The sequence below is a fragment of the Tiliqua scincoides genome, chromosome 5 (genome assembly GCF_035046505.1).
Source record: "Tiliqua scincoides isolate rTilSci1 chromosome 5, rTilSci1.hap2, whole genome shotgun sequence".
In the NCBI taxonomy this organism is placed as follows: domain Eukaryota; kingdom Metazoa; phylum Chordata; class Lepidosauria; order Squamata; family Scincidae; genus Tiliqua; species Tiliqua scincoides.
Genome location: NC_089825.1, coordinates 60,252,005 through 60,800,732, shown reverse-complemented (window position 1 = coordinate 60,800,732; position 548,728 = coordinate 60,252,005). Strand labels below are relative to the sequence as shown.

The 548,728-nt window shown below is 42.5% G+C and overlaps 1 protein-coding gene and 5 pseudogenes across 1 annotated transcript; 2 read left to right on the top strand and 4 right to left on the bottom strand.

Annotated features, from left to right (window-relative positions):
* Nucleotides 1–100,754: 100,754 nt before the first annotated feature.
* On the top strand, nucleotides 100,755–100,877 carry LOC136655097 (5S ribosomal RNA; annotated as a pseudogene).
* Nucleotides 100,878–115,180: 14,303 nt separating this feature from the next.
* LOC136655105 (5S ribosomal RNA) lies at nucleotides 115,181–115,297 on the bottom strand (annotated as a pseudogene).
* Nucleotides 115,298–276,160: 160,863 nt separating this feature from the next.
* Nucleotides 276,161–276,277, bottom strand: LOC136655149 (5S ribosomal RNA; annotated as a pseudogene).
* Nucleotides 276,278–281,165: 4,888 nt separating this feature from the next.
* Nucleotides 281,166–536,555, top strand: GLI3 (GLI family zinc finger 3). Its single transcript, XM_066627311.1, has 14 exons — nucleotides 281,166–281,289; nucleotides 344,460–344,702; nucleotides 410,336–410,441; nucleotides 446,011–446,216; nucleotides 453,329–453,469; nucleotides 464,831–465,032; nucleotides 485,341–485,557; nucleotides 487,684–487,797; nucleotides 489,347–489,487; nucleotides 521,756–521,905; nucleotides 523,118–523,282; nucleotides 526,622–526,912; nucleotides 531,843–532,170; nucleotides 534,283–536,555. Exons 1-14 carry the CDS (start codon nucleotides 281,166–281,168, stop codon nucleotides 536,553–536,555), a joined length of 4,701 nt encoding a protein of 1,566 aa, XP_066483408.1.
* Nucleotides 442,422–442,540, bottom strand: LOC136655020 (5S ribosomal RNA; annotated as a pseudogene).
* On the bottom strand, nucleotides 508,522–508,638 carry LOC136654518 (5S ribosomal RNA; annotated as a pseudogene).
* Nucleotides 536,556–548,728: the final 12,173 nt, after the last annotated feature.

Here is a 548,728-nt window from a genome sequence, read left to right as displayed (position 1 = left end):
GCTATTCACAAGTTTCAAGAGCTATGATGCAAATGTTCCCTTGTATTCCATCCAGACATCAAAATGAGCTTATTCAGCACATTAACTAGGACGATGACTACTATGGGTTAAAAAAACAAACTTTCAGGAAAGAAACAACAAATTCTGCATTCAGAATGTAAGAATAAATATAGTATTTATAAAACACTGTTTTCTTCTTGGTATCAGGGTTAGGCACTGGCAGGATGTCTACCTGGCTAGTTCAACCCCTGCATTCTCCATAGCAACAGTGGTAAAGCCCAGTGCTTCTTTAGGAGGTTGGTGAGGGCCCACTGCAAGCCTTTCTATATGTTGGGAAGGCCCACTTTATTGGACCCAGTTTGTAGATGAGGGCCAGGGTGCTGTGACACACTGGCTTATTCAAAATGACCAGCAAGTTCATGCCTGAAACACAATTTGATTCGGGCCTTTGATTCACACTCTTAACCACATCATGGGAGGTTTAAGTTATGGAAAATTTTGCCTAATTGATTAAAGTACAATTTGAAGGCTTTTTTAGCAGATGGAGTTGAGAATAAATAGGTAGAAGAATATGGAGATGAAAGCAATGAGCCGAAGTACAGAAAATCGTGTTGTGTGCTAGCGTATCAGAGAACTATGTAACACCTGCTACTTGCAAGTTCTGCCCAGTGACAAGAAACTTCTGTATATGCAGCCTCCATGTTGGCAAACTATTTTGAGAACCCATGAGGGCTAGAAACTTGGTGGAGTTTATGACAGATTCTTTGTGTTAAACACACTGGAGTGTGTCTAAACACAGATACCAAACGGATTCAGTTCATGCTCTACTACAAGAACTGTTCATTTGTGTGCAAATTCTGTAATTTGGATATATTATAGTAGCCATAGCAATATTCAGTTTTCACAAATGGGAGGATGTGGAGGACATCAAAAGGTGCATGCCAAAGTGACCTCAGTGGAATTTTAAGTGGCCTGTGTGGGATTGTAGCTCATCTTAATACTGAGTTTAGAATCTGAGTGAAAATCCCAACCTGCCTGAGAGACTTTAGAGGTACTAACATTTGACTAGATATGATCTAATTCCCTCTTCTGCTCAGTCTGTAGAATCCAACATATTCCAAGCACTCTCCCAAACACAAAGAAAATGCAAATGTTCCCTTCAGAACTGGATTGTTCGTTTTTTTGTGAGGCCAGCCTCCACTCAAGTCAAGGGCTCTTTAACCAAACCACTCCATGTTTCTTGTGTAGAAACTTGACTTCCTATTCACTTTGAAGCACTCTTTCTGCTCTTTCATTGCACAATCTAAAGTGGCATGTTCATAAAGGGGTGAGGGCCTGATACCTCTTTGTTCAATGCTTGGTCTGCTGCCTGTGCTTCAGTGTAGAATGAGGGCATGATGAACACATCTTGCTCACAGACTTCCCGCAAAGTGTTACAGGGATCAGTGGAAGGAAATTTGGATTTGAAGGCAGTGATTATTTTTTTTTGGCGGGGGGGGGGGGGGTCGTCATTTCATACCTTGGTTTAGTTAGGCAAAACAACTATATCTTTCTCATGTCTTGCAGTATTTTGTGCTTTCAGCTAGCATCTTTTGCAGCCAGAGTTAACAAAGGCATGGATTTTGTTTGTGCAAAACGTAGACTTTCCCCCCAGTATTTTGCATAAAATGGAGAATTTGCAGCAGGGAGGTTTGGGCTGTTTGGAAGAGGGCTCTTTAAGAAGGCTCAGAACTACAACAGTCCCACAGGTGTGGCTTTTCCCCTCCTAATATTGGGGGGGGGGCAGGTCTGTGAGACTTCACTTGTGGAAAAATGACTCTGCCTCAGAGTTCTTAGGGGAAGAAATATCCTATTTTGGAATGAATGGGAAAGCCCTGGCTAACCCTGAGAGTACCAGTGCAATTGTAAGTGGGGCAGGAGGTCTGGTCTAGAGGGTAGAGCCTCCATTTGCCTGAAGATAACATCCACAAGGTCGCCAGTTCGAGGCCACCGGCACCGTGCGACCTTGAAGCAGCTGACAAGCTGAAGCCGAGCTATTCCATCTGCTCTGAGTGTGGGAGGATGGAGGCCAGGATGGAGGCCAGATCAGAACGAAACATCTGAATTGTTGTGGCTCTTGAAAGATAGAGCCTTCTTTCAATTGTAAAAATCCCTATGGGGATTTAAATAAGCCTGCCTATGTAAACCGCCTTGAATAAAGTCTTGAATAAAGACCAAGAAAGGCAGTATATAAATACCTGTATTATTATTATTATTATTATTATTATTATTATTAAGTGTAGTGCAGTGTTCAAATCATGTCTATAGTTTGCCTTTCCATGATAAAAGGATGCGCAAGAGAGAGTGACAAATATGAACGGCTACCAAATATGACTTGGTCTCCTCTGGCACCCCTATAAACCAAGCACTTATGGGGGAAGGGGAGACAGACTCCTCTGAAAGTGGATGGGTTGTATGAGTACTATGGGTGGGACAAAGTAAACAAAGTTCCTGCAAATAACAGGTCTGTGAATGGTCATGATGTTTATAGTGTACATGTTTATATATGAACTACTCATTCTGTAAGTGTATAGCACTGTTTTGGACTTCTGTAGGAAGCGCCCCTCCACCACCTCTGCTCCTGAAGAGGCAACTGAACTCCCACTGCTTGACATTCTGTACCCCACACAGGTTGGTTTGCTCTGTGTTGGAATATTGGGCTCTGTTGTGAGGTAAAATTCATGTCCCAGGTTTTGTCTGTCAGGTGTAAAAATGGCCCATTTTCAGATTTTTCTAGTAAACTCAATGTTGTGTATCAAACTTCAGCTTTCTGGGCAGCCTAGAATTACCCTATTTTGGTTGTTAGTTTTCTAAAGGAGAGTACATTTTTAATATAAGTGGTTGGTTTTCATATTTTCATGGGAATCTGTGTGCCAAATTTCAGGGGAATGCTTTATCAGGAAGCACACTGATAACTTTGATATCCCCATCAGCGAATTGATGAGTACCTCAGTGAGATGCAAAATTACATCGCTTCACACAATCACCTTAAGCCTGCAATCTGAAACATAATGCCACTTTATTCCAACTACAAATGTTTAAAATATATTCTAAGGGGTATGGGAAGGAGGAGGAGGAGGAATGGACTGGCAACAATCACAAAGCAAACTACCAAAGTTGTTAATGCCATTTTTTCCACATAAGTTTTCTAAAGCAGGGGGCATCATTCTTGTTTACAGTATAGCAAGCCCATCATTCACAATACAGGAGCGTGATGGGGGAGAAGTGGGGTGTGTGCGTGTTAACATAGTATAACTGCCAAAAGCCAACTGTGCATTGTCTGGTATGCTGGAGTTTAAGAAACGACTCAGTTAAATGAAATGTAAAACCCCAGCAGTGGATTTTGGTTTCACTGAAGCCCAACCAAGTAGCTCAAATGCTTACTAGCTTTTAAACTACAAAACATTCTGCTATTCCCATTTACTGAATGGCTTCTTCATTCGAGCAAAAGTCATCAGGAAGACATCGATGCAAGGTCTCTTTTTCCCAAATTCATTTACTTGTTATTCTAAAGACAAAAACATGAGGCAATGTTAGATAAAAGTGAATTCACCATGACAGTGGAAATGACATTTTACATAAATGCCAAATTCAGTTGATTTGGCAAATCCAAAATTTTGTTCAGTGCTATTATTTTTAACATTTTTGTACTGGTTCCTCTGCTCCTTTTGTCCTCACAACAGCCCTGTGAGGCAGGTGAGGTTAACAGATAGTGACTGGCCAAAGGTCACCCAGGAAGCTTCATGGCTGGGCAGGGATTGAACCCAAGTCCAATGCCCAAACCACTGCACCATCTTGGTTTCCCAGAAACATTCATTTAGAATGTTTAAGCAATTAAGCAATTCTAAAATTGTCATAGACATCTTCATGATCATTAAGGACTCAAAATATTGTACATGTAATTCATGAGGAAACATTTGGAGTTAGGAGCAGATTGATTTGGTATTTCAGTCAGAATGGATGTTTTCATTTGTGCTTTTACTACCATATTGTAGGGTACTGTATACTATATATCGGGGGGTGTCCAAATTTTTTGGCAGGAGGGCCACATCATCTCTCTGATATTGTGTTGGGGCTGGGGAAAAATAATTAATTTACATTTTAAATTTGAATAAATTTACATAAATGAATATATTAGAGATGGAATTTGTATGTATGAATGAAGGTCTTGCAATAGCTCAAGGCCTATAAAAGGCCTTGCACAAAGCAAGGCCAGCTTTTCCTTTGCTGTCACTGCTGCATCACAGATGTGAAATAGCAAACAGTGGAGGGAGCCTTCATCCCACAGCCCACGCGAGAGGTTGATCAGTTGGCCGTCACGCTGAGAGCAGTTGCATCAGGCTAGCACGGGCTCCAGCAATCTCTGGAGGGCCAGAGGCTCATTGGAGACTGGGGGCCCGATTGGGAGTCCTAGAAGGCCGCAACTGGCCCCAGGGCCAAGGTTTGGGCACCCCTGCTATATATCATAGTTATGGGACCATGAAATTTCAGTGTTCTTCATTGCTAGCTTCTCTGAAGTGTTCTAGTGTATTAAAAAGGCTCTATTTACTCAAAAGCATTGCTAACTTTTTTGTTGCAGATATCCTGTATCTTAAACAGCTGCAAGATAAGCAGAAGGTCCAAAGTCAGCAAGCTTTCCCAGTCATGTAGACATAATACAGGAAAAGCTTCACCTGCTGATTTTCTGTGTTATCTTCCCATTGTAAAAGCACCTGCATCGGAGTGGTGCTGGGATTTAAGGCTTCTATCACCAGAGCAAAGTTGGCAGTCCTATTACCCAAGTATAAATAAAGTTTCCAGAAATATATTTTAAAAGAAAAGAATGTGGTTACTATGTAGAAAATTTTGTTTCTAGTTCTAGTTGATCATAAAGGAAGAACACTATGATACAGTAGAGTTCTTGATGATATAAGCTTATACAGGTGTCTATATATGTGAATGACAGAGCATGCATTCATTTAAAAAGTCAACTCTGGAATAGGACCTCTTAAATGTAGAGTGCAATTGCATATACTGATATACACACATTGAATAACTGTACGTACATCCAGATGAATTCCCATATATGTGATAGACTTGCTGGTATGCATGTTGAATGTAAATGTGGGATTAGTAGGTAGTCAGAGATTTGCTGTTGATGTTCTAATCTAGAGAGAAGCATTGGATTTTTAATATATACCTGTTTTCTCCTTGAATATAAAAAGGATGGTGATCTTATGGCTGTTTCCCCTCTACATGAGCAGAGAGATTAGTTGTCATGGTGGAGCTTAGTTTCTTTTATCACCAACCTCTTTGAAGGTGCTGTTTGTTTAACAAAAGACAGTCTTAACTCTTCCTGCTCATTCCTTCCCTGAACCCTTCATTTGCTTCCCTCCACCCCCACTGTGAAGAACAGCAGGTGAAGGAAGGGGCAGGTGACAACCTGGTTGGGAATGAGTAGAGAAGCTGTGGCTACCTTTTATTTTCTATTAAAGTATTCTGGGCCAATCTCCTGGTCATGTGGGAGAACTATATTTGGATCACTGAACATTTATGTGTTTAATTTAAGCTACTGTCATATTTTAGTATGAAAACATCAACTTGCCTAGCTGAGACACTGCTGATGAAAGTCTTTGCAGTGTGCCCAGAGGAATTAGAGGACTGGAAGGCTTCATTAAATGTTTTGTACACTACTAGGTTTCTGTTGAATACAGCCTTGGCAACTGTAGAACAAGTACTCTGTATTTTCTGTATCAGCCAATGGTTGGTCACATCTGTTGACATACACAGGATTCAACTCATGACATGCCACTCATAAGCAAAATGTAACAGCCAAATTTCACACATGTATACAGTGTGCTGACAGTCGCAGTTGCCAACTTGCCATGGGTTGATGACTCTGATAATCAGCATGAGTAGAGTTTTCTTGTGCAGTATAGAGGAACGCTGAGCCAGTCTGATTTTTTGATTAATGTTTTAAAAAGAAATCATTCTGCCTTTCTTAACTTGATGGGAAAGCTCACCATTATCTTTATGAAACCCTAAGACCCCTGCAACAAACCTCCCAAAGTGACTGTATTAACTAGTAAATTCAAAACAGGAACAATTAAAACCAGAGAGGGCTTCATGTCAGCTATATAACTGGGAAGAGCTTGCTATATTAGAAAATAACTTTAACAAGTCATATCTGATAACTTGAAAAAGAACCACCCTCCCCAACACTGTGAACAGGCAAAAGGCTCGGATGATGTGCTCCGTGTTGTGAAGAATGTTCTGTCTAGCTATCAGAAGTACATAAGAGCTGGCCTACATGTTACATTTGCCACAATGAGTTGCATTTCTGTGGTGAGTTTCTCACTCTCAATTAGAATATCTTGACAAGTGAGGGCCCAATCCTATCCAACTTTCTAGCGCCAATGCAGCTCTGAGATATGGGAACAAATGTTCCTTTACCTTGATGGCCTCCATGACTACCCCCCAACCTCAGGATGCAGCACACACTCCATTGGCATGGCTACATCAATGCTGGAAAGTTGGGTAGAATTGGACCCCGAGTCAGGAACATTGCATAGTGAATTTCTCTCCTCTGCTAGTGAATGCCATTAGCATGTATTGTGGATGGAGACAGTGTCTCTATTATGGCTGCACCTCATAGGGTGAGTTATGCTAAAAAAAAGATGCACCTGGGGTTGGGAAACTCCTAGGAGGATGCTAGCCCCCATACAAAGTGTAATGTCTAAACCAGCTCTAAGGAGAGTTGTTAATACAAATGGAGGGTTAAAGTAGAATTAACTTACTAGATGTTTCTATCTGTTCATTACTTGGCCAGGGTTGGTTCTGTGCTTGTCTCTTTGGTTACATCTTCACTTGGCAATACACTTGTAAAGTCTGCTGGTTCTAGGCTGACTTCAGTGCTGGATTCCCCAGATGGCTCTATACTTGGTTCCACAGTTGGTTCTCCTCCACTCATTTCCTCAATAGGCTCTTCACTTGGCAGAACAGTTGGTTCCTCACTTTGCTCTGTACTTGGTTCAATTTTTGGTTCTTCTTCAATGAATTCTCCATTTAGCTCTTCTAATAGGTGTACACTGGACTCCTTACTGGGTTCTGCACTTGGCTCTAAGCTTGGTTCAACATTTGGTTGTTCTCCACTTTCTTCTGAACTTGGTTCTTTGCTTGGCTCGACACTTGGCACATCACTTGATTCTGTGCTTGGTTCCTGGGTCACTGGAGCAACAGCTGCTTCTGGGAAATTAATGATAATAAACATTAAGTAGGTTTGATGCTGACTGTTACTGAATATTAAGCATCTGAAGCACATATTAGGCTGTGTTTAATTACCCAAAGTATGCAGTCTTGCTTAAGAACACAAGCACTTGTACTTCACAGGATCAGATCAGGGTCCACCAAATTCAGCATGTTTTTGCAATAATCCAACTAACCATGCTATGCAGTCTACTTAAAATTAGTCAGTACTGGATTATGGTCTGTCTTAAGAGTATCACTTTTATGCAATGAAACTTGTGTATTCAATACAAGTCCTGAGCAATGCGAGGCTGCTCAAAGAAGAAAATCTCAAGAAATATACGCATCATGCATAGGACAGCATGATTTGATTGCAGTCAATTGATTTTAGGTATGTTTTGCTCATTTATAATTAGCAAAGCTTAATTAAACCCCAAATGATAAGAACATTAATATTAAACTGTGTTTTTTCTCATTCATTTTTCTTACCTTGTATAAACAGAACAAGAGCTAAAGCTGAGAAGGCTGAGGTCTTCATCAGCATTTTTGACTTGCTGTCCCTTGTAAAGTATGAGAGAAGAAATTTCCTATCTTTAGTGGAAAGGGAGCTTTGGCTGTATTTATTGAAGAAAAAACTTGGCATCCACCTATGCCAAATCTATCTCCACCCTCAAAAGAAGTTGCAAAATAAAATCCTCCATCCCTTGTGTTAAAAGCTCCGAATGGGATTTTGGATCAGCATTCCCATTGGTAAAATTCCATTTCATTAACTCAGAGTAAGATAACCTTTTTGCACTGAGCCTGAAGGAAAATTGCAGATGCTGTGTGTGGTTCACACACTTTCATGGAAAAGACTTTATGACTTTATGAGCAAGACCAATAACAATTTGCTTCTGGCAGTGATAGTTTCACAAGGTGACTTATCCTGATTCTCTGTAGGTTGCATTCGATACTGCTGATGTGATAGTTGACCAACCAAAAGTGCCTCCAGGCAGTTGACAACAAATGAAAGGTTAGTGAGGTTGCTGTATGTTTTTGTCACGTTCTCAGAAGAGGCTGACTACAGAGTTGGAAATGTAACACTGCAGACAAGGCTAGGATGGGCACTCAATACTAAGTGAAATACAAGCAACACTTTCACGTACATTTTTCATGCTGGCTTTGAGGCCCAAAGAAAATTTGACATAGATAGGGATGCACGGAATAGTTTCTACTTCTGAATTTCCGATCAAAAGTAGCTATCTTAGTTTGGTGAAAACTTGCCTCTCCAAATACTATGCAAATATTCACAAATTTTGATGCTGCTCAATGACGTTTCACCAGCTCCATTTCCTCCTTTGGCTGCTGCAGCTTTCTTTTTTTGTAGATTAATCACATGTATCTATCCAATCAGGGATCACTTTGTGACTGGGATGAAGTGTCAATTCTATCTCTCCACAGGTTTGGCTGCACTGTAACATAACTGAGAGAAACAGAGTGTGAGTGCAATTTTTTTAAATGTATATTTTTACAAATATTATAATACAATAACTGACTAGGTTTAATTTAACAGATGTGACTTTTTGTTTATGATGTAGTGTTTGGATAATAATGCCTTAGTAAATTTTGTTAATACATTTTTCAAAACAGTTTTCAGTATTAAACTGCCTAATGTCCTGAATGAAATAATGGAATTTGAAAGTATTGAAATATATTAATAGTCTCTTCCCTGCATTGCTTTGCTCACTGATTTGTTAGGTTATTGATTATATTCTGGAGAGTCTATGGCAGGGCTTTTCAAATTGGGGCGTCGCGACGCCCCAGCCTGTGGGCCCTGGCCTCTGCCCCCTTAAGGGGTGAGGACAGCCTGGAGGCAGGGAGGAGGCAGGGCTCCCCGCAGCAGTGAAAGTGAAAGTGGAGTGATCATGCTCCGCTTTAGCGGAGGCGGGGCACGATTGCTCCGCTTTTACATTCACTGCTGTGGGGAGCCCTGCCAAAAGTTTGCACCGGGCTCCCCGCACCCTGGGGAGGCTGCAGGAGGCTTGGGTAAGTGCACCCAAGCCCCTGCAGCCCCCTGAGTGGCGAGATCCTGGGGATTGTGCCACTGCCTTCCACCCGCCCCTGCTGCCTCCCTCCCGCTCCCGCAAGCACTTACAGTGGCTCAAACCCTCCAGGAGAGTTTGAAAACCACTGGTCTATGGCATTCACATATATAGAAGTGTCCAACCAAATTATTGACATTAAATTTCTGAAAAAGTAAAGTCAGTGAAGAAATTCCCAAAGACTTCCCATGTCCCATGTCTTCAGCAATGACTTTCGCAATTAACTTTTATCAAGCTGTAAGCTGAATTTTCTTATCGTACCATAAACACAGTTTTAATTGTGGTCTTAATTCACCTTAATTCACCTTGTTCTGCAGTAAACCAAGGGATTTTTTATCCATAAAACAAGAAACTTGCAATCAGTTGTGAATGCCAGGTAGGATAGAAGAATAATAGGTTCCTTTATTCTGAAAAAGTGAGTAATTTAACACTGTTGCAGAGTGCTAAAAATTGTCCGGATAAAAATGTTTGAAAAAAAAGCAGTGAGTATTCCAACTTTGTTCTAGTTTCAGAGAATCCTAACATATAACAGAGGACTAACTCTATGAACACTATTTTTATCACCTTGCTGAACTGACGAACTGGTTCTGAAAAATCTGTTTTCTATAGAGCCATTGGGTTGTATCATAAGTTTAATTTGTCATGAGTAAGGAGGTAAGCCTTGGCCTAGTGCTGCAATAGTTTCTGGGAGTCAGACCCATTGAGCACAGTGGGAATTACTTCTAAGTAGAGATGCATAGGTTTGTGCTGTAAATTGCATCTAAAGCAATTGAACATAGAGTGCAATCCTATGCATATGTACTCAGATTTAAGTCCTATAGTGTTCTGTAGGCCTTACTTTTAGGAAAGTTCATATAGGATTGCATTCTCAGTAATGACTAACAGCCCAATCCTGAGCTGTCCGGAGCACCCAGCCTCGGCGGCACCAAAAAGGGCTGCCACTGAATCCTCTGCCTCCTGCGCTACCATGGGAGGCTCCTGGGGAGAAGGGGATGTTTGTCCCCTTCTCCTGAGTAAGGTAAGCAGCCCCACAATAGGGCTACTTACTTTACCGGCGACCTTTTGCTGGTAAAGGAAAAGGCGCTCGTGTAGGGCACGCAGCCCTCCATGAGTGCCCTGGATCCTGCGGAACTCAGCTCTGTGGATCCTTCTGCGGATCCTCCTCCTGCCTGCCCCCCGGCACGTCTACTCCCTGCTCCTGCCAGCTTCCCCCCTCCCCGAAACACCTCCTCCATGCCCCCATCCACGCCCCCAGCTCCTGTTCTGCTGCTCTGCGGTCCAGAAGACCGCAGAGCCATGGAACCTGGGCAATCGCCCCAGGCTAGCCCAGCACCGGCTGGCGCTGTGCTAGCACTGGCGGGAGCCTGGCAGGAGCCCAGAGCTTATAGCACATTTGTGACTGTGGTCAGCGGCACAGAGCCGTGCAGCCGACCACAGGATTGGACTCTTAGGATGTTACCCCTGTCTAAGTAAATTTAGGATACAACCAATTGACTCATATATAAGTAAGCTTGTCATAATCCCTGGAAGAAAATTTTTTTGTTTATCCAGTCTGTATAAAATGCATATATTTTAACTCACATGCTTGCAAATTTAATTGAAATTTTAATTCTTCAGCATAAGCTGTCCTGTCAGGAATCTACCTCATCTAGAAATGTTACAGAAAAAGAGAGAAATAACCCTAAAACTAGTCTAAAAGTCAAGAAAAAGATGATTAACAGTGAAGAACAAATACTACTGTTGTTTTTGTTTAATCTATTTAACTTGCATCAAAAGCTTACATCAGAAGTTCTCCAGCCCTAGGCTGCAACCTTGAGCCTTCTTACTCATGCATGCGTTAACTCCAGGCAAGTGACTGAAACTTATCTTTGCTTTACTGAGAGGATTTATCTGCAGTGATTGCACCTATGTGGACTCATATTATTGCATAACAGGTGTTTGGAAATGTGATTCCATCAAGCCAAACCACAGCAATATCAAAAGTACTGTTGAATGTCCATCACCCTTAATGAGTCTAGCACCAGGTTGTATTGTCTATGGTACCCCGTGGCTGTAGGAGGAAGTCTTATGTTACCTCCTGGTATATTTATTTGTCCAGAAACACCCCATATTTGATTTTCAAAGCAGTTCAAGAAAACTGAACAGAAAAATATGATTGATCAGCTGTTAGTTATAGTCACTACTTACTACTTTCCCACTCCGCCCCCCCCCACACTTCCTGTAGTTCCCTTCTCTTGCTCAAAGTGAATACATAGCTTAATTGGTGTATCAGGACTGTGAAAGACTTAGAAAAGGCATCCTTATTTCTTTTTTCCCCCAAGATGAAGTCCTAGAATTAAATCAATGGAATAAGGATAAGGTGTCCCTGAGCGAGTGAGATTTTCCCTGAGCAGGTCCCAGAGCAATTACTTTACTACCACATAGTTCCTGAATCCCCGCTTCAGGAATTAAAGAGAAAGCCTTCCATACAGTGTGGTGTTGGTTCTAAACAGAGCACTAACTTGATGGCATCTAGTAAGGTGGTCAGTGGCATGCCATGTAGTGAGGTCATTTTGTCCTCATTTTTGCTGTTTTTATTGTCCTTGTGTGGCACTGCTTCACCACATATGTTAGTAAAAAATGTTAGTTTGCAGAAGCAGTTCACATCACTGCAATCCTAAACACACAATGATCTAACCATGGTTATTCAGAACTGTTGAGTTGAATGGTATTTACTCGCCTATGTTTAGGATTCCACTGGGGGCTATGTTTCCCCTGGGGGCTGGGGATAAGAATAGGCCCTCAGTTTGGCTGTATTTGTCATAAGAAGCGACTAAACAGCCACCGGGTGGATGGGACTTGGCCACTCCTTTTCCATTGTGATTATTTTAGCCTTTCCCCTGGGGGCTGGGGATAAGAATAGGCCCTCAGTTTGACTGTACTTGTCATAAGAGGCGACTAAGTCCCGGGTAGATGGGACTGGTCAGCCTGGGAAGGCAGCTCATTTGAGAGAAGGAAAACTGCGATCCCAAACCTCCACTGCCTTGTGGCTACATCCTGTTATGGAAAAGGCTTCAGGAGTCAACCTCGAGGCAAAATCCGGAGTCAGAGTCCCTGAGGCAATTCATGGCTGAACACAGTCACGTTCTGGCAACTCCTGCGACGCTGTTGGAACCAACTGTATTGGCTTCTGCCTTTCCATTGGACCATTTCAGCAACATGGAGAGGGAGGATTTGCTGCATGGGTAACAGTCTGTCCTCCATATCCACTTTACCCAGCCTTCGCGCACTGGAGAGGACACTCTGTTCCAGAACACTATTCAGAGCACGATACCATAGTCTTCTGAGAATGAAGGATACCAACATGTTTAGGATTACAGTCTTATCTTGAATCAATGGAATAAATTCCATTTGAACTAATCTGTTGTTGGCAACCTTCAGTCTCGAAAGACTATGGTATTGCGCTCTGAATGATGGTTCTGGAACAGCGTCTAGTGTGGCTGAAAAGGCCAATTCCGGAGTGACAATCCCTTCCACACTGGGAGCAAGTGCAGTCTGTCCCTGGTCTCTCTCCCTGGCTATGGGCCTTCCTTCTTTGTCTCTTTGCCTCAGACTGTTGGCCAAGTGTCTCTTCAAACTGGGAAAGGCCATGCTGCACAGCCTGCCTCCAAGTGGGCCGCTCAGAGGCCAGGGTTTCCCACTTTTTGAGGTCCACTCCTAAGGCCTTCAGATCCCTCTTGCAGATGTCCTTGTATCGCAGCTGAGGTCTACCTGTAGGGCGCTTTCCTTGCACGAGTTCTCCATAGAGGAGATCCTTTGGGATCCGGCCATCATCCATTCTCACAACATGACCGAGCCAACGCAGGCGTCTCTGTTTCAGCAGTGCATACATGCTAGGAATACCGGCACGTTTCAGGACTGTGTTGTTTGGAACTTTGTTCTGCCAGGTGATGCCGAGAATGTGTCGGAGGCAGCGCACGTGGAAAGCGTTCCGTTTTCTCTCCTGTTGTGAGTGAAGAGTCCATGATTCGCTGCAGTACGGAAGTGTACTCAGGACGCAGGCTCTGTAGACCTGGATCTTGGTATGTTTCGTCAGCTTCTTGTTGGACCAGACTCTCTTTGTGAGTCTGGAAAACATGGTAGCTGCTTTACCAATGCATTTGTTTAGCTCGGTATCAAGAGAAAGAGTGTCGGAGATCGTTGAGCCAAGGTACACAAAGTCATGGACAACCTCCAGTTCATGCACAGAGATTGTAATGCAGGGAGGTGAGTCCACATCCTGAACCATGACCTGTGTTTTCTTAAGGCTGATCGTCAGATTAAGATTAAGATTAAGATCGTCAGATTAAGGTTAAGATTTTGGACTGACGATCCGCCTTAAGAAAACACAGGTCATGGTTCAGGATGAACTAATCTAAAAGAAATATATTTAGCATCAAGGCATTTGGGTAACATAGCAGTCTATGCTTTTTGTTCACAATATGAGAGTAGAGAATACTACCTATAAGGATATAAGGATATAATTTGAAAAAGAACTGGTACCAAGGGCTGTTCCTCACCTGGACAAACAGCAGCTGTAGGGTTCCTAATCTAGATCAGGACTACAGTGGAGGGAAAGAGTTAGAACCTTCACCATGGTCCCAGTCCTGATTGCCCTCCCCACTCACAGCTTCTGTTTAAAAAAATAAAAGAAAAAGCACAAGGCTAAATAAGATTATTAACATTATATCCAGTGACCTTTAGTTGTAATGATCCATTGACTGAAATTAGATAAAACTAAGTAACAAGAAAGAGTTTACTATATTTGTTCTCTAAAATGGAGAGCAGATCACCCATTTAAAAACCCACATGAGTCAGTTCCTATTTCCAGTTCCAAGAGATCAGAGAGAATGCTTCATTTGATATGTATGCTCCTTTTGATTGCACAACAAAGACATTAAGAAGTGGTGGGTGGAGGTCTTTAAAATTCTCAGCAGTACTGACCAGCTTTTCTGGAAAGGTGAGAGAGGTGTTGACAGCAACTCATTCCTTACTTATCAGATGAGGATAGCTGTCTGTCCAAAACATCTCCTGCCGGAGGGCCAGAAGGAAGTGGATTACCCTCCTCAAATGGGTTATAATCTAGCTTCAGATTTCAGATGGTTCACTTTTTTAAATAAAGGTTAACTATGATAAAATCCACATTCTGCAAATGGATTATTCCACTGAAGTATTCTCTTCTATAGTAAAGCTTCATGGGATCAATACAAAGCATGTTTGTTTGTTTGAATCTTATGCCTGGGTAGTACATTTTCATGAAAGTTTGTAACAGCAGGAAAATTTGATTTACTGAAAAGTTAATTAAAATTCTGTTTCCAAGGAATAGCCTCTGTTTTCTAGGTTTCATGTTATATACTGACAAATGATACACATAGTCATTGGAAATTGCTATCTATTTCTGGTCCTTCATTCTTTTAGTTTGTTGTATCTTTTGTATTTAGGGTTGTGGTAAATGTTTGCCTAGTGCTTTCTGGGGTAGGCTGCAGAATGTTAAAAACTCTCTAATTGTAATAAAAAAAAAATCAGTGCTGCCAAAAGTGTTCAACAAGTTTTTGTCAGTATATGGCTTGTCTTTAGGGGAATTTTTTGCCTTCTCAAATAACAAAGACTTTTAAATATGTTTCCTTCAAAAAAGACTCTAAAAGCTTTTTGAGGGCAAATGTGTTTTTGTTATTCAGAAGACAAGATAGCAATAAACTATCTACCAAATTGTATCCAGAAGATTCTTTTACATACTGGTTATTTGAGATATGTATCTTATTAACTATACTGCTAGTAATCTCTTCTGCATCATCCTTATATGCATATCCAAATGAACCTTGAGGATTCTGAAGTCAATGTTTTTGCCTATGGGCTTGAATAAAATGGATTATAAATGCAAATATGAAGCTACGAATATAAAATTGTTATCTATTTTAACCTCTCCCATCATCGGTATGGATGCCTACACTCCAGTACCTATAGCAGATTTCATAAGGGTTAACACCATTGCTGGAATTGGCAAGATGACTCCTATGCCCAGATGTCTTTCCCCTACTTATCAGAGCCTTCTACTGAAAGCATACAAAAGAGAGTTCAAAGACGTTGACCCATCACCTTTTTAATCTTTTCTTGCACTTTTCTCCCAGTGCCTCTGGCGCGACTGAGTTTCTGTAGATTTCTACATTCTTGGAATGAAGTTCACATGCAAATTCACTTAAGGAATAGTTCACATGAAACCACAGGATAACCATCTATCTGTACTTGCACAATGATGGGGACATTAGTCTGTGGTAAATTGATGAGGGTGCTTACTTATCTTTGCAATCAGGAGTTGCATCAGGAGTCAGCCAGGTTGGGCACTGCTGAGGGCCTACACTGACACAGGCCAACTTATGAATCCTCAGTACCAGCAGCAGTGGCAGTGTCCAATACATCATCAAGGGGGAGGGAAAGTGCTGTGTGGGGCGGTAGAGAGCTTTGTCCCAGGGCACTAAACAAACTTAGTGCCAGTACTCAGTGGTGTTGCAGCTAGTATGTGGGTCTCATCAGGCATGCGGGTGGTGGTGGTGGTGGTGGTGGTGGTGACACCACTACTAGTCCACATTTAAAAATTTTGGTATTTTTGAATAATACCATCATGTTATAGATCGTTCGATGTGTAATTTCATGAGAAATGCAATCAAGCAAACTGTGTTGAAATACCTCTATTCTTTCAAAAGTTATGGCCACAAAACCAGCAGGGCAGGGCAATAGTGCATCACCGTACCCACCGCCTGGGCGTTGCCCCATCCACTGAATAGGAGGAGGTTCAATAGGGGGGTGATGTGCTTGCCTCCCGCACTGAGTGATGCAAATCCTAGTGATGCCATTGTCAGTACTTTTTTTGAATATGTGCTTATCATGGATGAAGAGGAATTTCTTGTCTAAGTTAGACAATGTAGCATCGTGATTATGATTAATGTGTCAGACTATGACTATGGAGACTCAGGCTGAAATCCCAACTCAGCCACAAAGCTCATTGAGTGTCCTTGGGCCAGTCACTATCTGTCAGCTTAATCTGCCTTACAAGGTTGTTACCCAAGGATAAAATTGGGTGCAGGAGAAAACCATGTACAGCTCCCAGAGTGTATTGGAGGAAATTGGGGAGAACAACGTAAGAAATAAACTAGTGTGTAAATAGCATTTCAGTATTTCAGCCATATTAAGTGCATGATCTTCTGCATGGGGCATCAAAGACTTTGAAGACAGAGTGTCACAATTTTTTGCAACTTTCATATAAGGCAAGAGGGGCTAATGTCTCTACCATACAAATTGTGTACTATGGCTGAAATCCTAAAGTGGTTGCTTAGAGGTAAAGATTATTGGAAAGAATAGGATTTGCTTAGGATCAAAACGAGTGTCTTGTGAATGATTCAGAAATAAAGTGCTTAAACGGTGCACGATTTTGATTAATGATCACTCTGATAATGACCTCAAGAGCCCTTAAATCTGTTGACTACAGACATTGTAGAGGAGCAGGAGAAATTACCAGATTTCAGAACTAGTTGCATAAATGTTCCAAATGAGGAGTCTGAATAAACCCACCAACTCCCACGGTGTTTTTTTTTCTCTTGGAAATATGTTGGCTGATCTCATTTTTGCATCGTTGTTGGCATCCTTCAGTCTCGGAAGAATATGGTATCGCGCTCTGAATGGTGGTTCTGCAACAGAGTTCTCCTGTGTCCTCTCCAGTGTGTGAAGCCTGGGTAAAGTAGATATGGAGGATAGACTGTTTCCCATGCAGCAAATCCCCCCCTCTCCGTGTCGCTGAAATGGTCCAATGGAAAGGCAGAAGCCAACATTAAGATAACTAAAGCAGTGTCTTTTAAAGAGAATTTATATAAAATGTTTTATAGATGGTATTTAATGCCAGAGAAATTAGCAAAAATGTACTGTGGGTTATCAAATAAATGTTGGAAATGTAATGAGGTTGAAGGAACCTTTTATCATATGTGGTGGACATGTGAAAAAGCAAAGAAATACTGGAAAATGATACATAAACTGTTGCAAGAGATATTGCATTGTGTATTCAAACCAGAAATATTCCTCCTAAATGTGACATCAGAAATTAAAGATCAATGTAAGAAACACCTTATTGTACATATTGTTACAGCGGCAAGAATATTGTTTGCGCAAAAATGGAAATCTACAGATGTGCCAACCAGAGAAAATTTAATAGATAAAATTTATGAAATAGCAGAAATGGAAGTTTTAACAGAAAGAATGAAAGAGAAAGATTTAGATAGAGTAAGAAATTATTGGAAGTTTTTTTTATGCTTGGTTAGATAATTTTAGTTAAACAATATTGAGTGTTTTGCTAAAGTTAATTTTTTAAATTGATAAATATGATAGCTTTTGTACTGACGATTATGTTGTTTTTTTGTTAACTGAATGATGCATGTTGGAATCTAGGGCCAATACCCTCATGTATAACCTGTGTTGTACCTGACCTAAGTATAACCCATTTCCTTTCCTGTCTCTGTAATAAATAAATAAATAAATACAGGGAAGGCAGAAGCCAATATGGTTGGTTCCAGCAGCGTTGCAGGAGTTGCCAGAACGTGTTTTTTTGCATCAATTTTGCAATTGCAAAATTGCAATCAAAAAAATTGTAATCAATTGGCAGAATTTTTGCATCACAATGAGTAAAAAAGACAAATGAAAAATTTTTGAATTTTATAATTATTTATGAGGTATAAACTGAGAGTCCCCTGGATTAAAACGCAAGTTTAATGTTCATGGTGAGTAAATAATATTTTGAATGCTTCTTAAATGTTGCGGCTCTCAAACATTTCTCTTGCACTCTCAAACATCTGAAATTTATTGTATGTGGTTCTTATGTTAAGCAAGTTTGGCCACCCAGTGCTATATACACTTACCTGGGAGTAAACCCTAATGAACATAGTGGGACTTATTTGTGAGTAAACAGGTTCAGCAGTAGTTTTCAAACTTTTTGCACCAGGACCCAATTTTTTAGAATGAGAATCTGTCAGGGCCCACTGGAAGTGACATCATCAAGTAGGAAAATTAACAAACCTAAACTGCAATCCTACCCACACTTAGTCAGGAGTAAGTCCCATTTACTATCATTTTTTTAAGCATGTACATAGTAGCCTGTTAAAAGTGCAGATTTGTAACATTTCCCCAAATGCAGTCGCATCAAGTCTAATACATTAAAAATAAAATATTTAATAAATATTGACCCACAGTTTGAGAATCAGTGATGTACAGGATTGCCCTGTAAGTCTTATAAGCAGTGATTACTACTTCAGTATCAGACTCTTAAAAAATCTCTCCTGTTTGCTCTGCTGAGAATAAGCAGTTAATTATTTTTCGCCATACCTAAAATGTTTCATAAGAAAACAGCAAATTCTACTTGTAAATCTGGTTCCTGCAGCATTTAATAGCTGTTCAATCATTGTTAGGCAATTTCCTGTTTCAAGATACCCTCAGGCCCAGGCAGATGGAATATAGGCATGCCTGTGTCTCTTACCCTGGAGCTTCTGATTCCCTTTCAGATTTGTTCATCCTTTAAAGATGGGGGGGGGGGAATGACCAGCCCAGGAGGGGGTGGGACCACAAAGGATCCTATTCTCTGTATTGGGCTGCAGAACCTGACACGTAGCTGCTGAAGTCTGCTCCGGCAAAATAGCTGGAGCAGACATGAGAAGCCCATTGCGGGGCTTGAGGCTTTCCTCGGTGACAGGGGACAAAAGCTATTTTGGCACCGCTGTTCCTCTGGGTACTGAGAAGCATAGGATTGGGCCATAAACACCCAGCATTTAAACAGGATACATTTTAAAATGTAAGTGGATTTGGTTGTGTGTGACCTCTCCCTTGCAAATTGCAGTCACAAATACAACACCCAAAAGGTACATGGCTGACTATGTGAGTGTGTGCAGTGGTGCTTGCACAGCAGTGGTACAAAAGCATCATGGTCAGGAAGGATAGAGCATTTTTTCCCCCCTAACAACCAAGTATAGTGCAATCCTTGTGCATGTCCACTCAGAAGTAAATCCTATTTAGTGTGTAAGTACTCGAAGATAACGTGTATAGGATTGCAGGCTCAGAATGGGTTTGCACATTATCTTGGCAAATAAATGTTATCACACTTGTGTGGCCAAGATAATGGTGACTCTTGCAAGGGAAAACTGGTAGGAGAGAGAGTGCTTTATCCTTCCCATGCCTGCTGTTTTCCCCCTGCTGGGCTTCTGCTTTCGGTACTCAGCTGTGGAAAAATATTTGGTGGGAGGATAAGCAGGGGCGAATTCTTGAGTGGGAGAAGAGTAAGCACTCCAGCATTTGTCTTACCTGGGAAAAACAGGATTTGGGAATCCAGTGTTACTCTTTTGATATTATAAATGACATGTACACGTACTGAGCCACTTCACACGGAACTATCCTGTGTTGCTACTGTATGTGTGTGCATACCTCTGCATCAATGGAGGCACAATCAATTACATGGGTTGTGTTTGCACCCAATATGTGGGACTACAGGTGTGCGCCTCTTTGCAACATAGTGGCTTACACTGGGATCGCATATTTGATGACCATGTGTGGATGTGTGAGCGCTTGGATATGTGCTGCCTCTGGGAGGCTCAGATGACTTTCCGGAAGGGAGGGGAGCAGAGCGGAGCATCACTGCAGAAGGTCTGCATTGAGTCAAGCACTGCTTGACAATGGGGATCGCTGTCCCAGTCCCCGTCGTTAAGTGGTGCACGATTGTATATCATTTCCTTCAGCTCCCAGAGACTACATTGTGGTATAAAAAAGATGATTCTGAATCGGTAGAATGTCAATGTGTTCACTGCCACTTTGTCTTTAGAAGGGATTTGCTCTTATGAGTAAAATGGTAGCTTCTGTTCATGATGCATAATCCAAGTGTCATCTTGTAATGATATCCTATAACAGGGGTCTCCAAACCCCGGCCCAGGGGCCAGATGCAGCCCACAGCAAGCCTCTTTCCGGCCCACGGCCAACTTCTTGTCCCCAGAAAGCCTCTGGCCCACTCAACTGAACATGACCAGAACTGCACTCTGATTGTGTCTGGAGGGTCTTCTGAGGGCCAGAGAGGTTGAATAAATGAGCCCATTCATTCATTTATTCACTCATCTAAGTTCCATCTCTAATTTATTTATTTAAATTTTATATTTAAATTTTTTTTCCAGCCCTCCACATCATGCCAGATATTTGATGTGGCCCTCTGGCCAAAATGTTTGGAGACGCCTGCCCTATAGTGTTGAGCAGGGAGCAACTGCAACGAACAGCAATGACTGAAAACTTTGACTAGTTGTGATGTAGAGGTTACCCAGTACTTTATATTCTTATGATTGTCAGTATGGCAACTATATGTTACACAGATTTCCAAAGGTTTACACTGCATGTTACAAGTATTTCAAATGGACACTGACCTGTGTTATAATCTAAACATAATCAGATAAGCAAGATAAACTTTAAGATGGAATTTTATTAATCTTTTCCAAAGCTAGAAGGTCAACTTTTCTGTATGAAATGTTTCCCAGATGTTGTTTCATCACCCCTATTTGCTCATCAACAGTGGCAAAGCTAGAGAGGGAGGGGGGATGGACCATACCAGGTGATACCCTTGGGGGGGGGTGTGACACCAGTAGTGGCCAAAATTATGGAAACATTGGTACTTATGAATAATACCATCATGTTATATAAAATTCGATAGGTAATTTAATGCAGAATGTAATGAAAATTGTTGTATAAAAAGTTATAGCCAAATAACACAACTGCCTTATGTAACAAAAAGATTTCATTAACAGAAAACTGACCAATGAGACTGATTGTTCTGAGAGTCAATGAAGTGTTGCCTGGAACCAATAAGGTGTTAGTATGCGTCAGCTCATATTTTCATGTATAGGAGCAAATAACTCCCATTCAAAGCATTGTCTTACCACGAGCTTGGCAACCTCCAGGTTCTACTATTATTATACATGGTTGATATGGTCCTACTTGCGTGCTCTCTGATGGGCCTTCTGAGACTGCATGACAAAACGCCGACTAACAAGCTGGAGATCAATTGTGCAAAATCTAAAATCATGCTTTTTGCCAATAGGTGGAAAGTTTATACATGGACCTATAAGGGTAATAGAATTGAGCAGGTCTGGTAGTTCAGATATTTAGGTATCACCTTTCATTACAGACATTCTTGGGCCCCCCATCACCGCTCAGTAATCAGTACAGTTAAACCCACCTCCTCACCAATTACAAAATTTTATTTCACCTAGGGTGGCAGCTATGTTCCAGCTGCTCTTAGGGCATTTGAGGCGAAAGTCATCTCTCACGCCCTCTATGGCATTCCACTATGGTTTAAGGTGCTGGTCCTTTCCACAGAGCACATACAATCTGTTTTCCTACGGAAAATTCTAGGAATACCTTGCTGTGTCCCTTACTCTGTTTTGTGCCTGGAGACTGGTCTTGTATGCCTAAATATGCAGGCTCGGTTAAGATCTGCCAGATTTTGAATGGGCATCTTCTTTAGTGCAGAGAAGGATGGCCTTTTAATTCAACTTCTATCAGACCGGGTTCTACCCTGCAAGGCTGTAGAGTTCTATGCCAAGATAAAATTGTTGGGTTTAGATATTGCAGGGCTAGGCATGCGGGGGTATGCTGCAGCACTTAGAGTTATTAGAGAAAGATCTTTAGATATTGAACACCAGGATTTGCTTAGCAGAGCAATTACTATTTGCTCTCTGCTGTTCTTTCATTTGTCTATCAGTTCTCCAGCGAAAGCATCTTTTTTATACCACTTATATAAACCACAGGCAAGGAGGGCCTTTATGCTAGCAAGATGTAATGTCCTCTCTTCAGCCCTGCTGACAGTCAGTATAATGGTATACCTAAACCTGAGAGACTGCCCCTGTGGAATGAAGTGTGTAGAAACACTGGAGCATGTGTTTTTTTCTTGCTGTTTACATCAAACCCCACACTGGAAGATTCTTGCTTCTAAGCTTGTGAACTTCATGGTTGGGCTGATGTGGGTGTGGCTTCTTATCACTAGAGGAGGGGGAGCAACTTGAAAATGTAGCCTCTTTTTTTCTGAATTCTGAAGAGTTGTTAATTCCAGAGAGGTGGGTTTCAATTATAACCATGCTGATTGCATTGTAGTTGAATAGTCTGGGATTGTTTATATGTTTGATCTAATTACTTAATACTATACAATTGCTAAAGTGTATGTATTTTTCTTGGGATGTTGTTTTTAATGCCAATAAAGGTTTCATATGTACTTTGAAGTTTGACCTTACTTTACTAAGTGTAGCAATTCTTTCAGCAAATGAAATGAAACAAAAATCCAGAAGAGGGAGTCCTCTATCAAAATAAGATAGCAGACTTGTCTGAAATTCTCTATTTTCTTCATTCCAGCATTTATTTAGAAGCACTTGAGCTTATAACTTGAAAGGTCATGACTTGAATTTTTCTGCTTGATCTTTGAAGGCCACTATAGTAAAATTTGAATTATCCAGACATATCAGAATTATCCAGACATATCAGAGACATGCCACAGACTGTAATTTAAGCATATGTAGATTGTAATGTAGGGGTATAGAGATATTCCTGTTACTATCTGATTAGAATAATTTTAATTTGGTTTATTTTAATACCTGTGGAAAGAAGATATTAGGGAGGAAAATGATATTTTTTGATCGATATAAATTCCTTTTCCATTTATTCTCCTGAGTGAAAATTCACTATTTCAATGGAACAAGAGATGGTCAGTATCAGGTTGTGCAGACCTTGGCCTGGGACAGGCTGCAGAACTAGACTCTCTCATACTCCTTGAAACCTCCTTGACATCCTCCCTTCCTTGACATCCCCCCAGGGCCGATGGTTGTGGGTGGGTAAATTGTACTTGGGGCCCAGAGTCAAAAAGGAGTCCTAGAAACCAAAGGAGGCCTATTAATTTTCCGGGATCTTACATTTTCCAGTTTCACCCAGAATTGCCACTCACATGAGATCCCTGTGGCCCTCGCTGTGCAGCCACAGAGTCAGCTCTGATCTGGCCTCCTGCAAAGCATACTAGGGGTGGGGTACTGCAGCAACTGCTGCCCCAAGCCATATGCGTCAGGCTGAGAAATGTATACATGACAATATGGCAGTCCTTAACCCACTGTTGTGAGAGGAAGTGTAGGGACCTAGAAAGTTGAGGATTCTGCCTGGTGTGCAGAAAGAAATAAAAATACCAGTGCTGGGTTTTCAAAATCTTATACTGCAATACAAGGACGCAAGTCGGTGGGTGCCTAAGAAGCTAGCGTGCCAACCATCTCTTTCAACAACTTTTTATACATTCAAAATGTCCATGCAGTACATTCTTAACGTGTTGTTTGTACATAGTTGCTTATTACTAGTAAATATATCATTAACTATTTTATTTCTTTCCAGGAGGAGGGATTATAGGATATCGCTTGTCTTTTCCTTGGTAGACTGATAATATCTCCATATCTCTGTTACCTGAGGTCCTTCTGAGATCTTCCAGGAACTCTCCAATTGGAGATCTTCCAATTTACTCTCACTTCACCTGTGAGGAAACTGGTGTGCTACAGTAGCTCTTTGGTTTGTGGATCCACTTACCATAAAGGAGTGTATAGGAGGAGCTCAGGGACACAGCTGTGGGATTTCAGTTGCTGCAGAAGTAAGTTTCAATACCTGGAAATTTCCTGGGATCTCAGTTGGCCTTGTGGAAAGCGAAAGATGGAGGTCGGGCCTACTGGTAGGCCTGGTCTACTAGGGCAGGTCTACTAGGGCAGTAGACCTACACTCCAGAGACTTTTCCAGCTGTTGCCACTCTTTTCACCCTGCCCTCTCTTTGCCCTGTTTCACCCCCTCCACTCCTCCCAATAGGGACCCAAACTTTTGGTCCCCTGTTAAAATTCTTTTTAGAGGCCCTGCAGCCCTCTAGAAAAGGAAATGGACTTCTCTTGCTGGTTATTTTATCCAAGATAACTCCAGTGCCAAACTACATACATTTCATATACACTTCATAAAACAATTCCCATCCACAAAAATGCACTCTTGTGCATAGGGTGCTGTCCCTCTTTCTTTACCTACTGACTTCTGCAGCTGCAAACTGACTCAGTTCAGTGGCATCGTTTTTCTTTGGGAATAAGATTCCACTTCGGAAGCATCAGTCTGGCAGGGAGCATGTGCTGAATAACTTGTCCTTACTGAAATGATGACTTAAAATGGGAGCTTTGAAACCTCATAACTTTAGGAATACACAGTGGATTTCTCCCTAAACTACCGAAAGGCAAACACCTGCAGTGGCCTTGAATGTTTTATATTTAGCCAATAAAAAAAGAATTTGGGGGGGGGGGAACATGCAAATATTTGGGCTCCTGTAGTGCAAACTTTTAAAATTTCTATAATTCTACCATTTTAATCGGATTTTATTTTCATCCCCATGAAGCAGGTCTCAGCTGTTCTTTCTGTGTGTAGGAGCTGTTGGGTTAATACAAATAACTGCCCAGGAGTAGCATTTCTATTCATAGAAGGTGTGGAATTAGAAGTTCCTGCCACCTCCCTGCAGTTGCATCCAGAGGTCTTCTTTTTGACAAAGGGTTACAAATATCTGAATGAGAGGTCTAGCATCTTCTAATCTGGTTTTAAAATGTGTTAGGACTTAGCTTAGTTTGTAAGTGAGCATTGCATGAATATTCATTAAGAAGAACCTACTGGTTTATGATTGTGCTCTGTGCACAAATTATAGGAGGTAACTTTCCTTCACATAGTATTGTGTATATTATTGTATACTGAAAAAAATGAACAGCAAGTTTTTGTTTAACAAGGCAATGAGAAATTAAATATTCAAAATATGTAATCTCCTTTAGTATATACAGTATGCATTTTGGAGTAAATTGGGCATTTTGAATTCTCAGCATTCCACCCTTCTGTACTAGGCACTTGTTCCTGCACCACATGTCAGTACTATAAGTCACTAGAAGATAAGTTTGTAGATGTATCTAATGTTTAGCAGGTGATGATCCTACTACAGTTTTCTATACATTGGTTCCTACTAGAGGTTTAATGGTGCTGCTGATCAGATAAAATAAGAAACTACACTCAGAGAGCGAGAGCGGTTTGCTGCAAAAGGGAAGGGCTCCTTTGGGATTTGTTATTATTTCACTTGTACCTTTGCCAAATTGTGAGATTTGGCAGCCAAATTGCTTGTTGCTTGGAGCCTAGTATTGAAAGGTGAGATAAGATTGGTAAATTAGCCTCCTGCTGGATGGACAGAGAGGGCTAAGGAAGCCAGCTAGTTAGAAGGACAGCTTGAATGGAAGTTTGGAACATGATAATAATGCATCAGGCAGTCCCTCAAGAACAGAACCTGATGGTTCATGGCAGGGCCTCCGAGAGGAATTTTATCAGGGGGCACAAAATTTCGTTTGGGCCCCTTTGCAAAGGGGGTGTGTGTGAAACAGAGCAGGGGAAGGTGGTAATGGGTGAGCAGAATAGGGGCAGGGAGGGGTGAAGCAGGGTGAGGAGAGGGTAGAGACAGCTGGAAAAGTCTTTGGAGCCCAGGTCTACCTACCCATGTGGCATCAGTAGTGTCCCCAGCACCCCCAGTCATGGTAATGTCCCCAGCATCCCGTATAGGTAACAAGTCTGAGTAGATAGGAAAATGTCAGATCCCAGGAAATTTCTGGGCCCCCTCCTTTGGTTCCTGGGCCCGAATACAAGTTACCCCCCTTATCCCCCTCTCCTAGGCCCTGGTTCATGGAGAATGCTTTCAATTCTGTGTTGGAAAAGTGTTTAAAAACAAGTGCATCTATACTGATATTTAACATTTCTGCCCAGCCCCACACGTGTACACATTTGATCCCTGTTGCATGTATACAATGCTGGGCAGAAATGACTTTAAAAAATGTAGCTTGCATTTTGAAAAACAGTCTAAATAAAATCAGTGCCATGTTTCAGCTCTAACAGAGCTCATGAGCCCTTATAAACTTAGCTATCTTTGAAAAAGCCTTCTTCTGCCCAAAGACAACTGGTTAACTACCTAATATAAAATTTGTTGGTCTTTTATGAGGCTACAGAATGGCTTCAAACAAATGAAAACCAAATACTATTTTAAAAAATGTCTTTGCTATATATACATATATATTTGTGCGTGTTTTTGAAAAAAAACGTTTCCTACCACAACAGATCAAGCCTTACAGTAGCAAATGCTAAGACAGACACCAATCTTTACTCCCAAAGCCTGTTTGGCTTTTTCAAGAGTGAATACATGCCTCATCTTTTGAGAAGAGCTGTGCGTCATTTGACTAGATACAGAATCTATACAGTAACTGTGCTGGAGAGATTAAGAAAGCTGCTTGTATGGAACTATTCACAACAAAGAATCCCTAGGTATGGAAGCATTATGCATCTTAAATTACTGTGTGTTGTGTTCCTTGGCTTAAAATAGTTTCCATTGTCAAAATGGCCTCTTTAATATTGACTTGCAAAAGCATTCACAATGGACTAAACTCAGTGTCGTACATCCTAGTCCTCTATAGGCCAGGGGCCCCAAAGAGCTGCAATATAAATAGGAACTCCTCTGGCATGCATCAATAGTAGTCTGGTCCAATTACATTGAAGGCGGGTTTTGATTTATAATCAGCAAACTATTCTAGTAGCATGCAAATGTCATTTGCAGAATTTTTTTTTCTTTTTAGTATATATACTATCACAAAACCAACCCTCAGAGATTTGTAGAGTGATTTGTATTCTGTGAATGTCTGCCTGCCTCATGTAACTCAATGGAGATTGCATCCCAGTTGATGATGTATATCTCTCCTATGCTTTCAAGACAGGGCTACCTGCTACACTTCCCACTGGGATTCGCTTTATCAGTCCCATTCTCCCTCTTTAAAGAATTTACAGCTGTTCTTACATTGCAGTTGCCATTAGGGTGAGTGTATAGTTTGAAAAAGTACATCTGTGAATTTGAGAGTGGCCAGAGTAAAGCATCCAAAGGCGGTATGACTGATTGGGAGAGTAAGGTTTTGCATAGTTCAGTGAGAAAAGCTGGGATGGTGCAAGCAGTTTTAAGACTTCTGAAGAAACCTTAGTTAAAGGTCACTGAGTTAAATAAATACTGGCTAGTTATTATTCCAATTTGGGGGGCAATTGTTAGGAGTGTGTGGTGACATCACAGCTCTTGGGATTCTTGAATGATAGTGATAGTTTCTAGTTTGGTTTAAGAACTAAGGTGGGCTTAAGTTGACTGGAAAGTAAATAGGGGAAGTACATCCTTGAATCTTTTGGTGGATCCTTCAGGAAAGTATCGATCTTTAAGACACTGATATATGATTATTACAGAAGTTCTCAGATATCTTGGGAGTGAATCTCCTGAGATAAGTCTTTGCAGGGGAGGGGGTGAAAGCAGTGACATAGTCCTGGGAATTGTGTCACTAAAGGGGGGGCGAAGGGTTTTTACTCACAGGGGGTTGCTGTATGGTCCAGAAGCTGCAGGAAGCCCCCCACAGCCCTCTGCAGGGCTCCTTGAGTGTTAGAATACTGAAAAAAGCGATCGGAAACCACTTTTGGTTTCGCATTCACAAACCGCAAGTAGTTTATGATCTTTTTTCAGTATTCTAACACTCGGGAAGCCATGTGAAGGGCTGCATGACACTCCCCCACAACTCCTGGGTGGTGCAGCAGTCCTCTGTGAGTTAAAACAGCCCCCTTCTCTCCCCTTTAGCAGCGTGATCCTGGGGATTGCATCGCTGCCTTCCTCTGCTCCTTAAGGGGCCAGTGGCAGAGGTTCTCAGGCAGAGGTGTTGCAATGTCCTGGTTTGAGAACCTCAGGATTATGCTAATCATTCCTGAAGCATAGTTTCATAAGGTAATGCTGGGGAACAACTACCCATAGGGGGTGGGGTCTACAGGTATGCAAATGCACCCCATGCAATTTGCTATCTATATTAGACTGCTGGTACACAGCTGGGGATTTAGGGTGTGGTTTCATTAATATTCCAGTAATACCTAACTTGATCTCTGCTTTCATTTGGCATCCAGAGAGGCTGTGCGTGTCTTGAACTGACCAGTGAGGCTCTGAATGTAGGCTAACAAACTGAAACTTGAGCAAAACAATATGGAATTCCTGTTGGTTGGAGGAATGGCCAATTCTGGAGTATTCTGCCTGCTCTGAATGGGGTTGCATTCCATTTAAGCAGTAGTTCCCAAACTCTCTGGTAGTCTGGGAACTGATGTAAGTTGTTGTGGGGGAGGGGCAAAGGCAGAACCATTTTTGCACCGCTGCAAGGGATAAAAGTGTTTTTTAAAACTTACTGTCATCAGTGTTGGCCTTCCCACACCCCCTGGAAAGCCAGTGCTGATAATACTAAGTTGTTTTTTTTTTTAAAAAAAACCCTTTTATCCCGTGCAGCATTGTGATCATGGCGATCACATTGCTGCCTTTCTCAAGGCCCCACCCCTTAAGGGGGCAGAGACAGGGCTTGATCATGATGCCCCAGTTTGGGAATCTCTGCCTTTAAGGTATGTAGTTGCAGAGTTCTCCTGAGGTCCTGGATAATCAGGTGAGGGTTATGGTGATGAATACTTTTGTCCGTTTGTGAAAGTTGTGCCCTTTCCTAGAGAAGGCAGATTTTGTCATGATTACATATGCCTTTGTTATATCCAGATTAATTACTTTAATGCCTTTTATATAGGATGCAAAATACAGCAGCTGGCAGGAGAATGCTAGCAGGTACAATGCTGGCAGGAGACTGTTTATTAGGACATATAACATATTTTGTATCAGTTTCATTGGCCCCTAATTTGTTTCCAGGTCCAGTTCAAAGTGGCTGGTTTTAACCATTTAAGTTCTAAAATAGTTTGGAAGCAGGATGTCTAAAGGACTACCTGCTCCGTGTGAACCTGTCCACATGCATTGATCATCAGGGAGGCCTTGTTCCATATCCCATGATCCCTACACATGAGAGAGTTCTTTTTCAATGGTGGTGCTTGGCCATTGGTCATAGTGCATGGGAGATTTGGCAAATCTCCTCTATGCATTTTGGTGATAAATTAAGACAGTCAGATGGGCATTTGGTTGGCACACTCTCTAAAGCAAGTTTGAAATTTTGTTTCATTTATTTTTTGACTGATGTAATAGCACCGACCCCTGGGGGCTGGGGGATAAGAATAGGCCCTCTGTTTGGCTGTACTTGTCAAAAGAGGCGACTAAACAGCCACCAGATGGATGGGACTCGTTAGCCTGGGAAGGCAGCTCATCTGAGAGAAGGAAAACTCTGATCCCAAACCTCCACTGCCTTGTGGCTACATCCAGTTATGGAAAAGGCTTCAGGAGTCAACCTCGAGGCAAAATCCAGAGCTGGAGTCCCTGAGGCTGAACACAGTCACATTCTGGCAACTCCTGCAATGCCGCTGGAACCAACTGTATTGGCTTCTGCCTTTCCATTGGACCGTTTCAGCGATGTGGAGAGGGGGGATTTGCTGCATGGGTAACAGTCTGTCCTTCATATCTACCCAGGCTTCACGCACTGGAGAGGACACTCTTTTCCAGAGCCACCATTCAGAGCGCGATAACATAGTCTTCCGAGACTGGAGGATGCCAACAAGGTAATAGCACTGATGTTTAACTGCAAATTTTCATTGGATTCATTTTATATTATTTTGTTAGTAGCAATTACTCTAATGCTTCCATATTATACTATGAAACCTATCAATTTTGTTTCAAAACTGGAGTGAAGGCAATGCGGAATTAAAAGTGTATTTCATTGGTTCTAAAACTTTTTAGAGTCCCTAGAGACTACTGCCTGATTTATGAATGCCAAGGGGTGTAGCTATAACGCTGACTGGGAAGCAGTGTTCCCCCATACCCTAATCTGCCATGTCAGTTTCTCAAACCACCAAAAATTGTGTCATGACCCACTGGTGGGTCTTAGACCCACAGTTTGAGAACTGCTGGCGTATTTCATGGGAGGCTGACTTTTTGCAACACACCGTTTTTGAATCAGTCCTAAGATTGGATTTTATTTTAGATATATAGAATGACCATCTACAGGAAAACTGCAGAATAGATTAGCCACAGAACAAGCACTAGCTAAATGTATGCTATGGATTTGCTTGATAACCCTAAGATTTGATGGGCTATTCACAGGAACTATGTATTACCAACAAGGAGAGGAAATATACCCATTTTAAGATTTTTAAGCTGTTCAAATGGGTCTTTTTCTTAACAAGTCTGAAGTTAGTACATAAGATTCTGTAGATATGAGCTGCCAATCTACAAATGAATTCCTTTGGAGCAGAAATTCCTTTTGGACTTGTTATTTAGGGATGTTGACTTTAACTTCATTTCAAATTTTTTATGCAGCATTTAGCTACAGGAGTATGATGTACGTGTCTTGCAAGGGATGATAGTGATCGAACAGTTTTAAATTCAATCCTGAGTTCTTTATCTACAGCGGTGTGCTACTGAGATGATAAAGTATGTTAAAGCTCTAGAATCACCTCTGCTTAGAGAGGGAGATGAAGACATGATCAGATTGTGATAACATCAGGATACAGGATAAGTGAAATGGCTTTGAAAGTTGATCATAAGCATATGATGACGAGTTGAAAGTGTATGGCTTGGCATGCTTAATATGTCCTGCCTTTCTCTTCTACCAAGTGGGACCTCCAAAGCAGCTCCCTAAAATCTCTCCTGGAACACAGAAAACTAGCATATCAGAAAGAAGGCTTTCAGAACAAGAAACATTTTTGTTCTTCCTTCTCACTTTCATCATGTCCTTTAAGCTATGTCTCATATTTAAGTGGAACATCCAAAATGAAGTATCTTTAGTCAATGAAACGTGGAGACAATTCTTATTGATTTTTTTCTAGGCATTCTTCCTTATCACCGTGTGTTATAGATTAACAACCTAATCCTAACCTGTGCTGGAACAGGCAGGCCAGCTAGCCTGCGTTGTATCCTGCACAGGATTGGAGGTGGTGTATGTGCAACTTGGAGCAAAGGGATATTTATCCCTTTACCCCAAGTAATGTTCCGGCCACCTCCATGGGGCTACTTGGAACTGCACCAGGTCAATTGGTGATGCAGATTCAAGCAGATTGGTGTAATGCCGGACTGCTGGGGGGGGGGGGGGTTTAGGATCCAGCAGAAAGTGGTGCTATGTGTTTTTATTTCACTGTCACTGATTTCTCCCAGCTCTAGTAAATTAGCCCTTGGGGTGATAAGACATAGGAATGACTTACTGGAGTACTTGTGACTTTATTTTAACATGGAGTAATGGGCTAGGGAAAATGGACACATTAACAAGACATTCTGAAAACTGAATTTGTAAAACATTAAGCTTTACAACAATAAATTTAGGGATGCAGGACTGTCTTAAAGCTGTATTTTGGAAAGCAGACCTTGGAACTTTTAAAATAAAATACCATATAGTATATGCACTCAGGAAAAGTTGTATTTATAGATATGAACCTGTGTGTGTGTGTGTGTGTGTGTGTGTGTGTGTGTTGTGAGTCCATGTTGCTGCTTGCTTTGTTTCCTTCCGAACTTCTCATAACTTAAATTCTAAACTGAATATATTTGCAAAAATACATTGATAGAACCTGTTTCCCTTACAAAAAATATTCTCTCATTTTTGTAAGAAATGATAAAGTTATCAGATCTATCACAATGGTTTTCCTTTTTTCACAGTTATCAGAAAACTGAACTCTTGCTACCCCAGAAATTTAAACCTAGGGAGTTCAGTGTGCAGTGCATGACTACTCTAGGGGAACAAAAGATACCTTTCCAATTAAAGTTAATAGAAGGATAACTTCAGACATACAAAGAGAAAAAAAGACACTTATAAGTCATGGTGAGTTCAAAAGGAAAGAATTAAGCTAGACACACAAAGCATCATGGGAAGTGCTATTCAAGCTACCATGTCAAAAAGGCTGATTAAGAGCAGTTCCAAGTCTTCCTGATCACCAGGGAGTCTCACTGATAAAATTATTTCCTTCTCTAGAGAGAATCTTCCTGAACTGAACAAATGTTTCACTTTTGAATAAGGATTCATGAAAAGGAAGGGTGTTGGGAGAAGAAGGAGAAGAAAGGTCCATATTCTCTGAAAGATCTGATATTTTATAACTTTTATCAGCTTTCAGATTCTGAATGAAATTACAAGACTGATGGCAGGTGACTAGACTCAGACCATTAGATTTTGTATTCCTAAACATCTGTTTTCAGGAGCACATTTTTGCAGGAGCTATGATTTTTTTGGAGAAGGAGCTGCTAAATCATTAAAATCTAATCACAATTTCACTTGATTACCAAAGGTTCCAGACTGGACAAACAGAGGTAGACATTGGCCCTATATGTATTTGATAAATACTGTATGTAGAAAACACATGGTACGATGCCAGACTGGAACATGGACAGATATGGACTACTGATGTACAAAATTTAATTTAATAGGTTCCATATCATTTAAATAAATGTAAGTTGTGTTTGTGCTTTTGTTAGTCAGATGTAGTTGCAACAGTGCTCAGTTGACCTATCTGTAATCTAAGAAAATATTACAGTGTTATGTTATCTTTGACACAAGGACAGTTAGTGCAGGCTTCTTCTATACCAGAGGTCTCCAAAACCTGGTCCGGGGGCCAGATGTGGCCCGCGGAGAGCCTCTATCCAGCCCACAGCCAGCCTTTGATCCTTTGAGAGCCTCTGACCCAGTTGACCAAACACAACCAGAGTTGTGCTTGTGGGGTGGGGGAATGGGGGTCCATTTAAGTGTATGCTTTATTTCTTGGGCTGTGTTGGTGCTTGGAGAAATCCTGGACATTTGAGCCCATTCATTCAAGTTCCATCTCTAATGTATTTATTGTTCATAATATAATTCCTTCCCCCACTTCCTGGAACAGTGAGAGTAAACATGAGCCTATGAAAGACTTTTCAAAACCACAAGTCCATTTATTTTTTCCAGTATCACATGAATCAAGTTCTTTCTCACTACCATAATTTTCAGAAAGTCAGCATTCAGTATATATGGTCAGTGGTGACATTAGGGTTTGCATTACCTAGCATGGGAGGCCAGTGCGCCACCTGCATGATAGACCTCCTCCCATGCAGGGGGGGCAGCAACCCAGGTGGTGGGCGTGGTGATGTACCATTGCCCTGCCCATGCTGGTTTTTGGGTTATACATTTTTACAGAACACAGATATTTCTACGTGGTTTGTTTCATTGCATTCTGCATGAAATTACATATCGATTTATATATAACCTGATGCTTTATATTATTCCCACAAACTGTGATTTTGGTCACTAGTGGTGTCACGCTCCCGAGGGTGTCACCTTACTAACACCTTACTGGTTCTATGCCATTTCATAATAGCATCTCATTGGCTCTTTGAACAATCGGTCTCATTGTTCCATTTTGAATTAAGGAAATATACTTTTTTGTTACATAAGACAGTTGCATTTTTGTTTTCTGGTCTTTTGGCCATAACTTTTGATAGAATGGAGATATTTCACTCCTGTTTTTTTCATTGCACTCTGCTGTACATTACAATTGAATGGTATATAACATGATAGTATTGTTCCTACAAACCGTGATTTTAGCAGTTTTGGTCATTAGTGGTGTCACCCCCCCTTTGCACGTCACCCAGTGCAGCTCAACCCCACTGCACCTCCCTAGTGATGCCACTGTGTATAGGTGGGGATCTGTAAGAAATTACAGTCAGTTGATTGGGTCTTTGCTAGGCAGATCAGGTCATTACTCAGGTCCTCAATTTTCTTTTCGTCCTTCCACCACCACTTCATTAGTTCTAGTAGTACTTACATTATTGGTCTGTCTTGAGGTGCTTTGGAAGGGATGGCACAGGGGCAAAGTACTCGTAGAACAGCCAACTGGATTTTCTGGGCCAATGCAAATGTTTTATTTAGAGCTCTAAATAAATTCAACCTACAGGCCTGATTCTATGTATACCACTGTGTGACCTGGGAAGAAGAAAAGAAACTTGCCATCCAGAAAGCTAAGTGGGTGGAAGACAAAATGAAACAGTGTATCTCTGTGCCCACTCGTATGTACAATCAGTAACTCTTGACAGGTTCCAAGCCCCCAGCCCATTCCTGTCTCCAGTGATGCTGATGTACTATCACAGCCACTCCTAAGTTTATAGTTTAGATTTTAGAAGTTCATATACAAAACATTTGTGTAAAACGTTCTTTTCAAAAGCATCACCTGTACTCCCAGTGTTGGCATCAGAGTTTGTTCCACAAAACAAAAACCAGGAAAGGCTTCTTCCAAACCAATCAGCTCTAGTGGGTGGGGGGAGGGGGGAGCGATGAATGAAATGAACCAAAATGTGACCTTCCTTGAGGTTTGTGAGACTGGAACCTTTTACCATCAGTCCATTTCCAAAGAATGCAGTACTGGCTTGGGTCATGTTTTCCTAGCAGTCACATGGCACCATGTACACATGTAGCCAAATATGAACCCGATTCAGACCCATGCACGCTGGCTCACCGCCAGCACACATTGTTGCAAACATCTGTAAAGCACGTATGCAAACCCTCAGTGCCAGCCTAGTGCCGGAGCTAGCCCAATGCCAGCCAGTGCTGGGCTTACACTGGTGGAAAGCTGGTGCTCCACCTCTCGGTGAAGAGGTAGATGGAGGTGTGGGGGGAGGTGGGGAGGAGGTGTTCTGGGTGGGGGAGGTGGAAGAGGGCAGGAAGGAGGTGTGCTGGGGAAGAAGTGGGCGGGAGGAAAGTGGAATCGGTAGAGCTCACTGAATCCTGAGCTCCATGTTAGGCCCCATGGCTTGACATGGAGCTCTCCAATTCTGTGGTAGCTCCAGAACTGCCATAGAATTAAATAACTCCATTGCAGGGCTACTTCCTTTACTTGGGGGAAGGGAATGAAAGTCCCCTTCTCCCAAGGAAGTGGCGGCAGTTGCCCAGGGTGCACCGCCTGCCGCAGATGCCATTTTTACCGCTGCAGCAGCTCCGTGCAGCTCGGAATTGGGCTGCCCATCAGCACAAGTGTGTCAACATCCAGCACCATGTACACATATGGAACAAAATGTATCCAAGAGCAAAGTTGTTCCAAACATCAGTGCAAATGGACCTCTGGTAAGCACACAACTCATTTTTAGACTCAGCAAAACCATACAGAATTGCCAAGGCAGAATTCAAGAGGCAAGAAATCATATGGCTCTTGGCATGGCTACCCCCCCTGCCCCCAACATGGGCCCTAGATTCCTCTGTGATGTGGTGCAAGGTTCTGGAAAACACTCTCAGCTCATGCAGTGGGTTGCCCTCACCCTGCTTCTACTCCATAAAAAAAAAAAAATCTTGATCCTGCCCAGGTGTTTACACAAAATTGTCTGACAGTTTATAGAGCCCTGCAAGACTTACTGCCATTCTGAAACCTCAAGACAGCTAAGCATCAGAGAGGCAGTGTCATCAACATAATAATTTTAAAAGTGTTTCTTAGATACCAGACACCTTCCACTCTCTGCTCTTTGATCTCAAAATGCAAACTGAGAATAAACAGTGAAAACTTCTTCCGAGTTAATGTTCAACAGAAGTTGATGAATGTCTGGAAAACCAGCATAATAGGCATGCCATTTTCATTTGTTAAAATTGTTTGACAAGGGCCTATTTTCATTTTAAGAGGTTCCCTATTCTGTTCTTCAGAAAATATGAGCAACTATACCAGGCACTTCTTAGTTCAGCTTCCAGACCAATCAAAAGAGAAAAAAACCCCATCCTGTCATGTTCTCTGCTTTATATTTTTAAAGGACAAGTGTATAGACATTATAGGCTTGCATTTGTGATTTTTGGCACTGTTGTAGTTTTCATTAAAAGCCTCAATTTCCATTTACCGTGCCAAAGAAAGTTCTTTCTGGCATCATAGATATTATACAGTATGCAGTACATTTTAGGGATTTAAGCACTGATTTGGAAAACATAAGCACCACTATAAATTTTGGGTTCTATCTAGAACAAAATTTGCCCTGGTTCTGAAACGTCTGGCTAATATTTTTTCATTGCTTTTTTTTCACTTATAGTATTTTTTTGAAATGTTTTAATTGCATTTGGACTCAGGATGTAAACTGATGACCAGTAGAGAAGGCTTGTTTTGTAGTAATCCAGGTCCAGTCAGAAGGAGGAGGTATAAATAAATCATTTCCCAAAATACAGTTTTGCAGGACTATATATGGGGGTTCCTTTTTACAAATTGGGGTTAAGGACTGGAAAGCTTCGACTTACTGTTTAATAAAAGGGAATTTTTCTCCATCAGAAGTAATGTTAACATGGTTAATGGGGATCATATGTACAGGTAAACCCCTTATCTGTGGATCCAGTATCCACAGATTCAATTATTTGTGGACTGCCCCCCACATGCCCCCCTGTGCCCATTAGCATTGTTTAAAAGTTTACCAGCAAAGTGTTTCTTGCTTTAACAGGTTGCTATAAGCATCCAAGCTTATAGCACGATGTGAACAGGCTGCTGGCAACCTGAATGCTTGAAAAAACTAGATCAACACTAACAGAAGTGAGATTGGTGTTCCTCTGGAATGTGCAGCCATGGGTGTGTTCTAGGGTGCACTCTCAACTAATACGAAAAAATTGTGAGGCCCAAAGTCCTGTGGCTTGGACCCTAGGACATTTCCCATAATCGTCAAAAAGGTGCATGGATTTCATGGCAGATATGCAAAGGATCTTTGATGGACCAATTGATGTGAAAAGAGCTCCTTGAAGTTAGAATATTTTAAAAATCTCTGGTGTATAGAAAGCAAAAAGGAAGGAACCTATTTCTGATAGACTACAGTTTGGCTGTGGCTGTAGAAAATGACTTTTTCTAGCCATTTATGGATATGCAACTTAAGTGAAATACTTTAGAAAAACACTTACCAGTTGGGCCCTGGTAGTTTTGTAGAGTTGGTTTCAAGTTGAGGAGTGCAAAATTCATAACCCTTGTGCTTTGCTGATTGGACACTATTTATATATTTGCAATTTGGCTTTGGTTTTATTCATATTCACTATTTTAAAATCAAGATTCTGCCAAAACATAAGCTTTCACTTTATTTAAATGTGCAAGCAAGCTGTTTAATACTGGAGAACTGGCGCCTGTTTTCACTGGAAACCTGGTCTCATATTTTTTGTGTGAACAATTGGCACACATTTCCCCCTTTTTTCCATGAGTGTAAACCTATTAAGTATAAAGTGAAATCACTCACTCTCTAAATAGATGCAGCTTTGGCTTGGTTTCTGGTTTGCTTTTTTAAAAATGTGGTTCAACTCCAGTTGTGGATTTGATAGAACTTTATCAATCAGTGCCACTCCTTTTCCATTGTGATTATTTTAGCCTTTCCCCTGGGGGCTGGGGATAAGAATAGGCCCTCAGTTTGACTGTACTTGTCATAAGAGGCGACTAAGTCCCGGGTAGATGGGACACGTCAGCCTGGGAAGGCAGCTCATCTGAGAGAAGGAAAACTCTGATCCCAAACCTCCACTGCCTTGTGGCTACATCCAGTTATGGAAAAGGCTTCAGGAGTCAACCCTGAGGCAAAATCCGGAGCTGGAGTCCCTGAGGCAGTTCATGGCTGAACACAGTCACGTTCTGGCAACTCCTGCGATGCCACTGGAACCAACTGTATTGGCCTCTGCCTTTCCATTGGACCATTTCAGTGACGTGGAGAGGGGGATTTGCTGCATGGATAACAGTCTATCCTTCATATCTACTTTGCCCAGGCTTCGCGCACTGGAGAGGACACTCTGTTCCAGAACCACTATTCAGAGCGCGATACCATAGTCTTCTGAGACTGAAGGATGCCAACACACATTTCGGCCTTCTGTAGGGACTATATTCAACTGTTTCAATTTCCTATATGATTAAAATACCAAAACTCATCAGCAGAAACACATGCTAATAACACAATTTCTTCTTGAGATTTGTCCTTACACTCTTTCTTTTATTCATCTTTTTAAATCTTAGAGAAATTATGCACAATGTGATATACTTTCTCTCTTTTACAAAATAACTGGTTGAAAGTTTTCAAAAAATCACTTTAAGTGATAACTTGCCAGAGCAAGTAAATGAGCTAAAATCCTGCCATATTAAAGCCAAAGGACAAACTATCAAAAAGTCAATTTCACTTCAAAGATTTATCCCATGGCTTCCTTCCAAAAGGAAATGGTTTATGGATTCTTTAACTTTTGGCAATGTAGCTAACTCCCTTATGAAACCAGCTTTTGGTCACGTAGAAATGAAATGGATACTGGGCTTTTCTGTATTGTAGTCTGAACTTGGATGTTGCTGGTTCACAGTGTCCTGTGCAACCTCTTGAGTGTCAACCCCACCCCCCAGAAGCGTGCAAGATTAGTGGGAGCTGATCCTATTATTATAAATGGGAATTTCATGGAAGAATCTTCTAGTGGGTTGCAACCTAACTGTATCTATATACTTTTTTAAACTGCTGGTAGTAAGATGAAAGATTTTTTCCTTGCCTTTATTTTCAGTTGGTTGTTGCTGATTTTTATTGTGATATGTTTCCATGTAGTAGATTGAGGATGGCCAGCTGGCAGCCCCCAAGCTGGATCTTGATCCTGAAGCAATTTTATCAAGCCCTGGGAGCGCTACTAAATTTAAATCAAGGTGTGGTATAAAGTTGTGCATTTTTCTAAGAAAATGAGAAAAAATTGTTTCAGACTGTGTGTGAGAGAGAGCTGTTTCACACACCTGTTTATTACCTCCCTTCTTTGGATTTTATATGTAATGTCCTGAGTTGTGCTGGACCATAAATGTGAAGCCACTGCTGACACATGAAGTCAACTTTACATTACACAGTTTGATCATCCATTAGGGTAGTGGTTTTCAAACTCTCTAGGAGAGTTTGCACCTCTTTAAGTCTTTGCGGGGGTGGGGGGGGGAGGCAGCAGGGGCGGGGGGGAGGCAGCGACATGATACCCAGGATTGTGCAGCTCAAGAGTGCTGCAGAGACTGGGATGTACTCACCAGTCTCTGCAGCAGCCTGTCGGGGGTGTAGGGAGCCTTGCGCGAGCATCTGCAGGGCTCCCCAGCTAGTTAGAAGTGAAAGTGGAGCAATCGCACTCCACTTCCGGTTTTGCAGAAGTGGAGCACGATCGCTCCACTTTCACTTCTGATGACCTGGGGAGCCCTGCAAACGCTCGTGCAAGGTTCCCCACACCCCCGACAGGCTGCTGCAGGGACTGGTGAGTGCATCCTGGGGATCGCGTCCCTGCCTCCCCCCTGCCCCTTAAGGGGAAAGCGGCCAGGGTCCTCAGGCTGGGGTGACCCCCCAGTCTGAAAACCACTGCATTAGGGGGTTAAGTTGTATGACTAAATACATTGGAAAATGTTCTGTGAGTCTTGTTAGTGTAATTTTTTTTCTTTCCTATTTCCAGAAGCTATGCTTTTTGGTCACTCTCATAAATTGTGCTTTAGGATGGCCAGTTTTCATATTCTTGTGAAACTTTATTTTTTACATTCAAATACCACTTTTACTTCAAGGACCTCAGAGCTTCCCTCTTCCCATCATTTTACCCTTACAACAACCCTGTAAATTAAGTTAGGTTGATAGCTACTGATTGGCCCAGGTTCACTCAGAAAATGGCTTCAAGGCTGAGAAGTAATTTGAACCCAGGTCTTCCTCAGCAAAGCAAAAATTCTAATCACTGCACCTCATAGCTACAGGTGTTTGTTCCAGTGAGTAAGCTAGGATTACAACCTAAGGGCACAATCCTAACCAATTTTTCCAGCACTAACTTAAGAACAATAAAACTCTGAGGTAAGGGAATGAACATTGCCCTATCTTGAGGAGGCCTCCATGACTGCACTCCCCCAACTGCAGGATGTAGCACATGCCCCACATGTCATGCCAGTGCTGGAAAGTTGGTTAGGATTGCACCCAAAGTCTTATTGGACACAGTGGGTTTACATATGAGTAAATAGCAAGCCAGAAGCTGGAAATATATGTCACGCTACAGCCTGGCCCCTTTATAATAGGGTTGGTGTGGCCAGCCTTTGAAAAGGAAGTGCCTCCTAGGAGTAAAGACTTCATAGCTATGGGACTCACGCGCCCATGATGGCCAGAGTTGTTGGCAACCTTCAAGTCTGTTGTTGACAACCTTCAGTCTCGAAAGACTATGGTATCGCACTCTGAAAGGTGGTTCTGGAACAGTGTCTAGTGTGGCTGAAAAGGCCAATTCGGGAGTGACATTCCCTTCCACACTGGGAGCAAGTGCAGTCTGTCCCTAGTCTGTCTCCCTGGCTATGGGCCTTCCTTCTTTGCCTCTTTGCCTCAGACTGTTGGCCAAGTATCTCTTCAAACTGGGAAAGGCCATGCTGCACAGCCTGCCTCCAAGCGGGCCGCTCAGAGGCCAGGGTTTCCCACTTGTTGAGGTCCACTCCTAAGGCCTTCAGATCCCTCTTGCAGATGTCCTTGTATCGCAGCTGAGGTCTACCTGTAGGGCGCTTTCCTTGCACGAGTTCTCCATAGAGGAGATCCTTTGGGATCCGGCCATCATCCATTCTCACGACATGACCGAGCCAACGCAGGCGTCTCTGTTTCAGCAGTGCATACATGCTAGGGATTCCAGCACGTTCCAGGACTATGGCCAGAGTATTACATACAAAATCCACAGAGAAAAAGCATTAACTCCCTTCAAAGCATGTACAATGAACGCATAGGGAAGGGGGCTTTTACAGGGTTCCTGGCTGTGCATATAAGCATACCTGTGTACAGCTTGTTGCTTGTAGGCACTGTGGAGAAATCTAGTGAATGAATACAGGTTGGGATCAGGGCCTGCTGTCATTTTCTTGCTCCTCCTTCACTGTATGCTCTTTGAATAGCTGGTTCTGAAGAAAGCTTTGAAGTGTCTACTATTGTCCTCGAGGTCCCCACTGAAAAAGGCAAAAGGTATACAGTAATTTGAGGCTCTTCAACAGTACCATGCTACACAGCTCCAAACCTGAGAACTACCCCTTGCAACTTCATTTGAGGAGTGGGACAAGTGGTAGTCACCAGGCTTGGAGAAAGAAGCTCAGCTGAGCTTTGAATTCACTGGCTGAGCTCCAGCTGTCACTAGAAGCTTTTCCAGGCCTTTCCACACCTATATCAGATCACTTGCCTGTAACTGACTCTGAACTGGACTCTCCCAGTGCCAGCTTTCAGTAGCGCCACTTCTGCCCATACATCACTTCGCAGCTCAGCAGATGAGAGCAGCTGATGGGAGAACCCAATTATCATGGGGGCTAGATAAAGGGATTCTGCTGGTCACATTCAGCCCACAAGTCTTACGGTTGATACCCTTGGTGTAGTCCATTTGCCAGCATGGCTTTTGATAAAAGCCACCCCCACCCCTAGATTCAAGCAGCCAAACATTCGGCTCTATCTCTCCCTCTTTTATTTCGCATACTTGAATATGACTCCTACTAATTTCAGAATTTAGGGGCTAAGAAATATATTCATCTAAAACTGAATCACATTTTCATCACTTTGCCTTGTATCCATTGAATGTCATCATAGCCCTCCAGATTTCACTGAAGTTCAGAAATATGTTTCTCTGTCCATAAACTAGTCCTGTTTTATACTGGTTCTATAGGAGTTATGTTCATATTTAGTAATGACTAAATATGAATTATTTCATATTTAGTTGAAATATGAAATAATTATACTTGAATTATAAGGGTTGATTTGCATTTGCAAATTAGGGCCAAGTCATGTGGTACTATTAATCTATAAGATACCCATTTATTTTTTTAAATAGCAGGCCAGGATAGGGGATTGCAGAGAACCATTGGAACGGGGGTGGTAGGCTGGGAAGTTAGGACTTTATGTCTGCTGTGGTTTTGCTCTTGATTGCACCCCTGAATACTATTTTATAGAGAGAAAAATTTCTATTAGCTTTCAGAAGTTTTTTTCTTTCTTTAAAAACTTTCAGATTTGGCAGTAAAGACACAGAAGTACTATGCTTCTGTAAAAATATATCATTGGATGTTGACTCCAACATCTTCAAGTCTGGAAGTTCAGCACTTCTGCCTTTGACATCTGGCCACAGCTGTGATATGAAGAATATCTTATGGGGGGAAACTCTTTGACAGTTCTATGAAATTTAAATGAATACAGGTTAAAACCTGTAAAACAATTAATGTTGGTGAAAGTTTCCTTAATTTTGGAGAACTGTCCATTGTCTTTCAGAAAGATACAATTGAATGTTTCTTAGTCACCATCATGAACTTCAGACTTTTCAAAATTATGCTCTTTCACTGAAGTTACTAGGAAAGAGATGCTTTAAGTCATGTTTTATTGCCCTTTAGAATTTTTAATTGTGGGCAGAGATTTTCCCAGCCAAAGGCAGTAGGAATTCTCAAAGTATATTCATTGTGTTGTTCCAGCATAGGGGTCACAACAGCACTATCTGTCAGAATTACAATGAGATCTGCTCTGTCAAAGTGTCACAGTTAGCTTGAGCATAACTTACAGTGTCAGGAAGAGAGCAAGGGAAAGGTGCAAGGTATTCTAATAAAAGAAGCAGAACAGGGAAGATTCATTTCTCAAGAAATTCTCTTTTCTTCCTGCCTGTATTGTCATTGATTCCCTACCTGCTGTGTCTTGTCTCTCTCTTACTTTCAATATTCATTGCATCTTCTCTCTCTTCTTTTGTTCACTTTAGCAGGTTCCTTCTTTCAAGAAGATGGAACAGGCACTTTCCAGTGGCTTAAATATCAGATACTCTGACACATTGTGAATAGTGAGGGAGGCACTCAAAATCTCCTAAATTCCAAATTCTTTCTCTTTTTCCCCCTAGATCTTTCTTGGAGATACAGATGGTAGTCCTCATTTATTTTTTTTCTCCCTCTAGTTTGTTACTTGACAAATACTCAGTAAAAGTAGCTATTAGAATTCTTCATGAATTCTTCTATCTTTGGGATGTCCTGGAATTAAACTAATTATTCTTGCCCCATGTCCACTATTAGATTACTATCCAGAAAGCTTCAGTATGGAGTGGTATAGAAATTTAATAAATAAAATACTCCATCATTCATTTATTCAGAAGTATTTCTTTTAATTTCTGGCACTTTGTTGCCTTTTTATTATATAGTGCCAACAATTGGCATGACACCTGACAGAGGAAAAGATAGTTCTTTGCCCTGAGGAGTCTGCAAACTAAATTTTGATGGAAAGGGCAGTGGCGTCACTAGGGTTTGGGTCACCTGGTGTGGGAGGCCGGCATGGTTGGCAACCTTCAGTCTCGAAAGACTATGGTATAAGCCTACAGCACCCGGTATTCCCAAGAGGTCTCCCATCCAAGTACTAACCAGGCCTGACCCTGCTTAGCTTCCGAGATAAGACGAGATTGGGCATGAGGCCGGCATGTCACCCCATGATGGGTGTCTTCCCACGCAGTGGGCAGGGCAACGCCCCAGTGAGTGTGGTGATCCTTCCAGGATATGTCTCCACTCTCAACTGTGTTTGCTAACCATCCCTTCCTTTAGTAACAGCGAAGAGCTAGGAATGTCTGCTCACTTTCAGGGAATACCAGAACTCCAACGATTGCTACTGCTGACAAAACACTCATCAAACTTTTTGTTTTTCAGAACAGAACCATTGCCACGGGGGGGGGGGGGGGGTTGAACAGTGTCATCTGCAAAGTTCTTCTTCAGCCCCCTCCACCAGAAGAAGGAAACGTTATGGTCCAAGCCACCATGGTCTTGCTCTCTAAAGGGCACCATTGCATGTTCATTCTGGTGGCACCACTGACCCTCACAAACATTGAGTATGCATCTCCATGATTCTCAACAGTGTCACCAACCTGCCTGTCCCTGTGGCATTGCAGACTCCATGGCAAATAGTGAACCAAAGGGTGCAGCCAGACCTTGCAACCTAGGTCAACCTCTCCGAGCAGTGGCTGGGCTCACACTGATCACGGCAGGCAGGCAGGCAGGCAGGCAGCAGGCGTGCAGGCTGTAGGTGTCCCTTGGGTCTGTATAATGTCCTCACCTGACAGACAGCCACCTGTGAGGAGCAAGGAGAAATACCAGAGAGAATACAGAGAGAATACCAAGGGCCTCAGTCACGCCTATTCCCTGGCTTGGGATGTGTGCTTAGTGTTTGTGAAGAAGAGTGGTAGTGCTACTGGTGAGATCATGCAGCAGGGCTCTTTGGGGGATTGGGGCATGCTGACTTAAGGCCAAATCCCATCCAACTTTCAAGTCCTAATGTAGCCATGCCAATGGTGTGTGTGCTGCATCCTGTGGTGGAAGGGTAGTTATAGAGCCCTCCACAAGGTAAAGGAACATTTGTTCCCTTGCCTAGGGGCTGCACTGCTGTTGTACCGGTGCTGGAAAGTTGGATAGGATTGGGCCCTCAAAATGTTACCTTTCCCTCTCCTGTGGGAGGTTTGCAGTTGCCCTTTGAGAAGGATCACTGTTCAGCTCTCAGTGGCAAAGTTGCAGGCAGGAAAACAAGATGGGTTCAGGTGCCCTGGGGTGCTGCGGTGCACAGTTTGGGAGCCACTGCCCTATGGTGTTACTCCTACCTAAATGCCAACTGTTATTGGCATTGTATTTTTCTAGCATAGGGAATGTGTCTACTGGGGGTTAGGATATGGTGTACATCAAGTACTCCTTGTCTCACTCACATCTCTCATATGCCCCAGTGTCCTCCCTCTTTTGGCATCTCCTCTGGTGAAGTTGCACTGGCATCCAGGTGACAGCCAAGCTATGTCAGCATGGCATTTTTTTTTGTATTGCACCAGTGTCTGTGCATATCCATTAGCAGTTGGGCATCTATATTGACAGGTCTGTCATTGCACTAGCCTATATGGAGATTCACTGGCATATCCTGAGGATAGAATTGGGCTATTTGACAGTAAATAACTGTTTTATTAACATTAGCTGTTTCATTAAGCTTAAATTTAGAGCCAGTGTGGTCTAATGAATAGAATGTAGGACTTGGAGCAGAAGTTCTGAGTTCAAATTCTCTCAACCATAAAGCTTGCTATAAGTTTCTCATGTACCCTGCAGGGTTGTTCTGAAGTTAAAATAGGAAGACTCCAGGTATGCTGCCCTGAGCTCCTTGGGAAAAGGGCAGGATACAAGTACAATAAATAAATCCCTGTTAATATCCACGTTGTTGCTTTACACCTTGACTCTGCAAGCCACAAGGAAACTAATTCAATTTTAAAACCAGATGCTATCTTCAGTTTGAAGCTGGCTGCATGAGAACCCCAGGGGCACTAATTAACTATAATGGAAGGCGCAACCTCTAAACAAATTTTGAGGATTTGACAGGGCACTTTTGTAGTCTAGCCACATACATCATGCATTTAAGAGTCTGTTTTATTTCATGCCACTTTTAAACTAGTGTAAATGTATTGATTTTAGTGAAGTTGTTCCCAATTTCCTCTAGTGTGTCTGAAAGATTGAACAAGACCCATATGGAGGCAGTTTCACAAACTTGCTTTGGTAACCAGGTTATTCTGGTCATAAACCAGGCCATGGACTGGCTAAATAGGCATACTTGGTCTGTTTCTGGTTTGCATCTACTAGTCACCTAATATGTAGTGTCTGTAACTGAATGTGCTGGAAATCAATCCTCATGCAAGGCAGAGTCTGTGCTTGGGTACAGACGAGAAACGGTCCTTAACGTTGTGTGTTATGAGTGCTACTTGGCCAGTACTGGCCTTTGACCACTCAAGGCAGCTGTCAGCATATGGAAGGAATGTTCCATTATCAACACTGCTATGGTGTATTTGCTTCTCCTGTTCAGGATCAGCAGGGAGCAAAGGAAGGACAGATGCCATAAGGAAGCACGGTCAGGCTACAGAAAGAGGCAGATGAAAAGATTCTAGTTGGCTTTATGACTGATGCAGAGAAGAGTTCAGTGACCAGCAGCCTACTGGCACCCTGGGCTCAGTTGAAGGGATATGGGTGGGGCATGCAACAGGAGTCAACTTCGGCAGGGTCTGCTGTGTCTGAAAGAAAGGGGAGAGTTAAAGAGGTCATGTCAAGTAGTAAGAAAAGTAGCTACCAGAACCAGAAAGGAAGTTCCAAGTCAGAGATACTAATATGTGTCTGAACTGACAACAAAAGTGGAGCAAAGATAAACAATCAAAATTAATATTATCATGATGCTGTAGTAATAATAATAACTAAGTATGCACCATCTTATATCTAAAAGAGACAATGTTCTACTTGCATCTAAAATTGTTCAATGCACATATATTGGCAACCTTCAGTCTCAAAAGACTATGGTATCGCGCTCTGAAAGGTGGTTCTGGCACAGCGTCTAGTGTGGCTGAAAAGGCCGGCCACATATCAAGTCAATGCACATATGACTGTCCAAAGAGGAAAATGCATCAAAACCAGAGATGACCCAAGAAATGTTGGTACCTGACACAGAAAATCCAAATAGATTAAATCCCTCGGTTTTAAAAATACGGTATTCTATCTGCCAGTGAAGGAAGTTGGCCCTAACCTGCCTAACTGTCCTATGCTTGGCTACTCAGAAGTAACTCTCATTGAATTCAATGGTACTCACTCCCAGGAAACTGTGTATAGTAGCAGTCTCCAAACAACTGTGAGTGGTTCACTGGGATTAGCATTCCAAATGCAGTGCAGCTATGATGAGGCCTTATCATAAGTTCCACACTGCAGCCACCTTTTGCCTTGCCCAAACATTGCGGAGCCTTGCATCCGGGAGCTGTTATCTGCTGCATGTTGGCCCAGAAAGCTCGGCACCCCAATTTCCTGGGGGAAGCAACTTCCCAGAGTGAGACTCTGTAATGATCAGGCATGATGAACAATGTCAGCAGGGCAGAATGGTAAGGCCTCACCACCACCATGCCATGCCTGGAACTATAATCCCGGCATGCTGGATCCAGGGTTTGGAAGTCCATGGTGTATGACAGTGATTCCCAAACTTTTTGACTGGAGGCTCCCTTGACCCACTGAGCCATTGGCTGTGGCTCCCCATTAGGGTTACAATCCTATACATTATGTAGGGTGGTGGGTATTTAACGAGGATTCCATGGCTCCCCTGGCTGGTTTCTGAGGCTCCTTGGGGAGCCACAACTCTCAGTTTGGGAACCGCTGGTGTACAGGATTGCAGCCTGAATCTCTTTTGTACCCGAGGGTATTCATTATTTGAAATAGCCCTCTTAACATGAAACTTCTTATAAAGATGAGAGGCCAATCCATTACGGGGTAGAAGTCATGATGTATATGTGCAACCTCCTGATTTTAGAAATGGGTTATGTCAGAATGCCAGATGCAAGGGAGGGCACCAGGATGCAGGTCTCTTGTTATCTGGTGTGCTCCCTGGGGCATTTGGTGGGCCGCTGTGAGATACAGGAAGCTGGACTAGATGGGCCTATGGCCTGATCCAGTGGGGCTGTTTTTATGTTCTTAACTACAATTCCCAGAAAGCCTTGCAGGTCTCTTGTTATCTGGTGTGCTCCCTGGGGCATTTGGTGGGCCGCTGTGAGATACAGGAAGCTGGACTAGATGGGCCTATGGCCTGATCCAGTGGGGCTGTTCTTATGTTCTTAATTCTATCTAACTGGCCAGTGCTGAATTGCAGTGCAGCCCCAAGTTAAGTTCTCTTACTTTGAGGAGGCTTTCACGACTGCCCCGCACCACCACAGGATGCAGTGCATGCACTGTTGGCATGGTTGCATCAGTACTGGGAAGTTGGATAGAATTGGGCCCTGAGCAGTATTCATTTGCTATATTTAGAAAAATGAAAAGTTTAGCCAAGTTGACTACTGTAACAGGAGCCAGAAGGGCTCTGAGGAGAAAGCTGTTGTGGAACAAGTACCACTGTTTTGTTATATCTCTATGCTCTGCAAAACAGGAAATCCTTATGAGGATGATAACAGTACTAAGGAGTTGGATATCCACACTACAGAAGAGTGGAATTGCTGAAAATATTTTTAGAGAGGTATGAATGTTGCTGGAAAACCTGAACTATTCAAGAAAGGGACACTTAATTACAGAGGTGTATCTGAGGGGGAATAGAACTCTGAGATTTCTCCTACAGCAGGAGTGCTCAGATGTGACCTTTGAAACTTTTTCAAAGGAGTTTAGATATTTAGAAGAAACTTTGCAGTTCAGCAGAAAGCAAACTGAGAAATTTACCTAGGGGTATATATTAATGTCTAGGGCAGTGCTTCCCAATCTTTTTAGTACTGGTACCCACTTTTAAAAATGACAATCTATTGTGAACCACTGGGCAAAAAAAAAAAAAGAAATACAGAAAGAAATATATTTATGTATTAATAATAATTAATAAATTATTAATAATAATTGGGGCTCTGTGTGCCCAAAGAGGCTACACACTTACATATAGTATGTGCAAGTAGATCAGTGATTTTCAACCTTTTTCATCTCAGGGCACACTGACAAGACGCTAAAATTGTTAAGGCACACCATCAGCTTTTTGATAATTGATGAGACACACCATGCTGCTGGTGAGGGACTCACATCCAATGGTCCTAATAATAAATCACCCTCCCCCAGATTCCCACGGCACATCTGCAGATCATTCACGGCACACTGGTTGAAAATGGCTGATGCAGACATTTGTTAGACTCTCCCTAGAAATGGAATTCAAGGACTATTTCTTAGACTCTCCCTAGAAATGGAATTCAAGAACTATTTCCTTCAAACTTTTACAGTCATTCCACAGTATCCAGAAGGCTGAACTGGAGAGCAAGATGTGCAGTCAGGAACTTCCAGGACAGACAAAAGGCTCAAACTGGGTTCACACATGATCTACGGCACACCAATTGCTAGAGAAAATGGAAAAATGTGACATTTTAATTTGGGGAGATGAAGATTGCCTCATACTAACCTGTGGTTTAGCATTCCAGCTAACTATTTTCTTCTGCAAACCAGGCGAGGATGCTTGTGAAGTTGTCTTTTTAAAAATGTTGCAAAAACTTTTTGCAACCCATCAGATATCAGCTTGTGACCCACTGTACTTTAAATCTCTTTCAATAGGTTTCAAAGCAGAAATAGGTGACAGTAGAAGAACATTTTCTGATGAAGAAATTTAAAATTGATTTTTTTTTTTTTTTGGTATCATTGAAATGGGCTATGCCTCCTGAGGTAGAGGTATGGGGACATCATGATGATCACCTGCACTTTAAAAGTTAACATTACACTACTGTTACAACTAACAGGTTGTTCTGACTAAGGTTGCTTCAGGATCGGCTTGGAGATTCCAAAAATCAGCATCTATTTCCAGGTGCCTATTGACAACAATCCGGGAGATTTTAACAGGATCTCTTTGATTTAGGGCACAATCCTAACCCCTTATGTCAGTGCTTTCCAGCACTGGCATAGCTATGCCAATAGGACATGTGCTGCATCCTACAGTTGGGTGTCACTCACAGAGGCCTCCTCAAAGTAAGGGAATGTTTGTTCCCTTACCTCAGAGCTGCATTGCCCTTATGTCAGTGCTGGAAATCACTGATATAAGGGGTTAGGATTGTGCCCTTGATGACATTATATCAGGTTGGGGGAAAAAGTCTCCAGGAATTACTTCAGTCAGAGTTGTTGCCCTAGTTGTGGCCCAGTTTTAATTGAGTGCACTGTGTGGGCAGCAATTGCTTGGTGGAGAGAAGGGAAGTAAAAGATATTAAGAAGGGGCATAAAAGGCACTTTTGAGCCTATATCAAGGATGGGCAGGCTGTTGTGGTGGGGTTATACACCCTAGGGCTGGGTTTATGGGGGAACAGAACAAGGCAGTTGCATTGAGGGCAATAAAGTAAAAGCACACCCCAGCCCCTCCATGCCATCAGACTGATACCACATTGTGTGTTTTTTATATTAATCCAGTCTTTTTCAACCACTGTGCCATGGCACATTGGTGTGCTGCGAGTGCTCCACAGGTGTGCTATAGGAATTTGGGGGAAGGTCATTTATTAGTAGAGCCAATGGGGAATGTGAGCTTCCCACTGGCAGCAGATGTGCCTTGTCAATTGTCAAAAACTTGATGTGCCTTGAGAATTTTAGTGCCTTATCAGTGTGCCGTGAGATGGAAAAGATTGAAAATTAATCATTAATCAAACATTAATGAGGCGGTGGTGACAATAAGACGTGGCTCTGCTTTTTATTGACAGCAGTTCCACCATCTAGTTTTGCTCTCAGTGCATAGTATGGGGTCATTCTGGGATGACATTGCAGACCATTAATCTTTCTGGGTAGACAAAACAGAATTAATTACTATGTGCTGGTCTTTTTAACAATATAAAGCCAGAATGGATATTTACAGAGGTACTTGATAACTCAACAGAGACATGGTGGACACACTGCAACTCCTATAAGCAGCTGTTAAGGATGTAAAAGGAACAATCTAGAGAATTCTTATAAAGCTTAGAAGCCCACAGCTTCTAAATTGCCTGGAGGCACTTTCCCATGTAGAAAAGTATTGCCTGTGGCACTAGAAGTAACAGATGGAAATTTCCATCTTCAGTTAAATCTCACTCCTACAAACAAAACAAAAAAAGAGGCAGCAAAATAGGGAGTACAACCATCTGTGGCCTAGAATGAAAGGAAGAAACAGTTACTCACACTTGGTGGCACAATAGACCTGTAGGGCCTGATAGGAATTCCATTTTTTTTAAAGGGTCAAGGGTTCAAGGGTCAAGTAGTCCAAAGTGTCAGGACAGAGGTTCACACAAAACCTGTGGACATTGTCACCTATGAGGCATGAAGTGGCAATGCCTTTGATGGAACTTCTAATTTAATGAAAACTCTGCATTAGCCAGAATGATCATTTGTATCACAAAGAAAGGTAGGGGAGCTCCCCCAGGCTTGATTCAGATTGGAACTGGTCATTAGAACAAAAATGGAGAACTCTTGGAGTTCCTCCCTCCAGTTCTATATTTGCTTGTAATTGCCAAGCCTCCCCCATAAACCCACAAGCTCTTTTACCTACTGTAAGGCACTGGTTGCTTCTGTTCCAGTGTTGGTGAAGGAAGAGTGTGCCCTTTGTTCTTCCCAATCTTATAAGAGCTCCTCTACAGCTGCTCTGCATCCTGTTCCCCATGTGTGGGGGTGGACAAGATTTCAGCCAATAGTAAGTTGCAAATAGGAACCAATTAAATATTTTTTAAAAGGATAAAAAAAGACTATCAACAAAATGCAAAAAGAAATATTTGCATTTCTTGCAAAATGCAACACAGGAGGACCACTATTTCCACAGATCCCACATCCATGGATTCAGGTATCCATGAATTGGGTCCGCGGGACCCTGTCATCTGAGGTGATGCAAGGCACTGGGAGGAAGCCGGTGCAGAGGCTTCCATCAGCTTCTGCAGGCCGGCACTTCTGGGAGCGCTGGCCTGGCTTCCTCCCAAGAAGGTGCAAATGTGCCTTACGGGACTTGGACTGGCCTAACACCCTGTTAGGATTGCACCCTAAATCTCTGATTCACTTGATATACTGAACTACGAGGTTCTGTGGAAACACATATTCTTTTCTGTACAGACTATAGATATAACAGAACATTTTAAAGTTTTTCATGCAAGAAATTTCCTTTATATTGGCATTTCGGTGAAATTCTAGTTTGTTCTTTTTTTTACCTAGCATAAACCAGTTGCAGCAAACCTGGCCCATGTTAAAGCCAGGCAATGTATATATGTATTGGTTATTCTACTATTACTGATATTGTACTGGTTATTATTAGTACTTATATATAAATCAGTAGATAGAAAGAACTGTAGCAGGTGAGTTAGAAAAGGGATTGCAAAGGCAGGCAGCCCTCACAAAGTGATGCAGCAGTGCCAGTGTACCTTCTGTTATATCCCGCAGAGGATTTTTGGCTAGTGGAGGCCTCATCAGGGTAAGGAAACATTTATTTCCTTTCCCTGCCTGGCATAAGCCCCAGCAGCAGCCATGAGTCAACTTGGACCTGCACCAGCTCAATCACTGGCGCAAGTCCAAGCTGATGTGTGAAGACAGATCAGGTCCAGGAAGGTCAGAATTTGGCATGTGCTGCCCTATCCAGGGCTTGATCTGCCCTTTCCCCATCCCATCACAATCCCATTCTGCCCACCCCCACGCTATTCAAACTGCTCCTCACCTCCCTCCAACCCTCCAAGCTGGCTTACCTGCACCAGCAGTTGTCCAGTGTCTGGCTTCAAGTAGCTCTGGCCAAGTTGCAGCTTGTGGCAGTGGCCAGGCCCCAGACACTGGGCTAGTTGTGTCTGCTGTGGCTATAAAGCAGTTTATGCTGGTGGAACATGACTTATAGTAGATGTACCATAAGTAGATGCTTTTGACCTCAGATACTGAGAGTAGGATAGCATTCAGAAGATGGGGCAATGTGGGGGAATTAAAGTGGGGCACCACTTAGCAAAAGAAATTTCAGCCATTTCTAAATGGAAGCTTAAAACATTACTCATGGAGTGTAATGAGGGGGAAAAGTGAATTTCACTTCTTCCACCGTCTCTCATTCCCTGCTGTATGAAACAAGTCTTAACAATTACCATTTTTGGAAACCAACCATTCCATAGAAGTCACAAGAAACTCCAGGTGCAGCTAATGTGCCTGCAGTCATATATCGCAAATAAAAACAACATATGGGTAAAATTTCACACCCTCAATCATAGCAACACACCAAAACAGTTCTGTAGTGGTTAACAATATGGAAACATAGAACAGGTATTTTGTTGAAGTGCTATTTCAGCCACACTTTGTCATAGCCTGTTCATTAATACAGGGGCACAAAAACAAATTAGATCATCACAAAATCATGCTGACTGTATCCTCACTTACATTCAATGTGTAACATTTGCCAGGCACCTTCAGGGTATTACCTTGCCAGTAAAACTCTTGTGCAAAAGCTGAGCAAAACAACACAGCAGCCAATGTTAAAAAGAGAGTGAATGTTCACTAACCTTACTTGGGGATCTGTTTCATGACATGCAATGAGCTTATAAAATTCATAGAACAATCAGGTTTGAAACAGACTGGTTAAATCTACCTCCATTCATGCTCTGTGACTTTCCATAGGGGCTTTTTGTTTTTTTATAAATTGTGTGTGTGTTGGGGGGAGGGAGACAGGGTGCAATTGCAATAGTTACATGTTACATGTAGGAGGTATTTACTAAAGCCTCCTACGCGGCCACAGTTTGGGGCAATTTCAACTCCCCACAATATTTGAGAGAGAGAGAGAGAGAGAGAGAGCACAAAACGCATGCATTTATCAGCATGTGTACTTGAACCCTTAGATTCCTGTTAGTGTAATCCTATACATATAGACTGAGAAGTAATTCCCCCTGTGCTCAAGGGGGTTTAACCTCAGGTCAGTAAATACAGACTTGCTGCCTAAATATGCACACTTATCTGGGAGTTAGTCTCATTAAGCCTAAGGAACTTACTTCTCAGCAGACATGCATAAGATTGTACTGAAAGCCTCCAACGTTTCCAACAAAAAATACGATACTTACTCTCATCCATATTCTCACATCAAAGATCACTACTTAAACCACCTTCCCCATTACGTTTTTCTAAAGATTATTCTTCCATCTTTTCAGATGAACAGTGTTTTCATTTATTGATTGCAATAGCCTGCCATGCACTGTCTCCTGGAACAGGGTGTGTTACTAAACTGCCTGTAACTTTCCAAAGAGAAAACGTGTTCCCACAACAAATCTGGAAGCACTTTATAGGATAGCTACAATTCCAAAACTTTCAACAACTTTATTCTCTAGGTAAGAGATTATAGTGGGATGTAAGGAAAACAGTGTGTGCACATTTTGTATCCATGTAAGTGCATTTACATGCATGTGCACTAGAGCTGAGATGCATCTGTCCCCAACTTGAATATTTAACTTATAGGTACCCAAGGAGGAAATATGAAATTTGATGCACTCTAATACGTATGCATGTACACTAACACATTTTTAAAAGCTTCCCCCACATCTCTCCAAAAGGTGCACTCTAATACGTATGCATGTACACTAACACATTTTTAAAAGCTTCCCCCACATCTCTCCAAAAGGTAAATAGGGACAGATCCAAGGCAATAGGGACTGGTCTTGGTAGAGACAGCCGAAACAAATGAAATTCTCTTTATAATCCTCACAAGAGATCTATAAGGTAGAAAATATAGGTGACGCCTCGGTATTTGCAGGGGATCCTTTCTCAGTCCCCCATGGGTGCCGAATTTTGTGGATAAACAAATCTGCGATCAGCCCCTTTAAGCCCTCCAGAGGCTTCCCCCAGCCTCAGAATGCCATTTTTGGCCAAAAATGTCATTTCTGGTTTCCTGAGAGAAACCGGAAGTTGTGTTTTTCAGCCAGAAACTGCCATTCTGAAGCGCACAGAGACAACGGGTGGATGCTTCAAAAAGTTCTCTGGAGGCATCAGGTGGAGCCAAGTCTGGCTCCATGCAGGTCTGGGGGACTTGCATTGAGCCAGATCTGCAGATGCAGAATCTGTATTTATTTTAGACAATTTTTATCCTGCCTTTTCCAGTCTATGTTCCAGCTCAAGGCAGCTTACACAAAAGAATAAAAAGCAGCAAGCAGAAATTTGGAGCCCAATCTTATGCATGTCTACTCAAAAGTAAGTTCAATTATAGTCAATGGGGCTTACTCCCAGGTGGATAGGATTGAGAGCTTAAGTAACTGTCTTTATTTTATTTTGATGTAAACACAGCAAAAAAAATTAGAAATAACAAATGAAAAAGTCAGTAAAAAGTCCAGAAATTCAAGTCAACTAACGAAATACTTGGTGAAACAAACAGGTTTTTCTTTAACCAAAGATGCCAAGGGATAGAGAGAATAGGAAAGACATTTTTACCCCCAAGTTGTAGCTGGGGAAGCTGAACCTGAGAGAGAACTACCTAAGGCCATCTACTTTAAGGAGGCAAGATTTGAACCAGGAACTTTGTGACATACTTGCATGTGAGATTCATGGAACACAGTGCACAAAAGTGACTTACAGGTTTAAAATAGCAACTTTCTAACTATCTTCATCTGTTTTTATTCAGTCTAGGCAAAATCGTTTCAATGTGCAACTAAAGTACATATGCTAATGAAATTGGCAAAAAAGCTACACCATCTTGGTATAGTTGCTACTGCTACCAACTTTTTATTTCAGGGGTGGTATGTTGCAAAATCCCACATTTCAAGAGCTTTCCCAGCATTAAACACTCAAATTCAGTAGCTCCTTTCTTCTTTCTTTAGTTCTTTTTAGTTGTACCAAGGAAAATACGAACTTTCTCACCTTTCTATATTCTTGCCTTTCTTTCTGCCGAGTATTGTATTGCCTTTTTTTACAGAATTACCTCCTTTTCTTTAGACCTTAAAAGTTTGATTATAGCAGATCAATGAGGTTTCTAAGCCAATGAACCAGGGGCAAGAGACCCAAGTGCCCTCTGGATTTCAGAAGTCTCAATTTCCTCACTATTCAAAACTGCTTTCAACTTTTTCTTTTAAAACTAAGTCTGTAAAAGTAAGCTTTAGAAATTCCTCCTCCTTGTAGCTCCTCTGCTAAACGTTCTTTGGGTCGCCTACATAGCTGTAAGTTTTTCCATTTCCAGAAGCTGTAGGATATTTGTGTTTTAGCTTAATCTATCATCATCATCATCAGTGATGATTATTTTAATGCCATATTGCTTACTGGTTCTTTTTTTTGTCCATACCTCTATTCCAAATTATATATTTTTTAAATAGATAATAAAAATTTTATTCACTTCAAAGTATTACAGTACTGAACAATTATACTCCCAAAATGTGCTTTCTTGAAGAGTTCTACTGCCCAATAAAAATATTAAACACATTCTGTATAGAATTCATCAGGAGACCTTCAAAATGTATATAGGACTATGTACTGTGGTCTAGTACCTGTGGAATGTCCCTGTTCTGGACAGGGCCCAAAATACCTGAAAGTCTAGGGGCCTGGCCATGGGTCCTGCATATGTAGCAGGATAAGTACATAATGGGTCTCAACTGTATGCGGTAACTATAGTAGCACTGGTTTGCCTGCTGTCATATGAATGTTAGAACAAACATGACCTCCTTTCCCCAGTTCAGAGAAGAACAAGTTTTGAAAATATGCTTGATTAACCCTGTCAGTATTTTCTTCCTCTGCTCCAGAGGCAGAACCCTCAGCCAGCCCTGAGTGGGTTACCATTCATAACTAGTAGGCTGCATTTGACTCAGTAGGTCTCACGGTATTTCAGCTAAGTATATGTGGTCCTTGCCATAGCCTTGTAAGCCTAGGCCACTGCTGTATTATACAGATATGATAGGCAGATATTATATAGGCCATCCAGTTAGTTCATGGCTAAACTGAGATTTGAACAGAGGACTCCTCAGACCATAACTCATGATGCTCTCACCAATATGAGGTACTAGTTCACACTTTAAAAGCAGACTAGTAAATAGTTATATGTATGCTTGCCTGCGTGACCAGGAAGGGAATATTTTGTAAATTGGAAGGATTAGTAGTACCGCCCTCCCAATCTGTTGACATGACAAAAATGACTTATAGAGATGTGTGTGGACAAGCAGACCATGAACTAATGTTGGGTTAGAAACTTTGATGAACTTACCGTACTTGCAGGATTCTTTTAAAATCTAGTTGGCCCAATAAATGTTATACTCCTTGTTCTACATTTCATGTTTTCAAAGAATTATTTGAAAAAAGTTATTTTCACAATCAATAGATTTATCTGAAATAGTACTTCCAATATAAAATTAGTTATATTGTGCCTCTAGAAATGGCCCAGGTATACGGCACAAAAGATTAAGGCTTGTGGGACAGATTTGCTCATTGAAAGTTATTATTTTTTACTTATTGCATTCAGATTGCTTTCCTGGCACTTGATGCTTAGCAGTACCAGAATGAAGAGCTAGTGTGATTCAAATCTTGGCACCATCCTAGCATTCCAATTCTTAAGCCATTCTTCAGCTGAATTTTTATCAATGGCTGCATTCATTCGTGCTGCTTAACTATAAAAGCATGAAAAAAGGAGAAGGGAAAAGCTGTTTGTGACTTAAAGGCTTGAGGGTGGAGTTCATTCAGAAATAAATCAAGTTTAGAAATTACAACATGGGCAGAAGAATCTAGATTGTACAGCAGCATATTTAAACTTGATATAAAGTGAGGAGCATATACCGGTGCATGCTGCTGAACTTCTGGTCTGTTTCTGGGATACTTTAATCTCAGTGATAAGGACCAGATCACACATGCATGTTCATAACTTGATTACTCAACAACAGGAATGTGACTGAGGAAGAGCAGAGCTCTGGGACTTCTCTTAAATCGGTGAAATCATCTGGAGCAGTGTTCAGGTGCTGCTTTTGAAACTTTTTCAAAAGATCTTTGCTGAGACGAGGCATTAGGGTCAGCAGGAAGCAAACTGAGAAATTTTTCTAGGGGCATATGTCAATGGCTAGACTCTAGGCCAGGGGTGTCAGACATAAGACCTGCAGGCCAAATGCAGCTCCCAGAAGCAATTTATCTGGCCCCCATTATAATTGGGCTCTGTCAGATTGATACTTGGGCTCTTCTGTGTCTTGAAAAGATATGAGACAAGAATAAAATAGATTTGCATGTTTTCTTGTCTATAGTCTGCAGCTAATGAGTTTCTGTGTGAGAACAAAGTGCTGATATCTGGCCATCCTCTGCTTAATGATATCACTTTTTGCTTAATGATGTCTCTTCCGGCCATCAGCAGGCACCATGAATGCTAGCTTTAGCCCACTGTATGAAACGAGTTTGACATCCCTGCTCTAGGTCATCATCTTTCCAAAGGACTGCCTGTGATACAGTACAGTATGTCTCTCGTACTTTATCATTCTTTACATTCTCATACTTTACATTAAAGTAGGGGTGTCCAAACTTTTCAACACAAAGACCGCATTGCGTATGACACAGTGTCGAGGGCTGGAAAACAAATAATAAATGCATGGAGGACGGATATGCTAAGAGTTTGATTGAATACAATAAGTGGGTGGGGGTGGAAGGAGGAGGGCAGCAGAAAGGCTGCCGCCGGATCCTGCATGCCCTGGGCTACTGCGGGAGGCACTTTAGGAGAAGGGAACTTTCGTCCCCTTCCCCGAGTAAGGTAAGCATGCGCCACAATGGGGCTACTCACTTTACCGCCAACCAAAAGGTTGAGCCCTCCACAAGCACCTTGGATCCTGCAGAGCGGAGCTCTGCGGACGCGCCTCCCTCCCTCCCCTCGGCACGCCTCCAGCCCGCTCCCCTCCCTGTGTCATGCCTCCACATCATGCCTCCCCCGCTCTATCTCTGCCCCCCGCCGGCTTCCCCCTCTCTGGAACGCCTCCTCCCCGCCCCGATCCCGCCCCTGCTCACCGTGCTTCGGCTCAACAGTCTGGGAGACCGTTGAGCCGCGGAGGCTGGGTGACCGCCCCGCACTAGCCCAGCACTGGCCAGCACTGGGCTAGCACAGGCGGGAGCCCGGAAGAGAGGCTTGCAAATGTGCCTTATGGCACATTTGTGACAGTCTGCCGTGGCATGGAGCTGCGGCACAGAGCTCAGGATTGGGCTCTAAATTTTGTTTGCAGTTCCATTTTATCAAAATTAGCCCGAGTGTTTGATAGAGCTACAATGATGAGCTGTAAATATTTACACATGTGCTCAATGAAATTTGGGTGCCTTGCTAACTTTATGAAATTGGTCTAGCAATGTCCAGAGGCGAAGCATGAAAATGAATTCAAACTCTTCCATGTTTTGCAGATTTTCAGCCTGTCACCTATTATCTCCTTTTTCAGTTTCATCACAGTAAATATGACTGAGGAATTCAGCAATGCTAGCATAACTTTTACTGCCTCTCTCCAAGTGTCAGATCCTCAGTACAAATGCGTTGGCCATGGCCTTCGGGCAACTCTTTTGGGCTTTCCTAGGCATCTGGCAGCCCACTCTTGGACTAGATCAGGGGTGCTCAAACATTTTGGCAAGAGGGCCACATCATCCTTCTGACACTGTGTCGGGGGCCGGGGAAAATTTGCATTTGAAATTTGAATAAATTTACATAAATGATGTAGGGTTCCACCCCTGGAGGGGCCTTTGGCAGGCTTGTTCCAGCCCCAGGGAGGCCTTAGATTGGCTTGAGGGGGAGGGGGTTCCAGCACCCTTGTCCTCCTCCCTAGCAGAGCTGCCAAACCTGGCCTAGGGGCTGTTTACCTCACAGCTCCCTGCTTCACACTGACTGCCTCTCATCCCTGGCTTTCCTGTTTTATGGAGCAAGCCCACCCCTTTGGCCCCTTCCCCTTCCCCCATGTGGGGCAGAAAAGGCTTTTCCTGTTCGTGGCTTGTTTCCTTCAGTGTTACCTGTTTGCCTTGCCAGCCTCCCCTGCCTGGTTGGGGTGAGCCAACCTTCTTTGATCACCTCAAGGGCAGGGAAGCCTCCCCACCTTGGGCATGGGGTCCCTGCTACAGGGTAAGTCAGGGGTCAGGGCATCTGGGGGGCCCCCCGACAAATGAATATCTTGGAGACGGACCTTATATGAGTGAATGAATTTTGCTGGGCTTATTAATAATAACCATGAGAACTAGAATACCAGCATGCAAAGAAAACACATGAGAACTAGGAACTATTAATGTGAGTGGTTGGAGCTGTTGTCTTGAACCACCAACACATCAATAAAGTCCAGGAAGGGGAGGGAAAAAATCTCAGAGCCATTTCTCTCTCAGCAAACCCCCCACACTAGTAAACTTGAGCAGCACATGGAAACAAACCTATTTCTCCATTTCTCAGCGCCCCCCCCGCCACCCCCATGACTCCTAATTTGGCACACATTCCTTCCCATTTAAAAGCCCCGCATCTTCTCCCCTCACTCCAGCATCCTTGCACTTCTGCAGACCCTTCTCATTCAAAAGCCCCTCGCCCCCTGCTTTCTCCAGCATCAACCATGCAACCCAGCAAGATCTTGCCATTCAAAAGCCCCACACCCACCCCTCTTTCTCCAGCATCAGCCATGCAACCCAGTAAGACCTTGCCATTCAAAAGTCCTGTACCTTCTCCCACCCAGCACCCGCCAAACCCCAACACAAAGCACACTCACTGCAGCAACATTCAGTCCCGTGCCTTCTCACCCCCATCTGATGCCTGGCCTCAGCTGGGGCCTCCCCAACTCCTCCTACTTGGATGGGTGGGGCGTCTGTAGAACTCTCGCAAGAGCAGGAAAGCTCTGCAGAGTCTGCCTTGCCCTTGTTGCTGCCGCTGCAAAGAGTAGTTGTGTTGGGCCGGCGAGGGCTCCGGCAGGTCTCCTGCAGGCCAAGTGCCCATTGGAGATGGGGGGGGGCCTCCCTGGACTGGGGATCCCCACGGGCCGCAAATATCCCATGGGCCGGGTTTTGAGCGGCCCTGGACTAGATGAACCTTGGGCTGATTCACACTACTGGACTGGATCATTTGTGACCTGCTCAGGTCGTTAAAAATACTGAACAATGGGTGTACATTTTCAAGAATGAGCAATTATTGAGAGCTAGAGGAAAACAAAGTTGGTATTGACAGGAAACTAATTTCTCCTTCTTCTGTCCCACTACTGCCAATTAAGCCACTCATGGTTCCTGAGGAAAATCCAATGAAATTCAAGCACACGATTCTTGACTAGTCCTCCATCTCCTTTTTGACTTCTGTCTTCCATTCGATCCCACAATTTATCTTCTTGAAGCTGAAGTCCAGATACAAGAGAGTCTGGGGAAGAAAAGGGTACAGAGATGAAGTATCACGCCACTGTGATGAGAACATATGCTGTACAGCAGTGGTTCTCAAACCCTCACAGCAGGTTTTCTCTCTTCATGAGAGTTTGAGAACCATTAGATCTGGTCTGTCATATCTTCGCAGGAACTGGGGAAGGAGGCAGCTGCACAAATCTCAGGATTGCGCTGCTACCAGGGACTGAGGGCCTTGTTTTTCAACCTACCCCCCTTGCACCAGCCTCCTGGGGGTGTGGGGAGCCCCACAGAGCCTTCTGTAGGGCTCCCTGCATCTCGGAACGTTCAAAAAAATTTGATTGCAACCGACTTCTGGATTGCAATGGCAAAACCAGAAGTGGGTCGAGATTGCAGTTTTTGAACATTCTGAGAAGCGGGGAGTCCTGTAGAGGGCTCTGTGGGATTTCCTGCAACCCCAGGAGGCCCCCCAACATATGAGGGGTGAATTGAAAAACAAGCCCCCTGCCCCACCCCTTAACGGGAAAGGGGCAATGGTTCTTGGGCTGGTGGGTTGTGACAAGGAAAAAAAATCAGTTGATAACTTGGTAGCATCTAATTTTTCTTAATTCAAACATGTATTACATATTGGTTTTATATTAATTGTAAACTGCCATCAGCTATTGTTGGCATCCTTCAGTCTCGGAAGACTATGGTGTCACGCTCTGAATGGTGGTTCTGGAACAGAGTGTCCTCTCCAGTGCGCGAAGCCTGGGTAAAGTAGGTATGGAGGATAGGCTGTTACCCATGCAGCAAATCCCCCCTCTCCACATCGCTGAAATGGTCCAATGGAAAGGCAGAGGCCAATACAATTGGTTCCAGCAGCGTTGCAGGAGTTGCCAGAACATGACTGTGTTCAGCCATGAACTGCCTCAGGGACTCCGGCTCCGGATTTGCCTCGAGGTTGACTCCTGAAGCCTTTTCCATAGCTGGATGTAGCCACAAGGCAGTGGAGGTTTGGGATCAGAGTTTTCCTTCTCTCAGATGAGCTGCCTTCCCAGGCTGACGAGTCCCATCTACCCGGTGGCTGTTTAGTCGCCTCTTACAACAAGTACAGCCAAACTGAGGGCCTATTCTTATCCCCAGCCCCCAGGGGAATAAGGGGAATAAGGGGAATAAGCCATCAGCACTGTCTTTAAAACAGAAAGACATGGTAGAAGTTTAGTACATAAGCAAGCAAATATCAGAAGTGGGAAACTGAGAGCCCAATCCTATCCCAGGCCAGCACCCCTGTGGGCCAGGGAGGCAGCCAGAGGTCTCCTCGGGGTAAGGAAACATTGGTTCCCTTAACTGGGGAGACCACTAGCAGCCCATTCCAGACCCAGTTCAACCACCCCCACCGCTGCCCTCCCCTCACCCCATTTTGACTTGTATCAGAGAAAGAAACTTTGAAAGAAACTTTGTACTCCCTGATAAAATTCCTGGCCCTGGACCAGTGTTATCCAAACCCTGCTTATCCAAACACTGCTTCTGGAGCACCAACACACACACAATCTGGTTCAGGGCACCCAGTCTTTATGCAGTGATTTTCCTCAATAGCTTTTTCCAGATCTCCTGAAAAGGGGCTGGAGCCAAGGCGAGGGTCGCTTCAGTCTCCTTCCCCACCGAAGTCCCACCCCCCCTGACCTGAGCAGAAATGTCCCCAAATACACAGTGGGGAATGTGGAGTGCCCACCTTGGACATTTGGGCAGACTCCTCCATGGAAAACACATTGTGCTTTAGAAGATCACTCAGGTCTTTGGTGACCTGGACCGTATTGGCCAGCTACCAGTTGGGCCTCAGTTTCTCTGCCTGAAATCTCTTCCTACACTGGGGACAGGCGGCCTCTGCAGTTGATTCCTCCCAGCTCTTAATGATGCAGGCATGGCAGAAATTGTGCCCACAGTCTACAATGACTGGATCTGTGAAATACTCCAGGCATATGGAGTAAGTCCCTTCTTCTTGCAGTCTCCTCCTGAAGCTCTTTGCAGCCATGGCTGTGACTCCACCATGCAGTGGGGTCAGTTTCGTTTTCTCCTCTTTCCCCACCCACCCAGCAGTTCTTGGTGGGTTGCTCAAACTGGGCAAGTCACTTTTCCAAAGTGCTGGAAAGTATCTGGTTGCAGGGCTAGAGTGCCTGCCTGGTCCAGGAACAGAGAGCTACTCCTGAATTTTCTTAAAGAATGTATTTTCTTAAAGCAGCACTTGATGCTGCAGTCATTCATGTTGAAAAAGTTCATAGATGAATGTGTTTGGAGTCCTGGGTTTTGGGAACCTTGTGAAACGTGGCAGGTCAGATGCATCATTCTCAGAATCAGCAGCATTTTTTCTCCCTGAATCCTTAGTTCAGAACCTAGGTAAAACAGCCAGGCTCTTAATTAGGTCTGAAAAGGGCTGAATGGCTCAAGTTTCCTTGAGGCCTCTAGGTTCTTTTTCCTGCCTAACAATATTATTTGACACTCAAATGGGCCTGAAGGCTTCGTAAACTCACCTAACCTACATGGAATGACCTAGCATGGACTTGATTTAGCAAGGAGGACACTGGGTGCAGGGAAACCTCTGTCTTCTGAATACCCAACAATGTTGTCAGGTGTGCAAAGGGATCTAGCCAATTTGTAATTGATTCAGGGAACTGGATTAATTTTTGGACACTCAAATGGGCTTGAAGGCTTCGTAAACTCACCTAACCTACATGGAATGACCTAGCATGGACTTGATTTAGCAAGGAGGACACTGGGTGCAGGGAAACCTCTGTCTTCTGAATACCCAACAATGTTGTCAGGTGTGCAAAGGGATCTAGCCAATTTGTAATTGATTCAGGGAACTGGATTAATTTTTGGACATCTTGTTAATTCATCTGTTTCTTCCTATTAACAGCAAATCGGGTTAGGAGAGGGAGCCCATATACCACAAGTGGGTAAGCATCACTAGCCAAATCTTCCTTTACTTTTAATTAACCTATCGTTAAAGCTTACCAGTCAGCACGCAATGCCAGGCCATCAGTATATAGTAAGTTGTATAGAGTGTTATACAAAACATATAGAAAGGCAGATTCACAGTAGATCACTTCATCTCTACTGCGTTGCTGTAACATAGTCCAATGGTTGAGGTATGAGAATGAACAACAAATACAATTTGGCCAATATATGAGCCAGTGGGAGGACAACCGTTAAGGTTAATCAGTCATACAAGTGGCATGATTATTGCTTGCCTGTTTGCATCCTGTGCCACTCAAGTAACAGGACTGTGTGACTGCTACCCAGACTGGTGTGTGATAGAGGCAGGCAGTGCCCTCACTATTTGCTTATGCCATGTGATTCTGTTCTTCAGATATTTTTGAATGGTGATATGGGATCCAGCCACAGGGAAGCAGCAACACACACCTATCATTAGGTCCGAAGTGACACATGCCCCAGACGCAAGCCTCTAGGACCCCTTAGAAGCATCTCTGAGGCTCCCGACAGGGTTGGAAAGTAAGGCTTCCGTTTTCTGGAAGAGGCTTCCCCGATGTGGGCTCAGGTTGCGCCAGACTCTGTGAGCCTCAGTGAGTAGGGGGGTGGATTTTTGTGGGGAGCAGGGCGGCCACAGGTCCGCAGGGGTGCACCATCGCAGACCTTTGCCGCGGGCGAAGGGCTGAGGAGGTCCACTGCTGATACACTTGCAGTAATGTATTTTGCATTACCACTGTCACCTCAGTGCAAAAGTCAGTGCTGATGGCATCAGTAGGACAGAGACATTTCTTTGACCGATCCCTTTTGAAACTTCACATTTTTATATTTTATTATGTCCATTTGCTTGAATTGGGTGCTATGATACACTTTGTCCCCCAGAGGGCGCTAACATCACAACCTAAAGAGATTTTTGTCTGCTTGGAAAAAGTTAAGAGATCAACTTGTTCCAACCTTAACATCTTGTCTCTGTAGGGAAAAAACTTTGTCTCAAGAAATATCTTTCCGCTAGGGATATGAAGCCCTATTTTTCTGTTACTGACATGGGGGAACCCACTCTGTGATGCCATATGGGGAAAAAGTCACAGGAAAAATCAATGGAAGTGACAAACCAAACCTCTTATGAAAGGATAGAGAAATTATTTCCAACAGAGATACATATCAGAAAGAACAAACTTAAGTGGTACTTCTGTGAGTCATTTAAGGAACATGGGGAAGAGCAGTTTGTCCCCACCTCTCATTTCTGTCTTTCAGAACACATGTGGATTATTTTTCAAGAGTACCTATATTTCTGGTTATGTTAAGAAAGAAAGAGAAGAAAGAAAGAAAAGAAATGAAAGCCCTTCAAATATATTGCTTTTTGCAATTTAGCATTGAATTTATACATGAGTGGGCCATTTCACCTTACCGAGTCTTACTGGAATCTATTTCACAACACATTCAAAATCTAAAATGGTGCCCTTGGCTGCACCCATAACACCTCTCTGTTGTACAGTAATCCTTAATCTTTGTTTCTTTTGATGATTGGTTGGTTCTCCTGTGTTTTCTGAACAAAGCGAATTTCAGTGTTGCCTTTTAGTATTTACAGCATTTCCTCTCATGATTGCTAGACCATCCTTTCAGTTTTTGGAGCAGCCTTAACTAGCAGGTTGTTTTTTAAACCCCTCCCCCCCCCAAAAAAAACAACCACAATTGTGCACAAACAGCTCTGCATGTTATTCTTAGGCTCAGTTATCTTTGCTGGAGTAATCAAATTAAAAGGGAGAGGGGAACTCTTACAATGTCTCTATTGGATTGTGAACAAGCTGGGGCGAATGGAGAGCCCCAAAAAGTGAGCTGAAATGAGGTATATTTTGGTGAAGCCTGGTAAATAGATCAAAAAGAACTTACAAAATCTTTTCCAAGTTGGCATTATTAACTTAAGTGAATTATAGTAAAGGTTAGCATTTATTTTATTAGGTACTAACTTTAGTGCAAAAAAACCCCCACAGGAGGTGCTCACATTAAGACAGACTGTGGTATCAAGTATAGACTATGAGTATATTCTGGTTTGGGGCCCAAGGAGCTAATAGGAGGACCATAAGTTTGCTAGCGTGGTGTCCTTGATACTCATAAGGGATCTTACTCTTAGATTATGGAGACCCCTGCTCAGCTGTGAATCTCACTGGATCTACGAGATCTCACTGAATCTCGTAATTTTCTCGTAACGAGCTCTCACTGGATCTACGAGATCTCACTGGATCTCGTAACTTTGAACAAGTCTCTCCCTCTCAGCCAACCTGTGAAAGTTTCTGCTACTGTGGCAGCCCTTTGCAACACAGAATGCTGAGAAACCACAGGTCTAGGTCTGCCAACCCATTGATCATTTCATCACCAGGCATGGAAAGGCACTCACTAGCTAATCTCAGCAGGCCTCCGTAGGGAGCAAAGGTGGTGCCATGGCAGATGGGAAGACATAAGGGAAGGTGAAGAACTGGAGAGCAAGCGAGGCAGATAGACAGGTGGATGAAAGGGGGAGAGGGTGAAGGGCAGTGAGAGAGAAAGACTAAACAAGGAGAAGGTAAGGTAAGAGGCATGTGAGGCAAGTTTGGGAATGATGTGGGGAATGCTAGAGAAGCCAGAGGCAAGGAGACAAATGGGGGCAGAGCAAAGATACTAGAATGGGGAAGAGCACAGCAAAGAAGGAAATTTGAGTGGAAAGCCCAAAGAGTGGCAAGAAAGAGGAGCAGGAAAAGCAGAACTGGTAAGGGACCAGAAGCAGAAAAAGGGAGAGAGAGCAAAGAGAGAGAGGGGACCAAAGACCCCCCACTGGACTAGGGGAAGAGGAAGCAATGCCATGGCTACCTGGCAAGAGCTGGTCTCTGGACAGGGGTTATAGGATTGTGGCTCATCCCTTGACAACCAGTGCTGGAAAGCACTGACATAAGGGGTTAGGATCAGCCACGGACCTCCGCAGCCCCACACCCAGGGCAAAGCTCTGCGACATTGCCCCCCCTAAGGGCTGTCGCCACCCCCTCAGGCAGAAATTCGCCCCCCTCCTTACCAGAGGCTCACGGAGCCTTGTGCGACCTCCTCCCACGCCGGGGAAACCTCTTTGAGGTTCCCCAGTGCTATAAACTGAGCTTTTGGCAAACCAGAAGCACAGTTTCCGCCCCCGTTGGGAGCCTCAGAGAGGCTTCTGTGGGGCCTTCGAGGCTGGCACTCCGGGCATTTGCCCCAGGTCAGCCTATGGCAGGCATGCAACTGGTTAGGATTGCACCCTAACACTCCTCCCAACCAGCAGCACATTGTGATTGTCTGTGCATGAGTGGAAAGTTCTTGGCTAGCTGAGGCATGTCCTTCACTAGCCCTGTGATGTGGAATTGTGACCATGGGAAGAATTGGAGTAAGGGGGCATGTTACCCAACGCTTCTTTATAGGTTCATTGGGATAATAAAATAGGATAACCCTGGATAGGCTGATCTAAGAGGGAGGGACAGAAATGTATGATTCCTCTGAACTGAGAAGAGAGGTTATGTGAATGACAGAGATAGAGGCTGGCAGTATATCTGGGAGGAAAAACTATCTGCATCTCTGGGTGTATGTTTTATCTTCTGCTAAATCTATATTGTTCACCTGCTGAACAGTGCCATAACTAGCCATTTCCAAGGCAGGCTTCCAGTTCTATGTGTCTGCAACATGGTTGACCCCTTTGAGGAGTAATTAGTGAAATCTTGGGAGAGACTCTCCCATCAATAATATTCAGTGGCTTATGGCCCAATCCTATTGAACTGGTGTGACAGCAAAATGCATGTTCTGCTGGTGTGTGCTGTCACACAAGTGCCATAAAGCACTTTGCAACCATGCTTCTAGCTGGTGTGCTGGGGGAAGGCCGAAGCCTTCCCACACGTGATGGCGGAAAGAACACCCACCAGACCAGGTAAGTCCCATGCAGGGATGAGGAGAAGATGAGGTAGGGCAGGGAGGGTGGAATAGCCAGGGGAGAGCAGCAATGGGGGTGGGGGGAGGGCAGATTGGGCTCAGGAAGGGAGTGGGATCAGCAGCACTGGCGCAGTGATATTGCTGGCGCAGGTCTGAGTTGACACATTGCAGCTGCTTCGGCTTACCTTGAAGCAAATGTCCCCTTATTCCGAGGAGACCTCCAGCAGCAAAAACATCCCCTACTGGATGTAGTGTAGCCAGTGCTGGTGCTGTTGCATTGCTGCATGGGAATTTAGTTAGGATTGAGTTGTTAATGTGTCAAGCTGCAAGCACAGAGCCAATGAGAAGTTGCAAGGATGCCACTCTGCCAGGCCTTCTGCCCAAGCAAGCTGACATCTGGCATTTTATAGATCTAATTATTCAAAGTGAAAGAGAAACTATTATATAATCTAATGTTATTTCAATAACTGCGTCTATATTTAATTATCTTTGCCCACTTTGCATCTCTGTGCCTCAGGCAGGTACTTTGTCCTCTCTGTCACTCTGTCGTAGGTATACAATCACTGGTGAAAGCTCATGGCACAATAAACGAACTATACTTTCTCTTGGCAGTTTTTCTTGTATTCTTGCTGTCATATGTTGGCCAAGCACTTAAGCCTCTATCAGAATGGGAAAAAGTGGACTCTAGGAAAGCAGTTTTCAAACTCTTTGATATAGTGGTACACTCTAGTCTCCTGAATCTTGTGTACTACTAGCAGATGATCTCTGAGTTGCTGAGGAGGACAGAGCTGAAGTTCTCAGCAATGTAATTATTAATGTTTATTCTTATGTTAGGACTCCTTCAGGTGGGCCTTCTTGGATTCCATGTATTTCTTCAGAAATTTTAGACAACAAAAAGAATGAGGCATTGGGGACAGTCCTGCCTCCACACCTCCCCTATTGTTTATGGGGGTGAAGGCAGGCAGGAGGGGAGGGCAGCAAAGGAAATGAGCAAATGCGCATTAATCCCTTCCTGACAGTCAATGGTGTGTGCTAAAAAACCTTTCCATTACAGATAGGCTGCCTTGGCTTTTTCAAATGGACTGCTTTGATACATCGATTCTATTACAGCTGGGCTGGCAAAGAGGGCAGGTACATAAAGTATATAGATCCCAGAAGAGCAGATCTTATGCTCCAGTAAGGCTACCCTGGCCAAAAGACAGTGCTAGCCATCCATGCTAAATCAAAGCAGATTCCAATCATAAACAATTGCACACATACTTTAAAAATATCACCATAGTATGTATTTATTTTGGTTAGTTTAAGGCACCTTGGTAGATGAATTAATCTGTTAGTATGAGGGAGTTGGAAAAATTGACATTTCACTGTTTGATTTAACCTTGGGAAATTGAAGGGGGGGAAGGGATTCTGCCTTATGCATTTTTTAAGACAACAGTTACCACAGAGTTGGGAGAGAGCAGCTTATCTCCATAAGAAGAGGTCCGAAGACATCTAAATAAAAGGCGCACCAATGAAAATGACAGGCTCTGGGTGACCGCTAATAAGTATATAAATCATGTAGAATGCTTGGCTTGTTGGATTTACACTAGAGTACAAACCTGGCTGTCTTGGTTTCTGCACAGCCAAATGGAACAAGCCTGCTAAGAATTAAGTTTTCATATTCCAATTAGTAGAGATGGTAAGAATGTGATAATCTTAAACTCATCTTGAAAGCCAAGAATGTTCTCAGTCTGATAATTACATCAAAGGCTCACCCTGCTATTAGGTCTATTTGCTACAGCTTTTCAAAATTCCCCCCAATGCTTTGTATGTGGGGAGTAATAACCCTGGAGACAAGGGAAAGGGTGAGCAAGGCATCAGCCTGGAGGAACAGATAGAAGAGTTCCACATCCCAGTGTATTCCATGCTATAATGTTTCGAACACAGATCACTGTTTTATCAGCTCTGGTTGGGGAGGCATGAAACAAACTAGATGCTATAAGAGTCACTGAGCTGTCACATTTTACTGTCTGCTTTTTGTAATGTGTAATACAACTAATGTGTGATGTGACACCCAACTGCTATGCACCTCTGCTTCATATAATTGTCTGGTCCAATTATATGAATTATATGGTCTGGAGCAAAGGTTAGAGACTGCCTTAGAGAATTATTAGGCTATTGTTTCTCAAATGTGGTTATCAGGGTTTTGGAAGCTGCCATCAAGAAGTTTTCCCATGTCCTAGTCAAGTCCTTTTTTGGTTTTAATAGGACAGAATAAAGGGTTACAATTAGCCAATTTTGAAATTTTGTAGCCATTGTATTGGCTACAATTAGCCAATAAAAAAGCCAATTTTGAAAACTATAGCCATTATGAATGTGCTGTGGACACACCTTTGGCAATCATGCACGTTCTGTGGTTGAGCCTGCAGCCATAACTAAGGGCCAGTTCAAAAACCAATGTGATGTCTTCCCTATCCTTATGCCATCAAATTTGACAGTGGTGGCAGTAGACCACTTAAAAAAGAGGGGGTAGAGCTTCAATGGGACCTTAATTAATTTTGTTTTTGTTGGGGGCGGGGGGGGGGGTACAAAATCTTCTTTGACCCAGGTTTGCAGATGCCTTAACTATACCACTGCTTGTGTGTGTTGTACATAATCTCTGAAAATGAGTCAATAAATAATAAATGTGGGTACCTGTGTTAGGGCCCAATCCTATCCATTTTTCCAGTGCTGGTGCAGCTGTGCCAGTTGCATGTGTGCTGCATTCTATGGTGGAGGGGCAGTCACTGGGACCTTCTCAAGGTACGGGAACATGTGTTCCCTTAACTTGGGGCTGCATTGTGGCTACACTGGAGCTGGAAAGTTGGATAGGATCGGGCCCTTATTTGTCACCAGGAGTGTATATTTTAATCGTATTAAATTGTTTGAACAACAAAAAAGGGAGGGAAAGCAAAAAACATGGATGGTTCTTCTAATGTCAGTACATGACTGTGAAAGTGAACCTTACTCAGTTCTGCTCACTGATGATCCTGTTATGTCTATCTTTGAGACACACATGCCTAACCTACGGGTCCTAGGAAGAATTTATTTCCCATTACAGTTATTATTCAATACTAACTTATCAAATCCTGCTTCACTTAAATTACAGCAAGTGAAATGAAAACTTACATGTGGACAGGCCAATCAAAATAAAATTCTTACCAGTCAGTGCTATAATTTTCCAGGTTTTTATTTTTCAAAGTAGAGAGAGCACTGGCAATCCTGTCCCCTCTACCTACCAGGGACAAGTTGAAAAACGCTGCCCCCCAACCAGGAACGTTGTGAGGACTGAAGGAGGCCCTCAGAAGGTTGTAGACATCACTTCTGGTTTTTGCCCCCAAACCAGAAGTACACTTTAAAGGCCCTGCAGAGGCCTCATAAGGCCTTCAGAGGGCCATGGAGGCTGCCCACAGCGTCCTCTGGCCTGCTGAAGGAAGGCAGTAGCGGGGGGGGCAGCACTGCCCCATCTGGAGTGGCACCCTGGGGTATTTGCCTCCCTTGACCCCCCTAGGTATGCCAGTGAGGAAGATATGCCCCATTCATTGAGGCTGTTACAAATTACCTCAGACTTTGTTAACCTGTGAAATGACTTAGCAGATAGAATCCCTACCAGTCTGGGTTGTTGCATATATGTGGGACCAGGATATATTTAAGCCAGCCAACTTTCTAGTGCCAGCTAAATGGTTAGAAAATACAGAATCTATCAGAATGTACAGTATATGCTCTTTTCAACAAAAACATTCATGAAGGGCTTACACAGTTAACTGAATGAAAAGAACTGAATGAAAAGAGGCATTTTATTCTTAGGGTTACCAGATACAAATGGAGACAGAGTGCCTATACCTTTAACCATTGTATAGAAGCGGGAATTTTGGCAGGCGCAGCTTTTTAAACTCTTCCATGTTGAGCTACACCTGCCAAAATGCCCTCTTCTATACAATGGTTAAAGATTTAGACACTCTGTTTCTGTTTTTATCTGGTAACCTTTTTATTCTAGGGCTCCTACACTTGAATAATCACAGATGGGAGAAAAAAGCTAAAAAGAGGTTGTTTTTTTATGAACAAATGCAGCGGGAAGAAGATTCAGATCTCCACTCTTGCCCACCCGCCTTGTGACTTAAATTGCCCCAATCCCTGCATTAGAGGGAATTTGCAAAACTCAGGTTGAATTCTGCCTTCATCATATCTGGTTACACCTGAACACTTTAACTGATGAGTCTGCTTATTAAACCGACAAGCACTTGTAGTCCAGTGAGAGCATCTGAATATCACAATGCTAAAAAAACCAAGGGGAACCCAATGTTTTTTCATTCACAAAATATGTATGAGAAAGTAAGGATTTATTTCTCAATTCGCTCAGCACAGCCGTCCTATTTCTTAGTAAAAAGAAAAAAAAACCCAAGGAAAAACAAGAAAAACATTGATCATTGTGATGTTACAGCAGGGTCATAGGAACAATGTTCAAAGTGGTCCCTAGCCACCTGTACTGTTAACTCAACTTAACTGTGATCGGAACATATTTTTTACTTAGTGATATGTTGTTTAAGGGTCAAATTCCTTGGTTCCCAGGAGCAATGAAATCCATTACATGCTACGCTGCTACAAAGGGAACCTTTCCCCCAGTGTGGAAAAAGAGGAGACAATGTATTTGTATGGGGGAAAAGAAAGGAAGTTCTGTGTTTAAGCAATAAAACAAAGGTCTAAAGCCACATTCTTGAAAGCATTTCCTTGTAAGTAAGCTGCTTTCAAAGGTAGCAACTGTTTAGCATTTTTCATTCACTTTTGTAAATTCAGATGAAAACAATTGCTGAGTATGTGCCAATGATGACTACATTAGGTCTGCAGTACTACATACACTTAATCACGAGTAGGATCTGTTGATTGCACTTGGATTCATTCATTATTGTGTGCCTAAATTTTTGTTTCATGGGAGCCAATAGTAATCCAACAATTCCTCTAATTGTCATAGAAAATGTACCATTTTTGCAGTTTGGGCCAAACTTTAAATTTGATTTAATAAATGAATAGTTTTCGCAAATAGTTTTTGAAGTAGACTTTTGATTTGGGTGACTGTACTGGATGGTAATTCCAGCAATTGATTTTATACTTTCAAATGATCATACACAGCAGTTTGAAGTCAGTGGGAAATAATTGTGCAAATATTGCAAATAATTGTGTTTAGAATGGGGTTTCCAATTGCATTTCTAATTTGCTTCTTTTCTTTTTCTGTCACCCTTCTCCCCCATATTCCTCCTTCTAGACAGATTCTAGTTTTCCAGATTGCTGGCATTTTAACTTGTTGAAACTGAGCAATAATAATACCATGCTAATCACTCAAGAGAAAACTATGAGATGAAGAGGGGAATATGGGATATATGCATCATATCAAGAATAGTTAGCTGGTGGCAAACACACAAAATCTGAGCCATAAAGCAATTTCATTTGTGTCCTGGAAGTCCTATCCATTTTAATCAAGTTCGGATTTTGACTCACATTTTCACGTGAAAGGAAAATAAAATGGTTTTCAGAAGTTACAAAACACAGAGATACTTAACATTTTAATGTTATAGTTGGGCTTGATGTAGAACATTATATAGAATAGTATATATTTGGACTTTATATAGAACTTTCCAGCTAGTATATACATGCACTGGTAAAAATGGCCTAGAAACAGTCAGATTTGGGAACTCTGTCACTCTGTCAGTGACTCGCTCGAGTGTGAAAATGCATTATTTTGAGTGACTCAGTGACTCGTGAGTTGCGTGCATACAAGACTCTCAAAAAGACTTGAGTCAGGGCCCCTGACTCAGCACTCATTTCCATGCATGCTGACTTGAGCTGCCTAAATCTGGGTGTGCTTGTGTACTGTTTTCGCAGCGTGGAAAACCTCATGGGGCAAGAATTCTGACAAGCAGTAGAGAAGCAACAGGGAAGTTCCAGCTGGGAGGTAGGAAAGGGTTAATGTGAGCCGGACGGGGGATGTGAGACTGGGATCTCTGATAGGAAGGAAGGAAGGAAGGAACAGATAATCATTGGACAAAGGATGGACATTCTGATATTTTCATTGACTGAGGGTGAACAGGAGGTGGAGCCAAGGGGGGTTCTTGCCTTACAATTGGCTGCAGAGACCCAGGAAGGGGGAGGAGGCAGGGATGGTGGGGAGGGAGTTCTTAGCATGGAAAGGGAGGAGGTATTCTCATTGAAGAATACAGTGGGTCTACTTCTGAGTAGGGCTGCAAAGGATTGGGTATTCCTGGTAAGCCTCCCAGGTACTGCTTGTGACCCTCCTTTCTCTTGCCACTTCTGTTCCTGCTCTCTTGCAGTCCCTGTTTACAGATGGGCAGTGACAGCAGGGGTGAGTAAAGAGAACTCCAACACACACACGCACACACCCCAGCAGCAGAATGGTCCTAATCTGATGAACGAAGGCCTCAAAAAACACTCCAGAAGAAAGTCTCCCTGAAAAGGAAAATGTATTGAGCCCTTTGGAAACTGAAATGGAGCAGCACATGCACCTTTATTCATGAGTAGGTAAATGTGCCTCAGCTCCTATCAAAAGCCAGGTGAAGGGAAATGCAAGGTAACCAGAATGGTTCTGATCCAATGAACATGGAATTCAAGAAATGATCCAGAACAGGGGTGCTCAATAGGTGGATCGCGATCTACCGGTAGATTGCGAGGCAAAATGATTAGATCGCGGAGTGCCGACCCCCCCTTTCAGGTGCCTCTGGGAGGAAACGCCGGGAGTAAGGCCCACTGTACTCAATTGGGCTTACTCCCAGGTAAGTGTGGCTAGGATTGCAGCCTCACAGCCTAATCCTAGGCATGTTTACTCAGGAGTAAGTCCTGTTATACTCAGTGGGGCTCAAGGTACACCAACATACATTGTACACATAAATGTTATATGTTATGATGGTGCAAACATTGTAAAAAAAACTCTGGTAGATCTCTGGGCCTTGCTGGGTTTCAAAGTAGCTCTCGAGCCAAAAAAGTGTGAGCACCCCTGATCCAGAAGGTGCCTTCCCACTATGGTTAAAAGAATAAAAACAGAGACTTGAACAGCTGGTAAGGTGAAACTTTTTTTTTAAGTCTTATAAAACTAGATGGGTCCCAATACAGTGTCATTTTAAAAAGTGGGTCCTGGTGGTAAAAAATTTGGAAACTACTGTTGTAGTATATAGAAATACAAAGAACACACAAGGAGAAACATTTTTAGAATACTTCAAAATACAAAACACCATTATGTTTTTACACAGACCATTAAATCTGCTATTGTACATGCAGTTACTTGGAAGTAGGTCACATTCAACAAAACTTAATTCTGAGTAGACATGCATAGGATTGGGCTGTAAGTGTATTATATGCTTTTAAATCCCATTGTGCAAAACAAACAGAAGCAAATGCTACTGAAATCAATCTTTCATCTGTATATGGATTGTCTCAATGTGACATAATAGGTTAAAGTCACTATTTTTCTACCTCCCATACTTTCATAAGGTACTTGCTGACAGAGAGAGTCAGATCCCCACTAGTATTTAAAATTTTCATCTACTAAACTCATTGTATTTTCCCGCTTTTGTAAAAGATGCCTCTTACATAAATCACAAAGTGATTGGAATAATTTACTGTAAAAAAAATACTGTATGTCAGAATCAAAAACAAGACTGAATTTACACTCAGACCCACTTTCTCTTAGACTCTATCATCAGACTGCAATAAAAATGCTCGCAATAAAAATCATGTTGACTCCCTAACCCATCCCACCTAACAGCTAATGGATTTTCCTTGCCATTAACTGCTACATTTAACCAAGTAGTTACACAAGACACCTGTGAAGTCTGAGGATTTTTCTAGGATAGGTCTGAGAAGCAAGGCAAATTGTGCTCTGTGAGATTACAATAACAATGTAGCAATCTGCAGCTTGCCCAGGATCTAATTCCAGAGCTATGGGAAGCAACTCCAAAAAGCTCCCCACGTCCCTGAAGTGGCACCATGGGGGACATCAGGGAACTAGAATAGGCTATGATCACTTTGGGAAGCTGATGGAAAATGGAAAAAAGACTTTCCAGCCACCAAAGCTTTCATAAGAGATGAGCCAAACATTCTGTACAAATTATTCTTTGCAATAATTAAATAGATTGAGTTAGGCCAGATGTGAAGCCAAAGTTTTCTTTAGATTTCAAAGCTACATTTTTATACTTTTGTGGCAAATGAATTTAAACAAGCTGCTAAATTTGAATCCCAAGGCGCAAAATAAAATGCATTGTGGGGTATTAAAAATGAGTGACATGCAAAATATGTATGTAATTTGTAGCACAATCGTATTTTATTCAGACATAAATTCTACAGAAGTAAATTGGATATGCAGCTCAGTCTTGTGCATATTTATATGGAAGTAAGTCTCACTGAGTTCTCCGTAACCGGGGCTGGAGGTTGCTGGTTGATCCTGAACTCTGTGTTGGGCTGGAAGGCCTGACACAGAGCCTCTCAAGTTTGCACCTGCAAAAAGCCAGTGCAGGCTTGAGAATCCCCATTGCAGGGCTTGGGGCTTTCCCTGGGGAAGAGGATGAAAGTCCCTCCCAGGAGATTTCTGGTGGCTGCTGCAAGGCCGAAGGATACAGTAGTAGCTGCTTTGGTGTCACTGCACCCATTGGCACTGCTGACTTTAGGATTGGGCTGCCCATCCCTACCCTGATTTCATATGCATTTGTAGAACTGGCAAAAACCCATCATCATAAATATTCTTCAGGTTTGTGACCCTACCTGATCCTTCTGCCCTTGTACGATTGTCTGTTACTATGATTCCTCCAATACTATTGTCCTAACCTTCCTTACTTTACAGTGCTCATTCTCTCTTTTTGCATTTTATGTCTCAAACTCACGCCTAGAACACCTATGCGGTACCAATCTCCTCCTTTAAAAAAAAACATTCAATTACAGTATTTTGAAATTTATAATCTGCTTTTTGACCAGAGTCCTCATAGCAGTTCACAACACATATAAAAACAATATCAGTGTATACCACGTGTAAACTATTTAAAACACACTGTCCAACATGTGTTAATAGTTGGGAAGGGGTACATAGCTCTGTGTCAGAGCTCTTGCTTTACATTCAAAAGGTCTCAGGTCCAGCCCTTGGCATCTCCATGTAGGGCTTGGAAAAGACTCCTGCTAAAATCGTACTAATTAGTGTAGATGATATTGATCCTAATGGACCAAGGGGACTACAAATATTCCATATCAATATCATTCACAAGCTAAAACAGGAGGCAGAGGGTATAAAAAAACTTCCAAGCATTCTATTTTCAAATCGTTGCTCGAAATCCACTTCTTTCATGAAGGCTTTTGCTTAGAGTTTTATGAACCAATCCTATCCTTGGCCAGCTTGCAGGGCACAGCAAGGTAAGTAAATGAAATTCTTACTTACTACTCCATCACACCCTGGTCACTGTGGTCCTCCACCAGCTATTTTACAAGTCTGAATGGGACCCAAGGGACATGGTGAGGCTGGACAGGAGGTATAGGATATTGGCAGTACTGTTGCCACCTGCTTTCCGAGACATGCTTTCTGGTGGCCTTGATCTTTCCCTTCCCCATCCACAGCACAATCTGTCCTATCCCTATCCCAATGTAACTGGTGGTGGCTGGACGCTCTGGTAGCATGCATGTGTGGCTGCCAGTCTTTTGTGCTGTCAGCCCTGCTTCACACATTGTCACTGCAGCTGCAGTGCTAACTGAGTGGGCCTTGAGGTAAGGGAATGTTTATTCCATTAGTGGAAGATGCCCATAACTTTGGGCTGTTAATTTCCATCTTTGTTTCTGCTGGAACAAAGCCAAAGGGCCAAACTACACTTCACACACAGTTTTGTGAATGGACTTTTGAAATAATGAAAACAAGAGGGTGCAAAACTTGAGTAGGGAACTGATGGCGTAAATAGCACACTTAACTTTGGTTAAAATGATCCATCTCCCAAACTGTTTTACCCTCTGTGGGAAAAAACCAGCAGTCTCCAAAGTGGAGACCACTGCGTGCTGGTAAAGCCATCCCTGGTGTGTATGGTGCTTACTGTTCTGCCCGAAGGCCTCCTGTTTGTGCCGCAGATAACCCCCAACCTTTGCGCTGGCCAGCTGCGCATGCCTGAAAATCTGGGTACAAAGCCTGCTGCGGCGAAAGACCCTGGAAATGGTTGGCAAGTGTGAACATCGGGGCAATCTGTGGCGTAAACAGGAGGCTCCCCCATGGAACAGTAAGCGCCGTTCCTGCAGGGGAGGGATTAGGCAGGACGCCAGATCTGGCCTGCAGGCCAGAGACTGGAGAGCTCTGGAATAAACATATGGGTACCTTTCCCTTGAGCAGAAGAACTACCCAAGGAGAAAGAGTCAAGCAGTCCCATTCTGCTACCAGTTCTTCACTCCAGTGCACAGCCTCCTGCTACAACTACTTTTCATTATATAGAAAAGTTAGGGCAAAGTTTACATGCAGCTGTGCATAACATGTTGATTGGCATTAAACTCATGTAACTGCAATCCTTCATATTGCTGTTATCCTTGCCTCTTCCTTCCTCCCATGTGCCCATGCTGAAATTTAGCACTCCCACTACTCAGTGACCTTTTTATTGATTTTTTTTTGCTTATATTAAGGTGCAACATAAGTTGCAATGTATATTGCACAAAAGTATGGTAATTATTTTTATTATTAATTAATAACAAACAATGATAACTTTGAACACTTCTTTGTCTTTAGTAAATACTGTACAATAATAATATGTATTCTGGGGGATACATGAATGCAGATGGTGAACTAACCATGAGTTCTTGTGTTGAGTCAACTGTTCACAGTTGAACAGAAGACAAAATGAGCACTCAAATGAATTTGCAAAATGAAGAGGTAGCTGTCCAAAAAAGATGCATTCTACTTAGGGTCACCTCTCTCTCTCTCTCTCTCTCTCTCTCTCAGTGAGTGAGTGAGTGAGTGAGTGAGAGAATCTGCTGCTGTTACACCAATGTATGGGGTTGGTCCAGGTTCTCAGTTTTCCTAAAACTACTTCAGAATGCCAGGTCTCTTGTTGTCTTGTGTGCTCCCTGAGGCATTTGGTGGGGCACTGTGAGATACAGGAAGCTGAACTAGGTGGGCCTATGGACTGATCAAGTGGGGCTGTTCTTAGATTCTTATGCCAAATGTTTTTCAAACTGGACATCCTTGGGATCTATACATGCAAATATGTTATGGTTTCTCACACTCCATTTCTCCCGGAAGCCAAATTACCTTTTCAATATTCATTCATGCCTCCTTATAATCCAAAAATGATGTATCTACACAAAATCTGGTTCCCAGCATTCTGCGAACTGCAGGCTTAGCTGTGGCCCAGCTGTGCACCCTTCTACTTTCCCTCATATACAGTAATGGTTACCATTCTCTCCTATTGGGAAAATACAGTGCTGAACTTGGTGATAATGTTATGGGAGAAGGGCCTGCCCTCCATCCTTGAGAGTGGATCGGCCAGCTCTTACAGGAATCCTGCAGTGGTAGCATTCTCATCTCTAACTAGCATTCTTACAATGTATAAGCCTCACCCATCAAAATGAAAGCTATTTTGTTAATAAATGAAATAATTGACAATGATCTGTCCTTCAGTAGCACTCCAGATTTTCCTCCTGAGGCAGCCGCATCACTCTTCCCCATTTCAGGACTGACCCTGAAAATATACCGTGGGTGGCTTGCTCTCTGACATGCTCTCCACATGCTGCTGTGCAGTAATTTGCTAGGAAATGAACTGAGGTGAGTTAAGATACACAAAACTTGGAGAAAGAAGTGTTGAAAAGGAAACTGAAGATTTAGCGTTAAGTTTCAGAAAGTTGGTATTATTCATAAACAAAAAGGGCCTCTCTTTTTTTCTTTTTTTTTTTTTGGTTAGCTCTTAATTTCTCCCTGGATGAACGTAGCTAAACATTTGTCCATTCAGTGGCTTGAAGAGGAAGTAGAAAGGGAACTTGTCTGAACAGCCCTGTGGTGCATAAAGATAAAAAGAAGTGGAAAGGGGGATTAAAGAGGCACATCACAACATGGTGGAAAGCCAGCTAAGAGCTTAAACAAGATACCAGAGGAGATATGTGCAGCAGGAAATCCTAAGAAAACAGTTTATTTCAGTGCTTGGTGTCAGGCTTCAATCAAAGAAACAGTGGAAGGGGGCACTAATAAGTTCTAGTACAATGAGAGCGGGAGACTACTGAACTAACTGCTGCCTTGCCCCCAAAAAATGTTCTGATGACATGGAGAATGCACATGAAAGTAAAATGCTCCACCACCAGAGGTGCATACAAAGTCAGTTGATTTATTGGATTTCAAAAGCTAAGAGAAGTTAAAATACATAGGGGGGAAAAATCAGAGATACATGCAAGCTGTATATAATCTAGCATAGCCATTAGGAAGGATCAGAGTATCCTAACCTGCTGTCTGTATGCTAGCTGTCCTGCATTTTCCCCTAAGGACACTAAAATATTTGGAAGACTTCACAAGGAATGTAAAATGAAATCTTGTTTTGGAATGCATGCAACACGGGAGGAAGTGGGTAGAATGGGGCAGTGACGGGGCAGGGAGGACGGCAGATAGCAGTAGCTTTGCTCACTGGATCCTAACCCCCTTCCCAGGATCCACCTACATGAGTCAATGCAAACTTGCACCAGCTATAGAGCCAGCGCAGGTCCAAATTGACCCATGACTGCTGTGGGGCTTAACCTGGAGCAAAGAAACAAAGTTCCCTTGCTCCAGTGATTTAAAAACAGCCTTGCTGACCTTTGTGATGTAAGATAAGAGTCATTAAGAAGAAAATCCATCAATCAGTCATCCTCCAATAGCTTAGAAAGGCGCTTCACTCAGTCCCTCCCTTCAGGAATGCAAAGTGATCACCTTTCTTTCACGTGCTCAGGGGGAAGAGAGGGGTCACCTGGAGAGAGAAGGATTGTCAGCCAGCTTTTCCAGCTGTCTTCACCCTCTGCCCACCATGTTTCACCCCTCCCTGCCCCCATTCTGCTCACCCATCACCATCCTTCCCCACTCTTTCACCCCTCCCCCTTTGCAAAGGGGCCTGAAAGAAACTTCATATCCCCTGATAAAATTCCTCTCAGAGGACCTGGCCCACTCTCCTTACCTAAAGCGTATAGTCTGTCTGAGCACAACTAGGCAAGACTGTGGTACTTACTACCCAGAGAGGGTTTCATATAATCTCTGTAAAGTGAGGTGGGGGAGCTTTAAAATGCAATACAGCCAGGCAGGAAGGGGAAGTTGAACCCTATCTCCAACTTTCTCTTGGAAATTGCTTACTCCTAGTAAGGAGTTACTTCCAATCTAGAAACCCCACCAGGAAGAAATGACTGAAGTGAGGAGAAGCAGTTGGTGCGACTGTGGGTAGAGTAAACCTTTTCTTTGTATGAGCTCATCCTGCACTGCAAAGCATCCCTCCTGTTTTGCAGGGATTTGGCAATGAACCAGTTCTGACCCACAGGCCTGCAACTATCGTATCTAGTTTGGCCCTTAGAGTGGAAGCATAATACCAGGGACTTTGTGGATCTTGCGTTATGTACAATACCTAGTTACTGTAGTGCTGCACAAGTAATTATTACTATTACGAATAATAATGACAAAAATAATTCTGAAGTAGATGTTTCATATGCTGGAGAACTTCTTCAGGGGCTTGTCTTCTTGCTCTCTCGCCTTCAATAAGTTTGGGTCTTTTCCAAGGGCCCTGCTCACAGCGTTACAACAGCATGGGTCTCATTGCCCTCATTAGGTCTGTGTCAATGTTTCCATCATTAACCCTCCGTTTTTAGAGGTTTATGTAACCAAGCCATAAAAATTAGCTCCAAGATAGAGCTGGCAGACACACTTTAGTCTGGGAGAGTTCCTTGTTTTTTTTTTTCCCTTGTGGTGGTTGGTAACATTTAATGGAAGCCTCTGAAGCCTGCCTGACTATACATTTCCCTATCTGAAACTATTTATTTCCCCAGGCATTTTTGTGGAGAGAGCTGAGTAGGTGAGAGTGATAGAAGGGGGAGTATTCATGTTTTGGTGTACAGAGAAAGGACTTTGGCATTGATCCAAACCATACTGAATGTGTCTTGATTTTTAAGGTTTTGTATGTGCCCGGAGCCAGGGAGAGGCACCTTTTTAAGCACACCTCAACAAATAAAGTCATGAATATATATAGCAGGTGCCCTTAAACACATTCCAGTTTTGATTTCCAATTAGATTCTATCAGCATTTCTCTTTTTTTTTGCATGCAAAACAAATAAGCAGTTGATGAATACTGGCATAGCAGACTTGCTGGAGATACCAAGATGTGCTTACTGAAATTGCTAGTTGTTCTACAGGCACTTCCAGAGAGGTTCATGTTGGTTGCTTCTGTTTTTGGCATACACTGTAATACAGGCAAAGGGTTATTCTCCCTCCTACCCTCAATTTGGTAAGCACTTCCATTGCATTAGGCTCTAGGTCTGGGCAGGAGGTCTGGTCTAGAGGGTAGAGTCTCCATTTGCCTGAAGATAACACATGCAGGTCGCCAGTTTTTGAGGCCACAGGCATCGTGAATGGTGAGACCTTGAAGCAGCTGACAAGCCGAGCCGAGTTATTTCACCTGCTCTTCAGTGTGAGCGAAGAATCGTCTTGGCTGTCCTCCATGTGAGAGATGAAGGAGCTGCTTGTCAGCTTGTGTGGGAAGAAACTGGAGGCCAGAATGTGATACCAGATCAGAAAAATCCATCTGAAATGTTGTGGTTCTTGAAAGATAGAACCTTTCAATTGTAAAAATCCCTATGGGGATTTAGAACAGCCTGCCTTAGTAAACCACCTTGAATAAAGTCTGAGGAGAAATCTGATGACCAAGAAAGGCAATATACTACACACACACACACACACACACACACACACACACACACACACACACACACACTGCAGTGTTTCTCAAACTGTGGGTCGGGACCCACTAGGTGGGTCGCGAGCCAATTTCAGGTGGGTCTCCATTCATTTTAATATTTTATTTTTAATATATTAGACTTGATGCTGCCATGGTATAGGACTGCATTTGGGGAAATGTTACAGAACTATACTTTTAACAAGCTACTATGTTTATTCTTTTAACCATGTTAGTAAATGGTACTGACTCCTGGATAAGTGTGGGTAGGATTGCAGCCTAGGATTGTTAAAATTTTCCTGCCTGATGATGTCACTTCTGGTCATGATATCACTTCCGGTGGGTCCTGACAGATTCCCATTCTAAAAAAGTGGGTCCCAGTGCTAAATGTGTTAGAACCACTGCTCTAATGATTAGAGCTATGCAAATAATGAGTCACAGACAAGTATCACTAGTGATGAGCATACAGATTCTGTCCAAAATGCCAGAGAACTTGTGTCTCCATTAATGAAAAAATAAATGGCAATTATCAGCAAGGCTTTTCTTTTCCATTGCAATATCATGCCATTTTGGGAACCCTTTTTCTTTTTCCTCCTTGGTCTTTGCAAGCTAAATGCCAGATATGTCCAAGTCTTTGCAAAGTTAAGTATGCAAATGAAGTCCAAATTATGATGCTGCACTGCTCCAATGCACACGAAAATATATACAGCCTGGCATGGTTTTGATTCTGATCCATTGAGGGCAAACTGGACATGAGGCCTGAGGCTAAGGCTGAAAACATCAACTCCTCTCCCTCTTCCACTAACATCCTGCCAGGTCCAGTCAATGATGCAAAATGAATGTGGGGAAATGCACAAGGTGATGCTATCATTGCACAAATAAGAATGCCTACACCAGTAGTTTCCAAATTGTGGTTGAGACCCACCAGGGGCTCGCAACCCACTTTTTGGTGGGTCGCAATACTGACAAGCTGATAGTTGACATGGAAAATGTATTGAACCCTAAGGAAACAGAAATGGAGCAGCACATGTGTATTTCCTTGCAAACAGGTGACTGTGCCTCAGTCCACTTTGAAGGGCAGGCCAAGAGAATGGTCCCCATCCAATGAACACAGACCCCAACACACTCTCAAGAAGGAAGTCTCCCCTCCAAGCAGACAAGGTAAATGTACAAAACTGAGCCAAACTTGCATGCTTCAGCTCTTATCAAAGGCCAGGCAAAGGGGAATGCAAAACCATCAGAATGGTCGTAATCCAATGAACATGGAGCTAAAAAAAAGCTCCAGAGGGTGCCCCCCCCACCATAGTACGAAGGATAAAAACAGAGGCTGATAAAGTGAAGCCTTCCCCCTCCCTTTTTTGGTCCTGTAAATCTAGGTAGTTCCTGATAGAGTGTCATTTTAAAAAGTGGGTCTGGGTGCTAAAGAGTTGAGAACTACTGGCCTAAACATTAAGAGGAGTGGGGAGAGAACTTGGCTGTCTTGTATTGAATATCATTTAGTTCTTCCCTAAGGTGAGAAACAGGAACCATTGAGTCCTGAAGAAGCAGAAAGAACAATATGGAGAGGATCAGTCTCAGATGCCTAATGTGTATAGGACAAAACAAGTTGAAGGAATAGGCCGGAGTGAGAGTCTGGGTAAATTACGGCTTGGGTCCGGGGGTATTTGAGGGACCACCTCCTTCCCTACAATCCTGCCCATGCTCTTAGATCATCTGGGGGGGGGGCTTTTGACTGTGCCGCCACTAAGAGATGTGAGAGGGGCGGTGGCCAGGAAGAGGGCCTTCTTGGTGGTGGCCCCCGAACTGTGGAATACCCTCCCCTTAGAACTGGGAACTGCTCGTTCGTTGCTAACGTTTCAACATGGACTGAAGACCTTTTTATTTCAAAAAGCTTTTAATTGTTGACAGGCTGGCTGGCGTTCTTGCTTTTTATATGAAAATCCACAGGGTTTGTTTGTTTGTTTTTAGATTTTTTAATTATTGTAAATTGTTTTTAATGATTGTTTTTAATGTTGTATTTTTAAAGTGTTGTAAGCCGCCTTGTGTGCCCGTTGGGCAAAAAGGCAGAGTATAAATTAATAAAATAAAAATAAATAAATAAATTCCAGGCTACTGCCATAGCCAAGCAAGTGGTAGGATCCCTCAAGGGTCTGTATTGGAACTGGTGCTTTACAGCTTGTTCATAAATGATTCGAAGCTGGGGAAAACAGTGAGGTGGCCAAGTTTGCAGATGCCATCAAAGTATTTAGGTAAGTGCTGCACCAGTGCTGCTTTGCCAGGACAGACTTCGCATTTGGCCCTTGTGCCTACACTGTATGCTGTTGGCATGGTGTTGCCAGAACAGACTTAAGATATGACAGGCATTGCCCTGTCATCCTTGCATCTTTGATGCAGCATCTGAATACGATTGGGCAGTTAGAGGGGATCACGTGATTGAGACACACAAAATTATGCGTGATGTGGAGAGAGTACGTAGATATGTTTTTCTTCTTCTGTCACAATACTACAACCAGGGATCATCCAATGAAACTGATTGGCAGAAGATTTAAGATGAACAAAGGAGATACTTCTTCACAATGCATATAGTTAACCTGTGAAATTTGTTACCACAAGACGTAGTGAGGGTCAGTAGCTGGAATGGCTTGAAAAGGGAACTGGACAGATTCATAGAGGTCTATCAATTGCTACTGGCTCTGTATTACCTCTAGGCTGAGCAGCAGTATGCCTCTGACTATCAGTTGCAAGACAACAGTGGCAGGAGTTAAGTATGCCTTTCTCTCCTGTTGCCTTTCCAGAGATGCTGGTGGAACACTGTGGGAAACAGGATGTTGAACTAGCTGGGTCATTAGCTTGATCCAGCAGGGCTTTTTTTATGTTTTATGGCTGACTAAGGAGAGATCTTCTGGGACTCCTTGTGTTCTATCATGTAGTGTGTTGGTGAATCTTAGTCAATGCTAAACCTTGGAGGCATTGGAAGTAATAATAAACAGAACCTTTACTGGCATAATATACAGAAAATTCATAAACCTAAAGAATAATTCCCTGATGTACCACCCACTTCTCTAATGTTATTAGCTGAGCTACAGTGTTTCCAGAGATGTTTTAGAATAGCCTCCATTGTCTCAATTATAATTGGGTCCTCAGAAGACAACAAGTGCTTCAACTGAGTCTCATCCAAACAATCTGCTCACTTGTTCAACGAAGGAGCTAAGTATTTCTTGTGGACCATTAGATAGAGCAGGGGTGTCAAACTCATTTCCTAAAGAGGGCCAAATAGCATTCATGATGCCTGCTGAGGCTGAGGGCCAGAGGTGATGCCATTACACAGGAAGTGATGTCATTAAATGGGTCAAAACCAGAAATCACTCTGTTCTCATGTAGGAACTCATTAGCTGCAAATGAAGAAGAGAAACTACACAAATCTGCCAGTGGTGAATTATTCCCTTTCCCAAGTTTATCCAGAAAAACTGGGAAAGGTGGTTTCATCTAGCTATAACAGATTCTTGAGGCTATTACTTAAAATTTTGGGAAGAAACTTCTGCTGCAAGTCCTGGTGCTCGGGTCTGCACTGACAGAAATTTTAGGCCTGGCAGGTAATTGAAGTGAGCAGGAAGTCAGGTTTCCCTTCCTTCTGTTTTTGCTGCTGTGCATGATACCTGGGCATTGAATACAGTTACTCTTTCTACTTCTTTCATTTTAGGTGGGGTATCCCAGTACAGGTGCTAATATTCTGAACCTCTTTCAGTGCTAGGGCTCAGTTTGAAATGATAGTAATACTAACAGTGGTTGTGAGCATATATGTGCAAAGGAGGCAGGGAAGTGCAAGTGATCAGAATGTACTTGGGGTCAACAGGGTCCCTCTCCACATGGGTGTAATCAAATATCAATCTGTTCTTCCAGATTGTCTCCTAGCAAAACTGGCAGGATCCTAGGCTTTGCAAAACTTTTGGCATTTTTCTACTTCAAATGTATGGAATAATTTTTTTATGATCACCAAATGTAGCAGTAATCTCCCCTCTGCCCCCCCCCCACAAAAGACCTAGCTGTGAATGAAATCAGAAGTGAACGAACACTTATTCTTCAGTATCATTGTACAGAAAGAGAAAACAGCACCATTCTCAAAAAACATATGGTGGGCAGACCCACCGGAACCCAGTTAATGTATACCGGCCATTAGGTAGAATGAGGAGGGTTGGGAAAGTTTTACAGTAGTGTTTCCTAGCTGTGAATAAAATGCAAAGCAGGAACAGACATCAGGGATCTTTCAACAAATGTAATTTAAGGGGTTCACTTTCCGGTTTTTTGGGCAGCCTGTCAAGCATTTAGTGGGATTTGACCAGCTACTGAGTAGCAACAGGCAGCTGCTTTGGTACGGCTAGGCCATCACGGTGAATGGTGAGGGGGGAAGACTTTGGGAATTGTATGAAGCATGTTTGAGACCAGCATGAAATTGAGTTTGGAGTGTGTGTGTCTGCCTGTCATGACTTTCACTCGGTAGTGAGTTGACACTCTTCTCCGTAAGGAGTCAGATAGTAAAACGGCCTTTTCCCAAGATCTGGCTGTTCATTGTTTCCAGAACTGGGCAGACTCTTGGGAGGGGCTGTGGCTCCAGGTGGCTGGAATGAAGAGGGAAAAGCAGGGACATGGGTGAAAAGAAGTTATCCTGTTGGGATTTTATGAAGCAAATCTGGAAAAGAAGCTGCTGACTTTTGTTATAGAAAACAGGATTGGAAGTTTTCAGGAAAAATCACTGATAAGTCTCACAACTCCATGACGTTATCTTAAGAAAGACAAATTCCACTCTTTTCTCTGTGTAGAACACCTTCCTCTGAGAATTATACATATCCTGAGTATCTGCACTATGAGGGTGTTGGAGGTCAGGAAAAGAACTGAAATACGCTTCACGGACACCTGATGCCTATTTGAGGCATTGACTCAATAGTCAGGTTCTTCTTTTGATCCCCTTGAGATTTTTTAATCTTGATTGGTTTTATTTATTTCGCGTCATCTTTGTTAACTTCTTGGTAAGACGTGCAAGAATATGCATCATGTCAAGAAATTAGAAAAAGGTAAAATTGCTTGTAGCCAGTAGCTGTTGGTGGAGTATGGCAGAATGCATTGTTTGATTGCTGCTGGTTAAATGACCAGTGTCTCATGGAGGCAAGAAGTAGTTGGCTGCCCAGTCAGGTGGTGCAATGGCAGTTACACAGTCCTCAGGATCGTGCCGTTGCCAGGGTCAGAAGGGGGATGTTTTTACTTACAGGTGTCTGTGCTAGTCTCCAGGGGGCGTGGGGAGCCTCATGGGTGCCTCCACAGGGTTCCCCAAACCTCTGATTCAATAAAAATAGCGATCGGAAACCACTTCCGGTTTCACAAATGAAAACCAAAGGTGGTTTTCAGTCATTACTTTTCCTGAATAAGAGGCTTGGAGAGCCCTGCGGAGGTGCCCATGGGGTTCCCCACACCTCCCAGAGGCCAGCATGGACACCTGTAAGTAAAAACAGCTCCCTTCTGACCCTGGCAGTGGTGCAAACCTAGGGAACATGTTGCTGCCATTACTCCACCCCCACAAATACTTATGTGCTTTCCAGCTTCCCCATAGGTGTTCGGGAACCACTGGAATAGGTTGTTCTGATGGTGCAGCTTGCTATGTTATTGCGTTGGAGGGGTGAGAAAGAACTGCACCTGCCTAAATCCTGTCTTCCACATAACTGCTTAAAGTACAGTACTGCAACCATCCCAGTAAGCACAGTTCCATTGGTAATTCACAGTGCATATGAAGACATATCTGGCCGTCCATCATTCAGTGTGTATGAAAATGAATATTTTGGTATCTGGGTCCCCTACATACAGAGAATACCTGTGTTACAAATTCAATCCAATACGTGATGGCCTTGGCATCTGTATGTTGGTCTGCAATTTTGCTTCTCTGTTAGAGAATCAAAGGTTTGAAAGAAACATGGTTTCTAAGCACATGAAATAATGTTACTTATTTTATTCAAATTTGGGAAGAAAAAATCCTTTTGAGCTTAGTTTATTCCTCCTGTTGCAATTTTCATCATGAAGTTTCCAGCTTGACAGCAAGAGTTTGAAGCCAAGCAAATGGTTCATGTTGGTTGTTAGTTAATTATACCTCTCCCTCTTTTCCTCCCCCACTCTCTCCTTCATTGATGGATTCCAGAAGATTTATTACATACCTTTGCTTGGGGACTGAAGTTCAAATGGCTAAGGAAATGCAAGTCTGCCGAGCAATGGAATCTGCAACCTAATTCCAACAAAGCATTTTGTTTATAAATAGGAAGAGAATTTCCTAATAATAAGAGGCAGATGTGAAACATCTTGATTCACTTCAACTGTGCTCTGTCTCACCCATAGAATGGGAAGTCCAGGCAAAATGGACAAGAGCAGCTTTCTTTCTATTCTTAGGGGTCACATTAACATATATGCCTGTGTGCTTTCCTACCAAACCATTTGGAACACACCTGAGCGAGTTAATCCTCCACACTAGGACAGTTATGTTTATTACATCATTTCCTGATTTTGGTAACATACTAACTCATTTAATATAATAAAGAATTCAGCATAATAAAGCCAAAAGAGAGCTTTGGGAATTTGTAAGTACATTGATCATGTAACATATCTTCTTAATTATTTTTTCCCATTCAATAGCTGAGGTCAGTAAAATAAGTTGTTGAATACACGTTTATGGCTTCACTGGGTGTATGGGCTGTTCAGACTTCCATTTCTGCATTTGTAATTTTTTTCCCATTCCTGTAAGGCAGGGCTGGCCTGCAGCATTTTTATGTTCCAGGCAAGTTATTAAAATGCATTTCCTTCCTCTGACTACGGTTGCCAGATCTCAGAGTTGGTCCTGAAGTCTGAGGGTTTTAGCCTTCTTTAGACTTTCAAGCAAAGTCTCAAAATGGGGGCCTAAAACAAAGAGGGCAAGGTGTTTCCTGAAGACCCCTCCCTATGCTTCTTAATTTGAAAAGAAAGGAATGAGTTTCTTCACATCCACAATTGTGTGTGGATGGCATGATTTGGCATGAGCTTTTGTATACCAGATATGCATAACCAGTAACCCATCAAACCAGGTTTAACCAGTTATCAAGCTTGAGAGGAATCACAGACAGGCACTAAAAACTGCCTGGCAGAGCATATGTAATTGGCGAGCTGCATTTGGCTTAGCAAGTCTAATAAGAACATAAGAACAGACCCACTGGATCAGGCCATAGGCCCATCTAGTCCAGCTTCCTGTATCTCACAGCGGCCCACCAAATGCCCCAGGGAGCACACCAGATAACAAGAGACCTGCATCCTGGTGCCCTCCCTTGCATTGGCATTCTGACATAGCCCATTTCTAAAATCAGGAGGTTGCACATACACATCATGACTTATAACCCATAATGGATTTTTCCTCCAGAAACTTGTCCAATCCCCTTTTAAAGGCATCCAGGTCAGATGCCGTCACCACATCCTGTGGCAAGGAGTTCCACAGATTGACCACACGCTGAGTAAAGAAATATTTTCTTTTGTCTGTCCTAACTCTTCCAACACTCAATTTTAGTGGATGTCCCCAGGTTCTGGTGTTATGTGAGAGTGTAAAGAGCATCTCTCTATTCACTTTATCCTTCCCATGCATAATTTTGTATGTCTCAATCATGTCTCCCTCAGGCGTCTCTTTTCTAGGCTGAAGAGGCCCAAACGCCGTAGCCTTTCCTCATAAGGAAGGTGCCCCAGCCCAGTAATCATTTTGGTTGCTCTCTTTTGCACCTTTTCTATTTCCACTATGTCCTTTTTGAGATGTGGCGACCAGAACTGGACACAATACTCCAGGTGTGGCCTTACCATCGATTTGTACAACGGCATTATAATATTAGCCATTTTGTTCTCAATACCTTTCCTAATGATCCCAAGCATAGAATTTGCCTTCTTCACTGCCGCCGCACATTGGGTCGACACTTTCATCGACCTGTCCACCACCACCCCAAGATCTCTCTCCCGATCTGTCAGAGACAGCTCAGAACCCATTATATGTGAAGTTTTGATTTTTTGCCCCAATGTGCATGACTTTACACTTACTTACATTGAAATGCATCTGCCATTTTGCTGCCCATTCTGCCAGTTTGGAGAGATCCTTCTGGAGCTCCTCACAATCACGTCTGGTCTTCACCACTTGGAAAAGTTTGGTGTTGACTGCAAACTTTGCCACCTCACTGCTCACCCCTGTCTCTAGGTCATTTATGAAGAGGTTGAAAAGCACCGGTCCCAGGACAGATCCTTGGGGCACACTGCTTTTCACCTCCATTGTGAAAATTGCCCATTGACACCCACTCTCTGTTTCCTGGTCTTCAACCAGGTCTCAATCCAGGAGAGGACCTGCCCTCTAATTCCCTGACTGTGGAGTTTTTTCAGTAGCCTTTGGTGAGGGACCGTGTCAAACGCCTTCTGAAAGTCCAGATATATAATGTCCATGGGTTCTCCCACATCCACATGCCTATTGACCTTTTCAAAGAATTCTAAAAGGTTTGTGAGGCAAAACTTACCCTTACAGAAGCCATGCTGATTCTCCCTCAGCAAGACCTGTTCATCTATGTGTTTTGAGATTCCATCTTTGATGAGGCATTCCACCATCTTACCCGGTATAGATGTTAGGCTGACTGGCCTATAGTTTCCCGGGTCCCTCCTCTTTCCCTTTTTAAAGATAGGCATGACATTTGCTATCCTCCAATCTTCTGGCACCATGGCCATTTTGAGGGACAAGTTGCATATCTTAGTCAAGAGATCAGCAACTTCATTCTTCAATTCCTTAATAACCCTTGGGTGGATGCCATCAGGGCCCGGTGACTTATTGACCTTTAATTTATCAATGAGGTCTGAAACATCTTCTCTTTTAACCTTTATCTGACTTAATTCCTTGGTCAGGAGGGGCCGTTCGGGCAGCGGTATTTGCCCAAGGTCTTCTGCCGTGAAGACAGATGCAAAGAGTTCCCTTCCTCACCATCCAGAGGCCCAACCGCTTCTCTGGCAGGTTTCCTGCTTCTAACATATTTGAAGAAGCTTTTATTATTCCCCTTAATGTTGCTGGCCATGCGTTCCTCATAGTCTTGCTTGGCCTCCCGTATCACCTTCTTACATTTCTTTTGCCACAGTTTATGTTCCTTTTTATTCTCTTCATTAGGGCAAGACTTCCATTTATGGAAGGAAGCTTCCTTGTCCTTTAAGGCCTCTCTCACTTGGCTGGTTAGCCATGCGGGCACCCTCCTGGACTTAGTCGAGCCCTTCTTCCTTTGCGGTATACACTTCTGCTGGGCCTCTGTTACTGTTGTTTTAAGCAGCCTCCATGCACTCTGGAGAGATTGGACTCTTTTTACCTTCCCTTTCAACCTCCTTCTAACCAGTCTCCTCATTTGAGGGAAGTCCACCCGTCGGAAGTCAAGGGTTTTTGTGAGTTTTGCCTGGTATTCTTCCCCCGACGTGCACGTCGAAACGGATCGCAGCATGATCACTGTTCCCCAACGGCTCAGTAACATTTACATCTCTAACCAGGTCCTGAGTACCGCACAATATTAAATCCAGAGTCACCTGTCCTCTGGTGGGCTCCATGACTAGCTGCTCTAAGACACAGTCATTTAACATGTCAAGAAATCTGGTCTCCTTTTTGTGAGCGGAACACAAATTGACCCAGTCTATATGAGGAAAATTGAAGTCCCCCATGATTACAACCCTGCCCTTCCTTGTCACCTCCCTGATCTGTTTCCTCATTTCAAGGTCCCCTTCCGGTTTCTGGTATGGAGGACGAAAGTACACTCCCAGTATTACATCGCTCCTCAGGCCTGGTAATTTAACCCACAGAGATTCTATGCTGGAGTCGGACCCACCTTCAATCTCTCTACTTTGCTGGATTCTATCCCTTCCTTAAAGTAAATGGCCACCCCACTTCCAACATGCCCCTCCCTGTCCCTTCTGTAGAGTTGATAGCCTGGGATTGCAGTATCCCACTGATTCTCCGCATTCCACCAGGTTTCCATTATGCCCACTATGTCAGTGTTTTCCCTTGTCACCAGACGTTCTAGTTCTCCCATCTTTGCTCGGAGACTTCAGGCATTTGCGTAAAAGCATTTGTACATGGAATGCCCCAGGATGGACTGCTTATTCGCTCCTTTGTCCCTGCATCCTCTCACTGTGCCAAACCGTCTATCACATCCCATCATGCTACCATTCCCAATTTCTTCTCCTACTCTGCCTTTGTCTTGTTGTTCTCTAACCTCCCCATCCTCATCCCATAGGGATGAGGAGTTCTGAACTGGATGCCCCTCAGCTCCTGTCGGCATTCCTCCAGGGATCAATTTAAAAGCTGCCTTGCCAGCTTTTTAATGTTATGTTCCAGCAGTCTGGTTCCATTCTGGTTCAAGTGAAGTCCATCCCTCTTGTACAGGCCCCGCTTGTCCCAAAACCTTCCCCAGTGCCTAACAAATCTAAACCCCTCCTCCCTACACCACCGTCTCATCCATGCATTGAGACCCCTGATCTCCACCTGCCTTGCTGGCCCTGCGTGTGGAACAGGTAGCACTTCCGAGAACACTACCTTTGAGGTCCGGGCTTTCAGCTTCCTACCTAAAAGCCTAAATTTGGACTCCAGGACCTCCCATCTACACTTGCCCATGTCGTTGGTGCAGACATGCACCACAACCTCTACCTCCTCCCCAACACTATCTACTAGCCTGTCTGGATGAGAACCGATGTCCGCAACCTTTGCACCAAACAGGCAAGTCGCCATGCGGTCCTCACATCTGTCGCAAACCCCCCTCTATGTTTCTAATAATCGAATCCCCCACTACAAGAAGCCCCCGACCCCCCTCCTGCCGAGGAGTATCCTGAGTGTGTTCGGATACAGGAGAAGGGGTCCCCCCTAGGGGTTGTTTCCCTCCTCTCCAGGATGACGTCCTCCAGCCCTGAGACTTCCCACCCAGGCAGCTGAGGAGCTGCACGCCTGAGGTTGGGATGAAGCCTGATCGTCCCCGGAAGTCTCCCCACAGTCCTTCTCTGCCTGCCTCTGCTTTTCCAGGTCGGCCACCAAGGCTTCAAGGGAGCGGACGCGTTCCCTGAGTCCCTGGAGCTCCTTGCACCGAGGACACATCCATGACTTATGCCCCAGAGGCATATAGTCATACATGTTGCACTCAATGCAAAACACTGGATAGCCCCCACCATGCTGCTGGCTGTCTGACTGCATAGTTTGTTTGTTGAGGGGTACTTAAAAACCCTTCACTGGTTTGCTGCCCTCTTCTCAAGGGAAGAGAAGGGCAGTGTCTGGGGCCCTGGCTTCCTCACCCTGCTGCTGAACTTGCACTGAGGCTAAACTCGCGGTGCCTTACCTGGCACTTTGTTCCAGAGGCACTGGGTTTCCCAGAGGCCATGCGCGCTTCTGTAGAGAGGCTCAAGCGGTGGCAGGCACTAGCTTTATACCCCTAGCTGGCTGCCTCCTCCCTCCCTCCTTGTTGATTGAATGGGGGCTGGTCTTCCCAGGTGAGATTACAAAAGATCAGGAAGACAAAAGGCTGCTGATGGGCCTAATCTACTCTGCAGGCTCCTGAATGGGGTGCTTGGATTTGCCTAATGGGGCTCTTATCACCTCCTAAAGGACAATGACTATGCTAAATTGCTAAGTTTATGACTATGCTAAGCTAAATTGCCCTGGCTGGCTCCTAATTCAGTTCTCTTAGGCTGGACTGTTTTTTAACCTCAAGCTGCTTTTTATTTGAGTTTAAACTGCACTGGTTTAAGAGTTTTTTGGGCTTGACAGAACTTACACACTAAAAGTTTAAATCCTGTTTTGCCCTGTTTATAAAATAGACACCAAGTGTACTTTCTCCCCCTATTACCCTCTTCTTTGTTTAGTCTGGGCTCTAGCTTCCTATCAAAATTATACCTCCTGCTTTTATTGTGTGCACCTTTATTTAAATTTATTGATTTATTGCTCTCACCTAGATCCTGTGTCCCAATTTACTGAACCTTTAGATTACGTTATAACTTGAGTTAAGTATAGGGTTAATTTAAACAAAGTAGAAAAACTTGCTTTCTACTTTATCCTCCTATGTTTTATTTACTTTTCCAAGTGCCTGTACCTTGGACCCTACTCACGAGTAGGACTCTGCTCCTGCTCAGAGTAGACCTATGTACACACTCACGTATATATTTTTATTGCCCTCACCTAGCTCCTGTGCCCCAACTTGCTGGACCTTAGACTCCCTCCCTCTGGTTAGATTAGGTGCTAACTCAGGTAATGCTTAGGTAAAGCTAAGCTAAAGGCAAAGCTAAATTTCAATGTTGATTTAAGGTTAGAAGACAAAGAGTTAGAAAGAGTACACTTACTTTCTCCTTCTCCTCCTCTCCTCTTCACAACTCAGAGTCCTCCCTCTCCTTCTTCAAAAACTCAGAGGTCCACTTGCCTTCTCCCTCTCTTCACACTGAGGCTAAACTTGCAGTGCCTTACCTGGCACTTCGTTCCCAAGGCACTTGGTTTCCCAGAGGCCGCGCGCGCTGCTGCAGAGAGGCTCACGCGGTGGCAGGCACTAGCTTTATACCCCTAGCTGGCTCCTCCCTCCCTTCTTGCTGATTGAAAGGGAGCTGGTCTTTCCAGGTGAGATTACAAAAGCCTTACAAAAGGCTGCTGATGGTTATTGGCTAATATAAGCAATAACAGGGTTATCTCTGGGGAATGAAATCCACAGAGAAACACATTCTGTGAATAAGCAGAGACAGGGCCTGTTCACATTTTCTGGCATTCTCCTGTGGTTTCCTCTATATACAGAGCCATTGCTGAGCTTATGGCAGGATCTGTGGCAATGTGAAGGTTTGTGGCAAACCTTCCCTGGTCTAATTGCAGAAACCACAGATTAACAAACAGCCCTATGGACCTGAAGAGCTCTGAAACTCCTTTCTGAACTGGAGTTACTAGCTCTTACCTTCCCTCTCCACCATTTTATAACTGTGGTCTCTTGGCATCCATGGATTTGACCATCTGTGGATGGCAGGGGCAGTCTCTGGCACTCCCAGAAGCCACTTGCTGGTCATGCCAGATGCTAAAAAAAGGGTTCTGTTTAAAATGTTTTTAAAAGTTGAGTGCTCTTTACTGGAATGGAAAGGTGGGATATAAATTCTATAAATAAATAAATAAAGTTTTTTAAAAAAAAGTTTTAAAAGCATTCCTTACCTTACAGGAAATACAATGGTATCCACAGGGGATTGGTTCCCAACCCACCCACCCCCATTCAGATATCTACGGATACCAGGGTCTGCAGTAAGTATGTTTTTAAAAGTAAAAAATAGTTTTTTAAAAGCATTCCTTATCTTTTACCTCACAGCCATAAACTGTGCTGGCTGCAGGGCAGTCTCTGGCTCTCCCAGAAGCCACTTTTGGATCATGCCAAGGTCCACAACCCCCCTTCTTTGGCCCTGGTATAACTCAGAATGCAACATGGAAGCGTTTGGGAAATATGCTAACAGATGTCTATGAGACCAGGTGTAGATTGTGAAGCTTGCTAGCTTCATTTAACAGGGCTTGCAATTTCCCCTACCTTTTCCAAACTGAAACAGCTTTGTTTTTTTGTATGAATGCTGGTTTCAAGGCACTTATGTCAGAGAGTCTTTGAGGGGTCTCAGATTTCATCTCAAAACTCATGCATAAATGTTTCATTTGTAGGAAGTTATCTTCCCCTTTTCAAGGTGAAAGTGCCTTCCCAGCATACATGACATATTCTGTTCCTGCAGGTACTGGCATGAATGTCAAATACCATGCATTCTTTTGTTATTAGTCTCTGGCCCCATGATAGTCCTAATGAAATTTAGTATTGCTAAACAGACATCTACTGTGAAGTCTTTCCTATGGCAAACCAATAATGCTCAAAATTTGGCATAACAAAGAATGGGTAAGATCACCAGGATGTATATAATGAAATGGGCACTAATTATTTTGCATATCTTAAAACCAGTTGTGGCAAATATTGTGCAAATGATACAACAACAGTATTTATATACCGCTTTTCAACAAAAAGTTCTCAAAGCAGTTTACAGAGAAAATCAAATAACTAATGGCTCCCTGTCCCAAAAGGGCTCACAATCTAAAAAGATGCAAAGGAATACCAGCAGACAGCCACTAGAACAGACAGTGCTGGGGTGAGATGGGCCAGTTACTCTCCCCCTGCTAAAAAAAGGAGCACCCACTTGAAAAAGTGCCTCTTACCCAGTTAGCAGGGGTCACAACATACAAGGGATACAAGAAAGCTCACAACATGAAACAATTATTTCCACATGGTTCCACTACTCTGTGGTGGACCAATCTTCTGATCAGTTTTGAAAAGTTTTAACAAGACCAAATATTTGGTTCAGTGCAGAGTTAGTTGCTCAAAAGTAAAGGCAGAGTTAGTTGCTCAAAAGTAAAGGAGCCATTGTTAGCTGCTGCACATGTTGTCTTTCTCCACAGTTATATCCAGGCAAACCCAAATTCCCCTTTGTGTTGCATAAGTTTGTTCTGCACTTTATTGCTTCAACAATGAAGGGAAACAAAAAAGACTTCCTCAGTCTTGGCAAAAAGAATCCAAGTGCTTTTGATATACATAAAGTCTGTATTTAATAGAATATCATAGTCTGCTGCAGCTCTGACTCATGATTAAGACATTTTCTGTATCAAATTAAAATAGCCATTTCCTTTGGGACACATATCAATTTTTAATTGACACTTCTTCAGAGTTTGTATTTGCCTTTTTTTGTATTTGATTTTATTTAAGTTACAGGTACTTTGACAACTGTTTCTAAAACGAAACGTTCTTTGACACTGTTGCTGCTATTTCACTATATAAGATGCACAGTTAAATTTCCACATTATAAAAATAAGCCATGTGACACTTAGGGCACAATCCTAACCAACTTTCCAGCACTGGTATCGCTGTACCAGTGGGGCATGTGCTGCACGCTGCAGTTGAGGGGCAGTCACAGAGACTTCCTCAAGGTAAGGCATGCTTGTTCCCTTACCTCAGAGTTGCATTGCCTTTACCTTAGTGCTGGAAAGTGGTTATGATTGCACCCTTCATTACATATTTAGCATTTATAGGTACTAAATGGTGAATATGCAGAAGATCAGGTTGACAAACGCTTCACAAATTAGAAGGTAAATTTTGTAAGTATAAGAAAGCATCCCATTCAGAACTGATGCAATTCATTGAAGTTCTGCTTTGCTGATACTACGTAATACTAGATTTGCATCAGATAGTAGCATTGCACACTTCTTTTTAGTAGTGATATTTTGCAGCCCTGCAAGATGTGTTACTGTAGCACTAGTGGGCCATGAAAAGAGAGCTATTTCCTGTGCTTTTCTAACATAAATCTAAGCTGCATGTGTGTAATAATTCAGATAGTACTGGAGCAAACTGATTGGCCAATGGTAAGTCTTAGCAGCAGGTGTGACATCTCCAACATCCACAGCCTTTTTAACATATCACTTGTTTCTCTTCCCCCAGGCAACTAACAATAGATTGTATAATTGCAGTAAGACTCGACAGGGCATGCCTTGTTGAACCATAATCACACTTATCAGGTAGCAAATTGCACTTGCCCTTACGGATCGCTGTCTGACAATATACCACAGAGGACAATTACTATAACACAACAACAAGTACCCTGATGTGCCTGATTGTTCACTGAAGTTGTGTTGTATATGTACACCTGCAGAGCTGTAGAAATGCCAAGTAGATAATTAACAACCTCCCTTGTATCTCTAAAGTCAGATATTCTTCATTTTTCCCTCTTTTTCCTACTTGCTTATGTATCACTCCCAAATTCTCTCGTTCTTCCATTTGATTTTTTTTTTTTTAGATGAACAAGCAGTTACCAGAAGGTGCTAGCATGAGAACATTTCAATCCACTTATTTATTTTCAAAACAATTGCATTCTGGAGAGTAGGGGCCCAATCCTTTTCTTTCCTAGTGCTGGCACTGACCTCCAGCACCAGTGCTGGGTGCCGTAAACATACTGTAAAGCACGTTTATGGAACAGGGAGAGGAAGGAGCACCAGCGCTGGGCCTGCAGTAGTCGGTGCTGGGCCCAGTGCCAGGAGGCCAATGCTGGGGGAACGCTAGTGGAAAGGCACACCAGCGCAGATGGGAGGAGACCCACTGCAGCTCCTGTGCACTTACTCAGGGAAAGGAGACAAAAGTCCCTTCCCCTGAGGAGGCCTCCAGCAGCCCTGGCAGGGCCGCTGGATACAGCAGTCACCATTTTGGCACTGCTGCACCCAGCGGCACTTCCACCATTAGGATTGGGCTGCCCACTAGATAGAAAAAGGAAGGAATCGCTCCTTAGCTAACCTTATACAGTGGTATTCAAACTGGTGGGTCACAACCCACCAGCCCCTGTAACACTGCTTCTCCCTTTAAGAGGCGGGGGCATGGGGAAAGCAGCAACGTGATCCCCAGGATCTTGCTGCTAGAGGGGAAGGGTGCTATTTTTAAACTTAACTTATGTGCTGCCAGGGTCCAGGGGATGTGGGGAGCCCCAAGGTGCGCTCTGCAGGGTTCCCCACAGCTTGTAAAAAGTGAAAGTTGTGATCATGACAAAACCAGAATTACCTAGAGCTGCTGCTCTACCTAGAGCTGGATCCATGTAGCTTGGAAGCTTGGATGGGGGGGGGGGGTGAAGGAGATAATAGAAGAAAGAAGAATTTCTTTCTCTTTGCAAGCCACATTCACAGGTGTACATTTTTATTTTATTATTTGTCAAATGCTTTAAACCAGGTACTGTGAAGCAAATATGTCTAATCTTTTAACTGATCTCCATTTCCTGTTGCCATGTGACATATTTTGTCCAAAGTACAGACCTTTGCTTTACTCTAGATTTCATCAAAAGAACCCAACGATTTGATTGAATCAAGTTAGTATAAGGATTTCTAACATGCTAAAAGGAGTTTATTTTTCTGTGACTCTTCATATGTCTATCAGATGTAACCTAACATGCTTCCCTGTGACCCACTGAAAATGTATTAGTTTCTTGTGGGGCCAAATAACAATTATGACAGTTTGGCACCAACCGCTGTATGCTCCCAGCAGAGGAAGTTCCCCAACTTATTTTCTCATTTGGTTTGCACAGTGAGCACCATTAAATTTTGCCAGCTTGCAAAATCACTGAAATGGAATGAATTTTATGATCTGCATGATGTTCAGTGGAGTTATTCCATTGTGGATCTATTTTACTAGCAGATGTCTCATTCTTAAGTTCTTGTTGTAGAATTCATGCCATTCTTGAATCTGAGCCATGTGCATTTTTTAGCAATCCAACAACTACCACAAACCCTTACCCTTTGTTCCAAAGAGGCTAAACGCTGAAATCCTGTTTCTTACTTGTAGGCAAGAGTTCCAGTTCCAGTATGATACATCACCCCATTGTACTTCCTCAGTTTCAGCAGAGATATACTTTGATGGGAACTAGTTGCAATCAATATTTTGTGAGAGATAATGTTATTTTTCCAAAATATCAAAGCAGAAATCTGTGTTAGGATTAAGGGACTTGAACTGCCGATTTCTGGTAATGCGTTTCATTCAAATTGGCCAAGATTCTCTTTTCATTGCTGCGTTCTGCTCTTGGAGTAGGTTGCTTTTGGTTTTTCTTTTATCATAGCAAAATATGTATAACCATTTGTGTATGGTTTTTGAAATGGCTGTTGACTTTTTTCCTGTGGCTTTTTCTTTTTGATTCACTTCCTCATCAATTTCTTTCTCAATCACAATCTGATTGATGCACCTGGAACTCTTATTGTTCTAGGAAAAAACATTTCCTTCAAAATCTTCATTTACATGATGATATTCATGCAGCCTTAACTCAAATGATATACCAACTTAAAAAAAACAACACCTCAAACTGTTACCCTGCACATGCCTGATCTCGTCTGATCTCGGAAGCTAAGCAGGGTCAGGCCTGGTTAGTACTTGGATGGGAGACCGCTTGGGAATACCGGGTGCTGTAGGCTTATACCATAGTCTTTCGAGACTGAAGGTTGCCAACCATTTTTTCCCAATCGTAGTCATACATTGCACTATTGGACTGTGAGCCTTTCTGCTGTTCTGTAGAGTGCTTCCGCCCATATGAAGCCCAGAAGGCTGCACACTATTGACAACAGCCCACAGATTGACCATCAATGGACACTGGCATTCAACAGACATTGGGGCATTTCATGGGTGGGATGGGGGAGGATCTCAGTGGCACTGTTTCATCCCAAATCCTGTACCACCCTCCTGTCCCAGACTTGCCCCCAGAAGGCTTTTCAGAGCTACATTAGCAAAAGAGCTGGCATAACTGTAAGGATCCCATAGGACCCAGGGAGTGGTGGAAGAGAAAAACAAAAAACTAATTTTTTGTTTAACCTATCTTTTCCAGTTTGCCTAGTTCCCAGATGGCCTGCATGATGCAGCAGCAGCTGTATTGGTGGCACACTGATGCAAAATGTGGACCAGTTAAGAGTAGAATTGGGCCATTTGCCTCCACAAATGCAACCAATAGCACAATCCTTTGCATGCCCACTCAGAAGTAAATCTGAGTTCCGTTGAGCCACATTCTTTCTCCTGGTTGGCTTTCTCAAATGAGGCTGACCTATTGTGAGCCTCCCAATCTCCTTTTTTTGCCTGTTTTTCTGCCTCCTAAACAGGGCACAGCCAACTGCAGATGTATTAAAAAGATCACCCATCACTCATGAAACCTTGTTGCCTGTGGCAAACAAGCTGACATTCTCTAGCAATCAGGGCTGTGACCTAGCCATCATCACTACACAACCAATTATCACATTAGTGGTGGAAAGGCGGGACAAATAGACAGGTACATCCATCCCTGCGCCAGCTAGGTCATCCCACCTGTCAATTGGACATGCTGGGAAAGGCAATATCATGGCAGAAGAACCCTATGACACTGTGTCAAAACAAGTGTAAGTCTGCAATCTTAACCAATTTTCCAGCACTGACATAAGGGCAATGCAACTTTGAGGTAAGGGAACAAGCATTGCTCTATCTTGAGGAGGCCTCCATGACTGCCCCCCCCCAACTCAGGATGCAGCACATGCCCCACTGGCACAGCTATGCCAGTGCTGGAAAGTTGGTTAGGATTGTGCCCTAAGTCTTATAATTGTGTCTTAAAATGGAATGTTGAGTGCCCGTTGAGCCTTCCCAGCCATTGGATGACCTTCTGTGATGTTATGTGTGGTTCATAAATATTTTAATTTTGCTAGAAACAGCAGGGTCATTCAGGTACTGGCACCGGAAGCAGATTCCCAGATACAGAATAGGCGTTCAACAAGGAACATAAGGACAAGGCAGGACTTAAAGCACCCAGATCCCAAGCATTAAGGGATTTAAAGGTAAGAACTAGAGACATGAACTGGGCCAAGAGCACTCTTCAAGGGTTGCCCCTCAGAGGGTGTGTTACAGTAATCCAATTTAGCGATGACCAGGGCATGATTACTGTGGCAAAGTCAGACCACTCTAGGAATAATCACAACTTTTCAAACTAGCCAAAGCTGGTAAAAGACACTTTGTCACACCAGCTCCCTATGATTATGTAGCACCTAATAAAATAATGGTGAAGCAACTAATTTCTGACTGAAAACAGTATGTATATATTGAAAAATTCAAGTGCTGCAAAACTGTAATAAAAGGTCTGAACCTCTCAGGTGGTGTAATTTAGTGCTGCAAATCAAGACTTCCCTAATTCAAATCTTGCCTCTGCCATGAACTCACTCACACAAGATGATCTAAAACAAAACCTCTGAACTTCAGCTCTCTAGTTGCAATATGGCAATAATAATGACCGTACAAGGTTGTTATAGGGACTACATCAAGAGAGTATATATAAAATTGCTTGGTACACTCATTAAGTTCTACATAAATGTTAAGTATTATTAATTTAGCAGTGAGTGAGATGTTCTGCCATTAAAAAATTACTACTGAAAAAGGTTTCTTACCATCTTCTACTCTTTTAGAAATTATTGCTTGCCTTCAGCCCTGGTCTGCTTACAATTTTATCTAAGATTTTTGGTGATTTTTGCTGGTTATGCAGCATACAGTGCTTTTGAGATTCCAAGGAGGATGGTCTTTCACAAGAAATCTGCGAAGATCAAATCTGTACACTTGACATATCAGCATCTTTTCCAAATATACATTCCAGTGCTTCTCCTTTGATGTTATAGTACTGAGGAATTTATAGGACATGGTGTTTTTTGCCCAGGAAGAATACATAAGCTAACCATCTACTGTGATAATTACTGAAATTGATTTACATCTTGTGGAACAATTAAGTCGCTGTTGTTCTTTCTGCCTTGGAAATATCCTGTAATGATATCAAACTTTCAGGCCTAAGGAGAAGAAGTTCAGAAAAGCTCAAAAAACATTCTGGATGGATATCTTCTGATAAGCCTCCCTGGATTTTCTGATAAGACTGACACTTGAAGGATTCTTGCTCCTGGTTCTGCAAAGAAATGCTTCTTTCTTTTTAGACTGTGGTTTACTTGGGTTTCTGAACTCCTGGCAAGCTTATAATGGAAGAAGAATAAAAGGAAATTAGATTCCTGTATGGACTAACATTTCAGCCAGGTTCCGTCAAAACACATGAAGCAACCTTGTCAGAATAGACAGGGTCAGACTGACATAATATGTTTGTGCTTTCAAGTCTCTGAAAAGAGGACACCTTAAAGCAGTGGTATTCAAACTGGGGTGTCGTGACACCCCAGCCTGTGGGTCCTGGCCTCTGCCCCCTTAAAGGGCTCAGGGGGCCTGCAGGGGCTTGGGTGCACATGCCCAAGCCTTCTGCAGCCACCCGGGGGTGCAGGGAGCCCTGCACAACCTTTGGCAGGCTCCCCAGTTCAGGAAAAGTGAAAGCGGAGCGTTTGTGCCCTTCTCCGCAAAACTGGAAGCGAAGCACGATCACTCCACTTTCCCTTCTGATGGGGCTGCAGGGACTGGGGTGCACCCTCCAGTCCCTGCAGCAGCCGTCTCTGTGTGCAGGGAGCCCTGCGTGAGAGCCTGCAGGGCACCCCAGATCAGGGAAAGGGAGAGTGGGGCGATCGCGCTCCGCTTCCGCTTTTGCGGAGGCAGAGCAGATTGCTCCACTCTCCCTTTCCCTGACCTGGGGTACCCTGCAGGCACTCGTGCAGGGCTCCCCGCACGCAGGGATGGCTGCTGCAGAGACTGGTGAGTGCATCCCAGTTCCCTGCAGCCTCCTGACCGATGCGATCCTGGGGATCGAGTCGCTGCCTTCCCCCTGCCCCTGCTGCCTCCCCCCCGCCTCCGCAGAGACTTACTGCGGGTTTCAAACTCCCAGAGAGTTTGAAAACCACAGACTTAAAGAATCTGTGACGCTGTTGCTTTCCTTTCCATGGTTCTGCCAATTTGGTTGCACTTCCTTAGTTTTCCCAGTCAAGCAATTAAAATGATTCCTTTCACAAGCAAAACCCCAACATAATGTCAAAAAGCTTTGCTGGCAACTGAGGAGCAATGTTTTACAGGGAAGTATCATGACAGAATGACATTTATAATGCACCCCTACATTATGTGAAATCAAGATACATCCATGTTAAATGGCAGAATTCATTTTCAGTGGCAGAATTCCATCATATTAGGATGCATTCTAGTAAGAATAAGAGCCCAATACTATGCCTCCCACTGATGTAGTGGAACCAAAATGGCTACCCTAACATCCCACAGGATGGCAGTTTTAGAGGTGTCTTCTGGGTGGCACTAAATAGCTGGCATAGGTCTGCATGGACCCGCATGGCAGGATCAGGAACTAGTCCAGGAAATGGATTAGGATTCAGAGGCCACTGCTGCCACCAATCCTGCTCTCATCCTCTTTCCCTGTCGCCACCCCATTCAGCACTCCCCTCACTCTCTCCAACCTCCCCCACCACCTCACCTCAGTTGCTGTCTTTGCACTGCTATGGAGCATGTGGGAAGGATCGAACCTTCATGCTGCCTCCTTCAGTGTGCAGCTTTGTGCAAGGCTGGAGTGCCTTTTATGACTGCTTTGTAGCAATCAGCACCAGTGGAAGAGGTGTGAGAATGTTGGCTGAAGCAGGTAGGGTTGGGTTGTTAGTGAACCTTTGCTCTTCTTGGTGACATCTCCTGAATGGATCACGTACACTCATATTTGGAATGTCTTGGTTGTCTCTCCAACATCATATGATAATAATACTTAATGATTGTGTGGTGTCTCCACAACTTGCCATTAGATATAGTCTTGTCAAATCTTCATGCAAGTTCTACATAATACAAAGCTCATGAAAATAAATGAGTTTTGGAAGGATCTACTGGGACTTCCTGGTGCGTATGTTCATATCTCTTGTGAAGAGCCACCCAGCGCAACACAGGGAAACACAAAAGGCAGAGTATTCTGTTCGTTAGGCTACAGCAAGCCTGTGGGCCCTAGCCTGTTTCCTCTTAAGAGGCGGGGGCAGCCTGGAGGCAGGGAGGAGGAAGTGGTGTGATCCGCAGGATCGCGCCGCTCAGGGTGGCTGCAGGGGCTTGGGTCCACTTACCTGAGCCTCCTGCAGCCTTCCGGGGATGCAGGGAGCCCTGCATGACCTTCTGCAGTGCTCCCCACAGCTTTGAAAGTGAAAATAGAGCTATTGCACCCCGCCTTCGCTAAAGCAGAAGTAGAGTGCGGTCACTCCACTTTCTCTTCTGAAGCTGCTGGGAGCCCTGCAGAAGGGGCTGCAGGGGCTTGGGTCCACTTACCCGAGCCTCCTGCAGCCTCCCGGAGAAGAAGGAGAAGAAGCTGAACATCTCCATGGAGGAGATCCTTTGGGATCCGACAATCACCCATTCTCACGACATGACCAAGCCAACACAGGCGTCTCTATTTCAGCAGTGTATACATGCTGGGGATTTCAGCTCATTTCAGGACTGTGTTGTTTGGAACTTTGTCCTGCCAGGTGATGCCAAGGATGCGTCGGAGGCAGCGCATGTGGAAAGCGTTCAGCTGCTTCTCCTGTTGTGAGCAAAGTATCCATGACTCGCTGCAGTACAGAAGTGTACTCAAGACGCAAGCTCTGTAGACTGGATTTTGGTATGTTCTGTCAGCTTCTTGTTGGACCAGACTCTCTTTGTGAGTCTGGAAAACGTGGAGCTGCTTTGCCGATGCGTCTGTTTAGCTCAGCATCGAGAGAAAGAGTGTCGGAGATCGTTGAGCCAAGGTACACAAAGTCATGGACAACCTCCAGTTCGTGCTCAGAGATTGTAATGCAGGGAGGTGAGTCCACATCCTGAACCATGACCAGATCATGGTCTAACTCCAGATCATTAGTGAACAAGGCAAAAATCCCTAGTTCCAGGACAAATCATTAGGAGACCCCATTTCTTACTTCACTGTGAAAATTGCCCATTTACTCCAGCTTTCGCCTTCCAAGTCTTCCAATTACCATTCTTAAAAGAATTTATCCTCTTATTCCCTGACTGCTAAGTTTACACAAAATATTTTGTGAGAGACATTATCAAAAGTGTTTTGAGAGTCCAAGTGCACACTATCAACTGCATCACCTGTTGACACTTTCAAAAATTTTTAGAAGATTTCGTGAGAAAGGGTTTATTTGTGCAGAAACTATGTTGAGTTCAGCTTGATGTTTCAGCAAGTCTCACTTTTCCTACATGCTTCATAATTTTATCTTTAATTATGCTTTCTACCGATTCACCCAGAACAGATGTTTAGCTGATGGGCTTGTAATTTCCCAGATCCCTCCTGGATCCTTTTTTTAAATATTAGTGTTACATTGGCTGTCTTCCAGTCTTCTGGCATAGAGGATATACATTGAAGCAACATGCACTGAGAGAAACTTGGAAACTTCATTTAGTGAAAAATAGGGCAGCTAGAATCAGTGGCATCACTGGGTATGTGGGGGAGGTGAACTGCATCAGAGGAGTGACAGGGCAGGGCCTGTCTGATCATACCATACCATGCCTTTGCCCCCCCCCCCCGTGTTGGGCTTTGATTTGAATTCAACACATCCTGTTGCTATGTTCCTTTGTTGCTGATGGAGAGGGGAGGGCGTCTGTGTTGAGCAGTGTGGTCGCACTAGGAAGGGGCAAGCCTTCCTCTCTCCCATGGAGTCTGGCCCTGTACTGGGTGCACTCTGGCTGAGTGTGCTCACCGCAATGTCCTTTCCAGACCACCAAATAAGCTTTCTTACTGTCAGGAAAGCCTTCGTGGTGGTCTCCTGTAGCCACTTGCTGGGTGTGCTTGCTGCAGTGTTCTTGCTGGATCGCCAGCTTACCAGCTAACAAATATGCTGTGGCAAGCAAGCCTTGTGGGAGGCCACCACAAAAGTTGGGTATGGGGCTGGATACTGTGGGTAGCCCTTCCCAGCACAGCCATGCTGATCATTGTGGAGTCCCTGCCCAATGGCAGCAATGAAGGAGCATGGCAGCAGAATGTGTGTGTGTTTCTAGAGTTTGAATTAAAGCCCAAAATGGGAGGAGAGGAGGCAGGGCTGTGACCAGATGAGCCCTGCCCATCCCATGACCCAAGCAATGAAAGAAAGGGCAGGCACTCCTTTCTGCTCCCATCAGAGTAGGATGTTGTCATCATCCCCCACGTCAGGCTCCTATAGTCATTTTGATGTCACCCTCCCCCCCAACTGTCTATCAAATTTTAGTTCCCCAAGGCTCATTGTGTTGGAACAGTGGTTGCACCTAGCAGGGCTAGGGCCAGGGCCATGGGGGTGACAACCATACATACCACACTGGGTGACACCAATCTCAGTGATGCCATTGGGTACAATGTTAAAAAGGAAACATATTTTGCTAGTAATGAAGGTTTAATGGGCATTTTGCAGTATAGTTCAAATGCTAGCTATAAAAACCTTTTGATAACTCTGCTCCAGGCTCCGATTAGCCATCTTTTACCTCAGAAACCTGTCCAGTTGTTGAGATAAACTATGGAGGCGTGTTTCAACCTTCAAATTTTAGGCAGGAGGCAACCGGAAATAGGGTCTTTTCTGTGGTGGTGCCCCAGCTATGGTACACCCTTTCCAGGCCCTTCCTACAGTTGAGTTACACTGTTGGATTATAGGCTGTGAATCAAAACTGTTTTATTTGCCTGAGCATATAATGAACAGAAAACATTGTTTCATTGCCACATCTGTTATTTTACTACCCTATGCTACCCTATGCCTATTATTTCACATGTTATATTTCTGCTGTTTTATGGATTATGTACGTCATATTGTATAACAGTGACATGCGGTAAGGTCCAAGGCTGGGGAGAGACCACGCATACAGAGGGAGAGACAGAGTGCAGAGAAACCTACCTTGCAAAATCTTCACTTATGTGTGTACTCTGGAAATAAATTAGAAAACTGTTTTCTGCTGTTTTCATGGCTTGGACAGAACTGAGGCAAATTGCCTTCTGCCTCCCCAGCACGTGCAGATACAGGCACCCTGCTTTCTTTTTTCATTGGAAGGCAGCTGCCCTGCCTTTTCTGTCTCCCCTGCCTCCCCCTGTTGTATAATGTTTTGCTGTTGTTGTTTTATTTTATGACTGAAAGCTACCTTGGGTTTTTCAAAATTAAAGAAGAGGTGCTCTTTGCCTATCTCCTGCTGTGGCTGGGTGGTTAAGAGAGCAGCCATGTGGAGTAACCAGTGTGGGTTCTAGACCTGCAGCTTCCTCTGTTGCCCCTGCCATGGATGTTTCTGGCCAGTCATGCAAGAGATGAGTGCCTTGCTGATTAGGGAAAGCATCTTGCCTAATCTCAAACTCATTTTGCCAGGCTCACAGCCTGTATTTTTTGCAGAGAGCCTCTGGCACCCTTCTATGCCTGAGTACTGTTGAGTCTCCGCTTGTTACTCATCCTCATTCATCCTCTGGCAAAAGGGTTACTTCCAGCTGGTGAATGCCTCAACAAAGATGCATTCACAGAGACCCAAACCTTTGCAATGGAGAGACTTGTGTGTTTGTTTCACATGGCTGCCCTCTTCCAATGGAGCTATCTTTCTGTCCTTGCTGTGATGTGCTCAAAAATATATTCCTTGGAAATGTGTTTTTGTATGAGTGCTATAAATGGACTTGAATCTTTTCGTGCATCAGCACCAAAGAGGAAAAAGCAAAGAACTGCTAGGGGCCCCTGCACCAAGGGTTCGAGTCCACTCATTGCACTCATACAAAAACTCAGTTCCAATGAATATATTGTATCTCCTGTAGGAGGTGGCGGTGCTTGGCGTGTGTGTGTGTACATGTGTGCTTTGTGTGCTTGAGGCATCTCGCCATGTTTGGGTGTGGTATCTGTTGTTGTATGCTTATTCTTAGTGTCTGGTAGGGGTGTATGTGTGTCCCCTCCCAAAGCATTGGCCTCTCATAGGTCTGTGCCTGCCCCCACATCCCGCTTAGTCCATCCTAGCAATGCTTCTCTGGCTGCCAGAGTAAGTGATGTGGTGATTGGCTCCTTGGACATCACACCAATGGCACATGGCTATCACACTGATGATGCACTGACACCATGATGTCAGTGCAAGTCATGATGTAGTGTAAGTCATGATGTTACACTAATGACTCGCCAACTTAACAACAGTAACATATGGACACCACACTAATGATATAACGTCACAGTGATGACGCTCCAATGTCTTGTCAATTATTCGCCAATATCAGGTTGCTACTCCATGGATCACTATTATTATTATTATTATTATTAACAGTATTTATATACCGCTTTTCAACTAAAGTTCACAAAGTGGTTTACAGAGAAAAATCAAATAACTAAATGGCTCCCTGTCCTAAAAGGGCTCACAATCTAAAAAGATGCAAATGAATACCAGCAGACAGCCACTAGAACAGACAGTGCTGGGGTGAGGTGGGCCAGTTACTCTCCCCCTGCTAAAAAAAGGAGCACCCACTTGAAAAAGTGCCTCTTACCCAATTAGCAGGGGTAAAGGATCATGGGCTGTGTTGGTGTTTCCATGGACGAGAAGTGTGTTACTGGGAACAGCTGAGCCAATATTGCTTTGCCAGGACAGGCTTGGTGTATGGCCCTTGTGCTGGCGTAGGTGTGCTGTTGGCATGGTGTTGCCAAGTTGGGCTTAGAATACCAGATGTTCTGCCGGCATCCATGTGCCATGAGCACATCATCCAAATATGATTGGGCTTTAGGTGGCCTACAGACCCAATAATTTACACCACTTTCTCTTAGTGATTTTTGGTAAGGTTCACCTGCATACTTGAGAGGTAGAACTTGGCTCCCCAGGATTCATGATCTTGTTTCATTCCTGGAGACTTAGGACTGTCAAAAGGACAATATGAATCAAAAAGAAGCCATGGAATTCTGCAGTTAAAGACTGCTGTTCAATGCTTTGCTAAAGTTTAGTTTTACATTGACGTGTCTACTGTATTCAGGAATTTGAAAAAGTGGAGAGGAATATACTGGCATTCTGCCAGAAATCACAATTAATGTACCATAATGGCCTTTTAAGGGGAAACCCTGTTGAACTGATTTAGATCACATAAAATATTATGTTAAGCCCCATAGTGAGTGAGAGCTCTTCTGTCACTTCTGTTTTATTTCTATTTCCCTTCTGTATTTTATGCTGAACCCTGTGTTTTGTCTCAGCCTTTTGCTAAAGAGCAGGAGAGCAAGATACTGCAGCAAGAGGAGAATTCCATGCAACATATAATCTGTCATATGATCTCGTCCACTGACGTATTCGTTTGCATTGCTTTTATCAGCTTTTATCAGAGATTTTTTATCAGCCATTCTACAGGATCCGGATCCCCTTGTTCAAATCAAATCCTTTGAAGGTTTTATTGGTCACGTTTTTAAGGTTTTGAGTACGAAGCCTAAGTTGGTTGAATCCTGTGGTGCATTTGACAAAAAGGATTGGTTTGACAGTGAATGTAGGAATCTTAAGGTGTGTATTAGGGCTTCTTATTTAGATTTTAGAAAATACAATGACTCCAAGTGTTTGGTTAAATACTCTATCCTTAAAAAACAACTAAGTGTTTTATTGACAGAGAAAAAGAAAAGGTTTGTTTTAACTCAGTGGAACAAGCTGCATCAAGCAATTCAACAAAAAAATAATAAACAATTTTGGGCAGTTGTAGCAGGTTCGTGTAGATCAGAAACATACGACCCTGCTATTATTCCATCATCTACATGGGTTCAACACTTCACAGACATTTTTTACGATAAGAGCAAATCCCCAGACGCCTACCCTGACTTTACCTCTGTGGATCTGCCTATCTGGCCTCCTGTGACCCCTGAGGAAATTAAAGAACTAATTATGCAATTGAAGCCAGGGAAGGCTGCAGGTCCAGATGAAATACCACCTGAGCTTTTAAAAGGCGATCCGGAATGGTGGGCCCAGTTACTTGCCCACGTCTTTACAGTGATTGACAGTTCTGGCCTATTGCCCAATGTCTGGCTTACAGCGACAGTTATTCCTATCCATAAAAAGGGTGACCCTACCACACCAGGAAATTTTCGGCCTGTTAGTTTGCTTTCTGTAATAGGTAAGATTTATGCTAAATATCTATGCAATAAACTTACTCTCTGGGTTACTTCGCAAGGCATCTTAGGTCCCGAGCAATCTGGCTTCTGTCGGGGCAAATCAACTTTGGACAATTGTTTGATCCTATCTCATTTGGCCCATAAGCAGGTTAGGATATGCAAGGCTCGCCTTTATGTAGCCTTCCTTGATCTGAAAGGTGCCTTCGATTCTGTGGATAGGGAGCTTCTTTGGTCCAAGTTGGAAAACATGGGGATTGATAAAAGATTGTTGCTACTGATTAGGTCCCTCCATCTAAATACTTCATGCAGGGTTAGACGCTCCTGGAGTGGGAATCTAACTCATTCCATCGCTACCAACAAAGGGGTCAAACAGGGCTGTGTCTTGGCCCCCATGCTTTTCAATCTGTTTCTAAACGACCTTGCCCCATCCCTGAAGGAAATAGATAGCCATTGCCCGAAGCTTGGCGCAAGCCAAGTGCCGCTACTTTTGTATGCGGATGATGCAGTACTGATATCCCGTACTAGGATTGGCCTAAAACGTCTGCTGAATCGCACTGAAGAGTATCTTCTGTCCAACAAATTGCAAATCAACTATGCTAAATCTAAGATAATGATATTTGCCAATAGATGGAAGGCTTTTAAGTGGTCTTGTAATGGCAATAAAATGGAGCAGGTTAAGCATTTCAAGTACCTGGGAATCAACTTCCATTACAGGCTCACTTGGGCTTTTCATCGTAAGGCAGTGCAGAACGCATCCAAACTGGCGTCCTCAGCTATTTCCCGTTTCTTTTTTACCTGCGGCAATGGTTATGTTCCAGCTGCTCTGGAGGCATTTAAGGGAAAGATTCTTTCCCTGGTCCTTTATGGCTCTCCCATCTGGTATAAGGCTATTACCCAACCATTAGAACGCATTCAAGCCTCCTTTCTGCGGAAGATTTTGGGTTTACCCAGGTGCGTTCCCTACTCGGTTCTGTGTCTTGAGGTGGGGTTAATTCGGCTAAAGACGACTGCTTGGCTTAGATTATTGAAATTTTGGTTTAGGACTTTATTTAACCCTACCCCCTCTGGTCTAATGCTCCAATTATTGTCGGATTCAGTCCTGCCATTAGAGATCACTGATCTTCTAACCAAGCTCAAGTCAATAGGGCTGGACACTGCAGAGCTAGGCATGATTGGGTGTGATGCTGCTTACAGAATCGTCAAAGAAAGAATTCTTGACATCGAACAACAAGAGCTGTTTAGTGCCGCCAGAACCACATGCTCTCCACTCTATCTCCATGTTCCAATCAGTTTTGGGAAACTGGCCTCCTTCTTTTATCACTTGGAGTGCCCACAGGCTCGGAGAGCATTCACACTTGCAAGATGTAATGCTCTTCCATCAGCCGTGTTATTGGGCAGGTTCAGTGGTATTCCCTACTCGGAGAGGAAATGCAAGTGTGGTAGGGATTGTATTGAGACCATAACACATACCCTTTTCTACTGCCCACTTCATGATGTCTCACGCAAGAAATATCTAGGCCCTTTGCTAACTAGGATGCAGGGCTGGGAGGACTCAATCATGCTTCAGTCTCTCCTTTCCACATCTGACTCTGAGACCCTTGATAGGGTCGCTGCCTTTTTATCTGGGGTAATTGCCAGGCAGAGCTCTGGAACTCTGGGCAGTATGTGAGGAAAAGACTGATGTCTATGTTGTGGTGTCTTTGTATACTTTTGTTTTGTTTTGTTCTTTCTCTGTATTTTATGCCAATAAAGGTCTACTGAACTGAACTGAACTTTTAGCTTTTAAAGAAAAGTGATATGGTGAGAAGGGTATGGAGAGGAAGGCAAGAGGTTGGACGCATCTGGGAAGGCAAAGGTGCAAGAAATGGGTCTACCCACAAATTCATTCAATATTTAGACATGCAGATTGAAAGGCATGGTGCTCATTTGTTCTTGAATATCTGTGTGAAGAGTGTTGAGTCTGCCTGCTACCTAGTTTGATGCTGTGGAGCAGTGGACCCACCAGTTCATGTAATGCTTCCCCTGTCCCTTTAAGGACTCAGTGGGGGCTGCTGGAGGTTGCAGGAGGTGCGGAGAGCCCAGTGCAGCCCTCCACAGGGCTCCCCAAGGCTTGAAATCTTGAAACGAAGCGATTGCAATGTACCTCCTGCAAACAGGAAGTGCTCTGTAATCGCTCTGTTTCAAAATTTCAAGTGTCAGGGAGTCCTGCAAAGGGCTGCGCTGGGCTCCCTGCACCTCCTGCAGCTTCTAGCAGTTTTCACGGAGTACAAGTAAGTAAAAGCAACCCCCTTCGCCCCCCCTTAGGAATGCGATCCTGGGGATCGCTTCCCTGCCCTTGCCCCTCCCCCACAACGACTTACTGAGGGAGTAAAGCTCACTCAAAGTTTGAGAATCACTGCTCTGGAGAAAATAGGCCCATTGTACTGCCATCAACAGCAAGGAAATCTGTGTTTCATAAATAGATTTGAAGTAACCAGCAACTGGGGATTGGGGAAAGATAAACCTTGGAGCAGGGTCATTCCAGTCTTGATTCCTTTACGAAATACATGAAAGCGAAATGGAAGCTTGACAGAACTTCAAAAAAAATCAGGAGACAGGATATCCTGGGTAGGGTTTGCACCTTTTTATTGGACCTATTTCTGAATCTCTAAGAGCAATTGGACACACTGAATTTTTGCAAATGAACCTTCTCCCACCATTTCTCTTTTTGTCAGACAAAGTTTCACCTGCTAGTTTTCTATGTGTCAAACACAAAAAGAAATGGAGAAGAGAAAGGTAATCGCACTGCAACTCATGGGGCTGTAAAACAAGAGCCTGGCGTATTCGTTCTTCTCCATAGTCGCACCACAATACTGGATCTCCCTCTCTATTGAATTAAGAACTGAACCCTCCCTGCTAATCTTCTGGTGGGGGCTTAAACTTTATTTTTTTCATATCACGTTCAGTCTTTGTTTATATTATCATTTCAGCAGCTTGTTTATTTTTCTGCTTTTGGTAATTTTATCACTTTTGTCACAGGTTTACTGCCTGGTATTATTACATTGATTGTATTTTACATATTGTTTGTACTTTTATTCAGTGTTATGTTTGGAGGCATAAACCATCCTGGTTCTTTTTCAGTAAGGCATGGGAAGCTGTTTTACATAAATGACTTCTCACTCAGTTTCCTCTTCTGGCACCAGCCGTCCACTACAGTCTGATGTCTGAAGGACCTCAGAAAATTCATTGATAATCGTTTTACTCCGAAAAGCCATTAATTCATGTTGATTTTACTTATGTGCTTCAGTCAGTGGTTATGGGGTTAACTTTTGCTTTGCCTCTGTTGTTAGCTACTGAAGCATAGAAGGGTAGTGCCTTTTTTCTAATTTGAATCCATCCCCCCTCTTGTGGTCCTATTTCCTATTTCTACATGAAATAACATGTAGAAAAGAATATGTGAATTGGGATCTTTAAGATGTTGAGGTCTGTGGATATAATACACTGATCATCCACAAATGCAATTTTAGACCACTGATCTAGTATGTTGTATCCCATTTGTGGAGGTGAAGCCTCAGGTTAGTTCAACTTACTAACCTAATGATAAGGAATGTCCATGAACTGGCGCTGAGCTAGCTCTATGCTTCAATGCTGATTGGTGTTATTAGTTTGGACAGTATGTCTGACTGTCATATTAGCGAGACTGCTAAATAATTAGGGGCTACATCACGTAATCTTTGCTCCTTTTCCTAATCATATGTGGAGGTCCTCTGAATCATGCCCTCGATGGTTGGCAACCTTCAGTCTTGAAAGACTATGGTATAAGCCTACAGCACCCGGTATTCCCAGGCGGTCTCCCTTCCAAGTACTAACCAGGCCTGACCCTGCTTAGCTTCTGAGATCAGACAAGATCAGGCATGTGCAGGGTAACAGTTGCTGCCTCACATGCAATCTAAATACTTCTTTAAAGAAGACAGGAGCCAGGAAGGTAAATGGAACATATACAGTCCCACCACCAACTGGCCAGCAGGGCCTCTGAGAGGAATTTTATCAGGGGGTACAAAAGTTTCTTCTAGGCCCCTTCCCAAACAGAGGGGCCCAGATGAAACAGAGTGGGGGTGGCGGGGGTGTGTGAGCATAATGGGAACAAAACAGATAGGGGGAAAGTGGCAACAGCCGGAACAGTCTTTGGATCCCAGGTCTACCAGTATTCCCAATGCAGAGTTCAGGTCTACCAGCCTGCCCGGCACTGGCAGCTCGGTATGGAAAACCAAACACACTCCTAAATCTCTCTAAAATCTTTCAAATATAGAAAATCATTGCAGGAGATTAGATCATTGTATTTAGGCTCACACTAGAATGGAAAGTGTCCTGTGTACACCAAAACCAACTTCTGCAGCAGCTGTAGTCTCTCAGCTGTGTCCGTGTGCTCCTCTACACTCCTTTATGGGAAGCAAATCCACAAGCCAAAAAGAAACTGTAGCAGGTTGGTTTCCTCCAAGATGTGACACTGTTAAGGAATGTCTGCATTCCTGGGCCTAGTGTGTATGGCCTGTGGCAGTAGTTGCTGCCATGTGCCCAACGTAATGCTCCCAGCATCCCGTGTGGGCAGTGAGTCTGGGTGAGACTGGAAAATAGCAAGACCCGGAAAATTTCTGGGCCCCCTCCTTTGGCTCCTGGTCCCCTTTCTGACCCTGGGCTGGGGTACAAATTACCCCCTTTACCTGTGGAGGGCTGCGCTGGGCTCCCTGTACCTCCTGCATCCTCCAGCAGCCCTCCTTGAGTCCAAGTAAGTGAAAGCACTCCTCCTTTGCCACTCCTTAGGGACGCGATCCTGGGGATAGCTTCCCTGCCCTTGCCCCTCCCCCGCAAAGACTTACTGAGGGAGTAAAGCTCCCTCAAAGTTTGAGAACCACTGGACTAAGAAAAGATCTCACTTGCACAAACAAGGTGTAAGGTGAAAACCCCATGTTTGAACTGGCCTGCTTCAGATCACAGGTTGGAGGCCTCTTTGGCCCAGGCCTGCCCTTTGTATCAGGTAAAATGTTGGACACCAAAACTGTTTGGGGCCAGCTCTGTAGGAGAACAACCTTAATTCTACTTCATCAGGACTGAATAAATATTTGCCAGTTCATGCGGCTGGCCATGCTGGGAAATAGTTGTCCAATTGTGCTGTAGTGCTGCAAACAAAATTTTCAGCATAAACTAAGGTGGAAACTCTTCACACTTGCCTTGATGGGTGTGCCTCTGTTGTATGAATCAGACCCTTACACTATCCCAGTTATTGAAAGATCACTGTTGCCTCAAGAAGACCAGTGCCTCCATGTGTGATTATATCCATGCTTTCTTGGAAGTAAACTAGGACTTCCTCCTAAATGTGCAAACTCTTGTGAAGTGTAGAATACCACTTGACCTGAAAATTCTATCTCTGTGTGCATGCGTATGTGTGCACAGCACACTGTGTGGAAGGACAGGAGAGCACTTATTCAGAGCCTTGTTTTCCATTGCTAGTTAGGATATCAGAGTTGAAATCAGACCCTCACAGCCAACTCCCTGAAGACGGCCGCATAATAAATAGGTCTTTAAGGTCTCTTCTGAATGACTTGGGATGAATGCCCCCCCTTTTCCGGCATTCTCCTCTTCCCGGTAAGAATTAGAAAATGATTCTTCCCATACAGACATGTGATCCAAGCTAATGACAGAAAATGAGAATGCCAGCTGCTATCCCAGTGGCTCTCATCTCCTTGCCTAGCCTTCGGGGGGTTGGTTTTATGCTTTGTTCCAAAAAGATGCAAAAAGTCTGAAAGGAGGAGGAGGAGGAGGAGGATGAAGAAGAAAGAAAGAAAGAAAGAAAGAAAGAAAGAAAGAAAGAAAGAAAGAAATCCAGACTTTTTGTAGCAATTTTCATTCAAATACTACAAATAATTCTTTGCGTGCTTACATATGGTTATTAAATTTTCACAGGGAGAAAGAAAATTCTGCATTATGGAAAAATACAAGCCATCATAGGCAGTATCTTTAGTAGGCCTTGACATGTAGCTTAAGAAATACCTTACGTTGTTTAATATTTTTGTTGGAGACGCTTAGTATGATGTATGCAATTTTGACATCACATTCAATTAATTAAGCTTTAAGATAAATTGCTATAAATGCTCATGATTAAAAGTGTGTTCTTGATTAACCTGCAGAATTCCACTTTTTTTAAAAGTGCAAACAAATTATTTTTCATAAAAATACTTCCAAAGTCATCTCAGAAGGGGCGTTTCTCATCTTTTACGCAGAAAGGATGACCCTTCTAAAATGGCACTTGTTGTGATATGGGTGTGTGGAAAAAAAAAATGCTTTCTTTCTTCAGAACTATTGCATTTATATTAACATGGGCAGCATGACCTTGCATGCTGCCTGACACCACGGCTGCTGCTACAGAGACAGACAACTCTGGTGGCAGAGACCCAGTGCACACCAGTGGACAGAGGAGTTCCCACTGGCAATGGTGAGTTGGCAGCGGGGTAGAATGGGAGAGGGCAGGAGGCATGTCAGGAAGTGGGAGTGGGTGGCATCCAGTGGGGGCAACTTACGCAGGATGCTATCCACTTCCTCCCCCCCAATTGCACCTTTTTTTCCTTGGACTTGTGCCAGCTAAAGAGCTGGCGCAAGTCTGGGGAGGCCCATTGGCACAGGGAGGTAAAGGGAAATATTTTTCCTTACTGCTTCCAAACCTCCCCACCCCCCACCTCCCCATTGCACAAAGCACAGCCCATTTTGGCATGGCTACATGCTACGGCAGAGGAAAGGATAGAATTGGTCTGTCCGTGATATTCATGGGCAGTACCATATGTGGTACATCAATCAGTGACATAATCTGGTAGATAAATAAACAGGAGAGCTATTTACATGAGCTATAAGAGCAGTTTATTAAGAGAAATAGATTACAAGGCATTGCCTGTAACAAAGGTTTGCTTTAATTTAAAATAAGTTTAAAATTTGAAAATATGAAGTGCAACCTGTATTTACAAGTTTCTGGATTAGAAATCTAACAAAAATCACAAATAGCTGTACACTATGAGACTGAAGAAAACTTTCCATGTTAACCATTTAATACCCCACTTAAAACTTCCGTCCTCTATGAAAATAAGGTGCAAAGATGCTAGTCTTGGTCCAGGAAGGATAAGTGGGTGGAAGGATGGTTTGGCATGCAAATGATTTGCATGTGGCAGTGGAGAACCTCCCCTTGAGATGCCCTGGGGCAAAGCTCTATGAAGCCCCCCCCCCCCAACCTGGACTGACATGGAGCCCCTCGCAACTCCAGGACCTATGGGAGAAGCCGTTTGAAACTTCTCCGCAGTCTTAAACTGTGCTTCTGGAAAACCGGGAACACAGTTTCCGACCTTGTCGGGAGCCTCATTAAGGCTTCCTGCATGGTCCTGGAAGCGCACAAGTTCTGCGCCTGAGGCATTTGCGCTGTTAAGCTAATGGGAGGTCCACTGCTGGCATGTGGCAAGGAAGTGTGGAGAGTAGCATACTTCCTCTTTGCCCTGCCCCTCTTCCTCCTGTTCTTTGGGGGTGGGACATGGTTGGAAACTGTGCTCCCAGCTTTCCAGAAGCACAGTTTAAGACCACAGGGAAGCCTCAGACGACTTCTCCCATTGTTCCTGGGGTATGATAACCACAACCACAACAACAACAGAACATATGAGAAAAATACAAGAACCATTAAGCTTCTTCTATGGGTCTTCACCTGAATATATATGCCACGGGTGTTTCTATATCAGAGAGCCAGCTCAATTGGACTTCTAAAAAAATCAAAATGGAAGTGACAGTTTTCCTTTTTTAAACTCTTGTTATGGAATGTGCTTGTATTCTTTGTTTTGGAGAGTTCTGCATTCCTGAAAATAAGCCAGCACTTGGCTTCTAGAGTTTAAATTGTTGATGGTAGTCTTATCCAAAATGCAAATATGTCTTGTTTTGGTATCTCGGAACGATTAATCTTGCAGTTAGCATGACAAAATGTTAACAATAAACATGTGATAGAAATGCAGTGTCAACAGATTTCTCCCTTTACACCAATAGACATGAATCTTACATTTGCATGTAGCATCTGTTAGTGTAGCTTTTAAATGAGCAAACGAGATAATACTGTCTCAAACTCTTTTGACAGCCAAGTAGGGATCTTTTTAGCCAGATGGCTAGGCTGGTAAGTCACTAGTCATAAGTTACTAAGAGTCAATCTATATAAATGCAGCAGAATCACATGAGCCAGCTTTTACTAGACTGTACATTAAATGGAAAGTGAAGGGACATCCTGTTCAAATGAGTCACCTTAAAAAAAAAATGCCCTGCTGATATGAACAAGTAGCATATGAAGAAGACTAGCATAGAATGAGGTTTTCTCTGTGTAGGAAGCTTTTTCGTGAGGAAGCATTTAAACATGTTAACATCCAGTTGCAATCTGAATGATATAGGCTGAAGTGTGGCAGTTCTCTGGAGCACTACCAGCTTCTACCACTGCATGCATGTCAAAAAAGACATAGTGGAAATGGAAAAGGTGCAAAAGAGAGCAACTAAGATGATTACTGGATGAAGGACTGGGGCACCTTCCTTATGAGGAAAGGCTACGGCGTTTGGGCCTCTTCAGCCTAGAAAAGAGGCGCCGGGGGGGGCATGATTGAGACATACAAAATTATGCAGGGGATGGACACAGTGGATAGGCAGATGCTCTTTACACTCTCACATAACACCAGAATCAGGGGACATCCACTAAAATTGAGTGTTGGGAGAGTTAGAACAGACAAAAGAAAATATTTCTTTACTCAGCGTATGGTTGGTCTGTGGAACTCCTTGCCACAGGATGTGGTGATGGCGTCTGGCCTGGAAGCCTTTAAAAGGGGATTGGACAAGATTCTGGAGGAAAAATCCATTACGGGTTACAAATCATGATGTGCATGTACAACCTCCTGATTTTAGAAATGGGCTATGTCAGAAGGCCAGATGCAGGGGGGGGGGCACCAGGATGAGGTCTCTTGTTATCTGGTGTGCTCCCTGGGGCATTTGGTGGGCCGCTGTGAGATACAGGAAGCTGGGCTAGATGGGCCTATGGCCTGATCCAGTGGGGCTGTTCTTATGTTCTTATGGAGGAAAACCTAATATCTTGGCTAGTGCGTCTGTCAAGGTGGTGGTGGAGGTGTAGGGACTGCTATCTTAGTACCATACAGCACTGTGCCATGCGAGTTGTGATACCCTTCTAAAGGAGCAGAGGAAGTTGCCTTATGTTGCTCTAGTCACAGCTCTGGTCCTTGTAGCTCAGGCTACAGTCCTGTACACACTTTCCTGAGAGTAAGCCCCACTGAAGTCAATGGTATTTACTTCGGAGAAGACAATTTACTTCAGAGAAGTACTTCGGAGTACTACCAGTTTACTTCAGAGAAGACAATTTACTTCGGAGAAGACAATAAGATTGTGGTCTCAGTATTATTTACACCAGTTAAACTGGATCGGAACTGTGGATTGGGTTGCGACTTGATTGTCGGTGGGTTGTGAAACTGACAAGCTGATAGCTGCCAAGGAAAATGCATGGAGCCCTATGGAAAGGGCAACTAAATCACACTGCACATTTACTCATGAGTAGGCAAACATGCCTCAGTTCATTTTGAAGAGCAGGCCAAGAGGAAAGCTATGTTATGTATGCAAGTTATTCAGGATCAAAATCCTGCATAACCAATTGACCCAGTCTTATGGCATTGAAATCCTACCATCCAATTGGCGCTCTAGTTTAGTGTATCAACAGCACCAATCATGGGGAACCTGGGCATAGCTTAGCGGTATAAAGCCAAGTGTATTGCCATGTATTTCATTGCCAGGTTCTGTTCTGAAGATGAAATAAATGTGTTGAGCTGTTATCGCTATGCCTTCCTTTATTCACATGGACCCACTATTTAACATGCAACACCACCACAATGGTCCCAATCTGACAAATGCAAGTCCTCAAAAACACTAAAGAAGTATGTTTGTCTACACACTCCCTCCTCCAAGCTGACAAATGTATTCAGCCCTATGAAAAGCAAAACTGAGCCACATGTGCGTGTTTACTCATGAGTAAACAAATGTGCCTTGGCTCATATTGAAGGCCAGGCAAAGGGGAATGCAAGGCCACTAGAATGGTCCTGATCCGATGAACATGGAGTTCAATAAATGTTCCAGAAGGTGGCAGCCCCCCCCCCCGCCATAGTAAAAAGGATAAAAACAGAAGCTTGAGCCAGTAAGGTGAAACTTCTTCTTTTTAAAGTCTTCTAAATCTTGTTGGGTTTCAATAGAGTGTCATTTTAAAAAGTCAGTTCCAGTGCTAAAACACTTGGGAACAACTGGTTTACACTGACTGGCAGTTGTTCTCAGTTGAATTCAGAAGTTTTCTCAGTCCTTCCTGAAAATACCAGAGATCTGTATGCATTGCATATGTTTTACTATTGAACTTTGGCCCTGCCCCCAAGATGAGGAGGACCTACGGCCTTCCAGTCCATGTAGCAACAGAAGCGTGTACCCCTCTAGCAATGTGTACTGCATGGGTGATCACTGGCAGCCTAGGAAATCAGAACCATGTATAGACCCACACTAAATTAGTACAATGGTAAGTGTGCATGCCTGTTCTTGTCTTCAGAAGAAACTAATGGTATTTTTATCAGTACCTTTACAAGTAATTATTGGCACTGATCTGTCTTATCCTATGTACTCTGTATGAATGAGTGTCAACCAAGCCTTGAGTGTCAATGCGTGTAATGAGTGTCTTTGGTTACATTTGGAGGCAAGAACCCTCAACCATTTTAACTCTACTTGGTAAACTGAGATATGTGGAAGAGTAGGAGTGGAAAAGAAACAAGCCTAACATAGACCAAAGAGAGAGACTAGACACTAGTTTTTAGCTTATTTCGGGTGGCATGATGAGACATTGTTTGAAGGATGGCATTTTGGGGTAACAGAAAGGAACTTGTATTTGCCCATGAGTCCTTATGAGTTAAAGTTTTCAAGCTTGAGAAATACGATTCCAGCAATTGCTGGAAATTGTGCTGGAAAACTCTCTATGCTTTAACCTTTTCTCTAGACCTGCTTTTTTGGCTTTACTTGAAGCTACAACATTTGCACTGTGTCAGTACTGAAAGTCTTCTGTTTGAGAGACTACCCCTTCTAAGACAACAGCAGGCTTTACTTCATCATATCTGGGGAGAAATAGCACCAATAATACCCTGTTATACCTATTTCCATTGGCATTATTTCTGATAGTGTCAAAGTAGTTTAAAGTGAATGCTTTCTTTCGCTTTCTCTTTAAAAGAAACATAATGGGAAATATTTATTTCTCCTTTTCAAAAGGAAGCTTTAAGGAAAGAGTTGCATTAAATCTTTCTTCTCTTTTCTGCAAATGGATCTCAAATTTTAAAATCAAATGCTTTTCTAGTGACACTATAAAAATTTGGAAGCTGCAAGCCCCAGGAGTTGCTTTTCCTCTTTCTCTCTCTTTTTAGCCAGCAAGGTTGATCAAGGAATTTTTGGCACTAATATGTTTTTGGCTTTTGCTATGCCAGCATGTGAGATGGCTGACAATAAAGGCAGAGTGTATTTGTTCCCCTTACAGCTAAGGACAAAAGGGCCAGAGAAACTGCTTTAGTTGCTTCGCTTAGCTGTAGGGTTTCGTTATGAGAAAGTTGCTTTAAGCCACCCCTGCTCAGCCCAAAGCCCTGTTTAGACATAAGAGTCATATCTCACTGATCCAGCTACTCCCAGCTTGCATTAGGCTTGCCCTCCACTGGTGTGTTGAGGTTGGAAAATGAATCACTAAGACTCATGCCATTTTGACAGAGAGCTTAAAGAAGCTCAGCAAGTCGGAGTCAGACTAAGTGCACCAGGGCAGTCTGGGTCTGATGTGTTTAAACTTTGGGCTGTGCAGCTCAGCATCTTAATAGTGGGAGGTTCTCCCCCCACCATCTTTGCCAGTCACTAGATGGCCTGTACCAGTTGCTAATTTTTTTTTCCTTTTTCTCCTGCCTAATAAAATTTTTCTAGGCTCAAAAGACACATGGGCTTTAGAGAGTGAGCCTCCTTTTAGTTGTTTTTAACAAGGATGTACTGGAATTCCTGCATTCAGTTTCAGCTGATATTCCTTAACCTATGAGATAGTACTAAATACAGAGCAATCCTCCTGGCAGAAGATAAAATGTAGGGGGCAGGTGTTCAGTGATGAGAATAGTATTTTTCATCTGAGAGTACTACAGTGCTAAAAAAAACCCACGTATGACGATACTAATTATTTTGCTCTCCTAATGGACTTCTTCATTACTTTGCATCATGTTTACACTCCAGTTTTCTCCAAGATGTTCAGGATAGCATGCATGGCAGTTTTCTCAGTTTATCCTCAATAATTCTGTGGGATAGATTAGGCCAAGAGATTTTGATTGACCCATGAAGAAATCATGATTGAGCATAGATTTGAACCCAAGCTTTCTCAAGCTGAATATAACACCTTACCCATTACACCAGGCATGGGCAAGCTAAGGGCTTACAGAATCTCCTTTCTTTTTACTAGAACCCTGAGGTCTACCACCCAGAGCCATGTACAAAATAGTGACTCAAAGATCAACATCAGTTATCTACTGGATCCTATCAACCATAAACTGAGATGACTATAATCAGTGCTTTTTTTGTAAAAAAAAAAAAAAAAAAAAGTGCAGGAACTCACAACTTGTTAAACTTTTATTTATTTATTTATTTTTAAACCATTTTTATCGGAGAAATAAATAATAAGATACAACTAGACGTAGTCAATAACTACACACACACACGCACGCGCACGCACACACACACACACACACACACATGTCCATCCCGTGTGAGCTCCCTGATAGCAAAAGCACTCCTGCCACAGCTGGAGTGAAACCCCCATTTTTTTTTAGTTGGGAAAGTGCTCCATTGGGCTATAGGAAACTTTCTCCATTGGGCTATAGGAAAGCCTATAGTTAAAGTGTTCAGAACTAATATATAAGGTCTTAAGCCCAGCTGGTGGCCATCAGCACCTCAAGTATTAGTTCCAAACACTTTGAGCCTAAGAGCTCTTAGGCTCAATTGCTAAAGTGCTGGTCTGTGGGGGTTCAAATCCCTATGAGGAATTTTTTTTTTTAAGGTGGGGAGGTGCTCCATGGCTGCAAAATATAAAGGTTGGTTGCCAGTTGCCAAAAGGGGGGGGCCAGTTGAGGCTGCAAAACTCCTCAAAGTTCAGTCCCAGGCAGGCTTTTTTTTTTACCTTTTTTTTTTTAAAGTCCCAGGTAGGACTTAACCCACAGTTAAGCTCCTGGAGTGAGCCCCCTGCTGGAGGCTGTGGGTTAAGTCCTACCTGGGACTTTAAAAAAGAAAAAAGAAAATTTTTTTATTCCTCATAGGGATTTGAACCCCTAGTCTCTGGCTCCACAGACCAGCACTTTAGCAATTGAGCCATAAGAGCTCTTAGACTCAAAGTGTTTGGAACTAATACTTGAGGCGCTGATGGCCACCAGCTGGGCTCAAGACCTTATATACTGTATTAGTTCTGAACACTTTAACTATAGGCTTTCCTATAGCCCAATGGAGAGAGTGCTGGGCTGTGGAGCACAAGGTTGGAGGCTGGAATCCCTCCCTAGCCAGCAGTGTGGGGTGGGGGCGGCACAGGGAGGGAAAAAAGGTGGGGGCAGAGAGGAGGGGAAAAAAAGGTGCCGGAACGCTGTTCCGGTGCATTCCATTACAAAAAAAGCCCCGACTATAATGCTATATGACCATAGTAGTCTTGCTACTTTTGATACTTGTATGGTCATTACGCACTTCTTTACCAAACTTGCAGAATGATTGGGAGCCTTTTTACCCAGAAGTATGTCCCATGAAGTTCAGTGGAATTCTATGCACACTGGCTGAAGAGTAAGTTCTACTGAATAAAGTGGGGCTTGCTTTTGAATCAACTTACATAGGACTGCACTTAATAAGTACATAGAAGATTACGGCCTCCTCTAAGGAGCTTGAAGTGACCAAAACAAAAAACAAAAAAAACCAAACCAGTACTGTGAAGTGGCTTTGGTTAACTTTCCCCAAGTCCACCTATATCCAGTCAGTATCATGTCTGACCAAGACTTTGAACTACTTTCCCAATCCAAGCCCTGCACTCTGCTATCATGTTACACTATTTTCATATTAAAAGCTTTGCTTTCAGCTTTGCGCTGGAAGTTTTCATAGCCTCAAACCACTCAACGTATATGTGGCATTTTGATGAAGGGAATGAAATTCCTCTTCATGTCTGTTTTAGGTATAAAGTAGAGTACATCCAAAATCATGTTTCTTGAAGTCTTAGATGTTATCTTTGACATGCTTTTAAAAGTGGATTCATAGGATGACTAACTCAAGGGTTAACAAGCACAATTTATCCTGTCTTTTAACTGAAGATGCACCAGTGGAGTTTACCAGTGCCTGAATTTGATCCCCATGCCTTGAATTTCCATCCTTGTTCACATTCATCCTTCCTAAGGGGGATCATGCTAAAGCCACACAGCTGAGATTTACCTTGCAAACTCTATTTAAGACAGAGATTCACACATATGCTGAGGATGTTCACTTAAAGTTAACTCTAGTGGTTTGGAAAGCCAGGAAAAGCTAAGAAATTCTAGGTCAGAGCTAAACCTTTGCTCCACCTTTTAGAAGTGTAGCTGTTTTGGCTTATACTTTATAGAAAGTGAGATTACAAATTGTTTGGCTTGTGTTGATGTATTATAGCTATAGGACTATATGTTGTATTTCAGAGAAAACCATTCACTCTGTCACTGAAATATACACTGGTGAATGTCACTGAAAGGATTAAATGGCAAAACATCTGGACTGAAATACTTGAGCTGTTTACTCTGGAGTAATCTCAGTCTGACTCCTCTGAAATAAGGTGCTTGACACTGAGACCAGGGAAGCTTTTTTGCCTTTGAGATGAGAGCATTGTAGTAAGAAGTTTGCTTATCATTCCTCTATACCTCTTCCTCCTGCACTTTACCCATGTCTGGGGAAAAACAATGTCTGATTCACCCCAGTGTGGCATCTTTTTTAATGGCTGCTGCTGATGTTCCTTCTGTATTTATTTTAAATCTCTTTAGGTTAGGGACAGGGGACCATTTATTGATTTATTTTACTATGTAAATTGCTTTGTGAACTATTCTTATTGAAAAGTAGTATACTGTATAATAATAATAATAATAATAATAATAATAATAATAATAATTATTATTATTATTATTATTATTATTATTATTATTATTATTATTATTATTATTATTATTATTATTTTGTAAATGTAACTTCTGCCAATGGCACAGCTTCATAGTTGTATGATGTTATTCTATTTTCCTGTTTTTAGGTTTTACATTATGCCATTGTCTCTGACACATGTGTATATCAAACAATGTAAAATCATTCATACCTCCTTATATCATTATTCACATAAAATCAAAATCAGTAATTCACTCATGTCTTCAATGCTCCTATTTTTTCCAGTTTATAAAACTTAGGGCGCAATCCAAAGGCTCCCATGGGCCTATGCAAGTCCCTTGCGCCAGCCCAGGAGGGTTGCAAACATGCCATAAGGCACGTTTGTGCCTCCTCAGGAGAAAGCTGCATTGGTGCGTGGAAGTGTGCCAACACACGGAGACTGAATCCAGCCTCCATGGCAGCTTCCTCTGAATGCCTTGCATTGGCTTGGATGTGCTAATGCAAGGCTGTGTGGTAGGCAGGGAGGAGGCGGGAGGGAGGCGTTCCTCTGCGGGGGGAGGGCGGGCGGTGGGCAGCCCCGGGGGTGGGCAGGGAGCGGGAGGTGGGTCTGGAATCCAGCAGTTATGTTGGATCCCAACTCCCATTCCCAGGGAGAACAGAGTGGCTTCAAGCTGCTCTGCTCTCGTCGAACTTGCACCACCTCAAGAGGTGGCGCAAGTCCAAGGAGACCCATAGGGGCCAGCAGCTGTTACCTGGAGGTAATGGGAAATGTTTCCTCTTGCCTCTGGCTGAGCTGCTTATGGCCACTATCCTGCGCTGGATACAGCACAAGCCTCCTGGCTTGCCTGTTCCAGTGCAGGATAGGATTGTGCCCTTAATCCTGATGCCATAAGAACAGCCCCACTGGATCAGGCCATAGGCCCATCTAGTCCAGCTTCCTGTATCTCACAGCAGCCCACCAAATGTCCAGGGACCTGCATCCTGGTGCCCTCCCTTGCATCTAATATAGCCCATTTCTAGAATCAGGAGGTTGCACAAACACATAATGTATGTATGTAAGCCATAATGGATTTTTCCTCCAGAAATTTGTCCAATCCCCTTTTAAAGGCATCCAGGCCAGATGCCGTCACCACATTCTGTGGCAATGAGTTCCACAGACCGACCACACGCTGAGTAAAGAAATATTTTCTTTTGTCTGTCCTAACTCTTCCAACACTCAATTTTAGTGGATGTCCCCGGGTTCTGGTGTTATGTGAGAGTGTAAGGAGCATCGCTCTATCCACTTTATCCTTCCCATGCATAATTTTGTATGTCTCAATCATGTTCCCCCTCAGGCACCTCTTTTCTAGGCTGAAGAGGCCCAAACGCCATAGCCTTTCCTCATAGGGAAGGTGCCCCAGCCCAGTAATCATTTTGGTTGCTCTCTTTTGCATCTTTTCCATTTCCACTATGTCCTTTTGGAGATGTGGTGTCCAGAGCTGGACACAATACTCCAGGTGTGGCCTTACCATTGATTTGTACAATGGCATTATAACATTAGCTGTTTTGTTCTCAATACCTTTTCTAATGACCCCAAGCATTGAATTGGCCTTCTTCACTGCCGCTGCATATTGGATTGACACTTTCATCAACCTGTCCACCACCATCCCAAGATTGCTCTCCTGATCTGTCACAGGCAGCTCAGAACCCATTAGCCTATATGTGAAGTTTTGATTTTTTGCCCCAATGTGCATTACTTTACAATTACATTGAAATGCATCTGCCATTTTGCTGCCCATTCTGCCAGTTTGGAGAGATCCTTCTGGAGCTCCTCACAATCACTTCTGGTCTTCACCACTTGGAAAAGTTTGGTGTTGTCTGCAAAACTTAGCAACTTCACTGCTCAACCCTGTCTCCAGGTCATTTATGAAGAGGTTGAGCACCAGTCCCAGGAGAGATCTTTGGGGCACACCGCTTTTCACCTCTCTCCATTGTGAAAATTGCCCATTGACACCCACTCTCTGTTTCCTGGTCTTCAACCAGGTCTCAGTCCATGAGAGGACCTGCCCTCTAATTCCCTGACTGTGGAGTTTTTTTCAGTAGCCTTTGGTGAGGCACTGGTGATTCTCCCTCAGCAAGGGTTGTTGATCTATGTGTTCTGAGATTCTATCTTTGATGGGGTATTCTGCCATCTTACCTGGTATAGATGTTAGGTTGACTGGCCTATAGTTTCCTGGGTCCCCCCTCCTTCCTTTTTTAAAGATCAGTGTGACATTTGCTATCCTCCAATCATGACCGTTTTGAGTGACAAGTTGCATATTTTAGTCAAGAGATCAGCAACTTCATTCTTCAATTCCTTAATAACCCTTGGGTGGATGCCATCAGGGCCCAGTGACTTATTGATCTTCAATTTATCAATTAGGTCTGAAACATTCATCATGTAAAATTATCCGAACTTCTACCATTTGGGGGGGGGGCATTTATGCTGTTAATTAGCATAAAGTAATAATAAAATAGTTAATAAAATAGTTAACTATTTTAACTATTTCCAAAGCCTCTTCTATTTTTGGATGGAACCTTGCCACAAGGATACACAAGCCTTGCCCCAATTCTTTGTCAGATTCTTGATTGATTGGTGCACACTCCATCACTGAATTGAGCAAACATTGAACTTCATCCTATGAATATTTCTTCCAAGGTGAGTGCCACGGTGTTCAGTGAGGCATACCTGCTAGAAAGTGTGCTCTGGATTACAGCCACACAGCAGGTTCTTCTGTCATAGAACAGAACTTTTCAACTCTTCCCCCCCCCCATTACACTTTAGTGAGTGTCACTAGAGTCAGCAGCTCTGTACAGGAGTGGGCAGTTTACATTACAGATACGACATTGTTCTATACCTCTTTCTTTAAACTGTACCTCTTTTGAAGGGCTGGACAATTGCATCTTGCCACTAGGTACCACTAGTGGAAATAATACTATTGCTTAAAAAGTACTGACATAGTACTTTTCTATTGTACTTTTCTATAAGTACTGACATCTATACATCTCGCTGTCTGCAGAAGTCACATAGTATTCTGAGAGACCCCTTCCATCTGGCTCATAAGTTCTTTGAACTGTTGCCTTCAGGTAGACGAGACAGAACTATTAGAGCACACACCACATGATTCCTGAACAGTTTTTATCCCACAACCATAATTACGTTGAATAAGGCGATATAGTTGTTACCATGCTCCTGGGCATTATGGTCTGTTATACTGTTTTTATATTATGAAGCATGTTGTGTAGAATGTGTGGGTGAATGTGTAGAGTGTGATTGTTGGAATTGTAGTATATATTTATGCTTGCATCTCTAAGGTGCATAAATTTCATTGTGCTGTAGCACAATGACAATGAAGTTACTACTACTACTACTACTACTACTTCTACTCTACTACTACTACTACTAGAGACTTCCAATAATATCCCTATTCTTCCTTAACAGCCATGCTCCAGCCTGTTCTTCAACAGCCATTCTCTTTGGCTTTTTTGTATCCAAGGCTATCTTAATTCTTTCTTAGGGTTACTATTAGAATTTGCAAAATTCTGGTTTTGTCAGACTTTCAAAGGAATCCCTTTTCCATCCTCTGAATCAGTTCAAAAGAAAGATTATAACCCGGTAAGGCACCCTCATGGAAACAAAACACTGAACTTGCTCTTTACTCAGTTCCCTGTTTCATTCAGGATATGGCCCTCCCTTCACAGGTATATTATGGGAACAGGGGCTAGTCTTTGCAGTAACTCCAATGTGACTGGCTTCCCACTTAAGAAATCTGATCTTCAGTGGGATAATGTACCAGAGAGATTAAACTTAGAGTGGAATTCCTGCAAGAGGCTTTTCATATCCCTACACTGTGCATTTTGCCTGAGTTAATCTGAATGTGCCTGCACTATTCATCTGTAACAACTTGTCCTCCCATCCCATTCCTGCATGTTTTACTTTCCAGCTTGAGGACATCCAAAAGATTGTTATTCAGCTATCTTGGTCTCTTATGAGTTTTCTTATCTTCCAATCACAATAGTTTGCAGCTGTTCTTTGTTGCCACCGTAAGCTCTTCGGGCTAGGAACCTGTCTGCTTGCTTATGTCACTCTGTAAAGTGATCTGTACATCGATGGCATTGTATACACATAGTAATAGGGTGCTTGTAGCAGCAGGTCTAGTGGTAAAGTGCAGGTGCAAATGTCTCCTTGAAAACCAGGCTAATTAAAAAAGAAAACAACAGAAAGGATTTTAGCCTATATAAAACTGCTGTAGAAAATATAAAAACAAAAGCAGCTTGTTCTTGACTATTTATTTACAGATGGTTTCTATCTTGATAGGTTAATTTTTTTTAAAAAAAGTTGCCAGCTGCTTTTTTTTTAAGTGACAGCTGTCATAACCATTCCATTTCCTATTCATTTCCTTTTGTAGTGACAGCATTCCAGATCCAGATGTGGGCTCCTTCTGCTAAAATGGCAGCTGTGCTAAAGGGAGAATGAGCACTTTAAATAAATAAAACTTCTCAGGTTTTCCATTATAAATCCTGAAGAAGGGGTAAGCCTGCCAGGTTTTTCTGGATGCTACCCAAACCTAAGGCATATGTGGAAAGTCCCATGTTGGTCCATCCTTAAACGTTTACTTGAGCTTTGACTGCTTGTCTTGTAAGTGCGCATTCACATTTCACACATCCACTTATATTTCATTCCCTCTCATCAGTACAATTGGTCTGTCCAAGCTCAAAATTGACTCTTTGTCTTTCACTCCTTAAGAATAACTATGTATCCTTTGTTAAACTGAGATTATAGCCCACAAATCTGTACAAGCATGATGGATAGATACTAGTCAGGCTTATCCTACTTCCTTGCCAAGTTTAAGTTTAACATGGTACTATGTACTTGTTTAGCAGAACCACCAGAAATTAGAAACTGCAAAACTTCAGTAAAAGGTATGGCAAAGTCAACCTAAACTGATCTAATTATGCTAGGGGAATACACCAATAGAAATTCTAGCACTAACATTAATACTAACAATAATACATAGCAATAAAAACAAGAGAGAGATAGGGATAAGGACATAAGAACAGCCCCTCTGGATCAGGCCAGTCTAATCCAGCCTCCTATATTTCACAGTGGCCTAAAATGCCTCAGGAAGTGCACAAGAGACCTGCATCCTGGTGCCCTCCCTTGCATCTGGCAGGATTTATGGCCCAATCCTATTCTGGTTCCATGCTGATGGCATGCTAACATGAATACAAACACCACCATATCCTAAGCTTGTGCAGGCATTGCCACACTGGTGCAGCCCTTCCTGGTAATGCCAAGAGCATCCACTGAAACCCCAACAAGTCTTTCATCCATGGAGCAGCATTTGTGTCATCAGTGTGATGTTAGCCACACCTGCCCATCTAACCACACCACACAATGCCCATGTTCTTGCTCAATCACTGGCACCTGCTGGCATGGCTGTTAGTAGGCTGCCCTCTCCATCCCACTGCATCTGTCTGTCACATCGTGTGGACTCAAGTTACACTTGTTTTGAAACTGGAAGTGACTCAGGACTCGGGACTCATGAGTTTTTCTTTGGAACAAGTGGAAATGCCACTCTCTTTCTCTGTATGCTTGCTTACTTTTTTTTTTTTTTGCTACTTCCAAAGGACCATGTGGGAGATCCAGAAGCCACTTTCAAACCAGCACAAGCAGGAGACTTGGAGAGAGGAGGGTTGACTCCAAGAGGCAGGGCAGGGGGGTGGAGAGGAGGAGGCAAGCTCAAGTTTTGTTTTGGGGGCCTGCCCACCATTTCTGTGTCCTTGCTTGCATTGCCTGTCCCCTCCCACCTTGCAAGCTGGGACACTTCCTCCTTCTCCCTCCCTGAGGGTTCATCTGGACCGAATCGGGAGTTGTGATATGAATGTGGTTTGTGGCTGGGGTTTGTCAGGAACCAATCAGATTGGCGCTTTCTGCACTGCTGCCCTCACTCAAAGAACAGCAGAGCTTTTATTACAGATGGGATGGGGACATGAAGGGAGTGTTAAATGAGAGCTCTTGTACACACACACACACACACACCCACACACACACACACACACACACACACACACCTGCCAGCAGTTCTGTTTCTTCCATGGACTCATTTGCCAAAAAGACTCTGACTTGAGTCAGTTCCAAAAATATTCTGGACAAGTTCCCATGGCCACTAATTAAGACTCAAGCATGAGTTGAGTCAAAATGTGTGGGGGTGGGGCTAGATTCGAATCTAGACATAGTGGATTGGCACATCCCTAGTCTGTCATACACCACAGCAGCAGAGAACTGGGCTCATGAACAAAGAGAAGCTACCCACCCCTCAGAACCCAAGGAGTCATGGATGCTGCACATCCTGAGAGCAGAAAGGCCTCTTCCCCCACAGAGTATCACCCTGACACCAGCTGAAGTAAGAAACAACTAGGGTGGTACAAAGGGATCCATATCTGCTAACAAAGAGACAAGAAATGTGATCAAGTCATAGCTTTTATTGAACCATATGAATAATATAATGGCATCTGAAAGGGAAACACACAAGTTGAATTGCCAACCATCTCTTCCCAGTAGGCCTGTTGTGCCATCTGCCAGTTACCAACAGACAGAGAAGCAACAGGTGCCTGTGAAGTCTGGCTGCATCAGTTGGTTCACTGTCTGTCATAGATCTTGCAAAGCCACAGGGCCTGACGGGAACAAGAACCTCACCTACCAGCAGCTGGGCTAATGTTGGTCACTGCAGGCAGGCGGGTTGTAGGCTTTCCTTGGGATCTGCATGGTGTCTTTGCCTGTGGGAGAGTGCCTTGGGAATCATGGGGAAACACAGAGAGAGTTACAAGGACTTGACCACATCATCAGTCTTGCCCATTCTCTGTATTAAGATTCATACACAGTGTTTCTGGTGGCACTATTCTCCATCACAAACAAATGCAGTAGTGCCCAGTTAACTATGAGTGTATTGTGGCTCAGAACAGTACCTTCCCCACTTCGGGGGAGGGGGAGCAGCAGCTGCGCTGGAATAGAACTCTGGGGAGAATCACTGTTCAACTCTCTATGGCAATGGTGCAAGTCCTGAAAAACAAAAGAGATTCTGTTGACTGTTTGACCAGAAGAGCAATGGTTAGAATCTCTTGCATTCAGCAAAAGAGAAGAGATACTTCATGTTCCTAATTACTGCAAAAGGACAAGATGGTTAGGCAACACAACTGATAGTGGAAATACATTTTATAATGCTGGAGGGTCAGAAGTGGGGTAGAGACATGACAAAGAGATGCAGCATTGATGTGTGGCAGCATGGGATTCCTTTCCTTTTTCTTTTTAGGAACTTAAATCAGCTACTTACGGTCCAATCTTATCCACTGCCAGTCTAAATCATGCAGCCACACCAATGGAGCACATGCTGCATGCTATGGTGGGGGGTCAGCAAGGGGTAAGTAAAAATATCTCTTACTTACATCCTGGTAGACCACTTGTTCGTGCATGGGTTTCCTTGAACTCATGCCAGCTATTTTGCTGGCATACGTTGGAGAAGTGGAAGAAGACAGGTCCAGGCTGGGAAAGGAGGATAGGATTGGTGTGCATGTCTACCACCAAGATCCACCCCCTTCCATCCTAGAACCACCACCCCAGTTCGGCCCACTCCCATCCCATACTACCCACAAACCGTCCCCTCCACCACCTCGGCTGGACCAGCAGGGTGACCAGATGCATGCACAGAGCCTCTGGCCATTTCTGCCAGTGGCTCTGTGGTGCACAGCAGTGGCGTGACATTTGCACCATCACTAGGTCACTTACAACAGTGGATCGCAAAATGCACTGTCATAATCCACTGTTAAAATCCACTGTCATAATTGACCCATAGAATTAGGCCATTTTTTCCAAATACATTTGAGTTGTTACCTGCTATTTGATTCTGTGCTGTTTGGGAGAAATATATGCTGTTTGGAGGAAGTATGGGGCAAATTTAGATTTCTGAGTGGGAACTCTTGTAGTATAGTATCTATAGTTTGAACGGTTACTTTTCATCTCTGAAAAATATAAGATTGGGGGTGCTAATGAAGAAAGCATCTGTGAAAGCAATAGGTTGAAATATTTCCTATTGAATTCTAGGTTTCCTTTGATTTATCAATGTCACATTTCACATTAAGGCACCCCACTGTCCATTTCCTTCATTTCCTTCCTAATTATGACTCTTCAGCTTGGTAATTGGGTATTGCTCTTCCCCCCCTTGTTTATTTTATTCAGCGAAGAGGTAAAAGGAAGCAGCAAAAGAATTTTTACTTGCCCTCCTCCACTCCTGCATGGTCCCAATTTGGTCTACTCGAAACAGTGCCAGCTATTTAGCTGGTGCAAGTTCAGGTGGAGTGAAAGGGGCATGTCAGGGAGAAAATGGGGGTTAGGATATTGACAGAGCATCCCTGGCCAAAAGAAAAAGACAGTGTGAAGCTCTGGGGCATGCATGGAAGGAGCTCTCTGAATCCCAACTACTGTATTGGGGTGACTGGATCCATGTTTTTTTTTTCTTTTGGTCAGGGAGGCTCCCAATGACCGTATTTCACATCTTGTTCTGTCAAGTATATTTTTCCCAAGCAGAAATAATTTCCCTTATGAGTCTACAGTAGGGACTAAGGATGATGACTCACTAGTCTTTGTTATTGTTGGTCTCAGGCTGGAACTAGTCATAGGAGATGTTTGGCTGCTGCTGGAAACAGCAACTCCATGTTTCCTCCTATAATACAAAATGTGTGATGAGACATTCTCAGACTGTGAATTTCCCAGCTTTCATTCAATTTCATTTGAAATTGCAGGAGCAGGTAAACATGCACTGTTGTGATTTTTACATCAACTGTATTACCTAACATGCACAAGAGAGAATAGGAGGAAGCATAGATTTGCAGTTTTTGGTTGCAATCATTCACCTCCCATAATGTATAATTCCAGCCTTGATTTAAGAGCTTAAAAGAGAGAGTGGAAAAATGAAGTCTAAGCTTACTTGAGCAATAACCTTTGAAATTTACTCAGGAAACAGTTATCTGCTCATTTTTGGCCTCTACCACTGTTACTTTATTAAAACTCCAAACTCTTTCATTTGGTTAGACTAACAGCCTGATCCAAATCCCTGGCTGACCTCAGGCTCTTGAGTGTTGCAAATGTGCCTTAAGGCTGGGCTGGCACGGAGACCCACTCCAGCTCACCAGGGCCAGATCCAACCCCTGCACTTGCCAGACAGGGTAAGTTTGTGCTGGGGGGTGCAGGGGGTGGGAGAGAGTGGCAGGAGAGCATTCCGTGGGTGGGCAGGGGGTGTTTTCAGGCAGGAGAGGGCATAACAGGAGGCAGATAGGACCTGGGAGGAGGTGAGATTGGTCACAGCAGTGCACGCTGCACCCTAACCCCCACTCCCGGGCCAGGTAGCCTTACATGGGCTGCTTGAATTTGCACCAGCTAAATAACTGGTGCTGATCTGAGTAGCCCCTTAGGACAGGTATGGGAAAAATACCTTCTTGCCCAGAGGTGACCTCCAGCCTGCACCTAACCTGCACTGGAAACAGTGCTGCCCACTCGGCCTGGCTGTACCAGAGCAGGTTAGGATTGTGCCCTAAGTATATCAACTTTGGAAATTTTAAAATGATAGTTTTAGCAGCATCAGCAGCCTCAAATGGCCCAGCAATAGCACAGTCTTCACACCTTCTCCGGGACTTTTACACCAGTGAGACATTCATGTCAGTCATAAAAGGTCCATGGGATTGGGCTGCACATCTGGTTAGGGATATAGTAACAAGACCAGACAAGAAACTGGATGCATTTTGAGTATCCATGAACTGGAATAATGGAAGATATTACACCAGCAAGTATTGCTGTCCCTGTAATACTGTCCCTATAGTACTGCAGCTGAGATGTGAGCAGTGAATTTTCTTAATCGTGTGCAGAGGCTCCTATCCAGCTCTTAGGGTCCAATCCTATTCAGTTTTCCAGTGCTGATGCAGACATGCTAAGGGGCATGCACTCCGTCCTGTGGTGGAGGGCAGTCATGGCGGCCTCCTCAAATTTTTTCCGTGACCTTGTGGCTGCATCAATACTGAAAAGTCAGATAGGATTGGGCCATCAGAGTGCTATCCAAACTGCATGCTTGGCAGGCACAAGTCCCTTGCTGTAAAGCACATTTGCAAATACTCCAGAATCGGGGAAGCTGGCGCAAGGACACACATGGGCCTCTGCACACCAGATCCCTGCCAGGGAAAAATATAATGGTGCTGGCTGGGGGCATCTGGCGCAAGGAGAGGGTGGTGAGAGGGCAGAGTGGGGGCATTTTGGGGTGGGGGAGGGAGGGTCGGTGGGTGGACCCAGAAAGGGGTGGGACCGGCCTCTGGCACTTAGGCCAGATCCTAATCCCTCTCCCAGCCGGTTCGGTGTTACACCGGGTTGTTCAGATCTGTGCCAGCGATTTCGCTGGCAAAGATCTGAGTAGCCCCATAGGGGTGGCTGGGACATTACTTGGAGTAAGGGGATACATATCCCCTTATTCTGAGTTGCATGGCAACCACCTCCTAACCTGCACTGGCTATGGTGCAGGCCATTTGGCCTGGCTATTCCAATGCAGGTTAGAATTGGGCTGCCCATCATATAACCATATTCAGGAGTCAATTGAATCTTGCATCTAGACCAAAGTTGACAAATTTGTTTTGGAGCTAGTCAAAGAATTCAGAAGCCAAACAAATTTTTCAGCTTTCATAGTTTTGTTTTAACAATGGTTAAGAGAATCTTACATACCACCAGTGAATGTAATAAATTTAGATTTTTCATATAAACAAGCATACAGAAGAATTTCATGGACTTTTATGTCACACAAAATAATATATTATGATGTGAATGACAAATATGCTATACACTTACTTCCATTATTGGTTTTCATTTTCTTGTCTTCCAGCTGTTGTTGCATGCTTCATTTTTATGGTATTCACTAATAAAAATCAATACACACAAACTAACATACCCACAAGAGTATAAAGTATTGTTCTTTGTGCATCTACTATCTGCATTCATGCAGATTTTCAAATCAGCATACAAATCAATCATTGTGCTTCTTGCTTCATGCCATATTCAAACAAAGCATTCAGAAATCATATACAGTGATACACATTATTGCAAATGCCTCTAAACAAAGATTTTGACACTGAAATATACTTTCAGAGCCGAAAGCCCAATCCTAACCAACTTCCCAGCACTGATACAACTGTAGTGCACCCCAAGTTAAGGGAACAAGCATTTCATGACTGCCCCACAGAATGCAGCACCCACCTTGTTGGCACAGCTGCATTGACATTGAAAAGTTGTTTAGGATTGGGCTGTGAGTGATGCAATTGTCACCATTCATATGTTACTATTACAATAACTTGAAAAGAAGTGAATAATTATTGCCAAAAATACCAGGTGCCTTACCATCCAATCCTAGTTTAACCTCCTCACTGCGGCGGTACACCTTTTCCAACAGCACTCTTGCATTTATGACCAATATATATTCAGACACCTTTATGACAGCAGAAGGCAACTTCTTCTGCAGTATCAGGCCTATAGGATTGGGCCAGCAATGACATTTCTAGGTGCCACGGTGACTTGGCACCTGGTATTTGTTGGCTTAATCTAGGTATGCACCTCTATCTTTGGGTGGCATACCCCTGGTTTTTGTAATGCTACTTTATTCTATACTTATTAATCTATACTGAAAACATTTTGTGATTTAACACTATTTTAATATTTTGTTATCTTTGGTGCCAATTTTGTGTTCCTGGTCATGTTGTGCCCATGACATGTGCTCATTTGCCCATACTAGTTACACTGCTTAATATTCTCAGTGGTTTTTGCCATTTTGTTTATCTTTTTTGGGATTCCTTCCATGTCCAATAGTTTTTAGACACTTTGATGCTTGGAGTTCCATTCATTAGTAAGACTGGAAGGTGCAATTAAAATATCTATTAAGATTTTTTATTTTTACTTTCAACCATGTATTTTTGTGAACCTAGAGTTTGTGAGAAGTGTAGAGGAAGGAAGAGAGAGCCACACAGAATGAAATTTGGGGAAAGGGTGTTTCATTTCATGAGGATACCTTGAAGATGAGCAATGTGAGTTGACAATTTCAAGAACATTTTGTATTCTCAAAGCGCAGCTAGATAAACGTTTGCCAGCGTCTGAATCTTTTCCTTCTCCATTGTCTGAAAGGTCTTGATGTTTTTAATACTCTCTTCATTAATTTGAGTAAACTGACAGAATCTACAAATCAAATGTTAACATTAGGTACAAAGTGTCCAATTTGTTCTTTTGTATTCATATGAACACTCTTTTACTCTTTCAATTTATTTTAATGTTAACAATTATATCCAACTTTTTTGTATTCAGGCAATTCTGTTTATTTCAATCTTAAGATATTACATCCCTGGCATTTTGTTGAAATTATTATGATTATTGTGACACTTGTGATACAAGGCTGAAGACCATCGAATGTATGAAATGGAATTTGGCATTTCATCTAATGACCTAAAGTCATTCAGAGTGTAAATGTAGTCTTGGTTGTTTATAATACAGGACACACAAAAATCTAATTTAAAAAAGGGAGAACCACAATGACTCAATCACTGCTCTGCTTGCAATAAATTACAGTCTGAATGATAAAGGTAGAGCACCTCTGGTAACCCACAGACAGAGATCTATAGATTGGCAAAAATGATGTGTCCAACAGAGTTCTAGACCCACTTCAAAATTCAGAGTAATGTATTCAAGGAAATACAATTGGTTATACAGGATGGTAGGATGGGTGCAGTGGATTAATGAATACTTGGTACCAACTGATGGTTTTCCAGTGAAAATGGAAGGGGAAACAGCAGAAATATGAAAGGAATAGAATAAGAAGGGATCACATGAGAAATGGGAAACCCATTCAAGAGTTGAATATACAGTATTGTTTGTTTAAATAATTTCTACTTCACCTTTCTCCCACACATTGGGGGCACCGAAGCCAGCTTACAACCTAAAAACACAATATAAAGTGAAAAATTAAAACAATAAAGCAATCAGACCCCAATGGATCATGCAAAGCTATTAAAATTACATTCATTAAAAATGCCAGCGTATCATGTCAGCAGTCATATGCCTTCGTGAGTAGAAAGGTCTTAAGGCCTCACCGAAAGGTCTCCAGAGAGGGATCCGTTCTTAATTCCAGGTGAAGGGAATTCCGCAAATGGGAAGCCACCATTGTTTTGCCAAATTCCTGTTCTAAACTTGGCCAAGAGAACTTGTGCCCACTTCAAGCTAATTAGCTACCCTGACCTAAGCACAGCTAACTCTACCAACCTATAAGCCCACTGCTGAACCCCAGCACCGGCGAGGTGGTGACTAGTAGGTGGCTTGCCTGTGGGGCTTCAGGGTCTCTCCTCCTAGTTCTCCAAGAAGCAGTTCTTCTAGGTACAGCAGCACCACCTTAGCTCTCCACCATTCAGCACTCTTTGGTTGGTTGGTCTGTTAGCTAGCCCGTCAGTCAGTGTGTCAGTTCATTGTCTGTCCACCCATCCACCCATCTGTCAGTAAGTGTGCCAGTTCATTGTCCATCTGCCAGTCTATCAGTCACTGTACCAGTTCATTAATCCATTAGCTGGTCCATGAGTCAGTTCATTAGTCAGTAAGTCAGTTAGCCAGAAAGTCAGTCCAATAAGTTAGCAAGTCTCCTCTCCCTCCTTCACTCTCTCTCCAACTACAGTTGCTCCACTTTCACTTTCTAAGCTTCAGGGAGCCCTGCGGACGGTCGCACAGGGAAAAACAGAAAACACATGGAGACTATAAAAGGCCTTGCTCTAACTCAGCCCACAGCTCGCATCTGGCAGTCATGACCAGCAGTCACGGGCCAGTGCATGCTCCAACAGTCTCCGATGGGCCAGAGGCCCATTAGAGTCTGGGGGCTCCCAGGGAGCCTGACTGGGGGACCCAAGGGCCTAAATGGCCCCCGGGGCTGGGATTTGCCCCCCCCCGGCATATGACACACTTCTACCAAATGGGGGGTGCTAGGTTACTCCTATGAATTGTTGGCAACCTTCAGTCTCGAAATACTATGGTATCGTGCTCTGAAAGGTGGTTCTGGAACAGCGTCTAGTGTGGCTGAAAAGGCCAATTCGGGAGTGACAATCCCTTCCACACTGGGAGCAAGTGCAGTCTGTCCCTGGTCTGTCTCCCTGGCTGTGGGCCTTCCTTCTTTGCCTCTTAGCCTCAGACTGTTGGCCAAGTGTCTCTTCAAACTGGGAAAGGCCATACTGCACAGCCTGCCTCCAAGCGGGCCGCTCATTCAAACTAGTAGCTTTTCTTTACCATTTATCCCTAAAACTTTATAAAACTAAAACTTTAATGTCCATCTGGGAACTGTAACTGCCTTCTAAAGTGCTGATATAGTTGATATAAGAAGTCAGAAATTTTTAAAGAAATCTCTATTTGTTTTATTACATTTCAGAAAGGTTCCTTTTCAAATTCTTTGCATGCTTGTCTAGAGACCATTTTAGGCAACTTGTTGAGTTCAGATGCAGAATCCAAGACTGAGCTGGATATTGAGAATTGTAAGTAGAAAGTTAGCATAGGAAGGAGTGAGCTAAGTTACTTTGTTCTTTCCTTTATGTGCTAGGTCAGTGTTTCTCAAACTGTGTTTCTCAAACAGGACCCACCGGGTGGGTCACGAGCCAATTTCAGGTGGGTCCCCATTCATTTCAATATTTTATTTTTAATATACTGTACTTGATGCTACCATGGGATGTGACTGCATTTGGGAAAATGTTACAGATCTGTACTTTTAACAGGCTACTATGTATATGTTTATAACAATTATAGTCAATGGGACTTACTCCTGGGTAAGTGTGGGTAGGATTGCAGCCTAGATTTGTTAAAAATGTTCCTGCTTGATGATGTCCTGACATCACTTCTGGTGGGTCCTGACAGATTGTCATTCTATAAAGTGGATTCCGGTGCTAAAAATTTGAGAACCACTGTGCTCAGTTTTTTGCTTGCATGGAGTTATTTTACATGTGTGGGGATAATTAAAAAATAGGTTATTTCCCCACATACCATCTGAGGTAGTCAAGTCCTAGAGTCAAATTGTGCTGCATGTGTAGACTGTAGTGCTGAAGTTTCTACAAGAGAATAGAATAATCCAGAATGGTAGTTGTGTATGATGGAGAGTGGGGATGCATAGGAGGAAATACGATTGCTCTCTGTTTACTTGTGGGAAAATCTTCCTGCCGAAGACAGTGGGCTTTTTTCCCAGATTAGTGAAGGTGGTCTGAGAATGACATCATCGTCCATGGTATGTACACTTATCCCACGATTGCCTCTGTAAACAAGTTTTTGTGTAGGTATAAAAACTTGTACAGCTAGTTTGAGGGCAACACTGGAACAAAAATTAGTGCATACCCCCAGACTAGGAACATTTTCTATAGCTTCTATCAATTCATTTTCAATTTCCTTAAAATCTATATCAATTTCTATTATCTTGCATTAGGCCCATTCAAGAACTGCAGTTAACACCTGATGTATGTCTACTGCTAATAGCCCTGCATTTCCTCTCACTCTCCCCTGCTAATACTGAGTGATCAAAAAAGGGCAATTTTACTGCATTTTAAGTTTCCCCAATTTTGCCCCATTTCATTGGTTGCTACTTGTGGGGAGTGAGGAAGTTCCTAATAGAATAATGCAGAATCTCAATTTCTTTTTTTACTCTCTCGACCTGCTGGGCCATTGGCTGTGGCTCCCCATCAGGGCTACAATCTATACAGCAATGGGTTTTTTTTGCGAGGGTTCAATGACTCCCCTGGCTGGTTTTCATGACTCCCCAGACAGGCATGGCTCACAGTTTGGGAACCACTGCAACAATGCAATAATCACATACTTTTTCAGGACCCACTGCACATGTAATTGGGTGCTAACTTCTTGAATTCAGTGGGTCTTATAGCTGAATAAACTTGAATAGGCTGTATATGCTATACCGGGAAACAGAGGAGGAAATAAGGGGCCACGGCTTTGGATTCAATCTTGATAACACAGCCATTCAATAAAAATTATGAGACCAGGATATCTTATAACCAAAAGATCGATTTAAGTACAGGTTGAGTATTCCTTATCTGAAATGCTTGGGATCAGGAAGTTTTTCAGATTTTGGAGTATTTGCACTCATAATGAGGTATCTTTGAGCTGGGACCCAAGTCTAAACATGCAATTCATTTGTTTCATATATACCTTATACTCATAGCCTGAAGGTAATTTTGTACAATATTTTTAAACAATTTTATGTATGAAAAAAGTTTGTGTACACTGAATCATCAGCTGAAGGGGTCTTTTTTTTCCTTTGAGGATGCTTAGCTGTCTATTGCAGTGGTTCTCAAACTTTTAGCTCTGGGACCCACTTTTTAGAATGAGAATGTGTCAGGACCCACTGGAAATGATGTCATGACTGGAACTGACATCATCAAGCAGGAAATTTTTTAGCAATTCTAGGATACAATCCTACCCACACTTACACAAGAGTAAGTCCCATTGACTATCATTGTTAAAATACATAGTAGCCTGTTAAAAGTACAGATCTGCCACATTTCCCCAAGTGCAGTCACATACCATGGTAGCATCAAGTCTAACATATGAAAAATAAAATATTGAAATGAATGGGAACCCACCTGGATTTGGCTTCTGATCCACCTAGTGGGTCCCAACCCACAGTTTGAGAAACACTGGTTTATTGTGTACCTGCATTTTGATTGCAATCTGTCAAATCAGGTCAAGTGTAGAATTTTTCACTTGTGGCATTATGTCAGTGCTCAAAAAGCTTTGGACTTTGGAGCATTTCAGATTTTGGATTTTCAGATTAGGGATGCTCAACTTGTATAGCCCTTTTTCACAATAGCTGCAATTTCTTCAGAGATGGTGGATATTGCTCCCTTGCAATGAACCAATATCAGATCCATAGACCTTCCATTACATTGCAGACCCAAAAGGTAAGGTTCTAGAGACTCTGCTCATATTAAATATTACTAGGGCACCTGCTACCGCTTTATTTTCTAGAGGGCAAACTAGGCATGCACCTAAGTATGCAACACTTTCTGATATGGGGGGAGGAGGTTCTTTTTATAAATAGCTTGTGGGTGTGTATACAAAATACGGGAAACTGGGCAGGGCCTCCTTCTCTTCTGCCCCATCCCCACCTCCCTCCATTCCCCTGTGCCAACTTACTGATGCCAGCAGGTGTCGCCAGTCAGCTGGCATGTACCTGGTCGCTCACTGCCTTCAGCGATGGCCAGGCTGCGGTGAATGATTTGTTGACTTTTTTGACAGCCATAATGGTACTTACTCTACCATTCTAGGGGAGCAAGGCCCAATTAAGGTTGGATTGTTGGTGATATTCATATCAAAAAGAAGCTCCACAAAACATCCTCATTTTTTAAAAATCTCATCATGGCTTGGGCTGAAAGTTAAATTAATTTGTCCAGGAATCATGCCATAAGATTAGAGAGGCTGAAGCTCAGTGTTAAAGCACCTGCTTTGCACGAAGAAAGTCCCATATTTAATCCCTTGGCATCTCCAGGTAGGGCAGAGAAAGATTCCCATCTGAAACCTGGAAAGCTAGTACCAGGTAGTGTTGACACTACTGACCTAGATGGATCAATGGTTTGATTCAATATGAGGAACATGTGGATTTGGGAGAACCCGTGGACATTATATTTCTGGACTTTCAGAAGGCGTTTGACACGGTCCCTCACCAAAGGCTACTGAAAAAACTCTACAGTCAGGGAATTAGAGGACAGGTCCTCTCATGGATTGAGAACTGGTTGGAGGCCAGGAAGCAGAGAGTGGGTGTCAATGGGCAATTTTCACAATGGAGAGAGGTGAAAAGCGGTGTGCCCCAAGGATCTGTCCTGGGACCGGTGCTTTTCAACCTCTTCATAAATGACCTGGAGACAGGGTTGAGCAGTGAGGTGGCTAAGTTTGCAGACAACACCAAACTTTTCCGAGTGGTGAAGACCAGAAGTGATTGTGAGGAGCTCCAGAAGGATCTCTCCAGACTGGCAGAATGGGCAGCAAAATGGCAGATGCGCTTCAATGTCAGTAAGTGTAAAGTCATGCACATTGGGGCAAAAAATCAAAACTTTAGATATAGGCTGATGGGTTCTGAGCTGTCTGTGACAGATCAGGAGAGAGATCTTGGGGTGGTGGTGGACAGGTCGATGAAAGTGTCGACCCAATGTGCGGCGGCAGTGAAGAAGGCCAATTCTATGCTTGGGATCGTTAGGAAGGGTATTGAGAACAAAACGGCTAGTATTATAATGCCGTTGTACAAATTGATGGTAAGGCCACACATGGAGTATTGTGTCCAGTTCTGGTCGCCGCATCTCAAAAAAGACATAGTGGAAATGGAAAAGGTGCAAAAGAGAGCGACTAAGATGATTACGGGGCTGGGGCACCTGCCTTATGAGGAAAGGCTACGGCGTTTGGGCCTCTTCAGCCTAGAAAAGAGACACCTGAGGGGGGACATGATTGAGACATACAAAATTATGCAGGGGATGGACAGAGTGGATAGGGAGATGCTCTTTACACTCTCACATAATACCAGAACCAGGGGACATCCACTAAAATTGAGTGTTGGGCGGGTTAGGACAGACAAAAGAAAATATTTCTTTACTCAGCGTATGGTCGGTCTGTGGAACTCCTTGCCACAGGATGTGGTGCTGGCATCTACCCTAGACGCCTTTAAAAGGGGATTGGACAAGTTTCTGGAGGAAAAATCCATTACGGGGTACAAGCCATGATGTGTATGTGCAACCTCCTGATTTTAGAAATGGGTTGTGTCAGAATGCCAGATGCAAGGGAGGGCACCAGGATGAGGTCTCTTGTTATCTGGTGTGCTCCCTGGGGCATTTGGTGGGCCGCTGTGAGATACAGGAAGCTGGACTAGATGGGCCTATGGCCTGATCCAGTGGGGCTGTTCTTATGTTCTTATGTTCTTATGAAGCTTCTTTTGTTATTAGTTAATAAGCATGTTATATCTAGTATATGGGTGTTAGAAGTGTGTTGGACAGAAAGTTTCAAGTTCAGGTTTATGAGGTTGATCAGCACATAAGCCATACACCTATTTATCTAACATAAGAACATAAGAACAGCCCCACTGGATCAGGCCATAGGCCCATCTAGGAACCGTCAATACATAAAAATAAATGGGTAAAGAAAATTTAGTGGAAAATTTAATTCTGAAATAAGAAGGGAAGCATTTACGCTTAGCCTCCCTTAGAAGGCAATTCCAATCTTGAATTAATAGCTTTTCAACAAGCAGCGAATGGCTTCTTCCACTAAATTTTTCTAGTGACTGTAGGCCCAGCTCACATATTTTCATATTAATGTTGTTATTCCATTTTACCCAGCAGCATTCTTGTGCTGCTACTTTTGTGAAAATAGGAAGATTTTCAGCAATTGTTAAGTCTGTGTTTAAATCTGATAATAGCTTTCCAGATCAAGGTTGAAATATTTGGAAGTCCCAATTCCAACCGTATAACTTCAGAGGCTATACATTGGGGTAGGGCTAAAAGCTTTCAAAAAAAGACTTGCTGGAGTCGCTCAAGCTGTTCTATTGGTCCCCAAAACCAGATTGGTGAGCCATATAACATACATGGCAATACCATTGCTTTATATGCCTTTAGGAGTGCTGGCACGTACTGTCCTTCTTTGATGTAAAAATTTTTTCTCAATGCTAGTAGCATCAATTCAATTTTCCCCTTATGATACTGTATATGTTTGGACTATGCAAGGTTAGATTGGAACACTACTCCAAGATAGCAAAATTCATTAACCTGCTGCAACTTATATGGGCCAATTTTCCATCTTTCATTGGTCCTTCTTATTGATTGATTGATTTCTAATAAATAAATTTATTTCTAATAGTTCTTCACTACAGTAAACAATAAATGCTTTAATGGCATGTTTAAGACCAATCTGAGTTTTGGACAATAGAACAATATCATCAGCGTATAATAAGGCAGGAACTGGTTTGTTATCTAGGCATGGTGCATGTATGTCTAAGGGTGCAATCCAAACCTGCATTGGAGCAGGCAAGCCAGGAGGCTTGCGCTGCATCCAATGCAGGTTCGTTGACTGGAGCGGCTCAGCCAGGGGCAAGGGGAAGCTCTTCCCTTACCCCTGGATAAGGGCTGCTGACCCAATGGGTCTCTTCGGACCTGCGCTACCTCTGGAGGTGCACCGGGGTATCTAATTCAGTTAAGGGACAATCACAATAACGCTGCTCGGGAGGGGTCCTTTGACAACAACCCTTCATTTGTTCAGTTGGTAAAGCATTACATCATGCAATCATATAAGCACGCCTCAACTTGGGAACCATCAACACATAAAAATAAGCACCAATACACCACCTCTGGAGGTGGCGCAAGTCCAAGAAGAGTGGAGCGGCTTGATGCCGCTCCGTTCTCCGCGGGGACGGGGTTGGGATCCGGCATAACTGCCGGGTCCCAGCCCCACCCCCAGCGCCCTGCCTCCAGGGCTGCCCATCTCCTGCCCTCCCCTGCCCAGAAACGCCCCCTCCTGCCTCCTCCCACCCCCCACACCTACCGTTGCTGCTTAATTTGGTGCGGAAGCCGCTGCAGAGGCTTCTGCTGGCCTCCACATGTTGGCGTATCTACACGCGCCGACGCGGCTTCCTCCCTCGGAGGTGCAAATGTGCTTTATGGCACGTTTGCAACCCTCCTATGCTGGCCCACGGGACTTGGGCCGGCAAAAGGCACGTTTAGGATTGCACCTTAAATCAAGTAATTTAGGAACAAAATCATTGAGACAGAGATTAAATAATTGCAATGCAAGAACCCATCTTTGCCTAACCCCTCTTTCAACAGATATGGGGTGAGAAATGGCTCCATCTTTGTTTAGTTTAACATATAAGGAGTTTCCAGTATATAAATTCATTATAAATTTTAACAATCTTTTAGGCATAGATGTAGAATTCAATTTATTCCAGAGTCTTGCGTGAGACACTGAGTCGAAGGCAGCTCTTAGATCTATAAAGGCTGCATATAAGGTGCCAGGAACATTTAATACATATTTACTTATCAATGATGCCAAAGTAAAGCAGTGATGGATACAAGAGTAGCTTTTCCTGAACCCCGCTTGTTTGTCTCCTATTATCTTCTCCTGTTCTATCCAAAAAAGCAGTTTGTCTTGCAATAGAGATGCATGCATCTTACCAATCACTGTTAAAAGGCTGATTGGTCGATAATTACTTGGGTCCGTCCTGTCCCCTTTCTTATATATGGGTGTTACCAAGGATACTTTCCAAGCACTTGGGATAATTCCGTCCTTATTAATCAGTGTAAAGAAGGGTGTGAGTACCTGTGCCCACCAGATTGGGTCTATCTTCAAAAGCTTGGCAGGAATTGCATCTACCCCAGGAGATTTCCTCAATTTAATCCTGTTGGTCGGCGTTATGACTTCCTTGCAAGTAACAGGTTCCCATTCAGTAAACTTTGCAAGATGGATCTCGAAGTTCAGATCTGGTTCATGTTCATGCTTCTTGTAAAGATTTTTAAAATGTTTTCCCAATTTACCACAGATACAGACGATCCAACAACACTTTTTTGGCACAAATAATTTCTTTGGCAGCTTCGGTGGTTTTGGTTGTCCATTTCTGCCTTAAAGGCAGCATCTGAGTTTCCATTTGACCAATATTGGAGTATAACACATCTTCAACTTGCACTTACTCTGACAGAAAGTTTTTTTTAAAAAATATCATACATTGCATGGACCACTTTACAACAGAGATATGAAGGGGGGCGGAGCTAACTCTCAGCGAAGTTGCAGTGAACTTTGGGGGCTCCTGAAGAGACTGCGAAATAGATGTGTTTTCATGTGCCTAAACAACTAAGGCACGCTTCGGTGCCAGGAAGACGGTACGAAGAGCTGAGAGCTTGAACGGGGGGGGGGGGGTCCTTAGAAACAGGCAATTTCAAGGATTTCTCTCTGTTTTGCTCTGTGCTGAATCATATCTATCCCGGGCGCCATCTTGAAGAAGCTCGGAAAGCTGAGAATCCGTCCTCCCACGGCCTAGATACAACAACATCGCAGCGAAAAAAGCTATTAAGAGTGAGTGAACTTGGCTCGTTAAAAAGTTTTACTGAGAACTGTAAGTAAGAAGTCTGGAGGAGGAGGAGATAATTCAAGATTATTCACGCTGGCCATTAGCCACCCAGGGGGGGAATAGGTGAATTGGTATTTCCCCTGCTGGAGTAAGTACAAGATTATATTTTTTTTTAATGGTATGTACCGAAGAGAAATAAATAAGTAATCTTCAACAAAGGGAATAAAGTCTACTTTCATTTTCCCAGCAAAAAGCCTTTATTTAAGCCTGGACACTGCTACTTTCGGTTTCTCAGCAAGAGGCTTGAATTTTTTTCTTCTTCTTTTGGTTATTTAAAGGCATACTAACCTAATTTGACTGTGTGGATTTGATTGACTTTTTTTGGATATAAAAATTTGGAAAGTAGCCCTGGATACAAAATTAGAAAGTAGCCCTGCAGGAAGTGGTTCGAGTTGGTGTTGATAAAAATGGCTTTTGAAAATCTAAAAGATGATCGTGAAAGCCAGGCCTTGTTGGTGGATTTTGTGATGGATTTTAGAAGAGAAATGGAGCAACAAGTCAGAGAACTCTCTGAACAAATTGGGCAAATATGCTCCTCCCTTGTAAACTCGCGGGAACAGATTATAAACAATAGAGAAGAAAAAAGAATGGATCAGATGTCGGGTGAAGTTAAAGAAGTGGAGTATTTTGAAATGGGACACGAGATAGAAGAAGCAATTGTCATAATAACTGAGAATCTTAAGGAAGAAAAAAGAGGAAATGTTCAGAGAGCAAGCTGTCTCAAGAAGAAGAAGAATTTTTGGATTGAATTCAAGAATAACAGAATGAAAAAGAAGAAAGAAAAACAGAGGGGGGACTTAAGAAGAAAAAGAAGAAAAAGAAGAAGTGGAAGAACCAGTCGGAGGACTAAGAGGGAACATCAATAAGACAGAGTACAAAGTAAACAATAAGAAGAAGTTCAAAATGGTTGAATAATAAATAGAATCTTGTTTTTTAATTATATTAAATTAAAATAGATGCAAATGAAAATTTGAAATATAAATATTGCGGAAATTAAGTGGTATTAAGATAAATATTTTATTAATTAGATTAAATTTAAGTGGATGAAAAGGGAATTTGGAATATAAGTATCGTGAAAATTAAAGTGGTAAATATATGAAATAAATTAGATGGAACTGCAAATTTGGAATATAAGTATTGTGTAAACTAAAGTGGTATTAAGATAAATAAAAGGGTTATTTTATAAAAGAGAAGGTAAATAAAATAAATTATAGATGTCAATTTATTTTGGAGAAAATATTAAACCTGTATTTTGGGTTAATAAATATGTGGTGGATAAGCGAAGTATAATACCATTGTAATTGGAGAAATTTGTTTTTAGATGTGATATTAGAAATTAAGAATCAGATAAGAGATTGTATTTTAGAGGTTAGTTTAGTGGTAAGAAGAGTCTATAAGTAAAAATTTGAAGCCTTTTTTGACTGGATAGTTATGGAAAATGATGTATAATATGTTATAAGAGATATTGAAGGGGGTAATACCATTGTAATCAGAGACTTCTTTTTTAGATGTGATATTAGAAATAAAGAATTAGATAAGAAAGATTTTATTTTAGAGTAGTTTAGTGGTAAGAAGAGTGTATAAGTAAAAGTCTGAAGTGTTTTCTTTATGATGGGATAGATAAGGTTAGAGGAAAAATATGGAATGTTAAAGTATTAACCAGTTGGGTTAATGAATATGATAATTTTTGTATTGATTATTAATTTCGTTTGGATTAATATTTGTTGTAATCGATGGCCACCACCCTTGTGTGTAACCTATGTAGTCCTAGCCCTAAGGCTATCCAATTTTCCTTACCTGTATCTGTAATAAATAAATAAAGCATTATACAACAGAGATATGAAGAATTACTTTGGCTTATGCAAGAGGCTTCTGCTCACACAGTGGAATTTTAAATATTTTTTTCTTTGAGCATCTGACTCTCAGGTTACATTAGCATCTGTTTCTGAAACTTCTCCCCTCTCAAAAACTGTTGAGTGTGTGTGTGTGTGTGTGTGTGTGTGTTGCTGTTTGACAAAAACAAGTCTCATAGCCCAATCCTACTGCCTGCTCATCTGTTGCAGCCCCCAGGGACCAGACAGCCTAGGAAAAGTAAGTAAAGACTTTTTTTTTACTTACTTCCCTGTAGGCCACCTGGTCCCCAGTGGGTCTCCTCAGACCTACACCAGCTGTTTGGCTGGCATAAGTCTGAAGAGCCTCTAGGGTTGAGTCTGGGCTGGGAAAGGGCTTTGATTTGGTATGTGCAACTGCCATTGAGATCCATCCCTTCCTGGCCCCAAACTGTCCTCAGCCTGGCTTGAGCCGCCGCCCTGCCCCCACCACCAATCTACCTGCTCTGACAGCCGTTTTGCAGCCCACCAATGCTGGTGCAGGGCTTACCAGCTCCCCTTGCTGTCAGTAGTGGGCAGCAAAATGACAGCGCAGCAACAGCACCAGAGGCACCAAGTTTATGTTGGTGGATCACAAGATCAGCCATCACAAAGCCAGCATACGCTTGGGTCTTTCTGAAGGACTTTCAGGATATCTGAAGGATATCTGGCCTTTCAGAAGGCGTTTGACACGATCCTTCACTAAAGGCTGTTGAGAAAACTCCACAGTCAGGGAATTAGAGGGCAGGTCCTCTCCTGGATTAGGAACTGCTTGAGTGGGTGTCAGTGGGCAATTTTCACAATGGAGAGAGGTGGAAAGCGGTGTGCCCCAAGGATCTGTCCTGGGACCTGTACTTTTCAACCTCTTCATAAATGACCTGGAGACAGGGGTGAGCAGTGAGGTGGCAAAGTTTGCAGACGACACCAAACTTTTCAGAGTGGTGAAGATCAGAAGAGACTGTGAAGAGCTCCAGAAGGATCTCTCCAAACTGGGAGACTGGGCAGCAAAATGGCAGATGCATTTCAATGTAAGTAAGTGTAAAGTCATGCACATTGGGGCAAAGAATCAAAACTTTATATATAGGCTATTGGGTTCTGAGCTGTCTGAGACAGATCAAGAGAGAGATCTTGGGGTGGTGGTGGACAGCTCGATGACAGTGTAGATCCAATGTGCAGCGGCAGTGGAGAGGGCTAATTCCATGCTTGGGATCATTAGGAAAGGCATTGAGAACAAAACAGCTAATATTTTAATGCTATTGTACAAATGGATGGTAAGGCCACACCTGGAATATTGTGTCCAGTTCTGGTCGCCATATTTCAAAAAGGATATAGTAGAGATGGAAAAGGTGCAAAAGAGAGCACTCAAAATGATTACTGGGCTGGGGCACCTTTCCTATGAGGAAAGGCTATGTCGCTTGGGCCTCTTCAGTCTAGAAAAGAGGTACTTGAGCGGGGACATGATTGAGACGTACAAAATCATTCAGGGGATGGACAGAGTAGATAGAGAGTCTCTCTTTTCCCTCACGCATAACACCAGAACCAGGGGACATCCATGAAAGTTGAGTGTTGGGAGAGTTAGGACAGACAGAAGAAAATATTTCTTTACCCAGCATGTAATTAGTTTTTGGAAGTCTTTGCCACAGGAAGTAGTGATGGCATCTGGCCTGGATGCCTTTAATAGGGGATTGGACAAATTTCTGGAGGAAAAGTTCATCACAGGGTACAAGTCAAAGTAGGTAGAGCAAGCTCTTGGTTTTAGAGGCAGGCTGCCTCTGATTGCCAGATGCAGGGGAGGGCACTGGGACACAGGTTGTATCTGTTGTCTTGTATGCCCCCTGGGGCATTTGGTATTTGGTGGGCCACTGTGACATACAGGAAGCTGGACTAGATGGACCTTTGGCCTGATCCAGCAGGGCTCTTCTTATGTCCTCAAGCCCCTTAAACTCATTGAATTTGCTTCCCAGTTCCTTGAATGCTGGCTTAAACTTTTTGTGTGTACACTAAGCATGTGTTAAGCATACATCTAAAAGGGTAGTTTGTGAGCACTTACTGGGCAGATACAATCACCAAGAAACCCTGATCATTTATAGCTTCCTATCAAGTATATTCCTCTCAAGTATATTATCTGAGGCAAAACTGGGTTTTCTATTGTGTAGTGTGAGGGGAAAAAGCCCTAAGCACGTGAACTTACTTGGTGTCTATATCATGAAAAACAGTCCATCTTGCAACAGAGGAAATAAAGGTTCAAGGTGGCAGAGAAACTACTTTCTGGAGAACAGTAGGGAAGCAGAGGTTTCATAGAAACATGGAAGATGAGTGGGAGCTACTCAGTGCTGAAAAGCAGCCATGTTGAAACAACTGTATTAAACTATTTGACAACTTGGAAGGTAAAGGTGAAAAGAAGAAAGTAAAAAAGGGTGCTTTTCTTTCCAAGGGCACAGTGGTAAAATGTGCTGAACAAAGTGGCTTAGAGGAAGGATAGGGCATCTAAGGACTAGCACCTGTGCAGCAGATTTGAAGAAGCAGTAAACTGTGTGCACCCAAACTGGAGTATATGTAAGAAAATGCTGATGGAGAACAGGGAAGGAAGATACTTTTAGCTTTAAATATCTCCTTGCAAGTGTCAAAAACAGGGATGAAAGGTGAGCTTCCAGGAATGTAAGCTCCTTTTTAATTCTTACCTTGTAGTAGTTGTTCAGTATCACAATGCATTGGAATTCCTGAATAGATGCTATGAGTGCTGGACAGTTTTAAGGGACTATGGCAGCTTTTTCAAAAAAAGTTTATTTACAATTTAGTTGATTTGGTAAAGGCTGGCATTTCCTCAATGATCTGAGCCTCATAAGAAGCAGCTATGCTGATGGAGTCCACACTGCATTTAATGGAGATAGTGTGGCAATCAAGAGGCCTTCAGGAGGTAGGTAAAAATATTTGCTACTTACCTCTGCATAGGCATCCTGATAGCCTATGGGTCTCCTCAAACCCATGTCAGCTATATAGCTGGCATAAGTCTGAGGGTAGGAAAGGGGTGGGGCAGGTAGGAAGAGAGGGGATAAGATTCTGGTACATATTGGTGCTGCCAAGATCCACCACCTCCTTCAAACTCCCCCCTCCCATCTCCTCACCCCAAAACTCCCCCTCCTCTCCACCTTCCCACAACATACCCCTGCTACCAGCACCAGCAAAGCCTCTTGGAGCTGCAGCCACACATGTCCATGCCTCTTCCATTTGTGGCAATTGCCCAGAAGCGTGCAACAGCAGCCTGGCTTTCATAAAAGGCCTTGCATTGCTTGCCAGAACAGCACAAGGCCCGGATAGTATTGGGCATTAGCATAGCTAAGGGGGACCAGGGCCCCAAGTACCACGGTAGGGGGTGTCAGCAACTGCCCTCACTGTGCCACTGTGCTTTCTGCAACAACATCAACCATGCAACCTTCATTTAGACCTGTGGTTGGCAACCTTCAGTCTCGAAAGACTATGGTATAAGCCTACCGCACCCGGTATTCCCAAGCAGTCTCCCATCCAAGTACTAACCAGGCCTGACCCTGCTTAGCTTCCAAGATCAGACGAGATCGGGCATGTGCTGCGCAACTTCCAAGCTGCGTCCTTGTCCACTCCCCCCTCTGTACTCACATTTTCCCCCTCCACCACTGCCACAGCCCCAACCTGCAGAGTCTGCAGCTGTCCAAGCGAGCCACTTCTGGGTACCATTTTTGCTGTATTTCCCTTGATTGCCTAGAGAGCATGAGCTGGAGGTAAAAATAAATGAGATTTAAAGAATTCTGAAGCCCCCTGATCCTGCCTCACCCTCATTTCTCTCTGCTTCTCATTCTCCAGAGCACTATACAAAGTTGTTCACTGTCCTCCACCCATAGCTTGCTCCCAACACTTTGTTAACAATGAGCTGCAAAACACAGTGAGAGAAGAAACGGAAACCCCATGCCCACTTCAATTTTGAAAGAGCATCATTCCAAACTGCAAGGGGAGCTGCATGGCATCTGGGAGTTTTGCTTGCAGTGGGAGGGCAGGTTTTTCTTTCTCCCTGCCAAGGAGGGGGGCTGGCAAGAATGCAGGATGTCCCTGGGCAAAATGTGATCAAAGTAGGGGAGGGTACAGAGAGAGGGGGAGGAGCCATCACTCCCCCTCTCTCTGCAGCTTGTGCTTCCCCTCCCCCATGTCCAGAACTAAGCCCTCCAAAGGGAAGGGCTCTCCCTTGCAAATCAGACTTGGGAAGGGGGCTGTTTATGTGTTTCAGAGCCACTTTGGGATGTGCTTTTTGAAATGCATACATGGAAAATAGGGGGCGCCAAACAAGCCCTACCCCTACCCCTCCTTCCCCCCTACCCCTCCTTATCAGTCTTTGGCTTAGCTATGGTCACCAGTGCAAACAGCTAAGAGGCAAATCACATATGGACGGGGCTTCTTTCCTTATCCTATGCATGTTTACTCAGAAGTAAGTCCTGTGGATGTCACCAAACCTAATGTGTGTACAGGATTGTACCCTGTTTACATGGAAACAAGATCTGCTGCATTCAGTGAGCCTGGCACCCAGGCAAGCTCACATAGGACTATAGCCTGATCCTCTGCATGTTGATGTGGAATTAAGGCTGAAATCCTGTGTGCAGTTGCCTGGTGGAAATGTTTGTGGAACACAGTGGAATTGGTTTCTGAGTGACTTTGCTGTAACCCTGTGTGTCATGTGTAAGTCTTACTGAAGTTGATGGAGCCTCCTTTTGAATAACATGCAAAAGAGTGGACTGTAAGGTTACATCCTGTGCACACTTAGTTGAGCGCAAAGTTGGGGGTAAAATGGAACTCGGTGAGATGGGAAACAGTGCCACAGGGTTCATGTTGTGTCTCCTACTACAGGCAAACACAGCTGCCTGTAGCTTTTTTTTTTTTTTTTTAAATTCCACAAGATTGACACCTTGCATATTATTTCCTACAGCAAAACATGTGAACTGGCATTCAGAAACTCCCATTGCTGAATATGATGTTCACTGTATCCTCCCATGTTCACCATGGCAGCAAAAATCTATGAAGAATTCCACTGAGTTAGTGAGGTGTGATGACCTTCCCTTCCTGGAAACACGTGGGCTATTTTCTGTCAGCCTCTACTTTTCCAAATGTTCTCCCATTTGAGTCTTAAAAAATTTCAAAAGACTTCACTCACAACTCATATCAAGCAGTTCAGAATGGGGTTTGCTAGTGCATCCCTATAGACTCTTCAATGTAACGGCGGTATATAAGCCATCAAGATATATGTGGTAGCAAATCCTTGTTAGCAACCTCTCAATAATTAGAACAGAACAGAATCAAACTAAATGTTGCCTTGTGACTTAAAGAATTAAAGGGACAATGTATAGAGTGACCTAGTACTATTAATCATGTTTATGGACAGTCAGGATTTTCCTCAATATAGTTATGCCCAGGCAATAGTGACCTTTCTTTGTTATCCCCTGACACTGGTATAACCCTAGTTCTTTAGGGCATATGAAAAACATCTTTCAGAAGGATGACTGGCTGCACTGGAGGCACGAGGTTGAGAAGGATCACCATGGTTCAAGTCCCTACATTTTCCTGTTTTCTTCATCATTTGGGTGATTCTCCCAAATGAACTAACCCAGAAGTTAAAGGTTTTCCTTTTTCCTTTCCTCTCTTCCTTTCTGCAGAAAACTGCACATAGCAACTCCTTCAACTATAATAGACCAGCCAAATGTCTTTTGAAATGATGGATAACATCTGCAGAGGAAAGATTTATACATTGCAAGACTCTGTGGGGAATGCATTGTAGCCTTGAGAGATCTGTACAGAGACACATTGCACACCCTTTCAGGATGGCGGGGATAGGTTGTCTAGTATCAGAGATACAGGATAGATTTTGCCCTCACAGCAGCATTGTTCCTAGGTTACATTTCCACATGAAAGTGAATGACAGCCATTCACTTACATGGGAGAAATTAAAGGGTGCATTTGGGAACCTGCACCCTTCCTAGGTGATCCCAGCCATGGAGAATCAAGCCTGCTGCTGCATTCCTAATCCCATGCTGGGCTCTGCTTCCTTGTCAAGACAGAGGAGCGTTAGAAACTGGTTTCTGTCTGTCTCAATAGCACTATGCTGTATTTGCATGTGTGGTGTTTGCGCTTCCAAATCTTCATTCAAAAGGCTGCATGATCTTGGGATGGTCGCGTTTTATATAACTAACTGTTCCAACTTAACCGTCTGGTTTTTCTCAGATTTGCAGAGTAAAGATTACTCTGGATGTTGATTTACTTCATTGTTGTTCTCTTAAACTAGACTTGAATATCTCTTTTTTTCTTTTTAATGAACATCCTGGCAAATGTACTCAATTCTTATTCCTGCCCTAATTTTTTGCCAAGCAGGATGTTCCGAAGGAGGCTATATAGTTCTGTTTCTGAAGGTCCTTAATACCAGGAAGGGAGAGTTCATGGGAACTCCAGGTTAAACCTCTCTGAACTCTTTCAAGAAAGGGTGGGAAAGAAACAGGATGACTAAAGAGGGAGATAATAAAGGCTCATAAATGAAAAAATGGAAGAGTATATAAAAGTAAGTTATTTTCTTTCTCAGAACGCATTCAATCAAACAGATTGGGAGGATCTTCATGACAAACAAAAGACAAATTTTCATCATGAAACACAATTATCTTGTGGAATGTATTGCCACAAGATGCAGTTATGACAATTAGCTCAAAAGTTTATAGAGAACTTAAGGTAGATAGTCTGCCAATGACTAACAGCACTTGTAGCCTAATGAAACATCCACTGAAACAAGAAAGTATACCTCTTATACTCCATGGTAGGTCCTGGCTAGATGGACCACAAAAATACTACAAAAAATAGCAAAATCTGTTTGACAAGAGACAGTATGAGCAATGATAAAGAGACAGGTATAAGCAATGATAACTCATACCTTGTTCAACCATCTACAGAAGTATCATCTTTCTCTGACCTTAGTTGTCTAAACTTCAGCCTCCACCCAAACACCACCTGACAAACTATATCATTTTCTAATCAGAGTCTCTAATAGTAGCATAGCATTTTTAAAAATCAGTAATCTTTTAAAAGTGAGAGCTGTAACTGTTGTGCTACAGAAGAGTTAAGGATCAGCCTACAGAACCTTTGAAAATTCTTGTCTCTAGGATTTCCACGGTGATACAATCTAACATGTTGGGGTGTGTGTGTGTGTGGTTGTGTTCTGTTCTGCAGAGATATCCATATTATCTCTTGATTTTATAATATTCATGAATCTTAACCGCTTCCTCAACCAACCCTGAAAATTCAGTTCAACTATTTGTATTTTGAAAGTAAAATTGTTCATACTTGGATAGATTATTTTCGTGAGAGAATGAAGGTTGTATTCACCAAATAGTTTAAGCTGCTGCTCGAGAACTAAAAAAGCTTGTCACTGAGATTGAAGAAGCTGTTCCACGTGTTGCTTTTACAAACACATCTTATATTGGTGTTACACCAGTTTAATAGCCCAATCCTATCCAAATTCTTATGCTGAGGTACAACCTCTGCTGCATCCAATGTGGGAATTTTGGTTGCTGGAGGACTCCTCAATGTAAGGGGACCTTCAGCCCGTACCCTAAGTAAAGCCCCAGCAGCATCTATGGGGCTACTTGGATCCATGCCAGCTCAATAGCTGGCACAAGCCAGTCGTTTCCCTCCGCTTGTCAGATTTTCAGGCTTGGGGGGGGATAAGATATGGTGGAGGACTCCTACCCCATCCTTTGGCCCCCTCCCAGGCTTGATCCACCCTCCTCCTGCCCTATAACCCCCCTGTTCTGCCCTCCCAACCCCCCAGCAGAGCACCTACCTGGTGGCAATAGGACAGTGCAAGGTTTTCAAGCTGCAGGAATGGGCCTCTGCACTGCCGTGATGTGCCTTATGGCACATTTGTGAAAGTGCATGTGCTTATCCTGCTGGCAGGGACCGGCACAGAATTGGGCAGCCTGTGTTACAGTCATTGCCCCTCCCCCCTCAAAAAAAATCCTGGGCATTGTAATCAGCTTAGAGAACCTAAGACCTCTTCCTTTTCCTTGGAGAGTGGGAATGACTGCTATACCCATGTAACTAGACAGGACAGACAGGACAGTCCTAACCAGTACTGGCACAACAGGGCCACACAGCCCACACTGTGTCCAGCTCTGGATTTAGGTAGGCTAGATGTCTCTTCAAAGTAAGGGAACATTTGTTACCCTATATAGCACCCTTACCTGCCCAGTGGGGCTACTCAAATCTGTGCCAGCGAAATCCCTGGCGCAAGTTTGAGAAACCCCATTAGGGCTTCAAGGTCCAGGAAGGGGATTAGGATATGATGATTTCCTCCACCAACCCTGCCCCCTCCTGGGCCCAATCCACCCCCTCCACTGCACCACAAAAAGCAGCTCTTACCTGCTCCAGTGCCCATAGCTCCAGATTCAGCACCAGAAGAACAGCACAGGACTTCCCACCAATATTCCTTACTCTAAAGCAGTGATTTTCAACTAGTGTGCCATGACATACTGGTGTGCCGCAAATGGTCTGCAGGTGTGCTGTGGGAATTTGGGGGAGAGTCATTTATTATTAGAACCATTGGGGGATGTTAGCCCCCCACCAGCAGCATGGGGTGCCTTGTCAATTATCAAAAAGCCGATGGTGTGCCTTGACAATTTTAGCAACTTGTCAGTATGCCCTGAGATGAAAAAGAAAGTCACCACAAATGTGCTTTACAGCATGTTTGCTATGGTTAATGCTAGTGCAGCACTGCTGTGCCGGTTGGCTGTATTACATTAGGATTGCACTGTGATGCTGTAATCCTATACACATTTCCCTTGGAGTAAGTCCCAAGGGAATTTGGGACTTTATTGGACCTAATGTCCAAACAGTCATACACAGATTGCACAGCAACATCTCCCTCTCTCTGCCTTTGATACATTTATCAGAAAGCTGATGGATGCAACCATTTCTCAAATGTATACACAAATGCACACACAAAAACTGCAGCACCCTTCACATATTATGATGTGCATGTTTTTCCTGACATGGAGATTAACCAATGTGTTGGGGTTTGGGGGACACTTGCGACTTCCTATGCAAACAAATAAATGTCTTTAAACTAGACTGATGCAACAGCAACACAAAACAAACTTTGCTCCAAACTTTCTGTTATAGGCAGATATGCTGAAACAAATATTCCAGCCTATTGATTTAAATAGCATGAAGATGAGTTAAATCCAAATTAGCAGGTTCTAATGGTCTGGGGATTACACTGTGCAACTTGTCTATTACAGTTGTCATTGTTTCTCTTTTCTTCCGTCTTCAAGATTCCCTTGGTGCAGGGAGGGCACAAAGGGGAAATACTGTTCATTTCATGGCTTGTTTGTGGGCTTGCTGAAAACATTTGGCTGGCCACTGTTGCAAACAGTATGGTATACTAAATGTACCCTTAGTCTGATGCTTCATATACTTTTTGGATAGAAGCCGAAAACTTGGTTATTCGCTATAGCAGCATAATCAAAGATTAATGTTAATTAATTGTATTTCATGTATACATGCATGACTGAGAACAAAATCTGCTCCTTTTCACTGTAGGCAAATCACTGATTCATTTCTAAACCTGTCTGGCATTTCAGCTTTTCCCATTTGATTGTGATATTTGACACTCCTCCACCAGTATTCAAATTCACTCCTGTCCCAAAATCAATCCTAAAGGCTGTCTCATTTTTATGGCTTCATTTCATCTACACTGGATTAGTGTAATTTTCCCCCCAATGGGATTGATGGAATCTTCCATTATGGAGTTTCCAATTAGTGCAGAAAAAAAGCTGCCAGACTTTGCATCTTCATTCTATCCCTTGCGATAAAACAGAGAGACAGAAACGGAGCAAAGCACTATATTTAATGGCAACAGACTAATCTGTCAACACAATCTAATTTGAGTAATACACTTTTGAGTCATTAATTGCAGTACTAAGGCAAACTTCCCCCTATTCCTCATTGTTTTATCAGGACTCTACCAACACCCGCATGCAATAATCTACAGGCTGCCACATTGGGATCAACATTTTGAATTCAAATTATTATATCTGTCATTCAGCTGCTTAAAGGAGTATGGTCTCTCATATTCCCCACCTGGTTGACCTCAGATTGCCACTGTAGATTCAGAGAAGTTTGTGGGAGGAATCATGTGGAATAGCTGAAAGAGAGAGAATGAAAAGGCCTGGGTAATCCTTTTAGAGGAAAAGGGAGGCAGAAAGAAACTGCTTGAACTTTTCATTCAATAAAAACCTCCTTCCTTGCAGGAGTGGGGGAGAGATGGAGAAACAGTGGAGATGTACCATACTGGCAGCCTAATCCAATGTATTTACTCAAAAGTAAGCTCCATTGAGTTCAAGAGGACCTATGTCTGGGCCTATGTGTGCATAGGATTGCAGCTAATGATCTGTCTAGCGGGATCCTGTCATATGACCTGCATTTCACTAAGGTGCAATTGCTATTATTGCCTATTGCACTTCAGTAAGTGTCAATTGCCATTATTTTAAAGAAAAATTGACACTAACTGCATAAAAATTCCTTGGATAAGAAGGCAAAGTAGTACAGGGTTAGCCAAGGTGGGACTAGTGGGTACACTGCCCCACCTAGGGAACTATTTTGGCTCACATGATTTGGGGGGAAATTGTTTTGTTTTTTTTTTTAATTTGTAACATGAGAGAATGAAGTGCTTGGTTTTGGTCATCATCTGCTTAATGATGTCACTTCCTGCTTAATTACATCACTTCCCGTTCTCAGCAGACACCATGAATGCTAACTTTGGCCCTCTGTCTGAAATGAGTTTGACATCCCTGGTCTAGCTCTTTAATGAATACTTTACTGAAAACAAAAGAAATCTGGGACAAAAGGTTTTCCATGATAACAAAGACCAAAACAATGGCCAACTTCTTACTAGCTAAGAATAGATTTCTGGGCTTTTTCTGAAGTGTCTCTTAGCTCAATCCTATCCAACTCCTTACGTGGTGATACAGCAGCACCGTTGTGGCCTCTGCTAAATTCTGCAGGGGAGTTTTGGCTGCTGGAAGTCTACCCAAGACATTTGTTCCCTTGCTTGGGGTAAGACCGATGGGCTGTCGGGCAACTTGGACCTGCACCAGCACAATTGCTGGTGCAAGTTTGTGTTGCCCTAGGAAGGTGGATCAGGCTCAGGAAGGAGTTTGGGATTTGGTGTGCACTGCTTCCAATCCCACTCTCTCTTGGGCATGATCCAACCTCCTCCCTGCCCCCAACACCACCCTGTTCTGCACCCCCACCCCATGCAACCCCCTCCCCACCTCCCTCCAGCCCTCTGCACTGGCTTACCTCCTTTGGCAGGTCTCCGTTTATCTGCCGGCATGCGTGGGAAGGTTCTAGCCCTCCTGTTGCCGCTCCAGCAGCACGCACTGCTGGAGCCTGCTTTGTGGCTGCTTTACAGCAAACAGCACCAATGGAACACGCATTCCACCAGGATGGCAGCCCAACAGGATTTGGCTATCTATCATTTTCTTTGTTCCCTTTGGTGAAGCTGCTTTGAAGAAAGACTTTTTAAATGATGAGTGTTGCTAAAACAACACGCATGAAACTCCAAACACCTGGTACAATTTCCCTAGGGCGATTTGCCATGCACCTCCAAGGACTGTTCAAACATCTGAAATTCATTCCTGGGATCTCAAAAGTCCTTTCCATCAGTGACTGAATTTTTTTGGTTGAGATTCATGATACAGCAATGGTGATTTATATCAAAGATTGTACAATGGGGGCCATTCAGTGTTTCAAATTGTGATTGCCGTCGTGTATAAAATTAAAGAATGAACACAAGTATATCATAAACCCCCACATCACACATTTCTTATGAAAGACAATTCACTATAGCACAGCAATGTAGCGCCTGCACTCCTAGCTTCAATCTCTGGTGCATCCCTAAAATAGGAGGCAGCTAAGAAGCACTGGTAGTTGGCAAAACAAAGTGATCATATGATGATACAAACATGCATGTGCACACATGCACCAGTTTGTAGTGTATTCATTGAGTGTGAACGTTGAACGTTGAAGTATTTCAAAAGGAGATGACATAAGAGCAAATATATGATACTGTACCCAAGGGAAAGCATCAACAATACTGAACCCCACTCTCCACTATAACATTTAGAAGTACTTGCTACATTAATTGGGGCCATCGCTTCATGTGTCCTCATGCCCTCAATCCATGTTCCCAGTAGCTTTAGTAGAGGAAAGAGTTTCACAATGCAATATAATCAATCCATATGAATGAATACTTTCAAACATCATGGCAGGAACAAAAAGGTCATGGTAGGTTTCATCTCTATAACAAATGTAACTTCTCCCCTAGCAAAGAAGGGACCAACCAGACTTTTCCAAAGGTTTGTTTTTGGGGTCCTAAACCTGACGGCTCTGCCAGCTACAGCAATGTGAAAACAGCTACTGCTGCATCCAGCTACAGCCCCGATTCCTCTCCCTGTTTCACTCACTCCCTGCCTCCCCCCACCCCAATACAACTTAATGCTGGCTGGCACTGCTGGAGAGCCGGCCAGCCCTTCACATGGCGCTGAGGCTCAGAACTGACAGGCACTGATTCAGCGCCAGTGGCCCCTCGTCTGTGGGTGCCACGGACATGCCTTATGGCATGTTAGTGACACCCAGCACTGGAGCTCAGTGCCGGCGCTGAGGAGGATTGGGCCATTAAGCTGCAAGTTTAAGTTCACTTACTAGAGAGTATCCCCCATTGAACACACTGGTACTTCTGAGTAAACTTGCTTAGGCTTCCACTGTTAATCTGTATTACTCATACTGCAGTGATGAAGATTTAAGCGCAACAGAATGCTCACAATAAACTGTTGATGCCTGCAGCAAAATTTCAAGTAGAATTTGTAGATTCTTAATCAGATAAAACTAGCTAAAAATACTTACACTTTTAAGGGTACTTTTGCTCAGCTCTACAGTAAACTGAATTGTAATGGATATGGTATGAATTTCCTAATAAGTTAAGAAATGAATTCAATTTGTGTATTTTAAAGTAAAGGATGTGTTTGATTTCAGCTTGGTTCAGACAAGAGTGTGTGAAGAAATAAGTTCAAGAAAGCTGGAAGTTGTTAGTTCAAGTTACTACAAGTACCTGCCATGCCCTGATCCAAATGTCAAATGATATCATTGTTTAATCCTCTCAATAACTATTTTTTTTATTTCACCTGATCTATATATAAGTGGTCTGCAAAGAACAATCATAAACTCTGCTTCTAATATTTCTGAAGATTCATTTCTGAGACCAATCTGAAAATTGGCAGCTTTCTTGAAATGTTCACTACCCCCTCTGTTTGGAAATGCCCCCATCTGAGCTGATAGGGAACAAGATAATGCCTTTCTTTCCCCAAGCATCCCCTTCCTACAAATTCAAGCCAGGCTTCCAGTTCCTTCTGTTTTAATGTGTATGTTTTTCTTGCCTAATTACATTTCAGAAGGGATTTCTTAAACCACCTGAGATGAGGTCATATCCATGGCAAAATGAACTGAGAGAACTTTCTTTAAAAAACAAAACAAAAAACATAGCTAACAGATGCTTGAAAAGTATTCCCTTTCAGTCATTCTTTCAAAAACCTTACATGATCTCATACATTTTGTGTCCATTCCATTTAGCTGTGGCAGTTTTAAAATAGTGTTCCCTTCATATGCGTCTTTGAAAAACTGTGTATTTCAAAGCAGAGAGCTATGAAAGAAGAGAGGCTGATAACCTATGGAGACTACACACTGCGGGATGCTTCTGAGGGTAATGTTGAGGTTGAAGTGAAATTCGTCTCCCATCATAAATGACGTTTCAAATGCAACATGGAATTTTACTTGTTTAGTGAGATTTATAGGCCATCTTTCAACATAAAGCTCCCAGGGTGGAATGGCATATAGACAACAGTGGTGGATTATTTAGAGCTGTTTTCAAAGGCAGAACCCTCCTTTTGCCGATTAGATCCTTATCTTGAGAAATGTACATTTGCCACCAAACTTTTCATCGTGCTGTGTGAGAATTGTCTACTCTGTGAACTCAGTTCAATAGTATTGTAATAAAAATGGTGAGTGGGGTCACTTGAATATCCTTGTTTATTGTATACCTTAAAATTATTTAATAGAACCTGGTGGCTAGAGGATTGCTTAAAAGAAGCATTATTGACCTTCATGGTTACTAACTAGAAGGATTTGTGACATACAACTTGTGACACTTTGGCTATCATCTGGAGATACTGAATTGGAAGCACAATATAGCCACACAGGAAACAAATGTCTGAATTCTTTCAACTTACTTGCAAGAAGCAGCTTGAGATAGTTGTATGTGCTGCATGCTGTTTGCTTTAGAAGAAACCATTCCTATGATCAAGGCCTAGGAGAGGGGGGTAAAGGGGGTAATTTGTTCCTGGGTCCAGGGTCAGAAAGGGGGCCCAGGAGCCAAAGGTGGGGGCCCAGAAAGTTTCTGGGATCTTACATTTTCCTATCTCACCTGAACTCACTGCTTGTGCATGATGCTGGGGACACAACTGTGGGCATGCAACGGCAACTGCTGCTGCAAGCCATGCACACCAGGCCCAGGAAAGCATCCATGACCCTCCTTAACACAGTGTCATATCTAGGAGAAACTGGCCTGCTACAGTTGCTCTTTGGCTTGTGGATTCGATAACCATGAAGGAGTATATAGGAGCTCAGGTACACCACTGCTGGGCTACAGCTGCTGCATAAGTTCATTTTGGTGCACACAGCACACTGTCCATTCTAGTGTTAGCCCAAACACAAAGATGCAAATTTTCTGCAATGATTTCCTATATTTCAAAGATTTTAAAGAGAATGTGTTTGGTTTACCATATTACTGTATTGAGCTGCCAGTACCACATGGTGGGGTAGACCTGGACTCTGCATCAAGAAGCCTGGTAGACTTTCCTCCATTCTGCTCAACCCCATTGCCCCCCTCCCCATTTGGGAAGAGGCCCCAAAAGAAACTTTGTACCCCCTGATAAAATTCCTCTCAGAAGCCCTGCCTATGATAGACTAATGGCCCAATCCTATGCAGGCCTTTTGCTGCCAAAACTAGTGTTCTGGCAGTGTAAGGTCCTTTACAGCTGATGCAGTTTGGAGCAACTGGACTGCTCCTGCAATTGGAAGCCCACCAGTGGGGCCCAGATGTCCCCTGGCACTGATAAGTCAACACAGAGTGGGAGAGATATGGGAAGGGGGCAAAATGGGGCAAGGAAGGGAAGGAACTGAGAGGAGACCATTGTAGAATGGGGAGATCACAGCCTGGAAGGAGGTGTTTCAGCCACAGCAGTGCCGCCAATATCCAATCTGCCTTCCCTGGTCTACTCAGTTCTATGCCAGCTAAATTGCTGGCACAAGTCTAAGTAGATCTGTTCTGGTCCCAGAGGCTTACAAATGTTCCCTTAACCAGAGGAGACCTCTGGGACTGCCCCCCCCCCATGCAGCATGACCTCTAGTGGTGTGGCTGCATTGGTGGGGGAGGAAAAGAATAGGATTGGGATGTAATGCTCTCTAATGTGATATGCTTCCACATGCCATCATAAGTGTGATCATATCAAGGTTGCTTTTTTTTGCAGCATTTTATCAATGTGCATGGATGCATCTAAATCATGGGAGGGGGATAGATGCAAGTAAACTGAAGAAACCTAAAGCCACATTATGCTTGAGTTCCTCTATTAAACCATTTCTGACCAATGTTTTACATATGCAGTAGGGACCAAATGTGTACACCTGTGGGCCAGGCCAAAACAGGTTATGTGACTTGGGGCACAATCCTAACCAGGTCTACTCAGAAGTAAGTCCTAGTTTGTTCAATGGGCTTACTCTCAGGAAAGTGTGGTTAGGATTGCATCCTTAGGCTGCAATCCTAACCACACTTTCCTGAGAGTAAGCCCATTGAACAAAATAGGACTTTCCAGTACCAATGTAGCTACATTCCAGCCCAAGGTAAGGAAACAAATGTTCCCTTGAGGAGGCCTCTGTGACCACCCCACAACCACAGGACACACTGCACGCCTCACTGGCAGAATGGCATCCTTGCTGGAAAGTTGGATAGGACTGGGCCCTAATTCTTTTTGTTAAATCAGAATCCAGGAGCACTGAACTGAATAGTAGAGCAGCAAACCACTGGAATAATAAAAGAAAGGAAGAGGGGAAATCTGCTCATCCCACAAGTGTCTTCAGTGTTCTCTCCACATGAGGAAATGGACCCTGTGAAAGGCTGCCTCAGGAACTTCCTGCCACTCAGGGAAGTAGAGGATGTATAATTTATTGCACAGGGTCCTAGAGAATAAATAGGGCTTCCCAACCCTAGGAACTTATACTGTGTGAAACTCTTGGCCATTTCAGCAAATGATTATTGTATCCTTTGCTGGATGACCTGAGCCTACATAACACAGGCACAGAAATGCAGAGGAATGTGTATGTATTGTGGGTATGTGTTTAACACATATACATAAACCTGTCTACAAAAACCAGCTAAAACGCACTAGAAATACACAGCCCTTAAATACAGGTTTTTATAAAGGACACAGAAAAATTTCATGCTCATGGAAAACGATGTGAATTTACAAAGTCTTGATATTTGTCATTGAAGTGCTTGGATCCTTGCACAGAAAACACCAAGTAAGAATGAAGAGTTGTTGCAGTTGAGTTATTTGTTATGGAATTCCTTATGAACAATGTCTATGCTATGCTTTTCCCTTAATTGTAATTTAAACCAAATTAGATTCAAATTGTTTCTGCCTGGATTTGTTTTAGAACAAACAAGAGCTTTAGCTCAAATAATTGTCTGCAAAGGCTGTGCATACAATCAGTAGGAAACTCACCAGGAGGTTATCTGATATCTCGTTTGATGTATACTATTCTTTCATTTTCTTTAGCAGTTTAAGGGCAGCTTTGAATGTTTCTTTTCCCAAACCCTTTGCTCTTAAAGAACTTACATAAAGAATTTCATAAAGAACACAACCAGTGGATTTCTCAGTTTTGGTTTGTAAGGTCTGCGTCAGACTCCCATCTGACTTTTGGAAATTAAAAAATGTGCGACTGGCCTGGTTTTTATTTTTCTCCAGCAAGTGAGGAAAAGTAAGATCCAAACACCATTGAGGAGCCATTGCCCCTTTTGCAGCACAACAAACTGAAATGTTAATCAGCTATATTCACCCTCCTTTCCCTGTAACTACTCTAGAGTGTAATCTGTGAGTTTACAGAGTTAAGTGGTTCTGTTCTTTAGCCTGGAAAAACACAGCTGCCCGTTTCATCTTCAGCTTAGTGAATTCTTTTGCTTAAAGTGCCCTGTTGCTGATTAGGCTAAACACAGACTATCCTGAGACCACTGCTGTATTGACTTTGGAGGACAAGGCATGCTTTGAGCATCAGTAAAAATGGTATTCTGCTGGCAATTTAAATGCCATCTAAAATTTAAGGGGGGGGGGCTAGTTCATTCTCTTCTTCTCGCTTATAAATGATGTTGCACCTCTGAAGTAGTAGAGCTTAGTTAACATCTTGGGTGAATGAATGAATCCTTAAAAGAGGTTGTGTTGTGTTCTGAAATCCTTCCCCAATCTCTTACTCCTTTGCAAGTGTGCAAGTCAGCCTTTGAATTGAAAGGTGGAAATGATGAGGCTGTCATGCCTCAAAGATATCTTTAACAACAGAGGAGTACGACCTAAAGAGAATATAGAGAGGGTGGTTGTGCCCTAAGCAATTACCTCAATCTGAGGGATATCTTATTCCTATTATGCTTCATTTTTTGTCTTCCCATCTCCAGACTAAAACTCCAAAACAAGGCTGCTTTTCCATTAGCCTTTGCCCCACCCCTCTCATTAACCCTTCACCTTCAGGGAGAAAGACAAGCAATTTGCTCTTCAGCTGCCCTGAAAACATCTCATTCTGTGTCTTAGAATAGGCTCATTAGCATTAGGTGTACCTGACATTAATTTTGAGAAGACAGAGGAAGTGGTTTGGTTTAGATCTGACCCACTGAGTAGCTGAGAACAAAGGTTTTCCTTCAACACCAGCATTGTATTTCATTTGAAGCTTTCAGCAGTCAGTTAGTACTTTTCTTCCATTAGAAGAAAGTTGTGGTTTAAAGACAAGTTGGGGAGGGGATAAGAGAAGAGGCTAATGTAAACATACCAAGAAGGAATAATCTTCTTGGAAGGATAGTTTTTATCACTTGTGATGGTGCAATTTGAGGTGAACATTGCCACTAGAAACACTGTGGGCCAGTTCATACTCTCATCTAATGCAAGAGAACTACGTTGTATAAATCATATTGGCAGTGACATGAAGAAAGTTTGGAGCTTGCATGCCCCCCTCCACATATAGAACATGTTTGTATAACTGGAAATGTTCACACATGTATTTCTATGCCCATAATCAATCTTTACATGATCAATCAACGGAAAACCAGGAGTGAACATGGTGTTTGCAAGTACTCACATGAACATACAACAGACACCAAAATACAGCACTAAGCCTGGCTCAGGTGTCTTACATCCTGTGCTATCAGGGCAGGCCCCAGGCTGTTGGAGTTAAAAGGGGTTATCTGTAATACTGTAGCACCACCCTTATTCTGGTCAGGGGTGGTTCACTGACCCTCCAGTCCAAATGAGCTGAGGGACAAATGAGGGCAGGGCTCCCTGCACCCCCAGGAGGCTGCAGGAGGCTGTGGTAAGTACAGCCAAGCCCCTGCACCACCTGAGCGGTGTGATCCTGAGGATCGCGCCATTGCCTCCTGGCTGCGCCCGCCCCTTAAGGGAAAAGAGACCAGGGCCCTCAGGCCCACAACCCCCCCCCCCAGGGGAATGGAGCTTATTGTTCCACTAGGGAGCCCCAACACTGTGATCCCCCCCAAACTGTGCACCAGTCAGCTGCTTCCACTGGTGCTCCAACAGGCTTTCATTGCCCCAACAGACTTTGCACCTGGATTTCTGGGCAGATGAAGCAGCCCAGCTTGCAGTTTGGGGGAGATTGGAAGCACAATGCAGAGACTTTGTGGCAGAACAGTAAGCTCTGTTCATGCTGGGGAAGGGTTTACTGGCATGCAGCAGTCACCAGTTTGGAGACTGCTGCACTATTTAATACTTGACTCAGGCTGTCTTTACCATATGTGCCTCTGGCCTCTTCAATCTTCATCTGCCTGCTCTGGAATTGGACCCCCATCTGCAGCCTGCTTTGGAACATCAGGTCTGACAAGCTATCCATCTGTCAGGCCAAGGTCTGACAGCTATCCATCAAAATCCAGTTCTTAACAATGATCTACTGATGTTAATTCACTGTTTCAGCAGGTGAATCCAAGCAGAACTGAGTGGCAGCATCTTCATCCTTGCGCTTGTGTCCTTGCATCATTCCGCAACCTCATCCAAGGGACAGCTTCCCTTGCTTCTGGAAAGGACCGTTGTTCAAGCTCCTGTGACAATGGTAAAGAGCGGAAAAATAGAAGGGGTTCTGATGAGTATTTGGCAAGCAGGAGCAATGATTTCAGTCCCTGGCATTCCATGAAAGGGAGTAGAGGTTCCTAGCTCTTAGCTATTGCAAAAAAACAGGATGATTAGGTAACACGGTTGCTGGCAGAGACCCTTAATAATCCTGGTGATTATGAAAGGAAGACTCAAGCGTCAGGAGCTAGTCTACCAGACTAACACCACATGTTCCCCCCTTTATCTGCACATCCCAGTCCATTTTGGAAAGCCTGCCTCTTTTTTCATCATCTGCTGTGCCCACAGGCTCGCTGAGCATTTTCTCTTGTGAAATGTAATGCATTTCCCTCAGCTCTGCTAGTGAGCAAGTTTAGTGGCGTTCCCAACTCAGAGAGAAGATGCTCCTGTGATAGGAATTATGTGGAGACCCTAGAACGGGTGTCAAACATAAGGCCCGAGGGCCGGATGTGGCCAGCGGAAGCTTTTTATTCGGCCCTCAGGCTCTAATCTGCTGAGCACTGCTGTGGTGTTACTGCTGAAAGGGCAGCCCACGTGAAAATTGGGCTCTCTCATATCTTGAAATATGATCAAGGTTTGTGTATTTTCTCTTCTGTTGTTTGCAGCTAATGAGTTCTTAAGTAAGAAAAAAGTGCTTATTTTTTATTATGACTGGTTTAATGACATCAATTCCTGCCTAATGACATCACTTCCGCCCTCAGCAGGCATCTTGAATGCTATTTGGCCCTCGGTATGAAACAAGTTTGACACCCCTGCCCTAGAACATATATTTTTTAACTGCCCTCTACATGATGCTCTTTGTGAGAAATATCTGGCACCATTGTTGAAAAAATTGCAGGGTTGGGAGGATTCAGTTAAGCTCCGGTTTCTTCTCTCCACACTGGAAGCCAAGTGTTTGGACAAGGTTGCTAACTTTGAGCCCAATCCTGAGCTCCCGGGGTGCGTGGCTGCGGTGACATGGAAAATGGCTGCCGACGCATCCTGCGCACCCACGGCAGCCACGGGTGGCACCTTGAGAGAAGGGGGCTTTCGTTCCTTTCCCCCAGGTAAAGCGAGTAACCCCGCAATGAGGCTACTTGATTCACCACCAACCAAAAGGACGGTGGTGAGGTAAGAGCCTTCATGTCAGGCGCTGAGCCTGATCCAAAGGCTCAGGATCTGGTGGAGTTTTGCTCCACTGGTCCCGCCTACCTCCCTTCCTGCTCCCTCCCCTGGCACACCTCCCCCTGCCCTCTCCCCGCCTCCCTGTCATGCCTCCTCCCTGCCCTCTCCCTGCCCTCCATCCACCGCCCACTCCCCAGAACACCTCCTTCCCACTTCCTCCCTCCCCCACTTTCCTCTCCACTGCTCAGTGGAAGCCGGACACCCGCCCAGTGCTAGCCCAGCACCGGCCATGAAGGCACCATGGGGACCCAGGGACACTGTACTGTACCTGCGGTGTTACCTGAAGCCTCCTGAAGGGTCCTGGAGGCTCACAGGCCCCTTTGAGACCCTCCACACAGCTGCACAGAGCTCTGATCTGCTATTGTAATCGTAATCTGCTATCGTAATAGCAAACTGGAAGTGAGCTCTGATTGCAGATCAGAGCTCAGTGCAGCCATGCCCCCAGGTACAGTACAAGATGCCCCCAGGTACAGTACAGTGCCCCTGGGTCCCCGTGGGGCCATGATCGCTGCCCTCCCCCCCTGCTCTGCCCTTGCAACAACTCACAGCATTCCCAACTGTTTTGGAGTTGGGAATTTTGGAGTTTTGGAACCTCTGAAATAGACTGTTGTGATTCACTTGTATGAAAATTGCAATTTGTTAACACAAAATACAAGAATAATTAACACAGAAAAATAAAAATACAATAAGATTATGTTTTCCTCCTAGAAATCTTAGAAAGAGCATGGACAAAAGTTCTTTAAATATATTATCATTTTTTAAAACTCTGAAAGCCTTTGTTCTTGTGAAAGAAAACTGCTGTTTCATTTCCCTCAAGCCATTGATAATATGATGCAAGAACATCAGAGACGATCTAATCCAAGATAGGTGCCGTCCCCAAGGGAATTTGCTCTCCTTTGTTTTACATTTCCATTGGAAATCTGGGAGATTTTGCATGCAAAAGTCTTATTTCATGGAACTCGTGCTTAAATTGAGAGATTCTATCTGCTGCTGCGGAAGAATTCAATGAAGTGGGTTGCACAGTGTTCTGTTTACAGAATATGGATGCATCATCTGATATGAGCTGAAATTGCTAACTTCTGTTTCACTAAAGCTGAGGGGATTTCAACCAAGCCATTATCTAATCAAGAAAAATATTTCTTTGCATGTTGTCTTTAACATACCTACCTGGCAAGCAGCATTAAGGCTGGTACACATCACTGTTCACTACGGGTTTTGATTTTGCTGGGAACATTGTTTTTGCAGAACTATTCATCGTGAATGAAGGAGTTGACAAGATATTGGAAGTTCTTAAGCAGCTATTATTATGTTATTTCCCCCCTGCCACAGATTTGATTCCTGTATTAACTAGTGCAGCGATTCCCAAATTTCTAATACCTGAGGCACACTTTTTCTTGAATGAAAATTCGAAACACACTTCAGTCTTATACACCAAAAGTCTTGTTTTGATTGTGTTTCAGAGGAGCTCAACACGGGTTTCTGTATCACTGTTGTGTGTGTGTCTACTCTGACGCCAGGGAATTCTGCTGTCTCTCTGCAATAGGATTCATTGTATGATCTAGTTGTACATAATGCAGAAATGTAACAATATTACTTTGTCCCTTCCATGAGACCAATTGAAGTAGTAACCTCAGGCAGCAGATTAGTGGAGGGCACCTATCCCTATGCTGAGCTAGCACTGTGAAGAGTGGGAGGAGCAGAGGCTGAATAAGGGGCGCAACATTTGGCACACCACCTCAGGCATTCGGAGGTCTTGGGCCAGCCCTGCTTCCACCCCACACCAAACAGAGGTTGATTGAAAGAAGGCAGATGACATAGTGGACAGCCTCTTCTGTGGGTGAGATCTTCATGCTTACCATTATTTAATGTATGTATTTCTCATGGTGCACTAGCATTTTCCCCATGACACGCTAGTGTACCCCAGAACACAATTTGGAAATTACAGAATTAAAAGTCAAATGCCATGCAGGGAAGCTTTCCAAGAGTCACTGGAGCTGAAGCCTTCATCCTTCAAAGGCAAGAATTTGTTTATTAGTACAATTAATAGTATCATGCCTATTCCAAGAAGTTTACATCTTGCTTCTTTCTAAATGGGGTCACAATCCAATATAATTGGGATATGATCTTGGTCATAGGTGCAATTGGTGCCTTCCTGAATTATCTTTTTCAGCAGGCCTGTTTGGATTCCTATTCATTAGGAAGAGGTCAAGTCAGAGTTTGATCTGACTTGACCATGAATTAATTACAGACATTATGGAGTGGGCTTATGCTGATTCAGGCCAGTGGTCCAGCACTGCCTATGATGCCTGGCTGGGGCTCTCCAGAGTGTTAGGCAGAGGTCTTCCTCAGGCCTGCTCTTTGAAATTCTTGAACTAAAGGTGTCAGATATTGAGCCAGACAGCTCACACAAGTAGTGCAAGTACTATATGGTACCACTGAGTTCCCATTGGTTTTAAGATTGATCCTAGTTAGTTCAAGAAATAACGATTAACAAGATACACGTTGTGCTAAATTCCATAGAGTTAAGTAAATAAGCTGCAGCCTGACACTTGGGCCTGGAAAGAAACTAAGGCAGCTGTTATCAACCCCCTCCCCTCCGCCTCCCCCTCTTCCGCTGTCCCGCTTCTTTCACAGGTGGAATGCTGAGCTTTTAAGAGTCCAGTCCCATGCATTTCTACTCAGAAGTTAGCCCCATTGTAGTCAATGGGGCTTACTCGCAGGAAAGTGTGGATCAAATTGTTGCCTAAATCTCATGCTTTGCTTGCTGGGAAGACTTGCTTGCTGCGCTGTTTTGTTTCCATAGGCTGGAGAGCCTGCACCATGGGGGGGGGGGGGAATTCAGCAAACACTCCCTGGGTTTTTTAAAGCAATCCCCTCTGTTACTACTGCCCCTGCCCCTGTGTGTGTGTGTGTGTGTGTGTGAGAGAGAGAGAGAGAGAGAGAGTGCAAGCTAGCAAGCTAGCTCTCTGCACGTGCTCTGGCTACAGAGGTTTTCTGCCCCCCTTCCCCCCTTCAGCCTCTTTGCTGGCTCAGGGACTCCAAGAGTGTTACTGTTCCTTCAAAAGGGGAACCTCTTCCATGGCTCCAGGGCTATTCCCTGCCTGTGCCAGGCGGAGTCTTTCTGCAGTGTTTTGGGCTGCCTGGAAACTGATCCAGCCACCAGCGCAGGGCAAAGGTGTGTGTGACTTTCAGTTCCCCCCACCCCATTCAAGTTGAGACAAATCAGCCAATAAACAATGAGTGGATAAATAGGTTGCACCTGTATATTCTTTTAACAATGACAGTAAAGGAAACTTACTCCTGGGTAAGTGTGGGTAGGATTGCAGCCTAGGATAGTTAAAAGTTTTCCTGCTTGATGATGTCACTTCTGGTCATTACATCATTTCTGGTGGGTCCCGACAGATTCTCATTCTGTCCCGGTGGGCCCTGGTGCTAAATGCGTGAGAACCACTGCTTTGAACTATTACAGAGTTTCCCTTTAAAGGCTCTCAGTTCTGAAAAGAGTACACATGTTAATCTGTTGCAATGGTAGCTATTAGAACTCGGGTCATCATTGTTTTTATCTTGAATTTGAGAGGACCCAATTTGATCCTTGATCTGGAAATTTGGACATAAGTTTTGCTCTCAATGTGTTTATGAGCAGGGAGAAAATCATGCCTTGAAGGTTTTGTTTAAGGGTCACTCCCAGACCAATCCTAACCCCCCATGTGACAATGCAGCAGTACCAACGCAGCCTCCAATGTATCCTGCAGCAGCGTTTTGGCAAGTTGAGGCCTCCTTGGTATAAGACCCAGCAGCCACCATGGGTCAACATGGACCTGCACCAACTCTGTAGCAAGTCCATATTAACCTCTGAAGGCAGGTGAGGTTAAGATTCTGTGCCACTACCGCCAAACCCGCCCCCTTCCTGGGTCTGATCCACCCTCCTCCTTGCCCCATCTCCACCCTACTCCCTGCCGTCCCCTGCCCCATCTGGGCAGTTCTTCAGTCTCCCACTGGTATGCAGGATGCCGCTCTGGCCTCCCTGCTGGCAGCCAGGCAGTGTGCGTCTTTAGTGGCTGCTTTACAACAGCTGTAAAGCAATTGCCCCAGTGCAACATATGTTCCATCAGTGGCCTTCCTGAATAGGATTGTGCAGCCCATCACTATAAAAACTATCTACTTCTATCAGCTTGTAGTAGTACAGGGGATGGCAGCTCATCGCCAAACATAATGCATATTTTCAAATCAGGAAGCAGAGCAGTTTAGGACCAAACTCACTAGCATACAGCTTTGGAACATTTTTCAGTGCCAAACTCAGCTCTGGAGCACATGAAATAATAATGAGAGGACAGTGCCTTTTGAGGATATGCAAAGTGTTTTCCTTTCACCCTCAAGTAACCCAATTATGCAACCCTTCTACTATCAGAGGAAAGAAATCATGACTTCCAGAAAAACATGAACCCCATCACTCTTATTTTAAAAGTTAAGCATTGATTGGAAATAATAAGACAGGTGTGGAACTCAACAGGTGTGCAGAGACGAGTGTTTACCTTATATACAATAGATTTTAAACTTATTTTGTGCAGTCAGGGCACCCCAGCGAGAGGCCTCAGACTGGGTATGGGGAAGGGGGTTAAGGCCCCCTTGTCCTTCTCCCTCCCTTGGCTGGTGGGTCCTGGGCAGGAGCTGTTGTCTGCACAGCCTCCTGCCTTGCCTCAAGTTCTGTTCTGCCTGTCATCACAGGCCTCTCACCTCTTATGGCCTCCCTTCCCTGGCCCCTCCTCTTCCTGCTGAGAGGGTTGAAGATGCCTCCCTATTAAAGGGGCCCAGCCCTGGACCTTACCTGACCATGTCTCCCTTGCCCAAAGGCTTGCCTCTGGACCCTGGCTATGGGTCCTGGCCCCCTTCCTGCCATAGGGCAACCCCACTGACTGGTCCCTCCCCTGAGTTTGGTCCCCTGGTGGTGGTTGTGCTGCCCAGTTCGGAGTGGTTCCTCCCCCGCCTCTTGGCCCCAGCGGCTCGTGCCATCTCTCGGTGATGTCATTGACAGGTGCCGCTTCTCTTGGGCTAAGGCCCAGCCTAGTGGGCGTCATGGAGGAAGGGGCCTCCAGGTCCTCCTGGGCCATCTCACCCTGTGGCTCTCCTCCCCGGGTCTCCTCCCCTGTTAAGTCAGGGGTCTTGGGGTGCAGAGGGACCCCGACACTTATTAACCATCGTTTTGTCTGGGGGTGACAGTGGGAATACAAAACTAGGAAGCATAAAGTAGGAGGTGGATAAGATTTTTATTTCAAACATAAATTATATATTGACCACAACTGAAACGAGTGATGGGTATGGGAAACTATTGCTTGGGAAGACAAAAGGGAAAGATGCTTTCAATTTGAAGTGTATTTATTAAATCATAATTCAAAACAGGGCTTGAGTGGGAATATTCAGCTGGAAGTGATAGGGCAAAAAGAACAGATAGATTTTTAGAAAATTATTCTAAACATATGAATCAGAAAACAATCTAAGCAAGGCAATGAGAGGAGGTTTGAGCACCTAGCAAAGGAGAATATTTGTTTAATTCTGTTTCTGTGAAACTTAAATTTTACCAGTGAAACTCACAAAAATTTACTGGATAGCAGCGTCTCTTTATTCTATACACATGAGTAAAATCTCCTATGATGATTTTTTTACCCTGCTCTGTTCATTTTCCTATACAACATGAAATACTGTATAATGAGTTGTAGCTGATAAGGAACATACTTTCTGATTATGATTATGGTTAGCAAACTCAAACCTTTCCCTATCTTCCCCTGTAGAGCAATACTTGGTTCCACAGAACTCAGTGGGAACCACAGAGACCCAAAGCTATTGTCTGTGCAGCTTATCTTGGGTTCTTACAGCCAAGGGGTGAAAAGGTAAACTTGTTACTTGACTCATATAAACATGCCCTCTACATAAAGAAAACAAGTTGCTACAAAAAAACTAGCCTCTAAACTTGCCTTTTCCTGTCATGAAGTTGTCTTTGTACAAGACACTTTTCATATGGAGGGGCAATCGTGTAACTTTCCACTTGTAGCATGAAGTGGCACAGTAAAGAAACAGTTGGACTTTCTCATCACAGGCACCAAAGCTATTCAAGTGGCATCTGGCAGAGCACATTCTGCCAGGCCTTCATGTTGTCACAAAAGAGCCATAAAGTACTGCAGTAACGCACAGGTTAAGTGCACCAGTGGAAGGCTGGAGCATGCAGGGATGCCCGCAGAGCACAGGGGTGGGAGAAGGGCAGGGAAGGGTGGGGAGGGATGTAACAGGGTGTGGGAGGATGGCAACAGAAGCAGGGGTGGGCAGATCAGGCCTGGGCAGGGGCAGGATAGTCAGTGCACCAACATAGATAAATGTAGACTTGCACTAGCTATATGGCTGACACAGGTCCAAGCTGACCCATTGTACCTGCTTGGTCTTACATCAAAATAAGCAGACAAAAGTCCCCTTACCTTGAGGAGACCTCCTGAAACCAAAATTCCCTCGTGGGCACAGCAGAGACTATGCCAGCACCACTGCGTCAGCACAGGGAAACTTAGGATAAGGCTATTAGTCATGATATAGTGTGACAATGTTGGGAGAATGAAGTGGAACTTGTCTTTGTTTATTGATTTAATTTATTACCCACCATTGATGAGCAGGCCCCAAGGCAGTTTACAGTATACTGAAATACAAAAAAACATGTTTGTTTTTAAAAAGTGTTAAAATTAATCACAAGAAATAATTAGACACAAGAATATGTATTTTTCACAAGTTTATACCACCCTTCCTCCAAGGAGCTCAGAGTGGTATATATGGTTCCTTCCCTCCTTTTGTCCTCACAACAACCCTGTGAGGTGGGTTAGGCTGAAAGTTAGCAGCTGGCCCAAGGTCACACAGGAAACTTCATGGCTGGGTGGAAATTTGAACCTGGATTTTCCAAGTCTAAGTTCAACTCCACAGCCACTACATCATCCTGGCTCTCCAGAGAAAATATCTAGAGAAAATTTCCTTCAGTTGTATCCAGAAAAGATATGATGGAACAGATGGGTCTTGTTAAAACAAAAATTCTCTTAAAAACTCAAAGGGAGGTGACATTCTGAAGTGAGTGTTTATGTGTATACAGGTTGAGTCTTTGTGAAGGTTCCATTCCCAGAACTCATGTGGATGGCAAAAATCACATTAAAGCAAATCCATTTTTTAAAAAATGTCTCTTTGCCAGGCAATTTTAAAAAGCCTTGCTGACTTTTATGATGTAAGACAGAGTCATTAGGTAGACAATCCATCAATCAGTCTCTCTCCAGGCACTTAGAAAGGCTTCACTCCAAGCCAGCAACTCCTCCCTTCACTAATACTAAGTTATTATCTTCCTTTCACATGCTCAGGGGGAAGGAGGGGTTGCTTGCCTTGGAGTGAAGCTGTTCTAAATGCCTGGAGAGAGAATGATTGATGAATTTTCAGCCGGCTGCCCTCTCTCCCATTAATGAGGCTATTGTTAAATGACTTTTTTCCTTTAATTTAAAGGGCCCTTCTCATTGGGTTGAGATAAAACCACAGGTGAAAAATCAGTGGATAATTAGATTATACCTATACTTGCATACACTAGTTTTCTGACAAGTGCAGGATGGCGTGTCTGAATGCTTCCCCACATGAAAAAACTTCCTGCATGGATTTTTTTCATGTGGGATTTCATTCAGATTGCAGATGGGAAAACTACATTTTTGAAATGCAGCTTTGAAGGGCTGTGCCAAGTGCTATTTCTGCATGTTTGAATTGCAGAATCTGAATTGGCCCTATGAAAGAAGAATTCTTGCATACCAAAACTCAGACATTCCACTCTCTTTTCTTATACTGGTTCTGACATTATTTTGAAAAGAAAAACCCTAAATGTATAATTTTTAATTTAAGCAAGGTTTGAGAACAAAATTGAAAACCATGAAAAGTAGCATGGCCTTTTTTAATCTGCCATATTGCAATGATCAAAGCTTTAAATAAAGACTGTTCAAAAACAATTGAGGAACTAGCTGGTCTTTCACCCCAAATCATGATAACTCATTTGTACCTTGGCTGTTGCTGGCTTCAGAAGCTGGCCATGGAAATTCCAACACATTGCTGTTTTTTAAAACTCTTTCCAAATGTTTGCCTAGATGTGCTTTATTTTGTGGTCAGATTTTCAAATATTTTAACTGCAGAGCAGCAGCATAACTGCATTGCCTGCCACCTGGGGTAGTGACTTGTGACATCACCACTACCCCAAGTGCACACATGTGGAAGTAATTGGCGGTGATGTGATGACATCAACATGTCACCACCAGTTACTTCCGGGTAAGCAACTCCTGACTTGGCTGCTTTTTTTTGTTGTACTCTGCTCCTCTCCTTCCTTCCAAAGAAAGGAAGGGAAGCAGCAAGATCGTATCCACTGCCACTTAGCATCTGAAGAAACAATTAGAGGCAATGGTGGGTGTGGTCTCTCTGTGCCCATTCCTTCCTTCTCCTTTGAAATAAAGGGGGCATCAAGCAGCAAGATTTCAGCCACCACCACTGTGAAGAAACACTTAGAAGTGGCTGCAGTGCATGTGATCTCAGTGCAGTGCGTAGCTGCTACCCCCTTCCTTCCAAAGGATCACTTTGCAGTGCATAGTAAAGCAAGGTTCACTATACAATAAGTTGCTCACTTTACAATGGACTCATGATTGCCATCAACCGGAGCTTGTGGGTGATAAATAAGCCATTTAGCAATGCAAATGCAACCGTTTGGTAGCATCTCAGCCAATTTGGAATATCATGGCTGTCTATATGGAGGTAAGGATGTAGTTGATGGAGTGCTAATACAAACACAAGCCTTCTAAGTAGCATCTCAGCCAGTACCAGAGTTTTTTACATTGTGGCTGTGTATGTCGTGGGGAGGATACAGCCTTGTAACTTCACTTATGCATTTTAATTCAGCATTGTGCAAGCGGATAACCATGGCCCCTACAGAGTGCAGTAGGTACCTTTTAAATCAGCTTTTCGAGAGGGAAATAGCTTAAGTCTGGGTCAGAAACTTCAGGTTCCGACAGCTTGGAACAAATTACCAAAAAAAGAAAAAAAAAAAAGCATTATTGGATTCACTTTATAATACTATATGTTCACAATACAATGGTGTCTCCAGAATGGATTACCATTATAAAGCGAGAGTCCACATGAATTTACTTCATGCAAAAATCTTTTGGGGATCATCTTGGATTTTTTTAAAGTTGTATTTCTATGCTGGCATAGCTTGGAAGAGTCCCATAGGGGACTAAGCAGCAGCCAAATAGGTTAGACCAGGGCTTTTCGTGGGCCTCTGCCCTCTTAAGGGATGGGGGCAGCCTGGAGGCAGGGAGGAGGCAGTGGCGCGACCCCAAGATCGTGCCGCTCAGGAGGGCTGCAGGGGCTTGGGTGCACTTACCCAAGCCTCCTGCAGCCTCCCAGGGGTGCAAGGAGCCCTGCGCGACCGTCTGCAGGACTCCCGCAGCAGTGAAAGTGAAAGCGGAGCAATCGCGCTAAAGCGGAAATGGAGCAGCAGGTACTATCCTGGCATCCCTGCACCATGTGCCCCAGCTCAAGATGGGATAGGCCCATTAATGTGTTGAGATATGCACAAGTTCTTGGGACAGACAATACATGCCAAGGAACTTTTGTTACTGAAACTAAATAGGAAATGAAGCAAAAAGCAATGCTTAGATATTATTTGAACCTGAGTGCATAATGGACACTCTATACTGAATGGACATAATGGACACTCTATAGCTGAAACAGTCATGGAGGAACTAATCAAGGAAATTTCCATACTGGAGTTCATCTATATACTAGCCCCTCAGGTGAATAGGTTGCTTCTCAGGTGAATAGGTTGAATAGGTTAATTCAAGTTGCTGGTATTGACCTTTAAAGCCCTATACTGCTCTGGACCAGGGTATCTTAGAGATCGCCTGCTCCCGTACAATCCGGCTTGTCCTCTTAGGTCATCAGAGAAGGCCTTTTTACAAGTGCCACCGCCTAGGGAGGTACGTGGGGCGGCTGCAAGAAATAGGGCCTTCTCAGTAGTGGCACCAACGCTATGGAACTCCCTTCCCCCTGACTTAAGAATGGCTCCCTCTCTTGAGACCTTTTGGCGAGGCCTGAAGACCCTTCTGTTTAAACAGGCCTTCTGAGTTCTCGGCCTTTTAACATCTTTTAATATTTTTACAGGCCTGTTTCTTTTATGACTTGCTGCTGCTCTATGCTCTTTTTACCTATTTTTTACTCTGACTGCTGTTTTTTATGATGTGTTAATATGTTTTTATTTGTTTTTAAATTCTGTTTTTATATGTTATAAGCCGCCTTGAGTCCCTTTGGGGAGAAAGGCGGGATAAAAATAAAGTTATTATTATTTTTATTATTATTCTAGTGGAATATACATGAGGCAGATCCTTCTCAGTTTGATGTTTTCAAGATGTTTAGCATGATAGCATGACCTGAAACTTTCATGTGTAAGGTTTTCCCCGGCTCATTCAAATATTTTGTAAATGAAAGGAAAACATCAACAAGGAATGCTATCATCTTTCCTTGAACTTCATTTTTACCTGTTAGACATTTTGCAGTTAAAGGGAAAGTTCAAGTGAAGATATTTCTCTTGAGGTTCATACATATAAACAGGATCTCCATTTCCATTTTTAAAAATATCTAATGGGAAAATATAGTTCAGTGGATAAGCCATGGACCAAAAACTTCTGAAAACTTGTATTTTCTGCCCTATAGATTTACGCTTATAAACAGTAACTCATGCTGCAAAGTTTGCAATTGCATGTCTGATAGAACTGGGAGTGGATCACCTTTCTTGTTCTGCTGGCAGGTTAAATTTAATATAAGAAATATTAGGACTGATCTGCATTTGCACTTTTATTAATGTATATGTTATCTGCAGTATTCAAGGCGGTTCACATAGGCAGGCTATCTCTAAATCCCCAAGAGGATTTTTTCAATAACAGAGACCCCTGGGGGCTGGGGATAAGAATAGGCCCTCAGTTTGGCTGTACTTGTCGTAAGAGGCGACTAAACAGCCACCGGGTAGATGGGACTCGTCAGCCTAGGAAGGCAGCTCATCTGAGAGAAGGAAAACTCTGATCCCAAACCTCCACTGCCTTGTGGCTACATCCAGTTATGGAAAAGGCTTCAGGAGTCAACCTTGAGGCAAAATCCGGAGCCGGAGTCCCTGAGGCAGTTCATGGCTGGACACAGTCACATTCTGGCAACTCCTGCGATGCCGCTGGAACCAACCGTATTGGCCTCTGCCTTTCCATTGGATCATTTCAGCGACGTGGAGAGGGGGGATTTGCTGCATGGGTAACAGCCTATCCTCCATACCTACTTTACCCAGGCTTCGCGCACTGGAGAGGACACTCTATTCCAGAACCACCATTCAGAGCATGACACCATAGTCTTCCAAGACTGAAGGATGCCAACAAGATATCTGCAGTAGCATCAGCATGATACTAAGCTGGAAATCGGTGCCATGATCACAATGATACCATGCTATTCTATTAGTGGATTTTATTTGTATCCCACTCTTCCTCCATGGACTTCAGGGTAACATAATTGAGGTTATCGCAGTTTGTCACAACAATCATGTTAGGTAAATTGGTTGAAAACTAGTTACTTGTCCAAGACTACCAGGTGAGTCATGACTGAATTCTATAGGACGGAGACTGAGGAAGCTGAATTCAGGCTTCCCCAGTCTGAATCCAACATTCTCTCTGGTACACCACACTGATTCTTGGGAAAAACTTCTTTGGCTTGAAGAGAAGCCTACATTTCACAGCTACATTCTTACAAAAACAAAACAAGCAGAAAATGTCACACCAGTAATCTTATTTATTAATTTTTGGTGGAGCTGATTGTGACATGAAGCCTCCCTTGTTAGCTATTTTTTTCTGCTTACAGTGGTGCTCTGTCTGCCTAGTTGTTGCTTGTTGTAGCAATTTTTTCTCCATAGCTTGTTTGTGGTCTTTGCAAACTTGCATGAGGGGCCACCTAGGTACAAGAACCCAGTTTATAATAATTTTGCTTTCTATAGCTTTCTATAGTACATCATTGTATTTGGTACTTTGCAGAGTTTCCAATGGAAGTGTGTTATAATGTCCCTGCCCCATGAAGTTTACAACACAAGAACTAAACACTGGGGAGATAATAAAGGGCAGTGAAAGGGTAACAAGAGATGAATATAAGCAAATGCACTGTGATGCTGTCATGAAGATAGCTATAAATAGCATACATAGCAGTATCATTTGACATGGCTAGGTGTTCTGCGGATGTCCAAGAACCTTACACAACCTAGTCAAGTGATCTGCAGAAGCATGATGTTGCTGGATACAGCCAGGAAAGCAGAACTGGAGATCTAAAAAAGGAGAACTTTTCCTGTGAAAACTGACTTGGGAGGAAGGAGTTCCAATGTTCCAATCCTGGATGCTGGGCTGGGCCAAGTCTGTGCCTGACATCAGGGTTAGAAGCTCTAGGGGTGGAGCCAAATGCAAAGGGTTAACAGCTTGACAGCATCAGAAGAGAACCCAGGGCAAGGAAGTCAGTATGTTAATCATCATGGTTGAGATCTATTCTTCAAGGCTAATAGTTCAGAACCCCTTTGATGTATGGCTTGAATATATTAGAGTGATGATATGCCTGAAGCACCTCCCCCCTTTCCGATCTCTGCAGCCAGATTTAATTAGGAATCAGGCCAGAGAAAAGGAACAAATGACCCCGTATGATGCAGATCAGTTTGTTCTTACCGATGCCAATAATTTAAGTAGAATTTTAATCAGCTCCACATAGTGGTTGGTTCTTAATATGCAGCAGCCTTGTGGAAGCTTTCATCCCTCAAATAACGTTTTAATTATTCATCTGTGTGCACAACAAATTCATAGATGCCTAAGGTACCCCACAAAATTCTTTGACCTGCTCAAGAGGGGTATTTTGCTGTCTTCCATCTTGTAGTTGTTTCCATTCCAGCTAGCACTAAGCTGTTAAACACAAGTTCTGAAACTCTGCAAGTACCTGGTCTTTTAAATACCCCTGCAAGAGTACCAGGAGATCTAGATGAAAGAATATCTTCTTGAGTTTCTTATAACTGATCTCCATGCTATTTTAATCTTGCCACAAAACTATCAGAAATGGATAAAACTGGAACTATCATTTACACATTTGCAATATCTAATGTCTGTTAAATATCCCAGTCTAAAAAGAATCTATTACAGAAGGTGCGGAATGTAGCAGAGATGGTTAAACGAAACAAATCTAATAGAGATTCAAAACTGACGAAATTTAGATAATTTTCAAATAAAATGGTATCCTTTTCTGGAACAGATTAGTAGGAAAGGCAGCAGGTCACTACAGGTTTGTAGTAAATAGTCAGTTAATTCCTCTTGTAACTACATCTTGAGAATTTGTATGTCTAAAGAGGGGCATTTCTAAGTAATAGGGTGTTTTTCTTATAACTTTTCTCTGTTCACAGACCAATGGAAGCACAATCAGTTCATCTTCAAAGCATATGTGGCTTCGTGCTTGACAGAAGAATTTGCTGAACAAAACCTTGTAATTTGAAATAAGCCTATGATCAACAACTTTGAAAACATTAAACAGAATCATCTGTTCTGAGATCTCGATAAATGTGGTTGACAGTCTCAGATATTCTTGCAGTCTTCTTTTTATGAGGTTCTCGACTGTCTGGTATACTATGCTCAACAATTAATGTTGTATGGAATAATCTGCACAGCTAAGAACATGACAACACTGATCCAACATGATCCAGTCATAGTTAAGCACTTGTAAACTGCACATAATGGCAGTTGCTTGCATTTATTCCTTATGATTATGACCCTTACCTCTTCCTACTACTAGAATCAAAATTTAAATGGAGAAAATTTCAGGGTAGTAGTTAAATTTTGCTCTAGGTTTTTTTTTGGAAGCATATTTAATCACCACATATACTCGTATCTCATGCCCATTGTGGTAAGTTTGGTATGGTTAGCTGTATTCAGTACATGATTATTGCAAATTCATGCCCATTCTCTGGTCTCTCAGGGTTCAAACCATAAACAGTATTCAACATGTAATTTCTACATCTCTCTTGTTTTTTCTTGTTAAAAATAGCAGATATTATGTGGTGGAATCAACTGGGACTGTGGCATGTGCAGAAGGGCCAGTTAACTTGTTCCACAGTCTTGATTACCATCCCAAAAGCTGCTATAATCTATTGGTGCTGATGGAAATTGTTGAAGTTCTTCATTCACTCTTGCTTCTCTTTTCTCAGTGTAATTCTGTCTTTATTTGTTTCTCATCAAACTGTATGATTAGATCAGTTCCAATTATTTTGGCTCAGCTGTATTTAATTATATGTTATTCACATGGCATCCTGTGATGTCTACAGACACGACAATGGATGTCAATAAAGTGAAAGTAATAAATATAGTCATGTTGTTATTGCTATCTAATGTGTTGCTTTGTAAACTGCACTCTGAGAGTGAAAGACATTATATAAAATCAAATTCTCTTCCTTTCTGCCAGTGATATGGAATAAAAGAAAGAACTGGGGCAATGTAGTAGCATCCATAATGGTTCCAGATGTTCTTCAAAAAGGTGCTATTTATGGGTGGATTTTTATGGGAGGATATTATTGGGAACAGTACTAGCCTAGCCCCAAGGATTATGCATGCTTTATAGGTTGGTGCATGTGTGAATACGAACGCACTCTCTATCCCTAGCAACATGAGAATTCTATAAATGTTAAAGGGTAGAAAGAAACAGAAAAACTGGAGCTGCAATGCTTCTACACCAAAATAAATGCCATTTGTTAAGTTGTGTTTCCCAAACAATTAATTTGACCCTCTCCTGAAGTATCAAAGGTCTTTAGATAACATTCTATCCCCACTGATGTCAACAGGTTTGTTAAATTATAACCTCATTAGTAAAACACATAGCTGTACATTTATTGGGGTATTAGCATGTGAGACAGAAGAACTATGCAAGATGTAGCAAAGGGAAATGTGAACAGTCCGAGAATACATGGAATTAAACCAAGGTCTTGATAAGGCACTGTGTGAGTTAAGAATCAAAGATTTCTCAGTTCTGAATATGGAAAAACTGGCATTTAAGCAGCAAGGTGCAAAACTGAAGTTTGAAGGTAATCTGGGAGAGAATAGTATACAGAACTTTTCAAAAGTTGTAATTTATTTGATTTTGTTTGATGTTTGTAATTAATGCATATGAACACACACACATTCATATTACAACATAGGTCTGTTTTGTTGCTAAGTAGTTTGCTTTTGTTCTACTTGTTAATATGTTTTTATTTATTTTCATTATGAGACCATGTTTTAAAAGCTTTTGAAATGCTAATATTGTTTTTGAAAAAGGCTTCATCCATCACTCTGCCAGTTGGCAGAAGCCATAATCCATTGCAGAGTTAGGCACATTAGAATTGATTTCAATGGGTTTAAATATAACTAATACTATTACTTGTACTTTGTTGGCATCCTTCAGTCTCAAAAGACTATGGTATCGTGCTCTGAATAGTGGTTCCGGAACAGTGTCCTCTCCAGTGCGCGAAGCCTGGGTAAAGTGGATATGGAGGATAGACTGTTACCCACGCAGCAAATCCCCCCTCTCCATGTTGCTGAAATGGTCCAATGGAAAGGCAGAAGCCAGTATGGTTGATTCCTGCAGCGTAGCAGGAGTTGCCAGAACATGACTGTGTTCAGCCATGAACTGCCTCAGGGACTCCGGCTCCAGATTTTGCCTCGAGGTTGACTCCTGAAGCCTTTTCCATAACTGGATGTAGCCACAAGGCAGTGGAGGTTTGGGATCAGAGTTTTCCTTCTCTCAGATGAGCTGCCTTCCCAGGCTGACGAGTCCCATCTACCCAGTGGCTGTTTAGTTGCCTCTTACAACAAGTACAGCCAAACTGAGGGCCTATTCTTATCCCCAGCCCCCAGAGGATACTTGTACTATGAGTTAGTTAATAATAGTAGAATTAACTAATAGTAGAATATAACTAATATTCACATGATAAAACTGCAATGATCATGCAATTATTTGTAGTGGAACTATTATCACAGATCAGGTGTTAGTTCAAAAACCCATAAGTGGATATTTGATGATATTTCACTAATGATATTTGATGTGAGCAATCACAGTAGTATAGTTCACCACCAGACAGGTGCTGCTTGCAGCTGCTTCTGCTATTTAATAATAAGTTATGTTATATTGCTAGCTTTTCAGTATTTCAGTTGCAAGACCAGAACAGTTTTCTGTTGAGTGTATATTCATATTTACATATTTTAAATAGCTTAATAATTATTTTTTCTTCCCAGGAAATCCTTGAAATTGTAGTTCTGGAAGAAGGGCTATGTACAGTATCTTAGAATTGAGCAGTGTTTCTCAATCTGTGGATCAGGACCCATTAGGTGGGTGACAAGGCAATTTCAGGTCATTTCAATATTTTTTTAAAATATATTAGACTTAATGCTACCATGGCATGTGACTGCATTTGGGGAAATGTTACAGACCTGTACTTTTAACAGGCTACTATGAATATGCTTTTAACAATGATAGGCAATGGGGCTTACTCCTGGGTAGGTTTGGATAGGATTGCAGTCTTGGATTGTTAAAAATTTTCCAGCTTGATGATGTCACTTCTGACCATGACATCATTTCCAAGTAAATGACATTGCTTCCGGTGGGTCCTGGCAGATTATAATTCTAAAAAGTGGGTCCTGGTGCTATAAAGTTTGAGAACCACTGGAATAGAGAATTCTCACCACCTTAACAAACTACGTTTCCAGCATTCTTTGGCATAAACCAATGGTGCCCCAGCCTGAGGACCCTGGCCTCTGCCCCTTTAAGGGACGGGGGCAGGGGGAAGACAGCGACGCAATCCCCAGGGCTGCGTCACCAACAGGACTGCAGGGACTGGGCTCCACTTTCACTTTATGCAGACTGGGGAGCCCTGCAGACGCTCGTGCAGAACTCCCCGTGCCCCGGGAAGGCTGCTGCAGAGACTGGTGAGTACATCCCCGTCCCTGCAGCCCTGTGGATCCTGGGGATTGCGTCTCTGCCTTCCCCCCACCCCCGCTGCCTCCCTCCCCTCCCCTGCAAGCACTTACTGCGGCTTTCAAACTCCCAGAGTGTTTGAAAACCACAGGCATAAGCCATGGCAGTTATGATAGTAAGATAACTGTTGTTAGATTTTACTGGACTCTGTCATAACCGAATCATATAACTCAATGGTTGTCAAACTTTTAGCATTAGGACCCACTTTTTAGAATGACGATCTGTCCAGGATCCACTGGAAGTGATGTCATGGCTGAAAGTGACATCATCAAGCAAATTAAAATAAATAAAGTAAAACAAATAATTAAATAAGGGGAAACCAACCCTGTTCTACCAAGTGAATTTTCTCTGTAACTTGCCTGCAATAATACCCCCCTCACAAAAAAAATCAGGAAGATTTTTAGCCCTCCCCAGTGCCCAGTTCAATTTAAATTCTTATATTTAAAGCACATCACTATTAGGACCCACCTAGCTTTACAAGTCTAAAAGAGATTCTTTTCTTTTTATCTTATTCATTTTATGGTGGGGGAGACCTGACTTCTGGAACATTTGTTGAGCTCCACTATCATCAGATTGGGACCATTCTGATGGCCTTGCGTACCTCTTTGCCTGACCTGACCACAAGCCAAGGCATGTTTGCTTGCTTGCAAGTAAACGCGACTGTGTAGCTTAGCTTTGCTTTCCATTGGGCTCAATACATTGATCAGCTTGGAGGGAGGGACTTCTTTGTCCAATGTTTTTGGGGGGCTGCGTTCATTGGATCAGGACCATTCTGGTGTCATTGGATTCCTTTCAGCCTGCCCTTTCCCATGGACTAAGGCAAGTTCACCTATTCATGAGTAAACGCGCAATATGGTTCAGTTTCACTTTCCACAGGGCTCCATGCATTTGCCTTTTCAGCTATCAGCTGAAGTTTCGCAACCCACCAAGTGGGTCACAACCCACAGTTTGAGAAACCCTGATATAACTGCTTAGGTAGCTGAATGATTGAGAGCGCAATCCTAAGCGTTCACTTGGCCAGCACAGCAGTTTGCACTCTTTTGACTTTTGTATATTGAATTTTCTACACACGAGCCTTTTCCACATGTCAAGCAATCGGACACAAACTAATCTTCGAGGCAGAACATGGCAAGATGCCACTCTTCTACCACTCATAGACATTAGAACTTTGCTGAAACAGTCCTATCAGGTTAGGCCTATCAGGTTACATTTCCCAAACATTTCAGATTTGGATTGCATGGTGATACACTGCTGATTTCTACCAAGGTAATATTTCTTATTGAACCACTGTTTGGATCTAGATTACATGTTATTAACTTTTCCTATGTATGATAAAATAGTATCACCATTATGTCTGTTAAATGGTCAACCTAAGTTGTTTGGGTTAGGTCTCCTGATATTTTATTTTTATTTAAAAGCAGTTACGAGGGACTCCACATGTGATTGAAACAGCAGTGTGGGGGAAGCTGGCACTTAATATTCCCCCTCTCTATTCTGCTAATCTAAATCTCTCCCTGCCCCCTGCCAAAGAAGCTGATGTTCTACATTTTTTCCCTCTAACAAAGTGAATAGACTTGGCAAATGTTATTGCAGCAGGCAAACACAGTTGTTTTTAAATCAAAATCGAAAAGTTAGGAGATCCCTTCATGAATTTCCTATGTAATGCATAGTATGGCCCTTAAGAGTAAAAATGAGGAAAAAAAGTTTTAAACAGTTGAAAGGGTTTTTGATGCAATCACATATGTTTCTTGTTCCTGTAGTGATGGAATGCTACAGCACCTTCTATAATCGGGAAGCAATTAAATCTTCCAATGTGTCAATTAACCATTGAGTGTGTTGATTTCCTGTTTGTTAGTGCACCACTGAAGTGTCAAGGGACTCTGGGAAGTTTCAAGGGTGTTGTTGTCTGGGCTTTTCACACATTGGGTTGATTTCTTGGAGACAAAAACGCCTAGGCAGGCACTGCCCAATTACTGATTATTAAATGTCATCAGGAATCCATGAGTTGAGAAATACAGAGACTTCAGACCAGAAAGTGAATTGCTGCTTAATTATGATCTCAGAGTCAATAAAATCATCTGATGGCAGATTTAGAGGTACTCATTAGGAAATGGAATCTGGTTCTGCATAACACAAGTTGCTTTGGCTCTGGATCCTAGCTGTTTCATTAAGGTCTTGAAATAGGATGCAGAGGAGGGGGAGGAGTGGTGGCTGTTTCTGAGACAGAGAGAGACACTCCAGGGCATTGGTATTTAAAGAAAAAGAATGAGGGTATATGTAGGTATACAACAATAAGCAAACGCTCAAGGATACTACAAGAATTTTGAGAAGATGGGCAGCCCAATCCTGAGCTGGCCGGGGCATGTGGCCGCAGTTGTTCTGAGAACGGCTGCCGCCGCATCCTGTGCACTTCAGCCTGCTGCGGGCAGCACCTCTCATCCCCTTCTCCCGGGTAAGGGAAGCAACCCCGCAATGGGGCTACTCACTTTACTGCCGACCAAAAGGTTGGCGGTAAAGTAAAGGCGTTTGTGTAGGGTGCCGAGCCCTGCATGAACAGACAGGATCAGCTGCACTCCACCGGACCGGCCTAGGTTAGGATGCATAGAAATGCATTTCTATGCATAGAAATGCATAGGATTTCATTGTCAGTTATTTTCAGCAAGGCTAAAAGATGATCATACCTAAAGGGAGGCATCTGTGTTGTTTTGGAGAGCTTGTTTTCTGTATTTGACCAAGTGTAATCTTGGAGAAAAAGGTATGTATAATCTCTCACAGGTACTGGAAATATGATTATAACTCTGAGGGTTGCTTAGCACAAATGATAGTTAGACCCCCCCCCCCACAAACACACACACTCAGGCTTGGATAAGATGAACAATCCCCCCCCCCCCAACACTCAGAAAATAGCTTATTTTCTGTGAACAAAATTCCAAGCCTGTTAGGACCCTGTGGCATCATTGATGATGTCACTGGGAGAACAATAGGGTCTGATCCCTGCTGCAATGCCCCCATAATTGCCCAACATGCATTCTCCTCCCCTTACTTTACTTGTTGCTGCAAAAGCATCAGCAGTAGTAAAACAGACATATTGCTCTCTTTCGCTTCCAAACCCCATCCCATCCTCCTTCCTTACTTGTTCCTCCAGTGGCATTTCTCTCCCTCTCAATGCCTGCCCTGCCAGTCATAAGGAACACTAGCAATTGCACTTTTCCCCTGGCTACTGACCTGTGTCAATATAATTCCCAGTGCTCCCTGCTTTTTGGCACACAGCCATTGTAGCACCCCAGGAACCAAGAGAGGAGACAGATTCCATTGAAGCAATACTAAAGAGAAAGTTGAAGGGGATGAGAGGGAGTTTGGAGATAGTGTGGAGCAAATGATCGAGAGGCAGGGTGGCACAGTTTAAATTCCTCTACAGCTTCATTTAAAATCTGAGCTGGTAAAGAACTTCAGGGTTGCTGGTCCTGCATTAGAGGTGAGTGTTAGAAACCTGCTGGATTCCATTTCTAAGCTATGCTTGGATTATATCTGACAGAATCACTTGTTTACAAGAGTATGAACTTACTTAAGGACTTACTGCTGAATGTGTGAACTAGCTCAGCTGCAAAACATTATATTTGAAGAGACATGAAAATTCTATTGATGATGACTTGCAATGCCTCCTTTGTGCATACAGCCATCACCTGAAGTTGCAGTCAAGTTGCAGGTGATGAATATGTATGTGTGAATCAGTTCTGAAATTCTACATACCATTTAGTTTTTACTTGTTGTTTAGCCCTTCCAAATGTAACAATAAGTACTCATAATCTGGACCTTATTAAGAATTCCACCCAAAATACCCACTTTGTAGTCAGATGGAAGCATTAACTTCCGTTATCTTCATCAAATATAATGACATAATCTCTAATTTTAAGAGATTAAGGGTGCAATCCCGTGGCGCCCTTGGGCTGGCGCAAGTCCATTGCACCGACCCAGGAGGGTCGCAAATGTTCTTTAAGGCACATTTGCACCTCCTTGTGCGTTGGTTAGGCCGGCATGTGGAAGCACGTTGGCCCATGGAAGCTGAATTCAGCCTCTGTGCTGACAGAGGGACCGAGTCTTGCATCGGCTGAGGTCGACCGACGCAAAGCTCTGGGGTGGGCAGGGAGAAGGCTGGAGGGAGGTGTTCCAGGGCAGGGGGAGGGCAGGCAGTAGGCAGCCCCGAGGGTGGGTGGGTGGGCGGGGAGCGGGAGGTCAGGCTGGGATCTGGCTGTTATGCCAGATCCCAACCCTGTTCCCTGAGCAGTGTGCAGTCGCTGCAAGCCACTCCACTCTCCATGGACTTGGGAGACCCATAGGGGCTGCAGTGGTTTACCCAGGGGTAAGGGGAAGAGTTTACCCTTACCTTTGGCTGAGCCACTGTGGTGCCCTATCTTATGCTGGATACAGTGCAAGTCTCCTGGCTTGCCTGTTCCAGTGCAAGATAGTATTGAGTTCTAAGGCTACAATCCTAATACTGAAAAAGGAAGATAGGAAAGGGAGGATGCAAGCTGGCAGCTCTTTGGGTATGTTCTTGTAGCAGGATAAGAATGCCATGGTTTCCTGTTACCTTACAACCTGTCCACTATTCCAGTTTACACACTTTCCTGGGAGTAAGCTCCACTGAACATTGTGGAACTTACTTCTGAGTTGACATGCATGGATGTGCGCTCTAAGTGCAAGTACTGTCTTTTATTAAAAAATAAACAAGCAGAAGCAAACTCTTGTCCAGTTGATTGTATTATTGCTCTTAGATTGCAAAAATATCCCAGCATGGTTAAGATGGGGTAGTTTAAACTAGGCTTAGTTTTGAGATTCCGTTTAAACCCAGAGCAAAACCTTGCAATTTCCCTCATATTATTATTATTATTATTATTATTATTATTATTATTATTATTATTATTATTAAGAATATTTATACATTGCTTTTCAACAAAAAAGTTCACAAAGCAGTTTACAGAGCAAAATTAATACAGTGCATTTAGACTGTACAATTGCATTTAGACTGTAAAGAAATATCTTAATATGAGTTAAGATATGCCTGAGGCAGTAAGTGTCTAGGTTGTATCACTTCAGACTGCAGGTGTGTGCTCAAATAGTTGAATTCTCCTCCCTTCCTTCAACAGTTTCTTCTGCATTGAAAACTAGATGTCAAGGAGAAGGCTATGCTAAAAACCCTCTTCCCTGCTATGCTAGTTTTCTCTGGAGGGAATGTTTTTGTATGGGGGTTTATCCTATCATGTATGTTATATCTTTCTCATACACCAAAGTGGTAGAGCTTAGAAACAGGTTTACTACCTCAGAAAGAACTAAGCCATGGTTAACTCATTTTCTAAGTGCTTCGCAAAGCGGATAGAAACTTAGAAATGGGCTATGTCAGAATGCCAGTACAAGGGAGGGCACCAGGATGCAGGTCTCTTGTTATCTGGTGTGCTCCCTGGGGCATTTGGTGGGCCGCTGTGAGATACAGGAAGCTGGACTAGATGGGCCTATGGCCTGATCCAGTGAGGCTGTTCTTATGTTAGTACCTTAAAAAGATGTAGGCCTCTGGATTATGTGTTTCTTTCTTTGAATGAAAACATCCCACTCTTTCTCTCTCCCTTGAGCCATAAAGGTTTAAGCTGAATTGAACCAATCTTGCTGCAGGCAGGGTTTCTGGAAAATACAATTGCTGTCTGACTTATATCTATGAATATGTAAAGCTCTTTGCTTATTTATTATTTGTCTGCCATACTTCTCTAGCTTTCTACCCAAATTGGAAAAGGCAGACTAGCCTTTTCTGTGAACAAAGTGCAGAGTTTTCCACAAGTGTGTATTAAAAAGGTAAATGTGTGTATTAAAGGTAAATGTGTGATTGTTTCAGCTGCACCCACACCCTTATGTGTTTCTCTCCCCCACCCTGTGTTGTATCAGAGGGGCTGCCTGGCAAGATGATTGGAGATGAAGGAACTGACCTAAATGGGGATTGTGAATTTGCTGAGGAGAAAGCCTTAGAAATTATTTGCAGGAATTTGCACTGGAAATCTAAGTTTGGTTGTTGGTTTGGCCATCCTGAACGCTGTGAATGACTGGCCAGGGGCTTTTATTAAAGCACCTTATCGGTCTTTAATGACTGGGGGATTTCCCCATGCCCATGGCATAAAGGTGCCTTCAGAAGGTGACAGCCCCCAGAGCTAGAGGAATAGGACTGAACAGTTTGGAGTCAAATCTGTATATTGAATTGGAAACATGAAACCAAACTGGATATGACTTTAAATACATTGTCCAACCTTGCATGTTTGCCTTTTTGATTGTGAATAGCAACCATGGGAAGCCCCCATCCAGACTGGAACATGAAGAAGGGGAATTTAACCTTTTCTCTTGCTATGGTCACGATCTGGATTGGCCCTGCCCTTGTGGCTGTGGTTTGCCCCAGGAAGAACTCTATCACTGATGCTTCCAAACATCCTGTGCTTGTAAGCAAAGCAAGTATTACAAAGGCGCCCTAAGATTTCAGCCGTATCACATCCATGGTAAACTAAGCTCTGTCAGTTGCCTGTGTTCTTCAAACTGCTCAGGGAAGTTGGCAGAGGATAACAGCATGCATGTTCATTCAGGAAGTAGACATCTCTCATATGATTTGTTTGTCCAATCATGTGGTCTAGTATTTGAATATTAAATATATCCAGGAAGCTCATTTGAAGGACAGTACAAGTACTAGTCATAAGACAGAAGGAAAGGCAAAGTCCATAAGTACAAAAGCAAATGCATTAACATTTTACTAATCAGATTTCCCCCTGAATTTTGAAGAACAGTTTCCCTTGGGAGAAACCACTCAGCATCTACTGAGTAACAGAGTAGTCAGAGTTAGCACTCGGGTATAATTAAGAGGGGTGTAGTTGTGAGAGACAGGATCAAGGACTCCTCTTGCAGCAGGAGCAGTTATGTCATTGGCAGGAACACTCAAGTGCTAACATTTAAACTTTGTAAAAGGACCTTGACAGAGAAACAGCATCTGGCTCTGCAGGAGGCAAACTAAAAAATTTGCCTAGGGGTGTAAGTTAGTATTTAGGGCTCTCAGCTCTCAACCTTCTCAGGCACTGCCTGAGATACAGTATATATCTCATGTTACAGTAAAGCTGCAAGATGTATTCTGGAAAAGCCAGAAGCTTTTGTCCCCTTCTCCCGGGTAAGGGAAGTAGCCCCACAATGGGGCTACTCACTTTACCTGGTCAGTGGTAAGGTAAATGTGTTTGTGTAGGGTGCTGAGCCCTACACGAACAGACAGGATTTGATGGAGCGGAGCTCCACTGGGCCAGCCTCTCTGCCTCCCCTCTCCCTCCCCCCAGCATGTCTCCCACCCGTCCTCTCCCCGCCCTCCGCCTCCCCATCACACCTCCTCCCCACCCTCTCTCTGCCTGCCACCCGCCACCCTGGAACGCCTCCTCCCCGCCCCCTCCCCGCCCCCGCTTACCATGCCACGGCTTGGCAGTCCGTGAGACTGCCGAGCGGCAGAGTATTTTGCTGAAACAGCCGGTCTGAGCCTCGTAGAGGCAGCGCGTGGATGTACGTTGCTTCTGCAAGTCTCAGAAAAACCTCTGGAGGCAAAGGGAGCCCAGCTTCCCTTCCCTTTGGAGGCTGGGGGGGAGTGAACAGTGACCAGCAGTAGCTGTCAAGTATGCGGGCTGTCGCTGTTGGGAACGCCGCTAAGCAACACTCACCTGTATATTATTTGTATATGCTACCTTGTGTATTTTGGTTTGCAACTCTGAAATACATCAATATGCCAGCTGTCTGGTGCACAAATCCTTTAAGAGCACCACATATGCAGCTACAGAAGCACCCACACCTGTTTACAACATAATAAAATAACATTTAACAATATATATATATTTAAAAACCCATATAGAAATGGCAACAAAAAGAACTCAGTATTGGTCACCAAAGACCTAATGAGATATAGGGGCAATCCAATCATGATCTGATGCTGCTTGCATCAGGGTGGTTGGCAGGAGGAGCAACTGACTTAGGGTGCTCTTCACCCTGAGTCTGCTGCCACTTCTCTCCAGCCTGCCATGGACACAGGCCACATTGATTTACCTCCCATTCATTCTAGCCGAAAGAAGATCATCTGCCTCTTTAAGGTGCTCCTTGTGCAGTTCTCTCTAATGCGAAGGAGCTTATTAATTTGCACAGTCCCTTTAAATCAGTGGTTTCCAACTTGGGGGTTGTGATCCCCAGGGCAGGCGTGTGCATTTTTGGTTGAGACACTACCCCCTTAAGGGGGGTAGCGACCCTACCAGGGAACCCCTTTGTCATTAGTATGGCACTTCCATGTTTCTCTACTGCCACAGCCAAACATAAGTAAAAACCCCTGTTTTTTACTTCCCCATATTTGATGGCAGTGGTGCACTGGCAGCGAAACCCAGAAATACCATACTGATGGCCCTACAGGTCCCCTTTTGGGTTGGTACTCTTCTTAAGGGATAGCATCCCAACAAAGGTTGGGAATCACTGCTTTAATTAAATCTTGAAGTGCCACACTTCTAGGTTTGTGAAAATTGTGCAATGAGCTCAATACAGGTCAGTTCTCCTATCCGCAGGTTCAGGACCAGCAGTTTTGACCCAACACGGGTCAGGAGGGTTGCCCTGTAACTCCAGGAAGCGACCGGAACTGTGTTCCGGTTATGTTGGGAGAGAGGCCTTCTGAAGTGCAGAGAGGTTGTGCGCAGCCTTTAAAAGCGCACTTCAAGTTTTTCACTTAACCCTGTGCTTTAGAACACCTGCAGATGCAACCGAAACAGCTCTGGTCACCCCTAGAAGTCTCTGAAGGATCAAACCAGCAGATTCCATTATCTGTGAGTTTCAATATCCAGTATCCACAGAGGCTCTAAGAGGTTCCCCCATGGATACTGAAGTCCAGCTAGGGGCTTTTTTCCCCTGTGTGGCTGTCAGGTGGCATCTTAAGGTCACATTGCCCCAATGGATTATATATGTTTTTATTAACTTTCTGGAATTCCCAAAGTTGCTGAGTAGGTTGCATTACAGAGGGCATTTCATGCTGTGCTCTGGACCACTACAGATCAAATTTCCTTAAAAGAAAGGGTAAAGGCCGCTCTGAAGGTATAACTTGCCAAATTAGTTTTCATGGGATCTGACTGAGAGTATTGTGGTAAAGAATTTTTTAAAAAATTGTGCAATCATTTTAAATTCTGCACCATGAAATGATGGATTCTATAATCTTTATATATTATGCAAACAGAGCAAATTTTCTTAACTTTATTTTGCCATTTTGTATAATTCTGGCTTTGCTAGTCACGAAAGGGGCAAGGCCATTGAATCTCCATCTCTACCTGCTGCAATCCATTTCAGTCACTTTTTTGATTTTTGAGATTTCAGCAACCATCATCTACATAGGTTGTTGGCATCCTTCAGTCTTGGAAGACTATGGTGTCACACTCTGAATGGTGGTTCTGGAACAGAGTGTCTTCTCCAGTGCATGAAGCCTGGGTAAAGAAGGTATGGAGGATAGGCTGTTACCCATGCAGCAAATCCCCCCTCTCCACGTCGCTGAAATGGTCCAATGGAAAGGCAGAGGCCAATACGGTTGGTTCCAGCGGCGTTGCAGGAGTTGCCAGAACGTGACTGTGTTCAGCCATGAACTGCCTCAGGGACTCCGGCTCCGGATTTTGCCTCGAGGTTGACTCCTGAAGCCTTTTCCATAACTGGATGTAGCCACAAGGCAGTGGAGGTTTGGGATCAGAGTTTTCCTTCTCTCAGATGAGCTGCCTTCCCAGGCTGATGAGTCCCATCTACCCGGTGGCTGTTTAGTTGCCTCTTACGACAAGTACAGCCAAACCGAGGGCCTATTCTTATCCCCAGCCCCCAGGGGAATCATCTACATACATTCAAGCATATCTTTACAGCCACAAGTATGATGTAACTAGCACTAGAAACTTGTTCTTTTAAAAAAATGAAAGTTGAGGGTCTCAGGAATTGCTTTTTCTGAGATCTCATGAAATCCCAATAGACACACAAACCTTCATATGGGATGAGATATTCTGAAAAGTTCATTTGCCTTCGTGTAGGCCTCCAGCAGTGTGATTAAAACTGTATGGTGGGCTGAAGAAGCACCCAAAATACTTCTTCTCCCTTGAATTACTTCCAAATGCCACTGACTGTCTGTGTCATTTTCCTAGTCAAAATCCTGGCTACAGTTTGATTGTGCAAAATCAAAACTTTGATTTTGCTTGATGCCTGGAAGTGATTTATTCTGTAAAACAAGAATATATATATTGCCCTGTGAATTGGAAGATGTTTCTAATTGTTGGTTGATTGAGGCTGTTTCTATGAAGTTTAACAACTGTGTCATATGTACATATCTATTACATTGTTCAACTTCCAATGTGTTTTTAATAATTATATTACAGCCCATGATATGCATGACTGTCCTACAAAATCTTAATTTAATGCATATTTTGTCATCTTAAAGCAATACCACTGTGAAGAGAAAAGTCCTTTTTATGTTGTGCTATCTTTTAAAAGCTCAAACGTCCAGCAATTTAGCGGGGGGGGGGGGGGGGGAGGAAATTTGACTGATGCTTGGCTTCTTTGTACAAAACACTAATACAGTACACAGTATTTGGTTCTTCGTGGACTATTGATAATACAAACAAGTCAGTTAACAAATTTTCCTGCAGTCCTCCAACAGGTACACTGGAATTCTGTTGATTATCCTCTGAATTAGATATTGGATAATCTTTGGAACTGTAACAACATCAGAAATATAACTTAAACCAGAGGTTTTGAAGTAATTTGCGTAGATAATTATATATAGGGCACAATCCTAACCAGCCATAATGTAATTTGCACATACAGTATTTTATTTTTGAAATATACCAAATTGCAATTAGTTGAGATGCTGTGCTTCTTCTATTTGAGCCTTGTTCAAGGTTTTTCTACACAGTCCTAACAGAGTACCTGGTTAGAGATGTAAACGTTACTGAGCCATTGGGGAACAGTGATCATGCTGCGATCCGTTTTGACGTGCACGTTGGGGGAAGAATACCAGGCAAATCTCTAACAAAAACCCTTGACTTCCGACGGGCGGACTTCCCTCAAATGAGGAGGCTGGTTAGGAGGAGGTTGAAAGGGAGGGTAAAAAGAGTCCAATCTCTCCAGAGTGCATGGAGGCTGCTTAAAACAACAGTAATAGAGGCCCAGCAGAGGTGTATACCGCAAAGAAAGAAGGGTTCCACTAAATCCAGGAGAGTGCCCGCATGGCTAACCAGCCAAGTTAGAGAGGCTGTGAAGGGCAAGGAAGCTTCCTTCCGTAAATGGAAGTCTTGCCCTAATGAAGAGAATAAAAAGGAACATAAACTGTGGCAAAAGAAATGTAAGAAGGTGATAGGGGAGGCCAAGCGAGACTATGAGGAACGCATGGCCAGCAACATTAAGGGGAATAATAAAAGCTTCTTCAAATATGTTAGAAGCAGGAAACCCGCCAGAGAAGCGGTTGGCCCTCTGGATGGTGAGGGAGGGAAAGGGGAGATAAAAGGAGACTTAGAGATGGCAGAGAAATTAAATGAGTTCTTTGCATCTGTCTTCACGGCAGAAGACCTCGGGCAGATACCGCTGCCCGAACGGCCCCTCCTAACCGAGGAGTTAAGTCAGATAGAGGTTAAAAGAGAAGATATTTCAGACCTCATTGATAAATTAAAGATCAATAAGTCACCGGGCCCTGATGGCATACACCCAAGGGTTATTAAGGAATTGAAGAATGAAGTTGCAGATCTCTTGACTAAGGTATGCAACTTGTCCCTCAAAACGGCCACGGTGCCAGAAGATTGGAGGATAGCAAATGTCACGCCTATTTTTAAAAAGGGAAAGAGGGGGGACCCGGGAAACTATAGGCCGGTCAGCCTAACATCTATACCGGGTAAGATGGTGGAATGCCTCATCAAAGATAGGATCTCAAAACACATAGACGAACAGGCCTTGCTGAGGGAGAGTCAGCATGGCTTCTGTAAGGGTAAGTCTTGCCTCACAAACCTTATAGAATTCTTTGAAAAGGTCAACAGGCGGGAGAACCCGTGGACATTATATATCTGGACTTTCAGAAGGTGTTTGACACGGTCCCTCACCAAAGGCTACTGAAAAAACTCCACAGTCAGGGAATTAGAGGACAGGTCCTCTCGTGGATTGAGAACTGGTTGGAGGCCAGGAAGCAGAGAGTGGGTGTCAATGGGCAATTTTCACAATGGAGAGAGGTGAAAAGCGGTGTGCCCCAAGGATCTGTCCTGGGACCGGTGCTTTTCAACCTCTTCATAAATGACCTGGAGACAGGGTTGAGCAGTGAAGTGGCTAAGTTTGCAGATGACACCAAACTTTTCCGAGTGGTAAAGACCAGAAGTGATTGTGAGGAGCTCCAGAAGGATCTCTCCAGACTGGCAGAATGGGCAGCAAAATGGCAGATGTGCTTCAATGTCAGTAAGTGTAAAGTCATGCACATTGGGGCAAAAAATCAAAACTTTAGATATAGGCTGATGGGTTCTGAGCTGTCTGTGACAGATCAGGAGAGAGATCTTAGGGTGGTGGTGGACAGGTCGATGAAAGTGTCGACCCAATGTGCGGCGGCAGTGAAGAAGGCCAATTCTATGCTTGGGATCATTAGGAAGGGTATTGAGAACAAAACGGTTAGTATTATAATGCCGTTGTACAAATCGATGGTAAGGCCACACCTGGAGTATTGTGTCCAGTTCTGGTCGCCGCATCTCAAAAAAGACATAGTGGAAATGGAAAAGGTGCAAAAGAGAGCGACTAAGATGATTACGGGGCTGGGGCACCTTCCTTATGAGGAAAGGCTACGGCGTTTGGGCCTCTTCAGCCTAGAAAAGAGATGCTTGAGGGGGGACATGATTGAGACATACAAAATTATGCAGGGGATGGACAGAGTGGATAGGGAGATGCTCTTTACACTCTCACATAATACCAGAACCAGGGGACATCCACTAAAATTGACTGTTGGGCGGGTTAGGACAGACAAAAGAAAATATTTCTTTACTCAGCGCGTGGTCGGTCTGTGGAACTCCTTGCCACAGGATGTGGTGCTGGCGTCTAGCCTAGACGCCTTTAAAAGGGGATTGGACGAGTTTCTGGAGGAAAAATCCATTATGGGGTACAAGCCATGATGTGTATGCGCAACCTCCTGATTTTAGGAATGGGTTAAGTCAGAATGCCAGATGTAGGGGAGAACACCAGGATGAGGTCTCTTGTTATCTGGTGTGCTCCCTGGGGCATTTGGTGGGCCGCTGTGAGATACAGGAAGCTGGACTAGATGGGCCTATGGCCTGATCCAGTGGGGCTGTTCTTATGTTCTTATGAGTACTACAATTCAATATGCACTTGGCTCACAACTTCACTGGCTGGGTATACCATAGTCCAGTTCATGCATGACCCTTTCAGAAATGTTATGTGGAAGTCTGAATGCTCTTGTGCTCCTTATATTCCTACAGTGTAGCAAAGTCCAAAGTCCAACTGAAATGTCTGCGTGACTTCCTCTTTGCCGACGACGCAGCTGTCACTACCCACTCTGCCAAAGATCTCCAGCAGCTCATGGATCGTTTTAGCAAGGCCTGCCAAGACTTTGGACTGACGATCAGCCTGAAGAAAACACAGGTCATGGTTCAGGATGTGGACTCACCTCCCTGCATTACAATCTCTGCGCATGAACTGGAGGTTGTCCATGACTTTGTGTACCTTGGCTCAACGATCTCTGACACTCTTTCTCTCGATACCGAACTAAACAAACGCATTGGTAAAGCAGCTAGCTACCACGTTTTCCAGACTCACAAAGAGAGTCTGGTCCAACAAGAAGCTGACGGAACATACCAAGATCCAGGTCTACAGAGCTTGCGTCCTGAGTACACTTCTGTACTGCAGCGAGTCATGGACTCTTCGCTCACAACAGGAGAGGAAACTGAACGCTTTCCACATGCGCTGCCTCCGACGCATTCTCGGCATCACCTGGCAGGACAAAGTTCCAAACAACACAGTCCTGGAACGTGCTGGAATCCCTAGCATGTATGCACTGCTGAAACAGAGACGCCTGCGTTGGCTTGGTCATGTCGTGAGAATGGATGATGGCTGGATCCCAAAGGATCTCCTCTATGGAGAACTCGTGCAAGGAAAGCGCCCTACAGGTAGACCACAGCTGCGATACAAGGACATCTGCAAGAGGGATCTGAAGGCCTTAGGAGTGGACCTCAACAAGTGGGAAACCCTGGCCTCTGAGCGGCCCACTTGGAGGCAGGCTGTGCAGCATGGCCTTTCCCAGCTTGAAGAGACACTTGGCCAACAGTCTGAGGCTAAGAGGCAAAGAAGGAAGGCCCATAGCCAGGGAGACAGACCAGGGACAGACTGCACTTGCTCCCAGTGTGGAAGGGATTGTCACTCCCGAATTGGCCTTTTCAGCCACACTAGACGCTGTGCCAGAACCACCTTTCAGAGCGCGATACCATAGTCTCTCGAGACTGAAGGTTGCCAACAACAACATGTCATTTAACTACATGTGTAGACTATTTGTGTAATCTCACCCCTTTTTTGTCACATATTCATGTGACTGTATCACATAGAGGTGGAAGACCATGAGTGTCACGTTTCCCCCCACACTTATGGAGGGACTATGGTGAATCCTTTTGCTGCCATTTGAAGAAGAGCAGCCACTGCTGCTCTAATGTTTAATTTGTACATTAGGGGCTAGATATAAAAGGCCCTTGGCCTAAATCTGGCCCCATGGGGAGTGCCACACTGCTTCCAGTTATTGCTAGCTGAGAAACAAATAGCTGAGTAGCAACTATATTCAAGTGACTCCCAGGCAAATCTAAATTCCTATTTCTTATCAAAGCTGCCTTCCCTTATACTGCCCAGAGGCTCTGCCTTTTCCTCCTGACATAACTCACTTCTAACTTCTTTTCAGTCCTGTGATAGCAGTCCAATCCTATACTACCTGGCGCCCAAAGGAACAGTAGCACTAAAATGGCTTCTGCTGTATCCCATGGGTGCAAGGAAGTCATTGGAGGTCCCCTTGGGGGAAGGGAACTCTTGTCCCCTTCCCCTGAGGAAAACCCCAGGCCCCACAATGGAGCTTCTCAAGTCTGTATTATGCCAATACAGACTTCAGAACCTCTGTGCAGGATTTTTCAGCTTAACATGGAGGATAGGATCCGGCAGAAGAGGCCTCCACCAGTCCCATCCCCTCCTGCTCCGGTCCCTCTCCTGTTTCACCCTCCCCTGCCCCCCTTGTCCCAAACAACCGCATTGTTCAGAATAACCACAGTGACCTGCAGTGCCATTTACTGCTGGCTGGCATCCTTCTGGCAATGGGCCCAGCGCTAACAGGCGCTCCCTTCTCCCACAGTACCGTAAACATGCTTTACATTTACGACACCTAGTGCTGGAGCCTAGCGCACATCTACGACATCTAGCACTGGAGCCCAGCGCCAGTGCTATAGCCCAATAAGATTGGACCCTGCTATAAGTAGCTCTAGGGAAGACAGTTATCTAATGACTTTTATTTGGGAGGAACCCCAGTTCTTGACCCCTATGCTGTCATTTAAAAGTAGTTCTGGGGCTAAGTTTTGGTTGTTTCTAAAGGAGCTTCCTATGTTAAGAGATAGTGATGAGCTATGTAAAACCTTAGCCCTGTTCCTCTAACATAAGAATCTATGCACTGACCTGCTCCCATACTCCATGCATTCTGAGTAGTTGGGAATATCGCAAAATGCAGAGTTCCCGATAATGCCAAGAGAGCCAACTTACATACTTTTGACATACTGTTGGCTCCATTCATATCTTTTGCTGAATATGTGGAGTTGGAGTAGGGCCAGCAAGATACTGACTCCCTCCTACACACCAGTGTAAGTAATTTAAAGAACAGAAACAGCCCAATCCTACCTAAATGCCACAGGAACACATGCCTCACCCTTTAGGGAGGGCAGTGCTGGAGGTTTCCTCTGGGCAAGGGAACATTTGTTCTCTTGCCCAGGCATAAGCCTCCACTGCCCAAATGGGTTTACTGAGGCCTGCACCAGTGATTTTGTGGCATCAGTCCAAGTGGACCTGGGAAGGAGGGTTGAGGCTGGAAGAGGGATTGGATATTGGTGGCATGACTGCTGATTCTGCCCCTTTCCTGGCCTCAATCTGGCCTCTCTCTGCCCTGTTCCCCCCCCCTTCGCTTTCTGCCCACTACTGCCTCTCTTCTTTCTCACTGGTGCCGGGTTTCATTATGACAACAACAGGAGGCACACAGAAAAAAACCTGCCCTTTCTCCAGTCACCCTGCACATTGCTCTTGCTGAGTCTCACTACCCACCACAGGAACCGAAACTGTACTGGTAGGGTTAGTGGTACATTGAACAACCCTAAATACTCTCATATTTGCATACAAGAGTGCAAAAGGTCTTCTATGAAAACCATTGGTTCTTGTACATATACAAAAGTTCTCACACATCTGGCTGCACTGTGCCTGGGTTAGACTAAAACTACCAGCAAATAGAAAAATGAAACTGGACAAAAATAATTCCTTTGCCCTTAATTGGCTGTCTCAAAATTCACCTACCCTTCAACAAGGAAATATTGTATAACCCATAATTGATACACGTTGCTATATAAAATGCTAAAGACATTACCCACCTGAGTCAATGCCATTATATTTTCCTCAGCTTTTAATTAAATTATATGAGGATGTATTTATAATTACAGTATATTTGTATTAAAAATATGATATGTGGTATAAAAGCACTTGGCCTTCATAACTCACTGTGGCCATTTCTGAGCATCAAACCTGTGGAATGTTGGCGGTTTGGAATGTTGAAAAAATCAAGATAATCAGGGTTCTGTGCTACTGGGACTGCTAGAGACCTTACATATAGTATGTTTAGTAGACTTTCCTTAGAAATGAAGTTCAAGGAGTGTTCCCCCAACCTTTACAGTCATTCCAGGGTACCCAGAAGGCTGAACAAGAGAGCAAGATGCACAGGCCAGACTAAAGGCTGAAACTGGCTTCACACGTGATAAACGAAATGCCAATTACTAGAGAAAATTGGAAAATGTGAAATTTTAATTTGGGGGTATGAAGATCAGAGATTGGCGACTCAACTCAATTCAATTCAATTCAAGACTTGGAATTGAGTCACCAAACACATTTTTTTTGACTCACGAGGACTCGAGTTACCATGTTTTGAAACTGGAAGTGATTCGGAGCTTGAGAGTTTTTCTCAGGAGCAAGTGGAGACTCAGAGACTTGGGTTCATAAGGAACTGATAGGTGCTTTCTACTCTGCTGCACTCACTTGAAGAACAGCAGAGCTTTTGTTTACAAAAAGGATGGAAACATCAGGGGAGTGTTAAATGTGAACCCCAATAAACACACAAACACCCCACCAGCAGCTCCATTTTTTCTGCAGAGCCACGCCTGACTTGTTTATTGAAAAGACTCTAACTGGAGTCAAAGCATCCAAAAAAGGCTCTGAGTCATGAAGACCACCCATTAAGACTTGTGCAAGAGTTGAGTCAAAGGAGGTGGGGATTCAGAACTCGATTCGAGTCTCAGCGGTGGATCAGCATATCCCTGATGAAGATTAACTCGTACCAACTGTTTTCTTCTGCACATCAGGCAAAGGTGATTGAAAAGTTTTTTTTAATGTTTCAAAAACCATCAAAAATCAGCTCACAATCCACTGGTGAGTCCCAACCCACAGTTTGGAAAACACTGCCCTAGAGGTTGTTGCACATAGCCTAATCTGCTCTGCAAGTTTTGTGAACCACCAAAAATTGGGTCATGAACCACTGACGGGTCCTGAACCCACAGTTTGAGAACCACTGGACTAGAGGATACAAATTTGCCCACCATTGGCTGTTTCTGCCTAAGAAGGTACTGTATGTTTAGGGAGACAATATATTGCATGAATAGCACACTGAATTTGTGAATTTACCAGGAGTAAGTGAGCCTGTCATACATAGGGTCAAACCTACCTTCTGATTGTTTTTCCAGGTTTGCACTGCTTGTCTGTCCCCCAGCTCAGTAGGCTAGAAGCAAACCTCTCTCCTCATGGCATGGGGCTTCAAAAATAGTGCACATTAGGGTAGCACTCTGTTATACTTCAGACTTGACTTGTTACATGGCACATTTTCCAGAAAAAAAAATTGGTTGTAACTAGTTTAGGAGAACACTATAACCATCTCTTGTACATCCTTTGTTTATCCACAGAATTCTGAATTGCTTTTTTGAAATCTGAATTGCAGTGCTTTTTCGGAGATAAGGCTGCTAATGTTGGGCCCTATACACTTTAACAATATGTTGTCAGGGCCATGGAACCTGAGTCATATAAACAGTCGCTTCAGTTTAATAAACACCGTTGAAATCTTTAATACGTACTATTTACTGTAGTTCCAAAATGGGAATAGTTGTTAAAGCAATTCAAAACAGAATACTGTTTGCACCTGCTCTATCATTTAATAATAAATCTATCTGTACTGGTGGAATTCTGAGGAGAGTTTAAGAAAATCAGACAGAGGTTGCTTCCACATTTTAAATGTTTTCCCTGAGAAAGAACTGTCACCATCACTTTTGAAACAAGTTGGGAGTCAGCTTGGCAATAAAATGTTTCCTGCACCTGTTGGTTTCTGTCTTTTTCAGCTTTTCCCATACAAATGATAGCACACAAATGTAACGTTACCACCTTGTGGAACAATTTATGGCTTCCATGTGGCAGTTGTAATGTGTGTCCTGAACTTAAGAGAGAAGTGAGGAGCATAGATTAATTCTTCACTATTTGGATGCCTCAGTGTTAAAAGAGCAGAGCCTACTGTTCTCTTCCTTTGGTAGCCTAAGGTAGTATAACACAGTGTCAGAGAGATGACGTGGGCCTCCTGCCAAAAACTTTGGGCACCCCTGCTCTTGAAAGACAAAACAATGTTGTGAGTTCCTTTTCCATAAGAACTGTACAAATAGTGACAAAATAGGGTGCATTCTCCTTCCAGAGTGTCCTATAAAGAATATATTTTGTAGTGACTGTGAAGCCTCCCTGTGGGGGGAGGGGAGGACCCACCCAGCCTTCCTGAGGGGGACCCCCTTGTGGAGGCCTCAGACTAGTTCACCAGAAGAAAGGAGGGTTGTGTCACCCGGCTCCCCCTCTTTGGGTTGGCAGCATTTGCCAGAGTCAGGAGCAGGGGCTGCTGTCAGCAGATCCTCCTGCTTGCAATTCTAACTCCCAACTGCCTTGTCATCCCTGGCCTCCAGGTTTATGTAGGGCAGGCCCCTCCCCTTTGGCCCCTTCCTTTCCCTCACAGGAATGGTACAAAAAGGGCCTGTCTCTGAGATTGCCCTTCCCTGGGATTACCAGCACTCCTCCCCTTCCTCTCTCTGCTTCCCTCCCACCTCCTCTCATCTGGAGCTGCCAGGGTTGCTCCTGAGGTGGCTGGGAAGGCTGCTGCCTCTGTACTGGTCTCTTCCTTTGGGGGGTGGGCTGGCCCTGCCCACCTGGGTCTTGTAGCTCTGCAGATGATGTCGGGAGGTCCAGCTGTGGGCTCCCGATGTCATAGCCAGATGCAAGGCATGTCCCAGCTGGCTAGGTGAGGGAATGCTCCCCTTCTCCCCCAGGGCGGGGGAGGGGTGGCTGCCCAGCAGCCGAATGACCTGCGCCCTGTCTCCCCCCTCCCTCCTCCAAGGCAGAGGGAGAAGCGGGGGGTTCGGCATGCAGTGTTCCTCTGCTGCGCTTTGCCACCTACAGGAGTGCCCAGGCAGTGTATGGGGAGGTGGCCCCTTGTTCCACCACCTTCCTCCCTGATCCTCTGGCCCAGAAGTCTTCTCCCTGGGTAAGTTGGGGACCTGTGGGAGGAGGGGAACCCCGACAGTGACCTCTTCCACAAACGTGAACAATGTCTGAATTTCCCACATTGTATTTGCTATGACTGATGGGGTGGGGGGAGAGTCATAGGGCTTCACCCTGAGAAATTAAGCCCAGTAAAGAAGTGCTTCACCAAAGCACGACTTGATAGCTGGTGCTGTGATAGCTACATGATCACAATTTGCACCTCTGTGGATCTAGGTTGCTATCGACTAATGCCACAGACATTAATGGATTTTTTATGCTTTTATCAAGCAGTACATTACTGTTGGGCTTTCAGCCACACAGAGGGCCCTTGGAATGTTCACTGGAATTTAAAATTGCAAAATGATAAAAGGAAACTGCTGTTACATTTAGGATTTTTTAAAAAAGAAAGAAAACCCTTTTTAATGTTTTACTAAGCTCAAGTTTTGGATTGGCGGTAATTTAACAGTGTCCTTTTGACATTCATGGGATTTATGGACATAGAAGAAGGCAGACTACATCCTTCTGATGGATTTGAGTCAGAAAGATCCCAGAGGTATATCCTGTACTTATGAAATTTGCTTCTGCTTTTCACTGCTAATTCTAGGGCCCTAGCTGGCATACATAATTGATTAATCTGTATTTTGAAAGGTTTAACACATTTCCTCCTTCTAATCCGAAGGTACAAAAATTTTCATTGTCACAGTAATTTCCAGGATCTATGACTTTTGGGGTATGTGTGTGTGCACCGTTAATGTCATACATTAAACAAAATACTTGACTCAAGGGAGAAAGGACAGAACAGTGAATGTGATAGAAAAGCAGAATAATTATGGAAGTTTGTTGTGGTCAGGAGTAGCTGGGGAAATGTTGGGATATCAATTCAGGCTTTTTCAAACCAGAACAGGAATATTTTAATTCCCTCTTATGTCTCCAATACCCAGAACCACACAGCAGTGTTGGTATATGCATACACCCTATTCATTCCCTTACACTAAGCATTATGCCCTCTTTCCCGCAGTAAGAGCCCAATCCTATCCAACTTTTCAGCACTGGTGCAGCTGCAATGCAGCCCCAAGGCAAGGGAACAAACGTTCCCTTACCTTGTGGAGGCCTCCACAACTACTTTCCCATCGCAAGATGCAGCATACATCCCTTTGTAGTGGCTACATCAGGGTTGGAAAGTTGGACAGGATTTGAGCCTAAGTCACTATCGGCCCAATCATATTTGTTGCCTCTGCCACTGGAACTAGTATTCTGGAGGCAGAACAAGCTTTATGGTGTTGGAAAAGCCAGTATGGAAGCATGTGTAGCTGTGCATTTCCAGGCCTCTACTGCAGACATCAAGGAGGACCCTGCACACAGTGGAAAGCCAAGCCCTTGACTTCCACCCCCAAAGTGACCTGCTGGGAAGTCTTGTTGGAAGAGGTGCCACTCACTCTATATTGGTTGATAACTGGGTTGACAACTGGGGGCTAGACTTGACTCAAGAGTGTCCAATTGCTGTTTCCTACTGGCAGGTCTAGCATGCATCACCATTACAAGTTGAGTATTCATTATCAGAACTGCTTGGAACAGGAAAGTGTCTGGATTTCGGATTTGTCTGGATTTCAGAATAATTGCATAAATGTAATGAGAAATACTTCCTCTCTTTTAATTGTTACCCAAATGGGTGTCTGCTGGCCTCTTTGGGCACAATCCTAACCAGGTCTACTCAGAAGTAAATCTTGTTTTGTTCAATGGGGCTTACTCTCAGGAAAGTGTGGTTAGGATTGCAGCCTTTGACATTTTTCAACAATGTCTGTACAGGTGCACACCACAGAGCAGAGAATAGAACTTACAGCCTGTACCTGCAGTGTACGTGGAAAGGAGCACAAGGGAAGGAGTCTGTTGTCTTGTGTGCTTCCTGGGTCATTTGGTAGACCACTGTAATATACAGGAAGCTGGACTAGATGGGCTTTTGGCCTGATCCAGTGTGACTCTTCTTATGAGCACAAGACCTTTTAGTGTTCACACTACATAATTTTTTTTTTAATCTTGGACAAAAATGTTTGGATTTCTGAATAGTCTGGATTTTGGATGTCCAAATGAGGGGTAATCTACCTGTACCACCAGTCTTGTTGCCACTGCTGCTCCCTGTTTCTCTGGGCCAGAGTTAGCGTAGCGGCTTTCTTCGCGGGAATGATTTCCAATGCTGGACACTTTACAAAGGCTTCATTTAATCCTCCCTATTAAGCCTTTATTCCTTAATACTTCCCATTACTATAACGAAAGATTTGTTAAACATTACAATCCCTACCTGATACGTGGTGAAAATTGCTTCAGTATAATGTGAGGGGCAGGAGGTCTGGTCTAGAGGGTAGAGCCTCCATTTGCCTGAAGATAACATCCACAGGTCGCCAGTTCGAGGCCACCGGCACCGTGCGACCTTGAAGCAGCTGACAAGCTAAAGCCGAGCTATTCCATCTGCTCTGAGTGTGGGAGGATGGAGGCCAGGATGTGAAACCAGATCGGAATGAAACATCTGGACTGTTGTGGTTCTTGAAAGATAGAACCTTCTTTCAATTGTAAAAATCCCTACAGGGATGTAATCAGCCTGCCTATGTAAACCACCTTGAATAAAGTCTGAGGAGAAATCTGACGACCAAGAAAGGTAGTATGTAAATACTTGTATTATTATTATTATTAACATGTCACTGTGGCTTTAACATTTGAAGGACATTCAAATAATATGCAAGGTTTCTATGTCAATACTGCCCGTCAGGGTTGTGTGATGCTCAGATTATGTCGTTACACCCACAGCCGAGTCTATACATATGACAAGAGGCTTTCAAACACTGTATATATGCTATATGGATTGCCACCCTGCTGGCTGTAATGTTCAGATCAGCTCTAAGCATACAGCAATACCTTTTAAACCAAAGCCATATTTGGAAGATTTTTCTCATGTGACCTTCTGTCAATGTACTCTCAAAGCCATGATCCCCAGATACAGCGATTGCCTTGTACAGGTGGGGACCAGGGGACCAGGCTTTGGGAACACATCGGCATTGGTGAAAGGCTTGCAAGGACACTCCCACTCCCTTTCAACACATGGACTGTGTCCGTGTAACTTCTGAACAGGAGTTTAATCTTAATCATACTTTGCATATGCATTGCACTCTGTTAACATGTTTCACATACATTATCAGCCCAATCCTATCCTTAGCCAGCCTGTGGGACACAGCAGTGCTGATGCAGCATCCTGCAGGCTGGCCAGGGACCATGTTGTGGCAGAGAGGTAAGTAAACAAAATTCTTACCATTCATGCCACCCCATGGTACTCAATGGATCTACTTGAATCTGTGCCAGCTCTTTGGCCTGGTGAGGCTGGGTGGGAAGCATAGGACTAGCAGTGGCACCACTGCTGCTAATAACTGCCCCCTCCCCTGCCCTGCTTCCCCGATACCTGCCCCAATCCTCCCCTTCTTTGCCTCGATTCCCCCTTCCTATCTACAGGCAAACTCCTGCACCAGCTCACCACCTTCCATGGTAACTGGGTGTTCTGGTTGCCAGGCTTTTGCGGTGGATGCCCCACTGCATGTGTTATCACTGCAGTCGCAGTGCTGACAGACTGGACCTTCCATTGACAGAACACTTGTTCCAGCAGAAGGCACCTATAGGATTGGGCTGCAAGACAGTAAACCTTACAACTACACCAGCTTGTATTAATTTTAGTCGAACTATTTATCTGCCAGTGATATCTTTAAATGCAGCCTACATTTTAATAATAAAAATGTGTATAATTCCATGAAGAAAATTTTTTTTTTTTCATTATCTCTTTTTTTCCCTTTCCAAAACAACATTCTTTTTGTAGTGGGAAGAAGAAATCAATTACCCTGGATCTCAATACAACTGAAAAGAATATTATAGTAATTTCCTTTAGCTTGCTGAAATAAAACAAAGATTAATTGTTTTTTGAAATGAAAATAGAAGTAGCATAGTTTACCAAGCTGGAGCACCATAGATTGGTTTTGATGTGTGTTGCACAGCTGGAAAGAAAATGCACACGCACACACATACACAAAAAAAGAAAGCATAGACGCTACTGAGCAATTCTGTGGAATAGCAGAAAAGTTAGTTTGTGTTTTCTTTGTCAAGTAAGTATATTATTTTGGGATAAATACTTGCATTTAAATCAGTTTTGTTAAAGCATTAAGCAAAACAAAGCAAAGAGGAAAAACACAAAGATCATTAAGAATATGATTTCAAACAAAAATGTGATTAATTAGGGGCAACGCCCAACAGCAGGAATCCAAGAAAGAGGCTGAAACAAGAAACAAATATATTCTTGTTTAATTAATTTCTTTGGACAGCATCCAGAGATACAGGATGAAAATAAATAACAAACTGAGCGTTGCTAAGGGGGGGGATCAAAAAGGGCTTTTCCTTGTTTAGAGTTTACAAAAATAAGGTTAAAGACAATATGTTTTTTCCTGTCTTGAAAAGCTATAACTAGATCCCAGGAGGTTATGCAAACAAACATTGCTTTCTTAAGTGTCCAAACAAACCTCTTTGAAGCCATCTTGGCATCTGGGTGCTGCAACCTCCATTCCTTTTCAAAGGCAGATTGCGGCAGAAAGTTCTGTTTGGTGTAAACTATTTTTTGTTTGTCTTGTTATGTAGTTGGCTGGCTGAAAGTTCGCTTACCTGTCTGCCTCAGCCATGTAACGACCCTGGAAGTATATATGATATCAAAACTATGAAAATGTTGCCGCAGAATGGAAAAATTTACTGCCCTCCAAAATCCTAGAGCGCCAAAAAAAGAAGCATTAATCATCCACTCCAGGGCTATGAGATGTCATCTGGCACAGAAGCACTGAGAATTGCTCTCATCATGATGAGTCACAGGTAGAAACTTTTCATCTTGGCTGGAGTCCACATCCTCTGAGAGAGCCAACATCATTGTAGGCTTCAGGTATTTTGGCACAGTGAATTGTATACAAAATGTCTTTTCCCCCCACTATAGCCATCTTGTAGTTTCCTGGCCCAGTGATCCAGCTCACTGAGCCTATTGGTTCTGTTCTACTTATTTTTTAAAAAGTTCAAAGTGCTTCTTAGTAGTCCTTATGATAACCATGAAAGGTAATATTGCTACCTCTGAGCTACAAATGGGGGCAGTGGCTGACAGATGACTTGCATACAACAAATCCAGTGAGTCCATAGCTGAGTTCAGTGAATCCAGTGAATTCATAGCTGAGGTAAGATTTGAACTAGTAGCTTGCAGCTTGTGGTTTGGTCTCTTAGGGCCAAATTCCGTCCAACTTTCCAGCCCTGGTGTAGCCATGGCAATGGAATGTGTGCTGCATCCTGTGGTGGAAGGGTAGTTATGGAGGCTTCTACAAGGTAAGAGAACATTTGTTCCCTTGTCTCTGGGCTGCATTGCAGCTGCACCAGTGCTGGAGAGTTGGATAGGATTGGGCCCTAAATCACTATACTAGCTGGGGGTAGGTCCCATTGAACCCAGTGAGGCGTACTTCTGAGAAGACATGCATAGGATTATACTGTGAATCTCCTTCCTTATGTATTATATTTTTTTTAGTGGTCAGTTAAAGTTAAAGGGTTCAAGAAGTGAATTACTGAGGGTTTAATTTTGGGCAACTGAAAAAGTGGATATGGAAGCAAGCCTTCATATAAATAGATGCAGTATCGCAATTTCAGCAAAGGGTAGAAGCGTTGATATGCCGATTCAGAAACCATGTCTATAGATCAGCTAGGGATGCACATCCCCATAGCAGTGTGCTTCTAGACCTGAGGTATCCAATACTAACTGCAGGGCATGAGTGTGGTGCCCCTTTCTAGTCATCTTGTCATACAGAATGGAATGCATACCCATCTGCTATCTGAGGCCACTAGTTCTATGCAACAACCCTATTGCTAGTGTAGCTGCTAGTAGAAAGATTTTATCCTATAACACAAGGTTGATACTAGCCACTGGCTACCTCAAACATTGGGCCTAGTCTTGTGACTGTAACCTGGGTTGCTGAAGAGGGTAACTTTCTTCTCCACTGAAGCATGCTGCTATTTGTAGAACCTGCCTGTTGCTTCCACTTATTCCCTACCAGTAGTGTTGGGGACGGACGGACAGACAGACGGACGGACGGATGGATGGTAAGTTTTTCTGAAGCCTCACTGGCCATGTAAAGCCCCTCCCCATTGCTTCCAGAGCCATTCGGGATGGCAAGTGCAAAGCAGAGGTATCTCTTCCACTTTGCTCTCGCCTTCCCAAATGGCTCTGAAGGTGAGGGGAAGGGGCCATTTTACATGTGTTCAGGCACCTGAAAAACTTGCCACTTTGCCCCTCTGCCCCCCCCCCTCCGGAACACCACTGTTTCCTACTTTGTTCTATTCCCAACTTGGTTAGCACCCTCAATCCCAGTGCACTTTTCTTACTACAGGTTGAGCCTGCTTATCTGTAGATTTTCCATCTGTGGATCAAGTCCCCACAGGTCCTCTGGTCACCTCCAGAGGGCTTCTGAAGCTCACTGAGGCTGCACATGTCTGCTCACAACCTCTTTGGGTTTCAGAATGCCTCTTAGAGGCAAAAACTTGATTTCCAATTTTTGGGGAAAAAACCAGAAGTGGTGTTTTTATGGCATTCTGAGGGCCGGGGAAGCTCTCCAGGCTTCCATGGATGGACACACATGGCCTCTGCAGGCTTCAGAAAGCCCTCCAGAGATTGTAAGGGGCAGAAAACCATGAGTTTGCTTTTCCACAGTTTCCAGTATCTGCAAGGTTTCCAGGAACAGATCCCTGAGGATACCGAGGCCCCGCCTGTAAACTCTCAGGATGAGATAAAGGCAAGCTACTAGCAGAGCCCTGGCAGTGAGATGAAAGGGACAAGAATGCATCAACAAGAAAAAGACCCCTCCATATGCTCAGGTCCCCATCCTTCTCTCAGTCTCATCCTGCTCTTAGAAGATTTTGTTGATCCTAATTTTTTATAGTATATTTTGCACCCTTGATTATAGCTGAATTGAATTCAGAAAGACTGTATTTTGTGAGTGCTTTGCGAGACAAAACTAGTTAACTTACCAAGAGGGCTTTATAATAAAAGCAAGCTATCTTCTGATGCAGTGTTTTTTGGTATGGGTTGCGACAGTGGCATCACTAGGGTTCACATCACCCTAATGATGGTGATGATGATCGCTGGATGCCAGCGCTTCACCCCCCCATGCAGTGGGCGGGGCAATACCCCAGGTGGTGGGTGTGGTGATGTACCATCACTCCACCCCCACTGGTTTTTTGGCTGTACCTTTTGATAGAACAAAGATAGAACTCATTCTGCATGAAATTACGCATTGATTGATATATAACATGATGGTATTATTCTTCCAAATTATGATTTTAGTGATTCTGGTCACTAGTGGTGTCATCCCCCCAAAGGTGTCAACTTACTAACACCTTATTGCAGCAGTTCTCAAACTTTTAGCACTGGGACCCACTTTTTAGAATGACAGTCTGTCCAAGACCCACCAGAAGTGATGTCATGGTGGAAGTGACATCATCAGGCAAATTAAAATAAATAAGTATAAATAATTAAAGTAAAACAAATAATTAAATAGAAGCCAGCCCTGGTCCACCAAGTGAATTTCCTCGGTAGCCTGCCTGCAGTAACACTCCCGCCTCCAAAACCAGTAAGGTTTTCAGCCCTACCCAGTGTCCAGTTCAATTTAAGAACTTCTGTTTAAACCATATCACTGTCAGGATCCAGCTGCCTTTGCAAGTCTCAAAAAGGTTCACCTTATCAGCTGAAGGCTCTGTTTTGATCCTTTTTAGTGGGGGGGGGGGGGGGGACTGCCTTCTGGAGCACTTGTTTAGCTGCAGGTGCATAGGATCAGGACCTTTCTGGTAGCCTTGCACTTTCCTTCACCTGATCTTCCACACCAGCCAAGGTATGTTTGCTTACTCATGAGTAAACTTGACTATGAAGCTTAGTTTCACTTTCCAAAGGGCTGAATACATTCATCTGCTTGGAGGAAGGGACTTCCTTCTCAGGTGTTTTTGGGGGCTGCATTCATTGCATCAGGACCATTCTGGTGTCATTGGATTCCTCTCAGCCTGCCCTTTCCAAGGGACTAAGGCACGTTTGCCTACTCATGAGAAAATGCATGATACGGCTCACTTTCACTTTCCATAGGGATCCATGCATTTTTTGTTAACATAAGAACATAAGAACAGCCCCACTGGATCAGGCCATAGGCCCATCTAGTCCAGCTTCCTGTATCTCACAGCGGCCCACCAAATGCCCCAGGGAGCACACCAGATAACAAGAGACTGCGTCCTGGTGCCCTCCCCTACATCTGGCATTTTGACTTAACCCATTTCTAAAATCAGGAGGTTGCGCAAACACATCATGGCTTGTACCCCATAATGGATTTTTCCTCCAGAAACTCGTCCAATCCCCTTTTAAAGGCGTCTAGGCTAGATGCCAGCACCACATCCTGTGGCAAGGAGTTCCACAGACCGACCACACGCTGAGTAAAGAAATATTTTCTTTTGTCCGTCCTAACCCGCCCAACAGTCAATTTTAGTGGATGTCCCCTGGTTCTGGTATTATGTGAGAGTGTAAAGAGCATCTCCCTATCCACTCTGTCCATTCCCTGCATAATTTTGTATGTCTCAATCATGTCCCCCCTCAGGCGTCTTTTTTCTAGGCTGAAGAGGCCCAAACGCCGTAGTCTTTCCTCGTAAGGAAGGTGCCCCAGCCCCGTAATCATCTTAGTCGCTCTCTTTTGCACCTTCTCCAGTTCCACTATGTCTTTTTTGAGATGCGGCGACCAGAACTGGACACAATACTCCAGGTGTGACCTTACCATAGATTTATACAACAGCACTATAATACTAGCCGTTTTGTTCTCAATACCCTTCCTAATGATCCCAAGCATAGAATTGGCCTTCTTCACTGCCGCCGCACATTGGGTCGACACTTTCATCGACCTGTCCACCACCACCCCAAGATCTTTCTCCTGATCTGTCACAGACAGCTCAGAACCCATCAGCCTATATCTAAAGTTTTGATTTTTTGCCCCAATGTGCATGACTTTACACTTACTGACATTGAAGCGCATCTGCCATTTTGCTGCCCATTCTGCCAGTCTGGAGAGATCCTTCTGGAGCTCCTCACAATCACTTCTGGTCTTCACCACTCGGAAAAGTTTGGTGTCGTCTGCAAACTTAGCCACTTCACTGCTCAACCTTGTCTCCAGGTCATTTATGAAGAGGTTGAAAAGCACCGGTCCCAGGACAGATCCTTGGGGCACACCGCTTTTCACCTCTCTCCATTGTGAAAATTGCCCATTGACACCCACTCTCTGCTTCCTGGCCTCCAACCAGTTCTCAATCCATGAGAGGACCTGTCCTCTAATTCCCTGATTGTGGAGTTTTTTCAGTAGCCTTTGGTGAGGGACCGTGTCAAACGCCTTCTGAAAGTCCAGATATATAATGTCCACGGGTTCTCCCGCATCCACATGCCTGTTGACCTTTTCAAAGAATTCTATAAGGTTCGTGAGGCAAGACTTACCCTTACAGAAGCCATGCTGACTCTCCCTCAGCAAGGCCTGTTCGTCTATGTGTTTTGAGATCCTATCTTTGATAAGGCATTCCACCATCTTACCCGGTATGGATGTTAGGCTGACCAGCCTATAGTTTCCCGGGTCCCCCCTCTTTCCCTTTTTAAAAATAGGCGTGACATTTGCGATCCTCCAATCTTCTGGCACCCTGGCTGTTTTGAGGGACAAGTTGCATACCTTAGTCAAGAGATCTGCAACTTCATTCTTCAATTCCTTAATAACCCTTGGGTGGATGCCATCAGGCCCCGGTGACTTATTGATCTTTAATTTATCAATGAGGTCTGAAACATCTTCTCTTTTAACCTCTATCTGACTTAACTCCTCGGTTAGGAGGGGCCGTTCGGGCAGCGGTATCTGCCCGAAGTCTTCTGCCGTGAAGACAGATGCAAAGAACTCATTCAATTTCTCTGCCATCTCTAAGTCTCCTTTTATCTCCCCTTTCCCTCCCTCACCATCCAGAGGGCCAACCGCTTCTCTGGCGGGTTTCCTGCTTCTAACATATTTGAAGAAGCTTTTATTATTCCCCTTAATGTTGCTGGCCATGCGTTCCTCATAGTCTCTCTTGGCCTCCCCTATCACCTTCTTACATTTCTTTTGCCACAGTTTATGTTTCTTTTTATTCTCCTCATTAGGGCAAGACTTCCATTTACGGAAGGAAGCTTCCTTGCCCTTCACAGCCTCTCTAACTTGGCTGGTTAGCCATGCAGGCACCCTCCTGGATTTAGTGGAACCCGTTCAGGCAGCGGTATCTGCCCGAGGTCTTCTGCCGTGAAGACAGATGCAAAGAACTCATTTAATTTCCTGGATTTAGTGGAACCCTTCTTTCTTTGCGGTATACACCTCTGCTGGGCCTCTATTACTGTTGTTTTAAGCAGCCTCCATGCACTCTGGAGAGATTGGACTCTTTTTACCCTCCCTTTCAACCTCCTTCTAACCAGCCTCCTCATTTGAGGAAAGTCCGCCCGTCGGAAGTCAAGGGTTTTTGTTAGAGATTTGCCTGGTATTCTTCCCCCAACGTGCACGTCAAAACGGATCGCAGCATGATCACTGTTCCCCAATGGCTCAGTAACGTTTACATCTCTAACCAGGTCCTGCGTACTGCACAATATTAAATCCAGAGTCACCTGTCCTCTGGTGGGCTCCGTGACTAGCTGATCTAAGCCACAGTCATTTAGCACGTCAAGAAATCCAGTTTCCTTATCGTGACCAGAACACAAATTGACCCAGTCAATATGAGGATAATTGAAGTCCCCCATGATTACAACCCTGTCCCTCCTTGTCACCTCCCTGATCTGTTTCCTCATTTCAAGGTCCCCATCCGATTTCTGGTCTGGAGGACGATAGCACGCCCCCAGTATTACATCGCTGCACAACCCTGGTAATTTAACCCACAGAGATTCTACGGTGGAGTCGGACCCACCTTCAATCTCTACTTTGCTGGAATCTATCCCTTCCTTAACATAAACGGCCACCCCACCTCCAACACGCCCCTGCCTGTCCCTCCTGTAGAGTTTATAGCCCGGGATTGCGGTATCCCACTGATTCTCCGCATTCCACCAGGTTTCCGTTATGCCCACTATGTCAATATTTTCCCTTGTCACCAGACATTCCAGTTCTCCCACCTTTGCTCGTAGACTTCGGGCATTCGCATAAAAGCATTTATACATGGAATGCCCCAGGATGGGCTGCTTATTTGCTCCTTTGTCCCCGCATCCTCTCATTGTGCCAAACCGTCTATCACATCCCATCACCCTACCTTTCCCAATTTCTTCTCCTACCCTGCCTTTGTCTTGTTGTTCTCTAACCTCCCCATCCTCATCCCATAGGGATGAGGAGTCCCGAACCGGATGCCCCTCGGCTCCTGTTGGCCTTCCCCCAGGGATCAGTTTAAAAGCTGCTCTGCCACCTTTTTAATGTTATGCGCCAGCAGTCTGGTTCCATTCTGGTTCAAATGGAGCCCGTCCCTCTTGTACAGGCCCCGCTTGTCCCAAAACGTTCCCCAGTGCCTAACGAATCTAAACCCCTCCTCCCTACACCACCGTCTCATCCACGCATTGAGACCCCTGATCTCCGCCTGCCTAGCTGGCCCTGCGCGTGGAACAGGTAGCACTTCAGAGAACGCTACCTTTGAGGTCCTGGCTTTCAGCTTCCTGCCTAAAAGCCTAAATTTGGCCTCCAGGACCTCCCAGCTACACTTGCCCACGTCGTTGGTGCCGACATGCACCACAGCCGCTACCTCTCCCCCAGCACTGTCTACTAGCCTGTCTAGACAAGAAGTGATGTCCGCAACCTTCGCACCAGGCAGGCAAGTCACCATGCGGTCCTCACATCTGTCGCAAACCCCCCTTTCTATGTTTCTAATAATCGAATCCCCCACTACAAGAAGCCCCCGACCCCCCTCCCGCCGAGGAGTATCCCGAGTGCGCTCGGATACGGGCCCATCCCCTGGAGAAGGGGTCCCCCCTAGGGGATTGTTTCCCTCCTCTCCAGGATGACGTCCTCCAGTCCCGAGACTTCCCACCCGGGCAGCTGAGGAGCTGCACGCCTGAGGTTGGGACGAAGCCTGATCGTCCCCAGAAGTCTCCCCACAGTCCTCCTCTGCCTGCCTGCGCTTCTCCAGGTCGGCCACCAAGGCTTCAAGGGAGCGGACGCGTTCCCTGAGACCCTGGAGCTCCTTGCACCGAGGACACACCCATGACTTATGCCCCAGAGGCATATAATCATACATGTGGCACTCGATGCAGAACACTGGATAGCCCCCACCCTGCTGCTGGCTGTCTGACTGCATAGCTTTTTTGTTGTTGTTGTTTTATTTAGGGGTCCTTTTAAAAACCGTACACTGGATAGCAGTCCTCTTCTCAAGGGAAGAGGAAGGGCAGTGTATGGGGCCCTGGCCTCCTCGCCCTGCTGCTGAACTCTCCCAGATGCTAAACTCTTGTGCCTTACCTGGCACTTAGTTCCCGAGGCACTAAGCTTTTGTTCTCCAGTTTTTTGGCCAAACCTTTTGATAGAAAGGAGATATTACACTCTGGTTTTCTGCATTGCATTCTGCTCAAAATTCCGCATACAACGGTATATAATATGATAGGGTTACTCCTAACTACAGCGATTTTAGCGTGTCACCACCCCCCTGTGCGCATCACCCAGTGCAGCCCGCACCCCCCCCGTGCCCCCCTAGCAATGCCACTGGGTTGGGAACAGCCTTACAGTTGAGATAATGAGCACACCAAAAAAATCATTTCCCTGTTACCCTCAAGACATGGCACAAGTAGTTTACATACCCCAAAAGAATTTGGCATGTGAATGTAAGCTGTGCATCTACCTGTCTGATTATACCCACATTTCACATAGTTTACTAGCAGTACAGGCAGTGTTGACTTCTGATACAAAAATTATGGCTGCAGTTTCATATGCTGATCTAGTATTATTAGTATTGTAATGTTATGTTATTTTGGTTTTATTGTTCCTATATCACTCTGGCTGCCATTTTTGGCAGATTATGTGACCTTCACATTAAAATAAATAAATAAATACAGTTGCCAGTAAGACAATGGATAAAAGAATTTGGATTCGTTTCTGCTAGCAAGTGGGTACCAACTCAGATGCTTACAATTCCTCCCCATGGAAGAACTAATGACTGATCTCATGTATCCATAACGGCTTTCTGAGGCAACTCACATGGATGTAATGGTACGTGTTTCAGTTGCTGCACTGTCAGAAAGTGATACTTGTGCTGCAGAGTTGCATCTGAATTAAAGGTGTTGAGACCTGATAGAAGGCCCTTATTAGTATTATTTTTTTGTTGGCAACCTTCAGTCTCGAGAGACTATGGTATCGCGCTCTGAAAGGTGGTTTTGGAACATCGTCTAGTGTGGCTGAAAAGGCCACACTTATAAGAAAAGGCCCTTATTATGATTCATTTATTATTTAGTATATTTTTAAGCAGCCCTATTTCCAAGGCAGCATACAATTTTAAAACATAGTCTGTACAATGGAAATCAAAGTCAATACAGAAAGTCACAGAAATGGCAGTCATAACAGCAATAACATCCTGTAGAGTCACAATAACCATTAAAGCTGGCTACAAGTCATGCTGGAATGTCTGGCAAAATAAAGGATGTGCCTGGTGCTAAAAAGACATAAAGTTTGGTACCAGCCAAGCTTTCATGAGAAAGCCTTCTTCCTAGTGGTCAATACCTGCCTGAACTCAAATGGCAAGGGAACCAGGAAGAGGGTCTTCCTTGAAGAGCAGTGAGTTTAGACTGATTCATGTGTTTTTTTCAGGTTGCTTGGGCTCAAGTCATTAGGAGCCCAATTCTATGCATATCTACTCAGAAGTAAGTCCCATTTGAGTCAGTGGGGCTTATTCCCAGGAAAGTGTGGACAGGATTGGGCTGTAAGTCTTTAAATTCTGGAATAAGAATTGTCAGCTATTTTACTGTCTGTTCCTATGCCCCTTATAGTAGCCTGACCGCATCTTACCAGGAAAAGTTTCACCTGCTTAATATCCTCACGTTGGTCTGCTGTGAATTCACAAGAAGCCATATAGTTGTAGATTATCCAGTTAATCTGTCCATGCAAAGAATTCCTGTTATAAGACATGGAATCAGGAAACAAGAGGAAGGGAGACAACTATAGCTAAAGGCAAACAGGAAAAGAACATAGAAGTGCAGCATCCAAGCTAGTGATGAAGACAGTGCCTCTACAGGTCTTCTCAGCCTAGTGTCTCTGCATCAATGTTTTAATAATGGGGAGAAAGGTTAGGGAGCTAATGAATGAAATCCACAAGTCCTGCAACTCCTCCAGTGTTTCCCAAACCCTATCCCCTCTGTGGTCTTCTAAAAACAGTAGCTAATGGGCTTATCAAAATAGGTATAGGGGCCAGATGCTCTCTGCTCCTCCCCCTGCAATTTGGGCATTGTCAGGTTGGACCTGAGCCTTTTAGATTGCTGTCTCTTACACAGTACATGGATCATAATATTTCCCACTGTAGTGGGGAAAAGGCAGACATGGTTGCTCCAGCCCTTTACCTGCTGTGAGGCCACTTGGAGACCTGCTTTCTACAGCAGGTAAGGAAGTGGGCAGAAAACAAATGTGAAGGAGGGAACAGGTGTTAAGAGCCACAGCTGCCTTCTCTCCAGCTAGAGGGAGAGATTTGAAAGTACTGTGTGTGGGATGGGGTAATTGATGGCAACTTCAGTAACCACTGAAGCATGCTTAAGGGTGTAGATTGTCACCTCTGAATTTTGGAGGTACTGTACACTTGGCTAGAAAAAAGCTGGCAAGCATCAATATGTGCACATATCTGGAGCATGCATATGTGCCTTTGAAGTATTTTTAGTGGCCAAAGAGCATATGACTCTGAACCCATATGACTATGCCTTCAACTCAAAATTCACTGGTTAGACAAACTGTTCTAAAAAAATTTTCGAAAACAAGTCTGGCTCTTTTCATCTATTATTTCAGAGTCTCAGAGGGGAATTAACCACAGTCAAATAATAAAATATCTCACTTTCAATCCAACCCTCACTCCTTCAAAGAAGATAATGTCAAATACTTGTCAAGAATATATTTGTTTATGTGGACTATGTACAAATCTTTGGCCTAAATGAGCAGATGTCCAACAGTGAGGATACAGAAGCCTACTGTTGATATTAGTAAATGCAATGCAGTTTTTTTTTTTCTACCCAGGGTATATTTTTATTTAACTTTACTTAATAGGAAATACAAACATATACCAATTAGAAATAAACATAATTGTTAAAAAAAACAACTATAGCCACAGAGCCTAAGCAAATGGGATTTCTTATTTATAACATAATTTACAGCCCAATCCTATGCATGTCTACTCAGAAGTAAATCCCATTAGCATCAATGGGGCTTACTCCCAGGAAAGTGGGGGGTAGGATTGGGTTGTCTATTCCTACCAAAAAATTTAGCAGAAAGTGTTTGTCATCAGTGCTTTGCCTGTGAACTCTTCTATTAGTTCTGGTTTAATCAAAAGGTATTTTCACACATGATACCCAAAGTAGTTACACCACCAACCTTCAAATGGCTTATTAGGGTCCAATCCTATCCAGTTTTCCAGTGCCAGTGCTGCTGTGCCTATGGGGTACGCACTGCCACCTGCATTGGGGATGCAGTCACAGAGGCCTCCTTAAGGTATGAGAACATTTGTTCCCTTACCCCAGGGCTGCATTGTGGTTAAACCGGTTCTGGAAAGTTGGATAGGATTGGGCTGTCAGTCATTCCCTGCCTCTCCGCACCCAACCCTAGAAACTGGTTGTGTGACACGTCTAACATATTATTCTAAGCACGCACATCAGACTACAATACACAAAATTCATTAGAGCAGTGGTTCTCAAACTTTTTAGCTCTGGGACCCACTATTTAGAATGACATCTGTTGGGACCAGAAATGATGTCATTAACCTGGAAGTGATGTCATGGCCAGAAGTTACATCATCAAACAGGAAAATTTTCAATACCCACTTGTCACCTGGACCCAGCACAGGTGGCCACAAGTTCCCTGGGCACGGGTCTGCTTGGGAGTCAAGGCCTACTTGGGAGTAAGCCCCGAGTGTCAGCAGGACTGGGGGCCATGCAGGACGCCTACACAGGAGTAGGGACAGAGAACAGCTGGGAGCAGGAAGACACGTGGGCCAGAAGGGTGGCGTTAGTCAGACCTGAGGTAAGCCTCATAAGGGAGCTGGAGAGGGAAGAGGGAGGTTGTTCTTCTCCAGAGGGGTAGAAGGCCAGAGGGAAGCCAGTGGGAGAAGGTGACCCAGGCCAAAGGGAAAGGAGAAAGGCCTCCATAGTAAGGGGAATGTGGGCAACTCTGGAGAGAGGAGGCCTGGGTAGAGACCTCCCGGGCCTGCCCAGACCCAGAGAGCATACCCTGGAGAGAAGTGGTTGCTGAGACAGATGCTCAATGCCAGCTACAGCCCAGGGGGACTAACTGAGAAGGGAGCAAACAGCAAGGTACCGTGGCTCCTCCCAAGGCTAGCCAGCCTGACCCTGGACTGCCGGGGCAGTGCCCTCTAGAGCCTGGGCGCAGGGCCGAGGGACTCAGGCCGGGAGGCCAGGACTACAAGCTCCAAAGAACTGGAAGGACCAGGACTGGAGCCACTCCGATGACACCAGTCAGCCTAGACTGAGGGGGGCCGGGAAGTAACGAGCCCCCATGAGTGTAAAGAGGTTGACTCAATTAAACCGCTTGTGTAAAGCTGCCATACTGGCTTCCCGTTCATTAATTCACCACCGACCACCACGCCTCGACTGGGTAAGCCCCTCGCGCTTGGTACAGACCCCAGGGCAAGGGCCTCCTCCTGCCATGGACGTTACACCACCATATGACAAAATCAAATTCCCCAAACATCCCAAAGGCTGCAATCATATCTGTACTTACCCAGGAATAAGCCCTATTGACTACCATTGTTAAAAGCATATGCAGTATATAGTTGTCTGTTAAACATACAGATCTGTAACATTTCCCCAAATGTAGTCACATACCATGGTAGCATCAAGTCTAATATAGGTATAACCTGATTTTTCACCTGTGGTTTTATTTCATCACGATGAGAAGGGCCCTTTAATTAAAGGAAATAAGTCATTAACAATAGCCTTGTTAATGGGAGAGAGGGCAGCTGGTTGACAATCCATCAATCATGCTCTCTCCAGGCACTTAGAATAGCTTCACTCCAAGGCAAGCGACCCCTCCCTTCCCTTCCCCCTGAGCATGCGGAAGAAAGATAATAACTGCATTTTTTCCCAGTGCTGGCTCAGAGTGAAGACTTTTTAAGCACCTGGAGAGAGACTGATTGATGGATTGTGTGCCTAATAATTCTGTCTTGCATCACAAATGACAGCAAGGCTGTTTTTAAATTGCCTAGCAAAGGGACATTGTTTTTTAAATGGATTTGCTTTAATTCAATTTTCAACATCCACTTGAGTTCTGGGAACAGAACCTTCATGATTAACCTGTATATTTTCCTGTATATTCAGACTCAGCCTGAATATTGAAAATAAAATACACATTGAAATGAGTGGGGACCCACCTTAAATTGGCTCATGACCCACGTAGTTTGAGAAACACTGCTTTAGAGGAAGCAGTGCCAGGCTGTGAAACTGATATTTATGGTATTACTGTCTCTAAAAGTACAGAAAAATATTGATGTGCCCTAAAAGATGTGCCGCTTGAGCCTCTTTTGTACTATTCATGTTTATATGTTAATTTAAATGGTGAACAGAAAGTAAAACAGTCATTTTTAAACTGAAAGTCAATTTTTAATCATACATCCAGATTTTAGACATGGGATATACAAAAATTAAGTATTTTGTCAAACTAGTCTCTGTATGAGCAAAAGGCAGATCAGTGTAAATTTTACTTTGCTTGTGGTAAGGCTTTTCTAGACTGTACTGACCTACTTCAGGGTGTAGGTGGGAGTTGCGTGTTTGAATATTTCTCTATGAAAAACCTCCCTACTCATAAAAAACATAGCATGTCAGGGACAAGCTTAGGCCCAAGTCTATATGCAGGGAATCAAGTATTCAAAACGCAGCCCCACGACTGCAGTTGCAGCCCAAGCAAAGTTTAACTTGTGTTTCTGCTGCTTGTGAGAACTGCCCTGAAGTCCCATTTATTTTCATCAGAAGAAAGTTCAGTAAGTTTGTAACTTTCATGAAGATGTATCCTTTACTATGGTTGAACTTCTCTTTGCTTCCAACTTTAAGGACAAATAGAAAAGCAGTTCTTCTTTAGAAGCTGAAAGAACATTCTATAAGTATAGTATGATCAGGCTGGGGAAAAGTATGCTCAAATAATACTATTCATGTTTTTGTATTTATTAGGCACTTAAAATTCTTACAAAGTGCTGTACAATGGATAAAACAGTTATGTCCCTGCTAGACTGGCTTACAAGTTTGCAGAACTGACACAAAAGAAAAAAAAAGGATGAGGTGAAGAAAGAACATAAAAGCAAATTCAGGTATGTTAAAGTTATATATTGATGCAATGAAGACTCCTCCACAGGAGGAGAGGAGCCAAGTTGCAAATAACCTGGCCACTGGAAAGAGCCTTGTTACAGGTGCAATCCTAACCAACTTTCCAGCTCTGACCTAACCCCAAAGTAAAGTGACAATCATGCCTTTACCTTGAGGAGGCCCCTTTCACTGCCTTCCCACTGTAGGATGAAGTGCATGCCACAGTGGCACAGGTATATCAGTGCTGGAAAGTTAGTTAGGATTGTGCCCTTAAGTCACCTCTCCCTCAGTGGTTGCCTGGTAGTACTAATAAAACTGGTGTTCTTCAAGTCTTGACCTAGTTTTATTTCCTAGGTATAGGGAGCTGACAGTGTCAGCATTCTAATGAATAAAAAGTATTGAATTGAAAAGAATCTTTAAACGTTTGTACTTCTTTTATTTGTACAGCATTTTGCACTGCAAGATTTAAAAAAAATCAGCACTGATAAAGCTCTGGACATATAAATGTATTTTTCCCTGTACTGAGAGGCATTCTTCTTCCTCTTGTAAAGCACATACCTGTTGATGGATGGTACCAGAGGAGATGATGGATTGAGGATTCAGTAGAAAAAAATCATCCTAATTTTTTGTAGGCCAGTTTTGCACAATGTGTTGGATGGCTGACAGCGAGACAAACAGGAGTCTTGTAATTTTAGTCACACATATCCCTTGCAAGCTTTAGCATGTTTGACGGCATTGGAGATTACAAGACAGGAAGGAAGCAAGAAGTTGCTAGCCTGTTGAAAAGAGCAATCTCACAAAATCCTTGTAGATGGCCCAAGAATGTTGTCTGGGAAGAAAAATCAAACCCACAAACACAGCAGCTAATGGATTGGCTCTCAAATATTAGGCAGGTCCCTCACAACTCCTGTGTTGACAAGATGTCTGATGGCAAAGTCTCAGTTGCCTTCAGGCACTGAGACTTCAGTGTTAGGGAGCAGAGTTATTCAACCTATTTCATGCAAGTCAGCAAGTTAAGGAGGGTGCATAGTTTGTTGTGCCTTCAGTACATGATGATACCAACCCAAACATTGTATTATCAGATTAATCTGGTAGTAATTGAAGGCTTCATCCACTGGCGGCCTGAGATAGGATATGGATGTGAATCAGCCTTCAGAGACTCATTCCTGGTAATATCATGTTGAAATAGAATTGAGAATGCATTTCAAAATGTGTCAGTGATTCCTCCTAACCCATTAAATGAGGGTGTGTGCCTATTATGATATGTTCAAATCTTACTGCTGTTGGGTGGTCAGGTTGCATTGCTGTTTGAAAGCATTTGTACATTCGTAGTAGTCTGGGAACTCACAACATTAGTACCATACTTAGATTCTTCACTTTGTCTTGATGCAGTAATTTGTTCCTTGTTTTGGCTACTTCTCATAAATGTATTTGGTGGTTAAATTTCTGCCTAGTCCAGAGGTGTACAGACTTGATCCCTGTTGCGTATATGCAATGTTGGGCAGAAATGGCTTAAAGAAACTACAGAAGCAAGCAAGCTACTGGCTAAAGAGGCAACAGAAGTCTGGAGAGCTATCATACTAGCTCAGACCAATAATGCACCTATCTCAGCACTGTGTCTTTCAACAGTGACCAGAAGAAAATATTTAATTTAATTTAATATTAACTATTTAATTCAGTAAATTAATTGTTATTTAATTAATTTAATTAAGTAAATATTAAATATTATTTAAACTGCTTTTTAACCAGTGAAATGAATGTCTAAGGGTGCAATCCTAACCCTTTATGCCAGTGCTTTCCAGTACTGACATAAGGGCAATGCAGCTCTGAGGTAAGGGAAAACACATTTCCTTACTTTGAGGAGGCCTCTGTGAGTGACACACAACTGCAGGATGCACCACATGTCCCATTGGCACCACTATGCCGGTGCTGGAAAGCACTGACATAAGGGGTTAGGATTGTGCCCTAACAGTGTAATCCTGTGCAGTTTTACTCAGGAGTACTACTGTATTCAGTGGGACTTACTTCCGGGTAAGTGTGCATAGGATTGAATTGTAAATATTCTGTTCAGACATTTATACTGGTCAACCACTCAAGGAAAATTTATATTGAAGATTAGTATAGAAACTTATAAAATAAATAAATATTATTTTGTTCTCTTCAAACAAAGGCCCCAATCCTATCCCTCACCATCAGCACCAATGCAACCATGGCAAAAGGTGTACACTGTATCCCATGGTGGAGGGGCAACCCAAAGGCAAATGGGAGGTAAATAAAAATATTTTTAACTTACCTCTGTGTAAGCTCTGGGGCTGCCTTTGAGTCTCATCAGACATTTGTCACCTATTTTGGTGGTGTATGTCCAAGAAGGAAAAGGAATTGGGTGATTTCCAAAAGAGAGGATAAGATCTGACATGTACCACAGCTGCCTGATCTATCCCTCCCGCCTGCTCCCCAGTTCTGTTCCACTGTCATAACTCTGTAGATAGCATTGGGCTGAAAATCATTTCTGCATTTTTTATTTCACAATTTTCATTTGTTTTTAGAGGTAGTTCATTATTTTAATTAGTGAGAAAAGACTGCAAAGCTTGAGCCCATGAATTATTGTTACATAAAGAGACATTTCAGACATGGTGTAAATTCCATCAGAATAACAAAGCTCTTGCCCACTTATACAAGGAAAGGGGTGATGACAAGCTTCATAAGATCCTCCTTGTTGACTTTTTGGCTGTAATCCTATGCATGCTTCCTGAACTTCTGAGTAAACATGTACAGGATTGCGCTGTTTGTGTACTTGTTATTATATCCAAGAAATGGACTGAATATATGTTATAGAATTTGTGCCTCATTTTTGAATGTTCCTTCCAACTATGTTCTGTTGGTGTTTCAGAACTCTATAATAAGTAGTTCAGAATTTGACCTTACTGTATAACACAACATTCCTCTTCCAAATTAAATATAATCTAAATCAGCAACTTTTGCTTATTAAAAAAATGAGCCCTTCTAGTTTTACCACAGTTATGCTAGAGGACTTATAAGTGAATTCAAGAATCTTTCATCACTGACAGATTTTGAACTTTGAACCCAAGTTGTAAATCCAAAAAGCAATACATATATAAAATCAGCTGACACATCTTTCCATTAGAATGGGGTGGCCCATCCATTAGGTGAGGTGATGCGGGTTGCAATGGCAGCATATTGCAGGGGGACAAGAGGGCATTAGATTGGGGGTGCCCTTCTCCCATAGTCTGCCACTGCCACCACCTCCCTGTAGGCCACTGCAGATTCAGCCTGTACTGGTTTGCTTTCCATGTCTCACTGCACAGAAAGTGGACCACCTGCCTCCTTACCTCCTTCGTTCATGCAGTCCGTTTAAATTGAATAGGGAAGTACTGCACTTCTGCAACTGAAGAAACCATACTTGGAGTTAGGTAATTGGTTACTATCCTTTTTATTGTGTAGAGATGGTGGACCTGAGGTGGCATCGGTGGTGTTCCAGGTTGTGCCATTGCTGGCTGCATACATTTCCTTATTTGGACTACTCTAAAAGGAACATGTTTTAAGCATAACTACACTTTGACCTTTAATGATGCAAGCCTGTGCCCAGGTAGCACCAGCATCCTGTCGCAATGTTTGAGCAACATTTGTCATCATAAGCTTGCCCGGCACAATAGGGGAGGGAGAAACAGGAACCTGGACATCCCCGTGATGCAAAAGCCTTCCTAGTAACTCCATCAGCAGTCATGGAAACTCTGACACTATGTACCGGTCATGGGGTGGTACCCTGACAGTGTCCCCATGTTGGCTGAAGGAGCCATTCCTGCAGTCCTGCTACAGCACTTCCCCTTGCAGGAGCTACTAGCAAGGAGTCAAAAGCAAATGACTGCTAGGAGTTTCATCATCCAAATTCCTGTATGCTGCTTACAATATTTTTATTATTAAGAATATTTAGATACCACTTTTCAACCAAAAATTTCACAAAGTGGTTTACAGTGAAAATCAAATAAATAAATGGTCCCCTGTCCTGAAAGGGCTCACAATTGAAAAAGATGCAGAAAGAACACCCGCAAACAGCCACTAGAAAAGACACTGTGCTGGGGTGAAGACAGACACATACTCCTCCCTTGCTAAATATAAGATAAGCATGACTTGAAGAAGTGCCTCTTTGCCCAGAACACACAAGCACATTCTTCCCAAAAAAATACCTTTTCAACTGCAGCATACTGAGGGAAGGAGCAACATCCTAAAGGAAGGAAGGAAGGAAGAGCAGGTATATAAAATAAGTGTAGGCGTGTGCCACTTAACAACCTTCTGCTTAATGATGGACTGCATATATGATGGTGGTGAAAGCACAACAAAGAGGCTCTTAATGAGGCAGACAGGACTACCATAGCCTGCAGGGTATCTGTTTACACAACAAAGAGGCTCTTAATGCAAAGAAGAAGTAATCTACAGTAGCCTGTGCAACCAGCTAGTGTCAAGCAGGGAGTGTCTGTTTACATGACAAAGGTATTAGATTGGGCTGAATGTTTGCTTAATGACCTAATCACATAACAACAGGGATAGGAGAACCTATCCCTGTCATTAAGTGACACACACTGTACACAAAACTCCTCAGGGTAAGTGTTCACATCTTGGTAAGGGCGCCTGCCTGCTGGAAGGAATTCTTTTATTGGGGGAGGAGTGGAATGATACACAGACAGAGTGCAAGCAGCACTTAGGAAAACCACAGTGCTGGTATCCCATTGCACAGATATCTAGGCTGGGGATAGGCAAGGCACATTTGAGCCCTGCCAAGGGATGTGCTGTAACCAGCATCATCTTCACCTTTTGTGTGACTGACCAGAACACCCATTACTGAGGCAAAAGAAGAAAAAAAGCTAGATCTGTAACCTTCACTGGCTTGTCTACTGAGCACTCAGCCATAGCATGAGACAAATAAAGTATACCTCTTGGGGCAGTCAACACCTTGTATGAGCCCATCATTGGGCTTGCATGTGATGTTGATTGCTGAAGTCCATGCGAGCACACACACATTCTCTTTCTTTCTGCCCTTCAAATCACTGCTCCACAGTAGCCCCAGTGTAGCTGTAATAATGCTGTCCTTCCTGCCATCAGCTGTTGCTCTTATACATTATAGTCACAGAGAACAGGTGGTTGTGACCAACAAGGAGCTTTTCCCTCACCTAGAATCTAAGCAGTCAAAGAATGAGAATGATGCCAGCCCTGTACACCAGAGGTGTCCAAACTTTTTGGCAGGAGGGCCACATCGTGTCTCTGACACTGTGTTGGGGGCCGGGAAAAAAAGAATTAATTTACATTTCAAATTTGAATAGATTTGGTGGTTGGCAACCTTAAGTCTCGAAAGACTATGGTATAAGCCTACAGCACCCGGTATTCCCAGACGGTCTCCCATCCAAGTACTAACCAGGCCTGACCCTGCTTAGCTTCCAAGATCAGACAAGATCAGGGATGTGCAGGGTAACAGTTACATAAATGAATATATTAGAGACAGAACTTCTATGAATGAATGAAGGTCTTGCAATAGCTCAAGGCCTATAAAAGACCTTTCACAAAGCAAGGCCAGTCTTTCCTTTTCTGCCGCTGCTGCATCACAGATGTGAAACAACAAGTACTGGAGGAAGCCCTCGTCCTACAGCTCACGCAAGAGGTCAAACAGTTGGCCATCACGCTGAGAGCAGTGGCATCAGGCCAGCACGGGTCCAGCAAGTCTCTGGAGGCCCAGAGGCTCATTGGAGACTGGGGGCTCCCTAAGGGCCTGATTGGGAGTCCTCGAGGGCTGCAAGTGGCCCTAGGGCCGGGTGTTGGGCACCCCTACTGTACACTAATAGCAGAGCAGCCCCTTCTCCCACTCCTGCAGAATCTCACCCCAGAGGCAGTGATAGGTAACTCAACTTGAAAGAATCTGATTCGAGTCTCAAAACGCGCATTTTCCCTGACTTGTGGGGACTCGAGTTATGCATGTTTTGAAACTACTGGAGTGATTCAGCAGTTTTTTTCAGAAACAATTAACAGTTCTAGCTAGTATCCTCCACAGTACCTGGGAGGAAGCCCCATTGACAGCAATAGACTGAGACTTCTGAGTAGAGCTGCAAAGGAGTGGGTCTTAAGCCCCCTGGCTGCTGTGGCCAACACATCCGCCTACTGGCTCGACCGCTGCTTCTGTTCCCTAGCTCGTACTGCCTGTCCCCTCCCACCTTGCTAAGTTAGGATGCCTCCTCCTTCCCTCCCTGTTGATCTGTCCATGGCATGCTGCTTGATGCTCCTTCTGAGGGGCGGAAGCAGGAATCGTGATGTGAACAGCCGTGGATGGGTTTGTCACTCGATGGGGTTTGTTAAGAACCGATTGGCGCTTTATGCACTGCTGCACTCACTCTAAGCAGAGCTTCTGTATAAATGGGATGGAGACATCAGGGGGGTGATCAATGAGAGCCCCAATACACACACACACACACACACACACACACACACACACACACACCCTGCCAGCAGCTGCATTTTTTTTCTGTGGAGCCACACCTGACTTGTTTACTGAAAAGACTCTGACTCAAGTGAAACAGGGTCCCAAAATGTCTCCTGCCAAGTCTCAAAGCCCATTAAGACTTGTGCACAAGTTGAGTCAAAGGGGGTAGGGACAGGGCTAGACTCGAGTCTCGCCACAGTGGATTGCCACATCCCTGCCCGGAGGCCAGCTGAGGCAAAAAAAAACAACTCGGGTAGGGAGAAGTGATCCTGTCTCCTAACAGTTTGACAACAAGTGTGATCAAGTCAAAGTTTTTATTGCATAGTCTGAAAGATGAAGAAGCATCTGAAAGTGAAACATACAAGTGAGATTGCCACCTGTCTTATCCCAGCTGTAATCCTATTGCAGGTTATCTGATAGCTGGTAAAGTAGCTGCTTTAGCTACCCCAGGTATATCACTATCTAACATAGAGTTTTCAAAGCAACAGGGGCCTATCTGGAACGAGTAGGTCAGAGGAGCAGGTGGAATCACACTGGTCACTGCTGATAGGCATGCTGTGAATTTCCTTTGTGGTCTGCATGACTGGGCATGTGGTGGGTCCTATATCTTCTGCCCCTGTTGGAAAGTTGCCTCTGCAGGGCAAAGAGAAACACAGAAAGCATAGCAAGGCATAGATAACTCCTTCAGCCAAACCTGGTCTCTGGATCAGAATATATACTCAGTATTTGTGGGAGAGAGTGGTGCTAACTGGGTGTACATCCAGCAGTGTCCTGTTGGGGTGAGATCATGGTATCTTACAGTGTAAGCCTACGCATGTCCACTCAGAAACAAGCCTCACTGAGTTTCATTTGGGTTACCAGATACAAAGGTGGACACAGTGCCTATAACCATTGTATAGAAGAGAGCATTTTGGCAGGTGCACCTCAACATGGAAGGGTTTAAAAAGCTGTACCTGCCAAAATTCCTTCATCTATACAATGGTTAAAGGTATAGGCACTCTGTGCCCTTTGTATCTGGTAACCCTAAGTTTAATGGGACTTCCTCCCAGGTAAGTGTGAACAGGATTGCAGCCTGAGGGTGCAATCCTAACCCCTTATGTCAGTGCTTTCCAGCTTTGGCATAGCAGTGCCCGTGGGACATGTGCTGCATCCTGCAGTTGGGTATCACTCACAGAAGCCTCCTCAAAGTAAGGGAATGTTTGTTCCCTTATCTCAGAGCTGCATTGCCGTTATGTCAGTGCTGGAAAGCACCCTTAAGGGGTGCACCCTTAAGGGGGCAGGCAGTGACGCGATCCCCAGGATCATGTTGCTAAGGGGGGCACAGGGACTGTCATTTACTTACCAGTCCTTGCAGCAGCCTCCCGGAGGTGCAGGAGGCCCTGCGCAACCCTCCGCAGGGCTCCCTGAAGTTTAAAAAGTGAAAGCGGAGCGATCATGCTCCACTTCTGCTTTTGCAGAGGCAGAGCGCAATTGCTCTGCTTTCACTTTCTAAGCTTCGGGGAGCCCTGCAGACAATCGTGCAGGGCTCCCCGCACCCTCAGGAGGCTGTTGCAGGGACTGGTAAGTAAATGGCAGTTCCTGTGCCCCCTTAACGACGTGACCCTGGGGGTCATGACGCTGCCTCCCACCTGCCCCCACAAGAACTTAGAGAGTTTGAGAACTGCTACTTTAACTATACAGCCACTCCCATAGCTAGATTATCAAGCATCATACATCCATGTTCGAACCAGCCCTCTTACTACAAAAAGTTACCGTATAAATGCTCAGCAGGTCAACTAAAAATTTCCCAAAGTTCCCAAAGTGCGTCATTCACACTTTCCATCATAGGATCTTTTACAGTCTACATTACACCTTTATTTCAGGGAGCTCAAAGCAACATACACATGGTTCCAAGTAGTCTGCCACCCAGGCACTGACCAATCCCAGACCTGCAGGGCTGCTGTATAATGTACCTTCTACTGAAGTATAACATTTGACGTATAACATTTTATTTCTACCTGAAACAGATGTAAAGTAGCAGGGCACAGATCAGTAGGTTTGTGTGTGTGTTTCAGTAATCCCTTAACATACCTTTGCCTCACCTGTCAAGTTTGGTATTGGGGTGTAGCTACAAGTTAAAAACAGCTGTGTGCTAATTGAAATATTGTGCCTTCTCTCTCAAAAAAAAATCCTTGGAACTGTAGTTCAGTGATAATGCTGAGAATTTCCTGTTTGAAGATTCTGTAATCTTTCCTCACAGAACTACAATGTGGTATGAGGGCTCTTGGGAAGCAGGTACAATACAAACATAAGTATGCATACTTCTAGAAAGAAATGTCAATGGATTACGTGCGGGCCCTGCACCTCTACACTTATTCGACACGAAACAGACTAGTCAAGGCCCAGGCAGAACTCCAAGCAGCCTATGAACAGTTCAGTTTGCAGTGGATCCAGGCTGGAATCAGTAGTTATACCAGGACATACAACTCATATATGAGCTCTGCTGGCTTGAAAGCTGCAATAAACTTGGTAGTTCACAGAATCAGTAGCACTGTATTGTTGCAGGCCAACAGTCCCCTCATATTGTAAGGAGTAAGGCACATGGGGAGTCCCTAGTACAGGGGTGTCAAACTCGTTTCATACAGACAGCCGAATAGCATTTATGATGCCTGCTAAGGGCCAGAAGTGATTTCATTAGGCAGGAAGTGATGTCATTAAACAGGTCTTAACCAAAAATAAGCACCTTTTCCTCACTTAGGAACTCATTAGCTGCAAACGACAGAAGAGAAAATATGCAAATCTTGATCATGTTTCAAGATATGGGAGAGCCAATTTTCATGTGGGCTGCCCTTTCAGCAGTAACTGCTTAGCACTGCTCAGCAGCTGAGAGCCAGATAAAAAGCTTCTGCAGGCAGCATCTGGCCCCCGGGCCTTATGTTTGACACCCCTGCCCTAGTACCTTACACTCATACCAAACAGTTCCAGATACACAAAACTCCATCATGGCTTAAGGCCAGAGTATCTGAGGGACTACCCCTTCCCATATGATAGGGCCCACCACTTGAGATAATCTAAGGGCCTGTCCAGTGTGTGCCACCAGTATCTGAATCTCAATTAGAGGCAACAAGGGGGAGGGCCTTCTCTATAGTGGTGCTTCAGTTATTAAATTCCTTCCTCTTGAGTTGTAAACTATACTCTCCCTATACTCTTTTCTGGCAAGGACAGAAGACGTTGGGCACAAACTTATGCATGCCTACTCAGAAGTCTCATTGTGTTCAATGGGACTTACTCCTACGAAATTGTGTATAGGATTGCAGCCTATTTTTGTTAAATTCTGCCTTTTTGTTGTGAGTTTTTAGTTAGTTTTCCTTGCAGCTTTAATGACTGCTATTTTTACTTTGTTTTACTTGTATTGTGATTGGAGTTATTAGTCACCTTGGGTGCCCTTCTAATGAAGGGGAAAAGTGGGATTTCATTATTTTAAAATAAATAATAAATAAAAATATTTTACGCATTAGATGGTGAGAGATTTATGGAGTATAAAAATTTGTGGCCAACAGCCTCCCCCCACCTCCACAAACATTATTTTGGTACTTTCACTATGTCCTCTTCGTGAGAATTTCAAGAATGAAGTTGAAGTATCTGGTGTTTGAAATCCTGAAGCAAGTTAAGTGATCTGAGAAGATGACAAGTTATAGTCATCTGTCTTTCCTTTATTTGTTGTTAAAAAAAAACAACAACTCTGCACAGGATAATACACAAATTCTGTACATTACACCATTACACTGGCGCTAGAAGAATTCCATGGCTGGGGAAATGGAAGAAGTCTGTTTGGAAGTGGGCTTAATTGAGTGGTCCATGAAATGGAACCTTTACTCTCTACAGGCAGAAAAGTGGTGCATCTCCTAGTGCAAGATGGGAGAGCCAAGGAGGGAATGGTAAACCTGCTCTAGGCATAATATTTTTGAGAATAATTTGTATGATTTTTAAATCCAAGTATATGTACTGTATGGAAATAATGACATGAGTTTCTGGAACAGACATGAAAGATGCTAGGAAGCTTCTTCCTTAAACAGAATGTTGCCTGTTTTCATTTTGTTTTGCTGAAGGGCTTAGGACTTTCTAAGTTTCTGCTAAGTGGTTCATTGTCAAGGTGATGAAACATTTACACGATGTTTCAACGGGCAAAACTCAGTCTCTTTGTTTGTTTCCCTCCCTATGCTTAATGACCTATTCAACCATAAGCTACCAGACAATCTTGTTTCTCTTTTTCTCTCAATATTTTTATACCTGTGATCTTGATCTCCTCACAGTTTGTTTTGTTTTATTCTTAGTCACTTAACTAAAAGTTGAAACACACTGGGTGCAAAGTAGAGATAGGTATGCTAAAATGACACTGAAATCAGAGGGACATAGTAATTAACTACAGTGGTAGGTACATTATACAGCAGCCCTGCAGATCTTAGCTTGGTCAGTGCCTGGGTGGGAGACTACTTGGGTCCATGTGTATGTTGCTTTGAGCTCACTGAAATAAAGGTGTAACGTATACTGTAAATGATCTTATGATGGAGTGATAGATGGATCTTGTAAGGAAAGTGTGAATGAGGCTGCACATTTGGGAAGTTTGGGAAATTTTTGGTTGACCTGCTGAGTATGGTAACTTTTTGTAGTATGAGGGCTGGTTCAAACATGGATGTACGATGCTTGATAATCTAGCTAAGGGAGTGGCTGTACAGTTAAGGTATAACTCTTTTAGCATTCTGCAATCATAAAACATGAACATTCTATTCCTTATAAAACTAACAGCACAATCCAAACCTGCATCAGTACAGCCAGTTATATGGCCTATGTTGTATCCAGTGCAGGTTAGGAGCAGGCTGGAGGTCACCTCAGGATAAGGGGATATTTTCCCCCTTGCCCTCCATACCCTTTGGGGCTATTTAGCTGGCACATATCCGAGAAGCCCGTGTAGGACTACCTGATGCAGGAGAGGGGGTTAGGCCTGATCCCCCTGCTCTACCCTCCCCTGCCCAGAAGCGGCCCCTCCCCAATGCCTTCCTGCCATCCTCTCCCACAGCTTCCCTGCCTGGCACACACTTATCTATGCAAGCTGGCGCGGGGACTGTATCAGGAACTGGCAGGCTGGTTCATGTGTTTGTGCTGCCACTGCCAGCTTTCAAGTAACCACAAATGTGCTTTACAGCACGTTTGTGACACTCAGAGCCAGCGCAGGGAGGCTGCACCGGCTCAACTCCATGTTAGGCTGTAACATACCAACTGTCCACATTTAAGTGAAGCTAAATTAAAATTGTTTGAATCATAGTAGTTTCAGAGTTTTGGCTAGAGAGATGAGGATCTTTGGCATACTTAAAGTCCTCTTTTTGTGACTGAAAATAATATATAAAAAATAAAATGTTTTGCAGAGGGCATGCCTTTTCTTGGTTTGGTTATTGTTGTGTAGTTTTAAAGCTGGTGGGTTAAAAAGTTTCCCTTTTACATTATAAAATAAGACGCATGGGGAGGTTATTCAAGGCAAGTCATTTGGTGACACTGAGGGCAGAAAGGGTGGGGAGGAGGAGCTGGCAGCTGTGTGATAAAACCACAAATATTTTTTTCATTATAAAATGTATTTATTTATTTATTTATTTAAAAGATTTTTATCCTGCCTTTCCTTTGCTGGAGCAGATGCGCAAGGTGGCTTACAACTTATAGAAAAGAGAAAAAAAATTAGATACAATTTTTAAAAACAATGAATGAATGAATGAATGAATGAATGAAAGAATGAATGAATTTAAACCAACTTGGAGAACAGCAAAACTATTAATATTCAGGAACTGCTATAGAGGCACAGGAGGCAGGCAACCCAAATGCCAAATGAAACAAAAACGTTTTGAGCCCTCACCAAAAAACCATGAGGGAAGGGGCAGATCTTAATTCCCCTGGTAGGGAGTTCCATAATTGTGGTGCCACTACCAAGAAGCTCGCTCCCGTGCCATCATCCCCTTAACTTGGGAGAAAGGTGGCACTTGCAGGAAAGCCCCCTCAGATGACCTAAGAGGGTGGGCCGGAAAATATGGGCAAAGGCGGTCACTCGGATAACCTGGCCCCAAATTGTGAAGGGCTTTAAAGGTCAAAACCAGCACTTTAAATTGGGCCTGGAAGCAAATGGACAGCCAGTGCAGTCGCCAAAGCAGCGATCTGACAGAATCAAACCACTTAGCTCCAGTAAGCACTCTGGGTGCTGCATTCTGCACTTCCGAACCATCTTCAAGGGCAGCCCCACATACGGCACATTACAGTAATCCAATCTAGAAGTCACTAGGGCATAGACCACTGTGATTTGTCCTCTTAGTATGAAATTTTGTATGGAAGATCTTTTGAATGGGGTAAAAGGGGATTTCACAGTCCCATAAAAACATCCAAGTTACAGCCATCACAAAATTCTTTTTTTTTTCCTCATCATGTATCATAGGTTTACAAAAAAGAGCCACAATTTTCACTTGTATCTATCAGAGTACCACTCTAAGTATAGTATGAGAACATGGAGAGTATCAGTCAAATCCTAACCAAATTTCCAGTACCAATGCAGCCCCCAGGTAAGGGAACAAATTTTCTCTTACATTGATGAGGCCTCCACGATTGCCCCCCACCCCCGCACTTCAGGATGCAGTCTGCACTCATTTGGCATGGCTGCATAGGTGTTGGAAAGTTAGTAGGATCTGGCTATAAATTGTAGGCAAGCACAATATGTGATACTGTAGAATATATGTGCTGCTCACACGGTGTAGAAGTTAAGACAGGAGACTTACAGTTTCCATGGTTTTTGGTACATGAATTGATTTGTAAGAGCTTTAAGTGTAAAGTGTAAAGTAAGAGCTTTAAGTCTCTTAAGTGAAGTGTGTTTTGATCCTATAATATCTTATTAGTGGAGTTGATGTGTGTATTTATATGTGAATTAGCCATCAGATAATATGCCTCTGATAGACATTTCAAATCACCTCAAAGACCATATTCACATGCTGATTGCTGGTTTAATTGCTACTTTCACCAAAGTTATTAGCAGTCTTGCAATGAGTTTCTTACGTCTACATCTATTAACCGTATCATGAAGCAGAAGTTGCAGCATGAGTCATGGCCATATCACATAGGGAGTTTCCCCATTCCATTTGGAGACTACTGCAGATATGGATCAGGGATGAGGAAGTACACCGTGATGGCTCCTACTCACAGAGCAAGTTCCGCTTGGTGATACATGGAGGTGAAGGGAAATAGCCCTAATCTATTTGCCAAAAGTAATACATAGACCAGCTCTGAAAGTGTGACCAATGAAGGAATCTGAAAGTTGTATTGATGGCAAATGTACTTGCTTATTAACATGTGCAGATCACCACTAGATGCTTCTGTGATAAACATACATGTATGAACTAGCTTGTAATGACTCTTAACTGAATGCGAACTGTCACTAGCGAAAGTCATAGTGTGGGGCACAGAACCAAGTCCTGTTCAAGATGTGCTGCTGGCTAAGCTTGGATATATTGTTGACTAAAATCTTCCAAATGATATTTTGTTAAAGAAAAGTCCTATGCAAAATCCCATATACCTATTCAGATGTAAGTCTCATTAAATACGATTGCACTCACTCCAAGGAAAGCATGAACAAGACTATAGACTGCAACACTTTAGGCTGCTGCAATCCTATACACATTTTCCTGAGAGGGAGAGGGGTGTTCATGTTTGAATGCTATAGCCCTAGATGTCAAGAGAAGGATTCTCCTCTGGCCATCTCTGTAACGTATTACTTTTCCATGTGCAGGGAACTTGTTTGTACTGAACTGAACACAATAGGACTGAACACAAGAAACACAATGGAACTTACTTCTGAGTAGGATCGTGCGGTAAGTCTTAAATTTTTTCAGTATATGGCACAACATAATTTTATGTATGTATGATGATATTTCTATACCACCTTTCTCCATAGACTTAAGACGATTTACAAAGGCAGACTGAACATATAACCATTTTTCAATGAGTTTTTTACGAATATTACTCCATGAGACAATCTCACATAACCTCCATTTCTCATGGTGTTTCCTTTCATACTGCAGTCATCATCCTGGCTGCCTGTTCTTGCGCTTTCGATGCTCTCACAGACAGCTGCACCACACTTCAGACCCTCCTCTCAAGGATATTTGTTTTTGCCAGCTGAGGGCCAAATCCTATCCAATTTTCCAGTGCTGGTCAAGTTGTGCCAGTGGGGTGTGCACTGTGTCCTGAGGTGGAGAGGCAGTCCCTGGGGCATTCTCAAGGTATGGGAACATGTTTTCCCTTACCATGGGGCTGCATTGTAGCTACACCAGAGCTGGAAAGTTGGATAGGATTGGGCCCTGAGTCATCCACACAGGGCCTAGGAGAGGGGGGTAATGTGTACCCGGGCCCAAGGTCAGAAAGGGGGCCCAGGAGCCAAAGGAGTGGGCCCAGAAAGTTCCTGGGATCTGACATTTTCCTATCTCACCTGAACTGGCTGCCTACGCACGATGCTGGGGCACAACCACATGCATGCAGTGTTAATTGCTGCTGCAAGCCATGCACACCAGGCCCAGGAATGCATCCATGACCCTTCTTAACACTGTGTCAAATTTGGGAAGAAACTGACCTGCCACATTAGCTCTTTGGCTTGTGGATTTCATAACCACGAAGGAGTGTATAGAAGCTCAGGGACCCAGCTGTGGCATTACAGCTGCTGTAGAAGTTCATTTTGGTCCATTCTAGCATGAGCATAAATACAGTGATGCTATTTTTCCTGCAATGGATTTTCTATATTTATTTATTTATTTATTTATTTATTTATTTATTTATTATTATTATTATTATTATTATTATTATTATTATTATTATTATTATTATTATTATTATTATTATTATTATTAACAGCAATTATTTAGAGAGACTTAGGAGTGTATTTGGTTTTCAGTATCACTTTATCTAGCTGCCAATGCCATGTGGTCAGGTAGACCTGGGCTCCAAAGACTATTGTGGCTATCAGCACCTCCCCCTACCCTATTCCCCCCCCCCCGTCTGCCTGCTCCCATTCCCCTTTGGGAAAGGGCCCAGAAGAAACTTTGTACCCCCTGATAAAATTCCTCTCATAGGCTCTGCGTCCACACTCCACTCCTTCGTACAGACATGCCAGTGGCCTCTTGGTGTCATATCTAAGCAACCAATCCTGCTTAGCTTTTTCAGGCAAGGCATATGAGAATGTAATATAAGGGTGGATTTGTAATTTTTTTAACATTATCTAGAAAAACTAGAACTTTCAAAAAGCTTGAAAGTAAATATACAACTTGTATCAATGGATGCACAAAACCATAAATACAATAATAGTTTTCAAAACATGACTGATAAGGAGTAGATGAATAATTACAGTGTGTGAATGTATTGAATGGGGAATTCTTTAGAAGATATTGGCTGCAATCCTAACCACACTTTCCTGAGAGTAAGCCCCACTGAACCAAATAGGACTTACTTCTCAATAGACCTAGTTAGGATTGTGCCCATTGTGTCCAAGATATACACAGGGTAAGAATGTTTAGAAGATATATTTAGAAGATATATGTAATCATACAGTATGATGCATTTACATGTTAACATTTTATGTATACTTATTTTTGTACCACTTACTGTACTGCAAGTTGTACTTTGAATACAAACTAGATCTTGGTCAGGATGTAGGTGTGACATAATGATTCTTAAGCTGAAATCAAGTTAGTTTTTAGAATTTGAACTTATGGAACTGATAAATATTAAACACCAGAGTTGCTTCAGCGTCATACCTAAATACTTACCTAGATTTATTAGCATACCATGTACCTTGTATAATTCTGAAACCTTGAAATGAATTTAATGGGCCTTTTCATAGACTAGACCATTTCATACAGAGGACCACATAGCATTCATGATGCCTGCTGAGGGCCGGAAGTGATGTCATTAGGCAAGAAGTGATGTCGTTAAGCAGGTCATAACCAAAAATAAACACTTTTTTCTCAGGAACTCATTAGCTGCAAATAACAAAAGAGAAACTATATGAATCTTGGTCATATTTCAAGATATGGGAGAGCCCAATTTTCATGTGGGCTTCCCTTTCAGCAGTAACACCTCAGCACTACTCAGCAGCTGAAAGTCTGACGGCCGTATAAAAATCTTCCGCAGGCTGCACCCGGCCCCCGGGCCTTAGTTTGACACCCCTCAATTAGACTTTTTTCTGTACAATGCCCAGTAATTCTGGGTCCAAAGGGATACCTTTTACACCTTTTACAGCTTGCAAAGTACAGCACTTATTCTGAGTTTTAGGACCATTATTTTTTCCTTTCACAGTTTATGTTGGGATCCAGAAACCTATTGTCTCCCAACTCGGTTAAAGGCAGAATACTGCCTCCCAATCCAGATCTGAATATTATAAAGCTGTGAGCTATGCCTCCCTGGAGAGCTGCAGAAACCGGTCAGGGGAGCCATGGAATCCTCACAGAAACACTGCTGCACTATACAATGTATAAGATTGTAGCCCTAATGGGAAGCAGTGGCCAATGACCCAGTAGGTCATGGGAGCTGCCAGTTGAAAAGTTTGGGAATCACTGTTGTAAAATGAACTAAAAGTCCAGTTCTATCCCCGGGCGTTGCCCTGAGGTACAGCAGCACTGAAGTGGCCATCACTGTACCCTGCGGGGCCAGCAAAATAGCCAGATGTCTCCTTGGGGAAAGGGAAAATCAGTTTACCCTGTGTAGAGGCCTGCCAGTCCCAATGGGTCTATTTGGGGAGATAGGATTCAGTGGCAGCCCAGGCTGCTGTCCTGCCTCCCAGGCCTGAACCGCTCCCTGCACACCCTCCCCTGCTCAGTTTTTGCCCCTCCCCACCTTCCTCTGCTCCAGAACGTATCTCCACTGCTTGGCAGTCTACTCACTGCCCTGAGCTCCTCCTGGTCATCCCACTGGCGTGGAGGCTGAGCACCAACTGGTGCTCACCTCTCCACTGGTGCCATTCATCTCCCAGCCACCACAATATGCCTTATGACACAACTGTGACTGCTTTTGCCAAGGCAGTACATGGGATGCTGCTGCTACGCAGACTATTCTTAAGGTCTAGCTCTCAAAAACGGAGGATTAGGAGTCAAACCTGTTTCGATGCTGTGGTATATCTGGTGCACTGGGGACTTGCATGACTTTGTGTGCAATCCTAACCCCTTCTGTTAGTGCTTTCCAGCACTGGCATAGTGGTACCAATGGGACATGTGCTGCATCCTGCAGTTGTGTGTCACTCACAGAGGCCTCCTCCTCAAAATAAGGGAATGTTTGTTCCCTTACCTCGGAGCTGCATTGCCCTTATATCAGCACTGACATGTGCATTATGAAAGCACTGACATAAGGGGTTAGGATTGCGCCCTTTGTAGATCCTATGTTCAAACAAGTTCCTTGCACTTGGAAAAGTAATGTTACAGAGAATCCTTCTTCTTGATATCTAGGGCTATAGCATTCAAATGTGAACACCTCCCCCCCCCCAAGCAGCCTGAAGTGGTACACTCCTGAAACATATCTGCTCTTCACTTGATGTTTTTGAGAACTTCAGGATTGCTGGCTTAAATTTGGCTGAAGCAGTCCTACTTAGGCAACCTGGTAGCTGCCTGTAGTGCAGAAGGATGTTTAGTGAGTGCATATTCCAGCTGGGTGCATTTAGAGGCATGCTCTACCTGGTACCCTTCTGAAGTGCTGTGCTTTGCAGACTATAAAAGGTGTGTGGTATCCCTTTGGACCCTGACTTATGTTCTTCTATGGCTATGGTTGGTTGGCAACCTTCAGTCTTGAAAGACTATGGTATAAGCCTACAGCACCCGGTATTCCCAGGCGGTCTCCCATCCAAGTACTAACCAGGCCTGACCCTGCTTAGCTTCCGAGATCAGACAAGATCAGGCTATATTTATGTGAGAAACAAACAAACCATATGTAGTCAAAGTTAGGTCCTAGACTCCAATGCTTGTTTACTTTTGGCCACTTCTCCCTGAAGGGATGCTCCAGCAGTAGGCCTGGAGTGTCTTTTGAGAGTAATGGGAGAAGCTGCCTCAAGAGAAAATGAAAAATGCTACAGAGAAATAAAAGTCAAAAGGCATGCCGTTTGATCCAGTTACATATACAGTATAATATGAAATGTCTGAATGTGCAGAAGGTGCAGATACCAATACACATGCACGTCATTATCTGTCTAAGGCTGCAATCCTAAACAACTTTCCACCACCCAGGTAAGAACAATGCAACTTTGAGGTAAGGGAACAAACATCGCCTTACCTTGAGGAGGCCTCTGTGACACCCCCCCCCCCAACTGCAGGATGCAACACATGCCCCACTGCACAGCTATGCCAGTGCTGGAAAGTTGATTAGGATTGCACCCTAAAGCAGTGTTCCTCAATGTTTGTCACCTGCTGTACAAGTTTGCATGGTCCACCTATTGGAAGTACCACCAGAAGTAATTGGTGATTTTCAGTTACTTTCAGAGTGGGAGGCCACATGCAATGCAACCAACACCGGTAAGAGGCTCAGGGCAGACAGGAGGGCTTTTTTGAGCTTGCAGAAAGTGCACATTGGAGCTCTGCCTGCTGTGCCAAGCCTCCTACTGCTGCTTGCCGCATTGCATTTCTGGTCTTGTTGCCAAGTGGTGTGGTCCTGGGGGTCCTCTGTGTATAAGACACCACCTCAAATACCACTGATGGTAGAAGTACCACTGGTTGAGAAACACAGCTCCAAAGCAGCGCTTCTTAACGTTTGTCCTCCACCCTACCACTTCACATGGTCCACCCATTTGAAGTACCACTGGAAATAACTGGTGATGACCTCATTGCCAGTCACTTCTGGGTTGGGAGACCCAACGCGATGTGACGAACACCAGTGAGAGGCTCAGGGTGGACTGGAGGGCTTTTTCAAGAGCAGAAGAGCATGCCTTGGAGCCTCTTACTGCCGTTTGTTATGCAGCGTTCCTGGTCTTGCTGCTGGGTGGCAGGTGTCCAGGGGTCCTGTGTGTACCACCAGACACCACTGCAAATACCACTGGTGGTACCAGTACCACTGGTTGAGAAACACTGGTCTAAAGGAAGGATTACCCTCTTTCATGACTTTTAAACATCTGGAGCCAGAAAGGAAGCACGGTGGAGGGGAAAGTAGCAAGACGCTTGAAGACAGAAAACTCTGTGAGAGACCCAAGTGTGGCAGAAGTGGAAGTCAGGGGAAGAAGCAGCTCGTGAGGAAGGGAGAGAAGGAAGGCAGAGGAAGCTTTTGACAGAGGGCATCTTGCTTCCCCGCCGTCCCTCCCAGCGGTGGGAGGGGCTTCATCTCTGGAAGCTGGAAGAAGGGAGAGAAAAGTGTGGCTGCAAGAAGAGGGGGGCTGCCAGAGCCTGCTGGCCCCACGCCCCTCAGCGAGGACCCCTCACTGCTCAGGCTTCGGGCTTCCCGCCCTTCCCCACTCCCTTCTCCCGCCCTTTTGCTTTTCCCCTGAGAGCGTCCAAAGCCACGAAGCGTTTGGGTGGTTTCCCTGCTGCAAGCAGAAAGGGCGTCCCCAGGGCCGGCGGGCGGGAACCCCAAAAGTAGCAGGGGGGAGGGAATTCCTCTCTCCCTCCCGCACCCCACGTGGAGGCGCGCGCAGAAAAGTTCAGCCTGCAGCTGCTCCGGGCTGCGGGGTGGCTCTCTCCGGGCAGCGCTTCTCCCCTCCCCAGCAGTGAAGGCGGAGGCGGCAAAGGGAGGGCTGCTGCTGGAGAAGGAGGAGGAGAGCAGGACGGTCCTGCAACATCTGTACAACTGGGAGAGAGGAGGAGGAAGCAGCAGCAGAGAGGACAAGTTTTGGAACACGTGAGTAGGAGCACTGAATGTTTCTCTTTCCCTCCTTCTCTGGAGTAAAGTAACAATCGAAAAGGAAACAAAGTAGGCGGAGGAAAGCAAAGCCTCCTGAAGGATAGAGGAGGAGGAAGGGGGGGGCTGCGGTGGAATCTTTTCTTGCCTGCAAGTTTCGATTTGCTAATGAGTGGGCTCGATTTTGGGGGGTGCCCCCAACACTCCTTTTCTCCCTTCCGTCCTTCCTTTTTTTGTTGTTGTTGAGCCGAATCAGAGAAATGTCACTCAGGACGGGCGAGTGAGTCAGAAGGGATCGGATTACAGGATCCCTGGAACTGATGTAAGATCTTGGGGGAGAAAAGCGAGAAACCCAGTCCACTCACAGGCGCGCGCGCAAAAAGGAGAGAGCGAGGAAGCCAGCGGCTCCCTGTGTGTCAGGAAGGCAGAACTAGAAAACCTCACACACGCTCGGAGCCCTCCTGCTCCTCCCCCTCCCCCTCCCCCTCCCCCTCCCCCTCCCTCTTCCCACTCCCAAACAGAAGCAAAATGCCCTCATTCATCCTCGGGGGTCGGTGCTGGTAGGAAGAGTTGGCCGCAGAGCGCTGGCCCCGTGCGCAAGAGCGGCGTGTGCGGGTGAGCTCCCCGATCTTCTCCTATGGGAAGTTTGGGGCTGCTCCCGACCCCAGCAGAAGCGGCGGCTGCAGCAGGTATGGAGTCCCGAGGGTGCGGGGGGGGGGGGAAAGGAAGAAAAAGTTCTTTGTTGAACTTGCAGCGCGCAGGGCAGGCTGCAGAAGGAAGCGGGACGGAGGGAGAGGGAAGCGCCTCTGCGTTTGATCTCTCACTGATTTGACTCCGGAGAACGGGGAGGGGAAATCATTGAGGACCTCGAGTGGCCGACGCCGCTTTTGAAAGGGCAGCCTAGCCTAGCGCGGTCCTCCTGTGCTCGCTGAACTTGGGCGTGCACCCCGTGGGAGTCGCTTCCCAGTAAACGTGGATCGGGTCGGAGCTGCACCGAAGGATGTTTCACCTCCCTCCCTTTGCTCTCCTGACTTGCAGTGTCTGCCCAGCTACGCTGGGAGAGGATTTGGAGGCTTAATGTCCCACAGTTCAGTTGGACTGCACATTTTGCAGGCTCGCAGCAGCTGCTGAGTCTCTTCCAAGTGTGTGTGTGTGTGGTGGGGGTGGAAATAAAAATATAGCACATACTTTCTCGCCAGTAGTTTTTGTGGTGGCTGGAAGTTGCCACATCTGGAGGAGTGGAAGCCAGCGATCAGATGTAATACTGCACACAACCTTTTGCTGTTTGTGGTGGTAGGAAGGATGTCTTTTCAATCTCTGTTTCTCTATTTGATTCCTCTGCTCAAAACTTGCTTGCGAAAGGGAGAGGATGCAAGCAAAACTGGTTCACAGCAGAGAAAAGTTGTGCTCATCTTATTGAGGATATCTGTTAGTGTTTTGGAGTGGGTCAAGGAGCTTGTGGCAACTTGGAGGCTGGCTTGTTGCTTTGGCATGAACTTTAGTAGGCAGGAGTCTGCTTCATGAGATGCTTGAGTTTCTGTTATTGTTAGCTGGGACTTTGTAATTTTCTGGCAAAGGGCAAACCAGAAGCTCTTTGGATTTGAGTATTTTTCTGTTATCCAGATTTCTCTCTTTCCCTTGGTTTTTGGCACCCTTTTCCAAAATGTATTCACTGGATGGCTAGGATTTCATCCTGGACAGCTATGTGAATTGCACCCAGCAGATAACTTTCTCAAACTTGGAAAGAGGGTTGGAGAGAGCCTGGAAAAAGAGGCAGAATAAATAGTCTCAAGCAAAGCAATTTCAGATTAGACTCTTGGGCAAGTAAGCACATCAAAAGGACCTTAAAGGCCTCCAGGAAAGTATTTTTGTTATGTTAGTGTAGCTCTTCAACTCTGGGTTGTTCACAGTTGTAACTTCTCTGAGAGGCTGCCAATAGGGTATTGTCTGTTGCAAGCACCACGTGGGAAAAAGGTTAAAAAAAAAAAAAAAAGCTAGCCCCTTCCCCATCTCCAATTATTTGAATCCTCTGGTGTATCCTGTTGATCCCATCCATTGGGTCTGGTGTTTGTGGCCTTCTGCCAGTTTATACGTAGAGATATTTATGTAAAACATTTTCTTGCTGCTCTTTGCCAGCTGTTCCACATTTTCCAGCTGCCACTTCAGTTTGAAATGATGGACCGTTCGCATCCTAGCCTATTGAAACCCCCTCCCCCTTTTAAGCCCAAGGTATGGCAGGCTGTCCATTTTGGCAAGTTAACATGTATAGTCCCTCTTAAAAAAAGGCAGCATGGGCTAGCAGAGTATATCTTGATAATTCACATCTCTTGTGGGGACTAAACTTTTAGTCTTTTTCAGGCCGTGACAGTTTTGAAGTTTGTGCTTGCAATTCTAATTTCATTTGCATGGGTCACAGGAAAACCTTAGCTGTTTCCTGAACCATTTGAAATATGTGGCTCATTAAATTACCAACTGTTTTTAAGAGAGGCATGCAGGGTCTCTTTCTCCGCATCTGCAGTGTTCTAAACACCAGTACAACTTTTTGGATCTATTGAGCACTAAAAAACTTCCAAGTTTCTTTTGTGGGGAGTGGGTTGGGGGGGTGGTTTTTGTTTTGTTTTAAGATCATGGGTTGAAATCCACCATAAGTAACCTTAACTGTTTGGAATATTTATGCCATTACATTCTTAATTTGGAAAGGTGCCTTGGTGATTGATACTTATAATTGTTTCCTTTAGGCTCTTTATTAAAAATTAATTAGGATCTGACAGTTTATTAATTGCATATCTCAAAGATTATTTTGAGAGAGGAAGAATGCAATGTTTAAAATGTAAAGGAATCTGAAGATCTATGAAATACTTCCTTAACACCTTCCCATAGCTTTAGTTTTGGTTAGTCTGTGAAAACTAATGGTGAATGACTTCAGCACTATAAACTATATAAAGTATTTCAAGAATTTATTCATGAGATGAAATATTGCTTGCCAGTTTACTGGTACATAATGACTTCTAAGTTATTTTGCAGCTTAATGTAAAATAGACATTAAGTTACATTGCAGTGATTTGGGAAGATTTTTTTATTTTGTTAAAGAATACAGTTTCCATCCTCTGCATGTGTTTACTCATTCATAAGCAAATGCCTTTGAGATCAATGGAACCTCCTCCGGATAGAGCAAGTGTGTGTAGAAGACTGCACCTTGTGTGAAGATTTTTCTATCTTAGACTGTCTTCCCAAGCATGCACTCGCACATGCACACGCTTGCTAGGAAATACAGTCCAGTGAAGTCAGTGGGGTAGGATTTACTTTGAAATAAATAATTGTGTTTAGGATGGAGGGATGAAAAGCTAATGAGTAAGAAAAAGATGGAAGGGCTAGTGGATGTAATTCTTAAAAGAAAATCAAAGCCAGAGAGTAAGTGGTACTACCTTTCAAGGGGTCAGTGTATATGTATGCCGGTGTGAATGCACACAATTTAAGTTGCATCATTGCACATCTGCATCAGTATAGCACTGTTTACTAAAGCATTTGTCTGAATAAGGAACACAAAACCAGTGAAGATATTGCTTGCATTATTGTGACATTTTGTACAAAATTTGTACATAATTCAGCACCAAGGAAAAGTCTGTGGGAAAGTCACAGTTGTTTGATGAAAATGGTTTGTAGCTATGTTCCAGGTGTCTTGTGGTGTTTTCCTAAGGATTTTTTAAAAAAACCTAGATGTATTTATAGTGAGGAAGAGTTTTTTCTAACCGAAATGCTAATCAAACTTCGCTTCTATTGTAAGCAAAACGATCAAAGTGCTTGCTCTCAATGCCGAAAAGTTTAAAATATGTCTGGGGAGGGGCCAGCTTTCTGTTGAAGCGAGTAGCTAATTTCCATTGATTCTAGTCAAGTAAGGATACCTTTTTTGGCTTTAATTGCTATTTGTCTTTTTATAGTACCTTTAAGAGTACAGCAGTTGTTTTATAACTCTTTTTTTACCCCTTCTCTCTCTAACTTGCAATCATTTGTAACTACCTGTACTAATGTATATCCCAGTTTCACTCTACACCTTGCAAGGGTGTTTATTTTATGTTAGAAGGCATTTTAGAAAACTTTTTCAGTTTTCCCGCTGAGTAAACCATCTGATGCTTATTAAACATGGGGATCCGTTCTAGTAAGGGGGAGGCCTGAGAGTTATGAAAGGAAACGGTTTAATGGCCATTGTTGCGTGCACTCCGGCGTGAGGAGACAGTAATGTACTAAGAAGAAGCAGACTTGAAGCAAGAGTGAATCAATGAGTCATGAAATCCTCAGGAAGACCTTAGTAATGGAATGTTAATGCTTTTAGACTATAGTAGATTATCTCAAAAGTCAGAGTTTTCTTCTATATGCAGTTGTGGTAAATCCCCTAAGCTAAAGATATACTTTGAAGAAGGCTTTCCTATGACCTGGTTTCATATTCTGAAGTTTACTTGAATTGTTATGAAGAAGCCAAGACATATTTTATCTGAGCAGCATGTAGTAAGAAGTTCAGATGCTATAGTAATCCAATGAGCCCTTTGTAGAGCAAGAACAAAAGATCCAGCTTTAATAATAATTTCAAGTGGCCTTTTAATCAAAGTATTTCTAAAACACACACCATCGCCCTTCTTCCTTTACCTTCCCTGTTCTCTTGGTTTTGTGCATTGTAATTGATTTGTTCTAGCTTAAATCCAAATAAAAGGAGGCGGAATAAACAAAAAAAATGGGGGCAAGCTGCAAAACTTTGTTTCAAGTTCTCTCTTTGTATTTTCCTCATCTTTACTTTTATTTGATAGGTCTGTGAAATAGAGCTGTAGACTGGCAAAGACTTTAAATGAAATTTCACACTTTGATGATTTTTTTTCAACTTTGATATATTGACAGCAAAAGGAGCTGCAAAGCTTTTATATAACTTGAGCAGTAACGCCAAGCAGCAGTCAAACGTCTCTCTGCATTTGTGTTTAACTGCAGAAGAAAAACATGTCCATGGGCAGTTGAGGTTCTTATCAACTCCCTAATCCCAGATCCCAGCAAACCTTGAGGGCATGCCTCAGATCTTGCTGAAATCATTGTAGACTCTCTCACAGTTTGCAGATTAAATATGCTATGTGTTCCTGGCTCCAACAACAGTTTTATGAGCTTACTAAGCTTCCTGTTTTAAGATCTCCTTTTTTTTCTGAAGTTTTTAGGAGCTGCTACAGGCAATGCTGTCTGGGCTAAGTGACTCTTGTTAATTTAGAGACACTTCAGATATTTTATTCTGTCTGTAAAAACAGTCCAAATTGTTATTTTTAAATTGGAAGCCTATTTATGTTGAAACTACTACAACAGAAAACTTCATTCTTTTTTTGAAAAGAGATGGTGGTGTCCTCAGGCATTGGGGGGGGGATAATTTCAGAGTTTTACATGGAACTTGATTTATTTGATAATGATGATTAGTGTGTCTAAGGTGAGAAATTTTCTGTTTGAATTCCAGCAGTTAAGCAGTGACTTAGGCTGCTGTATGGGTCCTGAAAAACATGTTTTCTCCCCCCCCCCCAAAAAAAAATTGTTCCACCACAAACAAAAAAAAGTTAATTGCAGTCTTTCACTCACACAGTTGAAAACTACCAGTCTCTCAAATCGGGAAAGAACAATTTTGTCTATCCTTTCAATTCTGAATTTTAGCTTTTTCATAGCTGATGAGCAGTTAATGCCAAGGTTTCATTTCCTGTAATCATGTTTATGTATTTAGTGCAAGAGTGCTTCATTAAAAGAAGGAAAATACCTATATCATTGTTCAACAACATGTGTCAAGTTATTCCCAAGGGAACTTGAGCCAATTTTGTGCTTAAAGGTTATGCAGTGAATGAAATTGTGAAAGCCCATTTATCAATGTACTGCATGGTTTCTCTTAGTTTTCAGCGCCCAAATTCATTGTCTTTCTGGTCCAGTCATTAGTCATCACTGTATTAGTGGTGCCTTCGGGCAATGCTGCCCAGCACTTCTGCACACCATTGTAGCTCTAAAAGTGTACTCTGTCGACTTGTAGAGTTACTGCTCTGATTTCCACTTGGCTGGGTTCTGAGGTAAGTCCCCTCCCTGCCTTCTAGCTCACTCACTAAGCCCTTGCTTTCTTTTGAAGGCTGCCTTCTGCAGAGATTTGAAGGAGGGGAAAGAGGAGAAAAGGGTTAGGGTTTTCTTAAGGACTTTGTTGCCGTCATCCTGTCAATTTGTTGTGGCACGAACTGTACATAATCATGGCACTAACCTTAAACAGCAAGTAGTTTGCTAAGACAGGGCATGCCATGTTTCTTTTTCTGAAAAAAGGTACTTTATTCAAGGATGGCCATTTGTCTTTGGAATTAACCTATAATACTTCTTAGTTCATGTGATATATGTCAATGTACCAGCCAGTTTTCAATGTGTATATACTCAAAAGTAAGACATACAGAGTTCATTGTGACTTCCTGATTGAATATTTAAAATTGCAACCCTTGGGCAACTGTCTGATATGCCCTTGCTTGGGGGTAAGTCCCAGTGAAATCTGTCTGACAATTCCACATAGGTGTGTTTGGTTTCAGCTACAGACCTGTACACACTAACTTGGCTAGTAATTCACTGGACCACATTGAATAATTTTGGCGTTTACCAGCTTGTGTAGTTCTTTGCAAATATTCTTCTCTTAGAAACAGTCGATTGGATTAGGGATAATTTCTGTTCCATCAAAGCAGAGTTGTTCTCCTGTTGCTCCTTCTTCCAGCTTCAACATTATGAAAAATAAAATAAAAACTCAACCCCCCCAAACCACAAGCCTGTAGAGTGTTCTCTTTACTGTTTTACAAGAAGATAAGTATAAAGCCTGAAATGAAGTTTAAAAGCTGGAAGGGAAGAATTTTATTAAAGTGTATACTTTGACAATTGAAGTTCTTCTTGGTGTGTGATGTTTGCCATGCTCTTTACTGGAAATGTGAAAAACATCTGGGTTTGCTTAGCAAGTGAAACTGTGTTCCATCTTTAGCTAAAGTACGATGAGCAGATGGATGGAATTCCAGGAGTTGAACCCTTTGACTCAAACACTGGCATTCCATGATGTCTTATGTTTAACATTTTGCTTGGTAAGAAGTGAGGTGCCAGTATCCTTGATTTACACATGCTAAATCAGAATGAGAAGGCCCTGTGCAAGCATTAGTAACAGCGCAGCTATGAGTCAACTCTATGTTAACTATATTTTTCATTGAATTCTGTAACTCGACGCTGATAGATTTAAGATTTCAGTGTAATTGGGATTGATGCCATAAAGCAATACATCAATGAGAATGGAAAATAAGCTATAAGAAATTTCTTGTACCATTGGGATTCAGCAGTTAGCAGTACAAGAGACGGGATATCTGTGGCAGGCTATGCCTGTAGTGACTTTTTAGTTTGAACAAATGAAACCAGGACATATATCAGAAACCATTGCAGATGCCTGCACAGTGTAGTTTATTTACTTGTTGTGGAAAGTGACCATGAAAGGACCTTTCCTTTTACCACCCTTCACCAATAATCTCACTGCAAGCATTTCTAATGCCAGTACCAGTGTCACTGGAGGAAGTTTTGCTATTGGTGAAGTAAGAGATTCTGATTGTCTTCTTCTAGGGAATATTTTTAGCCTCTGATTTAACCAAGATTATAAAAGCACTGTTTTTGCAGCAGAAATTTGAGTTACTGATCTTAAAGGGGGCTTTGCATTATTTTGGTAGCTTATGAGTATCCATCCCCTGATAAACTTGTGATCAACAGGACTTTGTACTCCTATTTCAGTAGGATACAGAATGCACCCAAACACCCGAAGCTTAAACACATCTTTGTAATTTTAAGTCTCGTTAATTTCAATAGCATGTGCATTTACAGTGCAATCCTGAATATAAGTGGTTCTCAAACTCTCTGGGAGAGTTTGAGAACCACTAAGTCTTTGCTGCAGGCAAAGGAGGGCGCAGGCAAAGGAGGACGCAGAGCCCTCCAGAAGACAATTGTGACCACTTCCTGCAGGAAGTGGTCGCAGTTGTCTTCTGGAGGGCTCTGCGCTGCGTGGGGAGCCCTGCTGAGGCTGGCGTCAGGTTCCCCCAACCCCCAGGAGGCTGCTGCAGGTAGGGGTGAGTGGCAGTGTGGCCCCTGTGCCCAGATCAGAGATGCGATGCTGAGCATCACATCTCTGCCTTCCCCCTGCCCCTCCCCTTAAAAGAGAACTACCCAGGGCTCTCAGGCTGGGGAATCATGATGCCCCAGTCTGAAACCACTGCTGTACGTGGTTACTCAATAATGGTCTTGCTGGTTCAGTGGGGTTTACTCTAAGGTAAGTGCGCATGGGATTGTAGCCTTAGTATTGGAATATTAAGTTCTCAAGCAGATTTTGAATGTTGGTTACAGAGGCTTTCTACCTCATATAACTTGGAGTGCAATCCTATCCAACTTTCCGGCACTGGCTATGCCAGTGAGCTATGCCAGTGAGGCATCCTGTAGTTGGGGGGCAGTCATGGAGGTCTCCTCAAGGTAGGGCAATATTTGTTCCCTTACTTCAGAGTTGCATTGTCCTTATGTCAGTGCTGGAAAATTGGTTAGGACTGTGGCCTTGCTGTGATATATTTCCTGATTGTATTGTTTTTCTCATATAAGCAGGAGACTCTTACCATTAACTCTGTGGAATATATTTTTCTGTTTAATGAGAACTAGGGGGAAAAACTCACAAACCTGTTTAGAGGTCAGATTTTTAGGAGTTTTATTCAAATTCTGAGACTCTGGTCTTGACAGAATATTTCGAATTCTTTGGTACTGGTATCAGTTTTTTAGATAACCAAGTATTTTGTCCAACATCTTGGAATTGGTGTATCAATTTTTACTAATAGCAATTGAGTTATTGGAAAAGTTCTTCCATTTCTCACCCATGCAAAATATCCCTTGTTGGTTAACTTGATGATGACTCAATTTTCTGTGTTTTAATGCAGTTTTGGCTCTTCAAATAATAGAGGAAGATTCCCATGCAATGTGCACCTAATTGTTTTCCTTGCATATAGAAGTACAGGTTGTCATCCCCACCCTTATCCATGGACTTAATTTCAGGTGTCCATGTTCACAAATTCCCCTGTCATACTCTTCTTGTCTGTTTTTGTTTTGCTTGCCCATTTGCAGCTTTCCAAACTGCTTCTTCTCTGCACTTGCTCGTTAGCAGTTTTTAGCGCTTGCCCTCTAAGGACAAAGAGGAAGCTGTTTGGAGAGCAAGCGCTACCAAGCAGGCACAAAGGTGAAGTCATTTGGAAGGCTTGCAGAGAGCAATAATGAGTACAGGTGAATGTCGCTTTGCGACATTCTGACCAGCAACAAACTGCATATGTGATGGTCCATGTGGCCATTCGCTGATCACTGTCCCCTCACCTCTGGAGCCGAGGGAGCTATGCTCCCCTCACCTACTGGGGCTTTCCTGAGTCCTGCAGAGACCACACGCATATGCATGTGTCCTCTGCAAGGTTCAGAGTAGCCTTTTCGGCCCAAAAATATCAACTTCCAGTTCCCTTGGGAAACTGGAAATGGCTTTTTGCCTTATAAGGTATTCTGAGGCCCAGAGAAGCAGCTTCCCTGGGCCTCAGAGTGCCTTTTAAGGCAAAAAAGAAGTCACTTCCAGTTTCCTGAGGAAATGAGAAGTTGCAGTTTGTATTTTTTAACCGAAAAGGTCATTCTGAGCTTCGCAGAGGTAGCATGTGAACATGTGTGGTCTCTGGGGCTCAAGAAAGCCCCTGGAGACAAAGGGAGCATAGCTCTCCTCGACTTTGGAGGTTTAAAAGAGGTGACATTGTTTAACATCTGGCATAACTTGATGATGGAGATTCAGGAACGCATCCCTGAAGATAAGCAATGCAGATTTGAATAGGGTTGGCTGCTATCCACTGTTTTGGGTATCTGTGGTAGCAGAGGAACATATACCCTGCAGATACGGGAGAACAGCTGTATATTTGATATGTGATATGGAAGTGTAGTGTAGCCTATAAAAGCAGACCAGGAGGTTTAACTAGAAGCAGATATTGTTGCAATCTTACTTGGGGTTGTAGGAGGTATACCAGAAATGGTATACTCACTTGCCAGGTCACTATGGTGAGTAGGAATTGGCTCCAGGTAATTATGCAGGGAGCTTCTGCAAAGGTTGGTTTTTCTTATTTATTACAGTGCTCTCTCCATTTAATGGATTAATTGGGAAAGGGATATCCATTAATGCAAAAAGTCTGCTAAATATGAGCACATTTATGATAATACACAAGCCGCATGTTGGTGCATGCCAAAGCATTTACTGATAGTTTTGAAGAAAAAACAGTTTTTCCATATCACTTTTCAACAAAAAAAATTCATGAAGTGTTTACAGACAAAATCAATTAAATAATAATTAAATGACTGAGAAGCAGAGAACATTCATTATTTTTGGTCAGACCGAGGTCCATTAAATCAAGGGTTCACTGCATAAATTAAGGGCAGCCCAATCCTAAGCTGCCCCAGTGCAGCGAGGCCAGTGGTGCTGGAGCAGCCGCTGGAGTCTCCTTAGAGTAAGGGAACACTGATTCCCTCACCCCAGGTAGAACTCAACTGGTGCCAACGGATTTCCTTGGCGATCCGCTCTAGCGGGCACGGAACTGAGGAGGCCTGTGTCAGGCGGCACAACTCAGGATTTGGTGGTAGTCTCTGCCACCATCCCAGGGCCAATCCATCTGCCAGCCCTCCCTCCCTCTGCCCAGTTCTACCCCCTCCCCTCCCTCCTCCCACCCTGAAATACTTCCCCACCACTTAGCGGGGATTCTCATTGCCCAGCGCTCCTGGCTCATGTTCTTCTGGCTTTGAGGCTCAGTGCCGACTCCTGCTGACCTCCCTGCCAGTGTGGCAGGCTCCCCGCTGGCACTGGAGTGCCCTACAGCACTTCTGCAACTTTCAGCAGTGGTGTTGGAGCACCCTATGGGATCAGGCGCTACTATGATTCCCTTGCATTCAGGCTTGTCGCCTGGGAAAAGCAGTATAGAAATTTTCTAAATAATGTTGTTTTGCTGGCTAATAACTTCTGTGGCTTCATTGCAGTATAACATTTGAACATTTAACTCATTTTGAAAATATTTGGATAGAGGAAAATAAATGTAATTTCTTGTTGGGGGTAGGAAGCAAGCCCTTTGGAACTTAATTGTTCAGAGTACTTTGAGTAACTTTCCCCCCACTTAGGCTTCCTAATAAAGAGATTGATAATTATGTTGCTTTGCCTGCCGTCTGTCTTGAGTTCCTGTTTTGTTGTTGCCATAACCGTTAACCTGTTAGGGATTATCCAACTCGCCAATGAATAAATTTTAGGTTTCAGATGTCTTGAAATTTTCAGGTTATAGGATTAGAAAAAAATTCAGGCAGCAGCATACCCAAATGTAGAAATGTTATACTATGACAGCAGTTCCCAAACTCTCAGGGAGTTCGAGCCCCGTTGTAAGTTCTTGTGGGGGAGGCGGCAACATGATCGCCAGGATCACATCACTTTGAAGGGGCACAGGGGCTGGCTTGACTTAGCCTGCTACAGCCTTCTGGAGGTGTGGGGAGCACCGCACCACTTTCCGCTGGGCTTCACAACATGCAGAGACTGTGAAAATAGCGATCGTGACCCACTTCTGGTTTTGCAATTGCAAACCGGAAGTGGGTCACCATAGTTTCACAGTTTTCGCATGTTGGGGAGCCATGCGGAGGCTGGTGTGGGGCTCCCCACACCCCCAGGAGGCTGCAGCTAGCTGTGGTAAGTCCAGCCAAGCCCCTGCACCCCTTCAAAGCAACACGATCACGTAGCTGCCTCCTCCCCATCCTGTAAGGGGGCAGAGGCTGGGGCGCTCTGGCTGGGGCATTGTGATGCCCCAGTTTGAGAACCACTGTACTAGGAGCATAGTATATTTATAGATCATATGATAGTTGACCAGAAAATGAATTAACAAGATAAATTTTGAAGCAGTTAAACTGGTACCCCCAATTACGTAACAGAGAACTGCGTTGCTGGATTAGACCAAGGTTCAGGCAATCCAACGTTTTAATTCTTATTATGGCTTTCTGGTGTATGCTGGTTCTGTATAGGGAGGTTCCATTTTGTTGTTGTTCCTATTAGTAGACCTGTCCTTCACACATTTCTTCACTTTCTCTTCAAAAACAATCTAAGCTAGTAGCAATCACCACATCTTATAGTAGCAAAATACACGTTAAATGTGTTGTCAGTATTTCTTTTTTTGTCTCAGTCTTCTGCCAGTTGGTTTAATTTCATGGTCCTGAATTCTAATATTGAGAAACGAATGTTCCTCTATCCATTCTCATGTAGTGTTCATGATTTTTTAAAAAACTGTTTAGATGTCTCCCTCTCATTCATCTTTTTTGCTTTAATAATAATAATAATAATAATAATAATAATAACAACAGGTATTTATATACCGCCTTTCTTGGTCTTTATTCAAGACTTTATTCAAGGCGGTTTACATAGGCAGGCTTTATCTAAATCCCTATTTAAATAGGGATTTTTACAATTTCAAAGAAGGTTCTTTCTTTCAAGAACTACTACATTCAAGGTGTTTCATTCCGATCTGGCTTCACATTCTGGCCTCCATCCTCCCACGCTCCGAGCAGATGGAATTGCTCGGCTTCAGCTTGTCAGCTGCTCCAAGGTCGCACGGTGCCGGTGGCCTCGAACTGGCGACCTTGTGGATGTTATCTTCAGGCAGACGGAGGCTCTACCCTCTAGATCAGACCTCCTGCCCAGACCAGACCTCCTGCTCCTGACTCTTGCTTTAATAAAAAGCAAGAGTCCCAAAGCTTCAGCCTATCCTCATAGGAAAGGCATTCTGAGCCTATAGTCACTTTGGGTGCCTTTTACTCTTTCTTTCCCTGCTCTGTATCATACCCATTTCATCCTGTGGGATATAATTTAAGGAAAGTTGATGAAACACCACGTAGTGTAAATCAGGCCTGAATTTGGTTCAAAGGCTCATCCTGAACTCCAGAAAGGATTCATCCTAATTTGTATATAATAAAAGTAGCTGAGGAATGTCTTAATTAATGTCTTAATCTTGTATTACTATCTTTTGGACACATGAAATATGCCAGTGCATGAATGGGTAGATTAATTTATATTCATTTAATTTTTTTTCTGCCAGTCACCTGCAAAAGCTCTCTGGGCAGTTTACAATCAAGTTAAATACAGACACAGTTCTCTAAAAGAAAGAAAAGGGGCAGTAGTCATGTTCCTCGTCTGCAGGAAAATACAGAATCTGCCAACAAGAGGAGCGGAATCTCTGTAGTTTATCAGGTACAAATTAGGGAACATTTCTGTGCAGTTGGTTGAATCTTCCTTTGTGTTTCAGAACATGGATCAGTGCAGTGTCCCATATTTGTTTTAATCTAGCAAAGAATTTTGGAAGAAATTGCCTTGTGATTCTGTAGCATAGATAAGAGTGCTTTGCAACCCTAACCTTGCTCCTAACAACCATGTAAGCAGGGAAACTATTATTATTTCTTGGATACTGGGAGAACGTGGAAGATTGTGACTTGTCCAAGTTCTCAGTCAATTAATTCCTGTGCAGGGATTTAAACATACCTTTCATTTTATACCCTAAGGACCATTTCACACATTACATGGTGGCAAAGCCAGGCTTGTCATAGAGTGTACCAGCAACAGGGAGCTGCAGCCAATTAGGGTTCCCTAACCAACATATCTATATGATGTTCCTATTTGTATGATATCCATTTCTTTGTTTTTAGATGCATGCTTAAAAATATAATATAGTGATATATGTTGGTTCTGTATAAAATTGTTCTTCTTTGGGAGTTTTTTAGAATGCTGCCCAAATGGGGAATGCCATGACTAGAACTGGTAGGAACTGAGTTGTCACTTCTGTGGAGGTAAAATGTAAGGTTGACATTACTCCTAGGAATCATAATCTGTGCAACAGGGAGGTAAGAGAATTATGATAACAAAGGGTGGCATTTTGGATTGTAATGTGATACTATTGCCATGTGTGCTTGGGAAGGGCCTGTAGCTTGGTGGCAGAATATAAGCTCTGCATTTGTTCATTCAATTTACTACATTTTTAGTCCATTCTTCTAACTGGAGCTTACTTCATTACTCAAAAAAACAACAACAAACCTATTCCTTGTCTTTCTCTTCCTGGGAGAATTCAAGGTGGTTTACGAAATCACATTGAAAACAATCAGTAAAATTCAAAAAAAAGCAAAAAAACAACACACATCAGTAAAGATAATCACACGGGCTAACACCTCATTAGCCCATTAACCTCATTAACCCATTAGGAGAACCCCGGAAATGCCATTTGAAAAGGTCTTCAGTTTCTGATGAAACATTGGTGGTGGTGGTGATGGGGGATGGGACAGGTGAACGTTTAGTGGCAAGGAATTCCACAGGGTGGAGGCCATCACCAAGAAGGGCCTTCCATTCTTCTCTGCCAGTCTGGCCCCAAAGTGCAATTGGATATACCAGACAGTCTTGCTCTTTGATCTTAACAGATGGGTAGATTCATATGGAGATTCATTCCTTTAGGTATCCTGGTTGCAAGCAGATCAAGATAGTAAATTGATTCATGCTCAGAAACAAAGTAGTAACTACTGCAGCTAAACAATGAGGACAACTGCATTTTGTAGCAATGGAAGCTTCTGAAGTGTCATTGTGGGTAGTCCTTTGTAGACTATGTTGCTAAAATCCAATTTTGAGGTGTCTAAGCCATGGATCACTGGGAACAGATTGGTCTGAGACTGAAGCAGCCACAGTTGGCACACAAGCTGAAGTACAGCAAAAGCACTCCAGTCGATAGCTGCCACTTGGGCATCCAGTACTAAGACTGAGTCAAGAGAGCTTCTAAACCATGAACCTGATTTTTTCAAAGGGTATGCAGCACTGTCCACGTGATATACTGTTGCTGAAGCACCTGACCAGGAGAACCTCTGTCTTGTCTGGAGATAGTTTCAGTCTGTTCACTGCCATCCAGACTATCATGACTCCAAACACCAGTTTAAAAATACAGATGGGGCCTCTTTATCCACGAATTTGGCATCTGCAGATTTGCCTCACCGTGAAGGCTGAGCTCCCAGATAGCCCCACTGAAAACCTCCCAGATGTGACTGGAGGTTCTTCTAGACTGTGACTGGAACCTTCTAGTCATGTCTGGGAGGTTTTCTGAGCCTCTGAGAGGATGTGCGAAAACTGGAAGTTGTCAGAAAAAGACTCCGGGCAGCATTCTGAGCCTCTGAGAGGGCATGAACCCTCTCAGAGGCTCAGAATGGCTGTGATCAAGTCTGGACTCAGGTGGGCTCTGAAAACTGTGGATTTTGTTGTCTGCTGCTTTTAGTATCCACGGGGGGAGGTCAGGAACAGAACACCCACAGATAAACAGGCTCCACCTGTACTACAGCTTCCTCAGGTGGGGATGGCATAGATATAGAAATTTGGGTGTCATCTTCATACTGATGACATCTAATGCCAACACCCTTGATGACTCCTCTTCATGGCTTCATGAGGATGCTGAAAAGCATGGGGGGGGGTTTATGATAAAATATTGTGGGATACCATAGGCCAGTGGTTCCCAAACGTTTTAGCTCAAGGTCCTACTTTTATAACGGCACTGTAAACCTAGGTTTATGAGATTTAAGAGAGGGAGGGCTAGAAATAAATATTTTTATTTACAAGTAATTTTATTTATTTATTTACAAAAAATTTGATCTTTTTCTTGTAATTAGTTTGCCCTAATGAACTTTAATGAATACTCCCTTTCCCTTTTATGCCCAGAAAAATAAAAAAAAATCTTACGGTTATTTATTTATTTATTTGTTAGATTTGTATTCCTCCCTTCTCCCTAAAGGGCACCCAAGGCGGCTAACAATCAAGTTAAAATACGAACAAACAAGGATACAAATAAACATTAAAAATACAAAACACTTAAAAACAATTAAAACAAGATAAAATATATAGCAGCAGAGTAAAAGCACGCAGTAAAAGACATAATTTATAAATTTATAAAAACAGCCCTTATAGTGCCTTGAAGGCTTTCCTGAATAAAAAAGTCTTGAGGCCCTGCTGGAACGTTAATAATGAGGAAGCGTCCTCAGTTCAAAGGGGAGGGAATTCCATAGTGCAGGTGCCACCCCCGAAAAGGCGCTGTTTCTGGCCGCCATTCCCTTCACCACTCTCAATGATGGCACAACCAACAGGGCCCCTTCTGATGGCCTTAGAGAACGGACTGGACTATACGGAAGAAGGCGGTCTCTCAAATACGCTGGTCCCAAGCCATTTAGGACTTTAGAGGTCATAACCAGCACCTTGAATTCAGCCCAGAAATGAATGGGCAGCCAGTGCAGTCGCCGGAGTAGTGGCGTGACAGAGCCAAACTGCCGACCCCCAGCAACTACCTGAGCCACCACATTCTGCACTAGCTGTAGCTTCCGGACTGACTTCATTGGCAGCCCCACGTACAGCGCGTTACAAAAATCTAATCTTGATGTCACTATGGCATGGACCACTGTGGCCAGATCTGCCCGAGAGAGGTATGGCCACAGCTGGCGCAGCAGCTGAAGCTGGGCAAAGGCACTCTTGGCCACAGCTGACACCTGGACATCCAGGAGGAGCTGCGAGTCCAGGAGAACCAACAAGCTGCAAACCTGTTCTTTCAGGGGGAGTGCAATCCCATTCAGAGCAGGGCAATAGTCCAGCGCCCGCACCGTGGATTTCTGCACAAGGAGGACCTCTGTCTTGTCCGGATTTAATCTCAGCTTGTTCGCCCTCATCCAGATCCCAGCTGCTTCCAGGCAACGCTCCAGGACAGAGACAGCCACCCTGGAGTCAGGTGGAAAGGAGAGATAGAGCTGAGTGTCATCAGCATACTGATGGCACCCAAATCCCCGGATGACCTCTCCCAGCAGTTTCATGTAGATGTTAAACAACATGGGGGACAATATAGAACCCTGCGGCACCCCACACCTCAAGGGCCAGGGTGCCGAACAGGAGTGCCCCAGTACCACCGTCTGGGATCTGTCGGCCAAGAAGGACTGGAACCACTGCAAAACAGTGCCAGTGATCCCCACCTCGGCCAACCGTCTCAGAAGGACACCATGGTCGATGGTGTCGAAAGCCACTGAGGGGTCCAAAAGGACTAGCAAGTATGCACTCCCTCCGTCCAGCCCTCGGCGTAGGTCATCCACTAAGGCTGTCTCCGTCCCGAAGCCAGGCCTGAAGCCAGATTGAAAAAGATCCACATAATCCGCTTCATCCAGGATCCTCTGGAGCTGAGACACCATCACCCGCTCGATCACTTTGCCCAGAAACGGGAGGTTCGAGACTGACCGATAATTATCCAATATAGAGGGGTCCAGAGAGAGCTATTTCAGGAGGGGGTGAACCACTGCTTTCTTTAATGCCAGAGGCATCACCCCTTCCCTCAAAGATGAATTTACTACCCACTCGGCCAGTCCCTCCCAGGCAGATCTAACCAGCCATGCTGGACATGGATCCAGCGGGCAGGTGGATGGCCTCCCACTTCAAAGGATCCTGTCCACATCCTAAGGTTCTGCAAGCTGAAAAGGATCCCACAAAACAGGATTGACAGGTGCCACGGGGACATCACTAGACATTGTCAACATGGAGTCCAAGTTGTGGCGAATCTGAGCGATTTTATCCACAAAGTGCCTGGCGAACATGTCACAGTGGACTTCTGTGTGTTCCTCCTAATTAGTTGGTGGGGTCTGATGGAGAAGACTCTGTACAACATGGAACAGTTCCACTGGCTAGCTCTGTGCGGATGCGATGGTGGCAGAGAAGAAGGAACGCTTTGCTGCCATCGTCGCCACAGATGATGGCCCTATAATGGACCCTAGCCTGTGTTCGGTCGGACTTTTCATGAGTCTTTCTCCACCGTCGCTCAAGATGTCTACCAAGCTGCTTCATCATCCGCAGCTCCTCGGTAAACCAAGGAGCTACGTTGACTCTGCTACGTGGCAGACGCCACTTAGGAGCAATCTCAAACACAGCCCTGGCCATCTCCCTATTCCAGAGGTCAACCAGAGCCTCAGATGAGTCACTGGCCTTAGCAGCAGGAAAATCCCCCAAAGCCTTCAGGAAACCATTTGGATCCATTAGTCTTCTTTTTTAAAATTCTTTATTATGAAGCATCAACTAAGATACATTTATCTCCCTACATTTACATATGGTTGCAAAGTGAAGGAGATCAGCTCCTTGCAGAGCGGTTAGCAGCTATCTGATCTTTTGAATAACCTCAGGGCTTGAAGCAATTAGTTATATGATCTTTCCATCACCTGTTTCATTGGAGGTTCTGCTATTCGACCCACCAAAAATCATGTCACAATCCACAATTTGGGAACTGCTGCTATCAGCCATGGCATCAAGCTTGAGTCTTCCACCATCTTCTGGACCCCTTTGGGTAGAACTGCACCTGCGGCAGTACAATATTTGGTAATCTCGTCCCAGTAAGATGGTCCAGAAGAATACCATGGTTGATAGTATCAAACATCATTGAGAGGTCCAGCAGAACCATGAGGAACATGTTGAGTTCCTGGTATAGATCATCCACTAAGGCAGGGGTGTCCAAAGTTTTTGGCAGGAGGGCCACATCAGCTCTCTGACACTGTGTCAGGGGCCGGGGGAAAAAATTAATTTACATTTAAAATTTGAATAAATTTGCATAAGTTTACATAAATGAATATATTAAAGATGAACTTATATGGATGAATGAAGGTCTTGCAATAACTCAAGGCCTATAAAAGGCCTTGCACAAAGCAAGGCTGGCCTTTCCTTTGCTGCCGCTGCTGCATCATAGACATGAAACAGCAAGCAGTGGAGGAAGCCCTCATCCCACAGCTCACATGAGAGGTCAGTCGCCCTCACGTTGAGATCAGTTGCATTGGGCCAGAGTGGGCTCCAACAAATCTCCGGAGGGCCAGAGGCTCATTGGAGACTGGGAGCTCCCTGAGGGCCGCATTGAGAGGCCTTGAGGGCCGCAAGTAGCCCCAGGGCCGGGGTTTGGGCAGCCCTGCACTATCAAATCCATGCTGGGAGCAAGATGGTAAAAAATTCAAGATCCGGGAATCTCCTGGGGGACAGTCTGGGGGAAGGATTTTCAGGGATGATCTTGTCAACAGCTAATGCCACTTCCTGATTCTAGAGGTCAATCAGAGCTTCAAAAGAAACATGAACCTTATTGACAAGAAGATCCCCCAGAACCATTAGGAGTTCACTTGGATCCATAATGGGGACAGGGAGAGGGTGGAATGAGGTGGAAACCAGGGTGGGGAGGAGCGGTGGATTGGGGCCAGAAAGGCAGTGGTGTCGATGGCAGTGGTGCTGTCAATGTCCTATTCCTGGCCTCAGTTTGCCTTCCTGGGTCCACTTGGACTTGCATCAGTAAAAGAACAGGTGCTCTGATTAGAGCTATTTGGGCAGTGGAGGCTTATACCCTGACCCCTCTGAGTTTACCCTCTTGCAGTGCACGTAGGATGCAGTGCACGCTCCAGTGATATGGCTGCATTGGCAGAGGATTTAGTAAAGGTAGGGCTGACCTTTTCAGTTTTGTGTGTGTGTGTGTGTGTGTGTGTGTGTGTGTGTGAGAGAGAGAGAGAGAGAGAGAGAGAGAGAGAGACTTTCAGTACATAAAATCAGTAAATACTTTACAGGCAGCAAAATGTGAGTGTATGGATATGAGATGTGACAGATTTTCTTTGTGAGGGAGGAAGTAGTGTGCTCACTAGGTTAGAGTATGTGGTTGTAAAGTTTTTAAAAGTGTATCGTACTTTATGGGTCATTCCTGGTTCTTGGAAATTTGCCACAGTAGATTTACCCAAATTGTTGTCTTTAGATTTTAGAAGTGTCTGACACTGCTTTGCATGAATTTAAATAATTTTGAATAGCTTTGACCAAGGTGGAACTTACTTTTTCCCCCTTAAATATTCCCAAGGAATGCAATAACCAATTCTGATAGGACTAATAAAGGGCCCTTTATGCTTGAAAGAAACTGTAATTTTCTGATTGTTCTACATGCTACCCCTTATTTTTTCACTTTTACATGGTTTTGCTCCGTTGAGACAGATCCCCAAAGATTGCCTCCAGTAGTGCAGATCAAAGCACTGTGTATGAACACCCCAAATACCCAGAGTCATTTCAGAAAAAATTAAACATCCTGTATTTGCTTACCCACTGATCAGGGCACTCTGGATGCTGATAGCAATCAGTATAAACTTTCCCTACTGCTGATGTAATGATGATGAATGCTGTGGCGCTGTTACTTCAGACAGCTCGTCTCAGTGGATGCAAACCACTTGTTAATGAATGGAATACAATTCCAGCAGCATCAAATAGAAACGGGGACAGAAATTTGAAAGAAGGCATCTAGTTAAAAAGGCAAAAAGACAAAACTAACAGACTCAGAAACGTGTGTTTGTTTCAGAAGAAAAATGGTGATAGAATCCCTCCTTGAAAATCTTGCAGACTCTTTTGTGTTTCTAGTTGTCCAAGCAACACACCACATTGGCTCTCTATAAATGGTTCAAAAAGAGCTGGCTTCAGAGTATGTTTTGAAATTGTCTAGTGAGCTGTTTTTTAATGCAGTCTTGATGTTCAAATTCCGGAGTCTCCTTCAGGCCAAGCCCATCAGCATTGGCTCAAATGGTTGATATAACCAAAGTGAGTGGTACAATCCACATAACTGTCACCCTGTGTGCTGTGTGTTGTCATAAGAAACAAAGTTACCTGCACTTCCTAAGGAAACTTCTTGTGCTCCCATTGGTGCAACACAGTACTGTAGCAGGCGCAGTTGAAGCCACTGTCCAAATAAGCCTGTCTAATCACATGAATTCCAGGGTGTGGTCTGAGGACCCAGACTTGGTTTGCTCATGTCTGGATGGGTGCCTGTCTGGGAGTCCCATGTATGTTACTTTGAGTTCCATGGTAAAAAAATAATGCAAATGGTTACACAGGGCACTGGAACCTCATCCCTGACATCTGAAAATCATGTTCAGTTCTCCCCATTGTTGGCTTCTGATATGCTATCAAATATTACATGTACCTCTGGACTGAATTTGCAGCCTTAAGGGCTAGACTCATCTCCTTTTTGGTCAGGGTTTAAAAACTATACAAAATTACATATTCAGAATGCTGTGCCCAATACCAGTATGGTCTTGTAATTACAGAATATACAAGTCCTCTTTATAATCAGTACCAACTTGAATTTTGCCTTTTGAGACAATAAAAACATCCTGCAGATGGTGGAGTGATGGTGCAGTATGCTCTTGTGTCTCAGCCTAGTCTGTAAGTCATCTGCTGCATATGTCTCTGAATGAAGAGCTTCTGAACAGTCTTCAAGAGTAGCCTCAAACTGATCTGCAATCGGAAGAAAAGACTGCAATCTTCTTACCAGTTGAGTTGATTAACATACTTTCTGGTAGTCTAGGCTAAAAACCAGTTATTAGTATAGGGATCTCCCTCTGAATATACATGAGTGATTACTTGCTTGAGCAGTATAATGTCCAAAAAGTGAACTTTTTAAAGATTGCTGCTCCTCTTCCACTAGTGAATTGCAACATGATTTTTTTTGATCCACAGAAGTGGAACGGTAACCTTGCATGAGTCATATTTGTACCTGCTTAAATAGTCTGAATCCAAGTGAAAACTGTCCAGGTCGGTGTTTCTCAAACTGTGGGTCGGGACCCACTGGGTGGGTCACGAGCCAATTTCAGGTGGGTCCCCATTCATTTCAATATTTTTAACAGGTTAGATTTGATGCTACCATGGTACGTGACTTCATTTGGGGAAATGTTACAGACCTGTACTGTTAACATGTTACTATGTATATTCTTTTAACAATGATAGTCAATGGGACTTACTCCTGGGTAAGTGTGGGTAGGATTGCAGCCTAAGATGATTAAACATTTTCCTGCTTGATTATGTCATTTCTGGTCATGACATCATTTCTAGTGGGTCCTGACAGATTCTCATTCTAAAAAGTGGGTCCCGGTGCTAAATGTGTGAGAATCACTGGTCCAGGTGCATTGAAACAAATGACCAAACCCTGTGTTTCCCCACTGATTTTTGTAAAACTGAGTGTCAGAATCTGGTCTCCAAATATTTGCGATTTACCTTTTAAACATATGCAGACTGAGTGCCTCAAACATACAATGCAGCTGTAGGGTGGGGGGCAATACCGGTCTACAGATTCACTTACCAGCTGGTCACAAGCAAGTACATCTTTTGCTGAGAAATCCTATATTGTTATGGAGTTTTTTATCCTATATTTTTATGAAGGGTAGAGTCTCTCCCCACCTCACACTTTGGAGATGTAGGAAAAACAGCAAAATGCAATAAGTCCACAGATGTTGAGGATGTGACCCTACCTTGCCTCTTCCTATTTTGGGGCTTGACTTGACTTGCACTGTATGCCTAAGGAATTCACACTAGTCTCATAGCTTGGAGAAATAACACATGCAATGAACCTGCCCTTTCTCCAGGGGATATGCTTGGGATCAGCGAACAATACAAACTTGGGCTGGCTACCAAGGCCATTCAAATTGTGTGGATCCCTGCACATACAATATATAGGCAAGCCCCTATATCCACAGGGGTTCCATTCTCCCCCCCCTTGTATGGATAGTGGGGCCCCCAGCATGCCCATTACATTACTTTTGTTGTAGAAGCACTTTCAGCGTGCGTGTTTCTTGCTTAAACAGTCCTACTTAACAGAAGAGCTGATCGTGTAGGCAACTAGCCTGCATGCTACAGAGATACTTACAGGAAGCAGGATCTCCTGTTTCCTGTTATTCACCCTCTAGAGTGCAGGCTGGTTTTCTGCACATTTGGCTCTTCAGTTAAGCAGGACTGTTTAAGTAAAACAAAGTCAATGTAATGGGCATGGATACCGGGGGGGGGGGGGGGCTGCCTGTATAAGTCCTTTAGATGAATGTCTCTTCATTGACATTATTACTATATAGATGTAACAAAGTATCTTTAGTGTTGTAATTTTGGTGTATATTCAAGTGAATCACAGTATTTTCTCTTCTTCAATGAACTCTTTTTCATTGAGCATTCTAACAACTTGTCCATTTCAATTTAACCATATTTTGGTGGAAGCTTGCATTTTAATGTTTTGAAAAGCTGAGGCACACCTGCAAGCAGGTTGCTGGCCGTGGAGGGATTAGCCTGAAAGTGGGGCTCAGATTAATTTGTTGAATGGACTCAGGCCTGCGGGAAAAATTGCAAAAGATTCAGGCATGGTTGACTGGAAAAAGACCATGACTGTTTGCTTTCACAGAGGAATGTTTATCCCTCTATTTTACCTATGAAAGTTCAGGATTGTGTTTTCTCTTGGCTGCAGCCCTCATTCTTATGCATATACCGGCAAGGGATCATTGCATAAGAAACTAGATTTCCAGTGTTTGAAAGTGAGATTTACTTTGGAAAAATGGAGGTGTCTGAGAAGGTAATTGACATGCAATTGCAAAATAAGAGAATTTTTGCCCTGCAGAACTTGATAAGGTTATATGTTAGTGGGAATAAACATGCACATAGTTCACAATCGTTAATTTTAACTGTTAGAGTTATAAATTTATCTGGATATTGTTACAAAGGCTTTACAAAAGAGAGCTGGCCCATTCCTTCTGAGATAAGTGAATGGCTGTTCCAGATACTAAACATCCAGTTTGTGTGGATCTGGACATACCCCATGTGATTAAGAATATGTATGTACCTTGAACATGTAATTCCTTTTCCTTGTGCCTGAGCAAAGTTGCTTCCTTGTGTGGACAGCAGAACAGTATTTTCAATGTGGGTAGATAGCTTGGATAAACTGTCCCCATGCAAATAAGCAACACTGCCTGGTTGTGAGGTGTCAGGACTTATTTGGATGATACATTCCAGTTTTCTCTGTTAGGGACAGTCCTATTTTTCTGGAAGCTGTTGCTGGTAAAGCAGTCCCTTTTTAGAACCTATTTTGTGTTTTGAGAATATTTTTTAGAAGCCTTTTGTATAAGTTGCTAGAGTTCACCATTCTTTACGTTTCACATTCCCACTTTTCCTGGGATTTCCGGAAGTTAAATCTCTGAGTTGGGGGAGAAAGAGAGCAGATGCTGCTTGTTTCTAGTGCAGGGGTCTCTAAACTTTTTGGCCGAAGGGCCGCATCAAATATCTGGCACAGTGTTGCTGGCAAAAAAATTAAATATAAAATTTAAATAAATGCATTAGAGATGGAACTTAGATGAATGAATAAATGGGCTCAAATGCCCAGGATTTCACCAAGCACCAACAAGAAATAAAGCACCCACTTAAATAGACCCCCATTTGCTCATCCCACAAGCACAACTCTGGTTGTATTTGGTCAACTGGGCCAGGGGATCAGAGACTGTCTGGATAGAGGCTGGCCGTGAGCCACATCTGGCCCCTGGACCGGAGTTTGGGGACCCCTGTTCTAGTGTATAGTGCATGTTCATGTAAATACATGTGTATTAACACTGAAACAATATGTGCCACAAACAATATGCGTGAAATGGCAGGCTAAGTTCATCTAAACATGTTATGGGACAATTGTTTTTCTGTTGTGCCATTTCTGACAGTTCAAACATACTGCTTGCTTTTTAATCAGTGCAGGTTAGGCTGTTGCATAATAAATGAACATTACATAAGTATTCAAAAAAGATCCTTCAGCAATATGAAATGGTGAGATTTTGCAGTGCTCAGCCAGTGAATCTATAAATGAGATAACCAAGGCATGGATCTGAAACAGAAATGGGCACACATGGTACACCAGCTGAAGCTGGGCCAAAGTACTCTGGGCAATGGCTGCCACTGTACATTCAGGATCTAGGCCATGTCCAAGACTACCAAAGGGCATGCAGCTGCATCAACAGGTTGACGTATTGCAAGACATATTGCAAGACCTAGCAGGTCTTCTCACCAGAAGAATCTGTCTTGTCTGGATTTTATTTAATCTTGTTTGCCTTCATTCAGCCCCTCAGTGAGTCCAGCACTAGTTCAGAGCCTCTGCCAAGCTAGAGTATGAGATAGATAAAAGTGTAATTATTTGCAACTGTGAAGTGTTTTGCAAAATATTTATCTCTTGCTATTGACTTGTATTCAAGATGAGAGCTTCAACAGATGCTGTGGTCATTTTAGGATTTGTTGTATGGAAGAGCTTCTGGTTTAGGGATTAAGAGTCTGATGTTCTAGGGGAGAATATCCTAGGGGATCAGTTTCTTAGGGGCATTGACATTTTAGGGTGCAATCCTAACCAAATTTCTAGCACTGGCATAGCTGTGCCAGTTGGGCAAGTGCTGCATCCTGTAGTTGGGGGGCAGTCATGGAGGCCTCCTCAAGGTAAGGGAATGCTTGTTCCTTTACCTCAGAGTTGCATTGCCCTTACCTTGGTGCTGGAAAATTGATTAGGATTGTGCCCTAAGTCTTTTATGACCAGGCAGGAGGTCAAAGATAGCTCCTTTCTCAAAGATAACATCTGAAGGTCGCCAGTTCAAGGCCACTGGCAGCTCCTTGAATGGCGAGACCTTGAAGAAGCTGAAAAGCTGAGCTGAATTATTCCACCTGCTCTTTGGTGTGAGCGAAGAAGAGTCTTGGCTGCCCTTCAAGTGAGAGATGAAGGAGCTGCTTGTCAGCCAGCATGGGAGGCAACTGATGACCAGAAGTGATACCAGACCATGAAAAGTCCATCTGAAATGTTGTGTGGTTCTTGAAAGATAGAACCTTTCTGTTATTATAAAAATCTCCTCGGGGGTTTAGAGAGAGCCTGCCTATGTGAACCGCCTTGAATAAAGTCAGAGTAGTAATCTGATGACCAGAAAGGCGGTATATAAATACAGGTCCAGCCTATTTATACACGGATTTTTTATACACGGATTTGACTCAACATGAATGGCCCCTGCAAATGAGAACGAATGTGCTGATCCCTGGAGAAGGGGAAAATGCACCCCTTTAAAATCAGTTTAAATAACTGAACAGTCCTTTAACAATAGCCTCCTTAATGAGAGGGGGGGGCAAGGGCAGCTGGCTGACAATCCATCAATCCTTCTCTCTCCAGCGGCCCCTCCCTTCCCCCTGAGCACATTTGCATTGGTGAAGGGAGGGGCTGAGTGAAGTGGTTGGAGGAGGACTGATTGATGGATTGTCTTCTTAATGACTCTTATCTTAGAGTCAAAAAGTCAGCAAGGCTGTTTTTCAATCACTGGAGCAAAGAAACTTTGTTTATTAAATTGATTTGCTATAGTGCATTTTTTGCCATCCACATGAGTGCTTGGAACAGAACCCACGCGAATAATTAGTCTTAGCCTGTACTAGTATTATTATGATTAAGCAAAAAGGGGGGTTACCTTTGCATATCCTGTATGACTGCCAGGTTCAAATCCTGTGGTACACTGCCTTGGAAAAATAAATGAAACTTTTCAGTAAACTTGCATATGATTAGGCTCATAGTTAAGTGAACTAAAACAAAACTTTATAAGTACCTCCACTTTGTTTACTATAAGGCAGACACAGTCTTACACAATTGCTGCTTACTGCTTTGAAAGTGTGCCTGTTTATGTCCACTGAGCGAGAAGCAAAGAACTTATTTCGGTGATAGGAAGATGGCAGTCAGAACTCTTTATTTTGTATTGCTACTTAGCCCAGTGCCCCATGGTTATTCTTTGCACTTTTACATATACATTTGAAATCTAAAAATGATGTGTTCTATCATATCATTACATAATGAATTTGGAGCATAGAATTTAGGTTTTGTTTTTGAAGGGTGGTTTGAGCACAAGAATGCCAAGCCGTGCTTAACTGTTTCTCCCACCAACTCCTTCGGTGTGTTTGACTGGCTGGAGAATACCTCCCTGTTGTTTACTTGCTTTAATGGGGCAGCAGTAATGCTCTGAATGATGGAGGGGGGGCTGAGAGGCAGTATTTCCTCGCCCTCTCAGTTATCTCTGCTGCTAATATCTTCTGAGGTAGTATAATATGTGAAATTAAGCCTTGAAAATGGTAAGGAATTTCATGCTCTCCCTCCTTGTTTTCTCCTAAAAATGAACTATAAGTATGTATTGATCAGGCAATGGCAGGTAATGAGGAGGAACCTTTCTTATACCTCTCTTTTGCTTAAGTTACTGGTAGGTGTTTCAGGCTATAACCTTTATGGTAAACTGGGGTGAAATATGCAGGCTGCTTGCTAGAAAGGTTCTGGGCTGAGCAACTGTTACCCTGCACATGCCTGATCTCATCTGATCTCAGAAGCTAAGCAGGGTCAGGCCTGGTTAGTACTTGGATGGGAGACCGCCTGGCAATACTGGGTGCTGTAGGCTTATACCATAGTCTTTCGAGACTGAAGGTTGCCAACCATACTGTGGGAACGTTGCGAGTCAAGATAACATAAAGAAAACTTAAATATAGACTATATGTTTAAAGTAATTTTTAAATCAGATAACTGTTTTGAAAGTGTCAAATGCCCAAATCCTTTCCAATTCCTGTGCTTTTGTGTCTGTTGGCCAGAATACTAGAAGTCAGGAACAGACTTATTTTTTGTTGAGGAACTTGGCTTTCCTCATAAGTATCATGACTTGAGGTGTTGTTTTTTTCCTTCAAAACTTAATGCTAAAAGTTGGAGGGCTTGTTCTATCTCTGGGGTGTGGGTGTCAGCTCTCCTACATGGATATATCCCTGTGAGTATGGAACTCCAATGTAGCTAAAATGTTTAACTTTTGCTTTGTTTCAGTAAAAAAGCAAGTGGACCTGGACAAATGTGTGGAAGCTGACAAATAGTGTCTTATGGGAAGATTTGAGGAAAGAAATGATAAATAGTTAACTAGAATATTCAGTTGAAACAGTCGCAGAATGCAGGGGTGGCATCAGCAGTTGGTTAGGTCAGGTATTGACCAAGGACCCACGCCATCAGAGGGCCCATCTGACTTGAACCCTGTGCTGATTGTTGATAGTGGCAGCATCAGGTGGTGTGCAAGAGGTGCCATGGAGGACCAAATGCAGGGCTTTACTTTTGACCCACAGCACTGATTTAATGTGTCATTTTCAGGACTTTATCATTTCGGATTGCAGGTGAAGGAATTATAAGCATTTAAGACTTCCTCATATTACAAAAACAGCTACCCAGCACCTCTTGTCTTATGCAGGGGTTGTGTTCTTGAAGATGAGCACATATTTAAAAAATGAGTAAATTGAAAATTAATACTGAAACCCAATTTATGCACACAAATTTTCAAAACATTATAAAACTTCCAAATCTCCTGCATATTCGGCTGGCTTTGTGTATATACTTTTTGATTTTTAAAGTGTGCTATTTCAAACATTTGTAAATCAATCTTATGTGAAACAAGAGAGGTACCTGTACATGTAAAAATACATTACAGTCCTTACTAAAGAGTATTATTTCAGGCAATAGAATGGGCAATAGTAAACATAGACTTTGAAAATTGCATATATACCTGAATATATGTTCCCTGTAAAGGAGATATAGATGGAGATTGTATAACATAAACATTCATATTTCTTGGTCTTCAAACCATATGCCAAGGGGAATTTCATAAGATGGCTGTTTGGTGGCATCTGTGTAATGTGGAAATAATGGAATCTGAGCCTGAGGGTGGAAGTTTACAAAAGTGAACCAGTTCATTTTCCCACCCAAAGAATCTTTGAAATTTGGTGTTGTATGAAACGAATGGAATTCTCAAATTTAAAAAAAAAGTCCTCATAAGAACTTAGGAGGATCCTGCTAGATCAGGCCAAAGGCCTGTTTAGTTCAGCATCCTGCTTTCCACAATGGTTGACTAGATACAGATGTCTGAAAATGAGATGAAGGCATGGTTTGGTTTGGTTGGCAACCTTCAGTCTCGAAAGACTATGGTATAAGCCTACAGCACCCGGTATTCCCAGGCAGTCTCCCATCCAAGTACTAACCAGGCCTGACCCTGCTTAGCTTCCAAGATCAGACGAGATCAGGCACGTGCAGGGTAACAGTTGCTGCCTTCTCTAAACCATGCTCCTCTGCATTTCCTCTATGAGTTTGGCTAAATCTATTTTAAAGCCATCTAAACTAGTGTTCATCACTATATCTTGTCATAGCAAATTCCTCATTAATTGTGCAGTGTTTCTCCAAGGTTTATGGCAGGAATTGTTACCAGATGCCAAGGATTGAACCTGGGACTTTCTGCCTGGAAAGTATCTGAACTCCTACTGAGCTGTGGCTTTCCCCCATCTTCTTGGGTAGATGTGTTGATAGGTGGGTCCCAGTGCAGATGAAGATGGGGTCTAGCAATAGCCTCTGTTCTTCATAGCTTACTTTCTGACTAGGAAGTGCCCTAGCTTGCTGTTGTGTCTTTGCAAGGAAGACACAAATGAAAGTGTTTTAAAATGATACATCTGTATTTCTCAGAGCAAAAAGTGATGGAAACTGTTGTGGGGCACCAAAGGGTCAGTGAACACCATTCCTTCTAAGGGGTCAGCCCTCTGGCAAGTCACAGTGCCACATTTGGATGTTTGACAGTGTTATAGTCATCGGACTTCTGGTTTGCTGAGCTGAGATTTGCACGGCTGCTCTGCTGCCCCCCCCCCAATAGCAGGAACACTGCTGCTGAGGCAACCCAATTGAGAAGGCCTTGATTAAAACTCAAACCAATGGTGCCCATGCTGCCAGTCATAGAGTTCCTTGTGACGGCAGGGAATGGGTGGTACATCAGTTTCATTTTTTTCCACTTCTGGTTGTAAAATGTCAACAATTGTCACTGTCATTAGTTCCTTTGTTTTACAGGTTCTAAGTTCAATAGATATCAATATTGGATTACCTGTATAATGCTTACTTGAACAGGTTGTCATGTGTCAAGTTCAAGTAACACACTAGAAATACTACAATTATTTGCAGTATTTCATGGATTGTTGTTGGCTGGTATCTTGAATCGATACATAGCTGTGCAGAGAATTTTACCCTTTAGGAAATGTGCAGGTTTTAAATTTATGTTGCATAGATGTCAAAACTCTGGAAAGAAGGTGGAGCAATTCAGCGGGTCAAACTACATGCAACAACAAATGCACAATGTGAGCTTGTGTTATCTCCTTGATTTTTCTCAGTAGTGCTCAGTGGGGGTGCAAAATATGGCAAAACCACAACAGAGCACAGGAGCTTTAGGACTCTGGTTCTGTGACTGTGATCCCCTGTCCTAAAACCCTCTTTATCCCTGCCGTGGTTTTGGCTCCCCTTGCATACTGTTTTCAAAAACCAAAAAGAAAACACAATTCCCATTTTATATATTTTATTTAAGATCTAGTTTGACTCTAAGACAGTGGTTCTCAACCATTATCACCAGAAACACTGGTCAGTGCTTCTCAACCAGTACTTGTATCACTGGTGGTACTTGCAGGACCCCCAGACACCCACCACCTGGCAGCAAGATCGGCAATGCAATGGGACAAGTAGCAGTAGGAGGCTCAGCTCAGTGGGCAAGCTCCAGCATGCGCTTTTTGCACTTTCAAAAAAGTCCTTCCATTTTCCTTGAACCTCTTACTGGTGTTTGTAGTGTTGCAACTGGCTTCCCAAACGGGAAGTAACTGACAATGACATCTTTGCTCAGTTAATTCTGGTGGTACTTTCAATAGTTGGACCATAGGAAGTGGTAAGTCAAAGGGCAAATGTTGAGAAACGCTGTTCTAAGAGATACAAGATGAATGAATTGTGAACAGCAATTGACCCCAAGAGTAGATGGTGAAAGGTAGAATAACAGTATGAGTTCCTTGTAGGGATTACCATTTTAAATGTGTTGTTTAGATAAAGGAATCCTACTGTTACTAGTTATCACTCCCTGCCGTCTCTTTCTTTCTCTGGTTTTTCGCGGGTGTGGTGCTCTAATCACCCTTTTTAGAGTTACATTTCTAAAACAAACAAAATGAACTGTTTACTTGATCAACTTTGAAGATATAATTCACTGTGGTGTAGTTGGACTGATGTAAATGTTGAAGTTTAAATATTTGGATTTACAGTTAACTGTATGATCAGTTCAGCTTCTACTATATAGTTCCAAACTGAGGAGAGGGGTTGAAGACTTGGCTTTTTGTCAAATCACTTAGATTATTTTTAGTTCTCTTTAAAAAAAATATTTTTTTTTTGGGTGAAGCAAGGTAGCACATAATATTTTAACATAATCTGTAACATACAGAATCAGTATGCAATAAAATCCAAAAAAGAACTAAACGGGCTAAAATACTAACACATCTTAGACAGATGACAAATTACACAGGCCTACAAAATTGAGGGTCAGAAAAGTTTTCCCCAAACTTTTTGGTGGTTTGATTTGAATTTGGGGTGCCGATTCCAAAAATGGCATCTGTTTTGCCCTTTCACGTCTAGTTTTGGAGATATAGTATAGCCTCTTTAGTGAATGGTTCAAGCAGCTTCCTCATGAGGAAGCTATGGTGTAGGCTGCCATTTTTGGAATTGACTCCCCAAATATACCCAGGAATTGATGTAACGTTTGAGGAAGCAAAATGTGTGTTGGCCTGTGTTATCAGTGGTAAGTGTTCAGAGGGCAGAGAGTTACACAACCAGGGGATCACAACTTTCCCATGATTCCTCCAACTGAGCTTCTGACAGCAGGGGAATGCAGAGCAGTCTTATATGATGATCAGAGGTGATGGGCAGATTCATAAGAGATGAGATGGCCTCTTGGGTATCCTTATCTCAAACCATTTAGGCTGCGGTTTTCAAACTCTCAGGGAGTTTGAGGATCGCAGTAAGTCCTTGGAGGGGAAGGGAGGGAGGCAGTAGGGGTGGGGGGAAGGCAGCATTGCTAAGGGGAAGGGGGCTGCAGGGATTGGCATTTATTTACCAGTCGCTGCAGCAGTCTCCTGGGGGTGTGGGGAGCCCTGCATGACCCTCTGGACGGCTCCCCAGCCTTCAAAAAGTGAAAGTGGCGTGATCATGCTTCACTTCTGGTTTTGCAGAGGCAGGGTGTGATCTCTCCGCTTTCACTTTCTGAAGGCTGGGGAGCCCTGTGGATGCTTGTGCAGGACTCCCTGCACCCTGGGAGGCTGCTGTAGGGATTGGAAAGTAAATGCCAGTCCCTGCAGCCCCCTTAGTGATGTGATCCTGGGGATCGTGTTGCTGCCTTCCCCCCTGCCCCCGCTGCCTTCCCTGCTCCTAAGCAGGCACTTACTGCAGTCCTCAAACTCCCTGAGAACACTTCCAAGGTAGTGCTGAGAAGGACCATGTTCCCCTCTGGGAAATGTAGTGTCTCCCCACCCTGAAATCATGTCAGTGCTACACATAGTCATGCCTTGGCTGTACATGTGGGGTAGGTTCAAACTGCAAACAGAAACTCATCATTGCATAGGTCACCCTTGCACCTAGATAGGGTTCTGTGTGCTAACCAACAGCTCTCTCACTGACTTACCTCAAGTCAGTGTGACCTCAAGTTACCTCTGATCTAAAACTACTTCCTATTTTCCCTAAAAACCTAAAGCAACTTGGGATCGGCGATGAGGGCTTTTTACGACAGCTGGGGAGGAGATCAGAGGGGGTTAGAGACGTGGGTTTCGCTCTCTGTCCAGCTGCTTTGGGAGTCTGGTCCAGGACACAAGACAGGGTATACAGGTCCAACCTTGTTATACACGGATTTTTTATACACAGATTTGACTAAACAGGAATGGCCCCTGCAAATGAGAAGGAATGTGCTGATCCCTGGAGAAGGGGAAAAATGTGTTCCTTTGAAATCACAGTTTAGAAAACAACTTTTCTTACTGTTGTAGAGAGATAGTCATGCAAGTGATCATGCCATTCTTCAGCTGAGCCAGGCAAAAGCAGGGGTTCTAATTGCTGACTGCCTCTCTACAGTGAGAAAAAACTGTTCTAAAACAGAATTGTAAAGGGATGCACTTTTTAATTTTTTTTTAAACTGCTTTATTTAACACATTTTATGGTATCTCCAGGGAGTCGCAGAATCAAACCCCTGCGGATGCAGGGCACAACCTTATTCCATTAGGAGCAATGGGTCTTTAAATCTATTTTTCCACTGTTTTTTATCCACTGATTTTTTTTTTTAATCCACTAGGGCTGTGGTTTTCAAACTCTGGGAGTTTGAGGATTGCAGTAAGTCCTTGCAGGGGAGGGGAGGGAGGCAACAGGGGCGAGCGGAAGGCAGGGACTCAGGGGGCTGCAGGGACTTGGATATACTCACCAGTTCCTACAGCAGTGCCCTGGGGTTGCGGGGAGTCCTGCGCGAGCAAGTGGAACGCGATTGCTCCACTTTCCCTTTCTGCAGGCTGGGGAGCCCTGCAGATGCTCGTGCAGGGCTCCCCGCACCCCCAGGATGCTGCTGCAGGGATTGGTGAATACATCCCCGTCTGTGCAGCCCCCTGAGTGACGCAATCCTGGAGATCGCGTTGCTGCCTTCCCCCCTGCCGCCGCCCCTTAAGGGGGCAGAGACCAGAGCCCTCAGGCTGAAGCATCACAACGCCCCAGTCTGAATACCACCGCACTAGGGGTTCTGTTCCGGAACCGTAGTGGCTAACAAGGGGTGACCTGTATATTGAGTAAGCTGGCACCGATCACGCGCACTCTCAGCCTCACTTTCCCTTTCAGGATTATTGTGAAGATAAAATAACTTTTATGTTACACTGATTACTAACCTGAGCCCCTGGAGGCAAGATGCAGGTACAAAGGCAATAAAGTTGATTTAATGGATTTTATGACATGTCCTGTAGATTGCTAATGCCAATATGCAGCTTACTCTTTTGGGGGGAAGAGTATGATGATGTGGTTTGTGTGGGTGTGGTCTTTCCCCCCTTTTTCTGCCTTTTGAAGTGTTGCATGTCTATTGTTTTGTTCAGGTATTAGCACGAAGATTGCTGAAGTAATGAGAAGTCATCATGGAAGCCCAGTCCCATAGCTCTACCACAAGTGAGAAGAAAAAAGTTGAGAATCCCATAGTGAAATGCTCCAGTCGAACAGATGTCAGTGAGAAAGCTGTTGCCTCCAGCACAACATCCAATGGTGAGTAACAGCAGGGATTTACTAGCAGCCAAACATGCAGTAATTTAATGTGTGCTGCATTTCATGTGAATTGAGCTTTTGCACCTGGATTCAGTGTTTGTTCTGAGGAAAGACTCGAGCAAGCAGTGTGTGTGGGGTGGGGGACAGGTGGGGACAACTGGGAAGGAGTGTGTATGTTGTGTGGAATACAGTGAGCCTTGTTCTGGCATTAAACCTTGTCTTTTTTCCAAATTATCTAATTTGAGTTGTAAATAGTGATGTTATTTATTATGGGAAGTTCCTGTTGTGGCATTTTGGAAAACCTTCATGATTAACTTGGAAAGTATTCAAAATTCTTTGCATTTTACCATGGAAATTGCTAACCCTAGTTAGATAATTGGTTAGTACAAAAGTGACCTTGTCAAAAATTAATGGTAAGGTTTTTGTTGTTGGTTTTTCTTAAAAAGAAACTAGTCCATTGTAAACATCAGCCTTCCTGAATCTACACCTCCTGGATTTTTTTAACAACTTAAGACAAAGCAATTGACTTACAAAGAAAAATTTCTCAGTTTAGAAATGAGCTTAGTTTAGTTTGGAGAAATTAACTGAATTCCCTCCAGTGCGCCTTTTTCTTGCTTGGTAACTTAACATGCACACTGTCTTAAATATTTTTGTATTTTGTATTTGAGAATAATTGTATTCTCTTTTTCTCTCCATACTCTCTTTATGGTTTCAATTCAGAAAGACTAAAGTAATTGTTCAAAACCTCTTACAGTCATTTTACCACATTTATCCACAAAATGGCCAAAGATTCACAACCTGTGACTTTGGACTGATGTTGTTAGTGTAGTTTCAGAAATGTATCAATGGCATGATTTTTTTTTTTTTTAAGGAGTCTGCCTCCTTTCCACTGTCCTAGGATTCCTGTTGGATGTCTGTTTCATTTAGATTCAGTCAAGCTATATTGTGTGCCTCCTGTCATCTGAAATATGAATTCCTATGAGTAATGTTTGGAATAGTTCAACTGCTTTGCTGATAGGCATACTGGTGTGCCAGACTTTAATTGCGTATACCAAGTGAACCTGATGTTTACATACAGATAAAATTTCACAAGGAATAGGATGAAAAAATGCATAGCTGATTGAGAGCCCAATCCTAGGCATGTCTACTCAGAAATAAGTCCTATTAGAGTCAATGGATCTTACTCCCAGGAAATTGTGGATAGGATTGGGCTGCGAGTTAATAGAAAACTACTGCAGCAGCACTCTAGCAAACCGGTAAGTTGCCACTTGGTAACTTCTTGTATTGGTGGTTAGATGTATCTCTAGAACAGGCAGGTTTCCCCTCCCCCCTCAGAGCACACATAAGCAGGAAATAGTGTGTGGACTGTATTACCCAAAATGTTGTTGATGGTTTCTCACAGAATGTACTTGGAGTTCAGGTGTTGTCATAGATAGCTATCAGGTGTACTGTTTTAATTAAATACAACATGGAGTTCTGTGGTATCCTAAAAGACTAATACATCTATTGGGTATAAGCTTATGTGAACCAGAACTCCCTTGAGCAAGCACTCTGGAATCTGGTGACTCACTTCTATTTCTTTCTGCTGGATGATCTGATACAGAAGAATCTCCACAAACTCTATGGGATTCTTACGCTTGCATAATCTGCAATGTGGGAACCCTTCTGAGCTGTCTAACTTGATTTTGCCTCCATGTATTTAGGGACGAGAAGCCTGTTTTGCTTCTCTTATGTTCTACCAGTGGATATGCTGCTTCTAACTTTAAAGCTGGGAAGACCCATTAGGAGCTTGCCTTTTATATTTTCATTGCATCTTGATGGCTTGAGAACAGGGGTCTCCAAAGTTTTTAGCCAGAGGGCCGCATCAAATACCTGGCATGGTGTTGAGGGCTAGGAAAAAAATTAAATATAAAATTTATATAAATAAATTAGAGATAGAACTTAGATGAGTGAATAAATGAATGAAAGGGCTTATTCGTTCAACCTCTGTGGCCCTTAGAACACCCTCCAGACACAACCAGAGCATACATCTGTTGGGTATAGATGCTGTTCACAATAGACGTGAACATTCCTGTCATGTTCGGCCAAGTGGGCCAGAGGCTTTCAAGGGACAAGAGGCTGGCCATGGGCCAGATAGAGGCTTGCTGCGGGCCGCATCTGGCCCCTGGGCCAGGGTTTGGAGACCCCTGCTCTAGAACAGTGGTTCTCAAACTTTTTAGTATCAGGATCGACTTTTTAAAACAACACTGTATTGGGACACCCTTAGCTTTACCAAATTTTAAATAAAGATTTTATTTATTTATTTATAAGTAAAATATTATATAATTTCTTAGCTTATAATATATGAGTAATAATATTCAGGCCATCGAACTTCATCTCTCTATACAGGAGGGCCCCCATATCCAGTATCTCTGGATTCACACCTCTGCACACACCCCCTCTGGAAGCGATGGGAGTAGAGCTCACCTCATCTCTGGAGAGGCCTCTGAGCTCTGCAGAGGCCAAGGACATCCATCCTTGGCCAATGCTGAGCTCTGTGGATTATAAAATGCTACTTCCAGTTTCACAGAGAAACCAGAAGTGACTTTTTAATGCCTTATAAGGCATTGGGAGGCCTGGGGAAGCTTGTATTTATGCATGTTTGCAAACTGTAGGAGCTAAGCTCTTAGCAGGGTAATTAGCAGCTAAAGTATCTGATTTTTCAATAGCCTTAGGGCTTGAGGCAATTAGTTTTCTGATCTTTCCATCACCCTTTGGTGACCCACCAAAAATCAGGTTGTAACCCACCAGTTGGTGGTTTGTTGACTGTTCATTGTATGCATGCAATACAAGGACATCTGCAAGAGGGATCTGAAGGCCTTAGGAGTGGACCTCAACAGATGGGAAACCCTGGCCACTGAGCGGCCCGCTTAGAGGCAGGCTGTGCAGCATGGCCTTTCCCAGTTTGAAGAGACACTTGGCCAACAGTCTGAGGCAAAGAGGCAAAGAAGGAAGGCCCATAGCCAGGGAGACAGACCAGGGACAGACTGCACTTGCTCCCAGTGTGGAAGGGATTGTCACTTCCGAATTGGCCTTTTCAGCCACACTAGAAGCTGTTCCAGAACCACAATTCAGAGCTTGATACCATAGTCTTTCAAGACTGAAGGTTGCCTACATGTATGTATTAATATGCAGTACTACTTAGCACTTTTAGATTGTTTGCAGTATTTTATGTACATAATCTCTGTAATCCTTACAATAATTCTGTGGTGTTAACTGCATTGTGGCATGCCTTTCCTGTCAGACCTCAGATACGAAGGGGAATGAATCACAGGCATCTGGTCTTCCTTCCTCCTTTTTGGCAACCTTGATAGGTGCCTCTAAAGGCATTTGTTGGAAAGATTTTCAGATTCTTTTCACTGACGCAATGCCAAACAGTCACAGACCTTTTTAAAAATAGTTTGGAGGCTTTATTTCCACAATAGTAAGTTACCCAAGCCAATTGATTTCAGTTTGGATACAAATGTTCAGTCTTCAGATGCCATCTTGTTTCTCAAAGAACCACACCCCAAAAATCACATTAAATAAAGTGAGATAAACAAGTTACCCATGTGACACTGTATGTCACTTCCACTTCCTTATTGAGCACATTATGACAGGTCTGGTTCATGGTCCCAGCTTTAATTTGGAGGTCATTCTGCCCTGCATCTCAAAGTGTTCTTGGCCCACAACTTTGGTTACACAAGGTCCTGGAATTCTCCCTTTGGAAAAGTTATGATCTACATGTTCTGCCAATCATGATCTCTTTAGGTCACTTTGACATAACTCTCCTATCCTGGTTTTAAGGGGAACAATAGTCATTCTCTTGGCTCCAATTTCAGTTATTTTCTCAAAGAGAAAAGTTAACCCTCTAAAATCTCTATCACATTCCATTCTCAGCTGGTACTTGGCTCTCCACCCCCTGTTCCCTAAATAGGAGTGGCAAGCTGCACACACACAGGAACCGTCCTTTCCCTTCTGTGAGGTTTTTCATGCTGCACCAGTTAGACTGTTGCAACCAGTGTTGCAGGGCATTGTTGGGCACATCAACTCTGTCTCCTGCCATACTGTCCTGTCCACAGACTAGTTGTGGAAGTCCATACCAAAGAAACCCTCCATGTGGATCCTGTGACACCTATATTACCAGATAGTGGAGGGATAGAGCTGTGAGAATAATGCCAAGGCTACTAGCTGAACGACATGTCATGAACGACAGAGGTGACTTTAAACTAACCATGTTAATTTAGTATTGTAGTAGCTTGCAGTATCATTTGTGCAGAGTTAGATGGGGGGAAGGGTAGGCCACTTACTGCCCCCCTTACTAATGGCTTCACCCATTCAGAAATAAATAGGTTTGTCAAGCAGGCATTTAGTTTTAACGGGACTGATTTAAATGGTCTTTCTTGTTCAGGTAGAGTCATCACAAGATGATTTTACCTTGTCCATTTCATGTACTGAATATTTTTTAGGAATGCACTTGCATATGGAGACAGCTGGTGTTTATCATGTTCGAGATCCTGTTAGCTGTCAGACCTTTCCCCAGATCAGCACGCCCAGTTTTCAGACATGTGGTTCTCATGTGTTTGCATACAAGAGCCTTCTTTTCAAATGCAAGTGAAAAGGCATGGTAAAATATACCACGGCCATTGGGGGTCCAGTCTTCTCTGTGACATGTGAAGCAGCCCTTAGTAATATGAGAAAGTTCTCTGTCAGAAAGGGGAACAGAAGATTCTTTTCTAGAGTGAGTCCTCCACCTGGACCACGTTTTAATATTGTCCTAGTGTCTTTGCTTAAAGTCAACAATAAGGGAGTTAAGAAATGATAGAATTAGGCCCAAATCCTAACCAACTTTCCAGCACTGGCATAGTTGTGCCAATGGGGCATGTACTGCATCCTGCTGTTGGGTGGCACTCATGGAGGCCTCCTCCAGGTAAGGGAGTGTTTGTTCCCTTTCTTGGGCACTGCATTGCCCTTACTTTGCTGCTAGAAATTTGGTTAGGTTTTCACCTTTGTCATGTGGCATGAGTTTGCACATCTAAACTCCTTTTGAAAGTGAAGGGAGTTTGTGATATGGTATGATGGGGTGGGCATGTGCCAGTGGTTAAAAGAAAAGCATTAGGGTAATGCAACCCTCTCACAGAGGGTAAATGAGACTACATAAATGAGTTTAAGCGGTGATTTGGCTCTTGGCCAATATGCTTATTTTGATTTACACAAGCTAAGGAGTTGAGGTTACTGCATATGAATTTCCCTCAGGAATATAACTTTTCACATATTGGCCAACAATTTTCTATATAGCAGCATACCTAAAAGCATATGTAAAGGTCCTGATGGGTGCGCTCAGTCCCAGTTTTGTCAAGCAGCAATGTAATAGTCAGGAGCCTGGTAAATGGGGATATGAGTTACCTTTGGGGAGGTGTGAATTCAAATTAACCAGTGTATATATACTGTAGTAGCCTCAGACTCTCAGAGAAAAGATGATTTATAAAAATAAAACATAATTAATTTAAAATATTGAATATTTTCTTTGAATTAACACAAAAAATACTGTTAAAATAAACACCTTCAGCAAAGCACAAGTGTGCAGGATTTAGAACTCAGCCTAAGGGCACAATCCAAACCTGCACTGGAGCAGGCAAGCCAGGAGGCTTGTGCTGCATCCAACGCAGGTTTGTTGGCTGTAGCAGCTCAGCCAGGGCCAAGGGGAAGCTCTACCCCTTACCCCTGGGTAAGGGCTGCTGGTCAAAATGGGTCTTTTCAGAACTGCGCCACCTCTGGAGGTGGCGCAAGTTCGAGGAGAGCAGAGCGACTTGAAGCTGTTCCGTTCTCCTTGGGGACGGGGCTTGGAATCCGGCATAACTGCCGGATCCCAGCCCTGCCCCCGGCTCCCTGCATGCCTGCCCCTGGGGCCGCCCATCACCCGCCCTCCCCCCTGCCCAGCAACGCCCCCTACCGCGCCCCCTCCCACGCCTACCATTGCCGCTTGTGTCAGCATGGACGTGCTTACACAAGTGGCAGCAAGGAAGCCGCCGTGGAGGCTTCTGCCGGCCTCCGTGTGTCGCTACATCTACACGCACCAATGCGGCTTCCTCCCACAGAGGCGCAAACGTGCTTTACGGCACATTTGCGACCCTCCTATGCCGGCCCAAGGGACTTGGCTGGCATAAGGCGCGTTTAGGATTGTGCCCTAAGTTTCACCTGATTTAACTAAAAAATTTTGTTACAGTATTTGTAAGTAAACATAGCTGTAAACATTTTCAAAATTCTTAGGAGTCAGCATCACGTTGCAGGCAGGTAAAACATTTTCCCACCCTCTTGTAAGCTGCCATGCACCAACTTAACTGGTTCCTACATGTCTTATACCAGCTGAAACTTCTAATACCTTCTTAACATAAGAGCATAAGAACAGCCCACTGGATCAGGCCATAGGCCCATCTAGTCCAGCTTCCCGTATCTCACAGCGGCCCACCAAATGCCCCAGGGAGCACACCAGATAACAAGAGACCTCATCCTGGTGCCCTCCCTTGCATCTGGCATTCTGACATAATTCTGACCAAAAACAGCTGCCGCTGCCTCCTCAGGAGAATAAGACTTTCATCCCCTTTCCCTGATAAGGAAAGTAGCCCCGAAATAGGGCTGCTCGATTCTGTGGCAGCTCTTGAGCCAGTGCAGAATAGAAGAATCCGTGTCAGGCCGCATGGCCTGACATGGGCTTAGGTTCCAATGGAGCTGAGCTCCTTTGGTTCTGCCGCCTACCCCGCCACATCTCCTTCCTGCTGTTCACTTCCTCCTACCTCGGAATGCCTCCCCCCATGTCCCCAGTCACCTCTCGCTGCGCAGTGGAACGTGGGCCCAGTGACAGAGCTGGCCCAGCACAGGCTTGTGCAGGGCCTGCAGTAAGGGCTTGCAAACGTGCCTTATGGCACATTTACGACTGTGTACACCAACAGTCGTAAAGCACACAGGGCTCGGGACTGGGCTCTTAGGGCATTTTCTCAATGGCTCCGCTGCCTTCTTAACGACCTGAATGGTGAAATAAGTAGAAATCTCCTAATGCAGAGTTTCTAATCATACAGGAAAATTCTTTTTTAAAGTGTTTATTTAATGAATGTATATTAAACATTTCTCCCTGTAAGAGTGCTGAAGGTGGCTGCCTGTAGTTTACTTGAAGGGAAGTTATGGTTGCTAGCTTAGATAGCTTTAACATTGATTAAGCCAATTAATTGATTAAGCAGATAGAATTGTCAAGAGTTGTAACAACTACCTGAATTGAATCTTCATAGAATATTGGAGTTCGAAAGGTATCTTTAGGGCGATCTAGTCAGTCTCTGCTCAGTGCAGGCAACTGGTACTGCAGCCCTGAGAGATGACTGTCCAACCCCTGCCTGAAAACCTACAGTGGGTGAGAGTCCACTACCGAATGAATGAGGAAGATGTTCCAGTGCTGGACAGCTCTTACAGTTAGGACATTTTTCCTCCTGCCTACTCCAAATCTTTTCCCCTCTAATCTTGCCCTCTGGAGTAAGGCCTCCCGTTTTTTTTATGACAGCCCTTCAGACTACTTTAGGGAACTGTCGTAGCTCCTCTTAGTCTTCTCCAGGCTAAAAATGGAGCTTAGACCGATTCTGTTTGACATCCCTTAATTCCTATGTTTAAGGACCTAAGAGTGAGTTTTGATACAAAACAGCTCCCGCACCAGTTTCCTAAATGGCACTTTAAACTTCCAAGAAGGCAGTATTCGCGGATAACTGGTGATGATAGAGCTCTCCAAAATGTTTGGGAGAAGACTTCTCCAAATCACAGCCAACATGTGTTGGATTCAGGTGCATGTAGGATTTTTGTGAATAATTAGGATGTGAGCACACCCATTTCTCCTACACATTAAACCTATTAATATCCTTGAGTTCTTGTTTCCTGAAGTTCTGTGTGTGCCAGATTTTATTCCCTTAAAGAATATTGGCATTGCACTTGGCTAACCACAAACTAAGCTCTAGAGTTAAAATAGCACATAAGTGTTTAGAAGCTGCCAGCATTTCCATTATAAAATCTTAATTTCATCTACTTGGCCATAAAAATATGCTCCAGGCTGAAACTTGTATTAAAGAGTGAATATTGGCATTAGGTAGAAGTTTGAAAACACACACACAGAAATGAAGGCATGCTCACTATAACTTTTAATTACCATACAGGATAACAGCAAGGCATTAAAGCTCCCTTATTGAAATTTGTGTAAAGTTTATAAGATTGTTGTTCTTATTCCTGTTCGTACATTTTGCTTTGTTTGCTTGCGTATTGCTGTTTTTAATTGAAACAAATTCAGGTAGAATAATGTCCAGGAGCAGGGAGGATCTAAAGCAAGATACTATTGGAGGTTCTCATGGACTGTATTGTGAATAATAATCCTAAATCTGGAGAAGGAAAAAGTGTCCTCTTTTTGCAGTTTCTCAGTTCTGTTTGTATGCACCATTACCATATTCTCATATCAAAAGGTAGAAAATGCTATGTTCCCAGTCATCTTGTTAACATGGATACAAGACTACAGCTGCATAGGACTTAAAGGAGGAAGGCAGAGGGTAAGAGTGTGAGCAAGGCTTTGGGCAGAGTTGCGAAAGGAAGGTGGGGCCAAGATAGAGTATTATTGTTTGGGAAGGAAAGTCAAGACTGGCAGCCCATCTTTATGGCCACATTTTCATGCAGGTTGCTAGTTTTCTTTAGGAATGTAATATGTCCATGGCTTTGTGTACATTGGTGCAAAGTTTGGCAAAAGCTTCATGTTTTCTTAGGGATGATTCTTGTGTTATAAATACCTGTGTGAGAAAAACAGAACTTGGATCCAATTGGAGTTCCTTGTCAGTGTATGTGTGCTAAGAAAGACTTCTTGCACATTTTGGGTACCTTAATACAAATAAGATTAGTTTTATTAGCATTGTTAAATCCATTAAAAAATTTTAATCTAGATACATTAGATCAGTGGTTCTCACATGTTTAGCACTGGGACCCACTTTTTAGAATGAGAATCTGTCAGGACCCACCAGAAGTGATGTCATGACCAGAAGTGACATCATCAAGCAGGAAAAATTTTTACAATCCTAGGCTGCAGTCCTACCTGCACTGGAAGTCCCATTGACTATCATTGTTAAAAGAATATACATAGTAGCTTGTTAAAAGTACAGGTCTGTAACAGTTCCCCAAATGCAGTCATGTACCATGGTAGCATCAAGTCTAATATATTAAAAATAAAATATTGCAATGAATGGGAACCCACCTGAAATTGGCTCGCGACCTACCTAATTGGTCCCGACCCACAGTTTGAGAAACACTACATTAGATGACTTGCATTATAAGTTTTTGTTGTTTGCATTGATTTATGATGGTCTTCCTAGTGTACATTTTGGGCAACAGGTCTTTATGTTAGAAAGTGAGATGGGGTGAGTGCAAACACTTTTGTTTCACTTTCTCACTGTGCATTTTTGCACATTTCCCATGCACTTGTGATTTCTTGTCAGAGCTGCAGGTTTGTTTGTTTTTTGTCAATTTAATAAATGCTGAATTAGTACAACAGCATGCATATCATACAGTTCTGAGGGGATATACTCCTCCATTAAAGTAGTGCAAACTGTGTAGGTATTTGAATCCTTTTAGTTGTTTGACAGACAAGTACCTCTTTCAGTTTGGTATGTTTTGTCTAGTTTTTGACCCATGAACTCTTTCTAGTGTAATCTGATATTCTTTATTAACCTATTATTCTGCCTTAAAGGAAGAAAAAGAAAGGGGGGAGAAAAAGCTAATGATAAACATATGTAGGTTGTGGCCTTTGACTACCTTTATCAGAATCAGATAGTTATTGAGAGCATACTATTACGTGATAGAAAGCAGAAATTGCTATCTTAATGATGAAGTAACTTGAAACCAAGCCTGATAGATGAATAAAAGGGAGGAAGTTTATTTGTCCACTTTGGTTATCTTGAAGAATGTTAAAAAAAATTCAGCAGCATTTTGCTTCATAGAAATTACATTTCCTTTCCTTTGTTTATAGTATTCACAATTCTTGCTTTCAAGCACACCATAAGATAGGTATTAATCATGTTTCCAATTTTTTGCTGCCTTCGTTTGCAGTAAGGTTTCTGGTGTCCTGTCAGGAAGTCAGAGTTCAAAGAAAGTTGCTAGTTATCAAATATTGCCTGCGGTGCTTAATAAGTCTCAGTACATTGTCCTGTGGTTACTCCGGGCCAGCTCAGACGTTTGTCTTCCCAGTAACAGCCCACATATGGCAGGGTATGGGGTAGGCTTTGGGATCGCCTGTATCTGCCATAGTGCATATAAAGTTGCATGCAGCTTGGGTATCCAGGCAAATGAATGTCCATGCAGCCTATCCTTTCTCCTTCCAAAAGAAGTAGAAGGAAAGTAGAAATTAAATAAATCATAGGTCTGTGTGTATGGGTTTATGACTGGGTCACACATTATGGTCAGCGTGTGATGGGTGTGCATGTATACAATTTTGAGGCCCAGTTCTCAAGCCCTGGTGAATTTAGGCTATGAAAACTGGGCAAGTGGAAGTTGGTTGCGTTGTTGCTTAAGAGGCAGAAATGGCATCAGTTGGTGGATGAAGGCTAGAAATACTATAACTGGGTAACTCCTAACTGACCTGGGTTTGGTATATAGACTCATAAATCCGTTTGTTTTTGTCTGTGATAAATACTGAAGTTAGCAACTGTGAATACTTCTTGGCTAAAGGGTACTGTATAAGTTCTGATAGTATGAATGATCAGGAGGCTGTAGTTTTATCACCTGTTTTCTCTTTAGGGCGTTTACCAATGTGCGTGGGGCATTGGAAGGGATGACAACTTCATATTGTGCAATGTAAGCAAGAATTGGATGCAAGGGCCTGGTTTGCCTGGTTTTTAACTTGTTTCTATCGTAAAATTATGCTTCTGTGTATTGCTAAAGGGAGAGCTGTTGAATTGTATGAATGTCCCAGAAATGCCGTGATACCTAGATGATTCCATTAAGACCAGTGGGGATTTTTATGGGTCACACAGAGTCTGTGTTTGTTGTAAGGGTTGTGTGGAGAAACTTTCTGGCTTAACTTAAGTAATAATAATAATACTGTTATAATAATAAATACTGTTATTAATAATAATAATAAACCCCTGCTAACTGAGTAAGTCGCATTTTTTAAGTGGGTGTTCTTCTTTTATTTAGTGGGGGGAGAGTAACTGACCCTCCTCACCCCAGCACTGTCTTTTGTAGTGGCTGTTTGCTGGTGTTCTTTTGCATCCTTTAAGATTGTGAGCCCTTTTGGGACAGGGAGCCATTAGTTGTTTGATTTTCTCTTTCTGAACTGCTTTGTGAACTTTCTGTTGAAAAGCGGTATATAAAAATAATAATAATAATAATAAACAACTTTGCTTGAATCGCTACAGGATCTGTTTTACCTTGAAGTATCAGGTTACTAGTGTGCCTTGCATTTCTAACTAATGATGGAGCTTGTTTGCCAACTGCTGATAGTGGGTATCATCTTATGAAATGAACTCTTGCTTCGGAAAGCTCATGTTACAGTAAGTTAGTTTTTAAGATGCCACAAGGCTCTTTGTCAGCATTGTTCATATATATCACACTTTGAAGCTTGGACATTTTAGGCTGGAATGAAACATTTAAATATGTAAATAGCAGCAGAAATCTGCATCTGTGTGTCTAGTTTTCCCTTGTCATCTACAATGTCTGTTTGGGCCCTAATGCCACAACATTGTGCATTTTGCTGCCATCAGAAGCCAGTGATACTGTGATGTTTGAGCTCTCCTTCCTTTCTTCTCTTCCCCCCCCCCCCTAATTTTCCATTAAGGCAGGAGTTCTCAATATGTGGCTTGTGACTCCAAGTGAAGTAACTTGAAAGGGAGTCACAAAACGCTGAATCCCTGGAATCTCCATGTAGGGCCGGGGAAGACCTCTGCCTGAAAATCTAGAACACCACAGCTAGTAAGGGTAGGCAATACTGAGGGAGATGGACCAATTGTCTTGTTCCAGGGGTTCTCCAAGCATGGGTTATTACTAGCTATAATATTGGGGGGGTGTCACATAACTTTACATATTTTAGGAGGGTTGCAGTGACGTAAAGTTCTCAAACCCCTGCCTTAAGGAAAGCCTTGGTGTATGAATCAATAGGACAGTATCTCCTTAAGATGCTCTAGAATCAGAATGATTGCAGAAATACTGCACAACCAAACAAAAAGGTTATTGTGTGTATTCTGGGTTTTCTTCGTCTGGATTCTTCCAAAAACAGTTAGGTGCTGTCCATGCCATGTCCTGGGATTGGCATGTGTCTGCTGATTGGGCAGCTTGGTCCATATGATCGGATCAGAGGGCAGGTGGGAGTGTCCTGGTGGTCACGAAACATCCAGTTAGATGAAATAATGATAAAATCAAACCTAGGATTATGTCCAAGGATGTTTGTCTATGTGTTTAGACTTGACTCCCCTGGAGCAGGGGTCGGCAACCTTAAACACGCAAAGAGCCATTTGGACCCGTTTTCCGGAAAAAGGAAAACCTTGGGAGCCACAAAACCCTTTTGACATCTAAAATGAAGATAACACTGCATATATAGTTTGCGCTCCCCTCTTATAGGTCCCAGTTATATAATACTCTCCCCTCTTAGAGGTCCCACTAAAAATCAGGTCCAGACCCACAGTTGGAGAACAATAGTTTTAGATTGTGCACAGGTGAACTGCTTGTGAAGGATACTGTCATTCTTTACTGTCATTTACTTCTGTACTTCTGTAAATGCCTTTCCACACAATACTACCTCTGAACAAGACCACTTAGTACTACTTAACACTGTTCACAAAAGTACTTCTGAACAAACAAGCTAAGAGTTCAAAACTGCATAAAATAAAGGCATACTAACAGTGATTACTTCACAACCATGAAATATGCTTTGGTGCTACATATACAGTATGTTACACATACAGTATACAAACATATACAGAATACCATCTGGTGCAGGGGTCTCCAAACCCCTTTCAAGTTTCCAAGTGAAGGAAATGGAGCAGTGAGAGTGAGTGAGTGGGGGGGGGGTGCTGAGTGGGGAGTTTGAAGGCTGTAATCCTGTGCACACTTTCCTGGGAGCAAGCACAATGGGGCTTACTTCTGAGGAGACACACACAGGATTGTGCTCTGAGCTTGGGAGGAGGACAGAGCAGCTGCATTCAATTGCTTGCTTTTGCCTTGGCTCCCTGGGGTCAGGGCTGCTTGTGGGAAGGGGGATCATCAGGGTGTTCAATGGGACTTACTTCTGAGGAGACATGCACAGTCTCGGGCTGCGGCTCAGGCAGGAGGGAACGTGCGGTGGTGGGGGCTCGCTCCGCCAGTCGTTCGCGCCCTCTCCGATGGGGCACAGCTGCAGCCCGTGTGCTCGGGCTGTGGCTCAGAATGTGCAGTGGGGGCTCGCTCTCGGCAGAGGAGCTGCTCCGCCAGCCGTTCGCGCCCTCTCCTATGGGGCACAGCCGCAGCCCGTATGCTTGGGCTGGTGAGCGGCGGCTGCGTTGCGGGAGGGGCGAGCCCCTCCCCCGGGACGGGTTGGCCCCGCACAGAGCCGCAGCCGAAGGCTCAATGAGCCGCTTGCGGCTCCAGAATGTCAGGTTGCCGACCCCAGCCCTGGAGGATAAAGTGTGTTTGTGTCTGGTCAAATTCTGAGTTGCCTTCCTGGGGATCAGGCAGGTATAATGGATCTTCAAGTTGATACTGGAGTGAATGTACTGTTAGGGGAATAATGAGATTTACAGCCCAATCTTATACATGTCTCCTCAGAAGTCTCATTATACTCAATGGAGCTTACTTCCAGGTAAGTGTGGATAGGATTGCAGCCTTAGATGCATAGGGAATTATTTTGCTTTTAAATTTGCCTTCCTATATTTTTGCTAGGATGCTCATCTGGTAGCTGCCAACAACAGTCAAGCAACTTTTGTAGCCTGCTCTTTTATTCTTTCCTCTTAGTATTCTCTAACTCCCTTCCCCACCCCAGTCTCTTTAGATTTTATCTCTTTGCCTGCCTGTGGCTGGCTTAACTTGCTCAGGGTCTTGCTTGCTCCTGTCATCCTTAACCCTTGGATATTGGATAAGTTTTGGCAAATTCCTCATGTAACTGAGAGGGAAGCTTTGGAGTTTGGTGGCCAAACTCTGTGGAACATACTACTGCACTATGTAACACTTTTTCACTTAATGTAAAACACAGCTGTTGCTTTCACTCTGCATCATGGTAGGGGATATGGAAGAAATAAGACAGGCATTTTAGTGCTCATTATTTCCAATCTAGTGTCAACATGGTTTGCTCTTCAAAATTCATGCTCTGTTGCTGAAAATAAAGCAAAATAATCATGCATGGGCAAAACTGTGATTAAGATTTGGAGACTGAGGTTCTGTTTACTTGTATCTGATTTCAGCTACTTCCTCAGTTACTCCCATGTTATTTCCAGAAGAACACTGAACCACCAGAGATGACAGAAATCGCGTTTCTGCAGGCTTTGTAAAGGGGGTTGACTACTCAGTCACTTGGCAAGTTATTCCTAGGCCACTAGGCTCCTTCCCCCTGGCCTTGAACAGCAAATACTAATGTGCATTATTACTTCCTAAAATGGAAATATTTCCAGGATTGAGGAAGCTTAGTGAGTGTTTTAAAAAGTTTCGTATCCATTTCAATCTGTGTTTAACTGTAGGGTGACTGTAGGTGCAGGTTTGTGGAGAATACTGCTTTGTAGCTTTTGAGGAGAATATTATGGAGCCCTGGAAAAGCTGTATCAATTCTTTATAATTTTGTTCTTCATGACAACCCTAACTTGAGTTTAAAAAAACTCCAGGACTGTATTCAAAGTGTGAAGTTTGGATTTTTTGCAGCAAGGTTACTGTCGCCAACTGAAGTTATAATGATTTTGTAATGCTTCACAGAACGGATTGGCTTCCATTCAATACTGATCCCAGGTGAAACTGTCCCAAGAGGAAAGGATTACTTGATTATCTTTGTCCACTGCACCACCAAGATAGCAAGGCTTCACTGTAGCTCTGTTACACATAGTAATATGGCAATAAGATAATTGTCATTGGAAATGCCTCATTTAAAAGCATCAGTACTGTACTTGCATCAAAGACTGCAGCGCATCATAAAGTGCAATGAAAATTTAGTATTAAGCATTCTATTCTCTCATAAAGAAAGTTTGTAGCTAGCTGACTGCAGTGGTGCCATAACTGCCATGCAACTTTTTGCCATGCAACTTTTAAAGGTATTCCATATTTTTTTTTTATATTTGGCACTATGTACAGAATTGTTCCAAAAAATAGAAAAGGTGCATTGCAAGCTATATTGCCAGTGATCCAGTAAGTGCAGTGTTAAGTGCCCTTAAGCTCATTGACATCTTTGGGCTTCAGTGTTCTCATCTTTCTACTTTTTTTGGAGCAACTTGCTACCTACTAAGGCTGTGGCAGAGATGTAAATTAAATCCTGATCTCTGGGCTCCAAATCTCTCTTGATAGCTGGGTTCTTATAGGATGCTTGACTGGTAAGTGTGTGAATTGTCTCCAAGTTTTAAATGGCACTTTCTCAAATCTGCAACTTCTTTTGTCAAGTAACCCCTTCTGTGTAATTATGCTACTATCTTCTTCTCCTTATTGAATCATTTTTCTTAAACCTCCAAGAGGAGGTACATTTGTATCCAGAAAGTGGAGGCAATAAGGAAAGACATGTATATAGGGCCACTTCAACTGTTATGCTAAGTGGCTAGTACAATGCCTGGCTGTTATGCTAACCAAAGTTGAGGCCCCTTCCTCATCACATGATGGCAAGCCAGTGGTCATGTACTCTGTTGTCAGGAAATGTGAGGAGACTACAAGGCTACCCAGCATGAGGATCAGAGTGTCTGTGCTCTCTGTGGTTAAGGGATTAGTTAAATAGGGCAGGAGTGTGGCATATGGTCTTGTGAGGCAAGCTGTAGGTCCCCAGAAAATGACTTGGTTTCAGGCTTCTGCTCCTTTAAGCCAGTATCGCAAATGAAGGAAATATTCAACACACCAATAGGGATTTGCTGTGGTTTTTGTTTTCTCTTGCAGCTGGATTCTGGCTTCTACCCACTTTTGCAATATGTTTGACAGACATACTGGCCAGCAAACTGAATGCTGGTTCAGTAGTTTGTCTTGGTTTTCCTACAGTGCTTCAGGTGAAATGCCTGTCTTTCTAAAATTTCAAGTGCTGCTTGTACATTTATTCAGATAAATGTACCTTCTTCCCCCTCTTTTAAAAAAGAAAGGAAAAAAAGAAGGCAGAATGTTCAGAATGTTGAGAAATCACTTTGGGATGAAGTGGGGGGGGGGGAGGCTTCCAGAAAATCAGTGCTGTGCACAAACAGTGTCTAATGTAAACATTCTGAACTAGTTTCCTCTGAGCTCATTCAGAGGGAGAAGACCATACATCTAAGGGTGCAATCCTAACCCCTTATGTCAGTGTTTTCCAGCACTGGGATAGCGGTGCCAATGGAACATGTGCTGCATCCTGCAGTTGGGTGTCACTCACGGAGGCCTCCTCAAAGTAAGGGAATGCTTGTTCCCTTACCTCAGAGCTGCATTGCCCTTATGTCAGTGCTGGGAAGCGCTGACTGCACCCTAAGTAAGTTTGAGTACCCTTCTACAGGTTCACCATCTGCAAAACTTTATGCACCAACAGAATAACTGGGGAACATTTTCTGCCTAAGCCTAAAAATGCTTGCTTGGAAGCAAGTGATCTTTCTGAGTTTAGTACTCTTAACTACTGTTGGGGTTGCAGTCCCAATGTGTCAAAATAAGAAATGATAAGACTTTATTATTGCATATTGCATTGTATATTATTTTGATGTTGCAAATGAACATATTCATCCTGTATTTGATGCATTTGAAAAGTAACAAAAAGAAAAAGATCAAGGTTTTACTTCTTGTTATGTCCTGAGAATTTTATTTGTGTTACCTCTGCCTCATAATCTCCATAAACAATAGAACAAGGCCCAAATATTAATTCTGAAATCTTATGGAAGCATCACGTAGATCTTGAGTTAAAGGACTGAATGAAATTTGGAAAATTTGGATGCATAATATTATGAGGGGCTGAATTAATTGTGAAAGTTATGGCAAATATGACTGACATCAGTACTGTTTATATTCTCCCTCCAGAATAATCAATGTAATTTAAAATTTGCAAAACCATAGTGACTATTCTAAAATGTATCTTTTTTCTTTCTGGAAATCTTGCACAAAAGTTTGTGTCTCGTTCCATGTGAACCATACTGTTTTCCTTCACTTTTCCTTTCCTCCTCTTTTTCCCCCTTTCGTCTTATGAACATACTTACTTTCTCTCATTTCTTTCTCTTTTTTTTAGTTGCAGAAAGTTGAGTTCCATCCCAATTATTAAATCTTTGGAGACCATTCCCACATGGTTCTGTAAATGGTAGCTTCATCCTGAGTTCTTTCATCTCTTTTCCTGCTCTCCTGGCTTGACAGTTGAAAAGGTCTGACTGTGCCACACAATGATTTGATTGGTTTCTCTAGGGGAGGCTTTTCCCTGCCTCATCATTCGCCAGGCAGGTGGACCAGAAAGTCTCTTGATTCTTTTGTTGCCTCTCAAAGTCCGAGGTCTTTGACTGAATAAATCCTCCGTCATGGGATAATTTTCTAAAAGGAGACTGAAAGATGTGAAAGAAAAGCCTCGCTACTTGGGTGCTGAATTAATGAAATAACTGGGCCTTGGAGTTTGCAATTGAAAAGTCACCAGGAATGCAGTGGGTGGAGACAGACTTCAGAATGCAGGTCTGTTACTTCCCTCCCAGAAGAGCTTTTAAGTACTCTTTCTAAATATGTTGACTTTTCCAGCATCCTTTGGATTTATTTGCATTTGTCACCATGTTTGCATGGGAAACTAGGAAGAAATAAAAGCAATCCTGGTGCAAGGTCTAGTTAGATTATAACAAGTGGATGGAAAAGGCTTCCATATGACAGAACTAGGGTTGAGTTAACACAGGGTGAAAAGTAATTTACAGATAGGCTGTCCTCAGCCATCTTTGTAGCCTCTGATAAGGTTTCATTTCAGAATGGATAGGCGACATTTCCACTTACGGGCCCATTCTGCGACACCTGTGATAACAGCTTTTGGATCCTAATTGAAATTGGTTTCAAAATGGATTTTCACTTTTCTCTGTCTGTGGAAAATATTGAATGGATTCCGAGCTGCCACAGAGAATCCCAGACCTTGGAAAATGGAGCAGGAAGCCAGGATCATCTTTCATAACAGTGTCGATGATATGACAGTCTTGTTATCTGTCTTATTAATGAAATCATTGATCACCTGATGAGGGAGATAATAAACAGCAGTTTCCTGCTGTTCAGGAAACTCAATTAGATACATTAAAAATTATTGGGGTGTATGTAAAGAAAGCCACATGATAAAGCTAAAAAATGGATGTATTTACATCCCCCCGTGACTCTAATTTTTTACTTTTAGATTGCAAAATGTAAGACCAGCCTTAAGAGCTTTCAAAGCATGATGCTAAAGTAAATGGTTAGATTTTTAAAGTGTGGTATATATGCTTTATTGGCAAAGAATAATAAGTGATGGGAAGACCTAGACAAAGCATTTCCCATTACTACAGTAGAATTGTAAAACATGAGGAGTTTTCATATGTTGTAAAATAATGATCATTGTTGTGAATATAAACTCATAAATATAATTCCTTTAGACTCGAGTGTCAGGCCTAGTTCTCATGGAATTAATAAACCTGCCTAAGCTCAGAATGCAGATGTAGACTCACATGATTGAATGTTCCTTCATGCCAAAAAAAATCTCCTGTATGTCTAAAACTAGATGGGGCGGGGGGGGGGGGAGAATAGGGATTACAGAGGTTCTTCCTGACATTAGTTGTAGTCATTAGTGGTCTCTATGATGGAAATTTGCATGTGTGGATCTTGTTGCACAGCCTTTTGGATCTTTAATGTAATCTACAATTTAACAGATTCAAGAGAGAATAAGGAAAAATTGACACAGAGACACATAGGAATACCAAACCTTAATGAATGAATAGCAAACGCAACTTAATTTTGAAATGCAGGGTTTAAAGAGTCATTGGGTAATAGTATGTGGTGGTTTTGCATGTTGATTTCTCTTATCTGTGGTTGGTGTTCTTTTAGGAAGAGGTAATATTACAATGAGACAGCTAGTGAAGTCTCCTGTTTCACTGTGAATTGAATTCTAGGTGTTTTCCTCCTCCTGCTGCAGCTATGGGTCAGTTCATCTCCCATCCCTAACTTGAAAGAGGAGATGTGATCAAAAGATTCTAAGATGTCACTGATCTGACTGACTGATTAGCAACAGAAGTTCTTCAGAATTTTGCAAGTCTATTGCCTCAAATCAGTTAGTGATTTACTCTTGGGGTAGATCAACCATGGTTTAAAGTTGATTGTCTTTTTTTAACCTTTTCCACTGAATTATGAATATCAGTGTTAAAAAATGAATACATGTGCAAAGTTTGAATCGTTAGCCATTGATGGAAGTGTACTTAACTGCTTTCAAGTCAGCCTGCCTGGTTTTACCTATACTCTCTGGTCTTTTAAGTTTAGTGCTAATCCACACTCGCTTGTGTTTAAATGTATCAACATGTGCAAATTAGAGATGGACATATTATTTCTCTGAGGGAGACCATCTACCAGCCACTATCATCACTGAAAAATGTATGACAGAATTTAAGGTGGAACATTGTGTGTTGGAACGAGGTGCTCTGGGCCAACTCCCTGCATTTTTTTTTAAACAGGTGTCCTTTCCATCCAGTGGGTTGATAAGATTAATGAAACATCGAAAAGATAAAATATCACTATTTAAAATGTAATTCTTAAATTATACACAACAACACCAGAAGGCCAATTTATTCCTGAAAGACCTAGAATTGTACAACAATATTAACCTGTTTTTAAAAAACTGGGTGGGAGTTATATGGGTCTTGCAGGGGAGAAGTTTCCATGGGAGGTCACCACTGAAGGACCCTGCTCTTCATTGATGCTGGCCTTAGTCAGAGAAGGCACATTACCCAGATGAGCATGGCCTTACCAGAAGATTATAAGTAGAGGTGTTCCTTTCCAGTAAAATAAGATTACAGCCTAAGGGTGCAATCCTAAACCATTTTCCAGTACCAAGGTAAGGGCAATGCAACTCCAAGGTAAGGGTACAAACATTGCCTTGAGGAGGCCTCCGTGATTGCTCCCCAACTGTAGGATGCAGACATGCCTCAATGGCACAGCTATGCCAGTGCTGGAAAGTTGGTTAGGATTGCGTCCTAAGTATTACTTCTGTTGCTAATCAGTGGGGTTACTTCTGAGTAAAAAAACCACACTGTTTTCAGAGACCTCTAATATAAGGTCCAAGGAAGTTCATAAGAGAGAAAGCATTCTTTATAATCTGGCTCCAAACCATAGAGGCCTTATTCCCTAAACTGCTGGGCATTAAAGATCAATCTTGGCCCATTGAATTTAATTTCACAGCAAACTGTCAGCTGGTGGAGTTCTCTCCATGCTGTTATGGTCCATATGGCCATATAAACTGAAGTAGATCTACAGAACTAATATGTTGGGGTTGAATTTTGGCATGTCAGGAATTTAGAATGGAACTGAGCTCTAATCACAAATTCAGGAAACAGCAAAAGATGTATTATGGTGTTTGGGTTTTTGTTTAACATCTTCGGTTTGTAAATGAGAGGGAGATTAGAAGAGTATAGAATTTAACACAGTTGCTGTGAGAGTTATACAGATTCAGTGCTCAGTGTGTTCTCATTGAGTGAGGCTCAATTGATGTGAGTGCAGAATGGATCCTTCTCTGTGATAACCTGCCAGATGTGGACCTCTCTGCCTTAGGGAGATCAAGAGGGCCCCACTCAGATGAGCCAATGCAAGGACGAAAGGTAGGCGTGGGGGGGAGGAGGAGGAGGGAGGGAGGTGGGCGTTCCTGGGTGGGGCGAGGGAGGGCAATGGGTGGTCCTGGGGGCAGGTGGGTGGAGAGGGGGAGGCGGGGCTGGGATCCGGTGGTTATGCTGGATCCCAACCCCCTTCCCCGGGGAGAAGCTGCTCCGCTCTCCTTGGACTTGTGCTACCTCAGGAGGTGGCGCAAATCCGAGTTGACCCATTGTGGCCAGCAGCCCTTATCCAAGGGTAAGGGGAAAAGTTTCCTTTTGCCTCTGGCTAAGCTGCTACTGGCCACAATCCTGCGCTGGATACAGCACAAGCCTCCTGGCTTACCTGTTCCAGCGCAAGTAAGGTTTGCGCCCTTAATTTATGAATGAATGCCACAAAGAACTGTGTTTCACTCTGTTCCAGTGAACTCTGAGATTCCTTGAAAAGTTTAAGTGTAGAGGGCCCTCTGATAAAAGAGTTATGGAGAACAAACTTTCCTGAAAGACAGTTTGCATGGTTGGCAACCTTCAGTCTCGATAGACTATGGTATAAGCCTACAGCACCCGGTATTCCCAGGCGGTCTCCCATCCAAGTACTAACCAGGCCTGCTTAGCTTCCGAGATCAGACAAGATCGGGTATGTGCAAGGTAACAGGTTGCCAACCACAGTTTGCATTCTATTTCCAGTTTTCCTTTTCAGTATGCAACCAGAGGGGGGAGTGTTGGGTATGTTTTAGGTCAGTGTTTCCCAAACTATGGGTTGGGACCCACCAGTGAGTCACAAGCCGATTTTTGGTGGGTTGCAAAAGTTTTTGAAACGTTAAAAAAAATACTTTTGCGAACACCCTTGCCTGATTTGCAGAAGAAAATTGTTGGCTGGAATGCTAATCTGTGGTATGAGGTCATCTTCATATCCCCAAATGAAAATATCACATTTTCTGATCGTCTCTAGTAACTGGTGTGCCTTAGTTCATGTGTGAAGCCAATTTTAGCTTTTTGTCTGGCCTGGAAGTTCCTAACTGCACATCTTGCTCTCTAGTTCAGCCTTCTGGGTATACTGGAATGACTGTAAAGGTTTAGGGGGAACAGTCCTTGAACTCCATTTCTAGGGAGAGTCTGGCAAAGGTCTAAACGCATACCTTATGTAAGGTCTCTAGCAGCCTTGGAAGCACATAACCCTGATTACTGATATTAATTATAATTCTGTCTGCATCTTTTTTTGTCTAGTGGGTTGCGATAGTGTATCATTTTAAAAAATAGATCCTGGTGGTAAAAAGTTTGGGAAGCACTGTTCTAGGTCATACCTTCTGTTCACGTGAGTGGAAGGTAATACGCAAGAGGCCTGCCTGGCCAGTGTTTTACAGTAAACTGCTTTTCAAAATATTGGCTGATTTAGATCTGACCAGGAGGGTCTGGCTGAGAGGACAGAGAGGATGATGATTTCATGTCTAAGAAAGGCAGTGGTGTTGCTGACATTGAAGTGGTTAGTGGATCGCTTCCTCCTGAAGAAACCCTCCCTGGAGACTAGCCCTCCCTGGAACATCTAGCCCAGGGGTGTCAAACATAAGACCTGGGGGCCGGATGCGGCCCTTGGAAGCTTTTTATCTTGCCCTCAGGCTCTCAGCTGCTGAGCAGTGCTGAGGTGTTACTGCTATAGGGACAGCTCACATGAAAATTGCGCTCTCCCATATCTTGAAATATGATCACGATTTGCGGATTTTCTCTTCTGTCATTTGCAGCTAATGAGTTTCTAAGTGAGAAAAAGTGCTTATTTTTTGTTATGACCTGTTTAATGTGTGGTTGATGTGGGAGCATTTTACTGCTTTGCAAGTTCAAAATACCTCCAGTTGGCAGCTTTGTACATTTTCTGTAGACACTGGTAGTGTAGTTCTCTTCTCCCACCTCACTGGCCATTTCATTTCCCCCTTTCCTTTTTACTGTTGTGCATTTCACACTAGGTGGTGGCAAGCCTTGTGATTGTAGTAGAGACCCTTGAAAAAATATAAAGAGGAGCTTTTTTTTTTTACCTTCCCTTCCTATTTTGTTCTGGCCCATGAACATGGCATAACAATTGGATTAGATGCACCTAGAGATGGGATTGATTGCATCTTGAATGGGAAATTAGAACATCTGAAAAATTCTTTTTTTGGCTGGAACTGAAGCACATGGGAGAGAAATTGGATGGAAACCAAAGAACTGTTAATCACTATTTAAGTTACTTTCTGTCGTTTACTATTAGCTGTCAAAGTAACTTGCCTAGGGCTTGTTTATAGCTAATTTGCTCCATAGCAGTGGTTCCCAAACTGGTGGATCATGACCCATCAGCCAGGGAAGAACTTGTCCCTGCCCCTTTAAGGGGCGGGGGAACGCAGCAATATGATCCCCAGGATCACACTGCTGCCAGGGACAGGAGGGGTTTTTATCTACCTGTAACCAGCACCAGATTTTAGACCCTCCCTTCTCTCTGCTCTATTATAGGTTTTCAATAGTGTGGGGATTTTTTATTTTAGTAACACTAGGACCTCATAATAGAACAACAAAAAGTTGGTACATTGGATAAAGCCAATTTTTATTTTAAATAAAATAAACAATAAATTGTGAGCATAGTGTTTCAGGTTTTTAGAGATTGTAAAATAATGGTGCCTATCTTCTGGAAGGAATGTTAAATATGATTCAGGGGAAAAAATATAAAACTACTATTTGCAGAAAATACTAGTGTGCTCAAACTTTAAATTGCCATTTTCTTTCTTCAGTTTCTGACTTGGGGCTGTTTTATGCATTACGTGTCTTGGATATTATTATTATTATTATTATTATTATTATTATTATTATTATTATTATTATTAACAGTATTTATATACCGCTTTTCAACTAAAAGTTCACAAAGCGGTTTACAGAGAAAAATCAAATAACTAAATGGCTCCCTGTCCCAAAAGGGCTCACAATCTAAAAAGATGCCAGGGAATACCAGCAGACAGCCACTAGAACAGACAGTGCTGGGGTGAGGTGGGCCAGTTACTCTCCCCCTGCTAAAAAAAAAAAGGAGCACCCACTTGAAAAAGTGCCTCTTACCCAATTAGCAGGGGATATATATTTAAAACGTGAATATCATGACCGTGTATGAATGTGTGTAAATGTGTGTCATACAGGTTTTTTCACAAGTCAACCATGATTGACTGCAGCATCCTGTTTTGTGTACTCTTCATGACAACCTCAGGTTTGCCTTTCCATAATTTCTGAAGAGTTTCTTAGAGGAACAGGATGGTGTTTTTTTAAAATGAGATCTGGAGATATTCTTTGGCATGCGAGGAGGAGCAGCTATTTTCTAAGAAGTGATCAGTGCTGTCATCCTTTTGTTAATCTCCTGATTAGGCAGTTGGGGAAGAGAAGACAGAAGAAGACCTAATGTAGGCACATAGCAAAGCATTTCATAGTGAAGGGGCCTAATGTGCTCTCTCTCTGTTTGCATGTGTGGTTATTGTAAGTAAACACAAAACAACAACATTAAACAGCCTAACATGTTTGCTTTAAATATTAATATCCTATTCTAATGCCTTTTTTGTTCTAAGCCAACTGTTTGTCAATCATCCCATTGCTTTTGTGCTCCTTGGCCAGAACACTGAAAACTAGGAGCAAGTTTCCTTCTTAGTGGGCAACTAAATAGAATATTGCATGCACACTTTCTTGTATCTCTGACAGGCCAACAGCTAGAACTGTAATTTAATATTTTTAATAGAATGTAGCGGCCTTTCAATATAAACTGAGTGTTTAGGAAGAGATCTAGAATATTACTGAAGGCACAGAATTCTGTATACTTTCCTGTGGCTACAGTCCTGAACACACAAATAATGTCTCTTAGGGTGGGAAGGGGAATGAGCACTGTGTACTAATGCTGCTCCCCCTTGTAGCATTTTGCCAGGAAGGTCTGCAAATAGCAGTGTGTTTTCACTCATAGATTGCTCCCACTGGATCAGGGTGCTTGTCTGTAATTGTGGCTTTAAAATCAGTTTATGTAAAGCAGCAGGGAATGGTCAAAAAGTGGCTCTTCCATATGTCCTTGGAGATGCAAACTCATCAGAGCATAATTGAATCTGATTCCAAAAGGGATCTTGGAGCACAATGGTAGCAGGCAGTGGAACAGGAATTCCATCTAAGAGAATGCCTATCTTGTGGTTGCCTTGAATTCTAGTGAATAAAAGATAACTGGACACCAACTTATTCTCCATCTGGTACAATCTGCTTGACTTACTAATGTGGAAACTATTGGAAGCATTTATAGTAAACTGGTACACGGTATGGTCACAGCTGTGTGGTTGGTTTTAACACGCAATTGGAAATGTATCAATTTGCCTTTGATTTAAGTCAAGAACATTTTACTTTCCAACAAATTGTAATGGGGAGTAGGGGACAAATGGGAATAGGTATAGACTTCCATTCTGTTGTATGAAATCACTTTTTGTCCTAATGAAAATCATACCTTTTCCCAACATACCACAGACATGCACCTATAAGTTGATCTCGCAGATAAGCCAAGGACAGAGCCAAAGTGGAATTTTCTATGACCCTTGGATAAGTCGCGCGCGCGTGCGTGTTAAACTTAGGGAGGTGTCTGCCTATAGTTTTGTCTGATTTTACCCAAGGCCAGATCCTGAAAAGTAACCTACCAGTGATTGTTACCTAAGAACTGTACTGTACAGCTTGAAAAAGAATTGTATAATGGCAGAAAAAGGCAAGTAGTGCTCCAGAATGCCTTGCAGGACCAGCAAGGCAGGAAGGGAGGTAGCTAGCTGGTTGTGAAAGCCCCACCAGTAGCTAATTTTTGGTTATCAATTCATGTATGAATTGGTGATTGAAAACCAGAATAGTAAAAAAGTTGAAACGTAATATGGAAAGTGATTAATCACCAAGAATTTCTCAGAACACTTCTGGTGCAAAACAGTGCAAAGGCATAGTTTTCAGTTTTTCAAACAGATAAAAAGAGAAAAAACTGTGATGAATAACTGAAGCATGGTTTTTCATATACAGGAGATGAGGGCTTATATTAATATTAAGTACAAACATTTTGCTAATATGAAGGATACAATTTATGGAAATAGGCCGCCAAGGGGTATGCAAGTGAAAAAAGGTTGGGAACCACTGCAGGAGTATCATTAATTAAATCCTTCTTTAAGGTGCTTGGTGTGTTAAACCAGAGGCTCTACATATAACTTACAACTTGGAACACATAACTGGGAGTGTGCAATTCAGTGTGGAGAGATAAGCAACAAGGAATCTGAGCAAGCGTAGCTGCACATAGTTGCAACCCTATTTGAGTAAATAGGTTCTATAAATCCATAGACCTATTGCTTTCCATGGGTGTTATACAGTAGAACCTCCAAAGTTGACAACCTCTCTATACTGACCACTCCTTATGTTGACCTAATTTTCACAGTATGGATAGACACTGCATATACATTATGGGAGACCAACCTCTCTATATTGACCACCTCCATCAGTTGTATCTTGAGCACTTCGACCATTGCTCAGACAAATGTCAAAAGACCTAGCTATGCCACTGATCTCGCTGTTGGGTAGTGGCCATCCCATGACTCCCCAGGGTGTCGTGGCACACATGTGGGTAACCACTGCTGTAGAAACAAGCTTTCCCCCAGCCAACATAGAAAAACTGCCATCGCTATTCCACTGATGTCAGCTAACAAACATTCTTGAAAGGAAAAACAAATAAAAATTGACCTTACCAGCTGAAGCCTCTGTTTTATTATTTGGGAGGGTGGTTGCTGCCTTCTGGAGCATTTTTTGACCTCCACTTTCATCAGATTGGGACCATGTAGCCAGCCTTGCATTCCCCTTTGCCTGACTTAACCAGGAGCTGAGGTATGTTTGCTCACTTGTGAGTAAACAGGACCCTGTGGCTTACTTTTTCTTCCCATAGGGCTCAATGCATTCGTCTGCTTGGAGGGAGGGACTTCCTTCTTGGGTGTTTTTGGGGGGCTGCATTCATTGGATCAGGACCATTCTGGTGTCATTGGATTTCTCTCAGCCTGCCCTTTCCGATGGACTAAGGCAGGTTCACCTGCTCATGAGTAAATGCACGATATGGCTCAGTTTCACTTTCCATAGGGCTCCATGCATTTTTTTGTTTCCAGTTTTTTGGCCGTTTTGATGGAAACGGGATATTTTCCTCCAGTTTTATCCATTGCATTCTGCTGCAAATTCTGCATCCAATGGTATATAGCATGATGGGATTATTTGTAACCTCCGTGATGTAAGTGATGTTGGGTCATTTGTGGTGTCACCCCCCCCCCCCAAGGCTGGTACCCTTGTCCATCTTTAGCTATGCCACTAAGCGAGATCACTGCACAAGCCTTCCAGCAGTGGCAGAAGGCTGAGCATGGCGGGCAGAACTGCAGCATGCAAAAACTGCACTTGGAAAAGCCAGCCTGCCCTGACCCTCTTATCATTATTTCTGGATTCATGCTAGGCCTCCAAACCTGACAGCACTGTTCAACACTTTTGCTTCATCGCCACTTCAGGGTTCCAAAGGTGTTGAGAGGCCAGAAAGATTGGAAAGCACTGCTCTATAGTGATTCTTGTTACAAATTAATTACATTTGAGCAGTGGAGAGCTGCCCTCTAATGCAGAAGAAAAAGACAATAGTGGGGTCATGTTGAATCGGCATGCATAAGGAACTTGCGTGTTATGGTATGTGTTAATTGTTAATAATATCATGAAGCCTTGAAAAAGCTTAAATGTTTTGAGAGTTCATGTTCATCCAGTCTGCATAATGTTGGGTTCTTTGCTTACTGTTTTGGCCCAGAAAAATCCCTGCACCTTTCTGTTGAACTGTGGTACCAGTCCTATGTTTTTCTGGGTGTATTTGGGAAGACTGTGTGTGTGTGTGTGTGTGTGTGTGTGTGTGTGTGTGTGTGTGTGTGTGTGTGTTGGTAATGCAGCAAGTCCAGAATAACTTTGAGATTCTCCCCTCTCAACTGAGTTACTATCTACTGTCTCTTTCCCCCCAGGTCACTTTTTATGGCAGCACAATGCTTATGGGGCTACTGCCAGCCAAACCTGAATGAAGCATAAGATGCTATATTGGACAGCACATTGGGCAGTCTTCGAACAGGAGGCATTCTTCCCTTAGAAAAAACAAAACCAAAACATCTGGGAGGGGGGTGGGGAGAAGTGTCACATGCTCAGATGCACTCAGCTAAGGCACCAAAAAGTTGTAAACAAGAATTGTCAATTTTTATGTTTCTTATTGGGGTTTCACTTGACTCTGTGGCATTATGTGACCTTAAACTGGCAGATTTATTGTTGTATACACTTTTGTGGACTTTTGATGAAGTGTGCTCTAGTCCATGAAAATATGTGTCACAATGAATTTGCTAGTCTTAAAGATAGCACAAGAAGTTCTTGTTGTGTTTTTGCTGCAACAGAGTAACATGGCTGCCGTTCTGGAACATGATGTCTTGTTTCCAGTGTACTGAACCTCTCTTGGGTTCAGTAAACCAAAGACAGTTCACTATCACTCCATAATACACAGAAGGTTGCATAAAATATATTATTATTTTAGTATGCCATCTGTGTGCATGGCAAAGAATTAGACAAGTTCTTATCCCAATGGGTTTAAAATCTAAAATCAGTTCTAGGGATACAGCAGAGCAAAATGGAGGTAGAGATAAACCAGGGAGAGAATGTGATTTGATTTACATGTATTTAGACTTGGTTACAATGTGGGGTCTAGGGATTAGGGCTAAAGGCATTGTACAAAATGTGGGTTATTAGGAGGGAGAAAAGAAAATGGTATCATGAAGGCAATTCCAGGCTGAGATTTCAGAAACACTTTGTCATCCCTTGCTTTGTCACATCTTTGTTGTATCCTTCATGGAACTGGAGGGTAAAATAAGATCTTAATGGCAGCTGGAGGACTTAAAATAAAAATTGTTAGCTCAGTATGTTGACTCTAATTTTGTTGATGTTGGTGGTGTGTGCATGCATGCATGCACGCACCTTTTTACAATGACATTTTTTTACTCCTTTGCTCCTCTTCTGTAATTGATTTTGCAAATGGTTTGGATTAGGGAGGGAGAAAAGGAGGCTTCCAGTTTCCATTCTCTTGCAGTCCACAAGAACTAAGTACCATTTCAGATCCTTTTGTGTTTAGTGATTGGAAAGTGTTGATTGTTATCTCAAGGGCTTGCCTTTATCTCCCGGTGATTATGCATGGAGTGAGAATTAGTAGCCTCTGGTGATGCATAATGGAGTGATTAGATAATTCAAACAACATGGCTTATTCAAACACTTTATAAACATACAGAGAAGCCAATGATGTGTTTTTCCCCTGGCAGATTCCCTCCCATCAGTCATTCTATATCATTATAATAGGGCTTTAATTGTAGTATTTGGTGTACCAAATATTTGAATACAGGTCCTCCTCTCACAGTTTTACATCAGGTGAAACTACTATGCATACATAGATGAAAATTTTAAGACTTATTATGATAATATGGAAGTATTTAGGATGGGATGCTGGCATAATTGTATTCAACCATAGGCCAAATGAGACATTATGTTACATCTGTGTCCCTAAAGAACCAATAGGTATTTAGTTTCCCACCTCCTCTATAATGTCTAGAAGAACTTATCTATGGATTTAGCATAAGGTCTTGTTTGGCCATATAGCAGTGACATGTTGGCATAATGGGTTTTGTCCATGTGCAAAGAAGAAAGATTGTATCTTTTTCCTGTGGCTTTAATTATTGTGCAGAAAAGTAAATGTTTGGCAGGTGCAGCTTGTCTTATGGGACAAGAAAAGCTGCACATGCTGGCATTTCTACACTGCCATTAAAGGTATAGAAGGGCTGTCATCTTCTGCATCTTCTTACCTTAATCATAAGAACATATTCCAGCAGAAATGCTTAGAAATAGGGTGCCAAATATGCTTGCTACTTTTCCACAGAGGTGGGTACAAGAGTAATATAGGCCAGCTTGCTATAATCTTATTCCAGTAACATTTCTTAAAGACAAAAATCAATCCTAGTTTCCTCTCTGATATCTGAAAATGTCTTACAACCTATACATAAGAAATGATAAAATGACACAGTTTATCTTCAAAAGTTGATGTGACAAATGCAACTTCTTTATTTCTGTCAAACCGAAGCTTTGAACGTTCTCTGTGTGTGTGTGTGTGTGTGTGTGTGTGTGTGTGTGTGTGTGTGTGTGTGTGTTTTAAATGCTGCTGTTCCATGTTTTCTTCAAAATGCTCAGAGCATTCTTCAGTTGGAGGATTAGAATCCGCAACTGGGTCATGACCCACCTTAAGGTAAGTCCCAGCTTAGGCACAATCACCTGTCTTGAAAATCTATTTGGTGGGAAGTGTATGGGGGGGGGGAAGTGCCTCACATGTTGCATGCTATGGTTAAAGGTATATTGTTGCTGTGAAAAAGCTTAAGAACCTGCTTCAAAAAATTTTTGTTTTCTATTACATTTCAATATAGATGTTTAGGTCGTTTACTAAAGTAGGGGAATATTTTTAAATAAATTTTAATAAGGAACTTTTTATACAGCACTCCGATTCCAAGGTAAATATTAGCACATTTGTACTGATCTCTTCTCATTTGTCTCTGTTTTTAGATTAAGTGTAAGGATTTCCTCTAGCTAATGTTCCAAAGACTGATTTGCATTTTGCCTTTACAGGTGGGTTAACTTCCTTAGATTACCTACATGCAGTTCATATATAGTACAAGTATAGAACATCTCACAGTCAGCAAGGTGACTAACGTGATTTTTTTTTAAATTGGAAGATATTTTTAGCTGATAATGTCTTGGCCATGCTGTCATTCATAATTTCAGGTCAGTAGTGGAATACTTGGCCACTACTTGGCCAACACTTGGCCAACACTACTTGGAAGACACTTGGCCACTTCCACTTCCGCTACTTGGAAGACACTTGGCCAACAGTCTAAGGAAACCTGTGCCCTACCTTCCTTCCTACCTGTAGGCCAACACTACTTCCACTTCCACTACTTGGAAGACACTTGGCCAACAATCTGAGGCAAAGAGGTAAAGAAGGAAGGCCCATAGCCAGGGAGACAGACCAGGGACAGACTGCACTTGCTCCCGGTGTGGAAGGGATTGTCACTCCTGAATCGGTCTTTTCAGCCACACTAGACGCTGTTCCAGAACCACCATTCAGAGCGCGATACCATAGTCTTTCGAGACTGAAGGTTGCCAACATAAAAGTGGAATAATTCACAGAATATGAATTCTTTCATTTTGGTATTTTGATATATATTAAAAGTTTACTGTAATTTACAGGATATTTCTTGCTACCTGCAGTCAAAAATACCACAAGGTGACTTAATAATTGAAACTGAACACAAAATAGTGTTGGAAGTATTGTTCCAAAAACAAAATAAAAATTGATACCAATTCAAAACATCAGAAATGTCAACAGCAGGAAATCAGATATTTGTGCTGGAACCACAGGACCCTGTCACTCCAAACTTGCATACGAGCCCATTTCTCCTAAATTGGGATTTCTGGCTGTTGCTGTTCCCCTCTTCTTTCTGTTTAAAGAATGTTTCTAGCAATTTTATTTGTTACAGTAAAATACAAACAACACAGAACGTATTTGAAAAAAGAAGTGGTTTCAGAAATTCAGGGACCCTTTGTAAGGCAGGATATACTGTAAATCTCTAAGTAAAACAAAGAACAAGAATCAGGCCAGTTGCAGAACCCCTAATGCCTGATAGAACAATACTGCTTAAAGACAGCAGGGAATGGAGCAAGGTGCACATTTCTAGAGAAGGCCCACTGCTGAGAAGGCTCTAATCTGTGTAAACACCCTCCACCTTCTGGTGGAGAGGGTTTATGGAGCAGAGCCTTCAAGGAAGTTCTTAATCTGGGGGTCTGCTCAATTAGGAGAAGGCAGTTATTAAGAAACTTGGACCCAGGCAATTTAGGATGTTAAAGGTCAGTGTCACTGTTTTGAACTGGGCCCTGGAAACAGTTGGGAGCCAAGATTGTTGTACAATTGGGGCAATATACAGTATTTCAAGGGACTATCAGTTAATAATCTGATAGCTTTTTTTTTCCTGCACCACTTACCGTTCGAATGCTTTTCAAAGAGAACTATGTGTAAAGTGTGTTATAATCCAGTCTGGATTTGTCTGAGGTATGGATTACAGTGGCCATTTGGTTACTTTGCAGGAATCCATAAGGGTGCAGATCACTTTAAGATGGTAAAATGCACTCTTGGCCTTTGCTGCCTCCTGAGTATCAAGAAACTGCTTAGAATGTAAGACCCTATCTGAATTGCAGGCCCAAGTCTTAAAGAAGTACAATCCTGTAACACAAATTGTATTTGGTTTTCCAGGTCAGCTGCATTCCCAATGAACAGATCTTACATATCAGATTGCTTTTAAAGACATTTGACCCTTTGCAGTTCCCTAAATTGCTGAGGCATAATTGTTGCAGGCTGGCTGGCTTCGTGCGGGGAAGAGTGGTGGTGGTGCAACAGTGGTGTTTGCCATTTAGAAAGCTAATAACTCTTGCCCCGTTGCAACCAGAAGGCAAGAACCTATACATTTCACAGAGCCACAGGAACCTATATGTATTCCACAGAGCCACAGAGGGCCTTTCCTTGGCCCTTTTGACTCCCTATGTACTTTTTTTTCCCCCTTAGCACCATTTTCCTTTCCTTTCTCTATTAGCATCCTGAACCACATGATTGCTTATCATAGTCCAACTGTCCCCTTGCAATGCATGAATTTATTTCGAGATCATAATTGTTTATTATGAGCTATTAGGTTACTGGGCCACTGTGCCCTGTTTCATTTGATATGGAACATTGATAAGGACAGCATGGAAGCTCATTTTTGTGTAACAGGGAGGGCCAGGGCACTCTTCCAGCCTCCTGCAGTGCTGCTGCATATTTCTGCTGCTGTTGCTTAATAAGTTTGTGGTTTACATAAAGGAAGTTTTGTCAAAACTTCATCAATAATTCACCTTGTCTGACCTCTAAAGTGGCTGGCTATGCAGTTGCATTCTTGCTTCTGTAAGAGAATTTTGTGGTTGAAGCCCACAAACAAGCCTCTGCACCAGATTTGTTCTGCTGGGGAACAGATGCTGTATGATGTGAAAGGATGGGTTATAACCCAGAATGACTTCTGGGTTATAACATTCTGCAATGATATAACAGAAGTAGTTAAAAGCAAAACAAAACTACACAATGGAAGAAGAATCAGTCCTGATTGTTTTCTCATTAGATGCTACTATTCCTTGGAGGGTCAAAGGGCATGGGGACTGGAGAATGATTAGAGTGATCAGGGATGTATCTTTTTTTAATCCCACATTTCTTTGAAAATTTGCATTTGATAAACTACAAGAGCACACATACAAAACCCAGAAAAATCAAGATAGCAAAATTCTTCTGCTCAAGTATTAGTGCAGAATAATTTGCTTTCATGTTGATCATGTATATGTTGATCATTAGTCAACCATTAACAGTAGCTATAGGTTTTCACCTTTAGCCTCAGGTATTCACTGAGGTGTACCTAATTTTCTATCTTGGCATCATTGGAAAGAGCATGTAGATGATCAGGCTTCAACAATGCATGCAAGGTTTGGGAATAGTTCAATGTTGTCAGAGACCATGAGTAACTAGGTAATTAATAGTGAGGAAAATGTAAAGGACTCCATTTTTGGATCTTTTCCCCCTTAATCAGTCTGAGCATCTATAGTGTTGGTTGGGACAAGATAAGGTGATGAATGTATGCCTCCGGGTCCTTCACTGAAAGTAAATAATGGAATTATAAAAATTTCTTCCTGCTTAATGAACAACACACCTGTTAGCGCAGGTCTGCAAGACATGCCAACATACACAAAACAAACTTCTAAATCCTGTTAATCGGAAAGGATCACTGCTTGCAGCAATAGACTATACATGCCATAGCAGATAGTGCATGGAGATGTTTATAAGCTACAGGCATTATTTGTACAGTTTAAAATTTTGTTGGAAAAAATGCCTATCTTTGTGACTTAACCCTGTATCCAAGATTTGTAGTTCCGTATTTTGTTGCTGCTCTGTGTTTTTGCCTTTTTGTTTATCTTTAATTCTTTTGCTTGCAGACTGAAAGTTAGATGTTTGTTTTTCAGTCATGGAAAACTGATTTTAAACCTTAAAAGATCCACTTGCTGATAGTGTGTTTCCTAAAATGGTTAAGAGCAACTATAAGGCTTAGCTTTTTAGAAGTCTGATTATCAATTCAGAGATCCAACTTACTGCTGGATAGAAAAGCTATGATAGATCTTTTTTGTTTCTAAAGGGAAAAGCGTTCATCATGCAATTGCTAGGAACCTCTAAAGAAATTTTGCAAAATACATAAAGAGTTTTTGTGGAAGAGTATATAGTGTTTTCCAAATATGGTTAGTCATGTGTGCGTGCGCGCGCACACGCACGCACGCACGCACGCACGCACGCACGCACGCACGCATGCACTTTCTCTCACAAATGACCACACCTATAAGCATAGAAACATGCCTGCCTGGTGCTGGACAGTGTCCCTTCTTAACCCAAGCATTGCTGAGCAAAAAAATAAAAATAAAAAATAAAAAAAAATTAATGTGTAAGCCCCATGTATGACTTTTCTCATTTTCAGACTTGTATTTGTGACTTTACTATTGCAAATGTCACCATTGGTGGAAAACTTGTGAGTGTGGAATGGAACAGTTAGTTTCATGTGTGATTTGTATTAGTGTGCTAGCGTAGTGTGAAGAAAACATGAGTTTTGGCTGTTAGACATAAGGTCCCATTTCAGACTTTTGTTGCTATCTCAGTGTCTTTTGACTACATGTGAACTGAATATTCCAGCTGGTGAAGTATGCTAAGAAAGTTGGTTCTCCCTTGAGTGAGTCCCAAGCGCATTTATATAAATGTGTATGAATTATACTGTATGTACCTGTTTATGTATTCATTGTATATGCACATAGCACTGTGGCTGGTACAATCTATTTGCCTCATAAAACCTTACTTTGGAGAAGTGCTTATGCTTACTTTATTTTCTGTAGCCAGGAAATATGCAAAGTTTCGGAAGTTATGGAACACCAGCACAGATGTTAAATAAGAAGCAAAAGGCAAACCAGTGAACTGATGTTGGGTTACAGCAGATATATTTCAAACTTTCCATGCAAACAGATTTTTCTGAATGTTGCTGTCTTACCTTGCCATACGATAATAACTGTTAAGAATGTGTTTGTATTCGTACTGAAGAGGCAACAAACTGCTGAGTAATCAACATGTACCAGATGTTTAACAGTCCAAATAAGTTGTATCAAAAGATATATTAAGAAAACATCTGGGTTGAGATAGGGTTACATTTGGATTGAGATAAGGTAACATTGTCTAACAGCTGTGTTATGCTGAAGAGTAGCTGAGTATACATAGCTGACTATTTTGATATCCTACTGACCGCCTGTATCAAATTCAGAGAGGAATAAGATCTTATGATGGCTATTGTCAACACAGGGCAGTATTTACACTGGACACTGTCTAGCTAAAGTTCAGTAGATTTAAATCTTATTTCAGTAGAAGGGTGGAGCACATCTTGATTTCACTTCCTTTCAAATTAATGGGATTCAAAAATGCTTACCTTGAGCTAAATCATTCCCAGTATTTCTAGCAAATGGCTAAGAAGAGTGAAACATTCTCTATTAGATCTATTAGATAGTAAAGCTCCTCAGTGTTTGTTAGAAGGATTTCATTTTTGGCCCTAAAAAACGTCATGAAACTTAACTTGTTTGAGAACTATTGTTCAGTGAGTGAAGCTATAGTGTGCAAGCTAACCTGTATTTCAAGCACACTTTGCTATTCCCTTTGACAGTTAAAGTGACGGAAGAAAAACATTTAGAAAAGAGGAAAGATGAATAGAGGATAACTGAGAACAGATGGAATTTGTAAGAATTTATAAGACTGGATTTGGACCTCAATCCAGGCATTCCTTTTGCATGGAAGACCTTGCAGGCTGGCTCCTTCTTACACTGTTAAGGTAAAGTCAAAAGCCTGGTGTCATACAGTTAGAGTGCTGATGTAGCTACTGTCCTTACTAGCACTGCCCCAGATCCTTGGAGATTTGACTTGGTATGGGTTGTAGCCATGTCGGCAGACTCTTCCCTGCCCACACATGAGTTTTGGCCTGTCAAGTTAGACAGTGGCATGGGAAGGAGCCACATTCCAGCAGCTCCTGCCCTGCTGAGGTAACACTAAAAGAATTCAAAGTCTTGTTGAAATTTGCAGGACTTGAAGTTAAGTTGCAACAAATTTTGTCCTACTGATTTCCAGTGCAACCAACTCTTTATAGAGTCACAAGCCTTGCATTTTATCAGCTTATTTTTTTGTCTAGAATTGAAAAAGTGATAATTCAAATGAAACTAGACTGTAACGTGCACATGAACAGTTGGATCTGAGGATGTCTTGCTATGCATGGCTTCACACTGTTTGTGCATTATGCTAGCAGGGGAAACAAACCCAGATGTGGTGGTCTGCTTGTTAAGAGCTCTGCGAACTCTTGCAGCAGCAGAAGCAGGATTACTACTGTAGGACCAACCTATTCTAGCACTGTGTAAACTCTTGCACAAATATGTGTGTGAACTACAGTTTAGTAGGCCTTTAAGTGACTAGAGAATTTCTGCATGGCTTATTAATTGGAAGTAAGCTCCATTGGAATCAATAGGTCTTAATTCTTATGAGTGTACTTAGGATATATTTGTAGGATCAGGATATAAATGTATGGTCCCTGTAGGCACCCACCTCCCTCAACTTCCTGCCAGGTGCTTAGCTCCACATCAGAGGGGCTGGAGACTGGCAGGATGGAATCCATTTAGAACAGCAGCGCCCAAAGTTGTGACTGTGGTCCTCTGAAAATGGCGTCCCTGTTTGGACTGCATCTTTTTGTTCTGCTCCACCACGGTTTGTCCTCCTGGTAGACCTGGGCACCAGGACGCTCTGGGACATCACGTCTGTTGCCCGGCATCTCAGAAAGCTGCACGACAGGATGTCCAGACAGATGCAACTACATGGAGTGTCCTGGTGCCCAGGTCTACCAGGATGACAATGCATAAGGGACTGAAACGAAAACGTTTGCTCACCCGGCAGATGGTTCTTCTCGAATGCCGGATCTGGCGCCCAGGCCTGGGTTCGCATGGCTCTGAACTAGAAGAATATATGTTCCATTCTTTGAGTCTCTTGTTCCTTCAGATCCCCAGTTTACCTTACAGGAGATACTTCTGGAGCCCTCTCATATGGAGCCCTTCCTGGCTAGGGGGGTTGGATTTCCTGAGAGATAAGAGTGTGGCCACTGAGGGTGGAGTGGAGGTAAATGGCTTAGTGGGCAGTCAGGGTGGAGGAAACAATCCTAACTCTTCCCTCAACAGGGAAACTTCTCACCCAACTCTTGAGGTGAGCTCCATTCCTACTCACAATTGCTCTTTTCTCCCATCCCTTCCTTCTTTAATCCCTTGTCTTATTTCTTTTCCTGGGTGTTTACTTCCCCCTCCTAAGTGTCTTGGTCTTCACCCCTCCATCATTTTATGATAGCTCTTCTCTCCCTCTTTCTTGTTCCTTTTGCCTTCTGGATACCTTGCTCCGACTCGTGGACTCATCCTTGGCTCCTCACCATGGTTCCTTCTTCTGCTCCACTTCTCCCCTCGTGCCTCTGCTCTCCCCCCTGCTGCCTTTAGTATTCCAGGTCTCTCCCAGCTCCACCTGATCCCAATTAGCTTCCCTGGTCAGCTGCCTCACTTGAGGCTGCTCTGAGATGCCTAAGAATGATGTTTTCTCTGGGCATCCTGGAGCCACCTAGTCAGTCAGGCTATGCTTGTGTGGATAGTGAGGCGGCACCAGAATTATTATTATTATTATTATTATTATTATTATTATTAACAGTATTTATATACCGCTTTTAACTAAAAGTTCACAAAGCAGTTTACAGAGAAAAATCAAATAACTAAATGGCTCCCTGTCCCAAAAGGGCTCACAATCTAAAAAGATGCAAATGAATACCAGCAGACAGCCACTAGAACAGAATCCCACATATTTCCAATTCTCATTAATCTATTCATCTTAAACTAGCATTTAGCATTAATCTAGTTTAAACTAGGAGAAAATGAGTGTATTATGTCAAACACTATTATATTTTCAGAGTAAACAATTTGTTGCAATGAGGCCTACAAGTAAAGAACAAAAGGAACCACTTCTTAAAGAAAAAAAGATGCCATTCTTTACAGAGAGCACATTTATAATCCTGTTTAAGTAGTGACTTGCATTGAGATTTCCCAGAAGAATTTTCTTAACTGTCCCCTCATCTCCTGAGGTTTGCCTTCCCTCCCCCAACTTCAGACTTCTTAGTTGACATGAGTTTTGAAATTCTCCCATCCTCACTTATCAGCCCATGGCAAATAGAGTCTTCACAACATTTAAGATGGAGGATTCTGATAACATAAATTTAAAAATACATAAGCATTCTTCAGCTACAAATACCAGAGTCCTTGCCAGGAATTGCTAGATGCATTCACATTCATCTTTAAAAAGAGGAAAAAGTGTGCCTTAACTGCAACTTGCTTCAATCTCCTGTTGGAACACTGAAATTGAATTGAGATGCTAATGTCTCTGTCTTAAAAAAAAAAAAAAAAAAAAATCAAGCATAGGGAGGCAGCCTGTGGCAAGGAGAGCTAGAGATCTCATAAACTCTGCTTCCATACAATCAAGAGGTAAAATTGAACTGTACGTTCTTTAGAAAAGTGTGTTCTTTTCCGTTGTCTTAAAAAAATATTTTTAGTTTTTGGGTACATGGCAAGAATTGAGGAGAACTGTGTGCTGTCTGCAACTAAAAATGCTTGAGTATAATTCTGTTCTGTGCTAAGAAAACTAGAATTCTGTGATATGCAAATTAAGCACATTTGCACAATTAGACTTACCCTTCTAATAGTACTTTTTGATTGCAAAATGCTTTTCTTGCATTATTCCTGGAACTTAACGGGCAGCCCAATCCTAACTCAAGTTCCCTGCTGTGATGCAGTGGCACCATTGTAGCCTCTGCTGCATCCTGCAAGGGAAGAAAGGCTGCTGGAGGTCTTCCCAAGGTAAGGGCACATTTTTCCCCTTGCCCCAGCTGCTGCTGTGGGGGCTATTCGGGGATACGCCAGCAAAATTGCTGGTGCAGGTTTGACCTGCCTCATGTCGCAAATTTAGGCTCATGAGGGGGAATAGGGTACTGTGGTAGCCATTATCTCCAGGTACCCAGATCTCCAGGGCCAGATCTGCCCTCCCATGCCCTTTTACACCCACTCCTGTTCTGTCCTCTTGCCAGTCTGTGGAAAGCCTACCTGGTGTGGTGGGTGCAGGCCCTCAACTGGTGCTGGCAGGCTGGTACAGGCCTTAATGCCAGCACAGCAATTGTCTGTGCAGCTGCAACATGCTGGTTAGGATTGCGCTGTTAATTGTTATCCCCACATTGCATCTGGTTTGCTGAGGCTGGGAGGGAGTGAATTGCCTAAAGACACCCAGTGAGTTCCTCATACTGGTGAGGTTCAAATCAGAAAGCTCTTGATTCCCAGTTCAGTTTCTTAGCCATTATGCTATCCCAGTTCACTGCTTCTGCTGTACGTGGAAGGTCTATGTTAAGATCTGTACAGGCCATGGAAGCTTTGTCTCTAGAAGTCTTACTTAATGTCATTTGATTTCTCCAGAAGTTGACCACAAACTTTCAATCTTATATTTGTAGCTACACAACCTAGAAACCTTTTATTTTAAATAAGGGGAAAACTGAATTTTGTGGCCAGAATCACTTTATATACATGATTCTTAATTGGTTGGTTTCAGTATAATCCATTGTGATCCAAATGGGTTTACCCCTTAATGAATCACTGCCTTGTCATGATGAAAGGGCTTGAGTGAGGCTATGATCTATGCTGTGTAGGGACACCCAAGATGGACAGGTCACCCTGTTGCTGGGAAAAATTGCTGATGCTGGGGAAAATTGAAGGCAAATGGAGAAGGGGACAGCAGAGGATGAGATGGTTGGATAGTGTCATGGAGGCAATAATATGAATTTGGAAAACTGGAAGTTAGTGGTAGACAGGGGACCCGGTGTGCTATGGTGCATGGGGTCATGAAGAGTTGGACACGACTTAACGATTGAACAGCAACAGCAAAAAGGGGATTAAAATTCTGGGCTTTAAAGTTTTTAAATGTCTTATGACTTCATATACACCAGCAAGAGTAGCTTCTGCCAACTAGAATGAAAATAAGTAAACATCTATGTTGACAGTTCAGCCCAATTTTTGTCACTGGCAAAAATCCCTTAATAGTGAGTAATACCAAATTTTTCCTGGAACTTGAGTAGTTTCCCATACACTCGAATTAATGGCATTTTATAGTCATCTGGAGTGGTGGTACCCATTCTAGGATGAAAAATACCGCAGTCTGGATTTCTACATTCTTCTTAGAGGTTTCGCCACATTGAAGTTTATTGGCTCTCTCTTGGAAGTAACCATTGTAGGTTATGAGCATGAAGTTGAACTCAGAAGTCTGAGAACTGGAGCAAGGAATGAAAGAAGGCAGCTTGCTAGAAACTTGTGTTACTTTTTCCACTTTCTGTGTATAGTGGAGTGTGGAACTTGCATAAGTTCCCTCCACAGTGAGACCGATGTGCTCCAGAAAACATCTCACAGAACTTTCCAAAGGGGATACTTGTGATCTACAGAACCCCGCATTGCAGCAGATGAAAGAAGAGAAGCACCTCAGTGGCGTCACTAGGATTCGCGTCACCCGGTGCGGCAGGCCTGTGTGTCACCCCATGCAGTGGGCGTGGTGATGTACCACTGCCCTGCCCCCACTGGTTTTTTGGCAGTACCTTTTGATAGAACACAGATATTTCAATGTGGTTTGTTTCATTGCATTCTGCATGAAATTATGCATTGATATGTAACATGATGGGATTATTCCTCCAAATTCTGATTTTAGTGATTTTGAAAACTTGTGGAGTGTCTCTCTCTCTCTCTCTCTCTCTCACACACACACACACACACCCCAGCTGACTAACACCTTATTGCAGCAGTTCTCATACTTCTAGCACTGGGACCCACTTTTTAGAATGACAGTCTTCCAGGACCCATTGGAAGTGATGTCATGGCCAGAAGTGACATCATCAATCAAATTAAAATAAATAATTATAAATAGTTAAATTAAAATAAAAGAAATAATTAAATAAGGGGGAGCCAGCCCTGTTCCACCAAGTGAGTTTTCTCTGTAGTCTGCCTGCAATAACCCTCCCCCCCAAAGAATCAGTGAGATCTTCAGCCCTCTCAATGCCCAGCTGAAAGTCCCTCTATTTCAAGCACATCAGTACAAAGACCCACCTGGCTTTACAAGTCTGAGAGCCCAATCCTATGCCTGTCTACTCAGAAGTAAGTCCCACTAAAGTCAATGGGGCTTACTCCCAGAAAAGTGGGGATAGGAGTCCAGCCTCAGAGCCCAATTCTATGCATGTCTACTCAGAAGTAAGTCCCATTAGAGTCAGTTAGGCTTACTCCCAGGAAAGTGTGGGTAGGATTGGGCTGTGAGGGAAACTTTGCAAGTGCAAAATAGAAAAATTTCCCCTTACCAGGTTCAAGCCTCTTTGTTGGTCCTTTCTAGTGGGGGGGGGGGAGGAGGCTGCCTTCTGGGGCTTTCGTTGCACTCCAGTCCCATCGGATCAGGCATACTCGTGAGTAAACACTACCGTGAGGCTGCTTCACTTCCCATAGGGCTCCATACACTCCAGCTGGGGGGAGGGACCTCCTCCTGGGTGTTTTTGGGGGCTGCATTCACTGGATCAGGACCATTCTGAGTTGGAGTCCCCTCAGCCTGCCCTTTTCACGGGAGCAAGGCAAGGTCGTCTACTCATGAGTAAACGCGGCCACGTGGCTTCATTTCTGGCTCAGACTTGCAACTGGGAGGGAGGGAACTTCTTGGGTGTTTTTTGGGGGCTGTATTCATTGGATCGGAACCATTCTGGTGTTGTTGGATTCCTCTCAGCCTACCCTTTCCAATGGACTATGGCAAGTACGTCTACTCACGAGTAAACTTGCGCTACGGCTCACTTTCACTTTCCATAGGGCTCCATGCATTTTTCCTTCCGGTTTTTTGGCCATAACTTGTGAATGAAAGGCGCTTTCTCAACAGGGTTTGTTGCATTGTGTTCTGCCCATCATTCCGCATCCAACAGTATATGGCACGACACGGTAGCTCCTAACGGCGCTATTTTATGGCGTCATCCCCCAGGGCGCATCACCCCCCGCGCGTCAACCAGTGTGGCCCACACCCCCTAGCGACGCCACTGAAGCACCTTCTGATTAATTTTTTCATGTTTGTATATATTAAATATTAATAGACATCGCTTCAGACTGAAGTAAGAGTGTTTTGAAGGCTAAAGACAGAGATACTCAGATTAAATAAGAACATCGGTGTTGTAATCATGCTTCAGGTTGCACAGCCATCACCATCACCCCACTAAGCATTGTAATGCTTGGCAGGAGAACTGAAAATAGGATGTTTTCGTCTTTGCCATGTGTCTTTTCTCTTAAGACTCCTGAGCATGAGGCCCCTTATATGAGTGACTTTCTTCGTGGCAACAATATTCGTAGAATGTTGGTTAAGAATGTTGCCTGCCTTATTTAGCCCAGGAATTATTGGCACTTGAGGATCCTTTATCTACTAGATTGGATAAATGTGATGAATGTCTTATAATGTTTATAGTTTTTAGTTTATTTTAGAAATTTAGCTTTACAGGGTTTTACAAATTTATTAACCAATAGCAAGTCTTAGTTTAATCTTAAAGTATTATTCTGATGAAATATTTATTCAGTTTTTTTTAAATTGCCCTTGAGATTGGTTATGACTGTTATGTGATGATATGTACGTAAAGCTGTATTGCTACTTTTATGCTGGTCTGAGACTGTTAAATAAACTACTACTACTACTATATGAGTGACTTAGCTCATTTCTATCAATGAAAACAGTGTCTGAAGAGTCTGAATATGTTGACACATGTGTATTGTGGTTTTGAAGGAAGTTTGTTTGTGTGTGTGTGTGTGTGTATTCCCTTAGCTAAGCAGTGCCCCTCCAAGTCATTCCAAAGGTGAACACTTTTTGTAGGATTCCATGGCTAAGACCATAGCATAGTCTAATTTTATTCAGGATTTTTAAAAGTCAGTACCTAACATTTATGTGGTTTGCACAAGGTTGGTGGTCTTGGAGATGCTATTTAAGAAATAAGTGTGGTTAGCTCAGCCTCCGAACGTATACTAAAGCTGCATGCAGTGAACTGCTAGTTGTTGTTCACTACAAAGTGATTAGAAACAGGTGCACACTTGCTTCTTCAGCTGAGGGCTACTTAAGAGTTGGAGCAGGCACAGGAAAGAGTGTATGCAGCCCTGAAAGGGGCTGGTTTCCTCTGCATTTGGCAGGAAACTTTGCTCAGGTTCTCCTCCTTCCAGAATGTCCTCATTCTGCAGGGAAACTCTCCCATATTTGACTGCAACTTTCCACCCTAGGAAACCTAATACCTTGTCTATTTCAGAGAATTTGATCCCCATAACATAATCAAATGGAACTATGGAAATTTCCGGAAAGAATGAGTATTTGGTATTACTGTGGATTTGTGTGTGTGTGCGTGCGTGCGTGTGTGTGTGTGTGTTAATGTGGACAGAACTTAATTCAGCATTATTTCAAGGGAAATCTGAAAGCCTCTCTTCTTCTAGTCAAATTTAGGAAAGCTGCATCATCTTATGTTGCATTTTAATCTATGTTGCATTTTAACCAGTGTTATGGCAGAGAAATAACTGCCAAGAATCCTGAAGGAAAATTGGCACATTATTTATTGGTTTTGAATAAAATGGAGATAGGTGCTATTAGAAATAAAATAATTCTGACTATATTCCAGATTTTGTGCATTTAATACAGGGAAGTAGCAAAAGACAAGCAGGTTGTGGAGATATGTTGGGAGTCAGAAACTCTTCCCAGAAATGCAAGTGACCCAGTACATTCTAATCAACTTTATGCCCACTCTTGCTCTTTAAGGCAGCTGCACCTGGAGCCCACTGATTTCAGTGGCATTTACTTTCAGTTTAAAGAGTGTAGGACAGCAACATCTATAACATGATGAAGTCAACTGACTGGGCCGGTGTTCCTGGAGACCTCTGAAAGACATACCTTCTCATTTCTGTAATTTTTTCTGTAGAACCTCTCAAAGGTAATGAACCTACAAGTGTGCTGTTTTTCAGCTAAACAAAAATGTAAAGGAGGCTTCAAATGGGTACCGGATCCAAAGATCAGGTATGACAAGTATTTTTATCCTCCCTTAAATCAACAGAAGAAGAAAAAAAATCAGACATTGAAAATTTAGTTGTAACATTTAGCTTTAATATATTGTCAATATAGGCAGAATAGAGCATTTACTATTTGGTTTTTTGTTCTTGCTTTTTTGGGGAGGTAGTGGGGGAATGCAAAGTGAACATTTGTGTGAATAACTGTCACATAAAATTTTGTCCCTTCCTCCAAAAAAATGTAATGCAGCAAAATAATTATTGCTATGGTCAACAATACAGTCCTTGCTAGGTTGCTGCTTGTTTCTGTCTGGTCTGGGGGGACAAATGGGAATTTTATATCCTGAGATGTGTGCAATTCATTGGGTCAGATGTGCATCAAACTTGCTTAGAGTCTCAAAACCCACGCTTGATTTCTTGGATATGTAGCTACAAACAAACTTATGCTGACTTGAAAATGAACTTGGTTTGTTCCTAAAAACTGCAGAATTCTATCACAAACAACTGCCCATCTGGGTGATAGTGAGTGGCATGAATTCTGATCAGACTATTCACAGATGTTAAAGTGCTGCTTTTGTTAACAGGAATCTTTCAACCCCAACACGTGCCATTCATGGAGACAGCCACTTTTGACTTCCTTGACTGTTCTTATCAGACTTTCAGTGCTTGGCTAGGATGAACTGCCATTTGGCCACTTCTCTTGCAGAACTGCTTCCATTATCAACCTTTCTAGTGGACTGCAGGAGGAGGAGAAAAGAGGCAGCAAGGCCCATTCCTTGAATTGACTGGAACTAACTGTTCTTTCACTTTACCTCACTATAAACTATCACCTTCAGTAGCCATTCCACCTGATGAAGAATTCATACCCAAATGTGCTTGTTTTATTGACCTTTTTCAATTTATATCATGTCTATTAGGTTGTAATCCCTGAAATACTGGACTGTAATATTTTTTAAATTTCTGTACAGTGCCTAGAAAATGCTAAATGCTTGATAAATAATAATAATAATAGACGTGTGATTCTCTGGCTGATAAGAATATTTGCACCTGTTGTCATTGCGTTAGAAATGAAACCTGAACATTTCTTCTTGTTTTGGGAATAAAGGTAAAAGTGGTTACTTTTATGTATAGATTTCACAAGATTTTACCCAGGCACCCCCCTGGCCCCCCCCCAGAAGGATGTGAGACAGAGTCTTGGGATGATTGTAATTTATTGAACTAACAAAAATAACCTGCAACACGGAAAGAATTAAACTAGTAAAATCCCCAAAGTGGACTGGCCACTAAGAGCTTGGGGAAAATGGCACTAGCTGTTTACCTTCCCCCCAAACCTCATGGATGTGACATCCTGACTCCAGGTGTCACCCCATCAGAGACAAGATTAGCCTGTTCCAGCCAACCCCAAGGGGCTGAGGCACCTGGCCAGCACAAGTGTTGTCAGAGCAGTCCTGGCTCACTCCCTGACCTTGCTTACCTCAGCATGCACACCACCCATTCTTGGCTACCCAGCCAGCATGCTACCTGCCCCACTAAGGGAAACCTTTGAATAACTACATCTATAACACCATGCCCAAATGCCAGTCCAGGGTAGGAGAAAAACCAATAACCAAAGCCAATCAGATTACCAGCCAAAAATTCCTACTCAGCTCCCACATGGAGTGATCAGCTACTCTCAGACTGGACATAGGGCAGTTGGGTGGGTCTTGCTGAAAAGGCATGGACTGAAGCTGGGGAGATTTTGCTGGCCCCAGCAACAGCCACGCCACACCTCAATCGATTTGACAGCCAGTGGTTGCCTCAATTTTCCTGCCTCTGCCCCAAGCCCATCTGGGGAGGCTGGGTAAACAGCACGTGGGCTCTAGGTGCTCAAGTGCAATTTTGATATTTAAATTACTTTATTTATATCCTGCCTACCTTTCTGCCTTTATTCATATCCTACCCAATGAATAATCAGCTTGCTGTAGGTGGTGTATGATGTAATCAAACTGTTACATGTAAAATAGGGATAAAATATAAAGTGCAATTGTAAAATAATAAATCATGCAATAAAAATTTAAAAAAAAATACAGAATACAACCACAAAACCCAAATGCAGCTAAGAAGGGAAAGCCAGAAGGAAGAGAAAAGTCTTCACCCTTGTCAGTAGGCTAACCGGGTGGAGTTTTTAATCCCACTGGGAGGGAGTTTCATAATAAAGGTGCCACCATGGAGAAGACTTTGCTCTTTGTGTTGGTCATTCTGGCACCAGAGGTGTCATGTGCAGGAGGACACATGCCATCCACCAGGGGATTTCTAGTCCTGAGTCATATAGGATTTTACCCACACCCTGAATTGAACTTGGAAACACATACATAATTAAAATGTCTTGTTAAGATACACCTAGAAACCTTGGTGTATCAGCAATTAACATTATAGTCAAAGTCTTTCACTATGTGAAGGTTATGTGCTTTGCATGCAGAGGAATTGACATGGGGCTCAAGAGAGTCTCCTCTTTCCCTTTTATTACCAACTTTGCTTGTAGATAATCTGTGCTAAGTTGCTTTCTGGTACTTTCTCAACTATTATGCGCAACCGTCTTTTTATTGTGGGCCTCTTTTGTTAAATTTTACTAAATTAAAATGTTTGCTTTAAAAAAATTTCCCCTCTTTTCATGCATGGTCCCCACCTTCCATTTCAAAACACCCTCTTATGAAATCATATAAGTGCTATACACATTCAACCAAACATTAACATTCTGGCTTGACATCCCCACAGGAAATATATTCAGACTGAAAGTTAAAGCTATAATTAAACTTCTTCAAAAACTTTATCCGAGGAGATTACATGTTTTATCCCTAATTACTGTGTGTGTCAGCCCATTCTTTCCCAGATGTGCATTCCACATAATTTTTTTGTGACTCATAATATCCTGAAAGATTGATAGAACAACTGAAATTACCTTTAATTTAATAAAAACAGAGAGATTTAAAAACAAGGTTGAAGTCTGTTCTTGGAACTCTTGTTACCCGAGACTCTTAGGATGTGTTCTTTCACATAGAACTGATATAAGATATTTATATCATGTGTATTTTGAAAGTGTGTAGCAGTTAATTGATTAAAGATGGTGGATGGTTCTGAGTGGTTGTTCTGCAAAACTCTGAAGTAATCACCTGGCTTTACTGTAATGGGCAAGACTAGGGGAAAGTAGTCTTTTAAAATTCAAAATCATGGCAATTTTGCTTCCGATTCACAGTCTTAAGGCAACATTACAAAAAAAGTTTAGTTTCCTTTTGGGTTTGTTTTCTGGTCTAGATGTTATTTTCTGCGCATGATAGATGTCTCCCAGTTTGTGACTGTATCACTTAATTTTTCAGGCATGTATATACATTGGCTGTGAACCAGAGCCATGTGCACATCACTTTTGTGCCTATAGCATTATAGCAGCTACCCATTGAGTTTCTAAGGGTGCAGTCCTAACCAACTTTCCAGCACTGACTTAGCAGCAATGCAACCCCAAGGTAAGGTAACAAATATGCCCTTACCTTGAGGAGGCCCCCTTGACTGCCTCTCCACTGCAGGTTGCAGTGCATGCCACATTGGCACAGCTATGTCAGTGCTGAAAAGTTGGTTAGGATTGCACCCTAAGTTGCCTTCCAGACTTCCCTAAATTTAGAGGTTTGGTTTGAGAGCTTCAGAAAATTAAACAAATTTTTTAAATCACATGGTTTGCGTCTTTTGAGAAGCTGAGAAGGTAGCTGTATAGAAAGACCATACCTTTTATTCTGATGCATTTTGAGAATAACTCCAAAATAGGGATAAACTTTTGTAAAGAAGCTGGATTGTGCTCATATCTGTCTGACAGTCGTTTCAAAGATGATGACTGCAGTACTCTGAAAGGCTAGGGAAATGGATTTGACAACCTCTAGGAATTTTTTCCATCACTATACCTCAGGGCTTCATGGTTTTTCACCCCTAATATGCAACCATAGTGATCTATAATTTTGGGGCAGAAATTTATGTATCCCCATGTATATCCCTACATGCACAAGCTCCACCCTTAAGCCCTCCCTTGACTCAGATTTTGGTGTCCCTTAAACTTTTATACTGCAGTAGCACCATAAGAGGTGCTATTCCCTGGATTCATCCTACATTGTTACTGTTATGTTTAATGGCAGTAGTACATAGACATGATTAATCATGTGGGTTTTTCTCAAGGAATCAGTGATTGGGCACCTTTTAAATGTAATGCTGTTGTAGGATGAACCCACTGAAAAGCACCTCCCATGGTGCTAAGGGTAATGTTTTAAAGGGCTTCTTTTGTTAATCTGAAGATGTTGAAAAGATGAAAATTATTTACCCCCCCTTTTCCCTCAACCAAATCAACTGCAGTTGTTGTGTCTATCTGGAGTGATTCACACAGAGAGATAATGTTATATATTGTGACTACCATGCATGCTACCATCAGCATGGTAAAGATGTCCTTTTTTCTAGTTGGGGGGGGGTCATTTTTACTAAAATACCTCAACATGAAAGTGACACAGTGAAGTAATTGTGTGATAGATTTCCCTTGTCACCAAATAAGGTATGAATTATCCCTCAGTTGATGGTATGGAAAAGGCAGCTTGATAATCCACCTATTTGTCATATGTATTTTGTTTCTTTGTGAGTATTAAATTATGCATAGAACTCCGCAGTTGTGTTTGGTTTCTTCTGGTTTTTTTTTTTTTTTACTTTTGTTGTTCAAGAAGCTGGTGGCAGAGTGGCATGTTACAAAGACAACCAGTCCTTCATTTATCTCGTAACAATAATGGAGAGGCTGGGGGAACATTTGCAAGGGAAAAATTTGAAAGGAAAAACTCTTTTCCTTTCAAATGAATGTCCCCCCACCCTGAAACTGTAAGTAATTTGGAACTTGCTTCTCCATGTTGAAAAATAATAGTGGAAGGGAGAATATAGGCTGTAGGATTAAGTAACTTTCCATTTTACCAGTGAATTCCTGCCCCCCCCCCCGCAAGTGCGTTCACATTGTCGTGGTTTGGGTTATCTTTTTATGGTCTGACCAGCCTCACATGATTACAAATGTGTATACTTCTGATGTGTGAATGTCCTGGCCCCTCCCCTTGCTTCTTGTGTACTTTTCTTAATAGTACAGAAGAGGCAGTTTGGAGGAATCACTCCTGCATGTGATTGACAGAAGTAACCGGGATGCAGGGGCAGGGGCCAGGGCACAAACACATCAGAAGGATAAATGGTCATAATATCTTGGGTCTGGTTGGATGAAGAAAGTGTTGTCCAATCCAACCCATTCTGTTGGTGTTTTTGGAAGCTGCATGCTTGAGATATTGTCCTTCTGAGTGGCATTTTAGCATCACAGCAATCCTGTAAACGTAGGGTTAGTCAAGAGATAATGACTTGCTCATGACCATCCAGGAAGTTGCTTTGCAATGCCATGCAAACATTTCAAATTCTGACATGATTTTTTTTAAAAAAATATTCTTTACCAAAGAATGTATAACTCATTCATGTAATGATTACCAACATTATTTTAAAACCATAGCGCTACCTGAACATACAGCTCTGATGAGAGAAAATGAATAAGTCTGAGAAATGTGCGTGCATTCGTACTGGAATAGCCAAGAACAAACAGAGATGCATGAAAGAGTGGTGATGTAGAAGTGTTTGGTGCTGCGCTTTGGGTTTATATGTAGAGTGTGTGTGTACACGCGCATTTACACACACATATTTTCAGTTTATAGTGCTAGGTGCTCCTTGTTGGTATTTTGAACTTTGAACACTGACATCTATGCTGTATTATGTAAATATCTTGGCACTACGGGACCACACCAGAGAAATCTGCCTTGCATTTTCTAAATGCAAAATGAGTCTGTTACCCACAGATAGGCATAAACACTGTATTTAGACAGATGAGAAATATCGTTTTTAACTCCCCTGGGAATTTATTGTAGCTCCTTTGATGTGACTTAATTAGCCCACTCAAAATAAGCAGTGACTAACAGTCTAACAACTACTAATAGAAGGAAGTTCATAACATGTTTAGATTCTTAATCAGAATTTTAGCTTTTTTATTGCTTTGTGGAAATGTTTTTTTTTAATGCTTTGAGATGATGATCAGAAAGTGTTTCAATTTCTTTCCTTCTAGTAAGTATACATCTGAACGGTTACAGCTTTAGTCTGACACCCTTCTTTGGGGAAAGGGATTAGGATGTTGGGAGAACTTATTATCTGGTCAGGCGAGGAGGATTTCCCACATTGATCTGTGTCCCAGAAACCCAGATGATAGCCTTTGAACATTATTTGTAGTACCAAATCTTTAACCCCAGAAACCCACAGCTGAAAATGGGACAAAAAGTACATAATGGTGTCAACTCTGTTCAATACATTTCTTGTCCAGTAACCTCACTATTCTGCTATCTTCCTGTGGCTGCTGATAATTGTCAGTACTATCAATGCAGATTGTTGCATCTCACTAATTTAAGTGCTTCCCTAATGCCCTCCCATACTGGCATGTTCCACTGTATAATTTTTCCAACCTCCACGTCAATGTACTGTGGTTCCTAGGGGTCACTGAGCATGCTTAGTCTGCACCAGGATTTTTTTTTACCTTTTAACCTACAAATTTATCTTATTTGCATATCTAGGGAGTCTCCTGAGTATAGAAAGCACTACTTTGTCTGTGAGGTAGTTCAAATCAGGTATAAGTATCATGTATAGGCACTCAACTATCTCAGCTTGCTGTTAGTACATAGATGTGGAAGTACAGTATGTGTATTGGACAGCTTTTTGTGATTTTTACTGATACCATGGTGGAGAACATCTATAGTGCATTATTTGTAAGGTAGCAACAGACTTGAACAAGAGAATCTAGCACTTCAAAGGCGGAAGTATTTTAGCCTTGCTACTTGATAGCAGTCTTGTGACCATGGCAGGAAGGGAAACTACTGCATTGGCTCCAGCAGGCTCAAAGGACTTAGGGAGCCTGTAGGGGCCCTGTTGTCCTATGTAGAACTTCTTTCCTAGATTTGACTCCTATTTTGAGCAGCTTGTTGGTCTGAGTAATTACAAATTTCCATACCATGATTCATCTTTTCTCAATTGTCTGATCCAGTATCCGATGGGCAGATTGTCCTTAATCATGTTTTCTGCATCTAACCCTTTTGATCTTCATCTGTGTGCTCCAGAACCTGAGCCCCCATTTCAATCCTGTTATTTATCTTGGATTCCCACCAGGCTTTGGTGATCTCATGCAAGGCCATTCTTCTTTTTTGAAATACAAGGTATAGCATAGTCAGGATTCAATATCTAGTATGAATTTTATTATTTGCATTAAGGTTGGAACTTAATACAAAGTGTTTTCATTAAAAAAAAATCAAGGTGGCTTACAAAAAGTATAATTAATTGCAACAAAAAAACAGCAGTAAGTCTATATTGAAATTGGAGACAGGGATAGCAGATAAAGGATAGTCTAAAATTCAATATGAAATGACCAGCACCAGGAGAAAAAACAAGAGCCCTGTATTGCAGTGTTTCTCAACATTTGTCCCCCACTGTATTACTTTGCATGGTCCACTTATTGGAAATACCACCAGAAGTAACTGGCGATAATGTCATTGCCAGTTACTTCCAGATTGGCAGGCCAGATGCAACATGTCAAGAGGCTCAGGATGGATGCAAGGGGTTTTTTGAGCATGCAGAAAGCACACACTGGAGCTCTGCCTGCTGAGCCTAGCCTCCTACTGTTGCTCGTCACATTGCGTTGCTGGTCTCGCTGTCAGGTGGGTGGGGGTCTGGGGTTCCCGTGAATACTACTGGAAATCATCTCAGGTATCACTGGTGGTGCAAGTACCGCTGGTTGAGAAACACTGCTGTATAACAAAAGCCTATTTGATGGGGGAAGGACAATGTAGCAGGGACACTGTGTGCCCCTCCCTTGGGTAGAGAGTTGTACAGCTGAAGAATGGTTACCAAAAGGCCTCCTCCTCTGCCCCTACCTTATGCACTTCAGAAGTTGGTGAAACATGGAAAAAAGCTTTTGTACAAGATTTTAATAGGTGGCAAGCTCATACATAAGGGCCATCCTTTATATGCTCTGGTCCTAAGCAGTAAAGAACATTAAAATTCAGAACCAGCACTTTGAATTGGACCCGGGATGAATTAGCAACCATGAAGTTGTTTCAACAGGAAATTCCACACTCTGATAACCTATTCCTGTCAATCTGGTCACAGCACAGAAGTCTATGGAGAATTTTGAAAGACAGCTCAGTGTTCGAATACATTACTACAGAGAAGTATGAAAGCATGTTAATTTATCAGAACTAAATAGTTTTTTTGGGCTAGGGCTTTCTGTGGTTGCCCAGATCCACATTACAAATATTAGGTATTTCTTACCCTTACTATCTATTCCTGATCAATGACCTTTCCTTCTTTCACCTCTTATTTTCCTCTTTAATTCTAGTGTTTGAGCTTTCAAATACAAGTGTGCGCCCCTTAGTGACATTCCGGCTAATGCCAGGATCGCATAACCAACGACCACATGTGGTCACGTGGTTGTCAGGAGCACACCCCAACCCTCCAATAGTCAGGGGAGCTCTGCTCCCCTCCTCTCCCTTCTGGAGGGTTGTCTGTACCTCCCAGAGGCAGCACAAGTCTGAGTGCTGCCTCTGCAAAGTCTCTGACTGAGGGAAATCGCATCTCTCATGCGATTTCCGGCTTCCTCCATGAAACCCGAAGTTGTGCAGGAGATGCAATTTCCCTCAGTCTGAGTTCATTAGAGGCAGTGAGCAGACGCCTGCTACCTCTGGGAAGCTCAGATAACCCTCTGGAGGGGAGGGGAGCAGAGCATCCCATTCCCTGCAGAGGGTCTGGATTGTGTCAAGCACTGCTTGATGACAGGGATCGCGCTCCCAATCCCTGTTGTTAAGCAGTGCATGACTGTATCTAGAAAACATGATGAATATAAGAATTTTTTTTATTCTTCCAAAGAAAGTATTCAGGACTACTTTGCACATTACATTTTTAGGTGAGTGTGTCTTGTTTTAAGCATACTTTTGGTCTGCTTATTTCAAGTAAATAGCGTAAGCGACTTGGCCCTCCTTTCCACTTGCTCTGTTTATGTCCCGGAGTGAGCCTGTAATGGGGGAATGAAGCTGCTGTTCCCTCAGTTCCCAGCTGTCTCGCATGCTATGCTTTTAGTACTTAAGTAGACAGTATGTATTTGTTGCTGTAAGGGAGTTTCAACTACATACACATTGACTTTAGAATATAACTCTTGCGTTTGCATAAGATGCAGGGCAACTGTATCCAAACAAAATGTAAAATGTGAATATGAGAAGTGTGTGCAATTCAGGTACACTCATCACGGAGCTGTGGTTGGCTATCAGGCCTTGGCTAAACTCTGTGGTGTGGCAGAGGTTCTGATTCTTTTGTAGGCGGATGAGGGTCAGAGAGTACTAGTAATATAGGACCTGGTTATGATAAGCTAGGGGCAAGTACTGGATCAGGTAGCAAATGTAATAGACATTTGCAGTGTTTCTCACACTGTGGGTCAGATCTCACTAGGTGGGTCGCAAGCCAATTTTGGGGGAAGTCCCCATTCATTTCAATGTGAATTTTATTTTTAATATATTAGACTTGATGCTTCCATGGTGTGTGGTTGCGTTTGGGAAATGTTCCAGATCCGTTCTTTTAACAGGCTACTTACTATGTGTATGCTTTTAACAATGATAGTCAGTGGAGCTTACTTGAGAGTAAGTGTGAATAGTATTGAAGCCTTTGGAATATTTGAGGAATTTTAAACAGATGAGCAACTACTTTGGAGAATTAGAAGGGTTCTTTTTATTTTAAACTTGTAAACTTTTAATTTACTTGATTGATTTAATTTTGTCCTATGGGGTTGTTAAAAATGTTCCTGCTTGATGATGTTACTCCTGGGGTATGACATCACTTCCATGTTAATGACACCACTTCCAGTGGGTCCCACTAGAATGACAGATTGTCATTCTAAAAAGTGGGTCCCATTGCTAAAACGTTTGAGAACCACTGTGGGATGAGCTAGTGGTCAGATCAAGTAGATAAGGGTCAAAATGGCTAGAGGCAAGGAGGCTAGCTGATATCAGATCACACAAGGCAAGGATATCTGTGTTGCTGCTTGCTAGGGCATGTTGCTCAGATTGAGGAGTTGGTGTTGGCCTGGGCCACCCCAGTTGGTTTATGGGGTCAGTTGTCTTCAGACTGTATGGTCAACTGATACCATTGAAGTAAGTAGTTCAAGCTTAGAGGACATCCTTGATCCAGAGTGTCTAAGCTGCCTGGCTTGCTGAGGGACCAGAGCCATTGGTAGCACAGGCGTTCATAGTGATCTGTCTGATACCAAGTCAGATCCTTCATCAATCTAAATCAGTATTATTGTCACAGACCTGCTGTGGCTTTCTAGAGTTTCACACATAATTTTTCTGTACTCTGCTTGGTGATGCGATGGATTGAATCTGGGGCCTTCTGCATGCAAAACATTTGCTCTGCCAATGAGCCATGGCCTTTCAGAATTAAGGTGCCAGAATCCCTAGTTGAGACCATCCTGATGCATTACATATTGTTGAATATATATTCCCTCCTTAATGGAAAAGGAAAGCAGGTGATTTACAATCATTTTAAAATACAGGTTGGGAATCTTCCCTGGAATTCTGAAATACAGAGTATTCCGAAGTACAGAATTTTTTGAGTGCCTACATTACTTTTTTTTTTTTACTTTTTTGCCTAAAGAATTAAAAACACAAACTGTGTTCCATGCACAAACCTTCTTTCATGCTCAAAATTATAAAAAAAATTGTATAAAATCACCTTCAGGTTATGTGTATAAGGGGTATATGAAACAAATGAATTTTGTGTTTAGATTTGGGCCCATCTCCAAGGTCTCTCATTATGTATATGCAAGTATTCCAAAATATGGAAAAATCCAATATCCAAAATGCTTCTGATCCCAAGCACTTCAGATAGGGGATGCCCAACCCGTAATACTCGGTGGCAATCCTGAATTTCCTTCTTTGTAATGTGTAAAATAGCCTTCAGGATTCCTTTTCTGTGTGTTTTTGCTTAAATGGTTGTTCTTTATTGAACTTTCCATGAAAAAGTTCTAGAACTGAAACGTACCCAGAATCTTCAACCAAACTAATCATTCTTTTGGACTTTGGTGCTGTTGAGACTTGGATACCAAAGATTATTTCTTTGCCTCTTCTAGCGTGTGTTCGCGCACATGCAATGAGAAGACTTGAACTCCAGGTTGGTAATCTCATGTTATAGAAAGAGACATCTTATTTTTGTTCCATAAATGCCCTAGGCCGGATAAAAAACAGGTCTTGCTGTCCCTGTCTCTGCCCACCCATTTTATCCTTTTGTAAGTGACAGAATAAGAAGAGGCGGACAAGAAGGCTGTCAAAGCTACATGCTGTACTGAGGTCCAGTCTTTGTGCACTTGTAAGAGTGTGAATAATAGACATCGCCTTTTCGTATAACCAATTTAATATTTTGTGACTACAGTGTAGAGCTTTACTGTGTCTGAAAATAATTTGTTTTTCCTTATGGACTTGCTGAGAAGGGATTTTTCATAGAGTGTGTCTTCAGCTTCTATCCCAATCCTAAATGCAGTATGGAGAAATTAATCTTATTGATTTATTACCAAATAAGAATATTTGGCTTTGTAGCCTGGAAGAACATTGATGTATGGTAAAGCTCTTCAGAAAACCAAACATTCAGCTGTTGTTTTGCCTTGGTACATGCAAATTAGGTCCAAGAAGATTTTATGTGTGTGTAAAGCAAAAGATTCAAATAATAGAACTTATCACCAAAGAACATGGTGCACACATTCTTCTGCATGGAAGTTTGCCTTATATACGGCCTCCTATTTATTTATTTATTTATTTATTTATTTATTTATTGGGCTTCTCCCTTCCTCAAATATGCTGCCTGAGAACACTGCTTTTCGTTTTCCGGAAGCACAGTTTAAGACCGTGGGGAAGCCACAGACAGCTTCTCCTGTTGGTCCTGGAGTCGTGCGAGGCTCTGTGTCGGTCCAGGAGAGTGGGGGGTGGGTGGGTGGGTGGCTTCACATGGTGGGGGTGGCGGCTTCATGGAGCTTTTCCCCAGGGTGCCGCAAGGGGCGGTCTGCCACTGCACAGAATGAAAGAGAGGTTAAAAACACATTTATAATTGCAGTAAAACTCCTAAAGGGCTGGATAATCTTGGGAGACAAGGAGCTTATGGAGAAGCTAAACAGAAAAAGATAGGCTTTAAAAAAAAGATTTGAAGATAGAAATTGAGAAGGCATTGTGGAGGCGAACTGGATGGGAGTACCTATTGTAAGAAAGTCTTTCTGCCCTTCGTACACTTGTGAAATAAAACAATGAGCACAAAATAGAAATGTAATGTGCTCAGCACAATTGTCTATTAAACATTAGGGGATATATAATTCAATAAATCATTTCTGTCTCAGAATGGAGATATTTGTTCTATATGGTGAACTTCCATTTTGACGCTACTATCATCGGTGCCCATGTTTCCATTCATTTCAGTGGTTTCATGATTGTGAGCCACTGTGTTTGCAACTTATTCCTTGTAATTTACTGGGAATATCCATCACACCTACATCTTCACGTAACCATCGGGTATGAGGATCAGGTCCATTGCTTGAACGATTCCTTTTCTTAATGTATGTTTTCTGCTCTTTTTCTTCTTTCCTAACTACAACAATTTGAAAAGGTGCTAGGAAAGAAAAGCAAAATAAATTCCCTCCCCCCTTATAAAGGTATGAAAATGAAAGATAGTGAAGGCATTGTGTGTTTGCAAGCCAAAGAATGGGGAAAAACGTAAGACGAGAAATTACTGATAAGTCGAAAATCCATTACAAAGAAAATGTCTGTACATTTTAATATTGTTGGGTCAGATAGTAGAGACTAGAAGTACAGCGCTAAATGTTTGTACAATGCTCAAGCACTACATATAAAGAAAGTGAACATAGAACTATCTAACCTCCTGTGATAATTTTGATTTATATGCTCATGAAGAGTTGGGAATCTAGTTTATGAATGCCTTCCTGTGTCTATGTTCTGAAAATGCGAAAGGTAAACATTCATTTGTTTAGAACGAAGAAGCTCACTAGAAACTTTCCTCTTCACAATAAACTAAACTTTAAAGCCAATCCTGTGCATGTTTACTTGGAAAGTAAGCTTCATTGATTCAACTTCTTAGTGAACTTAATTCCAAATGAGTGTGCCTAAGACATGGGCACTGATCACTATAGTGCCTGCTCAGAGAAGCTACAGGTATAGGCTATTTTGTAACCTATACCTGTAAAGATAAATGTTGCAGGGGGTTGGATGAACGGCCAAAAGCGAGCGCTCGAGGTACATGAAAGGGTGGGTAGCACGCATGCATGCAGTGATTATGGCATGGCTTAAGTCATTCAAATGTGAAGTACCAGGTCTCCAAAATGTAAACCTTTTCATAGATGTAGGTCATTTCTTCCTTATTAGTTACCTATTCTATTAAGCACTTTACCATTAAATTCTTGGGGGTGGGGCACATCAACCATAAGTAGTACTTTGCTGAAAGAGACTGCTACCCTTCAGTTTGGTAATTTAATGATGGTGAGTTTCCTTAGTAAACCAAATTTAGAGTACTAGAATGCTTATCTTATATCCAAACCTTGAACATAAAAGGCATTTTATACTCACAATTGTTCATTTAATGAGCAATTGCCGAGTCCAGGCCGGTTAAGGGATTGAGCTATATGCACCATTATTGCGAGAAGTATTCCGAAATACCAGAAATAGGACGTAAGCTCTGATCAGGAAGACTGTGAGCACAATTACCTTCTTTTCAAATCCTTCTGTGACACTGCGGGAGGAAAAAGGACTTTGAAACTTGAAAGGATAGAGCTTGCTTTCAACCTCAAAAGCTAGGAGGAAAGGGCTCTGAAATTTGCTCAGTATTCCCAATTCACCATTAGCCTGTTTCTTCCTTTAGCCTCAAGGCATTCTCTGCTTTTTGAAAAGATGTTAAGAAATTCAGTCACAATAGAGAGCCTAGTTTTGAACATGTTTCGCTTGGTCCATTGAGGTCTGGTCTTCAGCCTTTGTGTGGGGTGAATTGAGCTGAGCAGCTAGCTGGTTGGGGAGAGGTGAATGAGCAGTCTCTATGCAAGTCACCAATTCTGGCAAAAGAAAAGATTACCCTTTCTTTAAAAGAAGAAGAAGAAATTTACAATATGCATTCCTGTACAAGCCTGCCGGTGGCAATCTGCGGAGCAGAGCTTGCGCTTAAGTCAATACCGAGCACTTTGGTTTATAGCAACTCTTGTTAAGTTTGCCTTGTAATTGAAGATGCTGTTGACCTTGCTTGAAGACCGTTTGTAAAACCTTTTATTTAGCATAAACTGAAATAATAAACCCTCCTTCTCTTAGGGCCGATTGTGATAGGGTGACATTAGTTTGATTTAATGATTAGCCGCCTGACCCCTCAGCTTGAGAGAGCGGCTTGAATAGGGAGAGTTCACTACCAAGCGCACAGGAAGAATACTAATGAGCTTGTTAAATTTAGCATGGCACCAACCAATTTTAATTCCTCTAATGGGAGAAGCGCTGCCTCTGAGAGAGAGGGAGGGAGGCAGAGTGAGAGAGAGCAAGGGAGGAAAGGGGGGGAGAACAAGAGAGAGAAAGTGAGTCTCTCAGAGAGGAATGCCCACATACCAGTAGCTAGAGAATTTCAGACAAGCCGAAAGGTTCCAGAGAACAAGCCAAGGTCTTTTGGATTGAGTTGTAAGTACCTTGTCTGTTTCTTTTTTAAATAAACACTGGTAACATACCCTCCTTAATTGCTTATGATACAGTTATGTTAATGGAGCTATGGTTATGAACTTTAAGGCTTAGTTGGTTGACTTTTTCTAAGCATTTGAACTTTGGTGTTCAGGGCTTGAATGGTGTTTGGGGCTTCTCCCTAGACTTCCAACAGCTTGAAATACATTTCTGAACTTTTAAAATCAGCAACTTTTGGAAATTAGGAAGTCTCAATCTTTTAAAGTGAATTCTTCAGGACTTGCAAAGAGGGAGAAAAGTTTACTAGAGAGACAAAGTTGAGCACATGAACATGGCAGTTTTGTACATTCTTCTTCCCTTATAATGGAGGTAAACAAACTTCAGAGTGATAAATATGAGTTTGGGCAGACAAAGTGTTCTGGTGATGGGCATCTCTGCTTGTCAAATGGTCTGATTCTTGGTTGTCTCAATTACATGAATAATTCATCTCCTGTATTACTTGGGATAATGTGGAGTTCAGGCTGTGTAGTTGCTTCCATCTTGGGTTTTTAGTAAGTTATCTCTTCAACAGTAGTTAAGTTTTGTAAAATGAGACATGCTAATGCTCACACCTGCTAGATTATCTAACATACAAGCCCTAACCTGGCTTTTTGAAATGTTCTCTGTATGTGATCAGAAGCATTCTCCTCTGCAACTAGTTTGCCAATTATATTTTTAAAAGTCTCCATCAATGTGGAAGTTATGATTCTTGATATTAGAAATGTGCCATAATTGAACTATGGCTAAACTTACACCTACAAACAAGAAACAAAATACATGAAATGACAAAAGTTAGTATCCATGTGTCTTTCTATCCTCTTTTTCTTCCACTAGATTCAAGTAAAGCTAAAGAATTGTGAGGTTAACTAGTATGAAATGAACATAAATGAACCTGGCCTATTGACTTTCAGGTGGTATTTTGCCTTCTACAACTGTTTTTTGTTGCCAGGGGCAAGAGGGTTTCAAAATAGTCTCTTTGATGGTAGAGAAGGCGACAGCTTAAGCCCAGGCAAGCAGTAACAGTTTGTTTCACATTTTTGGCTGCAAGACTCAATTGGCAGATGTTGCTGGAGAAGTGGCTTGTTTGCTTACATTTTTGCTATAGACCTCCACTTGTTGCCATGGTGGACTGTCTGTTTCTGTCAATAATTTGGCCTGGCGCAGCTTGTCTGCACTGACTCTTAAATTTTATTGAACAATTCAGCTGAAACAGAACAAGATTAGACAGCTTTCACCTTTTGGCTCACTGAAGTGGTTTTACTGTGGTTATAAGAGCTGGGGAATTATTGCAAGAAAAGTTTTTCCTTTCAGTGTATAGAGAGCGATTTCAAACCACTTGGCTATTTGTATTCTGAAGTGCGTATACTGTCAAGTTTTTCATCTGCCTCCTTTGAAAGAAACTCTGTGTTGCAGGGCATGAAGTAAACTCTTAACAAATGGTTTGTCCATTGGAATTCCTCATTATTTCAAAAATGCCACAGCACACAAAAGAGAGGGAAGTTTTGTCTGATAGCCGCCTGTACTTCTCCAATAAGTGGTATTACTTTCATCAAAAGGAAGTACATTATTTGAGAGAAGGTTCCTCCTTCCTTCTTGTAGTCTCTCCATATCTTTCTTAAAGCCAAAGATACCCTTCTTGTGTTTTTTTTAAACATAATAGAGATTTAAGTTTTTACACAGAGAACACATCAATAAAAATCTTCTTGAAGTAATTAGAGTCTAGCTCAGCACTTTGTGTATGTTTGGGGGAGTTGGGGAGATCAAAAAAGATGAACACTTGAGATACTTGTCATTAACTACTTCAGTGGCATATTTGATGTACAGTATAGTAAACTTGCATTCCAATCCTAAACAGACTAATTTGGAAGCATATCCTATTGCTAGAATTTACTTCTGAGTTGGGATCACAGCTTTACAGGTAGGATAAAATTGGTGCCATGTTATGAACCAATAAATTACATTGCTAAGCAAACCAAGCAAAAATATCTATTATATAAAGAGTTTAACATTTCTAATACTGACAAATTAAACACACATTTTCTGTATCTTAATACAGTGTACGGGCCTAATCTTGCCTTATTAAAGTGTCAGGAAGCATTCTGAAAACAAAGAGAGCTTTCTCTTCTATAACAAAACAAACTGCATTTCATCTGTGAGTTTGTGGTATATCAGGAAGATGTGGGCAATCACAAGTCCAAAGGAGTGTACAAGCATGTTTGTTGGCTGCATTCATACATTACATTTCTAGTACAACTTAGATGTGTGTCTTTTGTGAGGAGTGTAGAAATCCTGAGTTTGACAGAAAAATTCAGAAACATTTGATAAAACCAGCAAAAGACCTTTATGACAACTTTTGCAGAAGATGTTTTCATAGGTCAGGGCAGTGTTATTTGGAAATGAAGGATGATTGACCACCTGCATTAATGACATTCCATATAAGTTTATATGAGATGAAGAATGAAAGGCAGGGGAGTAGAATTGCACTGTGAGAGACTGTTTACTTACCTTGAATGGTTGTGAGTGAGGGAAGTTATGCCACATTCACATATTTCTCCATTTTAAATGTATGTATATTCCAAATATCCTGTTTCCTAAATGAACTTGAGCTGCTCTCCCCTCCTCTCAGTATTCCAGTTCCATACCATTTTTGCTGTGATTTGTTTGGGTAGAACTGACATACTTATTTGGTACTCTAGCACCATAGATTTCACTGATTCATTGTAGAAGTGGTTGTGGGGTATGTGAAGACAGACTGGTATTAAGCCTGAGAAAATGGACTGGATATTTAAAACAAAGTTTTATCATACAAGCCAACAAAGGAAGCATCTCCCTTGCAAGTCTTGTTGTTTTTTCCTCTGAGTTTCATGGCCTTAATTTTCTTGGATGAGTGAAAATTTTCAAGATATTTTGAATTTTTACATACTATTAAATGTCTTATATTAAGCCATTTCTACCCCAAGATGCATATACACAACAGAGACCAAATGTGTACACCTATGGACCAGGCAAAAATGGGTGAAAGAATCACACACAAATATTTTATAGAAAAACTTCACTTCTGACTAAAACAACTTTTTTAACATTGTAAAAATATATAATGATCCTAGTCTATTTATACAAAGCTAACCAGCCATATTCCAGTGACATATATAAACTTTTAAAAATCTAGACAAGTGCTCTCTTCCTTCTGTCACACATCCTTTCCTTTCCTGAAAGGCAGCCCTAGCAGAATGTAGAATGATTTGGGTGTAGAGATTAGAGTTTAGTGTTTAAAATGTTGTATAGTTCTGTGTACTTGTTGACTGAGACAAATTATGTTTGTCATTATATGTGTGACCACATCTGTATAACATTTTAGGCCTGGCTATTGTATTTCTGCACACCCATGGTAAAGTAGGTGACCTCACATAGGCTCAGTGTGACTGCAACAGGCTCCAAGTATATTGGGGCAGGGGCTTTTCATTTCTTAATTCTGAATAATTATCTCCCTTTAAGGACAAGGAGCTGTTCTTTTTTTCCCCCAACATTGCATGTATGTGGAAATAAATAAGCCTGCTGGCCAGTACAAAGTACTAGTGGGTGGTTAGGCTTGATTTAGCTTCTGTTTGCAGTGTTCATCTCCTGCGATTTGCAACAAATTGTTTTTTTCCTCCTGGTCGAGCAGCCCAAACTTCTAAGCTTCCTTGTCCTAGAGAAAAGAAAATAGCAAGGCTGTGTTTATTCTTGTCTGTTTAATGGCTCCACTGGTAAATGCATCACTGAATGGGATAGTTATGACCTACTGCACAACTGTCACTTGCACTGAATGGGTCAGGTTCTCCCTCCCTTCAAGTTGTATCCAGAGATATCTTTCATAAAACCACACATGTACTTGCTGCTCCAAACTTGCATTTCAGTGTATGTTATGCTAAATGGCGAAGAAAACTTCTTAAAAACTTTGATCATTTGATACAGATGAGCTAAAAGTTTCTCTTTTCCCCCTCCCAAACCCCTTCTTTTTTTTCTTCCCTAGAGGATGAAAGTCCTGGACAGACCTATCACAGAGATAGAAGAAACGCAATCGCAATGCAGCCGCAGGGCGGGCAAGGCCTCAGTAAAATCAGTGAAGAGCCTTCAACATCTAGCGAGGAAAGGGCCTCATTAATTAAGAAGGAGATCCATGGATCTATATCGCATCTTCCTGAACCTTCCCTACCTTACCGTGGGACAGTCTTTGCCATGGACCCCAGGAATGGTTACATGGATCCTTCTTACCGTAAGTATTTAAGTATTTAATGCAAGTTGGAGGTAAAATTAGGATGGCCTGCCAGCTGTCATCTTCTGTTACATTTTTGCATTGTTTTGAAAAGGATCCTGTTTATAATGTGACTTTTGAATCTTCCTCTGTTGATTTAGAAACAGGTGTGGGTGGGAAGAAGCTTGCTATTATACTATGCCATTATAATTAACAAAAGGACACAGCCACCAGGTATTTCTGTTTAATGAGGCCCATTGAAATAAATGGGAATTTTGCCACATTGTGCTGTAGTGTAACTCCCATCGATTCTCATGCAGCTCAAACAAGAGGCATTCCCCTGTCACTGCAAAGAAAGCATATGTTAACTGTTGCTTATTATTATTATTATTATTATTATTATTATTATTATTATTATTATTATTAACAGTATTTATATACCGCTTTTCAACTAAAAGTTCAAAGCGGTTTACAGAGAAAAATCAAATGACTAAATGGCTCCCTGTCCCAAAAGGACTCACAATCTAAAAAGATGCAAAATAATACCAGCAGACAGCCACTAGAACAGACACTGCTGGGCTGAGGTGGGCCAGTTACTCTCCCCCTGCTAAAAAAAGAGGAGCAGCCACTTGAAAAAGTGCCTCTTACCCAATTAGCAGGGGTTAATTCTATTTGTTATAGATTTAATAGCATGCTGGAGGGGAGGGTGAGAAATGTTATCAAAAGGAACAAGGTTGATGCATTCTTTTAGAAAACTAGAAAAGTGTTATTTGCATGTTATTTTTAACGATACTAAAAGCTAAAATGCACATATACTGGCACAATCATCAACTTTGTACAAGCCATAGTATATGGTTAGAGGACATAAATTTCAAACTTTGGAATTCCAGATCAGACATTAATAAAGAGTGAGAAATTAAGTGACGCTTGGACACAGATGTGCAGACAGATTTCTCCACAGGCAAAGAATATGAGGGAGTTGAAAGCAATTTTTTTTTCATCTGTTTTTAGTTTAAAAAAGGGTGGGGGAGAAAAATCATTTAGTTGTGTAGTAATGAAGCACATTTTGAGGTGTCAAAGTCTGTGCCTTTTGATTATAGATTTATCCTCTAGTCAGGGTCTGTGCTTGCCATTTAACCTTTTAGTCCTTCATACCAGATGATAAACTTAAGACCATGAAGAGAGGCCAGTCTGGGTCTTGTGTCTCACCCCTTTTTTTCCTTTCTTTTTTCCACTTCGTTCAGAAATGTTAGTATTTTGAGGCAAAAGGTCGTTAGCCAGATGACTGATTAGTGAGGACAGCTGATTAGTACATGTTTTTTGGTAAAGAGAGTGCCAGGGATAAAAGCTAATTTTATCCCTTCATTAGTTGGGTTAGCAGCAAAGGAGAATGTTCACTCATCAGGGTGCAGATCAAAGTGTGTCTTACATACAAATGTTAAGTCTTACCCGAACTTCCTTTCTTTAAAACAGAATTTCATTGTGGCTGTTGCAAAGATGAAGACTGAGTAAGAAGGGCTTTAGTTTATATTGGCATTCAAGGGAGAAATTTAGAAGCTGCAAAGGATTTTACATTGTTTACTCTGGCCCTGATCCACAGTGAATGTACAGCACATTCATTAACACACTAGACATTTTCTATTTGCTCCTTTGCAGCTATTCATAAGGGAACCTCTCCAAATGTGTTTCAAGTTCCCCTTTTGTGAGGAGATCATCATAAAAATCTGTTGAAAAGCAAAGGATCAGAAAACCGAAATGCATAAATGCAATTACTCACTCATAAGTTTATAACTTGGCTGGATTATCATAGCCAAAAACTGCTGTCCTGTGCCTGGTTATTTGCATGCAAATTCCATTTATTCCATTCAGCCTTGTGCGTATAATGGAGCATGGTTGCAGCCAAAGGACACGCACAGTCTGAATCTCCCCCTCTGATGCCATGATTGTAACACTTTCACTTGGAAAGAAATGGCACTGACTTAAATGGAATTTATTCCCTAGGAAGTACGCGTAGAGATAGCAAAGTTTAATAAAGAATGAGCTCAAGCAGGTATAGTTTAAACAATGGGAGTGTACAGTTACTATAATATTGGTCCTTGTTTGTTTGTTTTATTGGGAATAGTCTACTTGTTTTAGGGTCAAATCCTATCCAATTTTCCAGTGCCGGTGCAGCTGTGCCAATGGGGCGTGAACTGCATGCTATGTTGGGGAAGCAGTCACAGAAGCCTTCTCAAGGTATGGGAACATTTGTTCCCTTACCTCAGGGCTGCATGGCAGCAGCAGTGGTGCTGGAAAGTTGGATAGGATTGGACCCTTAGCATACAACTTTCTGAGAAGTAGGTGTGTTAAATCGGTTGCAGGAAAGACAGCAAATAGTCTCCTGGCATTTTAAAGCTAACAGTTTGTAGCATAAACTTCTGTTAATCTTAAATATATGAAAGATAAGTACAGTAACAATTTATAAAAATCTTGCTTATGCAGCATATCTGGCTCAAGTTTTGTATCCAGTAATACAAAATTGGACATTAGTTCTTGCACAATACCGTGATTGTATAAGTAGAAATGAAACGTAAACAAGTTTTAAGTTTATTGAAGACATGACAAATGCTACTGTGACTCCTTGACCTGTTCCTGTATCTCCCCTCAAGCCTGCCAGATGTGTTTAAGACACCAATTAGTCTATAGTGTGTCATCCCTGGCAGTTTTGCAACCTTGAAACAACAGTCCAGTTATATAAGATATTCGGTGTAATAAAAACACTTCTTAGTGTAGGATTTCATGTGGCCCAGCATCTTGTTTAATGCATGTGTGTGCTGGCCTGTTGTGTAAAATGTTAATACTGTATGTCAGTGCAGTTTCCTTCCGGGCCATAGATCACTGCTGTGTGAATGCTGCACTCAAAGCGTTTGTCACGTGAGTAAAGAACATAAAAATGGGACACTAGGTTGTTAGGAGTCTTTCATAGGAGCTGTTTTTACTGTGTCCCATATCCAGTAAAAATCAGCTTTCATTATTAGATGAATTTTGTGTTTTTAAAATGGTTTACTAGGAAGACAATTTCTTGTGACTGATATATCAACTTCTGGATTATTTGCTCCTGCTGTTGTGAACTCTGAGAACTAAATAGAAGAACCAATTTAAAAGAAGTGTTTAATATGTCGAGAAAATGTCCTAGCTATAAGCATAAGCATATCAGAAACTAATCGCCCACTCCTTTCCTTGCAGTACCCAAGCATACTGCAAGGTCCATTGGACTGCAGAGAGCTACTGGCAGTGCAAAAGCTGGAAGGCCTTGTACCACTGGTGGTATAGTGCAGACCAGTCACTGGTGGAGGAGCAGGTATGGGGGCAGGATGTGGGCAAATAATAATGGACTGGTAGGCAGGCCAGGCCCAGGATGGGGGTGGGACTGGCCTCTGGCACTTAGGCTGGATCCTTACCCCCACCCTGTGTAGCCCAGTCTAACTCTGGACTGCTTGGATCTGCAACAGCAATTTAACTGGTGCAGATCCAAGTAGCTCCATTGTGGTAGGCAGTACTTGGGGTAAGTGGAGAAATATCCCTTTGCCCTAAGTTGCGCCACAGTCACCTCCATCCCCACGCTGGTTACAGCACAGGGCAGCTGATTGGCTTGTTCTAGCAGAGATTAGGATTGGTCTGCCTGTGTGTTTGCAAAGCATGCAAATGACACCCAGCCCTGTGTGGTTTGTAAATGTGCCAGGAAGCCAGACCTAGTGTACATAAATCTTTATACGTATCTGTATTAATATTGGAGTTTATGCAGAGGAGACAGCAAGCATAACAGGGAAGGTACATTTACAGGGGGCCTAAAATGTACTTTTACTCAATCTGTGATTGTAATTATAATTATTTGAGTCCATGTGAAAAATAATAAATTCTGTGTTATGTCTGTAATGTTATAGTCTTCCTATAGCTATAGTTAGAAGATGAGCTAGAGAGGTTGTCCCTTCTCTGGTTTTAATTTGTTGCCGGATTTGGTGAACAGATGGAGAGACAAGCTTTCATTTCTCCACTGTAGCTGGCTATGTAATTCCTTCATTCTCTGTGGTTGGAAAATACGGCCTTTTCAGGATGTCTAGCTCGTGCTTCTATATATACCCACTTTGTACTTTAAAGTGTGGGTAGTCTTCCCGTAACACAGGAAAAAAGAGAACACAATTTTCCTTTTTTCCCCCCCCAACACAGACATCTGTATATTTTTATTGCCTCCCCCCCCCCCCAGAAACTTTTAAGCCAATTGTGTTTGGAATGCTTGTCTACCCCAGGAGTTACAGTTACGAGGAAGGGTTTGAATACTGTTCATGTATACATGTAGGCATGTGGGTTTTCCTCTATGATGATTTCTTTTACCCAGGCACTCCCCAAGGACACAAGACAGAGGCTTGGGATGATTGTAATTTATTGAATTAATAAAAATAACCTGCAGCAGGGAAAAATTAAGCTAGTAAAAACCACAAAGTGTGCTGGCCACTAACAGCTTGGGGGAAAACGGCATTAGCCGTTTACCTCCCCCAAGACCCCATGGACGTGACATCCTGACAACAGGCATCACCCCATCCGAGACAGGGTAAGCCTATCCCAGTCAACCCCAAGGGGTCGAGGCAGCTGGCCAGCACTGACCCGCACAGGCTAAACCTTGAGCTGGCCCTTGCCTAACCAGCCAGGGGGCTCTCTAGCCAGCCTCACCAACCTGGACAAGTGTTGTCAGAGCAATCCTGGCTCACCCCTTGACCTTGCTTACCTCAGCATGCACGCCTCCCCCATTCCTGGCTACCCAACCAGCACACTACCTGTCATATGGAGGGAGGGGTTAGCCTAGCGCTTAACCCCCACCCCCACCCCACAAAAACTGAAATGGCTCTGTAGACCCTGCTGCAGGTCAAAAGAAAAATATATTAGCCCCAGCCATGAACAAAAATACTCTATCACCTCTGAACAGCGACAGTGAGGAGAACATAATACTGGGTGAGAAATAAAAGTCCCATCGAGCTGAGACACAACCTGCCTCAGAAATGCATTAATCTTCTGCCGGGAGATGTCAGCCGCAAGGGGGGCTGACAGCCCCACCAAACCTTCCAGGGAAGTATGTCCGATCAGACAATTACTATCTTCAGCAACCTGTTCTGAATCAGGGTGAGATCCCTATGGACATGCTGCCTCAAGGACAATGATGTCCTCTGGCACAAGTCATTCTCACCGAGATGCACTAGTTTCCTGGGAAGGCAGCTTGATGTCCAATTATTCTCTCAGCAATAGGAGCAGCTGGTCCCAGAGAATAATCCTCTTGGTAGCCCACCGTACCCTTGCCATGTCTTCAAAACTGAGCTGGGTGCTGAAATTCGAGGCTGCTGCTCTCTTCTGAGGAACGACGAGCAGCGACCTGAAAAACAAAAAGGGGATTCAGAAACCCACCTAAACAAGCATAAGCCAACAAAAGGGGTTAGGGATAGTGGCCCAAACAGCCTCCACACAATTGCCAAAATATCAGGCTAACAGAACAAGGACCAATCAGGTCTAAACAACACCTGGGACCAGGCCGCAGCCATGGGCCCAAATTGGGACACCCTTCGCTGGGCACCCAAGCCAAGCAGGCAAGGCTTGAGTCGACACCCCTAAATTGGGACACCCACAATGGGCACCCAAACCAAGGGTTCAAGGCCGGAGACTCCATCCCAACTAGGATACCCACAATGGGCATCCAAACCAAGGAGGAAAGGCCGGAGCTGACACCCCCAATTGGGACACCTGCAACGGGCACCCAAACTAATACCAATGTAGTATTTGTAGGCAGCCGACCGCCACTGTCCGATCCTGTGAATCTCCTCGGCCAACAACCCAATGCAGCTGCAACTGAAGCTGCCCCAATCCTGAAAAAATGCAGCCTATATGCCTCTGGGAGCAGCTACCAACAAGCAAATATGGACCATAAAGGCCATCTTCACTTGCAAATGTAGCCTCATATAAGGTACTGAATGCCTGCAAGCTGCTGCTTTGCAAACATTGGCCAATAAAGGCCTACTTCATTTGCAACACAGCCTCATAAAGAGTACTAATGCTTACAGGCTACTGCAAAGCAACCTTGTTGGCATCCTTCAGTCTCGGAAGACTATGGTGTCACGCTCTGAATGGTGGTTCTGGAACAGAGTGTCCTCTCGAGTGCGCGAAGCCTGGGTAAAGTAGGTATGGAGGATAGGCTGTTACCCATGCAGCAAATCCCCCCTCTCCACGTTGTTGAAATGGTCCAATGGAAAGGCAGAGGCCAATACGGTTGGTTCCAGCGGCGTCGCAGGAGTTGCCAGAATGTGACTGTGTTCAGCCATGAACTGCCTCAGGGACTCCGGCTCCGGATTTTGCCTCGAGGTTGACTCCTGAAGCCTTTTCCATAACTGGATGTATCCCCAAGGCAGTGGAGGTTTGGGATCAGAGTTTTCCTTCTCTCAGATGAGCTGCTTTCCCAGGCTGACGAGTCCCATCTACCCGGTGGCTGTTTAGTCACCTCTTACGACAAGTACAGCCAAACTGAGGGCCTATTCTTATCCCCAGCCCCCAGGGGAAACAACCATGGGCCAATAAAGCAACCATGGGCCAATAAAGTAACCATGGGCCAATAAAGCTGACCACTTGCAAATGTAGCCCCATAGATGGTGTTGACAGCTTGCCAGTTCCTGCCAGGCAATCAAGGGCCAATAAATGCCTTCTTCACTTGCAAACATAGGCCCATATAGCATGTTCAGTGCTCCCCAGCTACTGTCAGGCAACCATTGGCCACTAAAGGGCCTATTCCAAGCTAACATGGGCCAAAATATGCTGCCTTCAGTTACAAATGTGTCCCCATTTAGGGTGCTAAATGTGTGCTGGCTAATTCCAGGCAAGCATGGGCCAATGAAGGCTATCTTCACTTGCAAATGTAGCCCCATATAGTATACTGAATGCTTGCCAGCCCCTGCCGTGCAAATATGGGTCAATAAAGGCCTCTTTCAGTTGCAAACCCAGGCCTTATAGAGTGGTGAATGCCTATCAGCTACTACCAGGCAACCATTGGCTACTACAGGGCTGACTTCACTTGCAAATGTAGGCCAATAGAGTGCTGAATGCTTGCCAGCTACTGACAGGCAAACATGGGCCAAGGAAGGCCTATTTTACTTGCAAATACTTATATATATTGGCAACCTTCAGTCTCGAAAGACTATGGTATCGCGCTCTGAAAGGTGGTTCTGGCACAGTGTCTAGTGTGGCTGAAAAGGCCAATCCGGGAGTGACAATCCCTTCCACACCGGGAGCAAGTGCAGTCTGTGTCTGGTCTGTCTCCCTGGCTATGGGCCTTCCTTCTTTGCCTCTTTGCCTCAGACTGCTGGCAAAGTGTCTCTTCAAACTGGGAAAGGCCATGCTGCACAGCCTGCCTCCAAGCGGACCGCTCAGAGGCCAGGGTTTCCCACTTGTTGAGGTCCATCCCTAAGGCCTTCAGATCCCTCTTGCAGATGTCCTTGAATCGCAGCTGTGGTCTACCTGTAGGGCACTTTCCTTGCACGAGTTCTCCAATAGAGGAGATCCTTTGGGATCCGGCCATCATCCATTCTCACGACATGACCGAGCCAACGCAGGCGTCTCTGTTTCAGCAGTGCATACATGCTAGGGATTCCAGCACGTTCCAGGACTGTGTTGTTAGGAACTTGTTGTTAGGAAATTGGAAATTGCAAATACTTACAGGGTGCAGAATGTCCAACAGCTGCTGCTAGACAAATATTGGCCAATAAAGACTGAATTCATGCGCGCATGTAGCCCCATATAGGGTGTTGAATACTTGCCAGCCACTGCCAGGCAACCATGGGCCAATAAAGGCCTCCTTCACTCACAAACCTAGCCCCATATATGGTGCTGAAGCCTGCCAGCTACTACCAGGCATACCATTTCTACTTGGAAATGTAGCCCCATTAAGAGTGCTGAATGCTTGGTGGCTAATGCCAAACAATTATGGATCAGTAAAGGCCTACTTCACTTACAAATGTAATCCCGTATAGGGTGCTGAATGCTTGCTGGCCACTGCCAGGCAATTATGGACCCATAAAAACCTTCTTCATTCACAAATGTAATCACAACAATAATAAAACTCCCTTTTAGTTCTTGTAAACAAAGCAAAATTGGTCACAGCAAATTCGGGGGTTGTTCCAGCAACCTGATAGTGAAACAGGGAAAATAAAATAAACTGCCAAAGGCTTGAAAAACAAAAAAAGGAGTGGTGAAGGTGGCGGAGCTCCAACTCTGGCGTCTTTCGGCTGGGACTCCCCACGTGACCTCACCAACTTTTTTCCAATCTTAACCCCACCTGTTCTCCCCAGTTCTTTGGCCTTCCCCCTTCACTTGCCCGCCCCTCTAATTATTTCAGTAAACTGACTAATCCTATTAAGAGGAGAGCGTTCATGCTTGCGAGACTTAACATCTTCCCTTCAGCTGTCCACTCTGGCAGATTCTCCAATTTGCCACATGATCACAGATTATGTCTCTACTGTTCTTTAGAACCGGACACTCTGGATCACATACTACTCCGTTGCCCGGCCCATCAATCTCTTCAAGTCACGCACCTGAATCCCCTGCTGCTTTCTTCTTCGGGCACTCTTACCGACCCCTTATCTGTTCTCCTGAGTGACAACTCTGTGGCCATTACCGATGTAGTAGCTGATTTTCTCTCTGTAGTTTCCAGGCTCAAACCTCCACCCTGATCCCATTCTCCCCTTTGCTCCCCTCCCTTTTTCCTTTATTAGTCTCATGTTTTGATTTCCATTCTGGGCAACTTAGCCATTGTGCTGGCTATTCCTATTGATGATGTTGTTTATTTATTTATTTTAATGCCAATAAAGGTTTGCTACTAAAAAAATGTAATCGCCAGCTACTGCCAGACAATTATGGGCCAATGAAAGCCTTCTTCACCTGCAAATGTAGCCTTGTATAGGATGCTGAATGCTTGCTGGCTACTGCCAGGCAACTGTGGGCCAGTAAAGGCCAACCACTTAGGAATGTAGTCCCATACTGGGTGCTAAATGATTGCTGGCTACTGCCAGGCAAGAGTGGGGCATGGGCAATCATGAACCAATAAAGGCCTTCTTCATTTGCGAATTTAGTCCCCATATAGGGTGCTGAATGCCTGCCAGCTACTGTCAGGCAACTATAGGCCAATAAAGGCCTACTTCACTTGCAAATGCAGCCCCAGATAGGGTGCTGAATGGTCACCTGCCACTGTTGGAATTACGGCCTTTTGAAGGCTATTTTATCTGCAAAAATAGCCTGATATAAGAGGAGCAAATAAAGAAGTCTGTTGGACTTGAGTCTCCATACCAAGGTCTGAGCAATGTTGTGCAAGCATAGTGTGCGTTAAGCATTTTTTTATTATTATCATCATTATTTCACATCAAAATGACAACACAGCTGATAATGGTCGTATACACAAAAAAAACCACAACATTTATCAGCTGGTAAATCCTCATCCACACGGACATCTGCCTGACGTCTAGGTGTAGATGAGGTACCGACGAAGGATGGACACTTTGCCAATTACGGCGGTCTTCTGTAATTCAACTAGTGTTATTGCCGGGGCATCCAGTTGTGCAAAGTACTTGTTAAATTGTGTTGATATTGTCCCTAGTGCACCAATTACTATTGGCAGCACTTTTACATGCTTCATCCAGATACGTGTCAATTCTATGCACAGGTTGTGGTATTTGGATACTTTCTCCTGTTCTTTCTCCAAAATTCACGAGTAGCCAGGAATGGCGACAGCAATGATTAACAAGCGCCTGGCTTTCTGGATTTTGGATGGCTGTGAGATGTGTACAGGTCCACCAAGAAAAGCCTGTCGAAAGAGCTGGATTTTCGACTTCTGAAGATGTGGGGAGGAGGAGGAGAAAAGGCAGTTGGAGTCCAGCAGCCAGCCCCACAGGTGTTCCACTCCTTCTCCTTTTCCTTCTGCAGCCTTCTCTCCTAGCTGTTCCACTGAGTGGAGGCTGTTCCTTCTCCACTCACTCCTCCCTCAATTGCCCAGGCGGGTGTACCTGAAGGCATGGGGAGGAGAAGGAGAAAAGGCAGCTGGAGTCCAGCAGCTGGCCCCACAGGTGTTCCACTCCCACAATAATAATAATAATTTCTTGCATATCACAGCTGCCTGTTCTTTAGGCATTAATTACTAGGATGTTGTTATGTATTTACAAATAATGAGTGCTGAACCAAGCAGGGTAGCTTTTTGAATTTGACCAATAGCAGTTTTGTCAATGTTTGAATGTTTTAAAAGTAGTTTAAGCATTTTGGGACTGCACCCAGCAAACCAATCACAACTGGGAGAACCACTGCTGGTTTGTACCATAATCTTTGACTTTCAATTTTTAAATCCTGATATTTACTAATTTTTTAACCCTCTTTTTCATCAATTCTACTATCGCCAGGTATTGCTATGTCAATAATGAATTATTATTATTATTGATGAAGGTGATGATGATGATGTCATGATGACCCACCTAGTGGGTCCCAACCCACAGTTTGAGAAACACTGACCTAGTATTTATGCCTAAGTTTGCACTTTTATATAACTACTATAATTGTACATGAATAAATCCTTGGATTAAGAGCAAAGAGCGGAAGGTCTCTGTCTCTACAGTTATGAATGCAAGAAAGGGGGAAGCAGAGGAGACCCAGCACCTCGCACTGAGAGACGGGGCAGAACCAGCACAGCCAGAGGGAAGTTCTCAGCATGAGAACCAGCCTGCGATCAGGGCCCTCCCCAGGCACTGGGAGAAAGCCCAGAGGCTCTGCTTGATGGAGGGATGGAGTCACCCAGGACCTAAAATGGCTGCCATGCCGCTGAAGGGAAATAATAATAATAATAATAACTTTATTTCTACCCCGCCTTTCTCCCCGAAGGGACTCAAGGCGGCTTACAACATATTAAAAACAATTTAAAAACAAATAAAAACATATTAACACATACTAAAAACAGCAGTCAGAGTAAAAAAAAAATAGGTAAAAAGAGCATAGAGCAGCAGCAAGTCATAAAAGAATCAGGCCTGTAAAAAAATATTAAAAGATGTTAAAAGGCCAAGAACTCAGAAGGCCTGTTTAAACAGAAGGGTCTTCAGGCCTTGCCGAAAGGTCTCAAGAGAGGGAGCCATTCTTAAGTCAAGGGGAAGGGAGTTCCATAGCGTTGGTGCCACTACTGAGAAGGCCCTATTTCTTGCAGCCGCCCCACGTACCTCCCTAGGCGGCGGCACTTGTAAAAAGGCCTTCTCTGATGACCTGAGAGGGCGAGCCGGATTGTACGGGAGCAGGCGATTTCTAAGATACCCTGGTCCAGAGCAGTATAGGGCTTTAAAGGTCAATACCAGCACCTTGAATTGGGCCCGGAAACGAATGGGCAGCCAGTGCAGCCGCTGGAGAAGCGGACTGACAGAGTTGAACCGCCTACCTCCAGTAACCACACAGGCCGCCGCATTCTGCACTAGTTGCAGTTTCCGAACCGTCTTCAAGGGCAGCCCCACATAGAGCGCGTTACAGTAATCTAATCTTGATGTCACCGAGGCATGGATCACCGTGGCCAGGTCTACACGATCCAAGTACGGCCGCAGCTGGCGCACCAGCCGAAGCTGAGCGAAGGCCCCCCTAGCCACAGCCGCCACCTGGGAATCCAGGAGCAGCTGCGAGTCTAGGTGGAACCCCAAGCTGCGGACCTGCTCCTTCAGAGGGAGTGCAACCCCATTCAGCGCAAGCTGATAGTCCAGCACCTGCATCGAGGATTTCCGAACCAGGAGAGCCTCTGTCTTATCCGGATTTAATTTCAGCTTGTTAGCCCCCATCCAGATCCTCACTGCCTCCAGACAGCGCTCCAGGTCCTCAACCGCCACCCTGGAGTCTGGAGGAAAGGAGAGATAGAGCTGGGTGTCATCAGCATATTGATGGCACCCCACTCCAAACCCCCGGATGACCTCTCCCAGCGGTTTCATGTAGATGTTAAATAGCATGGGGGACAGAATTGAGCCCTGTGGCACCCCGCATCTCAAGGGCCAGGGTGTCGAACAGGCATCCCCCAGCACCACCATCTGGGACCGACCCTCCAAGTAGGAGCGGAACCACCGTAAAACAGTGCCTCCAGCTCCCAACTCGGCCAATCGGCCCAGAAGGATACCATGGTCGATGGTATCGAAAGCCGCTGAGAGGTCCAGTAGGACCAACAGGGACGCACTCCCCCTGTCCAGTCCCCAGCATAGGTCATCCACCAAGGCGACCAAGGCGGTTTCCGTCCCAAAGCCCAGCCTGAAGCCAGATTGAAAAGGATCCAGATATTCCGCTTCATCCAAGACCCTCTGGAGTTGGGACGCCACCACCCGCTCAATTACCTTACCCAGAAACGGGAAAGCAGGAAAGGCTACTGCAAAATGGCTGCCATGAAGAACAAAGGGGTGGAGTCTGTTAAAGGCAGGAGCAGTAAATGCCAAGTACATGAAAATACAGCCAGTAAATAAGAGAGAAGTGGGGGGGGGGAAGAGAGAAGTGGGGGGAAGAGAGAAGGGGGGGAGAAAAGTGCCTAATGCTAAAGAACACCAAGGGGGGGGAGTGAGAACATCCGCAACAGGCAGCTAAAGACAGGATTGAGAAAGCTCAGCAGCCCACAAACATCCCCCTCCTAGCTTCAGAGGAAAGAAAAGAAATGGTGACCAACTAACTCAAGAGCAAAGGAAAGGAAATCCCTGAAGCCTGGGAGACGTGAAGGCCCCTGGTCTGCAGGCAGAGCAGACCACAGGAGCAACTCGCTGTGTGGGTGGGTGTTTAAAAAAAAAAACCCCTCAGAAGATGATATAAGCAATCTCCTGCGGCCTAGGGGTCTAATAAATTTCATCAGTGAGGAGGAGAATATATTATTTTAAGATATTGGGATAGGACAAAATCTTATCCAGCAAAGGGACCATGTCTCTTTCTACTCACTCCCAACTTTGCAGTTTGCAAATGAAGCAGTAAAGCTGGTGCTGGTGGTTCAGCTGCTATTCTAGTTTGAATACAAGTCCTACAAGACAGGGAAACCAACACCTGTACACTCAGCCTAAGGGACTGTAAGACCTTAAGAAGCTATGTTTGCTTGAGACAGGACCCTCAACTGATTCAGAACTGTTAGTACATATGTTCTTGTGTTTTGAAGTTTTCTTCTGCAGTCGGATAGTTGCAGTGTTTCCTAAGATATTGGTCAGGACTTGATCATTAGGGGTTGTGAAATGGACAATGAAAGCAAACAAGAAGAATATATTGAGCACTGCGTAAAGTGAAACTGAGCAGGTTGTGAGTAGGTGACCATGCCTCAGTCAAGGACAGTTGAGAGGAACACAGTGCTACCAGAATAGTCCTGATCTGATGAATGCAGGCCCCAAAAACACTTGAGAAGAAAGTCCCCCCCCCCAAGCTGACAAGGAAAATGTATTGAGCCGTATGGAAAGCAAATCATGCATGTTTACTAGTGAGTAGGCAAAGAGCCTTGGCTCCTATCAATGGCCAGGCGAAAGGGAATGCAATGCCACTAGAATGGTTTCAGTCTGATGAATGTGGAGTTCAACAAACACTCCAGAAGGCGGCTGCTCACCATAGTAAAAAGGAGAAAAACAGAGACTTGAGTAGCTGGTAAAGTGAAACTTTTTTTTTTTAAGCCTTGAAAAGTTAGGTGGGTCCCTATAGTGTCTTTTTAAGAAGTGGTTTCTGATGCCAAAACATTTGAGAACCACTGAGCTAGTGTGTTTTTTAAATAGACTGTAGGACTACAAATGTTTTATTCTGCCATTTATTTTGAAAGGTCCCAAGGTGGCTCATGACAAATTTAAAAGAACCACATAGCTAGGGGTGGAAAAGCTCCAGGTTCCTGCCCAGTAGCCATTGGTACCTAAACACATTGGGCCTAGAAACAGATTTTTCTTCTTCACATTAGTGCTGCTGTTTACAGATGAGTAAACATCTGTTTCTCTTGCTAATGAGTTAAGGTTTACATTTCTGTCTTCTTAGGATCTGGTTCCTTGAACATCTCATTGGCTCCTAATTATGCAAACCTTTTGTATATCTTCTCATAGAACTGCAATAAAACCCAATAATATATATATTTATTGGGCATTCTTGAAATATTACCAATTCCGAACCAGATTTTCATTGCGAATTTTAGTTTTGAACAGCATCAGTGCTTCCAAAACAACCCATTGTGCCAATGACTAGTGTACTGCCAATGTAGAACGCCCACAGAGTTGTTGAATGAGAAAAGCAGTGGTTTGCTGGTAGTTGGCTCAATGCTCCATTTGACTAAAAGAAAAGCTGGCAACTGAAAGGACTAGTGGTTCAGAAGTATGTGAAGTAACAGATCTCTAATGTTCTACTTTCCTCACTGGAACCCAAAGTCCTCTGTGCTAGACAAACCCCTGGTTGGTGGTTATTTGCAATAGAAGCTGCAGAGGTTCTGGATAGGGCAAGCTTGCACCAGCAGTGTTCAAAGAATCAATTTGTTTCTGTGGACAGTGGGTTGGTCATGGACAGAGTCTGTTTCAACCTTCTGCTTTGACTTGAAACTTGTGTGTGTGTGTGTGTGTGTGTGTGTGTGTGTGTTCAGACTCCAAGGCTTAATTTTCAATGTAGTTTTATAGTCATGCTAAAACTGCATGTATCCTGTGGGAAAAATGAATCATTCCTAATATATATATATATATTGTGATCTGAAACATAATGTTGGTCTCCTTTGGTGTGTGTGTGTGTGTGTGTGTGTGTGTGTGTTTGGTGGCTTATCTGGAAGGTCTGTTGGTTTTTAATAAGTCTTGAAGAAATTGCTTTCAAGAAATAAAATGACAGTTGATGTTGTTTTTTTAAAGTTTTTGGTGAATGGTGCTGCTGTTACCCTGTGTAACTCAGATTGAATTTTCATCTTTAAAACCCCAGCAATTAATTACAGTTAATTTGTGTTGTTGGTAGTGGTATTTTTGCACTACCTTGTGTGAATTTGTTTCTGTGGAGGGGTGAAAATTTGTTAGGTAAATAACTTATCATAGGATAATAGTTATTAAAGGTTCAATCCCTTTATAGTAGAGGAAGGCTTTTGTAGATCTTTTTGGTGAGGTCAGTTCTGATGGGTTTTGATGTCTGTGGTAGCATGATGGATCCTTTCTTTTAAAGTGAGAATAAAGCATGGCCACAGTTCATTGCAACTTTAATTTGCAAGCAGAAAACTGTATGCATGCTGCTAGAATTTCCATCCTGGTTCCACTCACCCATTCTTTCAAACAGTGGGGTTACGCACTATGCAACATGTGTGCATAACTCTGCCAGTTCCTGTCTGGCAATAATTCAGAGGTACATGATTTTGTTTCTGGATTTGCAGAAATACTCTGAAATTTACCATCGGATTGTAGTTGTCCTCCACATTTTCTGCGACTTGACCTTTGGGAGTGGGGCTCTCTGAAATTGGTTATGGGTTCAAAAAAGTGACCACTAGATATATGCAAAAGTATAGCATACCATCACTGGCCAATTAGCTGCATACCAAGCCTGAGCATAGTGAAGCCTAGTTATGGTATCTACTATCAAAAAATAGGAGAATGAACCCTCCCCTCTTCTGTGATGGATCATCTATATGTTTGCATGTTACCATGGTGGAGTCCCAGAAATTTCAGATTATTTCAAGAGCCTCACCTGCGGCATGAAACTTATAGTGAGCATGTTCCTGACTGACTCACAGCCTGCCTATTACCTGAGTTTCTTTGGGGTTTTCTGTTGCATGTTTGGTGTCTGTAGGTTCTTGTTTTTTTGTTTTTTTTATGGCAATAGCCACCAGTAAATGCTTCTATTCTAGTCCTGTCTTTTCTTTGGTCCCACCCATTTCTGCCACGAATCACATTTTCAGTAAAAATGTCTGTATTAATCTTACCGAGGTTCTTTTGGCTTATTTCTTTGGTTCTTTTGGTTATTTCTACACCTTTCATTCTGAAGGAGCTGTTGTGAATTCAGTACCTTACAAAACAGTGTGGTGTTATGGATCACTTGGCAACAATACTTATTTTTGCCCATGCGCTCCCCGATAAACACATGAGACAGTGACCTCTGTTGCAGACTCGGAGCGGCTCCTTGGTTCACTGAGGAGCTGCGAATGATGAAGTGGCAGGGCAGGTATCTAGAGCGACGGTGGCAGAAAACTCGGGATGAATCCGATCGGACGCGGAGTAGAGCTCATTACAGAGCCTATTCCGTGGCGGTGGTAGCAGCGAAGAGATCGTTCTTCTCTACTACCATTGCGTCTGCTGACAACTGTCCGGCAGAGCTGTTCCGTGTAGTGCGGGGTGCTGTTCCGTGTGGTGAAGACAAGCTGCACTTGCTGAAATTTCCTCTTCTATACAATTGTTAAAGGTCCAGGGTCCCTAAAGTTGAAAGTTTGCCCACCCCTGTTCTAGGAATCTGCAGACATTCACTAATTTGTGTGCTGGGATGGTTACATACATCTCTTCAATGTTTTCCCTTAGATGTTTGTGTTGTAGGTTTCTACAATATATGTATGAATTAGAGCTCATTAAAATGTGCATACAGGCATGGCCCTGTACTAATTGGGATTCCATTCCAGAACCCCCTACAGTTACCTGAAATTGTGGATATGGGAAAAGCCTGCCCCCACCTTCCAGAGCAGAGGGGAGCTCTGCTGTACTCACTTTCGGAACATCCTCTGAACTCAGGAGAGTCTGCAGACATCAGTCCATGGTCTCTGCTGGTCTCAGGCTGAGCTTGGCAGTAGGAATAATGCAACTTCTGGTTTCATGGAGAAACTGGAAGTGACCTTTTTAAGACCTTATAAGGCATTAGGTTGCCCAGGGAAGCCTCATCTGAGCTCAGAGGACCCTCCAGAGGTGACACAGGGGGGCGGACCCAATCCGCAGTTAACTGAATCAGCGGACACAGGGACCCCCCTGTACTTTTTTGAGTCACCCTTTAATTCAGATTAACAAACAGTATGCTAAACAGAAGCAGAAAGCACATTTCAGCCTTTCCATTAGATCTACACTGTATTTGTCACTGGCAGTGTCATTAAAAATGGCATCCCTTTGTGGAGCTTTCCTCTCCCCCCCCCCCCGCACATTTTCTAGGAATACTCCTATGACTTGATGTTGTCATGTTCTGAGCTCCTGTGCCACATATGTGGTCAATGAAGGCTGGGAAGCATGAGGTGTTACATCACAGAATGGGTAAGTGTGCCTGAATGTTGCAAATCGGAAGGGCAGAATGTAACTTGGACCTGTCGTTATCAGTGGCATCCCCAAGTCATTCATAAAGTGGCCATCTCTATTTTGGGCCACTTTGTAAATTCATGGAAATAATCTATAGGTATGGAGCTAACTAATCTCAGAAATGTATGTGATTCTAAAAGTGTACTTCTGCTACATCAGAGCAGAAACTGTCATGGCTATGATCTGAGAGTTTCTGCCACATCTTACATCAGTCACACAAACAAGACAATTCCCATGAATGAAGAATGTGGCCAAAGTAATGTTTGAATATGTCCTGTTTTTTTTCCTGTAGATATAAATTGTCATAAAAAGGTCCTTAGGAGACTTGGCACCTGGAGTAATATAAACAATTATGTCAAGCTATAAAGGCAAATAGATGTCAGAAGGTTATTCTGTCTCTAGATAACAACTTCCAAAATTTCTGATGTGCTGAATAGTGAATGATGTAGACAGTATTTTGGGGGGGGGGGAACGCACTGCAAAGTTGTGTGCAAGTGCACAACAATCTCAGAACAATCAATTTTTAGGTTGTATTGTCCATGGACTCTACAGGTTGCAATTGGTACAGTAACATGTGGATGTCAGGCTGATACCCAAAACATTAACCATCTCTGAGTATCTTTAAAAACAAAAGAAGTAGAGACTTTTTAGGTCCCATATTATATTTACATTTTCAAGCATCTTAATTAATCTTTAGTCTTGTATTTGCCCCATGAGGCCTTCTCTGTGTTGATTAATACGTTCCCTTTTAACTTGATATGTTTCCTTGCGAATGGGATGTGACATTGCATGATTGTGGTGCTTGAAAGCAGTAACCAATAAGAATATTTTACTCGGGTTTGTTTTGCCATTTTGTTTGTAAAACACACACAAAGACAGCTTTGGGATTTCATATTTGATTTTTAAAAGTTGTACTAGAGCCATTTGAAATAGTTATGTTGGATGAATATAAGGTTCTCTATGAAAACTAGGACAATTTTGGCTGTTGAAATGTTTCTGCAAGGGAACAATTTTCAAGAGTGTTTGCAAAGAAAGCTTTCAATTCTGAGGCCCGAGATTAGGTTTTAGAAATCTTTTGGACATTTTCAGCCCTTTGTCTGATTTATAAATTATTATGCTTTGACTTCTAACAGTGTCCCTTATTTTGGAAACTTTTCAATATAGTATTGAAGCTTCTCTTCATGTGTCTTTGAATTGTTGCAATTTGTGTTTTCAAGACTTTGCATAGGAAAAATCATATTCAGTTGCACAGATTGATCAATGGACTGAAATCATGGAGTTTGGTTTTTGACTTAAATCTGTGTCTCTCGCACATGGTTTTTGTCCACCTAGTGAGCACCAGACTTTCTTAGCTTATTCACGTGAACAAATGTAACGTGTGAGGCAAGTGATCACAGTATGAGCTGCCAGTGAATTCTGTGCTACCGGCTGTAAAAAGTGCTCCATTGATCACAGAATTTGCCAACTCTCTTTACCCAGATCACAGATTACATTTCTCCCCCAAACTGCTCATGTGGTCATGAAAATAATGTTGTGAACTGGTCTTTGGTGGCTATTATATTTCAGAAAAGAATTTCCCCACAGTTTATATATACTTCAACTTATGTTGTATAACATAAGTGTCCAGTGCTAAAAAATATGGATGTCTCTTTAAAGAGAAGTGTCCCAAGTATGTTACCAGCTGCAGCACTTACCTGCATGAGTCTGGCATTCCAGAAGTTCTGGGGTGAAGTAATGACATCTGCCTGGACCTCCAGGGCTGTTCCATTGCTGAGTCCTAGGTTCTGGGACTTTTTTTTCAGCAATTTTTTTTTTTGCTGGGTAGTACAACCTAAGAGTCCTGTGTGTGCCAACTTCCCTGTTAATGTGTGTATAATAATTATAATATGTTTTTTCCAAACAGTTTCAGTATGTGGGATCTCACTGACCATGTCATCTCAGCCTTTCAGAATTAACTATGGTTTAGAACAGTGTTTCTCGAAGTTTGTCTTCCACCGTACACTTCTGGATTGGGAAACCAGATGCAAAGTGATCAATACCAGTAAGAGGCTCAGAGGGAACAGGAGGGCTTTTATGAGTGTGGAAAAGCAAACTTTGGAACTCCAACCACCAAGCCGAACCACATTCTTGGTCTTGTTGCAGGGCTGCAGGTAACCAAGGGTCCCACGAGTACCACCAGGCACCACCTCAAGTACTACTGGTGGTACCCATACCACTGGTTGAGAAACACTGCTTTAGAAACATCTCTTGCTTTGCTTCCATCCTACATGTTTCATCGTTTTTTAATTTTATAAGCTGTTTTTGAAATTTACGTGAAGAGACTGTATAGAAATACTATTTAACCCCAAATTGAAAGGAGAGGGGAAGTACAGATGGCAGCGTCAAGAAGATTCCACGAAGATGACTATATGTCACAGCTCTGGTTATACATACACGGAGGCTGCAATCCTATACATATATGTTTATTTCTTGAGTAAACATGCATAGGATAGTGCTGTAAGAGGGTTAGAAAAAACTTGGATGACCTTAAAATTTGTGGCTATTACCATGTTGTCTTGTTTGCTGGGTAACCAATTTCTGACCAGGTCTTCAAATTGCTAAATTGTTCTTAGAGTGCCATATAAAGAGGCTGGGGAAGGATTCTTGGATAGCAGTGCTATTCTATGTCAAGGAAGGGGGTCTTAGCCAATTGTAGGGGAGATGAGATTTTGAATCTGGTTATAGATGAGAGTATGATTAAGATGAATAAAATGGGATGATTGGAAAAAGTGAATGGGAAGCAGAATATTGACCCCTTCACATAATCATAGAAATAGAATGATTCTTGAATCATAGAACATAGAATCACCCAATGACTTAATATATATTCTTGTTGGCATCCTTCAGTCTCGGAAGACTATGGTATCGCACTCTGAATAGTGTTCTGGAACAGAGTGTCCTCTCTAGTGCGCGAAGCCTGGGTAAAATAGATATGGAGGATAGACTGTTTCCCATGTAGCAAATCCCCCCTCTCCATGTCGCTGAAATGGTCCAATGGAAAGGCAGAAGCCAATACGGTTGGTTCCAGCGACGTCGCAGGAGTTGCCAGAACGTGACTGTGTTCAGCCATGAACTGCCTCAGGAACTCCGGCTCCGGATTTTGCCTTGAGGTTGACTCCTGAAGCCTTTTCCATAACTGGATGTAGCCGCAAGGCAGCAGAGGTTTGGGATCAGAGTTTTCCTTCTCTCAAATGAGCTGCCTTCCCAGGCTAACGAGTCCCATCTACCCGGTGGCTGTTCAGTCGCCTCTTATGACAATATTATGCACAGTATTATTAAGAGTATTTATATGCCACTTTTCAACAAAAGTAGTTCCCAAAGCAGTTTACATATAAGAATGAATCAATAAATGATTCCCTGTCCTCACAGGGCTCAGTCTAAAAAAAGACATGGAAGAGACACCAGCAACAGTCACTGGAAATGTTCCCATGCTGAAAAGGACAGTTGTTCTCCCCCTGCTAAATGTAAGAGCCCACCATTTTAAAAGATCCCTCTTTACCCAGTTAGTAGGTTAAAAACAAAGACAGTACATTGGCAACTTCTTTTTTAACCACATAGATGACCTTTGGAACTTTTTGCTACTGGATGTGTTGCTAGATAAGACTGTTGAGTTAAGGAGTATCAGTAGTCATTAGTTAGCAAGCTGTGAGCTTTTCTTAATTTTAATGTGAAGTCAGTTTCCTCTCCTGTAAATTTTAAATAGATAGGCACAAGCATATAAGGACATTTCTCTGTAATACAGGATTCCTCTGTTTTAATGACAGCCATATGGCTTTTTGCTTCCTGGTTGTTTTTCTTTAATGTGATTCTTAGTATATCTCTATAGTATGAGTCTTTTATTTTTAAGTTATCTCTGCCATGCAGCCTTCTCATCTTGGCTTCTAGCAACCCTGAACCCCCTATTTTTAAGCCATCTTCATGTGAAAGCCATCTAGTTATAACTCTCAAATATAAGAGGCTTGTCCCTGGAGGACAACTCCACATTGCAGATGGAGTATAATCCTTAACATTGTTTTTTTCCCCTTCTGCTTTCAAATAGCTGGGGACAGTGAGTCAAGGAGTGAGAACTCCCTTTGTTTCATGTAGTGTGCATTGCAGGGAAAGAATGTAACAGAGCAGAAAATGAAGAAAGACATAAAAGAATCTCAGCTCAAGGAGGTCAGATCCATCACAGACTTAGCTTTGCCTTCAAAGATGCCTGGGACAGGTGGCAGTTCAAGACAATCAGAGGAGAAGCATCCGCTAACACTGAGATAAGGGATTCTCTCGGAATCCTGCTATCTGGTCCCAGTTTGCTTTGATGTAACTCTGCTAGAGAAGACTTCTGGGAGCAGGGTATTGCTACCCTCAGTGATAGGCTGCTGTTTTTGAGCTTTTAACGGTCTCATTACAGTGGTCCTTGAGGATTAATCCTCTTTAAGGTTTACATGGGAATGGTTTTGTCTGAAGGACCAGCCAGGGGACCTTGGTACCACCTGTACCAATCATTATTATAATCTTTCATTCTACTGTTTCTCCCCTCCCGTACGTTCTCCATATTATCAGTATTTTGCTAAAAATTCTGGCCTTTCATTCATTTTTTGGCTTTTTCTGAAATTTTTTGTATTGAACACAGCTTGAATGGATCTTTGCAACACTAAACCATTATCAGTAAATTGTCTGCTTCCAGTAAACCTGCTTCTTTTGGCAGGGTTCCCCCCTTTTATAATTCACCCTGTGCCTCCATATAACTCTTGGGCAATTTAAGAAAGCAGGGTGTGATGCTTTTTGACTGCAGTATTAAAGATGCATTCTGTTTTAGCACACTTGGGACAGACTAGATATTTAGAACAGGAATGAGAACCTGTTGTGGTCCCAACCCAGAGACTGTTGAATGAAACTGTTGTATTATGCATGCATGCATGCATGCATGCCTGTGCAGATACACATTTGAAAGCAACTGAGCATCCAATACACTTTCCCGTCCACGCTGCATGGTGAAGATGGAGACCTGATGAAATGAATGTGTAGAGAGTCACTAGGGCTTATTGGGGTTGTGACCTAAAGGAGCAGTGTTACTGCTGATGTTTTTGCAACACGTATGCAGATGCCAGATGCAACACTGGTGTCCACCAAGCTGTTCAGTGGCATGTATGTTGGTGGCAGGTTGAAACAAGAGCAAGGCTAGGGATGACTCAGCCATACAAAATTGTAATGGAATTGGCCATTGTGGAATTTGTTATATTGAAACAGTCTGCTCTCAGTTGCCCTGTGAGTCTTAGAGCCCAGTCCTGTGAATGTCTACTCAGAAGTTAATTCCATTATAGTCAATGGGGCTTACTCCCAAGTAGGTGTGGATAGGATTGCAACTTTAATGAGCTAAGTGGTGAGATAGATCTCCCTTTGTTTCAAAAATGTGGTATAATTAAACCTGCAATTCTGTACAAACTGTCCTGAGAGTAAACCTCATTGAACACAACTTAATTCTGGATAACATACATAGAATTGCACTGTCAGGGTAGTAACTAGTCATAAATGCAGCGGAGTTGAATGATTTTACAGTGTGCCTTTAAGCATGCTCACATGAGGGGAAACGTTTTTGTGCTGGAATCCTGTGTAGTGGCCAATGGCACAGCTCAATGATTTGGTGGAGAGGGAACAGGGAAGTGAGGGTGAAAACTGCAGCAAACAAACTTTAACAATAATACAAATTTAGCAATAATAGGGAACCAAATAAAGCAATTAGACCAAAATAAACATTCTCCTATACCACAAGCACTTTCATGAAGGAGGAAATATCACAATAATGTGATAGAAACAGTAAGAATGTTGTCAGTTTGATTGCTCATGAGACCAAATAAGGAAAGATAGAGGGATATTTGTGGGATGATGGTGAGATTGCACCAAGGACCAAGATTACCAGCCCATTTCTGCTGGATGGGGCTTGATACATTGCAGGTGTCTCAGGGCAAGAGTTCCAAGACAGGGCAACTGTCCTATTTTTGAAATGGAGTTTAAAAGGCAGAAAGAGGGCTGCGAAGCTAGGTGGTAGCCTTAGTTTTCCTGAGGGAGGGAAGCAGAGAAAGAGAGCCAGATCTGCTTTCCCAGGGAAAGGATGATTGTTCAGTCTGCGCTGGTACAGCGACTCTTTTTGCATCCTTCAACTAAAGTGGCTTGTCAGGTAACAATGGACTTATCCCACCTTGTCTTGCACAGGATGCTACTGTTTATGCAAGCCATTCTGTACTTAGACATCACTGTGAAGAGGCAAATACGTGGTTAACGGTCTCATCACTCAATGTAACTAAGAACCTAAAAGCATGGAAATTGGTAGTTAAGAACACTGCATGCCTTGACAGCTCCTTAATATCCTGACTTCTCAATCAGGCATAAAGAAACATATACATCACCACTGTGCATCAAATATAAATTATAAGATGTTTCCTCCCCCACAAATACATTCCTCAAAAGAGCAATGTGGATTACTTTATACAAAGGATAGGTGAGCGATTTCCCCCCATTAACTATTGTTTAAGAAAGGAAGCAGCAGCAGCCTGTTGGACTTTAGTATCACAGTATCACATATGGTCCTAGCATATGTTATTGACATAAATATGTCTCTTCACTTACTTGCTTGAAATTGTGTTCTTGCACTTCAAACTGATTTCAGAAGAATTTGTTATAAAACATTTAGGCCATTCTTCAGTGAGATTAGATTTTGCTGGTCCTTTCTGATTTCCATATGACAGTTTTGCCATCTTTCTCCACATCCCACACTTAGAAAATAGGCATATATTAGGCAACAATCCTGTGCATACTTACTTGGGAGTAAGCCCCATTGGATATAGTGGAACTTACTTCTGAGTGAACCTGTACAGGATTCTGCTGTTTGTCTTTTATTTCCTACATTGGTTCTCAAAGTAACTGGTGCCGTGACCCACCTTGGCATCCAGTGTTGCTGTTGTGACTCCCCCACTGGCCTTAGTAACACCTCTGAATGCAACCAAAAGTTGCATTTGTGAAACTGGACGTGACCTTGTGACACTTTCAGAGATGTTCTGAGGATCACAGAGGCCTCTGGAGGCCATCCCAGCCCTGGCAGGTGCAGGAGCAGCCTCTGGAGGTCAGTCATGACCCAGAAATGACCTCTAGTTGCATCCATTTGGCTCCAATGTGAACAAAATGGAGGTGTGGGTGGGCGGGCTGGCCCAGGCTGCAACCCAACAAGTTTGTCACAACCCACAGTTTGAGAAGCACTGATCTAATATATATGCAACAGTTCCTGTTGACATTAACCACTGTTCATGTGTAACAGTTGTTTCATTACTAGTGATAGAGCGTAACAGAAGAAAATTGTAATGTTAAAAGAAAGCGTCTACTAGTTTGTAGTTTGAAAGCCTTTTTGGACTTCAGTATCACAGTTCTTGATACTGTTGTGGGCTTCTGTGAGTGAAATATCCTTTTCTGTGGCACCAAGCTTTTTACCCCAAGGGATAAAGGGTTGCAATTCACGCAGAATGTTTCTGTGGGTAGAGATTACTACCACCATGCAAGCCTAGGGATCCTCTGTTCTGAGGTTCCACTAGAACTCTAGAAGGACTATCCCACTTCCAGAATTGTGTCAGGAATAAGAAAGGAAACATCCTTTTCCTTTTCTGAGCTACATTTTGCCACTGATCACTGTATGGGAAAGGAGAATGGATAGAACCTGATACTGGGGAGTCCACATCCTATGTTTCTGATCATTCCAAATGCACTGCTCTGTAAGTGGACTTTGTGTCTGTTACTGTAACCACAAGCACAGAATAACCAAGAGCACAATCCTAACCAGGTCTACTCAGAAGTAAGTCCTATTTTGTTCAATGGGGCTTACTCTCTGGAAAGTGTGGTTAGGATTGCAGCCTAAATTCCCTTTCATCCTTCTTGCTCTTTCACTGTTAAGAAATCAAGGATGCAGGCACACAAGATATCTTTATAGTGCCCTGCATGAAGAACCTGGAAGATGGATAATAGGCAGCACCTTGCTGATATGTTTTAATAAACATTAGTTTACAACCTGTGACAACAGCAGGCAAATACATGCAATTACTTGGAAAATTCTCCAGTGTTTGTATGGGTATAAATCTCTCCTTAAATCTTCTCAGCTGGGAGTTAGGCTAGTCATTCCTTGCAGTGGAATCCAGGCTTTGTTCTCATGTTCAGTTCAGCTCAGTGTGGAATAATTCAGAAATGTATTAGATAGATTGCTACTCCCAAAAGGCCTAATGGAATAACCTTCCCTCACAGCCTTTGGGAAATAAGCTCACAATCAGGCAGATTTCTCGATTAAAGAAAGAACTAACTGTGCGCAAATTGCTCCGTAACAATTTGCGAAGAGTCCACTTTAGAAATTTCTTGCAGAGGGAAAACTGATATATGTACTTAAGCAGAGCAGTGGGCCTGTGAAAAGCAAACTGTTCTCTGTTTTCCCTTTGCTCCCTAATTAGCATTTTTAAAAAATGTGGTTTGATATCATAGTCACTGCTAGGAGTTTTATTTATGAAAATCAATGAAATGTGATATGTAACTTACACTTTAAAAAAAATCCACTTTTAATATATATCGTTAAGTTAGTTTAGCTGGAATGGACTGGTATAACTGCGTTGTCAATTTTTATTTTGGTAATTTTTTTTTGATTGTGTACAACAAAGGAATGGAAGTGATTGCATGTAATGTTGTGACTTCAGGTGTTTTCTGGTCAAATTATTCAATAAATCAAAATCAGGCCTCTTGCTGTAGGTATTGTTTAGCATAGGATATTTAAAAGATTTTCAGTAGCTTTCCTGTGATTGAACAAGACACTTGTGTCAGACAAAAAATATATTGTATTTTGATGAATGACTGTGTTAGGAGGCAAAGTCTGGGGACACAGTAAATAATAGTTCATATTTTATTTGAGTTCATTTTTAAAACTTGAAAGCTGATATTGCATGAAGGAAACAGTTTTTAAAGAACCTTTAAACTCCTAACTGCTCACCTGAAATTCTACTTTTGCAATGAACTACAGTCTCTCCCCTTTGCATTAAAGAACATACATGATTTCTGTTTGCCTGGAATGGATTATTTCTTTAGCTAATTAGAAATAATTTAGATTCCAAAAGTAACCTAACCACACAGGGACACATTATTGTATTTTGTCCATAATGATTGAGAGTCTTAGGCTTTGACTTTGCTGGAACTGAAATAAAATTGTAGACCATGAGCAGGTTTCTATCACTGCCAGAAACACTCTTCAGTTCTAATATGTTTCTTAAATCGGAGGAATTGCATGGGAAGAAAGCAGTAAAATTAGGGGCTCAATCCTATCTTGCATTGGAACAGGCAAGCTGAGAGGCTTGCTCTGTATCCAGCATGGGAAAGTGCCTCAGCCAGAGGTAAGGGGAAACTTTTCAACAATGAGTAACATTCATTGTGCCTGCAAAGGGCCGGAAATAAGATCATTAAGCAGGAAGTGACATAAAACAAGTGATGAGCAGAGATAAGCAGTTTGTTCTTACCTAGTAATTTGTTAGCTGTAAATGTCAGAAGAGAAATTACTCAAATCTTGATCATATTTTCAAAGTATGGGAGAGCCCAGTTATCAGACAGGCTGCCTGTACAGTACAGAGACCACTTAATACCTCAGCAACTGAGAGGTGCTCTGCAAAGTGATGCTTTGACAGAATCAGTGCTGCTGAAAGGGCAGCTCACCTGATGATTCCATCCGAAAACCGGAAGTGGCCTTTAAAAACTCGGGGGGGGGGGCTTTCAGAGGCCCATGAAGGCTGCACGCAGCCTTGTCAGGTCTCAGAACAGTTTCAGATGCTACTGGAACAAGGTTCTGGTTGCATCTGGAGCCCCTGGGTGGCTATCATAGAAATCTATCTCTCAACCTCAGATCCCATCTATAATTTTTTTCATATTTTATTTTTAAAATGTGCACACCACTGTTCAGTATGTTTCAAAGCCATTTATTGTGTTTATTTTTAAATTGCACATTTAAATCCAACAGTTATATACTGTTGGCATTTTTAATCCAACAGTTATATACTGGGATAATAAAACTGAGCTACTTTACAAGGTTGCTCTAAAGGTTGCTGTATTATACAGGCTGTATTATATATTTTTCCATTCTCTCTAAAGAGCTATTTAAATTCTAAATATTATTACTACAGTACTAGCAAATTGCATACTCTTTTCTAATCTTTTCTTGGTAAATTTGTTAGCAGCCCTTTGGAATCAATTCTCTGGGTGTTCTCTGAATTAATCTAGTAAAAACAAAGAGCCACCATAAAATCACCAAAGCAACAGCTACAAAATAACCATTTACGCCAGCTACTTGATGTGCTGGGAAGTCTGGGGAAATCTTCAAAGTCTTTACCTGCTTATTGCTGGGAGGAAAAAAAATCAGGATAAGCACTGGATGATTTCTGAGGAGGACATTCCAGATTTTGGGTGGTACATTTTGGGTGGACCCATATGCTAATTGGGCAAGAGGCACTTTTTCAAGTGGGGAGAGTAACTGGCCCATCTCACCCCAGCAGTGTCTGTTCTAGTGGCTGTCTGCTGGTCTTTTTGCATCTTTTTAGATTGTGAGCCCTTTTGGGACAGGGAGCCATTACTTGTTTGATTTTTCTCTGTAAACCGCTTTGTGAACTCTTAGTTGAAAAGCGGTATATAAATACTGTTAATATAATATGTTAATATACATTCAAAATTTCCCTTTCTCTAGTCACCTGCCTGACCTGGAAGAAGAACTCTAGAGTCTGCACCTAGAGTCTGTTGCACCTAGGATTTTTATGGATGTGGTGTGAATTGTAGATCTGATATTGCATGGAACCCTGAGGTTCCCTGTTAAAAAGACTCATTTCACCCAATTGTGGGATTTCTTTCAGTAAGACCTTGAACCTTCCAGTATCAGTATAGTAGGGCAAAAGGCCCTCACCACAAGGTTGTCCATGAATTTCTCAAAATACTGCTCTGCAGACTGAACTATCACATCAATAATTTCCGTAATGTGAAATTATTTGATGCTTATTAAGTTACTGCTTATTCTTAATGTTTCTTAAAGTCCTGAAAATTTCTAAGTTGATGCAGTACAAGGCTACTTATCAAAGAAAAGCTCATGTGATATTGAATCCCAAGGTTTGTTTGCAGTAAGCAAGCATAGGGTTTTAATTAGCATATGAGTGATGTCTGTGAGGAAGCTTTCTTCTACTGTTACATCAGATGCTTGATGCTATAATATAAAACTGCCTGTGGACTAAAAGATGCTGTCATATAATTCTGTGTGTATTACTTGGTTACTTGTGTAAGTCTGACATGAAAACTCTGCACTATGCCATTGAAGTTTGCAAGATTGCCTTTTGTTAAATCCTGTAACTAAACCTAGTGAGAAACTGAGAATTAAGACCAGTACCTGAGATTTGAGTTTGAGACTTGATTCACATATCACAATTAAATTGTTCCTGAATATTTTCCCATTGGAAAGTTTTCATATAAAATATTTTATTAATTGTTTCAAATTTGCTGTTTCCCAGTGTTTTAAGAAGAGCATGTACTTAATTTTAATAAATAAATGTGATAGTCAAGTTACAGAGGTGGATTGGTAAGGGCTATAATAAGAACCAATAGCAACAAGTGGTCTTTGCTGGAACCTGACCTATGGAAGGATGTAAATTATTCCCAGTACCTGATATACCTTATTCCCAGTACCTTTACTGGGTACTGGTACCCAGTACCAGCAAATTATTCCCAGTACCTGATATTCCCAGTACCTGATATAGGGCCTTTATTCTCCCCATGATTAGCAGATTCAGAATAAATTTGCAAAATAGCAAAACCTGCAAAATATGTAAATTAAGAATGAAAACATAAATTAGCCTATTTTGCATTTTCTTTTAGGTACATAATTTAGATCAGGAGTGTCAAACATAGGCCTGAGGGCTGGATATGGCCCATGGAAGCTTTTTATCCAACCCTCAGGCTCTCAGCTGCTGAGCAGTGCTGAAGGTGTTACTGCTAAAAGGGCAGCCCCCATGAAAATTGGGCTCTCCCATATCTTGAAATACGATGATTTGCATGTTTTCTCTTCTGCCATTTGTAGTTGATGAATTCCTAAGTGAGGAAAAAGTGCTTGTTTTTGGTTAAGACCTGTTTAATGACATCACTTCCTGCCTAATGACATCACTTGTGGCCCTCAGCAGGCCACATTGCATTGAGGGTTCCCCAAGATTGTGCTATACTAGTTTTACCCCTGCCAATGACTCACTCCTGAAGTTGTCCCCCCCCCCCATCCTCTATGAATCATTGCAGTGGTGCATGCTGAATGCAGGAAGATTATCTGTGATTTTCACTCTGGAATGTTCCTGGGTTGCAGTTGCAGGGATTCTCTTCCCACATTTAGCATATGGATATTGATTCTTGCAGATACTTGGGTCCTGGGAAAGCCCTAAAAGGACCTCCTGGAGGCATCCGGAAGTGCCTTCTGGTCCCATCCAGGAAGTGTTCTGATGTGTGGGGTGGCCACATGTGACCAATTGTATTTTTAAAATTGACTTTATTAAGATGGTACTTTTCTTACGATGTTCCACTGAAGTATGTATACTCCTTTAGTTTATATTGTTTGTAGATTACTTTTGTTCATGTATTGAACAATGCGACTACTTTTACTTTCACTGCTTTCACTGTAATAAGCCAGCATTTTACCAAATGAGAGACAACACCTTCATTGATGTTACAAAAGAAACATATCCAGTGTGCAATTCATTTAAAGATGGGGTAGAGGTGGCAGGCACCACCCTTTCGTCTATGGAATGTCTACATGGAGTCTCCATATATAGGGATTTTCGCTGCTATCTGGAACCTCAGAAAAGCAGGATTTGTAATCATAGGAAGAGAGCCATAAGCACTCATCGTTCTTTGCATTTAAACTTCATGAGGCATTCAGGTGAATGTGCATAGAGTCCTCTGTGTGTCTTCATTTCCTTTGGATAGGTTGTGGAAATAGGGCTAGCTCATAGTTAGGGCATCAATGTATGGTGGGAAGCCAATATTCAGAAGTTTTATGTGCTTCATTAAAAACCCAGTTGAATTCAAAAGGCTGCTCAAAATTTGTGTGTGAGTGTGTTGGTGCTGGTTCAGTGTTGTGATGCGTACACCTTTAAGCACACTGACAATATAAAGATACAGAAATAGAAGGTGGGGACTGTTGGCACTGAAGTGAGAATGTAATTCAGTTAATTGGTAAGTAGTTCTTCTCCCTGACTTGGTTCTGGTGACTCTCTGGTAAAGTATGAATAGGCCTAGCAGTCTGATGAATGTTTTAATTGAAAGCAAGCTTATAATTTATCAGAGTAAGGCACGATTTGGAGTAGCACCATTTAAGGGCAACAAACTGTCAAGTGTTTACCGTATTATTATATTTTTTAACACTTTAAGGCAGGATGCCATTTGGATTTCTGCCTTGGGTGCCCAAAGTCTTGAGCCATCTCTGAACATGCAAGTGTGCAGATTAGCACAGCAGTCCTAAGCACACACTTATCAGGAAATAAGTTCTATTGATCACAGTGCAGCTTCCTTCACAGTAAACAAGCTGAGAATCAGACTGTAAGAAAATTAAAAAGATGATTCTGGGGCATATCTTAATTTATGACAGGGAGAAGATAGTGGGCATTAGTTTCTTATTTCTCCTCTTCTTTTAGCGACTATGTGGGGAAAAAAATGTATAGCCCCCTCCTTACACACACCGCACAAATCATGTGAGAAAGTTGCACAATTTACTTTTAAAACTATTTTCCCAGTGCATTAGATGACATAGCTAGATGTTCAGACTAATTATATATATTTCCATTGATTTTGTGATGGTGCCGAACAAGAACTGCAGTTTTAAGGATGCCATTTTATTAAAGAGAGATATTTTTAATGTAGGACAAGGTGGCTAGCTAGTTCTGCACATGCAAAAATCTTTCATAACCTTGGAACTTTAAGGTTTCCTTGTTGGATTCATGGTATCTTGTGTGTTTTTCGTTTCAGATTCAGCCCCTGCTTTGAACTCTATAAAGTACTGTAAGTAATCTTCGTTCACTTTCATTTGACATTATCTGTTCTTATGTTATATGTTGGTTTCCACTTCATATGCCACATAAAAAAGTTTGAAACAGGAATGTATGAATTGTTCAAGTAGCTTCCTCATGAGGAAAATTGTTCAGATGCTCAATTTTGCAAACCTGTGTAACACAGGTGTAGGCTTCCTCATGAGGCTTTCATGGTGTAGGCTTCCTCATGAGGAAGCTGCTTGAACCATTCACTAAAGAGGCTATGCCGTGTCTCCAAAACTAGACGTGATAGGGCAAAACGGATGCCATTTTTGTAATTGGCACCCCAAATATACCCAGGAATTGATGTAATGTTTAAGGAAGCAAAATGTGTGCTAACCTGTGCAATTAAACCAAATGCAGGAATGTAAATGCTTGTCATGGCTGATGCCTAGAACTGCCAGTTCATGTCTGTGACAGTCCAGACTTCCAGACTCAGAAAAAAAATGGCTGATTTCTAGATTTTAACTTGGTCAGTCTGGTTTGTTCATGTTAATGGTACTGAATTCTCCCATGTATGCGTGTCTGTAACCTGGTGGCTTCACTTGCTGCAGAATTATGCTTTGGGGTCAAGTGGAATTTGAGCACAAATGTATGGCTCAAGGGTGTTTTTGCAAGTGATAGCAAGCACACCTTTTAACCTGGAATGTGCCATTTGTGAATGTTTTTTATGTAGGATATAAAGCTAAAGCTAACCTTTTCAAATATTCAGTGCATATTGTAGTCAATGTGGCTTTTACATTTGATTTACAGATATGGAAAAAACAAATAGAATTCACTTATGAAAATGATCCAATCATGTCACTTGTGAAATGATCCAAAGGGCATACCATTCTCTTTTATAAGCATTTTATAGATCAGATCTTAAGGTTTCCTGCAACAAAAGTTAGGTATTTGAGAAGGGGAGGAGTACCAGTTTTATTGGTGACCAACAGCCTCACCAGTTAAATTCCTCAAAATAATGAACTTGACAATTTTCATGCAATGACACTATTTTATTAGATCAGTGAAATGTGTATCTGTTTTAGGCTGCTACTTTTATATATCATCGTGGAATATTTTTATATTCTTCTGTTGTGTGTTCTCAGAGTTGTGAGCTGTCATTTTTCTTCACAGGGAATGGTGGGATATGAATAACTAGAATAAGTAAATAAACATTAATATTGCAGAGATATACGAGTGTATGCTTGTATGCTGGTGTAAATGTTTGGATCTAGTGGAATGCCATCAAGACTGCTATAAGCACTGTATCTTTATTTCTTTTTTTAAACAAGAAACATATCATTCTAGGAATATGAAGCATGACCAAGTAAGGTATCTGTCAAATCGGTTTCCTCATGTTCAGGTTGTGACTTCCACCCTGGAAATCTGAGGAAGTGGCTATTCCACACCCATTCACGAAAAGTATCCTGGCAGGCAGCCAACTTCTTTTGCTCTCTTCATCTCTGATTCAAGTGCCATTTCCTTCTCTCTCTCTCTCTCTCTCTCTCTCTCTCTCTCTCTCTGCTTTTCTCCCTTGTCACTTCCCTCTGTGCCTTTGCTGTGTCTCAGATCTATAACCTGTTTAGCAACAAGTAGGGATCATAAAGACTGTTCTTTCTCTCTATCATGTTTTACCCCATTAGTCCCACTGCTACTCCTGCATGATGGTTCCACTCCACTTTATTTGAGTTGGTAATTTGTGTTCACCTGTTGGCTCTGATTTCTAAAAGCTTCATATGATAAATTTAGCCACTGAGACTAGTTCTAAAGTATAAAATAGATGCATGAGTTATAAAGGACGCCCGCACACACCTGTCCCTCATTATCCGTACCTAATTCATTCCTGAAAATGGTCTTTACAGTGAAAATCTAGATGAGTACAATTATTACATTAATTTCAATAGGAAAAGCTCTAATTCATTCCAAAGCTGTTTCAAGTGAACCTACAAATCACCCAATTTGCCTATTGCCATAAGGAAAAACTTGTGTGGCATGATAAAATAAAACCACAATTAATATATAGCAGTGGTTCTCACTCCTTTAGCATCAGGACCCATTTTTTATAAAGAGAATCTGTCAGGACCCACCAGAAGTGATGACATGACTGGAAGTGACATCACCAAGCAGAAAATTTTTTTACAAACCTAGGCTGCAATCCTACCCACACTTACACAGAAGTAAGTCCCATTTACAATCATTGTTAAAAGCATCTTCATAGTAGCCTGTTAAAAGTACAGATCTGTGACTTTTCTCCAAATGCAGTCACATCCCATGGTAGCATCAAATCTAATAAATTAAAAATAAAATATTGAAATGAATGGGGACCCACCTGAAATTGGCTTGCCGCCCACCTAGTAGGTCCTGACTCACAGTTTGAGAAACACTGTATACAGCAACAATAAAGTGTTAGTCAGTGATGAAAATGTTTCAGAAGTTCTAGCATCACTAAATGAGGTTTAGCACCTCAAGCTTTAGTTGCAAACTTTGAGCAAGGAGACCCTGTTCTGGTAACGTTCGCATGACTGTACTATTCAGAAACAGGGGAGCACACTCTTCCTTAATTAGGAGTTGTCACTCCTACTCCCTTCTGTAATTTAGGATTTAATTTGTGGCAGAGTTCATCTGTTCATCAAATATCGAATTTAATCTTGGAAGGTATAAAGTAGTCAGAAGAGAGCTCTGTTCATGTGTAGTATTTTCACCACCAATAAGTAATCACAGCCTGATTTCAGATATTCTGGAATACTTGGAAGTTGAGAAAGTGTGGGCTTAGCACTTACAGAAATGTAGCATAGTGTTAATGTCTTTCTTAGTGAGAAAAGGAATTAAAGGACATTAAGGATTTGTTAAACTAAGGTAGCTTTGCATGTAAACATGACCTGTGTTGTGTAGTCATAAAAGTGGATCCCTTATTGTTCTGTTCTTGGTCAAAATTAAATGACTGGCTATGTTTATTGTGAACACAGGTTGCTTCTGCTATCTAATTTTGACTAATGAGAATGAGAGCATATACCTAAGGGAATACACAGAGCATGTGCTGTTTGTTGACTTGCCTTGTTCACACTTTGCTATCAAGAAATGGATAGACTTGTGTTACTGAGTGACAGTTGACAATGACCCTGACTTTGGGCAGCAAGTGAGAAATTCTTGCTGTGAAAGAAGTGTCATGCCATGTATTCAGAAGGAAAATGGGCACATACTCGTGTGATTTTTGTTACCCCATTAAAAGTAAAAGCAAATGAGTAATATTATTTCCTCATCCCAAAAAAATTATTTACTTTTTCATTCTTTATATATGACAGACAGAATTTTATTAGAGAGATGAAAAACCAAAAGAAGACATCAAATTTCTGTCTTCCAAAACTGAGTCCAACCCTATCCCCCCTCCCGCCAATGCAGCTGCGCCAAAAAGGCAACCACTGAACCCAGCTGGGGAGGGGAATCAGGAGACTTCAGAGGGGAAAGTGAAATTATTTCTCCTTATCCTTCCATAAGCCCCTTGCTCTACAGTGGGTCTCCTTGGACCTGTGCCAGCTCTTCAGTGATTGGCTGAGCCACTCTAGTATCATGGAATATTCAAGAATGTTTCGACTTCTCTGGGAATAGCGTTAAACTGGAAAATTGTGCAATTCCCGAAAAATCAATTTGACATGGGGTGGGAGGGAGCTTGAATTGCACAGTGGTTACGTGCAGAGGAGACTTTGTCAAGTTGGAAGAAACAGCAAATAGAAGCTGTGGTGTGAGCATGGAAGAAAGCTTTAAAAAAAGGAATTGAAGAAAGACTAGATGGAAGAGCACAAAGTAAGTCACATTTGAGGAAGCATTATTAGAGGAATAAGGCAGGATGGACATAACTGATGAATTAATAGACCAAGGTCAAGAGTCTGGGGAAATGACTAGGGCTAGAGTTTAGGGGAATAAAAGAAAAGAAAAGAAAAAAGACTGGTCCTGAAAGCTAACTAAAATCTGTGGTTGCTAGGATTCTGCCCATCCCTAGAAGGAAAATGTAGGGTCTTTGACATTTTGGGTTTTAAAGTCCTTAGAATACCTTTACAAGGCAGTAAAACTGTGGAAATGATTTCTTATCCTCTATAGCAGTGGTTCTCAAACTTTGAGGGAGCTTTACACCCTCAGTAAGTTCTTCTGTGGGAGGGGCTAGGGATGCCTTAAAGGGATGGGGGAAGTGTTACACGAACTGGTGGGTCGCGACCCATCAGTTTGAGAACCACTGCTCTACAGGGGATACCCTGATCATGGGTAATAGATTGCTCCTGAAGCTGTGCTGTACTTCGTTGACACTCCCAAGGACCGAAGAATCACAGTACAACTGTTGCAATGATCTTTGTCCCTCCCCTGTTCCAATCTTGGTAGGGAGTCTAGGGCAGCCATTTTCAAGCACTGTGCTGTGGTACACTGGTGTGCCGCGAATGGTCCCCAAGTGTGTCATGGGAATTTGAGAGAGGGTCATTTATTAGTAGGACCATTGGTGATGTGAGCTCCCCACTGACAGCCCCGTGTGCCCTGTCAGCGGTCAAAAAACTGATGATGTGCCTTGACCATTTTATTGCCTTGCCAATGTGCCATGAGATGAAAAAGGTTGAAAATCACTGGTTTAGGGCTTGTAGCACACACAAGAGGGAGAAGAATGCTCACCATATAAAGTGTTTGAAATGAATTTATAGACTTCTGGTTTAGGGCCTAGAGCTGTATGTTGTTGACACATAGGAAGTGGATAAGCAAGGCAAATTTTACACAGTATTAGAAAACCAATGAGGTAAGAACACTAAAAGAACTGGATCTGGATTTCATATATTCATTTGAGCCAACCTGCAGAAACTTTGGTTACAAGTCTTACGTATCCTTAGAATCCTACTTTTCACAAGAGAGTGAACTGCAGTTTGTTGCATTCTTGTTTTAGTATTATGCAGATAGGTTTGCTCCTATAGACCAAACTCCCTTTGACTGGTTAACCTTGAAATTAATTATTTTAAGGTAACTCTAGAAATATCTTGATAAATTCTAAATAACTTTAGATATATCAAAGTGCAGTAGTTTATGTATTTGACTTTTCTTCAGGTATTTCAAAGCAGTAGCACCTGACATCATGAAAATGACTGGCTATGTCTACCAAACTGTCTTGTAGCATTTCACTTAAAAATGCACAAGTACTGATATTTTGATCAAAACTTTTCTCCATTTCTGACAGAAAGCAGTAGAAGCAGCAGGGAGTGACAGCAAATTCACTCTTTTTGAAATGCTGTACTCTCTTAAGGGTGAATTCTCTTCTTGGTAGGCAGTAGAACTCCCACAAGTGTCAATAGGAGGTCTGCATGTCTGTTTAGGTGAAAACAGACTTTCTTCAGTTCTATTTTTGTCTAAGTGAAATATTGTCAATTGAACTTCTTTTTTGTGTAATTTTAAATATGTTTGATTTTTCAATTTTATTTCTCTAGCAACTTTTATAGAAATATGTGACATTTTAGGTTTGTGGCTTTTGGGGGGGGGGGTCATGTTTACATTTACTTTAAGCCCACTCCAGCATTTTGTGACACAATTAAGAGTTTCAGTTGTGAACCAGTTTAAAGTTATGGTCTGAGGGCACAATTGTTATCCTATAGTTTGTGTAATCTTGTGTACACAGAAGGTATCCCTATATCCCTCCCATCCCCTGGTTCCCAGCTGAGTGTGCTGCTAGCTACAATGCAGCACACCTGACTGACTTTGACAGTAAGAGGCCCTTCTGTGCCTTATTCAGTGGCTTAGTTCTCTCCAGGCCTCTGGCACTCAGGCTACTGCCACAGATATGAGTGTTCTTTTCAACGTGTTATCTTAGGGAGACTAAATTTTATTCAACTTGTTCTCATGACAGAAGATATATTAGTTAAAGTTTAACACACACACCCTAATTTTCCCATTTTCTCCCTATAAAGAACTCTTATGGGTATGTAATTGTGAATTTCAGGGCAAAAATTATTTTAAAACGAAAACACCGTGAGTGCTGCATTCCAGTCCAAATAGGGTTGAACGAAAAAGACTATATATGAATGTGCTCATTCCTGAAAAGAGCAGGCTGCTGGATGAGTTCAAAAGAGTCTTGTTTTAGCAGAATGACTGCCGTGTGCATCTCTGTGACTGCACCCTAGCTTTTTGTGTTTGTGTGCATTTGTGAGTGTCAGGGAAAGTAGCATAGGAAAGAAGGGAAAGGAGAGAAGGAATTTGTTAACGGGATTCCCTCCACCTGTGGGAGAGCAAGGCCTGCTGTTTTTTTTTTTGGGGGGCGGGGGGCGGAACTAACTTGCAGTTAGTTAAATTGACTGCAGTGGGACTTGTAATGACCTGCTCTCTGCTTGCTGTATTGCATTTAAATATTGCAGGCTTTAGTGAAGATCTGCAGTAGGTTGCTGGGCTATAATTCATCTGCATTTTTAGTGCAAAGCAGTTAATATTTTTTATATACTATTTTGCATTCATTCAGTGAATGGGAAGTAGTAAGGGATAGATTTGCTGCACTTACTCTCTTTTTTCAGCATTCTACTATTGCTGATCATGGTTTTGGAAAACTTTGTTTCACAAGGAAGCATAAAATGGAATTAGAAACCCTAAAATTTGAACATCTTTGATCAGCTTTACTTGCATCTTGTTTTCTGGGTCTGTAGACAAGTTGTTACGTTTGAAAGTTAGCCTACAATGCACAAATTTAAAACAAGATTTTTGCCATTGTATTTAGAAGCCTAATTGGGCTAATAGTTTTGCCAGAGGACCATTTTGAGAATCAGATATTGAGTGAAGACCAGGAAGACCAACTACTGCTTCTTAGAGAAGTTTGTAATACCACTTTATAAGTCCACTTACTCACTTATGGTGCAATCCTGAGGCACCCATGGGCAGGCGCAGTCCTTTGCGCCAACAAAGGAGGGTCTCAAACATGCCATAAGGCCGGCGCTCAGAGGTGTGCCGGCCTGCGGAGGCTGACACAAGCCTCTGTGCAAGCTTCCTTGGCAAGCCTTGCATTGGCCCAGCTAGACCAACACAAGGCTCTGAGGTGGGCGGGGAGGAGGCGGGAGGGAGGCGTTCCTGAGCAGGGGGGAGGACAGGTGGTGGGTGACCCCAGGGGCGGGCAGGGAAGTGGAAGTCAGGGCTGGGATCCAGCACTTATGCTAGATCCCAACCCTCGTTCCCAGGGAGTTTGGAGTGGTGTGAAGTCGCTCTGCTCTCCTCAGACTTGTGCCACCTCAGGAGGTGGCGCAAGTCCGAGGAGACCCATTGGGGCAAAGGTGCCTTACCTGGAGGTAAGGGCAAAAGTTACCCCTTGCCTCTGGCTGAGCCATCTTGGGCCCCTATCCTGCGCTGGATACAGCGCAAGCCTCTTGGCTTGCCTGTCCCAGCACAGGGTAGGATTGCGCCCTTACTCACTTATTTATTTAAAATATCTGTTAGCCACCTACCATATTCAAGGCTCACTGATTATCACTGTGCTGATGCCGTGGTGGAATATATCCCTGTTTCATTTCTGGGTAAACAAAGTAAGAGGCAGGTAACATCCTGCGGGGATTCCATTTTACTCAGGGTCCTCTGGTTGATGACCTCAAAGTTAAAAGTCTAGTGGTCAGACTAGAGTCCCATACCTCTCACAGGCCATTTGTTTGCTGCCCCTTATGTAGAGATTAAGATACAACTGTAATGTAATGGTCAGTCATTGGAAGTCTCTGGGTCAAATATGTTCCCTCAATTCATTTGCCAACCCAGAGTCAAAACAGGAGAATAGAGAAAGAGGTGGCTGTAGTAACAAGCCTTTCTGGCAGGCCACTCTGATCTGTGCTCATATTAACAATACTAGCCCTCCAGAAAGATTAGATTTTGGCCAAAGCTTTAAGGTTGCTGTCATTAAAGACCAACATCTGATGTCCATAATTCTAGTTCTGCCTTTCTACAAATTTATGCAGTTCATTTTCAGCTTAAACCATCTGTTGCTTTAATGTCACTAATTTTATTGTTCCATATCAAGCTAATATCTGGGAGTGAACTTTCAGATTTATCTTTCTTAGCTCACGTAACTGTGTTGATAATCAGTAGAGGATTTTAGCCCCTGCAGATAATCTCTTCAGGGTTATCACTTACTTAACAAATGGATGTGTGAAGTATTTGTAAAAAGGCTTTTTGAAGTGAAGTTCCACATGTTTGCGGCTTAGAGCTGAGGACAAGGTACTGTTTACACAGGGGCAGAGGGTTTTGCCTGCCCAGTGTGGTTCTTCTCAAGTGCTGGTATTCTGAGGCTAAACTGTTTGCCTTTCTAATGAAGTGAACTGTTTGTTTGAAATATGTGGTAGAAGGTATTTAAATAGGGCCTAAAGTAAACTGTAGCGCTCTCCAAATATGCCCCCTGCGTATCTGCTTTGTGAAGGGAAGGAAAACAATTTGGCCATAGCTTACCTCAGGGAAGAGCAGTTAAGGGAACTGTTTAAATAATAAGCAGGGCTGAAGCGGATATTGCAATGGTCTCTTACAGGCCTTTTGTGACAACTGTTGCTCGTGCAGGGATTCCTCAGGGCTCTGCCAGGAAGGGCAGGGCTGTTGTTAAAATGTTATGTCGTTTTTGTGATTTAAAATAGTGATTTTTTTTCCTCTCTCATTAATTGTGGAAACATGAGCTAAAACAACCATCGCTAATATGCTACAACCTTTTGGGAGCACACATATGCTGTTTGCCTTACAGGAGGCCCACTATTTCTACACATAAAAATAAGATTGTCCAAATATGTGGACATGTGTTTCCACCTAAAGCCAGATGGAAAGGGAGAACGTAACATAAACTGCTATTTTGTGTTGCAGAGTCTGAGGGAGATAGTAGCAGGTGAGGTGGGCAGACTATGAGCTGGTATAATGGATGTGACAAGGTTCCAGTAATTGACAGAGTTGGTGATACAGGGCTGATTGCCACTGGTGTTTTCCTGGACTCTTTTCTCCATGTGATTGTTTCTGAAAGGGGAAAGAACATGTACACAGCCTGGGGGTAGAGGAAAACATGTGAAGACTCAGAAAGAAAGGAAAGCTTTTGCCAGTGGGGGAGTATTCAAAATAGCACAGTGATGTGGGGACAGGGAAAACGCTTGGCAGTGATGCCATAGGCACAGTTCAGTACTCAGTATGCTATGCTTTCTTTCCTCTGATGGCTTTGTGACTTACATTTAAGGCTACTGTTGCACAGTTCAAATGATGCTGAGGTCTTTTTTATATTTAAAAACCTAGAAAGACCTATGCTGGCTCAAACCGAGGTCAATCGCCTCCTGCATTCGAAGAACATAAGAACATAAGAACAGCCCCACTGGATCAGGCCATAGGCCCATCTAGTCCAGCTTCCTGTATCTCACAGCGGCCCACCAAATGCCCCAGGGAGCACACCAGATAAGAAGAGACCTCATCCTGGTGCCCTCCCCTGCATCTGGCATTCTGACATAACCATTTCTAAAATCAGGAGGTTGCGCATACACATCATGGCTTGTACCCCATAATGGATTTTTCTTCCAGAAACTTGTCCAATCCCCTTTTAAAGGCGTCTAGGCTAGATGCCAGCACCACATCCTGTGGCAAGGAGTTCCACAGACCGACCACACTCTGAGTAAAGAAATATTTTCTTTTGTCTGTCCTAACCCGCCCAACACTCAATTTGAGTGGATGTCCCCTGGTTCTGGTATTATGTGATTAAGGTATTCTGTTTCTCACATTGGCTAGTCACATGCATCTGGAAAGCCCACAAGGAAAGCATGAAGAAAGTAGCCTTTCCCTGCTGCTGGCAGACCTATTCAGAGGTGGACTGCCTTGGAATGTGGATATTTCACAAAGCCATCATTACTAATAGCCAGTTAAAGATCTCTTCTACATAAAACAAGAAGACCCAAAATTAACTATAGGAAAGCATTTTTCACGTTTATAACTCTGACAGCACAATCCTATCTTCCCAGTCCCTGCACCAGCCTAGACTGCTGCAAACATGCTGTAAAGCATATTTGCTGTGATTCTAAAATAAGTAGCACTGTCAGGAAGACATACACAGTCCTCCAATACTTTATCTAAGGCCCTAGCAGTTGGCAGGGGTAATGAAAGTGCCAAGTGGTGCAGGGTCTGGGGGGAGGGTGGCGGCAGGCAGGGAGGGGGTGTAATGGAGGAGGGCAGAATAGGGGGTGGGGCAGGCCCTGGAGGGGATGGGATCAGTGGAGGAGGCCTCTGCCATATCCTAACCCCTGTCCCAGGCCTGGTAGCCTTACATGGGACTGCCTGGATTTGCACCAGCAAAATAGCTGGTACAGATCTGAGTAGATTGGGCAGGCTAATAATAATTATCCCCTTATTCCAAGGAGATCTCCAACCTGCTTCTAAAGAGCACTGGATACAGCGGAGGCTGTGAAGCCTCGCTGCGTCATTGCTAATTAGGATTGAGGTGCCTGTTACTTTTAATTAAGACATGCAGGCTTTATGATTGGGTCACTTTCCTGGAAGTGCTTCCTCAAAGTTTTCAATTACCTCTCTTCAGAAACATGAACTGGGCTGTATCACAAACATCAGAACTTTAATCAAAACCTAATCAGAAGTGAACATCTGGCACAGATCCTTTTCTCTTTGTCTCTCTATTTCTCAGGTCCTTTGGAACACTTATGTCTCAGATGCCCCCTTTTTCTTTGTTTCTGCATCTCACAGGGCAACTTGTATCCCCAGGTCTGTAACCCATTGTCTCTCTAGGCCACATGTCATTCTGTATTGCCTTAAGTCTCCCTGCAATTCCATCTCTCAGGAATGACTGAGATAATAAACCTGTGTCTGGGCTGTACATAATGCTGGTGAGGGGTCATCACAATTGAATGTTCCTCTATATAATGTATTTCTTTGTACATGGAAAATTAGATACAAGAGAGAATGCAAGGCTAGAATCTGCTTCCCAAGTATATTTTCCAAGTTTTCTATATGAAGGATTTTTTAAAATTAGTTTTGGATATGTAGGAGCATTCAATCATGCAAAACCCCTCTTGCAATCTGAAGTAGTATAGTTGTAGGATGAGTTCAGGGAGAACCAATCACTTCACTGAGAAGAGACACTTGGTTATATCCCACTAGTCAGTATTTCTCAGTGTAGGCTCCTCAACACCATTGTTAAGAGTGGAAAGGGCTCCAGAGACCAAAACATTTCAGATCTGCTGCACTAGTCTTTCTACCTCCCTATCTCTGAAACCACCCTTTTGCTGTACATATAATCTTTCTGTATGGTTTTAAGTGCTGATGCACACTATTAAGTGAATTATTTTAAATGTAGTGGTAAACGTATAAGGAGTCCCTGATCTGATATATTGTAGCTGTTACCGTAAATCTTCTAACAAGACTTTTAAAATAACCCATCATCTGTGCTTTGTAGGTTGTAAAACAAACTTAACAAAAAGGCCTTTTTAGAACTACTCCCAGCGTGCAATAAACATGCTAGAATTTCAGCGGGTTCCCAAAGAGCTACAATAGCGGCATTAAGAGAAGACATTCCCTTTGAAGTTACTGACCAATAAGGGACTGCTGTCATCTCTGTCATGAGCATTTAAACTTTTAACCTCCAACCTTTGTGGCAAAGTGATTTTCCATATGGATGTTGGCATGCTGCTCAAGTATGCACGGGTGCACATGTGCATATGCACACACGCACCCTTGCCCTTCTCTCCCTCTTGCTTCTTCCTGCACTCAATGCGGGAATGAAATGGTGAGAAAACTTGTTGTCTCCAATCCCCAAGTGTTCAGGCAACATGATTTTGCTACAAACATTGTTGGCAACCTTCAGTCTCAAAAGACTATGGTATCGTGCTCTGAGAGGTGGTTCTGGAACAGCGTCTAGTGTGGCTGAAAAGGCCAATTCGAGAGTGACAATCCCTTCCACACTGAGAGCAAGTGCAGTCTGTCCCTGGTCTTTCTGGCTATGGGCCTTCCTTCTTTGCCTCTTTGCCTCAGTCTGAAACAGAGACGCTACAAACAGCCTTTGTGATAAAACTCTAGGACCTGGGTGAAAGTGCGAGGCATGGCTGCAAGTCCTAGCATTTACTTTACAGCTTTGTGCTCTGGAGTAGCGAGGCACCTCTTAGGGGTGCATATGCATAATATAATAAACCATTAGGAAGTGCTGTATTTCCCTCACTTTATATACACACAATTTGTATAGATATGGACCTTGCTAAACTGTGATTTGTGACATTTTGCTCTTCGGTTATTTTTTGACTTGTTCGTGTTTTCCTTTGAGAATTCCAGACAGTTTGGGACCTTTGGCCAGAGTATTTCCCCAATTGTACTTTTGAACCAACTGGGACAACCAAAAGATACAACACTGCTAATTTTTGAAGTTCAAAATCACAAGAAACTGCCTTGCAGTCATAAGATGAGCTCAGAAGCAATGAACTTAAAGCAGATTGAACACATTTGGAGAGCAGTTTGTTAAGCTACTCTCAAAATTTTTCAAGCATTCTGTCATTGATGGTTATTTATAGTTTTAAGTTTTCTCACCTGCCATGAGAACTAGAAACATTCAACCTTTATTAAAGTTGGGAGAATATCATGATTCTTAGCACTGATTAAAATATTGTAAGCAGAAGTAGCAGATGTGACAATCAAGTATCTGCTTACAACAAAATCTTTACTGTATGAATCAGTAATGCAGACTTCGCCCATGCTTAAAAACTTAGGAAAAACTCTGCTGAATCAGGCTAAAGGCCCATCTAGTTCAGCATCCCATTTCCTACAGTAGCCCACCAACTGTCTCTGAGAACCTTGCAAGTCTCTATTGCTTCCCTACTACTGATGGTGGTATTAAAAATGTATTTATTCTGTTTTTCAACAAAAAGTTTACAAAGCAATTGCATTCCACATTTTGTCCTTTGATCCATATATCAGATTTGATGGTGGACCTATGTGTCAAGGATTCATACATTAACATTATTAGCAGATTAGAAGAGGCGTCTTTGACTAATACTTGCATCTGCTATCATACCAAGGATCTTATGTTTCCCACCCTTGTGACCTGAATTGCACTTACTTGCAAGTGAAGTATTAAGTACTGGGGCTTATTTCCAAATATGTATGTTTAGGATAAGACTCCTTGTCTCATACTTTTGGTTATTTTCTGCACTTGCAAAACCTTTTGTTATTGCATATAAGTTCAGGTGAGAAACATTTGAAATGTTGCATATTTTGAAAATACTGACTGTGTGATAATGATCTTTGAAACATTGTTGAAAATTTATTGGCAAGGTAAGAAGGGACTGGAAAACCCCAAAACTTCCCAAAGAAGGAAGAGAGATCCTGGCAAATGCAATTTGGCAGTAACTTACAGCCCAATCCTATGCATGTCTACTCAGAAGTAAGTCCCATTAGAGTCAATGGACTTACTCTCAGGAAAGTATGGATAGGATTGGACTGTGCCTCAGGACCCAGTTCTACCCAACTTTCCAGCTCCAGTGTAACCACATTGCAGCCCCGTGGTAAGGGAACAATTGTTCTCATACCTTAAGAAGGCTGTAGAGACTGCCCTTCCACTACAGGATGCAGCGCACACCCCAGTGGCACAACTGCACCAGAACTGGAAAATTGGATAGGATTGGGCCCTCAGTCCCTAATAAAGTAACAGAAGGTTATTCTGTTATTCTGGGCAGGAGGTCTGGTCTAGAGGGTCGAGCCTCAGTTTACCTGAAGATAACATCCGCAGGTCGCCAGTTCGAGGCCACCGGCACCGTGCGACCATGAAGCAGCTGACAAGCTGAGCCGAATTATTCCATCTGCTCTGAGCATGGGAGGATGGAGGCCAGAATGTTGCAACCAGATCAGAAAGAAACATCTGAATGTTGTGGTTTCTTGAAAGATAGAACCTTCTTTCAAATTGTAAAAATCCCTACGTGGATTTAATTAGCCTGCCTATGTAAACCGCCTTGAATAAAGTCCGAGGAGAAATCTGAGGACCAAGAAAGGCGGTATAGAAATACCTGTATTATTATTATTATTATTATTATTATTATTATTATTATTATTATTATTATTATTATTATTATTAAGCATTATCAGTAAAAAAATATGCTCATACATTTACAAGGAGAGGGACTAAAAAGAACAAGTTGTCTGTATTAAACAACTAAATTACCCTTTGGAAAGAATTACAAAACTTGTGGACAAAAGGAATAAAGTAGAAGGAGTAAAATAGCTGGCACCAGTTCAGCTTCTGGTACTCAGCTGAAGACATTTTATGAAAAGAAAAATTAGATTTTGTAGGAAAGGAAAATAGTCACAAGCTTATGCTCAGAGGAGCACGAGCACTTTTCCTTTTTAAATGATGATAATGAGATGGGCATTTGGAAAACAGGTATGTAGGTCACCTTGGAGTTTAATTCCTTTAAAATTACAGAGGTAACACTGTATTCAGAGAGTATGTTGCCTCTGAACATGCAGGTTCAATTTACCTTTTACAGCTGGTTGCCTTTGATAGACTTATCTCCCATGGATGTGTCTAATTCTTTTCTAGTCACCTCAGCCAGTGGCCTCCACCATATCTTGTGGCAGAAATTCCAGATGTTAACTTTGGAAGTGAAACTGAATATGTTCCTATTGTGCGTTCGTTTCCAGAACATGTTAACTTTTGGCTTGAGATACATTATGTCTATTTTTGGATATGCCTTCACATGCAATAGTAGCCATATTTGCAAATGGTATGTTTATACATGCTGTGTGTTGGTTTCTTTGGCCAATGTAGGTAGAAGTGAACTGTACTATAATAAACAAATGTGCAGCATTTTGTCCTCCACACTGGCTGTAGGAGATGCATTAGCCCCAGCTGTGAAAGCAAAAGTGTTTGAATACTGTGTGACGGAATGTAGCTGAGGTCATGCTCTATGATTTCAGCCTTAATAAGCCATCATCTGAATCAGGAACTCATGTTTTTTTCTTCAAGAATTCCATTTTCTCATTATTCTGAAAAGTTATTGATGCGTTTGGAGAGCTGCAAATGTCTGTGTATTAGGAGTGATTTATATGCAGTAGTATATACTTTCCAGGTATTATGTATTTTATTGCTACCATCACAGAAGGAAAAAGATGTGACTATAGAAAGATATTATCAGCATGTGTCCAGTCAGGCAGGATTCCAGAGCAGCTGGATTAAAGCACAGAGCTGGCTAGTGGTGAGTTAGACATGCTGTTGCTTTCTTGAGTTTGTTTGCTTGCTTGTTTGGGTTTGAGATTTAGCCATGTAGAACACAGTCATGTGCAGAGAAGTTAGAGGAGCTGCAAATGCAGCCTAGAATGGGGGGGGGGGGGTAGGGAAGATAAATTGGTTTTTCACTGCAGAAGGAGCATTTGAAGTAACAGAGGGAGGCGTTTCTTTTGTCAGTTTTCTGGCAGAGCCCAATTTGTCATTTTCTTGCGGAGAGCATGTTATTAAGTTTGTTAAAGAACACCACAAGGACCCAGAAGTTATGAAAAAGAGCCTGTGGCAAAGCAATTGTGACATGGCCAGAATGGTTCATTCGTTTGTTTTGTTTTCTTGACCGGTACTTGTGTACTTATGATGTAGAGCTGCTGATAATTTGGACTAGGTGTTCTTGCCAAGAGGGAAGCTAAGAGAGAACTGTATTTCATCAATATTAAATTTATTTGCTTTTGCTATAGAAATAATGTTTAGATCTGTATTGTCTTTGTTTTCTTAAGAATACATTTTTCTGGATGTTTATATTTTTTGGAGGCTAAGGCTGCAGTCCTAAACATACTTATGTGAAAGTATCAATGAGACTTATTTCATTCATGATTTTTTTTCTTACGAAGCCAAAATTTTTTAGCATGCTATGGATGTATTTATCCACATACATAATTATTGACATAACTACCTGAAGATAATTCAATAGGAAAAAAGAAAACTCTTTGAAAAGATATTTCCTTCCTGTCATGGTGCCCTCTCCCCAGATTAATACTCCCTTGCAATGGAGGTTAAAAGGGAAATGGAATGAGCACTGTTTAGTGTGTGGAACCAATCAGTGACATTCAGGGATGATAGGATTCTACTCACATTTTTCTGTTGTCACATCAATAGTCTGTTACTATTACTTTGATGGACGCAGTTTGGTCTCTGGCTGTGGACACCTTTACCTTGGGAGGTTGTGTTCCAAATGAAAGTGGACTGGTCTGCCCTGTGCCAGGACTGGGGGGAGGGGGGATGGAGAGATCCACCCTCTTTCCTGGTATGGCTAGTCTGTTCCTTCATGAGGAAGGTGAAGGCTGAACTATGCTGAAGAGTGAAGACATTCCTTCCCAGTTCACTTTAACATCTCAATTTCTGGCCAACTTGCATGTGAAAGATAATTCAGGCGTGAAGGGAGAGAAAATGCATTCTGTGACCCTGCTTTGAGAAGACACAGTGCATCTCTCTGCTCTTCTATCTTATGGGTATGGTTGATATCCAGTATGTACGTTTCCTACTGAATTGGGAAGGATGTATACGCGGGGGTGGTTCTGGCCACTGTGCTGTCACGGGGTGAGCCTGGAAGTGCCATTCCCCACCACTCATGTGACCTCTGGAGATCTTCCGAGGGCCAGGGAGGCCACACAAGGCCTCTTTGGCCCCTAGAACTTCTAAGGCCTCTGGAAGGCCTTAGAACATCAATTCTGGTTTTCTCTGAGAAATCGGAAGAGCCTCTTAGAAGGCCTTAAAATGTCACTTCCAGTTTCCCACAAGAAACCAGAAGTGACATTTTAAGGCCCTTAGAAAGCCACACGTGACCTCTCTGAGCCTCAGAATGCCTCTGGTCGGGGAAGTAGCAGGCGCACTGCCCTTGGTGCTGCCCAGGAGCATTTGCACCCACGAACCCCCTGTAGGTACGCCATTGGGCATATGGCCAAGGAATAGTTGCTTCACTGGAGAAGTATATGATCAAGAAATAGAGTGTAAGTGGCATTTCTGTAATGATTTAATAGAATAAAGATATAAACCTGTCCTCTACTATACTAGATATTCAAGATAGATTGGGATTGTACAAGAACTGTCTTGTTTTGCCATTCCTAAAGTCTAGAGAAATGTTTTTCTGTATGATGATAAATTGTACAGCTCTACTGTGCTTATTCCTTCCCCATCAGAACTCTTCCCTTCACTTTTTGCTTTACCTGTTGCCGCATTCCATTCCTTCAGTAAGGACTTGAAAAGACTTTACTGGTTGATGTTTGTGCTGTATTTAGGGAGAGCAACATTAATTCTTTACTTATGATTAATGCAGTTCAGCGAGAAAATTTATCATAATTTTAGCAATTGCTATATGGCTCTATACCCCAAGTTAGCATCCTGAAATTTTTTTCCCTTCTGGAAATCTGTTGGTGTAATCTTTGAAAATTTGACTTTGTGTATAGTATTTTATTTTATAACTCAGTGATTATGAAGCTTAGCAACCAGGAGCACAATGCAACTGTGCCTGATATTTAAATTTTATGGTTGCTTCTTCCTCCCTTTCCTTATGTTCCTCATTCTTCTAAATTGTAAGCTATAGGTAGGCAATTGTCTTCTCTTAAAGTTCATGGTCACCCCAGAACAGTGTTTCTCAGCCTTTGTCCTCGATGAACCACTTCTCATGGTCAACCTGTGGCCTCTCCCCTTCCAATCCTGCTGTGGAGAAGCACCCAGGGAAAGAGGAAGGCTGGAAACTTTCATGCTCTTACCAGCTGATTCTTGGCAGCACTGCCAACAAACAGCTGGTGAATGGGAGCCTGCCTGAGACAGAAGCTGATCCACCAGCGAAACGGACTTGGGCAACAGAGGCAGAGTTTTGTGAGGAGGATCAGCTTTGCATGCCACTGTACAGCAGCTCAGGTACTACTGGTGTTACATGTACCTCTGGTAGAGAAACACTGCCCTAGAATATTCCAAGCCTTACAGTCCAAACAGCACATGCACACAGTTGGCCCCTGAGTGACATGGGATACAATCCACCAGGTTTTCTCCTGCATAACTATCCTAACAAACTCTTATAGAGTTCCCATTCATTTCATTGGGGCTTACTCAGGAAAGCATCCCAGTGTGGTTATGATTCTGTGAACCTGATCTATCTTCCATCTTTACTGGCACCCATAATCTGCCACCTGAATCTGCTACTGTACTTTGTCCCATGGTAGAGTGCATCTGCCTAAATTGCACAGTACCTAATAAATGGGAGATGATTAAGAAGTTTTGGGATCCAATTGACATTGTTAAAGAAATGTTTTAAAATAAACAAAAATAACAGTATGCTCCTATAAGAAATATTAACTATCTTCATTTTTGAAAAATCACATAATTTTGAATTTATCACACTAATAAAGAGATTTTTCAAATTTAAAGACATATAGTTGCTTTAAACCTGATCATAGTGGAGCAGCAGTGACTGTGAAAAGCAATAAAGTACTACATTTGAATGTCGGCCAGCAACTGTTTAGCCAATACCTGCAGCAAATTCAGCATGCTAAGTATGGAGCTTTTAGTGCCTGCCAGCTGATGAAATCATTTCCAACCCCCTTTTTCTTCAACTCAGATAGCTACTTCTGCAAGCATTTGGCACCCAGATAGTTGGGGAGCCAATGAAAACAAATAAAGCATGTTCCCACAAGGTGTTTTGGTTTTCATAAACACAAAGGTGGTAAAATAGACACTAAGTATGTGCAATACTTGGTCCCACTTCTTTGCCTTGCCAAGGTGGGAATTCCAGCTGGAACAATATTCCACTTTCTGATGTTTGCTCTGGATCCCTTGAGTTGCATTTTTATACAGTGTAAAGAAATGAGCTCTGGAAACTTGCAGAAGAGCCAGTTGTAACAAGTGAGGTAAAACATGGAGTTGTATAGTATGAAGGAACTCCATCAAGCAATACTACCCAAGTTTTCTTTGAAAAAAATGTTGTCCAACACGAGATATTTCTCCCATGCTCTTGTTGGGGACAGGCTGAAGGCTGTTTGCTGTTCTAGACCTAGAGGGTCCCAGAGATCATTAACTTGAGCTAGAATGCAAGAGTTGCAAGCTACTCCTCTGTTGACCAATCAAAGACAAGAGGCAATGCTCCTAGTATCTGTACCAGACCTGGCTAGTCCAGATGCTTCCTACTTCCTGTCAAATGCAGGGACTGATGTTTCAACTTCCCCTGTTCCTTTCTGCACCTGAAGTAGGCTCTAAGATCTCAGGACACAAGGTACAGTAGCACTCCAAACTAGTCCTCAGCCTCAGACTCTGAATTTCCTGGTTGAAGCCCAGTACTTCTTGGTTTTGAATCTCTAGAAGGTGTCTGTGATGAGTTCCAGTTCTCTATTTTTAGCATAATTGCTTGAGCCCATACTTTTCTTGTACGTTTGTGTATTTCTTGGGTGCAGTGAAGGTGAAAGCCTTTTATGTCTTGGCCATTCTTCAGATTCATTAAGAAATTAGTGAGGCTGTGCATGTGTTGAGGGGGCAGCAGCATTTTCAGGTCTGCTTCTCGATAACCACTGCTAGCCATTCTTTGTCAGCAGAGGGGTCAGCAATGTTACCTGAAGGCTGTTGCCGTGACGAAGAGAGAGAAGTGAGTAGTGTGTTGCAGACTGATTTTGACTCTCCCTACCTCCACTTTTCTGTCCACAACAGCAGCACCGAGAGCTACTGTACACGTGGCAGCAAAGAGAATGACAGAACATTGGTGGCAGGGGATCTACAACACAGAAGAGTTCGGCTTCCCTGATTCAACCTGTAGTATCCTACAGAAAAAGTGAATGGAACAAATTCAGAGAAAAAACATCATTATAATCTTAGCTTGGATATTCTGTTGGAGTAGAGGCAAAACTAACACTAGCACGATGAGTATCAGTTTTTCACTGTTGCATCTGTGACTTGTTCTTTGCCAGTTTATTTTTCCCTCACAAAAGCTGCAGTCTGGAGCATGCTTGAAGGGAAGCAAATGGTATGCCCTTACCCCACACCCTATGCCCTCCAACTACAGCCTTTTTGCTTTTTTCCACAGATCGCCACAGGCGTCATTCAGTTCTGTTGGATACTGTATATGAACTCTAGTTTGGGGGGGGGGGGTTGTCAGAATATTTTGGTCTTTTTAGAGGGGGATGGGGAATCCACCTTCACCCCAACTCTGGGGCTCTCTACTGTCATAGGTAGGAGGCAACATAAGTTCCCCCATCATGGTAGTGCACTCATCAGCTTTCTCCCATACAGGTCAATTGCTGCTGTTCACTTAATGGGGAAAAGGAAGGTGTTTGGGGACAGTATTATGGTGGCAATTCCTACCTCTCTTGGTGGCCCAGCCTTCACTGGCTGAGAGTCCATGGGACAGTAGTACATCATCCCCCATCAGTCCCTGCAAAATTCTTGACCTTTTTCCAGCAAGAAAGCAGTTCTTCCTTTCATTTTCATCTCATTTTCATTGTGCTAGAACAGTAAGAGGAAACTGAAGGGAGTCAACTGCTCCACACACGCTTTAAAGCAGCCATTCTCAACAGGAGCCATGTGGCCCCCTCGGCTGCCCTGGCACATTTGAAGCAGGTCACAGACTGAAAATTGAAAGTAATAAATAGTTTTGTGGTTATCTGTATCCTTGTATGAGGATGGCCCCTGGAACCTGAGAAGAGCTCCTATTAAGAGCCAAAAAAATTCAGAATGGCTGCTTTTAAGTATGATGTGAATTTACTAGAGACAATTATTAACAGTGCAAAATGATGGGTTGCTGATTCTCTAGGTAAGGTAGATACCTGTTTGAGGAATCTTCTTTAAAAATATGGTGAAAAATTGTTTTATTTTGCTGTAATGGTATGCATCTTCAGTGTGAACGTGGCAGCATTTTGTCATTTCAAAGCACCTAAACAAATTGAGTCTATCTTTGAGTCTCTGTTGATGCAAAATGTTGATTGCACAAATCCAGTTGGACAAATGATACATCAGAAAGACAGTAAAAAATTTTGTATGCCCACTGAAGGACTCCAATTTATCTCCATTACCCATGCCTTGAATTTAGCAAGCCTCCCAAGCAGATTGCATTTGGTTTGGCATTTTTTATTAAAAACGTTATTATCATTAAAGTTTCTTAGAAGATTCTGTTTTATTCATTATGAAGGCACAAGGAATAGTCTTGCTTTCCAACCCAGGGGAAGTATCTTTGTGGAAGAAAACAGATGCCCTTCACTTTAAAAAACTCTGTTAACACTGTTGAAGACAAAATTAGGATGGAGAAAAAATGTGAAAGAAGAGTTTTCCAAGGCTAGGTGTGGGCTTTGGGGCCAAAAGTGTAGTTTTGAAGACTTGATGGCAGAGTTTAAACACTATTTTCTTATGTTTCCTAGTCATTGGATTCAAGTTTCTTCTTCAAACAGAGACAAAAATCAGTACTGGGGTACCTTCAAGACTTAAATTTATTTCAGCATACAATTTCATGGTCTACAATCTGTTTCATCAGATGCATGAAATGAAATCCTCTCTAGGCAAGTGTGTGTGAGAGAGTTTAAAACAGGTTTTATTCATGAGGGTTCCTTTCCCAGAACTCACATGGATGGCAAAAATCACATTGAAGCAAATCCATTTAAGAAAACAATGTCCCTTTCCTAGGCGATTTAAAAACAGCCTTGCTGACCTTTGTGATGTAAGACAGAGTCATTAGGTAGGCAGTCCATCAATTCATCTCTCTCCAGGTGCTTAGAAAAACTTGACTCCAAGCCAGCAACCCCTCCCTTTACCCAGAGCCCAGTGCTAGGAAAAAATGCAAAGTGATTATCTTTCTTTCACATGTTCAGGGGAAAGGGAGGGGGTCGCTTGCCTTGGAGTGAAGCTGTTCTAAGTGCCTGGAGAGAGAATGATGGATGGTCAGCTGGCTGCCCTCTTGCATTAATGGGGCTATTGTTAAAAATACTTTTTTTCCTTTAATTTAAATAGCCCTTCTCATCGCATTGAGATAAAACTTAGGGGAAAAATCCATGGATAATTAGGTGATACCTGTATTGTATAAGTATAATTTCTTATACAATACAGGTATTGTATAATTTCTTATAATTATATAAGGTATAATTACTTGATACAGCAGCTGTTGGATGGTAAGCCTGATTATTATCAGAGATCTATAACTCTCTGAAGTGGTAAGAACTGTACCACTGCAGCCTGTGGTAGTTCTGTGACTGACTACTTTTCCATACAGACATTTTCCCTGCACATAGAAAGCTAGCATATTGAGAAGGGTTATGCACTAGTCTTTCTGATAAGCTAGTTTTATAATAATAAATAATAATAATAAAACTTTATTTTTATCCCGCCCTTCTCCCAAAAAGGGACCCAGGGCGGCTGGGTCTGTACTGTACTTATATGTACTGTGATTTTGGGATTATTTTGGTTCCCACACACATTCTCGAGTGGTACATTCTAGACACAAGTTTACCGTCTTGGCAATAACTAAGCCTTAAAGAGAAATTTCTCGATTTTTAAATTACTGGTACCCGATTTATAAACAAAACAGGAGTAATCTGCTAGGATGTTGACCGTTAACCCTCCAGTCATAAAAAGTCTTGCTTCATGTCTCACCTCTTAATGAATTAGAATTGACAGGGGTGAAGAGCAGTGTCTTTTTGATAGCAGCACACAGATTGTGGAATTTCCTCCCCTGGGAGGCCTGAATGGACCAGACTTCGTAGTCTTTTAAATGCCTAGTAAATACCTTTTTAGTCCAAGTAGGCATTTGATTTATAACCACTGGTGGTGGCTTTTCATTTTTTTTCTCTCTGGCTGCTCAGGTTAGCTTCTTTCTTTTAAATGGCTTTTTAGCTTCTTTCTTTTAAATGGCTTTTTATTGCTGTGCTCATTTAAATTTTTACCATTTAACTTGTTTTGTATTAAACTGTGTTTGTTTTAATTCATGTTACCATTTTAACTGGTGACCGATCCTAGTCTGTGGGGATGGAAGGGTGGGATTAAAGTATCTAAAATAAATAAAATATATTGTAAGTATGAATGAGCTACTCTTTGGTGTTAAAGCTGGCTTTTAGAAAGCCCCTGCGTTGAAGAAACTTATTCACTGTTGTAGGACAGCAATTTTCAACCACTGTGCTGTGACATACTGGTGTGCTATGAATGACCTACAGGTGTGCCGTGGGAGTTTGGAGTGTGGAATTTATTAGTAGGGCCACTGGGGGATGCGATCCCCTCACCAACAGCATGGTGTGCCTTGGCAATTGTAAAAAAAGCTGCCTTGACAATTGTAGTACCTTGCCAGTGTGCTGTGAGATGAAATAGGTTGAAAATCAGTCCTGTAGGAGAACAGGGATATGGGTCTGCCTTTACCTCAGGGGCATGGCTGATTTGCCAGTGGTAGTAGCATCTTTATGTCATCTCATTAACCAGGTGTTGCAACTCATAGAAACCCAGAGCATATAGGAGTGAAGCCACCTTTCATTCTATCCTCCAGTTGCTAGCCTACATTTATGTGCTGTCAGCTGAACACACCCTTACCTTAGAAGACTGAAGAGTGGTCATATGTTTCACCCACCATTTGTGGGTTTCAGATTATCCTTGCAATGAAGTCAACTATAGTCCATGGAAATTTATACTGAAATTAACTGGTTAGTCTTTAAGGTGCTATATAACTTATTTTTGCTATTCAGACTATCTAATAAAAGCTCCTAATTACTGGTGGACTCTATTATCAGTAGTTTGAAAACTGATTAACCCTTGATTTACATGAAAAAAGAGTGTTCATTATTTGATGCGGGTAACTCACCATTTGGCAGCATTGTGACAATGCTCCTGGGAAAGATTCGTTCCACTGTAGTTAACTTGCATTTTAAAATATGCTCCACTCATACATGCACTATTAATTCCAGTATTACTGTGTTTTCTCCCCACACCACTTTGGGAATTAGGCAGTCTATGAGTAGTTCCTCACTGGAATAAATATTAGTCAGAGCAAAATTAGGTGTTGGTACATTTAAGGACTGATACTCTTTTGTTAAGAGTTTAATAAGAAGAAAATATTTATATTGAGGAATATGAGCCAACAGGAAACCAAGCTGGCAGCTAAAAACCATACTATATAATCACAGCACACACATACATTTATAGGATTTTTAGTCTGTTCCAGGTTACGTTCTTTTAATAGGTGATCTTTCAAATAATTATTTGAAGATTTCCCTAAGAATATGCAAAGCTTTTCAAAGTCCCCCTTTTTGCATCCAGAGGCATGTAGAATTTACTACTTACCTCTGTGCCTAAGAGTTTTAATTCTCTCAGTAAAACTGATTTCGTCAGTTTAGTACATTATTCTCCCTGTCTCTCATTTACCATGTTACTTTTCTGGCAGCAGAGTACACAGCACTTAGCAGCTGGTTTGTGAAACCATCAGTCAGGAAATTGTATGATAAATAGGGGGTAGCCAGGTTTAGTGGCACTTTATTCTGCTTCAGCAGTTTTAGCTTGACTTTGGAAAAATCATCATGTGGTATTTTGTCAAGGGTTGCAACAGGAGAAGGCTAGAGTGTAGCAACATTACATATACTGCTTGAGTTATTATGACTGCGAACAGCTGTGTTACTCATGTGTAAATAATAGAATCTGAACTGGATTTATAATTATTGCGAATGCCAGATATATTGGTTTTTCTTCATCATGTGGGGTGGATAGAGCACCGGCCTACATATAGCACTGGTTTACAATGATAGAATTCTTTGTCTTTCTGCCCCTTCTCATGCATTGTATACTGCAAACAAGGTACCACCATAGTTACCTGAAGAATTCAGGGCATCTGAAAGGTTTACTTTAGGATTTCTGACCTCATTGGCGCAGCATGACATATTTAAAATATCATGTAATATCATAACCTGACCATTGATGCTCTGGAAAGCTTGTGATGGCTCAAGGGCTGCTTATAGGAATTGACAGGTATGGGAAAACTCAGTACGGCATGACTTGAATCAAATCTAGACTTACCATGCCCCTGTGACTTGACTTGAAATGAGTCATAATGGGGGCACTTTCTGAGTCGCCCTTTCACAACTCCCAAAGGACTCGAGTTGCCCCCTTTAAAAAGCCAGTTGTGGAAAAAACAGGGCTGCTGCTGAGGGGTGTGTGTGTGTGTGTGTCTGAGTTCTCTTTGAACACTCCCATGATCCCACCGCCCATCTATTAACAGGGCGGGAGGGGGTGGGAGGAACCACGTGTGAGCGGGGAAGGAAGCTTACAATACTGTAATCTGTATTGGATTTGGCTTTCATGAAGTTCAAAAAATTCTAAGTTGCTCTCATCAAAGATCTGATTGGAAACTGAATTTGAGCGGGCAGAGATAAGAAGTTCACATTTCAGTCTCAAGTGTCATAGTTTGGGTTGAGACTCTCAATATGCAGTGTATGTTCTCAGGAGAAGCACTCACAGTTCTTGAGGGCCCAATTGAACTTTCCAGCACCAATGCAGCGGCAACACAGCCCCGAGGTGAGGGAACAAATGTCTGTGACTTCCCCCTCATTGCAGGATGCAGCACACGTTTCGTTGGCATGGCTGCATCTGCACTGGAATGTTGGATAGGATTGGACACTTAATAAGTGCAAGAACAGAAGAATAGGAAGCATCATGCTCAAAATGAGATATGAAGTTGTGTAGGATTGTTCACAGTATTCCCCTATGTGGACTGTGGACCACAAGCTGAAGCTGTGGGTTCTCTGGTATGCTATGTAAACTGGTGGGGCTTAGTGTGATAATTAACTCAAGTGCAGCACAATCCTATCTTGCTCTGGAACTCGCAGGCCAGGAGGCCTGCACCGTATCCAGCGCAAGTTAGGGGCCTTAAGTGGCTCAGCCAGAGGTAAGGATAAACTCTTCCCCTTACCCCCAGTTAAGCCACTGCAGCCCTCAGACCTGCGCCACCTGTGGAGAGCAGAGCAGTTTGCAGCCACTCCGCACTGCTCAGGAACAGGGGATAGGATCCAGCATATCTGCCAGGTTCCAGCTGCGCCTCCTGCCCGCCCTGGGACCACCCTCCCCCAGTCCTGGAACGCCTCCTCCCCGCCCACCCCGACCCTTGTGTTGACCGAGCTTGGCCAACGCAAGCCTCCCTGACTATGTTGGCACAGAGGTTCGATTTAGCCTTCGCGGGCTGGCGCGCATCCCTGGCCCAGGCTGACTCTCAGGGAGTCAAGTTAGGGCAAGTTAGGATTGCGCCCTTAACCATATAATCACGTTCAGAGGTTGGTTGTACTGATTTAGGGCCCAATCTCATCCAATTTTCCAGCTCTGATGCAGCAGTGCCAGTGGGGCATAAGCTGCATCTGGCGGTGAAGGAACAGTCACTGAGGCCTCCTCAAGGTAAGAGAACATTTGTCCCTTACCTTGGGGCAGCATTGCTATTGCATTGTTGCTGGAAAGTTGCATAGAAGCAGTTCCTTAATATATCTATTGGTTGACAAAGTGGATGTTGACAAATATATAATATATCTAATGGCTGACAAAGTAGAGTAAAAATGTTTTTTGCAAAATGTCAATATGCAGTCACATTTAATGCTTGTTGTAGAACAGGCAAAAATTGACAGAAGGAATGTACATGATGCTTTTTCTGGCACAGAGATGCAATGATGGAAATTTTAGAGTCCAATCATATCCAATTTTGCAGCACTGGTGCAGCCGGAATGTAGCCCCAAGGTAAGGGAACAAATGTTTCCATACCTTAAGGAGGCCTCTGTGACTGCAGCCCCACCACAGGATGCGGTGCATGTCCCATTGGCACAGTGGCACTGGGAAATTGGATAGGATTGGGCCCTTCATTGATGATTTCTGCTTCTGCGTTAAAAGCTCAGAACCTCTGTTCACAAAGAAAGAAGACAGATTTATATTTTTATATTTACATAGTCCTATAAGTGACAACTAAGTGGATATATTTCTTAAGTAAGCAGATACAGAATAGAAAATCTATGCCCCAGAGAGGTTTGGAATTAGCCCTCTAATCTGTGTAAACATTTAAGGAGTTTGGACCTTTTGTTTTTTGACTTTTGTCAAAGATGACTTTGGGCGCAATCCTAACCCCTTATGTCAGTGCTTTCCAGCACTGACATAAGGGCAGTGTAGCTCTGAGGTAAGGGAACAAACATTCCCTTACTTTGAGGAGACCTCCATGAGTGCCACCCAACTGCAGGATGTAGCACATGTCCCATTGGCACCACTGTGCCATTGCTGGAAAGCACTGACATAAGGGGTTAGGATTGCGCTCTTTGTCTTTCAAAATGTTCACTCTTAAAAAAATAAATCCAGAGGGAGGGTTGGCAACATTATTTTAGGAGAGATGGGTAAGGATGTATTGTCCTCTTCTGATATCCTTGCTCCATAGAAATCAGTACTGAACCTTACTCTGCCTGATTTAGCAACATGTTCACTCTTAAAAAAAATAAATCCGGAGGGAGGGTTGGCAACATTATTTTAGGAGAAATGGGTAAGGATGTATTGTCCTCTTCTGATATCCTTACTCCATAGAAATCAGTACTGAACCTTACTCTGCCTGTTTTAGCAACATGATCTTGGCAGTCTGGGTCTCAGGTGATGTGTAGGGATGTTTGTCTTGGAGAAGATGAATACAAACAATCTTTATGAGGTATCCCAGCATTTATGGTTGATGCTTTCAACTAGAGAATTCAAAGGCAAGTTCTTAAGTGAGACTAAAACCATTTCTTGTCAGAGAAATAAAAGGAGACCTTAATAAAAGGAGAAATTCAGTCCACTTACTGACTGAATTAGATAGCCCTTCTACTCTGGAGTAATTCTGAAGTACCGTGATGCAGGACGTTGACACATTATTGAAACACTTTCAAATGAAATGGTTCATAGGCTAAAATTCTGATGCACTTTTTTCTATTTTTAAACACCCCCTTCTATACATTTCAGAAATCCCTTCTGGATTTCAGGCGGCCCTGTGACCTCTGGAGCTAGTGACTGATGTAAAATGCACCATATGTACTGAAATGTTTATCAGTTATATGCTCCTGCGAGTCACTATGATTCAAGCTAAGCCTTGTGGTAGTTGGTGGGGTTTGGCACTGGTGCGGAGAGTTTTCCCACATGGATCTCATTGGGGAATCAAGACCTAAATGTTTATGTTTGGAGTCTAGTGAAGAGGTGCTAGGAATTATTTTTGCAAGTGGTACTTCGTTGTTCACATTACCAGTCTACTGTGGCTCTTCAGGAAGTAGTTTCAGTTCGGATTTGTTGGCAGGGCAGTGATATAAGAGACAGAATATAAAGAAGTAGCCTTTTGAAAATGCCTTTCTATGGCAACTCTGAGCTACTTTGTATGTTATGAATCTGCTCTGATGATATGTGTGAATATTTCCTTATGTGAGTGCTGTACTTATTAGTGTACTGCCTGTGAAGCTTATTCATTATAGTTGCACATATTGGGTCTAATTCCTAATGTATGAATAGCTCCTATGTTTCACTTTAATATAAAAAGCTGTCTTTTTCAAGTCTGCTCAGTTTTAAGTGCAGGTTGATGTAATTACCCTGCGTGAATGACATTTAGGACGTTTATTATGGACTTGCATACTGGTCTGCATATATGTGGGAGCCCATCATTGCTTTTTTGCCCAGAGTATGGTTACTTGAAAGGCTTTTGAATGAAAACTCAGTTCCTTTTTCTCTCTGATAAAGTTATCCATAACTTGGGGCAAGAAAAAAGGGAAATGCTTCTCCAGATCTGCAACCAAGGCTTCAAGGGAGCAAGCTCATTCTCTGAGGCTCTGAAACTCCCTGCACCGAGGGCACATCTGTGACTTATGCTCCAGAAACATATAATCATACATGTGCAAAACACTGGTTAGCCCCCACCCTGCTGCTGGTTGTCTAACTGCATAGCTATGTTTATTTTGGTATTTGCTGCCCCCTCTCCTCAAGGAAAGTGAAAAGCAGTGTCTGGGGCCCTGCCTTCCTTGCCTTAGTGTTGAATTCGCACAGATGCTTAACTATTTGCCTTGGCACTTTGTCCCTATGAGTCACTTAATCCCGGGAGTCAGTCATAGCTTGTGAAACGTCCACTTGCAAGGCAGGCCTGATCATATACTCTTACTTAGCTCCCCCCCCCCTTTTCTGGTTAATTGAAAAGGGCTGGCCTGTAGACCTGTTAGAATAGGCCTGTTTTAGACTTGAACTATAATTCTCTTCAGAATCGGCTCCTTATTCAATTTCTGCCTTGCTACGTTTTAATTTTGTTTGTACCTGTTTAGTTATATCTATTACCCCACATAACTCCTGTGTCCTAGTTACACAGTCCCCTCCTGGGGTTAGGTTGTATTCTAACTTTGAGGTAAAACGTAAGTTTGAATAGATTTAAGATTAGACAAATGAAAGAGGACACTTAGCTTTCCTTGGCACTTTGGCCCAATGAGGCACTTAGTCCCAGGAGGCACTTGCACACACACCTGATGTGGCATTATCAAATTCAGTGTTTGCTCACTCCTGCTTCAGTGAATTGGCTGATGCTTGAAAGAGTCAGGATTAGGGAGGTGCTAAATGTCATGTTATACACTGCTTCTTTTACAAAATGGTACCAGGAAGATACATGGGGGTTGCAGCAGCAGTCTGTCCCCCATAGTGTATAGCAGGGCTTTTCAAACTGGGCTGTTGTGACACCCCAGCCTGCGGGCCCTGGCCCCTGCCCCCTTAGGGGGCGGGGGCAGCCTAGAGGCAGGGAGGAGGCAGCGGCGCGATCCCCAGGTTTGCACCGCTCACCGCACCTGGCGCAACCTGCAGCAGGGCTCCCCGCAGCAGTGAAAGTAGATGCGGAGTGATCCTGCTCCACTTCCGCTTTAGCGGAGGCGAGGCACGATCGCTCCACATCTACTTTCACTGCTGTGGGGAGCTCTGCTGCAGGTTGCGCCTGGCTCCCCACACCCCTGTGAGGCTGCAGGGGCTTGGGTACTTGCACCCAAGCCCCTGCAGCCCTCCTGAGCGGCGCAATCCTTGGGATCGCGCCGCTGCCTTCCCCTGCCCCTGCTGCCTCCCCCCTTCCACCCATGCAAGAACTTAGTGGCTCTCAAACTCTCCCAGAGAGTTTGAGAACCACTGGTGTATAGTTATGTCCTTAATCTTAACCAAGCAGCCATCATTGCCTGTTCTGGCAAAATTTTTGTCATGGTCTTGGGGCCACCTAAAAACACACTGTATCCCACCAGTGTAGGAAACCCTGTTCTCATTATATAATTGTGACATACCTGGCTATGTGACTTGAGAGATGATTTCAAATTCTTCAAATCTTCACAGAGAAGCCTTTCCACAGAATAGACAGTTCTTTCAATGCAAGACTTTTTATCTTCTACAGCTGGAGATTTTAGCTACAATAAAAACTATTCCAGTTCTTGCAACCCATTACATAGCTTACAAGAAGCTAATAGTTTCTCCATGACTTATGTAGAGGAAACAAGTGAGTTATGCATCTTTCTACAGTAACGATAACTGTGCAACTTTTTAAGCCATTATAGTTGTAATATGATCATAAAATGGTAGTACTGAATTGAATATGTGTGCGTTTGCAAGCCTGTGGGATAGGAGATAGCCTTAGGATTTTGTTTTCCTTCCTTCCTTCCTTCCTTCCTTCCTTCCTTCCTTCCTTCCTTCCTTCCTTCCTTCCTTCTCCCCATTCATGTGGTTGCCTGTGTTACCATTATCTATCTCATACTTTCTTTGGCAAAAGAAAGCTGACAGTAAAGAACGGGGGAGAAAAGAGAGCATGGCTAAAATATCTCAGCAAACCATAAAAATTGAGTACATCAAAAGCAAGAAATTTGCCAAGGATGTGGTTGGACCATTAGATAATGAGGGAATACAAGGGAAGTTTAAAAAGGATATGGAGATTGCAGAGATGAATTCTTTCAGTGTCTCTCCACTACAGAAGATGTGAGGCAGGTATGCCTGCCTCCACTGACTTTCTCAATGAGGCAGACTGAAGGACTCAGGCAAACAGAAGGGATGGCATTCTAAAGTGTATTGACAAATTGAACATTATCAAATCATGGGGTCGAGATGTCATGAAGAAATTCAAACATGAAATTTCTGATTTTCTCACAAAAATATGTAACTTGACCTTTAAAATTCTCTGTTCCAGAGATCTAGAAGGTAGTCAGTGCAGCACCAATATGTAACAAGGGATGGGGGGAGCTGGGAAATTACAGGCTGGTTTGCCCATCTGTTCCAAGAGAATGGGTGGGAAACATAAAAAAGATAAAATTATTAAGCATATAGAAGAACAAGATTTGTAGTAGTAGAATCAGCGTGGTTTCTGGAAATGTAAGCCTTGCCCCCATAACCTTCTAGAATTACATGGCAGTGACAACAGGTCAGTGGTTATCTAGGCGATCCAGTTGACTTTGTATACTTGGACTTTCAAAAAACTTTTGACAGAGACCCTCACCAAAGGTTCATTTTATGAATTGGTAACTGGCTAAAGAACAGGAAACAGAGAGCGGGAATAAATAAGCACTTTATCCAGAAAGTGAATAGAGAGTTTTTCTTCCTGTCTTAATACTAGAAAGTGGAGTCATCCCAATGAAACTGACTGGTGGCATATTAGGACAAACAAAAGGAGGTACTTTTCACACAGTGCATAATTGGTGGCACTTTAATTGGTATTGGATTTTATTGCCAGAAGATGTGATGGTGGCCCCAAGCTCAGTGGTTCCCAAACTGCTACAGGGGAATTGGGAACCAGGTGTTTGCATGGGCAGGAAGGGGGACAGTGACAGTGCTGTAGAGATTGCAGTGCTGCCACTTCCAAGGAGCTTTTTTACATACCTGGGGGGCAGCGCTGGCTTTCTGCAGGGTCCTGGAGGTTCGCAGTCCCCTCTGATCTCCTCTGCAGCTTGTTTACAAAGCCCTTATTGCTGATCTAAAACAGGGGTCTCCAAACCCCAGCTCGGGGGCCAGATGTAGCCCACGGCCAGCCTCTATCTGGCCCGCGACCAGCCTCTTGTCTCCTGAAAGCTTCTGGCCCACTTGGCTGTACGTGATTGGAGCTGTGTTCTGGTGGCGTCTGGAGGGTGTTCTAAGGGCCAGAGAGGTTGAATGAATGAGTCCATTCATTCATTTATTCACTCATCTAAGTTCCATCTCTAATTTATTTATATAAATTTTATATTTAAATTTTTTTTCTGGCCATAGTGTTGAATAAAAATTTTCTGAATTTTTATTCAACACCATGCCAGATATATGATGCGACCCTCTGGCCAAAAAGTTTGGAGACCCCTGATCTAAAACTAACTGCTATGAAAACAGGAAGTGGCTTTAGATTGGATATAAGGGCTGTTTACAGCAGCCACAGAGGAGATCAGTGGGGGCTGTGAGCCTCCTGGACCTTGCAGGAGGCCAGTGCTACATCCCAGATGAGTAAAAAAGCCTCTTGGCAGTGGCAACATTGCAATCCCTGTAGCATTGTCGCTGCCATCAGAGCAGGACCACAAGAGGGAATGCCTTGTTTCCAGTTCACATAGTGGGTCGCTACCCACCAGTTTGGGAACCACTGCCCTAGCTTGTATAGTTTTAAAAGAGGATGGGACAAATTCATGATCTGTCCTTGGTCTATCCCATCATATCCTTATGATTATGCCCTACCTCCTAGGTTCAGCAGCAGTATGCCTTTGTATGCAATGGTGGAGGAGAAGTATTGTCTTTCTCACCTGCTTGTGGGTGTTCCAGAGACAGCTGTTGGACCACTCTGGGAAACATGATTGGATTACATGGACCTTTGGTCTGATCCAGAAGAACTTTTCTTGTGGTGGTTTCCTCTCTACCTGCTGCTTAAAGCTTTGACAATAATTTGATCACAACTCATTCTGGACTTTTCCAAGATTAGGGTGGTGTGGATGTTATCTGAAGGTTATTTCCTCCTTTATGATTTTACCATTCTTGGCAAGCATAGTATGGCTAGGGAGTTCCAGGAGGTGCTGCACCTTCCTGAAGTATATACCCAGTGCAGTGTGTATTCTGTGAAGGACTCAACATCCTGTGAATCACAACTTTGATTTAAAAAACCCAACCTAACTTTGTCTGCCTTTCTATCTGTAGATACAAGATCAATATGTGTATAGTTGTTGGAATCCAAGAAGGCAGAGAAGCTGAGCTGGACTTCCAGTTATTAAAACTTGGGAAATAGCCTAGTATTCCTTGTCCCTCCCTATATTTGCCTAACTTGCATAATATATTTGGTTACATAATTTAGTTTTATGGGACACAATTCCGATTTTTTAAAAGCACAGAATATCTATGTATATACCTCTTTAGTAATTGAATAGATTTTGTTCCTCCAGGATTTTCTTGTTCATATCATTGTAAGCAGTTCAAGTATTTCTCTGTATTTTTGAAGTTAATGAATAGTCACCTTTATGATATTTCACTATGTTTACTTGTTTTATTAATATTTCTTTCTTTCTTAACCTTTAAAAATGTTATAATAAAAATAAATATCGGGGTGTGCTTATGAAAGGCTAGCTGCTCCCTTTGATCTGACACTTCACATATGCGCACTGTAATTATTTATTAAAGACTTCTTTATGTAATTTTCCATTAAAGCAATGAAAAGAGAATATTAAAATTAAGGCATGAATATTCATGCTTGCCAAGGCAAATTGGATGAACCAAGCTCTATCTTTTATACACTTGGCTTGTACTTGTGTCAGTAAAAAGTCTATTGGACTCAGTGGAGTCCTATCTTTGTCATGTGCCTCTCTGTGTTTATTGGTAGGGCTGTGTGTCGCCTGCAATTCTGAAAGGGGCATATGGTTCAAGATGTGGTATGGAAGCAGAAATCAATTTTTTGAGGATCTCAGCATTTATTAACCCCCCCCCCCAATAAAAAAAAAACCAACAGCTGTAAAGACATGTAGGAAGGTAACATGTGCAGTGTCTGCTGAAACCTGAGAATCCCGGAGGGGTGACTGGAGATTTATAGTGATGGGGGAGGGGATAGCTTCATTGGCCTGCATTGCTCCTCCCTATGACCAACAATACCAGTGTTATGCAAAATGAGATTTAAAATGCAGAATGTATTATGTAAAAATAAGAGAAATCCTGCACATTTGCTCAGTCTGAATTATTCATAGAGCCTGCAGAATTTAGATTTTTTTGACATAGCATTTAGACTACCTGGGTGCAGAACTGTAATTTTTTTTTAAGCATAGCATTCACGCACAACCTTGCTGTGATTGGATCTTCTTTTATCATACTGCTAAGAATTAGGATAACGATGACATTTGGAACCATTTTTTTTTCCAGATCCGCCTCACCTTTTTCCAGCATTCCACCCTCCTGTTCCAATAGATGCAAGACATCATGAGGGGCGTTATCATTATGAACCATCTCCCATTCCTCCGCTACATGTGTAAGTACTATCATTGCAACACTCAACAGCAGCTTGGCATGTTAACAAATGTTAGATGATGAAGAAGAGTGATGGCCATTGTACATCTTGTGTACAGCTTATTGCACCCTGTGGCAACATAGTACTTTGGTTTGCCCACAGTCTTATCAAAGGAATTTTCCTGAAGCTGTTGGAGCTCAAGCTGTCTAAAAGTTTATCTAATGTCTTACTCATAGTTGTCTGTAGTAGAGACCTTTTATATGTTAATTCATTCCTATCCCATTTCCCCTGTTCTAGGACCTTGCACTGCATACAATTTGAGGCAACTCGGACTTATTAGATAGTAATGACATAAGTAGTTGCAATGGCCAAGCCTTCTCTTGCACTCCCAAATGTTATGGCTCTCTGTGCTATCATGGAAGAGTAGAATGATGAATCTGAAACATTGTAGAATGAGGGAAGGTACATCCCTGCAGGTAAGGGATGGGGAAAGAGCTTTCTCTTCTCTAGGAGAGTCTTTTTTTAATTTGAGGAAATTTCACTTTATGATGGTTTGTACCTCTATCTTGGGTGTGGTAGGGTGTCATGAAGAGGTACGGTATCATGAAAGTTCCACCTGCTGAATTTCTGCTTCCTATGCAGCTATCATAGAAGCCTTGCCAGAAGAAAAGGTGACAACTGTAATCACTCAACCTCTCCATATGGGGAAAAAACAAATATTCATGAATATAGCTGTATCTTTAAATTTTGTTCAAATAGCAGCTGCGATAGGGAGTGGCTGATATCCCCTCACAGCATTTACCAAAAATCGTAGGAAAAACATATGTGCTGGAGGAAAATTACAGCTTCAAGGGGAATCATTTTCAGCATTTCATAAAAATGACATCAGGAAGGGGTCAACTCCCCTCCTCCTGTGTTGCAGTCTGGATTGGGTGCTCTGCAAGTGCTATTTCAAAATAAAAGTAGGTGGAGATGCAGTTGCACATCTCTGTCATGTGTTGGATCCAAGACATGATTTGAGAGCACATGATGTAGTCACGTTGCTGAAGTTAAGCAGGTCTAGTTCTGGTCAGTGCCTGCATGACTGACCTCATCTCCACGTTTACCAGAGAGGTGTGGTTATTTGGTTTTCTCTGTAAACTGCTTTGTGAACGTCTTTGTTAAAAAGTGGTGTATAAATAGTCTTCATAATAATAATCATAATATGAATGTAATAAAAACACATAGTTTGGTCATTAAACATATTCATTTGCCTGCACATGCACTGGTGCATGCACAACATCCTTTTGTATTTGTGATAAGTCCACTCTTCCCTATGTATGCACATTGTCAGGAGTCATTGCACTGTAGCTAGAGCAGAGTCCTGGAATATAAGGTTGAATAGGATAAAAAAAAACTGGGCAAATAGCCAGAGAACAGGCATGTGGTCAGAACTGTACAGTATTCAGGGAAATACAGGCTCAAGAAAAGGCCATGAGAGGACAAGGAGAACAAAGAGAAGAGATGAAACGGGCAGCTTTAAGGATATAGAAAACAACATGTAGGAGATCTCATACTTGTATGCACATGCTTGCATCATGTGAAATGGCCCTCTGGTGTATTTGAATTATTACTTGATGTAATATACTGGATCCAACCTTGGCAATATTCTTTGGTTTTCCCCCCCTTTCTGAATTCTCCTTTCCCTTCTCTTAGCTGCCTTAACTGTGGCTTGACATTACCTCTGGCAGGTAATGGGCTAATGCTCACTAATAAACATGGGCTAATGCTCACCAGATTCCTTTTGAACCAGAATTTGCAAGTCTTCTTCATACCCTGATTTTAAATCCTCTGTAAAAGAGGGAAGACTGGTTAGCATTTAACCATAGTTAGTATCGGTGCAGAAGTAACACTAAAAAAATGGCTAAGGCAAGTGAGGAAACGTGGGGAATATTTGCCCCAGAGAGTGGGAAAGGGATAGTGAGGAAGTTATCCTTCCCAAAACTGCCCACTGATTTTCGAATGGCTGTGGTTATAAGATTTATAATACCTTTTGAAAAGATTTTGTGGTACATCCAAAGGGCAAGATTTACTCTCGAGATGCTTGGAGTTTATCTGTCCCTGGGTTCACTGAAGCAAAACAGTGCTAGTACCTTAGCAGTGTGCCTTATAGTAGGCCACTGGCAACTGTTACCTATATATTTTGTTGACATTTGTTCTGTGTGTTGTCATTCTATAAGCACTAAATTAAAAACTATGCATCCCTGTGAAAAACCACTAGATCAACCGGGACTGGATTGTTCCTTTCCCCTTCCTTCTTTTATTTTTCATTTCTTGGATTAGTTTTAGAATTCTTCGTTGTTAAAAATATCCCATAATGTCAAAAGCTTTTCCCTAGCGACTGCTATGGAAGGTAATGAAATTTTTGGTAGATTTTCATAGGCCCCACTGTTGCATGCACGCACGCCCAATCAGTTGATTGATGGGATTGTCACACAAACAAAATGGCAAATGTGATGCAGCACATAGTTTACACTAAGATAAAGAAACATACTAGTGATATAGCATGTATTAGAAAAGGGGAAAAATGCTTTATACAGAATTAAACATTACCTTATTGTAACTAGAGAGAGGAATATCAGAAATCAAAAAATATCCAGTGTCTCAGACTGCACAACCCAGAAGAACTTGTGTAATCCATGAAAACCTAAAGCCACAAAGCCAGTTCAGTCCTTTCTAAAAGGTTTGATATATATATTTAATCATCTCTAATAATCCCCATTCACAGTGTGGAAATAAAAGAAGGAAAGAACAAGTAATACTTTGAAGAATAATGCGAGTTGTTTAGATGGCAGATTGCTTCTCCACGGCTATTAGTTACAGCTGTGTAATTACATATATGCTGGAGAAAAAAATGGAGTTGTTTTAAAACAAGTCCTCCTCTGTGAGCAGAATTAATTGATATTAACAATCTTAACTACATGCCCAAGTACACACACAATATTTTACCAGCAATTATTTTGGATCAGTCTTTTATTAGCCAAATTGTAATTTCAGAAGAAATTTGCCTGAAGGTTTGCAATAAATCTGTGTTGCAGTCTTCTCTGAGCATTCAAGAAAAACTGAGTATTTATAGGTGGGGGAACAGATGGATGGGGAGGAGGCTTCCAGGAACTTGTGATTTATTTTTCCATTGAAGTTTATTTGCATTTGTTATTATTTGGATTGTACTCAATTGTGCAATAAAATGCATTTGAATGGTCTGAATTAAATTGGCTCCAAGGGTTGCTTGTTGTTTTAAAGACACCCAGTGCACTCATTGCTGAAGATTATCTGTAAAACAATCATAGGAATAATTGAAGGGATTCACAGCTAACTTGAAAAAACTAATTGTGAACTGCCATACCTTTATATAGCTTGTTCCTAAGTACATGCTTTCCCACCTTATCTGTGGTTTCACCTATCTGCAAATCTGACCCCTACTTCCTGTTAATGGAAGTCCCTCTTCCTGTTAAACTTTGGTTAGTTTCCTCCTTGTAGTGTGCAGGCTGGTAGCCTGCACGTTGCATTCTTCAGTTAACCAAGAATGTTCCCTGGTTAAGCAAGAAACACCCATGCTTCAATCACTTCTAATGGAAAACGAAGATAATGGACATGGGGGAAGTGACTTACCTAAAGCCACATTGTGAGTTCATGGCAAAGGTGAGATTCAAACCAAGGAAGTCTTAATTCACAGCTCCCAGCCCCTTAGCTACTAAGTTACACCGGCTCTCTGGTGTAATAACAGTGTTCCCAGGGTTTTGTCTTAGATGAGAAAGAGAACTCAACTCTTTTGTCAAAGAAGAGAACTATGTCAATGGATTTAGGAAGATCAGACTAGGGGTTTGGGAAACCACTTAGCATCCTGTGTCAAGATCACAATCCTGCAGACTTTACCTATGGTAGGCCTGCATAACTTGCAACCTAATACGTAACACACCAGAAACTCATGGTGACGTACCAGAAGCTCAGAAGGTGTCCTGTTTTTACTGCCCATCTGGGTCTAAAAAAAAGGTTTCAAACATAAATGCCTGCTGTAATATTTCAGTCCACTGTTGAATTTGAAGATTATAGTGACACCTAGGAAGTCTTTTGGCAGAGGGAAGCTATCTAGTTTAGTTGCTCTTTGGATCTTTTTTAGTCGGTCTTTACATAAGAACATAACAGCCCCACTGGATCAGGCCATAGGCCCATCTAGTCCAGCTTCCTATATCTCACGGCGGCCCACCAAATGCCCCAGGGAGCACACCAGATAACAAGAGACCTCATCCTGGTGCCCTCCCTTGCATCTGGCATTCTGACATAACCCATTTCTAAAATCAGGAGGTTGCGCATACCCCAAACCCCATGGCATACCCCATGGCTTGTACCCCATAATGGATTTTTCCTCCAGAAACTTGTCCAATTCCCTTTTAAAGGCGTCTAGGGTAGACACCAGCACCACATCCTGTGGCAAGGAGTTCCACAGACCAACCACACGCTGAGTAAAGAAATATTTTCTTTTGTCTGTCCTAACCCGCCCAACACTCAATTTTAGTGGATGTCCCCTGGTTCTGGTATTATGTGAGAGTGTAAAGAGCATCTCCCTATCCACTCTGTCCATTCCCTGCATAATTTTGTATGTCTCAATCATGTCCCCCCTCAAGCGTCTCTTTTCTAGGCTGAAGAGGCCCAAACGCCGTAGCCTTTCCTCATAAGGAAGGTGCCCCAGCCCCGTAATCAGCTTAGTCGCTCTCTTTTGCACCTTTTCCATTTCCACTATGTCCTTTTTGAGATGCGGCGACCAGAACTGGACACAATACTCCAGGTGTGGCCTTACCATAGATTTGTACAACGGCATTATAATACTAGCCGTTTTGTTCTCAATACCCTTCCTAATGATCCCAAGCATAGAATTGGCCTTCTTCACTGCTGCCGCACATTGGGTCGACACTTTCATCGACCTGTCCACCACCACCCCAAGATCTCTCTCCTGATCTGTCACAGACAGCTCAGAACCCATCAGCCTATATCTAAAGTTTTGATTTTTTTTGCCCCAATATGCATGACTTTACACTTACTGACATTGAAGCGTATCTGCCATTTTGCTGCCCATTCTGCCAGTCTGGAGAGATCCTTCTGGAGCTCCTCACAATCACTTCTGGTCTTCACCACTCGGAAAAGTTTGGTGTCGTCTGCAAACTTAGCCACTTCACTGCTCAACCCTGTCTCCAGGTCATTTATGAAGAGGTTGAAAAGCACTGGTCCCAGGACAGCATTAGACTAGCATTATCATGCTTCTAGTGTTATATCTCTATGAGAGCTTCTCTTGTTCCCAGTTCAATGTCATAGCATTAAAGCATTCTTAGGAAGTACAGGTAAGAAGTGGTGTGGAAGAATCTTATGTGGACGTTGTCACTGGGTAATGCAGTTAGCATATCCTGTACTGACCTCGCAGTCACCAGTATTGTAGATGGTAGTATTTGAATCTAGACCAACATAGCTCAGTGGTAGAGCACATTGTTTAGTATAACATGCTAGCACAGTCTGCTTCATACAGTTGTGGGCACTCCTTCACTAGATGTTTTCAAGTTAGGTGGGCATCTGTCAAGGCTGCTGTGGTCCCCTGTGCTGAGCAGGTTGTTGGGATAGATGACTTCCAAGATCCCTTCCAACTCTTAACATTGTATGATTTCATAGCATTTCAGGTCAATCTCTGGCATTTCCACTGAAAGATTTCAGGATGAAGCTCTGGGAAAGACCTTCCCATGAGATCCTAGAGAGCTTCTCCCACTTGGGCTAGATGGTCAAACTCTGTATTAAACAGCTTCTGTAATTTAGATCAGTTTGAACTGGAGTTCAGACTTTGTGAATGAGGGGTAAGATATGTACTGAATGTTCATCCAACTTGCATGCATAGGTGTGCTCTTAATGCAAGTTTCTATTTAACCAATTCTCAGACTCATAGGAAAGCTTAATTTAAAATAAAGGGTTGTAAGAAGAAATGAACCCCAGGGGCTCAGAATGTAACCTCAACTCTCATTTTCTAATTAAGAATGTCTTTGCTGGTATTGGTTTACATTCATGTGTTATTTAGGAAAACTCTGTCTTTTATTTAGTTCTTGCTCTTGTTGAAAGCATACACTATACTAGCAACTCAAGAGCTGATGGGAGCTATGTAATCAAATGTGAGACAGACTGCACTTGCTCCCAGTGTGGAAGGGATTGTCACTCCCGAATTGGCCTTTTCAGCCACACTAGACGCTGTTCCAGAACCATCTTTCAGAGCGCGATACCATAGACTTTCGAGACTGAAGGTTGCCAACAAAAAATAATCAGGCAATTTACAGTGCAGGGTGGGTTGGGGAAAGGAGCCTGTTCTCACTGTAAGTGTTAGAGACCTGTAAAGCTTTTAGGCTTTCAGGTTATCTGAATGAAACCAATCTTCTTAGAGCTGTTACCTTGTCATATACTTTTCAGGTGTGCCTGCATTCTGTAGTGTTTGCAAACTGTGTGATGTGAATGTTCATAACTTGATATTTTTAGCATCAAGTGCTGCCTTGCTTGTGCATATCATATCATAAAGACAGAGCACTCATTTACAATGCTTTAGAATTGGTTGGACAGTAGTTATCAGGAATGGGCACTTGACTCATGTTGACTCACTTTAAGTTGCACTAAAACAGTTTTTCACAACTCAAGTCAACTGGAGTCATGGACACCACTGTGACTTGTGACTCAGGGGCCAGTGACTTGAAAAAAAGAGTTGGAACACAAAATGAGTGTGTGTGTGCATGCTTACTTTTTTCACTGCTTCCGTGTTGCTCTGAAAAACCTTGAGGGCAACCTGGAAGCCAGACTTCAGAAGGACAGCAGCAGCTGATCTGGTGGGAGGCTGGATTGGTTCCAGGAGGCAGAGGCTCGGGGACTTGAAAAGGCTTATGGTGCTTTTTTCCTGTGAAGTTTTGCTCAAGGAAGTCCTTGACTCGTGACTCAAAATTGCTCGAAATGACCTGACTCAGAACTTGAAAGGATCAAAATTTTTCTTGAGTGAAGTCTCAACAGTTGGCATGCTATGACTTGCTAGTTGAGTTGCAGGGTTGCTGACTCGCGACTTGGGCTCAGTGACTGGAGCACATCCCTAGTAGTTACTGAACCAATCCCCAATATGGGATGAAGAGTGAGTGTGTTTCCCTCCATCTGTTACATGGTCCTCTCACATAATGATATGGGGAGACGGAATGCCGAACTATATGTGATTGCATGGTTGAAACAGAGTGATTAGGTATATTTTGGACATTCCATTTTCACATGACATTACATGGATCACATGACATTACATGGATGATTTACCAGGTGAAGGGGAGAGGTGCATATGCTCTCCCCTCCTATTTCTCTGGACAATCAGATGACTATTGTCTTGTGACCATTTGCCATGGAAGCAATCCTCATATTTCAATTGCACATCACCAAGTGCTGAGTAACCAAGTGATGAGAAATGTGATTTTACATGCACACACAAATTCATATGTATGTGTGTGAACTGAGCCTGGGACAGAGCCTAGTGAATAATAATGCTCCAATTCTTCCAAGTAATATCTGTAAGAGTAGCATAAGTGTTGAGAAGAAAGAATTGAAGGTTGCGATAGTTTAACTATAGTTAAATGCTAACCAGGTGTGCTATGGGTGTTTGGTGGAAGGTCACTTTTTAATAGGACCATTGGGGGATATGAGCTCCCCACCAACAGCATGGTGTGCTTTGTCAATTTTCCAAAACCTGATGGTGTGCCTTGACAATTTTAGTGCCTTGTCAGTCTACCGTGAGACAAAAAAGGTTGAAAATCATTGGGGTGCACTTTCCAGCCATTGTAAACAGCCTCTGGTAGCATTCAGAGCTGTGTACTACCAACCCATTGCTGGAGTGGCTGGAGTGGTCCAATGAGTGGCAGCAGCAACCAAGTATCCACTGATGAAGATAGGTCAAGAAGAAAGGCAAAATGGGGGGGTTATGATGGAGGTAAGAGGGGTGGCACCTGGCATTGACGACTTGTGCAAGATACTATCCACTCTGAGAAAACTTGGCACAACTCCTTTGTTTCCTTGGACTTGTGCCAGCTAAAATGCTGGTGCAAATCCAAGGAAACCCACTGACGAGTAAGAGGCTTACAGGGAGTAAGCATTTTCCCTTACCTCGCCTGAGGTTCTCTATCTCCCCCCCACCCACAAAATGCAGTGCAAGCCTTAGTGCAGCTCCATTGGCAGGGGGATAGATTTGGGCTGTTCATTACTAAGTTCTTAATGTAACCCACAAACCTGTTCTGCCTACAGTTTTACTTAACCAACTTTCATTTATTTGTCTTTAGACTTTCAGCAAGACTTAAAATAGCAAGTTTACCTCACTGATTTTAGTGGAAAGATAAGCATTACTAGTAGTGAAAACTGAGTAGAAAACTAAAGAATGCTTTTAAAGTTTCTTAACTGCATGATTATGTTTAGGAATTCTACTGTAAACATGATCAAAACAAAAGCTAAACACAGCAAGGGATTGTCTTAATAGATCTCATTGAGAGAGATAAATGATAGCAAGTTATTTTAATTACTTGAGGACAAAAATTCTTTAGCTGTTTTACTCTGGATCGAAATTATATAAATACGAGTCAGAAACCCTTCAAAATGAGGGTTTAGCTTAATGATGGAATTGCTGTCAGATATTGTAGTATACACCAGGACAAGCAGCCACTGCTATAATTATGCTATCATATCCTATCATTAAAGATTCTATTGAAAAAAAAAGGTTTATAAATTACTCTTCTTCTTAGATAAACCACCTCATATTAAGGCATCAACGATATGGCACAGAATTAAATTAGAATCTCATAAAATGAAATATGTTCTGCATTAGCTGTTTGACACTTAATTTGCCTCCAAATGAATAGAGGAAATCACAAATTAACCTGCCTTTGTTTTTTCAACCATAGCTTATTAGGTGTTAGAACAACTGCAATTACAGCCAGATAATAACCCCCCCCCCACCTTATGAATATGTACTGAAATGTGTCACTTTGAGTTAATGAAACCTGTTTGTTAGGACTTGTTTAGATATTTTAGTATTCCTATTGTACCTCTTCAATTTACAGCTTTTCATGGAGGAGCATAAAACTTAAACTGTTTTTCATAGTAGCATTTAAAAGAGTATTTGCACTTGTCTTGCTTTCTAAATGCAAGACGCATTTTTGTTTTTAGAATGGTATTAAATAGCTTTTTTTATTATATCCTGCCTTTCTGTGTGCTCAAGGCAGCTCACAAAAATTAATAATTATAATAAATTATTATATTTGTAATTAAATTGCAAAAATATTTAACAGTTTTAAAAATGACTGTAGAACCAAAATGGCATAAAATTCAGTAAAAGTAGCAGCATAAATATGCAAATCTGTTATTCCTCATCAGTAAAATAGCAGTAATTCAACATCAGTGATTTTCCTCTTCCTGTCATGCAGAGCAATTCTCTACATATTTAATACCTGTCTGCCTACCGTGGAATGACCTATGAAAAAGGCTTCTGTTGAGCTGTATGTGAAACCTTGATGGGTGGGTACTGTGCCTATGCTGGGGGCAGATCCAAGGGGGGGGCCATGGGTGCATGCCCCACCCCCAACTATCTGCCATCAGGGAAGGGTGCCCGCCCCTGGGGAGCATAAGAACATAAGAACATAAGAACTGCCCCACTGGATCAGGCCATAGGCCCATCTAGTCCAGCTTCCTGTATCTCACAGCGGCCCACCAAATGCCCCAGGGAGCACACCAGATAACAAGAGACCTCGTCCTGGTGCTCTCCCCTACATCTGGCATTCTGACTTAACCCATTCCTAAAATCAGGAGGTTGCGCATACACATCATGGCTTGTACCCCATAATGGATTTTTCCTCCAGAAACTCGTCCAATCCCCTTTTAAAGGCGTCTAGGCTAGACGCCAGCACCACATCCTGTGGCAAGGAGTTCCACAGACTGACCACGCGCTGAGTAAAGAAATATTTTCTTTTGTCTGTCCTAACCCGCCCAACACTCAATTTTAGTGGATGTCCCCTGGTTCTGGTATTATGTGAGAGTGTAAAGAGCATCTCCCTATCCACTCTGTCCATCCCCTGCATAATTTTGTATGTCTCAATCATGTCCCCCCTCAAGCGTCTCTTTTCTAGGCTGAAGAGGCCCAAACGCCGTAGCCTTTCCTCATAAGGAAGGTGCCCCAGCCCCGTAATCAGCTTAGTCGCTCTCTTTTGCACCTTTTCCATTTCCACTATGTCTTTTTTGAGATGCGGCGACCAGAACTGGACACAATACTCCAGGTGTGGCCTTACCATCGATTTGTACAACGGCATTATAATACTAGCCGTTTTGTTCTCAATACCCTTCCTAATGATCCCAAGCATAGAATTGGCCTTCTTCACTGCTGCCGCACATTGGGTCGACACTTTCATCGACCTGTCCACCACCACCCCAAGATCTCTCTTCTGATCTGTCACAGACAGCTCAGAACCCATCAGCCTATATCTAAAGTTTTGATTTTTTGCCCCAATGTGCATGACTTTACACTTACTGACATTGAAGCGCATCTGCCATTTTGCTGCCCATTCTGCCAGTCTGGAGAGATCCTTCTGGAGCTCCTCACAATCACTTCTGGTCTTTACCACTCGGAAAAGTTTGGTGTCGTCTGCAAACTTAGCCACTTCACTGCTCAACCCTGTCTCCAGGTCATTTATGAAGAGGTTGAAAAGCACCGGTCCCAGGACAGATCCTTGGGGCACACCGCTTTTCACCTCTCTCCATTGTGAAAATTGCCCATTGACACCCACTCTCTGCTTCCTGGCCTCCAACCAGTTCTCAATCCACGAGAGGACCTGTCCTCTAATTCCCTGACTGTGGAGTTTTTTCAGTAGCCTTTGGTGAGGGACCGTGTCAAACGCCTTCTGAAAGTCCAGATATATAATGTCCACGGGTTCTCCCGCATCCACATGCCTGTTGACCTTTTCAAAGAATTCTAAAAGGTTTGTGAGGCAAGACTTACGCTTACAGAAGCCATGCTGACTCTCCCTCAGCAAGGCCTGTTCGTCTATGTGTTTTGAGATCCTATCTTTGATGAGGCATTCCACCATCTTACCCGGTATGGATGTTAGGCTGACCGGCCTATAGTTTCCCGGGTCCCCCCTCTTTCCCTTTTTAAAAATAGGCGTGACATTTGCTATCCTCCAATCTTCTGGTACCTTGGCCGTTTTGAGGGACAAGTTGCATACCTTAGTCAAGAGATCTGCAACTTCATTCTTCAATTCCTTAATAACCCTTGGGTGTATGCCATCAGGGCCCGGTGACTTATTGATCTTTAATTTATCAATGAGGTCTGAAACATCTTCTCTTTTAACCTCTATCTGACTTAACTCCTCCTGGTGCAAAACTGGGCACCAGGGCAATGCCCACTGGGCTGGCACTGGTGAAATTGGTTAGAATAGGAGCCCAGGTCTACTCATCTCATAGACCTGGATTCCAAGTCCAGGTGGGAGCCCAGGTCTACCCACCCAACAAACCTTGGCCACAGAGGCCACAAGTTAAATCGGGAGCCCAGGTCTACCCACCCCGCAAACCTCGACCACAGAAGTCATGTTAAATCAGGAACCCATGTCTACCTGCCTGGTTGACCTGGGCTGTGGAGTTGCTAGTGCTCATGGGCCCCCCAGTACACAAACACTGGTCTATGCTGGAAATGGATTTCCCTTTCTCCCCCCACCCCCAAAAGTGTCCTCTGAGAGGTAATTCCAAAACAAAACGGAGGCAGCATCTATAAAGGCCCTGCTCCTTTATGTTGAAATAATCAGATTTAATCATGATTAAATACGGATAGCTGCAGCAGAGGGAGTTCAGACAATAAATAGCATGAGATATCTGGGTTTTTTTTCTTTTATTTTAATTGAATGGTCACTCAGTTTTTGAATTGGTTTCTAACAGTAACATTGTTAGCTGTGGATATCTGAATAATCTCCCTTAACAGACTGTCAAAATATCTTATTTGGAAGTTGGCACTTTCTTGAGTACAATGTTTCTAACTGGATTGGTGGATTGGAACTAATATTACATTTCTGTAATAGCCTAAACCAGCTTTATAATGAGTGGATTGAAAACTGTTAGCATTAAATATTTAAAATTCCACTTTATATGAAGTTCTGCTGTATTGTTTTTTAACCCATAATACAGAAATATTCTTCTCTGGATAAATTCCAGAACTCTAGAAACCATTGTCTTTCAACTATTGTACTTCATTTGGTGCAGCACCCTAGTTTTCTTTCCTTTAAAGATTAATGTTTTTTAGATACATATAGTAGAGTATATGACCACCTGTGTAACAATAAAATAAGAAGTGCAGTCATTTTACTTCACAGTTAGTTCACGTAGCCTTCAAAGCAGTTGGACTGTTTTTCCTTGGTAACTGTCAACAGTGCAGAAATCTTCCTAACTCTAGGTTATAGGATGGAAGAATTCGGCTCTGGGGTAACAACATAGTTTGTTCTACTAGTACAGTTGATGTTCTAACTCAGGGGTGTCCAGAGTTTTTGGCAGGAGGGCCATATCGTCTCTCTGACACTGTGTTGGGGGCCATGGAAAAAAAAAGAATTAATTTACATTTAAAATTTGAATAAATTTACGTAAGTTTACGTAAATGAATATATTAAGGATGAACTTATATAAATGAATGAAGGTCTTGCAGTAGCTCAAGGCCTATAAAAGGCCTTGCACAAAGCAAGGCTAGCCTTTCCTTTACTGCCGCTACTGCATCACAGACGTGAAACAACAAGCAGTGGAGGGAGCCCTCATCCCACAGCTCACATGAGAGGTCAAACAGTCACCCTCACACTGAGAGCAGTTGCATCGGGCCAGTGTGGGCTCCAACAAATCTCTGGAGGGCCAGAGGCTCATTGGAGACTGGAGGTTCCCTGAGGGCCGCATTGAGAGTTCTCGAGGGCTGCCAGTAGCCCCGGGGCCGGGGTGTGGGCACCCCTGTTCTAACTGGATATACCAGAACCTGGATTGCAGAATTTGTATCCAGTGTATAAAAGAATAAAGGCAAACAAGAGTAATGAGACTTAAGAACATAAGAACAGCCCCATTGGATCAGGCCATAGGCCCATCTAGTCCAGCTTCCTGTATCACATAGCGGCCCACCAAATGCCCCAGGGAGCACACCAGATAACAAGAGACCTGCATCCTGGTGCCCTCCCTTGCATTGGCATTCTGACATAGCCCATTTCTAAAATCAGGAGGTTGCACATACACATCATGGCTTGTAACCCATAATGGATTTTTCCTCTAGAAACTTGTCCAATCCCCTTTTAAAGGCATCCAGGCTAGATACCATCCCCACATCCTGCGGCAAGGCGTTCCACAGACTGACCACACGCTGAGTAAAGAAATATCTTCTTTTGTCTGTCCTAATCCTCCCAACACTCAATTTTAGTGGATGTCCCCTGGTTCTGGTGTTATGTGAGAGTGTAAAGAGCATCTCTCTGTCAACTTATTCTTCCCATGCATAATTTTGTATGTCTCAGTCATGTCCCCCCTCAGGCTTCTCTTTTCTAGGCTGAAGAGGCCCAAACGCCGTAGCCTTTCCTCATAAAGTAGGTGCCCCAGCCCAGTAATCAGCTTAGTCGCTCTTTTTTGCAACTTTTCAGTTTCCACTATGTCCTTTTTGAGAAGTGGCAACCAGAACTAGACACAGTACTCCATGTATGGCCTTACCATCGATTTGTACAACGGCATTATAATATTAGCTGTTTTGTTCTCAATACCTTTTCTAATGATCCCAAGCATAGAATTCACTGCCGCCGCACATTGGGTCAACACTTTCCACCTTTCCACCACCACCCCAAGATCTCTCTCCTGTTCTTTCACAGACAGCTCAGAACCCATTAGCCTATATGTGAAGTTTTGATTTTTTGCCCCAATGTGCATGACTTTGCACTTACTTACATTGAAAAGCATCTGCCATTTTGCTGCCCATTCTGCCAGTTTAGAGAGATTCTTCTGGAGCTCCTCACAATCACCTCTGGTCTTCACCACTTGGAAAAGTTTGGTGTCGTCTGCAAACTTAGCCACCTCACTGCTCACCCCTGTCTCCAGGTCATTTATGAAGAGGTTGAAAAGCACCGGTCCCAGGACAGATCCTTGGGACACACCGCTTTTCACCTCTCTCCACTGTGAAAATTGCCCATTGACACCCACTCTCTGTTTCCTGGTCTTCAACCAGGTCTCAGTCCAGGAGAGGACCTGTCCTCTAATTCCCTGACTGTGGAGTTTTTTCAGTAGCCTTTGGTGAGGGACCGTGTCAAACGCCTTCTGAAAGTCCAGATATATGTCCACGGGTTCTCCTGCATCCGCATGCCTGTTGACCTTTTCAAAGAATTCTAAAAGGTTTGTAAGGCAAGACTTACCCTTACAGAAACCATGCAGATTCTCCCTCAGCAAGTCCTGTTCATCTATGTGTTTTGAGATTCTATCTTTGATGAGGCATTCCACCATCTTACCCGGTATAGATGTTAGGCTGACTGGCCTATAGTTTCCTGGGCCCCCCCCCCCTCTTTCCCTTTTTAAAGATTGGTATGACATTTGCTATCCTCCAATCCTCTGGCACCATGGCCGTTTTGAGGGACAAGTTGCATATTTTAGTCAAGAGATCAGCAACTTCATTCTTTAATTCCTTAATAACTCTTGGGTGGATGCCATCACGGCCCGGTGACTTATTGTTCTTTAATTTATCAATTATAAATGAATGAGTGACTTGAATGAGAAGAAGCCCTTAGACCAGCAATTTTCAACCCCTGTGCTGCAGCATATTGGTGTGCTGCAAATGGTTTACAGATATGCCATGGAAGTATGGGGGAAGGTCACTTTTAGTAACGTCATTGGGGAATTTGAGTCCCCTGTTGGTGGTGTGGCCAATGAGGGGGCCAGAGGAGACAGTCGCAAGCCTTGTGCAGGGGCCAGAATTGACTTCTTTGGGCCTCCTGTGACAGCACAGGAGGATGAGGTAGCCTGGATATATGCTTTAAAAACTGATGGTGTACCTTGACAATTTTAGCGCCTTGTCAGTGTGCTATGAGATGAAAAGGGTTGAAAATTGCTGCTTTAGGTACTTGTGGGCTACATGAGAATGTCTTCATGTGAAAGCAAAGAGCATTCTTGCATTATATGGAAGACAGTTCTCTCTGGCAAAATGCACTTGTAGTTATGAAGGGAATTGGAATAACTCTTAGTGTCTGTTACTGATATGGGTGCCTCCATGAAAAGGTTTTAGAACAAAAGTGAACACAGAAAATGGTATAATGGCAACCTTGAGAAAGGAAACAAAGAGGCTTTGGGGACAAAATAGAAATGTTCGACATTAAGTGCAGCTTGAAAGATACTGTTGCTGAATTTGATGGACATCATTGTGCTGGCTGGGAGAAGAGCCAATTAACACTCAGTATGTAAGTCAGTTGAGTAGAGTGTTGCGGCTTTCACTTTACCCTGGGACTGGGAAGTCCGTTGCAAATAGTTTTCTCAGTAACTGGTCTGAATGAAGCAGGAAAGAGGAAGCCTTAAGTCTAGACTGGAGCTGTGGTCTTTTGCTCAGGTATGGAGTATTGCATCATTTAGAAAACTCAATGGGAGTTTTGTATAGCTTTAGTAACCTTTCAGCAGTGTGTGTGGATCCTTACAGTTGGAGTTCATAAATTTCTCATTTAGAAATACATCTGCAAAATAGGTTAAACCTTAAATTTGTGCTCATAACTCGTAATTAGGGTACTGTGAAAACCTGGGAAGTAGCATAGTCTAGCACAGTGCATTCTTTTCTTTAAGTATGAATTTCCCTGGACTTGAATTTTCTGGGATGGACAGGAAAGAGACACAGGGCACAAGCCTAACCAGGTCTACTCAGAAGTAAGTCCCATTGTGTTCAATGGGACTTACTCCCAGGAAAGTGAGGTTAGGATTGCAGCCACAGTCTGATTGGCAAGAAAACACCAAAAAGTCAGAAAAATTAAAAGGTATCTATGAAGGTAGTAGAAAAATCCATTGGAATTGTGAAATAGACATTTATTTTAGTTATTTTGTGTATCTCTACATTCCTTTGAGAAGTTTAGCCACTTTGAATGCCCAGCAGGGAGAGAAAACAGGGTAGAAATCTGTAAATAAATAATGTGATTTTTCCATCTTGCGACATTAAGACTGAGAGACCATGATTTGTCCAAAGCCTCCTAGTTAGCATCATACTTGAGTGGGAATTCGAAACCAGGACTTCTCAGTTGAACTCAAAAATTGCATGGATTCAGACGCTCCTCATAAACTCTGGTTTATATCAGAGCTCTCCAGAATCTGGCCCGCGGGCCAAATCCTATGCCCTACCTAATCCCTCCCCCATATGAATGGTGCTTACAGTTCCCTGGGGGAGTCTCCCGTTTGTGCTGCAGATAATCCCCGATTATTCATACTTACCAGCTGCTACAGGGGTCTTTCACTCCATCAAGCTTTGCAGCCAGATTTCTGGGCATGCTTTTCTTGCTGGTGCAAAGGTCAAGGGCGATTTGCAGCGCAAATGGGAGACCTCAGGCAGAACGGTAAGCACTGTCCATGCTGGGGTGTCCACTTTGGAGACTGCTGGTCTAGATTATTGCAGATGGGTCTGAGAGGGTCATGAGTTTGTGCAATCCCCCTTTCCTCTCCCCCTCCTCTGCTTGTTGGAGGAGCCAAAAGCTTTCATGTTCTATTTTGAACTAACCACATTTCTACATGTCATGTAAATTCAGGGATGGAGGTTAGTTTTAACTGCAGTTCGTTCAATAAAACTGGTTTTAGATTCCAGTTTGTAAACAAACCACAGAAAAAACTAACCACAGTTCCCCAAATATGGATGACGCATAGAAGTTTAACTTCTTTAAACTTTATTTTCCACATTTTTATACCCTTCTTCCAAGAAGCTCAGGGTGGTGTAAAACGTTCCTCCCCTCGTTTTGTCCTCTCAACAATCCTATGAGGTAGGTGAGACTTGCCAGAGTAGGAGAGGGAGCTTGTTAGCCTGCAGCTGCCTCAGGTTTATTTAGAGCAGGGGTCTCCAAACTTTTTGGCCAGAGGGCTGCATCAAATATCCAGCATGGTGTGGAGGGCCGGAAATTTTTTTTTAATATAAAATTTAAATAAATAAATTAGAGATGGAACTTAGATGAGTGAATAAATGAATGAATGGGCTCATTCATTCAACGTCTCTGGCCCTCAGAACACCCTCCAGAAACAATCAGAGCACAGTTCTGGTCATGTTCAGTTGAGTGGCCCAGAGGCTTTCAGGGGACAAGAGGTTGGCTGCGGGCTGGAAAGAGGCTTGCTGCGGGCCGCATCTGACCCCTGGGCCAGGGTTTGGAGCCCCCTGGTTTAGAGGATAGTTTGAACCTGCCCATTGTATCCACTACACTGCACTGGATCTCTGGATCAACTCTCTGAGGTGTACACATCGACTTCAGTTGTATAACATGCTGGATGAAATATAGACATAAGCATCTGGACAAGGTACCTGAACAAAGAAGGCCTGTTTCAGTAAAAAAATTGTGTAGGTGGTGTATCAGGCAAATGTTGGAATTGGAGATTTAATCACATTTCCTCATGTTTGTGCAGTGTTTAATGAATTTGTGTATGATCTTATTGACTGAAAAACTTAAAATGTGGACAAAAGATGAATACAGTACAGGTTGATGACGCCTTATCTGCAGTTCCAAAAACAAGAATGCTTTGAGATCCAGAACATTCTTGAGTGACATAACATAACACAACATGACCTCAGGCGCTGGCTGGCATGCATTTGTAACAGAACAAAGAAATTATGGGTCAATGTCCACAAACAGTGTTTCATGCATAAAATGATTTAAAATATTGTATAAAATTACATTCAGGCTATGTTTCTAAGGTGGATGTGAAGCATCTAAATTTTGTTTAGACTTGGTTCTCCTCCCCAGCGTATCTCATGTTTGTGCAAATATTCCAAAATCCAGAAAAATCCAAAATTTGCAACACATCCAATCCTTAGCATTCTAGATAAGGGATACTGAACCTGTACCTTCATTTAGCGAACTAAAACATTTTTTGCATCTTCCTGTTTCAGTATTTCTCATTTCAAATCTCTTTTATCTCTCTGTTATCTGTTGCAAAGGATATGCACTCCAGCTATAGTCCAGGCTGTGAGAAGTGGCTTCTTGGATAAAATTCCTATGTTCTTCCTTGTGCTGGAGTCAGCACTATTAAGCGAGTGAGCAGATATTGACTGAGGTATTCAAATTCAGTGAACCAGAAGCAAGCCAACTGTATAGAGGCTTCTGTCAAACCTGTTGCAGTGGCCTAAGAGGTACTGAAGTGTGACATACTCTTTTTTCCAAGTACAATACTTCCACTCATGTTAAGTCTTGCTTCAAAGAGAGCTAAAATTTATGGTTTTTGCTCTTACATTTTTTTTAAAGTGCAATTTTTGTATTGTACAGGAATGGTCCATGTCAAAATAGATCAATATACCTTTGTGGAAGTTACACTAATGTGTATATGTATGTAAAATGAAGACCTCTTCCTCATCATTCTTCTACACATCCATTCTATTTAGTGTAAGTCACTCTCCCCTAAGGCTGACATAATTTTTCCTAAATACAAATAATTTTTTCAAAAGAAAGCAAAAACAACAAAAAAAAAAACAACAACTCAACTACTGTGCATGTGTACACCCAAATATTAGTTAATACACACACAGAATATACAAAAACATATGTATTATGCCATCTTATCTAAAACTCGGTGGATGTTGTGGTTTGTGCAAGAAGTGTTTGCTCATGCAGGCTTTCCATTATTTCCATGAATAAAACTCTAAATGAGTCAGGTGCCACATGACTCTGAAACAGTTTATTGGATAAGTTGCTGCATTTGCTTGCTCTTTAGAAAGAAATGTAAAACTCATGTTTACGAGCTGGTTACTTTTGTATATATTTATATTTTGAACCAAGTAGATTTAATAAATGCTGCTTCTTTTAAGATGTGGAGAAAAGAGAGTTTGGGCAGTAGGGGGAACAGAGGAATCACTCATCCATGCAAATTGCTGAATGTCATGGTTCCAATCTAGAAATAAGTTATGTGGATGCTGATGCTTAACTTTGTAGCTTACACATGTTTTATTTGATGACTCAGCAAAACTTCCACCAGTGCAGCGCCAGAGTAGAGAATTTAACATTATCTATTGGTTTCTTTTTTGAATTGCATTTATGTGCAATTTGTTGTCTTTGTTGTGTTGTGTTTAAATGCTCTAACCTGCTGGAATAAAATACAGTGGCTTGTATCCCAAGGCTTCCTTCCACCTCCTTAAAGTCTCTTTAAGATACAGAAGAAGGTCTCCTTAAGGTACAACTCAATAAAATTTTTCCATATATTGAATGCTTGAGTAACATTACTAGTCTGCAGAGGAGTGGATATTAACCCATTTCTGCCCAGCCCACAGGCGTACACATTTGATCTCTGTTGCATATATGCAACATTGGGCAGAAATGGCTTAAATGAGGTTGAGAAGATCCTGCATACTACAAGTGGAAGTCATAAATCTACAGCTGGGAAACAACTTCCTAAGGACTCTGTCCAAAGATAATCCCTACCTTGGTGTTGGAAAAAGTCATGTGGGATCTTGTGGTAGAAAATACACTTCGGTAAGTCAGGGATTTTAGTCAAGACTTGCAAGACCCTGTATAAAAAGGTGTGGTCAAACTCCCTCAGGTGGAGTTCATGACACTAATGTGAGCTAATGTGTAAAAAGTGCAAACTGAGGCTTGAATTGAGAGTGGTGAATTGTGTCACCAGTGACTTTAAAAAAAAATTATGTACATTTTGTGTCCACATTACTTTTAATAGGGAACCTGCTGATAATCAATACAGGCTGCAATCCTAACCACACTTTCCTGAGAGTAAGCCCCATTCAAAATAGGACTTACTTCTGAGTAGACCTGGTTAGGAATGTGCCCACAGTCACTAATCCTGTAGAATGGTACTACATGTTAGTTCTGAATGGCCAGTGCAAAAATGAAAAGCAGGCTGGATAATGAACATTACTAGCAAATTTTAAGGACAATGATTAATCTGTCAATATTATCTTTAACAACTGCCTTCCTCACACCCACAGAATCTTGGTTGCAAACCCACAATCAGTGATATGTTTTACATTTCAAGAAATGAACATGACTTAAAAATTTACTGGCATCCTTTCCCATTTATTTTCTTTTAATTTGCCAGCTCACGTTACAGCATGTAAAATTGTAATTAAAACATAAGTCCCAGAGGGCTGTTGCTTAATGTTGTGAACATGACTGATTTTAGGTGTTTAAAATGGAATGGTTTTTTTTTAAAAAAAGATTGAAAATATGTTAGAATCACAAAGCAGACATTGAGAATTGTGTGCATACAGAGTAACCTGAGAATCTTTGTAGGCAGCTAGCCAAGATAAAGAATGCCTTCTTTGCTAGTAGAAATATGTAAGGCAAGCAGAGAGGCTCAAACTTGTTGAAATAATAAGTTTGGCATTCTCAAGGGTTAGCTAATACTGTTTCATAATGATCAGTGATCTAATGAAAGGGGAAGATGATGCTTTTATTAAACATGGTTAATTTTGCAAGAAAAAGACAAGAAACCAACCTAAAATTCCCTAAAGAGATCTGAATGATTTATTAATGAAACTAAAGGAGAAATGTTTTAGGATTTCTAAATAGGATTTCTAATAGGATAGATTTTTTGGTGTTTTGTAGGTTAACTTGCCAGTCATTGTAATGTATCAGTTGAGGAATTATTGTTAAGCTAGTTTCAGAGTCATATAGGTCTTCTCTTTATAGGTCTTATAGGCCATCTTTTCCCATGTAAAGAGAAAAAAAAATCCTGTACAGACAGCAGGTGAGGTGCAGTCGATATTCCTTACCTTGTGTATTAAATGATTACATTAGATATCTTCAGAATTTTGCCTGGGGAAACTGAGATCAAGTTTATAGTTGCCATAACTAGAGGTGTGATTGGGGGGGGGGTTATAATTAAATAAAAACACATAGCACCACTTTCTGCACTTTTCCTTTTTGTAAAACAACGTTATGTAAAATCTGTGCAAAAGAAACCTAATTGACTCTCATGACTGTGGTGATCTCTGCTGACACAATACCACCTATATCACCCACCTAGTACACTTTTAAAGCTATCATTATTTATTTAAAATGTGCCCTTGGAATAAAAAAACACATTACACTACTTTCTGTACTTTTCCCTTGGGGGAGGGGGGAAGGAAACAAAATCTACCAAACAATAAAAACGTTTAAGAACACCTTTATCCATAACATATACATTTTTTTTTCTTTTTGCCTAGTGGCATGAACTCAGGAATGGCTGTTTCCTAAACATGTCCCTTCATCTTTTTTCTGTGATCTGTGAAGGACAGAAAAAAGAGAAATTGTAAATAATTATCATGATGTAACTTCAACTCTCTTCCTAGCATAACAATGGCTCATTATTAGATTATCAGTACTCCATCTGTCTCTTGTGCACCCAATTTTTTTTTAAAATAAATCAAGCTTTAAAAAAATAGCATGGGGGTTGTATGGTGGCAATTTTTGACCCAGCACACCCTTTTGCTGGAGTATTTGCTTGCAAAGAGGTCTGCCTTTGATGAAGTTTTAGTCATGGGCACCCACTGAATTTTCAGTATACTCAAGCACTGGAAAAGCCCTTATTCCAGAGGCTTTGTTTTCTTTGTTGAGCTGTTTATTTTGTTTTCTTCCCACGCAGTTCCCTAAGCTCACTTGGGCAACTGCTTTTCCACATGAATTGCATTCCTCCGGGGCAGCAGGTCTCCTAATTCTTCCAGTCGATTTGGTTCCTGCCTGCATGATTAGGCCACAGCTCCGACTTACTATTGGTCTGTGCCAAGGAAGCAAACTGCTTGTTAAGTATCTTAAACATGAAGACCTAAGTACATTTTTTAACCTCATTAGTGCATAAGGTTCTACTTCAATGGCATGTCTATTATGCCTTCATTTGTTCTAAGAATCGGTTGAGGGCTGATCTGTACAGTCTAATTTTTTCTTATAAGTCTCTTTTTATACAGAGACTTCAGATCTGTCACTTTGGGGCAGAGATCTGTGTGAACCCCTTATTATGAAGCTAGTAGGTTCTTCAGGCTCCTAGCTGCCCTGCTCTCATTTATTTTTGTGACCAACTGAAAACCAATAGTTACATGTAGGAGCCATTCTGTTTTTCTAGCTATATCAGGTGCAGAGTGTCTGGTGTGGGCCTATCCACAAGGCTGTGCTTCACATAGGTTTAGGCCCCAATGTAAGCAAAAAATGACCTTGAGATGGAACAAGTCTTGTCATCTGCAGTGTTTCCTGGTTTTCATATTTTTATATAGGTATAACCTAATTATCTATGAATTTTTCACATGCAGTTTTTTCTCAACACAATGAAAAGGGCCTTTTCAACTAAAGGAAAAAAGTCATTAGCCTCCTTAATGTGGAATAGGGCAGCCGACTGACAATCTATCAATCATTCTTTCTCTAGGCGCTTAGAACCCTATCCTTCCGCCTGAGCACACGAAAGAATGCTGCTAAGTGGAAGTGATTATCACCTCCTCCATTCTTTTCTGCACTGTGGCTAGGAGTGAAGCCTTTCTAAATGCCTGGAGAGAGACTGATTATCTGCCTGATGCATTACAAAGGACAGCAAGGCTGTTTTTAAATCACCTAGCAAAGGGACATTGTTTTTAAAATGGATTTGCTTTAATGCAATTTTTGCCGTCCACCTGAGCTCTGGGAATGGAACCCTCGAGAACAACTAAACTCAACCTATATACAGTAGTCCCTTGATATCCATGGAGGATCTGTGCCTAGACTCCGCCCTCCCCATTATACTGATATCTGTGGATACAGGTGTCCATACTAAAAACATTTTTTTTAAATGTTCCTTAGCACCGCAAACTGCGCTAGCTGCAGGGCAGTCTCTGGTGGTCCTGAAAGCTACTTCTGGGTTGTGCCAAGGCTGCGACCCCCTCCTGTGCCCTGGCACACCTCAGATTCCATCACGGAAGCACTTGGGAAACACCATGATTCATTCTGAGACATTTTTGAAAGAAGAAAAGTATCTTTTTCTATGATGCCTACTGTTTATTATGACCATGCACTATTTTTAGGTTAAAAGGCACTATGACACTGAGTATTACTTGCTACATAAGCAACGGCAGGAAGGGAGGATTGCTTGCAGACTCCAGCAGCTTCTTGTGGGCCACTGTGGGCAAATGGGATGCTTAACTAATCAGGCCTTTGGCCTGATCTAGCAGGGCTCTTATATTGTACTTTTTATTACAAGGGACACAGGTGACTGTTATAGATGCTTAATTCTGATTATAATGGTTTTTCATTACCAGGGAATTAGACTAATAAAATATATTAGAGTGCTTATCATATTTACTCAAAAGTAAGATACACTCAATTTTAAATCTTTCTAATAATTGTAAATACATAAACCATTGGCAGTCAAAACCCTCTACAATCAATTCCTCTCTAGACTTCAAAATACATTGACCTTGATTACATTTCAATAAGTTCTTATACAATAACCATTTATCTCCTGGTACAGTTCCCAAACCAAAATGTGCTTCTTGTGGTGAAGCTAAGAGTGGAATTTTGTTGTAAAACCTTTTCTTATAACGATTCCATATCTTCCACAGTGCATGTCTAACATAATGATTCTTGAATTCCATATTCACTTTCAACTTATCATACCAAAGATATCCATGCCAACCAAATCTTAAATCATATCCTTCTAACTTCAACAGTTTTTTGTTTTGCAACAATATCCATTCTTTAAGCCACAGAAAACAACATGATGCATAATAAGTCTTCAGATCAGGCAGTCCTAAACCTCCTCTTTCTTTTGCATCTTGCAAAATCTTAAATTTCACTCTTGGTTTCTTCCCTTGCCATATAAAACCTGTCACATCTTTCTGCCACTCTTTAAAAGGTTTATCAGAAAGTAATATTGCTATTTCTGGAAAAGAAAAAGCATTTTTGGTAGTACATTCATTTTAATTACAGATATTCTTCCCAAAAAAGATTTAAAAAAATTGATTAAAAATTATATGGTTTTGAAGAGGGAGAGACAATATTGGAGAAACAATTAAGATCAGATGAGCAGGTAATATCTAAAATATATAAATTGCTTTTGAAGTTTGAAACAGAAGATGAACAGGTTAAGGAATGCATGATCCAGTGGGCAAAAAATGTGGGCTATGAACTTTCAATGGACAGATGGGAGAAATTATGGATAAAACAGACAAAATTTACTTTGAATGTTAACATTAAGGAAAATATATATAAGATGATTTATCGTTGGTATGTGCCACCAAGTAAATTAGCCAAAATGTATGAAACTATGTCCAATAGTTGTTGGAAATGTAAGAAACAAGAGGGAACATTTTACCACATGTGGTGGACGTGTTCAAAAGTTAAAAAATTGGTCACAAATTCACGCACAGATACAGTTGATCTTAAAAACAAATATACAATTGAAGCCAGAAGTATTTTTATTAGGTATGACAGATGAGTATGTGGAAAGAAAAAATGAAGTTTTATTTTTGTATATGATAAGCGCTGCCAGAATACTTTATGCTCAAAATTGGAAGACTATGAATATACCTTCGGTGGAGGAATGGTGGATAAGACTTATGGATTATGCGGAGATGGATAAATTAACAATTTTGCTTAGGGAGAATTCAACAGAAAACTTTTTGAAGAATTGGAGTCCAGTTATTGATTTTTTGAATCAGAGAGAGGATGGGGATTTGAGGTATTTTGGATTTGAAGATTGATTTTGAAGTATTAGTGGTATAGATTAATATTTGTTAATGTTTGGACTGTATGTATTTGGATTATAAGTATGGGAATGTTTTGGCTTCGCTCGTGCTGCTTTATTAGAATTTTGTTTATGTATGTATTTGTTTTTCTATTTTATGTTTATTATAGTTAAATAAATTTTTAAAAAAAGAAAAAAAAGTAAGATACACTCTGTTCAATAGGACTTATCCCAGGTAAATTTGCATAGGTTTGTAGGCTTAATGTAATATGAGCTATATATAGTTTCTCAGGCAACCCTTGGAAAAAACAAGGGTCCAGATATTAACATCAGCAACTAAGAAAATTTCTCATTTTGCCATCTGCTGAGCCTATGTATTGTCTCTGTTGAAGTCTTTTGAAAAAAGTGTCAACAGCAGTCCCCAGGTGCCCTGCTGATGAATTCAACACTCCTGCTATAAATGAAGTCCTGGAGCTTCACTCTCCCCCTTAACTACACATCTGAATGCAATGCTCTTGTAGTTTTTTTAAAAAAATTTTTTATGGTGGCACCTAATCTGGTAGACGTTGAGACCTCATGACAATTTATGTGTAAGCAAATAGAGAGAATGGAATTTATTTTAAGTTGCAATAAACATGTTAAGTAAGGAAAATTAGTTGGCTATCTTCGTTGAAGAACAGAATGGAAAGCAGAGATGTCATGGATAGCCACAGATTCACTATCGCAGATAGTGAAATATCTGAAAATAATAATACACATGGAAAGTGTTACGGTAATTCAGCCTCGTAGTTAGAGAAACATCTTTGCTTTTTAATGGAAAGCGTGATGCAGATAGGATGTACATGAATTATTTCAAGTCTCTGTTGAATGATCCATAGACTACTTTGCAGATTGGTATCCCACACATGCAAATGCCAGCATGTGGGAAGGCAGAAATATTCAGAGAAATAGACAGGTTTGCACATTCCTGAAGCAAACAAGGGGAAAGGAGCAAGTGGTTGCATGCCACTTGCAAAGGTATATTTGTGCAGATGCATAGCACAGCGACTCTTGAGGGTGAGACTTCATGATTAATGGTGTTTATTCTTGACAGAAGCCTCCTTTATTTATCTCCAATACAGTTTAGCGATTTTATCAGTCACCTGAATGAAAAATATTCAGTCATACCAATATTGCAGTGTAAATTGAGTAGAGTCACTTTTTATTATATCTTTCAGCCTTATCATCTGCACAGTAATTTTCTTGCAAGGGGTTTTGATATAGAAAGGCAGGATTTAGCTGTACTTGACAGAAAGCCTCTTCAATTTCCCCTAAAAGTTCAGGCTGCTCTTAGAAATGTATGTATTAAAAAAGGAGGAAAAAAAAGCAACCTCGACTCTTATCCAAGCAATTTCAGGATTTGAAAGAATAAAGAAGATAAAATGCAGAGACTTGGATGTGAGAAATACTGTTAATTTGGAAACATCTAATGGTTAAGTCAATTGCCAAAGGTTCCTTAGCTTTTAAATATGTGGTTCAATATGAGGCACAGGGAGACGGGTGTTTTTATGTTTGATTTGCTACATAGTTCTGCTTTCTTCTGATCAATCACCATCCACCTCCAATCGGCATTAAGGCAGAGTCTGTCGTTTATCCTGGGTGTAATTTCAGAGTTGAAGACTCCGATGACTGCATACAGCACATTCATTGCTCAGATAACAGCCAGCAAATCTCCCCAAAATAGTTGGAATGGAATTTTTCTCATAGTGCATTAGTGAAATAGGAGCACATATTAAACAAATGCTATTAAATTAGCTTATTTTACAAGCATTAAATAAGAGAAGGTTGGTGACATATTTTTAACTCTTATCTTTTGGGAGGAATGGTATTACATGCCTGCAAGATGCTAATGTAGTCTTGACAGGCTGTTTAAACACATCGAGAGATTCAAGGGTGTGAACCAGTATACTAACATATTTCCAAAAAGCGTTTGCACATACAAGCTAAATCCAAAATACATCCTGCTTTATTTAATGCTCAGCTCTCAAACTCTGGTTAGCAGAGAGATGTTTTTGAGTTCCATTGTTGTTGTGGTTGAAACATGGTGGCCAAATGGTGTTCAAGAAGGGATTTTCCCACTCCCTCCAATTTAATTTCATTATCTCTTTCTTTAGCACATCATAGACTGCTAGAATTGTGCTCCTTGTATCTATCCTGATGTAATTGGTTGTCTCAGTGGTTGCTGTACTGCAGATCTCTAAAAACACTTCCCCCATGTGCTTCTTTGTGACAGCATGGTTACATAATATTGAAGTGACACCACCCCTTAGGAGGTACATCACTTGCATTTTATGCTGGCCTGCTATCAGGATAAACCACATGGGTGCAAGTCTTTGCAAAATCTCTCTTCCAGCCAAACACTGAAAGCTTCGGTCTCCCCACCCTCCAGGTGCTGCTGTGTTTGGGTGGCTGCTACGCTGTCTTCCTTCTGCTCATGCAGTTAGTGCATGCTTCAGGGCTCACAGGAAGATACAGCAGAAGAATTTTGATCTTATACAGCGTTTGACTGATGGTGATATTTACAGGAATTGTGGGTTTAACAGGAATTTTATCTCCAGATGATATTGAATTGGGATCCTTTTTGGATTTTGTTACATATTACATATAGTCTGTAACAGCTATTTTTAACCTTTTTCATCTCGCAGCACACTGACAAGGCAATAAAATTGTTGAAGCATACCATCAGTTTTTTGGCAATTGACAAGGCACACTATGCTGCAGGTAGGGAAATCAAATCCCCCAGTGGACCTACTAATAATTGACTTTTCCTCAGACTTCTGTGGCACAGTATGCCACGGTGCAGGTGTTGAAAATTTGCTGGTCTATAAGTTATAGCAGTGCTTCTCAAACTGTTTAGCTGTTGGACCCACTTTTTAGAATGACAGTCTGTTGGAACCCCCCAGGAGTGTTGTCATTAATCTGGAACTGATGTCATGATCAGAAGTGACACCATCAATTTATGCTTCAAACCTAAGCCACAATCAACCACAGGTCCTGTTACACCGTTTGCTTGTGCTGTTAGTTTGCAGAGCTTGGAATTCAAACATTCTAGTTTGGAAGTCAAATCAGAACACAGACTTGGATCCTTCTCTAACCACATAGCCCTCACCCTTGTTCTAGATCAGTGGTGCTCAAACTTTCAACTTTAGGGATCCTGGACCTTTAAAATTGTGTAGGAGAGATAATTTCAGCAGGTGCAGCTTGTCATCTGTGGGATGACAAGTTGCACCTGCTGAAATTCTCTCTTCTATACACTTGTTAAAGGTCCAGCATCCCTAAAGTTGAAAGTTTGAGCACCCCTGTTCTAGATTAGTGGCTCCCAAGGCCTCCATGGGAGGAGGGAAGTCTTTGTGGGGACGGGGCTGCCCTCCAGGGGGTTCAGGGAGCCTCCACAGGGCTTCCCAATCCTCTGATTCACTAAAAATCACAATCAGAAACCACTTCCAGTTTTGCAATTGAAAACCAGAAGTGGTTTCCAATAGCAATTTTTAGTGAATCAGGAGAGCCCTGCAGAGAGTTCTCTGCACTTCCAGAGGCCAGTGCTACCCACTGGTAACAAATTCCCCCTTCTGTTCCAGCAGCGGCATGATCCTGGGAATAGTTGGTGCCTTCTTTCCTCCCTGCCCCTTAAAGGGGCATGGGCCAGTGCTTCCCAGGCTGGTGGGTCATGACTCACCAGTTTGGGAATTGCTGTTCTAGGTTTTACAACAATGTATCAGGGCACTAACCAGCTAAATAATGAAGCACTGAAATTCCCATATAGCTAAACAGGGGAAAGTCACTACTATTGTGTGTGAGGCTAGTCAGAACCAGTGCCTCTTACTAGACTGCTTAGTTAACCTTGACCTTTGCTATTGCTACTTTCAGAGATTTTAGTTAGTCTCATAAAAATAATGAGAATGGCTCCCCAAATCCTTAACTTTATATATAAAAGTTGAAATTCATTTTATTTGCCTCTTAGTTTGTTCAGCATTTTTTGGACACAGGCTGAAGTCATGTTTACAAGGTTTTCTTTGCAAATGTGAAGGCTAGAAAAATGTTTTTAAAGGAAAGCTAAAATGTTCATAATTTTTATCAGGAGTCCCCAGAGTTATAGAAAAGTGCTGCATTTTGTGATGCTCTTAGTGTACAAGGTCAGATTTTTAGGCCTGGAAGCACTTGGTTTCACTTGTAAGCATGCAAGCAAATATCTCAGATCCCACAAATATATAATTTGTGTATCCTTTGTTTCTTTTTTTTTTCTTGGACATTGATTACAGATCTGTTTACATTACAGCAAAGTCTAATACCCGTACATGCACGTGACTGTGGAAACCTGTGTTCATGTGAGGGAGGCATTAAGTGACTTTGAAACATGAACATACCCATAAAATCAAGGAGTTAAGCTTTTCCTGGCCTATACCATATGAGGCTGCAAATGTGTATCTATGTGGGGAAGGTTCACATTTGAACACTTACCTTGGGGGAGGGGGGAACTCCTCAGAGGTAGCATGTTCGGGAAAAGCCTGGGTAGAACCTTTCTCTGGTCATGCTAATTTTGTATGTGTGGGAAGTTTGTTTTTTCGGGGATCTTTCAAACATTTGATGCTTCATCTAGAGCCTCTGGTGCAATCTAGGAAAAACTTGGTCATAGATTCTGCTGAATATGCCAACTAACCCTTATCTTTAGGATTGTCTCTTTGTGGTCTGCCTATGGAAGATGTCTCATCATGAGCATCCCTTTGCCTTGGGATATTTACTGTTTCTGATAACACGTATGCTTCTGTTGAAAACTAATACAGCATAGTGCAGTGGTCCTCAAACTTTACTGTGGTCACGCACCCTACCATGGTGGTGCCATCTTGGATTACACAAAATCAAAGATATAGTACTGGGAGAGCCAGTAAGAAGAGGCTGCCAAGGACATCCCACGGTACCCTGGAGTTTGCCACAGCACACGGTTTGAGAACCACTGGCATAGTGATTAAGAGCGTGAGCTGGGACGTATTCAGATCTCCCCTGAACCACAAACTTGCTAAGTTACTCAAAAATCAACCTCAGCCCCACATTCCCACCTGCTATATGATGATGATAACATGATCCAACCTTAGAGGGTTGTTCTAAGCATTACTGCATTTCCAAGTGGGCATTTCCAAGTGGGCACATGATGCAGCTACCGTGCTTAAGCAAAGAAAATCTGAGACAGGTTTGGTTGGGTGGCCACCTAGGAACCCCATGTACACTGCCTTGTGTTTTACGATGGAAGAATGGCAGGATATTAATGTAATAAATGACCTTTTTAATGTGAAGTGGTTTGCATGTTTGAAATGTCATGTGTAAATAAATGCTAAGAGGAATTTAACCCATCTTTTAGCCTACTTCTGTAAATGGAGAGTTAAGATTCATGGATCTTTTACTAAATCTCTGTTAAAGGCTATTTATGATCACCTATAAGATGGTATTTCACAGCCTACATGTCTGTTTTTCTTTAGATTGATAACTTTCCCTCTGCTAGGAGCATCTCAGTATCAAATCTCCCTGCTATAAAAAGTTTGATTCCTTCTGGTGTTCTTGTCTACCCTTTATTTGTTGTATCTTTATATACCTTTCTTCAGGTCATCATCCAAATTCTGCAACCGGACAAACAAATGCAAATATTTTTCTTAAGTTCACTGTTTTTGTAAACTTAGTTCTGCTTCCATTCATCAGGCTATCAGAGTCTTGGTGATTTTTGGCAGCTGTTGTAGAGGCCAAGAAGTGGATAGTAATTGAAGGAGAGGAGAAACTGGGCACTTCCACCTATTGCAGTTGTTCTTCCCATCCAATTTTCCTTTTGACCATTTGTCTCAGTTCTGCCTCTTCCTGCTGAGCTGAGATTCTAAAAGCTGAGATGCTTTGGATGTTGAATCATGTGACATCTACACATCTTGTAACCTGAGCGTTTTAATACAAGAATATGCTTGTTTTTGCCTTACTCAATCCTCCCCAGTCCCTTTTTAATTTTGTATCATGTCTTACAGTATATATCTGTGACACAGCCTTTGTCATTTGTTTAATGTACGTACAATACCTAAAAAATTTTTGGTGATTCATAAGTAAACATCTTCATAAGATAGATCTTACATTGGCAGATTCAGGAAATTTACAGGGAATGTACATGGCCCCTTCTTTTTCATTGATAACTAGAATTTGTGTTGCCTCAGAAATACTGACTTATGAACTGTGTCCTAGTTTACATGCACAAGTTCATCATCTGATAGCTGAAACATCAAGTGATGATGTGCATGTGTTAATGGACCATTACAGATATATCACCACAGATCAAACTTTCATATCTCCTAGCATCATCTCAAATACAGTGTTATTTCAGTGGTGTCAGTTCACACAGTCAGTCTTCAAGGGTACAGTATTAAAATGTAGAGAAATCAAGTGATGAGCTAACAAGCTCTAATCAGGTACATGTAACTGTCATATTCTATAAAAGCTTATCTTTATCCTGCCTCAGTGAATGTTGGAGCTTGATTCAGTTGCAGGGCAATATTTTGACTCAAAGGACTGTTTTTACAATTAAAGGTTTATGTAGCACCAGGAATGAGCAAAGTTCTGGATGAAGAATCATCATAGTTATGAGTGCAAATGAAAAAGAAAAAGCATATAAGTGCCACTAAGTCTGTTTCTCAATCATTATTTCTCAACCCTTTGATCTGTAAACATGTATTTTTCACAAACATAATACAGAGACAATGTTAATTTCTCCTCTGAAGAAAGTCGACCATGCAAAGCCTGCTCTGAACTTCTGATGACTCAGAGAAGGGAGACAGTAAAACCATATATGTGAATGATAAAATTAGCCTCATCAGAGCCAGTTAACAAATGTTTCTCTGGAACATAGGAAGCTATCTTATACAGAGTAAGACCTTTGGTCCATCTACTTCAGTACTGTCTACACTGGCTGGCAGCAGCTCTCTAGCATTCTAGGTAGGGGTCTGGTGAAGCAAGAGATTGAAACTGTGACCTTCTCCATGCAACACGCATGGTTGGCAACCTTCAGTCTCGAAAGACTATGGTATAAGCCTATAGCACCCGGTATTCCCAAGCGGTCTCCCATCCAAGTACTAACCAGGCCTGACCCTGCTTAGCTTCCGAGATCAGATGAGATCAGGCATGTGCAGGGCAACACGCTTGTGTTCTTCCATTGAGCTATGAACCCTCCTGCCTTGTATGTAGGTTATTCTTACGCACTACATGAAACAAGGTGAGATGATGTTTATAAGTCTGAATTATTTTATTTTTCTCCTGTCTAAATATTATTGGACAGTAAATCTTCAGGCAGAATTTGACATCTTCTAGTTACAGATAATCTATTTTTGCATCCAGTATAAAAATGAATAGCACCAGAACTCTTCCTTGTTGCAGCCTTTTGCCTACTCAGTGAGAGAGAAATCTACCAATGGACATACCGTTGTTTTCTTTTAAAATAATCACGTTTTCATCTTCTTTAACTTCAAAATGAACTAATGTTCTTAACAGTAGTGTTGTTGAAGGAATTTGCTGCCCTTGGTGGTTCTCCCTGCTGCTAGCTGTTACTTTGCTGTGTTGGTGCTAAATTAGAGAAATTGGAGACAAAAAGCGTTTAGAAAAGGTCAGCTAGTTGGGGTGCAACACATTTGTGACAGTCTTAAGGCACAATCCTAACTCTGACTTTGGCCGGCCCAAGCCAGCCTGGGAGGGTGACAAACATGCCATAAAGCACGTTTGCGCCTTCTCAAGGGGAAGCCAGGCTGGTGCTCTGAGAAGTGCCAGCTCTGCGCTGGCTTCCCCTCCACAGGGCCGACGCAAGCAAAAAGGTAGGCATGGCGGTGGGGAGAAGAAGCGAGGGAGGTGTTCCTGAGTGGGGGGGAGGGAGGGTGACGGGCGGCCCCGGGGGCGGGTGGGTGGGGAGCAGGAGGCAGGGCTGGGTTCCAGCAGTTATGCGAAATCCCAACCCCTGTTCCCAGGGAGAACAGAGCGACTTCAAGCCGCTCTGCTCTCCTCAGACTTGTGCCACCTCAGGAGGTGGCGCAAGTCCGAGGAGACCCATAGGCGCCAGCAGCCCTTACCCCCAGGGGTAAGGGGAAAAGTTTCCCCTTGCCTCTGGCTAAGCCGCTACTGGCCACAATCCTGCACTGGATACAGCGCAAGCCTCCTGAATTGCCTGTTCCAGCGCAAGTTAGGATTGCGCCCCTAATCACTGTTTTTCCAAAGAGTGAACAGGTTGACAAGAATGGTCTCCCTGAACAGCTTTGCAGTCTTGAATGCTACAAGTACTTTGAGATGAATGCAATATTATAACACTAAGGAGTGGTATCAAGGATCATTGCCAGGCAGGTTATGAACTTTTCCTCAGAAGCTTGGGCCAACACTTGGAATTAAGGCCTCTCTCATTTTCTTTCAGTTTCATAGTGAGATGCTCTGAAATCGTGGCCCATCTTTTGACAGCCATGGTGTTGTTAATTATTGGATTCTTCATCTGGCTTCTTAATGATTTGCTTTGCTAAAATGAGAAACAAAACACATGGAGAACCTTTGATCAGTTGCCAGCTGGTTCTTGTATTGCCCAATCCAATCACTACCCTCAAAAGCTGTCTTGTAATAGTTGTCAAATTCAGAATCAGCTGGATATAATTTGTTCCTAATTGAAGCAGAACGTTTCAAAAAAGATGTGCTAGCAAATTGAAGAAAAAGGTAAAATACTTTTAATACTTTTACAACACTCTATACTAGTTTTAAAAATTTACTATCCAGTTCCATTTGACTGCAGTGTTCATACAGAAGTATTTTCTAGTACAGAAGTATTATGTAGTGTAGTGGAAATGCAGAAGATTTCCCTCAAGGAGACAGTGTGTGGTGTCAGCCATGGCCCCTTGTGTTGACAGGCCTGGAAAGAATAGGGTTAAAACTTTGATTTGACATGAGTATGGCTCACAGCTGCAGCCTAGTAGGGATAATGAAGACCTTGAGGATAAAGGTGAAAGAAATGGCTGGGGGTTTGAAGTAGAGGGAGAAAGGTCTTCAAGGTTGGAAGGAGCTGACTGACTGAGGCCCAAATACTAACCAACTTTCCGGCATTGGCATAGCTATGCCAATGGGTCATGTGTTGCATCCTGCAGTTGGGGGGCAATCACGGAGGCCTCCTCAAAGTAAGGGAATGTTTATCTAGGAGGAGCATTGCCCTTGTGTCGGTGCTGGAAAGTGGGTTAGGATTGCACCCTAACTGACTGACTGGTCTGTCTGTCTCGCCCAAGAGCTGCTGAAAACTAAGGTGTTGCTGAAACGTTCAATTCAGCTCTGACTGTAGGTATGGAGAGGTAGTGAAAAGCATGATGACTAAGACTGGCAGCCCAATCCTACTGAGGGCTTACGGATCCTGTGTTCCATGCTGTAAGTCCCAGTCAGTTGGAGGGCAGGAGGGCGTGGGTCTTGGTGGCTGTTGCTCACACCAGGGTCCTATCTTTCTTTCCCTGCCCTACTTACCCCTTGAGGCACCTTGGACTGTGTACTTGGCATAGGTCCAAGGAGGCCCATTGACAACCAGACAGCTTACAGGGAAGTAAGTAAAAAATAGATTCTACTTATATAAAGTATGCAGGTGTGCGCCACTTAACAGCCATTCGCTTAACGACATATACGCTTAACTGCATATATGCCATTGGTCAAAGTACTCTAATGATGCTCTTAATGAGGCAATCGCGTCTCCCATAGCCCACATCAGAGTGTCTGTTTACACAACTGAGAGGCTCTTAATGCAAAGAAGAGGTGGTCTATCCCTAGTAGCCTCTGCAGCGAGCTAGTGTCTGACAGGGAGTGTTTGTTTACACAACAAAGGCAATAGATTGGACTGAATGTTCACTTAGTGACTTAATTGCATAGCAACGGGAATAGGAGAACATATCCCTGTCGTTAAGTGGCGCATACCTGTATATTCCAAGCTGTCTGGTTGTTCCCAATATAGAATGATGCCCACACTCCATTAGTGCTGCTAAATCACATAAACTGACTGGGGGATATTTGTCCATGGTTGTCCATGGTTTAAATCTGGGTCTATATCAGTATTGAATACATTGGCTTGCAACAGCTGTCCAGAGATTTATGTAGAGGACTTTAAAGCTTACACACTGGAGAAGTCAGAGTCTGAAACTTTACCCTTCTGTATGCAGTTCCATGGTTCAAATGTTTCTTTAGCTATGAACTGTGAACCATAGACAAACTATTATTTTTCCATTATTTTATTTTACAAGGCTATTTGCTATGTGTGCATATATATGTATGAACGCTTCAAAAATGATATATCAATGCAGGACAGTTATGGAACGTGATGTAAATTCTCTCATAGCAGTTATTAATGTGGTTACAAAATGCTTATTTCATAGTTATTGCTGAATTGGTTGTCTTTGGGGCTCCAAGGAAGAAATAGTGCTTATTAAATATTATATGTAAAAGTGTAGGGGTGTTTACAAGTGTGTTTGAGAGAACATTGTCTTCCCCATTTGTGTTTCTGTTCATTCAGTGGAAATAGAACAAATTATAGTTTTCTTGCCATTCTTCAAAGTAAAATAATATTTGTCTTGCTGTTTATATATCTTTCATACAGTTTGATCTACATTTCTTTTATATTCTCTAGGCCTTCTGCTTTATCAAGTAGCCCAACATATTCCGACTTGCCGTTCATCAGATTTTCCCCACATAGGAACCCTGCTGCAGCATCAGAGTCTCCCTTTAGTCCACCTCATCCCTATATTAACCCTTACATGGACTACATCCGATCACTGCATAGCAGCCCTTCTTTATCTATGATCTCAGCAGCCCGTGGACTCAGCCCTACAGATGGTGAGTTTCAGACTGGCTTCCTGTTTGCTGTCATTTTAGCAACAGTTAACATTAATCTTGTCAAAGTATCTCTTCAACTCCTTCCAATCAGCTGTAGTGAATTTGCCACACATTTTTTATGTCATAAATGTTTCAATACTTCATCAGCCTATAGCTCCTCATTTGTACATTTCATTGAAGCATCAACCAAAGACCATCTTATTCAAAACTGAAGGATATTTATTACTTTTAACACCTTCCTTATGTGGACTAGAACATGACTCTTTTTTCATCTTCCTAACACCATGGTACATTAGAAATATTCTCCCACATGAGTAAGGTAGTTTGAAGGAAAGTGAATGTCATGTTAAAAAAAAAAAGGAAGACAAGCACCTTGACCTCATGCCATCAACTGCTTGCCCAATTTTGATCTTACTAACTTCAACTGCTCAGTTTTTCTTCACTAGGAAAGATGGAGTACCGAGCTGCATTTTGGTTGCATTTGGAGATCTTTTTTTGAAGACAATTTAAACAGAAGGATTTCCTTGAATTCCTCTTCAAGATAGTTTAATCCCCTCATATGTTTGCAAACATTAATAGCTTGAATCCAACTGGCAGTACAATCATATGCATATCTACTCAGAAGTAAGCCCAACTGGGTTTTGTGGACTTTATTCCTGAGTAATTGTGCTTAGGGTTGCAACCTAAGTTTTGTTGTGACAAAGTTCCATTGAAACAAACGGAACCAGTTGCTTTGGATCTAGAGATAACTAAATTCAGCTGGCTGAGGGGCAACATTAACATGGCCATATTAGTGTTAGCACAGGGCATATTAGCACGTATGTACCCTGTGTTGTGAATGTTGGTTCAGAAACACACTATGATGTAGTTGGACATGTATTAAACTATTCACAAGACCAGCATAATATGAAGTCTAGAATATGAAACCTGATCCGATTGAAGAGGTTAGCACAGTTGGTTTAAAAAAACAAACATATTTAGAACAAAAAATAACTGTGTAAGTCTGCCCTTAGTTAACATAACTCAGTAGTAATTGAATATCTATCATTCCCACAAAAAAAAGAAAACCAACATTGACTTTAGTAAGAATTCCATGTGAACGAGCAACAAAAATAATTGCTTATAGGCTTGGTTTGGTTAACTGTACAGTAATGAAGTGGCTATTTGAATATTCAAAACACTAATTGCCACAGAATTGAGCCATAATGGGTCATATTCACAAGCTGGTACGTTTGGAAGACAATTAAAATACTGTTTTAATTAAGTAGAACGTCCCTCCTATCTCTCTCTCTCTCTCTCTCTCTCTCTCTCACACACACACACACACACACAAAATGGCAAATTTACAAAACAGAGACAATTTGCCTTTAGCTGAATTTGAAAAATGAGCTGTACTCGCTGCCCAAATGGATAATACCGTAACTAATTAATCCTCACATATAAGAACACATACCTTTACAGAAAGTCCATTACTTATGGGTGCTTGTTCTTATGAGAATAAATGTTAATGACCTGTTGTCAATCAGAACTTAGATGATACATGTGGGGCATTTGTAATACTGATAAAAAAGTTTTTCTATTGTCTAAAATTATCAAATGCCCCAGAAGCTATCTTTAGAACTCCTGAAAAAAAAATTGATGACAATATCTTGATAATTTTTCAAAATTGTTTTCTGATATGTTAAATGTAGGTGTTACATGATGGTATTTTAGCCATCTGCGTGGCCTTTCATAATTCACTGTTTTGTGTTTATAAACTAAGAATTGTGTGTTTTACTGTTTATAGCTCATGATTGACTGTCTTGGGGGCAGTATATGTATTTGGTATAATATGCTGTTATTCATATTAGTATAAATGTACATACTAGACAACCGTAATAGTATCTCTTCTGAACACCAGAGAGAGAGAGAGAGAGAACTTTAGTATTACAAAATCAGAGATGAACACATGATGTTCCAAATCATATTGTTTGCATTAAAAATAATGAAGTTTAACAAATTGCACATGTTGGCCTCTTTTATTGTGAATCATTTGCTTCAGAATATTCACTGTACTCATTTTAACCAACATGCTGGAAAAATAAAATTGCTCAAGATTTTCCACTACGCATTAGATTTCCCAGTAACCACTGAGCACCCCAGTTCACTTGCATGCCACCATGATTTAAACCCTTGTTTGAGTTTTATTATTGGGCTCAACTTTCACTCCAGGAAGCCTTGGCACATCCATATAGGTATTGTATACCTGGCTGCTCTGACTTCTGTCATGGCAACATCTCCTGAAAGCGAAGTTGCAGGAGGACTACTACTTTTACTTGGAAACCAGGCTACTAAGATTTTCTTTGACTCTGATTTAGAAGCACCAGCAAGCAGATATACATGGACATTTCACATTTGCATTTCTGGTTTTCAAAGGAGAACTCCTGCAGGGCAGATGAGCTGGCTCCACATAGAGTTTGTGTATCCCCTCTCATGCAAGCTCTCCTTCATACATTGCAGTGAAACAAAAAATGAAGTGCATGCACATCTACTTGTTATAACTTCTGAAGCCACGCTAGTGCTTCAAGGAAAAATATTCTGAATTCTTGAGTTATCTTTTGCTCTCAAAACATAATTAAAATCAATTAAGTGCGCAATCCTATCCTGCACTGGAACAGGCAAGCCAAGATGCTTGTGCTGTATCCAGTGCAGGGTGGGTGCCAAAAGTGGCTCAGCCAGAGGTAAGGGGAAACATTTCCCCTTACCTCTGGGTAAGCAACCTTGCACCTGTGGGTCTCCTTGGACTTGAACCACCTCCTGAGCCACCCACCCGTCCCCGGAGCCACCCACCACCTGCCCTCCCCAGCCCCAGAAAGCCTCCCACCTCCTCCCCATCCACCCCATAGTCTTGCATTGGCTGAGCTCAGTCGACGCAAGACTCGGAGCCTCCATCAGCGCAGAGACTTATTGCAGCCTCTGCAGGCCTGTGCACACTGGCCTAGCCGACTCACGAGGTGGCCCAAGGAACTTGCGCCGGCCCAAGAGTAACTCCAGATTGAGCTGCATGTCTTACTGTGTATGTAAATTGAGAATCCCTATTCAGTTCAATAGGACTTACTCCTGTGTAAGTGTGTTTAGGATTGTAACCTTATGGCCCAATCCTATTCAGATGCTGCGCAAACAGCACATCAATACTGGAGCAATAATTGCCATATCCTAAGCCCCCAGAATTCATGAGAACCCCAACACAACCTGCTATCTGCAAAGTGGTGTCTTTATGTCAATGTGACATTGATTTGACATTCAAGGAGCCAAACAGGGCATCCACCCAGCCCAATAGCGACAGCCATAGAAGATTAACTGAGCAGGGGGTAGGGGCAGGCACAAGTCAGTGAGTGGCCATCTCTGGGGTGATGCCTCCCAGTGGTCCCTGGGAATGAGCAATGTATCAACACTAATCATCGCCAACCATAGGTAGATTTCCCAAGGATACATAAGCACGTATGGCATAAGGATATAGCAGCACCCTCACCCCTACAGAAGCAACTGTGGTGCAAGCAGCAAAGGGGCAAAAGCAAAGAACTGCTAAGAATCTCAGCACCCAGGATTCAAGGCACCTAATGTCACTCACACAAGCATGCACATCCAAGAAATGTCTTTTTGTCCACAGTAGAGCAAGGGTAGAAACATCTCCCTCAAAAGAAGGCAGTGATATATGAAAGACACACAGGCTCCTCCCTAGCAAAGTTTTGAGTCCCTATGGTGGAATTCACCAGCTGGAAGCAATCTTTTTGCCAGGAGAGGGTCTGAGAAGCATTATGAGGGGAGCTTTAACAATACTAAGGCAAAGCAGAGTGCTGGTAACTAGAAGCCAGGCAAGACACTTTTGAGCGCAACCAAGGGTCACCCTAACCAGCAAGGCAGTTGCTTTTTGCATGACTGGTCAGAAACATCCATAGCAGGGACAAAGGAGGAGGGGGAAGCAGTTCTAGAATCTACACTGGCTCTTTCACAAAGCTGCTGCCTAAACCCCTCAGCTGCAACGGGACAGTTGAAGGACATTGTGTGGGGACTTTAGCACCTTGCGTCATGCAAATTGGCGCACTTGGCTGGGCAGCTATAGCTCATGTACCTGTTGGAGGGAGCACTGCATGGGTCAGTCATTGAGTTGGCATGTGACAGTGCCGACTGCAGCAGCCTGCCCAGCTGGCCACATAAATATTCCAGGCCGTTTGTATCACTGCTGGCACCTGCCACTGTGGCTCTCAATATGTTGCCTTCCTTGTCCCCCTGCAACTGCCTAAGTGACCATGGCAGCAGAAAACAGGTATTCATAACTACAGAGGAGCATGCCCCCCTATTGGAACCCAAGAAGTCACAGAGTGAATATGCCGAAGACCCTAAGAACAGAGAGGCCCTCTTCCCCAGAGAGTCCCACCCTGAGGCCAGCTGAGATAAGGTGGTATAAAGGGATCCATATCTGCTAACAAAGTAATAACAAGTGTGATCCAGTCAAAGTATTCATTGAACTGTATCAGTGATACAGTGGCATCTCCTCCCAGTAGGGCTTTTGCACCATTGCAAGGTATCCAACAGACAGCCTAGTAACAGGTGCCAGTGAGGTCTGGCTGAACCAGCTGGTGCTTTATGGCCCAATTCTATTCAGATGCAATGGCTACAGCACATCACAGCACAGAATGCATTGGTGTAGCCAGGGGTGTCCAAACTTTTTAGCAGGAGTGCCACATCTTTCTGACACTGTGTTGGGGGCCAGGAAAAAAAAAAAGAATTAATTTACATTTCAAATTTAAATAAATTTATATAAATGAATATATTCGAAATGGAACTTATATGAATGAATGAAGGTCTTGCAATATCTCAAGGCCTATAAAAGACCTTGCACAAAGCAAGGCCATCTTTTCCTTTGTGGCTGCTGTTGCATCACAAGTCATGAAACAAGCAAGCAGTGGAGGGAGCCCTCGTCCCACATTTTGTGCAAGAGGTTGAACAGTTGGCCGTAATGCTGAGAGCAGTTGCATCAGGCCAGCATGGGCTCCAGCAAGTCTCCGGAGAGCCAGAGGCTCATTGGAGACTGGGGGCTCCCTGCAGGCTGGATTGGAAGTTCTCGAGGGCTGCAAGTGGCCCCAGGGCCGGGGTTTGTGCACCCCTAGTATAGACACTGTAGCACATTCAGCCACTAGATGGGGTGAATAATTGAATCTATTGGAATGAAATTATGACTGAATTACGGTGTAATATCTATACTGGTGCATTCTGGGGTGACAATGGAGGAGCAAGAAACCCAGAAGTTGGTCTTTAAAGCCATCTTTAACCCTGAGAAGCTTGCAACCAGTGCAGTTTGACAGCATGAGTCTAGAACATTGGATTTTGTCATTTATTTTTTTCCTTGTTACAAAACATTTAAAGGTGCACTCTGGTATCACTGGTGACTCAAATCAGTGGATAACACGGCACGTCTTTTGTCATTGATTCTTCTGCATTTTCAAATTAATTTCCCCAACTATAGAGAAAAACTTGCTTTAAAAGGAAAACACACACACACACACACACACACACACACACACACACACACACACACACACACACTAAGATTCTGGAAACCCAAATTTTGCATTGCACTGATTTACATAGTTTCTACTGTAAAGATTTACACAATTTTTACTGTTACAGATTCTTTTCACAGTTACTTGTTTACCAAGGAACTTCTTCATGTCTCCATGTCTACAACCCTTGTTATAAAGGACTCTAGGGAGTGTTCTCTTCATGCATGTCGGATACTAGTCAAACCTACTCAATCTCTTTTACCTTCACATAAACTGAGAGAGGCCCTAGCACACCTAGTGTTTGCCCATAGCTATGCATTGCTGAGATTGAGTAGCAATAGAGAGCAATATGTCTTTTAGGGAAGTTGGGCTACTATTATAGAGGAATCCAATGAGGAATCATAGAACACTGTAGTAACTTAGCAGAACACCATTTGAAAACAACCTTGAGAGACATAAGTTAATCCTTGTTATAATAATTCCACTGTGTACACCTATAGCTTACCATGCAGCTAGCTTCTTACAAAGTATTTGACTCTGTCCTTTTAGTTGGGAAGGAAAGGAAAGGGTTTTTCGCACGCTTTTAGGGAAAAGACTGCTAGTAGTGTAATTTATCTTTATACGTTCACTTCATGCCCTTTCAGGTTCTGCAGTCTTGCTTTTTAAAGTCTTCTCCTAATGTTATTGTTAGTTAACCCAGACACTTATGTCAAAAACCTCAGGAAGTATTTTAAGTGTGTCTGGAAAGATACCGCAGTTGTCTAATACTGCAAAACTTTAAAATCAATGATTTCCTGTGATGACTTTTGTCCCAATGCTTTTCTTTACCACCTTATGGCTGGTGAAGTGATGTGATGAGGGTTTTATGCTGAAAATCAAGTAGCAATTTAAAAATACATTAAACTTCATTCACTTTTCATTGCTGAGAAGTATAATGTACTTTTGTTTCCTAGCCAGGTTTGAAAACTGGATTGTGAATATTTTAACTTTTCATATATGTATCATAAACACTCCAGGCTGGTATCCAAAAAATGGCTAAGTGTGGGAAAGCAGTGTGCATGCAGCCAGAACTTAGCTTCCTGTTTTTGCTGAAACTGTTCCAACTTCTAATGGAGACAAGTCACATTAAAACTGGAGAAAGGCTTGTCTCTTTGGCCTTCTGTCGAGAAGCAGTTGGGTGTCCGGCATACAGTATAAGTTTCTGCTTTCTGTTCAGCTCCAGAATTTCCAACAGCCCCTTTAGCATCTTTAGTACATCATCTTATGTTTGTGGGCAAGGTTTTGAGTAGCTACCAGAAGCACATGCTTCTGTCAATTTATCTTTTTGAAACTCCCTTACAAAAGCATATGACTTCTGAACTCACAGTATGCCATCAGTTGTTTTCAGGTGATTTCTTCCATTGTCACTTCATATTGTGCAAACATCATATCACCACAGCTAGGATTATATTAGTAAAATTCAAAACATGAACTTCAAGGGTTGTGGGTTTGTGGGGGAAGATAAGGAATAAATGTTGCTCCCTATTTACCATATGCTATTTAATGTTGCTTTTTCTGTCTTGCTTTTAGCTCCACATGCTGGAGTTGGTCCAGCAGAATATTACCATCAGATGGCTCTGTTGGCTGGTCAACGCAGCCCATATGCAGACATCATTCCTTCAGCTGCTGCTGGTGGTGCCCTTCATATGGAATATCTCCATGCCATGGACAGTAAGTGATCATGTTGTAACTAAAGAGGTTTCTTGGAGATTCTCAACTTATTTCCAATTCAGTCTTGAGGAAAAGCAAATCCCCATAGCACTGACTGATTTATGATTTTTTAGTGTTACTATCTACCGTGTTTCCCCGATAATAAGACACTGTCTTATTATTTTTTTTGGACAGAAAAACACCAGAAGGCTTATTTTCAGGGGAGGGCTTATTTTAATGAACATTGACAGCAATTTTAATAAACAGGTAAATGTGAACAAATCATGCCCCCTGAGTTCTTCTTTTATCCTCCATCATGCCCCCTGAGTGCTTATTTTATCCTCCATCATGCCCCCTGAGTGCTTATTTTATCCTCCATCATGCCCCCTGAGTTCTTCTTTTATCCTCCATCATGCCTCCTGAGTTCTTCTTTTATCCTCCATCATGCCTCCTGAGTTCTTCTTTTATCCTCCATCATGCCCCCTCACTCCCGCTTACATACCGGGTTTTTATGTTGTCCTGCCTCAGCTCTCCTCCGCGGCACTGCTCTCAGTGGCGCCAGCAAGCAAATCACTGGGGAAGAACAGGATGACGCGCTCACTGCTGCAGCTCTGATTGGATGCAGCTCGGAGCGCGGTGTGCGTTTCACCCGGGGGGGGACGGTGCATACAGAGGGTACCGTAATGTAGCGTGTAGCGCAGGGGATCACCTTCACTACAGTAGCAATCTCAATAGGGCTTATTTTCGGGGGAGGGCTTATTTTAGAGGAATCTTACACAGTAAGGGGAGGGCTTATTTTCGGGATAGGTCTTATTATCGGGGAAACACGGTATTTAGTTTGTTGCTCATCATTCTTCTAACACAGGGCTCTCCAGATTCTGCCCCACGGGCCCTTCCTAAGCCCTCTGTGAATAGTGTTTACTGTTCCAGGGGAGCCTCCACACAGTACCTCCATGAACCTCCATTCTTTGTCGCATCCAGCCGCTTCCCCAGCAGGCTTTGTGCCCAGATTTCCAGGCAGAAGCAGTTGTGAAGAAAGGGAGCTCAAGGAGGCACTTTGCAGAGGCTCCCCAGTGTGATGGTAAGCATCGTCCATGCTGGGGAAGGCTTTGCCAGTGTGTGGCGGTCTCCACTTCGGAGACCACTGTTCCAAAAGTCCTATAAGGACCATTTTATGCATTGTGGAGAAAATAACCCAGAATTGCCACCAAGTGCACATTCAACAGAGACCTAAAGCCAATTCTGGCTTCTGGAAAAGTGTTTTTAAACATGTGCTTTTTGCGTTCATACTATGTAGTTTTAGACATGTAAATAAAATATTTTAGGATAATTCAGAAATGAAATATTGGAAGTGGCCCCTAATCATTGCTTGGTTGATCATTATGATAAAGGGAAATAATGACAGCCAAAGATCAAATTATTAAATATAAAACAAGGAAATTCCAGATTGACCAGTTATACAATTTGATGGATACTACAAAAAACAAATCTGAATAATTGTAGACTCCCATAAACGTGAATTGAGATGGGCAGACAGGATTGTCTGAATTTCCATGCAGCGGTGCCTGCCTGAATTTCCATGCAGACAGAATTTCCATGCAGACAGACAGGATTGTCTGAATTCCATGCAGCGGTGCCTGCCTGAATTTCCATGCAGACAGAATTTCCATGCAGCAGACAGGATTGTCTGAATTCCATGCAGTGGTGCCTGCCTGAATTTCCATGCAGACAGAATTTCCATGCAGCAGACAGGATTGTCTGAATTCCATGCAGTGGCGCCTGCCTGAATTTCCATGCAGACAGAATTTCCATGCAGCAGACAGGATTGTCTGAATTTCCATGCAGCGGTGCCTGCCTGAATTTCCATACAGCAGTGCTTGTGCAGGTTCTGCTGCATCCCATGGAGGAATTTCAACTGCTGGAGGTCTCTTTGGGGAAAACAGACATTGGTGCCTTTGCTCTGGGTTAATCCTAGCAACTGCAATGAGTCGACTTGGAACTGTGCCAGTGATATTGCTGGCCCAAGTCCAAGTTGATCTGTGTTGGTGGATCAGGTCTGAGAAGTGGGATTGAATAAGACTAGCACTGGCACCTCCAATCTTGCCTCCCTTCTGGACCAAATCTGCCTGCCTGTCGCTACCCACCTCAGCCCTATTCCACCACCCAGCTCGCCCTACACTGGACTTACCTTGTCTGGTGGACATCCCTGGAAGCTCTGGCACCAGTGGGAAGACTCCAACCTTCCCACTGGTGCTCCTGGCCTTTACACTGTCACAAAATACTTTACGGTGCTTTTGTGACAGCTCACATTTGCAGAATGCATGTTCGACCAGCACAGTGGAACATTAGGATTGATCTGTGAGTCTGCAATCCTGTATGCCAGGGCTTCTCAAACTAGGGCATTGCGACATCCCAGCCAGAGGGCCCTGGACTCTGCCCCCTTAAGGGGCGGGGGCAGGGGGGAGGCAGCAACACAATCCCCAGGATCGCGTCACTAAGGGGGCTGCAGAGACTGGCATGCACTTACCAGTCCCTGCTGCAGCCTTCTGGGGGTGCGGGGAGCCCTGTGCAACCCTCTACAGCAGTGGTACTCAAACTTGGAGGGAGCTTTACTCCCTCAGTAAGTCTTTGTGGGGGAGGGGCTAGGGCAGCAACGCGATCCCCAGGATCGAGCTGCTAAGGGGGGGGGGCGAGAGGGGTGCTTGTGACTTACTTTTAGAAAGCAGGGCTGCAGCAAGCTGCAGGAGGTGTAGGGAGCCCTGCGCAGCCCTGCACAGCCCTCCCTGAGTTTTGGAACTTTCCCTGAAAGCGGGTGCAAAGTGCCTCCTGCAAAATGGAAGTGCTTTGCACCCGCTTTCAGGGAAAGTTCTAAGCCTCAGGGGAGCGCTATGCAGGACTGCACAGGGCTCTCTGCACCTCCTGCAGCCCTGCCTTCTAAAAGTAAGTGACAAGCACCCCCCCCTCGCCCCCCCCCAAATGAACGTGATCCTGGGGATCGCTTCCCTACCTCTCCCACCGCCCCTTAAAGGGACAGGAGAACCTTTACACTAACTGGTGGGTCGCGACCCACCGGTTGGAGAACCACTGCTCCACAGGGCTCCCCAGCCTTCAAAAAGTGAAAGTGGAGCAATCACGTTCCATTCCCAATTTTGCGGAAGCAGGGCGTGATCGCTCCGCTTTCACCTTCTGAAGCTCCGGGAGCCATGTGGAGGGTCCCACAGAGCTCCTTACACACCCAGAAGGCTGCAGTAGGGACTGGTAAGTGCATGCCAGTCCCTGCAGCCCCCTTAGCAATGTGATCCTGAGGATCATGTTGCTGCCTTCCCCCCACCCTTGCTGCCTTCTCCGCTCCCATGCAAAGAGTGGCTCTCCAACTCTCTGAGAGAGTTGGAGAACCACTGCAATATGCACTTACTTGGGAGTAAGTCCCATTGAATTCAGTGGAGTTTATGTCTGGGTAGGCATACCTCTGTAAGGCAGTTTCTTTGAATGCTCGTTTTTAGACTTCTTTGTATTATTGCTGGTGTGTCCCCAAAGAATCACTCCTCTCTTATCCAGTATCTCTTAACCATTACTGCGAAATTACAGAGCACCCAGTGAGCAAGTTACACTTTGAAACACTTTCACTCTCTTCTGACTTGGGAAATTAGACACTAGGCTTAAGACTCTGATGTCTGCCCTATAAGCAGGCCCAAATCTCTACCACAATAACAGCTCAGTGGTTTGGCCCAGGGACCTTTTTTTGTTTTTAATTCTTTGCCAAGTTGTGGCTTCTCTTGGTGTAGATCTCATGATTGAAAATGTGTCATTGCTGCTGAGTCTAAGGAGTTAGTGCAAACTAATGCAATGCTTGTCCATGGGAAACACAGTGATATTACAATGCCACATTGCAGAAGGCAGCATTGAGAGGTATGGCACATGCTTTGCATGCATGAGATCCCAGGTTCCGTCCTCAGCATCTTCTGTTTAAAGGACCTCCAGTAGAAATATCCTTGCTTGAGATCTTGGAAAGCTGCTGTCAGTTAGAGGAGACAGAACTGGGCTAGATAGCAAACAACACCTGGTATTGACAACAGCATTTTCTGTAGGGAGACAGCTATGCTGCTCTTAATTCAGCTAATTCAAGCTGAGAATAGCTGCATTGAAAGTCATTGCATATGAGTTACGGGGCCCAAGTATAAGTACTTTCAGTTCCTGTAGTTGGATGTAACTGAGTTTTTCAGTGCATATGCTATCACAAGATCTAGCGTTAAGTTAGACTTCTATAGTCATCGTTTTCTGTGGAGATTTGCCCAAATGTTACAGAAATAGTTATGAGGCTAAAATAAGATAGGCTTATCTTATAGGATAGGCTTATTATCTTATCTTAAAATAAGATAAAATAAGTTTAGGATATACTTCCAAAACTAGAATGATAAACCATTGTTTCATTCAATCTGTGGAGGAAATCCAACTGAAATTCTGTCTGTTTATATTTAGATATAATTGCTTCTCTGCCTAATAGTAGATGGTATATACTACCCTTCATCTCATTTTGAAGGAAATGACACTAGACAAGTTCATACAAATATAAACCCACTATAATATTTAACTGTAGCTGATCTTTGCAGAGCACCACTTTTTGTTGCAGCATATGGAAGTTGCAGGGGGTTGCACTTATGGGAGATTCAGGGGGTTGCTGTTTTTTACTGTGTGTATTCAGAGCAGTTGATTCTGGACATGATGTCAAATTGCACTTCTTTAGCTATATACAGGTTGAGTCTCGTTATTTGGGAGGTTTTCGTTCCCAAACTCATGTGGATGAAAAAAGCAAATCTATTTAAAAAACAATGTCCATTTGCTCAGCGATCTAAAAACAGCCTTGCTGTTTTTGCCTTGGTAATGCAACAAGCAGATAACACAGGCCAACACACATTTTGCTTCCTTAAACATTACACCAATTCCTGGGTATATTTGGGGTGCCGATTCCAAAAATGGCATCCGTTTTGCCCTATTACGTCTAGTTTTGGAGACACGGCATAGCCTCTTTAGTGAATGGTTCAAGCAGCTTCCTCATGAGGAAGCCTACACCATGGCTTCCTCATGAGGAAGCTGCTTGAACCATTCACTAATGAGGCTATACTATATCTCCAAAACTAGACGTGATAGGGCAAAACGGATGCCATTTTTGGAATCGGCATCCCAAATTCATAACAAACCACCATAAAGTTTGGGAAAATTTTTTCTGACCCTCAGTTTTGTAGGCCTGTGTAATCAGTTTCTCTCCAGGTGCTTAAAAAGACTTCGCTCTTGAGCTGCAGCGCGGGGAAAGTATGGAGGACTTGATAATCACTTCCACCTAGCAGCATTCTTTCACATGCTAAGGGAGAAGGGAGGGGTTGCTTGCCTCAGACTGAAGTTGTTCTAAGCGCCTGGAGAGAGAATGATTGATGGATTCTCAGCCGGCTGCCTTCTCTCGCATTAATGAGGGTATTGCTAAACAACTTTTTTCCTTTAGTTGAAAGAGCCCTTATTGTGTTGAGATAAAACCGCGGGTGAAAAATCCATGGATAATAAAGTTATGTCCATATGTACATGTCCCAACATACAGAAACACACATTCCACCTTTTCTTTTTAGTAGAAAAACTCAAGGTACCTAACAAAAGAAATTCAAAACATAGATGGGGCAACACAGGCTGATGTAAAGGACCTCACTCTCTCTTCCTTTCTTTCCTGCTGCTGATTGAAGGCCCAGTGGCCGTTGGACCAACCAGGCCAGTGTAAAGTTAATTGCACTCTCCTTTGCTAAATTGTAGATTGGTTTGCTCTTGTTGAGTCCTGAGAGAGGAGGAACTGTGGAATTGGTGTCAGAATAAAGGCATGGGCTTCCTCTCTTTCTGCTTATTGGAAGGTAGTCTTATATATAGGATTTTTCTCAAGCTGAGATCTCCCATTTGAGATTCATTATGGCAACAACTTTTCAATTAAGGCCTGTTTCCTGTATTTAAAACAGACACAAATGTGCAGTGGTATTATGCAAATTGCTTGTTTTTAAATAATAAATAGAGAATTAAACTAAGAGTGAATTGTAAGGAGGTCATATAGCCTCACCTTCTCTATTTGATGAGAATTTGTTTAGTCAGGCAATCGTTTCTTTTATCTAAATAGAGGATGAAGCTAGCCTTTTACTTTGTAAAAACTAATTAAAACTATCTTAACTTGCATGGGTGTACAGTAAATTAATTGTCGTTAAGTAGGAATCTGAATGTCCTACCATTCATCATGATGAAGAAACTCCTTTCTTCTTTGTCAGGATTTTAGATGAGAAAAGGAAAAACAAAACAATTAGCAGGAAGCCAATATTAAGATGCTAAAAAGAACAACAACAATAAGAATGCCAAGGTTTGCATTTCATGGCTAAAAGCTATAATCAGTGTTGTACTGTGTTAAAAGTCAGCTGCCTTCTGTTTCATCTCATCAAGAAAAATGAAATTGGATAGCTTTTTCTCAATATCCATTTTCAGAGTGTTCTGAGTCAACCTTTTGGACTGCTCCTTGCTCAAGTGACCTCCTTTATTTCATAAATGAATCATAGGTTTCCGCTAACAGGATGTTAACATTTTTCCTTTCATTCCTGTGTAGAGCACCATGTGTCCAGATAGTATGGTATAAATTAATAAAATAATTTCTCTAATAATATTTCAAATGTCTGTACAAAATCTGGTTGTTCACTTTTACTCCTCCTGCTTCACTAATGGGAAAGGTACTGTAAGGAAAGGTACTGTAAGAAACCTAGGAGGGATGGAAGGGAGAGGATGACTTGTGAACTTTTTTTTTTTAATTACAAAGAGGTGTTCAAATACTGTTACTATTTATAATTGTGTTTGGGGAATCTGTGCATCTTTATCTGCAAGAAGTCCTCCCCATCCCTGAGGAACACTAATAAGAAGCAGGGTTTTTAAAGCAGAGGGAATGGCATGTATGACTATCAGTCAGTGGGCCAATCAGCATCCTTTTTTGGTTCACCACTTCACAGGCTGACAAATTCTGAGCCTTAACTTCTGAGAAAAAGTAGCAGCTCTTACAGTTCTCACTAAAGGGAAGTTTTTTGAAAGCCAAGAAAATTTGGCAGAAGAAGACAGCAGGCCTAAAAAAACTATAATGGGGAAGAAATATCAGTCACCCACTTAACCAGCAACAGCCCCCTCTTCATGGCCTCATGCTTGAACACATTCCATCATTTGATTGGTATCTTGCCAAGATGACTGCAAGGATGAGCTGCAGCTGAACAAGAAAGGGGAAGAATGGAAGGAGCTGAGGTAAAGGTGCAGATAAGGCAATAGACAGATATGAGAAGCTGAAGGGTTAGAGTGAGGGCGGAAACAGGGGCTGAGTGAAAGGAAGGTGGAGAGAAACCAATGGGTAAGGAAAGAAAAGGCGGGTTCACCTGCAGTGAAAGCTAGATTTTTTAGTCTCATTTCCAAACACAATTACCAACATTCTGTGGTCATCTTATCAGTAATATTCTAATAGGACTATCTATGAGATGGAGTAGATCATTCTCTTTAACCTTTTTCTTAAGAGGATCTTCTAACGTTCTGTTACCCTTTTGAGGGGTTTGCACTATGTGCTTGTCATCTCCCAAGTACAGGTTAGGCCAGTGCTTCCCGAACTCCTACAGGGGAGTTGAGAGTACTGTAAGTTGTTGCGGGGAAGGGGGGAAGGCAGCAGCACAATCCCCAGGTTCGTGTTGCTGCTGGTGACAGGAAGGGGAGTCTGTCACTTACTGCAGCCAGCACTGCAATCCTGGGGGTTCTGGGGTCCTGAGGCTTTGAAGTCCATGGGAGAGTCACAGAATCGAGAAATGCCCGTTTTTCTTTTTTTAGACTTACAGAGGCTTGGGAACCATGCTAAGGGCTCCCCAGACCTCCCCTCCCCCCCAGGACTGCAGCACTGTCTGCAGGTAAGTGAAAACTCTCGTCCGCAGCAGTAGTGTGATCCTGGGGATCATAAGGCCTTCCCACCTCCCCTGCAACAACTTAAAAGGGCAGGCACAAGTGCTTCCCTGGCTCGTGGGTCACGACTCACCAGTCTGGGAACAACTGGGTTAGGCCCATCTATGAGGCCAGTTGAAGCAGTCACATCAGACAGCAGATGGGGGGTAATCATCTCTGACTGCCTAGTTGTCTCTTTTATTCCTCCTCCTCTTCTCAGTCTGGATTGGGGGAAAAGTGGACACAGAAGAAAAGGAAATGTGGAGGGTAGGGTAGGAGAGTGCTGAGCTAGCACATTGAAGAGTGGGAGAGGCTGGCACATCATCAGGTAAAGCATTTGGCATGCTGCCTCAGGTGGTCTTGGGTGGTACCCACCCAAATATTATAGTACAAGAACAAAAGTTAGGATGAGTGTGACAAAACGAGTCACCCACTCAATTTTAAAATGTGCCCTTTCTACTTCCTGCAAACTTTCAGAAACTATGTATCCCAGTTTTAAAAACCAAAAAACTCTTAGTATCTCTTGTGAACTCAGCCACAGTCTGGATCTTGCAAAGTACAAGAGAATGAAATGCACCATCGTTACAGTGATGGGTGGCAGGCACCATCTTGGCAGTGTTCTGTCCGCTGGCAAAGAAGAGGGGCTTGTGCTTGCTGGTAGCTGTAATGTTTCAAAGCCAGGCGCCAGCATCCTCCTTGTTTTCTTGTCTAATTAAAAAGAAAGTATCCAAGTGGAACGTCTGGTTCTGTCACTTCTGTATGGATCGTACTTTACATCCTTAATTAAATAGCTCTTTATTGTAAGCTTGGATAACTGCTTTTACTGTATGGCAAACAAAAGACATCACCATTCTCAAGTATCAAAGCACTGTGTTGAATGAAGTAGCAGACAGCCACACAGCAAATGTGGCAGGCCCATAAAGAGAGATGAAAAAGGTTAAATTATAAGGAGACTGAGAAATAAAAGAAACTTTACATTCACTTATAAATGCTGACTCAGTCAACACAGTATCCGGAGTGAGATTGGAACAACATGGGTGTATACTGGTTGCACAGATGTAGAAGAAGGCAAAAGAGAACCACAAGCCAGATGCCAAAGATAACTGACACTGTTCTTGGCAGTCTTATCTCTAGGGTTATGGCCAAAGAGAACTCCAAAATGAAGCACAGATGGGAGAGTAACTAGAGATCAGATCATGCAGTGATAGAAGTAATAAAGTGAGAATTCAAATACCAAATTTAAGACTTTGGGTGAATGCACAGGGAAACCTGGTAATTTATTGGTGCCCTGTCCTGTTATGCATTTTCTCAAATATTATGGTTCAGACATTCTTAGAAATAGCATGCTGGGTTTGGTGGATTATTGATTTCATCCAATACAGCTGTTTTGATTTTCTTGATAGAAGAGCAGTAGTTAAGGATGTAAAGAAGTATGCAGTCAAACATTAAGTCAGGGAACATGATCTTGAATCACTTGACTGAAGAGAATTAACTGGTTGTTGGAATAGATAAGAACCCAAGTGTGTCCCCTGCCAGGGCGTTATCCAGCCAGTGTTACATTGCAATCCTCTGCACATTTTCCCTCCAATAAGTCTCACTGAACACAATAGGACTTAGTAGTAAACATGCATAGGATTGTGCAGTTAGGGCCCAATCCTATCCAACTTTCCAGCAGTAATGCAGCCATGCCAATGGGGCATGTGCTGTATCCTGCAGTGAGAGGGCAATCACAGAGGCCTCCTCAGGAAAAGGGAACATTTGTTCTCTTGCTTCGGGGCTGCATTGTGACTGAATGGCACTGGAAAGTTGGATAGGATTGGGCCCTTATACACTTTTAAGTCCAACTGATTCCAACTGGAGGGTAAAGACTGTGCTTAAGTCTTTTCCATTGAACTCATTACAGTTTAAAAAGTGTTGGGCATTGCAATTCTAACTTGTACTGGAATAGGCAGGCCAGTGGGCCTGCGGTATATCCAGTGCAAGTTTGGGGCTGGCTGAGCCTTGGCCCAAGGAAAGGAAAAAAATTCCCCTTACCCTGGGGAGAGCCGCAACAGCCCCCCATGGGTCTCCTTGGATCTGTCATCTAAAGAGGTGGTGCAGATCTGAGCAGAACAGAGGAGCCTGGAGCTGCAACGTACTACATGGGAACGAGGCTAAGATCCAACATAACTGCTGGATCCTGTCTCTGCCCCCTCTCCCTGCCTGCCCATTGCCCATCCTCCCCTCACCCGAGAACCCCTCCTCCCCACCCTCCCCCAGATCCCCGCTTCAGCCAAGCCCAGCCAGTGTGGACTCAGCTACTGCCGCCACCACAGATGCGAAATCTGGCCTCTGCGCGCTGGCACACCTCCGTTTGCCAGCGCAGCTTACTATGAAGGAGACACAAATGTGCTTTACACTACATTTGCAATTTTCCTGGGCTGGCGCAAGGGACATACGCCAGCCTAGGGTGCAGTTAGGATTGTACCCTAAGTGTGGTTAAATTCTGCATTTTTTTGTAGTATTTGTGCTTAAAGAGAATTCCAGAGCTGTTAGCTTTAAAACTTTCAGCTTTCACATTTAAAAAGAGACACAATACTGCGGAAACATCCTAGCATAATTACCCAAAGGAATCTGTGGAATTTGTAAGAAAATCCTACAGCTGGTTAACCCAATTGTATGAATGGGGAGTGAAAGAGTTATATTTGTGTAATGTGAAATAGCCAGTGTTGTGTGGTGGGTGAAGTGTTCTAGCTTGGCTATTGCCAAGGGCCCTGGTTTTGTATCTGTTCTCAGCCATGAAACTCACTAGATGGCAAATCACTTGGCCGAATCTACTTTGCACCATTGTAATAACCTAAAATCACTCTGAGCTCCTGGGAGAGAGAATGCTATCTCAATGCTGTAATTTTACAAGGTTGTTATTTTATTCATACTTTCCTTGGACATAGCATTGTTGGAACAGAAAATATAAATGCAGGGGAAATAGAATCTTGTTATCCATTTTGTGTAGGAGCCGTGTTGGTTCTTTTCATTAATGTGGTGGGGCTTTGGGTTTGCCGGTAGCTCAGATTTTGAACCACTCCACTCCTGCTTCCAGTGAATTAATGATGTGAATGTCTAAGCAGCCATCAGATTCATAAATCACCAGAAATGAGAGGGATAACACATAAAAGTCTTTTCCTTTTGTTTAGCAATTTATCATTTTGCTTGCACATTAATAAACAGAGCTCCCCTGAGGTAAGCAATGGAAAGATAAATTTTTCTTCCTAATTTTCCTCAATCGCAGCCAGTAGATCATAAGTGGAAAGAGTGGGCTTGTCAAAAGCATGTCGCCTTGTTGTGGTGACTCTTTATATCCGTTGCTCGTAGTAATAAATGAAGAGGGTAGGCTACTTGGGTAGATAATTGTTTTTGTTTACATAACAGGCGCAAGGTTTCCAAGTCCCAGGCTGTCAGCCAGACCAAGCCGAAAGCGAACGTTGTCCCTATCGCCTTTATCTGATCATAGCTTTGACCTTCAGACCATGATCCGAACATCTCCAAACTCCTTGGTCACAATTCTCAACAATTCCCGCAGCAGTTCTTCAGCGAGTGGCTCCTATGGCCATTTATCTGCGAGTGCAATAAGGTAAGAATGTGCAAAATGCAGATATATTTGGCATTTATAAATCTTACTACAGTGAATCACCAAATAGTTTTATTAAACAGTAATAATAACTTAGCACAGGGGCTGGAACAAGGTGGGGCTGGTCAAATTGACCCAGAAGGGTGGTAGGTTTCAAAGTGAATCCAAACCCCTTTTCTGGGCCTGATCCGCCTGCACAGGTCAATGTGGATTTGTGCAAATGATATAGCTGCCACAGGCTTGAGCTCATTACATAAGAACATAAGAAGAGCCCCAATGGATCAGGGCATAGGCCCATCTAGTCCAGCTTCCTGTATATCACAGCGGCCCACCAAATGTCCCAGGGACCACACCAGATAACAAGAGACCTCACTCTGGCACCCTCCCTTGCATCTGGCATTCTGACATAGCCCATTTCTAAAATCAGGAGGTTGTACAGGCACATCATGGCTAGTAACCCGTAATGGATTTTTCCTCCAGAAACTTGTCCAATCCCCTTTTAAAGGCATCCAGGCCAGAAACCATCAATACATCCTGTGGCAAGGAGTTCCACAGACCAACCACACGCTGAGTAAAGAAATATCTTCTTTTGTCTGTCCTAACTCTCCCAACACTCAATTTTAGTGGATGTCCCCTGGTTCTGGTGCTATTTGAGAGTGTAAAGAGCATCTCTCTATCCACTCTGTCCATCCCCTGCATAATTTTGTATGTCTCAATCATGTCCCCCTTGAGGCGCCTCTTTTCTAGGCTGAAGAGGCCCAAACGCCGTAGCCTTTCCTCATAAGGAAGGTGCCCCAGCCCTGTAATCATCTTAGTCACTCTCTTTTGCACCTTTTCCATTTCCACTATGTCTTTTTTGAGATGCGGCGACCAGAATTGGACACAATACTCCAAGTGTGGCCTTACCATAGATTTGTACAACGGCATTATAATATTAGCTATTTTGTTCTCAATACCTTTTCTAATGATCCCAAGCATAGAATTGGCCTTCTCTACTGCTGCCGCACATTGGGTCGACACTTTCATTGATCTGTCCACCACCACCCCAAGATCTCTCTCCTGATCTGTCACAGACAGCTCAGAACCCATCAGCCTATATGTGAAGTTTTGATTTTTTGCCCCAATGTGCATGACCTTACACTTACTGACATTGAAGCGCATCTGCCATTTTGCTGCCCATTCTGCCAGTCGAGAGATCCTTCTGGAGCTCCTCACAATCACTTCTGGTCTTCACTACTCGGAAAAGTTTGGTGTTATCTGCAAACTTAGCCACCTCACTGCTCACCCCTGTCTCCAGGTCATTTATGAAGAGATTGAAAAGCACCAGTCCCAGGACAGATCCTTGGGGCACACCGCTTTTCACCTCTCTCCATTGTGAAAATTGCCCATTGACACCCACTCTCTGTTTCCTGGCCCTCAACCAGTTCTCAATCCATGAGAGGACCTGTCCTCTAATTCCCTGACTGTGGAGATTTTTTAGTAGCCTTTGGTGAGGGACCATGTCGAATGCCTTCTGAAAGTCCAGATATATAATGTCTATGGGTTCTCCCGCATCCACATGCCTGTTGACCTTTTCAAAGAATTCTATAAGGTTTGTGAGGCAAGACTTACCCTTACAGAAGCCATGCTGATTCTCCCTCAGCAAGGCCTGTTCATCTATGTGTTTTGAGATCCTATCTTTGATGAGGCATTCCACCATCTTACCCGGTATAGATGTTAGGCTGACCGGCCTATAGTTTCCCGGGTCCCCCCTCTTTCCCTTTTTGAAGATAGGCGTGACATTTACTATCCTCCAATCTTCTGGCACCGTGGCCGTTTTGAGGGACAAGTTGCATATTTTAGTCAAGAGATCAGCAACTTCATTCTTCAATTCCTTAATAGCTCTTGGGTGGATGCCATCACGGCCCGGTGACTTATTGATCTTTAATTTATCAACGAGGTCTGTTGACCTAATTTATCAGTGAGGTCATTCATAGCAGCTGCTGGGGCTTACTCCAGGGTAAGGGGACAAAAGTCCCCCAACAGCCATAACTCCCCTGCAGGATGCAGTGGAGGCTGCAACAGCACCACTGCATTGCCGTGCGGAGGGGTTTTTGGTAGGATTTGTCTGTTAGTATAGTGCCACTTTTCAACCAACAGTTAAAATCCAGGCAGCCAATCCTACCCAAGGTCCCCCATACAAATGCAGTGGCACTACTGCAGCTTGTGCTGCATCTTGCAGAGAAATTTTGTGTGCTGGAAGTGTTCTCAGGGTAAGGAGACATTTAAAATGTAAGGAGAGAGCCCCAGAAGTGCAACAGGGCAACTCAGATCTGCGCCTGCTAAATACCCAGTGCAAGTCCACATTGTCCCATGTTGGTGGATTGGGCCCAAGAAGGGGCATAAGATACAGTGTGATCTGAATGCAACTCCTAGTAAAGAGGCAGGGAATGGCCCATAGGGCCTTCAAAACTGATTATAACAAGGCATATATGATAGTGTAAACATCACATTAAAATTATCTGCATTAAAATTTAATCAACACCATATATTTCTTAAAATGGAACCATTTGAAGGCAGCAAGAGTATATTAATACCAAACTCTGGGCTGTTGTCATTGTCATGATGGAAAATAAATGTTTCCAACAAATGGGAACTATTAAACCCTGCTCACCCTGTTAAACTTGAACAGCTTATTAAACTATAGATATTTTGAGGGGATTACAGTTTTAGATTACAGCTATTTTATTAACACTAATCTATATATGGCAGATATTTGACAATCACTTTGTGCAATATTGTAAAATTGCAATATTTTTGTATAACCCTTGTGTGTGTGTTGGGATACTTATGTTTACTGTTTTGTTGTAACTTTGTAAAAGTATTGTCACACTTGAAAATATTTGTCAAGACGTAGAACAGATTTGGCTTTTACACAAGAAGATGTCTGAATTTTTTGTGTATTTTCTTTTCACACATCCTGTGTGAGGGGTGAAGGGGGAATTTATACATTCTTACAGAATATACGATGTAAAGAAGATACATGAATTCCCCCTTCAAATGTGATGACAGGAAATTTGAAAAGAGGTTTTGCACAAATCATTGGTATCCTGTTGACTCTTGTTTAGTGTCTGTAACTGCTCTCAAGGCTCAGACATAACATTTTTATGTGGTGCCTATTCTGATGCGTCCTCACTTAATTTAATTCAAAAGTACCTTTCCTATCCAGGAAAGTACCTTTCCTATCCAATCTCTGAAAATACCAGTTCTCATACCTGCAACATGGATATGGATAACCCATACTAGTGTTGTGATGTTAGAGTTTTGCCAATATTTAAATTGTAGGGTTTTTTAAAATAAGTATGTGAATGAACATTAATTGAATGCATGTGGCACTTTTAAAAATAGGTGGGAGGTTCATTTGAAGGGCGTGGGATGGAGCTAGACTGATGGCTGAACCAGTGTTCCGTTTCCTTGGATGCAGTGCCTGTCATTTCAGCTGTGAAACTGGGAGGAAGCCAGGCTCATACTGCAATTGAGGGACCCACTGTGAATATTATATAATGTTAGGGCTGTCTTTGGAGTGAAAAAATCCAGAGGTTCTCGTAAGCTTATTCCTTGAAGAAAACTCAAAACATAGAAAAAGTTGGCAGCTCTGCAGAGTAAATTGTCCTCTGAGGGTACTTTCAAAGTTGGAAAGTATAGCAGGCTTTTTTCCTCTCCCAATATCTAACCTCTGTTCCTCATTTGCACAGGCTACCTGAGCAGAAACATGAAATTAACAAGGTCGTGTTAATTACAGGCAGATTTTTGCAATATCTGGTTACTTTCACCTTGCTGCTTGGCTGAGATTAAGCTAAACAAAGTTGGGAAGAGATTAAGCAGTTGGAGGCCGAAGGGTTGAGGCAAGTTTAAACAGCAGGAAGAAGAACTAGGAACAGTCAAGGCTGAAAGAGTTGGACAGAGGCAAAGCAAAATCGACTGGGTTCCCTAAGTCAGTTTTCATTCTCAAGCCAGCTGTTTTGTAAAAGGGAAATTGGCTATAATTGATCTGTGATTTTGAGAGGGACCCATTTTACATGGAGAATGAGTGGATCATTTTGGATATTTTCTTTTTGTTTATATTGTAATGGAACACCATTTTGCAGAAAGGCAGTTTCCCATTGCAAGTTCACTAACACCAAAGCATAGTGGGATAGTGCCTTAAAAGTGCTTCTTTTATTTAGCAGGGGAGAATAACTGGCCTTCCTCACCCAGGCAGTGTCCTTTCTAGTGGCTGTATGCTGATGTTCTTTTGCAAATTTTTAGGTTGTGAGCCCTTTTGGGACAAGAAGCCTTTAGTTATTTGATTTTGTTTGTGAACCACTTTGTAAACCTTTTGTTGAAAAGTGGTTTATAAATACAGTTAATAATAAATAATAATAATAGTTAGTATTAGTAGTAGTGGTGGTGGTGGTGGTGGTGGTGGTGCACGTGAACATAAAAAAAGCCCTGCTGGATCTAACCAAAGCCCATCTACTCCTGCATTCTATTTACTGCAATGGCGCACCAGTTGTCTCTGGGAAGCACATAGGCTGGCAACAAAGGCATATTGCTCCCCTGTAACTGGTATTCAGGACAGACCACTGCGAAACTTGGGAGGAAGCGTATCACCATCATGACAAGCAGTCAGAAATGGATCTGTTATCCATTAATTTGACCAATCCCTTTTCAAAGCTATCCAAACTAGTGGCCATCACCACATATTGTGGCAGTGAATTCCACATGAGCCATCTCAGAATCTGGACTTGGCAATTATAGAGTGCAGTTCCATGCTTTGAAAGACTATATAATGATGTAAACTCTCAATGGGAATACTGAACTGCAGCAAACCCGCTTCACCCCATCATATCTGTAGACTGCAATCTCATACTTGTTGGGATGGTGTGAGAGACTTGGGAAGGGGAATTCAACATGATACTAGGATACAGTGGACGCACTGTATTTCTCACCTTTCTGTCTTGAATGAGTAATTTAATACATAATCCTGTATACATACTTGAGTGAGCACATGCCACATGAGTTCAAGAGTTCAATTATCTTGAAAGTTATTCTTGTTTTTTCATTTTAAGTGTTGCTTGGCCCAAATAATCTTGGTTGTTTCCCTTTGATTACTGTTTTTTAAAAAATGTTGTGTATATATGTATTTATCATTTTCATCCAAGTTCTGAACACTGGGGGAACTGTTGCAAAAGCCCCCAAAGGCTTACTTTTAAGACACCAGAGAGCTGAACTAGGCCACAGATCATTGTTAGGAATATTCCCATGCCTTGGGAGCAAGAACATTTTGTTGTTTGTTTTTTGTGTTATTTGTTTAAGTTTGCAGAAAAGATTCTTCCTCATCAAACAGGCAACTTTCAACACAAACATTGAAATAAATCTGTTTCAGGTTTACACATTCAGTAATCTCCTAGCCTTGAAATATGGAATTAGAAAAAGAAAAGAAAAAGCTGTTCTATTCTTAAGCTATTGTAGTCATTTAAAAAATCTAAAGAGTACTGAAAAAGAACCAGATGTCTCTTGGCGTCACATCTCTTTCTATGATGATTATAAAAATGCCATAACAACGAATTGTGTTGTTTTTCTTAATTTGAAGATTTCAGATTTACAAATGTATAAGGTGGACTAAATCCTGCCTTTATTTTGACCTATGTATCCTAATTGCTTCATGTCTAGATATCAGGGAGAAATTACTCAATACTGAAGCATTTTCCTCTGGTTTCTGTCATTTGTTTTTTAACCTAAAGCCGCAATTCTGTATGTAGTTTCCTGGGAACACAATGGAAGTTACTTCTGAGTAGACATGCATAGGGTTGCACTGTAAGAAATCTAGTGCCGTGCTGCTGCAAGTTATAATTGTAATATTTGCATTTACTTGGCAACACCATAAAGGACTAGTAAGTGGGGGGTAGTAAGCAGCAAATGCTGCTTTGATAAATGTTCTATAGTGTAATGTGTGGATTTCCATGCACAAGGGAAAATGCCACATTCATTCAGTTCAATATTGGATCAGGATGTAAGTACAGTAGTACCACTGATACTGGAAACTCTTTAAAATATCTTGAATTCAGGTACAGTTAAAGTTTCTATATCCTGAATGCATGCAGAACTGGGGTTGCTGGTTTCCCAAATATGTCAGTGAACAAAGGACGCTATCCTATCCTGCACTGGAACAGGCAAACCAAGAGGAACGCCTCCCTCTTGCCTCCTCCCCACTACCTTTGCTGCTTGCATTGACCCAGGCAGGCCGTCGCAAGCCTTGGCAAGGAAGCCACCACGGAGGCTGGATTCAGCCTGTGTGTGTCAGCGCATCTCCGTGCACCGACGCGGTTTCCTCCTGAAGGGGCGCAAGGGACTTGCGCTGGCCCAACTTATTTCCAGGATTGTGCCCAAAGTCTTTTACAAGTGCTTTTTCCCCTCCGCCACACAAGGCTCCCTCACCTGATTGGGTTCCCTCTGCAGTGTTGCCCCATTTTCTTTCCTTATTCACAAGCTCCGTCTAGTTCCATTTCCTTCTTCAGGAGGGCTAGGGAGTAGCTAACTGAGATGGTGGGTAAAGGTTCCAGTTTGAGTTTGCTGCTTAATCAGGTGCTGGATAATGCTTTTACTGAGTCTTTGCAAGATTCTGTGATCCAGATTGTTAGGCATAAGGGAAATGTGATCAGCCAGAAGTTATATCATTAAGCAGGAAGTGACATCATTTCCAGGTTCTCACCTAGGAACTCATAAGCTTCAAATGATAAGACAAAACATTCCAGCACAGAAGCTTTTCCCAATTCTTTGTCCCATGCTACCATTGCTACCAAGCATTCCACCTGTAAAATTCAATATGCTTCTTGTAATGAGGTGTGTGTGAAGGGTGTGCTTGCTTCCGGCTAGTGCTGAGCATGGCACTGATATATTTTGAATATGCCCATCAGTGTTCATGGCACCTTGCAAACTAACTATCCTGAAGCCTCCTACAGATCCAGCAAAACCAGACTTGTTTGCACACCTATAAGATGGGATTCTTCCATCTCTCCAAGCCCTACAGATCACACACATGCTCAGTACTCTCCCCAGTTCCTCCCTCCCTCTCCTGACTGTCTCACTGCTTTAGTTTCTGTATTTGCTGCACATCAAAACTTTCACCAAGTGAATCCTTCATGGGAGGAAAATCCTTTTCTGAGCCCTGAATCCTCCCTACTAAACTTTGTGCAAGAAGCTTTGCAAAGGAACCCCTCCGAGGCAAGTGGGGGGAAGGGGCATCTTCAGACTCCCACCTGAAATTCAAGAGAGAGGCTCTGCTCTGCTCTACCAACACAGCCACACTCACTGGAGAAATGGAACAGGTGCTGCCTCGCTCTTTTGCGCCTGTGCAGACCGCTCTTTCAGACCCAGAGGAGAGAAGTTTCTCTCTCTCTGCAGGACTGATGCAGGCTTGGAAAATGGCGGCGCCCACTGCCGGATTCCAAGATAGCATCGCCCAGCTCATTTTTCCAGTATCCAAGATGGCGCTGCCCAGTTCATTTTGCCAGTTTCCAAAATGGTGCAGCCCACCTCATTTTGCCAGTATCCAAGATGGCGCACCTTTTCGCGACCCACCCAAAATCAGGTCACAACCCACAGTTTGAGAAGCTCTGCCCTAAAGTATCTCCAGCAGATGCCTATTGAGCCTCTGCTTGAAGATATTCAGTGAGGGAGAATCCACTACCTCCCTTGGCAATCCCTTGCCAAACAACCCTTACTACCTCCTTCTGCCTCCTGTTATCCTCAGATTTTCAATGTTATTGAAAATTATTATTGAGCTCTTTTTTTGAGGTGTTATTGAGTTGTTTTTCCCCATTTCCAAAGCAAGGGGTTTCTATTTTCAAAGTTATTGAGCTGTGTCAGTTGTCTCCTAGCAGCTTCCATTTTTTGTTTTGCTGATGTACTCACAAGCATACCTGTTTAACAGCCCTGACCAAGCTCTTTCAGATGTTCGTAACTTAAACGTCCATAAGTTGGGAATCTTCTGTACAGGTGTAAGAAGTTTGCATGGGCTTGACCTTGTCAGCAGGCTGATTGCTGTGTTCTGAACCAGCTGACATTTCTTGAGATATTCCAAAGGCAGCCCCATATATAATGCCTAATTGTATTCAAATCTTGATGTTTCTAAGGTCTGGATAATGAAAGTCCTTTCCAGAAGAGGAGTAACTGGTATACCAACCAAAGTTTTTAAATTCTGAACTATGGATGTCACTGGAGCATCCTGAAAACCTGGAAATATTTCCAGGCTGCAACCCTAATCTTTAGCAGGGAAATGCAACACAACTCAATGAAAACAATTCCATGGTCACTTTCACCCATCCACCTCTATCTTACCCAGTTTAAGAACATAAGAACAGCCCCACTGGATCAGGCCATAGACCCATCTAGTCCAGCTTCCTGTATCTCACAGCAGCCCACCAAATGCCCCATGGAGCACACCAGATAACAAGAGACCTGCATCCTGGTGCCCTTCCTTGCATCTGGCTTTCTGACATAGCCCATTTCTAAAATCAGGAGGTTGCACATACACATCATGGCTTGTAACCTGTAATGGATTTTTCCTCCAGAAACTTGTCCAGCCCCCTTTTAAAGGCATCTAGGCCAGATGCCATCACCACATCCCGTAGTACACATACTGAGTAAAGAAATATTTGCTTTTGTCTGTCCTAACTCTCCCAACACTCAATTTTAGTGGATGTCACCTGGTTCTGGTGTTATGTGAGAGTGTGAAGAGCACCTCCCTATCCACTCTGTCCTTCCCATGCATAATTTTGTATGTCTCAATCAAGTCCTCCCTCAGGCACCTTTTTTCTAGGCTGAAGAGGCCCAAATGCCATAGCCTTTCCTCATAAGGAAGGTGCCCTAGCCCAGTAATCATCTTAGTCGCTCTCTTTTGCACATTTTCCATTTCCACTTTTTGAGATGTGGTGACCAGGACACTACTCCAGGTGTGGCCTTACAATCGATTTGTACAACGGCATTATAATATTAGCCGTTTTATTCTCAGTACCTTTTCTAATGATTCCAAGCATAGAACTGACCTTCTTCACTGCCGCCGCACATTGGGTCGACACTTTCATCGAGCTCTCCACCACCACCCCAAGATCTGTCTCCTGATCTGTCTAAGACAGCTCAGAACCCATTAGCCCAGGTGTGTCAGACATAAGGCCCATGGAAGCTTTTTATCCGATCCTCAGGCTCTCAGCTGCTGATCAGTGCTGAGGTGTTAATTGCTATAAGGACAGCCCACATGAAAATTGGGCTCTCCCATAACTTGTAATATGATCAAGATCTGTGCATTTTCTCTTCTGTCATTTGTAGCTATGAATTCCTAAGTGAAAAAGTGCTTTTTTTGGTTATGACCTGATTAATGACATCATTTCCTGCCTAATGACCTCACTTCCAGCCCTCAGCAGGCACCATGAATGCTATTCGACCCTTGGTATGAAATGTGTTTGACACCCCGCATTAGCCTATATGTGAAGTTTTGATTTTTTTCATTACTGTGCATTACTTTACACTTACTTACATTGAAACGCATCTGTCATTTTGCTGCCCATTCTGCCAGTTTGGAGAGATCCTTCTGGAGCTCCTCACAATTGCTTCTGGTCTTCACCACTAGGAAAAGTTTGGTGTCGTCTGCAAACTTAGCCACCTCAATGCTCAACTCTGTCTCCAGGTCATTTATGAAGAGGTTGAAGAGCACCGGTCCCAGGACAGATCCTTCGAGCATACCAAGGATTTTCACCTCTATTGTGAAAATGGCCCATTGACACTCACTCTCTGTTTCCTGGTCTTCAACCAGCTCTCAATCCATGAGAGGACCTGCCCTCTAATTCCCTGACTGTGGAGTTTTTTCAGTAGCCTTTGGTGAGGGACCACATGGAACGCCTTCTGAAAGTCCAGATATATAATGTCCACGGGTTCTCCCAAATCCACATGCCTGTTGAACTTTTCAAAGAATTCTAAAAGGTTTGACACCTGGCACCGTGGCTGTTTTGAGGGACAAGTTGCATATTTTAGTCAGGAGATCAGCAACTTCATTCTTCAATTCCTTAATAACTCTTGGGTGGATGCCATCAGGGCCTGGTGATTTATTGATTTATCAATTAGGTCTGAAATATCTTCTCTTTTAATCTCTGTTCGACTTAATTCCTTGGTCAGGAGGGGCCATTTAGGCAGTGGTATCTGCCTGAGGTCTTCTGCCGTGAAGACAGATGCAAAGAACTCATTTAATTTCTCTGTCATCTCTAAGTCTCCTTTTATCTCCCCTTTCCCTTCCTCACCATCCAGAGGGCCAAACACTTCTCTGGTGGGTTTTCTGCTTCTAACGTATTTGAAGAAGCTTTTTATTATTCCCCTTAGTGCTGCTGGCCATGTGTTCCTCATAGTCTCTCTTGGCCTCCCATATCACCTTCTTAATTTCTTTTGCCACAGTTTATGTTGTTATTATTATTATTAATTATTATTATTAACTGTATTTATATACCGCTTTTCAGCTAAAAGTTTGCAAAGCGGTTTACAGAGAAAAATCAAATAACTAATGGCTCCCTGTCCCAAAAGGGCTCACAATCTAAAAAGATGCAAAAAGAACACCAGCAGACGGCCACTAGAAAAGACACTGCTGGGGTGAGGTGGGCCAGTTACTCTCCCCCTGCTAAAAAAAAGTGCCCACTTGAAAAAGTGCCTCTTACCCAATTAGCAGGGGTTACTAATGTTCCTTTTTATTCTCCTCACTAGGGCAAGATTTCTGTTTACGGAAGGAAGCTTCCTTGCCCCTTACAGCCTCTCTAACTTGACTGGTTAGCCATGCGGGCACCCTCCTGGACTTAGTCGAGCCCTTCTTCCTTTGTGGTATACACTTCTGGTGGGACTCTATTAGAGTTGTTTTAAACAGCCGCCATGCACTCCGGAGGGATTGGACTCTTTTTACCTTCCCATTCATCCTCCTTCTAACCAGCCTCCTCATTTGAGGGAAGTCCGCTTGTCGGAAGTCAAGGGTTTTTGTGAGAGATTTACCCGGTATTCTTCCCCTGACGTGCATGTCGAAACAGATTGCATGATCACTGTTCCCCAATGGCTCAGTAACATTGACATCTCTAACCAGGTCCTGATTACCGCACAATATTAAATCCAGAGTCACCTGTCCTCTGGTGGGCTCCATGACTAGCTGCTCTAAGGCACAGTCATTTAGCTTGTCAAGAAATCTGGTCTCTTTTTCGTGACCAAAACACAAATTGACCCAGTCGATGTGAGGATAATTGAATTCCCCCTTGATTACAACCCTGTCCCTCCTTGAGACCTCCCTGATCTGTTTCCTCATTTCAAGGTCCCCTTCAGGTTTCTGGTCTGGAGGACGATAGTATGCCCCCAATATTGCTCCTTAGGTCTGGTAATTTAACCCACAGAGATTCTATGGTGGAGTCAGACCCACCTTCAATCTCTATTTCGCTGGATTCTACGCCTTCTTTAACATAAATGGCCACCCCACCTCCAACACGCCCCTCCCTGTCCCTCCTGTAGAGTTTATAGCCTGGGATTGCGGTATCCCACTGATTCTCCACATTCTGCCTGGTTTCCATTATGCCCACTATATCCCAGTTTTGTCTAGTCACCAAACATTCTAGTTCTCCCATCTTCGCTAGGAGACTTTGGGCATTTGCATAAAAGCATTTGTACATGGAATCCCTCAGGATGGACTACTTATTAGCTCCTTTATTCCTGCATCCTGTCATTGTGCCAAGCAGTCTCTCGCATCCCATCATGCTTCCATTCCCAATTTCTTCTCCTACTCTATCTTTACCTTGTTGTTCTCTAACCTCCCCATCCTCATCCCATAGGGATGAGGAATCCCGAACCGGATGCCCCTTTGTTCCTGTCGGCTTTCCCCCAGGGATCAGTTTAAAAGCTGCTCTGCCATCTTTTTAATGTTATGCGACAGCAGTTTGGTTCCATTCTGGTTCAAGTGAAGCCTATTCCTCTTGTGCAGGCCCCGCTTGTCCCATTACGTTCCCCGGTGCCTAACGAATCTAAACCCCTCCTCCCTACACCACTGTCTCATCCGTGCATTGAGACCCCGATCTCCGCCTGCCTAGCTGGCCCTGCATGTGGAACAGGTAGCACTTCCAAAAATGCTACACTTCCTACCTAATAACCTACATTTGGCCTCCAGGACCTCCCGGCTACACTACCCCACATCGTTGGTGCCGACATGCACCACAACCACTAACTCCTCCCCAACACTATCTACCATCCTGTGTAGATGAGAAGTGATGTCTGCAGCCTTCGCACCATGTGGTTCTCACATCCATCGCAAACCCCCCTCTCTACGTTTCTGATAATCGAATCACCCACTACAAGAAGCCCCTGACCCCCCTCATGCTGAGGAGTATCCTGAGTGCGTTCGGATACGGGCCTGTCCCCTGAAGAAGGGGTCCCCCCAGGGGATTGTTTCCCTCCTCTCCAGGATGACGTCCTCCAGCCCCTAAACTTCCCACTCGGGCAGCTGAGGAGCTGCACGCCTGAGGGTGGGACAAAGCCTGATTGTCCCCAGAAGTTTTCCCATGGTTGTTCTCTCCCTGCCTCTGCTTAACCAGGTCAGCCACCAAGGCTTCAAGGGAGTGGACCTGTCCCCTGAGTCCCTAGAGCTCCTTGCACCAAGGACACACCCATGACATGCCTCAGAGGCATATAGTCATACATGTTGCACTCGATGTAAAACACTGAATAGCCCCCACCCTGCTGCTGGCTACCTGACTGCATAGTTTTGTTTGTTTGTTTGTTTGTTTTTGTTTAAGGGTTCTTAAAAACCCTACACTGGTTTGCTGCCCCTCTTCTCAAGGGCCCTTCACTTGTACACTTCAATGTATTAGTTCTCATCTATCCTTTTACTGACTCCAGGCACTTGTTCTGTACATCTACCACTTCACTTGGATTAGATGAAAGGGGAAAGCAGTGTTGGGTGTCATCCACATACTTATAACACTTCATCCCAAACCTCTATATGACCTCTCCGAGAGATTAACAACAACAAAAGAGTCCAGTAGAACCCCATAACACATGCCATGGCACAGTCCAAAGGTCTCCCAGCTCTGCCTTTTGATACTGAATATTTTCTACCAGTGGAGTAGAGCCTCTGGAGTGCAATGCTTGCCTCTCCCACACTCAGCAAGCAATCCAAAAAAAATATAAGGGTCAATGATGTTGAAAGTCTTTGCAAGGTTTGTTGCCAGAGTCGCGCTCCTTCTGCTTATCTCCTGGTGGAAACTACTGAGAAGGATTACTGAAGTGGTTTTATTTCAAAACTAGTTTGAAAAGCAGTTGGATATGGGTCTAGCTAATCTATGTTGTCTAGAAATGCCTGGAAGTGGGTCGTCATCATCATAATCTTGAGTGCCAATGAAGGCTTCTTTGAATGACCTCACAGCCACCTTCTTCCAGGCAAATCATCAAAACAGAAGTGTTTAGATGTTCTGATTTGGAAATGGAGCACAGAGCATGTGGGTTGTGAGTGCTTGGGTGTTCACATGGCAATGGCGCTTTTCAAAGGACTCCGTTGTGGAGGCTCTGCCTCACCTGCTTCCCCACCCTCCACATGTCCCTGGTACAAGTCTGACTTTTCTGTTGCTATGAGATGTTTCTTCTTTTCTTTTAAAGCCTATAGATGGAACTTGTGACTTTATGTGCTTTTGTTGTATTATATACGAGCCATACTTTTTTGAGATTTTATGGAGGGGTACGTGTGTGTGTGTGTTTTTCTGAAAGCTGGGTTTTTTTGTGGAATATCTTGACAAATGTACCAAAAAGGGAATCAATCTTAACATTTAACAACAGCTGTTCTGAGGTAAATTCCACAACTGTGACCAGCAACTACATGACCTGCTTAGGAGGACAGCCACAAAGAAGCCACAATGTTTGGTTTTGATTATAAGGTCTGTTTTTCTTCTTCTTGAAGTCAGTGACTTAAAATGCGATGCCCTCATGTAATTGAAATGTAATTTGCTGACCTGTTTTACCTCCAGTTTTAACATTTTAAAGAATGGGGATTAAAGGTGGAAAAGGTTGCAGTTATAGAAACATAGAGTTAAGGGGGAAATGAAAAATGGCATGAAATAAAAGATAGCAGGCTTTGCTGGCTAGTTTCTTCTGAAATCTGTTACAACAGTGAAACTGAATATAAAGTTAATTTTTTTAAGCCTTCTGGTTATTAACTTTTAATACAGATACAGTAATGGTCTCCCCCACCAGTTTTTACTAGCATAAGCAATTTTTTCCTTCTTCCAGAGTTTTAGAAATACACATCAAGATCTAAAGAAGAGCAAAAAATCAATGTGGCTGTAGGTGTTTACCTTCCTGGTAATACAACAACAACAACAGTATTTATATACCGCTTTTCAACTAAAAGTTCACAAAGCGGTTTACAGAGAAAAAAAATCACATAACTAATGGCTCCCTGTCCCAAAAGGGCTCACAATCTAAAAAGATGCAACACCAGCAGACAGCCACTAGAAAAGCCACTAGAAAAGACACTGCTGGGGGTGAGGTTGGCCAATTACTCTCCCCCTGCTAAATAAAAGAGGAGCACCCACTTGAAAAAATGCCTCTTAACCAGTTAGCAGGGGTTAACACTGGATGAAGAAGGATAACTTGGCTGTCATCAATTATAAAAGTTAGGCATGCTTAAATCCATTGAATTCAATGTCCTTAGTCATTTCTCAGTTCATACTTTACCTGGGATATCTGTATCGTGGAGGAGCAGCATGCATCCTTCCCTCTCTGCCAGATGGCCAAATGTAAGAGAACGGGCCTCCATGCAAACACGCAATTGCACAGAGACCCTATAAATGTAATTTCTAGTTCCTCTTTCTTAGGAGGAAAAATGCATAAAAGAGCCTCCACATAACCAAAGATTTGTGTGTAGGTCCTGTATTTATTAAAGAATTTATAGTCCATCTTTATGCTGATAAGGGAAATCAAGGCATCTTACAGAATTAAAAATAATAAAACACTAAAATGATAAAAACAAGAGAAATCCCCAATGGATTACAGGAAACAGTTAAAATTAAATTTGCTTAAAGTACATCATACTTTACTCCATCTGCATAGTGGAGAGGGGTCCAATGCTGCTCCACTTCACAAACACTGAAATAGAGTAAGAGCGTAATCCAAAGTGTTTACTGTGCTGTCGTAGGAGTGTTGCAAAAATGCCATAAAGCCTGCTCGTGGCTACTCTGGAGTCAACTAAGGGCCCAATCCTATCCAGTTTTCCAGAGCCAGTGCAGCTGTGTTAGTGGGGTGTGCGCTGCATCTTTTGGTGGGGAGTCAGTCACAGAGGCCTCCACAAGGTAAGGGAACATTTGTTACCTTATGTCAGGGTTACACTGCAGCTGCACCAGTGCTGGAAGGTTGGATAGGATTGGGCCCTAAGCCGCCTTAGGGCTGAATCCTATTCAATTTTCCAGTGCCAGTACTGCTGTGCCAATGGGGTATACACTGCTTCCTGTGTTGGGGAAGCAGTCACAGCAGCCTCCTCAAGGTATGGGAACATTTGTTCCCTTACCTTGAGGCTGCATTGCGGCTGCACCGGTGCTGGAAAATTGGATAGGATTGCGCCCTCAGAGGCCTGTACTAGCCCATGGAGGCCAAATCTGTGCCACCAGGACTGAGTGAGTTTGCACTGGTCCGTGCAGGAGTGGGGGAGGGTAGCAAGAGGGCAGAATGGAGGTGGGGAGGAGTCATTTTTGGGCAGAGAGAGGGTGGGATAGAAGGTGAATCAGACCCAGGGGGTGAGATAGGCTGTATCCTAACCCCCTCTCCCAGGCCCTGCAGCCTTACATGGGCAACTCTGATTTGCGCCAGCAATTTCATTGGTGCAGATCCAGTTAGTTCCATAGTGGTGGCTTGGGCATTACTCTGGAGTAAGGGGGAAAATAACTCCTTACCACAAGTTACTCTCCAGCCACCTCCTCAGCTGCACTGGATACAGCACAGGTTAGGGTTGAACTGTAAGAAACAAATTATGTTGGGCAGCAGCTCTTGTATCAAAAAAAAATTCTGAGAGTTCTTTGTTTACAGTCAGTATGTTTTTATTCATATGTTAAATAAAGCCACAAGTTTTGTTGGCACAACTATTGCTTCTGTTGCCTTTATCATGGTGTGTATGGGGGGGGGGAGGGCAGTTTGCTGGCAGATATGGGGAGTGGGTGGATCTGGTGGCAGTTGCACATGCTGGACCTTATCCCTTCCTTCAAAATCTCCCCCACCCTTTTTCCCTCCTTGGACATATAGTGCCAAAATAGCGTACGTCCAAAGAGACCCATAGGCAACTTGAAGGCTTAGATGGAGGAAAGTAAATCAAGGAAAGTAAACATGCTTTTTGGGTTTAAACCACAGATCTGTGCTGTATGTTTGATCCTCAGGCTGCAACCCTAAGTCTTGCTTATTTAAGGAATAAGACAAAATGAACTCAGTAGAATTTACTTCTGAGTTAACATGCTTAGGTTCATAAGGCCCATTGTGTTATTAAGTTTTGTGTACATGTTGCAGTAAAAACACAAAATCCATAAGAACTAGTTTTGGCTAGTAAAAACATGAAACTTCCAAGCGTCTTGGGTGTTTCCAGTTCCAACTAGTCCAAATATGAAGCTCCAGAGCGTCTTTGGAGTTTCTCATTCTGACTAGTAAGTACTAGAAGGATTGGGTTTTTTTATGGTTACATATACACAAATCCCATGCCCCTCCCATTATAGATATTAAAAATATTTCTTGATCCTCCTAGTTGATTCACTGGAGCAAACACAAAGTGTAGAATAAAAAGAATGCTTTGCCAACCGCTTACTAAGAATAGGCTGAAGGCTGTCTGAAATAAAATTCAGAAAAACTGTGCAAAAAAGGCAAACTGTTCAATAACAGCTATTTATTGCAATAACAAACCTTAGATAAAGAAAAAGAATGGATGACATGGTGTTTTACAGTACTTTTATCGATAATGTTGCCCCGTTATGTTCCTCTGTGTGAAGCAATTTCTTTAATCTTGGCTCATGGTCCACTCTTTCATATGTCTCTAGATCTTATTACAAGGGGGAGAGAAAATCAATTGGTTAAATGTGTTTTGAACACCATGCTTGTCATATCACTCATTTGTTTGTAAAGATGGAAAGCTCCGACCATCCAGAATGTCACCTAAAGAATTTCTATCAGTGCCGTTTGGTTGCAGAAACTGATGGATTAACCTCTTCCCCCTCTGAAATTAGTGATCAATGAGCCTCAATGTAGAAATATTCCAGTGGGAAAGCGCCTGTTCCCCCTTCCAGTTAAACAACAATAAATGTCTATTAAAGCCCATTATGCATGCTAATACCTGTCATCACTTCATTACTCTACTGTACGCTCCAGCCTAAACGGTCATGTTACGACAAAATGATAGTGGGTGAACCAATCTCAGTGACATCATGTAGAAATAAATTGTTTGAAATCAGAGCACCTGAAAAATATAATAAACCCTTGAAAAGTTTTGCAAGTAGCTTGCCTTCAGTATTAAGATCTATTAGTCTTTTAAAAAAATCTACAAGATGACTGTAAATGTTTTAATTGCCTATAAAGATACATGCAGCCCATTTTTGCAAAAATCAGTGCATTCACTGCATCATAATGTCAGTGGTGGCTTTCATGCAGATTTGTGTCTGCTGCCATAATTACTGCCACGCTTAAGCAAGTTAGTTGAAAACATTTCTGGAAACAGAATTCAGATTGTTTCACTGTTTTCAAGAGCAATTCTAGCTCTTGAATATAAATTATCAGTTGCAATACAGTCTGTAAGAAAATGGGGGGTTTCCAGTGTGTCTAAATTGCTGTTATTCCTGGGAAGATCATTTCAGTGCGATTGTTTACCAATTTAAAGTAGAATATTAAAAATACTTAGGGAGAATTTTACAACAATTTCGGTAACTCTCTTTTCATTCTGCATTGTATTCTTTTGTTAAAAAGAGGCAGAAATATCCCCCAAATAGTAATTGTATAAAGCAAGAGTTTAGAGCAAAATTGGTAATAATATTCAGTTATTGCAGCCCCTTAGTCCTTGCTTGTGTTCCCTGTAAGCAACCATGAATGATTACAGCACAACTTAGCTAAAGTAGCCTCTATGGATGATTGATAGGACATTAATCAAAAGATGCATATCAGCTTCAGAATTTGTTCACAAGCTTTCTTCTAATAGCTGATTTCATGTTCACTGAGCTCTATGCCAGTTTGTTCAATTTATTCTTCAGTGTACAAGCCATTCATCACAGAACACAATGATTTGACACACACACCCTTTCCCTTTCAGGAACCAAAGATTGGAATAGTGTAACTACTCCGTTTGGTTCATTAAAATACTGTATAATAATCCAGACTCGCAGTTGCATGCTTACTTCATTATTTTATAATTTTAACTTTCCTTCACTGGTAAAAAGCACTGAACTAACCAGATAGATCCCATTTAAATCATAATTAAAACGGTGGGGGGGGGGGAAGAGAGATTTGACAATGACTCCAATTTAATGTCAAAAAATATGAAACTTTATTAAGGATTATCGGTTATGGTATGGAGGTATAGCTGTATGGGGTAGTATTTGAAGTCTAATTACTCCCAGTGTTAATTCCTATGGAATCTCTCTGACTTACTAATGTATATTTTTTCCCTTAAACTGAAAAGGTCCTGGAAGCATGATTAAAAAAAAAAAAAGTATATGGTTAACACCCCTTTCTCTGCTGAACTAACACCAAATAGTTATTGTTTTGTAAAATGGAAGATTTCACTATGTTGGGGTTGTTAAGACCCCACAGTGTCATGGGTGACCAGACTTTCATTTGTTCCGTACTCACTTAGTTGGTGTCCAGTTGACCCCAACATCCTTTTTATGAAAACCTCATAGATAAAAATGGGAGAGAGGCTAAAACACCATAGAACAATATACATATGTTATTGCAGAAAAATACATGGTATATAAAGGGGCAGTATAGTGGGAAAGATTTTATAGTAATGACTGCAAATGAACAGAAAGGTGATATTAAGGTGATGTGGTTTGAGGAAGGAGGAAGCTTGTATATATGGAATACAGATACCTTAGGAAATATGGATGTTGATCTTAAATAGCAGTGCGCCAAGCAGAAGGAGTTGTCAAATGTTTGGTTGTGGTCCCAGTCAAGGAAAGAAAACATGTTCTGCCTATGGAAGGCATGAATACATAGCATTGTACCGTACATCAAAGAATGGATTATAAGGATCCTAGAGAGATGCCAATTTCTTTTGTATTTATAGAATCCAAAAGTTGCTAGCTAGCCTCAAAGGATTAGCAGCTGTTTAATGCTAGGAGAAGCTTAGCCCACTTGGCTCAGTGCTGTCTTATGTTCAGCACAGATAGAACTGAGCCAACCACACACCTACTGCAGGTGCTCTTTATTCTGCCCTCAGTAGTCTGGAAACCTGCAGTCCTGTGCATGTTTATTGGAACTTCAATCCAAGAGTTCAGTATTAAGCATGTTTAGGAATTCAGTCTTAGAAAGGGCATCATCACATTCAACAACATAGAAGCAGAAAGCAGAGGGGTGGCAGGAAGGTTGGAGGATGCAAGTGCAGCTGAGGAAAATGGAGGAGGTGATGGCCAGCTGCCCAGCAAATAATTATTTACTGATTTTCAGAAAATGACCACATCTGTCAAAACAGCATCATTCAGCAGCCAATCTGCTTTCAGTCATTGGTGAGGAAAAGTCTTGATGTTTTTCACTGATGGTCATGCAAATTACAGAGAATATTCAGGCTTTTCTTGAGGATTCCAGAGTTTCTTTAGAGGGAAGAACCTGCTGTGGGTTAATGTTTAGCATATACACTCTGGATCTGGATTCAGTTCCTAGCTCAGTCAAGAAATTTTGCATTCTTAGACGTTACTGTTTCTTAGTGTCAATTTCTAATCTGTAAAATATCAACAGTGGCGGTCACCTCATTTTGATTATAAATGCCATTAAAAATTGGAAGACACTTTTGTTATGCAAAGTGCTATAAACAATAAATGCAACAATTTCCCTGATGCCTCTGTTCTGTTGCTCAACCATATGCGCTTGTTCTCCAGTTTATGGGGAAAAAAACCTACCCTCAGAGAGAAGTACTGTGCAATCTACAGATACTGATGTATTTAGTCTCAAAAGAACTATATGAGTTGAGATGAATTTTGAAAATTCTGAAATTTTTCCTCTCTGAGTAGATTTTGTAGTTAGTTTACCATCTAATTTTTTCCCCACAATGCAGCCCTGCTCTGAGTTTTCCTTACCCTCCCACACCAGTATCCCTCCAGCAGATGCACCAACAAATCATCAGTCGTCAGCAGAGCCTTGGGTCAGCATTTGGACACAGTCCTCCACTTATCCATCCTGCTCCAACCTTTCCTACCCAAAGGCCTATTCCTGGCATCCCTAGTGTCTTGAATCCTGTTCAGGTCAGTTCGGGTCCATCAGAGTCCACGCAGGTAAGGGAATAAAAGAGGAGGCTTTGCACATGGCTACTGTATTTTTTAAAGCCAACCACATTGTCATGTTAGCAATTAATCACTAGAGCCACTGAACAGAATGGCTAACAAGTACCTTGGGGCTGCAGTATATACGCTCTTTTATTATAAATTACCCAGAGTGTATCATGGTTTCGGATTGATAGAGTGTTTTCCATCCCTTATAAATATTTCAGTTATCATTCCAAACTCTGTGTTTTGGATCTGACAGTTTAAGAATATTGAAGCAAAGGATATAGGAAGCAGTAGTGTTCTAAGCAAAAGAGTCTAATTCCCATGCTACTGAAGTAAGTGGCAAATCCCTTCCTTGTTATTACTGGTTCTGGATTATTGCACCTAATGACTGGGATCTAAAGAGGCCCATGCACTAATGCAAAACCCTTCCATACAAACACGGGGAGGTAGATTATTATTATTATTATTATTATTATTATTATTATTATTATTATTATTATTATTATTAACAACTTTATTTTTATCCTGCCTTTCTCCCAGGAGGGACTCAAGGCGACTTGCAAACAAGATTAAAACAAATTTAAAAACATAATTTAAAAACAGATAAAAACATATCTAATGTTCCCTTCTAGTTCCAGATTCTTGTACCAGATAGAATACAATTTTAAAAGGCCCCCCAACTTTTAGGAGCAACTTTGTGGGGGGTGGACAAGGGTCTGCAGTCCAAAGAGGAGCCTGAAATTGCCCCATTGTGTGCACAGAATACTATGTGCAACCTTTGGAACCCAGCCATGAGTAACACTTTGTATTCCCCAATGCCAATCTGCTGCATGTAGAAGCATAAAATGAATCATACTCCATTGACTGTTGTTCTGCCTTGAAAAATCTGATTCAGACTGCTATTTTGGTACTTTGAATTTATTGAAAAATAGCAGAGTGCTAAATCTCACATACCCAAACTCAATAATACTAAATATATATATTGTGTTTATGCATTTTTATTTCTATTATTACATGCTTTCATTTTGCATGGCACTGGACAGTGCAGGGTAAACCAAGATTATGTGTTTCTCAGTTTCATATACTTGGGTTTAGTTTATAGTAGCATATTGATACTACTGGACTAACGGCTTTACTGAAAAGGTGAGATTTGAGGATAGATTTGAAGGCAAAAAAATGTGGCATCACATAGGTGTTTGGGAAGACAGGTCTAGGTATAAGAGGTTGCAAGGGAGTAGAGGCAGGGTTGTTTGAGGGACCAAGAGATCTTTGGATAGCTGTCAAGTGAAGAGCTTGAAGTTAGATGATAATGAACAGATGTATTGGAATAAGAGCAGGAAATAAGGGGTCATAGAGAATTTTGAAGGTACAGACACAAAACTTGTGATGGATCCAAGCCTGGAGCAGACAGGAAGCCATTATATAGGATTAACAAGACATGTCACTTGGTCTGTAGGACTACAATAGTCTTGGTATAAATAAAGTGAGATTACCTAGAACAGCCTTGTGACATACCAAGGTACATATGTATAAGCAGGGGGAATAACTAGGATACTATCATGCAGTAAACATTGTATATTCTGGATATATTAAACTACAGCTACAATCCTATCCACACTTACCTGGGAGTAAAATCTGTGGATTATAATGAGACTTACTTCTGAGAAGACACACTTAGAATTGAGTTGTATGACATCTAAACAATGTTGTAACACAAGAGAACACCCACAGTTATGCCATGTAATTGCCTAGTCATTTGGTCCGTTTAGAAAATAGACCAGTCTAGTCATTAGCAGGAAATTTCAATAAAAAGTTTGGTTTCACTAGTAAGGACATTAAGGAGACACTGAAGTTTGTTAATCTCCACAGCTATAAACCAGACAAATACAAAATTCATTTCATTGTTGCATAGGTTCACCTTGCATGTGGATTTTGCAGTTCCTATAATAGAGAATATCAAAGGCTTCCTCCGAATTAGAAACCTGAGCTCAGATATTGAAGTAAAGGGGGTTGTACATGTGATAGCAGGCCAAAGAAAGCTGCTCCAAAGGGTCTGTCTATATATTTGTTGGAAGAAATGTATACAGATTGCTGTCTAATTGTGTCTTCTGGTGTGTAAATCTGTGCAGCAGAACAAACCCACAAGCGAGTCTGCAGTGAGCAGCACAGGGGACCCAATGCATAACAAGCGTTCCAAGATCAAACCAGATGACGACCTCCCTAGTCCTGGTGCAGGAAGCCTGCAGGTAAAATGTTCCGGGTTTATAGACATCCTTCTTTCCATTAATCGCAAGTTATGGGCACACTTGTTTCTCTGGGCCTTCCATGGATCTGGCTGCAATGCACATGCTGAGTGCCTGTCCTTAATCCTATTAAATTATGCACAGAATTTCATAAAGGTAGTTACTGTTCCTTTACCCTACACCAGTGGTTCCCAAACTTTTAAGCACCAGGACCCACTTTTTAAAATGACAATCTACCTAACTTTACAAGACAAAAAAAGTTTCACGTTACCAGCCTCTGTTTTTATCCTTTTTGCTATGCTGGGAGGCCATTTCTAAAGCATTTGTTGATCTCCACATTCATTGGATCAGGACCATTCTGGTGGCCTTGCATTCCCTTTTACCTGACCTTTGATAGGATCCCAGGCACGTCTGCCTACTTGTGAGTAAGTGCACAAGTGCTGCTCCGTTTCACTTTCTTTAGGACTCAGTACATATTCCTAGTCCACTCTCAGCTTGTCAGTTTTAGTTTTACGACCCATCAACAACAACAATCGAGTTGCAACCCACAGTTTGGGAAACACTGCCCTACAGAGTTGAGTTGATTTGGTTGACCTTGTAGTCCATTTTGTAAACTGGGAAGTGAGGTTTATACCACTGATTACGCTACGCACTTAAATCTTCATTGAACTACTGCAATGCGCTCTTTGTGCGGCTGCTCCTAAAAACCATTTTGAAACTTCAGCTCATTCAGAATATTGCTGTATAAGGCTGACTGGCATGAGATGTGGAGAACACACAGTTTGCCATCTGCACTGGTTGCTGCTGGTATATTTCTGAGTGCAATACAGCATGCTCGTTTTTACTTTTAAGTCTTAAGGGCCAGAGCATCTGACTGCCTCTCTCCGTATGAAACTGCTGGTCCCCTATGATAATCAGAGAAAGCCATTTTATGTGTTCCTCCAGAAGTATTCTTGGTGATGACTCTTGAAAGGGCTTTCTCAGTTATGGTGCTAGATTGTGGAACTCTTTTCCTCAGGAGGTGAGGTTGATGCCTTCACTTTCACAGTTTAGATGCTGGCTAAACACCATTTTATTGCTGTTGGTTTTTCCCCTCTGAATTGGGTGCTCTTAGTGTTTTACAACTTGTCTACTACTACTGCTTTATTTTTTGCATTTATGGTTTTTAGTTTTGTTTAAGTTTTGAGCTGAAGTTTCTAAAAGTTCTTAGCTGCTGTGATTGAGGATAAAGTGTGGGGTATAAACCTTTTTAAAATAATGAGATTGAATTTGAGTCTAGGAAGAGAAACCCCAAGTTGGACAACAAAGCTGTCTATCTTTAATATTTCTCAAAATTATTAAGAAAGAACTGGAGCAACTGTACAGAAACTGTTCAGTTTCCATGTTTTAACTTTGGTGTACTGGATTTTACCTCAAGATATGGAATGATCTGGGATAACTTATATGAGATTTCATCCTCATACCTTTCTGTTAGTTTTGAAGATTTCTCCCTTTTCCTTTCCTATTTCCCTTCCTTCCCGTCCCTCAATCCTCTTTTTTTCTTCGCCTTCAGGAGCCACCCGAAGGAATGACCTTAGTAAAAGAGGAAGGGGACAAAGATGAAAGTAAGCAAGAACCCGAAGTGGTCTATGAGACAAACTGCCACTGGGAAGGCTGTTCACGAGAGTTTGACACACAGGAGCAGCTAGTGCATGTAAGTTAATGGCATTCAGGAGCTGGGTTTGAAAACTATGTGACCTTTTCTGAAGGGTCAGGTTCTCTGACCCTTTGCTGAGTCAAGTTTCTTTGCAAACAGCATTGCCGACTGAAGAAGGGTTTATGAGTTTCTGCGAATAAAGCAAAACTCTGAGCTATAGTGTTTGACCTGTTCAGTCAGCTAAAGCTTAGTGTAAAATTCAATAAAGTCTTCAACAGAGAGTGTAATGGCTCTGATCCTGTAAGCCACAAAATACTATTTTGAATCAGAGGCTTTGATAGTTATTGAGTAATAGTAAGCTGAACATGAGTTATTATTAACCTCTTGCCAAGTTTGATTCCCCCCCCCCACCTCACCCAAATGGGACTGTAAGAGTAAGAAAAGGGAGATGGAGAAATTTTTCCTGCAACCTTAAAGGATTTGTGGTGCATTTTATGTATCAATTCACTGTCATTCTCTCTCTCTCTCTCTCTCTCTCTCTCTCTCTCTCTCTCTCTCTCTGTAATCTACAGTGGACTACTTGGTAGAATAAGAGCACTGTACATTATATGACTACAGTTTCTTTGAATGAAGGCAAAATGACATAATCTTACTGGCTGTTGAGCAAATGCTAGCAGTCTGAAGAAAGAAAATAGTTAATTGATCTTTATAGGTCCTACTTTTCTCTTGGCATCCCCCATAATACATATGATACATATATATGAATGACCAAATGTTGGACCAAATGATGTTCAGAAATAGATATGTATTTTCCTGCTTCTCAAACAAATATAACTGAATGGATATAACCATCTTTCGGTAATTGTCTTAATTTACAAGGCACCTTTGATTTCTGTATTATTTTTTACATCGTCCACTTTTATGAGGGATTGTAAGCACCCACACGGGAATGTCAACATTCACTAAATGAGATATTCGTTGTAATGAACTGTATTTTAAGTTTCCAAGTAGGAACTGCCTCATATTCAGGAATAACTATATTGGCAATGCAAGTGTATGCATGTCTACTCAGAGGTAAGTCCCACTGAGTTTAATGGAATTTATTGCCAGATGTGTATAGAATTGCAGTCTTATGCTGCAAACCTGTGCACACATTTTAGGGAGTAAGCCCTGTTGACCTCAATGGGGACTTACATCTAAGTAAGCATGCATGGGATTGCACTATTAGTATAGTATATTATCTGTCAAAATGTATAGAAAGCAAAGGTTATTACCACATCTCTCTCTCTCTCTCTCTCTCTCTCTCTCTCTCTCTCTCTCTTAATGGCCGCTGGAACGCATTGGTTTGTGATGTTTGCATCCTATACTTTCTTCAAGGCAGCATCACCAAAGGAGCTCAGAGAAGTCCCTGCTTCACAACAACCCTGTGAGAGGGGCTAGGCCTAAAGAGCTTAAGAGTCAAGAAGGGAGTTGCTGTCCTATAAGTATCACTTTTAAATGCTGTCCTTCCCACAAAGGGGCGCATCTGAAGCTTTATTATTTTATCTTCCTTATAATCATGTTCAGTAAGTTAGGGCTGAAGGGCTAACTGCACATTAATATGCATACATGTAATAGAACGCTGCTGCCATTTTGAAAAATAAAATAAATTGATCTTCAAGCAAAGAACATTGAGAGTATACACATGGCAGGAAATGGGTGCTTATCACCTTCTGCTTTTGCTGTTTCTCTGCTACAAATTCCCCTCCCAGTGACTACTCCCCAGTGAGGTTCTAGATGCATGTTTATACTTGCAAATGTGCATTTGGTGCGTCATGGGAAGAGGGTTTGAAGTGGGAAAATGGTTAAGCACCCTGTTCCTGCACTACTTTTCTGCCTTCACACACCCCTCCCAACGCATCTTTTCACTTAAAAGGGGAGAGAGACTATCAGGGGGCTGATGTTACAGACAGTTCCTTATAACTCCAGCACTTAGCTTGCTCACATAAGTAGGTACAAGAGTCCTGCCTTAATTCACAAAGTGCTATACAATTGTCGTGTTAATTGATAAAGAAATACTATACTTCACTATAGTAAAGTGCTTGGAAAAGTATTTTACTGAAAACGTTTGTGTATACGTAATGCTTGCGTAAAGTGGTATATAAATACTGTTAATAATAATAATAATAATAATAATAATAATAAATGCACATACACACACACACATACACATATATTCACAAGCATTTCCAGTCAAAATATGACCGTGCAAAAATATAGTAATATATGAATATTGCAAATAAAATACTTGCTGAAGTCCATCTAGAAAATGTATGGGGAGGTAAAACCTGGCCCCCAAGGCCCAGATATGAGCCATCAGGCAGTAAAGCAAAGAACTTAAGAGTTGGGCCATTGACCACTTACACTGGTGTATGTCCATCAAAATAAATGGTGCTATAGCATATTAAATATTTAGTGAAGCATTAGTTAACTATCAAACTCTAGTGGAGTGAATCAAAAGAGGTTCTTTGAAAAGACAAATGATAATGGCAGACAAACAATCTACTTAGCTTTTCTGGGGCATGTTCATAATGGTGCATAGATGTAAAGGACTTACTGAGCTTATTTGTTGCGCATGAACTCTAGGGTTTGCCCCAGAATTCCTCTGCAGTGTGCAGGGGTTCCCTCATGAATGACCCAATAAATGAAGAATTCCCTGAAGGCAAAGTGTTTAAAATGGTTGTTCTAAGTGTACTGTCCTAATCAATAAGTAGGGTGCCCTGACTGCTATGTCAGTGGATATTGTGATGTTATGCTGCCATAGCTGAGATATTGCAGTAGCATTTTAAATAATTGATAGCAGATAGCAGTGCATCTATAGTTTAGATGTTTAAATATAGTATAGATGTATGGTTTAAATAATTCTATTGTTTAAATGTTTAAGATCAAGCCACTGACACTGATCATCCTAGATCAGGGGTGCCCAAACCCCGGCCCTGGGGCCACTTGCGGCCCTTGAGGTCGCTCAATGCGACCCTCAGGGAGCCCCCAGTCTCCAATGAGCCTCTGGCCCTCCGGAGATTTGTTGGAGCCCATGCTGGCCCGATTCAACTGCTCTCAGCGTGAGGGTGACTGTTTGACCTCTCGCGTGAGCTGTGGGATGAGGGCTCCCTCCACTGCTTGCTGCTTCACGTCTGTGAGGCAGCAGTGGCAGCAAAGGAAAGGCCAGCCTTGCTTTGTGCAAGGCCTTTTATAGGCCTTGAGTTATTGCAAGACCTTCATTCATTCATTCATATAAGTTCATCTTTAATATATTCATTTATTGGAAACTTATACAAATTTATAAGTTATACAAACTTCAAAAAAAAAATGCAAATTCTTTTTTTTTTTTTTTGCCCGGCCCCCGACACAGTGTAAGAGAGACGATGTGGCCCTCCTGCCAAAAACTCTGGACACCCCTATCCTAGATGAAAGCACTTGGTATTTTTATTCATTACTTTCCCACGATTTGCGCCTCTTCAACAGTGTTCAGAAATGCCAGATGAAACCAATAGTTACCAGTTAATGCTGAATTGATAGCCAGACTGTCCCTGCCTGTGAATGGACAAATAAAAGAAACATGCAGACCCATACAGGACTATTCAAGCCACCTAAGTAGATTTTGACACTGAAGCAATTTCCAGCAGTTGGTACTTATTTTCAAGTTCTGCACACTGTTTAGAACTTGGCTTGGTTTTCATGATGCATACTCTGAGAGGCAATGTGCTAAACTATTCAGATGGTCTGCCTTATTTATAGCACCTATCCGTCCTTTCCCTCCACCCCCACCCCTGCCACCAGCCTCCCTCTCCTTTACAGTTAATAGAAAGATTCATGATTCTTCATGGTTGTCTGTCTAGTGTCTGACAGCGCTGACTCCCCTTGCTAAAGCAAGTCACTATCTATAATTGATATCCTTCTAAGGAATGGGGTGCTGACTGCAATTGAAGGGCTTTGCTGAAAGCTCTTAAATCCTGACAAGTTCTGCCCTTGTTCTAGTTCAGACACTGAGCTACACTGCTGGAATTCCAGGGTTATTTGAACTTTGTGCAAAAGGGATGCATGTGTTTCACATTAGCAAATCACAAAGCTGGAGAGCAGACCTATGACCTGGACTGCTGAGTTTCCTGCCAGTCTCATTTACAATGCACGGAACTCCTAAAAAGATTACCTACTTATATTACCATTTGAAAATCTTTGTTTCTTTGTTTCTTTTCAGAAAAAAAGCCCAAGAAAAAAAAAGATCTTATTTATTTTTCAGACTCCATTGCTGCTGGGCTCTTTATCATCCTGCTATTTAATTAATTTCTCTGCCCACAAGATATTATAATTGGGCTGAGCAGTGAACAAGTTTGTTTTAAATATGTGATAAATTTACTCCTACACCCAGAAGCTAATAAGATACTGTATATTTCACCCTATCCCTGAAGTCTTCTCTTCATTGAGCCTCATGTTTTTTCCCAGCTATCTGTTAAATTACAAGAAACAGAAAATTTACTGGTGGATGGAGGAGGGAAGGGTTAGACATCAAGATAAATGTATGTTTTGGAAAATCAACCTTAGAAGAAAAAGACTGAAATTACTGTTAAATATAAATACAATGGTAGTCAAAAATTGAAATACTGCCTTATTTCTTTGCTATTGCAGTAAAGCTTTTGCAAAAGCGTATTGCACAGGGGTTTTTTAACATTTGAAAATAGTTTTATTCAAAGAGACTCCAAATTTATTTTGTTGGTGTTTTCACATTGATTTTACAGCAGAAAATTCCTTTCTTTGATGAAAGCATAATTGCATAGTTGCAAAGATCAGAAGAACAATTATTATATGTCAGAACCATAGACTTTACACTTTTACATTTCTGAGGTGTCTTCAGCAGACAGAGAGTTCAACCCCAGCTGTAATTGCAGTTCATTGCACTGTATGAAACTAGTGTGCCTGGCCAGGGGTGCAATTTCTTTCTAAATTGGACATCTTCCTGAAGTTCAGTGAAGACTAAATAAACATTACAATGTGCATCTGTTTCAGCAGTGCATGAGGATGTCCCTTGCTGGATTGGGGCAATTGCGTGTGAATGTTTGTATGACTAGATCCTCTATCAATACCCAGCTAGGATGTGCCAAAGTCTGTCTAATCATACATATACTAGGGCTGTTGCCCAATTTAAAAAAAATCCTAGGCAGTATTCCTATGCACATTTTTCTGAGAGTAAGTCTCATTGCATAAAATGTGACTTCTGAGTAAACAGACATCGGATGACACTGTTAGGCTGTCAATTATATGTTTTTTAGGCAGCCATGTGATTGTTCAGATAGCAGGAGTTCTAAAACGAGAGGCATACTTCCTTTGTTCTAGACCAGGGGTGCCCAAACCCCGGCCCTGGGGTCACTTACGGCCCTCGAGGCCTCTCAGTGCTGCTCTCAGAGAGCCCCCAGTCTCCAATGAGCCTCTGGCCCTCCAGAGATTTGTTGGAGCCCACACTGGCTCGATGCAACTGCTCGCAGCTTGAGGGAGATTGTTTGACCTCTCACATGAGCTGTGGGATGAGGGCTCCCTCCACTGCTTGTTGTTTCACATCTGTGATGCAGTAGCGGCAGCAAAGGAAAGGCCAGCCTTGCTTTGTGCAAGGCCATTTATAGGCCTTGAGCTATTGCAAGACCTTCATTCATTCATATATCCTTAATATATTCATTTATGTAAACTTATGTAAATTTATTCAAATTTTAAAAGTAAATTAGTTCTTTTTCCCCCCGGCCCCTGACACAGTGTCAGAGAGACGATGTGGCCCTCCTGCCAAAAGCTTTGGACACCCCTGTTCTAGACTATGTACTCATGTATCAACAGGTATAATATTTATAGCCACACCTTTGTGACCCAGAATGAAAATATCTTCTTTCAGATGGAACTTGGCTGTTTTTATATGTACCCAAATATATAAATCTACTGCCTCTATTAGCCATGGCACCTTTTCAGTATATTTTTTTAATTCATCAAAAATTTCAGCCCTAATTTGTATTTTTTTTATTTTCATAATAAAAGTGCATAGTGCATAATCATAAATGCAATTCTTAAAAAAAAAATGAAGCTACCTATCTGTTAATATTTTAAAATTTGATTCTTGAGCACTTGAATGTTATTTGTGCAAGGCCAAGATCAGTCCCCGGCCAACATGTTCCATTTCTGAATATGACTCATGGTTCTATATGAGTTAAACATATAGCAGGCTCTTCCGTGCTGTGCTTGATGCCATCTGTAGCTCCTGTATGCCATGTGCCCAACAATAGGCTTTAGATCAGTGCTGAGCCAAGCTCAGGATGATTAGCTTTGTGAAAATACTTTCAGACCTGGCTTCTTATGCTTGTGACAACCTGTACTAAAGCTCATTTCTTGGTGGTAAAAGAGTTTCTCGCTTTTTATGTTAATGAACTTCCTTTAGGGCAGGGGTCTCCAAACTTTTTGACCAGAGGGCCGCATCAAATATCTGGTGCAGTGTTAAAAAAAAAAATTAAATATAAAATTTAAATAACTAAATTAGAGATGGAACTTAGAAGAATGAGTAAATGAACGAATGGGCTCATTCATTCAACCTCTCTGGCTTTCAGAACACCCTCCAAACACAACCAGAGCACAGCTCCAGTTGTGTTCAGTTGAGTGAACCAGAGGCTCTCAGGGGACAAGAGGCTGGCTACAGGCCGGATAGAGGCTTGCCACAGGCCACATCTGGCCCCCGGGCCGGAGTTTGAAGACCCCTGCTTTAGGGTAAGAGAGAAGGATAACAAGTTTAGTGATAGCTGCATCACTACTTTGCACTCTGTCACAGACATTCCAGCAAGATACATCCCTTCCTCACGCCAGCTTGCCCCATCCACCATTGAGAGACTGTTGCCAAACACTCAGAAATGATAGCTTCCAGTAGCTGGCTGCTTGGTAATCCCTTATAGGTCTGACCCTGAGGTCAGCACTCATGCATCTATGAATGTAGTATCTGGATTATTTTCAGGTCTCACACATTTACCAAATTTGGGATATGCAAGCCATTACAGAAGCATTATAAATGGCCTTTACATAAAGCATAAGTCATAGGCCAAAGGGAAGTGCCATCTCAAGTTTTTGTAGTATATATGTAGTTACCTCCACAGACAACAACAGTAGTGAAGGGAGACAAATCCTTAACTCAGCTTCAGAAAGAAGAAGTTGGGGAGCCTTGTTTTAAATTCATCTTAAGTGATGAAGGAATATAGCAAAAATTAACATCTCTTGGGATCAGTTAACAAAGAAGACTTGCCAAACCTACATCAGTAACATGGCTGTGCATTCCTACGGTTTGTAGAGACTAAAAGGGCAACTTATTGCCCCCACATGCCCCCTTTTGTCTGTCACTCTCTCTAATTTTTCTTTTCCATCCACTGAGCTATAATGTGGAATGTTTTTGTTAAAATATATACTAGAAAATTACATCCCAGACCTCTAACCCTCATCAAAAGTAACTGCGTAAGTGTTCTTGATCTCAAGGGTAAGTAATTCCAGACACACCTCATGGCTGCTTTGCAGCTGTTTTGCATGTTTAGCCTGTGATGCCAGTAACCTTCCGGGACTTTCCCTGTCCCCTTTCAGACTGCATCTTTTCTCATCAAGACAAGTCGAGAATATGTTTGTAGTGAATATGCCTTTCATGGCCTTGAGAGACATTTAACATAACCACTGCTGAATTACGTTGCTCACTGAGGGGGTGATGTAAAAAGATCAGTGCAGTCATTAAATAAAACCTCTCATGAAAGTTTGTCTCTCTGTGATTGTGTGTCTTGTCCTTGAAACCATTTCAAATGCCTCAGTTTTAAGGGAACAGCTATCATTTTGGTGCTCCCTTACTCCACAGAACATCCCAGTATTGACTTGCATGACTAGTTAATATAAGTTTTTGTTTTGTTCTGCTGCACGAGAGAGAGAGAGAGAGAGAGAGATTTACAGTGCAATCCTATGCATGTCTCATTCAATGGGACATACTTTTGAGTAGACGTGCATATGTCAATCATTGTGCTGTCAGGAACTTAAACAAATGGTGCTGTGCGTTCCAAGGCAGGTAAATTTACACATTTCAATTTTGATTTGACAAACAGTGCTCTTTGTGGAATAAACCTTCAGCAGGGAATATAAACAAGCTAGGGAAAATTTACAAGCAAGTGTCTTTCCTAGTTTGTGGGCATATTTGTTCAATAGCTTTTAAATTTCTACAGCTGGCAGCTCCCTGGGTATTTTTAGGTGTCTCCCCCCCCCCCCCCCCCGCCAAACACTGGCAAGTCAGGTCAAAATTTATCATGGCGGTAGTCTATGCTTTCCTTCAACCTGAAATCTCCTGACCATATTATTTCTTGCATTTGTTCTGTGCGACAAGCCCAATTTAAAAGCGATTTTGTGTGTGTAAATGAAACACACCTGTGTGGCACTAAATTCAGCTGGCATCACATTTAAACCTGGTCATAGTTCCTATGTGTGAAGTGTTAGAATACCGGAAATGCATGGCCTGATGCATGGCACAGTGTTGTGCTAATGTTGCGCACACAGAAATCAGAAACCTACTTTAAATGTGAATGTAACCTTGCAGATGTGCATTACTTGTACATAACCAGCACTTTTAAATTGGAAACCCTCTCTGCCACCATGTAGAACATGGTTAATTATGAAGGTATGGAATGCACTGCATACAGAAAAGTTTTTCACTTGAATCAGGATGTCAAAAGATGTCCAGAAATTATTAGTTGCAGCGACTCAGTGGTTTCCTCAATCCAACATGATGTAAGGTGGCTCCTGATCCAACCCAGAACATACTTCATCCAGTAATAAGCTGCTTATAGGTGATTTTTGTAAAATGGTGTCATGTTGGCTGAATTACTTTCCCTTCCAGTGTAATCAGGCAAGTGGCGTAAGATATTGCCTCCTTCCACGTGTTACATAGTGAGGAGAAAGCTGTTAAGTGAAAAGTATTATTGCCCAGCACAAGACCTTTGGATGCAAAATATCTGGAAAAAATGTGCAATAGTGTTCCAAAGGGAACTGCAAGGTCTTTTGATCTTTTAGGGACTGATTATAACTTTCATGTCTTGATGTTTGCAACATGAAAACACTCCTAACCGTGTTCTGCATTGAAGGACCAAATTGCAAAGCTTGTAGTTAAAAGTTTAATTGGTATGTAAATATGTGAATTCAGGATTTCTTGGAATTAAAAGTGCTTGGTCCTCTTGTGACCTCCTGATGGTATGAGTATTGCTTGTGTGTTGTGCATTATTAGAAATTAATAAGAGTTGTGCAAAAACTGCCAGTTGTAGGGATTGTGCTAGCTTGCCTTTGTAAAGTGTCTATAGTGGACAAAATTAGTTCAGAGTAGTGTTGTTTTGCACAATTTCCATTTGTTCTAGTGGGTGATTGTCATGCAGGTGATTTTCCCACTAGATTGTGCATTTATAGCATGTCAGAAGGTAATACAATTTTGAATGGTGTGAGAATAGATAAAAAGGCTTACCTTCTCTCACTTGTTTTATTGGAACTTGGGATTTCCATAGGTTCATGACATACCAAAAAAAGTACCTCTTCAGGTAACCTATAATGAACTTAGGGAATTCACTACCACAAGATGCAGTAGTTGCAGCCAGCATGGATGATAGGTATACTGAAAATTTTTAAACATTGCTAAGTAGAACCTCCATGTTCAGAGGCAGTGTGCCTCTAAAAACAGGTGTAGGGGAGACTTTATGTCTGCTTGCCCTGCTTGTAAGTGCACCAAAAGCATGTGGCTAGTGATTGTTACAAACAGAACAGTGGGCTTGATGGTTGGATCCAGCACAAATCTTCTTATATTCTCCATGTTCTACTGTCGTGTAGTATGCAAGTTCATTTCAAACAAGCGCTCACCTGGTATAGCACAATTGATTCTGAAGTTAGTTCACATCGTGCTGGGGGGTGTAAGAGTGGGGTTTGTTTTTTTGCTGTGCCCTTTGTTTGTACAGGCTTTTAATAGAAGGCGCATCTGATCCTTTTATCATGGTATAATAAATCCAGCAGTTTTCCTTTTTGGAAACTCGCATGCCGCTGTGACTTTTCTTCAAGGTGTCGGGTGTCTAATCTCGAAAATGAATGGGTGGTGTCTTTGTCAGGAGTGGGTAGCTGCAGTGGCTTGTAGTGTAGGTATGAGGTCTGCATATACCATTCTTGTGGTATCGCTGGGGCTGAGATGCTGCAGTTCTTAGAGTGAGATAAAGTAGTCAAGCTGAAAATGAAACAAAGCTTTAACTGTATTTCTCCTTGTGTTTAGCAGAGATAAACTTCAGTGGAGTCTCAGTGCTGCCCCGTTTGGCTTCTGGCAGCAGCTTTAATTGGTAAAATGCAGATTTTTTTTTTTGATCAAGAGAGGATTATTCTTGTTATCAGTCTGGAGCATCTTATTTCAAGATGAAAAGGCTTTGCTGAATTACAGATGCCAACATTTTTACAAAGGGCTTTGGCGATTGACATCTCAAAGAGAAAGTATGATTTATTAGCCTATAATGGTACTGAGCACTGGGCTAGGTCCCACTGATTTGTGAAATTGCTTAATATGAATTGCCTTTTTGTGTAATTCAAGCCCCAGGTTCCTCAAAATATATTTTGTTTATAGGAATAAAGCATTATGAACCTGAAAAACAGCAGTGCTATGAAGTTGGGGTGGGAGAGAGAAAAGAGAAAAAAAACTGCTTCTCAATCCATCTTGGTGGTGCTTTTTCCAGTAGTTTGGCTGATAAGCTGGCAGGGTAAAGATTAATAACAAGCCTTGTTGTTATCAGTACCTGCTTGTCGATCCTGTGTAACAGGCCTGTCTGTTCAGCATGGAAATTATTGATTAAATAAAAATTGCTATTAGATTGTGATGTGATCCATAATCGCAAACAATGGCGGACGTTCCACTTTCAGATCCTGAGCCATGCATCAAGTTTTCCCTTTGCAGTAATTTATATTGTGCTGACACCCACGCTCATTAGCTTTTACCCTCTCCTACATGTGTCAAGAAAGCGCTAAAAGACAGAACAGTAGCAGGAAATGAAGTGGCAGGTAAGAAAGCGCTAAATTTTCAGATGGAAGGAGAAGATTAAACAGCTGAGCTATGTCCATCTGTTCATTAGCTTCCCCCCCAAAAAATTTTTCAATGCCCATTAGACTCTCTACCTATTTTTCTTCCAAAATTGTCTCCATAGTCATATATGTATGGATAATATAATTACCATTATCCAAATGTTGCTTTCCTGAAACCCCTAATAATTTGCTTTCACTGTGAATCATCCATGTAATTCTAAATTGGTATAAATCTTCATATGTTCAGTATACAGAATTCCAAGAGCAGATCTTGAACCAAATATTGTTCTGTTATTGTTCAGAGCCTAGAATAACATAAATCCAGCCTACACATATAGCAGAATGTGGTGGTAGAATGAATTGTTTCACACCTCAGGTTGGGGGTGCCATTCTTCAAAATTTCCTTGCATTAAAAAGTTTAATGCATCATCATGTTCTAGTATACAGAGCTTGTATTCTATTTGTGTGTGTGTGTGTGTGTGTGTGTGTGTGTGTGTGTGTGTGTGTGTGTGTGTGTGTGTGTGTGTGTTTACATAAGAAAGCATTCAAAGTTGTGATTTCTCCCACCCAGGTTCAAGTCATTGTCTATTCTGCCACCTTATTCTCAACTTATACTGTTGTATGTGGAACCCAGATCTCAAATTCTACTTCTAATCAAGCAGAGATCTTAATATAGGTCAGGGGCCTCTAAATTATAGCCCATGGACCAGATCCAGCAAACCAGGAAAATCCTCTCGGGTGCAGCATGAATGTGGCAAAGCCTGGGAAATCAGGACACAAAGCCTTCTGGGACAATCAGCAGCAGAAGCTGATGCCCAGCACAGGTTTCTACAAAGACTGGCATGAAGACAGGAGGCAGCAGTGTGAAACAGGCTTCACCACTGCCATACCTAATAGGATTTTCTTGGTGCACCACAGGCCATAATTTGGAGGCCCCCTGATATACGTGATGTCCTATGAAGGTTGAAAAACAACCATTGGGCATACATAAATGGGATTTTAGGCACTTACACTAAATATTCCACCCATGCATGGTCACCCAGCAAGTTGGGTTCCTGAGTTGGGCAAACAGTTGCAGTCTTCATTCTCCACCATGCGCAGCTTTTAATTTTGTCCAGGCGAAGCCTAAATCAGATACTGAATTAGGATACAACTTAAAAAAAATATTTATATTGGTAATGTGTAATGTCAATAAGATAAACATCATTATTACAAAAACACCTGATATTACATGTCGCCAGAAACAGTATATGCAATTCTTATGCTTCAATTTCATGGCTTATCTACTGTATTTTTCTTAGTCTCATAGTGCGAAAACCTTATGCACTGATTCAGCTAGGAGCAACACCCTTTGTATATCCCATTTGGATGGGGAAACCAGGTGTAGAAGTAGATGCTACTTGCATAGTTCCCTTGTCCAATCCAGAGGTCAGAGATTGGTGTTTGGGGAGGAAGAGTAAGGAGCTGGATTTAGTGCCCTGCCCCCCACATTTCTTCTTCCTCTCTGAACTGCTTTTCAACAAGGTTTCAGTACTTACAAAAGAACTCAACATGCACAGATCTGCCCTCTGCAGGTGCTCCACTTAATCAGAACATATATCTGCTTTAATATAAACTAATGCTCAAGTTCCAATACCTCTTTTGAGTGTGGATCTTCTTAAGTAGCACCATTTGCATTTTAAAAATATTTCCTTTGTGCTTTTGTTGAGACTATGCTGCACTGCTTATTTATGCACCATGTAGGAGATGAAGGGAAAAAAGTCTTCTACTAAAAGCAGAGAAGGACAGATGTTTGCACCAATCGTTGTTGGCAACCTTCAGTCTCGGAAGACTATGGTATCGCGCTCTGGATAGTGGTTCTGGAACAGCGTCTAGTGTGGCTGAAAAGGCCGATTCGGGAGTGACAATCCCTTCCACACTGGGAGCAAGTGTAGTGTGTCCCTGGTCTGTCTCCCTGGCTATGGGCCTTCCTTCTTTGCCTCTTAGCCTCAGACTGTTGGCCAAGTGTCTCTTCAAACTGGGAAAGGACATGCTGCACAGCCTGCCTCCAAGCGGGCCGCTCAGAGGCCAGGGTTTCCCACCTGTTGAGGTCCACTCCTAAGGCCTTCAGATCCCTCTTGCAGATGTCCTTGTATCGCAGCTGTGGTCTACCTGTAGGGCGCTTTCCTTGCACGAGTTCTCCATAGAGGAGATCCTTTGGGATCCGGCCATCATCCATTCTCACGACATGACCGAGCCAACGCAGGCGTCTCTGTTTCAGCAGTGCATACATGCTAGGGATTCCAGCTCGTTCCAGGACTGTATTGTTAGGAACTTTGTCCTGCCAGGTGATGCCGAGGATGCGTCGGAGGCAGCGCATGTGGAATGCGTTCAGTTTCCTCTCCTGTTGTGAGCGAAGAGTCCATGACTCGCTGCAGTACAGAAGTGTACTCAGGACACAAGCTCTGTAGACTTGGATCTTGGTATGTTCCGTCAGCTTCTTGTTGGACCAGACTCTCTTTGTGAGTCTGGAAAACGTGGTAGCTGCTTTACCGATGCGTTTGTTTAGTTCGGTATCGAGAGAAAGAGTGTCAGAGATCGTTGAGCCAAGGTACACAAAGTCATGGACAACCTCCAGTTCATGCTCAGAGATTGTAATGCAGGGAGGTGAGTCCACATCCTGAACCATGACCTGTGTTTTATTAAGGCTGATCGTCAGTCCAAAATCTTGGCAGGCCTTGCTAAAACGATCCATGAGCTGCTGGAGATCTTTGGCAGAGTGGGTAGTGACAGCTGCATCGTCAGCAAAGAGGAAGTCACACAGACATTTCAGCTGAACTTTGGACTTTGCTCTCAGTCTGGAGAAGTTGAAGAGCTTTCCGTCTAATCTGGTCCGGAGATAGATGCCTTCTGTTGCAGTTCCAAAGGCATGCTTCAGCAGGACAGCGAAGAAAATCCCAAACAAGGTTGGCGCAAGAACACAGCCCTGCTTCACTCCGCTTCGGATGTCAAAGGGGTCTGATGTGGAGCCATCGAAGACAACAATGTCTTTCATGTCCTTGTGGAAAGATATGATGATGCTGAGGAGCCTGGGTGGACATCCAATCTTGGGGAGAATCTTGAAGAGGCCGTCCCTGCTGACCAGGTCGAAAGCCTTTGTGAGATCTATGAAGGCTATAAAGAGTGGCTGTCGTCGTTCCCTGCATTTCTCCTGCAGTTGTCTAAGTCGTCTAAGTTGTCTAAGTCGCTTGTTTGCACCAAGCGAACAGATATATGAACATTGTCTTATAGTGGCTTGACCAATGGCCAGTGTTGTTCATTACTCTCTGCTCTGGCTGGCTGCGCCTCTCCAAAGCCATAGGCAGAGGCCTTTCCCAGGCCTCTAAGCTTCCTGCTTAGCAGGTGTTGCTGAATACTGAACCTGGGAGTTGAATGGGAAGGCTAGTGCTATTCTGATTTTTTTTCCAGCTCATGGTCCCACAGAACATAATGGTTTCCCTATATTTCAAATACCACAAATTCAAATGATCACTTGTTTCTGAAATATGATTTAGGTTCATTCATGAGCATAAATGTTCTTAAGTATGCTCTGTACAGTTCAATATGCAGTCATGTGCCACTTAACGATGGGGATCAGGACCTCAGTCCCCGTCACCAAGCAGCGTTTGACACAATGCAGAACCCTCCGCAGAGAAGGGGAAGGAAGATTTTCCTTGGATGTGCACTGCCTCTAGGAAGCTCAGACGACCCTCCAGAAGCGACGGGAGCAGAGTTCCCCTCACATTCGGAGGGTGGGGGTGTGCACTCCCAACAATCATGTGAGCACACATGGTTGTCAGATTTGTGAACCCAGCATTAGCCGGAACATCACTAAGGGGTGCACACTTGCATAGTTGGCCTTCTATTCCATTTTAATAAGGAACTCCTGCTATTTTGTGCTCTTATGAACTTAGCAACCCAAACATTTTATGAAGAAAACATAGTTTGCTAAATCACGTGGATGCTGATTTGGAAAAATATGAGAGTTTAGAACATTTCAAAATCTTATTAAAAAGCAGTGCCCTTGCTTTGTCCCATCACACTACAGCATTTCTTATATTTATACATTGGCTCATGGGATTGAGTAGTTTGTCTCATCTAATGCAAAGTAATATAAAGCTGCTGGACTATATGTATTTTTTTAACTCAAAGAGCCTGTTGGTACAAATCTTGCTTTTGGGGTGTTTCCAGAACCCAGTGTTGAACTGAAAAAATTGGTAAAAGAATTTTAAAACTCTATACTGTAGGCAGCATGACTTTTGTGTATGTATTTTCATGCCACAAACCTTTCCCTATCCTTCTATAACTGCAGTTTTATTTTTGGCATCAAATCCACAAATTAAAAAAAAAATTGTGTTTCTTTTGTAAAATTCAAGCAACAGAAATCTATCTTATTTTTAATGAACATGCTGTAGTTATTCAAAGACACAGTAATAATAATTTTACCAATAAAGAAGAAATCCCATATCTGATCTGCATTGATCCACATGGTTGTAGCAGCACACATTAAAAATATTGGGTCACACAGCCCCTTCCATCAAGCTGAAAAGACCATTAACAGCCCAATCCCATCCCCTGCCAGCCCAGAACATGCAGTGGCCAGCAACAGAGTACACACCACATGCTGTGGGCCATCAGGAGACCAGCTGGCCCAAGAGAGGAGAGTAAAGAATGTTTTTACTTACCTCTCTGTAGGCTGCCACATCTCCTCAAGCATGCGGCATCTCTTTTGCTGGTGTAAGTCTGAGGAGATTCCTGGGGCAAGTATGGGCCAGATCTGTCACATTTCCCCAAATGCAGTCACATACCATGGGAGCATCAAGTCTAATATAGTAAAAATAAAATATTTAAATGAATGGGGACCCACCCGAAATTGGCTCACGACCCACATAGTGGGTCTCGACCCACAGTTTGAGAAACACTGGGTTAAACTATTAAATCCTCTTTTAATTACCACTGTTTAAGAAGGATGTCAACAAACTACAAGTTGGCAACAGAGCTTATTAAGAGCTTGGGGCATCTGACTTACAAGGGCAAGTAGGCCAGGGTGATTGGGGGATTGGTGCTAGGGTGATGAACAGATCATCCACAGATCCAGCTGCATCGCTCTTCAGTGCACAATCTGGCATGGAATCCTCCAGACCAAGATGTTGTGCAGCTGGCATGGCAAGTGGAGCCGCTGGAGAGCCTACCATCCCACCCCAGCTCCAAATGGCCTGAAATTGGGGAGGGGCAGGAGTGGTTGGCAGTGATGTGCTTTGCACCAGGCTTCGTTAGCCCAGGCATGGGGCTCGGCAAAAAAATGTTTTGAATTGGGCCTCATAGCTCCTAAGGTCAGTCCTGGGGACAGGTGCAAGTGAGAGGGAAATGATAAACTATAATCCAAGGTATAGGGAGAGGAGGAATTGCAGTTCATTTTACTGGGATACAACTTTATAACCTGACAGAAGTATGCAACTTCCTCAGCTATCTACCAATTCCAACTGATATCAGAGCTGTTTTCAGTCATTCATGTTCGTGTTGCCCGCTAGGTTAGATTAGTGTTATTTAAGTGAATCTGCCTTTGATTCCCCCTTTAAAAGGGGATTGGACAAGTTTCTGGAGGAAAAATCCATTACGGGTTACAAGCCATGATGTGTATGTGCAACCTCCTGATTTTAGAAATGGGCTATGTCAGATGCAAGGGAGGGCACCAGGATGAGGTCTCTTGTTATCTGGTGTGCTCCCTGGGGCATTTGGTGGGCCGCTGTGAGATACAGGAAGCTGGACTAGATGGGCCTATGGCCTGATCCAGTGGGCTGTTCTTATGCTCTTATGTTAAGAAGGTATTAGAAGTTTCAGCTGATATAAAACATGTAGGAACCAGTCATTTTATTGTGCTTATACCAGCTTCGTTGAGTACCAGTTTGTGTTCAGACTCCATTCACCGTGTTGACTTTAACCTTTAAAGTTCAAAATGGCCTGGAACCAGAATATCTAAGAATTGCCAATCCTTCTCCCCATGTTAACCTGTGTGAGAGCTCCGTCCCAGAGGCCTCAAAATCCCTGCCATGTTGCATGTCCACATTTCCTCCTGTACATAAAGTGGACTATGGGGCCTTGAGCACACACAATCCTGGGTAGTTTGTCGGTACAGGTCTCAGCTTCAGACCATGAGTCTCCTGGTTCAGGCCCTATATCACATGAGAACTGCTGCTTTTGCTGGTCTGTCCCCCCCCCCCCGCTATTAAGAGACTTTGGGTCTGCTCTGTTTAGACCTATATCTTAAATTAACCAATAACAAGATGTGATCTTATTGGAAAGGAATTCTTTCAGCATTTCATTATGCTATCACCAAACTCTCAAAGCTTGGATAAATATCCAGAGACTTAAAATCTAGTTATAGGAATCTCCTTTTAGCTGAGCTAGAAAAAAAATGCATTTATTTTGCATGTATAAATACTGTATATAATTTATCAGAGATTAAAAGGAAGGTCATGCTGCATTACGAACGGCTGTCTTTATTTTTAAGATTAGATTACTTCCTCTCCACAATTCCCCCAGTGGATTGACTGTATGTCCTAAGGGTAGGTCCTTTCTCTTGGGTCAGGAATGTAATAAGACAGGTTTTCCTCTCTCCAGGATATTGTGTCTGCCTCACTGTGCTTAAATTGCTGCAGAAAGGTCTTCAGCAGAGAATACAGTGTTTTCTTTGTGCAGTGGCCAACAATTCATACATCCTTGGGGACCTTTCTGTCTTTAGTATTTAAACGTATATGGTGAACATGGTTAACCTATTGATGGGTGATGAAAACACCAATAGGATTGATTAATAAGCACTGAAAGGGGTAAAAAAAAAAAAAGAAGCTTTTGTTTCAAATGTCAATAGTAGCAGTGTTTTAAACAAGGGTGTTTTTTTTAGTATGTAAATGATAAAACGTATAGAGAGAGATTAGGACCCAGATCTTCAGTGGCACCATATAATAAAGCCTTTAGCTGTTGATGCCTGAACATCATGCCTGAATTATTCTGAGGCTCAGAATAAGTGATTTGTTTCATTTACTTACAGAAAGTTTCCAAGTCCATTTCCCCCTAAACAATTATTACATATTTGCATACATCCTACTTGCACATTAAAGCTAAAAGGTTCTATATGCTACAGTCAGAAAACCGATATGTTGAATATATGTGGTGGACTAGATTTATGCATCACTCATATTCTGTCTCAGAGGGAAGTAGATCCCATGGATAGCTTGTTAGTCTGGTAGTTCAGCCAGCAGTCTAGAAAGGGAAATAATAACAAAAACCAGCAAGGCAGGCAGTTCAAGTACAGCACTTGACCTCCTCTAACCTGTCAAAGGCATTGGGAGGTAGAGCCAGGTTCTAGAGCACAAGGACAGATACGAACCTTTCACGATCTCCAGCAGATCATTGGGAGCTAGCTACTTGTGTCAACAACCTCTGACTTACTGGCTTAGAGGCTGCGGGTTCCAGGGAGCTTCTACCCCCTTACTGTGTGGAGATCCTTAAAAGAATATCTTGACCTGGAACCAGGTATTCACCCATCTCTCCATTGCCTCTTATTTTATACACTCCTTGTTCATTGAGCAGGCACCGAGAGCAAAGGATTTCTGGCAGGGTTCCATCAAGGCAGTCTTGCTGAACAGGAACTGTTGCTTGGCATCTGTGTTTGAGTCATGCGGGTTCCAGGGGGCTTCTTGCTGCCAGATTCAGCCTCAGTGTTGGGGATCTGTGTCTCACACCCCTTCAGTTGGCACTGGATACTTGGCTCTGAATGTGTCCTCCCCTTCATGTCTGAATGCTGGCTGCTAGTCAGCCGGTGATGCTGGGCCATGACAGAGTATTGTTAATAATTTTCTCTTCCTCTTTCCTTTAGTTCAAGATGTAAAGCAAAATTCACCTACATACAAACTTAATTGGTTGGTTGGCAACCTTCAGTCTCGAAAGACTATGGTATAAACCTACAGCATCCAGTATTCCCAGGCGGTCTCCCATCCAAGTACTAACCAGGCCTGACCCTGCTTAGCTTCTGAGATCAGACGAGATCAGGCATGTGCAGGGTTACAGTTGCTGCTTAAACTTAATTGCCAGTTAGGTAAATAATAATAGTAATAATAACTTTATTTTTACCCCTCCTTTCTCCCCGAAGGGACTCAAGGCGGCTTACAACAGTAACAGATTAAAAACATAATTTAAAAACAGATAAAAGCATATTAACACATATCATAAAAACAGTAGTCAGATAAAAAGTAGTAAAAAGGTAAAAAGAGCATAGAGCAGCAAGTCATAAAAGAATCAGGCCTGTAAAAAATTAAAAGATTTTGAAAAGATGTTTAAAAGGCCGAGAACTCGGAAGGCTTGTTTTAACAGAAGGGTCTTCAGGCCTCACCGAAAAATCTCAAGAGAGGGAGCCATTCTTAAGTCAAGGGGAAGGGAATTCCATAGCCACTACTGAGAAGGTCCTATTTCTAGCCGCCGCCCCACGTACCTTCCATAGGCGGTGGCACTTGTAAAAAGGCCTTCTCTGATGACCTAAGAGGACGAGCCGGATTGTACGGGAGTAGGCGATCTCTAAGATACCCTGGCCCAGAGCAGTATAGGGCTTTAAAGGTCAAAACCAGCACCTTGAATTGGGCCCGGAAATGAATGGGCAGCCAATGTAGCTACTGGAGAAGCGGGCTGACAGAGTCAAACCGCCTACCACCAGTAACCACACGGGCTGTCGCATTCTGCACTAATTGCAGTTTCCAAACCGTCAACAAAAGGTTAAACGTCTGGGGAGTTTCATTGAGAAGTCAAAAGAGTTTCAGTAGGAATACTGACATTTCTCAAGAGAATTTCATACATCCCTGGGCAGATCCCTCCCAATGGAGGCATGAAAGCAGCCAATGCCAGCAGTTTTACTACTCTTGTTTTTGCGTGGGAAGAGGTTGCTGAACTTGGCCTGTTGAATACAGTCTGCAACCTCCGTAAACTGTGGGGAGGGGGGCATCTGGGAAAACTCCTAATCAGATGAGTTTTCTTGCAAGAAGAAACAAAAGTTTTGAAAGTCTCTTCTCAGCAAACTCTTAGTCCTATCCCCCATTGAATGATGTCAGTGGCAAGTTCTTCAGAGATCCTTTTGTATGGGTTTGGGAATGACCGAGGGGAACGGGAAGCAAAGGAGGAGTTGCATAAATGGAAGAAGAGCTGGAATTAAGAGCTCCACAAGACACATAGAGCAGTGCAGTCGATATTTGAGGGTGGGAAAGATAAGGAAAAGCAGAGGTATATAAACCTTTATGGGAGAAGGAGAGGCAAGAGGTCTTTTTGTGCTGCTTGTTGATGAATGATAATGTAATTTGTCTCTTAATGGTTTGGGCCATTGTATATGCATCCTTCTGGTTAATAAACCAATTATCTGAACTGTTAACTAAAATCTCCAAAATATCAGACTTCCTTGTGTCTTACATGTTAGCCTCCATAAATGCAAACCTATATGAGCAATTAGTTTAAGAGTTCTACTGAAATATAGAAACAGCTCTCCTGAGACTATACTACCACAGAATGCAGGTAGGTGATTTCCTGTTTGAATGTTTTCCCCAGATGGGAAAAAGCCATCTCCCTGCATACAGAAAATCAGCATATCCAGGAGAAGGCTAAGTTAGAACCTGATCCCTGAAAAACTCTAGTTTCTTGCAGGAAACAGAGAATTATTGATGCATTCAAGAATGCAATTGGATTACTGACCTACAGTTTGAAGTGACATAGTCCTAGGAAGTCTCCACTATGCAGTTTATCTGAGTATGTAGTCTGGCCTATAGCTGTGAGTTTGTTTCACTGAAAGATTTCTGCTGCATTCCAGTCATTTGGATGAGTGTTGCTACTCTTGTATCTTACTTTATGGAGAAGTGTCCAATTCGTTCATCCACTTATGTAAATTTTAAGATTATGATGAAACACAGTGCCTGAAGAACAGTGTATATGTGATTGAACTTTTGTGTAAGCATGGAGATGAAGTAATATTTTCTTTTTGAGCATGTAGTAATGAATAAACCCTCTTTATCCCTGGGAATTTAAAGAGCTTAAGATCTTATGCCACCTTAAGGATTTGTAGAAGCTGATGCAATTCATCCCTCCTAAGAGCCTGAAAATGACTTAAATTCTTATGCCACCTTAATGACATAGGTTCAGATAGGAGATAAAGAGCCATGCCTTCTCCTGAGTGAGGGACTAAATGTAGTGATCAGGCATACAGTTTTCCATATATTGCAAACTCAGTTTCTTTCATGATTGCATGTTTGTGTGAAGGCATTATGCATAATCGTAAGCCTGTGGGCACAATCTTGTCATTGTTAATGTTTGTCATTTTTTACGTGCTTAAGAACTAAGGAGTACTTGTTTTAGCATTATGCATGTGCTATCGCATCAGCTCATCATGTAAATTGGAGAGGCAGAATGTGATCAGAAAGGAATGGTCCATGATGCAAGATTTATCAAAGCGATATAACACAAATGAGAAATCATAACCTGCTATTTACTACACAGAAAACTGTCCATCATATTAACTCAGTATGTGAATCAATTCTTTATTGATACATTAAACTTATTTTTCACTAAAAATCTGATTTAAAATACAATGTTAGGTATTATTTCTTTTGTACTCCTTAAAGTAGATGCAGAAGATGTACAATTTGCACTTTGTGCATACCAGGCAGTTTCCTCATAGGCGGGGTAACTACCTTCCCTTAGAATTAGCAATAGAGCTTCATCTTATGTCATCTTGATGCTTGGTGGACGACCCTCCCCCCCCCTCATGCAAAGTCTAAATAGACACCTCATCCTTCATCTGAGTACTTTTGGGCAAGATTTACTCCTGTTTGTCAAATTTTGCTTTAAAAACTCAAGAATTGCTAGAGCAGACCAGACCTCCATTTGGACCAGTATTTTGTTTTTAGCAGCAGACAAGCTGATGCTTATAGCTGGGCATCAAGGGGATCGCCTTTTCTTTGTCCCAAACAAGCTGTATTCAGAGGCATGCTGCCTCCTAACACGTAGCTATCCCAGCAAATATTGATAAATAGGCCAATTCTCTGTGTGCTATTGGACCCCAGCACCCACGGGTTTGGCTTACCGTGGATGCCGGCTGATACCAAGGTCCACGTTTAAATGTCTTTAAAAAAAAAAAGCACAAAAATTGGGGCTCCTACTGTTTTGCAGCAAAACAATGCCATTTTGAAGCCTCCACAGCTATTTTTAGGGCTGAAAGACCTATATCTTGGAAATAGCTGTGGAGCCCTAAAAATAGCTGTGGAGGAAACACTGCAGTTTTGCCTGAAAACAGTAAAAGCCCCAACTGTAACACATTTTAAGAAAAATCGTTTAAACTTGGACTCTGGTATCAATTGATTCTGCTATCTGTGGGAGGTTCCAGAATGGAACTCTCGCAAATACCTGTCCAACCTGCCTAACCATTTTTAAATTAAATTAATTCTAGTAATTCTATTAGACACTGTGTCAAGGTCCAACTAAAGCCAGAATATTGCCTGAAGTGCACCAAATTCTTCTGACCACCCTATTGTGGTCCAGCTCCCACCTCTACCCCACCCCTGCCACCTCTGCCTGTACTTGTTCAGAACTGACCAGGCAGGGAGTATCCTGGGCACAGAAAAGGTTCTCTTCCATTCACAAGATCTTCCATTCCCAGACAGTTTTGAGGAAGTGCTGGGTGGCAGCAGAAATAGGGAAATGGTTATCCCTTCCACAATGGTTGCCCTTGGAGTGCAATCAAGAACAGCATCAAACAGTTCTTATTTCCTGCTTAAGTGTTGCTGCCGCCAAACAGTTCTGGAGGAGAAATGTTGCCCATGCCATCCTCCTTGCTCTTGAAACTACTGCCATTCAGCTTCATTGAATGCTATAATACACAAGGATTGCTGCATAAAAATTCAATTTTGCTAGGAAGAAAAAAAATCCTTCTGATCTAGTCCCTGGAATGTGACATTTCATGGGTGTAATAAGGTTAAAAACATTATACATTGAAACTCCCTAAATCCTTATTATAGGCTATACTAAAGCTTCTGTTTTACATAATACTCTTATTTCAGAAGGTTCTTTGTTTTGCAGACTAAAATCTAACCATTCTCTCCCATGGTGGAGACCAAGGGAGTCAAAAACACCATGAAAATTATCCAAAGGTAATTATCCAAATAAAAGAACCTGGAAGTAGATCACAGACTTTGGAACATTTTCAAGGGAGTTTTGTTGCAAGTTTTATGTTGTTTGAAGCACTGCATATTGTTTGTGGCAACTTCATTCTTTTATAGTACTCTTTCCGGAGGAAAAATAGATCTTAAACTGGCAGGGAAGTAGATATATACAAGTACATGCATTAAAAATTATATAGAGAATTTCTCTATGTAATTTCTATAAAAAAATTTCTGTAGAGAAAAGAATTGTGATGTTCTGTGTCTATGCATTCCTCTATCTATATCAACACATAGTTAATAGGTAGTGAATATCTAATGGAGGATACTAGGGAGAATTCTTGAGTTCCTTTGTTTCCTAGCCCCTGCCTGCTTGCTTTGCACACCACCTATTGCAGTAGAGTTGGGTCCAGTTCAGACAGATATACACAAGTACATTACTGGGCATGCAGTAATATATTTTGCAAAGTAGGACTAGGATTAAACTTCAGAAACATGATGCCTAGCGTTAAACATATTACTTCTTTAAGATGGATGATTGCGTGTTTCAAAATGCATGATCCTTCTCTTTCCCAAAGTAACAGAACAATCACACATACCAAGTGAATTCTACATACACTTGTCACATGATTGCACACCTGCACATGTTGCTTGTATGGTTCCAATGATATGCAGTCCCCACTATTCATATATATGTCCACTTCCCCCCCCCCCCCAATGAAGAAGGTAAAGATGCTTCTGCAGGTTCAGGCCACAGTTTTAGCATCTTGAATACTTGTATAATAATAGTGCCTGTAAATTGAATTAAAACTGCTAGCTTGTCTGCATAGACCTATGATGTTTCATCCACTTGTTTGAAACATTAAGCTACTTGCCTCACAATTTTTTTGTTCACTGTATAAAGATGTGGTTAATAACAAGGCTGTAGCATTATGACTCTTGGTGTTTTGGGACAGTGGAACAATTCTTCATGTTTGTGTTCTTTTGCATTCCTTTTGATTACTGTTTCCCCTTTTGCCCAGTGATCATATATTAGCCCTGATTCTGATAACTGGGGATTGTGATGAATACCTTGTGTGTGTGTCCCCTCATTTTCCCCCTATTTTTCCTTATTTTTCAACACTTCTAACCTCCCCAGAAGCTCCTATGAAGGTTCAACAACCTAAAAGCTTCTGGGACATCCTTCAGCAAACGGTGTTTATCCTTTGTTTGGAACTCCATTACTGGAAGCACATGTTTTTGTGGTGAGGGGTCAGTCTTCCTGTCTGAGGTATCTAGCTAGTCTGCTTTGTAGTAAGTCTGGTTTGCATTTTGGGTGTGGCTAACTTGTCTGTTCAGGTAAAAGGGGTGGGATGGAGAAACCAGGTGGGTTCCAGTCCACCAATCAGGTAACTTGACAGCATCATCAATAAAGAACAGAGAGCTTGGTTGAGTTTTTCTGCCATTTGGCTATGAGAACCCTAGTGCTGAGACACAGCAGACAACCACTTATTCTACAGTAAATGCAAGGGCCAAGGATTCCTTGGACAATGTGAGTAACTAGCGTTCCTCCCCCTTATCCAAGCCAGTTTGCACACATCCTCTGGTTTAGCAACTCTGTGTATTTGGGGGGGGGGGGGGCTTGTAGGCTTTGTTCTTGAGCAGCATCCCTGCACCATCTGCTGGGCATTTCTGGTTACTGTATCCACTTGATCAAGCTCTGCTCTAAGTTCATCTAGAACACAGGCATTTTCCATCAGCCTGCTTTTACCTTTTCTGCCTTCCTTCCCCTCTTTTGTTTAATTCCTTTCTTTTTGAACTTTCAATACACTAGTTACATATCAACTTTGTGCCTGTCTAGTGCATGTTCACAGGTAATTCATTTGGTTGTCATTTCTCTTTGCCTGGCAGACACTACTGTGGGTTTGATTTTTAATAAGAACCCCTCAGATTCAGTGTTTTTACCTGGGAGGGGGGAGTTTCCCAGATGTTCTCCCCCTGCCTGGCCTCTGTCATTTGGGATAGCAGAAGTGGTTCAAAACCACCAGAGATTCTCCCCCATTCAGCTGCTCATCCAATAAAGCAGTGGTTCCCAACCTTCAGCAGCCCAAGGACCACTAAGACAAAAATTGCAATTGGCATGGACTACATGCAACCAGGGCCTCCAAGAGAAATTTTATTAGGGCATACAATGTTTCTTTTGGGCCCTTTCCAAAAGAGGGAGGGGTGGGCAGAACAGGTGGAAAGGGGGCAAAACAGGGCAAGGGGGAGGGAAACAGCAGGAAAAGTCTTTGGAGCCCAGGTCTACCTTGCTTCCCAATGTGGAGCTAAAATTTTTAAATATAGAAAATCATTGCAGAAAATTCAATGATCGTATTTGGGCTCACACTAGAGTGGGAAGTGTCCTGTGTGTACCGAAATGTACTTCTGCAGCAGCTGTAGTTCCACAGCTGTGTCCTTGATACACTCCTTCTTGGTAAGCAGCTCCACAAGCCAAAGAGCTACTGTAGCAGACCAGTTTCCTCCCAGATTTGACAGCGTTCAGGAGTGTCAGGTATGCATTCCTTTGCCCAGCACATATGACTTGTAGTGGCTGCAGCCACTGTACACCCAGCATCTCATGGGGGCAGCAACAACAACAGTTCATCATCAACAACAGTAAGTCCAGGTGATATAAAATATATGATCCCAGGACATATCTGGGGGCCCTCCTTTGGGTCCTGGGACCCTTTTTGTCCCTTTTTGTCCCTGTACCCACTCTCATGGGCCCTGCATACAACCATCACCCTTCACACAGAAAATACAATTAAATTTGAAATAATTAGAGAAGATTCATTAGGGATTTTTTATTTATAGGGAAGATTTGTGGGTTGCTGCTTTTGTTGCTGGCTGTGGGAAGTTCATTCTCTGTCCTCTCTGGCGGTCTGTGGGAGAGCACACTGGAAGTAATCAGTAATTTTTCCTGAGACTTCATGGACCACTTCTTAGGGTCTCACAGACCACCTGTGGTCCCCAGACTCCAGGTTGGAAACCAGTGCAGTAAAGGAAACCAGTGAGCGGGGGGGAGGGGGGGTGCCCTAATCACTAGGTGCTACTGCCCTCAGTTAGCCTGCCTTCTCTTGGGTCCTTTTCCCTTACAGAGATTGTCAGTGAACACCACATAAAAAGGAGACATTTTTATTTGTTTCTACTGACATTCCTCTCTATCTATGAAAACTCAGAAAAGCTTTCATGGAGCTTCCAGTGATTTTCTATCCAGGCAGTGGTCAAATTCATATGTGCTTAGCTTCAGCAGTGAGATGCCCCCATCCCCTTGCCCTTTACCCACTTACTTATATTTAATGTGGTGTAGTGGAGAGTATATTAGACCTGAAGTTTATTGAGAACTTCCATGCTCAGTCATGTAGCTTCTTGACTGTTAGCAGACAACTCTCTGACTATGTTACAAAGTTATATTGAGGATAGCCTTAACTATGATACTTGTCTTATATTTAGCAGGAGGAGATTAACTGTTGTTCTTCACCCCAGAACAGTGTCTTTTCTACTGGTTGTTTGCTGGTGTTCTGCATTTTTTTTTTTTTAATATCATGAGTCCTTTTGGGACAGAGAGACATGTAGTATTTGATTTTCTTTATAAACTGCTTTGTGAACTTTTTTTGATGAAAAGTGGTATGTAAATATTCATCGTCATCACCCACACACACCTGTAGGCTGCCTGCATAGTTTAGCCATAGTGATGTTATCTGTTTCTGGAAATTGCAGAGGAAACAATTGTATTAAATGAATTTAAATGAAGCACTATATTGGGGTGGCCAAATTTGCATTAACTTAAGAGCCACATACAGTAAACTTCAGATATTTGAGAGCTGCAAGATAGATGTTTGACAGCTGCAATATTTAATAAGTATATAAATTCTTAAATATATTTTCTCACCATGAACATGTTTTGATCCAGTGGACTATCAGTTTATACCTGGTCAATAGCGTAGCCAGAGGGGAGCAAAATAGTAAGTACTGCAGGTGCTGCAATACGCTGTGTAAACGCCCCCTCCTGCTCACAGTCAGAGCCATTCCAGGCAGCTACACCAACATACAGGAGACACCTTTTAATTCAGTGAGCACCTGTGCATTGCTGTTGCTGCCTGGAATGGCTCTGATGGCAAATGGGAGGGGCTGCTTGCACAACATACTGTGGCACTTGCAGTACTTACTGTTTGCCCCCACCTAGCTATGCTACTTTACCCAGTAAATAATAATAAAGCTTGAAAATTTCTTATTTACTTTTTATATTAATTGTGATGCAAAAAGGAGCTCACCCAACATATTTTTGAGAGCCGCACATTATATGTCCGAGAGCCACATGTGGTTCGTAAGCTATGGTTTGGGCATCCCTGTACTAAATATTATTTGTGGCAACTTCATGGAATTTCTTTCATCATGTAGAAAAAAAACAAGGTTGCAGTCATCAGAATATGATGTATTTTATAAAGGTTCAGCCAGTTACTTGAACTGAAAACAGGGAATCAATTTAAAAGAATAAGCAAGTTGTGGCAAGGACAGAATGCAAGAAGCATTGAATTGCAAAATCTGGAAGACTTTTCCCTTTTTTCTTACCCCATATAGCTAAATATACATATTACTAACATGATATGTTATGTTAGGTTGTAATTGTTGTAAACTATTTTGGATGAAAAGCAAGGTATAAATGTAGTAAACAAACAAACTTCTTCCATATAGATGTGAGAGTTTTTATACAAGGGTGATATCCAGGTCACAATTAAAGTGATGTACGGGGTTTAACAAGATGGTAGAAAGTTGTGAGAACAGAAAAATATAAGGGAGCAGTCTGGCTTTTTTTAAAAAAAGGACAGATAGCAGGGAACTGTGTGAAAATCTAAACTTGGAAGCAATAAAAGGTCTTCAGAGACATAAAGGAAAAAGTTAAAGGTTGGGGTTTTTTTGTTTGTTTGTTTTGGTGAAAACAAAATAAATTACATTTGCATCCCCCTCCCTCTAAAATGGCAAATTTTGCATTGAAAATCAAACTTTGCAAATATTCAGCACAGCACTATTTCTTACGTGATGATCCACAGCCTAGTTTTGGGTGCTCTTTAAATATTTGCCCTTTAAATTGCCCATTAAATATTTTATGCTTTTAACAAACCATTTCATTCTCACCAAGAGGTTTATTAAAAGATGGAATTCTTTTGTTCCAGATATCTAGATCTGAGTAAAATTTTCATATTGCTCAATGTGAACACAGAATCAGGATGTGGCTGTTAATCTGGACTAATTAATACAGAATGGTTTAAAGATGTGATTTTATTTGATTATAATTCTCATAACACTTTCTTTAGAGAAACAGTACAATAATGCTTTCCTTAGGGTCATGCAATGTTCATAATGCAGTGGGCCAATTTTTAAAATTTCACATAACATTCAGGCTGAAAGTAAATTTTTTAAGAAGTAAGAGTGTTTTTGAGACTGTGGTGTGGCACAGCACCTTTGTCTGCAGCTTGTGGTGGTTCTCTAGAAAACAGGTGCCTTCAAAATATTTTCCCAATAGTTGTCCTTACTGGGAGGACTGTACCTTCATTATGTAGAATGAACTGAACAGATTTGAGAACTCCCATAAAAGAATAATCAGTAAAACTTGGGTATTAGCAAATGGAAAAGGATGGTACTTTGAAATTGTCAAATCCCCATAGTTATAGAATTGTGCAACTCAACTAGTTTTACATTTGTATGTGCTTATTTTTTCTTTCGTTCCTCTCTTCTTATGAGGCCCAGTCTTCTGCTGCTGCTTAAATTTACAGTAATTCTGGATGATGTGCTGTTCATTTCATAGACTGAGTTTTCTGCAGCCACTTCTTTTTCTTTCAGGAAATAGGAGTTCACGTGAACCTCTCCATACTGCCCTGATTCCCTTTCAAAATACTGGCCATCTGTACACTTTCAGTGCATGTCCATGTAATATGAATGGCCTACAGAGATATGTACTTGAAACATAAACTCTTTAAGATTACATGTTGTACCTAGTCCAGCACATCTGTTCAGTTTGTATGCTGTGTGTGCTGTTATAACCTTAAAAGAAATGATAACTTTTTAAAAAGTTATCTTTTGTAGGAAACTTGCATCTGTTTGCTACAGACATGCTGTATAATAGGGAACATAAGTGAGTTGGCTGTTATTTGTGGTCCAATATAAACTACTGACTTTATGTATGTCTGTCTTTCCCACAAACTCCTTGTGGAAATGGTAGTTGATGAGTTTTTTTCCCTTCCAAATAATTGAAACCAGCACATGAAACCCAAAAGAGTAGGCCACACTGTGGCATAGCTGTGATAGTCCACTTTATTATTTGAAAATTTTATTTATATGCCACGTTTCCCAATGAAGTCTGAATCTTCCAATGTTAATTCTCTCCCTCTTGCTTCCAGTTGGCTCCAAATTGGAGCCATTCCAGAAACATTGGAAGGGTCTGGAGGCCTCTCCCAGGCTACACTGTGTCAGCCACCCATTTTATTGGCCCCTGAATGGTCCACAAAAGCATCCGGAAGTGACTTCTGGTTTTTTGACACAACTTCCGATTTCACTGGAAGTTGTTTCCGGACATTTCCATGGGCCATTTGGAGGTCTGTGGAGGCCAATAGAGTGGGTTGCCATCCCGGTTAGTCCCAGGAGAGGCCTCTGGGCCCTCTTAAGAAGGCTTTACAACGTGTTGCAATCCACCATGGAGGGTGAGGTGGGTCACGGCACTGGAATGTTTGGGAGCCACTGGGCTATTGTGTTAATAGTGTACATGGGAAACATGGTGGTATGACTGTTGCCATCATTTAAAATTCAGCGAATTTATTGATTTTAATTTTATCTGGAACTTTTTGAAACACTGGGTTAAATGCAGCACAGCTCCATCATTAGAACCTTTCTTCATGAACAGAAGGAGCATAATGCTCATGCAAAAGTCCTTCTGCTTATGTAAGGACCTTATGTCTGCTGATGTTTTGCATGAGCAAAACTCTGCTTCCATTCATGGAGGAAGCTTCCAAAGATGGAATGGTACTCCTCTGAAGGCCTGGATGCAGCAGACTTTCTCTCTTACTTAGAAAATACGATAGGATAGGTTTGATCTGGCTATTCAGTTTATGTTGAATGCAGTTTACTCAAGTGAGATATGTGGATTTCTTAAGTGAATCTGAGAACATATGCCAGAGTAGGTGATATTGTCTTAAGTACACAAGGGAATAGTTGTTTTAAAAAAGCATCAAGCCAGCAGTATAGAAACTAAAGCTGAAAGATCTATATATAATCTCTAGTTTTGCAACATTTTACCATAGACGATCAGTCCAATCCTGAGCTGCCAGGCGCATGGGACTGCAGCGGTGCCGAAAGTGGCTGCCACCGCATCCTGCACACTCCAGGCATCTGCTGGCAGCTCCTCAGAAGAAGGGGACTTTTGTCCCCTTCCCCCCGGTAAAGTGAGTAGCCCCACTATAGGGCTACTCGATTCTACATTGACCCAAACGTCGGCATAGAATCAAGAGCCTCCATGTTGGGTGGTGAGCCCGACACAGAGGCTCTGCATCCAGTGCAGCAAAGCTCCATTGGTCCCCCCCTGTTCCCTCCCCCCGGAATGCCTCTTTCCCACCCTCACTCTGCCTCCCCCTGTCCCAGAATGCCTCCCCCCATGCCTCCATCTGCCTCCGCTGCTCAGCAGTCCACGCAATTGCCGATCAATGGAGCTCCAGCACTAGCCCAGTGCTCTGCTAGCCCTGGCAGAGCACTGGTGGTAGGGCCTGCAAATGTACCTTATGGCACATTTGTGACAGTGTGTGCTGGTGGGCTCTAATAGTGTTATGCCAGAGCACAATCTTGGAAATGTCAGAGAACTGGCTTCAGAAGAGAGAGGATGGGGCCATGCATGAGTGGCATATGCTTCCCTTCTCTTCCCCAAGCCTGGTCCTGGGTTGGTGGCTGCACTATTTAATCCCATGGAGAAAAGTAAAGTATTGTTCTGGGAACATGTTGTTGGAGAGTCAAAACCTGTCCACAGTCAAGTCTCTGCAAATGAAACTGCAACGAGTCCAGATGGGGCAGAATACCCAAATTTACCTGTCACCCCACATTCTTGAAAAATAAAAACCTTCCTTGCCTAATGGACATGTCAGTTCTTAATCGTATTAAAACAAATAAACAGCAACTTTCTTTAACTAGTCAGTAGAATTGTAAAAGTAAAACGAGCATAGGAGTTTATCCCATGTAGAACACTATCTAATGTAATGGATTCTTGGAATTCCTTTGCCTATGTAAAAACAGTTAGCATTTATGAAAACACATGGGCAAGTAGAATGGTCCAAGGTTAGTATTCAACACAGGAAGTACCATTGGATATTGTGTTCCCTATGTCTCTTCTGAAGGCTGTGAGAAAAACCTAACTACCCTTATGTGACCGTTAGTTAGTTGGCAACCTTCAGTCTCGAAAGACTATGGTATCGCGCTCTGAAAGGTGGTTCTGGAACAGCGTCTAGTGTGGCTGAAAAGGCCGATTCAGGAGTGACAATCCCTTCCACACTGGGAGCAAGTGCAGTCTGTCCCTGGCCTGTCTCCCTGGCTATGGGCCTTCCTTCTTTGCCTCTTAGCCTCAGACTGTTGGCCTAGTGTCTCTTCAAACTGGGAAAGGCCATGTTGCACAGCCTGCCTCCAAGCGGGCCGCTCAGAGGCCAGGGTTTCCCACTTGTTGAGGTCCACTCCTAAGGCCTTCAGATCCCTCTTGCAGATGTCCTTGTATCGCAGCTGTGGTCTACCTGTAGGGCGCTTTCCTTGCACGAGTTCTCCATAGAGGAGATCCTTTGGGATCCGGCCATCATCCATTCTCACGACATGACCGAGCCAACGCAGGCGTCTCTGTTTCAGTAGTGCATACATGCTAGGGATTCCAGCACGTTCCAGGACTGTGTGACCACTGGTGACCTAAACACACATGAAGAATCAACAAAATGGAATTTTAGTATTGTTTGTATCTTTACAGCATATAAACAACGACCACATACATGGGGAGAAGAAGGAGTTTGTATGTCGATGGCTGGATTGTTCTCGAGAGCAGAAGCCATTCAAAGCCCAGTACATGCTGGTGGTACATATGAGGAGGCACACAGGAGAAAAGCCACACAAATGCACTGTGAGTAAATAGCACTAAATCAACTAGGTGGGCATGACTGTTTCTCTTTTCTTTTTGTATGCATGCAGTTTGAACACAGTCTTATGACACCCAATGAAAGCAGTTGGCAGAATGGAGTGAAGTAAATTATGGAGTCAAAACTGGAACCATTGCTTGTCATAAGTCATCGAGAATTAGGTGTGGCCAAGCATTGCAAATTTTGCTATATGATCACTTTATTTGGAATAGAGAACAGACTTCAAAGAGTCCTAAAGATCTCTTCAAACAACAGATGTGCAACAAAAAGGCAGATGGGATTACCCTGGAAAAAAAACTAGAAATATCATAATCCTTTATATAAATTCACTGGGTGCTTATATTCAATAATACTTGGAGTACTGGTTATTTCATGTCAGAAAAAGGATAACCTTAGAGAAGGTAGAAGGACATGGAGCAGCTTCTCTATGAAAGGCCATCCATTGTTTCAGATTCAAATTTAGAATGCAGTTAATTTGATTACATTTCAGAGTTAATACTCACTTTGCGTGAATCAGCACTTAGTTTATAAAAATATGAGAAAGTCCAATGTTCTATCTAGTTCAACATTCTGTCTTCAATTGTGGCCAGCCAGATGTCTTTGGACAGTGCTCAAGAAGTGCCTTCCCTTACTGTTTCCTTGCCTGCAAACTAGTATCCAGAGGAATACTTTCACTTCATATGAAAGTTACAGTCAATTAATGTGAATTATAGCTATTGGCAGAACTCATTGTCTATGTATTTGTCTAATCCTTTTTTTTTTAAATAACCATATGGATTAGAAAACATTGCTGCAACTTGTGGCAATGAATTCCATAATTCACAACCTAAAATAAAAAAAAATGTTTTCTTTAGTTATACCCATGTCAGTTTGCTTTCTCCATCTGCATATTTAAGCTGAGCTTAGAACCAAACAAGCAACATATGAACAAAAGACTTACACTTGCATTACAAGTGTCAAAACAACCCTTTGCTATATTTTGATGCTACCTAGTCTTTTTATCTTACATATTTTTATCTGGGGATTATAATGGGCTGAACAAAAGGAAAAAAAGAAACCTTCAACAAGTTGGATCTTGTGGCTAGATCTTGGAGAACTGCTTGTCCTTGATGTGGTATGATTTCATTGACCCTTCCTGCCCCAGTTCTGCAACTTTAAGTGTTTAGAATAACTCACATGTACACAATTGTCTGCAGTTTGAAGGCTGTACAAAGGCCTACTCAAGGCTGGAAAACTTGAAAACTCACTTGAGATCTCACACTGGAGAGAAACCATATGTCTGCGAACATGAAGGCTGCAACAAAGCGTTCTCCAATGCATCTGATCGCGCCAAGCACCAAAACAGAACTCATTCCAATGAGGTAAGAAAGCATGTGGGCAGTAAAAGTCTCCCAGCCATGCACAGACATAATGCTGTTGAAAGAATTTATTATAAAATACATACTAAAAAAAACTTTGAAGAGAAGAAACCAGTATATGTTTTTTATTCACACATGCAACACACAGTCATTGTCCCCCAAATATTTATTTTTAAAAGGCACCTTGTAGTTTTATCCAGAATCTGACTTTCTAATCCAAAACAGAACTTCGGAAGAAAGTCCCCTTGATTTCTATTCAATTTATTTTAAGTGTGTCTAGGAACACAGCTCAGTTTTATGGATCTGCATCAGCTGCAATGCCACAAATAGCAACCTGCGCCCTGCACATCCTGAGCAGCATCCTAGGCCTAGAAGTTGGGACAGAGCTAATCAGCAAAGCCTCTAATTCTGAATCATCTGCTATGAAGAAAGTTGCTTGTGGTCAGAGCTGATGACAAGCGCACCTGTTGCAAACATCCGTAACAGCACAAAAGCACAAATTGTTTAGAAAGGCAACCTTTGAAACGTTTTGCTGCTGTGCCAACTTTCAATTATCAAGTGCAGAAGGTCAACTAAAAAACACTACACAAATGTAGCTTTTTGAACAAAATATTTACAAAATTACTATTTTAAATTATGAATTTTATTCTTAATCAGATGTCTAAATCAGTGGTTCCCAAACTCCTATAGGGGCGTTGGGAACTAGGTAAGTGTTTGTGTGGGCAGAGAGGGGGCGGGGGGAGCAGCAACAGTGCTTCAGAGATTGCAGTGCTGCTGCTTCCAAGGTGCTTTTTTATTTACCTAAGTAAATAAAGGTGCTGTTCTCCTGCAGAGTCCTGGAGGCTTGCAGCCCCTTCTCATCTCCTCCATGGCTGCTATAAACAATTCTTATCTATTATCTAAAGCTGCTTCCTGTTTACTTCCTGCTTCCAGTTCCCCTGGTGGATCGCAGCCCACCAGTTTGGTCTGGTGGTCTAAACACTAAACACCACTCTCTCCACTAAACACCACTAAACAATATCTCTCTCTCCTTGAGCCTGATTCTGAAGATAGAAAACTTTCTATTTATGTTCATATGTCATTTATGGGTCTTGAAGTTAACACTACTGGGTTTTTAATTCTACTGGGTTTTAATTACCAAGCTTATGATATCTGAAAATTTTGTCAAGCATTCCTCTTTCATTGGTGCTAAATCCCATATGCAATTCTGTCTTAAAATATTATCCAAGCAGCACCAACAGATTCAAAGTTACCTTCTTATCTTTTTTTGGAGCCTGAATCAAATAAGTCTGAAGACAGGTTTATGCTACAATCCTGTGCATACTTTAAGAATAAATCCTATTAAGCCATTTCTGCCCAACATTGCATATATGCAGCAGGGGCCAAGTGTGTACCCCTGTGGGTCAGGCAAAAATGGGTTAAGTTCAGTGGAACTTACTTCCAAAATTGTGAATAGGACTGAGCTACAACAGATTATAGATAAGCTCCAATTTTCCTAAATTACATCAATATCTTTGCTCCGTAATTTCTTGGCTGCTAGATAATGGCGCTGTAGATATAGATGGCACTTGAATGTATAAGTCTCCCTTAACATTAAAACAAGAGCAACATTTACCGTCATTGGCCTCATTCCTGCTTTGCCGTGATGAGAAGTAGCCTCAGGCTTGTGCACTTCCCTCTACTTTTTGTGATGGAGTGGAGACTGAAATATCACGCTGCAGTTTTGAACACTTTCCCGTCATGTAAGAAAGTAAGTACCGTAACTGCGCTTTGTCCACAACCATAATCAGTTTGCAAACCCAGTTTACAACTAGCATAAAACCTTGCTTCCTGGTTTGTAAACTAACAAATCAGAGTTCTCTTTAATCAGATGTAGCAGAAAGTCTGGAAGCTTTCACTTTCCTTGCTTACGTATGAATGGAGTGCAACCATTGTTGCACTAGTATAGTACTTTATAGCATTGGGCTATAAGAGCCACATCAGGTGAATAACTAAATGGAAATATGGGCTGGGATCACACAAGAGAACTTGCAGTCACCCAGTAAAAAATTTTTTGGCTTTTTAACAGCTGTAATACAACAAGCTGCTTTTGAACCCTCCTCCCTTAGTTCAGGAGTGATACCCAATGCAGGTCTAAAGTCCCTTTCACTAATGGAACTACTTTCATGGTTCTTTGAAACCTGGCTGCAGTGTGTAATCATTGCAGGGTCTGTGCTGATATCTGCTGCTAATTATTTGATTCTTGAAGATGTAGAAGACAGGACCTCTTTGTATATGACATTTTCCTTAATCTTGGATAATACTGTAGGGAAAAACAATTTGTACATTATTTTTGAGTGGTTCTTATCAGTTTGCTAGCCTGTATATTCAGATCAAAAATAAACATTTCTGCCAACTTTCTGAAAGATGGTGCCCATGTTATTTCCTATACAAAGATTATATTCAACTAGAAGAAATATATGGGAAGACACCCTAAGAGGAATTTCAGTGTTGTTTACTAGCGACATCTACTGGCTAGTCAGTGACACTGGCTAGTCAGTGTTAATTTATCCACCTATGAGCTGTGACTAATGAAGAAACATCTTCATCTGAACATCTTACATCTGAAGAAACTAAAACAGACATTGAGAACTTTGCACAGTGAATAGTTTTAAAGATTGTCTCTTCCCAAATTCTTTTATATACAAGTACAGTTTTGTATGTTGAACTTGTATATATTCTGCATTTTTTTGTTCTAGACCTGCTTTCCTTGTTTCCACCTTTAAAAAAAACAAACCCTTCTCACAACTGCATCTTTCTTCTGTTTTCTGGGACTTATGGAGAATTATCATGGCGAAGATTTTCTTTTCTGGGTTCAATTCTTCTTTCAGAACTCCTCCTGGTGGGAGAGAGACTCAGCAAGTTCATCTTCATTTAGTAATATTCTGCCAGAAGAACCACAGAATATGCAGATTTTCTAATACATTTATTACTCTCAGCTTTCTCTCCTTTCATATATGGCTGATCCAGGGCGAGTAGCAACAAAACCAATAGGAAACCGATTTCATGAGAAAGTATGCTTATGCTCTGTAAGACTAAATTGTTATCTGATATAAAATGGTACAGCCAGCCCACTGACTAGTGAAGGCTGGAGTGCTTGGATTTAAGACAAGTTAATTCTGCTTTGCCTATATTGAGCTAAGGCTGCTGTTCTGTGTGAAGTTGCTAGAGACTAAGCAAAATCAGATCCAACAATAGACAAGGGTCATAGTCTCTAGGGCTTGAGCATATCAGTAATATAAAAGTTTAAATTCTCCATCAAAGTACTGGACACCATTATTAAACATTTTTTTCCATTTACAGAAACCTTACGTTTGCAAGATCCCAGGCTGCACAAAGCGCTACACAGACCCCAGTTCTCTTCGAAAACATGTGAAGACTGTGCATGGCCCTGAGGCACATGTCACCAAGAAACAGCGTGGAGACATCCATCCAAGGCATCCACCACCAAGAGATCAAGGCAGCCATTCTCAATCCAGATCCCCAGGCCATCAGACTCAGGGTGCAGCTGGTGAGCAAAAAGACCTCAGCAACACTACCTCAAAGCGTGAAGAATGCCTCCAAGTTAAAGCTGTCAAGGCGGAAAAGCCAATGGTATGCAACATCTTGTGCTTCTTTAATTCCTCCTCATGGATGGTTCATGAACTCATCGTCAAACACTGCAGCTTTGCTTTCCTAGTTTTTCTTAAGAATACATTCACTCGACCTGAATGATGAGAAACTGTTTTCTGGCAGGTCTAATATAGCATATAAGACAAATGGAAATCAAACAGAGTCAGAAACTATTTGTAGTTATTAGGTTGGCATGATTGGCATTGATAGTTATGTTCTCACATGATGGCATTTTGACTTTGCCATTTGCAGGGCCTCACAAAGCCTCTGCGTGTTCACCTCTTAGTAGCATTTTGGTTAAAGATGTGACAAATGAGGTAGAAACTGCTGGGTTCTACTATCTTGGATGTGTTTGTGAACCTACGTGTTCAAAATGCATAGTCGAGCCCAAGACATACAAGTTGTTAATCTCAAAGAACTTGAAATCTAAAGTTTATTCAGATTTGAATTGGAAACTATGAGAATCCTTATGCTGTTGTCATTGATTAGTACAAGTGCCTAGTTAGCAATTTTAACCAAGTATCCCCAGTGATATTTCATCTTGTGTACACCTATATAAACCATACACCTGTTTTTGCAGTTGGGATCATCCACATGTTCATAGTTGTACCGTTCAGATAGATTAATTATATTTGGGAGGCTTACTGCACATAGAAGCTTACATACAATCCTAGGGCACAATCCTAGAAATGTTTTCATTTCTAGGAGGGTTGGAAACGTGCCATAAGGCACGTTTGCACCTCCTCGAGAGGAAGCCAGGCCAGCGCTCCAGCCAGGCTGACGCTCCAGGAAGCCAGGTCGGTGCTCCAGGAGGCTGACTGAAGCCTCCATTCCGGCTTCCACTCTGAGGCTTGTGTCGACCTGCCTGGGTCAATGCAAGCCACAATGGTAGGCGGGGGTGTACGGGGAGAGGGAGGCAGGGCTGGGATTTGGTAGGATTCCAGCCCAACCTTGAAGCTGCTCCGCTCTCCTCGGACTTGCGAGTCCGAAGAGACCCATAGGGGCCAGCGGCCCTTACCCAGGGGTAAGGGGAAAAGTTTCCCCTTGCCTCTGGCTAAGCTGCTTCTGGCCACTATCCTGCACTGGATACAGCGCAAGCCACTTGGCTTGCCTGTTCCAGCTCAAGATAGGATTGCGCCCTTAATCATGTCTACTCAGAAGTAAGTTCCACTGCATTCATTGGGGCTTACTCCCAGGAAGGTGTGGATAGGAATGCAATCTTAATGTGAATGGAAGTGGGTAATTTAGAAGCTGACCCCCTGGAATATAATTATATGAAGACGATAGCATTTAGAAATGTGGGCTTCCACCTCCCAGGCGTATAACCCAGACACAGATTTGTCAGATCAGTGCAAGTTAGGTAACAATTTCAAATTCGAGATTCATAGACTATGGGCAAAATGTTAATATGACTGTCATAAAATTTGCCACATTGCTTTGGCAAATGATTCAGAAATTTCTGTCGGTGTTCATTGTACACACTGATATCATATTTGTATAGGTTTCCTGTTTTCAATGGAGAGAGCTTTGAACTGCTTGTGCAACTGATTAGCTCCCTCTATTGAAATGAATGGAAAATGTATTCCAGCTGCAATTTTCAATCCAATTCAGAGTAATTGGAAGTTACATTTTTTCTGAGTATGCATTCAAAGTATATTAGAAATATTTCCTAGCCAGGTTGATATTTTAAGTTGCTGATTTCAGAGACTGAAAAAAATATAATTAGTTTAGGAACTATGTAGTAAATGAAATGAACATATTAAAGATTGCACAGCCTAAGGTAAGTTATACAAATAGATGATTTAAGGAGTAATTTACCTGAGTGTTTCTCTTCTTGTTTTGTGATTTGACATTTTATTTTTGTTATTATACTAATCCATTGTTTCTTCTATCTAATGCTCTTTAATGACTTGTTCTGTCTTCCTAAGGACAGTGGGTAATAAGGTGAGGGGATTTTAACTTCTCCGCACTTTCTTCATTGCTACTTTTAAAAATCATTTGCTTGTGATTTGGGGTCATTCTCAGTGGGGTACATTTCATCCAGTGCATTCACAACAATAATAAAATGGACGTTTTATAACAAATAGCATGTAATATAAGGAAATCTAAGACCCGGTCTCAATGATATGCTTTCTTTGTGGTTCGGTGTATATTCACATGATATTTGGAATCATTTAGACCAGGGGTGCCCAAACCCCGGCCCTGGGGCCACTTGCGGCCCTCGAGGCCTCTCAATGCGGCCCTCAGGGAGCTCCCAGTCTCCAATGAGCCTCTGGCCCTCCAGAGATTTGGAGGAGGGCCCACACTAACCCAACGCAGGTTAGTGTGGAGGATTTGGTTGGAGCCCACACTAACCCAACGCAACTGCTCTCAGTGTGAGGGCGATTGTTTGACCTCTCATGTGAGCTGTGGGATAAGTGCTCTCTCCACTGCTTGTTGTTTCACGTCTGTGATGCAGTGGCAGCAGCAAAGGAAAGGCCAGCCTTGCTTTGTGCAAGGCCTTTTATAAGCCTTGAGCTATTGCAAGACCTTCATTCGTTCATATAAGTTCATCTTTAACGTATTCTTTTATGCAAACTTATGTCAATTTATTCAAATTTTAAATGTAAATTAATTCTTCCCCCCCCCCGGCCCCTGACACAGTGTCAGAGAGAGGATGTGGCCCTCCTGCCAAAAACTTTGGACACCCCTGATTTAGACGCATTATAATGTGTGATTTCCTTCTGTTTTCAACATGAGAAATCCACCTCAATTCGTTCATGATTAAATTTTGTGATTTTTGTTTTAGCATGGCAATTGTATTGTTTAGACTGGGTCTGACACTACATCAAAACGAGCACATTCACTTACATATCCGCGATCATTCTTGTTTTGTGGATGAACTGCTGTGAACAATTTATGAGCTACAAGAACAGGCTTCTGACTCTCAACTTTTTTGATCTAACTAACATGAAACTGCTAGTTACAGTAGCTGCCCCGCCAATGCTTAACTGTAAACAAATTCATTTAAATGCTGCCACTGAAGTTTTCAGCTGAATACCCACAACTATGATAAAATTTGTATCTTTGTTTTATTGCAGTCAATCCTGAAAGCACTTGCATGTTTGTTGCCACTGTTCCTGAAAGTACTTGCATGCTTTCCACTGATGGGACATATTTTTAGAATCATTTTATTAAAATCCTTAAGGCATTCTGGATTCTTTGAAATGTTTTAATGAATTAGCCCACAGACAGAGTGGTTATACCGATCAAAGACTGACAGGTAGTTTAGAATCCCAACAAGTCTAAGAAACTATGTAGGAGGCTGTTCTTGAGAGCAAAATGATTTTGCACGTTGTAGTCAGAGTTGTGTGTACATTTGGATTCTGCAGTTGACTAGAAATTGTCTCAAACATGGCACTGAGTATCAGCAAGAATCTCAGTTTTCATTAAAAGAAATAAGCAGCCTTATGGCTGTGAAATTATACTTGAAAGCCTGCAGACAAAGCCTGTTAAAACTGAGAAGGTGGCTAAATAAAATTTCCAATGATCAGGAGCAGAGCTTCAGCATCCAGCACAACTCCTTTCTCCTCTCTGATCAGCGAAACCAGAAAAAAAAAATCAAAATAAGAAAAATTGCAGCGTAATAAAATATACCAAAAAAGATAATTTATGCACATTTCCTCAGTTTATATAATCTCTACAGTTTACAGTTCAGATTTTCACATAATTTAGGTTTCAGTACATATAGTGCTGGTCTTAATAAGGGCATTTCGGCAATACCTAGCTGATATGTCTTCAATTTAGGAATACCTCCTAAAATGTTTGTGTCTCTTTCTGTTTCCTAAGATTTCTTTTTAGGTGAGGCTGTGCTGATTACTTGAAAATGCTGTGGATTTCTTTACAGCAACCAGAACATTATAAACCTTATGAAATGTATATCTGAATTCCTTGGGGGAGGGGGATTTATTTAGTTGTGGTATGTCAACATCACAGATACAAAACTATCAGTTTTCACAGGAAAAGTAGATTTCACTGTGAGACACAGTGGAGAGGAACCTTCAAGGTAATGGGTGCAGTTGGTAATATTTTAGCTGCAAGTTTACGTTGATGTTTCTCTGCTGTGTAGAATCTTTTTGATGGCATGATGAGGACATTTAGTGCTGAAATCTGTGTTTGAGAGTACCATTGCTTTATTCCCTCAGTGCCGTCCAGTGCAGCATAGGATTTTGAGATATTAGTGAGCTGTCTCCAAAGATCTAGTGTGGTTTGAGTATACATTTATAGAATTCAATACTGAAATAAGAAAAGGACTTTTCTGAAAATTCAGTTTATAAGAGCTAGCTATTTTATGGGGACTTGACGGTACAGAGTTTTGTCCATGGAAATGACCATATTGGCCACGATCTGAAGAAGTACTTTTGGCATGTATAAGGTATTGAGCTCTCCTCATGAAATCTAGAGCAGTGAATCTCTGTACCATATCAAAAATAGCTTTCAAAACCCTAATCATTTTCAGCAGAGGTTTGCCATGTGGCATTTAGGGAAAGGTGTTGATCCAGTAACAAAAGTCCAAATCTTTCTTGGGAGTGTGAACTAGTTGCATTTGTGTTCTCTTGAAGAAGGTATCGCTAAAAACATTTAGGAGCTGCAAAAGATTGGTTGGGATACAAATACTTTATCCATATCCTATGCAATCGTATACTTCATCTATATAACATACTTTACTGGCCTCTCTTAGAGGTAATGATGAACCATTAGTCTGACCCAGTAAGACTTCTCTTAATAGTGAACTGTTTTTTTTTTAACCTCAGGCATGTTGCAAAACACCTTATTTATTTATTCTGTTACCATCCTGTCTTTCTCCAGATATAATGGATCTGTCAAATCCTGATCCTAATCATACTTTTTTCCTGTATCTTTTCTGCTCTAGGCATCTCAGCCAAGCCCTGGTGGTCAGTCTACATGCAGCAGCGAACAGTCCCCCATCAGCAACTATTCCAACAATGGGATCGAGCTTAATCTGACCAGTAGAGGTAGTGTAGGAGACCTCAGTGTCATAGATGAAACCCCTATCATGGACTCTACCATTTCCACAGCAACCACAGCACTTGGCTTACAGGCCAGGAGGAATATGACAGAGACCAAATGGATGGAGCAAGTCAAGCTAGAAAGGTTGAAACAAATCAATGGAGTGCTTCCAAGACTGAACCCCATGCCACCTTCCAAAGCCCCAACCTTGCCACCTCTCATAGGAAATGGTGAGATATGCTCATTAGATTTGTCTTGCCTTGGTCCCATTGAAATTAATGGGGCTTGAGCTTGTCCTAACTAATTTAAGTCCCATTAATTTCAGTGGTGCATGATTAACTTGCTTTGGATACAACTCATAATTTCTGATCTTTAAATCTTTAGAGGACAAATTAAGAGCAGTCAGAAGAACAATTGGGTGTCTGTGAAACTTAAACCAAATAGAGTACTAATATACCTTTCTTTGTTTAAGAAATTCAAATATTGCAAAGTCAAGGAACTGAGCTACATGATCAACATAATCCTGTGATAGAGCTCTGGCTGGACTGCACCACTTCAAACTGCATGCAAATACATGAATACTAATGCATACAAAAGATGGTCCCAGCACACAGGAAAGTTGCACATCAAGGAGAACATTATAAGTCAGTGGTTCTCAAACTTTTAGCACTGGGTCCCACTTTTTAGAATGAGAATCTGACTCACCGGAAGTGATGTCATGACTGGAAGTGACATTATCAAGCAGGAAAATTTTTAACAATCCTAGGCTGCAATCCTACCCACACTTACCCAGGAGTAAGTCCCTTTTACCATCATTTTTTAAAGCATATATATAGTAGCCTGTTAAAAGTACAGATGTGTAACATTTCCCCAAATGCAGTCACATACCATGGTAGCATCAAGTCTAATATATTAAAAATAAAGATATTGAAATGAATGGGGACCCATCTGAAATTGGCTCTCGACTCACCTATTGGGTCCCAATGCACAGTTTGAGAAACACTGTGGGCTCAATCCTAACCCCTTGTGGTTGGCAACCTTCAGTCTCGAAAGACTATGGTATAAGCCTACAGCACCCAGTATTCCCAGGCAGTCTCCCATCCAAGTACTAACCATCCAAGAAGCTAACCCTGCTTAGCTTCTGAGATCAGACGAGATTGGGCATGTGCAGGGTAACAGTTGCTAACCCCTTATGTCATTACTTTCCAGCACTGGCATAGCGGTGCCAATGGGACATATGCTGCATCCTGCAGTTGGGTGTCACTCAGGGAGGCCTCCTCAGAGTGAGGGAATGTTTGTTCCCTTACCTCAGAGCTGCATTGCCCTTATGTCAGTGCTGGAAAGCACTGACATAAAGGGTTAGGATTGTGCCCTGTATTCCTTGAGCTTGGTCCAAAACCTTGTATGAATGAGAAATAAGCACAACTGCAGTTAGGAAATACAGTGCACCAAAAAAGGCATTTTGCCCTGGGAGTAGCTTTACAGAAGAATTTTAATTTTGCCCAAGCATTTGTCCTCACTAGCACTGTTGCATAACATACGCAGCTGCAGTCATTCTTACAAATTATCTGTGGTATGTCTTGCATCTGCCTTGAAGTTCATTCTAATACAGGGAACTATGTTAAAGTAAATAACTTAGATTACTTTTGATTTTAGTGAAGGCAAGGCAATAATAGTGTCCCTTTGCATAGCATACAAAATATTTGTTTTTAAATTTTAAATGTTCCTAGTTATGTATTTTACCATTTTGTCTTTCATTTGCCAAAGTCTGGTTTGATTTATATAATTTATTACAACCCAAGTTTAAAAACAGATAGCATCTTTTCATAGGTTCAGTAATTTCACAATGAAGCTAGATGCTAACGCAGGCCTCATTCACACTTCAGACTGCAGCTGAAGTTTGATTGAATGGTCCTCTAGAACAGTTCCCTTCACATAGAAAACTGGATGTCAGAGAGAAGGAATCCTGACTAGTGTTTCCTTTACATACTAGTTTTCTATGTGTTTTGCTTTTTTTTAATCGAGTAGCATTTAGAACTATGCCACCACATTGGCTATGGTGCAAGATAAAATCATGAGCTTCATGCTGTGTAGCAGTGTAGTAAGTACCTGGATCCTGGGCAATAGTTTGGCATTCCCATTGCAATATCATTCTTGAATCTGTAAGCCTGGATCTAAGGGTGCAGTTGGCCCTTCTATCCCTGATTTTATAAAGTCTTAGAAATATAAGGGCATTTTCTTGAAATGCTTGTAATAAGTTTTGTATCCTAAAAGCTTCATGTATCTCTTGAATGAGTTTTAATTTGGTGTTTTTGTTTTCTTTTTAAATATTTTTTTTCCAGGTACTCAGTCAAGCAGCAGCTGCAGTTTAGGAGGAAATATGCCTTTTCTATCCAACAAAAATGAACTCACAAATGTAGACATTACTGTGCTAAACCTGCTGAACAGAAGGGACAGCAATACTAGCACAATCAGCTCCGCCTACATGAGCAGCCGCAGGTCCTCTGGGATTTCACCTTGTTTCTCCAGTCGGAGATCCAGCGATGCTTCCCAGGGAGAGGGAAGGCTTCAGAATGTCAGTGTTGCTGATTCCTATGATCCCATTTCAACTGACGCTTCTAGGCGATCCAGCGAAGTCAGCCAGTGTGATGGCTTGCCAGGTCTTCTCAGTCTTACCCCTGCCCAGCAATACAGGCTGAAAGCAAAATATGCAGCAGCCACTGGTGGGCCACCACCAACGCCGCTGCCTAATATGGAGAGGATGAGCTTGAAAACAAGAATGGCACTGTTGGGTGACTGCAGGGAGTCTGGAATGTCACCACTGCCCCCAGCGAATTCTCCTCGAAGATGTAGTGATGGCGGATCTAATGGTTACAGTAGGAGACACTTACTGCCTCACGATGTGTTGGGGAATGGCACAAGGAGAGCTAGTGATCCAGTGAGGCCAGTCTCTGATAACCTTTCTCTGCCCAGAGTCCAGCGCTTCAACAGTCTCAATAGCTTTAACCCTCCCACTTTGCCTCCATCCACGGAAAAGCGTAACTTCATCCTTCAGAACTATACCCGTTCGGAGGGTGGCTTGTTCCGCAGCTTCTGTTCCCCTTGTCCTCCAAGTATTTCTGAGAACGCTGCGATGGAGGCTGCAACCATGGAAGCAGATGGCAGTCTAAATGATGACGATCTTCTACCAGATGACGTGGTCCAATATTTGAATTCTCAGAATCAGGGTGTATACAACCAACTGCCAAACAATGGATTAGACAACAATAAAGGACATCACAGTTCAGTAATCGGGAACAACAACAGCTTTGACCAGTCCCCTCCACCAAACCACTCTGAGGCCAGGAAAAATGATCTGCCAATTCAGTGGAATGAAGTAAGCTCAGGAAGTTCTGACTTGTCTCCATCAAAATTAAAATGTGGGCAACGGTCAATGATCCAGCAAACTCAAATCTTAGGCCTCTACAATAACATGGTGGTCCAACAGCAGCATCAAGGACTGGAGAGAAATGGTTTGACCCAACAAAATGGTTTCCAGCATCTTCTGGACAACAATGGTGCTGGCAGTTTGCAGCAGAACATGATCATGAATAACAATGACACCAGTCATTCTTACCACTTGCAGTCAAATAAGGCACCGCTGTTTGGTGAAAACATTGGCAGACAACCTGTGGACAATACCTGTGACATGGTGATTCAAGGGCAAAAGCTGAGAAACAATTTCATGCCAACTAACGGAAGCCTTCAAAATTTTGGCTACCCTGTAGTGCCCGATGAGCAATCTGCCAATGTAATTAACAGAATGCAGAGCAGAAACACATCAGTTCAGGAATACCTTCAAAATCAATCAGTTGATGAAGTCAGTCACTACCAGAAAGTAAACCATTCCAACAGAATGATGCTAGAGCAAGTACCAACTCCCTCACAAACAAGTCTTTATCCGGGGCCACAGAATTGTCTGCCACCATCTCACCATGTTGGAATCCAGCCATCAGGTTTGGTACCAGCCAAAGGTTACCAGTCCTGTGCCAGCTACTCTGGTAGTAGGTGGCAAAACACATTAAATAATAACCTGGTGCGGCAACAAGGACATGTAAGGGAAGCCAACCAACCACACAGGGTTAACGGCATCAAGGTAGAACCTCAAGGTCAGTCACAACAGTTCTGCTCTAATGTGCAGACTTACCCTGGTCAGTTATATGACCAAACCACAGGGTTTAGCCAGCAAGCTCTAAAAACAGGTGCTTTCCCCCTTTCAGAAGCCAACTGCTTGCTCCAGGGGACTGGTAATGAAAATTCTTCACAGCTTCTTTCCCCAGGGGCCAACCAGGTGACAAGCACGGTTGACAGCATCGATGCCAGCAGCCTTGAAGGTGTGCAGATTGATTTTGAGGCCATCATAGATGACGGTGACCATGCCAGCTTAATTTCAGGAGCCCTAAGTCCCAGCATAATTCAGAATCTCTCCCGCAATTCCTCTCGCCTCACCACCCCCCGAGCGTCTCTTACATTCCCAGCTATGGCCATAAGCACAACCAACATGGCTATTGGGGACATGAATTCTTTGTTGACCTCACTTGCGGAAGAAAGCAAGTTTCTTGCTGTTATGCAATAGATATAAACAACTTAGGAGAAGAAAGATTTTTAAAAGTAACTCATTTTTTAATGGTTGTTTGAAGTACTTCCGCAGTCTCATCTCACTGAAATGGGACGTGTCTCAAGTATATTCCTTTTATGGAATAAGGACTCTGCAAAACCCTAAAGTGTTCTAGGGAGAAACTGTCTTCCGTTTCATTTTTGTATCAGTATTGTTACACCCACACTTCCTTTTTATTTTTAAATGTTTGTTTGACTCTTCTTTCTTTTTATTTTGTAATTGTAAACCAATGTAAATGTGTGAAGTGCATGTTGGTTTATTTTTAAGAAAGGTCTGTTGAAATGATGTTACAACTTTTGGCTACTTAAAAAAAAAATTACAATCTGGGATGACTCTTGCCAGAATTAGTGTACAATCAGGTTCAAACACGTAGGCACAAAATCATTACACAAAATACACAAAGCATATCAATGAAGTTGGAGTTTTGGGTTCCATCCACTGGGCACTGCTCCCTTGTAAACCCTGTTGATCAGGATGAGTTAGTAGTTGGAAATGAAATGTACAAGTAATTTTATACAAAAAGTTGTGTAAAATGTTGTGATATCATTTTATTGCTCTAGACTGGTATCTTTCAAACTTTCTACCTTCAGGGAACATTAGCTTACCTGCTGCAGAATCTCCCCCATGTGTTCTAGGGAATGCTCTTGGGTGCATAAGTTCTTGCAGCGTGTAGGCCTCACCTGTCGCCCTGCATGAACTGAAAGTGTACCAGAGAACACATGGTGTCTATAATGCAGGGGTAGATCAGTGCTGGTGAACCAGTTGCCTTTCAGGGAAGTTTGACTGCCATTATTGATTTTGTCACTGAGGAACCTCCGAGGAGCATTTAAGGAACTTCAGAATTCCTCCGAACACAGCTTTGAAACCACTGCTATAGTTTGAGGAAGTAAAATATATTGTTTTAATAATAATTTGGAAACATGTTCAGATGTTCTTTTTAAAAGGGTGCATTCAGCTGATGGCCCATTTCTTAGTTAAAAAACTGGCATTTCTTTACAAAACACCATTGTCTAAATAAACTCACCTTTTTGCCACAAATGGGGCCAAACCTGAATATCTGTATGTATAAATATAATTGCATAGCTATACAAGTTCTATTTTTAGCCTCCTTGTATGAGACATTAACACAAATTGCACTTTTAAGCAAGGTTTCGTTCACTTTGTTGGCACTGACATTAGTATAACGTGCATAGATCTAACTGGGTTTAAGAACTCAAGTTGTATTATTAAGAATGTTTACCTGATAATAAGCACACATTGACTGGAGGCTTATGGGGTTCAATAAATGTTAGACTTGAGCACTGGATTTTGGGACTATTGTCTCACAATAGTCCTGTTGGAGAGGTGGCATTTAATAGTCAGTGTTGGTGGTTTGAAGATTCACTGTTAAGTGTCATTCACAGACACATAGAAGGGCAAGAACTTCACCAACTGCACATCCCATATAAGAGCCTTCACCCATTGACTTTTTACTGCTTAACAAACATAATTAAAAAATGAGCATGCTTCAAGCAGAGAGCAGAAATGGACCAGGCCAGGATGAGAAAGGGGAAGGCAGTGACCTCCACTTGCAAAGCACATTCAGAGGCCTTAACAATTAGTTGTTAAGGCGTCTAGTGAACGAGAACTTGCATAATGATACAAAGTTTATGCAATGTATTTTGTGGGTTGTCTCCAATTTTTTAAATTCATTGTTGCCTTTGGGGTAGACTACAGTGGTTTTCAACTGTGGGTCCATGGCCCACCCAAGGATCATGACCCAATTTTTGGTGGTTCGAGAAACTGACAGAGTAGATTTAGGCTATGTGCAGCTTGGGGGGGGGGAGCACTGCTATCCAATCACCATTATAGCCACAGCGGCTTGAGTGGCTGATAAAGTGAAACTTTTTTTAAGGTGAGTACCAATGCTAAAAAAATTGAGAACCGCTGGGATAGTGGATTTGCCACTAAATTCTGTACATCCAGTAATCAGTGCTCACACTGATCTCCATTAATGGAAGTCTATCCCAAAGATGACTGTTGCTATTCACTTTGAGGGGCTTTTTATAGGGTTTATACTACCTTTATGTTGACTTGGCCTTGCTCCTGGAGTTCAATTTATTTTACTTCTTTTTTCATTGCAGTCTTCTCCAGTCTTGTGGCACAGTCCAACACAAAATTAAGTTCAATTAAATCAATTAAGTTCAGCAGGCTCAAGTGGCATAGTAGCTCTAATTATATTCTTAGTGGCAACCAACTCTCATATCCAATATTCATAGCATAGGTAGCAGATAAGTTAATGAGGAGGGAACAAAGATTATTCTGTATGGGCATACTACCTTTGATCCCAGACACTTTTATCAGGACTTTATTTTTCATTGTTGCCCAAAAGTCTCTAGTGGGCTTCAAAAGGCAGACTTTTCTTAAAGCTAAACAGCCATGCTACTTTAACCATGTCATCATTGCAATGTTCCAGGTTTCTTATGTTAAGAACTCGGGAGATGTTATGGTTCTATGATTTAACCCTTCCACTGAACAGATGAGGTAGTTGAGATGATATTTTCACATAGCCATTTTATTGAATCCTAGAATGTTAGAGTTGGAAGGGACCTTGAAAGTCATCCAGGTCATCCCCTCGCTCTACACAATCAGCATCTCTGACAAGTAGCCATCCAGCCCTTGCTTGAAAACCTCCAACAAGGGAGAGCTTGCTATTGCACAAAGCTGATGGTTCCAATGCTGGTTCCATTGCTCTTGCCATTAGGGAATTCTTCATGTCTGGAATAAATTTTTCCCACTGTAATTTCAACCCATTTATTCTAGTCTTGCTCTCAGGAGCCACAGAGAGCAAGCCTTCCCCTTTTTCTTCTCTGTGACAGCCCTTCAGATACCTGATAGATTTAGGACACAATCCTAACCCCTTATGTCACTGCTTTCTAGCACTGGCGTAAGGGCAATGCAGCTCTGAGGTAAGGGAACTTACTTTGAGGAGGTCTCTGTGAGTGACACCCAACTGCAGGATGCAGCACATGTCCCATTGGCACTGCTATGCCAATGCTGGAAAGTACTGACATAAGGGCTTTGGATTGTGCCCTTTGTCTTTCTTCCCTTCCCAGACTTAACATACCAAGATCTTTTAACCATTCCTCATAGAACTTGCTTTACAGACGCTTCATCTTTGTTGCCTGCATCTGAACCTACTCCAGCTTATCAATGGCTTCCTTTAAAACATAATGCCCAAAACAAGAAACAGTATTTGTCTTCTACTGAGACTCACATTGCTCAAAAAAAGCAAGCAAAAAAAAAATCTCTGTAATGGCATTGAACCAGTAGGCTCTAGTGTTTGAAAATGAATTACTGTGTGTCCACCAGGATATCTAGAACAGTGTCATATCTGCCTATGAGGTACCATCGAATTAGAGAAACCTGTTTGATTTATTATATTTATTTACTATACAGGTGGGCCTCAGTATCCACATATCTGGTATCCATGGTTTCAGTTACCCATGGATCGGGAGGGATACCAGGAACACCCTTCAAAAAGGTAGAGAAAGTGAAGGAGAAATCTGTGCCTACTGTAGCACAATGAAACCACTGCGTTTTCAGGGCCTCAGGCAGTCTTCCAAGCTACCTGCAACCTCTTCCTTTTTGTGCCAAGGCTCCTCCCTTCCCAAATGTCACCCAAGAATGTATCGCAACTAGAAAAATAATGCATCACAGTGCATTCTGGGGCAACCTTGAGTGAAAGGAGGAGCCTCTGTGCAACCAGGAAAAGGTTGCAGGTAGTTCAAAAGGAATCAAAATACAGGCATTCCCCAGTATCCATGGAGGTTCTGTCCCTCTGCCCCCCATGGATACCGGGGCACACCTGCATTTTGATACCATGCTTTCTTTGAACTGGAAAATACATGAGCAGCAAATAAAACAATTAAAATAACAAAAATAATTGCACAGTGGATTTATTTAAAACAAGGGAATTTAAATCATGATTTAAATCATCAAGGGAACAAATAAATCATTGATTTAAATTGGGTGAGCAAACTTTCAACTTTAGGGATCCTTTAGGGATTGTATAGAAGAGGGAATTTCAGCAGGTTCAGCTTATCATCTCACAGATGAAATTCTCTCTCCTACACAATTGTTAAAGGTCAAAAGTTGAAAGTTTGCCCACCCCTGATTTAAATAATGAATGTTTAACAGACACATCCTAAATAAAAGTGCACACTGATTAGGTAATATAGCCATGAATATACATTGATTTAAAACTGAATAGAGCCATTCAGAATATATACGTTTGCCATTTAACTGCTCTGCAAGAACTGGATGATACTTACTAGGTAGATCAGAGTTTGCCATAAGAAGATCCCCACTGGATCAGGCCAAAGGCCCATCTTGTCCTGTATCTTACAGTGTATCTCACAGTGGCCCACCAGATGCCTCAGGGAGCACAAAAGACAACAAGAGAACTGCCATGAGACAGAAGCAAATTTTCATGGTCTTTGATAGGTAGCATCATAAATATTTGAAATCAAGAGTATTGATTCTGGACCAATTGCAGAGATCAGGTAATTACTAGGCAAACAATAGGAGTAAAAGGTCTGGATCAATGAAGAACATCTTTGGTCCTTTGCCAATAGTCCCTGGAACCCCATATCAAGTAAGTAGATGAACCCCATAAAGTTCAAGTAAGTAGATGAACCCCATAAAGTAAGTAGATGAACAATAGTGCTGCAGGATAACTGAGGAAGGTGTTTTCCCTACAGTTCTTCACAAAGAAAAGCAATTTTTCAGAAAGTAGTCATAAATTCAGTGTTAAGGGATTATGTTTGCATTAAGTTTAGATTTCATTTTAAACCAAGTGATTTTTTTAAAAAAATCAGTTAAAAAAAATTTGTTGTTTCTTTTTAAAAAATCATTCATTTTTATCCATCCTGAATTACTGTAATATTTTTTCAATCATACAGAGTAACATTTCCTCATAGAAGCTATTTAGAATCTATACTAAAGCTGCTCATCACTGAATATTTGGAGGGATTGCATTTTTGTAAGGGCCCTTTCCTATCTTACTTGTGGGGCTACTGCAGTGTGTTTATCCTTCCTTCATGACTTGGGTAACATCAGAAGATTGAGCACATGTGGCCAAACCTAAAAGCAGTTCCTGCCATTATCAGCATTGACCTAGAGAGCGAAGATCTTCCTGAATAGCTCGAGCACTGTGAGAGGGTCACTGCGGTGTGCAGGGACACTGCAGCAGCTCCCACATTGTGAAGGAAATAGCTAGAAGACGCTACTTGGAGTGTAAAACTTTCTGTTTTCTGCAAACTGGATGCCAGTGCGGGCTTATAAATACAGCCAACTGAAAATAATTCATATTTATTTTTCCTACCCCTTTAGTGACTATCAGAAATAGCTCATTGTGGTACTTGAAAGTAGTAAATTAATAGGCCTATATCTTAGAATTGGTACCTATCCAATCAGACACTGTAGTGAAACATCACCAAATCACATCACTCTCCTGGCACACCACAATTGGAATAAAAAAAGAGTGCAGTGAGGATAGCTAGGTCATAGCTATGGGCTGCCACAGTCATGGGAACTTCCTTCCCCAGGAGAGAGACAACAGAGGCTGCACTTCTTTCAGGAGCACTGTTAACAGGCCTCCTGTTTAGACTGATTTCCTAGGTGGAGTTAAGCTCCTTGGTGTATTAATGTTAATACCTGTACAATATTTTCTACTGCTTTACAGTTTATTTTACATACCCATAATATTCAGAATGGGTTATACTCCCATATAAGTCAAGCTGTTTAAAAACAGCCAAACTGTTGACTGGGAGTCAAACTGTTTAAAAATCTGGGTTCTGTTTCCGGTTTACAATTATTTTTTAACTCTTAGGTTCAGTTCTGATTCAGACATTAACTTTAAAAAGTTGTTTGGAAACCAGTTCAAATACATTTCATGCAGAATAATATTGCTGTCTTTTGGCTGCAGTGAAACTCTTACACACGGAATCCAATAATTATTTGACTTGAAGGAAAAAAAATGTTATTTTAATCGTTTAGTTTTGAAGATTTTTACAAATAAATTACATGTAGTGGATTTTTTAAAAAAGGAACACAAAACATGAATCCAATGGATGCTGAGTATCTGATTGTTAAACTACATATTTTGAACTGGTTCCCATTATTGTGCTTAGGGGTTTGGTTCTCGTTCTATTTCAGGGGAATGGAGACATTCCAGGTTCATTTCTGATTCACCGAAAAAAAACAAACCTCTCTGAACTGGTTTTATGATTTGGTTTGGTTTGATTCCCTGGCTAAGCTACACATTCAAAAATGGGGAAACCACATCCCTGCAAATAATCTCAGCTTGTCTGCATTTTCTACACCTAATAATCACCACTGCATGCTTTGTTGCCTGTGAGCAAGGGAGCAACTGGCATGGGAAAAACCCACTTGTATATACTGGCTCTGAGTTTTTAGTAGCAGCAAGCTGAACTGGGAAAGGTAAACCTTATGACAAATCCTCGTTTTCCTCCACTGAAGCCTGTTCTTTTAGCAACACAGGATAGTGGTGGCTATTATTTACTCTTAAAGGTGGTAGTTTGTTGTCCTTAACGAACATCCATTTAATTTTTTCCCAGTGGAACCCCTTCTCTCCCTTCCTAATAAGCTGTATTGACGTTAATGGGGTCTACTGAGTGGCTAGGATGTGGAGCATTCCAGAAAGGATTGGAACCCAACACTATGAAGTTGTACATTAAAACTGCAGTATAGACTTCTTGTTTAAGGGAAGTCTTGATACGGTACGATGTATTAAATGTTGGAATTTTTAGTTCTTTGGTTATTTGTCTCAAGTGTGATTTTCTTTCTCAGCAACTCTAAGAGGATATTGGGTAAGTTATAAATAATCCTACAAGCTATACACTTTGACCAGTCCTGTTCAATAACAGTGTTTCTATTCCTGCAATGGATGTGCCTTATTTTGAATTGATCTGGTAAACAGACAAAAAGATAACGAGAGGGGACCAAGAAATAGTGCCAAATTTTAGCTAAAAGGCTATTCTTACAATAATAGCACATACCACTGTTAATAAGATTGTCTGAATACTGTTTTGTGAATTTGGGGCATTCACATGTTATTGTCCATGTAGGAATTGAATGTCCTTGTTGGGAACTTAACTGTTGTCAGTCTCCAGACATGTAAGATAAAAACACATGCATTTTTCCCCACCTCAGCTTTTTGTTTTTTACTTTTATAAAAAGTGTAATCTCTTTTTAAAAAAAATGTGTAAATACATTTACATACAGTAGAACTAGTGTTCAGATGTAAAAGACCTTAGTGGTCTTCATTTGATAAACCTGCATTTATGATCTGAAGTTCTTTGAGCCTTAGATCATCCTGAAGGGTCTGTAGCACTGTGTACATATCAACTGTACTTAGGCTTTCAGAACCACTTAGCCCTTTTGTAACAAGGAATAAAATGTTTCTTACAATGTCAATAAAAAATAATTTGTACGATGGTCTCATCTTTAATCTTTTTGAGAAATATCCTGCCAGGATGTGTTGCATGTTCCCCCTATCATAAGCCCCATGTTAGTTTTGATGTGTTACAGAGAGTTCCAGCAGACTCTCCCTACATACTGTCATAAAAGGAGTCATTTCATATGTGCATGTGGAATTGCCTCCTGAAAACTGAACTGAATGAATGGTCCAGCTGCTGCTGGAGGAAAGCATTGTGTCAATAACAAAGCAGAAATGCAAATTTGAACAATTCCAAAGCAGAGCTTCTGTGTTCTTAAATTACAAACACCATAAAAGTCTCACGCCATTTGTGAATCACATTTGGGTGTTGTGCTACTCACACAACTTCATTATATAGCTACAGGCCATCTGTTCAGGCCATACAGGTGCATCTGTTGTGTGGGTAGTAGCTGCACAACACCCAAATGCGAGTCACTATTGCAGTATGATAATATGTGATGTGGTGTAAGGCATTTGTCTATTAACTAGATTCAGCTAGCAGGTAGAGACTTCAATATTCACTCATCCAAAGGGCCATACAAAGGTTCCGTCCTGCTCCAGCAAAATATAGACATTTTTAAGGACATTAAAGGGACCTTTGTAACACCTGCCCTGCAACTTTTCTCAAGAGAGTTTCACATTCTCTCCTCACTGGCTGTTTTAAAAACAGATTAGATCAGCATTGAAGAGCACTTTGCTCACTGAAAATGCTATAAAAATCACAAATAATCTTTCATTATAACGGGTGTGTTCTCTTTTCTGTGTGCTAATTGGAGCTGAAATGAAGATGATTCAGAACAGGCTTCACATGTCACAGATGTACTTGTACCTGGATTTGATGGGTCGTCATGATAAATGACATGCTCAAATTTTACTTGGAAATCTGAGGAGTTCTCCCATCACCCCCCTGCTTCCTGCACATGTGCTTTCAGAGCTGTAAGGATTTGAGCCTGCAAGCCAGGAACCTAGTACTGGAATTACGTCAGGAAGAGAATCAACATATGTGTCAGTCCCTAGTGCTGGCCAAAGAAGACCAGCTTTGCAGATCAGTAACAAAGTCTTTCATGTGTTAATAGACTGTCTCTTTGAGAGAGAGAGAAGCTGACCAGTCTGATCTGGGTAACAGTCCATAGCAGCAAACACAACCTTGTGGCACTTAAGAACTAACAACCCAATCCTGAGCTGCCCTGGGTGCCCAGGCTTGGCGGCACTGAGAAGGGCTGCGGCTGGATCCTGCGTGCCCCGGGCTACCGCGAGAGGCACCGCAGGGGAAGGGGACTTTCATCCACTTCTCCCATGTAAGGTAAGTAGCCCCGCAATGGGTAAAGGCGCTCGTGTAGGGTGCGGAGCCCTCCAAGAGCGCCTTGGATCCTGCGGAGCAGAGCACTGCGGACCCGCCTCCCTCCCTCCCCTCGGCACGCCTCCCCCTGCCCTCTCTACGCCCCCCCCACCGGCCTCCCCCTTCCCCAGAACGCCTCCTCCCCACCCCTGCTTACCTTACCGTGGCTCGGCAGTCCAGGAGCCTGCCAAGCTGCAGAAGCTGGGTGACTGCCCCACACTAGCCCAGCGCTGGGCTAGCACAGGCGGGAGCCCACCGGTGAGGCTAGCAAATGTGCCATGGAGCCGTGCCACCAAGCACAGGATTGGGCTCTAACGCATTTATGCCAGCATACATTGTGAAGCAGTGTACTTTTTCAGTTGAAGTGTCATTTTTAGTAGTCAATTTTTTTTTATACATGACTTTGAGGGAGAGGCAATGAGAGCAGGAGGTCAGGTTTGCTTACTAGTCTGAACAATGAGGGGGAATCTGCTGCTAAATAACCCCCACTATGATAGGTTCCCTTTGTAATTTGCATGGTCACTCCTATGACTTAAAACTGGAATATGGGAGGTGATTATTACAATACATTTAATCACCAAATAAATTATTCGGATGGGTTATGCCAACTGCTGCACCTATTATACCACCCTTCCTCCATGGAACTCAGAGCAGCATATGTACTGGGTAGTTCTGTCCCCAAGATAAAATCCTCACAACAAACCCTATGAAGTAGATTAGATTGTCATTGGCTCAAGGCGCACCCAGTGAACTTAACAGCTGAGCATGGAAGGAGGGGACTTTCCAGTCCTATGCCAACACTCAAATCCCTACACCACACTAGCTTGCAATGTAATATAAACTTATGAATTGTTTTCCATAGTAATACTCAAAAAGTGTCCACAAGTACATTACTCTGCCTTCTCCCAAACCACTTTGTCAGTACAGGCATGAACAATCCTGCTGTGGAAAGGTACAAGGAGGAGAAGGAGATAGCTTTATTTGGGAAATGTGCTCTTTCATCTGGAACAGAGTCCCAACTGACTCTTTTCTCACAGGCATTAAATAAAGGGGCAAAGCCAGTCTGAGATAGGAGCCTCCAGTGCGATAATCATTTTATTATCCTTTCAGGTTATAACACCAGTCACAATCCCCAAAATGTTCTCAAGGGTCCTGCAGCACAGACGCAAAATTTGTTTTAAAACAAAAAACCATGAGTCAAAGGTGCACATCTAATCTGACACACACACACACACACACACACACACACACACACACACCCGCCGCCCAAAGACTAGTGTATTGTTGGAGTTACATGCAGCATCTTGGGAGGAGGAGATTTGCTGTTCTTGTCGGCCCCAAAAGGAGGCAAGAGAAACCTGCTTTCTAATTTGCTGCGAAGTCTTGCATGGAGCTTTTCACTACTGCCTTGATTATTGGTAGCAATACTGATGTAACAGCTAACGGGGGCAACACACTGTTCTGAATGACAAGCAGAGGAGCGCAGACATGCTGGCAAAACTAAAGTTGCTCAACAAGAGCCCCCATCTGGTCAGCAACCAGTTTCCACCTTTGGGGAAGGGGATATGTCTGGTGCCATCTCCAGACATGGAAAACTAAGCCCTCATTGCAACTTACATGGATACTTGGTCAGTGTAAGTGACTGTTCTTTGGGTATATGTAGACATCTTCTTGTAGAGAGGATGCAAGCTCCTTGGGGGGGGGGGTGATTTTGGCAAAACTCCTCGCCCCCCCCAAAGAATTCTGTAGCCTTGAAAGGGGGTTTACCCTTGATGCCTCTGTTGGACTCCTCTCTGGCCCAAGCAGCTGCTGATGGCAACTGGGAATTGGGGAGGGGGGTGTTGGAGGCCCGCTGAAAATAGTCCCTGCATCCTATGAAGGGAGGAGTTACACATGGAGCCGTGCTGCTCCTTGTGAGTGGGAGGTACTGCTAACACTGCCCATCCTGCTGCTGCCCTCTCATCTGGGAGGAAGACAAGTTCAGCAGCCACTGTGTGAGTGCTTAGCAAAGTTCACCTTGTTGTCCAAGCTCCTGTCACAGATGAGGAGTAGCAAAAGGGTGGCTCCGCACCTCCTAGTGCACTACCCAATTGCCAGGTCCAGCTGAGCCAGACCTCTCCACTGAGCTTCTTAAAGGGGACATTTTCTAAGCTGCCATTTCTCTTTTAAAACATGCACTCCAAGCCTGGGCTGCCCAAGGGAAACCACTAAAAGTGATGCTGGGCTGTGTATAAGCACCTCTATTTTTATATACTTTTTTCCTTCTACAACTATGGCAGCACTACAGCCTAATTAATATTACTGCCACCTCTTGACCCAGCCATTTATTGGACCACATACCCTAAAAGTGTTAGGCCCATGCGAAAGTGTTTTCGTCACAAAGAGAACATGAAAGAGATGTTCCTGTCGTGCAGGGATGGTATTTGGGGAGATGCGGGGGGGGGGGACTTCCTTGCTCCTCCATATTTCAGATCACATGTGATTAGTCCTTAGGAGCAGTTGTACTTCTGACCAACCCCAGATGGGCTGACTTTCAGTGGAACAGCGTAGATTTTTGCAAGCAAGTTTCATTCCCATGTTCAAACTTGACACTGTAGTAAGGCAGAGTGATCGATTTCTGCCTGAAACTCTTGGAGAATCTGAGGAAGCTTCCTATGTATATGTTACATTTCTGATTTAACACACAAGGGGTTATAGTTACAGATTAACGGAGCCTATGTACTGGACAGGTATGCCAAAGATAGAAAGCCCTTTGCTCCATAAAGGGTGATTGGCTAACGTGTGGTTTTGGCACATTTTCATAAGGTATAGAAAAGTAACTACAACCAATGCTCTGAAAATTCATTGGGTTGTTTGTTGCAATTTAATCTTGATTATAAGCCAAGAGAAGACCTTTAAACATGGCTGCAAATGTTGCCCTCTCAGTTGAATGGAACCAACCCCCCCCCCCCAGCAAAAACCTCTTTGATGTTATCTGAGAGAATGACTCTTGGATGCATTTCAATCAACCATCAAAGATTACTGCTGTTGTCTTGTTCACTGTATTCACTGCTACGCTTACCACTTTGGGAAGTGGAAAAAACACTTGAGTGTTACAATCTGAGCCCACAACACATGAATATATTTCCTATTGGGTCAGATGTTGTTCCTCTATGTCAGTGTTGTCTATACTGCCTGACATCCACTGTCTAGGGTTTCTTCCCTGCATCACCTTGAAAATGCCACAGATCAAACAGGGGACTGCCTACGTGCAAAGCATGTGCTACTACTATGGTAGTTTATGATCTCATT

What these genes read in the sequence shown, in the direction of transcription:
- GLI3 (XM_066627311.1), top strand. Translation starts at nt 281,166, where the DNA reads ATGGAAGCCCAGTCCCATAGCTCTACCACAAGTGAGAAGAAAAAAGTT. An exon ending in CCCATTCCTCCGCTACATGT is followed by an intron (nt 410,442 to 446,010) that starts GTAAGTACTATC and finishes TATATTCTCTAG; the next exon opens with GCCTTCTGCTTTATCAAGTA. An exon ending in TTATCTGCGAGTGCAATAAG is followed by an intron (nt 465,033 to 485,340) that starts GTAAGAATGTGC and finishes CCCACAATGCAG; the next exon opens with CCCTGCTCTGAGTTTTCCTT.